The sequence below is a fragment of the Bos indicus genome, chromosome 9 (assembly GCF_029378745.1).
Source record: "Bos indicus isolate NIAB-ARS_2022 breed Sahiwal x Tharparkar chromosome 9, NIAB-ARS_B.indTharparkar_mat_pri_1.0, whole genome shotgun sequence".
Lineage (NCBI taxonomy): Eukaryota > Metazoa > Chordata > Mammalia > Artiodactyla > Bovidae > Bos > Bos indicus.
Window position 1 is genome coordinate 58,674,938 of NC_091768.1, and position 576,716 is coordinate 59,251,653.

The 576,716-nt window shown below is 38.0% G+C and overlaps 2 long non-coding RNA genes across 4 annotated transcripts; one reads left to right on the forward strand and one right to left on the reverse strand.

The window, feature by feature from the left end:
- Window positions 1–48,050: 48,050 nt before the first annotated feature.
- Window positions 48,051–366,464, forward strand: LOC139184921 (uncharacterized). Of its 2 annotated transcripts, none has more exons than XR_011568459.1 (10): window positions 48,051–48,211; window positions 105,634–105,820; window positions 108,367–108,425; window positions 152,795–152,922; window positions 236,749–236,809; window positions 279,755–279,892; window positions 298,841–298,989; window positions 307,530–307,668; window positions 338,398–338,483; window positions 364,871–366,464. It is a non-coding gene; the product is annotated as an uncharacterized lncRNA (long non-coding RNA). The 2 variants fall into 2 exon arrangements; XR_011568460.1 differs by lacking the exon at window positions 364,871–366,464 and adding an exon at window positions 347,279–347,606.
- LOC139184922 (uncharacterized) lies at window positions 154,374–176,970 on the reverse strand. 2 transcript variants are annotated; one of them, XR_011568461.1, is made up of 4 exons: window positions 176,882–176,970; window positions 175,177–175,378; window positions 173,521–173,665; window positions 154,374–154,806 (listed from the first exon to the last, which is right to left on the reverse strand). It is a non-coding gene; the product is annotated as an uncharacterized lncRNA (long non-coding RNA). The 2 variants fall into 2 exon arrangements; XR_011568462.1 differs by lacking the exon at window positions 175,177–175,378.
- Window positions 366,465–576,716: the final 210,252 nt, after the last annotated feature.

The window sequence follows — 576,716 nt, forward strand, 5'->3', positions numbered from 1 at the left end:
AAGGCCCTGATGCTGGGAAATATTGAAGGCAGGAGGAGAAGGGGACGATGTAGATGAGATGGTTGGATGGCATCATGGACTGACCCGGTGGACATGAGTTTGAGTAAGCTCCGGGAGATGGTGATAGACAGGGAAGCCTGATGTGCTTCAGTCCATGGGGTTGCAAAGAGACAGACACAACTGAAGGATTGAACTGAACCAAACCAGTGCCTCTGAGAAACACTGATCAAGATATATTTATGATCCTCTTTAGGCAATGGCAACCCACTCCAGTACTCTCGCCTGGAAAATCCCATGGTTGGAGGAGCCTGGTAGGTTGCAGTCCGTGGGGTCACTAAGAGTCAGACATGACTGAGCGACTTCACTTTCACTTTCCTTATTTCTATGCATTTTCCCTGGGTTTTTCCAGTGTCTGTCATTCTTTAGTTTTCATCTATAAAATTATGTTTTATAAAATAATATACCATGTAAAACGATATACCAAATCTACCTCTTCACCCCCAATCACAAGTTAGAAAATATTATTTTCATTTTCTCACTGAATTTTCAGAAGATTCTTATGCAATGTGTTAGATGAACTCATTATCTCTGCCAGCCTCAATATCTACTCCTACTTCTGATGGTGAATATAAATTTATAGTTCAAATAGTCTTCATTTTTCAAAGATGTTTGGCTGACCTTATATAACAACTTGGGTTAAAATCTTATTCTAGAAATATTTCCCTGTTTATTTGTACTCTAACCATCGGTATTATTTCCAATTTGTTTTTTACAAACCTATTTTAAACTGTTTTGCCATCTTGTAAGGATTGATTAATTATAAAATGGTTAAAGCACCATTGTCTACAGTCCATGGTGTATGTTGGGGTCAGGAGTAAATGACAAATTTGTGTAAAATCTGGACCATCACACATGAAGATTAAATACAGATGCTGTACCAACCTATGTATGAAATCATAGTCTATTATTCAGATAAAAATAAATGAAAATGGGAGGCCTAATATTTTCTTCCCATCTGTGTAGTGTCTATCAAGGATGCCTATGCATTTTAAGACATCATTACTATGTACGGCTCCAGCCGCAAACACCTGTCATTCATTGCCCAAGGCCTTTCTCTTGCCACTAAAGTCTGTACGGACTTCATATGGGGAACACAAGAATTGCCACACAATTCATGTTCCTAGGGGCAACTCTTAGCTGAAGACTGATGTGAATTTGTGGATAATCATCAGCCAAGCTTTTCATTTATTTTATTCTTGTGTTTTTTTAGCAAAAGTATATTTGAAGCATAGCCACTCCCTTCTTCAGAGGATCTGCCCAACCCAGGAATTAAACCGGGGTCTCCTGCATTGCAGGAGAAGGCAATGGCACCCCACTCCAGTACTCTTGCCTGGAAAATCCCATGGATGGCAGAGCCTGGTAGGCTGCAGTCCATGAGGTCGCTAAGAGTCGGACATGACTAAGCGATTTCCCTTTCACTTTTCACTCATGCATTGGAGAAAGAAATGGCAACCCACTGCAGTGTTCTTGCCTGGAGAATCCCAGGAACGGGGGAGCCTGGTGGGCTTCCGTCTATGGGGTCACACAGAGTCGGACATGACTGAAGTGACTTAGCAGCAGCAGCAGCAGCTCCTGCATTGCAGGCAGATTCTTTTCCATCTGAGACACCAGGGAAGCTCCTATATTTTATTTACAATGTGTTAATTTCTGGTGAACAACAAAGTGATTCAATTTTATATGTGTGTATATATATATATTCTTGTTTATACTCATGGTTTATTGTTAGATATTGAATATAGTTCTCTGTGCTATATAGTAGGACATTGTTGTTTATCCATTCTATATATAATAGCTTACATCTGCTAACCTCAACTTCCCACTCCATCCTTCCCCCAACTCCTCCCTTGGCAACTACCAGTCTGTTCTCTATGTCCATGATTTTATTTCTGTTCCATAGATAGGTTCCCTTATAACGTATTTTAGATTCCACATGTAAGTGATATCATATGGTATTTGTCTTTCTCTTTCTGGTTTTCTTCAGTATGATCATCTCTAGTTGCATCCATTCCAGCCCCTCATTTGAGATAGCTCTAACACAGAGCCCACACTGCCTCCTAGAGGCCCTATCTAAATTAACACGTTGTGCACAGGAGTGACCTGCTTATTAGCATTCTTCATGGAATCCAGGCTCTTTTCTCTTTCCCTTCCTGACTTCCTTACTCATGCTTTCTGGGACTACTCCCCCAAAAGTATTATTATATGTTTGCCACAGGATCTTCCTCTAGCGAATTCCAGCATGAGACAAGGCACCCACGTATAAACTTGAGCTCTCCCTGGGGAACATGCACCGTAGTAGATTGGAGACCACTCTGCTGTAAGATAAAATCTACACATCTCATCTCACAGGTAGAAGGGTAAAAAAAAACGATTATTGTGGGGGTCTAGAACTAATTTAAATGTGGAATAGGTGAATGAATAGATTAATAGATTAATGAATAAAAGGACATCTTAAATACCATCTAAATAGACTTAATTGCTAGCAGTTTTCTTCAATTCCCTGGTCTCATATATATTAGAATGTTTACTATATGGTAGTGTAAGTTCTGGGACAAAGAATTTCAAACAACTCTAGTAGCAGCCATGAGATCAATTCTTTAAAAGGTACACTTTTATTAGTAATGATGCCACCTCTATCATAACAAAACACAATCCTCTTCTTATCAAGAACTATAGCAAAGATATGGGGTGATATAGATGATCCCTGTGAAATATGCCAATAGCATGCCTCATTAATGTATTTTAAGTTATAATATTTTAAAAAAGGAATTTATAGTCACATAGCTCCCCTCATTTATTCACCAAAGGAATACATAAATTAGCCTCTTCACATCCAGATTGAATAATATATATACAGATATCACCACTGACAAAAGATTTTAATCATCGGATACGCATGTTTTTATAGATGATCACATCAGGAAAAGAAAGCCCATCCTACACCTTCCAAATGGCATGTCATGGTTATACCAAAGAGTCACAGAATATGCAGCAAAAGTAAATATGGGGCATACCAACTAAATATAAGGCATGTCCTATCCTACCAGTTGTCACACAGAAGAAATGCCTATCCACAATACAACCAAATGCTCAGGGGGAAAAAAAAATTAAGCAGTGGACATCTAAGTGGAAGCATCCATTAACAAATCAGTTTTCAAGTTATATGTAAAAGAGGATTTAGTTTAAAGAATACCACAGTTACCTTTTGCAGTGTAATTCAAAAAGGCAGAACTGGAAGTTTTAAGGTGCAATATGTATTATGTAAAAGAGCAAAATAAATTTTGCTGTTTGACCTTTCGGATATTCTTTTTACACGATTCCATCCCTCATGGTCTCCTCTATTTCATGTAACAGAAAGTAAACCATCAAAATACAAAACATGCTAACACTTCAGAAGTACAGTTTCTGCAAAGCTTGATGCAGCCATAATCTTTCACAAATTAAATTCTAAAGGTTAAAAAGAACTCAACACTAAGAGTATGAATGGAAGAGGAAAAATGTGCCCCTGCGAGTTGTGAGAATCTGCTTCTTTTTTGTTCTAATAACATGACTTTTTTATGCATGTTACTATTTTTTATTTTCAGCCTCAGAGAGTTCTAGCTTTTGGACAAAGCAAGTTTATAATGACAAATAAAAACTAAGTATGTACAGGGTGTTTTTTTCTTTTTTCCCGAAGTTTGCCATGAGAAAAGGCCAAGGATTGTCATCAGGGAGAGTTTGGAATCTTTAGACTCACCTGTCTTTCACAAAAAATAATACAAAATACATCTCTATCAGAAGTCATTGCTGCCAAAATAAATTCACTTCAGGCAGTAAGTATTTCAATAGATAATAAACTGGATGGATTAGATGCCAGGGTCGCTATATTAGAAAGCTCAGATGGAAACACAGATCAAAACACCGAATGGCTAGCAGGCAAGGTAAAAAAAATAAAAAATACAGGCAGAGAGCATCTCCGCCTGTTTTTCTTACAATACCATCAAAGACAGAGGGGTCTTTGAACTTTGGAGGGAAAATGTAGGAGAAAAAAAAAAAAAAGAATGATTACAGCAGGTGCTATCTTCCTTTTTTCTCCTGGTAGATTGCACTGACATTTTCACAGAACCTAAGATCCGTTAGGTGCAAAATACTGTATTTTAAATTAAAGTCTTGACTAAATAACACATCATTGGTTAAAATCAAAATGAAAATCTGTCATAATTATAATCTTCAGTCTCCATTTTAACTCCGTTTTTTTTTTTTTTTTTTGAAACGTTAAATTTCTCTTTCTTTCTTTGCCTCTGATATTTTTGGAGAAAGATGTTCCTGAATAGTTAAAATCTTTCACTGTCAGACAGCAGAAAAGAAGAATGCAGCAAATTAAAAAGTTCAAAAAATAAAATAGAAATACTACAGACTCAGAAGATACCTCCACATAATTTTCTAAGAAGCTGCTAGCGATATATTGCATTAAAGGATACCTTCCTTCAGCAATGCAAATAAAGCATATTGCTCTCATAGATGGAAAATAAGTGTAATCCTACTTATTGACTATTCTGATGGTCAACTAATATTTGCCACTGTAATCCCCTTACAAGCTTAAAGGGAGCCAAATAACAGATTAATTGCACACAGAAACAATGGCCCTATTATTTTTGTTGTCTCTTGTACTGAAGCTGATTCACAGCAGATGTTTCCATTTCTGTTGTTATGCATAGCACAGACCTCCATATAAACCATAGCATCAGGCACTCTATATTTGCATTGCTGTTTTTCTTTTGACTCTTTGATTGGAAGGATATTATTGTTATGCTCACTTACTATTTATTGAGCAGCCACATAAGTGCATTGCACAGCTGCATAATACAAAAAGACAGTTGCAATCCTATACAGAGATTTGACTTAAAAAAAATAACAAAACTCCCTATACTCCCATTAAAAAGGTTATTGCCTAAGAAATGTTTTATTTGTTTTAGTCTTGCATGGTTACCTATTTTACAAAATTAGATCAATTTTTAATGACTGCATTAAATTGCAATGTCTCCATTCAGAAAATGGACCAAATAAAATCCATTCTTTAGGTAGTTAAGAAGCATGAAAATAAAACTTGGCAGAATGTTCAGTCATTTATATGAGTATGATTGCAGACAGAAGTAAGAAAGAGGCATGTAGTTAAAATCCAGATGTTAGGATTTTTAACAAAATATTTTCCTTCCCAAAGCAGCATATTTTTAAGGTTAAAAAAAAAAATTACAGCAAAAGTCAAATTTCACTATGTGCTGTGTAATCAGTATTTTGTGTGTCTGGATTGACACCAGGCCTTGGGAACAACTTAGAAACTATAGATTCTGAGACATCTCCTTGTTTGCAGTAACTGTAAATTAAGACTATCAGAAGCTGGAGTGCTCAGAGAATTTTCATCTCAGCCATCATTAGATAAATCAGCATAATTACCAACACTTTTGACTTCCAGGTATATTCTTACTCTTTGTTTATTCCTATATGTTTAAAAATTTGGATGGAGTGTCTTTTGCACATATAGATGGTATATAGAAGATGGCCTTAGACCTTCTCCTACTAATGCTGGGAAGGTGAACTTGACCCAAATTTTTTGTCTAAGATTTTAATATATTTGAAATGCCTTAAAAATATTCTGTTTTAGGCATTATTATTTATTTAGCCCAACATCATTTGTTCATTAGATAATGTTTTCAGCTATTACAGTAATGTTTATTGAACACTTACTATGTATTTAGCACTGAGTTGCTAGAGATTAAATGTAGAAAAATAAATATAAAATGTTTCCTCTTTCACAAAGCTTATAGTCTGGTAAAGAAATATAGAACTTGTATCAAAAATACACACATATTGTGCTAGCACTGATAACAATGAAGGTAAAATAGAACTCCTGGTGAGAGTAGAGTATTAAGAAGAGTATCAAATTTATTTATTTATAGATTTTTTTTTATGTTGTTGAATTTGCTACAATATTGTTTTTGCCTTATGTTTTTTTGTTTGTTTGTTTGTTTTTGGTGGGGTGGGTGCGGGGATTTGCTGTGAGGCATGTGGAAACTTAGTTCCTCGACCAGGGGTCAAACCTACACCCTATACACTGGAAAGCAAAGTTGTAACCACTGGACCACCAGGGAAATCCTGGGTACCCAATTTAGATTAGAAGGTCAAGGGACCTCTCAGACAAGACATACTTCTGACTCCGTCTACAGCCTCTTCTTGCATTGACTTGTTTAACTACACTCATTGTGATCCTTTAACCTCACAAAATGAAGTTGACTTCTTCTTCCCAATTTGACGGTCTTTTTAATTCCTTTTCTCATGGTGTGCTGTTTCAGAAAGACCAATATTTATGGTCTCTGGTCAATACCCCAACTCCCTGTCCCTTTGCCTTCCTCTTGCTTCTCTGGAAAACTACACTCATAACCCCTTCCCACACTGCCCACTCCTGATGAAGCCAAATCCAGCATCAGTACCCTGACACTGACTTAAATCTCAGACTGTTTTTGGTGAAATAGAACAGAATAGCTCTATTGCTCTGCCAGGTAAAGGGGGCTACAGTGGCCTCAAACTGCATGTTCCAACTCCAGGAGATGAGTGCTGTGGGGAGTCTTATAGTGCAAAGTGGAGGGTGCTGATAAAGATCAAGGTGCACACAGGACCCTCGTTCCTTCAATCTGGACATCATCTGGGGTCAGATGATGATAGGTGAACTGTGACTTTCTCGGGAATAAAGAGTGCTTCATCAAGTAATTAACATCTTTCTTTTGGTGGGGGCTTTAGTTCTGCAGAAGAGCTCAGATATTGTTATATGTAACCCTTGAGGGGGAACCAGGACTCTGCCCTCAAGGATGCACTACTGTTTCTTGACTGCTCCTCTTTTGTTTTCATATCCCCTCCCTGATTATCAACTGTTTGAACCTCTGTCCTTTAAAGCTCAGCGAAGAGAACACAGAAAGGCTTTTGTGCCCAAGAGCCCCACAGAATCTTCCTCAGTTTCACAGATCTCACAGTGCTGATGGGAAATGGGTATTTATGGTCACAAAAGCCATGTGTTTTTATGGTCACAAAACTGATAGATCCTTAAAATCACCTACTTGTCCTACTGCATTTCAAACCTTCTCCTCTCTTCCAAATTTATTCTGCCCTTCTACCAGCTTTCAACTTATCAGCCTCTTCAAAAGAAAAAAAGGAAACCATTGCATTCAACCTTTATCTTCTGAAAAATAAAAATTCACTCCTGCACAATGGAACCCATCTTCTATACATACACTACTTCTTGCTGTGAAAGAGCATCTGTTCTTCCTTTTTAAAGTTAATTCCCCTCTCACTTTTCTAGGAGTGAACCTGGGTACTGATCTTTCTCCCTCTTGATTTATCACCTCTCCCTCTCAAAATGATTCTTTTCTTTTCCTCTGCCCCTCCCTTCCAAAAAGTTCCAACTTGACTACTCTTTCCCTCTAATTCCAATTTATCTCTTGAGTTCCTTTCAGAGCTAATCTCATGAAGCTTTGTTTAGAATTTATGATCTTCAAGGCCATGTATCTTACTGTTTCAGATAATAGTTTCTCTTCTCTTGCCTGCCATGGAACTGCAGATTTCTGGTTTTCTTCTCAACACTCTGGCTTACATTTTCTGTCTCCTTTAGAACTGTCTTTTTCTGTCTAGCCATTTAACCTTAGTGTTTCACAATATTCATCAAGGTCTTCTCACTTTGTACTCTGCCTCAAGGCAACCTATTTCTCTCCTATAAACACATATATCTCGGAAGTTTTTGTCATTGATCTGACTTCTCCATGTGATTATATAAAAACTACTTTATAGTCACATCTAAAAATCTAAAATCTAATCCATGATCTCCTCCGCCCACTTCTAAAACATCTTGTGTATGTGCTAAGTTGCTTCAGTTGTGTCCAGCTCTTTGTGACACTATGGACTTTAGCCCACCCGGCTCTTCTGCCTATGGGATTCTCCAGACAAGAATACTGGAGTGTGTTGCCATGCCCTCCTTCAGGGGATCTTCCTGACCTAAGTGTCTTACGTCTCCTGCATCAGCTGGTGGGATCTAACCACTAGTGACACCTGGGAAAGCCAAACACCTTGACCCACCCCAGTGTTGCTTTTCCCCCTGACTGCACACTATTTATCTAGTTGCCCCAAGTCTAAAATCTGGGAAGCATTTGGACCTCCCTCTTGTCCCATCACCAAGCTTTATTTTTCAGTGTCACTTATATCCATCTACTTTTCTCCATCTCTATCACTACTCCCCTAGCCTACAGCATCATTTCTCTTTTCAGCTACTTCAACAAGTGCCTAGCTGTTCAAACTGAAGCTCCTCACAGTGTTATTCAAAAACAAGCAGAATTATATTCTTGAAATGTAAATCTCTATATGTCATGTTCTTACTAAAAACACTTCAATGGTTTTTCTGAGCTTTGTGGATGAACAAAACATCTTACTATGGCCTGAAAGATTCTACATCAGTGAGCTCTCCTTGCCTCCCTGGATCCATCTTGCATCACACTCCTATACTCTCTCTACATGCCAGTCACTCTGGCCTTGCTTTAGTTCCACATTGGAAATGCTTTTATCTAGCCATGTGCTTCTTTGAACATGCTGTTCTATTACATTGCAATTTGGGTGATCCTTTTGAGAGTGAAATGATCCTCTATTAAAAATTATACAGGGACAAGAGGCATAAACAAGAATGACTGTGAGTCAGTTCCAATTGAGGCATTAATGTGATACTGATTTATAGAGATTAAAATACTCTTATAAGTAGAAAACAGATTTGCCACCATCACCTCAATGTCACTCATGATATTTCATGATTCATATGTATAACACTCCTGAATCATTCTGTATTTGTAGCTGTCACATTCACCACGGTTCTTTACAGATCTCCAACCCTGCACTTTCTTCATTAGAGATACTACTGAAGCTGGGTATTTACATATTTTATTTTGTTGCATTTAATGTGACTCACCTTTCTGTTGTTTCTCTCTTATATTACAGTTGATTTTTTTTTAATTGTATGTGAGATAGGTTAACATCATCTATGAATTTAATTTCAGACTTGCTAAAGAAGTTTTGTGAAATACTCAGTATGTAAAAGAAGCATTTTGGCTGATGAGGTTGAAAGCTACAGAGGAAGTAAGAGTGGGAAGAGATGAGGAGGGAAAAAATAAAAGTGATTAGGTCAAAAGGGGGAAACTCCCCTGCAAGCAAAGCCACACTGGGGGAGAGGACAAGAGTGACCACTAAGCCACTCTGGCGTTCTGACTCTTACATGGTGTGATAATCAGTTTTATGTCTCAATATGAGTGGCCTCAGTCTCAAAATACTCATCTGGTGTTTTCATGAAGATATTTGTTATGGTCTGTATGAGGGTTGGAAAAGAATTTCCAGGCATGAGGCAGAATGAGAGGAGAATAGAGTTTAGAGTGGGAGATGCTGTTAGAAGAGTGGGCTGGCTCAAGGAAGAGCCGGCTCCTTTTGTGGGCTTGTGGCCAATTTTTATAGCCTCAGGACAAAGAAAATTTCTATGGAGAGGAGTGGTGTTAGGTCATTGGTCAGGATTCTGTACCGAGACTTAATATGGAGATGGGAGCCAGCTGGTTAGGAACAGGATGGCTCATGACAATAGTTGCCATGAAAAGTTAGTGAAAGTGTTACTCATTCAGTTGTATCCAACTTTTTGTGACCCCATGGTCTGTAGCCTGCCAGGCTCCTCTGTCTTTGGAATCCTCCAGGCAAGAATACTGGAGTGGTAGCCATTCCCTTCTTAAGGAGATCTTCTTGACCCAGGGATTGAACCCTAGTCTCTGCTTCGCAGGCAGATTCTTTACCTACTCTTTAGGCTCTACAATATTTTGTAGATGTAATTAACATCTATAATGGCTTTTGACTTTAAGTAGAAGAGATTATATTGGATAATCTGGGTGGAAGAGCAAAACTGAGGTTTCTCAGAGGAAAAATAAATTCCACCTATGGATGAGAGCATTCACTTCTTTTTGAGGTGTCCCTCCTGAAGATCTGCCCTGTACACTCTGGAATGCTTTCAATAAATCTCTTATTCTTTATAGCCAACTGATTCTGCCTCTTTGGTGGAACCCTGACAAGACATTTTAACCACTGAAATAAATAGTTTCCACAACTGAGAAGAATTAAAAGAATTCTTAATATCTTAGAGTGGTCTGAGACGTTCAAGGCCAGGCCAAATACTAATCTAGGAGAGAACAGTTATTACCACTGAATAAAAGTGAAGAGGATGGGCAACAAAAAATAAAAGCTATATTCTGCTCACATGACCTACATCACCTGTGCTCAACAGGAAGGCTGCCGTCTTCCTTTCTTTTGGCTTTCTTCTGGTTATCCTTCATTTCTTGGCCTGGAAGAAAAGTGAGCTTTCAGAAATCTGCAAAGAACTTTCTGTATGGCTGGAGGGCGGTGTGTCAGAAGGAGAGGGCCACTAGGTGAATTTGGAGCCTGAGAGGAGGTAGGCGGAGAGCCAGATCACACAGCAGTATTCTGGCCACCACGAGGATTTTACATTTTATCCTAAGTGCTAATGGAAGCCACTGCAGCATTTTGAGAAAGGAGTGATGTAATCTGATTTAAGTTTTAAGACCACTCTGGCTGCTGTGTGGAGTGGAAAAAGGATTTGAAAAAGCCAAGAGGGGAGCCTGTGAGACCCGACAGGAGGCTATTACGGCACTCTAGGTAAGATAGCCTGTTACGAATATATCCCTAAAAACTAATCACAAACAGAGCATTTTATTTACAAGGATGCTCTTCTTAGGAGTGTATATAGGTAGGGATTGGACAGGCACCCAAAGCAAAGGGCCAGATGGTAAAATGATTTCTTCCTTAGGTCATCAGACTGTCTCCTCAATTCCCTATTACCTGGGCTGGAAATCCTGTTTGCCCCTGAGATCTAGCTTTGCTCTTCTCCACCTGCTGTGTGGAGGTGTGACCCCCTACAGAACGTATCTGTCAGGGGGCACCTTCACCCCTGGCTTTCCAGTGACTGGGGTGGTGGCGGGGGGGTTAGTAAGGAGGAGGAGCAGTGATTTCTGGGAGGAGAGATGATGGGGAACAAAGTGAGACAGGAGTTTTCCTTTGCAGATTCTCTCTTAATATATGCCTCAGGTAGCTCTTTATTGGAGTCTGCACTATCACAGTGATATGGGCAGGAGAGGCCCTGGTCCTGGGCTGAACTATCTCTGCAGGACCCAGTTCTGCCCCTTGTCTGATGTCAGCCCCATACACAGAGAAAGGGGTCTGTAGGCCCTGGGGTCACATCCACACAGAGCCCAGCCCTTCATTCCAGACCGAGTTCCTGGTTCACAGGTCCCCACTATTCCCTGGTAAAATAGCTCTGACCCTACTGATAGGATCTGCATGGGGAGACCCGGTCCTTCCGAGGATGAGCATCACAGTGGAGGTAGAATTTGGTAACATGGACTCCAGTGACCACATATGTGCATGTAAAGTATCTTTTAGTGTGAGAAAGAGCCAGGAGTGTGAAAAGAAGTTGGCAACTGTGGGTCAAAGGTGGCAGCTGCCCAGCCCCCACCCCATGTTGCAATATGTCAGAGCAAATTCCATGTTGCCTGAGAATCCTAAATGCAAATCTGATCCTGTAAATTACTGTTAAGATATCTTCACTGAGGTAGGATGACAGACTTCTACGAATTCTCCATGTGTTAACTGAATTTGTAACTTAAATATTTATATGTATGGTTCATAGGCCTCAAGTTCTTATTCTTGCTCAAGGCTGTACAAATGCTAGTTATAGAGCAGGTCCACTGCTGTGTCAGGAGGCCTTCGTTATGCAGGTAGCCCTCCACTTCCTGCTTCAGGACTAGGGTGGTGACAGATCCTTTGGCCAGCCAGGTCTTTCTGGTGTTCCTGAACCCCTCCCACACCTTTATAAACAATCCTTGCAGTAAAAGCTTCTCAATTTACAGCATGAATGTAGCAACGCTTTCCTGCCAAGACCCTGACAGGTACAAAGTGTGAAGGCCAGAAGTTGATAGCCCAATAACGCAACATGATTGTAGATCAGAAATTTGAAGTTAGATGCAAACTCCATCTAAAAGAGTAATGTGTTATATATAATGTGTTTGTAGCCTAACTAGTTGCTTGAGAAGAGAAACACAGTTCTGGAACATCTGGCTCTACTAACTAGGGTTGAACTGTTTAGCCCTGTAGAAGAAAGAAGTCTCACTTTTCTCTCCAAGGCACACATTCAGCCCATGCTATTGCTCTTGTACCTTTTGGAATCTGTTATAGAAACTGATGATTGTCTCTTGAAGGGATGATACAGACAGAACTCCCAAGGAATCCTCCAGGCTACCAGAACAGTCTACCTGTCTTCTCTGGCTCTCTATATGTATCCAGCCCCCTGCCTACAGAGCAGAAATGCTGTAACCTTGGTGACTGGGAAAGACATTTCACTGTTGTATCCAACTAGGACTTGGGGGATGGGGAGACAGTCCCAAGGTTTATTTATTTAATTTGTTTTGCCTTTACTAAAATATATGTATTAACACACAGAGAAGTCTATCAGAATATATGAAAAAAATGAGTTATCTTTGGGTACTATATATTTATTACTAATATATATTACTTTTATTTTCTGTTGTATAGTTTCCTACATGTTGTTATTTTAAAATAGTTACTTTCGTAATCCACTATTTTTTTTAATAAAAGTAATTTTGGAACTTCTTAGCGAGTGTCCCTGTAATAGATACAGCGATAAGTAACCCGTAAAACAGACCAAGAAACTACATCATCCTCTGAAAGACAAACAGCTTGGTTCTGGTATCTGGACAATGGAAAACTAGAAAATGTTATTAGAGTCTTCAGTAACTCTGTAAGACCAGATAATGTACTTAGGATACCCATTTCAAGATTATCAATGTAAAAAGCTTAGGATTTTTTTCTAAGTATTATTGGGATAATGAGGGCCCTCATAGTTTCCAAAGTATTTGTTTTTAGCTAATTTATTAAATTAAATGAGTAGTTGCTGTGTGCTAAGTTGCTTCAGTTGGATCTGGCTCTTTGTGATGCTATGGACTGTAGTCTACCAGGCTCCTCTCTGTCCATGGAATTCTCCAGACAAGAATACTGGAGTGGGTTGTCATGCTCTTCTCCTAGGGCATCTTCCCAACCCAGGGATAGAACCCACGTCTCTTACATCTCCTGCATTGGCAGGTGGGTTCTTTACCACTAGTGCCACCTGGGAAGCCCAAATGAATAGTTATTGAATTTCTATTATGTACTGACTGTATATTGTCACCCTGCTTATTTAACATATGCAGAGTACATCATGAGAAACGCTGGGCTGGAAGAAGCACAAGCTGGAATCAAGATTGCTGGGAGAAATATCAGTAACCTCAGATATGCAGATGACACCACACTTATGGCAGAAAGTGAAGAGGAACTAAAAAGCCGCTTGATGAAAGTGAAAGAGTAGAGTGAAAAAGTTGGCTTAAAGCTCAACATTCAGAAAATGAAGATCATGGCATCTGGTCTGATCACTTCATGGGAAATAGATGAGGAAACAGTGGAAACAGTGTCAGACTTTATTTTTTTGGGTTCCAAAATCACCACTGCATGGTGACTTCAGCCATGAAATGAAAAGATGTTTACTCCTTGGAAGGAAAGTTATGACCAACCTAGATAGCATATTCAAAAGCAGAGACATTACTTTGCCAACAAAGGTCCGTCTAGTCAAGGCTATGGTTTTTCCTGTGGTCAAGTATGGATGTGAGAGTTGGACTGTGAAGAAGGCTGAGCACCAAAGAATTGATGCTTTTGAACGGTGGTATTGGAGAAGACTCTTGAGAGTCCCTTGGACTGCAAGGAGATCCAACCAGTCCATTCTGAAGGAGATCAGCCCTGGGATTTCTTTGGAAGGAATGATGCTAAAGCTGAAACTCCAGTCCTTTGGACACCTCATGTGAAGAGTTGACTCATTGGAAAAGACTCTGATGCTTGGAGGGATTGGGAGCAGGAGGAGAAGGGGATGACAGAGGATGAGATGGCTGGATGGCATCACTGACTCGATGGACGTGAGTCTGAGCGCACTCCAGGAGTTGGTGATGGACAGGGAGGCCTGGCGTGCTGCGATTCATGGGGTCACAAAGAGTTGGACACAACTGAGCGGCTGAACTGAACTGATTATGTACTGGACATTGTTTATGGTATTGTAGACATAATGACAAATAGGCAAGTCAAGGTTTCTGCTCTCTTAGAATTTATATAACTTGGAGACAAAGAATAAGTAAGTGAGCAGAGAAATGACTAAGTTAAGTTCATTTAGTGATACGTGCTGTTAAGGTAGAAATGTTAAACTATCAAAGAATAAGAAAAGTAATTGCTTTAGATTGTGTGGTCAGCAAAGTCACCTTAGAGGTCTGAAATATAGATGAGCCCTAAATGGTAAGAAGGATGCTTAAAGTGTAAGGAGCCATACATCCAAATTTCCTGAAAGAAACATGAGTTTGTCTTTTTCTAGGAAACTAAAAGACAGTGAATGGGAAAGTCAGAGAAGATGAAGTTTTGTACTAATTCACATATGATTTTGGAATCTTTAGTATTAAGTTTAGAAATCTCAAATCATAACAATACGTCGAATATTTGACAAAGGATAATGGCAAAGGTAACTTGCAAGCTCTGTGGAAGCATCAGAGCATCTTTTACATGTGATGCTCTTCAGCAAAGACAGCATCCATGCGGACTCCAGTGAGCCACATAGTGGCAGTGGGTGAAAGAGGTTGTAATGTATATACTTATGTCTATAGTGTGAGAATAGGCCAGAGCTTTTCACTTTGTCTAGGTTGCACAAGTTGTTTTATGGGGTGTAAGTGTTGTCTACAAGTATGGTTAACGGTTTGGATAAAAATATGACAGATGACAGATTCCACAAGGGTGCCAAATGGGTTACATGTAATAAAGAGCCAGATTGACTTATGGGTGTTATTGCCCCAAGAGTGGATTTATTTCCAGCATTATGCTTCAACCTCACACACAAATATGTGAAATTTATCAATTAATTATTTTATAGAGACTCTTCTTTTCATTCAGGGGTGAGAATCAGATCACTACTCCATAGATTTTTTTCCCGAGGAGCTACATTTAATTGAAAAGGGGTTATTTTAAGAGATGCATAACTCCTTCACACTTACAGCCTCAGATGAAATGATAAAGGAGTAGCAGAGTTTACTATTTTATTCCAATTTTGCCTCAGTGCTCTTTTTATTTCCACTTTGTAACTGTAGGGAAGACTTGATCGATGGGTATAATAAAGAATATGAGTAGTTTAAGAAAATAAGGCAAGCTAATAGGAATAAAACCAACCATTTTTCATTTTCATAAGTCTGGAAATCCATTTAAGATGCTACTCCAGTGGCCCCATGGATGCGGACAGTCTCTTTGCAATTGGTTCTAGATTAATGGACTGTTCAGCTTGCTGAAAAAATATTTATAAAGATACAGTGATTTTCATGCATTGATACATCATCTTTCTTGATAGGCATGTCTAACATGTATAATTTTTTATTTAAAGGCAGAAAAATTTGAAAAGGACTAATTATATCCTACATTATCACTTGATGACACAGTATCAACAGTCTATTTTCAATGACAAGCAATTTGTTAAAGAAATACTGCCACTTGGAACTGCCAGTTTAAAATTAAACCAGATGACTTTTATGAGCTTATTACTTTTCAAAGATTAAAAGGAAGAAGTACTAGGGTTTTTGTAAAAGCAATCATCATTTATGTAAAAGTATGAAACAAGCCACATGAATTTTTAAAAGGAAGTAACATTACATGGATTTGGGGAATCATTCGTTGTTCTGTGTGTCCCTAGGAAACCCATGACTAGGAATGACCATAAAAACTGCAATAAGTGAGCAATCTGAAACAATTAGCCTGTCTTCTCTCATTGCTTAAGATTATGTGAAAGGCTCCAAAGAACAAGAGACAGCTTGGTTTATTCGTGACTGAATTTGAATTTGGATACATGTGGACTGGTTTCAACTCTGCCGCAAATTTATTATAAGTCCTTGGGTATATCATATAACCTTTCTCAGCCATAGTCAATTCACATGTAAAACAAGATTGGTGGAGTAGATGGTGCTCAAGATTCCTTTTATTTCATGCTCTAACATGATATTCTACTTTTTAAGAACTAAAGATAAAATCGATAGAATATAAGTTTTGGCTTAAAGTAAATCCTGTAGTGCCTAAAAGTAATGACACCTGTCTTTGTCTGCTAGGGTTGCCATAATAAAGCACCATAGACTGGAGAGACTAAACAACAGACATTTGTTTTCATATTTCACAGTCTTGGAGGCTGGAAGTCCAAGATGTAGTTGTCAGCAATGTTAGTTTCTCCTGAGGCCTCTTACTTTGGCTGGCAGGCGGCTGCCTTCTCACTACATCTTCACAAGGGCTTTTCTCTGTGTACATATATCCCCACTATTTCTTCCTCTTCTTCCAACAACAACATTCCTAGTGGGTTAGGGCCCAACCCTTATGACCTCATTTACCTCAATCATTCACCTAGAGCCAGACATCCTGGAGTATGAAGTCAAGTGGTCTTTAGGAAGCATTACTATGAACCAAGTTAGTGGAGGTGATAGAATTTCAGCTGCTGTTCAGTTGCTGAGTCATGTTCGACTCTTTGAGACCCCATGGATTGCAACATTCCAGGCATCCTTGTCCTTTAACATCTCCCCATCTACCTGAGCTATTTCAAATCCTAAAATATGATGCTGTTAAAGTGCTGCACATAATATGCCAGGGAATTTGGAAAACTCAACAGTGGCTACAGGACTGGAAAAGGTCAGTTTTCATTCCAATCCCAAAGAAAGGTGATGTTAAAGGATGTTCAAACTACCATACAATTTCGCTCATTTCATTTGCTAGCAAGGTAATGCTCGAAATCCTTCATGTTAGACTTCAACAGAACATGAATCAAGAATTTCCAGATATACAAGCTGGATTTAGAAAAGTCAGAGGAACCAGAAGTCACATTGCCAATATTTCTTGCATCATAGAAAAAGCAATGGAATTAAAAAAAAAAATCTAGTTCTGCTTCCTTCTGCTTCATTGACTATGCTAAAACCTTTGACTGTGTGGATCACAACAAACTGTGGAAAATTCTTAAAGAGATGGGAATACCAGACCACCTTAACCTGACTCCTGAGAAACCTGTACGCTGGTCAAGAAGCAACAGTTGAAACCAGACAGGAAACAATGGGCTGGTTCAAAATTGAGAAAGGAGTCCAACAAGGCTGTATATTGTCACCCTGTTTATTTAATTATATGCATCATGTGAAATGCCAGGTTGGATGAATCACAAGCTGGAATCAAGACTACTGGGAGAAATATCAACTATCTCAGATATGCAGATGATACCACTCTAATTGGCAGAAAGCTAACAGAAACTAAATGACCTCTTGATGAAGGTGAAAGAATAGAGTGAAAAAGTGGCTTAAAACTCAACATTCAAAAATCAAGATTATGGCATCTGGTGCCACCACTTTATGGCATTGTTGATAAGAAATCACTGTGGATGTTGACTGCAGCCATGAAATTAAAAGATGCTTGCTCCTTGGAAGAAAAGATCGGACAAAAGTAGACAGTGTATTAAAAAGCAGGATCATCACTGTGCCCACAAGGGTCCATATAGTCAAAACTATGGTTTTTGCAGTAGTCATGAAGGGATGTGAGAGCTGGACCATAAAAAAAGCTGAGCACCTAACAATTGATGCTTTCAAAATGTGGTACTGGAGAAGACTGTTGAGAGTCCCTTGGACTGCAAGAAATCAACCCAGTCAATCCTGAAAGACATCAACCATTAATATTCATTGGAAGGACTGATACTGAAGTTGAAATTCCAATACTTTGGCCACCTGATGCAAAGAGTCAACTCATGGAAAAGGACCTTGATGCTGGGAAAGAGTGAAGGAAGGAGGAGAAAGCGGCAACAGAAGTTGAGATGGTTGGATGGCATCACTGTCTCAACGGACTTGAATTTGAGTAAACTCTGGGAGATGGTGGAGGACAGGGAATCATGGCATGCTGGAGTCCAAAGAGTCGGACATGACTTAGTAACTGAACAACTACAATCTCTTAAAAGGCCTATCACATTGGGGTTTAGAGCTTCAACATATGAATTTTCAGGTGGAGAAAGGCACATAATTCAATCTATAACTGTACCTTAGTAATCATGAAGAATATAAGTATGAAGTGAATAAGAGTTTTAAGGTTGTGGGACTTCCCTGGTGGTCCAGTAGTTAGGACTTTGCCTTCCAGTGCAGAGGGTGTGGGTTTGATCCCTGATTTGAAGCTAAGATCCCACATGCCCTGTGGCCATAAAAACCAAAACATAAAACAGAAGCAATATTGTAACAAATTCAGTAGACTTTAAAAATTGTCCATAGTTAAAAAAAAAAGAAAAGTTGCAATAGGTCTATGACACCAAAAATTTTTATAATTCTGCATTTATATGTATATACATCTGCATATGGGTGGTTATGGATTTGTAGCAATTATTGGAATCAAATTAGAATTTGCCTCCCTAATTGTTCATTCTGAGATTCTTAAGTATTGTTTTCTTAATGAACTCAGTAAATCATCAGATTCTAATGCATCAAATATAAAAGCTAAAATAAAACCCCAAACCCATAATAGATAATTCAGCCCTAAAACTAGCCCTTTATTTGCATACAGATTATGGTTATATGCGACAGTCCCTTCTGTAGTATTTGCAGTGAAAACATTCCAAGGTTAAACCTTTCACTGAATGGCAACAGTGTCTGTGTGGGGCACTTCTGGACTTGTCTCTCCACAGAGTTTCTGGGCAGGGTATCACTGCTTTGCTTTTAGTAGTATCATCTCTGAATTTAGGCTTCTGTTTGCTTGAATTCCCCTTCTTAGTTGTGCTGCTTTGTGAGAGGCAATAGTTGTTGACTAAACAAGCGTCACCCAGAGTGTTCTCCACTCTTCCACTGGGTCTGTGGCTTCAGGTCATGTGGGCATGGGGTGTCCACATCTGCTTCACAACAACGAGCCACAAACAGTTGCAGACTCTCTTTTAGTTCAGAGAGGCTTAGAAGAAAGGGCTCAGCAGTGTTATCAAGCTGCTTGAGGGAAAACTCCAGTTTACACACACTTCTGAGAGATCTGCTTTGGGGATGCAGGGAAATTCTATTGTCCACTTCGAGTTGGTTCACAGTGATGTTATGTTAAAAGCCAAGTTGAATGCAGGTCTTCTGCTTTTAAGACTAGTGCAGTATCATGGTTCCCACATGTAGACAACAATGATCAAAAGAATGCATCTTTCTGATCAGAATGAGTGTCACAATGGAGCACCCAGTAGGCAGATTATGATTGGTAATACAAAAGAGGCAATAGAAAAGATAGTGACTCCCAAAGTTCAGGCAAAAATCACAGATCCTGTTCACATTAAGCTCTCTCTCTGGGAATTCCCTTAATTCTGGCAAGCGAGGTTGGCTAATGAGTAATTATACTTCCAATTTCATACCATCATTATAATTTACACATTAACGATGACCCATATTATGTAAATTGCCCTTGAAACATGTCCAAAGTGAAATTTTAAAAATTTATAATATTATCCACAAGCTGTGATTTAATGCAGCGATTCATAGATTTGCACCTGTGCGTTATGTCTCATCAGCCAGTTCTGCACTAAACCCTGAGGTCATAAGGCAGGAGCTATGACCATGAGGTCTCTGTTTGGATCACCTGGGTTCAATATAGAAGAGCCTGACTCCCTCACCTGTGGACTTGTGAGCTTCATCATATGACTTGATTTCTGAGACTGTTTCCTCATCAGTAAGATGGAGATAATAGTAACACTGACCACATAAGACTGTTGTGAAGCTCTGATGAAGTGGTACACACACAGCCCGAACAGTGCCGGATGAAGAATAAGGATGCAATAAATATTAACTATGATTACTTTGTTAGTTAATGGGTTGTTACTGTGTTCCATTCTAGACAGCTGGATATATATTTTTTAAAAGGACACGTAAGAAAAATTTTGAATATCATTTACTGGTGTAATTTGTACGATAGAAACTAAATGTGAAAATAGCATCACTAGATAAAACAGGCACTCTTTAAATAGAGGGCATTGCAGACTTCTCAGTTTACATTTATATAAACACAGGTTCTCAATTTGACATTCACTTTCATGTCGAAATGATAAATGACTGGTGGATTTTAGAAAAAAAGTACACTTGCTATCTTTATAAAAAGTTCAGATTTATTATCATATAACATGCTTTCCCTATATGCAGGTTAGGAAGCAAGAGTTACAGCTGGACATGGAACAACAGACTGGTTCCAAATAGGAAAAGGAGTAGGTCAAGGCTGTATATTGTCACACTGCTTATTTAACTTATATGCAGAGTACATCATGAGAAACGCTGGGCTGGAAGAAGCACAAGCTGGAATCAAGATAGCTGGGAGAAATATCAATAAACTCAGATATGCAGATGACACCACCTTTATGGCAGAAAGTGAAGAGGAACTAAAAAGCCTCTTGATGAAAGTAAAAGAGGAGAGTGAAAAAGTTGGCTTAAAGCTTAACATTCAGAAAACGAAGATCATGGCATCTGGTCCCATCACTTCGTGGGAAATAGATGGGGAAACAGTGGAAACAGTGTCAGATTTTATTTTTGGGGGCTCCAAAATCACTGCAGATCGTGATTGCAGCTATGGAATTAAAAGATGCTTATTCCTTGGAAGGAAAGTTATGACCAACCTAGATACATATTCAAAAGCAGAGACACTTTGCCAACAAAGGTCCGTCTAGTCAAGGCTATGGTTTTTCCTGTGGTCATGTATGGATGTGAGAGTTGGACTGTGAAGAAAGCTAAGCACCGAAGAATTGATGCTTTTGAATTGTGGTGTTGGAGAAGACTCTTGAGAGTCCCATGGATTGCAAGGAGATCCAGCCAGTCCATTCTAAAGGAGATCAGTCCTGGGTGTTCTTTGGAAGGACTGATGCTAAAGCTGAAACTCCAATACTTTGGCCACCTCATGCGAAGAGTTGACTCATTGGAAAAGACTCTGATGCTAGGAGGGGTTGGGGGCAGGAGGAGAAGGGGACGACAGAGGATGAGGTGGCTGGATGGCATCGCCGGCTGGATGGACATGAGTCTGAGTGAACTCCGGGAGTTAGTGATGGACAGGGAGGCCTGGCGTGCTGCAATTCATGGGGTCGCAAAGAGTCGGACATGACTGAGTGACTGAACTGAACAGAACTGAACTGAATATGCTTTCCCTTTTGGTTCAAACTCACTGAAACAAACTAACATTGAAGAATAATTACAGACATATCTACGTTGAGAACTACCTGGAGTAGCTTAAATAAATTAGAGACACACTCATGCCCATCGAGGTTGTGTCATGGAATTAAAAATCAAGATAAAAATGCCAATTAGTAAAATAGTGAAGCATAAGAAGAAAGATGGCTATATTGTGGTTCTAGCTATAAATACTATATAATTCTGGAAGGCTTCTGAGTTGTGGCAGATTCTGCCAATCACCATCACCCACTCTTTTGCTTTCTCCTTTGCTGAAAGAACGTTTTCCATTGCAGGCACTGGAAGTGCTGGCCATTCATTTCCCCAGACTCTTACAACTGGAGCACAGGCACTGAACTTAGAGCTCACTCTTCTTCAGGTTTATGAGAAAGGTTTCTACCTTTATAAAAAGAGTGGTGTTAAGAGAAAGCAGGCCTTCCATCTTGCCTTCCAGTGTGACTCTCTGCTGAAGAGTAAATTGGAGACAGAGCGGTTATCTTTAGCATCATAAGGTCAAGCTAAGGGACTTTTCAAAGAAACCAAACCAAACCTAAATGTGGAAACATTTTCCTTCTGAATTCTTAACATGTCAGACAATGAATCCAAATGATTTAAACCTCTATTGTCAGGTAGTCTGATAGTTTCAATTATTTTAAGAATTTTTGGGGAGTAGTTATGCTGATAATCAAGTCCATAACCATAAAAAGTTGTTATAAAAGCATGAATTTAAAATAAAACAATCAACATCATATTGGTTACTGGGAAATCAGTCCTTACTCTTAAATCAATCCTACCAACTAGTAGAAGGAAGAATTTGAACCAAAAAGCTTACAATACAGTAAATTTAGGATGTTCCCATTTAATTAAAATGAGAAGAAAGAGAAAAAGAAAGAGAGAGAGTACCTATCTATGAAAATATTTACCAAAATTTTAACAATGATTACCCTGGGTATCAATTAAAGTAAGTTTTACAATTTTTGAAAAAAATTGCAATCTCATACCCACTTTTCCATAAAATTTTAATTACTATCCAATAAAAAGCATTGCTATTTTTACTTTGGAAAAATAAATAAAAGAAAGGATAACTCAGGTCTTATCTATTAAACTGTGGTGAGATTGGAAGAAAGCATAGGAAAGGATATTCATATAAACTTATTGTGAAAGTGTAATTCTTAAAAATCATGTGGTAATTCAAGAATTACTTCAAAAACTAAAATATATGCCTTTCTTTTTATTGAGAAAGCCACTTCTTAACCCATAATGTCTTTTCTACTGCATAACTTGGAGTAACCAAAATGTACCACCTGTCTGTTAGTAGAAGCCCATTAATAGATCAACAGTAGTTTAATAAGACCCATAGAATAGAATCATCTCAGTGAGATATATGTGATACAGAGAAATGTTCATGACACATTTAAACTTTTAAAATATATGTATGCTGCTGCGAAGTCACTTCAGTCGTGTCAGACTCTGTGCGACCCCATAGACGGCAGCCCATCAGGCTCTCCTGTCCCTGGGATTCTCCAGGCAAGAACACTGGAGTGGGTTGCCATTTCCTTCTCCAATGCATGAAAGTGAAAAGTGAAAGTGAAGTCGCTCAGTCGTGTCTGACTCTTAGCGACCCCATGGACTGCAGCCCACCACGCTCCTCCATCCATGGAATTTTCCAGACAAGAGTACTGGAGTGGGGTGCCATTGCCTTCTCCATTAAAATATATGTATACATGTATGTATATGTTATTTTTATAGCTTCTGTATAAATGCATGCGTATAGATATGTATGCTGCTGATATGTATAGGCAAAGAAAAACATTCTGAAAGAATAATCACCAAGTTCTTAATGGTGGTTTCAACTAGGTTAGGCTATTAGGGAAAGACAAAGAACTTTCACTTTTTACTTTTACTATTTGATTTGTGTGTGTTTTGTGTGGTATTTCCTCAGTGTGTCCAACTCTTTGCATCCCCATGGACTGTAGCCCACCAGCTGTCTGTCCATGGAATTCTCCAGGCAAGAATACTGGTATGATAGTCATCCCCTTCTCCCGGGGATCTTTCCTACCCAGAGGTTGAACCTGGTCTGCTTCACTGCAGGCAGATTCTTTACCATCTGAGCCACAATGAAAAACCTATATGTTTTTATTATTTGATTTTTGTTTACCTTGAACTTATGTTAACTGTATAATTTTTAAAAATTAAAACATGGGAAAATAAAGTAAGATCTTATTTCTGTTCTTTTAAATTGTGTTGTTAAAACTCAAGAGACTAGATAAGCCAGCAGATCTGTGTCTGAATTGGCCTTGAGTGCTAATGTGAAAGGTTAGCCAGTGTGATCAGGGGAGCTGCAGAGGACACTTTAAAAAACTGTGATGTCCCTGGCAAGATTGAGTACACAAAACTTCTTGGTGAGCCATTACTTAAAAACATGACACTCAAAGTCATTTTTCCCCACCTCACACACCATATAATAACTGTATAGATATTCTAGGTTCCAAACAGGATGAATCATTATCAAACATAATTTTAACTTGCAATTTTAATCATTAAACTCTTTCTTTTTTCCATAGACAGAGAAGTTCTGTGCCCCCTCATTCCCCACTTCATTCTCTATAGACTCTCATTGACCCATTCATCAGGGGAGTTCAAGTATGAACCCTTTCTAAATATGTAACTGAGTCTTTTGTAGTAGCTACTGTTTTCTAGTTTTCTTCTCATCTTCCATTTGACTTTAACTTTTGCCCCAAGTGATATCAAATCAAAGTAATTCCATGAATAGTCAAAGAAAATCCATGCTTGATAGTCAATATTTTAACTATACATTTCATTTTTCACTTTGTGAATGAATCACAACTGAATGCAGATTATCTCTATTCCTTTGAGGTATAATAGTTCAGAAAGAGTTTCTTCTCTTATTTAAGAGAAAACTCGTTAGGAGAAAATTTATACTTTGTGTTTTCTGCAGCAGATCCTTAGGAAGAGCAGAAGGTCAGGGAAATGAATAAATGAATGAATGAACATATGCCAATGTAGCATAATCAAGCTGAGGACAGTATTACTGTTTAGAGGTCAGATTATATGGATTAGTATTTCTTCTGTATTCCTTGCTTAATTCACTGCTTTAAAACTTGTTTTCTGATTTCAACAGGAAGGTTATATGTCAGAAAAGGAGTCCATGTTAGAGCAGAGATATAGGTTTTATAATCCTTTCTTAAAAGAATTTAGTGCCACCCCTGGATTCCTGAACCCTTTCTGGTCAACCTCTTCATGTCTCTGATGTGTGAGGTTTAGAATCAGGTCCTAGTGCTGAGGGAATACATTGTCTTTTTCTGAGTCAGTTGCTAATATTGGCTTCACAAATAACAAAACCAAGTGCTCTCACTCACATGGAATATAACCATTTTATTTTGCTATCCATTTCAATTTTACCAAAATGTTATCAAAGGATATTTTTCTCCCAATTTCCATCACCTCATATTAGCTTTGAATTTGTATTTATAGAAAAATATTTTAAAATCTTATCATAGCATAGTCTTTTAATTGTTCCTTCTTAAAAGTCAAAGTAAAGAACAAGAATGTATCAATTTATCTATCAAACATATTAAGATCTGTAAAGGACAAGAAAGAATAATGGAGAATCTAATTTAGATTGGGTAAGATGGGAGAAATTTTTTGTTATAATAATATTCTTATACAAAAAATAAGCAAGTAGACATTTTTTTTTCTTTTTTTTTAGGTAGATCCATAAAGCTAGGGAGAATATGATGCACACACACCAGTGATTTCCTTTTCTGCTAAAATTGTGGAAAAATCCATACTAACTAACTTACCCTGCTTCACTGTGTTCAATAGCCTTGAAACATCTCATTTTCTTTACCAGTTAAAAGATCTAATGGAAGCATATGAAATTGCAGTGATGCTGTGAGGGGACACCATAGAAGATTTATTTTGAATCTTGTGTGAAAGTTTGGTGCTCATTAAAGTGGAGGATTAATAACGCTCTCCACTAGAGCCAGGAGGAGTGCAGGCAGGCCAGTGGGTGTCTGAGCACAGCTCTGCAAATCCTCATCTTGACCTGCTCCCTTCCTGGTTCTATTGTCTCAGCCTCTTTGAGGAGAAACTCCAGATCATTCCAGATTTGCCAGTGGACATTGCCACCTGGCTATACATCCAAGGAGGTGGCTTCCCGGATGGCTCAGACAGTAGAGTCTGTCTGCAATGTGGGAGACCTGGGTTTGATCCCTGAGTCAGGAGGATTCCCTGGAGAAGGAAATGGCAATCCACTCCAGTATTCTTGCCTGGAAAATCCCATGGACAGAGTGGCCCGTTGGGCTACAGTCCATGGGGTAGCAAAGAGTAGGACACAACTGAGCTACTTTCACATACATATATCCAAGGAAAGTAGAAGGATACTCTGAAACTCCAATTTTTTTATCTGACTTTAAAAAAAAATGCAAGTAATAGCATTGTGATGTCTAAAATGATAGATGGAAAAGCCTTCTCTCTTTTAATGAAAATAAATAAAAACTCTTGGTGTCAACTTATGTCTACTCTAGAAGCTACAGTTGTTTCGTTCAGTCGCTCAGTCATGTCTGACTTTTTGTGACCCCATGGACTGCAGCATGCCAGGCCTCCCTGTCCTTCACCATCACCCAGAGCCTGCTGAAGCTCATGTCCATTGAACCGGTGATTCCATCCAACCATCTCATCTTCTGTTGTCCCCTTCTCCTCCTGCCTTCAATCTTTCCCAGCATCAGGGTCTTTTCCAATGAGTCACCACTTTTTCTAAAGTACTAGATGCAAAAAATCTATGAAGTGAATATTATTAGTATTCAAAGGGACAATCTTAATTATGGGAGAGATTTTAAGAGAGCATTTAGATGTAACTTGAAGTGGCAGAGTAAGAGGTATCTATATTTATTTTAAATACATCTTAGCATGAAGAGTACACAACACTGAATTTCTACTTTCAGGTCTTTCTGACCAAAAGTTGTTTGTTTTTAGCAATATTTATGTACTGTTTCAATACTTTCCTGTCTCCTTATTTATTCTTATATATAGTATGTATGTAAATATATATATACGTATATGTATTTATATAAATACATATTCTTCACCATTGAGCTTCCCTGGTGGCTCAGTGGTAAAGAATCCCCTGCAATGCATGGGACGCAGGTTCGATCTCTGGGTCAGGAAGATCCCTGGAAGAAGAAATGGCAATGCACTCTAGTATGCTTGCCCAGGACATCCCATGGAGAGGGGCCTAGTGGACTACAGTCCATAGGGCTGTAAAAGAGTTGGACATAACTGAGCAACTCAATAACAACAACTTCAATATATTAAAATGGAATTTAATCAAGTATTTAACTGAAAATTCTGTATTATAAATTTTAAAAGGCTTTAGAAGACATATTATTTGAAATATTAAAAAAATCTTCCTCTATTTCAATCTTAAAGGCAAATTTTTCTTTGCCTTTAAGAAATAGATAGAATGAAATCTATCTAGAAAAATTTCTCTCCTTTTATTTATTTTTTTACTTTTTATTTATTTATTTTTAAACTTTTTTTTTTTTTTTTTGGTCTCTGACAGCAAAAATAAAAGGGAGTGGGACTGCAGAGGATTAAGCTAGATCAATGTAGGCAAGTTTGGGTGGTAGAAACCCTGAATGGCAGGGCTTCCCACATGGCTCAGTAGTAAAGAATCCATCTGCAATGCAGGAGATGGAGGTTCAATCCCTGGAGGAGGATGTGGCAACCCACTCTAGTATTCTTTCCAGGAAAATCCCATGGACAGAAGAGCCTGGCAGATTACGGTCCACGTAATCGCAAAGAGTCAGACTCAGCTGAAGCGACCAAGCAGCAGCAGCAGCAGCAGCCTCCCTGAGTGACAGTGACCATCATCTTCAATGGCAGACTGCTCCTCCTCCCACATGTAATTCTCTTCTCTCTGCTACACTTTCTCTCTCCCTCCCATTCTATTACTCTGTATCATTGCTTCTGTGCTTTCTTCTATGCTATTCACTTTCTCTTCTGTCTGCCTTTATCTTAGGCCTGATGGTGAGCCCCATAAAATGTAGTTTAGCCCTCTCTTTTGTTCAAAAAAAAAAAAAAAATGTTTGTTGACTACTCTTTTGCCTCACTAATTTCTTTATTTTTCTGACATGCCTGAAATCTCCAGCATTGCCTTTAAAATAGCCACCACAGAAGTGCTGCATCAATACAATGATTTTGTAACCAATATTATCTGCTGCCTTAATTTAAATCCTGAAATCACAGGAAAGAAGATATGATTTTCTTAGTCAAACCAGTTCCAGGAATGAAAGCACATGGTTTTATTCATTTGGAAATTTTTTGAAAGTTTTTTTTTTTTTTTTTATTCATTGTTTTCAGATACTGAATTTGTCAGATGAGTTCTAATGGAGTAATAGATAATAATCCCCCCAGATTTCCCTGGTGGTTCAGCATTTAAGACTCCCCTTTCACTGCAGCTGATGCAGTTTCCACCCCTGGTTGGGGAACTAAGATCCCACAAATTTCATGGCCAAAGAAAAAAATAAGTATTTCCATTTTCCAGGATTTATGAAAAAGTTTACTTGTTAGGAAGAAAAATATTTACAAACATTTTATGGAAAACAGTGTATGGTAGTCCAGCTATACACATAAAACAATGGGGCTTTACCAAAAGAAAGAGAGGACATCAAATTAAAATAGCTATGAAAAGAAGAGAAGTGAAAAGCAAAGGAGAAAAGGAAAGATATAAGCATCTGAATGCAGAGTTCCAAAGAATAGCAAGGAGAGATAAGAAAGCCTTCCTCGGTGATCAATGCAAAGAAATAGAGGAAAACAACAGAATTGGAAAGACTAGGGATCTCTTCAAGAAAATTAGAGATACCAAGGGAACATTTCATGAAAAGATGGGCTCAATAAAGGACAGAAATGGTATGGACCTAACAGAAGCAGAAGATACTAAGAAGAGGTGGCAAGAATACACAGAAGAACTGTACAAAAAAGATCTTCACAACCCAGATAATCACGATGGTGTGATCACTCACCTAGAGCCAGACATCCTGGAATGTGAAGCCAAGTGGGCCTTAGAAGGCATCACTACAAACAAAGCTAGTGGAGGTGATGGAATTCCAGTTGAGGTATTTCAAATCCTGAAAGATGATGCTGTGAAAGTGCTGCACTCAATATGCCAGCAAATTTGAAAAACTCAGCAGTGGCCACAGGACTGGAAAAGCTCAGTTTTCACTCCAGTCCCAAAGAAAGGCAATGCCAAAGAATGCTCAAACCACCGCACAATTGAACTCATCTCACAGGCTAGTAAAGTAATGCTCAAAATTCTCCAAGCCAGGCTTTAGCAATACGTGAACTGTGAACTTCCAGATGTCAGGCTGGTTTTAGAAAAGGCAGAGGAACCAGAGATAAAATTGCCACCATCCTCTGGATCATGAAAAAGCAAGAGAGTTCCAGAAAAACATCTATTTCTGCTTTATTGACTATGCCAAAGCCTTTGACTGTGTGGATCACAATAAACTGTGGAAAATTCTGAAAGAGATGGGAATCCCAGACCACCTGACCTGCCTCTTGAGAAACCTATATGCAGGTCAGGAATCAACAGTTAGAACTGGAACAACAGACTGGTTCCAAATAGGAAAAGGAGTACTTCAAGGTTGTATATTGTCACCCTGCTTATTTAACTTCTATGCAGAGTACATCATGAGAAACGCTGGGCTGGAAGAAGCACAAGCTGGAATCAAGATCGCCGGGAGAAATATCAATAACCTCATGCAGATGACACCACCCTTATGGCAGAAAGTGAAGAGGAACTAAAAAGCCTCTTGATGAAAGTGAAAGAGGAGAGTGAAAAAGTTAGCTTAAAGCTCAACATTCAGAAAACTAAGATCATGGCATCTGGTCCCAGCACTTCATGGAAAATAGATAGGGAAACAGTGTCAGACTTTATTTATGGTCATGTATGGATGTGAAATTTGGACTGTGAAGAAAGCTGAACGCTGAAGAATTGATGCTTTTGAACTGTGGTGTTGGAGAAGACTCTCAAGACTCTTGAGAGTCCCTTGGACTGCAAGGAGATCCAACCAGTCCATTCTAAAGGAGATCAGTCCTGGGTGTTCTTTGGAAGGACTGATGCTTAAGCTGAAACTCCAATACTTTGGCTACTTCATGCAAAGAGTTGACTCATTGGAAAATCCCTGATGCTGGGAGGGATTGGGGGCAGGAGGAGAAGGGGACGACAGAGGATGAGATGGCTGGATGACATCACCGACTCGATGGACATGAGTTTGGGTGAACTCCGGGAGTTGGTGATGGACAGGGAGGCCTGGCATGCTGCAATTCACGGGGTCCAAAAGAGTCAGACACGCCTGAGCGACTGAACTGAACTGAACTGAAGGATTAACACCTGCATCTTCAGGTAACCCTGGAGAGGAGGAATTCTGCCAGCCAAATTTATGACCTTGGACAAATTACAAGCTCCTCAAGGGCTTCAGTTTCCTCATTTCTCAAGTGGGGAGCATGGACTAAATTATTTTCCCAATCCTATAGACAGAGACCATGAATACTGAAACTCTGATACCTTTGGCAACATTCATTATTTCAAGTTGCCAAGGGGGTTAATTTTCCACACACACTGAGATCACAATATTATTTAATTTTTACTATATTCTTTAACATTAATACAGAAGTAGAGAAAAACAATTCCATGTTCAGCTCCCATTCTGTTGGGAAATATAGCCTATGTAGTTTACTCTCTTCACCTGGTTAGTCACTGTTTTAGCATATTTTAGACTGTGCCATATTGGAATCCCCATCTGCCTTAACAGCAGTGAATTAGGAAATCCCTTAATGGTGCCCCTCTGCTTTTATTGCGAGTCCTAATCACTTTTTTATTTGAACTAAAATTTCTGATGTTATTAGTGTCATCTGTATGTCCCAGTAGAAGGCAATATAACTCAATTCAATAAATAATTGAGCAATCAGAATAGGCTATAAATGCTAACTAACTCCATGAGGAAGTGGTAAGACTTTCCTTACCAAGATCCAGGCACTGTGTAAATGTTTGATCTTTAGCTCATATACTATTTACAAAACTCTTCAAGGTAGACATTATCACCATTTTAACATATAATATGCTCAGATGATACATGGAAGGAATTAGAATTAATGCATAGGGTTCTCTGAGTCTGAAGCCTGCAATAATTTTTCCATTTCAAATTTTGGGTAATATAAATTACAAATAGTAATTTGGCTTTCACAAGTCTATTGTTATATCTTTAGTTGAGCCCATATTTAACACTTTGTTTCTTTGCTCAAAGTTTTGACTTAGAAGTAGAACAGAGATAGAATTTACCTTTTCTACCTGACAGCCTTTTAAATAAGGACATAAAGATACATTTATCAAAGTAAATTTTCAGTGAAGAGATGAAGAAATTACATTCATTTTACATTTTAGATCCTGGGCCATCAGATATTCCTTGTATGGGAACATTCAAAGGATAATCAAATTAACAAAAGCCTTTATTTCAGACTCCTCGTTCACTAATGTACTAAGTTCTCAACTGTGCAAATCTTAGCCCTAGAAAGATAGCAGTAGACTTTACATCCTTCCTTTATACTTAAAGTATATAAAGAGTTCCTGATTTTCCAGCTGAAACTGAACAGTCCATTCGATCTGTGGCACTGAATAGCAAAAATTTGTAAATCATTTTATTTCAATTTTATGCCAAAGTCTATAATCGTTGTCTCTCTGCTAGAAGCCTTTGTGTTTGCAATAGGAATTATTTAAGACTAGGTAGTTTTGGACCTACACTTCTGAATATTATGTGGAAGGCATCAATGGTTTTCCCTCAGTGGGTTGTCTTAATAGAGTGGTTTGATTCCATCAGACACAGACTAAAATTGCACATGAACTTCTAATTTTAGGTTGCATCTTGAGGACTCATTGTGACATTTTCAATGAGGTTAAAGGCCAAAAAAATTCCTATTGTTGCAGTTTTCAATTACTGGAAAAGCCGCTACACCTTTGTAGTGCATGACCTGTCTCACATATTTTCTTTTTCCCCATATGTTATTTAACATGTAGGGCAAGTTTTGTGTGTGTGTTGTTAGCTAAAATATGGAACACATTAATATTTTTAAAGGGATAAAAGGGCAGCTGGATTCAGAAAAGTGAATTAAGTATTATATATCTAAGTGGAACAGGAATCTGCCTTCAACTTGTCCTTCTAAACCAGAACCCATACTCCAATGCCATAGCATCATGATCCTGTTAAACTCAACATCCTTGGAATCTCTCTTTGCCGCATGTATGCTCTCTACTTGCTGTTGTTGTATTCTAATTCTATCAATTTTGATCTCTAAAAATCAAGATTTTCACTCTACCCCAATTCTTGATTGAACCCAGTATTGCAACTTTCACTGATTTTTTGCTTCTCTTTCTTCTTTCTTTTTAAAGCAGTCAACTTTAATGATGTTCTGTTGGGTTGTCAATGTTTCTTATCCAGCACAGCATAGCTAGTGCATTAAAATGAGTATTCTTCAGAGTTACTCCTATTAGCTCTTTTGATGGAACCCATGTACCCTTTCCCCAACTGAAGGACTCTTATTCTTCTGAAGCACCTTTCTGAGTTGGCTTCATGAGTCAAATGAGAAAATAAGCATAAACATATGATGATCACAAAATGCATAGCCAATAGAGGTTTCTTTATTTTTTTTAGTTTCTTACTTTTACCAGTGCTTACATAATTCTATCTTTTATTTTCTCCCTCATGGTGATAACAAAACAATACCTAAGGTGAGCTCTCTGAACCATATTTTGCATATTGGTAGAAGAAGACTAAAATTACAGAAATTGGATATCATTTTCTCATTACTACAAATTCTTTTTTTTTCTTTATACAAATTCTCTTTCTTTTAAGGCACTGAAAAAGTTAATTACCTAGGAAAATCATTACACTATGGATCCTTTGTCGTATAAGAAGCAAAACATGAATGTTTTCTAGAATATTCTCTATATACTAATGGTCTTTGATAGTACCAAATTATGTTTGTGAAATCCTAGGAAAATCCTTCATGTCTTATGTTTACTTCAGCACCTTTTGAATGTGTAATGACATTCCTTTTCTAAGATACCTAGGGCACCGAATAAGTTAGTAAAACCTGGGTTATCTAAGCAATGAACAATGTCCCTTTTGGATCTAATCCTTGGTTTGAACTCACTGGTTGGATGGAGACAAGAGCCAACCAACCAAGTAAGCCTGTGACAACTGATCTACTGGAGATGATGATTCCGTTCTCTGAGGATGAGAACACTGTGTCAGGTCTGCTACAGAAAGAGCAGTCCCTCCTGGACTCCCTTTGCTTCTGTCAGTCTGAGCACACAGTCCTTCACCTTGATTACTGTGCACTGATCCTCTCCTGTGCACTGACCACAGCAGGGATAAGCATAACTTCCAGCCAGGAAATCTCCATGCCACTCCACCTCCAGCTCTTCTGGGGACAGGAAGTTATAGAAGGCAACATTAAATTAATTTATGTGTATATTTTTTGGCAAGACCAAAATTTAAAACTCCACAGACAGCTAGAACTGTGATTTGAGAAGCAGTCCTTGACTATCACCTTCAAGATACTGTACAGAAAACAATAATATCAAAACATCATGCATTCCTAAAATTGACTACCCTTATTTGATAGTGTAACTGATTTTACATATGACTATGAAAAAATTGGCAAAGGTACAAAAAATTATAACTGATTTTTGTACATTTATGTGGTTTCTACAAGGTTAAAATTCAAATAGAAAAGGCTGTTGGAAGGGAAATTCCTATTGCTCTAAGCAACCCAGAATGACAGTTCAGACATAGAAAGGGCCACTGTTACTAGTGATGGAGCCGAGATCAAAAAAACATATTGTACAGCAAGGAAGAATAGTACCAAAATGATGCAGCTCACCGGGTAAACGACCCATTACTTGAAGACCATGGACAACATGATAGCACTTGATAGAGTTTTGCCATTGTTGCCTAGAAATAATGTGAAGGCAGCGGGGAGGAACTGGGTTGAGAAAAGAAGGCTGAGACTTGATTTGAGAAATAATCATGAATTATAGCTTTTCATTTAAACCTTCCCACACTCTGGGTCAGTGCTAATCCCCAGTTGTCTCACGGACTCACTTATTTACACACAAACAGCATTCATTGGCATTCTAGCAGTGAGAACCTGCGGTATACAGCTGCTTTCCCACCATTTGTAGCTGCTGTTTTACCATTGAATAGATTTTGAATAATATTTTTACTTGAAATGACTAATTGGACAAGTCTGTTTCCTTTATCAAGACAGTGTCCCCTCTCACAATCTATGTTATTACATTACTTGATATTGGCCTTTCCTGGTGGCTCAGACGGTTAAGAATCTTCCTGAAATGCAGGATACCCAGGTTTGATTCCTGGGTCAAGAAGATCCCCTGAAGAAGGGAATAGCTACCCACTCCAGTACTTTTGGCTGGAGAATTCCATGGATAGAGGAGCTCGGCAGGCTACAGTCCATAGAGTGACAAAGAGTCAGACATGAGAAACTAACACTTTCACTTACTTGGTATTAAAACACCAAAATATTAAAATTCTGTGCTTTAAATTTAAATATAAAAGATTATTTTATTCATTTGATTACATCTGTTGCTTTTATCAAAGAAACATCTGATAAAAAAAAATGCTCAATAGTCTAAATACAAGGGATGGGAGTAGGATAAGAATCTTGTTTAGTGATAAACGGTATTTTTTTTAAGTATTTCTTCCATCTGCTCTTCATGGATAGTGTTCTTGCTAAAGTGCATAAAATATGACAAGTTAACAGGTGACTAATCAAATTTTAATCAGTGAAATATCCTGGCAGGTTTAATTCCTGGTAAGAAGTCAATAATAAAACTTCAGTATCTCAGTCCATGGAGCTACTATATTAACCACTGTGGTCAAATTCCTGTTTATTATCATGTGTGAGACAGGAAAATACTGCACTGTCAGATGATTATTTTTTAAGGGATAAAATGGCCATGCAGCACAACTTTGGAATGCTTATTGTTGCTCTGTGTCAAAGAGCCATACTATTAAACCCCATAATGGAAGTAGCACTTCTTCCAGCTTTCATCAGTAGTCCAGAATGTCATGCAATGAGAATTTAATTGGACTAAAGTGACTATTTGACATGCAGAACTGAGCTATGTCATCAAGACTCCACAGGTAGTGAGCACATGGTGACTGATGGGTAGAAGAGAATGAACATTCTAATAAGGGGTCAGGGGACCTCAGGAGTTCTACTCCGTAATTACTTGGAGTAGCAGGTGAGACCAAGCATGTCAAATAAGAAAAGTAAAATTCCAGCACTGAAGAGCAGTGCATCATACCCCCAAAATAAATATAAAACAGAGAGCTGAAGCCACAGTTATTTAAAACTGTGCTATCTGCTGATAGGCTTTTAAAATATTCTCTTTCACTGAAACATACAGTGGAAACTTTTTGTGATACTGATGTTATGGAAGAGGATGAATAACCACCTCATTGGTGAATCTATTCATAACATGTTTTGTTCAACAGGTATTTGTAGGGGGTAGGCGTTTACTTCAATAAAGTTGATTATATGTAATAAATGATCATATGTTTTATGAAATTTTTAAATGTTTGCATATTCTCTAATAATAAATGCCGTTAGAATTTACTGATTTTTTTTCTGATTATGTGAACAAGGAGTAAAAACTTTAATTTGAATTTTGTAATAAACTGAGCACTAGTTCACCTAACACAGTCAGTTATCAATGTATTCCTACTGAAAAAGCAGAGGCCGGCAGCTTGTGCCTTGAAATCCCTTTTCTAGAATGTGTGACTGCATTTGCTCCTCTCTGACTTGTGCGCTGTTATTTTTAGGAAAGATTTCCTGTATTAACCTGAATACTTCGTTGTTGTTTCTGTTCATAACAAAATAATCAATCGTATTAGGAGTTGCATTGTCTAAAACATTAATTAATTAAGCTCAAATTGTTCTTTTTAAAGTCAGCTTTTAAAAGGCAGAATGTACTTTTAGTATAATTAACATCAGTGATTGTTAAATTCGGAAATCTGCTAAATAAGTCTATTTAAAGGAGGAAAACATCCTGGAAGGAAAAAAAAAAAAAAAAAACGTGCTAGAAATACAAAGAGTCTGATACATCACACCCTCCAGATTTATTTGTGTTCCTATTTAGGGATTTATGCGGTTAGTGCTAATAGCTAAGATAATTGTATTATAAATGGAGAAGAGTAAAGGGACTAAAAAGAATGTAAGGTTTCTAGACGTTCAAACTGATGAATCAATGACACCGGTAAACTTTGCTAAGTCCTGTGTATACAATGTAAAGCCTAGGGCAAGCAATCATTAAATATCCGTACAAAGAGATACACTGAAAAACACTGTGCATGAATCAAAATACTCACTCTACCAGGAAATGTAATGGGATGAGTTGTGATTGTATCTTTATCATAAACGCCCCTGATTCACTGGTAAGAGATAAGATTCAGGGAGGCATTCTGTGTTCCATCATTTTCCTCATCTGACACATTTCCCACAGACTGGGCACTTCCTGTGAGGCTGCTGAAATGTTGCTGGAATGGTTCAGTAAACAGGAGTGCTTTCACCCTAAACTGGTTTGCAGGGTTATTGTCACAAGTTTTACAAGTAGTTATGTCTTTAATCTTAAAAATCATTCTGCTTATGTATTATATTGATACAAACAGCATCTGTGTCAACCTTGCTCTATGGCATGCTGAGGCAAAAGGGATTTTATGTCCAGGCGATCACTTTTGCCTCAATAGTGTAAAGCAAAGTCTTTCTGATTCGAGTAAATTTACCCTAATTTAATATCTTTTTGAGGTGTAATTAATATGCAATAAACTTGCACATAATTAAAACAAAATAGTCACGTATTGCAATTTCCTTTATATAACATTCTCAAAATAACAACATCTACACATGTAATATAAATCTATACATGTTATCTAACATTGTTGCATAATAGTCTAGAACTACACAAGCACTATGTCAATGCTAATTCCTGATTTTGAAATTATACTATCACTACAGGAGATGTTACTATTGGGAAAGACAGGATACAGCATAAATTGGACTTCTCTGGAAGGCAGTGGCACCCCACTCCAGTCCTCTCGCCTGGAAAATCCCATGGACGGAAGGGCCTGGTGGGCTGCAGTCCATGTGGTCACAAAGAGTTGGACATGACTGAGCGACTTCCCTTTCACTTTTCACTTTCATGCATTGGAGAAGGAAATGGCAACCCACTCCAGTGTTCTTGCCTGGAGAATCCCAGGGACGAGGGAGCCTGGTGGGCTGCCATCTCTGGGGTCGCACAGACTGAAGTGACTTAGCAGCAGCAGCAACAGAGTGGTAGAAAGATAGAGGGATTGCTTGTAACTGGGTACGAGGTCATTTTTGGGGTAATGGAAATGTTCTTTAACTGGATGGTGATGATGGCTACATAACCTCACAAGTTTACTAAAATTCATTGAATCATGCTTTCAATGGGTGTATCCTTTGACATGTAAAATATACTCCGATGAAACGTAGAAATACTTTGTCATAGTGATCGTGGAAAAATAAGGTTATGTTGAATTTTTCTTAACTCATCTTTTAGAATGTAGCTCTATTGAGACTTTGAATTTCAGAGTGTCCGTATAAGAGCAGGAGGAGGGCATCCACAGCTTACTTGTGCCCTGGGCACTTAGGGGTCTTTCCCAGGCACTCGTGACCACATGTCAAGGCACATGGGTAGGGAGCAAGTCATGCAGAATGCACTGAAGGGTATTTCTTCTCTCTGTGGCTGCACTGGTTTAGAGTTATTATCCATTCCTATTGAGAGAGGAGAAGATACGGACATGAGGATTGTCCATACATTCTTTCCAGTTTGCTGTCTGTGGCTGCATATTTCATACACAGAGGAGGCTGTAAAAGGGTTGTCATGGCAGACTGTGTGGTCATTCATTGTCAACAAATCATTTTGTCATCTTTACAAAGCCCTAAGGAAAAAGATAGACATTCACGCAAACAAAACCCCTCTAACCTCTATAATCAGGGTTGACTCTCTATTTAGTATCAAGTTTCCAGTGTCCAGCATGAGAAAATAAGGCCAGTGTCACACTTTGCAGACTCTGCCCTGAGGAGATTTATTTCTGCCCAGGTGTGCTTCACTTGAAAAAGCAACACTTTATCTTTGTATCATTTATTTACTGCCTTGAGCTGTAATAGTGCATTGGCATGTTCCACTAGACTGTGGAGTTGGGGAGGGAGGGGTGGAAGTTATACTCAGCATCCTTGCTACCCATGAGTGGACCTTGCACCTACATGCTACTTAGCATGATTGTATAATTGATTAGTAGTTAGTAGTGAGGCTGCTGTAAGTGAAAATAGATACAGTAATAAAATTTGGAAATCAGTAACTCTCTGTAGATTATAAACCTACAACATATTATTCATAAAATACAGATAAACACTGTAAATTCTTACTGTGTTAAAGCATCTTATATCAAACAAAACCGAGACTCATCAAAGAGATAGGAATCTGAACTATTCAAGAGTGTGTGAGTTGGGATAAATATTTGAAACATAAAGGTGGAGGTAAAAGGTATTAAAGTCAAGATGATTCTTTAAAAAAAGAAAAATAGGCAAAAAAGCTAGCAAACCAAAAACAGTGCAGCAAGTGAGATCATTTGAGTAGAAACTAGTTTAATAGAAAGTGGCAGTGATGATACAGCTCTGAAGTAGCCAGTATATAAAGAAATAAAACTAAATCAGAGCAAAAATCATTTTCCCCACTTAACATCAAAACTACCTGCTATGGTCTGAATGCTTGTGCCCAATTCACATTCATATGTTGAAATCTTAACACCTCAAGGTGACGGTATTAGGAGGTGGGACCTTGAGGAGGCCTGTAATCATGAGTTTGCTCACATGAATGGGATTGTTGTTGTTGTTATTTAGTCGCTAGGTCATATCTAACTGTTCTGTGACCCCATTGACTGCGGTCTGTTAGTCTTCTCTGTCCATGGGATTTCCAGTCAAGGATACTGGCGTGGGTTGCCATTCCTTTCTTTTAATTTTGTGGCTGTAGTCACTGTCCTCAGTGATTTTGGAGCCCAAGAAAATAAAACCTGCAACTGCTTCTACTTTTTCCCCATCTATTTGACGTAAAGTGATGTGACCAGATGTCATGATGTTAGTTTTTTGAATGTTGAATTTTAAACCAGTCTTTTCACTCTCTTCTTTAATCGTCATCAAGAGGCTGTTTAGTTCCTCTTCACTTTCTGCTATTGGAGTGCTGTCATCTGCATATCTGAGGATGTTGATATTTCTCCTTGAAAGCTTGATTCCAGCTTGTCATTCACCCAGCCCAGAATTTGGCATGATATACTCTGTATACAAGTTAAATAAACAGGGCGATGATATACAGCCTTGACATACTCCTTTCCCAGTTTTGAACCAGTTTCTCGTTCCATGTCTGGTTATAGCTGCTGCTTCTTGACCTGCATATAGTTTTCCCAGGAGGCAAATAATGTGATCTGGTATTCCCATCTCTAAGAATTTTTCACTGTGGTGATCCACACAGTCAAAAGTTTTAGCATAGTAAATGAAGCAGATGTTTTCCCTGAAGTCCCTTGTTTTTTTCTATGATCCAGTGGATGTTGGCAATTTGATGTCTGGTTCCTCTGTCTCCTCTAAAACCAGCTGGCACATCTGGTAGGACTTGATTCACCTATTGTTGAAGCTAAGTTTGAAGGATTTGAGCATTACCTTGCTGCTGCTGCTGCTGCTAAGTTGCTTCAGTCATGTCCGACTCTGCACGACCACATAGACGGCAGCCCACCAGGCTCCCCCGTCCCTGGGATTCTCTAGGCAAGAACACTGGAGTGGGTTGCCATTTCCTTCTCCAATGCATGCAAGTGAAAAGTGAAAGTGAAGTCGCTCAGTCGTGTCTGACTCTTAGCGACCCCATGGACTGCAGCCCACCAGGCTCCTCCATCCATGGGATTTTCCAGGCAAGGGTACTGGAGTGGGGTGCCATTGCCTTCTCCGATTACCTTGCTAGCATGTGGAATTAGCACAGTTCTATGGAAATTTCTGAAAGAGATGGGAATACCAGACCACCTGACCTGCCTCTCGAGAAACCTGTATGCAGGTCAGGAAGCAACAGTTACAACTGGACATGGAACAACAGACGGGTTTCAAATAGGAAAAGGAGTACGTCAGGCTGTATATTTGTTACCCTGCTTATTTAACTTATATGCAGAGTACATCATGAAAAACGCTGGGCTGGAAGAAGCACAAGCTGGAATCAATATTGCCGAGAGAAATATCAATAACCTCAGATATGCAGATGACACCACCCTTATGGCAGAAAGTGAAGAGGAACTAAGAAGCCTCTTGATGAAAGTGAAAGAGGAGAGTGAAAAAGTTGGCTTAAAGCTCAACATTCAGAAAACAAAGATCATGGCATCTGGTCTTCATGGAAGATAGATGGGGAAACAGTGGAAACAGTGTCAGACTTTATTCTTCTGGGCTCCAAAATCACTGCAGATGGTGACTGCAGCCATGAAATTAAAAGACACTTACTCCTTGGAAGGAAAGTTATGACCAACCTAGATAGCATATTCAAAAGCAGAGATATTACTTTGCCAACAAAGGTCTGTCTAGTCAAGGCTATGGTTTTTCCCGTGGTCATGTATGGATGTGAGAGTTGGACTGTGAAGAAAGCTGATTGCCAAACAATTGATGCTTTTGAACTGTGGTGTTGGAGAAGACTCTTGAGAGTCCCTTGGACTGCAAAGAGATCCAACCAGTCCATTCTAAAGGAGATCAGTCAGGGGTGTTCTTTGGAAGGAATGATGCTAAAGCTGAAACTCCAGTACTTTGGCCACCTCATGCGAACAGTTGACTCACTGGAATAGACTCTGATGCTGGGAGGGGTTGGGGGCAGGAGGAGAAGGGGATGACAGAGGACGAGATGGCTGGATGGCATCACTGATTTGATGGACATGAGTTTGAGTGAACTCCGGGAGTTGGTGATAGACTTAGAGGCCTGGCGTGCTGCAATTCATGGGGTTGCAAAGAGTTGGTTACGACTGAGCGACTGAACTGAACTGATGGTAGTTTGAACATTCTTTGACATTGTCCTTCTTTGGTATTGGAATTAAAACTGACCTTTTCCAGTTCTGTGGGCACTGCTGGGTTTTCAAATTTGCTGACATATTGAGTGCAGCACTTTAACTGTATCATCTTTTAGAATTTGACATAACTCAGCTGGGATTCCATAATCTCCACTAGCTTTGTTCGTAGTAATGCTTCCCAAGGCCCACTTGACTTCACACTCCAAGATATCTGGCTCTAGGTGAGTGACCACACCATTGTAGTTATCCTGGTCATTAAGACATTTTTTGTATGGTTTTTCTGTGTATTCTTGATCCATCTTCTCAATCTCTTCTGTTTCTATTAGGTTCTTGCCATTTCTGTCCTTTATTGTGCCAGTCTTTGCATGAAATGTTCCCTTGGTATCTCTAATTTTCTTAAAGGCATCTCTAGTCTTTCCCATTCTGTTGTTTTCCTCTATTTCTTTGCATTATTCACTTAACAAGGCTTTCTTTTCTCTCCTTCTTATTATATGGAACTCTGTATTCAGTTGGGTATATCTTTCTCTTTCTCTTTTGCCTTTGCTCAGCTATTTGTAAGCTTCTCTTCATTTCTCAGCTATTTGTACGGCCTCCTCAGACAAACACTTAGCCTTCCTGCATTTCTTTTTCTTTGAGATAGTTTTGGTTATAACTCCTGTGCAGTGTTACAAACCTCCATTCATAGTTCTTCAGGCACTCTGTCTGCCAGATATAATCCCTTGATTCTATTTGTCACCTCCACTATATAATCATAAAGGATTTGATTTAGGTCATACCTGAATGGCCTATAGGTTTCCACTACTTTCTTCAATTTAAGCCTGAATTTTGAAATAAGGAGCTCGTAGCTAAGCCACAGTCAGCTTCTGGTCTTATTTTTGCTGATCACATAGATACTCTCCATATTCTGCTGCAAAGAGTATAATCAGTCTGATTTCAATATTGACCATCTGATGATGTCCCTCTATGGAGTTATCTTTTGTGTTATTGGAAGAGGGTGTTGCTATGATCAAGGATGTTCTCTTGACGAAACTATGTTAGCCTTTGCCCTACCTCATTTTGTACTCCAAGGCCTAACTTGCTCCCCGTTACTCCAAGTATCTCTTGGTTTCTACTTTTACATTCCAATGTCCTATGATGAAAAAGACATCTTTTTTTAATATTAGTTCTAGAAAGTCTTATAGGTCTTCACAGATGTTCAGTTACATCTTCTTTGGCATTAATAGTTTGGGCATAGACTTGGATTACTGTGATGTTGAATGTTTTGCCTTGGAAATGAACAGAGAGCATTCTGTTGTTTTTGAGATTGCACCCAAGTACTGAATTTTTGGACTTCTTGTTGACTATGAGGGCTACTCCATTTCTTCTAAGGGATTCTTGCCCACAGTAATAGATAAAATTGTCATCTGAATTAAATTCACCCATTCCTGTCCATTTTAGTTCACTGACTCAGTTCAATTCAGTCGCTCAGTCATGTTCAACTCTCTGTGACCCCATGGACTGCAGCACGCCAGGCCTCACTGTCCATCACCAACTCCTGTAGTTTATTCAAACTCATGTCCATTAAGTCAATGATGTCATCCAACCATCTCATCCTGTTGTCCCCTTCCCCTCCTGCCTTCAATCTTTCCCAGCATCAGGGGCTTTTCCAGTGAGTCAGTTCTTTGCATCAGGTGGCCAAAGTATTGGTGTTTCAACTTCAACATCAGTCCTTCCAATGAATACTCAGGACTGATTTGCTTTAGGATGGACTGGTTGGATCTCTGTGCTGTCCAAGGGACTCTCAAGAGTCTTCTCCAACACCACAGTTCAAAAGCATCAATTCTTCAGTGCTCAGCTTTCTTTTCAGTCCAGCTCTCACATCCATACATGACTACTAGAAAAACCATAGCCTTTACTAGATGGACCTTTGTTTGCAAAGTAATGTCTCTGCTTTTTAATATGCTGTCTAGGTTGGTCATAATTTTTCTTCCAAGAAGTAAACATCTTTTAATTTCATGGCTGCAATCACCATCTGCAGTGATTTTGGAGCTCCAAAAAATAAAGTCTGACACTGTTTCCACTTTTCCCCTATTTGCCATGAAGTGATGGGACCAGATGCCATGATTTTAGTTTTCTGAATGTTGAGCTTTCAGCCAACTTTTTCATTCTCCTCTTTCACTTTCATCAAGAGCCTCTTTAGTTCTTCTTCGCTTTCTACCATAAGGGTTGGTATCATCTGCATATCTGAGGTTATTGACGTTTCTCCCAGCAATCGTGATCCAGCTAGTGCTTCATCCAGCCCAGCGTTTCTCATGATGTACTCTGCATAGAAGTTAAATAAGCAGGGTGACAATATACAGCCTTGATGTACTCCTTTTCCTATTTGGAACCAGGCTGTTGTTCCATGTCCAGTTGTAACTGTTGCTTCCTAATCTGCATACAGATTTCTCAAGAGGCAGGTCAGGTGGTCTAGTATTCCCATCTCTTTGAGAATTTTCTACAGAATTTTTCACTGATTCCTGGGATCTTGATATTCACTCATGTCATCTCCTGCTTCACCATATTTAGTTTACCTTGATTCATGAATCTAACATTCCAGGTTCTGATGCAATATTGTTCTTTACAGCATTGGACTTTACTTTTTCCACCAGATACATCCACAATGAGTGTCATTTCTGCTTTAACCCAGCTCTTCATTCTTTCTGGAGCTATTTCTCCTTTCTTCCTCAATAGCATATTGGAAACCTATCAACCTGAGTGGCTCATTTCCTGGTGTCACATCTTTTTGCCTTTGTTTGTATGGTTCTTGAGGCAAAAATACTGGAATATCTTGATGTGAGATATCAAATATGGTTAACCAGCTACAATTAGAAAAGGTTAGGATTGTACCCAGGTCTTGCTAGTTTAAAAGCTGGTTTTCCTATTATATTAATTTTATGGGGAGGATTTTAGTTAGATGAGGTAAATATTATAGAATGTGATGACTTCATTCCCCACACTTTTTCCTTTTAAAAAATACCTGAGAAATTGTAAGTCATGAGTTTTTTAAATAATATGTTCCATGCCTCCTCAGCTAACCTTCAAGTTCAGATACAGCCCAAGTGAAAATATCCCATACACACTGACAGCCTCATACCCTTAGCTCCTTCCCCTCTCTATTTTCCTTTTTGGAGGTTTTGTTTAGTGCCGTTGGAATTTGCTAAGCCCATGGGAAGGGTAACCTGTAGACAGCAGAGATTTCATACACTCAGGTGTAACTGTCAATAAAAGACTCTTGACAATCTTCAAAAATATTGTTAGCAAGGGACAACTCTGAAGAAATTTCTATTAAGATTCCTCTGAAGGTCCCCAGATGAAGTGAGCCCAGTTACCCACAGTAGCTGTACACTAACTGTGCATTTTCCAACCTACAACTCATGTTTCCTGGGTTGTTGTTGTTTAGGCACTAGGTCATGTCTTACTCTTTTCAGACCCCATAGACTAGAGCCCACAAGGCTCCTCTGTCCTTGGGATTTCTCAGGCAAAAATACTGGAGGAGGGTGCCATTTCCTTCTCTAAGATATCTTCCCCATCTTTGGATCGAACTCGTGTCTCTTATATTGGCAAGAAGATTCTTTACCTCTAAGCTACCAGTGTTTCCTGGGATTCCCACTCAAACACAATCCATGCATGCAAGTCTTTAACTTGAAATCTGCCTTCAGCTGCCTAGACATATCCCCTGGAAGGTGATCTTTGTACCATCCCATCTCAAATTCAGAACAACTTCTGCATTATTTTTTCAAAACTAATTTTGCTTGGAAAAACATCAATTTCTTTAGAGAAATTAGTTTAAAATAACATTACCTTGTAGTATACATTTTAAAATGTGTTAACATAAAATACCTTTGTGATAATGTCTAAAAGAAAACTATTTTCAAAAAAAAAGAAAACCATTTTCTTCTTCTTTGTCATCATCATTAAAAAACATTTATTCACAATGATTCTGCAAACTGTTTTTAAACCCGTCATTTCCAATGTCATCTATGACAAATGATTCGTAGTAATCAGAATCATTGTCATTTCATTTATATTTTTTTTTTTGAGATTTCTGCTGCTGTAATTTGCATTTTCTCCTTGGTACCTTATAGCTATGAGTTAGAAAGGACAGCTACTACCATGATTTTACATAAGAGGAACTAAAAGCTTTGGAAGAGCTAAGGCAAACTCAGTTACACTGCTATATTTCTTTATATGCACAAAAATACAGTAATTCGTAATTCATAACTCTAAGGTTGTACAAGGTTACATTGTATCATTGTATTATTTATAATAATTAAATATATTTTAAAAATTTAAATGAACTTCTCTACTAGCTGCTTATTTCCTGTCTGTGCTGTGCTTAGTCTCTCAGTCTTGTCTGACTCTTTGTGACCCCATGGACTGTAGCCCACCAGGCTCCTCTGTCCATGGGGATTCTCCAGGCAAGAATACTAGAATGGGTTGCCATGCCCTCCTCCAAGGGATCTTCCCTACCCAGGGATCAAACCCAGGTCTCTCATATTATAGGTGGATTCTTTACCATGTGAGCCACTAGAGAAGCCCATGAATACTTGGGTGGGTAATCTTTCCCTCCTTCAGGGGATCTTCCCAATCCAGAAATCGAACATGGTTCTCTGCATTGCTGCAGATTCTTTACCAGCTGAGCTACCAGGGAAGCCCCTGCCCCAGTCCATGGGGTTGCAGAAGAGTCAGAAAGGACTGAGCAACTGAGTATGCACACATGCACAGGTGAAGAGCCCAATGAAGAGATTCATAGAGGAAGGTCTGGGAGGGTCCCAAGTGCAGGAGTTGCTATTCCTATGGAGGTGGGCTGCATCAACCTCCTTGTATGTCTCCAGTTGTGTCCATGTACAGATGCTGCCGTGTGAAGGAGCTGCCATTTTCACTGGCTAATCACTGCTTCCCAGAACCATCCTCACTTCCATCACCCCTTGTCCAAGCCTCCCTGCTTTTTAGCAACACTACTGAGAGTAGTACCATCTAGCCGGGCTAGTGCTTGGTCCTCTCTTAATGTAGACAATTATAGACTTCAACTTCTCTGAAAATAGATGAGTGCAGTCCTAGACTGTTGTATGTGGATCATATCCACTTCTTGTGTGTGAATATGATCGTCAATCTAAAAATTCTCCAAACCCTAAACTTTGGGGATTTTTATGGAAGCTTCATCACATAGACATGCTCAGTCAGTCAGTTCAGTCACTCAGTGGTTTCCAACTCTTTGTGACCCCATGAACTGTTTCCCTATCCAACACCAACTCCCAGAACTTGCTCAAACATAGACATGAGCCATCATTAACTCTTTTTCCAGCCTCTTTCTCTTTCTCAAGAGAATGGGTGGCAGGGCTGAAAATTTTAAGCTTATTATCACATTTTGGTCTTTCTGGCAAACAACCCTCATTCAGAAGCCATCTAAGAGCCCCACCCTGAAGAGTTGTCTCATTAGAACAAAGAACATGCCTATTGCCTAGGAAATGATAAGGTTTAAGATCTCTGTGCCAGGAACTGGAAACAGAGATTAATATATAATTTCTATTATCTCATATAGACACAACTGTGTTCTTAATAAATGGTGTTTGTGGTCATGTTAATGTTATAAAGAGAAATATATATTCAAAGAGAGGACTTATGCAACATATGAAACCAGTGGACCATCATAGGATTCTGACACAAGACATCCTGCAACAAACACATTTTCCTCATTCTGAAACCATATTCTGATAAATGGGATTGGAGATGAAAATCCATTTTATAGAATACATGCTTTTATTAATTACACTGAAGAGTATAAACAAGATATTAAAAATGAAAACCATTGAGCAGACTCCTGATCCCTCAGGAGTCAGATCATGTCTCTAGGTCTGATCCACTTCACCTGATAAAAATCTTTTAATATCATTTTAATAGCTTGGCTTTGCTTTCATTAAAGTTAATTGACTTAGGCTATAGATTGCTGTGATTATACAATTTAGAAAGAAATTAGTTCAGAAACATAACCAAAAAATATTTTATAAGAAAAAAAAAAGGTTTTAATTAAAGAAATCATTCTTCTGTCATAAGTCTGCCTGGTAGTGTTCAGATGTATTGAAACTGTTAACTAATGAACTAGAGTAACCTCAAACTTATGGTGACATACTAGAGTTTTAAATAAGACTTGAGTTTAAATAGTTTCAGGTCTTTAATTGGAAGAATTCTCTTTGGTAAGACTTAAAAATGTAGCACAATTTTTTGATTTTACTTTTTAAAAGTTTTAGAACTGTTTTTTTTTTTTTTTTTTTCCTTTTACCCATTTGATTACTAAGCTTTAGTGTCAAATGCATCTAACAAGAATGAAGTGGAGTTGAAACTTTGACTTATTATTCCCCGAGTTATTTTTATACATTTCATAAGGAACAAAGACTTAAGATTTAGCCAGCATCAGAGCTTCACTCTTTCCTAATGTTACTCAGTATGTGGAGTTTCACTGAAGAATTCACTGAAGTAAAAATCTGATCAAATAATAATGAGGATCAAACAAGGCATTCAGATACAATGAAACCTTAGAAAATGGTTAAATGATAACAATGAAATACTTCCATACTTTATACAGAAAGACTGAAATAAAATGACTGCCTGACTTGTTAAATAAAGAAACACATCCTATCAATAAACATTTCTCAATATGTGCATTTCACATAGAGCAAAATTCTCATTGAGGCAGATGAGATGAGAATGTTTGTCATTCAAATAACTTCAGTTTAGTAGATGCCTTCTTAACTGTAAACCTTCATATAAATTGTCATCATGTCTGCCTTTGTTATCATATCTGACACTTCTCAGGGAATAATCATTTCCTGTGCTTCATTTTTATTGATTCAGTTAATGTCATATATTTGTTTTCTTTTTTTCTGACTCTGGTGCAAGTGCCATTCAAATTCAGAAGGTACTGAGGAGGTAAGTTGATTAAATCACTAGGGATGTTACTTAATTCTTATGGGAACTTCAAAAGAGAGAAATATTTACTCATTCAATTATTAAATTCCTAAAAAGTACATAGATAGAGAAGGCATTTTTATGGTTTGTTAGAATGTTAAGAATAAGACATTCTTAAGCAAGTCAGAAAGGAGATCTTTCTACATACCTCTATTCATCTATCAATGAGATTCAAAATCTGTTATCAAAATATCTATATTCCTCTAGTATTAAAACAATTTTAAGTTATATGCCTTCAACTCAAAAGATAACTAATGTTCATAACAGTTTTATATCTACTGAAAATTTTCTGTTTACTACTCACAGCATGAGAGCACCATGGAACTGCACACAATAGAAGCCTCTATTAATGGCATAGAATTAACAATTGGACTATTTTCTGTTTTATTTTTTAACTATTATGGATTTTTTTCTAATCACTTTGTATGCATCATTGTATGTGCTCAGTTGCTTTAGTTGTGTCTCTTTGCGACCCTGAGGAGTGTAGCTGACCAGGCTCCTCTGTCTGTGGGATTTTCCCAGCAAGACTACTGGAATGAGTTGCCATGCCCTCCTTCAAGGGATTTTCCTGACCTAGGGATCAAACCTACGTCTCCTGCATTGCAGGTAGGTTCTTTACCTGCTGAGCCATCAGGGAACACCATGTATCATTGTAGAAACTGGTGAAAGTTCAATAAAAAGAAGAAATAAAAAGCTTGGATAATCTCACCATCAAGGATACATTGTTCTCTGCTGACTGAATATACCGATTCCTTTAAAAAAGATATATTGTTTATATTTTATTATATTTCCTCACACACACACACACACATATATATACACAAACAGATAGACACAGTAGAAATTTTATATATGGTTTCATTTTTCAATATTTTGGAAACACTATGTAACTGGTTTATAATGTGCATTGCATTAAAATGCGTTATTTTAATAAGCCATAATCTATTCCAATATTTGTTAATTCAAACTGCTTCCCACTTCTGTTTCTGTATGCAATGCTGTGACAATTATTTTTTTTTCCTCAAAGTTTGGTCCCCATTTCTTATATTTCATCAGAGAGGAAAAAATTGCATTCTCAGAACAAATGATATAAAAATTCAACTGTTGCAATCCATATTTGCCAAATTATTTCTGTGATATTTCTATATAAGGGTTCTGAAACCATTACTAAATCTGAAATCATATACCAAATTCTGCCAAATATTTCACTATAGTGTGTAAAATCCAAACAATTTTTGGCTCTGAATTTCTCCATCATTCTTGCATATTACAACAAAACTGTTCCAAATACTAGAGTGATAACTTACTACCATTAAAAATTGGGATAGCAATCTGTATGCTACCATTTATCTTTAAATAAGTAATGACACATTTGATAATACTTTTGTATTTGCCAAGTACACAGCGCTCTAATATTAGGATACTGTGCAGTTGTTATAGAAGAGAACAGTTGATCTTGGAAATTTACAGAGTTGTCACATCCTTATTGTTTGACAATCTGGTTGAATAAGATTAGAGTCATATATCAATTTGAATCAAAGAATTCCAGATAAAGCCAAAACCACTGCTAGAAACAATGAACCATAACATTGTAGGCTAAATTTTGCTGCCTCAGAAGTATCCTGTCAAATGATGCACAAATAGACAAGGGACTAGAAAACATACCAAGATACCCTGACCATCTGTTGGTAGATTATCAAACAGAAGTTAGTGCCAATATGGCAGTAAATGTAACATCAAGGTCAGCATCTAAAGGATACGGTATTATATTTTCAAAAACCAATACATAGGTTCAAACTCAAACATCTTTCCTGTGCTAAAAATAAGAAGTTTTAGCTGTATCTTGAATGTTGTATTCAGTATCAAGTATGGACAGAGATAATAGGTAATGTGTTACTCGCTTTATTGTAAGGAGCAAGCCTGCACATACTTTCTGACCTCCTACTTTCTTCATTCTGTCCTGCCCTGGGGTTATGGTTATAGGACAAGATACATGTTGAAATCCTCTCTCTAATTTACTAATCTACTCCTTACAAGGTAAAGTTTGGTCTCGAATTTCACAAATAGTTTGTTCGGAAACAAACTCTATTTCTACCAAACATGCTTTGACAGAAGTATTTAAACACACAGCCATTTTTAAAGGTGTAATTGACACATAACACTATTAGCTTCATCTGTACAACATAATGATTGATATTTGTGTATATTGTGAGGTGATTACCACAATGTCTAGTTGACATCTGTCACCATACAGTTACCTATTTTTTTCTCATGATGAAAACTTTGAAGATCTATGTTCTTAGCAACTTTCAAATACACAGTACAGCATTAATAACTATGGACATCATAATGTACATTAAATTGCATGTATTATTTATTTCATAATTGGAAATGTATATATTTTGAACCTCTTCACCCATTCCGTTCACTTCTCATCTGCTGTGTCTGGTAACCACCAATCTATTCTCTGTATCTATGAGTTCATTTGTTGTTATTATTTGTAAGATTCTACATGTAAGCCAGATAATATGGTTTTTGTGTTTCTCTGTCTTGACTTATTTCACTTAGTATAATTCCTTCACAGTTCATCCATGTTGTTGCAAATGACAAAATTTCATATTATATGGCTGAAAGATATTCCTTTATTATATATATAATATAAATATAATAATAAATAATATATAATAATATATAAGTATATAATATATATATTGTCCATTCATCCATTGATGGACATTTGGATTGTTTCCATGTCTTGCCTATTGTAAATAATGCTGCAATGAACACAGAGGTGCATAAATCTTCTTGAGTTATTTTTTAATTTTCTCTGAATAGATATCTAGAAGTGAAATTGCTTGGCAGTGCTATTTTTAATTTTTTGAGGAGCCTCTGTACTGTTTTCCATAGTGAATAGCTGCACTAATTTACATTTCCACCAACAATGTGCAAAGGGTTCCTTTTTTCACATCCTCACCAACACTTATTATTTCTTTTCTTCTTGATAATAGCCATCTGACAGATGTTAACTGATATCCCATTGTGGGTTTGCTTTGTATCTCCTTGATGATTAATGATATTGCACATCTTTTCATGTGCTTTTTGGCCTTATGTATTTCTTCTTTGGAAAATGTTTATTTATGTCCTCTGCCTCCTTTTTAAACATTGGATCATTTGAGTGTTCTTTGATGTTGAGTTACATGAGTTCTTTGTCTACTGCAGATACTAACCCTTTATCATATATCTGGTTTTCAAGTATCTTCTCTCATTCAGGAGGAAGTCTTTTTGTTCTGTTTATAGCTCTTTTGCTGTGCACATTCATATATTCTTAAAGCTAGCCTAGAACAAGCTTGCTGTGATGATTAATTTTATGCCCAATCATTTGGCCAAACATTTCTTTGGGTGTGTCTGTGAGAGTATTTCTAGATGAAATTAATATTTTAATGGGTGGAGTGAGTAACGCAGATTGCCCTCCCTTATGTGGATGTGCATCATTCAATTGAATATTTGAAAAGAACAAAATGAGTGACCAGGAACTCACTTCATCACAAAAATGTGACAATGGGCCCATGCTTAGGGGATTCATTAGTTTTACCATATTCCCCACCATCCTGAAGCAGCTGGCTTGACAGAATGATTGTCTCAGATACAGTGCCCGTTGAGTGGCAATACCTGAAAGAGAGGTAGGTCGAAATTCTTTGTAGAAAGTTGTGTATGCTCTGAATCAGTGTCTGATATATGGTGCTGCTTCACTTACAGCCAGGCTTTGAGGTCCAGGAATCATGGCCATAAGTGTTAAAGATATCACTCACTCTTACACTTAATGATCCCACTAGCAATATTTTCAATTCCTGTTCCCATGAGTTTATGCTCTGTTGGTCTAGAGGTCTAAGCTGAAAAGGAGGCATTTCCACCAGGAGACACAAGGAAGATTCCATTGAATTAGAAATTAAGACCAGAGACCAGCCATTGTCCACAATGCTTTTGCCTTTGGATTAACAGGCAAAGAAGGGATTTACTACACTTTCTACAGTGATAATCCTGAATATCAAGGGGAGATTGGACTACTACTCCACCAGGTAAAGAAGCACAACAGGCTGAAGCACTTGCTGAAGGCAAAGGGAATACAGAATGAATAGTGGAAGAAGGTAGTTATAATATAAGCTATAACCTTGTGACCACTAAAGAAATGAGGATTGTGATTGTTATTAGTATTTTCTCCTTATTTTGTTGTGAATCTGTACATGCATATATGAAGTAAATGTGTTTGTTTTTTTCCCTCTGTATTCTCTCATCATGTAACCTAAGATGTGTTAGCTTTATATCATAATGTTTAAGTACCACTAATTAGTTATGGAATATCAAGGAGAAGACTAAACATCACTCAAGGACTTTACTTTCTCTTCTGAGAAAGAGGTTAGTGTGTTTTCGATTGTACACAAGAGAGCTGTATTATGTTGGGTGCAATTATGACCTTGTCCTTATTTGGAGCCTAAGTATGACTTAAGAAGATGCATATAGGTCCCAAGCTGACAAAGGGTGGACTTATGATCGTTAATCTTATGTGTCAATTTGACTGGGCCATCGGGTGTGTACTCAGACTTCTGGATGAACATTATTCTGGGTGTGTCTGTGAGGATATTTCTACATGAGAGTAATATTTGAATTAAATGGGGCAAATAAGATAGCCCTCTCTAATGTGAATGGGATTCATCCAGTCAAAGACCAGAATAGAACAAAAAGTCTGAATGAGAGGGAACTCCTGCCAGACCACTTATCTCCCAGCATTGGTCTTCTCTAGCTTGTAGGCTCAGACTGAAACATTGGCTCTCCCTGGGTCTTGAGTCGGCAAGATTTCAGACCAGACCTACACATCAGATCTCTCCTGCTTCTCCAGATTGTCAGCCTCAGATCTTGGAGTTCCTGGTCTTGGGGACTAAGGCAATTTCAAACCCAGGCACCATGTTCCCTTTTATGAGTTGGGTGTCTGTCCTTTTAATAGTATATCCAGAAATTTTAACAATATATCCAGAACCTTTAATAGTATATCCAGAAACTGAACACTTCTAATCTCCTGCACTGCCACAATCTTGCTCCAAGCTGGGAGCTGCCCCCATTTCATGCCTAGATAATTGCAAAAGCCTCCTAATTTTCTTCTGCTTTGGCCCCTGCCCACCATCTCATAACCCTATTCTCAACACAGCAGCCAGAGTGAGCCTGTTAAAACATAAATCAAGCTGTATTATTCCTCTGCGGATAACCTTGCAAGGGCTTCCATCTCACTAAGAAAAAGAGCCAGCCTTACCTTAGCATGACTGAGCCTAGCTGATATGGCTACTCACCACCTCTCTTCTCTCATGGCCTACTTTTCTTGCTCTCATTTTCTCTGCTCACATACCTTCTATCCCCACTGGCCATTAAACACACTGGGTCAACTTCCATCTCTAAACCTCTCCATGTGCTTCTCTTGCTACTCAGAGGTTCTTCCCCAGATATCTGTGTGGCTTGCTCATATCCTTTTTGGATCTGTATTCAAATATCAGCTTTTCCATGAGACCAGATGAAGCTACTCTGTCTGACGTATACACACCGCCATATATAAAATAGGTAACTAATAAGGACCTACGGTATAGCACAGAGAACTCTGCTCAACACTCTGTAATGACCTATATGGGAAAAGAATCTAAAAAAGGATGGATATATGTATATATGTAACTGATTCACTGTGCTGTACACCAGAACATAATACAACATTGTAAATCAATTATATTCCAATAAAAATTTTGAAAGATAAACTAAAATTGCGGCCACCTTCTGATACTTTTTCCCCTTTCCTGCTTCATGGTTTCTTGCTACATTTACCATTGTCTAACATACTATGCATTTACTGGCTTATCTTATTTATTATCTGTTCTTTGCCTAAAATGCTGCCTCCATAAAGACAGGAGATTTTTCCTATTTCATTCACTGCCACATCCTCCATCTCTAGAGCTGTGCCTAGCACATTTTATGTGCTCAGTAAATATGTGTTCTGTGAATGATTACAACTTAGAAATGCTGTATTGTATATGTGAGCAGAGGAAAAAGAAATTATTAAAGATGAAGTGGTAAAGAATCGGCCTGCCATTGCAGGGGACGCAAGAGAAGGGAGTTTGATTCCTGTGTTGGGAAGATCCCCTGGAGTAGGAAATGGCAACCCTCTCCAGTATTCTTGCCTAGAAAACCCCATCGACAGAGCAGCCTGGCGGGCTCCAGTCTACGGGTTTGCAAAGAGTCAGACGTGACTAAGCAAACACTCACACACATGCACACACACACACAGTTGTCTTACAATATTGTATTAGTTTCAGGTGGACAGAAAAGTGATTCAGTTATACATGTATATATACATATATGTTTATATATAAATCTATCCTTGTTCAGATTATTTTCCATTATAGGTTATTACAAAATATTGAACATAGTTTCCTGTGCTATACAATAAGTCCTTATCATTTACCTATTCCATAAATTGTTGTTTTAGTCACTAACACTTTTAAGACCCTATAGATTGTAGCCCATCAGGCTCCTCTGCTCATGGGATTTCCCAGGGAAGAATACAGGAGTGGGTTGCCATTTCCTTCTCTGGGGGATCTTCCTGACCCAGGAATCAAACACATGTCTTCTGCATTAGCAGGCTGATTTTTTACCACTGAGCCACCAGGGAAGCCCATTCTATATATATAGTGATATGTGTACTCGTAATTGATCCCTCATCATCTCCCTTCCCCCTTGGTAACCATAAATTTATTTTCCACCCTATAAAAGAAAAAGATACAAATGAACTTATATACAAAGCAGAAATAGACCCACAGACATAGAAATGCTGTATTAACATTGCTGTATGCTGAATGAGTTCACCATCCTTAGAGAAGATTGTCTTTAAAGATGAACTTAGAGCACACCTTTTTTTTGTTTGTTTGCTTGTTTTTTACTCACTTCCAGAACTACTAAGGTATAAGACACAGTTCTGACCCTGAAAAATCTAGCAAGGAAGAAAAGGTACTTAAAATTGTAATACCCATTTTTGTAGAATGCCCACACCAGGGTTATTCCTAGGATTTACACCTCTAGCTGAGTGCTGATTGTAGGCTCAGTTTCTTCCTTCTTACTCAAAAGGCAAGAGAAGGAGAATGTGTATAAAAATGCCATCTTTATCTTCCTCCTTTTTTTCTGTGAAGCTAAAACTTCTCCTGGTTCACCTCTCAAGAATTCCCTGGAACATACTGGCCATCATGACCGCCCATTCTTTAATTTTCCACAGTGAGCTGCCTCCATTTATACACAATTTTTATCTTTTGATTTTTATTGGGGTATAGCTGATTGACAATGTTGTGATAGCTTCAAGTGGACAGCGAAGGGACTCAGCCATACGTACATGTTTCCATTCACCCCCAAACTCACCTCCTACTCAGGCTGCCACATAACATTGAGCAGAGTTCCCTGTGCTCTGCAGTTAGTCCTTGTTGATTATCCATTTTATTTTATTATTCAATTTTTTGTAGTTTATTTTTATTGGAATATAATTGCTTTACAATGTTAGTTCTGCTGTACAATAAAGAGAATCATTTGAAATATATATGTATATGTGTTGATCTCAAATTCCCTAACTATGCTTTCCCCCCACAGCCCCCACCTCCCATAAAGTCATAAAACCATAAATTCATTCTTTCTTTATTTTTTTTTCTTTCAAGTGTTTCTCATTTTATTAAGCTATTTTTAAAAAGTAATTGTTGAGAGTTTAACAAAATATAGTTAATTTACAACATTGTGTTTGTTTCAAGTGTACCACAAAATGATTCAGTTATACATACATACATATGTTCTTTTTCAAACTATCTTCCATTATTGTTTATTACAAGACATTGAGTACAGTTCCCTGTGCCTCACAGTAGGTCCTTAATAGTTATCTACTTAAATATAGTAGTATGTACATATTCATCTCAAAGTCTTAATTTATCCCCTGCCCCACTGGCGCCATGCCTTTTCATAACCATAAGTTTGTTTTCTATATTTGTGAGTTTATTTTTGGTTTGTAAATAAGTTCATTTATATCCTTTTTAGGTTCCACATATAAATTATATCATGAGATATTTGTTTTTTTCTGACTTACTTCACTTAATATCACAATCTTTAGGAACATCCACAATGCTGCAAATGGCATTATTTTGTTCCTTTTGTGGCTCAGTAATATTCCACTGTGTATAAGTAACACATATTCTTTATCCATTCATCTGTTGATGAACATTTAGGTTGCTTCCATGTCTTGGCTATTGAAAATAGTACTATGAACGACCGGGTATCTTTTCAAATTAGAGTTTTCTTTAAATATATGCCCAAGAGTGGGATTGCACGGTCATAAGGCAACTGTATTTTTATTTTTTTAAATACTTAAAATCTACATTGTAAGAAATAAATTCATACAACCTAAACAAGGTACATCTCTGTCATTCTCTACTTTTCTGAGCTCCTCCCCAGAGGTAATCACTATTAACTAATTCTTGTTTTTCTTTCTCCTGTGCACAGTCTTAAGTTTCAGTAATAATTAACCCTTGAAATAGCTCCACTTTCACGTCATTTGCAAATTCTGTTGCCTCTACCTGGAACATTCTTTGTTTCCCTGCCTTTCTGGTAAATTCTGTGAGTCTGTTTTTGTTTTGTAAATAAGTTCATTTGTATCATTTCTCTTTAGACTCCACATAAAAGGGATATCATGCCCTAGAGATTTGGAGCTTGGTAACAGATTCTGGAAAAACCTTATGTCCCAAGACTAATGGGATTTTCTACCTCTACCCTCCCCAATCTGCTGCTTTTTCCCCCTCTTTCAACCCAGTGGAGAGCAAGTCCAAATTTGGACTCTTAATCATAGTCAACCACATCTCTTCCTTTTGAATCTCACGGCTTTTCTTCCATCAGTTGCATCATTTCCCATACGAGTTATCGCGACTAGTCTTCTAGGCTCCAGGCTGGTTTGGCTTCTGATCTTTTCGATACTCCATTTGATGAAAGATGGATTAAAAATTCAAACCTCCTAAAAGCTAAAGAGTGTGATTTCACTGCTTAAACCCATTCCATGGCTCACCAATGGCTTCAGGATCAAATTCAAACTCCAGATAGCCATGTTTGCTGGTGATCTGGCGTCTGCAAAAGTCTGCAGACTTGATTTTTCTGACTCATGAAGTTTTACCATCCATCCATGTTAAAGTACTTAAGGATCTTTGAAAATGCTATGCTAGACTTTTTGTGCAGAATGTATTACCTTTCTCACCCAGACTCAGCTGGCAAATTCCTTCTCACTATTCAAAATGTAACTCAGATGTCTTATCCACCAAGAAGCTTTCCTGATCTCACTTTGCCTCTTCTTCAGTCATCTATTTTCCATTCTGGCTGGAATGCCAGTGCTCTGAGTACCCTGTACTCGCATTTTTAACAGAGAACTTGTCACACTGTGTTGTAATTACATGAACTCTTCGTACTTCATTTCCTATTTAAGTTGTAAAACCTTCAGGGCTTAACAACCTGTAACTTCTCATCATCCATCTGCATCTAAGCTTCCCATCCTCGATGTAGCCCGTCCTCTCTCACCATGATAACCCTTGTAGGTCTTAGAATGACCATTACCTTGGGTAGAAGAGCTTAGCATGCCTCTAGAATTTTTAAATCAATGACAAAGTTAATCATTTCAGGTAAAAACACAAAGGTTTTTCTCATTTTATTATTTATGAAGTGCATCTCAGTTGATTTTAAAGGGAAGAAAGAAAAAGTCTTGGCTATTGAATTTTGTATAATTTTGTAGAGAAGCAAATTGACTTCACAGATTACCTCACTATATAATTTTAATGGTAATAGACCTACAACATGTAACTAGAACCTTCATATTTATTTATCTGATTTCCCATGAAACTAAGAGTCTATTGCTTTTTTAGGGATTGTGGTTCTAATGCTACTTGTCCCCAGTCAACCACAAAGAAAGCTTTATTATCTGCCTGTTGGGGAAACTTGTGCATCAGATCCCTGACTCTGATGATATTTTCTTCTCTTCACACTGTGTGAAAAGCTGGGATATAGCTACTGTCGGCCTGTTTGCTTCTCTCCCATTCATACAAGATTTACCCTCAGGAATGGCTGACTTCATTTCTGATTTGTTCTCATCTCCCAGAATTCAGTTGCTTTAAGCTACCTTTTGGACTAACCTTCTGACCAGGGCACTTGGCAATATTCCAGTCTGTAATCTCCTCTCCATTGGTAGGTCTGCTTTCTGAGAAGCCAGGGAGAAGGAAATTTTGACTGTCTTTGGAGCTAAAGTATAATACCAGATCAGATATGTTAGGTATTAAATGCATAGAAATTATAAGCTGCTGCTGCTAAGACACTTCAGTCGTGTCTGACTCTGTGCAACCCCATAGACAGCAGCCCACCAGGCTTCCCTGTCCCTGGGATTCTCCAGGCAAGAACACTGGAGTGGGCTGCCATTTCCTTCTCCAAGGCATGAAAGTGAAAAGTGAAAGTGAAGTCGCTCGGTTGTGTCCAACTCTGTGAGACCCCATGGACTGCCGCCTACCAGGCTCCTCCATCCATGGAATTTTCCAGGCAAGAGTACTGGAGTAGGGTGCCATTGCCTTCTCCGAATTATAAGCTACAAGTGTTCAAAGGCTACCATTTTAAAAACAGAAGTGTATGGAAGGTAACCAAAATGAATCTTGACAAGAATCGTGTAAAAGTCACAGAGCTTAAATTAGATATAGATTTGACATGAAGAAGATGGAATTGTAATAGAAAAAATAGCACATTCAAAAATTAATGATAAAAGAAATATATATCAACTGGTAATTTTAGCCTTTTATTGGGCCTTTGGAATGGAATTCTTGAGGCAAGGATACTGGACTGGGTTGCCATTCTTTCTCCAGGGAATCTTCCAGACCCAGGGATCGAATCCAGGTCTCCTGTATTGTGAGCAGATTCTTTACTGTCTGAGCTATCAGGGAAGCCCATAAGATATGCAAGTACTATTAACTATTATTAATTGTATTATTATTATCATTGTTATAATCACTGTTAACCTTTCTTCTGAGATATGCATCTAAAATGATTAGAAACTTATTGCTGTTTGAAAAATAATAGAGAATTTTGAAAACATCTCACAGATGTTCTTTTAAGAATCTGAAAAGTCGTGATGGCTCAAGGGTCTATTATTTTTAGAACTCATTTGGGGCAGGCCAAATATGTCCTACACTGTATTTTCATATATAGTATTCTCCTAATTACATATATTGTTATGAAAAAAAAAACAACCCGTGTTTCTTTAGTGTCATTTAATAAAATTAAACCAATCAATCAATAAATCTCATCTTAGGTGGGATATTGCTGTGCCAGTCTGCAGACTGCCATTGTGAAGTGCATCATGGGACTGGAATGAGTACATGGTCCCCTTGGCTTACATCATCCCATATCTTAAGCTGTTTAATCCATAAAGCCCAGAACATGGTGAAATACTTTTATTAACCATACTTTTGGTAGGGGAAAGAGAATTACGGCTTGTCCTTTGTGGGTATGATGAGCTTTTTTTGAATTAGTATCTTATGAACACTGATAATGCAGTGGCTCATAAGCTTATGTTATTTGCTCCCTTGTTTAGGTTGCAGTTCTGAGCTCTTTAGTTGCTATGGTGACGGTAATGATAAAGGCTGATTGGAAGAAGACATCTTATCTGGGATTTTTGTTGTTGTTGAGAGAAGAGACCACACTCCATGTTGCCCTATTAGATAAGATACTGGGTTACATCTATGTTGATTAGCAAGGCTCACTTTTTTTTAGAACAGATTGTTTTGGTGTGGTACTTTTTGACTAAACGCTTTAAGAATTGACTTGGGATTTAGCAAGTTTAACATAACCTAATATCCCTCCGATGAGCTTTCTCTGAGAGTAGGTGATCAGTATATGAATTATTATAAGAGAAGAAATACTACATTTAATACCAAAAAGCCAATTTCAGAAGTTCAAGCAATGGACAAAATAGTTTTTGTATTGATACGATTATTCAGTAAGACTCCATTAAACATTCAGGAAACTATAGGAACTCTAGCAATAAGTAAATTATGAGGGTTTATTTCCTTTTAATTCTCTGATCCCAGCTGGAACAAGGTGTGATTGGAGAATGGTTTAATTGTTCATGGACATCTGTCTTTGGAGTCAATTGAAAAATAATACCTTGGGCATAATATGGCCTCCAGAATTTTTGACATTTTTATATCATTCACAATCAAGCCTTTGTCAAAAAGTCAGGTAGTGAAACTCCTAAAAACTTATGGATACATTTAGGGTAGAGGGGAATAAAAACCTAGTAATATATCAATATGCACAGCTGGAAAGCAGATGTTCAATTGAATGATCTCAGTACTTAGAGAAAGCCATTAAACCTGTTACTTACTTAAATGAGAAATCCTCATAATTTATCGTCCTCATATTTGACTGACTTCTTTTGGCTCCTTTAAATTAACTCTGAAATGATTATTTCTATTATTGTTGTTGTTGTGGAAGCCAATTACCATGGAAGTTTGACTCTATGCAATACTGTAACATGAGTGCTAAAAAATGCCCAAGGCTGCTGTCAATCAAAGTAACCAGTGAGTTACGAGTTGTTTACTGCACTGGGAAATGAAGTGATAAATGTGTGCCAACCGGTAAAACGTGACACTGAGTATTAGAAACACCACGTTTAAGTAGATTTTTATTCATCTCTCAGAGTGCCAAAATGTAGTTTTAACCGAGTCTTCATTGTCAAAAGAGACATGTAGCATTCAGCTTTGTAAAATACTGATGATTGTGTGGTTCGAATTTTTTAAGGGCTGTGCAGCTGGGAGGGTGCTGACATAATTCAATCTAGGTGCAGCTTCATCCTTTTTCTGTGTTACTGGCCAATCACATAAGTTTCCATCAGCTCTTTAGATTCAACCAAATTTGGGGGATGAATCAGTGTGGGCTCACAATATGACTAGTTTCCCAAGGATAGCATCAGAGCAAGCCTACAGGCTTACTACCTACAAGTTTTCCAGTCCCTGTCTTCACTGACTGTCCAAAGTGAAATGATGGTTCACCCACCTTTGGACTGAGGAGGGGCTTTTTGTTGTCTTTTTTTTTTGAGTCACTAAGTTGTGCCCTACTCTTTTGCAACCCCATGGGCTGTCCATGGGATTTTACAGGCAAGAATACTGGAGTGGGTTGCCATTTCCTTCTCAAGGGGAACTTCCTGACCCAGGAATTGAACCCATGGCTCCTGCCTTGTCTCATACATTGCAGGAGAGTTCTTTACTGCTGTGTCACCAGGGAAGCTATGACTAGTTTAGTGAACCTTAAAAAGAGACTTCACAGGAGTTTGTATCATCCTTAAAAAAAGTAAAGACCACATCTTGCTAGCATTATTTGATGTTCCATAGTTACTTTAAGTTCACATTACATGGCCTCTTCTCCTGAGATGTACTAACAGGATTCCTTTAGGGGTCCTATCAGAGGCCAAAACTGCCCTGCAGCACTAGAAACACTTAATGAGATGCCCAGAGGAGCTGGCAAGGAAGATTCCAACTCTGAAAATACCACTTAAGCATGAGTACTGTGTCCCCACTCCAGAGGGAGAAAGATCCCTTTTCTCATAGTCTCTTATTAACAACAAAAATTAAATGCTTGTGAATTGGTACTCTATGAGTCTAGCTCTGCCATCTCCCTGAACACATAATTAGATAATTACATTTTAGACAAAAGAGTACTATAGTAATTCACAGCACAAATTCCAGCTAGGGAATAGAAATTGATACATGAAATATGTATCAATACAAATATAAATACATGCATATGTGTTCTATGCAGGCTTCAGCTATTAAGGGCCATTAAAAACACTGGAGCAAATAGCTCCTGGGGATTAAGCTCTAAGAGCCCTCTTTATAATCAGAAGGCAGCTAATCCCTGCTTACCTATTTGAATGCTTAGTTTCCCCAATATAACATTAAACTATTATTTTTTATTCGTGATGCCACATGAGCAAGCAAATACTGCCCAAAAATATCACCCCCAAAAGATCTTGGGATGCTTCCAGATTGAATAAACCTAGAGGTGAAAAAAAAATACAGCTTGGATCACAGAATTTTTAAAAAGGTTAAGTCCAGGTAAAATTCATTAACTCATTTATTTCAGCTATCTTGACATTTCCCATGACTATCTCCCACTTAACTCCTTCCTCAAGCTTTTTTTCCCCTGCCAAGTTGCATTTCTAGGTTCAGAGAATAGGTCTTCAATTTTTCCTGACACCTATCTATAAATTTCCCATAAGTTCTTGGGCAGATTTTGCATCTGCTTTATCTGCTAAAATGTTATGACCTTGTAACCTTGAGGACATCAGCCTCTGTTTTGACTGAGACCATTGATGGTGGTCAGAGATTGTCATAGTTCTGTTCAGAAGGGAGCTAAGACATTCTTGAGGCTTCCTTCTTCAAGTATTTCCTGTATGTGTACATATACTATTGGCTTAAAAGCATATGGGATAAATACCATAAGCACTAAATACCAAAACTTCTGTTTTCCTATTATTAATGGATTTCAACAGAAATGCTTCTGGGCAACTTCCTTATGTTATCAATCATAGTTATCTTTTATGTAACAAAAACTGAGTAGCAAAATACTTACGTGTGCTCATTCACTTCAGTTGTGTCTGGCTCTTTGTGACCCTATGGACTATAGCCCAACAGGCTCCTCTGTCCATGGGATTCTCCAGGCAAGAATACTGGAGTGGGTTGCCATTCACTTCTCCACGGGATCGTCTCGACCCAGGGATCTAACCCAGGTCTCTTGCACTGCAGGCAGAATCTTTGCCCACTGAGCCACCTGGGAAGCCCTGCAAAATACTTTTATACAAGTCTGCTAAGAAGGTAAGTGATACATAAAATGAATAAACAAGAACCTACTGTGTAGTACAGTGACCTGTATGGTCAGTGTTCTGTGATAAACCATAATGGAAAAGAATATAGCAAGTAATGTATGTGTGTGTATATATATATATATATATATATATATATATATATATATGTATAAAGATTGCCTTGCTCTACTGCAGGAATTAATACAACATTGTAAATCAACATATTTCAATAAAATAATTTTAAAAATTAAAAAGAAGAAGATAAATCATATAAATTTAGTAGAATTGCTTGTATTGCCTTTAAACTCACAGTTTAAATGCTCTACTACTGTATCTTTTATATTAATATGCAAATGCAATGAGAAATATTTTCTTCCCTTACTCCCATGTCCTTATTTTTATCAATTCTTCCTAAGGAAGATGGTCAATGACTTCTGATTTTCCAGGTAGTATTCTTTCTTAGACTTAAAATAATATTTATTTAAAAAGAAACCCATTATGATAATAAGTATAAATAGACTTCATATATGTATATAGACTTCATAGACTATAGAAGACTTCATATAGACTTCATATATATATATATATATATATGTTCATGTGTGTGTATGTGTGTGTGCGTGTGTGTGCACATCCATGCTTTGTCATTCAGTTGTGCCCAACTCTTTTTGATCTCATGGACTGTATGCTACAAAACTTTTTCCATGGGGTTCTCCAGGCAAGAATATTGGTTTGGGTTGCCATTTGCTTCTCCAGGGGATCTTCCTGACCCAGGGATCGAACCCTGTTCTCCTATATTGCAGACAGATTCTTCATCATCTGAACTACCAGGGAAGCCCATATTCATGTATCAGTTCCATTTAGTTCAGTTGCTCAGTCGTGTCTGACTCTTTGCAACCCCATGGACTGCAGCACATCAGGCTTCCCTGTCCATCACTAACTCCTACAGTTTACTCAAACTCATGTCCATTGAATCGGTGATGCCATCCAATCATCTCATGCTCTGGTGTCTCCTTCTCCTCCTGCTCTCAATCTTTCCTGCCATCAGGGTCTTTTTGAATGAGTCAGCTCTTCACGTCAGGTGGCCAATGTATTGGAGTTTCACCTTCAACATCAGTCTTTCCAATGAACGCTCAGGACTGATTTCCTTTAGGATGGACTGGTTGGATCTCCTTGCAGTCCAAGAGTCTTTTCCAACACCGCAGTTCAAAAGTATCAATTCTTTGGTGCACAGTTTTCCTTATAGTCCAACTCTCACATCCATACATAACTACTGGAAAAACCATAGCCTTGACTTGATGGACCTTTGTTGGCAAAGTACTGTCTCTGCTTTTTAATGTGCTGTCTAGGTTGGTCATAACTTTCCTTCCAAGGAGTAAGCGTCTTTTAATTTCATGGCTGCAGTCACCATCTGCAGTGATTTTGGAGCCCCCCAAAATAAAGTCTGACACTGTTTCTGCTGTCTCCCCATCTATTTGCCATGATGTGATGGGACTGGATGCCATGATCTAAGTTTTCTGAATATTGAGCTTTAAGCCATCTTTTTCATGCTCCTCTTTCACTTTCATCAAGAAGCTCTTTAGTTCCTCTTCACTTTCTGCCATAAGAGTGGCGTCATCTGCATATCTGAGGTTATTGATATTTCTCCCACCAATCTTGATTCCAGCTTGTGCTTCATTCAGCCCAGCGTTTCTCATGATGTACTCTGTATATATTTGTATAGATATGTATTCATATAAATCCATATACACAGCTGTGACACTGGTTCTGTACAGTTTGCAAATGGCTTTCTAAGCCATTTCAACTATCACAGAATTATGAATTGACACAAGACCCAAGCATGGGAATCCTTGCCATCCTGTGTTTTGACGGAGTTTCAGGGATCATAAGCCCAGAGAAAATAAATGCATTGAACAGTATAGATGCCCCTCTCATTTGGGGTCAAGCAGTCAGCACCAGCACACAGCACAACCTGGGACCCAAACCATATACTCTGTCTGGCGACTAACCTCTTTAAGACTCCAAGGTTATACTGATTCACTATGTTTTCCTTGTTTCTTCCAAAGAAAAGGTAACCACATTTGGATATAGTGGTTTATATCCCTGCTCAATTTAAAGATGGACAGTATTTCAGAGGGCAGGAGAATTGAGTTGTGGATGTGCTTAGGTAAGAAAAATTCAAATTAATGAACTTGTCAAATCCTTCTCTCAGAGAGTAAGAATGCAAGAGATTCTTGCATGACAAAGTGTTGTTTCCCAGGAGTGCTGAGTATCCATTTTCTTGCTTCTGTTCATATTCCAATTTATGGTTCCAGAACACTAAAAAATTAGCACATCAAGTACAAGACAGCTATGAAACATTTTGGCATGTAAAACAATTCTTATTATCCTTGAATTTGCATGTATGTTGCTGTGCATTTAAACATGCATGAAGTATGGAACCAATTTCTAAAATGCCAGGTACAGAGACACTAGACATTGTAAAGGACTCTATTTGTAAAAGCATATTACATAAAAGTTCATTAATTTTGCAAAAATTTAAGTTTTTATTTTTGTATATTTTTTGATTCAGTAATTATAAATTATGTTTTATATAGATAAACATTTGAATACTTAAGAGAAACTCTACTTAGGAAAACATAAAAAATATTTTTGATTCTCACATTTAATTTACTTTCCTTGAATATTTACATTTGCTTTCATTTACACTCTGTTAAATGATTAAAAAGAGAATACAATTGTATTCAAAATGCACACCTTAAGATCAGTAGTATAAACATTTAGTAAATCCCTTACTATAATGATATTATTTTGCTGAAATAAAGACAAGGAAAATACATTTTATGAAATACTATGTTATAATTTATGGAATTATTATTATTTTAGTTCTTATTTAGATGCCACCAACCCACTTAATGATAGCTAGTCATGAAAAAAATAATTCAGTTGTCTTTATATTCATTGGCATCCTGTTATATAAGTATTATGGCTAAACCAGTTTTTTGATATTGTCATTTTGAAGATGTATTTGTCATGATAGAAGGACAAAACACTCTTTACTTTGATTTATAATTTTAAAATATTTAGACGTGCAATATGTTTTCCTCATTTGTTTTTTCCAAACTAATATTCGATGTACAGTATGATATTTTAAAATGTTTTTAGAGCTGGTTTGGAAACAAGTGCTCAACTTTATATGGAAATTTTGATTTATTATGGGCCATAAAACCTCTCACCATATTCTGGAAGGCTGCCATTTGGAGAGCTATGAGATAGTTCTGTGGTATCTGCTGTTTTCTGAATTAATCGACCCCAATCTACTAAACCTTCAGAATCTTCCAGAACATATTGTCAGATAAACTTATAACAGATTTGAAGAAACCCTTGATTGTAGAAATCATCAAAACTTGAGAAATCTTAGAGTCTCAGAAAAACTAAATGTGGCATACGGTGGAGGGTGGAGAATTGGATGGCTGGGAAACAGGGCAAGAAGGAAAGAAAATGGACAATGACACCAGTTGTCCTTTCCTCCAAGCTAATCAGTCTATTTTCACAATAGTTTGCTAAGAACAAATTCATAGTTCACAGATTTAAATCTTTGATTTGTTTAATTTTACCCTTTTGACTGTTTTCTGTTGGTCTCTCTGTTGCCATGTTGCTGGCAGGTCTGTACAGGGTGGACAGATTAGGAGCTGGTGGTTTAACTTGTTATTACTGAGTAGAAAAAAGACTATTGTAGACTTTTGCCTAAATGTGAGACAGAGACCCTAAAAATTATTATTTTATTCCCACTTTATTCACTACTGGAGAGATAATGCTAGGTGTTTTAAATGACCTATTTCAATTCAATTTATGATCATTTTACACTGAGAAGAGATTTTGCAGTATATCACATATTCAGTACACTTTAACACCAATCATTTTAGGTTAAAACATCTAATGAAAATCAAGTAATAGGAATAGTCAAATACACCATGTTTCTTATTGATTTTCTGGAATAACCTGGAGTCCTAAATTTTTTTCATATTTTCATTTTCTTCTTGAATGTGGACAGTCCTATTTGAATAAACTTCCTTATTACCTATGAGCTTTGTTTTGCTTTGTTTTCAGATGTTTTATTTAATCTTCAGATTAGGGTAACATTCTACAAAATCCTAAACATTTCTAGTACATAAATAAGAGCAAATAAATTTGTATACCATTTTCCCACAGAAAAATCTTAAAACCTAAATCATGTGGGCTTTGTCAGACTGTATATAATAAATTAGACAAAAATTCAAGGGCTATCAATAGTTACCAATACTTTGATTTTCTTCTTTCCTATTCTTGTCTCTTTCTCCAAACGACCTTATTCTGTTGCAAGAGCAAATATTATGGTGCTTTTCAAGGTTATTCTCAGAAGTACAGTTTTCATTTAATATGATGTAAATGTATCCTTAAATTTATTTCTTCAAAAAAAATTGGAATATCATTATCTTCAAGGTTGAGGAACTTAATTAGCAGGATAGGTGTGGCAGAGTGAGCAGAGGAAAAAAGAACAGAGAAGCATGACTTTTTTTTCCTGTTAAGTAGAATTGTGAATTCTATGACTTAACGGTACTTAGTTTATATAATGCAAAGTATTCACATAAAGTTTGATCATTAATGTGCCTACATAAAAATATTGTTAGAAACAAGATTAGGTAAGATGTACAGAAACAGGTTTCTGACTTTTCCCTCACAAATGAATCTCACCAATTTGCCAAAAAAGTGAATTTTTCTTCTGTACATTTATACTTTCTTTCAGGCTGACATATAAGATTTTCTATTTCAAACATTTAAATTTCTTTATTTTTTATAAAGGAAAAATGTACTAAAATAGGTTGAAATTTATGCCCCAAAATATCAATGAAAATTATATACATAATATTTAAATTACAATGCTGTTGATTCTATCAAATACCATTTCTCACTAGGTTACATAGTATTTTAGGTTAGGATTATATATTTGGTCTGTTTAGAGTTCATTGTGAATTACTATTTCCTAAATGAATGTTTTATTCTTCTGCAGATACTTTTCCACTCTTTGCAAAATCATAAATTGAAAGAATAAAGAAGGGACAGAGAAAGGAGAAGGAATGAAGGAAGGAATATAGGAAGGAAGGGAAGGAAACTTTTAAAATGCTATTAACTAAGTAAATGAATGTGAACTAGGAAGTAGATGAATGCAAAGTGGCAGTTTGCAGGCAAGATTCTGATACTGAAGAGTAGCAGATTTAAGTCATGTTACTTCTTATACACAGTACACTGACTGAAACAAATCTATTTTGCTTCCACATCATATATAAATACACCTGTTTGGCTATTCGATACCAGTCTATCTAGGTGGTGTATTTTTTTTATTATTATTTGAGTTGAGTTACAGTGTTGTGTTAGTTTCAGATGTACAGCAAAGTGAATCAGTTATATATGTATATCCACTCTTTTTCAGATCCGTTTCCCTTATAGGTCAATACAGTGTGTTTAATAGAGTTCCCTGTGCTATACAGTAGATCCTTATTAATTACCCTATTTTAATTATAGTGGTGTGTATGTCAATCCCAATCTCCCAATTTATCCCTCCACACCTTATCGCTGGTAATCATTAATTTATTTTCTACATCTGTAGCTCTATTTCTGTGTTGTAGATGAGTTCATTTGTGGTGGTATCTTGATCAGCTTCAAGTCTGCTATAGTCCTCATATTAGAACTGTCAGCACATCAGCTGACAATTCTTACTTAGAAACTAGGAAACAAAAGTATTTCCGTTTAAAAACTTTTTCATTTTTGTTTAAATGTCCTTTATTTTTGTTACCATAAACAGTAATATAAGTTAAGTGAAAGTAGCTCAGTCGTGTCCCACTCTTTGCAGCCCCATGGACTTTATCCATGGGATTCTCTAGGCCGGAACACTGGATTGGGTAGACTTTCCCTTCTCCAGGGGTCTTCCCAACCCAGGAATTGAATCCAGGTCTCCCACATTTGCAGGCGGATTCTTTACCCACTGAGCCGTGAAGGTAGCCCAAAATGGTTAAATAGAACTTTAGCATTTGAAAAACAATCCTTTCTAACGTTTGGAGCATCATGCAAGATTTTTAAATAAATATGTCATATGTTCTAAAATTTATACAAAACAGATTAAATGAGAATTCACATATCAGAGTTTCTAGTTACTAGGATTCTTTTAAACCAAATATATTTTAATGATTTTTCGTACTTCTTTTATCAATCCCAAGAACACTCAAGTGGTACAAGTTGTTATTACTGGAAGTTCCATTGCATATAGAAATAATAAAGAAGAGTAGCCTGCTTGACATGACAACAGTCAATCTGTCAAAACTGGCATTAGAAATAGAGGGAAATATGTTACTATCAGTATAACAATTGAAGAATTCACACAATTATTCTAATCATAACTTTGGATCAAACATAACAATATAATTCCAGCCTTGTCAATCTTTTCTATAAGTGTAGACAGATGGAGAATACTGGGTTTATTGAAAACTTAAGATCAAAAAAGAGTGGGATTGTTTCTAACAATATATATAGATGTAATTTATATTGTTAAACCACCATGTTGCTAAAACTGAAATCCGCTTATGATAATAGCATTTTTCATATATATGGCAATATAAATAATATCTGAAATTCCATAATAATGTGGACTAACATGTTATTATTTTCATCTTTGCACAGTACTCTAAAATATTTTTAATAGTGACTTCTGAATATGTAGAAATAATAGTTTGTAACTGTCTTTTTTTTTTTTAAACTTTACAATATTGTATTAGTTTTGCCAAATATCGAAATGAATCCGCCACAGGTATACCTGTGTTTCCCATCCTGAACCCTCCTCCCTCCTCCCTCCCCATACCCTCCCTCTGGGTTGTCCCAGTGCACCAGCCCCAAGCATCCAGTATCGTGCATCGAACCTGGACTGGCGACTCGTTTCATACATGATATTATACATGTTTCAATGCCTTTCTCCCAAATCTCCCCACCCTCTCCCTCTCCCACAGAGTCCATAAGACTGATCTATATATCAGTGTCTCTTTTGCTGTCTCGTACACAGGGTTATTGTTACCATCTTTCTAGATTCCATATATATGCGTTAGTATACTGTATTGGTGTTTTTCTTTCTGGCTTACTTCACTCTGTATAATAGGTTCCAGTTTCATCCATCTCATTAGAACTGATTCAAATGTATTCTTTTTAATGGCTGAGTAATACTCCATTGTGTATATGTACCAAAGCTTTCTTATCCATTCATCTGCTGATGGACATCTAGGTTGCTTCCATGTCCTGGCTATTATAAACAGTGCTGCGATGAACATTGGGGTACACGTGTCTCTTTCCCTTCTGGTTTCCTCAGTGTGTATGCCCAGCAGTGGGATTGCTGGATCATAAGGCAGTTCTATTTCCAGTTTTTTAAGGAATCTTCACACTGTTCTCCATAGTGGCTGTACTAGTTTGCATTCCCACCAACAGTGTAAGAGAGTTCCCTTTTCTTCACACCCTCTCCAGCATTTATTGCTTGTAGACTTATGGATCGCAGCCTTTCTGACTGGCGTGAAATGGTACCGCATAGTGGTTTTGATTTGCATTTCTCTGATAATGAGTGATGTTGAACATCTTTTCATGTGTTTGTTAGCCATCTGTATGTCTTCTTTGGAGAAATGTCTACTTAGTTCTTTGGCCCATTTTTTGATTGGGTCATTTATTTTTCTGAAGTTGAGCTGTAGGAGTTGCTTGTATATTTTTGAGATTAGTTGTTTATCAGTTGCTTCATTTGCTATTATTTTCTCCCATTCTGAAGGCTGCCTTTTCACCTTGCTAATAGTCTCTTAAAAGCACATCTATGTGCTTTAGGATATCTTCATAAAATGTTTCAACATTGTTTGCAAACCATGAGCCAGTTCTACAGGCAGATCTTTGTTGCATCAAATATAACAACCACTTCAATTGTCATTCAAATCACAGAGGAAGCATACTGTAATGATATTTCTTAACATTTTATATGGTTTACAAGCCTGTGTTAAGAAATATCTTTATAAAATATTTAATGAAGAAGTTGAAATAAGACCTTTCAAAATAAAAAGAATATATATTTTATAAAGCAAAAGAGTAATAAAGTGAACTTGTATTTGATATTTGCCACCTGCAAATAATCAGAACATATTGAGTCAATTTATCTGATATCTAAAGTATTTTATAACTCTGAAATTTTTCCTGTAATTCTATCTTACATAAATGTGTTTAGTGAAACTATGTTACCATATATTGTAAAAGTAGCATGTTCCCAAAATGCAGGTGCTACTGCATTATATTTGATATAAGAGTGAGAATTGAAGCCCTCCAAAAGTACCATGGTATTCAGCATATTCCAAACATTTTGAACCTGAAAGACCTTTTTTCCATAAAAGGCATTTACAAACTATTTTCACACCAAATATTTTCAAGAGAACTTTTAGAAAATCAATCTCAATGAATAATTAGTACTTGATTATTTATACTCTCCAATGAGAAATTTCATTTTTAGCAGTAGTCTAAAGTCATGGATTTTCCATCTAGATTTTGCAGCATCATTAGGTAGCTTTATTTTTTACAATAGAATATTTTAAAAATATTCAACTTTCAAAGCAAAGCTATTTTAATAAAATTTGCTTTAAATAAGAAGTATTCTTATATAAGTACTACAATAAATCATGATGTAGTATAAGACTATGCACTTTGCCCAAATTAATCTGATTGATTTCCTGGGTTATTTAAATTCTGTAAAATAAATTTATGTTTTCTATGACAGATTGACCTATTATAAATAAACCTAACATATTCAAACCTGACATATTTAAATGTGAAAATATTTAACATAAAATAGCTAATTAATATGCATATATCATACCATTATTAATGTGTGCAGTTTAATATTAAAATAACTTCTACTCATTGAAAAGCATTAAGTAACCACCTGGCAATAAGTTAAGGACCTTATAATGAATTTGGTGGACCTATTACATGGTTTCACAGCTGTTTTGTATCTGATAGTATAGGCAAGAAATTAATACTTTCCAAATTAAAATAATGTGGAGTTATAAAAATTGTACTTAGATCAACTTCTATGTAAATTTGTCTCATACCTTTTTTTGAATATACCAAGCAAAACAACTAGCACTCATAATAAAGTTAATTATTTTACTTATAAACAGTAAGATTATCTAATGGTTTGAGCTACCTATGCACTTTTTAGTAACTTTTTTCTACTCTGCTAATAATACTATTAATATTTCCATCTAAGGTGAGAGAAAATACTTCAGGATCAAGTGTAAGGGATGTTGTTGGAGAATGTTTTCTTAAAAGGCAACTAAAATTTTGGTGCGCATAGAGTAAAGGCAGGTGAAATACTGTTCAACTATTTTCAACAATAATGATCTCACTTATGAGTTTTTTAATGGAAGTTTAAGTGCACAATAAGGTGAGAATACTTTGCAAACTAACACTATGAAATCAGCAGGTATTTTTATTTTTAGGATTTTAACATATAAACATCTTATTTGCAGAAATAAAAATGATGAAAAGAACATGGTAACCCACTATATATTCAGTAATTTACAAAATATTCACATAAAGAAGTCTTTATAAAAACTTAAACATTTTTTAATTGAAAAAAAAAGAAATAAAACCTTAAAAAAGAGTCCTTTAAATTCTCCCACTTTCCCAGGTATGTGGTGGTTGGAGAATGGCACAGTCATTTGCAATATGTCCTATCAAGAGGTAGACTCTATTTATCCACTCCTTCTATCTAAATTGGACTTGGATATTGTGGTAGTAGAAACAATGGGCAAACTCTGTATCTGTCATGAAGAAGCTATGGATTTTGTTGTATTCTTAAAACACTATAACCCTCCATGGGTACAAGCCTAAGCTAGGCTGCTGGCAGCCGGGAGGGCCTCTGGAAGAGGACCATGGCCTCCAGGCCAGCTGTCAGCCAGACCTGGACACTGACCAAGAGCATCAGCACCACGCAGAGCAGGGAGAGCTGTGAGCAGTGAAAGTGTGGACTGAGTAAGTCACCCTAAAGAAAATGTAAATTAGAAAAACCTACTCTGACACTTTTTTTTTTTTTTCTGTTTGGCTATGTTTGGTAAATGAATATACAAATGGCCTTCTTGTTGTCATTGTTTAGTGGCTAAGTTGTGTCCGAATCTTTGCAACACTATGGAGTATAGCCTACCAGGCTCCTCTGTCCATGGGATTCCCCAGGCAAGAATACTGGAGTGGGTTGCTATTTCCTTCTCTGGGGAATCATCCTATAGGATGTACACAGTCTCTGCACACAGAGACTGAACCCATGTCTTCTGCATTGGCAGGCAGATTCTTTACCACTGAGTTACCAGGGAAGCCCCAAAATGGCCTTCGACATCATTAAAATACCATGTTAGACTTGATTATTCAAATTTATCACCAAATATCCACATTCTTTTCTTAATATTCCCAGTGTTTATAAAAGGGAACAAAAAGACACAGATCACAAATGTAATTGGCAAGGTTAATTAACCTATTATTTTCACCACTCCAAAAGTGAAGCTTTAGCCCAGGAAAGTCCCCTGATTTATAGCTAAACATATTACCCTGTCTGTACTGAAGCATCATAAAATTGTATGGAAATAACTGGATCAAGTACTGAGTATTTGTGGTCACAAAGGTTATAATAGCTACAGCAACAAGGAATGTTTTGAAAAGTAGCTGCCATGACTTAGGATAAAATATATCCAGCAAGACTCCTTATTAAAACTGAAGAAATACATTCATCTCTTGCCAAAACTTCTACAAAAGCTAAAAAAAAAAAAAAAAGGAAAACAAAGAAACCTTAAAAAGGTATGTGTAGACAAAAATGGGAAGGGAAATTTTCCACCCATATTTTCTTACTTTGTACTTTGTATAATGTTCTCCCTCAGAGACGACAAATATAACTGATGAAAAATCAATGCAAAGGCTGAATGATGCAGCTAGGAAGTCAAAAGAACCATTGTCTCTGAATAAGATGCTTTCATCCTCAAATTTCATCTCCCAGGCACATCAAGAATATTTGCTATCAGCATCACAGTTTTGCATTTTTTGAGTAACTGACTTTGTCCATATGGATTTTGTCCATAATCACTAATGCCCATAATACATTTCCCATAAAGAAAACAAAGACCCGTCAAATGATAAGATAATAAAAAAAGGCAAAGTCCTATTATTTAAACAGAATGTTGAATAGCTACAGGTAAAAATGTGTGGGGATTTCTTTATTGTATTTCTGTAGTAGTTTTCTATAGAAGTGTCTGCATTACTCAGATCATGGAGAAATCTCACAGGAAGGATCCCACAGCTCTCTTGGGCTTAGCTTTCTCATACAAAATTTAGACTTCTATTTTTCTCTTGTTTAAAGCTAATTTTCCTCAGAATCTAAATCATATATATTTTCCCAACTAAAATACCAACTCACTTTTCCGTTTTTCCATATAATTTATATTTTAGCAGATCGAACAATTGGTGTGGTTACTGTTCAATGAAACCCTCCTGCTGGGCTTGAGGTTCCTGCTGTGATGGCTGAGCCGCACACCAACCACTTACTTCACCTGGGACACCTTGTTAGTAAATTATAACCTCAAATCAACGGAAAACTGAAAACTCCTAATGTTTTCTCCAAAATAAGAAAATTAATCTCAGGAATAGAACAGAGCTATTTTAAAAGATAAAGTTATTATGCTAAAATGTTAGAGAATAAACATACAGGTAACACTTTAAACCTACTTTAAAAATATCTTACGCATGTAAAAGTTCAAATTCTCTTTCCATACACACACACACACACATAAACACACACACACACACATATATATATAAAACTTTGTGATGATGAGTTATGAAATGGAAAGCATTATGATTATTCTTTTACAAGCAAAGGTAATAACAAAAAATAGATACTGGAAACCTTTCAATATTTCTATGAAATATTTTTTTAAAACTATGTTTTAACAATAGGAAAAGGTGAAAATCAGAACTTAACTAAACATTCAGAATTAGCATAACTCATTGTGGAACAACTTGAAATTATGCAGCTTATAAAGTAATGCAATATAATGTATACACAACGATGTTTAATCTGAGTCTGATTAAACTTTAGACAGCTTCTGGTTAACAAGACATACAGGAGATGAAGAAACAAACATCACATTGAGGACATAATCAGATGAAACTCAAACATGGGAAATTCGACAAAACCATAGGCTTCAGTTCAGTTCAGTTCAGTCGCTCAGTTGTGTCTGACTTTTGCAACCCCATGAATCGCAGCACGCCAGGCCTCCCTGTCTATCATCAATTTCCGGAGTTTACCCAAACTCCTGTCTATGGAGTCAATGATGCCATCCAGCCATCTCATCCTCTGTCGTCCCCTTCTCCTCCTACCCGCAATCCCTCCCAGCATCAGGATTTTTTCCAATGAGTCAACTCTTTGCATGAGGTGGCCAAAGTATTGGAGTTTCAGCTTTAGCATCAGACCTTCCAATGAAACCCAGGACTGGTCTCCTTCAGAATGGACTGGTTGGATCTCCTTGCAGTCCAAGGGACTCTCAAGAATCTCCTCCAGCACCACAGTTCAAAAGCATCAGTTCTTCGGTGCTCAGCTTCTTCACCATTCAACTCTCACATCCATGCATGACCACTGGAAAAACCATAGCCTTGACTAGACGGACCTTTATTGGCAAAGTAATGTCTCTGCTTTTGAATATGCTATCTAGGTTGGATATAACTTTCCTTCCAAGGAGTAAGCATCTTTTAATTTCATGGTTGCAATCACCATCTGCAGTGATTGTGGAGCCCCCCAAAATAAAATCTGACACTGTCTCCCCGTCTATTTCCCACAAAGTGATGGGATCAGATGCCATGATCTTCGTTTTCTGAATGTTGAGCTTTAAGCCAACTTTTTCACTCTCCTCTTTCACTTTCAAAAAGAGGCTTTTTAGTTCCTCTTCACTTTCTGCCATAAGAGTGGTGTCATCTGCATATCTGAGGTTATTGATATTTCTCCTGGCAATCTTGATTCTAGCTTGTGCTTCTTCCAGCCCAGCGTTTCTCATGATGCACTCTGCATAGAAGTTAAATAAGCAGGGTGACAATATACAGCCTTGACATACTCCTTTTCCTATTTGGAACCAGTCTGTTGTTCCATGTCCAGTTCTAACTGTTGCTTCCTGACCCGCATATCGGCTTCTCAAGTGCTTCAAGACAATTTTATAAAATAAAAAAAAAAGATATATGGTGAGGAAAATTTTAGAGATGTAAGAGGCATAGTAATCATTTATATGTGAACATATCCAAGCTTAGCAAAAAAAACTGTTAAAAACTATGTTGGCCAAATGTAAACTTTGTATATAATTTGGATATTACAGTATATAATACTAAGGAATCATTTTTAATTTTTCTAAATATGATAATAGCATTTTGGTTATGAGGAAAATGTCCTTCTTTTTAGGAGAAGCATGCTGAAATATATGAATATTATAATTCTGCAGCAAACAAATGTACAGCATGTGTGTGTGATTATATACACATATTTTCCAAAATGTTAACTATTGCTGAACCTAGATGGAGGGACTACAGGTATTTGTTGTACCACTTTTTCAATTTTCCTTTGTGTTTAAAGATTTTTATAACACATGGTTAGAAACTATTATCATATATTTACATATATCAATGCGTATAAAGAACACAAATTTTTTTAAAATATCAATAAACAAGAAATATTCTTTAACTTGGAAAAAAATTCTCATTGTGCAGCAATGTGTGAGAGTTTGACCTTGAAGTTATAGCATTGTGATGCACCCCATTCTACTGCCTCTTTCTCACTCTCTTACTCTAAAGTTAGTGTTGTTCTCAAGGCCAAGAAGATGAGCCAATTACTTTTGCTTCTGATGACATTAGGTTGGGATAGTTAATCAATACTCCCTATAGTGCAAGGCAATAAATCTTCTCTCAGAATCATTTGATTCCTTCAGGTCAGTTCTGTCACTCAGTCTTGTCCAATTCTGTAGCCTCATGAACTGCAGCACACCAAGCTTTCCTGCCCATCAACAACTCCAAGAGCTTGTTCAACCTCATGTCCATTGAATCGGTGATGCCATCCAACCATCTCATCTATGTCATCCCCTTCTCCTGCCTTCAATCTTTCCCAGCATCAGGGTCTTTTCTAATGAGTCAGTTCTTCGCATCAGGTGGCCAAAATATTGGAGCTTCAGCCTCAGCATTAGTCTTTCCAATGAGTATTCAAGACTGATTTCCTTTAGGACTGACTGGTTGGATCTCCTTGCAGTCCAAGGGACTCTCAAGAGTGTTTTCCAACAGCACAGTTCAAAAGCATCAATTCTTCAGTGCTCAGCTTTCTTTACAGTCTAACTCTCACATCTATACATGACTACTGGAAAAACCATAACATTGACTATACAGACCTTTGTTGGAAAAGTAATGTCTCTGTTTTTTAATATGCTGTCTAGCTAGGTTGGTCATAGCTTTTCTTCCAAGGATCAAGCATCTTTTAGTTTCATGGCTACAGTCACCATCTGCAGTGATTTTGGAGCCCAAGAAAATAAAGTCTATCACTGTTTCCATTGTTTCCTCATCTATTTGCCATGAAGTAATGGGATTAGATGCCATGATGTTAGTTTTTGTATGTTAAGTTTTAAGCCAGCTTTTTCACTCTCCTCTTTCACTTTCATCAAGAGGCTCTTCAGTTCCTCTTGACTTGTGCCATAAGGGTGGTGTCATCTGCATATCTGAGGTTATTGATATTTCTCCTGGCTCTCTTGATTCCAGCTGGAATCAAGCACAAGTATTTGATTCTATACTTATCTCAGATCAGATCAGATCAGTCGCTCAGTCGTGTCCGACTCTTTGCAACCCCATGAATCACAGCACGCCAGGCCTCCCTGTCCATCACCAACTCCCAGAGTTCACTGAGACTCACGTCCATCGAGTCAGTGATGCCATCCCTATAATTCCTAGGCTCTCTTCTTAAGGGAAATGATGGCTATTTATCAGCACAGTTGTCCAAATTGTTCAGGAGAATCACCCCTATTTAATATCAGTCAATTCTATTTATGAGAATTTATGAATTTAATTCTAGTTCTTACAAATGAGTTAAATTTGGATTACTTAATTTTAAAATAGTGAGAACCTGCTTTATAATTCTACAGGGTTTGCTTTATTTCTACTCTACCATGAGCATTTCTTGAACTTTCACTAAGTCCCAAGCCTAGAAGTAGGAGCTGGCCTAGAAGTAGGAGCTGGAGATAGCATGGAAATATTTAGTTATTTATAGATTATTTTCTCATCCTTCTCCTTCCCTGCTTCACTCATCAGACTATACCTAGATTCATTATAAACCTCCTTCTTCCTTCATCACTGTACAGAAGTGAAATATTTTAAGAACGAGAACTCTCCTTTTGCTATATGTAACAATACGATTATTATAAGGAAAAAAGAAACTTGCTCACATCCAGAATAACAGCCTGCACGTTCCTCCCCAGGGTCTGAGAGAGGACAGTTGGGGAGCTGGGGGAGGGGGTTGGAGAGTGACTGCCAGGGAAGGATTACTACCTAACGTGGTTGTCAGAGGGCAGCCACGTGAGCAAGCACTTGGCATGAACGGACCATGCCTATGCCATCAGGAAGTAAGGAAGATAGAACAACTATGGCCAGCTTACCCAACAGGCATGACACCCCTTCCTTCTAGATAAAAGAAGTCCCCGAATATGAAACTCCAAAGTTGCGAACTTTCAAAGTTGCAAACATGCGTCTTGTTCTAGCAAGGAACCAGAACCTGTGCCATCAGTGTCAGGGTTGAGTGAAATTGTAGCTTGCCTGCCATCTCTTATTGTTGATCATCCTTCAGCTCTACCGTCTCCCACTTCCTCTCCGTCCTCTAGTCAGTAACCCTTTCCTGTTCACTTGATGTCAGCCCCTGTATGTCAGTTGTTTTACTGTACTATTGTACTTTCAAGCAACTATAATCTTAGATTTTAAGTGTTTTATTTATTTTTTGTGTCTTTATGTATTATCTGTATGAAAAGTATTATAAATCTACTATGGTGCAGTACTATAGTACTATATAGCTGATTGTGTTAACTGCGTACTTAAACTAACTTCATTGGACTTATGAACTAATTGGCTTTATGAACAGGCTCTTGGAATGGAACTCATTCATATGTAGGGGACTTACTGTAATAGAAATTTTGTCATTGAGCCTCCTAGTGCTTTGCAGGAGGCTCATGTTCTCCCTCGGAGAAGGCAATGGCAACCCATTCCAGTACTCTTGCCTGGAAAATCCCATGGACGGAGGAGCCTGGTAGGCTACAGTCCATGGGGTCGCGAAGAGTCGGACACGACTGAGAGACTTCACTTTCACACATTGGAGAAGGAAATGGCAACCCACTCCAGTGTTCTTTCCTGGAGAATCCCAGGGATGGGGGAGCCTGGTGGGCTACCCTCTATGGGGTCGCACAGAGTAGGATATGACTGAAGCGACTTAGCAGCAGCAGCAGCAGCAGCAGCATGTTCTCCCTAGACCTACTAATTGAATTATAATTGATCACAGGCAATCACTACACCATTCCCTTTACCAACAACTGATTTTCTTCATAGACATAAGAAGAAATACGAACTAATGAATTCCTGGAAAATACCTTTTGAAAACTGCTAGGGTGGATTCCCTCCTGGATTAACATATATGCAATGGCACTAACCTTCCTATCTTTCTGCCTTTGATGTCACCGATGCCTGAAATGGAGACAGCCAACTTGTAAGCAGCCCCACAAGTACCAGTCCACATGCTACAGAAAGGTGGAAAGTATGTGGTTTCTTGATGACATCATTGAACTGCTAAATTCAACAAACTGAGAAATATCCTACCTGCAGAGTCATATGATGTGAAGTAATACATGTTCTTTATTTAAGCTGAGCCATAGTTTATTGCTTGCTGATGAAAACATACTAACTGATGCAACTATATAAGTGGAAGGGGATGATAAAATTTGTATAGCTCCAAACATGTGTTTTAGGATGTGGACATGGTGGAATAATCTGCCAAGCACTAGAAAAAAATGGAAGTATCTGGGACTAAAAACAAGACCCACACATTTGGTAAAAAGGACTTAGTGAACTGGTTTATTAGTGAGTCTGTCCTGCGATGTAGGGCTGGGCTGTTAGTCAGTCAAGAGAGAACATCTCTAGACAGCTTGAAGCCTGCAAACTTCAGCCGATGATTAGCGCCAAGGATGTCAGGGTGGGATAATGAGGTACAGAGAGGTCAGAAGATGATACAAATATGCTCTTGTGCAGGTAACAGTAGCAAAGGAAGAGTAAGCAGAAGCTCATCATCCGAGGGACAGGGGAGCCTGGTGGGCTGCCGTCTATGGGGTCGCACAAAGTTGGACACGACTGAAGTGACTTAGCAGCAGCAGCAGCAGCATCCAAAACCTCGGTTCCCAAGAAACAGGGCCTCAGGAAGTCCTGTGGTCCATTGTAGGGGACTCTGCTATTGGATAGAGTAACCAGCTGAAATTCTGAGTTGGAACTGAGGTTTATGTACTCAGTCAATGTGGAAATAGGGAGGGATACAAGTTATGATTTGAGGGAAAGAGAAAAGCACATCAACCATCTTAAAAAAGGAATAGAAGAGATGAATAAAAATTTAAGAATACAATATATGAAAGACAAGCTATGCCAAACCAACTATTCCTCACATTTTAAAGAAAGACAGATTAGGATAAGTACATAAGATGAGAGAGGAGATGCCAATAACCCATGCTGTAATGAAGAGATAAACAAGGGTTCTATTCTGTGCTGAGGCTAAGATAGGTTTTCCAGAAAGTAAGGCTAGAAGAATAGTGGGGCTTAGTTTGGGTGTGTCTGAATACATTGAAGGAAGCCATCTGGGTGTATGGTGTGAAGAGACTGTATGAAAGACACCAGTACTGAACTCTTAAGTCCAGCTCTTAGAAGCAGAGACAGTTGCTTCGTGTGTTCCAAAAGGGCAAAATCTGATTACTGCAAGCCCTATAGACCCATCTAAGTACTGGGGTCCAGAAGCTCAGGCTGATCACAGTTACTGGGGCTTCCGAAGCATTCTAAGCTTCCATATTATTTACTGGTAACTGTATGTATCATGTCTAGTTGACAATAAAGTGGATACAGGAAACAAGACAGGAGCCCCATGAACATCAGTGAGGTACTCAATGATGCAGTGTTTATACTCAGAGGCTGTGGGAAACTTGGTGCTGATGATTCATGGAGGTCATCGACTATCCTTATTTATGTAAACTCAGAGCTCAGGCAAGAAGAAGAGTTGGGGTAGGAGAAACCTATGCAGAGGAGAGGTCAATGGAAGTGGCAGTGAGCAGCTACGATAAATAGATAAAGGCTGGGAGAAAAGCGAGCTGGAGCTCTGCCCTTTGCACTTTTCATTGTGGATTCCAGAAGATTGCCTGACACACAGCAGGTGCTCAATAAATAATTGTTGGATGAATGATTTAATTAATTGAGGCTGTGTGGTAGCCCATTATGATCTAAGCGTTATCCTTCACAGCGAGAAGTGTGTGTGTATTGCTTCATCCCACAAGCTGACCTCAAGTTTCTTGGCCACTGCATCTCCCACATTTAAACTGGCCATACTTCTTATTTTATGAAATGAAATAAATGCTAATGTTCTAGCAGAGGAATGTAAACAAATGGGCTTCGACAAATTCAATGTGACTAAAAAGAAACGGTAGCAGGTGGATGAAAGTGGGTCCAATTAAGATATATTTGCTTTGTGCCACAGATTCTATGCTTTTCCAAATGCAACTGTTAGATGATAAGGGGATGGGGACTATTTTTGACTCTTTTTTTTTTATCTTGGAGAAATAAATTTTCAAATCGATAATTTATGCCATTCTCTTTTCCTACTTCGCTTTTGTGATGCTTCCTTTAAAGACTTTCTGTGCCATTTTATTTTGTGTCATTGTTTATGCTGGATTTGTTGTAGTTATTTTTGCATTTACATTCCTCAGAGAAATAATACTTAACAGCATAAAAATCCCAGAACCGCATCAGGATAAAAGAGGTGATTTATAAACACATAATAGTCATTTTTGGTACTTTTCATCATTAGTCAAGCTGAGAGAACAAATTGGAATTTGTGCTTCTGGTGGGCTTTCTGAAGGGATCCTCAGATAAATGTAGCCAAAGATGAAAGATAATTCCAATTAAAAGATAATGGATATTATACACAATTACAGCTGTGGCCAAGTCAAACACTTTGGAATTAAATGTCTTTGTGTGAGAAACCACGGTGTTAAATAAAATAATCAACAGGAATTTATTTCTGTCTTTGCTCTGATCTACTCACATCTCCTATTTTGGGTAGCAAGTGACAATTCTATTTAAATACAAAGACACAAAAACTTTCCAACCTGGAGTAAAGGCTAGCATTTAAACTAGTATAGTATTTTATTTAAAATTTTCAGAATTTAGCATCTGATTGTATTTATGTTCATTTTGCTAATTTAGAGCCCCAAACTGGAAAGCTTCTGCATGACAAATAATTTTTGATCCTAGTGATGACATCTTTGTAAATGTTCCATGTGCTAAATTTATCACATCTATAAGAAAATATGGCAAAACAGATAATAGAAGAAATGATAGGATTCTTACTTTAAAAGCTATGCTAACACATGTCAGTTCATAGGACTATACCTGAGACCCACAGAATAGTAGCAAAGAGAAAACAGTAAAATTAGTACAAGCAAATGAGTAAAACAAATGTATCATTAATTCCAGCAAAACCACTAAATCTAATGACTCATTGATATGACTGTGTCATGTGCAGATTTTAAAAAGAATTTTTAAATAATAGTCTTTTTTCCTTGGTAATCATGTTGATTATCTGATGTTACCAATGATAAAGTGCGATTCCTCTAAGGTCATGGAAGATGTATTATTTTAGTGTGTAGTTTCATCAAAAAGAGAAAGAAAAAAAAGCAAAGACAGACATATGTAGATGAAATACAGAGTGGGAGGATTATTATCACTTCATGCTTGATTGAGTTTAAAATCCCACAGCCTTCTCAATATCCAAGGCAACTTAATCTTTTGCCCCATGGATTATCTCTAGGTACCAAGTAAACATTTGACCCTGAAGCTCTGTGACTGCTAGCTATAGTTTATCAAAAGTTGTCACCCTCAAAAAATAAATCAGGTCACTGGGCTCTCCTCATTGTGTTCTGTTAGGGCTCTGATGAGTCTTGTAAATAATAAGAGACGTTGTATTTTTCCAGAAACTGGTTATATGGAGATATGCCTATTAACTTAATGTCTGTGTGTTTGTCCAGGTTGTCAATTTCAAAACCACGGAATGGGAAGGAGGACGTGAAATTAGAACTGGCTATCAAAACACTCCCCAAAGTGGACTTGAGGGACACTTTGGGAAAGGGTACAATAAGACCCCTAATGTTTATTGCTCCCACTGCAAAGAATACAATTAAGGTCCCTTAATGTTTATTGTTCCAGCCTGAAAGAACACCATTAAGTCTGAAGCATCACCTGATGGCATCCTCATCCAGCCACACTCCTTGAGCACAGATGGGACATTATGTAACACAAAGAGAGCTGGGTTGCTCACCTGGCTGCATTCGAAGAACCCTGTCAAGAACTTTTCTTTAAACAAATCCAGTAGCAAGATAATATGGCAGCCCACCTCCCCCATCTGCCAACATCCTGTAAGCTCTGTGGCAACATGAACAGAACTGAATCAATATTCATGATTCCTGTTTTTTGGAGGAAAAAAATGAAAGAAAGAATTAAAAAAAAAAACACACTATATGTTCTGCTGTATTAGTATGTCTAATGAGAATAAATTAAAACCCAGATGAGACATGACCCTGAACCTTTGCTTCCTCTTAACTGTCAGTTTAGCTTTCCTTAGCACTGTGATCAACTGCATTCTAAGTACAAGTTGACACTGGCTCAACGTTTTGCAAATACAGGTAAAATAGGAGGGGAACTGCCTGAAACTCGATGCTGATGGCACCTGGTTCTGCCCCATTACCCCTCATCTTGGTCTTCAGCTTCATGTAGCTCTAATTTCATTTCTTTAATAGCCTGGCTTTTGATAAGAGTCTTCCCCTCTCTGCCCCTTCCATTGCCAAGTTTCCTTTGTGGTGTCATTGCTAACTTCTCACAATGTGACTTCATTTCTCTAAGAAATTCCCAGCAGTGGTCTTTAATGGCAGGTTAATGGGCTGTTAAATCTCAAATTTTCCAGGATGATTTCGTTACTAGAAGTGGTCTTCCTCCTATTTCCAGTGTGGTCAATAGAGGCCTGTATTAGAGGCACTTAATGCTTTATACACTAAGGATATTGTGCTCCAAATCAGAACAAACAAGAGACACTTTTTACTCCTTTATGATATCAACACCATTTTAGGAGAATGTCTGCCATGGGTCCTATTTGTTATGCCTACATAAATCAATAAAGGTTATGAAAAATACAGGAAGCTTTGCCAGCTATGTGCTTACAAATATTAGATGAGAGGTTTCCCAGACAGCAGATCATCCATAAGCTGGTTCTTAAGCCTGTGTTATGGTATGCTTCATGACTTGTTTCATTATCTGCCACTGCTACTTTATGTTGGCTATTTCTTTCTGAACCCCTCATAAACAAAATCCTTAATGATACATAGCCCAAGTGAATTCATTTACCAAAAAAATAGAGCACAAGATTATATATAAACCAGAAACCTAGGTGCCTTGCTACAGAATTTCTGTAAATTATAATAGCCTGTTGGAGTTTATCATAATTTCCAATTGTATCAGCGCTATAGACAATTAGAAACCTAGCCAATGCCAATATGAAATTCTTCCTAATGATTTTTAAGAATGGTAGGTAGCTATTAAAATCATGATAATTAGGACAGATGACAAAGAGTAAATGACAAAATAAAACACTTTCCAGTAGATAGTTTTTGGATCTGATACCCTTCATAGATTCTACCTTAAATTAAAATAACTCATTGCACATTTTTCATTGAACATTTAAGGTGAAGATTGTGCCAGTTCTTAACATGTAATCTTAAGGGATTTGCATATAATTTTATAGAACATAATATTCTTTCTTTCTAATTGAATAGTATAGACATATTATCATTTGTTAGAAATGAAATGGATACAATCCAAGGAACTTATTTTTTTTCTTTACTAAGAAACTTAAAATCTAGTAGGAGAAAAATTTACAAGTACACAAATGACTAAAGTTCAAAATGAAAATTTTAAAAGCTTTTGAGACACCCTATTTTCTTTCAATATGTTATTAAATGAGATATTACTAAAAGTCTTGCTAATAGTCAGAGAACAGGTAGAAAAGGTATAATGATGCATATATAAAACAAGATACTTTATCATACACATAAAAGTTCAAAGCAGATGAATATCTTGCCTGTAGAGACTTGGGGATATAGTATCTTTCTACCTAATGGATCTACCACCCCTTAAGACCTCGCTGTCAATTGCATCTGTCTTCAGAAGGGGGAAAGGGAAGTGCAACCTGCATACCCATGTAGGGGAGGAAAAGTAACTTTTCATCTGCCTTTGTAGGTTCTTGCTCAGTCTGATGATGAAATTGATATAAGGTAGAATAAAAGGAGAAACATGTGCTTCCCTGGTGGCTCAGTGGTAAAGAATTCATCTGTCAATGCAGGAGATGCAGCTTTGATCCCTGGGTCAGGAAGATCTCTTTGAGAAGGAAATGGCAAACTACTCCAGTATTCTTGCCTGGGAAATCTCATGAACAGAGGAACCCAGTGGGCTACAGTCTATGAGGTCACAAGAGTCAGACATGACTTAGAGACTAACCACCAAAAACAACAGGAGCAGTACACACTTAATTTTGTATGGCTGTCCTGCAAATAAATGAGACTCAAAGAGAATCAGGCAATTGAGGCTTAAATACCATCTTGAGCTAAGAGGAAAAGGATCTGGGACATCCAAGAAAAAGCAGATGATCCACAAGAAGATGAGAAAAGCAAATATTTAGTAAATAAATGCTTGCTTGTCATGCATCTAAGTCTTTCAGATGAAAAAGTTATCTGTGCTATTACTACTTTACCTGGTACAGGCCCCTTTTCTAAATTATTTTAGGCAGTTAAGGGGAGGTAGGAAGACTTTCCTGAATCTGCTGGGTCTTGTTTGCCTTCAGTTCAATATGCCAAAATGGCATGCTTTGGGGTGCCTCACCTGGTTTTTAAAAACCCTTGGGCAGAGAAAGCACACATTGCTTCCATTCATATTCTGCTGGTTAGAATTCAATGGCAAGGACACACCAACCATAAAAGAAGGTAGAAAATGGATCCTAGTCGTAGCTTGAATAAAAGACAATGAATTTTAGTGACATGCCAGCTGGTGCTTCCTTTTATGGTACTGAGAAATGGAAAAATCCTACTGAGTAAACTTTCATCACTCTGAAGAGGAATCTTTAAAGCAGGAATCTAAGAGTTATTTAAAAGTGCAAAGACAAGAGAAACTCCATAAAGAGCAGAACTGATGTTGAAATCGGAATGTCACGAGCATAAACAAAGTGTAATTGTATTAGACACACTTGGGAGGTGAGTACTCTGGAACAAGGGAAAGCAGACGGGAAAGAACACCAAATGTTGGGTTATCTGGTTGTGAATGGCAGAAGCGTGAAAGAGCCAGTCCGTCCTTATAGGTTATAAGTTAATAACTAATATGATTCAGGAGGTGGTTCAGACCAGAAAGGAAAGGACATGAAATCAAGGTGAATGTGATCTGGTAGGGGGATAGTGAAAAAATGAAAGTTAAAGACCTTCCAGGACAAAAGTTCAGAGGTAAATAGCTAAGGAATAAAAGTCCACAGAAAAAGGTTTTCAAGGCAAGAAATTGGCAAGTAAATTATTTTTATTGATTCAGTTGTGGAATGGGATTTTGCCAGTGGGTAAATGGACTGGAGATAGAGATCACTGGATGAGATGACACGAAGAACTTCAGAGAGCAGGGTGTTAAAGAGGCATCAACATAAATCTGGGAGATTCTGATAATGACAGAAAGAAAGGCTCCACCAGAAGAAACTGGTAGCCACAAGCACAGCAGTAGGGAACAAGGAAAAATTTCACCCTACCCTAGATTTTTTGAGTTGAAAAGAAGTATACCTTAGTGAAGATGGTTGTGCAAAATGACACTGTGTCAGGGACAATGTTTTGCCACCCACTCCAGTATTCTTGGATTCCCTTGTGGCTCACCTGGTAAAGAATCCGCCTGCATTGTGGGAGACCTGGGTTCGATCCCTGGGTTGGGAAGATCCTCTGGAGAAGAGGAAAGCTACCCACTCCAGTATTCTGGCCTAGAGAATTCCATGGACTGTATAGTCCGTGGGGTTGCAAAGAGTCAGCCACAGCTGAGCAACTTTCACTTTCACTTTGCCACCGTACTGAAAATAGAGTTTAGAAATGAAATGATGGAATATTTAACAATGGATTTTAGGATTCATGCTGTATTTCTCTTCATCAATATAGTAAACACTTTTTTTAGTAAACACATTTTTTAAAACTTCAGGACAAATACTTTACATTAGATGTAAGGTGTGTGCCTGCAAGCATTCTCAGTCACTTTAGTCACTTCTGACTCTTTGTGACCCTATGGATTGTAGGCGCCTCTGTCCAGGGATTTTCCTGCAAGAATACTGGAGTTGGTTGCCATTCCCTCCTCCACGGGATCTTCCAGACCCAGGGATTGAACCTGCATCTCCTGCATTGCAAGCATATTCTTTACCACTGAACCACTCAGGAGGCCCTGGTGTAAGGTATCATGTTTTTAGCACTACTCTGAGAGCCCTAAAATTGGAATCTTACTAGTTGGAATGATATTACATTTGGAAGCAAGGATAACAAGGAAGAACAAAATGTAAATGCATAAACAGTGTTTATGTCTTTAATTCTACTCCTAAATCATATCATAACCTTAATATTCTTTGCTAAGTATAAAAAAAGTTTATTGAATGTAATTATTACAGCAAAATTATGATGGGCAAAATTTAAGCTTATTTTTATTTACAAAAGGCATGATAAAAAAAACAGCTGTTAGTTATTTTTAGCTGCCTTTAAGATTAGAAATGTGTGGATCAGTATAATAGATTAGTTGGCTAATTAATCTTTGTTTTCATAAACTCTAAATGTATAATTATAGTCTTTAGTAGTAGCACATGGAAGGCTCAGAGGAGCTTTCCTGGATTAAGATGCATTTTGATGAGCATAGAATCATGGCTGGCAGGGCATAGAGAGTCTACATCAACTATATTCTATAAGTAGTATCTGTATTATGAGTGTATTTCGGTCATAACTATCTACATATTCATAAAAGTAAAAATTATAGCTCAAATTTATATAACATAAGGAGAAAAGGGAAACAGTCTCATAAATGGTTTCTGGCATCTTCATGCAAGAAGGCACATTAGAGATGACAAGGAAAGAATAAAGAGAAAAGGAAGAAGAGAAGAAAGAAAATACTTTATTTTTAAGAAACACAAGGTTAGTCTCATTTCAGAAAACACAACACACACAATTATATGCAAAAGCTTCACTGAGCTGGGTGGAGAGTGATTTGATTTTCTACAAAAAGTTAAATTTTAGAATGTACAATTGCTGTTTGACTGTTTTTTGTAGTCTATAATAAATGTTTACTATAAATAATTTACAAGTCCACCACACATCACTCTGTTGAATAGACACTCAATAAATATTTATTGAATGAATGAAAGATAGGTACAATGGATCCTATTTCAAAGGGGATAAGTAAAATGGGAAGAAGACTATGAAATCTATCTTACACATTATTAATAGTCACTTCCTTTCTTACCCTTCAGAATACATTTCATGATTCCTTTTATGGCAGAGCAGAAATTAGATTTATTATTTTTTAGTATTTTTACAGTAAGAGTTACTATCAGAAAAAAAAAGGAAGCTATGGATTCCAAGTCATATAATGTTGGTTATCTAATAATAAAAAAGAAACCATCATATTCAACTGAAGTATGAAAACACAGGCTCAAGAATATGAAAGCTGCCTGTGGAATTCCATAGAGATCCACAGAAAAGTTGAATGTACTTTCTCTGTCACGATGAAGTTAGAAAAGGACTGACTTCAACACTCAGTGATTAACAAAACCGTGGAGTTGTGTAGGAAGAAGAAAGCAATGTCACAAGCAGACAGGCAGTCCCAGGGCAGTGCTTTGGTGGAAGGAGGTCAAGAGAAGCTGAGCTGGACAATGGCACTTCAAAGACATTTTCATGATGATTCTTGAGAGACTGTACAGGAATTCATTTTCTGTCTCATAAAAGAGTATAATTTGATGTGGTTTTATCCTATTTTTTGTCTTTACTTCCTTCTATACTGCTGTATCTAAGTTCATTTCTTGCTCCCTTTTCTACATATTAAATGCAAATCACTGGAAATGCCATGACTGTCCCATTTTCTCACAGTTGCAATGCCGCATGCAGGACTGTGTAGCTCATCACTTATTCATTTCTGAGGTCCTTGGGAGGCAAAGTAAGCAAACTTTCAGATACTTTCAGTTTTAGGATTTTGCTGCTTTCAAACATTTACTAATGTTACATTTGGAAATGTGTATTTGTTAGCTGCTGGTAGTCCTTGGCGGTCTTATTACAAGTGTCATTAAAGCATCATAATATTTGGAAGAATTGCTCTGCTTCGAGATATTCAGGTTCATTAATGAACATTATCCATCTGACACATTTGGTAAACACCAGAGCTTCAGAAAACAGCTCATCAGGGATAAACTCGGCCCTCTAGGCTCACTTGGAGAAGCTCATGAACTCACTACTGTTCACCCTCATTAGGCTTGAGATGCAGAGATGAAAAAAACAACACTGAAAACTGCCAATATTTGTACTTTCAAGTTTAGAAAGTCTAATGTCTTCTTTCATTGTTGTTATGGCGATTGGTGGGCAAGAAAAAAAAGAAATGCCCTATGCAAGTTCTGTTTGCTTTTCTTTGGAAAACGTCAGTGTTACCTTTGAATTAAGTTCTGAAAAAAATAAGTTGGAATTTAAATTAAAAAAAAAAAAAGATTTTCTATCTAGTACCTCAGTTTGGGGGGAAAAATCAGGAATATCTTTCAGGGCACAAATATTGTTGAAAAATGGCATAGAAGAGTGTAAACATTATTTTTCTCAAAAACAACATTTCCTCTAAAAGGGTGATCTATGAAGCAGAAGGCCTGGGCCACATTTAGATATGACCCATATACTATAACCTATGGGAATATTCAATAAAAACTGAATTAGGTCCAACTTTCTAAAGCAAACATGATCCCAGGTATATACTTCTTTGGACACTTCAACTAAAATAGCTTCTGCCAAAAGCATAAAACATGCTTTCTCATCACTATGTAAACTATAGAGTAAAAATATTTGAGTATCTGTATAATTTTTTGTACATGAAAGATATGTAACCATATCTTACAATATTAATATTTACCTGGGAATCAAAGGATTTTAAAGATCATCATCAAAAAATATCTTTAACAGGTTAAGGTCTTATATTTTATTATTTAAAAAATATTATGTTGACTGAGCCTAGCACTTGATAAGACTCTCACTAATGTCTCTTTGAAATCATAAATAGTTCCCTGTTAAACATGTGAACTAAGAGCTTCCTTGGCTTGTTTTAAAGTTATGGGGAGATTCAACCTTCTGAATCCTCTGAAATCTTCATATTTCAATTGTGTCCACTGAGGCCATTCAGATATTTGGTCCCAGTGTAAAAATAAAAATACATTTGTATTTCAAAAGACTTTCTAATTATAATGAAAATGAAATATATATATATATTTACTGATAAAACAGTTGAAATCAATTGGATAATCAGAATTACATCCAAGAGAAATTCAGTTCTTAGTAGGATCAAAAATCTTCATCCATCAAATATTTATATCCCTTTTCTTCTTTTACTTTTAATTTGACATTCATAATAAAATCAAAATAATTATAAATGTGTGGGTAAAATAGTTCATTGTATTAACAAAAAGTATGTTCACTAGGGTAATTTGATAGTTTTCCAAAATCTTACAGGGAGGTACAATTGATCCTCATTTTCCATGGTTTCCATAGTTGAAAAAACTTGTCATCCCCAAATCAGTATTCATAGGGTATTCATGGTCATTTGTATTCATGCATAGAGTGGTGAAAAACTTGCCCAATGCACACGTTCTCAGCTGAGGTTGTATGAGGCAATGCTCTGCTATGTTTTGATCCATTCTGTCAAGAAGTATCCTTTCCAAGATTTATATAGTGCCGGTTTTTCACATTTTTGTGCTTTTTTCTTGGTGATTTTCCGGCATCAAACTGTCTCCAAGCATAGCGCTAAAGTGCTAGCTAGTGTTTCTATGCCCAAGAAGGGTTCAATTTGCCCCAGAGAAAATGTGTATTTCAGATAAACTTGATTCAGGGATGAGTTATAGTGCTGTTGACTATGGATTCATTGGTAATGAATCAACAATACATACTAAATAAGGTGTCTTTAAACAGAAACATAATACATAAGACAAGTTTCTGTATTATTCAGTTGGTTAAAATGTTGTGACCAGAGGTTCACAGGAACCTAACTCTGTGTTTCCCCTAAATGTAATAGTTCTGTATTCACTAATACAGAGTTCATGGCAATGTATAGAACATGACAACCACAAACAATAATAATCGAATGTATATATTATTTTGTAAGTCCTATTAGATGAGACTGGAACTGTTGATATCACTCTTTGCTTAGGCAATATACAAATTCAATTTTCATCAACACAAAGTCTTTGTATGTTACGTTCTCATTCCCATAAGAAGCAAATTCAATACTTTAAACATTCTGTCAGGTAACCAAACATTTTCTTTGGTTACCTGAGCATTTCAAAGAATGTGCATGCAAATTAATGACGACTGTCATTTGGTAGGAATAATTCTCCTGCAAATATTTCGGTAGGGTTTTGTTTTGATAAGTCATATTAAGATATTATCACTTTCACTGAAAGTGAAAGAAAGTGAAGTCGCTCAGCCGTGTCCAACTCTCTGCGACCCCGTGGACTGTAGCCCACCAGGCTCCTCCCTCCTTGGGATTCTCCAGGCAAGGATACTGGAGTGGGTTGCCATTTCCTTCTCCAGGGGTTCTTCCTGACCCAAGGATTGAACCTGGGTCTTCAGCATTGAGGGCAGATGCTTTTACCATCTGAGCCACCAGGGAAGCCCACATATACATATATATATATATATATATATATATATATAGCACTATTTTATATACTGTACAAATTTTTCAGATAAGCTTGAAGATAATTATACATTTATTTTAGAAGTACTCTAAAGAAAATACCTATTTCAATGCCATTAACATAACCAGTACACAGAATTAAGAATTGAATAGCTTAAAAAATGTATTGATGATATTTTATAATAATCAGAAGTTTACAGATACACCTGACTAAAATAACTTCATTTGTAAAACAAAGATAAATGATCATTTTACTATTCTGACCCAAATTGTAAGACTTTCAAAATTTTCAAAATCTAGCCATGAAGTTGGTTGAGAATTACCATGCACTTGGACTTGATACTGACATCAGTAATCAGGAAGATAGATATAGCATCAAATGTTAAACTAATACTTACCTATAATAAAACTACATTTAGTTGGGATATGCTGCTGCTGCTGCTGCTAAGTTGCTTCAGTCGTGTCTGACTCTGTGTGACCCCATAGATGGCAGCCTACTAGGCTCCCCCGTCCCTGGGATTCTCCAGGCAAGAATACTGGAATGGGTTGCCATTTCCTTCTCCAGGGGTTCTTCCTGACCCAGGGATTGAACCTGGGTCTCCTGCATTGTGGGCAGAAGCTTTTACCATCTGAGCCACCAGGGAAGCCCATATATACATATATATACAGCACTGTTAAAATAGTTTAATATACTGCCATAGATGGCAACCCACCAGGCTCCCCCATTCCTGGGATTCTCCAGGCAAGAACACTGGAGTGGGTTGCCATTTCCTTCTCCAATGCATGAAAGTGAAAAGTGAAAGGGAAGTCGCTCAGTTGTGTCCGGCTCTTAGAGACCCCATGGACTGCAGCTTACCAGGCTCCTCCATCCATGGGATTTTCCAGGTAAGAGTACTGGAGTGGGGTGCCATTGCCTTCTTTGTAGTTGGGATATATCTAGAAACAAATGCCCTGTGAAGGGCATGATAGGAACCAGTTAGAACACCATGTGGCAGAAGAAGTGGTCATTGAAAAGACCTGAAGATCCTTTAGCTGAGGCTCTTATTGAGGGTGGGGCTGGGCTGGCAGCTTGTATCCAGGCAAAGATGAGGCACTGAGTCTTGGTAATGGTGGTGGTTTGAGCACAGAGTTTTAATCTTGGCAAGCTGGAGATTTCATGCCTATCTTATTTTCCTTTGAGAGGGACCTTTTCTTATCTCGGACACTCCTGCCTGGGATTCTTACTGTAATTTGTCATCCATAGATGGCCACTCAGCAAGCAACAGAGCTTAAGAAGAAGCATTTGTTGTTTCAGAAAGGTTTCTGGGTAGTTATACCATCGGACCTGTCAGAAAAACCAAGAGCACTGATTTAAATTCTTTGGTGTGTTACTTAATTACCTTTTTAATTAGGATAAAATGTCTTTTCACCCTCTCCTATTTGAATACCGCCATCCCTGCTTTCAGGGCCAAGTTATAAATACACTGCAATGAATAGCTCTCACCCCCTCCCTTCTCTTTCCCCAATGAGCCAGCTGCTCCTGTGTGTTCAACTGTCAGGATCTGTGCTGCAGAGATGCTCCGAGTGCTCCCTAATAACTTGGGGAATCGGTGCCGCTCATCGCCAAGGCTGACAGCTGAACACAGCTCAGGGGAACTAAATGTGCAAGAGGAGCAGAAAGAAAAGGGGAGATTGATTCTTTGAGATGCAAGGAAAAAATGCCTACAAAAATAGCCATAATCCTGCGGGGTGGGTGATGAGAGTGAGGACTGGGAAATGTGTTAGTCGACATGGGAAAAGGAAAATAAAGTTCCAGTTGGAAAGTCGAAGAAAAGATAATTTACAAGAAACACTTGATTTATTTCCTCTTCTCATGGATAGAATTTTAAAACAATCTTCTTTGTCTGTTGAGACCCAGTACTGGGAGACATAGATGTCTGAAGTTGGGGACCCTTTGTCCACAGAGCCAGATTTTCCTTTGGGGAAGAGAATCTGCTAAGAAAGAAAGAGCCTGCTAGTAGCTCTCTGGATGGCCTTTATACGAGGGCTTCCAGAATTATAAAACATTCTAACAAGAATAATTCTGAGATGCAAATTTTAAAATTATGCTTAGTTGTAGCAAGATACACATGACATGAAAGTTGCCATCGTAAACACGTTTAAGCATACAATTCAGTGGTATTGAGTACATTGCCATTGTTGTGCAACTTTTGTCACCATTCATCTCCAGAATTTTTTTTTGTAAAACTAAAACTCTAGGCCCACTAAACAATAAGTCTCCAGCCTCCTTTCCTCCTACTCCTGGTCATGACCATTCTGCTTTCTGCCTCTGTGAATTTGACTGCTCTAGGTATCTTATGTAAGGAGAATCACACAGTGTTTGTCTTTTGGTGACTGGCTTCTTCCACCTCTCTTAATATCCTCAAGATTCATCTACCTTATCACACATGTCCGAGTTTCATCTCTTTTCAAGGTTGAATTAATTATATGCTCATTCATGCTTGAGAAAACTTGGGTTGCTTCCACCTTTTGGCTATTGTAAATAATCTTCTATGGGTATACAAGTAATGCTACTATGAATATGGCTATTTAATTCAGGCCAGTCACTCAGTCATGTCCGACTCTTTGCCACCCAATGGACTGCAGCATTCCAGGCCTCCTTGTCCATCACCAACTCCTGGAGTTTACCCAAACTCATGTCCATTGAATTGGTGATGCCATCCAACCATCTCATCCTCTGTTGTCCCCTTCTCCTCCTGCCTTCAATCTTTCCCAGCATCAGGGTCTTTTCCAATGAGTCAGCTCTTCGAATCAGGTGGCCAAAGTTTTGGAGCTTCAGCTTCAACATCAGTCCTTCCAATGAACATTCAGGACTGATCTCCTTTAGGATGGACTGGTTGGATCTCCTTGCAGTCCGAGGTACTCTCAGGAGTCTTCTCCAACACCACAGTTCAAAAGCATCAATTCTTTGGCACTCAACTTTCTTTATGGTCCAACTCTCACATCCATACATGACTACTGGAAGAATCACATCTCTGCTTTTTAATATGCTGTCTAGGTTGGTCATAACTTTTCTTCCAAGGAGCAAGCATCTTTTTCATGGCTGCAGTCACCATCTGCAGTGATTTTGGAGCCCAAGAAAGTAAAGTCTCTCACTGTTTCCATTGTTTCCCCATCCATTTGCCATGAAGGGATGGGACTGGATGCCATGATCTTCGTTTTCTGAATGTTGAGCTTTAAGCCAACTTTTTCACTCTCCTCTTTCACTTTCATCAAGAGGCTTTTTAGTTCCTCTTCACTTTCTACCATAAGGGTGGTGTCATCTGCATATCTGAGGTTACTGATATTTCTCCTGGCAGGCAATCCTGATTCCATCTTGTGCTTCATCCAGCCCAGCGTTTTGCATGATGTACTCTGCATGTAAGTTAAATAAGCAGAGTGACAATATATAGCCTTGATGTACTCCTTTCCTGATTTGCAACCAGTCTGTTGTTCCATGCCATTTCTAACAGTTGCTTCTTGACCTGCATACAGATTTCTCAGGAGGCAGGTCAGGTGGTCTCACTCATAATCACCTCCAGAACAGAACCTGTGAAGCCAATAGGGGAACAGTCCAAAATTAGAAATAGAGTGAAAAGGAGTATTGGGATAATTTGGATTGTGTATCTCTTTCAATGTTGAATTTTTTCTCATTAGTTCATTTATAGATTTGTGTGTTTATTTTTCTCTTATGTTTTCTTATAATTTTTGGAAAGAAATAATTAGATAAAGAGTTAAAATATAAGCAGTAAACATCAGAAAATTTTTAAAGCATTTATGTCATAATAGCCTCCATTGTATGTAGAGACTTCTGAAGAGTACCATTGGCCTTAGAACTTAGTAATGAATTATTAAATAGTTGTTCTTTGAAGGGAAATAATAGAGTTTTAAATTAATGTGAAGTCATGAATCTGAAACATGACTCAAGCTGAGTTTGTGGGGTTATTTGAAATAATATGATCTTATATCAGTTTAAAATGCTTATATGAATCCCTATATATCCTTTTTTTTTTCCTAATTTTATTTTTATTTTTATTTATTTTTATTTTTTTTAAACTTTACATAATTGTATTAGTTTTGCCAAATATCAAAATGAATCCACCACAGGTATACATGTGTTCCCTTAAAATTAGTCCTAAAGCTAATATTTGAAATACAAAAAGCTCATGCCCAGATAGGTAATGAACTATGACTCTCTCTTTTAGAGATAATCAGTCATTAAAACTTAATTTTAAGTCAACCATAGAAATAAATAGAATTCTGTAAGTATTCAACAATTCATGATTAAAATTTTTTTCCCAATGCTGTTATCTCTCCTTGTTCAAAGAAATTACCAAATTCTACCATGTCTGCATTTTTCAAATGTCTGGTTCCATACTCTCTGCTTTATCTGCCCTACCACTACCGCAGCCATGCAGAAGTCTTATACAGGATATATTGTATAAATCTGACTGGTATTTATTTATTCAAAGTCCTTCAACTTCTAATTGTTGGGGATGAAAAGAAAGATAAAAGGAAAATAAAGAATTCTTTAGCCTCCCATAGAGAATAAGACTTACTATGACCTAGCTCCTATCTGTCTCTCTCTGGTCTTGTCTTTCATTATGTCAAAAATAAATGGCAAAATAACAGAGAACGTCAGTAGTGGGAGGGATGTCTTTGAAGAAAAAGTCTTGTGGAATGAGCTACATTTAAGGCAAAATACTTTTTAAGAAGCACCAGTTGTTTGAAGCACAAAGGTAAGATCATTTCACTAAGGAGAAAACAGGAAGGTTCAAGGACTTAAGAGGAAGAAAGAGGTAACTTGAGCAGGATGAATAAGGTGTCCTATGTTGGAGATGTTCTTGGAGACAAAGGTAGTTGACCGATCACATAGACCATGATGTGGTCTTATAGACCATGGACTTATAGACCATGATGAAAAACTGGTGTTTCATACTAAGTGGGGATGGATTTAAGGAAGGAAATCACATGACACAACTTTTCCAAATATCACTATGAAAAAATAAAAGTATTTGTCACTCAATCATATCCAACTCTTTGTGACCCCATGGACTGTAGCCCACCAGGTTCCTCTGTCCATGGGGATTCTCCAGGCAAGAATACTGGAGAAGGATAGTCATTCCGTTCTCTAGGGGATCTTCCCAACCCAGGGATAGAACCCAGATCTCCCACATTGGAGGTAGATTCTTTACTGTGTGAGCCACTGAAAGTGAAAGTGAAGTCGCTCAGTCCTATCTGACTCTTTGCGACCCCGTGGACTGTAGCATACCAGGCTTCTCCGTCCATGATATTCTCCAGGCAAGAATACTGGAATGCGTTACCATTTTTTCTCCAGGGGATCTTCCCGACCCAGGGATTGAACCGAGGTCTCCCGCATTGGAGGCAGATGGTATAACCTCTGAGCCACCAGGGAAGCCCCATAAAGCAAATAGCTTTCCCCATTTTAGAAATAATAAAACTTGATAGCCTGAGATGTTGCATCTTAAGTGGCAGAGGCAGCATTCAAACCTCCGTTTTGCCTGACTTTAAAGGCTTCTTTCTTTTCATTACACTGTGTCAAAGAGAAAGGTTTTGTTAGGATCTTTGTCATTGTATTAGAAGAGAAAATAATTGAGTACTTCTTTTCCCACTCATTAATTTCTATAGCACTTTAAAAGCAAAATCTCATCCACAATATTTAAGCAAAAATAAATGAAAAAGTAAATACACTCATGGGGAAAGTACAGAAAAAAGGTAATAAGAAATTGGAAAAGGAAAAATAATCTTCTTTAGTATTAAAAAAAGTGGGAGGAAGAGGAGATCAAATAGTGGTTTGGCTAATTTGAATCTCCCCTGGGTGGGCAGCACCGCTCAGTTCAAAAATGCCTCTTAAAGTAGTTGAGTGCCCTCTTCCCTCCTGAAGTTGGTAGACCACATCGGTGCAGCTACACGGAAGGGTTAAATGGAGAACACAGAACAAATCCCTTACTGTGTGAAGCCAAAGGCCAACTTATGCTCTCAAATGGCTCCACAGCTGGTCGTGGCCTTTAGGGTCCTGAGAGCAGTCCGGATAATGTGAGGCTGAAGGCTGTGTGCCCTGATGAGAGATGCTGACAGCTTCTACCACCCCAGGTCCATTTAACACCGAAACCACGTGCAACCTATCTGGAGAAGTGGAGAAGGCAGTCTTTAGGCAGCCCCACAAATAATCCACTGACTTTTGATATCTCTACACATCCGTGCCTATCACTCACCCTTTGAACGTCATTATGGAAGAAGCAGAGCAGGAGAGTCAAATATCACAATAGATATTACTTTAGCTAAGTGGTGTCTTGGGAGAGAAAAAAACAAAACAAAAAAACACAGGAGTGACATTAGTATACAGAAGCAACTGGTGACACGGTTTATTTATTCAGCAAGGGATATTTTAAATCAATGCAATGGGCATGGACTCTGGAGTCAGACACAAGTAGATCGTAATGTGAAGTTCCCAGCCATCCTAAGAACTTAGGCAGGTTAACTGAATTACACTGAATCACAACATCAATATTGACAAAATGAGAAATAATAAGCAGTTTAAAATGTATTTGAAAATATGCCTAATACATAAATGTTGCTCAAAAAATATTTGGGTTTTGCCCCTTATTTGAATATTTTCTTGCAGCCCAAAGGGGTTGAGCCATGAAAGACTGCTTATTTATCCAAGCAACTAAAAAAAAAAAAAAATCACTAAGATCTTGTGTCCTTCACCAGTTTCTTTAATATCTCTGAGTTTTAGTTTCAAAATCTTTCAGAGAAAACTATATCCCCAGAAAGCAATTATGAAAAAAAAGATAAGAATAATTATGATTCTCATAATCTCTACTCAGAGATCTTTACTCAGAGTTTGAGAAAAATATGTTGAAAAAACCAGGTACTTAGATTATTATAATTATTCATGTTTTTATTGAGACTAATTAATGCCAAAAATAAGCACCAAAGAGATATTTGAAAAGCAGTGCTATTTCTTTGGAAGTCGCTCCTTTCCAAAATGTATGATTTTAATGTTCCCTTAGATCGCTTTTTGTTAGAAATATTTTTACATAGATACATACCTATCCAATCCTTAGCCATTAGTACTAAAATGTATTTCTTTCTGAGATATAAATGATGTTCAAAGGCCAATCACTCTGTACAAATGTCACACTCCTCAAGATTGATTTAGCATTTCTCCAACCTTCAACAGATTCTTGAATCAGTAATACTCAGAGACACAAAGCACATCAAATATACTAGTGTAATGCTTACAAAATCAATAAATGGTGGTCTTGTGAGTCTTGTTATGTCTACTTTATTGATGGACTTTTTATTATATCTGTAATTACGTTCAAAAATACAGTTTGATGTTCTTAAGAAAAAGTATTAACTCTTAAATTCTCTAAACCATAGGCCTTTGACTTTTTCCTTTTTTTTTTTTTTTTTTTTTAACTGTTCTATGGTGTAAACTATTCTACATCCAAACAAACAAGAAAGCCACAAATGAATCTTTGAGGTTCAGGGGCTGGAATGGAGGCTCTTATTGGATTAGTCAGATAGATCCACCTGTCTACCCAGAAAAGTACTGAGAAGGGCTCCTTTAACTTGGGACTTAATGGAGATAATCAAAGAAAGTGTTGAGACTGATTCATCCCACTATCTCTAAAGAGAATAGTACTTACATACAATAAACTCTAGAGATTGGGTGTGATTTCTGGTCATTTTCTGTTTCTTCTCACCGACAAGTGATGGTTACCAGTGCATGGCTAGGCAAATGGCTGTGGTTCAATTTTACTCTTCTTCTGGTTTTCTACTTCCTAGATCTCCTACAAGAAATAGACTATCAAGAACATCTTTTCTGCACTCCAATGCCCTTATTATTATTTTACAGGAGTACTAGAATTTACATACATAGGTTATGTATGTGTCAGCTATTTGGATATGGTCAGTTCTCTTAATCATAAATTCACTCCAAGGAGTAGTCAATATCTAAACAGGTGCCATTTTTGTTGATCAAACATATTTGAATATCATCCATTTCCTATGGTTCAAATTAATATAATGACCAGCATTTCACAACTTTGAGCAACATAGGCTTAGCTGTTTAGCTTAATCCATTTTCAAAGAAGAATTTTCATTGGTAAAATTAGTGACTTTGACATGCATGTTCATGGGTTTTGGAAATCATTTTTCCCTAGTAAAATTAATGCTATTCAGATATGTGGATTGGCTTTATTTCAGAGACAAACTATTCTCTTATGAACAGAATATAACAGTCTAACAAGCCCTTTAAAGCATAGCCACAAGGATGATGCCTGAGGCTTGATCTGCCTGAGGCTTGATCTTTAAATGGTCCTGTGTCCAGCCACTGGTCTCCAGAATACTTCTCATATCTGCTTCAACTGACCGTCCGATGCAAACTAGGATAGAAGAACCTACAAATATAGGAGACTGAGGTTTCGTTTTTCTTATAGAGTAAGTTGTTTAAAATGTTTTACACCTATTTGCCAACACATGATTGTTTAATATGTGTCTCTGTGGGTGGTTGAATTTGATCTGACACTTGCTTACATTATTGCTTGGTTAGGAAGTATAGGAAGTGGCAGCTACATGATCACCTAAAATATCCTAACAGTTGCACATAACTAAGTTTTCTTAGGTCACTTGGTGACCCAATATCTTAATCTTCTAAATGTGTCCCTGATCAAAGTACAGTCTTTGTGAGGTAATTACTCATCTGTCCCTGTGGCAGACTTCCCTTCCTCCAGAAGGCTGTCCTGTGCTGAGAATCTCTGGGATGCCATTCTTCATTGACTGTAGACCAAGTGCTCTGTGTTAAAGTCATGTGGTTTCTTTCAGTTCTCACTGGGATCAGCATGCTCTCTGAGAGGATTTAAAGCCTTTTCAGCTGGAAGAGTCACTTCTTGCTTTGGGCTAGGACTCCATACATTGCCTTATCAATTTGAACAGTGATGGGGTTATGGTACTCAATGTTGATATTACTATACTCCCTGCCCTGAAGTGTTGGGCATTACTGCTTTATGGTCTTACAGGAAAGGCTTTATGTATGGCCATGCTTTATGTATGTTCATGGTCTTGCAGGAAAGCTTTTATGTATGTTCATGCTTTAAATCCTACTTTACAACTTATGTGAAAGCGAGGCACAGCTTACTATGATTTATAATGTAACATATTATCACATATGAATTTTGGAACATAAATGCCAGAGTTTAGGGTTCCCTGAAAAACAGATTTTGAAATACTGATTCATATCATCTGATCATTGGGTGTGAGCTGCTCTCGTAAAAAGGGTGTAATATTAGTCAAAGCTGCTGCTTTTTGCCAAGGAAGGTGCCCAGAGAGGGAACTGGCCATAAATTGTCAGCAACCAACACTCTCTGGAGCTTGAAGAATAAGGACCACAGTCTTGAAGGCTGGTCAGATCGGCACATCACAACATCTTTTCTAGTTAGTCTGAGATTCGGACTATTTTCAATGAGGTCCCTTTCTTTTTCTGAGAGTGTCTTCCTGGTCTGGTTTTGACTCAATCTCAACTTTGCCCTTGATTTCTCCGGCACTGCCATAATTATATGGGCTCTCCCACCTCTCCTCATAAATGTCATGAACCTCAAAGGCACAATATTTGTCAAGAGTATAGGAGAGGCTCCCTTTCCTGTTAACACCAACCCAAACTGTGTCCAGCACTAACAAATAAGGGAAAATGTAAAGGAAAACCATTGTTGAAAAGAAATATGATAATTTTAAAGTATTTATTTATTAATTTACTTGCTATATAGTAATCTCTACCTCCTCCAATGTAAAGATGGAAACAAAAGAAAACATAGAGGCTTCCAACTTGGAGCCAAGTGCCCCTGAGAAGTAGGAGAGCCTAAAAAAAGTGATTAGAGTAATTCAATATATCATATAACCTAGTAAGTTAAAAATGACTGAGAAGTGGTCAAAGGCAAATTAACACCAGAAGATTAGAGTTGTACCCCAGTGAATAAAGGAAATGATAGTAGGAAAAAGAGCTCAAGAAAATGTTAAATTACTTTGACATGATATTCCTGGGAAAACAGGAAAGCAAGAAAAAAGGAGCTGGAGTGATCAAAAGGCAGGTGAAGTGATTTCTGCTACTCTTAGACTAACAAGTGTTCTCTGATAGTTTTCACCTACAAGACCATCCTCAATTTCCTCAGGTTTACAAAACTCCATATTAATGCAACTCCCTCTCAAGGAGAGCAAGAGGGGGATTAAGTACAAAATTAAGACCTTCAGGAAAAATGTAATACTTTAAAACAGCATACTTTCTCCAAAGTTTCTAGCTAATATTTTCTAATTTTGGCCTTTTACTTAAATCCCATGTGGGCCTACCCTGCCAATTTTCACCTCACCAATTCTACTTTCATTCAAAGTGTTTTTGAAATGCAACATCTACCATGAAGGTTTCCCTCATAAGAATGGTTTCTGCATGTCTAGCTAATCTGAGTATGCAAATATATTGACATTCTCACTTATCTCGTCCTTACTTCATATACTCGGGATACTAGCTTGTTTAGAAATCTATTCCCCAGTTTTATTTATCCAGTTACCAATCCCAGAACCTTACAGGTAACTATGATGTCAATAAACTCCTGCAAAATTAAACAGTCTGTGGGGTCCCAAAGAGTTGGACATGACTGAGCATGAACAAAATGATGACATAGTTTGGCACTCAAAATGATTTCTAATGTGTCAGTATGGTCACATCTTATCCAAGAGTACACAGTACAAAAAACCAAGAAACCCTCCTGAGGGGCCACTGGTCATCCCTCAGACTTAATTTATTTATGTCTTTATCCGTCTCGACCAATATGAATATCTATAGCAAACTCTAGCTCTGTAATGTGTCATCTAAACCACAGATATAGAAACATAGATATAAAGGAAACAGAAGAGACCCATCATCTTTAAATAAAAGGGAGCAATGATCTTCACAGATTGTCTCCATGCAGAAGGAAGTCCCTGTAGAAAGGTCTATAAACAGAATAACTGTGCACTCACTATATTTTATTCAGAGATACCAGTATTTATTTTTAAACAAAAAGGAAGGTTCTCAAGGCCCATTAGTTTTTTCTTAACCACAGACAAACTTCACCCACCCCCTTTGGAATCGGTGATTATTTTCATAGTACTCTGGATCATTTCAAAAAGAATAAAATAGAATGAAGGGCTGCTCTTACAAACACAAATTTTATAGAATCCTTTGGACTGGCAGCTTTGGAAATTCTTCTCTCAAGGGAAGTAAATTTAAGTGGAGCTGCACTTGAGTTCAGTTTGTATTCCCCTCTCAATTACCATCAATGCAGCTGAATCAGGAGCTACACCAAAATTCCTGAGATAGCTTTTTAAAAATCTAAAATAAAAGAAGAAAGTGTTACTGCAGACTGAGGTGAAAGAAATTTTGATACAAGAGGGACAAAATCCCTGGAGGGAGGAGCTGAGGGCAAGAAATAATGAAACAAAAGCTTGCAATACCCAAAGCAGAATATGCACACTGTGATCTTTGTTCTTTCTTTTAATTGTTTAGGCCTGCAAATATTTGATATGAAGTTGCTTGACTTAAGAGGCAAGGGAATTTTTTTTAACAGATATAAAATGAACAACCCAGGTGATTATCATAATGTGGGAAAAGAACAGCAAGTTAGGGTAATATATTTGGAAGTTGCTGTGATTATAAAATTCCCCAACAATGGACCCCAGGCAGCAGGCAGTGGGAGAATCCAATCATGCCTTATTGCTTAGGCATACTGTAGGCCACTATTATATAAACACTTATTAGCTCAAAACAATAAGTTATGTTTATAAGACAAAACATTATTCAGTAATGCTTCTCCACTCCCAATAGCTAGATCTTTGCTTTGGCTTCGACTTTTCAGTAAGTAAGAGACGTTTTGACTAATTAAAATGTGCAAAATATGTAAGTTTCAGAGCTGGTTGTTGGATTCGAGCAATTGCAGAAAAACAACTTTTTTGAAGATAGTACAATCCGATATTTATGAAATGCTATTGAAACTTAATACTCAAAATGGAGTAATTTTTGAGTTACTTATCTCTTTCTTACCTTCCTGTCAACTCACGCCTACGATTCCAGCCATACAAAACATTTAACTCTTTTATGAAAGCTTCAAGTGCTATCGGAGAGGGTTTTAACATAGCACTAAGAATACCCATGGGAGCATAATTATTGTTGCCCAGAATGTGCATCTTGGTGCATTACTTCTAGTCTGACAGCTCTGCTCTATCAAGCACACTCTGGTTCATGTATGCATGTCAGTACCATTGTAGCCTTCTCTGTGCTGACCTAAGTACCATTGAGCAGATTTAAATTGTAGATTTAAATTTAAATCTACACAGTGAGAATCTGAGCTCGTTAGATATTAGAATCAAGTTTTCTGATTCCAGAAAGATTGATTAGGGTACTTCCACAGGCATTTTTGGAAAAAGTAGAAAACAACACAGTATTTGGTCCACATTTTGTAAATTGACTAAACAAATCAGTATCAGATTTGGGATGGTAAATGTAATGCTTGCATTTTGATTCTCATCTATTACAATAAAGAGCTTTCCTTGTGGCTCAGCTGGTAAAGAATCTACCTGCAATGCAGGAGACCTGGGTTCAATCCCTGGGTTGGGAAGATCCCCTGAAGAAGAGAAAGGCTATCCACTCCAGTATTCTGGCCTGGAGAATTCCATGGACTGTATAGTCCATGTGATCACAAAGAGTCGGAAATGACTGAGTGATTTTCACTCACTTCACTCACAATAAAGATGCACTAATTTTAAGGATTCATGGTGAGTACTGTGCCAAATACTATGGATATAGAGGTAGAACAGACCTAGGTTCTAAATTAACATATAGAGATGCACAAAATATGTAAAGTTAGGAACTGAAGGAAGTTAAGATTTTAGTAGATTCAAGACTTTGCTGTGAATAAAATCTGAGATTAAGACCTAATGCTTCAGGGAAATGGTTCTGTGATCTTATGCAGTCTCTTTCATCATCATAAACCTCAGTCACTTGTTCTGTAAAATGGATTTAATACCAAAAGCTGCCTCCTTGGGTGATTTTGTGATATAAGTGAAGTAATTATGTAACTCATTTACTATAGTATCTTGCTGATAATAAATGCTCAATTAATGTTAGCTAGATGGCATTTTAACCAGTGATTTAAAAAGCAACAAACAGACTTTGGGTTTGAAGTTCTAAATATACAACAATCATAAAGGTCCTAGTGAGAGTGAGAGAGAGGGAGAGAAGTGATGGTTAACGTGCGTTCCCCTACTAACTGGCGGCTTTAAGTTCCACTTCATAGGGGCTGTTCAAGAACATAATAACGGGCCACAAACACAACCGCCCTTCAATAACATGAAGGTGAGCTGCACGCAGAAGGTGGGCACGAGGACTACAAAGGTGCAGTGAAGCACAATGGGAGGAAACATAAAATAGCTGTTGATCACTGGGATGTAGTAACAGCAAGAGCTGGCGGGGACCAGTCAGAGAAGAGGTGGCTCAGAGGAAGGGAGACAACTGAGCTTCCCATGAGACAAATTCACTGAGCTCCAAACAGCAGGCGACTGGGCAAGTCTACCAAAGGATTTCCCCTTGTATTCTGGCCTGGGGTGCTGTCCAGGTCAGCAGGTCTCTCTCTCTCCACAGTTGGAACACAGATCCAGACAACGTCTCCTAGAGACAGCCCAGGAGAGTGAAAAGAGCAGAGGCTGTGTGTTTTCTCACAACTCCACCAGCTCGGTGAACTTGGGCAAGTCACTTGACCTCTGTGGGACTCAATAACACGGTCTATAAAACATGACAACATTGTCAACCCAGAAAGCAATCAATAAAGGTTAGTGTCCTCAGATTTCCTTCTCAGCCCTAAGTCATCTAATAGTTGGCTTATTTAAATGTGTATGTTTCTATATGAACACTAGATCCAGCCCTTAAAGCACCCAGGGGTTACTAAAGTGAATCTGTGGATTCTTTGCCATGGGGACAAGCAGATTTCTCTTCTCTGTCACAACAGGAAATCATCACCACCCATCATTCCTCTGCAATCATTTCAGCTGCAGCCGAAACAGGTCCCTTTCTTTATCTCAGGATTACTGTTACTCTGGGAAACTCTCTACAGCTTCAAAATTCTTGGTGCATTTAGTGAATTTTGCTTTCAATCCAGATTCCAGATACAGACTTTTAAAACTATGATTTAATATATATATATTTTTTTTTTTACATCGTGGCAACCAAACCTCAAATCTTTTCAAACCTCAAAGAAAGCCTGCTGTCATTGGTTTTGCCCTTATCCACATCAGCATGTACTTCCTTACCACAAATTAGGTCACAGATAAGTTTGGAGCTGCCAATCAGCCTCGGATTCATCAAGCATTTTAAACTGCTGGTGCCGCAGTACAGACGCGCCAGTGTGTGCCACCGATAACGGTATCATTTGCATAGTTACAATCAGTTAGTGATAGAATGCCTGAGAGGCAGAGGGGATGCATGGCAAATGCAAAGTCACTTTCAGATTTGCATTCATTTTGGTTTTAAACGGGGAACAGAGGACCTGACTGAAAGGGGCGTCACCTCCCATGCAGCTGGATTCTGCGGCACCTCTGCCTATAGAGCGTTTCAACCCTTTGAAAGTGCTTTGTGATCTTCCTATGAACTATTCTTCTCAACAATGTCTGACATCCCTAGTAGGCATTATTATCCATAATTTAGTGAAAGGGAAGTGAATCAAAAACAGGTTGAATGACTTGTTCAACCCTGCAGGAAGTCACAGCGCAGGCAGAGGAAGAACCCACAGCTTTGTACAGGCTCCCCATCTGTTGCTAAGCCCCATTAGCTGTGCTTCCTACCTGGACCTAGTAATTAGCCAAACTAAGCGCTGCCAAATAAGGACGATGCATTGATTTTTTTTTTTTTTTAATCACGTTCCCTTTGTTGAACTTACTTTTTGACTTGGAAAACAGTGTAAAAATCCGCACCCCTGCCCCGCAAAAAAAAAAAAAAAAAAACAGGAGTAATTAAAAAAGAGAAGGAGAGTAAGATGAAGTTCATTTATTCTGAGGATTGAGAGCACAAGGAGTTAATGGTTCTAAATACTGTGGCCGGTGCTGGGAGAGAGGCTGGTAAACCTTGAGAGAATTGTGCTCTACTTAAATGACAAGTACCAGGATCTGATTGATATTCTCTGTAAAGTTTTCCCTGGTTACATCGTTTTTCCTTGGCACCTATGATTTATGGAATATACCCATATTAATTAGGCATATGCTAGTATTTGGGAACAAGCGGCAATAAGAAAATCCTTTTGCATTTCATTGCATAATATATACAATTTATTGAAAAGACACAAGTTTGGAAACTTGGGGAAAAGGTTAAGCACTTGCTTCAGGTCCCATAAAGGAAAATGCTGTCAAAAGTAGATCACCATCCCCTAAATATTAAGAAACCAAAAAATAAGTTCTATCATAGGGAAAAAAAAATTTAAAAACCATGGCAATCCCTGACTCAGCAAACAAAAGCAGTTGACAAATGTACCTGCTACCCTGTCAACAGCTGATCTTGCCTTTTCAGGATGGCCTTATCAACTTAAGATCTTGTTGGAGAGTAATGAACAGGAGAAAAGACACTGGTCCTCGGATTGCTGATCCTTAGAGCTCCTTACATAGCTTGAAGGGGAGCAGGGACTGGGATAAATCAGTGCTTTGAACCTCTTGATAATTGGTGTTCAAATCTCAGAATCTGGGTATTATTCTTGGCTAAAATATTTAATATCTACCACCTGGCTGGATTGTTCCCTATATTCATATGGGGAAGACATAGTAGGCAAGCGTTCACCCTTGCAAAAGTAGCTGGCAGAACTGAACTACATACAAGCCTGACCTAGTGTGCACTCCGAGCCCTCTCTTTTCTCCCAGTTTCTCCCATATGGATTAGGAATGCCAGTCATTTCTGGAGAGGGCAAGGGAGTGCACACAAGAGGAGAGTTTATTTTTAATTAGAGTGCCCCCTAAATGCAAAAGCAAACCTGTATCGCAGAAATTTAGCAACATGAATGAACCATTTGTTGAATACTGACTTGGATATAACATTTTACAAAGGATATTTCTAAACATCACAAGAACCCTGCAGAACAGGTAGCTCAGAATGACCTATGCAGGCAGCTAAAAAGCCGAGAGTGACGAGGTCTCTAACTCTGGGGTCAGAGGGCAGTGCTCCTGAAGTCCTCTTCGAATTCATTGGGCAATTCAGAGGAAGTCCCAAAGTGAGTTCTTTCTTATGTTATCTGTGATATTTAGACTTGCTCAGTTCTCAGTCAACTTTCATAAATATAATTACTTCCAGGGATGTCTTCATGTTCACATTTTCCTTATTATGCTATTTTCTTGGCAGTGTGCATCCTCAGGCATCCAGCCATCTGACCATGACCACAGGTTGACAGACACTGTCCTGTAAGTGGGAGCATTTTTATTCCTTTCTCCACCCCACCCGCACCCCATCAGCTCCAGATTCCTTCTCTTACTCCCACATGGTCCTTGGGATGGAAAACTTCTGCTCATATCAGATAAGTCCCACAAATCACTTAAAGATTTGTGGCAATCACATAACTGCAGCATCATTGGTTTTCTTTTTAACTTTTAAAACTTATTTATTTGGCTGAGCCAGGTCTTAGTTGTGGCATGTGGGATGTAGTTCCCCAACCAGGGACAGAACTTGGGTCCCCAGCATTGGGAGCATGGATCTTAGCCACTGAACCACCAGGAAGTCCCACAGAATCAGATTTTTCTAGAGTTTTTAAGATTGTAAAAAACACCAATGGCAATGATTACTCAACCTGGCTTGGGAAGGAGTCTGCTGATGAAGGACAGTCTAGGGGGTGCTCAAATCATGGTTCAGGCTGTGAACAGCCCATGGATGGTTATACCACAAAGGTCAATTTGTCCATCATAGATTTATCTTTATCTGATTTGCTTAAGAGGAACTCTTCAAATTTATTTGTCCCTGTTTTGTACATATTCAGCGAACACAGTAGAGATAATGATACTCTGCACAATGGACAAGTCTTTTTTTACTAAACCTGTCCAAGACATGCACATATATAAAATACATTGCATTTCCCAAAATAGCAAGTCTGTTTGCATCAAAATAAGGTGATTAAGAATGTATATCCTGGAGTCAGTTACTAAGATCCTTAGCTGTGCGTTTTGGGGAAATTTATTTCATTTCTTTAAGTCCTTGGCTTCCTTCTGTGAAAACAATATAAAAAGAGAACTTACATTATAGGGTTGTTTTGAGGATTAAATGTGATGATGTATATAAAGCCCACAGCACAGCATCCAACCGTACTAAACACTTGATGATTGTTTTTGCAAGTACCTCTGTCCACATGCACACACAGTGCACACACAAGGCAAGGAAGGAAGGGCGTCAGGAGGATGGACACTTCCTATAATGAATTTACTCCATTAGAGGAGATATTGCTATTCTCATCTTATCCATGAGGGAAAAGCAGAGACAGATTAAAATGGCTTCCACCAGCTCACACAGTTGGTTATTGATCAAGTCGGAATCAATTCAGGATTCTGATTGCAGCTTGTCTTCATACAAAAGCTCTTCAAATAGCTGCACTCTGCTTCTAACAGTGCTCTCTGCTATAGGTATAATCAGCCTGAACAAAAAGCAAAGGCATAATAAAAGAGCTTCATGGAAACTGCTTTCAACTTTATTCCATGATCTTTTCCCACAATTCTTCCTAACTATTCACCTTCTGGTTATCTTAGAGGATAGATACACAGGGCTGGGGCTTCCCAGGTGGTGCTAGTGGTAAAGTGTCTGTCTGCCAAAGAAGCAGATGCCTGAGACAGGAGTTCGATCCCTGGGTCAGGAAGATCCTGTGGAGGAGGGCATGGCAACCTATGCCAGTATTCTTGCCTGGAGAATCCCATGGACAGAGGAGGCTGGTGGGCTGCAGTCCATAGGATCGCATAGAGTTGAAAGTGACTTAGCACCCACACATGCACCCACACAAAGCTCATTCCAAGTCCACCTGGATCTAATCACCCACAACCTGGATAAAGCATAGGAGTAAGGATGTTGCTACCAGAGGCTGGGGAAAAAACCAGTAACACATCTTTTAAAGCTGAAATGAACAAGATTGAAACATGTTCTTAACCTTGAAGGATTTTTTTTTAAGGTTCCATTTATATGTAGTTATTTTGATAAGCCATTTTCATGTTAATTTTGTTTATACATATTCTAAGTTTCAATAAAATGTGCAGTGGCTTTTGTTTTTCCATTTTATGTAGATCTGTATCATCCTTATTGACTTTACATAATGAAAAAGTGGCTTCCCAGTGTCATTAGTATTGATCTTGATGAGGGCGAAAGTGACTGTTAACTCTCAAAATCATCTGTAAATATTTAATCATCCCCATTGATACTATGAAAAATAGATCAAGTGCTCATTTTCTTTCCTACAGTCATAGTATTTGACTCTATAAATGGCAGAAATCTGTATCGTCATGGTTAAAAAACAAAACAAAAGCAATAAACAAACCTTAGATATCTATGAGACTTTTCAGATTTCAATGAGAAAAAGGATGCAAGAATCTAAAAATAAATCTTTTTCTTAAGGTATTATTTTACCTCATTTCTAACAATAGTGATCCAAAAACATTTGAAAGAAGGTACTGCCAACATCACAACTGACTGCCAATATTCCCAGGACTCCTTTCCTCCTGGGTACCAGTGGGGCTGACCTACAGAGCTTAGTGCTCAGTCCTGTCCAACTCTTTGTGATCCCATGGACTGGAGCCCAACAGGCTTCTATGAACATGGGATTCTCTAGGCAAGACTACTGGAGTTAGTTGCTATTTCCTACTCCAGAGGATCTTCCTGACCCAGGGATCGAACTTGAGTCTCCTGTTTCTCCTGAAATGGCAGGTGGATTCTTTAATGCGCCACCTTGAAAGCCCTGCAGGCCCCATTGTAATAAGGTGTGGTCATAGGACTGTCTTTGGTTACTTAAGTGTTAGCAAAGGTAAAACATTTCAGTCTGAAACAGTTAATTACCAATGCCTTATCTCTAGCTCTTTCTGCCCTTTGAGGTTGTTTATGGAAGATTTCTTGTTGTGGAAGTTTAAGATGTTGAAGAAGCCCAAGCCATCTATTTACAGAGCTCCCTTTTACTCATAGATGGCATTGAGTGATCGAAAAGTACACTCTATTTTGTTAAGCTACTGAAAACTGGGGGATTGTTTAACCAAACCTGTCTTGATTTATTGGCCCAGCTATAAAATATTGATGTCCACTTTCTCTTTTACTAAAAGCAAAGATTAAAAAAAAATGCCCAAAGACCTCAGTAACAACGTGTGGCAAAATTTTGTCCATATATATCATTAGAAGCAAGAGATAACAAGAATTAATATTGTATGTTGATGCATATATGTGGAATCTGAAAAAAATCGGTATAGATGACCTTATTTACAAAGTAGAAATACAGACACAGATGTAAAGAACAAGCATATGGATACCAAGGGAGTAACTGGAGAGTAGAATGAATTGGTAGATTGGGATTGACACGTATACACTACTGATACTATGCATAAAATAGATAATTAATGGGAACCTACTGTATAGTGCGGGGAACTCGACTCAGTGTTCTGTGGTGACCTGAATGGGAAAGGAAAGGAAAGTGAAGTTGCTCAGTCATGTCCGGCTCTTTGCCACCCCATGGACTGTAGCTTACCAGGCTCCTCCATCCATGGGATTTTCCAGGCAAGAGTACTGGAGTGGGTTGTCATTTCCTGATCTAAATGGGAAAAAAAAATCCCCCAAAGAGGGAATATATGTATATGTATGGACTTTCCAGGTGGCACAGTGGTAAAGAATCGACCTGCCAATGCAGGAGATGCAAGAGACACACATTCTATCCATGGGTCATGAAGATTCCCTGGCGAAAGGAATAGCTACCCACTCTTGTATTCTTGGGGCTTCCCTGGTGGCTCAGAGGTTAAAGCGTCTGCTCGCAATGCAGGAGACCTGGGTTCGATCCCTGGGTCAGGAAGATCCCCTGGAGAAGGAAATGGCAACCCACTCCAGTATTCTTGCCTGGAGAATCCCATGGACAGAGGAGCTTGGTGGGCTACAGTCCACGGCATCGCAGAGTCGGACACAGCTGAGCAACTTCACTTTCACTTTCACTTTCCTGTATTCTTGCCTGGAGAATCCCATGGACAGAGTAGCCTATCGGGCTAGAGTGGATGAGGTCGAAAAGAGTCAGAAATGACTGAGCAACTGAACACACACACATACACACACACACACACATATTAGAGATTAGGGGCTGAGAAGTAATGGGCTTAACAGTAATTGTCCATTTTACTGGCTCTGGATCTTAAAAAAAGAGATAATTTAGAGAGGATGTAAAATTATTGGCTCAATTATTTTATGTCACTAATTATTTTTTTTAATTTTTATTAGAGTACAGTTGCTTTACAATGTTGTGTTAGTTTCTACTGTATAGTAAAGTGAATCAGCTATACATATACATACGTTTTGTGTGTGTGCTCAATCATGTCCTACTTTTTGTAGCCCCATGCTACTGTAGTCCGACCGTCTCCCCTGACCATGGGATTCTCCAGGCAAGAATACTGGAGTGAGTTGCCATTTCCTACTCTAGGGCATCTTCCTGAACTTGGGATCAAACCAGTGTCTCCTGCATTGGCAGGTGGATTCTTTGCCACTGTGCCACCTGGGAAGCCCATAACCTCTAATAGTTTCCAGTAAGTAAAGAAAATGACTGGAACGAAACTCTATATTTATTCAATATTGTTTTAATAAAGTGAAATAATTAGACTATTTTTAAAGGATATATAGGGAAAAGAGGATTGCAGTCAAAAAGAAGTTATATTAGATTGAAAGAGTTCTGAGTTATTTTTGCCGTATTCCAGGTTAAATATAATTTGGTCACATTGCATTTTTTCTTTTTATTTACTTTTCCTCAGTTTAAAACAACATTTTTTGGCTCAGTTTCTATGGGTCAGGAGTCTGAGCACAGTTTAACTAGATTCTCTGCTTCAGGGTCTCACAAAAGTTCAATTACAAAGTTAGTTAGGAATACATTTCCATCCGAGGCTTTACTGCAGGTATCTGCTCTTATGGTTATTGGCAGCATTTAATTTCTCATGGACTGTTGGACAAAGGGCCTCAGCTTCTTGTTGGCTGTTGGTCAAAGACCATCCTCAGCTCCTAAAACCTGCTTCAATCATTCCCTGGATTTGTCTCATTAGTCCCAAGAGATCCATTCTCCAGGAGGCTGATGTCTTTGGAGTGCATCAGCTGAGTGCCTCTGCTTTCCATCTTCCAGCTGTGTTTGACCAGTGAGAGGCACCCAGCAGAAAATGTAGACAGGAAGGAGATTGAGTTTGTGTTTCTGTTTCCCTGATTTCCTCTCCTCCTTGCCAGGCATTGAGTTGGCTAATTTTTTCTAAACAAAAATCAAAGCATTTTTAATCAGGGGCCTTCAGGTCCAGCTGTTGTCTCTGGATCCTCATAGTTAATTCCCCACTTGCCACTTAGACAGAGTAGTAATGGCTTCCCAGTTGGCTGGTCCTGGGACGCTTTATTGTTCCCCTTGGTTTCCCTTAATTTGTTCATACCATTTAAGACATTCCTTTATTTAAACTCTCCCTATTTATCTTATTTGACTATGCACATGTTTGTCCAGGTCTCTGCTATAACCTACTTTCTAAAAATCAGCCTAATTTTAAATGACTCCTTAGTAGCATCAGTGACTTTCTTCTCTTTATGAATTATTTTACCCCAAGTTTTTACATAACATGAAATTTATTATCTTAACCATTTAAACTTCATGATTCAGTGGCATTAACTACATTCACATTTTTTTGTGCAACCATCTCCAGAATTCTTTTCATCTCACAAAACTGAAATTGTACCATTAAACTATAACTCCTCCTCTTCCCTCCCTACTCCCAGTCCCTGGCAACCACCATTCTACTTTTGGTCCCTACGATTTTGACTACTCTAAATATCTCACATAAGTAGAATCATAAAGCTTTTCTCTTTTTGCTTATTTTACTAAGCTTAATGTTTTCAAGCTCCATTTATGCCATATGTGTTTCCTTTCTAAGGTGGAATAATATTCTACTATGTACATATATCCGGAGAAGGCGATGGCACCCCACTCCAGTACTCTTGCCTGGAAAACCCCATGGACGGAGGAGCCTGGTGGGCTGCAGTCCATGGGGTCACTAAGAGTCAGACATGACTGAGCGACTTCACTTTCACTTTTCAGTTTCATGCTTTGGAGAAGGAAATGGCAACCCACTCCAGTGTTCTTGCCTAGAGAATCCCAGGGACGGGGGATCCTGGTGGGTTGCCATCTATGGGGTCGCACAGAGTCAGACACGAATGAAGCGACTTAGCAGCAGCATATACATATATCACATTTTCTTATCCACTTGTACATTGATTGGCAACTAGGGATGGTTCCACCTTTTAGTTATTGTGAATAATGCTACTATGAACATGGATGTACAAATATCTCTTTGAGACATTGTGTTCAATTTTGTTGAATACATAACCAGAAGTGGAATTGCTGGATTATATGTTATCTCTATTTTTAATATTTTGAGGTACCACCACACTGTTTTCCACAGCAGATATATCATTTTACAGCCCTATCAATAGTGTACAGGATTCCAGTTTTTCACATCCTCACCAACACTTGTTGCTTTCTGGGTTTTGGAGATTTTTTTTGATAGAAGTCATCCCAACAGGTATGAAATGGTAGTTCACTGCACATATTATTTGAATTTCCCTAATGATTAATGGCAGAGAGGGCAATGGCACCACACTCCAGTATTCTTGCCTGAAAAATCCCATGGCCGGAGGAGCCTGGTGGGCTGCAGTCCATGGGGTCTCCAAGAGTCGGACACGACTGAGAGACTTCACTTTGACTTTTCACTTTCATGCACTGGAGAAGGAAATGGCAACCCACTCCAGTGTTCTTGCCTGGAGAATCCCAGGAATGGGGGAACCCGGTGGGCTGCCATCTATGGGGTCACACAGAGTCGGACACGACTGAAGCAGCTTAGCAGTAGCAGTAATGATTAATGGGCAGAAGCACATGGGCTGTGATGGACAGTGCAGAACTGTGGCCAAGAGGAACTACCCAACGCCCGAGGTGAGGGGCAGCGGCCAGGAGGAGCAACCCCACCAAGGAATGGTGGCTGAGCAGGCACAGGAGGGCCAAGAGGAGCTACTCCAAGTTCAAGGTCAGGAGGGGCAGCCATGAGGAGATACCTCTCGTCCAAGGTAAGGAGCAGCAGCTATGCTCTGCTGGAGCAGCCGTGAAGAGATACCCCACGTCCAAGGTAAGAGAAACCCAAGTAACACAGTAGGTGTTGAAAGAAGGCATCAGAGGGCAGACACACTGAAACCATACTCACAGAAAAGTAGCCAATCTCATCACATGGACCACAGCCTTGTCTAACTCAATGAAACTAAGCCATGACCTGTGGGGCCACCCAAGATGGACGGGTCATGGTAGAGAGGTCTGATAGAATATGATCCACTGGAGAAGGGAATGGCAAGCCACTTCAGTTATTCTTGCCTTGAGAACCCCATGAACAGTTGAAAAGGCAAAATAATAGGATACTGAAAGAGGAACTCCCCAGGTGGGTAGGTGCCCAATATGCTACTGAAGATCAGTGGAGAAATAACTCCAGAAAGAATGAAGGGATGGAGCCAAAGCAAAAACAATACCCAGTTGTGGATGTGACTGGTGATAGAAGCAAGGTCTGATGCTGTAAAGACCAATATTGCATTGGAACCTGGAATGTTAAGTCCATGAATCAAGGTGTGATTCATGGCAAGAGTGAACATTGACATTGTAGGAATCAGCGAACTAAAATGGACTGGAATGGGTGAATTTAATGCAGATGACCATTATGTCTACTACTATGGGCAGGAATCTCTTAAAAGAAATGGAGTAGCCATCATGGTCAACAAAAGAGTCTGAAATGCAGTACTTGGATGCAATCTCAAAAACGACAGAATGATCTCTGCTCGTTTCCAAGGCAAACCATTCAATATCACAGTAATCCAAGCCTATGCCCCAACCAGTAATGCTGAAGAAGCTGAAGTTGAACGGTTCTATGAAGACCTACAAGACCTGCTAGAACTAACACCCAAAAAAGATGTCCTTTTCATTATAGGCGATTGGAATGCAAAAGTAGGAAGTCAAGAAACACCTGGAGTAACAGGCAAATTTGGCCTTGGAATACGGAATGAAGCAGGGCAAAGGCTAATAGAGTTTTGCCAAGAGAATGCACTGGTCATAGCAAACACCCTCTTCCAACAACAAGAGAAGACTGTACACATGGACATCACCATATGATCAACACTGAAATCAGAATGATTATATTCTTTCAGCCAAAGATGGAGAAGCTCTATACAGTCAGCGAAAACAAGACCAGGAGCTGACTGTGACTCAGATCATGAACTCCTTATTGCCAAATTCAGACTGAAATTGAGTAAAGTAGGGAAAACCACTAGACCATTCAGGTATGACCTAAATCAAATCCCTTATGTTAATACAGTAGAAGTGAGAAATGGATTTAAGGGACTAGATCTGATAGATAGATTGCCTGATGAACTATGGTTGGAAGTTTGTGACATTGTACAGGAGACAGGGATCAAGACCATCCCCATGGAAAAGAAATGCAAAAAAGCAAAATGGATGTCTGGGGAGGTCTTACAAATAGCTGTGAAAATAAGAGAAGCAAAAAACAAAAGAGAAAAGGAAAGATATAAGCATCTAAATGCAGAGTTCCAAAGAATAGCAAGAAGAGATAAGAAAGCCTACCTCAGCGATCAATGCAAAGAAATAGAGGAAAACAACAGAATGGGAAAGACTAGAGATCTCCTTAAGAAAATTAGAGATACCAAGGGAAAATTTCATGCAAAGATGGGCTCGATAAAGGACAGAAATGGTATGGACCTAACAGAAGCAGAAGATATTAAAAAGAGGTGGCAAGAATACACAGAAGAACTGTACAAAAAGGATCTTCATGACCAAGATAATCACGATGGTGTGATCACTGACCTAGAGCCAGACATCCTGGAATGTGAAGTCAAGTGGGCCTTAGAAAGCATCACTATGAACAAAGCTAGTGGAGGTGGTGGAATTCCAGTGGAGCTATTTCAAATCCTCAAAGATGATGCTGTGAAAGTGCTGCATTCAATATGTCAGCAAATTTGGAAAACTCAGCAGTGGCCACAGGATTGGAAAAGGTCAGTTTTCATTCCAATCCCAAAGAAAGGCAATGCCAAATAATGCTCAAATTACCACACAATTACACTCATCTCACACGCTAGTAAAGTAATGCCCAAAATTCTCCAAGCCAGGCTTTAGCAATACATGAACCGTGAATTTCTAGATGCTTAAACTGGTTTTAGAAAAGGCAAAGGAACCAGAAATCAAATTGTGAACATCCACTGGATCATGGAAAAAGCAAGAGAGTTCCAGAAAAGCATCTATTTCTGCTTTATTGACTATGCCAAAGCCTTTGACTGTGTGGATCACAATAAACTGTGGAAAATTCTGAAAGAGATGGGAATCCCAGACCACCTGACCTGCCTCTTGAGAAACCTATATGCAGGTCAGGAAGCAACAGTTAGGACTGGATATGAAACAACAGACTGGTTCCAAATAGGAAAAGGAGTGCGTTAAGGCTGTATATTGTCACCCTGCTTATTTAACTTCTATGCAGAGTACATCATGAGAAACGCTGGGCTGGAATCAAGATTGCTGGGAGAAATATCAATAACCTCAGATATGCAGATGATACCACCCTTATGGCAGAAAGTGAAGAGGAACTAAAGAGCCTCTTGATGAAAGTGAAAGAGGAGAGTGAAAAAGTTAGCTTAAAGCTCAACATTCAGAAAACTAAGATCGTGGCATCTGGCCCCATCACTTAATAGGAAATAGATGGGGAAACAGTGGAAACAGTGGCAGACTTTAGTTTTTGGGGATCCAAAATCACTGTAGATGGTGATTGCAGCCATGAAATTAAAAGACGCTTACTCCTTGGAAGGAAAGTTATGACCAACCTAGATAGCATATTCAAAAGCAGAGACATTACTTTGCCAACAAAGGTCTGTCTAGTCAAGGCTATGGTTTTTCCAGTGGTCATGTATGGATGTGAGATTTGGACTTTGAAGAAAGCTGAGTGCCAAAGAATTGATGCTTTTGAACTGTGGTGTTGGAGAAGACTCTTGCAAGTCCCTTGGACGGCAAGGAGATCCAACCGGTCCATTCTAAAGGAGATCAGTCCCGGGTGTTCATGGAAGGACTGATGCTAAAGCTGAAACTCCAATACTTTGGCCACCTGATGCAAAGAGTTGACTCATTGGAAAAGACTGTGATGCTGGGAGGGATTGGGGGCAGGAGGAGAAGGGGATGACACAGGATGAGATGGCTGGAAGGCATCTCCGACTCGATGGACATGAGTCTGAGTGAACTCCAGGAGTTGGTGATGGACAGGGAGGCCTGGCGTGCTACAATTCATGGGGTCGCAAAGAGTCAGACACAACTGAACGACTGAATTGAATGATTAACGATTCCCTAATAATCGTGTCCGACTCTGTGCGACCCCATAGACGGCAGCCCACCAGGCTCCCCCGTCCTTGGGATTCTCCAGGCAAGAACAATGGAGTGTGTTGCCATTTCCTTCTCCAATGCGTGAAAATGAAAAGTCAAAGTGAAGTAGCTCAGTTGTGTCCGACTCTTAGCGACCCCATGGACTGCAGCCTACCAGGCTCCTCCGTCCATGGGATTTTCCAGGCAAGAGTACTGGAGTGTGGTGCCATTGCCTTCTCTGCCCTAATGATTAGCCCTACATTATTTTCTGTGGATATCAGCTCAGTCTGGGGCTGAAGAGGCCATATTATCAAGTAGAAGGGATTTAAAACACTGCTTTGCAGCCATGAGTTTGCAGGTTTTACTCAATGGTGCTAATTTTTGCCTCTGAGCTCTTTCTTGTCCCTTTATATCTCCAATCCTATTTCTGCTGATCCTCATTCCCTATCACGGGTAAGAATGATGGTTGTGGAGATAAAATCCTATTGGAATAAGAGGTCTGAATTGGGTAGAGTAGAATGCCATAGAGGGGTGATGGAATACAAAACAGTCAGAAATTGGGTCTCTGCCACTCTATCAAATAAACTATTGACTTATTCCTGGCCTATTCTCTATAGGACTTACCACCAGTCCTAGACAGAGCTCTGCTGCTTTTAGGGTTTCCCAGGTAGTGCTCATGGTAAAGAACCCATCTGCAAAGCAGGAGATGCAGGTTCGATTCCTGAGCCGGGAAGATCCCCTGGAGGAGGGCATGTCAACCCATTCCAGTATTCTTGCCTGGAGAATCCCATGGACAGAGGAGCCTAGTGGGCTACAGTCCATAGGTCACAAAGAGTCAGACACGATTGTAGGAACTTAGGATGGAGGAATGATTAGTGATGTGTGTCTTTTCATGTGGATGAAGGAATGATTATCGATGTGTGTCTTTTCATGTGGATGAAAGAATCATTAGTGATGTGTGTCTTTTCATGCATGTATTAGACATTTGAATATCTTATTTGCAAAGAAAAAAAGAACATCTATGTAAATTCTTTGTTCACTTTTGAATTGGGTTATTTGTTTCTTTGTTGTTTAGATTTAGGAATTCTTTCTATATTCTGGATAATAATTCCTTACAAGATATATGATTTGCAATTTTTTTCTCCCATTCTGTGCATTGACTTTTTATTTTGTAGACAGTGCCTTTTGATGTGCTAAAGCTTTCATTTTCATGAAGTCCAATTTGTCCACATTGTTTTGATGCTTGTGCCTCTAGTGCCATATCTAAGAAATCATTGCCAAGTCAAACAATGTAAAGATTTTGCCCTATGTTTTCTCTTAGATTATAGTTTTAGATTTTGCATTTAGGTCATGGATCAATTTTGAGTTAATATTTGTGTATGGTGTTTGGTTAGGATCTGTCTTCATTGTTTCTCATACGGATGTCAATTTTACTAACACTGTTTGCTGAAAAGACTGTCTGTCTCTTCCAGGATGAGTGATCTTGATACACTCATCAAAATTAATTTGACCTTATATGAAGTTTTTTTAATGGACTCTATTATATTCCTGGGCTTCCCTGATAGCTCAGTTGATAAAGAATCTGCCTGCAATGTAGGAGACCCCGGTTTGATTCCTGGATTGGGAAAATCTGCTAGAGAAGTGGTAGACTATGTACTCCAGTGTTCTTAGGCTTCCCCTGTAGCTCAGCTGGTAAAGAATCTGCCTACAATGCAGGAGACCTCAGTTTGATCCCTAGGTTGGGAAGATCCCCTGCAGAAGGGAAAGGCTACCCACTCCAGTATTCTGTCCTAGAGAATTCCAAGGGATCACAAAGAGTTGGACATGACTGAACAACTTTCACTATTCTATTCCATTAGTTTATATGTCTGTTTTTATCTTAGTATCACACTCTTTCCATTGCTGTAGCTTTATATTAAGTATTGGAATAGAAAGTATGAATCCTCACACTTTATTTTTTTTCAGGGTTATTTTGGATATTCTAGGGGCCCTTGAGTTTTCATATAATTTGAGGGTGGATTTTTTTAAAATTTCAGCAAAAAAAAAAAAAAAAAAAGATTAGGATTTTGATAGGGATCACATAAAATCAGTATGTAGATCACTTTGGTAGTACGATGTCTTAACAATATCAAACATTGTAATCCTTAAACATAGAATGTCTTTCAAATTGTATCTTCTTTAGTTTCTGTCAGCAATGTTTCAAATTTTTCATTGTACAAATCTTTCAAATGTTAGGTAAATTCCTAACATTATTTTTGATGCTGTTATAAATGGAATTGTTCTTGTGATTTCCTTTTTGGATTGTTCATTGTAACTATATGGAAGCACAACTGGTTTTTATGTGTTGACTTTGTATCCTGCCACTTTACTGAATTCATTTATTACTTCATTCATAAGATACTGCTTATAAGCAGAGATCATTTTACTTCTTCCTTTCCAATTTGGATGTATTTCACTTATTTTCCTTGCCTAATTTGCTCTGCTAAATTTTCCAGTACTATGTTGAATAGAAATGATGAAAGCAGGCATCCTTTTCTTGTTCATGATCTTAGAGAAAAATATTTCGATCTTTCAACATTGAGTTTGACTTTCCCTGAGGGTTTTATCCTATATGTTTTTTATTATGTTGAGGTACCTTCCTCCTGTTCCTAGTTTTATGAGTATTTTCATCCTGAAAGGATGTTGGAATATGTCAAATCCTTTTTCCACATCAGTTGAGATAATCACATGGATTCATTTTTTTTCCTGCATCTGTTCATGTAGTGTGTTACACGGCATGGTTTTTGTGTATGGAATCATCCTTTGATTCCAGGAATAAATCCCATTTTGTCATGTACATAAAATCTTCAATATGCTACTAAATTCATTTTTCTAATATTTTGTTGAGGATTTTGCATCAGCATTTATAAGAAATATTAATCTGTAATTTTCTGGCAGTGCCTTTGTCTGGCTTTGGCTTCATGATAAGGCTAACCTCACAGAATGAATTTTCTTCTCTTCAACTTTTTGGAAAAACTTAAGAATAATTAATGTTAGTTCTTTTTTAAGGTTTACTAGGATTCACCAATATCAATTAAGCCTGTGGCTTTTCTTTGCTGTGAGATTTTGATTACTGATTCCATTTCCTTACTCTTATAGATATACTCAGATTTTCTATTTCTTCACTAATCAGTCTGATAGGTTTCATCTATCTAGAAATTGGTTTGTTCCATCTAGGATTTGCAACCTGTTAGTGTACAATATAGTACTGCTTTTCAAATAATTTTACTTCTATATAGCATATCATCAAATCTAAATTTGAATTCCTTTAACAAAATTTTTATTTTTATTATTTCACTTTTCAGTTCCAGAATTTCTTTCTGTTTTCCTTTTACGTTTTCTTTTAATTGATATTAACATTTTGTTCATACATTGTTTTCTTGACCTTTTTCAGTTGAGTTCAGTTCAGTCGCTCAGTCGTGTCCGACTCTTTGCAACCCTATGAATTGCAGTACTCCAGGCCTCCCTGTCCATCACCAACTCCCGGAGTTCACCCAAACTCACATCCATCGAGTTGGTGATGCCATCCAGCCATCTCATCCTCTGTCATCCCCTTCTCCTCCTGACTCCAATCCCTCCCAACATTAGAGTCTTTTCCAATGAGTCAACTCTTCGCATGAGGTGGCCAAAGTACTGGAGTTTCAGCTTTAGCATCATTTCTTCCAAAGAAATCCCAGGACTGATCTCCTTTAGAATGGACTAGTTGGATCTCCTTGCAGTCCAAGGGACTCTCAAGAGTCTTCTTCAACACCACAGTTCAAAAGCATCAATTCTTTGGTGCGCAGCTTTCTTCACAGTCAAATTCTCACATCCATACATGACCACTGGAAAAACCATAGCCTTGACTAGACGGACCTTTGTTGGCAAAGTAATGTCTCTGCTTTTCAATATGCTATCTAGGTTGGTCATAACTTTCCTTCCAAGGAGTAAGCATCTTTTAATTTCATAGCTTCTATCACCATCTGCAGTGATTTTGGAGCCCAGAAAAATAAAGTCAGCCACTGTTTCCACTGTTTCCCCCTCTATTTCCCATGAAGTGATGGGGCCAGATGCCATGATCTTCGTTTTCTGAATGTTGAGCTTTAAGCCAACTTTTTCACTCTCCTCTTTCACTTTCATCAAGAGGCTTTTTAGTTCCTCTTCACTTTTTGCCATAAGGGTCGTGTCATCTGCATATCTGAGGTTATTGAGATTTCTCCCGGCAAGCTTGATTCCAGCTTGTGCTTCTTCCAGCCCAGCGTTTCTCATGATGTACTCTGCATATAAGTTAAATAAGCAGGGTGACAATATACAGCCTTAACACACTCCTTTTCCTATTTGGAACCAGTTTAAGCCTCCCTATCCATCACCAACTCCCGGAGTCCACCCAAACCCATGTCCATTGTGTCGGTGATGCCATCCAACCATCTCATCCTCTGTCCACCCCTTCTCCTCCTTCCCTCAATCTGCCCTTGACCTTTTTAACATCTTTTAATTCTTTGAGCATCTTTAAGACAGCTTTAATGTCTTTGTCTGGTAGATCCACTATCAGGACAGTTTTTCAGAGATAGTTCTTGCTTTATTTATTTTTTCTTGTTTAAATGGTCCATACTTCCTTTGTATGCCTTGTTTTTTTTAAGTGAAAACTGGACATTTGATATCTGCCATGACCAGAAGTAAGGAAATAACCCTTTCCCCAGTGTTGTACTTGGGTTCTGATCCCAACCACTTGCTAGGTTCTGACTGATTTCTCTTCTAGCTCAAGGTCATTGATTCTCCATTCTTGCTCCCCACTCAGCACTGCTTGATGGTAGAGGAAAGTGGATCCAAAACTGGACTGAGCCTGGTCCCTGGATATTACTGCATGGAGTCATGGATACATGGTGCATGAATAAGACATAAGCCATGGTTTTGCTCAGCTATTGAGATTCATGCACTTATGAGACCCAGCAGCTAGTCACCTGATTAATGTATGGAGAATAAAGCAAGCACACATGGTTTGTACATGTGTACTTTTTAAAATTTTATTTTGTTGTCATTAAGCTTAAAATTTTATGATAAATGCAGTGCTTATCATCATGAGTGGTTGGTTCTGTCTCCAATATAGGCAGAACCATTACCCTATAGGTTCATCTCCATCCACAATGTAGGAACATCCCAACCTGAGACACAGAAAACTTGAGCGGCTATGCATCAGTACTCATGGACTCAGAATCAGACATAATATTCACTGCTTAAGTCTTGGATCTTATTCTTTCCTCCTCTCATCATATTACTGAGTCTTGACTACTTTCTCTCAGTTCTTCTAGAGGTAAAGTATTTATTATCACAATATAAGCTTCTGAATTGCTCCTTGCTAGCAAAGTCTCTTCATCATGAACTTTTCCAAGACTCCAGACCTGTGACCAGATTTGCTGAAGATGCTGGCACAAGCCTACTGTTCACCAAGGTCTGTGGGATCCAGACAGAGCCTTTTAACATGATTTGATTGTCCACATATTCTAGGATCCTCTTATTTCTTATTTTTTGGAGAAATACTCCTTACTCCAGGCTTTTGATTCTATTCACCTGCTGAGCACTCAAATACCTGACATCCCAAAAGACACATTAAGTATCCATGTCCATAAGCATGAGCCAATGGATTAAGTTGCTTTTTTGATCACCTGAGAATCAGGGGAACCTACCTTCTTGTCCTGAGCTCCATGTTTACCTAGTCACCTAGCATCTCAAATTGCTATGTCTGGAAAACTGTATCATTCTATGCTCCAGATTTTTCAGGAACTAAAGTTATGCCTGACCTTCAGTCTTAGAGGCTGGATTTATGTATTTATTTATTATTTCCATGATTGTAAGTTCTCCCTTTTTTTAAAATTGATAACAATTACTGTATTTCTTTATCTTTTTCTTTTTGAATATAAATTTATTTATTTTAATTGGAGGCTAATTACTTTACAATATTGTATTGGTTTTTCCATACATTGACATGTATGAAGCCGCCTCCTACCTCCCTCCCCATCCCATCCCTCTGGGTCATCCCAGTGCACCAGCCCCAACCACCCTGTCTCATGCATCGAACCTGGACTGGCAATTTGTTTCACATATGATAATATACATATTTCAAATGCCATTTTCCCAAATCATCCCACCCTCACCCTCTCCCACAGAGTCCAACAGATTGTTCTATACATCTGTGTCTCTTTTGCTGTCTTGTATACAGGGTTATCATTACCATCTTTCTAGATTCCATATATATGCGTTAGTATACTGTATTGGTGTTTTTCTTTCTGGCTTACTTCACTCTATATAATAGGCTCCAATTTCATCCACCTCATTAGAACTGATTCAAATGTAGTCTTTTTAATGGCTGAGTAATATTCCATTGTGTATATGTACCAAAGCTTTCTTATCCATTCATCTGCTGATGGACATCTAGGTTGCTTCCATGTCCTGGCTATTATAAACAGTGCTGCGATGAACATTGGGGTACATGTTGACTCTTTCAATTCTGGTTTCCTCAGTGTGTATATCCAAAAGTGGGATTGCTAGGTCGTATGGCAGTTCTGGTTCCAGTTTTTTAAGGAATCTCCACACATTTCTCCATAGTGGCTGTACTAGTTTGCATTCCCACCAACAGTGTAAGAGGGTTCCCTTTTCTCCACACCCTCTCCAGTATTTATTGCTTGTAGACTTTTGGATAGCAGCCATTCTGACTGGTGTGAAACGGTACCTCATTGTGGTTTTGATTTGCATTTCTCTGATAATGAGTGATGTTGAGCATCTTTTCATGTGTTTGTTAGCCATCTGTATGTTTTCTTTGGAGAAATATCTGTTTAGTTCTTTGGCGCATTTTTTGATTGGGTCATTTATTTTTCTGGAATTGAGCTGCAGGAGTTGCTTGTATATTTTTGAGAGTAAGTCTTTGTCAGTTGCTGCATTTGCTATTATTTTCTCCCATTCTGAAGGCTTTCTTTTCACCTGGCTTATAGTTTCCTTTGTTGTGCAGAAGCTTTTAAGTTTAATTAGGTCCCATTTGTTTATTTTTGCTTTTATTTCCAATATTCTGGAAGGTGGGTCATAGAGGATCCTGCTGTGATTTATGTAAGAGAGTGTTTTGCCTATGTTTTCCTCTAGAAGTTTTATAGTTTCTGGTCTTACATTTAGATCTTTAATCCATTTTTAGTTTATTTTTGTGTATGCTGTTAGAAAGTGTTCTAGTTTCATTCTTTTACAAGTGATTGACCAGTTTTCCCACACCACTTGTTAAAGAGATTGTCTTTTCTCCATTGTATATTCTTGCCTCCTTTGTCAAAGAGAAGGTGTCCATAGGTGCGTGGATTTATCTGTGGGCTTTCTATTTTGTTCCATTGATCTATATTTCTGTCTTTGTGCAGTCTTGATGACTGTGGCTTTGTAGTAGAGCTTGAAGTTAGGCAGGTTGATTCCTCCAGTTCCATTCTTCTTTCTCAAGATTGCTTTGGCTATTTGAAGTTTTTTCTATTTCCATACAAATTGTGAAATTATTTGTTCTAGCTCGATGAAAAACATCCTTGGTGGCTTGATATGGATTGCATTGAATCTATAGATTGCTTTGGGTAGTATACTCATTTTCACTATATTGATTCTTCCAATCCATGAACACGGTATATTTCTCCATCTATTAGTGTCTTCTTTAATTTCTTTCACCAGTGTTTTATAGTTTTCTATATATAGGTCTTTGTTTCTTTAGGTAGATATATCCTTAAGTATTTTATTCTTTTTGTTGCAATGGTGAATGGAATTGTTTCCTTAATTTCTCTTTCTGTTTTCTCATTGTTAGTGTATAGGAATGCCAGGGATTTCTGTGGGTTGACTTTATATCCTGCAACTTTACTATATTTATTGATTAGCTCTAGTAATTTTCTGGTAGAGTCTTTAGGGTTTTCTATGTAGAGGATCATGTTATCTGCAAACATAGCTTTGGAAGTTTTGGCCACAGCAATCAGAGCAGAAAAAGAAATAAAAGGAATCCAGATAGGAAAAGAAGAAATAAAACTCTCACTGTTTGCAGACGATATGATCCTCTACATAGAAAACCCTAAGTTCTCCCTTTTGCCTACCTTGATTATGCTTTGAGAACTGGTAATAACTTCTTCGACGCCCCCCCCCACCCCCTGTGGAAACTATGAGAGTAGAAAAAAGGAGATTCTGATACTGTCCTCCTGAAATACATACTCTAGTTTAGGGGGAACAGGTTGTGTGTGTGTTAGTTGCTTAGTCATGTTCGACTCTTTGCTACTTCATGGACTGTAGCCAACTAGGCTCCTCTGTCCACAGGATTCTCCAGGCAAGAATACTGGAGTGGGTTGCCATTTCTTTCTCCAGGGGGAACAGTTTAAAAATGCACAAACCAACTGGTGATGCATAGTGACAGGAAGGTAATAGAAAAATGTTTGCTGGGGAGAGTTGCCATTTGCTTCTCCAGAGTATATTCCCCACCCAGGGATCAAACCTGCGACTCTTTCATCTCCTGCTTTGGCAGGCAAATACTTTACCACTAGTGCCACCTGGTAAGCCAAGCAATCTGTAGTCACTGCAAATAAGTTCCTGAGGTGCCAAGGAATATATAAGATAATTTCAGTTGAATGAAACTTAACTTGAATAATTTGCTTTACAAAATACACCTGATTTTTAATAAATTGCATCATTATATCATATCAATACTCATGATGATCGAAATGATATGATGAGGATATTTCCCTGCCGATTGGCACTGCTCCTTTCCACTGCTTGTAGATGCTCACTTGAGACTGAGATTCAGGCAGGTGGGAAGTGGGACTTCTTTACAAACTTCAAGGCCCTAGGACGTACATATTTTTACCCCAGTTTTCACTTTATCTGTGTTCCCAGTGTCACTACATCTGTGTGAGCAGCACAATATTATAAACAGCTTTAAAATGTAAACAAACAAAAGCCCATCTCAGGATGCAGATTCTGCCAGATCAAGTAAACCACACTTTCATCTGCACATACCTGCGTAGAATTGAATTATATCAGCCCACTGGAGGCTCTATCCTTATCATCTCCATAATCCTCTCTTCATTCAGTGGGTACTTGACTACCTCTGACCCTTAGAATAATAGCACATGCTCAATGATTCATCTCATGTCACAGCCTGGGAATCAAGAGTCAAAAGAAACCCCAGACTTCAGCTTAGACTGTTTTTAACCTCTGTCACTCAAACCATCCTTGGGACATCCTCTGTGCTCTGTTTTTAAAAATTTCAAAAGGCTTCTCTTTTGCTGATGGAAAGATGGAAGATCCCAATTTTTATCCTTTAAAGACCTTTTAACTCACTTGAAATTTGTTCTATCTTTCTCCCTCTGTCCCCCACCAAAATCACTTAACATCAGGGATCAAATCCTTGGGCCATTCTCCAGCCACATAAAATTCAAATTACCATGGGGCTTTTGTTTCTTCTGAGGTAAGTCCTAGCATAGTCAACCTTTGCTCAACAATTTAATTAGAGATTAAGACTTATTCCCTGATGTAAATGATTTTAAGAAGACTTTTTTTTTGGTGGGGGCGGTTATCCGTTCAGTTCAGTCACTCAGTTGTGTCCGACTCTTTGTGACCCCATGAATTGCAGCACACCAGCCCTTCCTATCCATCACCAACCCCCAGAGTTTACTCAAACTCATGTCCATCGAGTTGGTGATGCCATCCAGCCATCTCATCCTCTGTCATCCCCTTCTCCTTCTGCCCCCAATCCCTCCCAGCATCAGGGTCTTTTCCAATGAGTCAACTCTTTGCATGAGATGGCCAAAGTGTTGGAGTTTCAGCTTTAGCATCAGTCCTTCCAATGAACACCCAGGGCTGATCTCCTTTAGAATGGACTGGTTGGATCTCCTTGCAGTCCAAGGGACTCGCAAGAGTCTTCTCCAACACCACAGTTCAAAAGCATCAATTCTTTGGTGGTCAGCTTTCTTCACAGTCCAACTCTCACATCCATACATGACCACTGGAAAAACCATAGCCTTGACTAGACGGACCTTTGTTGGCAAAGTAGTGTCTCTGCTTTTTAATATGCTATCTAGGTTGGTTGTAACTTTTCTTCCAAGGACTAAGCATCTTTTAATTTCATGGCTGCAGTCACCATAGTCTAGTTCTATTTACTAAGTGTTGAAATCCACAGAACCACACCCCCACACACTCAAATATTAAAGTTAAATATCACTGTAGTTATGTAAGATTTGCAAGTTATAGATGTCATCTTTCTGCTTAATACTATGCAAATCTACCTCAAATAAGTTAGAAATGTCCTCAGAATACAGAAGATATAACAAGAATTGAGGAGAACTCTGTAACCTTAACTTTAGCGATGGGAAAAAGTACTTAAATGTTCAGATGTGTAAAACTGCCCCCAAAATAACCTTTATGTTCCCACTCTCTGCAGAAATATTTCCTAAAGCTTAGTAGAGCTAGGTAGAAATGGGCTCAGGATTAATTTTGACCTTCTGTGGCAATGCATTTTCAAGCCCAAGAATTTATGTGTGCAGAATATTAAATGTCAAATGCAAATATGAAAACGGAGCTACACAGTTGCAGATCGTCCCTAATTGATATTGAACAGACTATTCCCTTTAAATGTTAATGAAACTGTTGTAATTACTAAATGACCAAAACAGCGCAAAAGCCAGGGTTCACAGCTGTAAACCATTACTTGTAAATTACTGGCACAGGACCACATTAGCAGATGGCTCAGTCCATGGAAGAAAACTTCCTCAAGATGCTTTTCTTCCAGGCCTGGGCTCAGGAGCAAATTAGATGAGCATATTAGAGAGGGCCAGAGTGCCTGTTTGGACATGTCACTGAAGATAAGCACCTTCTTTGATCTTTTTTTTTTTTTCATTATTATTACATTCTTTGCAGAAAGTGCTGAATATCACAGAACACAAAGAAAGGAGAAGGATAAACTGACAAGAGCTTATAAATGTTGCAGGAGGTCAGATATGCACATTTCTGCTGGCTTTTTAAGGAGCAGAGGGTTTCCTAAATTCTGAGGCAGAGGGACTGAATATTGAAGTGGGGGAAGGGAGAGAGAGGGAAAAAAAAAAGGGTAAAAGAGAGAAAGAGAGAGAGGGAAAGTGAACACCTGAGACCTGCTAACAAGCCAGTGGCAGAAAAGCAATTAGAAGAAAAATAGGGCATTTGAATGGGTTTAGTACCCTCAAGACAGAGAACATCTATAAAGCTGTGTAAGCAAAAACTATGCAGTAGAAACAAGCGATGTCTTTATTAGAGAAGGCCTGTGGCTCTTCACAGCTTTGTTCTGTAAATTCCATACCAGCTTTGCAAACTCTCCGAGGTTATTAACTTTAGTGAAGCTTTTTTTTTTTTTAAAGAGTTGGGTGAGTCCTGCAGTTGATCCTTTCATTAATAAGAAAGAAAGATTAATTAAGACATCTGCCAAGAACAGGAGGAAGGAGGAGTTTGTCTTACAGTGTACACGGCAGTCTCCTAAAATGAAAGGATGGATTTTTCCAAGCCGTGAACTACTCTATAGAGAAAACGTTTAAAGAATGAGGTGTTGACAGTCAAACCGAGAGTGTGGGTAGTTCCCATCTTCTGAGCTGTTTGAATTCCAAAGTGGTATAGAAAAGAGTTGTTTGGATTTCAAAAGGCATCTTCACAGATAAAGAACATTGTAACTGCTTCTTACTTTGGAAGAAGTATAACATAAATTCGAACAACCTGACCTTATGTGGCAGAAGTGACAAAACATGGGTGGATGGGTATGAACCAGACCGTGGATCAGAGTTGCTGTGAAATAACCAGGCACAAAAAATTGAGACAAAATTTGAGGAATTTGTCAAGGGAATGCATAATACTGAATTTCCCAAGATATTTATGTTTTATGTGTAAAATCTATGAGACCAGAACCTGCAGGAGACACATGTTTGATTCCTGGGTTGGAAAGATCCTCTGGTATAGGACATTGCAACCCATTTCAGTATTACTGCCTGGAGAATCCAATGCACAGAGGAGCCTGGTGGGCTACAGTTCATAGGGTCACAAAGAGTCAGACGTGACTGAAGTGATTTAGCAGTAGCAGCATAAAATCAAAGACCAGTGATCAATGTGCTGATACAGTCTTAAGTCTGGATTCTTGGATTAAAAGCTATCATATGACATATGAAGGAGACAAAAATGATAAATCACATTGGAAAAATGAGTAGGACCTTGGAAGCCTTTTCAAGAAATCTTAACTCTGTTGGAGAGCATTAGAGGATCTTTGAATGGTCCTAAATAGAATTAGGTTTGCACTGTAGAAAGCTGACTCCAAGGGCCATGGAGAATGGACTGGAATGAGGGAAAGCAGTAATAAGTGCATTGCTGCAACATGAGGAAGTGGACTCTTGGCAAGGACATAAGTAGAAGTGGGTGGATTTATAAGAGTTTTGTAAGAAGTAGAAAAATATGAAATGTTATGTATTTGGATATGAAGGGAATGAGAGAGAAAAGATGAAAATTCATCTAAGATTTTTGTTTAAAGCCACTGAGTACCATTGATTCAAATAGACACCAGAGGATAAAAAAAAGTTTGAATAATAAAAGGTTAAGTTTTGTGATTATTGGATTTCAATCTCTGTGGGCTATCCAAGTAGCCAGTGGGGCAGCTCTGGGCTGAGGAAGGAGATCCTTGAATCAGTAGAATTTGGAAATAATTGAAGCCACAGCAGTTGATAGGATCATACAGAAAGAATGGCAGGACCTTAGTGAATTAGTAAAAGCTAACATACTATTACAGAAGAACCCTGTAATATGCTTGGGAAAAAAAGGTATAGTTTTCTCTCCAATGACAGTCCCAAGGTGAAGAAACCAAGCTGGTAGAATAGTTCAACTCTACACAGGCTCTTTGGGACACTTCTATCTGGGTGAAGTGCGATTCCATAGGTATTATCATAAGCATGGTTGAAGCTGGAAAATTGCCTTCTCTGGGTTCCAGCCATTTGACCAATTGTCATTATAATGGAGAGAAAAGAGTAGATCTACAGATGCAAGTTAGTTTCCAGGCTTGATGAAGAAAGGTAAGGAAACTTCTCTGTGAAGGAGAAATAAAAATCATCTACTGAGAGTAAGGAGGGGAATGCCAAGGTTATAAATCAAACGTGGAAAGAAATTTAGATTATCTTCATGGAGAACTGGAAACAAAGATTTTTGGAGAAAGTGAATGGTCCAGATTGCTGGTCATTCTGGAACACCTGGTTAAGTTTTGAAACCATCACCTCATAACAGTCGTACCTAGCTATTCAACTACAAAATGATCAAAAAGTAACGTGAAAGAAACCTTTAGAAATATTTATGTTTTCAGTGCTCACATGTATTTATAAACGTAATTAGAGGCTGTTTACTGAATAAGCCATCTAAAATTTAAGATCCAAATTTTACAAATATGACAAATCCATTTTTCTCTGAAGGAAATATCAGCAAAAATACGATAATTATTCACCTTAAAAATATGGAATTCTCATAGCTGTGACTTGAAAATATGCATGTTATCTTTGACATCTAATTTTGATATTTTTGTTTATATGTTTAGGCAACTTTTCATGCTAATAACCTTCTTTACAAAGACATGTGAGTAGAATCAATGTTTCCACAAAAGGCTTTGCCAGGTGAATGTACATTGTCAAATATAACTGAATTCTCTGGAATTTCTTGACTTGAAATCCTGGCAAATCATTTGTCCCAAAGTCATATAGGTCAAAATATGCCACAGTGGTGCTTTTTGTGTCAGCAAGAAAAGGATCACAAATCCAGATTTCAATAGTTAAGTAGTTTGAGCAGACGTGACCTTGGGAAGAACTCTACAGTTTTTCCAGGGAACTATAGATATCTTCCCACAGAGAATTTGGCAAGGCTCTATTACTCTCAATGCAGACTAAAATCATGACTTCTGTAGCATTTATAACTTTTAGATACTTTCCTTTTTCTTGTGTTTGGTTAAAAACTGGTAACTTGGATACAATAGTTTGTCATTTGTTGTGGTGGTGGTTTAAGGGAGGGATAGGATGCTGTGCTTGTTTTGTTTTTAGCAGCATCTGTAATTCAAGGCTTTGCTTTGAATAAATTACCTCAATTGTATTGTCAAAAGTAGTCTTCCCTTAGTTAACATGTGGATCAACTCCTCCTTGTCCAGTATTTCCAAGTGAATTTTTCTTTATATCATTTTATCTTCCACTTGTTCCCCTGCAAAAAATAATTAACAAAGAAAGAAAGAAGAGAGAAAGGAGGGAAACGATAAAGGTAAAACTTTCCCAAAATGCAATCAAGCGCTTCAAGTTTACTCTTGGAACATGCAGTAGAGAAGTTAATACTCTTCTCTCATCCTTTGACAAACCATGCCAAAATGAACGATTTAAACCTTTGGCTCTGGTAAACTTGATCTTTCCATGGCAGTGGAGGAAGACTTTTTCAGATTTGCTGGCAGTCTCATGCCACTGCTTGCCGGTATAGAAGGCAGTGAGTCATTATGACATGTGGAGTGGCTTTCTTCAAGAAAGCAGCCAACCCAGATGTGTTGCCAGACATTGCAGGTGCTCCACCTGTGCACTGAACACCAAGATTTGTCTTCCAGTGGAAGCTTTCCCTGGCAAAGAAGTTTTTCACCATTTTGAAGACATTGACATCCTTTCCAGGTTCCAAAATGGACTCATAAAATGCAAATTTTTCTCTGATGGCAAAAATTTGCATGCAATCGATGAAAGCTAAGAGCTGGCTTCACTGAAAGTGAAGTGAAAGTCGCTCAGCCATGTCTGACTCTGCGACCCCATGGTCTGTAGCCTTCCAGGCTCTTCTGTCCATGGGATTTCCCAGGCAAGAATACTGAAGTGGGTAGCCATTGCCCTCTCCAGGGGATCTTCCTAACCCAGGGATCAAACCTGAGTCTCCTGCATTGTCGGTAGATTCTTTATCATCTGAGTCATGAAGGAAGGCCCAGCTTCACTGTGGCACACATGTTTTTGTCCAGCTGCATGCAGAATGAAAATTAGATAGCTGCTAATTTCTCCAAGAGTTGCTTTAAAATAGTGGAAAACATAGCAGTATTTCTAGAATGTATAACATTTATTGGCAAAAATATTTTTTCTTGAGAGCTCAAAGATATAAAATGGCTGAACATGATGCAACAAAATTCTCTCCAATATGGCAACTTATTTTGGCTGGGAATGAAAAAGAAACCACCTGTCAATGCAGGAGACATAAGAGATGTGGGTTCCATCCCTGTGTTGGGAGAATCCCATAGACAGAGGAGCCTGGCGGGCTACAGTCCATAGGGTTTCATAGAGTTGGGCATGACTGAAGCAACTTTTGCATAGCATGCATGAAATAAGCAAACTTGTGATGGTCTAATATCTGACTACTTGGTTGGGAAATCTAAGTTCTTGTAAATATCTAATACTGAAAAGTCAGTCTTTTTCTTTTAGAATAGATTCATATCACCTGATGTCTTTGCTTGATACCTAGTTATAGGATTCTCCTTCCATTTGGTTGAATTTAACGCTGACATTTTTGTTCCGTGATTTTCAAAAATGTGATATAATAATAAGATCAAAGGACATTGGTTCCTTCCTTTTTTTTCATTTGTGTTTGCTATCCTGAGCTGGATGTGATGTCCATAAACATAATAGCAGGGTAAATCTTAATATATAATGATAGAAAATATTTTAAAATTATTATATGACAAAGATTCGCTAATTGACTTAAAAAAGTATGACACATCTACTATGAGTCAAGTACTGCTATGGGAACTGAGTATAAGGCAATGAACAGAAAAGACCCAAATCACTTCCATTGTAAAGTTTACATAGTAATGTATCACAAGTGTGTGCTTCCTAAATGTATATAGCAGCATTCTGTGTTACTCAATAATTGCTTTGAACAAAATAAAATATTAATAACAATTTACAAAAATCTGTGGTATAATTATGTTTTATAATTTTCAAAAAAACAACAAAGAGCTTTAAAGGAAAGAATTTTTTGGTTTCTTTATTAATTTATTTGATTACTCCTTGAAACATTTACCTGAATCTGTAAGGTTTCGCAGACCTAGTTCACAAAGTTTGGGCACCAAAAATAAATAAGTAATTAAGTAATTGTTGTAAAGTAATCTGTCTGCAATGCAGGAGACCTGGGTTTGATTCCTGTGTTAGGAAGATCCCCTGGAGTAGGAAATGGCAATTCACTCCAGTATCCTTGCCCGGAGAACCCCACAAACAGAGGAGCATGGCAGGCTACAGTCCATGGGGTCGTAAGAGTAGAACATGACTTAGTGCCCAAACTACCACCAAGCAGTTACCATATATTCAAAATAGAAAAAGAAAATACCCTATTTGAAAAGACTGAAAGATAGTGTTTTCTGAGCTTCAACTCAGTGGCAATATACTTATTTATATTATTATACTTATTTATATTACATTGTATCACAGAGTTTCTCATAATATTTTTTTAAGTTTTTGAGCACATGAAAGACTCTTGTTAATAAAATCTTCATGTCACTTTCCCTGACATCAGTTTACTTATTATCTGTTTCCACAACCTTGGATCATTAACACAAAATGCCATAAAGTAGGTGGCTTATCAACAACAGGAATTTATTTTCTTGTAGCTCTGGGGGCTAGAAATGTACAATTATGGTGCTAGCATGGTAGACTTCTGGTGAGACCCCTCCTTTGGGTCACAGATTGTTGACTTTGTTTCTTGACATAATGGACAAGGGACAAACTGGCTCTCTGGCCTCTTCTTAGGAGGATGCTAATCCCATCCACGAGGGCTCCACCCTCCCAAAGCCTCCACCTCCAAATACCCATCATACTGGGGATTAGATTTCAACTTATAAACTTTGAGGGGTTACAAACATTCAGTGCGTAATATCATCACAGAGTTACTTGTCTTTGAAAGGTTTTTAACCTTCTTAAGTTGCTTCAACAGAACAGTTTTCCTTTGGAACTAACCTGAGTTTTCCTCTCAGTATAACTTTGAAATATGTATGAGTGAAACTACTCTGTTAGTGGCCTTAAAATTGTGGAAACCCTTTTACTGTGCTGGAAAAAAAAGGTGGGGGGATAAGTACAATTAAGCTTCTAGGACAATGGTCTCCAATTGGAGAGTAGGAAGCCAAAACAAAGAGTTGTTAACAAACATCTGTTGTTTTGTTTGCCCAGTGTAGTAATTCACTACACGTGCACACACTCCCACCAATCTATGCTAGCAGTTCCCTTGCTGGTTACTGATGATTTCAAAGGAAGCTTCCATCTTTTTTATAGATTCTGATACCCTGTTCAGATACTGCTAATGGAGTCAATACCTGACTCAGGTAGGACCAACAAGAATCTTCCCTTGGGATTTATGAAACTAAGACGATATGGAAGAACTCTTACTCCCTGTTTGGGTTTTTTTTATGTTAGGAGTTTAAATGTAGAGACTGCCAGTAATAGTGTGTCTAGCAGTTACAGGAGAAGTCACAGAAAGAAAGAAAAAAGCAAAGCAAAGAGGATAATACTTATCTCTGAGCCCTTATGACAACTCTATCATTATTTTGGTTATGTTAGCCAATAAATTACTCTTGTTTGCTAAAGGTAGTTCAAATTACATTTATGAAACTTGAAGCATACTGTCCTGATTATATAATGGCTCACTGATTTTCAGTTTGTAAAAATGATTAGTTATCTCATTACTTATAGATTAATTGTATCAATAAAACAAGTGTCCTGGATGGACCTAGAATCTGTCATACAGAGTGAAGTAAGTCAGAAAGAAAAACAAATATCATATAGTAATGCATATATATTGAATCTAGAAAAATGGTACTGATGAGCCTATCTGGAGGACAGGAATAGATATGCAAATGTAGAGCACCGACATGTGGACACAGAGGTGGAAGGGGAGGAAGGGATGAACTGGGAGATTGGGATTGACATATATGCATTACCATGTGTAAAATAGATAGCTAGTGGGAAGCTGCTGGGTAGTACAGGAAGCTCAGCTTGGTGCTTTGTGATGACCTAGAGGAGTGGGATCACCGGAGAAGGAAATGGCAAGCCACTCCAGAATTGTTGCCTGGAGAATCCCATGGACAGAGGAGCCTGGCAGGCTATAATCCATAGGGTCACACAGAGTCAGACATGACTGAGCACTCACACGCACTCACACAGAGGGATGGGGTGGGAGGGAGGCTTGTGAGGGAGGGAGTATATGTATGCATGTGTCTGATTCACTTCAGTGTACGGTAGAAACTCACACAACATTGTAAAGAAATTATATTTTATTTTTTAATTGTTTAAAAATAGAATAATAATAAAAATAAAATAAACTTCATGAAAATGTTCATCAAGCCTCCTTAGAACCTTCATTCCATTGACCCCAGCATTAGTGAATGGAGTGGATGTGCAAGAATAAGGAAGTGAAAAAGGTAAGTGTAGAGAGATTTTAAGTTGTTTTGTTATGCTGTGAATGAGAGAATTGGCATCATATGTAGAAAGGAATAGAAAAGTCACTGGAGGTTTTTTTGTTTTCATTTTTTCTTTTGCATTAAAGCTTTGTTTTGTTTTTTTTTTTTTTTAACGTACACAAACAGTGATTAATGTGTAATGCACATGCTGGTACCAATTACCTAGCTTTGTTGTTTATCAACATTCTGACAAATTTGTTAAGAGACAGATTCTTAGTGGCAGAAAAACAATATTTTATATGCTACTGAGAAAGATTGAAAAGTAAACTGGGATGATGCAGCAAAGATAGGGAAAATGACTAGGGAGATTTGTGTACATGAGAAAGGATTGGGTTTAATGCACTTGAGGAGGAGTTAGCCTTCCCATGGAGAGTGAACAGCAAAATCCTTCTTTTATAGACACGGTGCAGATGGGAGTGAGATGTGGAAGTTCTAATCTGGATTCTTGTATTTCCTAAGTAAACTAGAATCAACAGGTCAGCCTATGCATGAGAGTGAGTAAAGGTGATGTAATTTGGGGGGAATGCGTGTATAATCCTCTGGGAAAGTGAATGGTGTGTAGATTTGGGGAATGTAGTGTGATTGTTCAGCAACCTTAAGGGCCCACTTAACCATGAATTTAAAGTGGGACCTGTTTACATGACAGTGTTGATCGCTAGCCACAGGCAGCTGTACTGGGTATAGTCTCAGAGTTTGTTTAAGTAGGAAGGCAGTTCAAAAAAGCAAGTACAATGAAGCAAGAAGACAAGGGCTGTTGAGAACTCAGCAAGGGAGGGTTTATCGTGATGGAAGTCAACTCTAAGTTGAGTAAACAGAGTGAAAAGGGTCTGATCAAGGTAGAGTTAGTAAGAAAAGGGAATTTCTGCAATATCTTCATTGTCTGAAATATTAAATGAATCAAAAATAATTGGCTTTGAAAAGAAGACTAAGAAAAATCTTATGACAAAAATTTTCAAAGATCTTTGTGATTCGCATTTTAAGTCATTGTGCTCTTTGTATCTTTTGTTGTTGTTCCTTCAACTCAAATGTTTGGGAATTTTCTCTTTATTATTGTTCAATATTGTAAACAGGACAATACATTAGATGTTGTCTCACACAGTAAACTGTATACTCACACTTATGTGCTGATTTTTGAGATGTCTCTGGAAAGCAGACATCACTCAGAAGGAAATTTGAACAAAAAAAAGGATTTTTCTTCTTTACCAATATTATAGGGATGGGGGACTCCATACTCTATAGCTTGATTTTCTTTTCTTTCTTTCCTTCTTTCTTTCAGCACTTCTTCACTGTCAGTTGTGGTTAAGAACAAATTGTAGAATTAGATTACCTGAGCCTGTATCCCAGCATAGCAACCAAGGCTGTGTTTATTACCTTAGACAAGAGACTTAACAAATTTAATTTCTTTCCTATATATAAAATATGCCTAAGTGCATCAAAGTCATAGTGAAATTAATTATGTGCAGTTACATTCTATGAGATACCATCCAAATGAATGGTATCCATTCATCCATCCAACCATCCACTATAGTACCTGGAATATACTAAGAGATTAATACACATGGTTCTGTCTTCTTGATTGGATTTACTCATTTGCTGCCATTGCTACTGGTGGAGCCTACTGTTGGTAAAGTCTAATTTATCTAAATACTCCCTGTTGGTAAACCACTAACCCAGTTCAAGTTTCCTTTCTACCCAGAAGTATTCTCTGTGCCTGGCCTATCAGATTCAGAAACCCTGTTGCTAAGCTCCACTAGTATGACATCTGCTATTCCCCTCTGGCATAATTTTTATGTACACATTTCTTTCTTAGGAGGAAGAAAGATTTCTGTTAGAGGAAACTGGGTCTGATTTCTCCATCTCCCAACCACCTCCTGGAGAGCCTAGACCACAGGAATTAGATACATTTTAAATGACTTTACAGAGAAGGCAACGGCACCCCACTCCAGTACTCTTGCCTGGAAAATCCCATGGACGGAGGAGCCTCGTAGGCTGCAGTCCATGGGGTCGCTAAGAGTTGGACATGACTGAGCGACTTCACTTTCACTTTTCACTTTCATGCATTGGAGAAGGAAATGGCAACCCACTCCAGTGTTCTTGCCTGGAGAATCCCAGGGATGCGGGAGCCTGGTGGGTTGCAGTCCATGGGGTCACTGAGAGTTGGACATGATTGAGCGACTTCACTTTCACTTTTCACTTTCATGCGTTGGAGAAGGAAATGGCAATCCACTCCAGTGTTCTTGCCTGGAGAATCCTAGGGACAGGGGAGCCTGGTGGGCTGCCGTCTATGGGGTCGCACAGAGTCAGACACGACTGAAGCCACTTAGCAGCAGCAGTAAGTGACTTTATGGGCTTCCCAGGTGAGTCAGTGGTAAAAAGTCTGCTTGCCAATGCAGGAGATGTAAGAGACATGGATTTGGTCTCTGGGGGAAGATCCCCTGGAGTAGGAAATGGCAATCCACTCCAGTATTCTTGCCTGAAAATCCCAGGGACAGAGGAGACTGGTAATCTACAGTTCATGGGATGGTCAAAAGTCAGACACAACTCAGCATGCATGCACATACAGGCAAATCCATGTTAATGGAATTTGAATTTATGGTGAGAACATTTCATGGTTCATGCTATTTATAGTTAGAGGCAAAAGTTTCCTTCATTTTATTTAGTATTAATCACTGCTGCTAAAAACCATTTGTGTTTTACCTGCTTGAGTGTCTGAAGTTGGTTTTTTTTTTTTGGTTGTTGTTTTGTTTTCTGTTAGTTCTGTTTGGCGTTGCTTGTGTCTGCTGCAAAGTTCTCCTCTCAAGCTTTTCCTAGGGCTGCCCTATAGTCAATGTGCTATCCTAAACAAGCTGTTTTGTTTAACCTTTTATTGTATTTTATTTTATATGAGGGCCTGCCACTGGCTACCTGCTTAGTTTCTTCCTCTCAATCTTTTCTACTTAGAGCTTTGGAGCATCTGACCCCACATTTTTCCTCCATCAATTGCCTTCTTGCGGGAGTTCCTGCAGCAGCACAGCCCACCCCCTCAGTTGTTTCCAAACTTTGCTCCTATTGACATAGGAATTCCCAGAGTTGCTTCAGAGGTCACCATCAATGGAAACCAACAAAAATACAGGCTTCTCTTGTAAATATTTTATACATAGGGAATGTGAGTAAGATTTTTTTTAAGAAAAAACATTTGGTAAATATTTCTTCACATTATTTTCAATGCCAAATAGTATGTACCTATGCTTTCAGGATATTTATTATTAATGTTTAAATATTTTAAACATGGATATTAAAACACAGATAATGTATCCCACCTCCCATCCACCTTATTCCTTGGAGGTATGCAATTTCCAAACAGTGGAATCAAGGGTTTCATAATTTAAAAGACAAATTGAGATGTTTAGCAAGGTATTTATATAATTTGCTTTTATTTGTCACTCTTTTAAATTTAATTATATGTGTCCATGAGAAAGTATGTAGATATGTGTATGTATAGACACATGCACATGTGAGAAGCATACATTGCAAACATGTTTTACATATATTCTGAATCCACAAAACAGCGTCCACTTAACTGCAAAATGCATTTAATAAGGAGATTATAAACATGAACATTAAAAGGAACTATAAATGATTTTTATTGATTTTTAAAATCTTTTTAGAAAAACACCACATATAAAACTTATATGAGAAAGTAACTGTAAATGTAGATTTAACATTTTTATTAAGACTAATTTGAAATCAGCAATTATACAGAAAACTTAACCATCTCCAGCAAGTTGAGACATCATGAGTTAAGGCTATTTATTGCTCAAGATACAGTCATAGTCCCCTTCCTGTAGGTATTTAACCATATAAATGACACAATGAAGTCATACCGAATTGAAGTAAAGTTTTGGGATGTGGCCAATGGTTTCTATTTTACTTAACCACCCTGGAGCTTATCATGCCTTTGATCATTCCCTCCCTCTTGAAATTCTTTCCCTCTCTTGACACTTTGACATTCTCTGTCCTACTCTTCTCGTACTTTTCTGGCCATTTATATTCAATTCCTTTTTCATGCTTTTAAAAATGTATCCATGAAATGCTGAAATTCCCCTGAGTTATTTTCAATATACTTGATTGTACTTGGGATTTCATTTGCTTCCATGATTAAAACTACCAATGTTTTATGTTCAGGACTCATAAATATATTAATAGACTTAAAACATAGTTCTTTACTTTTTATTTATCCTTGCCTATCTCACAGATAGAAACTTGCTCATCAAATCCTTTTTCCTTCCCTTATGAATCATCAGGGTAGGCTAAATTCCTCGGTCTCCTGAAGAACCAGGTATGACCATGTTACAGACCTCTGACCAGCAAAATGTGTGTTGATGTGATACAGGCCTCTTTTAGGTCTGCCCCATGAAACAGTCTTGCCTGAATCCTCTCATTCTTTGCTTGTCCATGTGCTCCACAGAGAAGGTTCTAAGAATGTAGAGGAAGGCGTATGGAAGGAACCTTGGTGCATAAATGCCTCATTAAACATAGACCCTCCCAAACACCCTTCACCGGACTATGATACTGATGAAATAGTAACTTTTATTTGTTAAGATAATGAAATGATTTTTTATTACAGTAGTCAGCCTACTTTAACCATACACATTCTAACCCAAAATGTCTGATGTTGAATTTATAGCCTGTCTCTTCTTACTTTTCTCTGATTCAGATTCCTAAACATAGCAGAGAAACATATTGTCCCTACCTGATGTTCATCTTCATGGTTCATTATTCTCTTCTATCTCTGCCTTCCATCATTCCACTATTTTGCCAGAGTTACTGAGAGCTCTGTGATCTCCCAGCCCTGCATCCTACTCACAAAGATGACTCTCAAGCCTGTAATACCTCCAAGGGTACGCCCCCTCCACCCCGATGAACTTGGTTTACTCCTACTCCACATCAACATTTGGCTTATATTTCATCACCTTAAGAAGCTGACCAGTTGACTGATATATCCTTTTTTAGTGATTGCTTTTCATTCTGTACTAATTTCTATCATCAGATCAGATCAGTCACTCAGTCATGTCCGACTCTTTGCGACCCCATGAATTGCAGCATGCCAGGCCTCCCTGTCCATCACCAACTCCCAGAGTTCACTGAGACTCACGTCCATCAAGTCAGTGATGCCATCCATCCATCTCATCCTCTGTTGTCGCCTTCTCCTCTTGCCCCCAATCCCTCCCAGCATCAGAGTCTTTTCCAGTGAGTCAACTCTTCGCATGAGGTGGCCAAAGTACTGGAGTTTCAGCTTTAGCATCATTCCTTCCAAAGATATCCCAGGGCTGATCTCCTTCAGAACGGACTGGTTGGATCTCCTTGCCGTCCAAGGGACTCTCAAGAGTCTTCTCCAACACCACAGTTCAAAAGCATCAATTCTTCAGTGCTCAGCCTTCTTCACAGTCCAACTCTCACATCCATACATGACCACAGGAAAAACCATAGCCTTGACTAGACGAACCTTTGTTGGCAAAGTAATGTCTCTGCTTTTGAGTATGCTATCTAGGTTGGTCATAACTTTCCTTCCAAGGAGTAAGCGTCTTTTAATTTCATGTTTCTGTCTTTGCCTAGACTACTTTTTAAATCTAAAAATATTAATCAATCTTTTTATACATAGCAAAAAGGAAAGGGCCTGGCCTGTGGCATACATTCAGTAAGTATATGCTGAAAAAAATGCATAATATGATGAAAGTTGCAGTATAGATGTGTCAATTTGGTTTCATAAACATACACTGGCCATATACACAGTTATCCAGTGGTTAAGATGCTGTGTTTCCACTGCAGGGGGCTTGGGTTTGATTTCTGGTCCAGGAACTAAGATCCCACATACTGTGCAATGGGGCCAAAAAATAGAAGGAAAAAAAAAAAATACTAGGTGTTTTGAATACTAAACTTGAATAACATGTGCCTTGACCTACAGTTTACGCATAATAGCCTGATATAGAAAAATACTTCCATAAAACTAAATTTTAACTACAGTTCTGTTTAAAGTTTAGAAGTTGTACTTGAATAAATTACATACTTTAAACAGCACTTGCTCTGGTGCTTAATAAGAGCAATGCATTTTTCTAATGGTTAAATGTTCAATCAATTTGGCACCAGTCTTACTGAATCTTACTTCAATACGTCTCTTAATTCCATCCCATGTTCACCATTCCCCATGATACTGTCTTTTTTCATAGTGTCCTTACTTGTTATTGGCATTGTTTTCTTATTTTCTAATATTTCTACCCTAGACTTTCTGCTATAATATCATCAAATTGACTGATAATCAGAATACCTGCACCTGAGATTTCTCTTTGATCACAAACTTAATGTGGCTTTGAACTTATCATTTTCCCTGCCTCATCCCCTTCCCTCTTCTCTTCCTCTCTTGGATTCCCAAATTTTGGTAAATATCATCAATTATTGCTATTTTCCCTGCCAGAAATGTGGACATCTTTGTCAAGTAAAGGGTTCTCCAATGTGTTTCCTTCTCCGTAGTGTCTCTTCTGTCATTTGGTTTATTTCTTGCACAGACTAATGGGAAAGTTCTATCATAAGTGTCTGGAGAATTCACTTCCCTGCACCAATATACCATTTACATTCTCTTAGAGTGATCTTTGTAATATTCAAATCTGACTGTGCTCCTTAGGCATAAATTTCCCCCACAGGATACAGCTTCAATTCCTTAGTTCTGCATCCTCTAGATCTTTATCATCTCATCAAGCCATCTTCTCTCTACTGTGTATTCTGACTGTATTTGTGGATTACAGCTAACTGAATATGTAGTGCATTCTTGTGCTTGTACACTGTCTTCTGATTATAATACCCTGCCCCTTCTTTCTTCTAACTTTAACTCATCCTTCTAGAAGTTATAAATATAAGCCGTCCAAACTGGAATAGAATGTGACACAAAATAATATGTTCCCTTTCACTTCAAGTATTTTAGTATCTGCTGAAAGATCAAACTACTTCAAATATATTCTTGATTCATCAACTGGCAAAATTCATTATAACTTAATGTATCCAATGACAATATTACCAAGAAAGGAGTGTATGAAATCAAACCACATTTTCACTTAGATTCCCATCCTGACCAATGCTTCATCACTAATGAAGCATTAGCGATGCTTCATCTTTTTCTTATTTTGGCCCCATCATGGAGCATGTGGGATCTCAGTTCCCTGACTAGGGATAAAACCCATGCCTCTGCAGTGGAAGTTCAGTGATGCTTAATCTTAATTTTTAACAGATTTTAGTTGGAAGTGGCTCCTCACATGTCACTTCTGGTCCCTGTCACTTTGCTTTTAGTCATGGCTTTTATTATTGTTTCACAATGAACTGTTTATACCCCTCATTATTTTTATTACAAGTAATCAGTGAATCACCATCAACAGTACAAACCATACCATAGAAATATAAAGGAGAATCTACATTTTCACAGTATTTTACAAATTTCAATAAAGACATCTTTAGATTATTGTTTTATCTGTGAAATCCAATCAAAGTAGTATTATTGTTCAAACACAACTTCAAGTTGCCCTCTCTGTTCAAATTGTTGTGCCCTAAGATCTTCATGACCCAGATAACCATGATGGTGTGATCACTCACCTACAGCCAGACATCCTGGAATGCAAAGTCAAGTGGGCCTTAGGAAGCATCACTATGAACAAAGCTAGTGGAGGTGATAGGATTCCAGACGAGCAGTTTCAAATCCTAAAAGATGATGCTATAAAAGTGCTGCGTGCAATATGCCAGAGAATTTCAAAAACTCAGCAGCGGCCACAGGACTGGAAAAGGTCAATTTTCATTCCAATCCCAAAGAAAGGTAATGCAAAAGAATGCTCAAACTACCACACAATTGCCCTCACCTCACACACTAGTAAAATGATGCTCAAATTTTCCAAGCCTGACTTCAGCAGTACATGAACCATGGACTGGCAGATGTTCAAGACGGATTTAGAAAAGGCAGAGGAACCAGAGATCAAATTGCCAACATTTCTTGGACTATAGAAAAAGCAAGAGAATTCCAGAAAAACATATACTTCCGCTTTATTGATCACACTAAAGCCTTTGACTGTGTAGATCACAACAAACTGTGGAAAATTCTTTAAGAGATGGGACTAGTAGATCACCTTACCTGCCTCCTGAGAAATCTGTGTGCAGATTAAGAAGGAACAGTTAGAACTGGACATGGAACAAAAGACTGGTTCCAAATTGGGAAAGGAGTACGTCAAGGCTGTATGTTGTTACCCTGCTTATTTAACTTACATGCAGAGTACATCATGAGAAACACTGGGCTGGATGAAGCACAATCTGGAATCAAGATTGCCGGGAGAAATATCAATAACCTCAGATATGCAGATGACACCACACTTACAGCAGAAAGTGAAGAGGAACTGAAGAGCCTGTTGATGAAAGTGAAAGAGGAGACAGAAAAATCTGGCTTAAAACTCAACATTCAGGAAATTAAGATCATGGCATCCGATCCCATCACTTCATGGCATATAAATGGGGAAATTGTGGAAATAGTGACAGACTTTATTTTATGGGCTCCAAAAATCACTGCAGATGGTGACTGCAGCCATGAAATTAAAAGATGCTTGCTCCTTGGAAGAAAAGTTATCACCAACCTAGACAGCTTATTAAAAAGTAGACCTTTGCCAACAAAGGTCCATCTAGTCAAGGCTATGGTTTTTCCAGTGGTCATATGTAGGTGTGAGAGTTGGACTATAAAGAAAGCTGAGCACTGAAGAATTGACGCTTTTGAACTGTGGTGTTGGAGAAGACTCTTGAGAGTCCCTTGGACTGCAAGGAGATCCTACCAGTCCATCCTAAAGGAAATCAGTTCTGAATATTCCTTGGAAGAACTAATGTTGAAGCTGAAACTCCAATACTTTGGCCACCTGATGTGAAGAGCTGACTCATTTGAAAAGACCCTGATGCCTGGAAAGACTGAAGGCAGGAGGAGAATGGGATGACAGAGGATGAGATGGTTGGATGGCATCAGCGACTCAATGAACATGAGTTTGAGCAAGCTCCAGGAGTTGGTGATAGACAGGGACGCCTAGTGTATTAGAGTCCATGGGTTCACAAAGAGCTGGACACAACTGAGCGACTGAATGGAAGACTGTTTAATCAGAAATTTTAGCAATATCAGAGACATTCAAACTATCAGGATATCACAAATGTGCTTGGCATCCCATCTTTTGTTCATGCTATTTTCCTAAGTAATGTTGGCCATTTCCTTATGCATTTTCCTCTACTCTAAAGCTGTGTAGTTGCTTCCTACCTGGCAGCAGGCTGAAAGTTTTCTTATTCTCATTCAATCTCTCTTTTCTGCTGCTGAATCCCTTGGAAAAGACAGTGTCCAATTGTCAGATAAACAAAGAATTTTCTCTCATCTCGCCTTTTCACCAGGGGGGCAACTCCTGGGAAAACTCTGTCAAGGAAGCCACGGTGTCCTAAGAACTGAACCTAAGTTTTGAGCCATCCAAAGGCTCCTAGCCAGCTAAGACATTATCTTCACTCAGGACTCTCTCCCCAGACTGCCCTTTCTGCCTGTCAGGGCTCACTGTCCCCTCATATCTACCATACCTGAGGCACCCTGTACCATATAAGCTGCTATGGGTATCCAAGCCTCTCTACTCAGGGTGCTCTGCCACCTTTCCTTCCTTATTTTTAATTTGTAGGAATATGTAGAAAGCTACAGAAAAACTATTCCTTTTCTGTCTTCAAGAGAGTGTGGTAAGCGGGCCTGTAATGGCCCACTTATCTTTGAGATTTTTCTCAAGGATTTTCCCAGCTGAGAAGACAGTTGGCTTAGAGAGGAGGAATTTTCAACAATTTTGCTTATTTCCCTTTTTTTTTTTTCCTTCTCACAGCAGAAGGAACGTCATTGGCTTCATTTTTTTCTTGTCAATGATTCAATAATATTTTTTGTATAATGACTGTATGTGTGGAAAAAATACAGTCTGGGAATTTCCATGTTCTGGGAATATACTGGTGAATAAAAGAGACCAAGGCTCTGCACTCATAAATCTTACAGTCTCAAAACTAATAGAAAAACAAATCAGGTTAATCGTCTCTCCTGACCACTGAATACTGACCTTGCCTTCTTGCGTGCTAAGTTACTTCAGTCCAGGCTCCTCTGTTCATAGGGATTCTCCAGGCAAGAATACTAGAGTGAGTTGCCCTGCTCTCCTCCAGGGGATCTTCCCAACAGCAGGAATCAAACCCACGTCTCATACATCTGCTGCATTGGCAGCCTAGTTCTTTACCACTAGCACCACCAGGGAAGCCCAAATAGTGACCTTATCCCTCCTAGATTTCCATTTCTGTCAAAGAGGCCAGGGGGACACAGATATTCCTTTATGTAATGATGGTGTCTTGGTCTGTAGGTACTTCTTATATAATGGAATTTGTCCAGACACCTCTAAAATAATTCTCAGCCACTTCTATTTTCTGTAATTATATGCAAATCTTACTGAAAATATCAGGGCACGATCTGACTTCCCTATTCCAATTCACTCCTGTAGGTGAGGAGTTTTATAAAATGCATGAAAATATATAGAGTGACACAAAAATACAAAGCTAAATATCTGCAGTAAAGAAATGCAAATTAACTTAACCACCATATTATTTTCCTAGCAGGAGATTCTAGCTAATATGAAATTTTATGAGGCATCACAGCACCCATAAAGTATGGAGCATAAATAAATGAATTCCTGAACAATGTGGTATAAATTTAATGCTACCTTTAAATATGAAAAAGAAGTCTGTGATATATATCTCCATTAGGATCTTGAATTTGTCTAACTGGTTATCACTAATGCCCTATTGAAATGCAATTGAAAATTAATATATCTGGCAGTAAAAAATATGACTATTAAGGAAAGTTCATGCATGGTATTTTTATAGACTTGCCAAGTCTCTTGAATTCAGAATGTGGGACAGATGGTCACATGGTAAATTGTTCTCACTCACCAATGCTTTCTGCTGCTTCACTGATTTTTGATCTTCAGATGACTTGTCTCATTCAGAATGTGTGGCAAATGAAAGTTTCCAATTGTCTTCACCAAATGTGAAAAATCATAATATGTTCATGACAGAAAATCATATAAATTTTATAAATCTAAGTCAGATCAAAGACTTCCTAAATTTCTAGGTCTTTTATGGGGAAATTTTAAGTTTATATCTAAGGTGAAAATTATTTTTCTGAGAGTGTAAGATACTCAAATCCTAATTTTTCCTATGTTTTCATTTATTTAGTTATTCATTAAGTTCCTATTCAATAAAGATGTTCATTCAATTATTTTTTCACTTATGTCAGTTCAGTTCAGTTCAGTTGCTCCGTTGTGTCTGACTTTGCCACCCCATGGACTACACCACACCAGGCCTCCCTGTCCATCACCAACTCCAGAGTTTACTCAAATTCATGTCCATCAAGTCAGTGATGGCCATCCAACCATCTCATCCTCTGTTGTCCCTTTCTCCTGCCTTCAATCTTTCCTGGCATCAGGGTCTTTTCAAATGAGTCAGCTCTTTGCATCAGGTGACCAAAGTATTGAGTTTCAGCCTCAGCATCAGTCCTTCCACTGAACACTCGGGACCGAACTCCTTTTGGATGGACTGGTTGGATCTCCTTTCAGTCCAAGGGACTCTCAAGAGTCTTCTCCAACACCACAGTTCAAAAGCATCAATTATTCGGTGCTTTCTTTATGTACTTAGCCATAAATTTAGATGTATTTGCCTGTTCAGTCTATCATATCAAAAAAAAAGTGGTATCATAAACCGGGTGGCTTAAACATGAGATATCTATTTAGCATAGCCTGAAGAGTAGAAACCACAGATCAAGGTTCTGGCAGATTTGGTTTCTGGTGAGCTCTCTCTTTCTGGCTTTCAGGTGGCCTCCTTCTTGCTGAATGCACCTGCCCTTTCCTCTATGGTTTGTGGAAATAAAGAAAATCTGGTGTCTCTTCCTCTTCTTATGGGACCATCAGTTCTATCAAATTAATGTCCCATCCTCATGACCTCATTTAATCTTTATTTTGGAGAAGGAAATGGCAACCCACTCCAGTATTCTTGCCTGGAGATTCCCATAGACACAGGAGCCTGGTGGGCTACAGTCCATGGGGTCACAAGAGTTGGACATGACTTAACAACTAAACCACCACCAACAACCTTTATTTGCTTCTATAGCCCTTGTCTCCTAATACAGCCACATTGGAGATTAGGGCATTCTGGGGAATTTTAGAGTGACATAATTTGATCCATAGTACTAGTATACCCATTTTAATCATTATAAAATAAAATGAATGTTACTTTTGAGATTTCACAGTAGGACATACACTTTTCTATTCTTCTCATTGCAAGTGATTATTAAAAGGTATATATTACACCTGCTGAGTGGCACAATAATCATTGACCCTGAATGGGCATAATTTTGAATCACTGGGAAACAGGTTGTAAATATGACATATACAAGGTTCAAAGCCAAACAGTTGATAGTGTGGTTATCAATTATCTTTTTATCTTTTTTATTTTTTGGTTATCTTTTTATCAAAATAAAAAGTATGTTTTCTTGTGGAAGAAATCAAACTACTCTTAATTATCCATATTAAAAAGAGATGCTATTTATATTGGATCCTTCATTCATGATACCAACAAATCAGGTATTTCATGACAGGCATATGTTTTATTATACAGATGGTGACATTGAAAACAATTGCTTATTAAGGTTACATTGGTTAAACACCAGCGATTCATTGCTCTTGGTTACAGCTCATAGGATGAAGGTTGTGATTTGATTTAAAGACAGTCAAATGAGGGTTAGTTGGATTAGTCAGAAGCCCACAAAGAGGCTGTTAATAAATCTTTACACCCACACAGATTATGGGGATAAACTGGACCAATTCTTTCTCTTAGAAATTTGAGCTGAAATTCTGATCAAGTGTACCAGTTGGTAGGGGCACCAAAATAGGAAGACACAGTGAGAAGTGGTGAGTGGGTGGGTGGGTGATGGGTGAGAGGAGGAATAGCAGAGCTCAGTCAGTGCAGAGACCTGAAACAGATTCTTAGGAATGTCATCTGCAGAGGTGTGCAATAAAGAAATGAACCTTTCCAAAGAGAGGAGTTAGCTTCTATCCCTTGCAAAGTTGTCTCTAAATCCCGGGATACCTGGCTTCAAAAAACTGATTCTGTTTACCGGCAGGCCTAAGACCATCATCCTACATAATCTAACACTATAAATTATGCTGATTTACTTTGTGTCACAAGGTGTCAGCTGGACTTTCAAAGCAGCTGGAGACTGAGATGAGCCACATGCTCAGTCAGCCTTGTCTCTAAGATGGGACCCCAAAAAAAGCTCAGGACTCAAGTTTCAGGTGAGCTTCCTTGGTTGAGTCAATACAAGCTAGTCCTCCATGTGTATTGCCCCACTTTGCTTCTGAAAGAATAAATACTGTTTATGACTTCAAGAGACAGGACCTTTGGAAGTGTCATGTCTAGAACTTTCCTAGTTCCAGACTTTCTTGGCATACCTGCCAGGCAACTTGAACAAAGCCTGCTAATAGGCAATATTAGTTCTTCTTATGAATCCAGGTTGCACAGCCTTTTCCAGGTGGTGTACAAGTACATGAATGCCTCCCTTTTGTGTTTCCCTATAGTGTCCCTATAGTGTCCCTATGTTTCCCTACAGATGTCCCTATAGTGAACTCTGCCACTTTAACATCACTAAGGGAGTATATGAGAGCACAGCAAACCCAGCATTATAGTCCAATAAGTAGTATCTATTTTAGATCTCTTTAATTTCCACTTGCAAGATGTCATGATTTGTCATGGTCTATGACTATTCCTAAGGAAATGTAAGATGAAAGCAAGAAAACTAATAGAAATAGTTGTAAAACAGTAATAAAAATTTGCTGTAGAAACTGGGTTCTTTGCATTTAGAGGAAGAATATTCAAAGGTAGCTGGTAAGCTTTGTAAGAGGTGAAATGACTTTTGGTTGGAATATCTTTGTGTTTGCCCTTCAGCTACTGTGATGCCTGCCAAAGCTTTAGGCAATTCTTTCACACAGATGTGTGCACATGTGCACGTGTGCTCAGCCGCTCAGCCGTGTTCCACTCTTTGGGAGCCCGTGGACTCCACCAGGCTCCTCTCCATGGAATTTACTGGCAAGAATACTGCAGTGTGTTGCCATTTCCTCCTCTAGGGGAATCTTTATGACCCAGGGATTGAACCCACATCTCCTTCAAATCCCACATTTGCAGGCGGGTTCTTTACCACTGAGCCACCTAGGAATCCCGTTTACATGGATTCTCTCATGGAAAAATGTCTGTCCTGTGACTCATTTCCTTGAGATCTGGTTCCTTTCTTTCCAAGGAAAAGTGTTGATAATATTTAAAATTTTTCCTTGTTGGGTTATACAGTATTGTTGGCTTAATAACCACTCAGTAATAAGTTTTATAATTTGGGGAAGATCTTTTGTACTATGTATCTACAGATTAAAGAAACATCTCTAAAAAGGCAACTCTTTAGATAGACCAAGGGTGGGAATCTTTGGCTACTGTGTTTTTAGAAAGGAATTTTTAGGAGACCTGTGTTCTGTTCTGCTACTAATGAACTATGAGACTTCAAAGGGTTTGATCATCATCTGTATCCTCAACTGTAAAATGAGAGAAGTAGCCACAGTCTTATACACAGGGACATTCTGCCAAGGACTAATAACATTTTCTCTATGGAGGGTGACCATAGATCGAGGCTTGCAGGGACAGCAACAATTTATGTGTATTGCCCCAGCGGGTTAATTAATTAATTATTAAGTATATCCCCTTCACACTCAAAAGCAGCCCAATTGGCTTAGTATGGTATCTAAGCCAATTTTGTGCCAAATGCCTAATTTACAGGAAACTTTCTCATTATTGTTCTGATAATCTTGTAAAGATGAGCTTAGGTAAGACTTACCTGCTCAGGGATCTGCAGCTAAACCTCACCCCAGAATATAAGTCATACTCTCCACTGCCTAACATAGGAGTCAGTTACAGTTATACTGTAACGATTTCTAAAAATTGTTACAGTATAACTGAGCCATTTTACCCAAAAGGTCTTCATATAAAAGTTCTATGTCAAAAATAATTAGATTGGTTTTAGGAAGCCAATATATTTTTCTTTCATTCTTTACTCTCTCTACCCCCTATCCTTCAACCCTGCCAATACTATAAATCAAAAGGGAGCAAAAGTTATCTAACTCTAATTATCTCGGTTTACATTTTCCTCAATTCGTTGAAATCCTTCCTTTCTGAAAAATCCCCTCCATCCAGGAGACTCCAGTGAGCATATTCATGTTTCAAACAAATCTGCCTTTGTTAATCATCAAAAGGTATTTTCTTTAGTAAGTGAAGCTCGGCAGGCCCTGCAGCTGTGTTGTTTATTTTATAGCCAGCACAAAGACAGTTTATTTTTTTAAATACTATAATTAGATTAGTGTTCTCTTTACTGAAGCATCTGTAGGAAAATGAGAGTGTGTTTCTTTGAATGAATGAGCAGTCGCATTTATTTTTATTAAATCTGAACTTGTCCTCCGAGATAGCAGAATTTAATTTTATGTTCTAATACTACATGTAATATTCCAACTTTTTTTCAGATAAAGCTCTGGTTGCCCCAAAAAGGAGGTTGGACTAAATTGAATCTTCTGATTCCAATTTTATGAACTGCAATAAAATCTCTCTAGGGTGCAGGATTACATCTGTGTTGAAGAATGACTACATTAAGGTATGTATTTGCATACATAAACAAATATATCTGATAGTTATCTATGACCTGTCACTAACACAGGGAGCATCATGGAATATAATAATATTATACTTTTGTTATGACTTTGCATGTCTTTACTAAAAAGTTTTAGAAGTGCTGGTTATGAATCAGATTAAGATCCAAAATAGAAACATTTTGAAAAAGTTTTGGAGACTAGCTTATCAACATTGCATCTATAAAACTGCTACTTAGAACTGTCTAGACAGCAGTTAAATTGCCCAGGGAATAAGGCATCCCTCTTGACCAGACACTTTTCCTTTCCACTTTGGCATTGCCAATAAGGAAAGTATATTCCTTTCTCTATGCTCTTTTTGTCTTCATTGATAAAAGCAATTTTTGTGATATTATACCCTTAACAAGAAAAAAACTCTTCTAGTTTTCTATTGTTGGGTAACAAATCGTAAGCTAAGTAGCTTAAAACAATTTATGATTACCTTTCCTGGTCCGTGGGCTTGCCGGGTTTGACTGGGTGGCCTTTCTTGGTGCTTCTCAAGCAGTACAGTGATGAGGTGGCTCAGGCTCGAGTTAATTGAAGGCTCAACAGGGCTAGACATCCAGGTGGGCTTTGTATCCCACCTAACTGACTTTTCAGCTGAAGTGATTTGAACCAGAGCAGGAAACTGGCTAGTTAATCTTTCTCCACCCTTTTTTTTCTCCTTCTGGAGTGCCTTTTTTGTGTGACCCATTCAAATGGCTATTTGGGGCTTCCTCACACCATGTCCATCTTACATAGGAAGTAGTTTCACCCAGAGCAAGTGTTCTAAAGGCCCAAGGCAAACACTGAGTGCCTTCCATAAGCTAACTTCGGACATCATGGAGCATCGATTCCACTGCCTTCTATTTTCTGAACAAGGACCATTATAGGCTCAATGTGGGAGGGAACTTCTTAAGTAAGTTAAGGTTCATTGAAATGTGGGGAGGCATGGGCAGAATTTTTGTAGACAAACTAGCACAAAGCAAAATATTTTTTATTAAAATTAAAAAAAATAAATTTAGTTATAATAAATAATAAATGCCATCCATGCCTCAAGTGGATAATTTTTCTAAAGAGTTTTTTTATAGAATGTTAATGTTTTTTTTAATGTTACCTCATTAAATAACAATAGATACTTTTCTATTTAATTTTATTTATTTTCCCTTTTAAGTATACTATTGTACTTATTTTCTGCTATATTATTTAAAAAAAAACAATTTTATTTAAATAACATGTGTTATTCAAAAGCCTGGATGGGATGTGCTAAGGATAGCCTTAGCACATAGAGGTAATCATAGCCTCTGACAGAATTATTAGTCAATTTGGGGACATAATTTATTTGTGTTTTAACGAATTCACATAGGCAAACATCCAAGCAATAATACAACTTGCTTCCAAAAAAAATAATAATAATAAAATAAAATGTTTTGAGAAAATATCTTTATTATTGTGTTAAGATCTAGCAAAGAAATATATCACTTTCTCAGTGTCAGCATTAGATTCCAGAATTTTATGCTAATTTTGAGTATAATTGTTAATATCTATAAATGGAAAGCAGAGGTTGGATATGAGGTCAATCTTTCATTAATCACCAGGGCTGATTGGGCTGATTTCACTGGCTAAGCAGATGTCTCCTTCCTCAATCAACACTCCAGGTGTGTTCCTCCCAAAGCTATGTGTCCAGTGGAAGAGGATGACCATCTGTCATAGAGGACAGTTCTTTGGTCAATGGAATATGAGTAGCTGTGCTACCCTGCTAGAAACTCCAAACAAGTTCTCAAGGTCCACTGGTAGGAGAAATAGGATCATCAAACTTCCAAGATTCCAGACACATCCAAATGAGGTGCTGAATGTGGCAGTCTGCTTTTCTTAAAAAAAAAAGAGAGGAAGAAAAAAAGAAAAGAAGATAAAGATTAATTCTTTTTAAGCCATGTTTTGGGCATTAGAATAATTTCTATTCAGTAATTTCTTATTCAATTTCTACATCTCTTCATATTTAAAAGCATTAGAGACCTAAGAAAATATAGTATTCTAATTATAATTTCCAAGAAATACAGAAAAATTTTCTTACCTAGGTGAAAACAATATAAATTCTATGGAGTGGAAAGTTATTAACTTAAAACAAATAATATGGAAGCCTTAAAAACTACACAAATTATTCAGTAATGTCTTTCAAAAGTAGCTTTGTTTTTCTGAAACATGGTCTTACTATTTAAATCACTAAATGTAAGGTGAATGCAGTCATCATTTCATTGTGACTTCCGATTACCTTTTAAAACAAAAGGTTAGAGGAAGTTCTAAAAGCAATAGTAAAAGCAATACAAAGTATTGGAATCTATATTTTTCCACAAGTAAATTGATGACAAAATTGTTCTGGTTGAAATTCACTTTTTTAAAATTGATGTTATACCCAAGAGAAAGTTCACATAAGATATTCACTGGAAGGTGGGTCATAGAGGATCCTGCTGTGATGTATGTCGGAGAGTGTTTTGCCTATGTTTTCCTCTAGGAGTTTTATAGTTTCTGGTCTTACATTTAGATCTTTAATCCATTTTGAGTTTATTTTTGTGTATGGTGTTAGAAAGTGGCCTAGTTTCATTCTTTTACAAGTGGTTGACCAGTTTTCCCAGCACCACTTGTTAAAGAGATTGTCTTTAATCCATCATATATTCTTGCCTCCTTTGCCAAAGATAAGGTGTCCATATGTGCATGGATTTATCTCTGGGCTTTCTATTTTGTTCCATTGATCTATATTTCTGTCTTTGTGCCAGTACCATACTGTCTTGATGACTGTGGCTTTGTAGTAGAGCCTGAAGTCAGGCAGGTTGATTCTTCCAGTTCCATTTTTCTTTCTCAAGATAGCTTTGGCTATTTGAGGTTTTTTGTATTTCCATACAAATTGTGAAATTATTTGTTCTAGCTCTGTGAAGAATACCGTTGGTAGCTTGATAGGGATTGCACTGAATCTATAGATTGCTTTGGGTAGTATACTCATTTTCACTATATTGATTCTTCCAATCCACGAACATGGTATATTTCTCCATCTATTAGTGTCCTCTTTGATTTCTTTTACCAGTGTTTTATAGTTTTCTATATATAGGTCTTTAGTTTCTTTAGGTAGATAAATTGGAAATAAAAGCAAAAATAAACAAATGGGACCTAATTAAACTTAAAAGCTTCTACACAACAAAGGAAACTATAAGAAAGGTGAAAAGACAGCCTTCAGAATGGGAGAAAATAATAGCAAATGAAGCAACTGACAAACAAGTAATTTCAAAAATATACAAGCAACTCCTACAGCTCAATTCCAGAAAAATAAATGACCTAATCAAAAAATGGGCCAAAGAACTAAATAGACATTTCTCCAAAGAAGACATACAGATGGCTAACAAACACATGAAAAGATGCTCAACATCACTCATTATCAGAGAAATGCAAATCAGGACCACTATGAGGTACCATTTCACACCAGTCAGAATGGCTGCGATCTAAAAGTCTACAAGTAATAAATGCTGGAGAGGATGTGGAGAAAAGGAAACCCTCTTACACTGTTGGTAGGAATGCAAACTAGTACAGCCACTATGGAGAACAGTGTGGAAATTCCTTTAAAAACTGGAAATAGAACTGCCTTATGATCCAGCAATCCCACTTCTGGGTATACACACTGAGGAAACCAGAATGGAAAGAGACATGTGTACCCCAATGTTCATTGCAGCACTGTTTATAATAGCCAGGACATGGAAGCAACCTAGATGTCCATCAGCAGATAAATGGATAAGAAAGCTGTGGTACATACACACAATGGAGTATTACTCAGCCATTAAAAAGAATACGTTTGAATCAGTTCTAATGAGGTGGATGAAACTGGAGCCTATTATACATAGTGAAGTAAGCCAGAAAGAAAAACACCAATACAGTATACTAACGCATATATATGGAATTTAGAAAGATGGTAACAATAACCCTGTATACGAGACAGCAAAAGAGACACTGATGTATAGAACAGTCTTTTGGACTCTGTGGGAGAGGGTGGGATGATTTGGGAGAATGGCATTGAAATATGTATAATATCATATATGAAACGAGTTGCCAGTCCAGGTTCGATGCACGATACTGGATGCTTGGGGCTGATGCACTGGGACAACCCAGAGGGATGGTATGGGGAGGGAGGAGGGAGGAGGGTTCAGGATGGGGAACACATGTATGCCTGTGGCGGATTCATTTCAATATATAGCAGAATCAATACAATATTGTAAAGTTTAAAAATAAAATAAAATTTTAAAAAAGAAAAAATAATAAAAAAGAAAAAAAAAGATATTCACTGGAATTTAGGAACAGAAAATTTATTATAAATGTTTTAGATATGCATCATAAATTAAGAAAAAAAAAAGCTCTGTAGTGAAATACCAGACAGAAGGAGAGATAAAAAGAAGTAGTAAGTTAAGTGGAAAAAATCCTTGAAATATATTAAAAAAAAAAAAAAAGCCAGACTAACAATCAACAGAAATAAGTAGAGGTGGCCATAGGGAAATGTTTTTAATGAATTGAGTAAGTGAAAAAATATTGATAGAGAAATTCTTTTTTAGAAGTTCTGATTAGAGGGAACTTTTTACAGGCAAATTTAACATATAGAATGGAAAATGTTGCCCCCAAAAAAGAAATCATAACTTGTAAGCCAATTGTAACCTTGAAGTAAATCACAGGGTTCTAAATTAGATCTATCAAGTGAGGTTGAATATTATATCTTTATTTTATATTCTATTCTTCTGAAACTATAGACCAATATCTCCTTTGCCTGTTTTGAGAGCTGATTTTCATTGACTGATGGCCTCAATGATTTTTTCTCTAAAATAATAACAAAAAACAGTCTATTTGTAAATAGATGTATGAGATGACACTTTCATTCAGTTTAATATTTTCTCTCTGTGTTTTCTATTCCTAGATAAATTTGTACCAGATTTGTCCTGAACACTCCACACAATGAATATCATTATCTTCTATCTTTTGGCATAGTTTTAAATTCTTAGAGAGTGATTAATTTTAACAGGCTTTTTTGTTTTGCAGCTCAGATTTACATGGCAAGATGCTATTAGTAGGAATGGGCAGAAAGGAGATGATAATGGTGGTGATGATGGTTTTATAGAGTGATTTAGTAAACAACAAAATAAAACATTAAAGTGATACTTCATACAGGAAAAAGTTTATGAAAATTTTATATATTACTATTAAAGGGAATGAAGTGTTAAAAGTAAGTCAATAAGCCCCAAATAGAGTTGCTTCTGCTAAGCCCCACATCCAGGTCACCAAACTGACATAATTAAAATTTTGGCTTTCACAGATGCAAAATCTTAAAGCAGCCAATCAGAAATCACCTGATTCAGAAGTACACCCGACAGGTTCCTGCTATCCCCTAAAGGAAAGCAACTTTGTAATAACCAAGCCACATTTTTACCTATTATAGGACTCTGAGTTCTGTTTCCTTCTGCCTGCTGCTGCTGCTGCTAGGTCGCTTCAGTCGTGTCTGACTCTCTGCAACCCCATAGACAGCAGCCCACCGGGCTCCCCCATCCCTGGGATTCTCCAGGCAAGAACACTAGAGTGGGTTGCCATTTCCTTCTCCAATGCATGAAAGTGAAAAGTGAAAGTGAAGTCACTCAGTCGAGTCCGACTCTTAGCAACCCCATGGACCGCAGCCTACCAGGCTCCTCCGTCCATGGGATTTTCCAGGCAAGAGTACTGGAGTGGGGTGCCATTGCCTTCTCTTACAGTACTCTTATTTCATTCAGCTCCTTGGAGATCCTTTCTATCTGCTAGATTGGATCCTGCCCAATTTGAACCAATTTTTGTTCCAATAAATCCTTAAAATTTTTATTGTGCCTCAGTTATCTTTTAGTAAGGTATTTTCATGATTAAGACACATATTTGAGAAACTCTCATGAATGTTCTGTACTCTGGGTCCAGTGGAAAAGCTTCTGTGGAAAGATGTATTTTTAATGTGCGTGCATTCGTGATAAGTCGCTTCAGTCCTGTCCCACTCTTTGTGACCCTATGGACTCTAGGCTGCCAGGCTTCTCTGTCCATGGGATTCTCCAGGCAAGAATACTGGAGTGGGTTGCCATGCCTACCTCCAGATACTTAAGTGTGTCTTATTTCAGCCCACAATTGCTTGTACTGTGCCTGACATAATTTGGGACTCAGTCCATTCTCAGATTGGGGACTTAACGGCTGAAGCTCCACCTTGGGGCATCCTTGAAATGTGACTTTTTCCAATTGCTCCACAATAACTCAGAATGTAAAAGCTGCCTAGAATTCCTGATCTTTTCCTTTCCCATTATAGTCCCTCCCCACGGGATGTTTTATTATCATGAGCATTGATTTGATTTGGTAGCTTGTCATTCTCAATTGTGTTGGCTGTGATCTTGTATTGCTCATTGGTAATTCTAAATAAACTACTCAGGAAATCCATTTTGATTCTGAAATCCATTCTGATATCTTCCTATTCTTTCCAACATGGTTGAGACTCCCTGAGGGAAGCATGCAATAATTATTTCTTGGCAAATATTATTCATTTTTCCTTTTAGATATCCTCTGAATTGGGGATCAACCAAGTATTGTCTCTATCCAATTAATTCTGCTTCAGTAAAATATAAATAATAATCTATTCATTAGCCTATAGAATAATTTTCTAATGAATTTAGCTCCTGGATGATATAATGCCTTGCAAGTAATAAGGACTAAATAAATGTTGAATAATTATTTTTTCATTTTAAATAGTTGCCTTAAACACTTATTTTTACTGCTTTTTTTGAAGTCCTTAAAGATATATGCTTAACTGACCATTACACAGCTATTTTTATCACCATTAATTTCTCATTTATATTTCTATCAAATTCTCATTGTTATTGGTTACTACTGCTTTTATTCAAGTTATTTTATTATAAAAATAATTGCATATACATTGGACAAAATGTTTAGTACAGAAGTTCCTTGGAATCTGCAGAAGGATTGATTCCAGGACCCCTGTGGATAGAAAAATCTGCAGATGCTTGAGTGCCTTGTATAAAATGGCACAGTTATTTGCATATAACCTACTCACATCCTCCAATATGTTTTAAATCATCTTTAGATTAGTTTTACTACATAATACAATGTAAATGCTATGTAAATAGTTGTAAATACAATGTAAATGCTATGTAAATAGTTGCCAGCATGAGGCAAATTAGAGTTTTGCTTTTTGGAACTTTGTGAAAAAATTTTTTCTTTAATATTTTTGATCTGTGGTTGGTTGAATACAGAGATACCAAACCTGCAGATACGGAGAGCCAACTGTATTAAATTATATAGCAGGAAGCATTTTTAAATCACTCATAGTCCCAAACGTAACGCCCAGATATGACTATCTTGAATATATTAATCTTGTTTCAGAGCTATGTTTGTGTGTATGTGTGTGCTTGTGGTTATGTGTTGATACTAAAGTACTAAAGTCCAATTGCAAGCCCCTCTTTTTTTTTTTAGAATTTTAGAGATTGTAAAAAATCCATTGGTTATAGTTTTTATATTTTACCTTTTCCCTGCTGTTTCACAAAGCACAGTTTTCACACTACTAAATATTTTTCAAAATTATGTTTTTTTCTTGAGTGACTAATATTCTATCCTACAAATTACTTCAATTCACTTAACCATTCACTGGTTATTGACCATTGCTATTTTCAAAGTCTTGCTCTTATAAATAATGTTGTGATGAAAGTCCATGAAAACAAATCTTTTAGTGCCATTCTGATTATTTCTTTTGGAAAGATTCCTAAAAATGGAAATAGAGGATGAGCCCCTCTTCAGACTTTTATCACGTTATCAAAATGTTTCCAGAGAAGTTGTGTTCAGATGCACTTCCACCAATGGCAACATACAAGAATGCCTGTCTCACTGCATCTCAGCATCCTTGCGTGCTTAGTCGCTCAGTTGTGTCTGAATCTTTGCAACCCCATGGAGGGCAGCCCCCCAGGTTCCTCTCTCCTTGTGGATTCTCCAAGCAAGAATACTAGAGTGGGTTGCCATTTCTTCCTCCAGGGACCCAGAGATCAAATCCAGGTCTCCTGCTTTTCCTGCGTTGACAGGCGGATTCTTTACCCACTGAGCCACTGGGAAAGCTGAGCATCCTGACATCCATAGATACTGATCTCCACCAACGACAGAACTATGTCTGTGTTGTTCTCGCCTGTGTCTAAGAACCAGCTCAGTTTGAACCCATAGTGACTCAATAATTATTTGAGGAGAAAATTAATAAGTATTTAAATCTTTGTAAATTAAAAAGGCAGACTGTTCATGTTTTTGAAAAATACCTATTGGTATCTGATATATAATAAACAGACCTAAAAATATGATTTCTGTTCTTGTGAGGCTTGCAATATGATGTTGAGATCATTAGATTTTTCATTTGAATTATTGTATTACTAGTAAGGTTTTTCCTTTGTATTGACTTTTTCTACACTATTTCTTTTGTGTATTATCTATTCATGGATTTTACTCATTTTTCCATTGGTATTTTTGAATGCTTTTCTAAATATTCCGTGAGAGCTCTTTATATATTATGAGCTGTCTGTCATATTTATTGCATCAGAAGTTGTACTATATCTTTTAATACTGTGGTTGATATACCATATAGCCATACCATCTTAGGAAAGTTAATTACTCTAAATTTCAGTTGATATTGAAAATAATCTACTTCAAAATATCTTTTGATGAACAAATTGGATAATTCATATAAAACTTTATAAGATCTTAAATAGTAAGCACTCAATACATGAATATTAGTTTTACTATTAATGTCATTATTGTTATTTCTGTTGCTCAAAGAAGACTTGCTCATATAAAAATCAACAACAACAAAAAAATAATGCACACTTTTTTTTTCTGTCCATAACCCAGACAAACTATTACAGGTTTCAGCTTTCTTAGTATCTAAGTGATTTTTTTCAGGGTATTTCTACATCAAAAAATACCACTAAGTAAATAGGTCAAACAATTTTAGAAGTATTTATATCCTACTGGCAACTTAGCTGTTTGAAAAACTTCACTCTAATTAAAACCATCTCAAAATTTTATTCTTATATAACCACAATTACTAATGGAATGTGAGTACCTATTGAGTGCTGTTCAGTTCAGTTCAGTTGCTCAGTCATGTCCAGCTCTTTGTGACCCCACAGACTGCAGCACACCAGGCTTCCCTGTCCATCACCAACTCCCGGAGCTTGCTAAATTCGTGTCCATTGAGTTGATGATGCCTTCCAACCATTTCATTCTCTGTCATCCCCTTCACCTTCTGCCTTCAATCGTTCCCAGCATCAGGGTCTTTTCCAATGAGTCATTTCTTTGTATCAGGTGGCCAAGGTATTGGAGCTTCAGCTTCAGCATCAGTCTTTCCAATGAATATTCAGGACTGATTTCCTTTAGGATTGACTGGTTTGAAATCTTTGCAGTCCAAGGGACTCTCAAGAGTCTTCTCTAACACCACAGGTCAAAAGACTCAATTCTTTGGTGCTCAGCTTTCTTAATAGTCCAACTCTCACATCCATACATGACTACTGGAAAAAATATAGCTTTGACTAGACAGACCTTTGTTGGCAAAGTAATGTCTCTGCTTTTAATATGCTTTCTAGGTAGGTCATGGCTTTTATTCTAAGGAGAGCAAGTATCTTTTAACTTCATGACTGCAGTTACTATCTGGAATGATTTTGAAGCCCAAGAAAACAAAGTCTCATTGTTTCCATCTTTTCCCCATCTATTTGCCAGGAAGTGATGGGACTGGATGCCATGGTCTTAGCTTTCTGAATGTTGAGATTTAAGCCAGCTTTTTCACTCTCCTTTTGCACTGAGTGCTGTACAACTTCTCAAACCACACACTGAAAATCACCACCCTCACTTATTGATACACACTGCATTTGCTTCTATCACAGTATTTATTATGACAGAAAGATAAAATGCCAATGAAACAAATGTAGCTCAAACTAATGAGAAAACTCTATCTGGAATTAGTAACTTGTGCCATGTCCAGCAGATGTCAAATATTTCTATGTTTTCCTTGAAAATTTAAAATATCCTGTGGTGCTCTGAATTGACCCTCTACACCTAGAGATTTCGTGCAAAATTTTGGACCATGAGGTTATATGTTTTACATTAGCTTTTGTTTTCTTCTTTATGTTTAATTCTTTATTTGTATTTTGCTTTCAATAATTTAAGAATATAATTTTTCATAGCAACCCTGACCAACATCATTGAAAATGTTTACTTTTTTTAGGCCTCTTATTTACTTTATAACATACCAAAGTAATACATAGACCAGATGCATGAGAGTCACGTTAGGTGCTTCCAAGTAATGCCAGGCATAATCAGAATACTTATGGATCGGGTCCCAGAATCTAGATATTTTAACCAACATTGACAGATGACCTTTGGGGACCCCACAATTGAGAATAATGTTCCTGAGAACTGTTTCTGGGTTAGCTATTCTATTCTGCTAATCTTTAGTTGAGTTTAGGTTGATTTTAATTGCTCTAGATACATACCATGTTTCCTTATCAGAAAGAAGAAGACTGTTACTCTTATTTTTATGGTTATTTGCATAAATCATTTGTTTCATCAGTATTTTCTATTTTATTAGCTTAGAATAGTATTTATATCTGCTAACTTTCATATCTGCTATCTTACAACTTAGATAAATTCAAGCTGACATGCTGTCTAGTGTCTAGTTCAAAAAGGCTGTGATGTGTTTAACGGAGAAAATGTATGTGTAGATCAGTTTTAACCAAGCATGAGTTATAGTGCTGTTGATCATAAGTTTAATGTTAATGAATCAATAATATGGTTTAACTAGGTTTCACTAAACAAAATCATGCATAAGTTTCTATATAAATCAGTTGATGAAAATGTCACAACCAGAGACTCATAGGACACTAATCCTCTATTTCCCCTGAAGCAGTAGTTCAGTATTCACTAATCTGGGGTTTGTGATGACTTTATAAACATAAATACTATGAATAATGTGATTTGACTGTATAATATTTCCACCTATAGATGAGATAGACCTAAGTAACTACAACATCATAGAAATTACTAAAATACAATAAAATTCTTAGGAGGTGATTCTCTTTGAGTACTTAATACCTCCATTCTTAACATAATTAATTATAAGTCTATAGTATTTATTTTTTAGTTCTGGGTGTGCTGGCTCAGAAAATTTCAGAAAATCTAGCAATGGGCACTTGTGAACTTGTATGAGCCAGCTCCTGGATTTTTAGATGTTTATCTTTCTTCTTTTTCTTTCTAGTTCTTTCATCACCTTAACCAATATATGATTTTTTTTTTACTTCTCTGATAAAGATTTCCAAATTTATTCTCCATATTGCTAGCATAATTTTTGTTTTTAATTTATGCGTTTTAGTGATTCTAATAGAAAGTTATATTGACTATTAAACAATATGATGCCTTGCAAACCCTACTTCTCCATCTCATCACATTGGAATCTTATCTATGGCTGTTCTTTCAGCTTCCGTTCCTGTTTCTTTAAGGCCCTATCTTCTTTGAGCAGGCTAAGTTTGGCTCGCAAGCATCCAAGAATATATTCTGGCTTTTGGAGTAAATAATTTTTAGTTTTAATCTTCCTGTAAGTCTTCAAAGTAGAGTACTTTTCTTTCTTTTGAAATTTGTTTTGGTGATCCTTTAACTTGTAATTTTTATTCTTTCATTTTTCTGTTTACCATTCTCTGAGAAAAAAAAAAAAAAAACTAATTTTCTCAGGACATTTCACATTCTACAATATGTAGAATTACCTTACCTCTACTCCATAAATTCAATACTGCCTTTATCAGATGTGCAGTTGGGTGGTATGCTTATATCCATAATTTATAACCCAATTCCTGAAATCTAGCAGACTTCAATACATCATCGTTCTATTGGCTTGATATGAGCATAACTATCTCTCTGACACTTAAAAGAAGATAGATGATTAAAAAGAAATCCTCCAAAACTTCTGCTTGCCAGGCATTATTACTTTCTCCTTCTCTTTCCCACTATGTGAAAAGCAGTGATACCCAACACTCTCTACTTTTCTTTATTCTCTCTTGGTATGCATACCACTTTATAATGGAATATTATTAATTCCCGTTTATTTCTTATCAGTTATTTTGGTTCAGCTAGTGTCAGACAGGCCTGGCGTGCTGCAGTTCATGGGGTCGCAAAGAGTCAGACATGACTGAGCAACTGAACTGAACTGAACTGCACTGAATGTCAGACACTGTTCTGATAATATACATTTTTTTTTTTGTACAAGACATGGATACTGATTGAACTGAGAGTGAATGACACTCTAGCTTCAGCAAAAAGAAGTAACCATGGAGCAGCTAAATAGATGAAGTTCTGCCCATTGTCTAGACTGCATGGAACTTGTGTTTTTGAAGCAGGCAGCAATGTACAGGATATGTTTTGAGTAGGGCAAAGAGTACCAGAAGATGATTTTTCTACCAGTTTTAAGGAAGGCAACTATATATACCCCTCCTTAATTTAGGGGCTTTCCCCATGGCTCAGCAGTAAAGAATCTGCCAGCGATGCAGGAGATGCAGGAAGCAGGTTCAATCCCTGGGTCAGGAAGTTCCTTTGGAGCAGGGCATGGCAACCCACTCCAGTATTCTTGCCCGGAAAATCCCATGAACAGAGGAGTCTGACAGGCTATAGTCCATGGGGTTGCAAAGAGTCAGACAGGACTGAGGACACAAGCACCTTTAATTTGGACATGTAACGAACATAGATTGGAACCTTCTCAAGCCTATTGATTTACAAAAGCAAGAGGTATCTTGGAGAAATCTGTACCAGCAAAGGTTGAGAGGGCCACGGAATAGGGAACCTGAGAAGTAAAAGATGTGTGCACCTCCTTTTCAGTTCTTTAAGGTCTTTAGACAACACAGGAGAGGACCAGTCCAGTGTCCCTTCCTCCAAATGAAGAATCATGGAATTTAGTTTAAATACAAAGGGTTACTGTACCAAGCAAAGCAACTTCACAACTAAACAGAGGATTTTTTTTTTTCCCATTACTTCTGAAAGGGTCAAAGAGGGCTTAAACTTTTAATACAGAATCTTTTCTGATGACAAGGAAGCTGAGGGGAAGTAAGTACTTCTTCAAGGAAATTGTGTAGTCTCCTCAGTGAAAATCACTAGTATCGGACTGCTGCTGCTGCTGCTAAGTTGCTCAGTCGTGTCCGACTCTGTGTGACCCCATAGATGGCAGCCCACCAGGCTCCCCCTTCCCTGGGATTCTCCAGGCAAGAACACTGGAGTGGGTTGCCATTTCCTTCTCCAATGCATGAAAATGAAAAGTGAAAGTGAAGTCGCTCAGTCGTGTCTGACTCTTCACGACCCCATGGACTGCAGCCCACCAGGATGTTCCGTCCATGGGATTTTCCAGGCAAGAGTACTGGAGTGGGGTGCCATTGCCTTCTCCAGACTAAACACTGTCAAACCACAGCGTTGATTAGGGATATTTACTCCACCACATGTGAGGGAGTGGTAAGTCACTTCAATCATGTCCAATTCTTTGTGACCCTATGGAATGTAGCCCACCAGGCTCCTCTGTCCATGGGATTCTCCAGGCAAGAATATTGGAGTGGGTTGCCATTTCCTACTCCAGGGGATCTTCCTAACCCAGGGATCCAACCTGCATCTCTTCTTATTTCCTGCATTGGCAGATGGGTTCTTTACCATATGACTAAATGAGGTCTCTGCCTTGAATCTCCTCTCTCTCTGTCCCCACCTATGGAAGACTAAAGACAGAAAGGGAAAATGAACAAAGCCTGGATGAGAATTCTCCGGCATTCAAGGTACTAATATGGAAAGAGAAGAGAAAGAATAGATCCCATAACTTGCCCAAATCCAAACACACATAATCTGTGCTGGGAGGAAAATTCCTATCAGCTATGAGATAGAATTTAATATGCACTCAACTAAGTTAAATTATAGAAAAAGATTTGAAAGCTTTGAAATCTTACAAATATAAAGTATTATAAAGGGAAAAACCTATATATTAATAGAATAGTTAAATAAAATATTGGGGGAAAATTGAAACGAATTTATGTAAATAATCAATTTGAGACTCCTTGGTAACCAGTTATATATACTTTTGAAAAGCTCATATGTTCTATGTTGACTAATAAAACATGTTTTCTGAATACATTCTTTATGTCCGATATATAATTATATTTTATTCTTACATATACACGTATATATCTTTCAGCCTCATTGTTCCAATAGGTATTTTAGAAAGTTCTCTATAGGTTCTTACTTATATGAACAAGTTTAACTTTTTTCTAAAGGTAAGGATTATTTCTTTCTCTTTTTTTTTTTAAATAGACAAAGCACCTGGCATGTGAACTTATATAAGCACATGAAAAGGAGGATACACCATTATGAATACATGAGAAAAGGTCACTGACTGGATGAAATATTTTTGAGAATTAGACATGGCACTGTAACATTTTCAAAGCAAGTACAATAGATGGACCAAGAAAGCATTCAAACACAAAAGTCAAAAAATAACTTATAATCAGAACCACAATAAATCCTGGAGGGCATGCAAAAGCCTACTCAGGAAAAGGGACCAACGTGCTCAGTCATTCAGCTGTGTCCAATTCTCTGCAACCCCCTAAACTGTAGCCCCCTGGGCTCCTGTCCATAGCATTCTCTAGCCAAGAATACTGGAGTTGGTTGCCATTTCCTCCTCCAGGGGATCTTCCCACCCTACGGATTGAACCCACATCTCTTGTGTCTCCTGTGGATTCTTTACCACTGAGCCACCTGGGAAGCCCAACAAAAATGAACCAATGTTTATCAGTTATCCACTATGTGTTGAGGACCAAACGTGATATCATAGCACCTCCTTCTGGCCCCAGAATCCTTTTCCCAGGTTCTCCTTCCCTGTGGGGAGTGATTCAGCAGAGAAGGGCCAGAGCAAGGCTGCTCTGGCGGCTAAGAGAAATAGTGCCCTTGGAGCAGGTCCAAACAAGAGTCATGTTTCTTGCAAAAGAAGTGCCTGATGCTGGATTTTCAGAGCAAGAGCTACGGAATGGGCAAAAAAGGAAGTATTAGGTATACAGGTGCCATGATGAAAATATCAAGTCCATAGTTTTTATCAACTTAGTCCTTTTGGGTGTTGAGGACAGAAATGGAGCTGCAGTCCAGAAAAAGTTTTCCTTCATCAACCAGCTCCATGATGTTAGACTGCTCCACTGAACTCTGTGGTATTCAATCTCTGAGTGACTGAGGAAAAGTGGCACTGTCCTGAAATGATAACTTTCTGCAGTTTTTGGAAGAGAGTAGAACACAATAGGTAGAGAAAGTGTAACATTTTCTTTTTCTAGGGCTGATTAGGTGTTAACAGTGGTAAAGAATCTACCTGATAATACAGGAGATGCAAGAGATGTGGGTTCGCTCCCTGGGTCTGGAAAATCCCCTTGAGTAGGCAATGTCAACCCACTCCAGTATTCTTGGCTGGAAAATTCTGTGGACCGGAGCCTGGTGGGCTACAATCCATGGGGTCACAAAGAGTCAGACATGACTAAGTGACTAAGCATGTTTTGTAATGAAGGATTTTAAAGTCCATTGTCTAGCAAAAGTATAAGCGCAGTTTTACACTTTAATAAGTTCAAAAGTTAAATACTACAACTTCATTTTGAAAACTATATTTGGAAGTATAATTGGGCATAATTATATTTTTTGGAACTTTGAATAAAATAGTTTTCCATTTAAAGTTTTTGTTTTAGTTAATGTTTGTCCTCTTCAATGGAGAGATTAAAACCAAACAGCGATATTAAAAATTTCATCAAAATATTTAAAAATAAATAAACGCTTATTAAATATAAATCATGGTGCTTTCAAATGAATTTTTATATAAGATTTCGCATTTGTACATCAGAACTTGACTAAAGCTATATCTGCACCAAAGCTTCTGGTACCCTTTGTTCATGATCTAGGTAGCTTTTTACGTTCTTTTAATGAAGTCAAAGCTTTACAGCCTTTCTTAAAATACTTCTTGGTTTAATATATGTGTAACATATTTTGCACCATTTGTGGCAAAAATTTCATAATTTTCATAAATTTTGAAAATGTATGTAGTTTATGTTAGTGGTTAAAACTAAGTCAGGCTGAAAGTATAACAGTGAAATTGGTATGAGGCAGAGTTGTAGGAGAACAAAGCTGGGCATGGGGGTGGGATGGGGGCCAGATGAGTTTATGGGGGAGGTGAAGAGGGCAGGGCCAGGCTGGTCAGCATCGGACAGATGGCAGAGATCAATAGGCCGAATCACTAATAAACAAAGGACAAGAAGGAAAGACAGAGGAAACTGACAGTCCTCTGGGTTCTGGGCCATGTCAAAAGAAGGTGGTTTTGATTGATATACATTTTCCCTGTGACGTGATTTGTGTTTTAAAACAAATTTCACTACATTTATTTTCTCAGAAGAAGGCACAAATTCTTATCTTTTCCCCATAGTGACACTTTAAGTATTAATTGAATTTTTGAAAACCAAGTAAGAGAGGAACATCTGGTCCACTATGCAGATTAAACCTCCCCCAAATTATGCATATATATATATATATATACATATTTCTAGAAGTAAAATGTCTTAGAATTTAATGTATACATATGTAAAACTTAAGCCATATTATAAATAATTATCTAAGGCAACTATACAATTGAGACACAAAGCTAATAGGTCCTACACAATTGTATAGCGTTATCAAGAATCTTAGGTTAAAATTAACAGCTGGATGCCAAGAAAATTATTTTCTCCCTCTGAAATATTTTACCAAAGCTTCCCTGATGTATTTCCTAAACATTTATGATATTTTTCACTTGACACATATTCAAGTATTACTTCTTTACAAAGAAATCTACATTCTTTAAGGTATTAACATGTTTAAAAGGAATTTTAGAGAATGTGTTGGATTCAGAAGATGGGATTACTTTGAATTTTCCCATAGAATAAAAAGTACCCGATGCACAGACAGTTCAAACTTTTGATAAATGACCATGCTGAATCCAGTTTGACTGTCACCTCCATGTCCTATTCTCTAGCTAGTACACATCTGATATTGACATTTCCAGGGCAAATTCTCTAACTCAATATTCTGAGTTTTATTCATTTTTAAGGGGGAAAATGACATATCTCTTAGATGGATTTGATTGGTGCCTTTTAAACTCAGGAACCTCAACATTGCTACCACAATGTTGGGCACCTATACCAATTAGTAAAGTGATGAAGCAAAGTAAATTCTTAAGAAGTAGTTTGTCAATCTCACTTTTGAAATAAATCAGTCAAAATGTATTTATGAAGAATTGTTTCATGTCTAGAAATCTGCTAGATGCTATAGGGTAAAATGTTTCAGAACACAAGGCTTCTACTGACAAGGAACTTGGGATCTGTCCAAGAAGATTGTCCTACTTATTTTCAACTAGATAGCTCTGCTATAGTTACTATGATTTGAAACTATTTAAATTGAGATATTGTCGGATTCCACTTGAAACAAGAAATGACAGCCTTAGCAAAAACTTACAAAATTAGCTTCTGAGTAAAATTGAATGTGAATAATATGATGCTTCTAGTGTTTTATCCTTAAATCTTAATATAATTCTTGAAGGAAAAGATCCCCACACATCTAGTGTTTCACAAATAAGATAATCTGGTATTTTTCCTTCTCTTTTATTATGTACATATATAATAACAGGACACATATATACATATATCCTTCCCTTGTGGCTCAAAGAGCAAAGAAACTGTCTGCAATGTAGAAGACCTGGGTTCAATCCCTGAGTTGCAAAGATCTCCTGGAGAAGGGAATGGCAACCCACTCCAGTATTCTTGCCTGGAGAAATCCTTGGACAGAGGAGCCTGGCCGGCTATAGTCCATGGGATTTGCAAAGTGTCGGACAAGACTGAGTGACTAATACTTTCATATACTTTCACAGTTGATTTACAATTTTGTATTAATCTCAGGTGTACAGCAAAGTGAATCAGTTATACATATACATATATCTACTCTTTTTTAGATTCTTTTCTCATATAGGCCATTACAAGGTATTGAGAAGATTTCCCTGTGCTATACAATTGTTAGTGATTTATTTTATATATAGTAGTGTGCTTATGTCCCTTACAATCTTCCATTTTATCCCTCTCCCTTTTAAATTATACAAATAATATACATGCATGCTAAAATAAAAATAGAGGCTACTAAGAAAAAAATATCTGAAGATAACTACTTTTGAAAGTTGACTGGTACGTATCTGTATTAATTTCCTCTGGCTTCCATAGCAGAGTACCACAGCTTAAAGAACAAAAATTTATTCTCTGACAATTCTGTAAGCTAAAAAAATCCAAAATGAAAGTGTTGATGGGGTTAGCTTCTTCTGAGGTCTGTCTTCTTGGCATTGCAGAAAACCCTCTTCCCTCTGTCTTCACAAGTCTTCCCTCAGCACTTGTATGTGTCCTCATCTCTTATAATTAAAAGCCCATCTCCAAATATAGTTGCATTGTGAGGAACTGGGGGCTAGGATTTCAACATAAAAAATTGGGGGGATTCAATTCATCTCATAAAATCATCTAGATAAATAAATAATCGATAGGTGAAGCTAAACACACATATATGTCCACCTCTCATGTAATATATAATTTTATATAGATATAACTTTTATAAAGTCTATTAAATATTTTCTTATGGACTGTGGTCTACCAGTCTCCTCTGTCCATGGGATTCTCCAGGCAAGAATACTGGAATGGGTTGCCATTCCCTTCTCCATGGGATCTTCCCTGCCCAGGGATTGAACCCTGGTCTCCTACATTGCAGGTGAATTCTTTATTGTCTAAGCCACCAGGGAAGCCCAAATATTATATAGATATATAGAGAGATTATATATATATAGGTATAGATATATAGATTATATATATATATATATGATACAGCACAGATCTATATAGATATATATATATAGATTATATATATATATATAGATTATATAGGTATATGATACAGCACAATGTTTTGAAGCAGTTATCTGCTATTAGTCATTTGAATTGTTTCTAGTATTTTTTTCTATTTAAATACTATTCTATGAACCTTCTTATATATACACTTTAACATAATTTCCTGTGAATTTTCTCTTGATAAATGTCTAGTGGTGTATTCTCTTTGACAAAGAGTGTGCTTTCTTTTCCCCTCAGGGATTTTGATACTTCCTGCAAACTTTGCATCAATTTTCACTCCAGCAAGCATGAAATGCAAGTACCTCTCTACTAAGGCCATGCCAGCATATTGCTTCTATCATCCCCATTTTGTCTGATAAAAACATAACTTGCTCTATTTATATTTGTACTTATTAGCATTAACTTGATCCTGGAAGGATGTGGACTTTTTTTTTTTTTTCCTCGTTTATTCCCATCTATATTCTTCCTCTTGTGAATGTAGGCCTCATCTGAAACCTCCCACCTTCTATCATCACTAAATATAATTAAAGCTTATTATTCTCTTCAGTGAATCACTGAACAGCATATGGCATTTGAGTCACTACCAGAAAAGTTCTGTAAAGTTAAATAACTCATTACTTTCCTTGCATCACATGCCCCCTTAGTGATACCTGCAAATTCTCTCACCTGGATTGTTGTTTAGTCGCTAAGTCGTGTCCAACTCTTTGTGACCCCATGGACTGTAGCCCACCAGACTCCTCTGTCCATGGGATTCTCCAGGCAAGAATCCTGGAGTGGGTCCCATTTCCTTCTCCAGGGGATCATCCTGACCCAGAGATTAAACTCGTGTCTCTTGCATTGCAAGCTGATACTTTATCCCTGAGCCACTGGGGAAACCCAAGCCAACACAGTGCAGCAACAGAAACCCCACCAGAGCTGTGGTTCAGTGAGTGTTGTGCTCTCCCATATTTGCCAAATATTGTAGCCTTTCCCTGCATCTAGACATTTGAAATATTTCAACTATAATACTTTCATGCCCCACAGGTTGCACACTGTGAGGCAATGTTTGACATTACATAGTTTCAGGTTAATGTGGCCAATAAAGCACAGTTTTAAATATTTTACTGTCTGTTCCTTTTTCCTGCCCTACTCATTTCCCTGCAAGCCCTCATTTATATTTTAAATTGAGATTTTTTTTTCCCTCTGAGACTTGGAAAAATGGCCTAAAAATGATATCATTAGATACTTGGTATGTCTCTCAGTGGTGGTTTCTCAGAAATGAGAGAAAAATAATCGATTTCCTCAGAGATACTGACACTTCAGTTCACAGGCTGTTCTTGGTTTGTTTCTATTCTGTATTGAATTCATCTAGGTGTTCTGTATGATCAATCTAAGTGTTCCAGACTGCTGACACCATATGCCTTATGAGAGTCTTTTTTTTCCCAAACTATTTTTCATAGATACAGAATGAGATGAATTATACAGCACATTAAACAAAGTGCAAGATTGAAAAAAGAAAGAAAGACAGAAAAGAGTGTGAATGCAAGATGATTCCTTTGCTTTGGAAAATGTAACTTTACTTACCAAACTATATGATCGCCTTTACAAAAACACCGATGCCTTCATCACCATCTTTGTTATACTCTATGTTTATCACAGCTCATTGCTGCAGGGTGATTCAAATCCTCTGTATGTTTCTGGCCACGGTCTTGATAGCAGCCAAGTCTCCCTTACAAAAAAAAAAAAAAAAAAAACACAAACAAACAGAGTTTTGAGAAAAATACATAAACATTTTCTAGGAAAGTCACTTAATCTGTCTTTCTCTTATCATTAATATTATTATTTGTTCTATCTCATTCTACTGCCATATACATATCAATTTGAATTCACATTTTTACTTTTGGATCTACACAAAATAGATAATCAACTTGCAGGATGTAGAGTCTTCCTCAGACTGTAATGGCAACACAGGTGCTTATTTCTGCTCAAGATAAAGAATATATTCTTCAAACACTTGCTGAATATGTCTTTCATTCAGCAGAGCTAATTAGTTTCAGTTGCTTAAGCTGAGCAACTATTTGCTTCAAGGAAGATATTATATTTGCTTAATTGCTTTTAAGTGCTAAACACTGTAAAGGATAATGTTGTCTGAGAATAGAATGTTGTCCTAACTAGTTAGAGGATAGTTTATGAAACAAGGGTCAGGAGAAATTTACAACCAGTTTGAGTGATAGTACTTTTCCTGGTTTGTTGATATGGACTGCTGCTGCTGCTGCTAAGTTGCTTCAGTTATGTACAACTCTGTGGTACCCCATAGATGGCAGCCCATCAGGCTCCCCCATCCCTGAGACTCTCCAGGCAAGAACACTGGAGCGGGTTGCCATTTCCTTCTCCAATACATGAAAGTGAAAAGTGAAAGTGAAGTCACTCAGTCGTATCCGACTCTTAGTGACCCCATGGACTGCAGCCTACCAGGCTCCTCCGTCCATGGGATTTTCCAGGCAAGAGTACTGGAGTGGGGTGCCATTGCCTTCTCCAAGTGGGTGGACTACTTATCCTCAAACATCAAATACTCCATATCTAATCAAATTTGATCTTTAATCATATGGACTTCATAATCAAAATAAATGCAGGGCAATCGTTCAAAGCGTGTCTTAATAAGCAAAATGACAACAATACCAGAGAAAAAACAACCACATAAAACTACTCTTTCTGTATGTTTGGATAGAGTTATTCTATCCTCACTCTACGTGTTTGGGTTGTAATTAAGACATAGATCCAGCGAATCATTCTTAGCAAGACTGGTACTGTTTCTTTAGACCAAAATGAATTGGTAAGCAATAAATAAATAAAACAAAAAGGAAATAAAACAAAGCAAACCACTTTTGTTTTGATTTTCAGCTGAACAAAACAATAAGCCAACAATGGACACAACCGATGCCTAGAACTTGATAATATCAATCCATCACCCTCTAAAAACTGTTTCCCTTTGGTATAGGAAGCTTTATCTCTGACTCCAAATGAAGTGACGGCAAGATACCAAGTTTAAAATTCTCTAACTGTCAACGGCTGTTTTACTAATTATCCAGATTCCAAGGCAATCATACAACCGTAATCATTCACCTCACGCCTGGAAACATAAGTCTTGTTCTTTTGATGAATATTTATAAGACAGTGTAAAGCAGTCTACTTTCTTTTCCCTTCAGGCAAGACAATTTGGAGTTCATCAATATGTATTACCAAGGACTTTTATAAAAGGCACTTCAAAGAAAATTCATCAGGCATTCCTTTTGTCTTGATTTCTGTTAGACTGATACTTCCTTTTGACAAGTATCAATAAATTATCCTCTGATGGCTGGAAACTTGATGTCTTATTCAGAAACTTCCTCACACAGCAAAATCTGGGCTTTGAGTTTCAAGTGAAATTATTAAGATCCCACATCTAATTTAAGGACAGACAGAAGATATGCAAATTAAAAACAATAAAACAAACATGTATAAAGTCACCCTACAGCACACAGGATGGAGTTTTACCATAGTTGAGGGTTTTCTTGCTGTACAGAACTTGAAACTATTCTGTTTGCCATGCAAACATATTTAGAATTCCCTCACAAGTTTTAAAAAAATGCAAGCCTCAGTTCCTGGATAAATGGAAGAACCGCAAAAATTAAAACCAAATTAATGTAGATATGGAAGTGGAGAATGACAAGCTGTCTCTTTCCATAAGGCTGATGAGTTTTCTTTTTTGAATATTATTGTTAGCTTCACATTTATGTAAGAGGAGGATGAATAAATACAATTGTCTAAAATAAGAATGAAAAAAAAAATCACCGTTTTATTTAATGAGATTTGAAAGGGATATAAAAATCCTTTTATTTGTATCCTATTTTTAAAAAGCTTTGTTATTTTGTTTGTTATTCTCATGAAAAATATTTGGAATATGGGACCACAATTGATATCTATTTCTATAAATAAACACAAAATTGCATGTTGACTAAAGCATTCATCTTATATCATGGCTTAACTCACTCTTTACAAAGTTATTGTGGTTGTTATAAAAAAATATTTCCACGTTCTACAAAATTGTTTTGTCATTACCTGAATAAAATAAAGTATAAATCTAATTTAAGCTTAATTCAAAAAGGGAGCAAAGGGGTAGCATTTGAGTTTGAATACGTACTTTGCAAATCAACTATAACACTGATCAAACAATCATTCTATAGGACTTCATATATGTCATGTTTCTGAAAATATAATCCACAATGAATAAGTCATTTAGAATGTAGAGTTTATAAAAATAAAGGGAAGAAAGAAAGAAAATATTACAAGCGGAATATTTGTGGCAAACAAACTACTATAGTATCTGAGTCCCTAAGAGCTGGGATATGTTCAGTGGCTTAATAAACATCATTGGCTACAAGAATGTTATTTTCAAATAGTTTATTTTTAATATTATTTTGTAAGAATGATGATGATGTCAGTATGATATACATTTTCCAGCTCTGTACTCCAAATACAGCCTAGAAATGTTGCTATGTTCTTGACATAATGGCTATTAATTCCTGTGTGTAAAAGAAAAATAAAAGAAACAGATCAATTATTTCTGACAATACTCCTTGTGTCCTCCACGCACTCATTTTAAAATAAAATCTGCCTAAAGTGCTATATGAATTGTCTATTTTTATGTACAAATTACTACAAAATGTAATGGCCTAAACAAATAAACATTTATTTTCTTATTATATCCATGATTTTAAAAACAGGAGCAGTTTAACTGGATGGTTCTGTTTTAGGATCTCTCATAACATTGCAGTGAAGGTGTTGGCTGGGATTGCAATCATTTAAATGTTTGACCAACACTGGAAAATCTGCTTCCAAGCTCCCTCACAAGGACTTGTCAGGTGATCTCCATTCCTTACAGAAGGAGGAGATCTCAGTTTCCTACCACATGGTCCTCTCTATAGATCTCTTTGAGTGTCTTCATGGCAACTGGCTTTTCCTGAAGTGAGTGATCCAAGAGAGAGAAGGAAAAAACCACAATGCCTTTTACATTCTATTCTTACAAGTCACCCATTGTTACTTTCACCAGATTCTATTCATGAGAACTCAACAACCCAAAGTCCAATGTACCTGTGAAAGGAGGTGAATTAGGCTCCAATTTTGGAAGGGATTGTTACTGAAGATTTATGAACTCATTAGAAAAGCCCCTGATGCTGGGAAAGACTGCAGGAGGAGAAGGGGATGACGGAGGACAAAATGGTTGGATGGTATCACCGATTCAATGGACATAAGTTTGAGCAAACGCCAGAAGATGATGAAGGACAAGGAAGCCTGGTGTGCTGCAGTCCAAATAGTTGGACACGACTGAGTGATTGAACAACAACCAACATTACCAAAGATTTATGAACACAATTTAAAACTTGTAAATCTCACAATTGTGGGTTATGATAGTGCTCACATATCATGAAAATATGTAAAAAATTCAAATTTCACCCACTAGAGAGATCTGGATTAATTCCCTCAAATTAGTCAGAACAGTATTTAAAGAATGCAAAAGGGCAATGAAATACAACGTGCAGTTTATATGTGATGTCTATACCATATGAGACACTTTATTTGCTCATTCATTTATTCATATCTTAATTTTTTTAAATATATGTATAAGGAAAATTATAGAAGTGCTCCTATGCTTTTTTTTTTTTTTTGTCTGGAGAGAAAAATAAATGTAAATGCCCTTTACCCATCTCAGAGGAGATAATAAGGACTCATGCAAATATCGGGAAAGGGAGTGGCGTGATATACTATTTCAGAAAATCTTGGCTGGTGTCATACATACAAAATACTGAAGGAAAACTAAAGATGGAAGACCAATTAAGAATCAGTGAAATAATCTAGACAATAGACAAGTATTAAAATTTATGATAGTGGTCATGAGAAAGATAAAAAAGAAATGGATTTAGAAATATGTGAAAAAAGAGCAATTATCCATGAAATTAAAAGACGCTTACTCCTTGGAAGGAAAGTTATGACCAACCTAGATAGCATATTCAAAAGCAGAGACATTACTTTGCCAACAAAGGTTCGTCTAGTCAGGGCTATGGTTTTTCCTGTGGTCATGTATGGATGTGAGAGTTGGACTGTGTAGAAGGCTGAGCACCGAAGAATTGATGCTTTTGAACTGTGGTGTTGGAGAAGACTCTTGAGAGTCCCTTGGACTGCAAGGAGATCCAACCAGTCCATTCTGAAGGAGATCAGCCCTGGGATATCTTTGGAAGGAATGATGCTAAAGCTGAAACTCCATTACTTTGGCCACCTCATGCGAACAGTTGACTCATTGGAAAAGACTCTGAAACTCCAGTACTTTGGCCACCTCATGCAAAGAGTTGACTCATTGGAAAAGACTCTGATGCTGGGAGGATTGGGGGCAGGAGGAGAAGGGGATGACACAGGATGAGATGGCTGGATGGCATCACTGACTCCATGGATGTGAGTCTGAGTGAACTCCGGGAGTTGGTGATGGACAGGGAGGCCTTGCGTGCCTCGATTCATGGGGTTGCAAAGAGTCGGACACAACTGAGCGACAGATCTGATCTGATCCTTAAGGAAGATTTGCATGCACTATATTTTTTTTTCCCCATTGGTCTTTGATAAGAATTTATATATCCATTTCACAACTAAAGCACATTCTTTTGCAGTAATGAAGGGAAACCAGCCTTAATTCCAGATCCACACTTGAGTATTCAGTTGACTCATGGCTTCTGGTGGAAAATGCACAACCATACCAATGTTCACACAGGCAGATGGAGCATGAAAGAATAAGAGAAAGTGAGAAACCATTATAACTAAGGCATTCTTATTCTTTCTCATGTTCAGTTCAGTTTAGTCCCTCAGTTATGTTCAACTTTTTGCGACCCCATGAATTGCAGCATGACAGGCCTCCCTATCCATTACCAAATCCCAGAGTTCACCCAAACTCATGTGCATCGATCGGTGATGCCATCCAGCCATCTCATCCTCTGTCCTCCCCTTCTCCTCCTGCCCCCAATCACTCCCAGCATCAGGGTCTTTTCCAATTAGTCAACTCTTTGCATAAGGTGGTCAAAGAGTTGGAGTTTCAGCCTCAGCAACAGTCTTTCCAATGAACACCCAGGACTGATCTCCTTTAAGATGGGCTGGTTGGATTTCCTTGCAGTCCAAGGGACTCTCAAGAGTCTTCTACAACACCACACTTCAAAAGCATCAATTCTTTTGGCACTCAGCTTTCTTCACAGTCCAACTCTCACATCCGTACATGACTACTGGAAAAACCATAGCCCTTTTGAATATGCTATCTAGGTTGGTCATAACTTTCCTTCCAAGGAGTAAGCGTCTTTTGATTTCATGGCTACAGTCACCATCTGCAGTGATTTTGGAGCCCCCAAAATATAAAGTCTGACACTGTTTCCACTGTTTCCCCATCTCTCTCCCATGAAGTGATGGGACCAGATGCTATGATCTTCATTTTCTGAATGTTGAGCTTTAAGCCAACTTTTTCACTCTCCTCTTTCACTTTCATCAAGAGGCTCTTTAGTTCCTCTTCACTTTGTGCCATAAGGGTGGTGTCATCTGCATATCTGAGGTTATTGATATTTCTCCGGCAATCTTGATTCCAGCTTGTGCTTCTTCCAGCCCAGCGTTTCTCATGATGTTCTCTGCATACAATTTAAATAAGCAGGGTGACAATATACAGCTTTGACATACTCCTTTTCCTATTTGGAACCAGTCTGTTGTTCCATGTCCAGTTCTAACTGTTGTTTCCTGACCTGCATACAGGTTTCTCAAGAGGCAGATCAGGTGGTCTGGTATTCCCATCTCTTTCAGAATTCTCCACAGTTTATTGTGATCCACACAGTCAAAGGCTTTGGCATAGTCAATAAAGCAGAAATAGATGTTTTCCTGGAACTCTCTTGCTTTTTCAATGATCTAGAGGATGTTGGCAATTTGATCTCTGGCTCCTCTGCCTTTTCTAAAACCAGCTTGAACATCTGGAATTTCACAGTTCATGTATTGCTGAAGCCTGGCTTGGAGAATTTTGAGCAGTTACATGGTTAAATTAAATGTAATCTGACAGTTAGCTTCTCTGAAGAGTAAGTGATACAAAAACATTAATCAAAGTTTGTTTGGTGGTGTTTTTGTATAAGTAACTACATATTTATTTTCCAACAAATTCCCTGATGCATTTTGGAATAAATCGAATAAGATGGAAACATGTTATAAAATAATATAGAGGAGATGGAGAATCTTGACACACAGATTTCTATTTTGATTTCACCAGTACCTAGATTTGTGATCTTGGGCATGTTCCTTAAAGTTTCTAAAACTTATTTCTTTAATTATCATAATTGAAATTTATTCAAAGGTTAAGTAAGAGGATTCAATAAAATAATTTATGTAAATACAAAATACAAAGGCCAGCACCTGACACTTGGTAAACTCTAATAAATATTTTTGACTAACTTTATTTTATAGATAATATTATTAGAACTGCTTTGATAATATGGAGCTAGCTGAGTTGAACTGGAGAAGAGAGTTGACAGTCTTGGTTAGGTCACAGCAAAAATCCTCTTTGAATTGTCTTTGGGATTCACATCATTCATTTATTGAGATTGGAATGGAGCCATGTTAGCAAAAGTGTATTGATGTCCTGGAGTCTTCACAAAGTCCTAAGAGAAAAAACACTAATGACTTCAATACAGCCCTCCTGAGGGCAGAAGAGGCAGGGGACAGAGACAGATAATTTTGCCAGTGGGAGATTATTTTGCTCTTAGTCAGGAATCTGAACCCCTTGAGGGTCTTAATGATTTCCACAGAGAGGATTTCAGAAGGCCTTAAACCCAGTGAGGACTTTGGATACTATCTCATGGATACTGAAATCTCCATTGAAATAGTTTAAGCAGGGAGTCATAAGGGCAACAGTGGCTGATGCTATGTGACTAATGCATTGGCTGCATATGGGTGACCTCAAAGTGAGGAAAACTGCAAGTTCAGTGAATTGCCATTAACAGGAGACAAAGAATGAACAAAAAGGAGCAGTCATCTGTATTTTGAGACTGCATTTCTGGAAGAAAGTTAATATAATTAACAGAAATAGATAAGTTCAGATGAGGAGTTGCCTTATTGAAACATTAATTTTTTTTTTTTTAGGAAAAATGGTAGATAATCAACCTTCAAAGTAGCCTTGAGTTTGTCAGAAATTATCTTAGTAATTCATTTCAAAGCAAAACTTTTACTAAGAAATTGTTCTTCATGGAGATCTATTTTTTTCATAAAATGTATCACATATATTCCCTATTAAATAACAGATCACATTCTAAAATCTTCAAGTATTATCATTCTTCTTCCTTTTGTAGCCAAAGATGCTTTTAGTTTTGAGTCATCTATATTACTTTTAATTTTTTAAATATCGTGTTGACAGCTGATTCTCAAGCACATAATACATTAGGTCAGATTGTTAAACATGATTTTGAAAATAGTTATGCAATATTCCTTTTTGACATGTCAGTAAATTAAAATGATAAATGATTTTTTATAGCATCTGAAAAATAAAACTGCAAAAATATTCACAGGATGTATAAAACTCATTATATGTTTTTAATGAAAAGCATTTCCAATTTTTATGAGTTTTTGCTTGTTAACAAATAATTCTGTTGGCACTTTCTGATATATATTTCTAGAAATCAGTATGCTATAATCATTTAATTATTTTGGATTTTTAAGTTTCAAATTATTCTATTTTTTATATTCCTGATGAATACTAAATTATTGTAATAGAACCTGATACTCCATTAAAATATTATTTTCAACATGATCATCACTGATAGCTATTAAAGAACTCTTCTCACTGAGCAAATTGGACTTAAAACCCACACATTTAATGTGTTTTTCAGAAATTTTACTCCATTCCAAAGATATTCAAGTTGCTCTCCTCAAATGCAAATGTGTAATTCATAATTTTATAACTAACTTGCTTCAAATGTCAAAAAATTCACTATTAGTGTAAAATACCATTAAAATTTGCTTTTTAATTTGCTGTCTAGGTGGGTCATAGCTTTTTTTCCAAGGAGCAAGTGTCTTTTAATTTCATGGCTGCAGTCACCATCTGCAGTGATTTTGTAGCTCCCCAAAATAAAGTCTTTCACTGTTTTGAATATTTCCACATCTATTTGCCATGAATTGATGGGACTGGATGCCATGATCTTAGTTTTCTGAATGTTGAGATTTAAGCCAACGTTTTCACTCTTCTCTTTCACTTTCATCAAGAAACTCCATAGTTCGTCTTCACTTTCTGCCATAAGGGTGGTGTCATCTGCATATCTGAGGTTATTGATACTTCTCCTGGCAATCTTGATTCTATCTTGTGCTTCATCTAGCCTGCCATTTCACATGATATACTCTCTGAATGTAAGTTAAATAAGCAAGGTGACAATATACAGCCTTGATGTAATCCTTTCCCAATTTGGAACCAGCCTGTTGTTCCATGTCCAGTTCTAACTGTTGCTTCTTGACCTGCATAAAGATTTCCCAGGAGACAGGTAAGGTAGTCTGCCATTCCCATTTCTTGAAGAATTTTCCACAGTTTATTGTGATCCACACAGTCAAAGGCTTTGGTGTAGTCAATAAAGCAGAAGTAGATGTTCTTCTGGAACTCTTTTGGTTTTTTGATGATATAGTAAATATTTGGGAAAAGGTAATGGCACCCCACTCCAGTACTGTTGCCCGGAAAATCCCATGGATGGAGGGGCCTGGTAGGCTGCAGTCCATGGGGTCGCTAAGAGTCAGACATGACTGAAGCGACTTAGCAGCAGCAGCAGCACTAAATGTTTGCAATTTGATCTCTTGTTCCTCTGCCTTTTCTAAATCTAGCTTGAACATCTGGATGTTCATGGTTCATGTACTGTTGAAGCCTGGCTTGGAGAATTTTGAACATTTCTTAAAAGATGTTTGCTCCTTGGAAAAAAAGCTATGACCAACCTAGATAGCAAAAAAATAAAAAAGCAGAGACATCACTTTGCCAACAAAAGTCCACCTAGTCAGAGCTATGGTTTTTCCAATAGTCATTTATCAAGTCAGACACGACTGAGTGATTTCACTTTCATGCATTGGAGAAGGAAATGGCAACCCACTTCAGTGTTCTTGCCTGGAGAATCCCAGAGATGGCAGAGCCTGGTGGGCTGCCGTCTATGGGGTGCCACAGAGTCGGACACAACTGAAGCTACTTAGCAATAGCAGCAGCAGCATATATGGATGTGAGAGTTGGACTATAAAGAAAGCTTAGCACTGAAGAACTGATGCTTTTGAAGTGTGGTGTTGGAGAAGACTCTTGAGAGTCCCTCGGTCTGCGAGGAGATCCAACCTGTCCATCCTAATGGAAATAAGTCCTAAGTGCTCATTGTAAGGACTGATGTTGAAGCTGAAACTCCAGTACTTTGACCACCTGATGCAAAAACTGACTCATTTGAAAAGACCCTGATGCTTGAAAAGATTGAAGGCAGGGGCAGAAGGGGATGACAGAGGATAAGATGGCTGGATGGCATCAGCAACTCAATGGACATGAGTTTAAGTAAGATCCAGGAGTTGGTGATGGATAGGGAAGACTGGCGTGCTGCAGTTCATGAGGTTGCAAAAAGTCAAACACAACTAAGCAAATGAACTGAACTGAACCATTAAAATATAAAATTTACAAAAATTTTCTGTTAGTGAAAATAGATATAAATTTAACATTTGATAATAAGTCATTTGCCATTTAGAAAAATTTAACTAGTCTCACCTCAGTATCTTGAGGGAGACTGGTTTCAGGACTTCTATGGATACCAAATTCATGAATGCTCAGGTCCTTTATATAAAATGGTGTAGTATTTGCATGTAACTTCCTGTATACTTTAAATCATGTCTAGATTACCTAAATACCTAAAAAAATGTAAATGCTATGTAAATAGTTGCAAATGCTATGGAAATTATTGTTGGTGCACAAATAAAATTCAAATTTTGCTGTTTGGAACTCCCTGGAATTTATTTCCAAATAGTTTTCATCCACAATTAGTTTAATCTGTGGATTTGGAATCCTTGGATATGGAATGCCAGCTGTATAGTAGATCTGTTACTACAGTTTGGAAAATAAGGTCATCTATGACCCTCTGGAGAAGGCAATGGCAACCCACTCCAGTACTCTTGCCTGGAAAATCCCATGGATGGAGGAGTGTGGTAGGCTACAGTCCATGGAGTTGCAAAGAGTCAGACATGACTGAGCGACTTCACTTTCACTTTCATGACCCTCCACGAAGCTTCCCTCGTGGCTCAGTGGTGAAGAATTCATCTGTCAAGCAGGAATTGTGGATTTGATCCCTGTGTTGGGAAGATCCCGTGGTGAAGGAAGGCAACCCACTCCAATAGTCTTACCTGGGAAATTCCATGGACAGACTAAGCAGGTGGGCTACAGTCTTTGGGGCCACAAAGAATCAGACACAGTTTAGCAACTGAACAGCAACAAAAACAATGACTCTCCACAGAATGCTATAGCTCTGAAAATATTAGCACTGCACATAAAAAGAAAAATCAGTATACACACTTTAGGCCTTCATCACAAGCCCAGAAATGATCATACACATTACATAGAAATTTCCTCAAGCCCCTTTGTAATCTCTCGCCCTTCCCCGTTAATGTGTTTTATCTTTTCCCCACCGATATACTGATGTAACTTCTGGTACTACTAAAAGATTAGTTTTCATTTTCTAGAATTATATATAATTGGAATCACACAGTATTATTATTTGTCTATCTAATATAATTCAGTTCGGAGAAGGCAATGGCACCCCACTCCAGTACTCTTGCCTGGAAAATCCCATGGATGGAGGAGCCTGGTGGGCTGCAGTCCATGGGGTCACTAAGAGTCGGACACGACTGAGCGACTTCACTTTCACTTTTCACTTTCATGCATTGGAGAAGGAAATGGCAACCCACTCCAGTGTTCTTGCCTGGAGAATCCCAGGGATGGGGGAGCCTGGTGGGCTGCCGTCTATGGGGTCGCACAGAGTTGCAGCAGCATATAGTTCAGTATGATGATGTGATTGTGTATATTGATTTCACCTTCAATCTTACTGTTGAGTATTCTTCTAAATGTATATAACAGTTGTTTTTTTTTATATATATACTTACCTGTTTATGAGTATTTTTTCCAGTTTTGGATTATTACAAATATAGATGTTGCATACATTTTTGTAGGAGTTTTTGTACAAATAAATGCTTTTTATTTTTCTTGGGTATTAATACCTAGGAGTGAAATATCTGAATTATGTAGTAAACATATGTTTAACATTTAAAAAGACAATCTATAGCAAGTGATATCTCATTTTGATTGTAAACTGGTCACTCCAATGATTTTGTTTTTCTCAATAAGAATTTGTATAGATTTTTTACTATTCCTTCCTTCTATGAATGGTAGTTGTTGTTTTTCAGTTGCTCAGTTGTGTCTGACTCATTGCAACCCCATAAACTGCCACACACCAGGCTTTCATCTCCTTCACTATATCCCAGAGTTTGCTCAAACTCATGTCCATTGACTGGATGATGCCATCCAACCATTTCATCCTCTGACACCCCTTTCTCCTCCTGCCCTCAATCCTCAGCATCAGGGTCTTTTGCATTTAGTCAACTCTTTGCATCAAATGGCTAAAGTGTTGGAGTTTCAACTTCAGCATCAGTCTTTCCAATGAATATTCAGGGTTGACTTCCTTTAGGATTGACAGGTTTGATCTCATTGCAGTCCAAGGAACTCTCAAGAGTCTCCTTCAGCTCCACAATTTGAAAGCATCAATTCTTCGGCCCTTAACCTTCTTTATGGTCCAAATCTCACATCCATACATGATTTCTGGGAAAACCATAGCTGTGACTAGATGGCCCTTTGTCAGCAAAGTGATGTCTCTGCTTTTCACAGGTTGTCTAGGTTTGTCATAACTTTCCTTCCAAGAGCAAGCATCTTAATTTTATAGCTGCAGTCCACAGCTATCCACAGTAATTTTTGAGCCCAAGAAAACAAAATCTGTCACTGTTTCTACCTTTCCCCCTTCTATTTGCCATGAAGCGATGGGACTAGATGTCATGATCTTAGTTTTTGAATGTTGAGCTTTTGGTAGAATATACCAATACAGCCATAAAAGCCTCAAGTTGTCCCTGTGGAAGGCTTTTAACCTTAAATTCAATGTCTTTAATGGATGAAAGGGATATTCAGATCATGTTTTTGTTGAGAAAGTTTTGTTACTCATATCTTTCAAGAAATTTGTCCATCTCACTTACATTGTTTGAATTATTAGCAAAGTGTTGCTTGTAAAGTTTCTTTATTTTCAGGAAGCAACAGTTAGAACTGGACATGGAACAACAGACTGGTTCCAAATAGGAAAAGGAGTTCATCAAGGCTGTATATTGTCACCCTGCTTATTTAACTTCTACGCAGAGTACATCATGAGAAACGCTGGACTGGAAGAAACACAAGCTGGAATCAAGATTGCCAGGAGAAATCTCAATAACCTCAGATATGCAGATGACACCACCCTTATGGCAGAAAGTGAAGAGCAACTCAAAAGCCTCTTGATGAAAGTGAAAGTGGATAGTGAAAAAGTCGGCTTAAAGCTCAACATTCAGAAAACAAAGATCATGCATCTGGTCCCACCACTTCATGGGAAATAGATGGGGAAACAGTGGAAACAGTGTCAGACTTTATTTTTGGGGGCTCCAAAATCACTACAGATGGTGACTGCAGCCATGAAATTAAAAGACGCTTACTCCTTGGAAGGAAAGTTATGACCAACCTAGATAGCATATTGAAAAGCAGAGACATTACTTTGCCAACAAAGGTTCGTCTAGTCAAGGCTATGGTTTTTCCTGTGGTCATGTATGGATGTGAGAGTTGGACTGTGAAGAAGGCTGAGCGCTGAAGGATTGATGCTTTTGAACTGTGGTGTTGGAGAAGACTCTTGAGAGTCCCTTGGACTGCAAGGAGGTCCAACCAGTCCATTCTGAAGGAGATCAGCCCTGGGATTTCTTTGGAAGGAATGATGCTAAAGCTGAAATTCCAGTAGTTTGGCCACCTCATGCGAAGAGTTGACTCATGGGAAAAGACTCTGATGCTGGGAGGGATTGGGGGCAGGAGGAGAAGGGGACGACAGAGGATGAGATGGCTGGATGGCATCACTGACCCAATGGACGTGAGTCTGAGTGAATTCTGGGAGTTGGTGATGGACAGGGAGGCCTGGAGTGCTGCGATTCATGGGGTCGCAAAGAGTCGGACATGACTGAGCGACTGATTTGATCTGATCTTATCTGATTATCCCTTTAAAACCTGTTGATTCTATCATGATAGCATCTCTCTTGTTTCTTTGACAGTCTGGTTCTTCATTTTTTTTCCCCGATCAGTCTGGATAGATGTTATCAATTTTATAAACTTCCTCAAGATGTACATTTTAGGTTAATTGATTTTTACTTTGTTTCTGTTTTCTACTTTCTGATTTTCACTATGATCTTTATTATTTCATTTCATTTATGTTGGATTTAATTTGCTCTTTTTAAAATCACCTTACCTCTTAAAGTGGAAGTGCATGTTTCATATTTGAAACTTTCATATTGTCTAATATAGTCATTTAGTACTACAAAATTCTCCCTTGGTAATGCTTTTGTGGCATCCAGCAAATTTTGTTATGCTGTGACTTTACTTTCATTCAGTTCAAAGTATTTTGGACCTTAGTTTTGATTTAGTTTTTGATCCCCAGGTTATTTACAAGTATTTTCTTTATCTTCCAAATATTTGGAATTTCCAGATTTGGAGTTTCCAGATCTGTATTAGCATCTAATTTATGTTAGAGTTCCATTATGTTACGTTATGTTATGTTAAATAATACTCTGTATTATTTAAATCCTATGGATTTATCGTGAAGGAAATACAACCCACTCTAGTGTTCTTACCTGGAAAATCCTATGGACAGAGAAGCCTGTCTGGTTACAGTCCATAGGGGTGCAAAGAGTAAGACAAGACTGAGAGACTGAGTGCACATGCATAGATTTATTGAGACTAGTTTTATAGTTGATCTTGGTAAATGTTTCCTGCACAATTGAACACAATATCCAGTCTGTTGTTTTTGGACAGATTGTTCTAAACTTGTCAATCAGGTCGATTTCATTGATAGCATTGTTCAGGTCTTTTGTATTCTCCCTGATTTCTTTTTACTTAAGTTACAGTTTATTGAGAGGAGACTATTGAAATCTCTCACTTTAATAATGGAATTACTTTGTTCTCCTTGCAGTTCTGTCAACTTTCCTTTCACATTTTTTGAAACTCTATTAGATGCATAAACATTTAGGATTATTCCACCTTCTTGATAAACTGACCCTTTAATAATTATGGAATGACATTCTATATCTCAAGTAATATTTTCTCTGTAATCCACATTGGCTGACATTTATATAGCCTCTTCAAGCTTTCTTTGGATTAAAATTAGCATAGTATAAATTTTATTCCTTTTAAGTTAAATATGTCTTTATATTTAAAGTGAATTTCTCATAAGCAACATACAGTTGGATGTTTCTTCCAAATCCAACTAAGAAAATTTTCCTTGAACTGGAATATTTTGACCATTTCATGTGATTGTTGATACTCTTAGGAGATTTATTGTGAGAAACTGGTTCACATGATTATGGAGGTTGAGAAGCGGCACAATCTGCTATCTGTGAACTGAATTATAGTGGTATAATTCAGTCCAAGTCCAAAAACCTGAGAACCATATGAAGCAATGGTGCAAATATCAGCATGAGGTCAAGAGAAGATGACACGAGCTATCTCAGCTCAAACAGTGAGGCTAGAAAAAAAAGCAAAAATGTTTTTTCTCCAACTTTTGTTCAATTAAAGCATTAATTGGTTTGCTGTCCACTCACAGTAGGGAGGACAATCTCTTTTTTACTGAACTCACTGATTGAAATGCTAATCTCATCCATAAACACCTTCTCAGACACACCAAGAAATAATGTTTAATTTGGGCACTCCATGACCAGTGATTTTGTTTGTTTTTTAGTCAGTAAGTCATGTCTAACTCTTTTGTGACCCCAAGGACTATAGCCCATCAGACTCCTCTGTCCATGGGATTTCCCAGGCAAGAATACTAGAGTGGGTTGCCATTTCTCCAGGGGATCCAGGGGATCTTCCCAACCCAGGGATCAACCCCATGTCTCCTGCATTGACAGGTGGCTTCTTTACCACTGAGCCAGGGCTGCTCTTATGTGAAGTGACATGTTAAACATCTCATACAGGGTCTCCTTTTTCTAAAAAATATCAACTATTCATACAGTGTAATCAGCCAAAAGCATATAATGAACGCACATAAACACAACACACAGCACACAGGCACACAGCGTGCACACACACACATAGTTCTTTTTTTATGGAAAACTGTAACAAATTGTTAGTTTTAAAGATGGCCTCAAATTATTTGACTCTTCTCACGCTAAGACATTAAGTGAGGTCAGATTCCCTGAACACTGAATAGAGCCTGGCCTTAGAAAATTACTTGCATACTGTAGAAAGAATGATGCATGATTTTCCAAGGCTATGTCAGAAGAAGCCATGAAAATTCTGCCTCATTTGTTGGAATGCTCTCTCTTGGAGCCCTGAGATCCCACGTAAGACACATGACTCCCCTGAGACTGCCATGCTTTGAGAAACATAAAGACGCATAGCAACATTTCATATAGACACTCCAGCCAGTATTCCAGCTGAGCTCATTCTTTGAGTCATATGAAGCCAGACATTGCAAATAAGAATAAGTCTCCAGATCTTTCTAGCTGCTAGCTTTTTCAGTTTCCATAATTCTTTAGGTCTTCCCAGGCAGAGTCTTAGATAGGGAGCAGCAACAAGCAAGCTCCACTGTGCTTACACCCAAATTTATGACTTAAGAAATCAATAAACATAAGGCAATCCTTGTTTTATGCCACTGAGTTTGAGACTCTTTTAAATAAAATGTAACCAACAGAACAACTCAAATATATTCAAATAATGCACTGAGACATACCCATTCTTAATAAAAATTTATATTATAATGTCTATTGATATAGGCTGATATCATAATGCCTAAATAATATATATCAAGGATTAAATGTCATAGTCTATTTATTCACTTTTTTGATAGTCTGACTCACCTGATATTTCCAAAATTCTTCCAATCATAAGAGTCACCATGGGTATAGTAAAATATATAGTTTTTACAGGCTCTTCTTTCGAAGTTTCCAGTATACTAGGTCTGAGGTAAAAATCCAGAGAGCTGCATTTTTAGCAAGTATTTGAGGCATATTTGGGAACACTAGCTGAATACAAGGTTAAATTTAACCATCAGAAGCAGAAGTTATAAATCAATAGACCATTAAAAGTTCCTGACACCTACATTTGTAATCAAAATTTTGTATAAACATTATATATTTTCTTAAGAAATTGTGTAATATTTATTAGATTCCAAAGGCATTTCTGACCCCCAGATGAACAACCACAAAAGAAGTCAGTCTGAAGGAATCTTCAGAAGACCACACATTAACGTTTTTTCTTATATAAACTTTAAAAAAACATTGATCAATGATCACCTCAAAGCTAATATTCCTGACAAGTAACTTGAGTTCTATTATTTTTCCTTGCTGGTAGACTGGTAAAGTACAAAGCCATTCTCTTTAATATTTAAATAATCAAGATGTGAAACTAGACTAACATTTTAAAAATAAATCTCAGTTGTCCCAAGAAAGATAAATAAACAGAAATTTATTCCACCTCCTAATCATGATGAACCCAAGGTGTCTTATCCAGTGAACTAAGATTTTCCTCTGAAGAGATGAATTTTTTCAACTCTAACACATAGAGGAAGGAATGATCACAGGTCCCTAATACTGCATCATAGATCGTAACCACACGCTCATTTCAGGCTGTAAAAAATTTCGAGCTGTGGTAACAAAATGTCTTCCTTGGCGATTGTTTCAGATTTATAGAATCACAAAACACTCACTCTTCCTGACATGAGAACCCTCTCCATCTAGTTACCTGAGACAGAATTTTTCACAGATCCTAGTAAGTGATAGTTATCTATGGAATTTAAAATTTGACTTCTCATGCACTGTTCAATCACATTTGCATAGTTATCTATCACTAAATACAAAATACTTCAAAACACAGTGGCTGAAAATAACAATAAGCACATATTATGTTACATGTTACTGGGTCAGGAATCCTACAGTAGCTTAGCTTTGTGGTTCTGGCTCAGTGTCTCTGATAAGGCTACAGTCAAGATGTTGGTCAGAATGGTAACCATCTGAAGCTCTGGCTATGGCTGGGAAAAACCGTCTTATGCATGAAGTCTTTTTGACCCCTACTCAGCTATGTAAAGAATAGGTCTGGGTCATGGAGTGCTTCTTTACCAAAATATAAAGGGCTCACACAGCTGGTAACAAGCTTACCACTTTACGTGGGAATCTCTTTCCTTGTTGGACACTCCATGCGTTCTCTTTTGTTTCTGCTTAAAGCTTGTGCCTCATGTGGCATCTGGCCAACTCCACAGTTATGTTTCTCTTCCTCAGGGAAGGGACAGGGTTCTTCCACTGTGGCACAAAGTTAATCTTGTTCTGTCTTTTCTATATATAAATGAAACTCTGTTCTATTCATTACTTGATTGAGTCGTGTTTCCCCTGGTGATTCCAATACCAAAATGCAATGGGCAGAAGTGTTTATGGCCCTCTCATAGGATTGGTAACTGATACATGGTGCTTTACTTGACAGCTAGTGTTGAAGAATCCAATCCTATGGATTCTTGGTTGGAAATCCAGTCCTTATCTTGGTGAAAGTGTTAGTCACTCAGTCATGTCCAACTCTGCAATCCCCATGAAATGTAGCCTTCCAGGCTCCTCTGTCCATGGGATTTTCCAGGCAAGAATACTGAAGTGGGCAGCCATTCTCTTCTCCAGGGGATCTTCCCAACCCAGGGATTGAACCTGGGTCTCCTGCATTGCAGGCAGATTCTTTACCATCTGAGTCACCAGTGTAGAAAGACTCAGTTCATTTTCAGAGGGCCACCTGAATAATTTCATAGCATGGCAGCTTCTTTCAGAGCAAGTGATCAAAGAGAAATAAAAGATGAGGGCCAAGTGTTTATTGTCTCACATCAGGCATCAGTTTCCTAGAATCCTTTGAACAGTAAGCTCTCTTCACTTTGGTCCTCTTTACTGTCAATTTCCTTCATTGATTTGTAATAATTTGCATTATTTCCACAATACTGTACTGGTTACAAGATCTACTCTATTAAATGTGGGAGGGGATCATGCAAAGGAACACCAAATGAATCCTATAAATGGGAATCACTGGGGCCATCTTTAAGGCTGCTTACATGCAGTCAAAGTGTATATGTGGTTGGACACACTGAAGAAGTTGTCTAAAAGGTAATTGCAAAGTCAGTGTGAATAATCTTTTCAACAAAGTCCATCGGTCAGCTCCTTTATCTGCTCTTCCCTAATGACTTTCCCTCCATTTCAGTTACCTCTTGCTAGGGCCACCTTCTGGATCTTATCATTATTAGAAATGTTTTAACTGTGAATGTTGAAGTTTCAGGTATCCCATTTCCTGAAACTCCTATTCTGGTTGCTAATTACCTTATTATTTTCTACAGATGTTTGTCATTCAAAAATTTCCTGATAATCTTTACATTTTCATCATCAGCTCATTTTCACATTCTCCAAAACAACTATTTCAAATCTTCTGGGAGAGTTTCAAATTTCGGAGACCACCTGATTCCTTCCACTTTCAGCAGTTCATCTTGCTTACTACTCAGCAAAGAAAGCAGACATACTAGATGGGGTGTTCTTAACATCCTTAAAGAACTAACGAACTTAAAGAACTGGGTCCTTTATGTTTCTTTCTTTCATTTTCCTTCTTTTATAATAGAGAGAAATCTTTCCCCGCTTCCTGGCCCCTGTTTCTATCTGGACCCTTCTGCCTTTGAATGTATTTTACTCTATTGAATTTTCTCTTTCTACCATATATTATCAGATTTTTCTTCTTATCTGTTTTTTTCCCTATATAAATGTGATTCAGTACTTCCATAATTAAAAAAAAAAAACAGGAAGGGATGATTTGAACTCTGTTAAAGTATTAGAAAAAAAATTAGCCATAGAGTAAAAATGATGGAGTTATAAATAGAAGGACTCTGGTGGTTTAATTACATGAAACTCAAACCTGCCTCATTTACCCCCAAGCTTCATAGTTCTCTTTACTGACAGGCCCCTTGAAAGACTTGTACAGACTCTCATCCTCCACTTTTTCTCATTATATCCACTTTAACATATTTAATCTGGCATATAGATCCTTATCACTACTTTAAAATGAACCCTGGAAGAACCTTACAAATAGAGAATCAACAAAAGAGCTGGTGGGAAAGAAGTGGGTGGAATTATTATCATGGCCCTTTAGAAAATCTAAACCTGTTTTAATATACTGTTCTGATTTCTTTTAAGTAAAGTTGTACCTACTTCTCTGTGTTCCAGAAGCTTTTCAAGAAGAGAAAGCTTTCTAACAATGAAATAAATCTTTCAATAGGAAACCTGGATAGGAAATGGTACAGCCCTTTTCCCTTGGATTCCAAAATTTAGGGACAGGAAAGTCTGGCTTTCCCCATATAGCTTTGAGCATGGACAAATTAAAAGATTCAGGCAAACACTAATTTCTCAGTAGAAGATAACCTTTAAAATATAAGCAAATATTTGGAGGACCATAGAAGGAAAAAATGTAAAAAATCCTGTTGGCTGACAAGGGGGTTAGGTATTCATTCTTCATATGTGAACTTTTTAGTGAGCATGTACTATGCTGTAAGCACTGTGTTCATTCTAATATGAGATGAAAATTGGAGACATCTTCTCGTGAGCAGTTATTTTTGGTTGTGCCCTGTCATTAAAAACTCTTCATTAGAGAGATAAGAACTCTTTTTCTTGCCCTTCAAGGAGGGTCTGAATACCCATATAGCTTAATATAGCTACTGGTATCAAACTGTATGATATTGGTAAATACCTTTCCATCAAGTTTGTATCCGTATAAAAAGCTTATAAATACCTTACCACATACTCAAACCCTAGAAAGTGAGAATTACATACCTAAAAACTTTATCCTCTGCCTTTCCAAGACACTGTGTAAGGTATGCAAATGCGTCTTGGAAAACTCAGCAGCAATCAGCTTGTGTTGTATCAAGACAGATACTGCCAGTTTCCTTCTATTCTCCCTATGGCTTAAATTTAACTTTTTCTCCCATTGAACTAAATGCCACATCTTCAAAAGAAAAGTATTTGAAGAGTCAAATTGTTGTGGCAGAAGTCTACGGAATCTGCATGAACAATTGCTAAAGCTATAATTTCCTAGGAGAGTTAATCAAGAAGGCATTGTGTAGTGAACAGAGGTGTACTTACGATAAAGCACATCCAGACTTTTCACAATTAGAAGGCTGAATCACAGTGGACTCTTTACTATTGTTTCCTTTTCCTTATTGAAAACCTATAACTAAATAGGGATACAAACAACTTTTGATTACCCATTTTCAAGAGACAAAGTTAGCCTAGATAAATTATACCCACAAATAAATCTAGAGTACAGTATTCTCTGGAGTCCTCTCTCCCAACAAATATTTCTCTAGAAATTTCTCTTGAAAATAAAATTACTTGATATTTACAGTTTCTTAATCTTTATGCTAATACTCTGCTGGAGAGGATAAGTCAAAAAAGGGGGAGAAGGAAAAGCATAGAAATATGGAGAAACATAAAGAAAGATCAAAAAGCATGTTAATTGTCAAAAGTACTGACTAGAATCTTGATGTTAACTATATGATAGTCTTTTATTCATTTATTTATTTACTGAACTCATGCTTCTATTTTTTAATTATTATTATTATTTATTTGGCCATGCAGTGTAGTACGCGGGATCTTAGTTCCCTGAAATGAAGGTGTATCCATTCAGTCATGCCCAACTCTGTGAGAAACCACAGACTGTAGCCTGCCAGGCCATTCTGCCCATGGAATTCTTCAGGCAAGAATACTGGAGTGGGTTGCCATACCCTTCTCCAGGGGATCTTCCCAACCTGGGGATCAAACCCAGGTTTCCCTCATTGCAGGCAGATTCTTTACTGGCTGAGAGAGCTTAATTCCCTGACCAGGGATCAAACGTGCGCCCCCTGCATTGAGAGTGTGAATTCTTAACCACTGCACCTCCAGGGAAGTTGCTATGATAGTCTTTTAATTTGTTCTAATTTAGTCGTATTGCTAACTCTGGTTTTGGCTTCTTATCCAAGCACAGCTCCGACAATAATTTTGACCAGTTAGAAACGTCAACTACATTATTCCCAGATATTGATAATTAACAATTGATAACCAAATTCATTTCCATCCAAGCAAATTCCTTACTCTCAACTAGTAACTTGATTCTTTCTTCCCTGATAAAAAACAGAAACAACTGGAAAATAATTTAATTGCCTTTTCATTAACAAATCCAACCAACAGTCTATCTCAATTTATGTGTTGTTTTCTGTTTTCCACAAATGGGTGAATGATCCCTACAACTAAATCAAACCTTCCACTGTGGCTAAGATCACCTTTCTATTCCACTCAAACACTTTGAACTATGTCATCAAGTTCTCCTCCACAAGAAAATACCCATTATCTTGTAAGTATGCTGTACTATCTCTTGTACTTTAAAAAGATACTCCTTTGACCTCACAACCTTTTCAGACTACATCTCCTGCTTTTTTGTTCTCATTTATAGAAACAAAAATTATCAGAAAGATTTCTGTATCTGCTACCTTTATTTCTTAATTCCTATTCTTTTATATTCTTCTCCATCCAGCATTTTATCCCCAGCAACCTACCAAAGTTCTCTCACTGAATTCTTCTGCTTGAATTATTTTTTTTCATACCTTCTCTTTTTTTGAACTGTAGGCAGCATTTAAAAAAGAAGATGCTCCCTACAACATGAGTTACTGTCTTTACTTGGCCACTGAGTAAATACACTCTCAAGGTTTCCCTCCTACTACAAAGATGATTTTTTTCCCAGTCTCTTTTTGAGGTCTTTCTTATCTTCAAAACTCTAAATATGGATTCTGCAGACCTCAATCTGTACATCTCTCTTCTAACCACATTAATACATTCAGGTCCCCCTTTCTCTCTAGCCCCAACTCTTCCCTTACCTCTACACATAAAATTAGCACTATCTTCTCAATAGTAGATGAATATTTGAATGTTTGTAAGACGTAGACAAATAATCTGGGCTTAAGCAGATATGTCCATTCTCCCTCTTACAACTAACTCTTAACTCAGTGTTTCACATCTAGATTAGCATCTGCAAGTCATCTTGACTTGTCCCATTCTCTCTATATCAGAAAGTGCTTTAAATGTGGCTACCTTCAGAATAGATTCTCTTTTTTTTTTTTTTAACTTTTATTTTATTTTTTTTCTAATTTTATTTTATTTTTAAACTTTACATAATTGTATTAGTTTTGCCAAATATCAAAATGAATCCACCACAGGTATACATGTGTTCCCCATCCCGAACCCTCCCCCCTCCTCCCTCCCCATACCATCCCTCTGGGCCTTCCCAGTGCACCAGCCCCAAGCATCCAGCATCGTGCATCGAACCTGGACTGGCAACTCGTTTCCTACATGATATTTTACATGTTTCAATGCCATTCTCCCAAATCTTCCCACCCTCTCCCTCTCCCACAGAGTCCATAAGACTGTTCTATACATCAGTGTCTCTTTTGCTGTCTCGTATACAGGGTTATTGTTACCATCTTCCTAAATTCCATATATATGCGTTAGTATACTGTATTTGTGTTTTTCCTTCTGGCTTACTTCACTCTGTATAATAGGCTCCAGTTTCATCCACCTCATTAGAACTGATTCAAATGTATTCTTTTTAATGGCTGAGTAATACTCCATTGTGTATATGTACCATAGCTTTCTTATCCATTCATCTGCTGATGGACATCTAGGTTGCTTCCATGTCTTGGCTATTATAAACAGTGCTGCGATGAACATTGGGGTACACATGTCTCTTTCCCTTCTGGTTTCCTCAGTGTGTATGCCCAGCAGTGGGATTGCTGGATCATAAGGCAGTTCTATTTCCAGTTTTTTAAGAATCTATTCTGGTGAAAACCCTAAAGATTCCACCAGAATAGATTCTCAATGCAAATGCTGCTCACTTCTTTATTGCAAACATCCTAAGCAATCCCACCATCCACCCGACCTGGACTCCCATATGTGTGCATGCTAAGTTGCTTCAGTCAAGGCCAAATATTTGCAACTCTATGGAGTGTAGCCTACCAGGCTCCTCTGTCCATGAGATTCTCCAGGCAGGAATACCGGAGTGGGTTTCCATGCCCGGAGTCTCCAAGGGATCTTCCTGACACAGGGAATGAACCTGTGTCTCCTAGGCTCCTGTCACTGACCTTCATCTTTCCTATTTCTCTCCCTGTAGACACTTTCCCAGATAAGAATAAGGAAATCCTTTTGAAAATGTAAATTAGGTCTTGGTACATTTCTGCTCAAAACCTTTCCACAACCTCCCATAAACACTAGAATAAACTCTACTTATCTAAATTTCATAGACTGTAAACCCTCCCTTGCCCAAATCTGTGGCTATATTTCTAGAAGTTTCTCCAGCCATGCTCCAAACATATTGGCCTTCTAGAAATTTTTTACTCACTTCAAGCTTATCTCTGTTGTTTCATGTCAGGTTCTAACTGTTGCTTCTAAACCGGCATAGAGATTTCTCAGAAGGAGGTAAACTGCTGTTTCCATCTCTTTAAGAATTTTCCACAGTTTGTTGTGATCTACACAGTCAAAGGCTTTGGCTAGTCAATCAAGAAGAAGTAGACATTTTTCTGGAACTTTCTTGCTTTGTCGATGATCCAAAAAATGTTGGCAATTTGGTCTCTGATTCCTCTGCCTTTCTAAATCCAGCTTAAACATCTGGAAGTTCTCAGTTCATATACTCCTGAAGCTTCGCTTGGAGAATTTTGAGCATTACTTTGCTAGCATTTGAGATGAGTGCAATTGTGCAGTAGTTTGAACATTCTTTGGAATTGCCTTTCTTTGGGGTTGGAATGAAAACTGACCTTTTCCAGGCCTGTGGCCACTGCTGAGTTTTCCAAATTTGATGGCATGTTGAGTGAGCACTTTCACAGCAGCATCTTTTAGGATCTGAAATAGCTGAACTGGAATTCCATCACCTCCACTAGCTTTCTTCATAGTGATGATACCTAAGACCCACCTGACTTTGGACTCCAGGATGTCTGTCTTTAGGTGAGAGATCATACCATCGTGGTTATCTGGGTCGTGAAGATATTTTTGTATAGTTCTTCTGTGTATTCTTGCCACCTTTTCTTAATATCTTCTGCTTCTGTTAGGTCCATACAATTTCTGTCCCCTATTGTGCCCATCTTTGCATGAAATATTTAACATCTTCAGTTTTGTGTATTTGCATTTTCTCTTTTACTCAACCAGTATACTTATTACTCTCTTTCATTACCTTCATTTAAATTACCATTAATCTCTACTCTTATCTATGTCTTTGTCCTCAGTCAAGATCTGTGTATAGAAATTTACATCCATCTATTAGATTACTTATGAATCAGGTCAATTTGGACTTGCACAAGAAACTTAAACTACATATATTCCAAACAACTCATCAGTTCAGTTAGTTCAGACACTCAGTCATGTCTGACTTTTTGCAACCTCATGACTTGCAGCAAGCCAGGCCTCCCTGTCATCACCAACTGCCAGAATTCACTCAAACTCACGTCCATCGAGTCAGTGATGCCATCCAGCCATCTCATCCTCTGTTGTCCACTTCTCCTCTGGCCCCAAATTCCTCCCAGCATCAGAGTCTTTTCCAATGAGTCAACTCTTTGCATGAGGTGGCCAAAGTAATGGAGTTTCAGCTTTAGCATCAGTCTTTCCAGTGAACACCCAGGAATGATCTGCTTTAGGATGGACTGGTTGGATCTCCTTGCAGTCCAAGGCCCTCTCAAGGGTCTTCTCCAACATGACAGTTCAAAAGTATCAATTCTTCAGCACTCAGCTTTCTTCACAGTCCAACTCTCACATCCATACATGACCACAGGAAAAACCATAGCCTTGACTAGAAGGACCTTTGTTGGCAAAGTAATGTCTCTGCTTTTGAATATGCTATCTAGGTTGGTCATAACTTTCCTTCCAAGGAGTAAGCGTCTTTTGATTTCATGGCTGCAGTCACCATCTGCAGTGATTTTGGAGCCAAAAAGAATAAAGTCTGACACCGTTTCCACTGTTTCCACATCTATCTGCCATGAAGTGATGGGACCAGATGCCATGATCTTCATTTTCTGAATGTTGAGTTTTAAGCCAACTTTTTCACTCTCCTCTTTCACTTTCATCAAGAGGCTTTTTAGTTCCTCTTCACTTTCTGCCATAAGGGTGTTGTCATTTGCATATCTGAGGTTATTGATATTTCTCCCAGTAATCTTGATTCCAGCTTGTGCTTCTTCCAGTCCAGCGTTTCTCATGATGTACTCTGCATATAAGTTAAATAAGCGGGGTGACAATATACAGCCTTGATGTACTCCTTTTCCTATTTGGAACCAGTCTGTTGTTCCATGTCCAGTTCTAACTGTTGCTTCCTGACCTGCATATAGGTTTCTCAAGAGGCAGGTCTGGTGGTCTGGTATTCCCATCTCTCAGAATTCTCCACAGTTTATTGTGATCTACACAGTCAAAGGCTTTGGTGTAGTCAATAAAGCAGAAATAGATGTTTTTCTGGAACTCTCTTGCTTTTTCCATGATCCAGTGGATGTTGGCAATTTGATCTCTGGTTCCTTTGCCTTTTTTAAAACCAACTTGAACATCTGGAATTTCACAGTTCATGTATTGCTGAAGCCTGGCTTGGAGAATTTTAAGCATTACTTTACTAGCATGTGAGATGAGTGCAATTGTGTGGTAGTTTGAGCATTCTTTGGCATTGTCTTTCTTTGGGATTGGAAAGAAAACTGACCATTTCCAGTCTTGTGGCCACTGCTGAGTTTTCCAAATTTGCTGTCATGTTGAATGCAGCACTTTCACAGCATCATCTTTCAGAATTTGAAAGAGCTCAACTGGAATTCCATCACCTCCACTAGCTTTGTTCGTAGTGATGCTTTCTAAGGCTTACTTGATTTCACATTCCAGGATTCTGGCTCTAGGTCAGTGATCACACCATCGTGATTATCTTGGTCATGAAGATCTTTTTTGTACAGTTCTTCTGTGTATTCTTGCCATCTCTTCTTGATATCTTCTGCTTCTGTTAGGTCCATATCATTTCTGTCCTTTATTGAGCCCATCCTTGCATGAAATGTTCCCTTGGTATCTCTAATTTTCTTGAAGAGATCTCTAGTCTTTCCTGTTCTGTTGTTTTCCTCTATTTCTTTGCATTGATCGCTGAGGAAGGCTTTCTTATCTCTCCTAGCTATTTTTTGGAAGTCTGCATTCAAATAGGTATATTTTTCCTTTTCTACTTTGCTTTTTGCTTCTCTTCCTTTCACAACTATTTGTAAGACTGCCCCCCCCCCCACCCGAGACAGCCATTTTGCTTTTTTGCATTTCTTTTCCATGGGGATGATCATCATGGGGATGATCCCTGTCTCCTGTACAATGTCATGAACCTCCATCCATAGTTCATCAGGCACCCTATCTATCAGATCGAGTCCTTAAATCTATTTCTCACCTCCACTGTATAATCATAAGGGATTTGATTTAGGTCATACCTGAATGCTCAAGTGTTTTTCCCTACTTTCTTCAATTTAAATCTGAATTTGACAATAAGGAGTTCATGATCCGAGCCACAGTCAGCTCCCAGTCTTGTTTTTGCTGACTGTATAGAGCTTCTCCATCTTTGCCTGCAACGAATATAATCAATCTGATATCGGTGTTGACCATCTGGTGATGTCCATGTGTAGAGTCTTCTCTTGTTGTTGGAAGAGGGTGTTTTCTATGACCAGTGCGTTCTCTTGGAAAAACTCTATTAGCCTTTGTCCTGCTTCATTCCATATTCCAAGGCCAAATTTGCATGTTACCCCAGGTGTTTCTTGATTTCCTACTTTTGCATTCCAGTCCCCTATAATGAAAAGGACATCTTTTTTGGGTGTTAGTTCTAGCAGGTCTTGTAGGTCTTCATAGAACTGTTCAACTTCAGCTTCTTCTGCATTACTGGTTGGGGCATAGGCTTGGATTACTGTGATATTGAATGGTTTGCCTTGGAAACAAGCAGAGATCATTCTGTTGTTTTTGAGATTGCATCCAAGTACTGCATTTCAGACTCTTTTGTTGACCATGATGGCTACTCCATTCTTTCTGAGGGATTCCTGCCCACAATAGTAGACATAATGGTCATTTGAGTTAAATTCACCCATTCCAGTCCATTTTAGTTCCCTGATTTCTAGAATGTCGACATTTACTCTTGCCATCTCTCGTTTGACCACTTCCAATTTGCCTTGATTCATGGACCTGACATTCCAGGTTCCTATGCAATATTGCTCTTTATAGCACTGGACCTTGCTTCTATCACCATCACATCCACAACTGGGTATTGTTTTTGCTTTGGCTCCATCCCTTCATTCTTTCTGGAGTTATTTCTCCACTGATCTCCAGTAGCATATTGGGCACCTAGCCACCTGGGGAGTTCCTCTTTCAGTATCCTATCATTTTGCCTTTTCATACTGTTCCTAGGGTTCTCAAGGCAAGAATACTGAAGTGGTTTGTCATTCCCTTCTCCAGTGGACCACATTCTATCAGACCTCTCCACCATGACCCACCCATCTTGGGTGGCCCCACATGGCATGGCTTAGTTTCATTGAGTTAAACAAGACTGTGGTCCGTGTGATCAGTTTGACTAGTTTTCTATGATTATGGTTTCAGTGTGTCTGCCCTCTGATGCCCTCTCCCAACACTTACCGTCTTACTTGGGTTTCTCTTACCTTGGACATGGGGTATCTCTTCATGGCTGCTCCAGCAAAGCTAAGCTGCTGCTCCTTACCCTGACAAGGCGTATCTCCTCAGCGCCGCCCCTCCTGACACTGAAAGTGGAGTAGCTCCTCGGTAAAGTGTCTGCCTACAATGCGGGAGACCTGGGTTCAATCCCTGGGTTGGGAAGATCTCCTGGAGAAGGAAGTGGTAACCCACTCCAGTATTCTTGCCCACCCCCAACCAAAAAAGCAGCTCAAACAACTCATAATCTTATCCTTTTACCCTTTTTTGATAAATTTAATCACAATTCATTTTCCCCTACTTTTTAAAATGTCACTAGCATGTTTTCATATCCAAACCACAAATCTTTGAGGCCTTCTTCATTTTCTCCCATTTCCATACCTGTCAACGTCAATCAGTTGACCCTTTTAAAGCTTTTCATTGTTTCCTATTTCTACTTCCAGAACATTAATTCAAGATTTTGTTATTTCTTATCTGGACAGTGATAAGATTATTTTCCTTTGTGTTCCTTTGCTGGTTGCCTACCCAGCAGTAATTCATCTCCCCCTTTTCGTTTTTTTATTATATTCATAATTTCTTGTGAATTATGTGTAGCTAGCAGTGGCCATAGGACTGGAAAAGGTCAGTTTTCATTCTAATCCCAAAGAAAGGCAATGCCAAAGAATGCTCAAACTACCACACAATTGCATTCATCTCACACACTAGTAAAGTAATGCTCAAAATTCTCTAAGCCTGGCTTGAGCAATACATGAACTGTGAACTTCCAGAAGTTCTAGTTGGTTTTAGAAAAGGCAGAGGAACCAGAGATCAAATGGCCAACCTAAGCTGGATCATCAAAAAAGCAAGAGAGTTTCAGAAAAACATCTATTTCTGATTCATTGACTATGCCAAAGCCTTTGACTGTGAGGATCACGATAAACTGAAAAATTCTGAAGGAGATGGGAATACCAGACCCACCTGACCTGCCTCTTGAGAAACCTGTATGCAGGTCAAGAAGCAACAGTTAGAACTGGACATGGAACAGACTGGTTCCAAATAGGAAAAGGAGTACATCAAGGCTGTATATTGTCATCCTGCTTATTTAACTTATATGCAGAGTACATCATGAGAAACTCTGGACTGGAAGAAGCACAAGCTGGAATCAAGTTTGCCAGGAGAAATATCAATAACCTCAGACATGCAGATGACACCACTCTTATGGCAGAAAGTGAAGAGTAACTAAAAAGCCTCTTGATGAAAGTGAAAGAGGAGAGTGAAAAAGTTGGCTTAAAGCTCAACATTCAGAAAACTAAGATCATGGCATCCAGTCCCATCACTTCATGGCAGATAGATGGGGAAACAGTGGCTAACTTTATTTTGGGGGGCTCCAAAATCACTGCAGATGGTGATTGCAGCCTTGAAATTAAAAGATACTTACTCCTTGGAAGGAAAGTTGTGACCAACATACACAGCATATTAAAAAGAAGAGACATTAATTTGCCAACAAAGTCTGTTTAGTCAAGGCTATGATTTTTCCAGTAGTCATGTATGGATGTGAGAGTTGGACTATAAAGAAAGCTGAGAGCAGAAGAATTGATTCTTTTGAACTGTGGTGTTGGAGAAGACTCTTGAGAGTCCCTTGGAGTGCAACCAGTCCATCCTAAAGCAGATCAGTCCTGGGTGTTCATTGGAAGGACTGATGTTGAAGCTGAAACTCCAATACTTTGGCCACCTGATGGAAAGAGCTGACTCATTTGAAAAGACCCTGATGCTGGGAAAGATTGAGGGTAGGAGGAGAAGGGGATGACAGAGGATGAGATGGTTGGATGGCATCACTGACTCAATGGACATGGCTTTGGGTAGACTCCGGCTGTTGGTGATGGACAGGGAGGCTTGGTGTGCTGTGGTTCATGGGGTTTTGAAGAGTCTGACACAACTGAGTGAGTGATCTGAACTCAACTGTACTGACCCCCAATATAGTTAGAATCAACAGGACTACCAACTCTAGGTATTGCCTCTGATTGACAAAACCAGCAGGCACAATATCATCTTTCATGCTGCAGTATTTCACCTGGGCTAATAAAACCAAATCTCAGAATCAAAGATTAATCACTGTGGGAAAAAAGCATCTTTCTCCTCAGTTGTGAAAAATTGTATAATACCAGTTAGTGATGTAGGCCATTTTGTACCTTGAGAGGACGCAGTTTGAGGACAAGTCAATTCATGGAGAAAGCCAGTGAGAACTAAGAGATAGATGGAGCCTAAGCCCTGACTGAACCCATACTTAACACTGGCTAGGAACAAGTTAATCATCTTTAAGTTATAAATGACCTTAGGTTGAATTTTTTGTTACTTGCCACCAGGTAACAAAAATTACCTGAATTAGACTCCCTAATTCAGTCTGATTGAACTCATGTATTTTATAGTTACCATAGGACTACAGGAGTGATTATGTCTTCTTACTGGAAGAAACAAAAACAAAACTGGTTTTATTGATTTTTTCACAGCTAAAAATTATTCAGTGAATTCAGGTTAAAGTGCAGTCTTTCTAGAGTTGCACATCCTACACTGTGGACATACTGAATTCTGCCAGTTCTCTGACTGTGCCATAAATAGCATGATGTGATGCTTTCATCAATGCTCTTTATTTATTTATTCAAATAGCTTTTCTGCCTTGGATGGTTATCTTTAAGCCTCATCCTATTGTAACTGCCTCTGTGAAATCTTGTTTACCTCTGAGCAGAGTTGCCAACTCTCTGCTCTGTATTTCCCATTCATATTTCTGATATGACTAAATTATGTCTTATATTGTCAATATCTCTCCTGGTGTGGTCATTATTGACTTTCTTATCTTTCTCCTTAACTAGACCACAAGTCATCTGTCTTATTTATCTTTATGTTCCAAAAACATTTCACATGTTCCATTATTGTTTCTTGAATGAATCAGACAAGAAGCTTACCCCCAGTAAAATTTACATTCTAGAAGTAATATGCATATAAGTTTACAAAATCAAGGGTCACATCCTGAAGCCTAAGGGAATGGTACAGATGACCTGACTTCACAAGAGAGGGTTCTAACTTTTTTCATTTGAGATGATTTAACAAAAGACCTTTAAGATAAAATAGAGTGAAACCCAAAATGGGCTCTTCTACCCTTATCCTCTATATAACACTTTCTTTATCTGTGATAATTTTGAAGTTAAGGACCACTTCACTTAAGTGAAGTTAAGTGCTAAAATAGGTCAAATGCACTCTTAATGATGTGACTGCCTTGGACATAGTGGCAACAAGTTCCCTGGTAAGAAAGTTATCAGTTCAACCAATTTAATTATATGCCAAGAAAATGATCTCTATTGTCTACCTTAGTTTACCAGAATGTAAACTAGTGAAGGAAAACCTTGAATGACTAATATTCTAGTTTTAATAACCAATATCTTAGTCTTTTACTTTTTTAACATGCTCTTGTTACAAATACCTTCTGTTTTTCCAGGTAATCTTTATTTGGCTTCCTAACTATAATTCTATATGCTTAAATTTGTTTAGCATAGATGTAATACAGTAGCTTTAATATCAGTTCTACACCATTATATTTTCTACCCCAAATGGAATATGCAAGTAAAGAAAATAAATTGTGTAGGAAAATGAATAACCCTTATTCATACGTTTGTATTACCCTCCAATAATCTATAACATACAATCTTTAAAGTTGTTTCAACATTTATATTATTTATGCATGCTTTGTATGGTGATAGGGCTTCCCTGGTGGCTCAGGCAGTAAAGAATCCTCCTGCAGTGCTGGAAACCCAGGTTTAATCTCTGATTTGGGAAGATCCCCTGGAGAATGAAATGGCTACCCACTCCAACATTCTTACCTAGCGAATCCCATGGACAGAGGAGCCTGATGGGCTACAGTCCATGGAGTCACAAAAAGTTGTATACAACTGAGCAACTAAGCATTTTATGGCAATACACATACACACACACGTATGTACACATATAAACACACATATACACAAACACAAACGCTGTGAGCTTGAGAATTAAGAATTCATTCAGATACTGTTTTTTGAATAAGGGGCACTTACTATTCAGGGCTTTCGGTAATTGTGAAGCACTTGGTAAGTCTCCTTTCAAAGGTGCTCAGAGTCACACTTCCCACTTGGTGTGCGGAGCAGCCTGGGCACTTACACACTGACATACAATGTGAAACATGAGGTGCAGCCTCCCTTCAAGGTATTTTTCCATCATCACCACCACTACCTGCCCCCCAACAACCCTCCTCATCACTCAATTCTCCACAATCTATTTTAGAAGGTAAGCATTTTCACATTTTTAGTTTTCTTTTGTGAAGTACCCATCAAAAAGAATGCATTTCATTGCAAAGGTGTTTGTTTTATAACTATGGACACATTTAAAAAAATGTGTTTTAAAGTGTAGGAAATGCCTATATTTAATTAAACATATATTTGCCTCTTGATTTCACACTCTTTCCAGCAATTCAGGGGAATAGATATTTGATTCCAAGGGCTCTACATAAAGACCTCTTTCACAAAACACTTAAAATTTTCCGTTTCTCCACCATTCCCATTACTTAATGTATAGACATAACCATTTTTTTTAGAGAAGGAAATGACAACCCACTCCAGTATTCTTGCTTGGAAAATCCCATGGACAAAGAAGCCTGGCAGGCTACCGTTTATGGGGTCATAAAAGAGTTGGACACAACTTGGCAACTAAACAATAAGAAACCAATATTTGTATACCCAAAGTAGAGTTTTTCTAAGTGTTTTCACTTATTTCACCTCATTCCCTAGACATATTTGATGAGGTTAAGGCAGAGAGCTAGGACCATCTGTGTCTGGTACAGTTACACACTGTGTGATCAGAGACAAGTCTATTTGGTTCCCAACTCAATCACATCCAGTCCCTGTGAGCAATAGGGCCAATCACATCATTTCTCTGATCAACAGTTTCTCAAATGAAAACGTGGAAGCAACTGTGCATTTTGTTAAGTCTGGTAGGCAGAAAACACTTTACAATGTATATAAAATGTCTACTCCTTACATGCAGTAGGTAATCTATACATATTGGCTTACTTTTCTCATATTTCTTATTTATACATATTTTGAGCCACTTAGACTCTGAACAAGCTCCTTGCGAAATGCTTATCACAATACAGAAAATTATTTCTGAAAATTTAGCAAGTTCTTTGTCACAAATTTTCTCTATTTTCAACCCCCACAGTAACAGTATATATATTTCATTTAAGAGCATGATGAGGTAAGAATTATGGATAGATAAAGTCAAATTTATTTTTGATCTTTCTTTCTCGATTTCCTATTGGATTCCTCTTCACCAAATGAGCTGGGGAAAAAAAAAAAAAAAAAACTAGCTATGATTTCCTTTTGCTTTATGTTCTTTCTTCAATCAGAAGTCTAAATATCTCCCCTGAGAAGTACTACAAAGTGCCTAGATATTGGCTTCTTTTCTTTTGTTTAGATCTTTTAGAAGCAATCTCTAACTAAAACATTCTTCTGCTTAAGAATGAGGTATTAGAAGAAAAAATCATTTTACTGAAGGACTTAGAGACTAGGACATTATTTAAAAATTATAATGAGCTTTCTCTTGTGGATCATTAAGAAAAGAATCTATGTAAGAGTCAAATGAGCAAAGATAATTTGGATTTTATATAGATTTAGGTGAAGGCACTGCATGGAAATTTCAAATAGCCTTTTCCATTTCTACGGCAGACACTCTTGGTTGTCAGCTTAAAAGCCATCTGCCCAACAGGATGATGAGTTTGTTACATTAAAAAATCTTGTTTTTCAGTGAAGGTTGCATTCCTGCACAGCTGATAGCAGGTTCAGTTCAGTTCAGTAGCAGGTTAGTAAATCATAATTAGTATGAGCAAATCTACATATATTGTTGGTGATCTGTGTACAAATGGGTGTGACCCAATCATGAGAATGAGAGAGATTCCATTGGGGTTGGAGTTGTATGTCCATACTACTCAAAATCATCTATAGATTCAATGTAATCTTTAATAAGATTCCAGTGGCATTTTTAAAGAAATAGAAAAATTCCAAAAATTTTTGGAACCGGAAAAGATTCCACGTAGCCAAAGTATCCTAAAAGAGAAGAACAAAGCTGGAGTCACCACAAATGATACAACCAAATATGGGCAAAGGACCTGAATAGACTTTTTTTTTTTCAAAGAAGATAGTAAAATGGCAAACAGATACATGCAAAAATGTTCACATTACAAATGATCAGGAAATGCAAATCAAAATTACATCAAGTTGTAACTTCACATTATGATGGTTAACATAACAAATGTAAGAGATAACAAGTGCCATGGAGGATGTGGATTAAAAGGAAATTTTTTGCATGCCTGGTGGAATTGTAAATTGGTAAAACCACTATGGAAAACAGTATGAAGTTTTCTCAAAAACTTGAAAATAGATTTACTATAGATTCAGCAATTCTACTTCGGGGTATTTATTTGAAAGAAATAAAGTTACTATCTGGAAGAGATATCTGTACTCCATATTTATTGTAACATTCTCTACAACAGCCAAGACATGGACATACACACATACACATATATAGACAATGGAATATTATTTAGCCATAAAAAGAAGAAAATCCTGCTGTTTGTGAGAATGTGGATGGAACTTGAGAACATTGTGCTAAGTGAAATAAAACAGTCAGAGAAGACAAATAGTGAACAATCTTTCTCATACATGAAATCATAAAAGGGGGGGAGCTCATAGAAACAGAAAGCAAATTGGTGTTTTCCAGGGGAAGCGGGAGGCAAATGTATGAAGAAAGTCAAAGGATACAAACTTCTAGCTATAAGATGAATAAGTCCTGGGGATGTAATGAACAACATAATGACTATAGTTAACAATAATATATTGTATACTTGAAAGTTTCTGAGAGAGTAAATCTTAAGAGCTCTTACCATATCAAAAAAAAAAAAAAGAAAGAAAATGTCATACTATGTGGTTTGATGAGTGTGTTAACTAATCTACTCATGGTAATCATTTCACAATATATACATATATCAGGATATTACATTGTACACCTTAAATTTACACAATGTTACGAATCATTTATATCTCAAATCTGAGAAAGAATTTTAAAATAAGTGTCAGGTAATTATTATACCATGATATGTGGGTTCCTCATGTCTAGGAGGGGACAAGTATCAGAACAGAGGTTAAGAGGCTGAGGATGATGGGTCAAAATGGAAAAATCTGGCCCCTTGACATTGTTCAAATCTAGAATTAACTAACCTTGGAAACTCATTTGAGGACTTACTATATGAGAGAAATAGCACACTTAATAAGCAGCTTCTCATGACTTCTGGTAAGAAAGAGATTATCAACAGTACCCCACTCCTCTGTTACCTGACATTGAAATTATCCACATTGATACAAACACTAAGAATTATTCAGATATGTATGGACAGCTTTAAAAAAAAGGGGGGGGGATTGAGAAAGAGTACATGCTCCATTGCCTGCATCTATAGAGGACTGACAAAGAACTTTAGGGACTTCTGAATTACCTATCAGTAAATGGTGAAGTCTTATGTAATAGCCAATTACTGAGTGAAATCCCAGGCTATTAATTTTATGCCAGAAAGGACATCCATTTACTGACTGATGATACTCTAGGCTGGAAAATGCTCTCGCCTTTTTCCTTTTGGGACTCTGTCACCATATTATTATTACTGCACCTGCATCTTTTTTGTCCCTTGCACAAATATTCCATGATACCACCATCATTTTTAATTATTCTGTGATTATGGGAACATGCTGGATAATTTCCAAGGCCAGAGAAGATTGTGTTGTTTCCATTAGCCACTTCTTGCTTCACATTAAAGGAAAATAGTTAACTCTGGACTATCCTACATGATTGCTATCAGGCACTATTTCCAAGATCTGCAAAATTCATTTATTAGGCACAGACTAAACTATTAACAAGCAACTGGTCAATATGAGATTACTGGGTGAGAAAATTAAAATGCAGAGGGTAGTAAGTCAAGATCTCCTTCAATTTATATTTACTGACAGAATATGGGGGATTGGGGAAGTAAAACACAGTGCTAGTAATGGCTCTCCTTGTAACAAACTCTCTGCAACTGACAGGTATCCAGAAAATAAAGGTAGCAGTGCATTTTTCATTAGAAGTCGATAGACTGCGAAGCTGTCAAATGTTAACTAGCTTACCTTCTGCTCTTTGCAAAAAGGTTAATGGATACAGCACATTTTCCAATGTGACTCTGAAAAACAAAGAATTACAAATAGTGTGTGGTGGTATTTGTTTTTCTTCTTTTTTAGCCTACTCTATGTAACATCTAGAGGTTGAATGCCACATTAAAGCTTTCAGCTATCAAAAAAATTGTTAGTGATCATATGTGAGGTGGGCGGTGGGGGTGGGTCAGAGCTTTAGTGGAGGGTTTGTAAGTGAATTTATAGTAGTTAGTCTGTCATATTAAGCATGGACCTGTATTCATATAAGAATAAAACCTTTAACCTTCACCTTCCATAGGAACATGCTCTTTATTTATCATTTGTCTAATTTGTTCAAAAATATTTTAGAAGTATGTGTTATGAAGTGTTGTCATTTATGCCAAAGAGAATGGCTAACCTGTATGTATAGATGAAAATAGCACACTTAATGAGCATCTTTCACCACTCTTGGTGAGTAAGAAAACATCAACAATATCCTCCTCCTCTGCCCAGGAAGTGAAAAATGAACTAAATTTAGAACTGACCATTCCTTTGATTTTCCTCAGAGTTTTACAATATGCATATGTATTCTTAAACGTGACTAGGTTTAAGTCTTGTGTGTTTGAATATTTTAGTCAAGGAAACATATTGTATATACTCTCGTGTGCTTATTCACTCAGCATTTGGCTTTGAGATTTATTCTAATAGATGGTTCATTTAGTTATCCTGACTCTAGGAATCTGTTGCTAAATGCACTGCTGTTTTTAAATATTCTTGTGCACATTTCCTAGTTCACTCGGGAGTTTCACTAAGATGTCTGTTTAGAAATGAAACCACCAGTGCAATGATTGTGTGAATTCTTATTCAAAACAATGAATAACAAAAGCTTCTGAGCTGTTATTTTCACCTTTAAAAGTTTTGCCAATCTGGAGGATGTAAAGTGACCCTTATGGTAATTTTTATTTGTATTAAATGATAACTAATAGATTTAGCACATTATTTACACATTTATTTGCCATGTTTGCTCCCTTTGTTGGGATTATTTTCCTATTGGAATTTCTTTTGCCTTTTCATTAGTTTTGGGTGGTTTTTCACATATTTTGGACAATAACACACTGTTAATAATTGCAAGAAATAACCCTTCTATGGTCATGGTTTGTGCTTCCACAATTTTTATGAAGTGCATTGCTAAACAGATATTCTTAACTTTAGTGCACTCAGACATAGCAACTTTTTCCCTTTATACTTTATGTATTTTGTATTTTTTAATGAAATAATTTCCTACTTTAGTTTCATATTTTCTGATATTTTTTACTTAGTTGATTTTAGATATTGATTGCATAACTGATCACTTGTGTATGTTTCTGAGTAAACATTTTTTTGCATTTAAATGTATAAACCAAACTTTATATATACATGGCCTTTGGAACTCCTAGACCAATGGTACCTATCAGTATTAGATAAGCTAAGCTACTCTTAACAAAGAGTCCTGAATACAGTGGTTTAAATAAGATGAAAGAGTTTTCACTCCCTCCTATCTGATTTCAAAGATAGGTGAGCAGTTAGGAGAAGTGGAGGGCACCACTCTACAAGGTCATCTGGGAACCCAGGGCAGTGAGCAGTCTGCCAGCCTCTGAGAGTGAAGTCCTTCTCTGGGTCAAAAGCAGCTTCTGCATTTTCCAGCCGTCAGGAAAGGAGAGTGTGTTCACAGCAAGCATTCTTTTTATTCTTTAATATACTTTCTTTTTTATTCTTAATTGGAGGGAAATTGCTTTACAATGTTGTGTTGCTTTCTGCTGTATAAATATGCAAATCAGCCATGCAAATAATAATTAATAATAATGCCCTCCCTCCTGAACCTCCCTCCCTACCCTACCTCTTTTCCTCCACCCTACCCATCTAGGTCATCACAGAATGCCAGGCTGGGCTCCTTGTTACACAGCAGCTTCTCACCAGCTAGGCAGCATGGCTGCGTGACAGCATATTTCTGTCCATGCTACTTTCTTCATCACACTCTCTCCTCCCCCACTGTAGCCACAAGTCCGTTCTCTAAATCTGCCTCTCCACTCCTTCCCTGCAAATAGGTTCAACAAAACCATTTTTTCTAGATTCCCCACATATGAATTCAGTTCAGTTCAGTCACTCAGTCGTGTCTGACTCTTTGCGACCCCATGAACCGCAGCACGCCAGGCCTCCCTGTCTATCATCAAGTCCCGGAGTTCACCCAAATTCATGTCCCTTGAGTTGGTGATGCCATCCAGCCATCTCATCCTCTGTCATTCCCTTCTCCTCCTGCCCTTAATCCCTCCCAGCATCAGAGTCTTTTTCAATGAGTCAACTCTTCGCATGAGGTGGTCAAAGTATTGGAGTTTCAGCTTTAGCATCAGTCCTTCCAATGAACACCCAGGACTGGTCTCCTTTAGGACAGACTGGTTAGATCTCCTTGCAGTCCAAGGGACTCTCAAGAGTCTTCTCCAACACCACAGTTCAAAAGCATCAATTCTTCAGCGCTCAGCTTGCTTCACAGTCCAACTCTCACATCCATACATGATTACTGGAAAAACCATAGCCTTGACTAGACAGACCTTTGTTGGCAAAGTAATGCCTCTGCTTTTTAATATGCTGTCTAGGTTGGTCATAACTTTCCTTCCAAGGACAGTATTTGTTTTCTCTTTTTGAGTTACTTCTCTTTGTATAACAGGCTTTAGGTTCATCCATATCACTAGAACTGACTCCAATTCACTCTTTTTAATGGATGAGTAGTATTCCATTGTATATATGTACCACTTGATAAACTCTTAATGTCACATTTATTGTAGTTCACGTTAGCATATTTATATGTGTCTGAGTTACTTTTTCTGTTCTGTTCATCTGTTCTCCTATCACTGCCTCAACAGTATTCTGGTTAAAATATTGCCACTTTAGGATGTGTCATCTGACAGAAAAACACCTCCCAATCTTTTTCTTCTTCTTCAGAAGAGTGTTAAATTTTCTTAATCCTTTCCACTTTTTTTACAGAGTATATGTAATTATGTATAGATTATAATCCATGTATAACATGTATAGAATATAATCTGTACATTGATTTTCATTTACAAAGATATATAATTTTATATATGTTAAATATATATGTATAAATATATATTAAATATAGTATATATATATTTCCCAGGGAACCTCCTTAGGAAAGATTCCTTACCCAGTCCTTTCCCCAGTGTCCCCTGCACTTGATTACAGAAAAGCTTGTCCTACTAGGCCTTCCCTGAATTCCAAATATTAAATGTAATCAGAGAAGTGAAAATACAGAAACAAAGGAAAACAAGAAAGACAAAATAATATTAGTTTAGCCATAAAACAAAGTAGAAACTGTAGTTCCTCCTCAAGTGCTATAGATAATATACTCACCCATATCCTTCAGTTGTTTTGCAGACACTAAAACCCCCAGAAGTTGGAGGAAGTTAACTGCATGCTGACCATCAGCATGTCAACTTGAGACAGGTTGAAATCAGAAGGTTGATGATTGAGATTCCCTGAGAACCCCTGGCTACCTCGGCATAAACCAATCAGAGAATTGAGCATGAGTTGGTCAGGTACCTGCCACCCTCTCCCTCGCCTTACCTTTAAAAACTCTTACCCATCTGGGAGTCTGGGTCTTCTGAGCATGAGCTGCCTCTTCTTGCTTGGCCCCACAATGGGCACCTTGTGATAAACACTGTACTTTCCTTCATCACAGTCTTGTGTCAGTAGTTTGGCTTTGCTGTGCATCAGGTGAGCAGACGCAAGTTTGGCTTGCTAACAGTCTTTCCAACGTCAGGTATTTCTGCCTATGAGTGTAGTGTCTCTCTCTCCATCTATTTAATCCTCCTTAAATTCTTTCATTATCTTTTAATAATATTCTTCAAAATGAGATTCCCGCAATTCTATTACTTTCAGATCAGAGCAGTTGCTCAGTTGTGTCCGACTCTTTGTGAAACCCATGAATCGCAGCACACCAGGCCTCCCTGTCCATCACCAACTCCCGGAGTTCACTGAGACTCACGTCCATCGAGTCAGTGATGCCATCCAGCTATCTCATCCTCTGTTGTCCCCTTCTCCTCCTGCCCCCAATCCCTCCCAGCATCAGGGTCTTTTCCAATGAGTCAGCTCTTTGCATGAGGTGGCCAAACTACTGGAGTTTCAGCTTTAGCATCATTTCTTCCAAAGAAATCCCAGGGCTGATCTCCTTCAGAATGGGCTGGTTGGACCTCCTTGCAGTCCAAGGGACTCTCAACAGTCTTCTCCAACACCACAGTTCAAAAGCATCAATTCTTCGGTGCTCAGCCTTCTTCACAGTCCAACTCTCACATCCATACATGACCACAGGAAAAACCATAGCCTTGACTAGACGGACCTTTGTTGGCAAAGTAATGTCTCTGCTTTTGAATATGCTATCTAGGTTGGTCATAACTTTCCTTCCAAGGAGTAAGTGTCTTTTTATTTCATGGCTGCAGTCACCATCTGTAGTGATTTTGGAGCCCCACAAAATAAAGTCTGCCCCTGTTTCCACTGTTTCCCCATCTCTTCCCCATGAAGTGATGGGACCAGATGCCATGATCTTCGTTTTCTGAATGTTGAGCTTTAAGCCAACTTTTTCCCTCTCCACTTTCACTTTCATCAAGAGGCTTTTTAGTTCCTCTTCACTTTCTGCCATAAGGGTGTTGTCATCTGCATATCTGAGGTTATTGATATTTCTCCCGGCAATCTTGATTCCAGCCTGTGTTTCTTCCAGTCCAGCGTTTCTCATGATGTACTATTACTTTATATTTATAAAATACGTTATGTGTATAAATATATATATATATATATGTTTAAATTCTTATTGTAAATATAAATTAATGTACTTTAATTGATATTTTTATAAAGTTGATAAACTGCTTTATTAAATGTAATCATTTTAGACTACAAACCAGTAGTTGGCATTTTTTTTTTCTGCAAAGGACCAGATAGAAAACATTTTAAGACTCTAAGGGTCATATGGTCTCTAGAAATTATTCAACTTTGTCACGGAGGCATGAAATCAGCCATAGACAATTCCTAAGTATTTCTAACAGTTCACTGATGTATGATATTTGTTGTAGGTCTGCATAGATTATTTGAACAATGGAAGTTTTCCTCTATTCCTACTCTGCAAGAAGTTTTATCATTATTTTCCCTCCATATCTATTGAGGAGTTTAACTGTTTTTTATTCTTCAACCTGTTAATATTATGAATAAACAATAGATTTTGTAAAGTTGAACCAGTCCTATATCCCTTGTACATTTGTACACAATGGTATTTTCTTTTAAAAGTATTATTTAGTTTGTTTCAGAACATTGGCTTCTACTTTTGATAAGTGAAACTGACATTTTTTTTTTAGTTTTTATTTTCCCCCTCTTATTGGCATTTCCTGATTTGGAAGTAGGTTGAAAGAGTTACATTAATAGAGTGATTGAGTATTCCCTCCTTTTTTGTTCACTGCATGAGTTTGCCTTCTATCAAATTAAGTCTGCCTTGGATTTTCAGTTGACTTCTGTAAAACTGTCTGGCCTGTTATAATATCTGTGGCAAGATTCTTTATCACTGATTGAATTCCTTAACAATTAGAGAAGAATTCAATTTTTTGTACTATTTCTTGATTCCATTTTGGCAATTTTTATTTTTCTAGAAATGTGTTTTGACTAAGTTTTCAAATCTTTTGGATTTATTCAAAAAATTGTTAAATTCTCTTTTTAAATTTCTCCAACAATTGTAGTTATATACATGCTTTGATTCTAATATCATTTGAATATTTTCTATATATTACTTGGATAAATCTTGCCAAAGTATTGTCAATTATATTAATCTTCTCAAAGAGCAATGGTGTACCTTCATTAATCCTCTGTAATTTTTTTATTTTATTAATTACTCTTATTTTTATTCCCCTTTTTTTCATTAGTGTTCACTCTGTTTTTCTTTTTCTGATTTCATAAGTTGAACACTTAGCTTAAAAATTTTTGTCTTCTTTCAAATAGAAGTATTTAGAGTTACAAGTTTCTCTGCTTTTTAAACCATATCCTATAATTTATATTTTATTTAATTATTATTTATAACTATTTTCTAGTTTATGTTATGATTTATTCTTTGGCAAATGAGTCAGTTGGAAATGTGTTTTTTAATAAATTTATAAATATATAGTGTTTTAATGTAAACTTTCAATATTGATTTTCAACTTTAGACGATTATAATCAGACTATTTTATATTATTCCAGTTCTTTGATTTTTTTCATTACATAGTACCCAGTCAATTTTTGGAAGATTTGTCAATCTCTCTATCTACAATGTTAGAGGTACACAATGCACGATGGTTATGTCTCCCTGTTGAGTTGAAACTTGTATTTATTTTTCCAGAAAGGCTTTTTAAAAGAAGTATACATATTTTTTTAATAATTCCAAAGTTTCTACAAACTAATGTTCCATCCTTATGTTTTACTAAGTGTGCTTAAAAAAAATTGTGTATTTTCCCTTTCTTGTGTGAGGGATTCTATCAGTGTACATGAAATCAAACTTTTTAATTGTGCTGTGCAAAAAGTTTATACCTTTACTGTTTTCATTTTCTTAATATATCTCAACTAATAGAAGAAGTGCATTACAATCTTTCTGTAATTTCTTCTCAAACTACTGCTGAAGGCATATCTATACATCTGTATTTGTCAACCTCTCTATCCACAATGTTAAATGCACACATTGCACGATGGTTATTCTCCCTGTTGAGTTGAAACTTATATCCATTTTTCCAGAAATGCTTTTTAAAAGGAGTATACTTTTTTTTAAAATAATTCCAAACCTTCTACAAGTTAATGCTCCATCCTTACATTTTTTTAAACACTATGAGACTAAAATTTTAAAGTCAGTTCTGAATGTATTTAAGAGTCTAGTACATATATACATACTAAAATACTGACATTTTTTGGTGTATGTGTATATGTGTGTGTGTGTGTGTGTGTGTGTGTGTGTTAGTTGCTCAGTGGTGTTCGACTCTTTGCAACCCCATGGACTGTAGCCCACCAGGCTCCTTTGTCCGTGGGATTCTCCAGGCAAGAATACTGGAGTGTGTATATATATATATTTCTATGGTTTTCTCTAATATTGTGATTGATCCCCTTCAATTTTTCCTCTTCTGCTTACCTTAAGCAAACACCTATTTCTAATCATTTAATGATCATCATGAGAGTCCCTTGGACTGCAAGATTCTTGAGAGTCCCTTGAATAGCAAGGAGATCAAACCAGGCAATTCTAAAGAAAATCAGCCCTGAATATTCATTGGAAGGACTGCTGCTGAAGCTTCAACACTTTGGCCACTTGATGTGAAGAATTGACTCTCTGGAAAAGACCCTGATACTGGGAAAGATTGAAGGCAGGAGGAGAAGGAGACGTCAGAGGATAAGATTATTGGAAGGTATCACCGACTCGATGGGCATGAATTTGGGTAAACTCTGGGAGTTGGTGATGGACAGGGAGGCCTGGCATGCTGCAGTCCATGGGGTTGCAAAGAATCTGACATGACTGGGCAACTGAACTGAACTGAACTGAATGATCAGCTTTGAAATTTAATGTACCATATAGTGCCACAAGGGCTTCCCTGCAATGCCTTGCAATGCAGCAGGCCTGGGTTCGATCCGGGGTTAGGAAGATTCCCTGGGGAAGGGCATGGCAATCCACTTCAGTATTCTTGACTAGAGAATCCCATGGACAGAGGAGCCTGATTGTTTTCGGTCCATAGGGTCACAAATAGTTGGACACGCCTGAAGCGACTGAGCACCTACATAATGTAACACAGTCTTCACTGTGACTTGACTCTGCTTTACCAATCTGCTGAAAAGTACATTTTATTGTGCTCATTCCCAGCTTACACCTTTTCCAGTGTTCTATCTTGCTTTAACACTAGGTTATGATGTTATGATTTTATAAAGTCAGTATTTTTTAGCTTTATATGTTTCTTCTTTTGTCTTACACTGTCCTGGAAAATCTTTTCTTTTGTGAGCGTTTTTGGAAGGTCCTTAAAAAAGAACATCTTGATTGTAAATTCTCTCAATACTTATGAGACAAAAGAAAAATCTCTCTTTCAACCTTTTTCTTGGTGGCTTTGCCGGGTACATGATTCAAGTTATTTCTTCCTCAGGATTGGAGATACTATTCCATTCCTTTCTGACTCATGTTGTTGCTGACAAGAAACCAGCTCTCAGTCTAATTTTCATTCCCTCGTCAGGAATTTGTCTTTTCTTCTTGATGTTCACATTGTTTCTTTTTCTTACATGGCCTTCACTTTTACCACAGGATTCCTAAGTATAGATTTCAAGCTATTTATTTTGTTTAGAATCTGTTGGGCTTTTGAAGACTGAGAATTCATACCTCTCTTCAGTTCTGGAAATTCTGTCTGTTGTTACACTTTCAAATAGCGCCTACTACTCTATCTCATAACCCTCTCTGCTAAGTCTCTCTTTCAGAGGTCTTATCAGATGAATACTTGCCTGACTTTAATCACCTTGATTCTGAATCTCTCATTATTTGATCTCTCATTGTTTTTTCTCTGTGAGACACAAGCTTTGTCAATTCTTTAGTTCTATTTCCCAGGTCACAGACATGTTCAACATCTTAATATTTGACTTGGTTTTATTCAAGCCACATAGAGAGTATGAATATTGGCCTCAAACCCAAAGGAGGGTCAGCTTAGGAAATAATTTCTTAGGGGAGACCTTATTTCCTCAAGAAGGATTATCTGAATGTATCAAATATGATGATATATGTGAATAAATAATGCATTTTCAAGGTGTCTTCCTTAAATACCCCTTTACCCATTTCCTTCTAATCTGTATTCAGTTTATCTTCACCTTTTCAATTCTACAGTTAGCCTCTTTACTTTTTCAGATTTATGTACTAATCTGACAGAACAGCAAACACAAATTTTTACTGTATCATTTCTAAATTCATAACATGTTTTTAAATTATCTTTATTTCTCTTAGCAGCTTTACTGACGCTGAAATTATCTTAATTATCTTCTTTAGCTATTGTATTTCCTCTTGGTTATCTGGCTTCTCTAATATTCTAAAGAGTGTTCCATGTACATTTCTTCTCGGATTCCTGGATAATATTATTTTCTTGTTATCTTTTATATCATTTTAGTGCATTGATACAGTTAATTACACTGGAAACACTAAAACCTGTAACCAGCCTTAAATTTATTACTAATGTCTTATATGGAATTGAGAAAAATCTTCCCCTTATTCCATCAAGATCCCCAGTTATAAATATCCATTACAGATAATATTTGGGGTTGAAAGTCCTTGATGAAGCCCAAGTATGAAAATATATTAAGTGATCCAATTCATTAATGTTGTCTGATGTGTACGACTCTTTCTGCAGCAGCTTCAGTGAATTAGTACCCTGCTACCTGCAAAATATCAACTTATCCCTTATGGAATGTGTAGGACTAGAGAGAATTCCAAATTTTATATTATGTTCAACTTTACACAATGCCTAAAAGTTCAATGCAGAAACACATTTAAAACCCTGCCCTGATCTTTTTCAGTAAAAATGCATTTGTATGCAAATTATACTGTACAGTGTACACCTGAAAGTGTATTGCTTTGCATTTTTCCTAAGCCCTAGCAAAATAGTTAAAGGACGTCTGAAGGATGTTTGATTTGAAAATGCTTTTGAATAAGAATGTAAAATAAATTTAAAAACAATTTCTGCATGCCTGCCACAAGATTGGTGTCTGGTATAAAACTGGCTCAATATTCAAAGGCATTGTTTTCACTGACCTTATTATTGTATATGACGGCCCATGGCAGAATTTGTTCTACATACAAGGCAATGGGGAGTGTATATATTGTTAACAACCTTTGGCACAATGTGGCTTTCTCTTATCTGGTCAGAGGCAAAAGTGAATGTGGAGGCTGGGAACAATCACTTGTCTTAGAAACTAAGTACATGATATAAATCTTTTTTTCAGCCATTGCCTAAATGTATAATTTGAAGTAAGTTTTAATCATCTCTAGAATTTGATTTCCTTATTCATAGATGTATAAAGTGTTTAAAATTAATATTGATATGTTAAATAACAATCTAAAATTTTAATGTGATCTTTCCAATCAAATATTTATTTAAATCAAATTCAGTAGTAAGTTCCCCATCTCTAGACTAAATCTGATAAAGATGTGGCTAAAATTACTTGCATATTCAGTGTAATCTCTAGGAAATAACCAGAAGAGAGAAACGCTGATATACTGTAAATTCTCCTGTTTCTTTTAATGAAAAGGAACACACCTGTAAAAATGTGAAGGTCAAATCATAAGCTGAGCACTTACTAATCTGTATCTGGATTATGTACTGATACTATGTTTAAAACAAATAAATATTTAACATATGTCCCAGTTAAGTTTTCTTATGTGGATTTTTAAATAATTTTTACATAATTGAGCAAAGAAATTGTTAGTTATGGGTATTTGTGTTGATCTTGGTATCTGTTGCCTGTCAAATTTTATTTTTGATAAAAAACAAACCAAAAAGAAAATGAGAATTTTATTAATAAATTATTATTATATCAAATTCAAACTGGGGAAAATAGGCTTTTTTAGAGGTACTTCTTAAAAACATAAAACAAGTATGCCTGTATTGCCTTCAATATCCATGTTTTCTCATATTCATAAAGATCTCACATGAGGTTAATGATGATTTCTGTATTTAAAAAATTATTTAAACAATAACTTTAAAGTTCCATTGATAGCCTGAAAAATATTACTTTAGAGAGTGGCCATAAATTTTCATCTGTGACCTCTTATGCATTCATACACATTTCTCTGATAAGCCAACCAAAGTGTATTATGTTACACAAAACATCAGGCAAATACATAAAAAGAATGGCCATAATATACATTAGTTCTCTTTTTAAATTGAAAGTGTATATTTTATTTCCAATTGATTCTTGTTCTTATTGCAAGCTTTTAAACGTCTTCCTCAAAATTATGGTGTTAAGGTGGTTCATAAAACAACTGCTTATAATTTTTATATATCACATTATCTGGGTACAAAAAGTAGTGTCATTTATAGTCAAGATGAAAATTGATCTGGAGTATTTCCTAGTAACTTCCAAGGTGGCACAGTATAAAGAATTTCCCAGCAATGCAGGAGACATGGGTGATGGATTTTAATCCCTGGGTTGGGAAGATCCCCCAGAGGAGGAAATGACAAGCCCCTCCAGTATGCTTGCCTGGACAATTACATGGACAGAGGAGATTGTCAGGCTACAATCCATTGGATAACAAACAGTTTGACAAAATTGAGTAAACGAGCATGTACTAGTAAAGAATACAGTCTTTCTAAATTCAGTTCAGTTCAGTTCAGTCACTCAGTAATGTCTGACTCTTTGCAACCCAATTGACTGCAGCATGCCAGGCTTCCCTATCCATTACCAACTTCTGGAGTTTACTCAAGCTCAAGTCCATTGAGTTGGTGATGTCATCCAATTATCTCATTCTGTCGTCCCCTTTTCCTCTGGCCTTCAATCCTTCCCAGCATCAGGGTCTTTCCCAGTGAGTCAGTTCTTCACATCAGGTGGCCAGTATTAGAGTTTCAGCTTCATCATCAGTCCTTCGAATGAATATTCAGGACTAATTTCCTTTAGGATGAACTGGTTGGATCTTTTTGCAGTCCAAAGGACTCTCAAGAGTCTTCTCCAACACCACAGTACAAAAGCATCAATTCTTCAGTGCTCAGCTTTCTTTATAGTCCAACTCTCACATCCATACATGACTACTGGATAAACAATAGCTTTGACTTGATAGACTTTTTTTGGCAAATAATGTCTTTTTTTAAACATGTTGTCTAGGTTGGTCATAACTTTTCTTCCAAGGAAAAAGGGTCTTTTAATTTCATGGCTGCAGTCAACATCTGCAGTGATTTTGGAGGACCCCCAAATCTGCCACTGTTTCCATTGTTTCCCCATCTATTTGCCATGAAGTGATGGAACTGGATGCCATGATCTGAGTGTTCTGAATGTTGGGTTTTAAGCCAGCTTTTTCACTCTCCTCTTTCACTTTCATCATAAGGCTCTTTAGTTCTTCTTTGCTGTCTGCCATAAGTGTGGTGTCATCTGTGTATCTGAAGTTATTGATATTTCTCCTGGCAATCATTATTCCAGCTTGTACTTCATCCAGTCCAGCATTTCTCATTATGTATTCTGCATGTAAGTTAAGTAAGCAGGGTGACAATATACAGCCTTGACATACTCCTTTCCCAACTTGGAACCAGTCTGTTGTTCAATGTCCAGTTCTAACTATTGCTTTTTCACCTGCATACATACATATTTCTCAGGAGCAGGTCAGGTGGTCTGATATTCCCTTCTTTTTAAGAATTTTCCACAGTTTGTTGTGATTCACACAGTCAAAGGCTTTGGCATAGTCAATAAAGCAGAAATAGATGTTTTTCTGGAACTCTTTTGCTTTTTTGATGATCCAATGGATGTTGGCAATTTGATCTCTGGTTCCTCTGCCTTTTCTAAATCCAGCTTGAAAGTCTGGAAGTTCAGGGTTCACGTACTGTTGAAACATGTGTTGGAGATTTTTGAGCATTACTTTCTAACATGTGAGATGAGGGTGATTGTGTGGTAGTTTGAGCATTCTTTGGCATTGCCTTTCTTTGGGATTGGAATGAAAACTGACCTGTTACAGTCCTGTGGCCACCTCTGAATTTTCCAAATTTGCTGGCATATTTAGTGCAGCACTTTCACAGCATCATTTTTTAGGATTCAAAAGAACTCAACTGAAATTCCATCACCCGCACTAGCTCTGTTGGTAGTGATGCTTCCTAAGGCCCACTTGACTTCACATTCCAGGATGTCTGGCTCTAGTTGAGTGATCACATCACCGTGATTATCTGGGTAGTGAAGATTTTTTTCTGTATAGTTGTTCTGTGTATTCTTGTCACCTCTTAGTATCTTCTGCTTCTGTTAGGTCCATACAATTTCTGTCCTTTATTCTGCCCATCTTTTCATGAAATGTTCCCTTGGTATCTCTAATTTTCTTCAAGAGACCTCTAGTCTTCTATTGTTTTCCTCTATTTCTTTGCATTGATCACTGAGGAAGGCTTTCTTATCTCTCCTCATTATTCTTTGGAACTCTGCATTCAAATGGGTATAGCTTTGCTTTTCTCCTTTGCCTTTTACTTCTCTTCCCTTTATAGCTATTTGTAAGGCCTCCTCAGACAACCATTTTGCCTTTTTACATTTCTTTTTCTTGGGGATGTTCTTGATCACTGCCTCCCATACAATGTCATGAACCTCCATCCATAGTTCTTCAGGCACTCTATCGGATCTAATCTCTTGAATCTACTTGTCACTTCCACTGTATAATTGTAAGGGATTTGATTTAGGTCATACCTGAATGATCTAGTGGTTTTCCCTACTTTCTTCTATTTAATCCTGAATTTGGCAATAAGGATTTCATGGTTTGAGCCACAGTCAGCTCCCGGTCTTGTTTTTGCTGACTGCATAGAGTTTCTCCATCTTTGGCTGAAAAGAATATAAGAGTCTTCTCTTGTGTTGTTGGAAGAGGGTGTTTGCTATGACCAGTGCATTCTCTTGGCAAAACTCTATTAGCCTTTGCCCTGCTTCATTCTGTACTCCAAAGCCAAATTTGCCTGTTACTCCAGCTATTTCTTGACTTCCTACTTCTGCCTTCCAGTCCCCTATAATGAAAAGTACATCTTTGGGGGGTGTTAGCTCTAGAAGGTCTTGTAGGTCTTCATAAAACCATTCAGCTTCAGCTTCTTCAGCATTACTGGTCAAGGCGTAGACTTGGATTACCGTATTATTGAATGGTTTGCCTTGGAAACAAGCAGAGATCATTCTGTTTTTGAGACTGCATCCAAGTACTGCATTTCAGACTCCTCTGTGAACTATGATGGCTACTCCATTTTTCCTATGGGATTCTTGCTGACAGTAGTAGATATAATGGTCATCTGAGTTAAATTCACCCATTCCAGTCCATTTTAGTTCTCCGATTCCTAAAATGTTGATGTTCACTCCTGCCATCTCCTGTTTTACCACTTCCAATTTGCCTTGATTCATGGACCTAACCATATGTAAAATTAGATAGCCAGTGGATATTTGCCATATGACACCGGGGGCTCAAAACTGGTTCTCTGTGACAACCTAGAGGGGTGTGATTGGTTGGGAGTTTGGAGGGAGGTTCTGGAAGGAGAGGACATATGCATACCTATGGCTGATTCATGTTGATATATGGCAGAAACCAACACAACATTGTAAAGCAATTATCCTCCAATTAAAAAAATTTAAACAAATAAAAGAAACAAAAAACAACACCACAAATAGAATATAGTCTTTAATTTACAAGGTCTCAAAAATGTTAGTTAATGTGAATGTCATTCCTATAAAGATAGCTTCCTGATGTTATTATACTTGTGGCAAGAAAGAAAAAATATAACTTATTTTCTTTTCAAGCTTAGTTTAAATAAAAATAATTGGGGGGAGGTAGAGGTTTTCTTTTTTCTTACTTAAACAATCTGAATTTAATCTTCATCTAGGTATCTTCTATTTCCGACTGAAACACAAAAGTGCAATGAGATAACGTAAAACTGATAGACACTACATGTAATTCAGTTAAACACTCATCAAAAATACAAAACGATAGATATATAACATTACCCACAATATTCACAGTCGTACACACCACATTTAATTTCAAAACATGCCCAACTGTCCACATTTTTTTCCAATGCACATTCAATAGTCATAGTTAATTTATTTGGCTTTCCTGTTAGAATGCATGTTTCTTGCCATCAAGAGTCTTTTCCATTCCTTCATGTTTGTAGCTTCTAGGTCTCTACTTCAAATAAATTAGGTGTTTTATAAGACGTTTTGATAATGAATAAATGAGGGAGGGAGAAGAAGGAAAATGAACACAGAGAAGAAAATACAAGCTACCTAAACCATGATAGAAGCACCTCTCCAAGGAGGTGTGCATAAGACACTCCAATCTAAATGTTCTTTGTAAATTAACATTTCCACACATGCATCTGTCAAATAGTGCAAAACAAGTGGGCTGTAATGACTAAAGAATTTTAAATCCAGTAGGTCTGAAAAAAATAAACACATAGTTTATTCAAAACAGATATCTATTGGGTTTTGAAAAATAGATACTTAATTGCTATTAAACATCTTATTCCCAGTTGTTCTACTTTTTAACTATACAAACCCCAGGCAAATAACACAACTTCTGTGACTCAGGGTCCCTAAAGGCAAAATGAAGATGAAAATATTGGTCTTCCCTGTTTTAGAAAGTCACGAAAACCAGAGAATTAATGTGAAATAAAGTGATAGCCATGTTCCAGTAAAAATATTTGACATGTTAGTGCCTAGCCATCTGACTGTTTATATTTTTAAGACTGCTTTTGTATATCTAGACTCAGATAATATATTTTTGATTGTGAGATAATATTTGATAAACCATGTTAAGCAATTTCTCTTCACTGTTATTTTGAATTTTAATTTAGTAATTTATTATGCTGTTAAATCCATGACAAGTGTTTCATCAGACATAGTTATAAAACAAAGAGTAAACATTCAGCTTGCTCACAAAATCACACCTGAGAGGGGTTCCTCTGACATCAGATGAAATAATTTCAAATCACAGAAGATTTTATACAATTCAACAGAGAAATCAAAGCCTCAAAGAGAGACATGGGATGATAAAATGAGGTTAAAATATAATTATGAGAGGCAAGTTAGCAGATAATTCATGTAGCATGCCTGTGTAGCTGCTGCAGTTTACATATGCAGAGCTGTCATATGATATTCAAGAAGTAGGATTTGTACTGAGGAATTTTAAACATAAACACAGGTAAATCTTACAGAGTATGTGTATATTGACAGGGTTTTTAATGAGCTGAGCTACACAGAAACATTAAAAAAGGAAATATCACTTATACATAGAATCTAAAAAAATAATAAAAGTAAATCTATTTATAAAATAGATACAGTCACAGACATAGAAAACCACCTATGGTTACCAGAGGGGAAAGGGAGGGCAAAGAGGGATAAATTAGGAGTATGGGATTAACCAATACACACTACTATATAAACGATTAAAAAGCAACAGGATTTACTGTAGCAGAGGGAACAATGTTCAGTATCTATGGTAACCTGTAATGGAAAATAACCAGAAAAAATTATATGTGTATAGATAGATAGATAGATGAACCACTTTGTACACCTGAAGCTAACACAGTATTATATATCATCTATAAAAAATAAAAGTCATTTATTAGTCAAGAAAAGAAAAAAATGAAACAAAGACTAAAGTGAGCTTTCCAAAAGAATCACAACCACACACACACACACATAAACTTATACATACATATACATACACATGTTAGCATTAATGTTGAGCAAACAGACTTGTCAAGAAAATCTGTTTGTATTCTAAATCTCTCATTGCATGTGTGCATATACATATTGACAAAGTAAACAAAGTTCATGTTTTTAATATGCTGTCAGCATCTGGCTGCATTTACTTAATCATTTACTTACTAGTATATGAAGACACAATAAAACACTGCAAAGTCATACTTTATAAACCACGTGTGAAGAGAAGAGAGAAGCCTGGCCCAGTGTTTAGGGTCTGAGGCCTCTTAAAATAAGTTGTGAATTGCCCTTTTTAATCAGGACACCGGGGAAGAGAATGATTTCTTTTGAGTGCAAGCACTTCAGAATTCCTGGTGTCAAGTGGAAGCCCACAGGCCTCAGAAGCCAGGCTCTTCTCCCTTGAAGAAGTTTCAGTGCATGCACATTAGATGCTTACATGCTCTTGAATGCAGCCTATTATAAGGACAACAAAGACGAGATCAGTGAAAAGAATTTCTTACAGAAATAGGCACCACCCCAGGAGCCAGTTTTAGGCTGGGAGTAATAGAAAGATAAAATAGAAAGGTGGTGACCTTCATTCTTCATCTCCCTACAACTTGATGGCTTATTTTTGATATAAATCCTTCTGGCTAAAATATAGACTTTAAAAAAAGCATTAAAAACATCAGACTTTAGTGAGGTGTGGGGAAGTGGAGGGGGTTCCTGTGGAGCAGAACTCTGATTACACAGAGGGGGTCAGCTCTTTCTACAGAACAAAATTTATTTTGTATGATTTACTCTCAGAGCTCACTCTTTATATCAATTCATCCTATGAGCTCATCAATTAATTCCAGATATTTTAGAATAGAGGAGAACAGTACTCTTTAAATAAAATCTAAAATGTTTGCTGATTATGTCTTCCTGTATGCTGTTACCTTCAGCCATTTTCATCTGGCTCTAATGAAAATTTTGAAGTAACTTACTAAATGCACCAAACAAAACTAACATTCTAATCTCAGGAGCATTCCAGTTATTACATAAAAACATAATTTATGTAACTTCTACTTTGCTCATTATCTTTCTTTACTTTGCATTTAAGTATTACTTTAGCTACTAATTACCCTGGTGTATGCATGCTACTTAACTCATTTTCATTCTAACCTGTCCCTAACTCAATTCTCAGTGACTTCAACTCATTCAAAGTGAAAAGAGAAAGTGTTAGTCACTCAGTCATGCCTGTCTCTTTGCAACCCTTTGTACTCTAGTCCACTAGGCTCCTATGTCCATGGGATTCTCCGGGCAAGAATACTGAAGTGGGTTGCCATTTCCTTCTCCAGGGGACCTTCCTGACCCAGGGATTGAACCCCGTTCTCCCGCATTGCAGGCAGATTCTTCACTGTCTGAGCCGCCAGGGAAGCCCCACTAATGGCAATTCACACAAACCCCCTCAAAAAAAGACGAGAGTAAGAATCATGCTCTCCAATTTTAGCCCAATTAATGGAATGACAGCATTTACTTCATGATAGATCATACCCATAACAGAGTTAACTGTAATAGAGCTTCACAAGCCAAGAATCTACAGGACTCCCATGAACACAAAAAGTAAGTTTTCCCTAAATGAAGCGAGAGCTCTCATGGGTTCTGAATCATTCATTTTAACTGCACATGTATAGTAGGTATTTTTTAAGATCTAATAATAATCTGTACATATTTCCCAATTATCTGTATATGTAACCTAAGTTTTCTAAACCTATATCTTCTTGGACTTTCTCCAGGTAATTAAAATTGCTTTATAAAAATAATAATCTAGTAATCATTTTGCTAATTTCCACATGTCCCTATGTGAGAAGGAAGCAATGCTAGGATGTTGTGAGAGATGGTATTGTCCTATCCCCACCTCTAGAGACACCAGAGCAGAAACCTCAGCGCTGAAGTTTCCAATCTTGTAAATGGCAGAGCCAGGTTTCTCAGGAATTCCAACTCCTTTCCTATTAGGGTGGGTATTCTACTGCTTGGAAAGGAAGTCCTCTGTGGAGGCTACCATGAAGGTTATGAAGGCTGATGCTTACGGGACTAGCAGGGAAGAATTCTGGAGTTCGGAGAGAATGTATGAGATGGGGAACCTGAAAGAACCATGGAAACTAGAAAAAAAGAAGCAGCTGGGTGTAGTATTAAAATGGTTACCTTGAGCCAATCACTTAATATCTCTGGATGCTGTGCATGTACTTGAGTTTGAATAGGCCGGCAAGTAGAGGACCTGTATGGGTCACTTGTTTCGTCCAGTGCATTTTTTTTTGTTTTTACAAATGAATAAACAAACACCAATCTAAGCTCTCAAAAATGATAGAGTTAATTGTGGAACTAGAAAGCAAAGAATTTTTCAAAATTTGGTGATAATATCTACTTTGTCTAAGCCTTAGGGTTGTTTGAAAAATCAAATAAAGTATATGAAAAACACCATTGAAAACTGGTTCTTACCCCATTTTGCCTGAGACAGAGGGCATTTTCTCAAACACAGAGCTAAAAGAGGGAGGTTCTGGCGAACTGGGACAAAATGTCAGTGATGCTAGGTACAATGTACATTTAATGTGTTACATCAGTTCAAATATTATATATATATATAGCACAATTCTATGGACAGAGGTCAAGGATGTTTTGAGTTGAAAAAAATGAAGCTTGTACCTCAAACTGAAGAGTATCTGTGATTCAGACCAAAGAACTTTGTGTCCTCAGGGCCAAAACCTGAGAATAATAGCTTTGGAACAGCTGAGAAAGTGCCAACAGACAGGAAAGAGTGATAGATTCAGGGGTAGAGTAAAAAAAAAACAAATACAGTGGATGGACAACTGTAAAAGGAAGGTTCTGGCAAAAAAATGGCATCAAGCCAAGCCAGAATGAATTTATCCCAAACTGGGCATACATGGTGTAACTTCCTTTTGCATTTCAACTTAATTCTGTTATTGTTTTGGTTTACTTTTACACACTTCTACAGTAGTAAAAAGAATGAAGAGAAGACATAGCAAAAGAAACTCAAAAGCAAAATGTTCAAATTTTTATAGACCATCATTTTCTGAAAAGCAAAACTAAGAATTCAAACGCAGCAAAACAGGTTGTGTTTGCTTTGAATGTGCATTTAATCTCATGAAAATTAGGTGTGATTTCTGAGGGCTTCTTTGGTGCCTTAAACAATAAAGAATCTGCCTACAGTGCAGGAGACTCAGGTTTCATCCCTTGGTTGGGAAGATCCCCTGGGGAAGGGAATGGCAACCCACTCCAGCATTCTTGCCTGGAGAATTCCATGAACAGAGGAGCCTGGCGGGCTATAGTCCAGGAGTTACAAAGAATCAGACAAGACTGAGGGACTAACATTTTACTGTGATTTATGTAGGAGGTCGAGAAGAGTTGGACACGACTGAGCGACTTCACTTTCACTTTTCACTTTCATGCACTGGAGAAGGAAATGGCAACCCACTCCAGTGTTCTTGCCTGGAGAATTCCAGGGACGGCGGAGCCTGGTGGGCTGCCGTCTATGGGGTCGCACAGAGTCGGACACGACTGAAGCGACTTAGCAGCAGCAGCAGCGAATACATTCCAGTATGGCTCCACAGAAGTGAAGTCTAGCCCCGAGCCTACTACTAGAAACGATAATGGCATTGAATCCATCAGGTTTCCTCTGTGAGTTTCATGTGCTTCCTCTGTATAAAAGGGCCCTTAAACCAGAACACCTCCAAATTCCTTTGAAATTCAAAAACTTTGTAATTGGGGAATCACAAAATTCAGATTCTGGTAATTTGATTCTTCCTTTACATTTTTATCTCCTGCTGGAAAGGTGACGTTCTTGACCACCAGTGAAATTGGGAGGCAAGTGACAGGGGTAATTGATATTCTTATAGACTGTGAGATATCTAACCAGACAGATCTTTTGAGTCCTACCTCCAAGACTTATTGGCCAGAGAACTGCAGCTGGTTGCAAAGTCTAAGATCACTCATTTGAAAATGATGTTGGCTATAACTCAGAGTGTGACTGCGGCGATTGAATAAGACAGTGTCACAGTGTCTAGCACATGGTCTGCAGCCCATAATTTTTTTCTTGCTTGCTTTCCTTTTGGATTAAACTGACATAATACATAGTTTGTAGCTAAAAGAGTAAAATGTAATAAATGACTTGAAAAACAGTAAATTTCTGCTCTCCGTCATAATGAGTATTTACCATCAGCCCCAATACACAGACCATCCATTTGTGATTATCTTGACCTGCCTTCACAACCCCCAGGCTAATCTCTTTTAATAACATTTTTAAATAAAGTGAAATAAATAATACACTTGAATGCTGAAATCTACAGCACCACTAAACTTCAGTTTTGAATTTCTATAAATACTTATCCCTAATGATTCCATTGAAATTTCAGTAATTAGTACAAGTGATTTAAACCAAGCATATTTGGCTTCATGACAATAGATACAGCTACTATGGTTATTTATTGTATGAATTGCTGTACACCATTTCTTTTTCTTCTCCCCACAGTGATAATAATTTGTTCTAGTAGCAGCAGAAGAAAGCAGTTGTCCTAGCCATATCACTTACTGTGTTGGCAAAGAATCACTTTAATTCCTCTTTGAATTGACATGGAATGAATCAGAAGATTCTGTTCTTGAGTGGTTCAGTTTACTCAATATCTGTATTTATCAACTTTAATATACATAGGCATCTTCAAAATAATTATACAACACACATATCCATGCATATAATTACACAAAGGTAATGTTTAAAATCTGGACTGCAAGGAGATCCAACCAGTCCGTTCTGAAGGAGATCAGCCCTGGGATTTCTTTGGAAGGAATGATGCTAAGGCTGAAACTCCAGTACTTTGGCCACCTCATGAGAAGAGTTGACTCCGTGGAAAAGACCCTGATGCTGGGAGGGATTGGGGCCAGGAGGAGAAGGGGACAACAGAGGATGAGATGGCTGGATGGCATCACTGAATCGATGGACGTGAGTCTGGGTGAACTCCGGGAGTTGGTGATGGACAGGGAAGCCTGGAGTGCTGCGATTCATGGGGTCGCAAAGAGTCGGACACGACTGAGTGACTGAACTGAACTGGACTGAATGTTTAAAAAACAAATTACTTCATCTATAGGTGCTGATTTTATTCAAAGCACACTGGCACTGTTACCACCTAGCGCACAGTCCTAATTTGAGGAATCATTCTCAAAAGGGGCTGAACAAATTCCAATTTGCAATACCAAGCAGGCTCATAAGGAAAGGGTTATCATTTCTTTAATGAGTGGGGCTCTGATCCCTTCATTCAAGGTGAGACTGTGAAAATGTTAAATGACACATGAGGCATGAATATTCATTTGACACCTAGATATACACACACCAATGTTTGTTTTCATATAAGTTACTGGTGTGGTAGAGATTTCTCATTAAAGACAAATTTTTGGTTGAACGCTATTACTAGCTTACCAAAGCACTGTCTGCTTTTACAATATATATGGCATTTGATCCAGAATGCCACATGGGCAGCCACTCTCTCAATAGGTTTTGTCACCCTGAAATGCACACCCGGGATCTGTCCCTCCCGAAATTAGATTACTAACTCACAATCAGTTTTATCTGTGTCCAAGAGGGCTTCAGGCAGATATGATGATTCACGGACTGAAAATGATCATTCCCCTCCATTCCCTCTTCCTGCACCATCAAATGGCTTCACATTCTGCCTTTTCTTGCCTGAACTGCTGCAAGAGTGCTCTGATTGGTCTGCCAAATTCTAGTCTTACTTCTTTCAAATATGTTTTTCACATTGAAGTCAAATCTGATCTGGCCCCTCTTTTAAATAGTCAAAACTATTAACACGACTGAGGGGTGTCTAGTGCTTTGTCTTGTTGCTTCTCTGCCTTGTGAGCTCTGTCCCAGTCATCTTGAGACACTTGCAGTGCTCAGAACTGGATATGTATATTCTTGCCTCCGGGCTTTCCCAGTGGATCAGAGGTAAAGAATCTGCCTGCATTGCCAGAGACATGGGTTCAATCCCTGGGTTGGGAAGATCCCCTGGAGGAGGGCGTGGCAACCCCTCCAGTAGTCTTGCCTGGTGAATCCCATGGACAGAGAAGCTTGGTGGGCTGAAGTCCATAGGGTCACAAAGAGCTGGACATGCCTGAAGTGACTGAGCACATATGCACTCTTGTCTCCAGGACTCTGCGCATTCTATACCCTCTGCCCAAACTGTTAGCTCTCCTCCTCCCAACCTTCCCATCAGCCCCTAGAGCTTCACTAGATGAACTCTTGACTTCTCTCCTTTAGATATTAATGTAGCCATGACTCACTCTAAGAATCCTTTCCTGACACTCCTCCAACCTCTTCTAAAGAGCTCATGATTTGTCCCTACATGATAATGGATTACTTGTATGTGGGACTCAGCATACTGTACCATAATTTCTGGGATTCCCTTGTAGCTCAGTCTGCAAAGAATCTGCTTGTAATGCAGGAGACCTAGGTTCAATTCCTGGGTTGGGAATAGCCCCTGGAGAAGGAAATAGCAACCTACTTCAGTATTCTTGCCTGAGAAATCCCATGGACAGAAGAGCCTGGTGGGCTACAGTCCCTAGGATCGCAAAGAGACAGACATGACCTAGCAACTAAACCACAACCACCATAATTTCTGGTTTGCTTTTTTGTCTCTCCCATAAAATATTCTTATAAACTCCTTGAGTGCAAAGATTATATATTATCAACTGTGGTGTTATACCACAAGCAGAATAGCCAGCACATAATAGATGCTTAATAAATACTAATAATGAATAAATAAAAATAATTAAAATTAGTTATAAAGCTTCATGTGTTTAAGAGATGTCTTTATTCATTTACTTCCAAACAAAAATTCCATTCCAATCTAAGAAATATGCTCTACTTAATAAATGAGTAATGAAAAATTCTTAAATTGTTCTATGTTTAATTATAAAAATATGTATCCTTTAAATAAATATTGTTAAATTTACTTTAATTTGAAAGCCTGTTACTCAATTTCACCAAATAGAAAAACACAAGAAAAATAAACTTCAATTTTAAAACATTCCTTTCTTCCTTCTATTTTAAGGAAAGCAAATATGGAAAAAGTACCCTTAATCCTAGCCTTTGCTGATCATTTCCCATATAACTCGTTTAACTACCCTACTGTTCTGGTTACCAACTGCTGCACAACAAATCACCCCAAATTTAATTGCATAAAAATGAGGATCGTTTATTATCACCTCTCATGGTTTGGGCTGCTGACCTGGTTCAGCTAATTGGTTGTTGCTCAGTGCCTTTCATATGGTTTTGGTCAGATGGTGAACTTGAGTTATTTTGATCATTTCCTCAGTCATATGTCTCATGATGGATGCTGGCTGTCAGCTGCATCTTCAGTGGGAGCTGTTGGCCAAAATACTTACAAGTAGACTCTCTCCATGAACTGGGTTTCTGCAAAGCATGGAAGCTAGGTGCCAAGAACAGTTACTAGTCTTTCTAACCTAGTCTCAAAACTCGTGCAGTCTTGTTTCCCTCCAGTTTGTTCTTTGGAAGGAGGTTCATAAGGCCAGCCTATATTTTAAAGAGAAGAGACTTGGACTCTAGCTCTTGATGAGAGGGCATGTTTTAAAGCCATCAAATTTACCTAACCACTAGTCTCCATTCTTGGTTTTTTTTTTTGGCTGCACAAGGCATGTAGGATCCTAGCCCGCTGACAAGGAATTGAATCCGTGGGCCCTCCATTTGAAGTGGTGGTAATGGTTTAGTCATTAAGTCATGTCCAACTTTTGCAATCCCATGACTGTAGCCCACCAGGCTCTTCTGTCTATGGGATTTCCCAGGCAAGGATACTGGAGTGGGTTGCCATTTTCTTCTCCAGGGTATCTTCCTGACCCAGGGACTGAATACAAGTCTCCTACGTTGCAGGCAGATTCTTTACCAACTGAGCCACCAGGGAAGCTCCCTTTGAAGGGCAGTCCTAACTACTAGACTGCTAGGTAAATCCCTAAACATTCTTCTTTCTAATGGACATACTACTTCATCTACCCCTCTCACTGCAAGCTTGTTTTCCCAACATTTGATTGTCTATTCCTTCATGTTTGTGTTTTCTTTCTGTAAGGTAAGCTCAGCCTGTTGAGAGACTACATGGGCACCGGCGTTTATAATCCTGAATCCATGTGGACATGAGAATGTTTGTGCTGGATCTCAGAGAATGGATACCTGTGTGTTCACATGTGTGGAAGGATGCAGCTGCTCCAAGATGTACTCCATTGTTGCTGTAAACTCCCCTCTGTTTTTCTCTATTAAATCGATTGATATACATAAGACTATTGGGAACTGTAGTTTTCTTAGGTTATGGTTGACTTTCTCTGAATCAAAAGTGGCTGATTCTTTTTTAAAATACTCTGTTTAGGGTGATAAAAAAACATTTGAAAATAGATCATAGTGAGAGTTGTACGTTGTCGATGTAAGTAATGCCACTGAATTGTATGCTTCAGTTCAGTTCAGTTCAGTCACTCAGTTGTGTCCAACTCTTTGCAACCCCATGAATCACAGCACACCAGGCCTCCCTGTCCATCACCAACACCTGGAGTTCACTCAGACGCACGTCCATCCAGTCAGTGATGCCATCCAGCCATCTCATCCTCTGTCATCCTCTTCTCCTCCTGACCCCAATCCCTCCCAGCATCAGGGTCTTTTCCAATGAGTCAACTCTTCACATGAGGTGGCCAAAGTACTGGAATTTCACCTGTAGCATCATTCCTTCCAAAGAAACCCCAGGGCTCATCTCCTTCAGAATGGACTGGTTGGATCTCCTTGCAGTCCAAGGGACTCTCAACAGTCTTCTCCAACACCACAGTTCAAAACCATCAATTCTTCGGCTCTCAGCTTTCTTCACAGTCCAACTCTCACATCCATACGTGACCACTGGAAAAACCACAGCCTTGACCAGATGGACCTTTGTTGGCAAAGTAATGTTTCTGCTTTTGAATATGCTATCTAGGTTGGTCATAACTTTCCTTCCAAGGATAAGTGCCTTTTAATTTCATGGCTACAGTCACCATCTGCAGTGATTTTGGAGCCCCGCAAAATAAAGTCTGCCCCTGTTTCCACTGTTTCCCCATCTATTTCCCATGAAGTGACGGGACCGGATGCCATGATCTTCGTTTTCTGAATGTTGAGCTTTAAGCCAACTTTTTTCACTCTCCACTTCCACTTTCATCAGGAGGCTTTTGAGTTGCTCTTCACTTTCTGCCATAAGGGTGTTGTCATCTGCATATCTGAGGTTATTGATATTTCTCCTGGCAATCTTGATTCCAGCTTGTGCTTCTTCCAGCCCAGCACTTCTCATGATGTAGTCTGCATGTAAGTTAAATAAGCAGGGTGACAATATACAGCCTTGACGTACTCCTTTTCCTGTTTGGAACCAGTCTGTTGTTCCATGTCCAGTTCTAACTCTTGCTTCCTGACCTGCATACAGGTTTCTGAATTGTATTCTGAATTGTATGCTTAAGTGGTATTAATTGGCAAGTGATATATATTTATGTATATTTACATACATATATTTATATGATGTATACATATACATATATGTATATAGAAAGAGAAAGAATTGTAGTTTAAAAAATCAGTAATGGCGTACACTAAAAACCATTGAATTGTGCAGTTTAAATGGGTGAACTTGTCTGAGATATGAATTACATCAATCAAATTGCTAAAAATGTTCAAGGGAGAGAAATGGATACTGCTGTTCACTACCCACAATTCTAAAGAAAGGTGTTCTTTTATCCATGGGATTCTCTTGGCAAGAATACTGAAGTGGGTTGTCATTTTTTTCTCCAGGGGATCTTCCCCACCCAGGAATTGAACCTAAGCCCCCTGCACTGCAGGTGGTTTCTTTACTGACTGAGCCACTGTCTATTCTATTCAATAATAGGAGAAATAAAATTATGTATTATGCATTCATTATGTTTATAAACAGTGATATAGGGTTTACTGGTTACTGTTACAATACAGCCTATTAATTGTGTACATTTTGCCAGATTTAAGTTTTCAGAGGTTTATTTTAGGTCTTCTGTGCTTTTGTTTGTTTTACAGACAATTATCAGACGCTCTTTATGCTTCCAAATTGGAGGCACTTTATCTATGCTGACACTAGGTGAGTATCACATATACATGCAAAGACACTAGCCCTGGCCTAGGTAAGAAATCTAAGTCAGACTGTGAAGAGTTACGGATGACCCTATGCATAAACGCTTTTCATTTTTGTATAAAACCTTTTCCTGTGTTGTACTTCTAATGATTTCCATCGTTGAAATTTTTGGCTCTCAAGTGAAAATGTGGTCGTGGAATCAGCATATGGAAATATATATGTGGAACAAAGAGTAAAAGTAAGACAACATGTGGGTGTTGAATTTTGTGTTTTGATTTGTTTTCATTTCAGGCTGGAACCAAAGAATAAAAAAAAAAAAGTTATCCATCCAACCTCTTACTTTTAGTGAGGCTCAGTAAAAACTTTTCAGCAAACTGAAATTCCAAATGAGCCCTGGCTATGGATCACTCATATTTCTGAATATCTGGTTCCAATTCTATTCTAGTCCGTCCTATCCCATTCAGTCCTAACAGGGACTACCACCCTCAGTCCAACCTTCTGTTAGAGCTCAGCTTGTCAGTAAGTAGAAAAAATTACACTGGTCTGATTAATCTAAATAGGCTTTTTCTGCTCCTTTACGTGGATGTTGAGAATATACAGAAAATGTGTCAGATACCCAAGATCTAGAGAATCAGAGAATAGCAAGGAGAGATAAAAAGACCTTCTTCAATGAACAATGCAAAGAAATAGAGGAAAATCATAGAAAGGGAAAGACTAGAGATCTCTTCAAGAAAGCTGGAGATATCAAAGGGACATTTCATGTTAGGATGGGCATGATAAAGGACAGAAACAGTAAACACTTAACAGAGGCAGAAGAGATTAAATAGATGTGGCAAAAATACACAGAAGAACTGCATAAAAAAAGATCTTGATGAGCTAGATAATGACTATGTGTGGTCGTTCACCTGGAGTCAGATATCCTGCAGTGTGAAGTCAAGTGAACCTTAAGAAGCATTACCACGAACAAAGCTAGTGGAGGTGATGGAATTCCAGCTGAACTATTTAAAATACTAAAAGATGATGCTGTTAAAGTGCTGCACTCAAATGTCAGCAAATTTGGAAAACTCAGCAGTGACCACAGAACTGGAAAAGGTAAGTTTTCATTCAAATTCCAAATTAGGGTATTCCTAAAGAATGTTCAAACTGCCAGAAATTTGTACTTACACATGGGAAGTAAGAAAGCAAGCAAGGGAATTCCAGAAGAACATTTACTTCTGTTTCATTGACTACTAGAAAGCCTTTGACGGTATGAATCACAACAAACTGTGGAAAATTCTTAAAGAGTTGGGAATACCAAACCATCTTACCTGTCTCCTGAGAAATACATTTGCAGGTCAAGAAGCAACAGTTAGAACCAAACATGGAAAAAGGGACAACTTCAAAATTAGGAAAGGAGTATGAGGAGGCTGTATACTGTCACACTGCTTATTTAATTTATATGCAGAGTACATCATGCAAAAAGCCAGGCTGGATGAGTTACAAGCTGGAATCAAGACTGCCAGGAGAAATATCAACAATCTCAGATATGCAGATAATACCATTTTAATGGCAGAATGCAGAGAGGAACTAAGAGTCTTTTGATGAGAGTAAAGGAGGAGAGTGAAAAAAACTGGCTTAAAATTCAACATTAAAAAATCTAAGATCATGGCATTCAGTCCCACTACTTCATGGCAAATAGAAGGGGAAATGTGGAAGGAATGAGAGATTTTCTCTTCTTAGGCTCTAAAATCACTGTGGATGGTGACTGTAGCCATGAAATTAGAAGACGCTTGCTTCTTGAAAGGAAGGCTATGACAAACCTAGAGAGTATATTAGAAAGTAAAGACATCACTTTGCTGACAAAGGGCCGTGTAGTAAAAGCTATGGTCTTTCTAGTAGTCACATATGGATGTGAGAGTGGGACCATAAAGAAGGCTGAGCATCGAAGAATTGATGCTTTTGAACTGTGGTGCTGGAGAAGAGACTCTTGAGGGTCCCTTGGACAGCAAGGAGATCAAACCAGTCAATCCTAAGGGAAATCAACCCTGAATACTCATTGGAAGCTGAAGCTCCAATATTTTGGGTACTTGATGAGAAGAACTGACTCATTGGGAAAGACCCTGAAGCTGGGAAAAATTGAAGCAAAAGGAGAAGAGGGTGGCAGAGGATGAGATGGTTGGAAAACATCACTGATTCAATGGACATGAACTTGGGCAAACTCCATGAGATAATGAGGGACATGGCGTCCTGGCATGCTGCAGTCCATGGGGTCTCAAAGTCATGGGGACACGACTTAGTGACTGAATAACAACAACTCAAGATCTAGACCCTAGACTACTCTATTATAAAGATCACATACCTCACACTTGAGTGTCTAGAAAATAACTAAACCAATGAAACCTCTGAAAAAACATCTTCTCTGGAGGATGTAAGCTAGCATACACTACTTAAAAAACAAAACTTTAAAGAAATGACTATTAAGTACATTATCTAACCAATTGTCTTACCCCTATGCCCCATTTTACTATTTCCGGGACACCCTGATTACACTATTTAGTCATATCTCTTTTAATGATAAACTTAATGACTTCAATTAAGTCATATTCTCTACATCTGTGATATCTGTTCCTTTGGGCTGTTATAACAGAAAACCATGAAATGGGTGGTTTATCAACAACAGAAATTTATGTCTCAAAGTTCTAGAGACTGCTGCTGCTGCTGCTGCTGCTAAGTCACTTCAGTCGTGTCCGACTCTGTGCGACCCCATAGACGGCAGCCCACCAGGCTCCTCTGTCCATGGGATTTTCTAGGCAAGAGTACTGGAGTGGGGTGCCATCGCCTTCTCTGCTAGAGACTCTAGTCCATGATAAAAGTGCCAACAGATTCAGTGCCCAGGTATCTGTTTTTTGGCTCAACCTGTTTTTTGGCTCATAGAAGGTTATCTGGTAGAAGGGGTAAGGGAGCTCTCTGGAGTCTCTTCTACAAGGGCGTTAATCCTGGCTCCCAAAGAATGTTTTCTAATATTACAGAACCTGAGAGAAGATTCTCAACTTTGTCACACCTACTTCCCCTTTTATTACAAATATTTGACATTCTGTCCACTATACTGAAATGAAGTTTGTAGATAATATAATCTACAGTACATACAACTTCAAAGAATCAATATAATGGCATGACATGTAAAAATAAAATAAGAGGAAAGTAATTTATCATAAGGTACTGTGTAGTTTACATGTAAGTGTTTGAAAACTGCACTAGAAAACAAAATAAAGAGATTACACATTTGCATCTGTTAGCAATAACTTAAATGAAAGAGCTACAAAGCTTACTGATTGAGGTGTGTTTTATTTGCTATATAAATTCCACTACAATAAGAGTGTTGGTAATTTGATTTTCTGTTATGTAAGAAAAAAATAATTTTATAGTTCTGAACAAAATAAAGTGCAGCCTTCCCTAGATTTATACAATATTTGCATTCCAGGTAATTCAGCATACACTATGATCATGCAAAAAAAAAATTTACTTTGTGTTTATGTGTATAAAAGTATTATGGTCCAGTCTCAGAAAATTAAAATCTGTTTCTGAACTCACAAAAATATCTGATGGAATACTTCAAAATCCTATAAATATTAAGACAAATTTTCAACATGCTAGCTAGCTAGCAACCCAGGTCACTCCTCCTAAATGGCTCTCATTCCTCTAAACTTGAGACAACTAAACATGCCTTCATAAATGCCCCAAAAGTCCTTTAGAAAGAAGTACCACCCACCATAAGAACTATGTTCTCATTTGCCAGAATGAATTACTCTTCCTATGCTGTGTTCTGGACTGCCCCGGTCCCTTGGTGGACAGGGTGTCCTCACACTGCTGACGGCCAATGGTCTTACTTTTGGGTTTAGATTCTCTAGAGCATTAGATTGTACATTTGGTGTCTTTTTACATAGTCCCCATATTTCAAGAAGGCATCCGCTCCCCTTTATGGTTCTGCCTAAATGTCAAGGAGGAAATCCATGGGAATTTCCCCCTGATTTGGAATTCTTCCTGTAGCTCTAAAGCTCCACCCACGGTCTCTCATCCCTTATCTTGAGGCTCAGCCTCTCACACACTGGATGCAGGGCACTGGATGCACCAGATAAGCTGTCCCTTCTATTTCTGAGAGAGTCTTCACTCCAACTCTGCTGTCCTTCCTGTCCCTTAATAAGGTTGTGTTTATTTTGCAAAGGGACAAATCCATGCCTAGTCGGGATTATCAAGGTGAAATAGCAGAGCCTCAGTGACCTTTCAGTTCTCTCAGTAAATAAATACTAGACTGAATATTGAATCTGGGATTCTGGTAAACTTTAGACATAGACATATTTGTTGTTGTTATTCATACTAGACAGAACTTTCCACCCCAGGAATGTGTCCTCAGCCTTCCTTCATTTTTCTGAAGTCAGCAAGAGTGTGGGTTTTGTAAGTGTCAAACAAAATGTCACAACTTATCATACTTGATCTGTTCCAAGCTTTTTATTCTCTTCCCTCCTGAAGCATGGACTTCCCTGGTGGCTCAGACCGTAAAGCGTCTGCCTATAATGCAGGAGACCCGAGTTCAATATCTGGGTCAGAAAGATCCCCTTGAGAAGGAAATGGCAACCCACTCCAGTACTCTTGCCTGGAAAATCCGATGGACGGAGGAGCCTGGTAGGCTACAGTCCATGGGGTCGCAAAGAGTTGGACAGGACTGAGTGACTTTACTTTCTTTCTTTCTCCTGAAGCAACATCTAAAAATAATCAGTCTATGTAAACTGGGAAAATGCCACACTGTTCTTCTCTGGGCTAGTCCAGCCCTCCTCTGCCTAAACCTAGAACAGCATTTTCCTTGGAAGAAAAATCTGATCATGATGATATAAAGAGAGGAGAGGAACAATTAACCATCTACAACTGCATTTAAGGTTGTCATGAGGCATATTCACAGCAGTTAATATGATCTAACATATTAACTCTGTAATAGTAGTTTAGTTATAAAACTTCTGCAATGTAGTTTCAGTGGAAATATTTTTTTAAACTGTGACAGACCAAAAAACAAAAAGTACAACACACACACACACACACACGCAACTATTCTCCAAATTGTCATTTTTCCCTATATTCCTTTCAGTCATTTTCCTGCTTTCTCTGGGGAGAAATCCCCACCCCACATCTGTACACACATACACAGCTTTGTGAGTAAAGATAAATAAAGACCAGTCACTTTGTCCCCTCCCTTTGTTCTGTGATTCGCGTCTGTGAAGAGTTGTCAGTCTGTAGTTGCTGCCTGCTGGCAGAGCAAGTGTACTTCTTAATCTATTTCACACGATTATGGCCCAAAGAGAGATCACTCCGTTTTTCCTTAATTTTGCTAAAGAGGCCTGTGCTTTCAGGGTGGAGCTTAGAAAGAAAACCAGCAGGAAAGTCAAGTGCACTTGATGAAAAACCGCCCACAGCTCCGAGTTTCACAGGTCGGTGGAGCCCCCGCAGCTCTGCCGGACCAACAAGCTCTCCGCCGACGTTGTAGGCACACAAGTTCACAACACGTTAAGAAATGAGACTTTCTCATTATGAGGCAGTCTACTCAACTGAGTTATCAGAGGATTGAAATAAAAGGATTTCAGTCATCCTTTCTTGAAAAATCAGGGCATCCATTAGGAAATGAATCAGAATTCCAAAACTGTTTTTTTTTTCCCCTAGTAGTATGAAAATAGTGATAAAAGCAATAATTCTAATTATTTTTTATAAAAGGCCTAATATGTGCCACACACAATACTTAATATTTTATCTGCATTAATTTTATTTCTGACCTCCACTCTGTAAGAATGAAGAATACTCATTCTTAATTCAGGTAGAAGTAAGAATACTCATTGTCATTAAATTATATCTTTTAAAAAATTAGAATATTAGTATGTCTGAATGTTAATCTTAGCCTGATAACATCTATTGTACAATGCTCCATTTAAAATTTTGTGTATGAGTTTTTGAGCCAGTTTCATTTATGCTCAATGTTTTAAATAAACTGAATGTAAGTACTGATGCAACATTTTCAACTTTCTGTTTTAGGTGATTAAATATTCTGTTAGGGGAAAATTGTTAGACTATATCCATTAACATGCTCTAAATAGAAGCCCAAGCAATATAGTAATTGTTTCACTTCTTTTTTTTAAAAATCCACGTGTAAAGAATAATGTGGTGGTTCAGACTAAGAATTTCACTTGCAAATATTTTCTTTCGAAATGAGTTCCCCTTCAATATGATATTTGAAGTGTTCTTACTCTATGCACTTTGGGTGTTTTCATCCATTTAAAATTATAATGATTATAAATATAAAGTGCAGCTTACTTAGGAAAAAGTACTTAAAACTAAAATCTTAGATTTAAAACCAAGGACAGTAATAATATGGAAACCATGATGGGGAATTACAAATAAAAATAAACTGAATTTAAAACATATTTTCTAGTCTCTTAACACCCATTCACCCTTCAGATAGACAATTGTAAAGTATTGTATAATTTTGATGTGTCATATTAAATCCTTTAAAGTTTTCATTTATGCTTTCTGCAGGTGACATGTGCATATTGTATATTATTCATATTCCTGAAATGTTTGGAAAACTTTAAAATAAATCTTAAATTATGACAGAAATCATACTTTTTGAATAATTCTTTGAATCACACTTTCCAGAGTTCAGAATAGGATACACTCTGCCCTCTGGAGCATTTTCAGATAGCCATGGCAGAGGGCTTTTGCCCATTAGTCCTTGCCCCCAGTTCATATAGACAGAGTTGGAGAAATGAAAAGAAGAAATCACTCATCAAAGACTCCATCTCAGCGCTATCATTTGATATAGTAACTCCTGGAATTTATTAGTGCCCAAGAAATTGAGATTCTACACATAGCCTTCAAGGCTGAAAATACTTTACCAATTTGGAAGCAAATCTGTCTTATTCAGAGGTGCCCCAAGAACAGAGAGTTAAATGTCTCCTGTGCATGTGACACCAGGCAGCAGGACGGAGAAAGTAAAGAGGAACTGAAGCAGAAGGAGGAAAAGCAAGGGGGCTTCCCTGGTAGCTCAGCTGGTAAAGAATCCACCTGCAATGCAGGAGACCCCGGTTTGATTCTTGGGTCCAGAAGATCCCCTGGAGAAGGGATAGGCTACCAACTCCAAGATTCATGGGTTTCTCTCATGGCTCAGAAGGTAAAAAATCTGCTTGCAATGCAGGAGACCTGGATTCAGTCCCTAGGTTGGGAGGATCTCCTGGAAGAGGGCATGGCAACCTATTCCAGTGTTGTTGCCTGGAGAATCCTATGGACAGAGGAGCCTGGCAGGCAACAGTCCACGGGGTCACAAAAAGTTGGACATGATTTAGTGACTAGATCACCAAAACACCACCAACACTATATATTGGAATGCATTTTTAAGGTTAACTTAATATACGGTCTACAATACAAATAGATTGTACCTTTTTTCCTCCTGTGCTATACTGTAGGTTCTCATTAGTTAATTATTTTATACATAGTAGTATTTATATGTCAATCCCAATCTTTAAATTTATCATCCCTTCCCCTACTTGGATTCCATGCATTTGTTCTCTATATCTGTGTATCTGTTTCTATTTTGTAAAAAAAATTCATCTGCACTATTTTTTCTAGATTCCACTTATGCTGTGCTGTGCGATGCTTAGTCACTCAGTCGTGTCCAACTCTTTGTGACCCCCTGGACTGCAGCCTGGCAGGCTCCTCCGTCCATGGGGAGTCTCCAGGCAAGAATACTGGATTGAGTTGCCATGACCTCCTCCAGGAGATCTTCCCAAACCAAGGATTGAACCCAGGTCTCTCACATTGCAGGTAGATTCTTTACCTTCTGAGTGACCAGGCAAGCTCATGAATCCTGGAGTGGGTAACCTATCCCTTCTCCAGGGCATCTTGCCAACTCAGGGATTGAAATGGGGTTTCTTGCATTGCAGGTGGATTCTTTCCTACCTCAGCTACCAGGGAAGGCCCAGATTTCACATAAATGTGTTAATATATAGTACTTGTTTTTCACTTTCTGACTTCACTCTGTATGACAGCCTCTAAGTCCAACCACACGTCTGCAAATGGCACAATTTCATTCCTTTTTATAACTATATGGCTTAAATAATATGCTTTACATTATGTGACTTTTATTGTAATTTTTAAAAAAAGCATTACAGAAAAGAATGCACAGCTTCACTGGCCACTGGCACAGGCCACTGGTGCTTACTCTCACCTGGACCTTCTGGGGAACCTTAAGAAAGGCATCTCTAAACTATTCACACAGGAGTCCAAAAGAGGTAGTATTACCAACAGGCTCCTGTCTCCCACTGGCCAAGATGCCCTCATGGACATCAATACCCTCTTACTTCCAAGTGGTATGTGTGTGTAGTGAGGGGGGTGTGTGGGTGGGTGTGTGTGCTCAGTCATGTCTGATTCTTTGTGATCCCATGGTCTGGAACCTGCCAGGTTCTTCTGTCCATGGAATTTCCCAGGCAAGAAAACTGGAGTGGGTTGCCATTTCCTACTCCAGGGAATCTTCCCAACCCAGGGATCAAACCCACATCTCTTGCATCTCCTGCATTGGCAGGTGAATTCTCTACCACTGAACCATCTGGGAAGCCCTAAGTGGTATATGGGTGAATGCCAATTGTTTTCTTCAGTAGGTCTTATGAGGCAGCAGTGAAAGCCCTAGGTCAGGAAGCAAGAGGTATAACTGCCCAAGTCACTGTCAAATGCTCACATGTTACATCTGTTAGAACGTGGCTAAAGCCTGGACATATCTATTATAATCAGCCCTGCAATGGCTGAAGTTGAGGCTAAGAGATTTGAAATGGTGCAGAAGAGTCCGAAACAACTGCTAAATGACTCAGTTCCTTTCTTACATTTAATCAGGAGCCTACTTAAATCAAAGATATCAATTACAAAAAAAGATGACAATTTGCTAATATTGATGTCATGATAGTTACAACATTTATGTGTAAAGATGTGGCAAATAATCAATACTAATTGAGTCTAAAGGTAGATTATTAGTATACAAGACTCACACAATAATATAATTTGATATGTTATGAAGGAGAAGCTTGTGCACTAAAGCTTGAGGACTAAGACAGACTACAAAGATGAAAGTGTTAGTCTCTCAGCCTTGTGTGACTCTTTGACCTATGGACTATAGCCCTCCAGTCTTCTCTGCTCATGGAATGCTCCAGGCAAGAATACTAGAAAGTGAAAGTGAAAGTCTTTCAGTAGTGTCCCACTCTTTGCGACCCTGTGGGTTATACAGTCCATTGAATGAATTCTCCAGGCCAGAATACTGGAGTGGGTAGCCTTTCCCTTCTCTGGGGGAATCTTCCCAACTCAGGGATTGAACCCAGGTCTCCTGCATTGCAGGCAGATTCTTTACAAGCTGAGACACCAGGGGAACCTTAAGAATACTGGAGTGGTTAGTTATTCCTTTCTCCAGGGGATCTTCCCAACCCAGGAATGGAATCCAGGTCTCCCATCTGAGCCACCAGGGAACCATTTTGAGACACAGTGTGAAGCCCTCATCAAGGTAATAGCCCTTCTACATATTTCATGTTTTACAGACATTATTTAGTTTATAATTTGCTTAAAAGATTAACTTAAACCCACTTTTATTCCCATACAATTTGTTTTTCTTCTATACTTTATATGGGTACTTTTGTAAGAATGAGAGAACAGAGGTAAAGGAAAAAATAATGGAGAGAGAGAAAGAGAAATTGCAAATTCTTGCTTGGGATTTTTTTTCTTGGAAAAAGTGTTAAATGTGAAATAGCACCATGAAACACTTCACAGTCCATTCACTTTCTTTTGGAAAATAATAGCTGGACTGAAATGAATACTTTAGAAGATATTTCATTTCTTGGCATTTAAAATCAATAGTTCTCTCACTGTCATGAATATTTGGGAAAGAAGCTGGGGCTGCTATTTTTGTTCATTGCAATTGTGGCTCCACTGTGGGTGAAGATGGAACACCTTTCTCTCATTATTAAGAGCTTAGTAGCCCTGAGCTAAAGGCTGTGATTCTTCATGTCAACACTGTGGTGGCAAATGAGAATTCTCAATTAGTTTCTAGTAACCTCATTTGTCAAAAAGACTGTATTTCAAGTGTATATAGATTTAAGGCAAACAAAAATGAGACCACTAAATGCCTCTTTGTTCATAAATTGCATTCATCAATTAGAGAAAAGTTAAACTAAGGAAAGATTAACTGTACAGACCAGTAACCTATTTCAAATTTTATTTTTTAAATACGTGTGAAGTTAATTTAATTTTCAAATTGATTTTCCATTAGTGATAGTGTCAACGTGCTGCCGATGTGGAAGAGCACTTATATGAACCACATTCCAAGTGAGGGAAATTTTAAATTCCCAAAACTTTACTGTGAATGTGAGAGTGAAAATAACATTAGCAGAATGTTCTGCATGGCAGTTTAGAAAGATATTTTTAAGTAAAAGCTTTGGAATCGTTCTTGTGTTCCTTTATTCTTTCAATTTTAGCCTGATTTGATCAAGAATAAAAAAAGGGGGAGGTGTCATGTTTTGAGAAACTTTAACACTGTCTCAATCTTGAGATGACGAGCCTTTCAAGCCAAATGATTAAACCCCTCTGAGAAGAAGCATCTCTGTCGCTCGGTGCCTCAAATAAACTCCTCAAATAAACTCACTAATACAACCATGTGACACAGACTTGCGTGGCTTTATAACTGTTTCTGAGTTCAGATCATGCTCCATCATTTCCCATTAGCTGCCTATCACCCAAAAAGGCTTAACTATAGCTTCACATTTAGAATCTGATGCAATTAAAAATTCAACAAAACCAAGAACTTGTTAATGACAAAACAAACCCAGTGACACATTATGGGGACAACTCTCACCAAACCCCTACTGTGCTGCTTTCTCTTCTATTTGAATCACTGAAATAGTAAAGACTACTCTTTTGAAGATCATAGAAATTCTTAGACAAGTTGTCATCAGCATCATTTCTTTATGTCATTTCAGCACACAGTTTTCTTATTTTCTCAGAATCTACCAGACTGAGCTAATATTACCTAACTTTCCATCAATATCCAGTTGATTTTTCCAAGTTCCTGATCAATATTTTTTTCATTTTTTTCACCAACCAATTGATCTAAGTTATGCTTCAAACATGTGTACATTTGCATATCAGTATGAAACAGGCAAAGCAGTGAAAAAAATAACAATCTTATAATTTCTCTAGTATGCATTTCACTAGCTGTTTTAAACATTGTGTTTTATTGTCCAGATATCTGAGAAAATCTGCAAATATTTTTCTCTAACACCATTATTGAACACATAAAAATTTATACAGCAAGTAAAATATTATTTCTCCAACTTTTCATATTATTTTACAGAGAATGAAAAGTTTAATCCAATCAGATGAGAATTTATAGCTTAAAATCTATTATAGCTTGCAAAAAATGCTGAATCTAGCTATGAATGAGCATTAGCACATCATTTGCTATCATGGAAAGAATTTCTATGATCCAATCTCAAACCTCAGCATATATATAAAACTTCAGGTTATATGTAAAAGTACCCATATCTTGCTTCTGGAGTGAGGCCCAAGAACCACCATTTTTATTAGCCACCTGTGGGTTATGGGGGTTAGACAATCCTTGGAAGAAGTATCACTTTGATTAGATTTATACTGCATTCTATCTTCTTTGAATTTTTTTCCAGCTTCATTGATTAGTAACTGACAAATATAATTGTATATATTTATAAAGTGTACAGTTTGGTCATTTGATAAACATATATATCATGAAATGATTACAAAGATCAAGTTAATTAGCACATTTACCACCTCAGACAGTTGACTCTATTTGTGTGCACATGTGGTAAGAATGTTTAAGATACACTCTCAGCAAATTTCAAGTGTGCAATAACATATTAACTATTATGATCATGCAGTATAGTAGATCTTCAGAACTTATTCACCTTATGACTGAGAGTTTGTACCCACTGACCTACATCTCCTCATTTCCCATTCTCTCTAGTCCCGGGTAATCATTATTCTACTGTATTTCTATAAAATCGGTTCTTTTTTTAGGTTGCTTATTATGAATAATGCTGCAATGAACACAGAAGTGTATATATCTCTTTGATATACTAATTCTATTACCTATTTGATTCATAAGTAATAAAAATGAACCACAGGAAAACACATTAATTAGCTTGAGTCTGGTATTTGATGTGGTTCTGTAAACTAGAACCTCATTCTCAGAGTACTTTTTTTTTTTTTCCTGAGATGGGGGGTAGAGTATTCCTATAATTTTAATATTTTAACTTAAACCATCATTTATTGTATTTCAACACAAGTTTACTGGAAAATCTAATGTGAATCTAAAATACTTTGATAAAAGTTCAGTGTCTGCAGTAAGTGAGATGATAATTCCTTTCTGCAAAATATCAGACTTTGCCTGGTATATTGCCTTTTGTCCTAGACACTGAGCTCTAATAACAGTGGCAATTTTCTAAACAATCAGAGGAAAGAACCAGTGAAGTTTAAGAGACATCAGTAGGGACATGATTAGTCATTTGGGCTTCTAGATAAGCAGCCCTAATTGTGTTCTCAAAGTGACACTGTCATTAACAATGTGGCTCAAAAATGGACATTACAAACAATTCTTGACAGAGTGGGAGTTTGGTGTTTTAATGAATTTTAACTATATCTTATACAATTTCTAAACTCTTACATTTATTTTGAATTTGGTTCTCCAAATTTTGGTGATCTGGGGTAAAATCTATTTGTGTCTTTAAAAATGAAGACTATTTGATGGAATTTTTTTTTTCCTTGAAAAGAATAGGGATTCGTTTATTCAACTTTGTGTTAGAATTCTGAGTTACATACAACAAAAGGTCAGATTAAAAAGAGTAGAGTCAATAAAAGGACATTAGGAATCTCAGAGAATCAGAGACCTGGGATGGGCATTGTTGTTATCAAGTCCCTAAATCGTGTCTGACTCTTTGCGACCCCATGGACTGCAGCACTCCAGGCTTTCCTGTCCTTCACTATATCCTGGATTTTTTTTCAAACTCATGTCCATTGTGTCAATGGGGTCATCTCCTTCTCCTCCTGCCCTCAATCTTTCCCAGCATCAGGATCTTTTCCAGTAAGTTAGCTCTTCACATCAGGTGGTCAAAGTATTGGAGTTTCAACTTCAGGATCAGTTCTGCCAAAGAATATCCAAGGTTGATTTCCCTTAGGATTGACTGATTTTATCTCCTTGCTGTCCAAGGGACTCTCAAGAGTCTTCTCCAGCACCACAATTTGAAAGCATCAATCCTTCAGTGCTCAGCCTTTTTTATGGTCCAAGTCTCACAAACTTAGACAGCCATATTAAAAAGCAGAGACATCACTTTGCTGACAAAGGTCTGTATAATCAAAGCTACGATTTTTCCATAGAATTGGACATGACTTAGTGACAGAACAACAATTACTGACATATCCTTACATGACCACTGGAAAAAAACCATAGCTTGAATTGATGCTTTCAAATTGTGGTACTGGAGAACGCTCTCAAGAGTCCCTTGGACAGCAAGGAGATCAAACCAGTCAGTCCTTAAGGAAATCAACCCTGTATATTCATTGGAAGAACTGATGCTGAAGCTGAAGCTCCAATACTTTAGCAACCTGATACGAGGAGCCAACTCATTGGAAACAACCTTGATGCTGGGAAACATTGAAGGCAGGTGCAGAAGGGTGTGGGAGAGGATGAGATAGTTAGATAACATCATTGACTCAATGGATGTGAATTTGAGCAAACTCCAGGAGATAGTGAAGGACAGGGAAGTCTGGTATGCAACAGTCCATGAGGTCACAAAGAGTGGGACATGGCTGAGCAGCTGAACAACAAAGAGCAGCAGGTAACTATAAAATTATATTTATTGAATAGTATCGGCAGACTTTTTCCTGAGTATGAAGAGAAGTACTTTTATATACTGCAATTCTTAGAAATAAGACTAAAGTTAAAAAGTTATGAGAAATCAATCTCACCACAATACCAGTGAATTAATTTTTAAAGTTGCTTGTATTAAAAGGAATTTCACATTATTGAAATCTCATTAAAGTTTGTTAAAATTGAAAACCAAATCAAGATAGGAACTAGAAAACTTTAGACTAAAATTTATTTTTAGTTTCAGTAGACTCAAAAACTTCAATAATCAAGATGCTTAGCAAAGAGTGAATTTTATTATTTCAAACTAAATATAATAATCAAAATAGTAAAAGAAAAGGAAAAAGTTCCTAAATGTCAAATAAGCAAATACAGAACTGCCCATGAACTCAAATGGAGACTCAGTGAGCTTCTGATCATCAAGATAAATTGCAATACAGTTTATAAGCCTTTTTGTTAAAAAGGAATACAAGGCAGTTTAAGCAGACAGCCACTCAGAAAGAGCAGATGTTGATTCCTATTCTACTCACACAAAACACATTTTTCCTGGACATAAAAACTCCATCACAATTGCAGTTACATATATTCAACAGTTGCAAAGAGTCAGACACTACTGAAGCAACTTAGCCCGCTTGCACATATATCCAACAATATCGCATGCAAATCATAGTCCCTCAGCAGCTCATCAAACAATATAAGGAACAATTATGTCTCAAGATTAAGAAATAATAATAGCTAATAATTGTTTAGCACTTACTACGTGATAGTGAGTTTGAGCAAACTCATTTAGTTCTTGTAAAAAAAATCTTCACATACATTATCCTAATTTTTTGGATGAGGACAAAAAGATAGAGATGGGTGAAATCATTGCCCATAACAACTAGCAATTGGAAGAGCTAAGATTGGAGCAAAACAAGGTGATCTCCCATATCTGGTTCTGTTTTCATCACAGTGCTCTAGTGTCTCGAACTAAGTAAGTAACTAGCTTATTAACTATTAACTGATTCAACCTTCCCCAAAGGTGTGCCATAACACTTTAATATGTAATGAATGAATATGTCAAGTCAGCCTGAGACTAATCTCCCCCAGGCCTTGGCAGCCATGCACAGTCAAAGGACAGGAGAGAAAGAGCCCTACTAATGAATAAAGTAGGATTGAAAAAGAGAGCCACTGAATCCTATGGTTTCCAAGGTAAAATTGTTATCTCTGAATTATCTTTAGATTGAAAAACAAGTTCTTGTGGATGCTGTTGACTTAAAAAAATAGTCACAGTCTAGAAGTTAAGCATGCATGCATGCTTAGTCACTCAGTCCTGTCTAATTCTGCAATCCTATGGACTATAGACCACCAAGGTGCTCTGTCCACTGGATGCTCCAGGCAAGAATACTGGAGTGGGTTACTGTGTCCTCCTCCAGGGGATCTTCCTGACCCAGGGATCAAACCTATGTCTCTTAAGTCTCCAGCATTGCAGGCAGATTTTTTGCCACTAGCACTATCTGTGAAGCCCAATGGTGGTGGTGGTGGTGCTGGTGCTGGTGGTGGTTTAGTTGCTACGTCATGTCCAACCTAAGAGTTATGTTTTATTTGGTGGGAATTTTTAGGACTTCAAGCCGGGAAGATAGCATCTCAAGTGACCCTGAGAGAATTGTTCAGAGGAGGGGCAAGGAGGAGCCAGGTTTTATAGAAGTTTGCAACATGGGGCAGGTAGTCTGAGCATTAAAAGATTATTGTTAATTAAGGAAAACCAGATATCTCAAGTTAAGGAATTTAATCCTTTTCTATGTATTGGGGAGATGGAAGAGTCCGGGCTTACTAAAATCATTCCTTTCATAGGCATCTCAGCTATCTGGGGCCTGCATCCTGCAATTTGATTTTTCACATTCTTAGCATCACCGACTCAATGGTCATGAGTTTGAACAACCTCCGGGAGATGGTGAAGAAGAGACAAGCCTGGTGTGCTGCAGTCCATGGGGTGTCAGAGTTGGACACAACTGAGCAACTGAAAACAACAAATTTCCGAGTAGGGAGTGGAATCAGACTGATTGCTACCAGATTGCTACCAGATATGGGGCATTTTTCCTATTATTCCTCCTGGGCACCCTTCATGCTAAGATTTTCACATTTGGAGGGCCAGAATAGTTGATGACTATGGCATCCTTGTTTATTGATATGACAGGAAATACCTTATTTCAAAACTCATACACATGCTTTAAGTTGTCTCAAAGTAAAGTCCCTCCATTTCTCCAAAGATTTAGTAAACCCCGAGAGTAAACACACAGAGAGGCATGTGTGAATTCTGCATGGACATCAAGGAAAGGGTTGAGCTGTAATAAATGGAGTGGAACTAACCCCTGCAGAGCAATCTTTAGAAATTAACACAACATAAGAAAGACAGCTTCCAAATAGAGAGAAAGTTGGAAAACTACCAACTAATTCCTGCACCCTGCACCTCCCACCCACAACCTGCTCCAAACCCCAAGAGAGTTTGGAAGGGATGCAAGATCTGCTCTTGTTCAAAAAGAGTTCTCAAAGGACATAGTAACTTAATTGACTTCTAAGTTACACTTTTAATTAAATGTATTCTAAAATGAAATGAATGGTCTCAAGAGATACAATGCTTCCTTTTTTTGAAAGACAGTTCAACAGATTCTTGAGCGAAAAACTTCATCCAGTCAATCTCTAAGATTCTAAAATTCTATAAATAGTTGTGGAAAAATTCGTGTGCCTTTGTGTCTTTCAAAACAAACATAAAAATCAGTTTTTGCTTTTGTTTTTTAACCAATGAGGAAGGATGTTGGGAGCCGTGTTAGGCATTACTGACAAAATGCAGGCACGGCCCCCAGCCCCCTCTCCTCATTCCGCAGGCACGGACCTGGGATGAAGGAGTTAGGCCTTGTAATTCTGACTTGTCTTTTCCTCTCCTTGGCTGAGTTGACTGAAAAGGAATACTAAGGTGCTTATTGTTCTTGAGAGGAGCGTGAGAAGGCACAAAGCCTTCTGCAGCTGTGCTCAGAAAATAATTCATAAAGTTAATCATTGACATTTGTTCAAGGAATTTTACAAAAGAGTATTCCAGGATGAGCACATAGGCCATAGCTTGGGGCCATGGGAGGGATTGATATCTGAAGCCTATTTGTGAGGAGAATGTTTATGGCAAAGGAGTTTACTGAATTTAGGGCTTAGATATAATTAAAATAGTTAGAAGTTAAAGATTTAAGGAATGTTGTAAAGTTAGCATATTTTACTATAGCTTATAGAAGTAAAGAATTTTTAGAGACACTATAGCTAGAAGCCTTTTTTAAGAGATAGTGAGCTCAGTATGTTAGGGGCAAACAGGACTTAGGAAGGTAAGTAGTAAACTGAGGAATGTAGCATGAGCTACAGTGTAATCACAAGTTAACTATAGGACACATTAGAAGAGGTAGATAATAGATGATAAGGCAGATTCCCAGAGAATCACTGAAGCAGGAACTCTGTTTGAAGAGCAACAATGATTTATGGAGACAATAAATCTGGGAGAGGGGGAACTGAAAATGTCAAACCTCTGGCCTAATGTTTTTGTAAAAGTATAAAAGAGAATCTTAAACTTGGAATAAACAGGCAGTCCATAGAAAACTGAGAGGCTGTCTCATTACTCGCCGACACTGTCCATCTCTTCAGGTTGAATCCCTGGCTGCTGGAGTTGGACTCCGGCAAGGAAGATGCAAATTCCAGGAAGAACTAGTAATCATTATTTTATTCAGGAAAATGTCATGTATTCTAAAACTATATGTCTGATAGCTATCAGAGGCTTCAGAATCAGTTCAGTTCAGTTCAGTTCTTCAATTGTGTCTGACTTTTTGCGATGCCATGGACTGCAGCATGCCAGGCCTCCCTGTCTATCACCAACTCCTGGAATTTACCCAAACTCATGTCCATTGAGTTAGTGATGCCTTTCAACCATCTCATCCTCTGTCATCCCCTTCTCCTCCCACCTTCAATCTTTCCTAGCATCAGGATCTTTTCCAGTGAGTCAGCTCTTTGCATCCGGTGGCCAAAGTATTGGAGTTTCAGCTTCAACATCAGTCCTTCCAATGAATGGTCAAGACTGATTTCCCTTACAATTGACTCACTTGATCTCCTTGCAGTCCAAGGGACTCTCAAGAGTCTTCTCCAACACCACAGTTCAAAGGCATTAATTCTTGGCACTCAGCTTTCTTTATAGTCCAACTCTCACATCCATGCATGACCACTGGAAAAACCATAGTTTTGACTAGATGGACATTTGTTGGCAAGTAATGTCTCTGCTTTTTAATATGCTATTTAGGTTGGTAATAACTTTCCTTCCAAGGAGTAAATGTCTTTTAATTTCACGGCTGCAGTCACCATCTGCAGTGATTTTGGAACCCAAAAAATAAAGTCTGCCACTATTTCCACTGTTTCCCCAGCTATTTGCCATGAAGTGATGGAACTAGATGCCATGTTCTTAGTTTCCTGAATGTTGAGCTTTCAGCCAACTTTTTCATTCTCCTCTTTCACTTTCATCAAGAGGCTCTTTAGTTCTTCTTCACTTTCTGCCATAAGGGTGGTATCATCTGCATATCTGAGGTTATTGATATTTCTCCCAGCAATCTTGATTCCAGCTTGTGCTTCTTCCAGCCCAATGTTTTTCCTGATGTACTCTGCATATAAATTAAATAAGTAGGGTGACAATATACAGCCTTGATATTCTCCTTTTCCTATTTGAAACCAGTCTGTCATTCCATGTCCAGTTCTAACTGTTGCTTCCTGACCTGCATACAAGTTTCTCAAGAGGCAGGTCAGGTGGTCTGGCATTCCCATCTCTTTCAGAATTTTTCACAGTTTGTTGTGATCCACACAGTTAAAAGCTTTGGCATAGTCAATAAAGCAGAAATAGTCAGTAAAGCTTCAAAATAGATCTCCATTAATATACTTGGGCTTCCCTGGTGGTTCAGACGCAAAGCGTCTGCCTGCAATGTGGGAGACCCGGGTTCAATTCTTGGGTCGGGAAGATCCCCTGGAGGAGGAAATGGCAATTCACTCCAGCACTCTTGCCTGGAAAATCCCATGGACGGAGGAGCCTGATAAGCTACAGTCCATGGGGTCGCAAAGAGTCAGACACGACTGAGCAACTTCACTTTCACTTTCAATGGCATACTTTAGTGGTATAAACACAAACCAAACATAAGTTTGAATTCCCCCTTTTTATTAAAAAGAAGCAAACTATAATTATCTCAACCTCAATTTAAAGTATAAACAATAAATACTTCTCAAAAAAAAAAGAGACCCTTTGAATGACAGAAACAGCTTGTTTATATTCAGAAACAGAACTGTGCCTATGAGAGAGAATCAATTTTTCTAAAAATATATGCCCTTGAATACTACATCCCGACAGAAATAAAGAAGGAAAGTAGGAAATAATAAAATAATTTTTCAATATTGTCTTATCAAAATGTATTTTTCAAAAGGGTCATGACACTGTTCTTAAGGAACAAGTGTCCTGTAAATACCTAACCTAAGGAAATGCTAGTAGGAACTATCAGAGGGCAATTAATCTGGGATATAAAAGTAATCAAACACAAAAGTCCAGACACACACACACATAAACTCAGATAATATCTGTAAATATATTTATTACACCCATATTCCCCAAATCAGAAGTCATTTTAAATGATTTTACATATATATATATGTAAGATCCTGGATATTATATATACATATATATACATTATACATATATACACTATACATATATATACATTATACATATATATATTACATATATATATATGTAAGATCCTGGATATTATATATCTTTTTATTGAGACAAAACTGAAAACATAAATTGAATGTGAAATTTCCAGTTAGCATTCTAAACACTTACCATTCTTCTGATTCTACCAATATGGTGGACTATATATATATATGTTTTTAATTTCCTAATATAAAACACCTAGAAATGAAAAAAGGATGTAAAATATGATATTTCAGCTATTTACCTGAGATTAAACAAAGTATGAGAAATCACTAGAATCTAAGTGAAGAAAAAGATGAAAACCAGAGTAAGATTATGTTGATGCTTAGCGTTGATGAAGCAACTCAATAAGAAAAAAAAAAAAAAAAAACAATTACACAGGCAAAAAACTGAATGGACATTTTTCCAAAGAAAATACACCGATGGCCAATAGGTACATGAAAAGCTGCTCATTCACTAATCATCAGAGAAATGCAAATCAAAACCAAAATGAGTTATCTCATCACTCCTATCAGAAGGTTTATCATCAAAAAGTCTACAAATAACAAATGCTGGTGAGGATGAGGACAAAAGGGAACTATTCTACATTGTTGTTGAAAATCTAAATTAGTGCAGTCACTGTGGAAAACAGTACGGAGGGTTCTCAAGAAACTAAAAATAGAGCCAACATATGATCCAGCAAGTCTGTATCTAGATACATATCTGAAGAAAACAAAAACACTAATTTGAAAGATACATGCAACCCCGTGTTCATAGCAGCATCATTTACAATACTTGAGATATGGAAGCAACCTGAGTGTCCATCAATAATGAATGGATAAATAAGTTCAGTCACTCAGACGTGTCTGATTCTTCGTGACTCCATGGACTGCAGCATGCCAGGCTTCGTGGATAAATAAGATAGAGAAATTGTGTGTGTGTGTGTGTGTGTGTGTGTGTGTGCGTGTATAACAGAATACTACTTAGACATAAGAAAGAATGAAAATTTGCCATTTCTAACAACATAAATGGACCTGGAGGATATTATGCTTAGTGAAGTTAGTCAAAACAGGAGACAAATACTGGATTTTATCACTTATATGTGAAACCTGAAAAATAAAACAAATAAATATATATAACAAAACAGAAACTGACTTACAGAGACAGGGAACAAGCTAGTGGCTACCAGTGGGGAAATAGAAGGAGTGAGGGGCAAGATAGGGGTAGGAGATTAAGAGGTCCAAATTACTACATATGCACTAAATAAGGTACAAGGATGGACAGGGAGGCCTGGCATGCTGTGGTTCACGGGGCTGCAAAGAGTCGGACACTACTGAGAGACTGAACTGAACTATTATACAGCACAGGGGATACAGTCAATATTTTATAATAACTTTAAATAGAATATAAGCTATAAAAACATAGAATCACTATATTGTACACCTGAAACACCTGAAACTAATATAATATTGTAAATCAACTACTCTTTAATTAAAAAAAATATAGAAGTTCACTAGAAGCTGAAAAAGCAACTCTCTTAACTTTCAGAGCATTTAAGGGAATAAAATATTAATTATAAATACCAATCCAAAATACCAAAAAGCTAAGAGTAGAAAAGTCAAGACAAATGAAAAATACAAAGCATTATACTTAAAGCAATTAAAATATACCAGTAATAACATGAAATGTGACTGGATGTCACTTGTTATCCACTTGCCAGTTACATATTGGAAAATTTCTGCTATCCAGTCAAAAGAGACATACCTGAAGTATAAAACCTAAAGTTCGAAACAAAGTAAAACCTCACAAGATTTGTACAAGTAAAATAAAAACATTATAGGCCAGTGTTTCATGCAAAATCAATTCCAAATAGATTGTAGATATAGATATAATTGTGAGAGAGGAAAATATCTATATCTAAGATTTTAACATAGAAAAGGTAGTCATGATCTTAAGTTAGGAAAGTATTTCTTAAAGAAGACTCAAGGAAGCGCTAACAATAAAAGAAATGACATAAATTGGATTTTACTAAAATCAAGAACCTCTGTTTATCAAGAGATGTTATCAAAAGAGTGAAAAGGCAAGCTAAAATTAGAAGATATTGGCAATTCATATATCCATCAAAAGATTTTCCTAAACATCAAAGAAAAACAAAAAGACAATCTAGTTACAAATGGCTAGACACTTGGAAAAACATGTCCTAAAGAGAATGCCCATGCTTCGATAAATATCATTGTTCATTAAGAAAATGGCTGCTTAAATCACAATACTATACCTATCAACACCCACTACAATGGCTTCAATTTTTGTAATTGAAAGGAGTTATGACAATGTGGAGCAAATGGGCTATCATCTACTACTGATTGGAAAATAAACAGGTAATACCATTTAGGAAAATGCTCAGTATCTACTGAACATAACTATACACTATAATTAATACCTAACAATTCAGTTATTGGGCATAAACTCAACAGTACATTCATTATGTATACCAAAATCATGAATTGAAAAAAAAATAGTATTCTCAATATCATAAAACTACAAACAACCCTAATTCTATCAAAAATAGAATTGACAAATAAAATATGGTATTTTCCATAAAATGGAACACTACACAATACTAAAAAAAATAGTTACTACTACACATAGAAACATCAGTCTCACAAATATTATATTGAATTAAGTGAAATATTAAAAATATTCTCTATTGTTCCAACAATGTAATGTTAAAAGCAATTGAAGCTAATCTACAGTTTGCCTTCAGTGGAGTTATGGTTAGGAAGAAATGTGGAACACTCTTCTATATTTTGATCTGGATTGAGGCTATCAAGGTATGTTTACTTTGCAAAGATCTATCAAATTGCAAATGAATGATTTGTATATTTAAAATATGATTTTAAAGATACTGTCTTTTGCCTTCCATCCTTTGATTTCCTACTGGTTCCTCCCACTTGCTGAACCCATGGAGAAGCCAGAAGGGAGAGAGCAAATCATTGCAGTGAGTAGAATATCAGGGTGCTAGAGCCCTGAGCAAGGCCAGAAATACATCTAAAGTGGCCAGAGCAGAATAACTAGCTCAGGGGCAGTTCCAAATGCACATTGGAGCTTAGATTATAACAATGGAAAACTGGAAATAGATTGAATGTCCATGATCAAGTGAATAAGTAAATTACATCTAAAATAACTATACGATGGTATATCATATATCATTGCAAATTAGAAGTGCATGAGTCAGGAATAATGAACAAACTAAAGCACAAAATGAAACTTCAGAAAGAAAATACAGGGTGACATCAATTTTCTGTATTTTTAAAACATATACGACTGTGTGTGTTTGTTAGTTGCTCAGCTGTGTCCAACTCTTTAGCATTAGAAGTAAAATGCTTAAGAAAATTAATATCAAATTCAGAATAGCTATTTTTTCCTGGAGAAGAGTGAAATGTGGGCAAAGTTTTTACTTGTCTTTGTAATATTTTGTGTCCTAAGCTATGAGACAGTTATCTACGTGTTTATTGCATCACTCTTTACACCTTGGTGAATATCTAAAGTATTTCACAATAAAACACAATAAAAAATTCTGAGCTCATAGAATATCTGTTTTATAGGGCATTACTTGAATTGGGAATAAAAAAAAATAATCATTCCCATAGGGTTAATTTTGACCCATCAATGAAGGGTGAGTGGACCCCATCAACACAGCACATCCTTGACATGTTTACTCCTAGATTAAGGGCAGGGTCTGGATGCCCTGTTTGTGGGCAGCTGTGTGCAGCTGTGGGCTTCCCAGGCGGCACTAGTGGTAAAGAACTTGCCTGCCAGGTTCCAAATGTAAGAGATTAGGATTTGAGCCCTGGGTCAGGAAGATCCTCTGAAGGAGGGCAAAGCAACCCACTCCAGTATTCTTGCCTGGAGAATCCCATGGACAGAGGAACCTGGTGAGGCTACAGTCCATAAGGTCACAAAGAGTCGGACCCCACTGAAGTGACTTAGCATGCAACACACACACACACACACACACACACACACACGACTGAAGCAACTTAGCAGCAGCAGCATGTGCAGTTGTGGAAGTGATTTGCGATAATAGAGTCATCCATGGCTTTTGAACACAGCAGAGATAACTGGTCCACAAAGAGATTTAATCCTCAGCTTTGACTCATCAGCCTAATGCTCTCTAAAACTGAATTCACTTTAGTAAATGTATATATGCTTCATGATGCTTTCTACTGTGATGTTTATATCTATTTATATAACTGTTAGAGATATCTACTATCAAATGACTATTCTGATTTGTATTCCTTGAAAGTTACTTAATATTTTTTTTTTTCTTTTTGAGGAAGACCTTTAGGTATTCTTGCTTTCTACTCATTTAAAGGTTTAAAATTTACTTCTTTAGATCATATCTTTATCCTTATAATAATGCCTAATAGAGCTGTCCTTATTTTGCAAGCATAACAAAGACTATATGTTGTGTAATCCTGGAGGCTTTCTGATGAGTACTGCATAAGTTGAGGTCCATTTAACAAATATGATCTCATGCACTGTCAGCATATGTGTACTCACTATAATTAAAATGCAATAACAAGAAATGCATGGCAAATGAGTTTTAAACCTCTACCGACATATGAAATAACTTCTCCCTCCCAGGGTCAATTGAACCACATTTCTCACTTCTTTTACCCTATGTCTCCACATAGATCTATAATAGTAAGGGGAAAAAAATTCCCTTTCCCATTACAGAGAAACACTGTAATAATTTAATTTCATTGCTCAAGCTAAGGACTTTTAAATATCACAATTTCTATGGCAATCCCCTTTCCATTTATTGTACTGGAGAATATCTTTTTATTCAAACTGCATCCATAATATCAAGTGCAAGAAAATTGCAGCTAAACCAATCACAGCATGGTAACTCCTGAATTAATATTCTTAAACAATGAACATAATTTCAGAAATGCTTCCATGTTTCTCTCAACATGGAAGGAATCAATTCAGTGTGTCTTGTGACCTCTAAACCTAAAGATTTAAAGTGGAAAATTTCAGGATCCCAACACTTGGCCTCAAAATTTATTAACAAAACACCTGGACTTTGGATATTTTTCTTTGATTAAGGTTGGCATTTGTTCAGCTAAGCATTTAGCTATAAGGAAAGCTTCTTACCTCAGACTGCTGTTTGCCTGGCATGTGCAAATAGTTTCTCCTCCACAAACACCTACAGCAGCTAATACATTCCACTGTCTAGAATAATCTGAAGATTGGATTTATTTAGATAATGGTGTACTTTGTTACGTGAAAAGCACTTTCATTTACATAGATAGAATTTTCCATAAAGTTTTCATTCAAATATTTGATATCATATAGATACATCTTTAATTTGAATGGACAGAAGAAATCATCTGTTTCCTTTGAGAAATAACAAGACAGTTAAACATTTTTTTTTTTGGTGTTATTGGACATTATACATTATTTACTTACCCTAACAAGGAACTTCTTGTGGTTTTTATTTTTTTTGTCTTTCTTTTTTTTTTAAATGTGGCCTTCGCAAGAAACCCTCAGTGCCCAGAGCATATTTTTCATCATCTGGAAGCCAGAGCCAGAGTGGGAGCCCAACCAAGATTGGAACCAAAAGTGAAGTCCTCACCTTCAGCACCATCCCTGAGATACCTGTTCCTTTATGGTCTTTTAACATTCAGTTTTGTGAATGTTAAATGTCTACTACACACAGCATTTTTTTAAGTACGAAGGAAAAACATCAATGAACACATTGAAACTTATTAAGTTAAATGTCACTAATAAACAATTCTGAAAGATGATGCTGTGAAAGTGCTGCACTCAATATGCCAGCAAATTTTGAAAACTCAGCAGTGGCCAGGACTGTTCAGTTTTCATTCCAATCCCAAAGAAAGGCAATGCAAAAGAATGCTCAAACTACTGCACAATTACACTCATCTCACACGCCAGTAAAGTAATGCTCAAAATTCTCCAAGCCAGGCTTCAGCAATATGTGAACCATGAATTTCCTGATGTTCAAGCTGGTTTTAGAAAAGGCAGAGGAACCAGAAATCAAATTGCCAACATCCACTGGATCATGGAAAAAGGAAGAGAGTTTCAGAAAAACGTCTATTTCTGCTTTATTGACTATGCTAAAGCCTTTGACTGTGTGGCTCACAATAAAATGTGGAAAATTCTGAAAGAGATGGGAATACCAGACCACCTGACCTGCCTCTTGAGAAACCTGTATGCAGGTCAGGAAGCAACAGTTAGAACTGGACATGGAACAACAGACTGGTTCCAAATAGGAAAAGGAGTATATCAAAGCTGCACATTGTCACCCTGCTTCTGTAACTTATATGCAGAGTACATCAAGAGAAACACTGGGCTGGAAGAAGCACAAGCTTGAATCAAGATTGCTGGTAGAAATATCAATAACCTCAGATATGCAGATGACACCACCCTTATGGCAGAAAGTGAAGAGGAGCTAAAGAGCCTCTAGATGGAAGTGAAAGAGGAGAGTGAAAAAGTTGGCTTAAAGCTCAACACTCAGAAAACTAAAATCATGGCATCTGGTCCCATCACTTCATGGCAAATAGATGGGGAAACAGTGGAAACAGTGTTAGATTTTATTTTTCTGGGCTCCAAAATCACTGCAGATGGTGATTACAGCCATGAAATTAAAAGACTCTTACTCCTTGGAAGGAAAGTTATGACCAACATAGATAGCATATTCAAAAGCAGAGACATTACTTTGCCAACAAAGGTCCGTCTAGTCAAGGCTATATAGTTTTTTCTGTGGTCATGTATGGATGTGAGAGTTGGACTGTGAAGAAAGCTGAGTGCCAAAGAATTGATGCTTTTGAACTGTGGTGTTGGAGAAGACTTTTGAGAGTCCCTTGGACTGCAAGGAGATCCAACCAGTCCATTCTGAAGGAGATCAGCCTTGGGATTTCTTTGGAAGGAATGATGCTAAAGCTGAAACTCCAGTACTTTGGCCACCTCACGTGAAGAGTTGACTCATTGGAGAAGACTCTGATGCTGAGAGGGACTGGGGGCAGGAGGAGAAGGGGACGACAGAGGATGAGATGGCTAGATGACATCACCGACTCGATGCACATGAGTTTGGGTGAACTCTGGGAGTTGGTGATGGACGGGGAGGCCTGGTGTGCTGTGATTCATGGGGTTGCAAAGAGTTGGACACGACTGAGCAACAAATGAACTGAACTGAATGGAATAAACAATTTTATAAGAATGAATTTTAGGAACAGAATGGAGAATGACTATGATATTTCTTTATTCTTTACCCATGTCAATTAGCTATTTGTCAGCAGCAACTAGTATTTATATTATATAATTAATATAATATATTTATATAATTTATATTATATAATTGGAGAAGGAAATGGCAACCCACTCCAGTGTTCTCGCTTGGAGAATCCCAGGGATGGGGGAGCCTGGTGAGCTGCCGTCAGTGGGGTCGCACAGAGTCGGACACGACTGAAGCGACTTAGCAGTAGCAGCACTGGTATTTATACTATACATTAATAATTTTAAAGAACTTAGTTCTTACATCTAGTAAAAATACAATATAAGTAGTTGATTAATTAAAAAGTAATGAAGCACTAAGTTTTAAAATTTATTACAGAAGAAAGGATTAGTGACAAGGAAACAGATTCAACTACCTGGTAAACTTATTTTGTATGTAATTCTTTCTTTTTGCTTTTTAACTGAAGGTTGGAAAATCAAGTTTTTCCAATCGAAAAAATTTGAAGACAGTTTAGTTAAATTGAACATTATCCGCAATGTCTAATGTTACGTTGCGATCAGCAGTGTACCCCTATTCAGTTGTGTCTCATTTCTCTTTCGTTATGTGTTTTCTGATAAGACTCACTTAGGTGATTTTAAGATGATAAAGAGTGCATAAGGTGTTTTATTTATCTATGTAAGCACTAAACTGGCAAGTACTACGTCCTGAATATAGTAGTATCTTATTTAAAATGATTCACACTTTTTTTTCCTGTGTTCAAAGCACCATGCTAAAGACTGAAAATATTCAGAAAAATTAGACATGGTATAACTTGTCTATCATGGGCTTATAATACATCAAGAGAAACAAGTTTCTAATGAACTAATGTAAATTCTCATAATATTTTGCGCTATGTTCAGTGGAATCACCAAGGCTGTTAATTAATTAAGGTAGCTTAAGAAAGACTTTCAGAAAAGGGCATAGGTGAGCTGGATCTTGAGAAACCAGTGGGAAGGAGGAAGGGACTGCAAATGATGAAGTTTCTCAAAGTTCAGTCATTATGGATCACACCTAAGACCTACATTAACACCTCTCTAAATAGTTATGTCATGTTTTCCTCCATGTGATTCATTTTATCAAATTTTAAATAAAAATGAAATGTTGTAGGGCTTCCCATAATGAAGGAAAATAAAACTGTCATCTGCCACAAAGAGAAGGTGGAGTTAAAAAAATATATAAATGTTGAAACAAAGAAAACTATATTTGATGTAGCTTTTGTTGTACCAAGGACAGTAAATAGTCAGGTGCAGTCTAGGTCTGCATTCCTTCTTAAAAAAGGAAATCAACACAAGTTACTGAAAGTAAATAAAGATTCATTTAAAAAAATAACAAAAGGATTCTGGAAAGATCTCACTTGTGTGCTCCCAAATTCATATGATAAAACCTTAACCCCCAATGTACTGGTATTTGGAGACAGGCCCTTCTAAAAAGAGACACAAGAAAGCATGCTTTCCCTTTCTGCCTGTGGGGACACAGCAAGAAGGCAGTCATCTCAAGACCTTCAGATTCTTTCCTTTTTAATAAAACAGACTTCCTAGTCAGACCACAGACAAAGACAAATTGACTATCAGAAGTTAAGCAATGGCAGTATTTCACAAATGTGAACAGAAATTTATTAAATCATGACATTTATCTGTTCACTACTTTGATAACATAGATCTATTCTATTTTTAATCCTGAATAATTTAAATAATTACTCTACATTAAATATTTAACCTATTCAAAATGATCCTGTCCCAAATATATCAATTAAATGCATACATTATATGCAAGATCACTTTTATTAAACCAAATTAAATATTGAACTAAATTTAATAATTAAACTGGATTTCATATTAGATCAATTTAACACACAGTGTAAAAAGTTCAGTTTGTGTAAGAATGAAAGGGTAACAGAAATAAATACTGGATAGGTTAAAAAAAAAGACAACTATAAATTTAGTTAATAAAATTTCAAACATGTAAACTTTAAGGTACTAATTCATGTGGCACACACACGTGTGAGTATCACTGTACTGATGCATGTAAAGATAGAAAAATGTTGTTATAAAAGTAGACTTTTATTCTGGAGAGCTATAACAAGTTATTCATGACTTCCTAGAATTATCAGTTACCACCGTGGCATATATATTTCCCTATTAAAATGCAGGCAAATTGAATTAAAAACCCTAAATTATCTCCTCAACGCCTAATGAGAGCTACCATGTTCCTAATAAAAGATGAGTTTAGATCATGTCTGAGCAGTTAACCAGCGTCACTCTTCAAGTTTATTTATTAATTGAAAATAAAAGTGTTTATTCAGCACTCAATTGTGGATACTGTTTTAGGTCCTGAGGATATAGAAATGAATAAATTGGGAAAAAACTCTGTTTCTATGAAGTTTCATTCAAGTGTGAGGAGTGAGGAGGTGACAGAGAACCAAACACATAATGTGCAAACAACATGAAGAAAAATAGAGAAGAGGAAGGAGGACAGAGAATGGCAGGAATGGAAATGATATTTTATTTAGGGAACTGCGACAAGGCCTTTCCAGAAAGGTGATATTTGGGCATTAAGAGAGGAGGGGGTGTTTCTGACCTGAAAGAAGAGTAGTTAAACCTCAAGACTGATGGAAAGTAAGTGACTCCTTCTCATACTTCTGATACATCTAGAGAATTCCAGGATTGTTTACACACTGTCCCAAATAGAAATATTAAATGTGAATATTCAGGAAGTTTTAAAGATCATAGACATCAAAGAAAGCTCTCAAAATCTTAAACTTTTGTGCAACTATCAATTTAGATGTTAGTTCTGACACATATATAAACCCCAGTGAAATTCAAAATATAATTATTGGGACTTTCCTGGCAGTCCAGTGGTTAAGTCTCCATGTTTCCAGTGCAGAGGGCATGAGTTTAATCACTGCTTGTGGAACTAATATCCCACATGCCACGGGTGGCCAGAAAAATATGTAAAGTTCTTGCCTCACTGAACTTGTTTTTAAGAAAGCAAAAAATATACTACAATTGTTTATATCCAAAATTTAAATCAACTCTGGACTCTAATCACTGATACACAAGATGAATGCTATCTTCTGTTTAATTTAAGGCAAACCAAAATGTGCTGTCCATTTCTCAAATGCCACAGTCCCTTTTCTGCCTTTATAAGGAGGACACATATAACATGACTGACATTTCTTTGTTATTTGAAAAGCTTGCAGGGCCTTGGAGTCCTCATTCTGACCATTCATCCCCACTTGTCTTTACTTGTCTGCAGAAGTAAAAGGTATAGAAACATTACACTGAGTTTACACTAAAAGCAAGATGTAAGCTGAAAATTTGGGGCTAAAACTCTAAAATAAAACTTTTAAAAAATGAATTTCAGTAAATCTTCTGAATTGTATTATTGGGGTCTATGATTACTGGCCTGGAAAATCCCATGGATGGAGGAGCCTGGTGGGCTGCAGTCCACAGGGTCACTAAGAGTCAGACACTGACTGACTGACTGAGCGACGTCACTTTCACTTTTCCCTTTCATGCATTGGAGAAGGAAATGGCAACCCACTCCAGTGTTCTTGCCTGGAGAATCCCAGGGACGGGGGAGCCTGGTGGGCTGCTGTCTATGGGGTCGCACAGAGTCGGACACGAATGAAGCGACTTAGCAGCAGCAGCAGCAGCAGCAGCATGATTACTTAACTTCTAATGAGTCAATTTAATTATATAACAAGTGTTTGATGTTTTAAATTCCATTTCTTTTCATTTCAAACTTTAGCAATTATGAAAAGAATCAACCCAATGTAATTTATCTGGAATAGTAGAAAATTGGGACAGCTCAATATTTTACACATATTCGATTTTCCACTTCATTGTCGCAGCTCTGCCAACACAGACTGACGTTTTGTCTCATGGCATAAGTAGAGCAGTGAAAGTTAAAATTCTCTCAGTCCAGAGCTCTCATCTGTGAAACTTGCTTCCTCAGGAGATGCTTCTTTTCCATTGCTTGAGATTTTATCTCGCAAAGAATCTCTAAAATGTCTATTTGGTAGCTTTGTGTATTCCTAACTAAACTAGTGAGAAATCAAATTTATTCTAGACAAAAACACTTACTTACCTTGTAAACATACTTCTATCACTGTAAGTTTCTTAAGGTCTCAGAACAAGTTATTCTTTTCTGGATCCTCATACTCTGAATAAATGTCTGACATGCTACAGGTAGCCCCCAGATTGAATTCAAATAAACCACAGTGAAATACCCAGAAGCACTTAGTTCCTCTACCTCTTAAATCTCCATTGTTTGCCTCTGACATGATTTTGGCCAAACTTTATTCAACAGCATTTGTCTTACTGCATGTACACCAGTCTTTACTATTTTATCTCAGTTAAAAAAATAATGAAAATAGTAAAACATGTCCTGAATCTAAATATACCTTGGCTATTGCTCCACAGACTGTCCTCACTTTTGTTGACTTTCCCTTGATTTCACTTCCAAGAAATTAAATATACCTGTTTATAACTTACATTTGTGCTCTTCACTAAGCTCTCTTGATAAAATTCATGAAAATAAGATAGTTTGAATTGCGTTTAGGTGATTTTCCAAAATAACAATTCTTGATATCAACTTATTCTCAAATGAAAAATATATATATATATATATACTTTATTTAGAACTTAATGTCAATGTTCCTGATCATTGCAGTTATGTATTTTTAAAATATATGCATTTTTCTTCTACTGTACTCTTATAATATGCAAGACAATATTATACATATCAGTACTAAAACACACCAGAAAGATTTATTCATGCAACTTTGAAACTGAAACAATTAGTTCTCCAATGTGATTTTTAGAAGAACTATTAATTCCTCTATTTAATAATATATTCACAATACTTTAGTACTATTTAGTAGGGACCATCATTATTTCTGATGCAAAATCCTTGTTTTAGAAAGATTTAAACTAGCTATGCTCTGGTCCTAATATGTTATTAATTGGAAGGGAAGTGAAACAAGTTAAGAGACATGCAGACTAAGGCTGGCTGTTTGGGTTTTTTTGGTTGTTGTTCCAATTTTTATTCCTTGATATAAAAGGATAGTTGAATCAGAGTCATGGTTTCCTGTGAGCGTGAGAAAATGAATTTAAGGACATAAAGTGGATATGATTAGACATTCTTAAAACTACTTACTAAACTGACTTTTTAAAAAGCAACTGTATAATTTAATTTTATAATACCTGTGTCCACACAGTGCTATTTATCTGAAGTTTCAACATCTTTTTGCATTATCCCAACTATCCAGCCTGTCCCAAAACTATGTCTGATGAAGACTTCATTGTGGTACAAAATCCCAGCAAGTATTTTTTCAGGAACAAAACCTCAGTATGCTACTGCCACAAAAGTATTAGGAAGGGAGAGGAAGGACATCAGATGTTTCAAACCTCAGCAAGCAGAATTCTTCTTCCATTGTGTCATACAGATTCATCTCTGTCAATTTTCCAGGACTTCCCTTACACAGATCTATACATTCACAACCTTTTCCAGGACTTCATAGTTCTCCAACTAGAGGAAGAGTGTGTTACTCTGCCCTGCTGATGTTGGAATTGATGGCACATACTTGGTCCATGGAATGTGGAAGAAGTGAGGATGTGTTAGTTCCAGTCAAAGGACACAGAAGACATGAAGTATTTCTGCTTATCATTCTTTGCTTCAGTAATTCACAGTGCTAAGAATTAAATCCTGGGTAGCTGCAGGTCCATGATGTATAAGAAGGTACAAGGAGCTGACCTATCCCTATTTCAGCCTGGGGACACTGTGAACAGCAACCCTCCCCTCCCCACCAGGGCTATACATGCCCACTCTCAGGGCTAGCATTAAGCAAAATGAATGGTTATTGTTATAAAACTCAGACTTTGGGTACTTTCATTATGCAGCAGTGCTGCAGAAATAACTGACTAATACAGATAGTGTGACTAACATATTCACAGAACAAAAGGAACACAGTGTTTCTCAGTACTGTAGCTAACAGTAGCTAAGTTCAGTTCAGTCACTCAGTGGTGTCCAACTCTTTGTGATCCCATGAACCACAGCATGCCAGGCCTCCAGTCCATCACCAACTCCAGAAGTCCACCCAAACCCATGTCCATTGAGTCGATGATGACATCTAACCATGTCATTCTCTGTTGTCCCCTTCTCCTGCCCTCAGTCTTTCCTAGCACCAGGGTCTTTTCCAATGAGTCAGCTCTTCACATCAGGTGGCCAAAGTATTGGAGTTTCAGCTTCAACATCAGTCCTTCCAATGAACACCCAGGAATGATCTCCTTTAGGATGGACTGGTTGGATCTCCTTCCAGTCCAAGGGACTGTCAAGAGACTACTCAAACACCACAGTTCAAAAGCATCAATTCTTCTGCACTCAGATTTCTTTATAACCCAACTCTCACCTCCATACATGACCACAGGAAAAATCATAGCCTTGACTAGATAGACCTTTGTTAGCAAAGTAATGTCTCTGCTTTTTAATATGCTATCTAGGTTGGTCAAACTTTCCTTCCAAGGAGCAAGTGTCTTTTAATTTCACTGCTGCAATCACCATCTGCAGTGATTTTGGAGCTCAGAAAAATAAAGTCAGCCACTGTTTCCACTGTTTCCCCATCTATCTGCCATAAAGTGATAGGACCGGATGCCATGATTTTAGTTTTCTGAATGTTGAGCTTTAAGCCAACTTTTTCACTCTCCTCTTTCACTTTCATCCAGAGGCTCTTTAGTTCTTCTTACCTTTCTGCCATAAGGGAGGTGTCATCTGCATATCTGAGGTTATTGAAATTTCTACCGGTAATCTTGTTCTAGCTTGTGGTTCCTCCAGCCCAGTGTTTCTCATGATGTACTCTGCATATAAGTTAAATAAGCAGGGTGACAATATACAGCCTTGATGTACTCCTTTTCCTATTTGGAACCAGTCTGTTGTTCCATGTTCAGTTCTAACTGTTGCTTCCTGACCTGCATACAGGTTTCTCAAGAGGCAGGTCAAAGTGGTCTGGTATTCCCATCTCTTTCAGAATTCTCCACAGTTTATTGTGATCCACACAGTCAAAGGCTTTGGCATAGTCAATAAAGCAGAAATAGATGCTTTTCTGGAACTCTCTTGCTTTTTCCAAGATGCAGTGGATGTTGGCAATTTGATTTCTGGTTCCTCTGACTTTTCTAAAACCAGCTTGAACATCTGGAAGTTCACAGATCACGTATTGCTGAAGCCTGGCTTGGAGGATTTTGAGCATTACTTTACTAGCATGTGAGATGAGTGCAATTGTGCAGTAGTTTGAGCATTCTTTTGCATTGCCTTTCTTAGGGATTGGAAAGAAAACTGACCTTTTCAGTCCTGTGGCCACTGCTGCATTTTCCTAATTTGCTGGCATACTGAGTGCAGCACTTTCACAGCATCATCTTCCAGGATTTGAAAGAGCTCAACTGGAATTCCATCACCTCCACTAGCTTTGTTCGTAATGATGATTCCTAAGGCCCACCTGACTTCACATTCCAGGATGTCTGGCTCTAGGTGAGTGATCACCCCATCATGATTATCTTGGTTGTGAAGAACTTTCTTGTACAGTTCTTCTGTGTATTCTTGCCACCTCTTCTTAATATCTTCTGCTTCTGTTAGGTCCATACCATTTCTGTCCTTTATTGAGCCCATCTTTGCATGAAATGTTCCCTTGATATCTCTAATTTTCTTGAAGAGATCTCTGGTCTTTCCCATTCTTCTGCTTTCCTCTATTTCTTTGCATTGATCACTGAGGAAGGCTTTCTTATCTCTCCTTGCTCTTTGGAACTCTGCATTCAAATGGGTATATCTTTTCTTTTCTCCTTTGCTTTTCACTTCCCTTCTTTTCACAGCTATTTGCAAGGCCTCCTCAGACAACCATTTTGCATTTTTGTATTTCTTTTTCTAGGGTTGGTCTTGATCCCTGTCTCCTGTACAATGTCACGAACCTTCATCCATAGTTCTTCAGACACTCTGTCTATCAGATCTAGTCCCTTAAATCTTTATCTCACTTCCATGTATAATCATAAGGGATTTGATTTATGTCATACCTGAATGGTCTAGTGGTTTTCCCTACTTTACTCAATTTCAGTCTGAATTTGGCAATAAGGAGTTCATCATCTGAGTCACAGTCAGCTCCGGGTCTTGTTTTTGCTGATTGTATAGAGCTTCTCCATCTTTGGCTGCAAAGAATATAATCAATCTGATTTCGGTGTTGACCATCTGGTGATGTCCATGTGTACAGTCTTCTCTTCTGTTGTTGTAAGAGGGTGTTTGCTATGACCAGTGCGTTCTTTTGGCAGAACTCTATTAGTCTTTGCCCTGCTTCATTCCGTATTCCAAGGCCAAATTTGCCTGTTACTCCAGGTGTTTCCTGACTTCCTACTTTTGCATTCCAGTCCCCTATAATGAAAAGGACATCTTTTTTGGGTGTTAGTTCTAGAAGGTCTTGTAAGTCTTCATAGAACTGTTCAACTTCAGCTTCTTCAGCGTTACTGCTCAGGGCATAGACTTGAATTACCATGATATTGAATGGTTTGCCTTGGAAATGAACAGAGATCATTCTGTTGTTTTTGAGACTGCATCCAAGTACTGCATTTCGCACTCTTTTTTTGCCTATGATGGCTACTCCATTTCTTCTAATGGATTCCTGCCCACAGTAGTAGGTATAATGGTCATCTGAGTTAAAGTCGCCCATTCCAGTCCATCTTAGTTCACTGATTCCTAGAATGTCAATGTTCACTCTTGTCGTCTCCTGTTTGACCTCTCCCAATTTGCCTTGATTCATGGACCTAACATTCCAGGTTCCTATGCAATATTGCTCTTTACAGCATCGAATCTTGCTTCTATCACCAATCCTACTCACAACTGGGTGTTTTTTTTTTTATTCCATCCCTTCATTCTTTCTGGAGTTATTTCTCCACTGATCTCCACTAGCATATTGGGTACCTACTGACATGGGAGTTCATCTTTCAGTGTCCTATCTTTTTGCCTTTTCATACTCTTCATGGGGTTCTCACAGCAAGAATAGTGAAGTGGCTTGCCATTCCCTTATCCTGTGGTCCACATTCCGTCAGACCTCTCCAACATGACCCTTCCATCTTGGGTGGCCCCATTCAGCATGTCTTAGTTTCATTGAGTTAGACAAGGCTGTGGTCCATGTGATCAGATTGGCTAGTTGTCCATGACTGTAGTTTCAGTCTGTCTGCCCCCTGATCCCCTCTCTCAGTGACTACCGTCTTACCCGGGATTCTCTTTCCTTGGATGCGGGGTCTCTCTTCACAGATGCTCCAGCAAAGCACAGCCACTGCTCCTGACCTTGGGCACAAGGTAGCTCCTCTCGGCCACCGCCCCTGAACTCGGGGAGCAGGTTAGCTCCTCTCGGTTGCCACACTCGTGCGCCATCGCAGCCACCACGCTGTAGCTAAGTTCAGTTCAGTTCAGTCGCTCAGTCTTGTCCGACTCTTTGTGATCCCATGAATCGCAGCATGCCAGGCTTCCCTGTCCATCACCAACTCCAGGAGTTCACTCAGACTCACGTCCATTGAGTCAGTGATGCCATCTAGCCATCTTATCCTCTGTTGTCCCCTTCTCCTCCTGCCCCCAATCTCTCCCAGCATCAGAGTCTTTTCCAATGAGTCAACTCTTCGCATGAGATGGCCAAAGTACTGGAGTTTCAGCTTTAGCATCATTCCTTCCAAAGAAATCCCAGGGCTGATCTCCTTCAGAATGGACTGGTTGGATCTCCTTCAGTCCAAGGGACTCTCAAGAGTCTTCTCCAACACCACAGTTCAAAAGAATCAATTCTTTGGTGCTCAGCTTGCTTCACAGACCAACTCTCACATCCATACAACACCACTGGAAAAACCATAGCCTTGACTAGACGGACCTTGGTTGGCAAAGTAATGTCTCTGCTTTTGAATATGCTATCTAGGTTGGTCATAACTTTCCTTCCAAGGAGTAAGCATCTTTTGATTTCATGGCTGCAGTCACCATCTGCAGTGATTTTGGAGCCCCCCAAAATAAAATCTGACACTGTTTCCACTGTTTCCCCATCTATTTGCCATGAAGTGATGGGACCAGATGCCATGATCTTCGTTTTCTGAATGCTGAGCTTTAAGCCAACTTTTTCACTATCCACTTTCACTTTCATCAAGAAGCTTTTTAGTTCCTCTTCACTTTCTGCCATAAGGGTGGTGTCATCTGCATATCTGAGGTTATTGATATTTCTCCCTGCAATCTTGATTCCAGCTTGTGCTTCATCCAGCCCTGCGTTTCTCATGATGTACTCTGAATAGACGTTAAATAAGCAGGGTGACAATATACAGCCTTGACGTACTCCTTTTCCTATTTGGAACCAGTCTGTTGTTCCATGTCCAGTTCTAACTGTTGCTTCCTGACCCTCATACAGGTTTCTCAAGAAGCAGGTCAGGTGGTCTGGTATTAGTGACATATAAATATAAGAATAGTCACTCATTCTAATCATGAAACTGAGGGGATTTTTCTTCAGGTTCCAATGAATAATCTCTGTGAATAAACCCAGATGAAAGGGACTAGGCAGTTTGGGCTGAAATAAATATCTTACTGAATATAAAATGAAAGCTTGAGCTACAGATTTATTTATGATCAAGCATGTGAAGTTGAGTTTTGTTTTCCCATTTCTGTAATTATAATTTATAAAGTCCTCAAAAATATAGCTTAAATAGATATGTTTGATTGGAAGAAACTTTGAAAACTCTGCCTCATAACACAGTTACTATCTTGGAATCGACCAATGGTCTATCCCAACCTGGCTAAAAATATTTGCTTTCTCAAAACTTGTATAATCTCCTAAATCATGCATTTTCACATCTCTTTCTGCCCTTTAATGCCCTCTTCTATGCAAAATATTGACATGACATAGGGGACTAAATAGAGGGAAGATCATTTAGGAGAATTTGAAACTTCAAAGCTTCTTCTAGGGAATTCCTGACTGGTCCCTTCTAACTTTTTCTGTGACCTCCTGAGAAAGAGACAGAGACAGTGGGAAAGGTTCATTTTTGTTTGTTTGTTTTGTTTTTAGAGGATTTGTTCTATTTCTCTTGAAAACAAACACAATCATATATACATACATATTCGGGCTTCTATGAAAAAACATTAAATTCTTAAAATAAATTTCCCCTTTTACTTACAAAATACTGTCAATATTTTGAATTGTATTCCTGCTGGTTGAAAATAAATCAGTCCACCTGAGTTCATTTGCTGTCATGCCGGACTCTTTGCAACCCCATGGACTGCAGCACACCAGGCTTCCCTGTCCATCACCAACTCCCAGAGCTTGCTCAGACTCATGTCCATCGAGTCAGTGATGCCATCCAACCATCTCATCCTCTGGCAACCCCTTCTTATCCTGCCTTCAATATTTACCAACATCAGGGTCTTTTCCAATGAGTCAGTTCTTTGCATAAGGTGGCCAAAGTTTTGGAGCTTCAGTTTTAGCATCAGTCCTTCCAGTGAACATTTAGGACTGATTTTAAGTAGGATTTAATGGTTTGATCTCCTTGCAGTCCAATGGATTCTGAAGAATCTTCTCCAGCACCACAGTTCAAAAGCATCAATTCTTTCATGCTCAGCTGCCTTTATAGTCCAACTGTCACACGCATACATGACTACTGGAAAAACTTCAGTATTCTTGCCTTGAGAACTCCATTAACAGTATGAAAAGGCAATAAGATATGACACTGAAAGATGAACTCCCCAGGTCAGTAGGTACCCAATATGCTACTGGAGAGGAGTGAAGAAATAACTCCAGAAAGAATCAAGAGACAGAGCCAAAGTGAAAGCAATGCCCAGTTGTGGATGTGACTGGTGATGGAAGTAAAGTCTGATGCTGTAAAGAGCAATACTGCATAGGAACCTGGAATGTTAGGTCCATGAATCAAGGCCAATTGTAAATGATCAAACAGGAGATGGCAAGAGTGAACAGAGACATTTAGGAATCAGTGAACTAAAATGGACTGGAATGAGCAAATTTAATTCAGATGATCATTATATCTACTACTGTGGGCAAGAATCCCTTAGAAGAAATGCAGTAGCCCTCATAGTCAACAAAAGAGTCCAAAACGCAGTACTTGGGTGCAATCTCAAAAATAACAGAATGGTCTCTGTTCCTTTCCAAGGCAAACCATTCAATATCACGGTAATCCAAGTCTAGGCCCCAACCAGTAACACTGAAGAAGCTGAAGTTGAATGGTTCTATGAAGATTTACAAGACCTTCTAGAACTAACACCAAAAAAAGATGTCCTTTTCATTATAGGGGACTGGAATGGCAAAGTAGGAAGTCAAGAGATACCTGGAGTAACAGGCAAATTTGGCTTTGGAGTACAGAATGAAGCAGGGCAAAGGCTAAGAGATTTGACAAGAGAATGCACTGGTCATAGCTAACACCCTCTTGCAACAGCACAAGAGACAACTCTACACATGGACATCACCATATGGTCAATACCAAAATCAAATTGATTATATTCTTTGTAGCCAAAGATGGAGAAGCTCTATACAGTCAGCAAAAAAAAAAAAAAAAAAAAGACCAGGAGCTGACTGTAGCTCAGATCATGAACTCCTTATTGCAAAATTCCAGCTTAAATTGAAGAAATTAGGGAAAACCACTATACCATTCAGGTGTGAAAATAAATCATAGATAAATTAATTCTAGCAGTGGGCGTTACAATTCACAAGTCCTAAAATATGAACCTGGAGGAGGTAAAATTACGTATAGAACAACTAGAATTGAGCTCAACCATCTTTAGGAAAAAGAACTTATTATTCAAACTCTTCAGTTTCTCAGGAATTAATCCACATACTCTAGAAGATGTAGTAGAAAAAATTGGCATGGTAGTTGAGTAAATTTGCATTTTTATATAAGCAATATCAGTGATAGTTCTCATAAAAACTGAAAGGGAATATTAGAAGAACTGTATAGGTTTCCCAAGAAAAAGCTTTTTCTGCCCTAAATTGTGAAATGTGCCCAATCTTGTCTGACTCTTTGCAACCCCAAAGACTTAGACCTCCAGGAGCCTCTGTCCATGGAATTTTCTGGGCAAGAATACTGGAGTAGATTGCCGTTTCCTTATCCAAGGGATCTTCCTGACCAGGGATCAAACCCACATCTTCTACATCTCCTGCATTGGCACATGGTTATTTACCTTCTGATCCACTTGGGAAGCATTTCTGCCCTAGTCATATCCTAGTCAAACACAGAAGAACTGACAAAGTTTAAATGATATTTAAGTAACAAAAAGCCTCACTGAAGCCAGCAATCTCTGACTCAGTTGCGTTCTAAAGCCAGAGAAGAACTGGGAGGTTGTACAGAGACAGATTACTTAAAATATGCCCCCAAAGTGACAAAGGTACAATAGGAAAGACATGGCTCAAAGGTAGATTAGAAAAAAAAGTGCCTCACTCTGTCTACACCAGCCTATGTTTTCCCATCAATGCTCTGAGGCAAGAACGAATACTGAGAGAACAAATTTGATGGGAGAATTCATAGACCTGGTTCTAAGAATTAGAAATCATACAGATAGCGCTCAGTTTTGACTGCAGGCTAGAAAACAGTTGAGGGTCAGTCAATTATAGCTTGAAGATAAGCCTCACGCTCACTGAATAAAGTGGTGATTAATTAAAAACATGGCTATGTTCACAATCATTGGCCATGCATAATCATTCCCACCAACATTAAATGGACTACATGGATAGCATGAAAAATCCTAACACAAAACCCTCTCAGGACTGACCTTCAAAAAAAAAGCAAATCCTTCCAGCGGACAGAATTGAAGCAGCTAGCTTGACTGACCCAGCTGCCACGAAACTTAGTGCTTGATAGCAGACAGAATGGGCTTCCCATGTGGCACAGTGGTAAAGAATTTGCTTGCCAATGCAGGAGATGCAGGAGACACAGGTTCAATCCTTGGGTCATGAAGATCCCCTGGAGTAGGAAATGGCAACCCATTCCAGTATTCTTGCCTGGAAAATTCCATGGACAGAGAAGCCTGGTGATCTACAGTCCACAGGGTCACAAAGAGTTGAACATGAATGAGCACACACTCACAGCAGACAAAAATCTCTTGACAGGCTCTGCAACACATTCACATAATCAGGAGGCCAGTTGACAGAATGACAGCATGATAGATAGCTCCAAGGGTTAACAGATGTAGAATAATAATTTCCTTATTCATGAAACTCACAGTTTTCAGGAAGAGTCCCATCCTAAAACTATAGTGTTTTCCCAAAACTGCAAATGCTAAACTTTCAGCAAATTCAAATGCTTCAAGTGATATATTCATGTAAAGTTGTGGGGTCATACTATATGTGATACAAACCAGATCTAACTTTTTTCTGAATAACATAAAATGTCAATGTTTTCACATTATTAGTCATAATTTAGCACAGCTTTCTTCATTGATTCACCCCACTTCTCTGTGTCTCATTTATAATACTTGAATTACATCAATGAATATCCCTTGGGTTTTTGTATTTTATACATGTTTGACACATCTGCTAGTTATTTCAAATTTTATTTAGTCTTTTGGTTCCATAAGAGAAAAGGAATCATCAGCAATCTTTAACCTGTAAGTCTGAAGTATTCCGAGTCAAGCAAAATTTGTCTGTGGGAGACGTTGCCTAACCTAGTCTCTTTTCAATATACTTTTTTTTTCCATCAGAAACCTCTTCCATCACTAGTTTATATTTTGGCCAAACTGGGAAACTGAGAGGTCATTAGATTTCATTTTCAATATCTTGGCAGATTCTTTACCAGCTGAGCCACCAGGGAAGCCCTTAGCATCTCTGCCACACTCCTGACATGGGAAAGGACTTGACTGAGAAATTACCCTAAGATCCAGATCAGCTCTCATTCTATGCAGGTCTTAAATCTTATATAAGAGATTTGGTTATGTATTCAATGGGGGGAAAAGGGTGGAGTTTGAGGAATTACCCCCATCTGAGTGTGATCATGCTGAGTTCCAGTGTTGCCACCCAGACTAACAAGTATGAAACACAAGGAGTAACTGAGGGTGATACTGATGAACTTGGATGAGACATCTGATTTTCTATACCTTTCTGAGGATGAATGTCTAATACAGAAATACTTGCTTTCTTTAGCCTCAGAGGACAGATGACTGTCCTATCAAACAATGAATGCTCCTTTTTTCAGTGTTCATGCTACATCTTAAAACGTTTTTGTTTTCACAGTGACTAACTTTTAGTAGATGTTCATACATAAAATGGTGAAAAATTGGTCCTGGATTAGGCTTGCACCCAGAAAATGGATAAAGTCTACAGTTTAAAACTTGCAAAGGAAGAGTATTTGCAGTCTGTACCTAAAGAGGTGAATCACCACACACTGGAGGCTGTCCGCGTCTGGATATAGTGACAGTGAACCCGAGGTCCTTGATGCAGATAAAGATGCAGCTGTGGTTATCCTGGGAAGGAAGTGAGTTTCTTGATGGCAGATTACATCTCATTAAATTGTGGAGGGACACATTCCAGGGAAAAAGTCAATAAGAAAGTAAGAAATACAGAGCTTTATAAAGATCAACAACAGGTGACAAAGAATTGAAATGTTCTACTAAAGACAAACTTATAAAAGAAATATAACCAAAAGATAAAGTATCTTAAAGGGACTGTGTAATACTGGGAAGAGCAGAGAGTTTACAATATAACATACGGATTTGCATTAGAAAAGTTCATCAGAGGGCAGCTGAAAGGAGAAATGGCACTAGAAGAGCAGGATGAGATTAATTACACAGCAGAACAAAGACATGATCCTCTCACGGGGAGGCAAGCAAGGCTTTTCTCTTTTTATAGATAATTATGCCTAGTACAGCCTAAGATCCAAGTTTTTCCAAACAGGCACTTATTCTAGAAGTGAAATACTAAAAATTTTACTGAGCCAAATCTTTCACGGCATCTTCCTCTATTTCCTTTTTCAGGTGTACACAGTTTGAAAGGAATAAATGCACCCTCAGCCAGGGGAAATGGAGAAACAAAAAGGCTGTACCTGGTGTAAGCCTTGCTGATGGCAGAACAAGTGGGCCAATTCTGTGTGTCACAGAATTGCAGCGATTCTGGTAGGAGATTTTCACGACTTCATAAGAACTTAATAGTAATCAAAGAGCTTTTCCTCCTTCTGTTAAAAAAGAAAAAGTAGGGGGCTGAGCGGACAGGGGAAATCTTTCACCTGAGAGTTAGAAGGGACCAGTTTCCCATTCACAGGCTAGTCCTGCAGGACCACGTCATTAGCCATGAATGCTTTGTTCTTTTGCAGAATGTTGTGCAGCCCTGATGAGTTTGGCTTTGAGTGTCTCCCTGGAGGAGGGAAGACTTAGTGTTGGGAACACAGCAGGCTAAGCCTGTGTTCTAAGGAGAGTGTACAGTTGCTAATAAAGTGTTTGGATTTTGCTTTTCTTCTTTTCAGGTGCAGAAAGCTCTGGTGACCCTGATGTGCTGCCTGAATATTTTGATCTCTTCTAAATCTATGCAGTTTTTGTGCATCTAAAAATAGTCTTTAAGAGAATGTATTACTTAATATGTATTCAGAGTAAGTAGGAGGAAAAGGAGGGCATTTTATCAAAAAAGTTAAAAGTGAATGAATCTGCAATGACCTTATGCCCAAAAGATATAGAATCATAAGATCTAAAAGCATTGAAAAAGACCTCAAGAGTTCACCCTCGCATCTCATTCAAACCATCATCTCAGAAGCTAACCTCTTCTTGAACATATTGAATGATAAAGGAGGGCCCACCTCCCAAGACAGCCCCTTTATTTTTGGCCATTCCTAATTATTCCATCATCTAAACACTGGTCTCAATTCTGCCATCAAATAGCTTGTTGACACGAATCTAAATTCTCAGCCATATTTGTTTATTGAATTTTGTCAAACATCATGTCCTTTGTCAGCTTTTGTTTGGACTAAATAATGTTAATTTTTTTCTTCACTTCTCATATGGTTTCAAGACTTAAAATCTTTGTGCTTAGGGTCTTCCCTGGTGGTCCAGTGGTTAAGATTCTGCACTTCCACTGCATGGAATGTGGGTTTGATCTCTGGTCGGGGAATAACATCCTGAGTGCTGTGGCTGTGCAGGGGGGGAGGGGGGGCGCGGGGGGAACAAAGCAAAACTTTATGCTAGCATTTTATCTAAGATTAGTTACCATGTTAGCACCTTAGTTTTAAATGACTAAAATTCCGTGGAAACTAGTTAGGTAAGGAAGGAAATGCATTATACAACCACTGGGATTTTTCACAAAATCCAAAATTTTTGAATCAGTTATCTTCTGGACATTCTTTAAAGAGTAAAGTTTCTTTCAAAATGTGATGAAAATAACCTCAATAATTTCTGACCAGTTCAAATTAAAGTCTATTCATTATGTCTTTTTTTCTAACCCATATCTGCTTACTAACACAGCCATGTTCAGCCCAGCCCAGTCATTGTAGAAGGTGTTCCTGTGAAGAGTCAGGCATTCTCTGGTTCCCTGCTTGTAATACTGGTGTTACTGGGTAGGGACTATGAATGCTACCTTTCTTGCCAAACTTAGGCTGTTCTGTAAGATGACAAATAATCCTGCCCAAAATTCTAACAGCAGGACCACAGAGAAACACTGTTAATGGAGTCAAAGTTTTTGGATGCCACATCATTATTTCACATGAGATTTCAGTAAAGTCACATCTCTTTATCTCATAAATTTTGCATTTATATTTTTAAATCAAAGTGTAGGCTTCATATTTGTTTTAATTTCATTCACTCGTATTATTGTTCATCATGTGTTCCAAGCTATTATTTATTACCTTTTTAAATTTTTAATTTTGAGTAAGTCCTAGCAGAGGCACTGAAAATTACTGGCTACATCATGGGTTAGATCCAATAGACATAGGTTTAAGCACTGACTCTACTACTTTATAGAGAAGACAATGGCACCCCACGCCAGGACCTTGCCGGGAAAATCCCATGGACGGAGGAGCCTGGTGGGCTGCAGTCCATGGGGTTGCGAAGAGTTGGACACGACTGAGCGACTTCATTTTCACTTTTCACTTTCATGCATTGGAGAAGGAAATGGCAGCCCACTCCAGTGTCTTGCCTCGAGAATCCCAGGGATGGGGAGCCTGGTGGGCTGACGTTTATGGGGTCGCACAGGGTCAGACATGACTGAATCGACTTAGCAGCAGCAGCAGCAGCAGCTACCACTTTAAGCTGAATGATTGAAGACAGATTAATCTCTCAAATCTTGCCTCTGCCAGGTGAGCAGCTCATGGTTAACTCATCATTTGGTTGTGAAAATAAAATGAGAGAGCCTACTATGGGGTCACACAGAGTCGGACACGACTGAAGTGACTTAGCAGCAGTAGCAGCAGCAGGATAAAATTGTTCAATGTATGGTTGTAGTTACACTGGTAGTCATTATTATGAATTCTCACAAATTGCGTGAAAATGCCTTACACTCACCACAGTATTGATACAAATGCTAACATACCTGTACTCTGTCCTCCTTTTAGGAGGCCTCCGCTTAGAAAGATATTTTTCCATTGATCACCATCCCCAGAAGACTTGCTTAACATAAAAGACAGCTGTTATGTAGTTGATTATTTTTATCAGCTTAGGTCATAGGCTGTCCATGTGTGCATTTCTTGAGCTTCATTTCCACCTAAATCACGCCCTGGCATTCAAGTAGCAAAATGATTCTCTAAGTAGAGATGGAGCAAAATCTGTTTTTGTGAATAGTGAATCCAGAATTCACTATTTTTTCCAATGGAAACTAATTAGGAGAGTAAAGTTGCAAGTTAAAAAAAAAAAAAACCATTCTGTTCCAGCAGATATTTTAAAGTATTCACAGAAATCCTAAAATTTAGGCGTAATTATCAACTCTTCAAATGCAGTCTTCAAATGCAATCATTTACATTCCCACATCAAAGTTTATTGACTAGGCAATTATCTGTGGATCCAAATAAATGATTAAATTCACCAAGCCCTGAGGCAACACAGAGCATTGCTAGAGCACATGGTTCTCCTTTAACTTAGGATCTAAATGAAAGAGACATATGTTAAATATGTGGGGTATTTTTTTGGGGGGGTGGAGAGAAGAGATCTGTAAATGATGCTCAAATTTATGGAAAAATTAAATAAAGAAAGTGTTTAGGATCCAAGTGTATCCCTCCATTCTCCTAGAACCAAATTGAGACCTTAATTTGGAAAAACCATATAAACCTAGGCTAGTAACAAGTTACTTAATCCTCTATTGGATAGAAATGCTGGGTGTGCAGCAATTAATATATCTTTTAGGAATGACCCATTAGTGCCATATAGGAAAAACCACTCCTTCCTATGTCCTGGAATATGGTATTACAGCTGTGTTCCATGTAAATATCACTCATTAGCCTAGTTGAGGGTGTGGCCTGGAACAGAGCTAAAGGCTGTGGGAGCAGGCTGTCTGCTCATACTACATATGGGTAGACACAGGCATACCTCCTCATAGGGGGGCACTGACGACAGCCCAAACCCTGCATCTGTCTAGGAAAATGCATGCCCAAGAGCTAAGAGCATCCTCCAGTAATTCCATCATCTGCTCTTTTCCATGCCATTGTTACCCTCATCATTTAAATTTTGCAAAGCACCATCAAGTAACATATACTGAAACTTTTTGATGGGCTGGGATCCTGGGTTTCAAAAACAGAGAGTCACGGTGGCCCATGCATTCCTGGAAAATAAAAAATTTTAGGGTTTTCTGTAATAAAAAGTTTATGCTTTACCTTTAAGCCACATCAATTTATTCTTTCTAATATGCACATTATTTTTTACATGTTGAAAATGTGTGGAGAGTGACATGGGATTAGAGTTGAAAGTGGTGTTTTAAAGTTAACTTAGCCGTAGTTCACTTTTGTAAGATCCATATTTGACTAATAATTATTGAGTCTATTGAGAGTCTGAGTACTCTTGCTGCATTTGATTCTGTCCACAAATCTATGTTACAAATTGTTTTAATCTTTATTTAGTGGACAAAATAGAAAAAAGAAGAACTGTTCAGGTCAACAAAGGAATGAGCTTTGCCCAAGATCACAGAGTAAGATTTCTAGAGAAGTTATTTTAATAGTCACAAGTTAAATAATATTAAATATGTGTATATACACATATATTTTTGTATTTACATATACAAATAAAATTAATTTCATGTGATGTTTTAAAACATAGCTTTAAAATGTTATATATGTATGTATATACATGCATGCATGCCAAGTCGCTTGAGTCATGTCTGACTCTTTGTGACTCTATGAACTGTAGCCCACCAGGCTCTTCTGTTCATGGGATTCTCCAGGCAAGAACAGTAGAGTGGGTTGCCATGCCCTCCTCCAGAGGATCTTCCCCACCTAAGGATCAAAGTCACATCTAAGTCTCCTGAATTGGCAGGCGGTTTCTTTACCACTAATACCACCCGGGAAGACTACATATATACATATATATAGTAAAATTCTATATGTGTATATGTGTGTACATATTAACAGTATTTGAAATAGTAATTATAGTAACAGCTGCACATAGTGTTTTAAACTTTTAAGATTATTTACACATATATTGAGTGAAGTTGCTCAGTCGTGTTCGACTCTTTGCGACCCCATGGACTGTAGCCTACCAGGCTCCTCCATCCATGGGATTTTCCAGGCAAGAATACTGGAGTGGGTTGCCATATATTAAATGCCAATAAAAGTAATACTGTTATTACTAATGACTTTTTATTGTCAAAAATTTTGCTAATATTTGGGCATATGTAATTTAATCAAAGCAAATTTTATTATCATATTTTACAGATGAAGAAATAAATAAGGAAAATACCTAAAATAATTTACCCAATGATAAGGGGGAAAGGAACAGAACTGTTATGATTTAAACCCAAATTTTCTGGTTTCAAAGCATGTGTTCACTGGAATATATGTGTGGGCTGAAATTTGACGTTATGGACTTTATATACTTGATCGCCTTTCTCCATGACCAGGAAATGTGTCAGAAATTATTATAAACCTGAAACATAGCTTGTATCACTGAAAAATGATAGAAAATGTGTAATGCTCAATAATGGCACAGGCCCTAGATATTTCAGTTTCCGCTGCACAGACTTTAGTCACAAACTTTCTGTTCAGGATTGGAAATCATAACATTCTAAGTCAGGTTAACTCTCTACATGTGAAACCAACCCAGAGCCATGTATCTCCCCCATGTCATCTCCATAAAAGTTTAGGAATAAAATATTTTTGTACATTGCTTTTTTTATCATCATTTTAAATCACAAATTACTGTGCAAATAAGCAACCAAAAGCATAATGTGTTACTAGTTTAGATTTAGAATACTTTTCTATGTCTGTGAGTCTGTTTTTGTATAGCAGAAATTAACAACATTGTAAATCAACTATATTTCAATTAAACTTTTTTTAAAAAATTAAAAATAGAAGACTTCAATATGTGAATATCAGAATATAAGTACTATAAGGAAGCTTGATTGTATTGATCTTTTATTGGCTAACAAAAATATGAGGTGCTCACTCCAATGCTGGAAACCACTATTTGGGCTCCATACTTAGCTTAGTAGAATTGGGTAAGTCCCTGACAAAGTCAAGTAACTGGTTGGATTATGGCATAATCATGGCAAATGTAAAATGTTAACTAATAAAACATCTATCATATGAGAAGTCACATACATCTCATTTACAATCTTTAGTCAGATGTCCTCACAGACAGTTTATTTGACAAAGATTTTAGTGGCGCATTCTAACATCAGTGAAAGTCACTCAGTCATGTCCAATTCTTTGAGACCCCATGGACCATACAGTCCATGGAATTCTCAGGCCAGAATACTCGAGTAAGTAGCCTTTCCCTTCTCCAGGGGACCTTCCCAACCCAGGGATCAAACCCAGGTCTCCCAGCTGAGCCACAAGTGAAAAGAAAGTGAAGTCATTCAGTTGTGTCTGACTCTTTGCGACCCCATGGACTGTAGCCCACCAGGCTCCTCCATCCATGGAATTTTCTAGGCACAAGTACTGGAGTGGGTTGCCATTTCCTTCTCCAGGGGATCTTCCTGACCTGTGGATCGAACCTGGGTCTCCCACATTGCAGGCAGACACTTTTCTGTCTGAGCCACCAGGGAAGTCCAAATAAGTCCCATGGTATTCTCCAGGCCAGAATACTGGGGTGGCTAGTCTTTCCCTTCTCCAAGGGATCTTCCCAACCCAGGGATCGAACCCAGGTCTCCCACATTGCAGGCAGATTCTTTACCAGCTGAGCCACAAGGGAAGCCCAAGAATACTGGAGTGGAACATCAAGGAAGGGGAAAAAAGAAATAACATTTAAATAAATACCTGACCTATTATTCTGGCATGCAAATTAAATAGAAATGGAATAGTTGCACAGACTGTAACCTGGCTGTGGTCTAGTTGGAACTGCATCTGTATTTTGATGGTAAATTCAGAGTGAGAAAAGACAGAGTAACTGCAAGTTTGGCTTTTCTTTCCTAATAACATTTGCTCTGTGCTAGGATGCCCGACTTCGATGGTGGTGTAGGGTTTTATATTTTACAGAGTGAGATCATTTTAAAAATACTGTTATGCAGGCAATTAAGATTAAAGGCAAATTCCCCTTCACACTCCCTAGTAATATGCTTCTGTATCCAAAAGATAAGAACTTGAGAAATGGCTCACTGGGACAGGCCAATGGGCCTGGAGTCCAGGACTCCATTTCTGACCGAGATGGCAGAGGGTTTTATAGAGGAATGCATGGCTACCCTCCATGACATTAGCCTGAGGAAGCAGGAGATGGATATTAAGAACACGTGATGACCTTTCCTCATCTGTTATGAGTCTGACATCTAAGGATTTATCGCAATCGTTTGTGAATGTCTACATTTTTTTGTCCTCTGATGCCTTTATTGTGTTAGGCAGCCTTGGACTGGGAGTCAAAACATCCTTTGTTTCTGTCCAAATTCTTTCACCTACTAACTCAACGAACTTGGCAAATCTTTTTACTTCTCACAGCCTCATTTTTTTAACTTTTAACTTTAATTTTTTAACAGCAACATTTCTAAATATCTTACAGAATCCAGAGGCTTGTCCCCAGAGCCTAGCTGTTGACTCCTTGGAGATTATCAATATCAAAATTTGGAGTTCTCACTAGGCCACCCCTCTCTCAGATCATTGAGAATGCAAAATAAAAATCAGCACAGTGTTATTCTTAAAATAGACAATTGTTAATTTATCTCACCCAGGGGAGTATCCTTTCAACCTTGCCTTTAGTTTTCAAAATCAAAAATAATTTGTCCAAATACAATTATTAAATACTTACTATGTCCACAGGCTGCTCTTCTAATGACTAGTAATTTTTCCATGGTTTTATATACCTGTACACACTGCTGTTTTTAAAAATAGAACTCATTTTTTTTAATATTTATAAACTGTGTCTTCCTTCATATGTTTATTTACCTCTCAAAAAATTCAAGTTACTGAATAAACAATAACAGATCCTTCCAGAAACCTTGTTGTTTTTCTACAAAGAGAAGATATGAACATTACTGTAAAAAGAAATCTGAGGAAAAAAATAAATCAGTTTGTGAGAAGGAAGGAAGAAGCAGAAGTTTCCCCTCAAAGAGGGGATTTGCCATTAAACAAATTTTCAGAAATTCAAGTATATTGAACCAGTCAACATGCATTTTGCCTTCCCCAAAGAAGTTCCCAATTTGTAATTTTCTATCAGTTACCTACACTTTACCATTTCTGACATGTACTGACCTTTCCATATTAATGTGTTCTTTACTAGATCTACAGTTTTGCTAATACAGCTGTCAGAAGAGTGTTGTTGTCAGATGTGAGGATGGGAGCGGTCAGCAGTTTCAGTAACATCCTTTTTAGTAAGATCATGAATTTAAAAAGATGGTCCAGAACCGTAGCTAACTCTCTCAGATAATATAAACTGGGAGACAAGTGGAATATTGCAAATAATGTATTTCAAAGAGCTCAAAGAGAAAATTTTTTAAAAAGAAGGAAATTAATAAATTCCTAGGAAGATGAAGCCTTTTCTCTCTCACAAACATCACTCATTTTGAAAGAATAACTCTAAAAATTCCCTTTGTTCATATTTACCTTTACCAAGACTGCTACTCTTGTTCAAATCAAGTGCAGTTTTTGCTTCCAGTGATTTATTCTGTAATTCCACTTTGCTAATGATCGTTCCTCTCCGTTTTCATTGAAACATTTATGAAGTAAACTCAGGAAGAGAACAGGGGAATTCCTTTGAAACTTACCCAGCTCCTGCTGCGTTTGACCTCCCATTTCATCAAGCCATCCTGTGTGATGGTGGACACAATATCTGAGACAATTAGATTTCAAACCTGCTAACCACTTTGTCGCATTTGTAATCATTCTCCAAGTAGCATTTGGCATCATTATCTTGGTTTCTTCATTCACTTTAAGACCGAGTCCTCAGAACAACCTTATTTGTTTGTAATTGTTCTGCCCAGTCTCTAAAATATCTGTAATTGTTTTGCATTTGAATCAAATTTATTAACAGACATATGGTTATAACAGAGAAAGCACTCCAGCTGGTGAAGCCCTAAGCAAAGCCCACAATAATTTGATCATTTGCAAATCATTGTCACTTGAATGTTTTCTTAGTGCAGCTTAATTATGACTCAACCAGTCCAGAATACAATGCACTTCCTGGGAAGAGAAGAAATTGAGAGTTCTCAGTACAAAGCGGGCAAGCTTTGTTATGCATGTACACCTCTTCTGTACAACTGAACATCTGCTAATAAATGTGTTTCCAGTCTCAATGATAGCTTTTGCCTTCATCATTCAAACCTGGCATGAAATTTACATCAACTGAGAATTCATGTTATTTACTCATTGCTAACTATTACAACCCCATTAAAATTTAGCCTATAATACCCTCTGGAAAATTAGAAATGTTTATAAAAATAAATGCACAAATAAGACAGAGCCTTTTTTTCCCATAAGTTCCTTGACAGGTGGTCACCTTGAAATTATGCTACAATAATACAGCCGATTTTTTTAAAAAATGATCTCGATACAGAAGGTAATCAAGAGCTCTTGGGAGCCACCTCTGCGTTTTTCCAAGCAATCTTTTCTGCAGTTTAAATGTGTTCATACAAATCCTAAATGACATAGAAAGCAATTTTTCCCTTCAAACGATGGAGATCAGTCATAGCATTATAATTAAATGTCACAGAATGGCAAATAATTATCTTACTTAAATGGTTAATATAGGAAAAACCCATTAACTATCAGTCCTGAATATGCAAAAATGATGCTTGCGACTCTATTGATATAATTAAACTTAAAAGCAGGTTTTGCTTGTGTGGCCTCACCTGCTACTGACATATCAAGTTTGAGAATGGGTATTAACTAGAGGATACCAAGTCCAATAATTTTAATCATACTCCAGCCCACCCCTATTTAGATTAAGTATGCAAATCTAAAAATCCTCACAGTCTTTATTTGCCAAAAAGAGTATCAGGATCAACTTTTTCCATGTGAGGGGCTCAGTAAATGTGAAATTAGTAGCAGCTTCCTTGCCATGGCCTGTCTTTCTTTTCCAACTGTTTCCTACTGCTTTGGCAGATTCTTGAAATTTACTCTAATGCAGGACTTTTCACCTCTTCCAAGGGATAAGGACTAAACTAAGCTCATAGCTTACTCCTGGCAGCCAAAACATTACACAGATCCTATCATTCAGAATGTTACTTAATTCTGCAAACCTGCTGAAAAATCCAGTAATTGTGGTGCAACGTGGTACCACACTGTCAAATCTTTCTCTCAGCATCCTTTTCCCCTTTCTTATAGTGGAGACCATTATCATCCAACTTTCTTGCTCAGGGTGGTTGCTTTACTCCCCAAGAGCCTACACTTCTAGAAAGAAATAAGGAGTTTGTTGTGAGCAAATCCCTAAAGTCTGGCTCATAACCATTTCTCCTCTGAGAGGGCCCAGGGCGGTTCAGTAAATCCGATGCTCACATCATGCCAGGAGCATCCCATATAACACAGGGCAGATACATCAACTAGGCAACAGGGCCTCATGAAGGAATATGATAAAAGGCCCATACAAGTCCATCCCTCTGACCTTGATGCTTCTGTATTTGTCAAGACAAAAGATCAGCAAATAAAAACCAGAACAGAAATAGAAATATTACTAGAACAACAAAAAAAGACCATATTTTTTCCTTTAGTCAATATTGTTGAAGTTTGTATCAATCCACAGGGGAGGAAAGATTGGAAGTTAAAACCTGAACCACACTCTTACAAACAAGTACAATGTATGTGTTACAGATACATTAAACAAGCAAGACTCCTGGGTATAGGAGTAAAACAATGTGTTTTTGTTTTTTTTTTTTTTTTTTTCTCTCTCTCTCTCTCTCAACAACTCTCTAAAACATATTTAGTTGGAAAATATTCTTACCTGCTCCTGGATGAAAACTCCAAGGGTACCTAACTTTCTTGATCCATCTTAGGCAACGAAAAGTCCTATGGTTGAATAACAAATCAATTTCAAATCAATTTCAGTGCAGTTATTGAAATATCTGGTTTTAAAATCAGTAGAAATTCTGGACTTGGCTTGAAGTTAAATCTTCTCTGAAGTACTCTACCTGGACCCATATAAAGCAGAAAGTCAAGTAAAAGAGTTATTATGATCCCTCTATCTTTTCCTGCCTTATGCTTCAACCCTCCTCTCATCTCACCCAACAGGGGTCTGATTACATTTCTTGAGGACAACTGGGGAAGGAGAAAAGGTGAAAGAAGAAAGATTCTGCTCCCCAGACCTGGCTTGTATATACAGTCAACTGTGCATTTGTTAGGCTTTTTGGAGATCTCTTTATTAATGTCCCTTTGTACAGTAAAGGCAAGCTCCTCATTTTGGCTTATAAGAAACTTTACATAATTTTTTCCCTAAGGTTTCTTTCTTCCCATGAGTAATATTCCTGGACAGGACTCAGAAAATCCAATGGTGCCTTTCTCTCTCTTTGTCTTTCCCTTTCTCATTCTGTGCATGTGTTTGTATGGGTTGGCATGGCCCATATTGTACACAGAAGACACACATACTATTACTATACACAGACTTGGGGCAGGCAGGTCAACCTCTACACAACAGCAAACTTTATCATCATTGTCACCTTCTGGGCAACTAACCAGGTCATGTCTCCCAAGTAGGAGACCAACACTGATCCACTGGGTTGACCACATTTGGGAGATGCATATTAAGTTCTCCAAGAAATCATTTAAGTCTTCTCTCTAGATGCGAGGTGAGTAAAACTCACAACACAACTCTTGCCAAACAATCCTCCTCCCATATTTGTCCTTACCTCTAAAATCTAATTCCTTTTATAACTTTATTATAATTATAAAGTTATAACTTTATATATGTAGACTTTGTCAGAGTCTACAAAACCATCTTTAGTCTCTCTGGGACCTTCCAAGGGTCACTGGGAAAATGGACATCAGAATTGTTACACTGAAGGACAGGGACACTGGGATATCCCATGCCTTGTCAGTTAAGGGTTTCTTCTTTAGGAATTATCTCCTCTGTTCATCTTATATAGAAGGAAAGTGGGCTACAAATTTAAAGTTGAGGAAGCAAGGCACATGAAGGACAACTCAAAAGTAGTATGATGGGATGAAATTGTTATAAGGAGTTGGAAACAGGATATAGTTAGGAGAGGGTGGGATGTTTGAAATTAAGATTATGGAAATATTGCCACTGCTAGTAAGGAAACAGTGTAGCTATCTGTTGGAATTGGATTGCTGAAGTGGGATGGGAGACAAGATCACTGAAAGAAAATGAAGTCGCTCAGTCATGCCCAACTCTTTGCGACCCCATGGATTGTAGCCTACCAGGCTCCTCTGTCCATGGGATTTTCCAGGCAAGAATACCTGAGTGGGTTGCCATTTCCTTCTCCAGGAGATCTTCCCAACCCAGGGATTGAACCTGGGTCTCCTACATTGCAGGCAAACGCTTTATTATCTGAGCCACCAGGGAAGTCTCTAAGATCACTGAAGTAGAGATCAAATTGAGAATGTATTGAAAGATTTCCCCACTTGAATGATGAAATCTCAAAAAAAAAAAAAAAATGAATACAAGTGTTGAGTCGGAGAGACTGACATTGAGCTAGAAGCTGAAATCTTCAAGTTAATGAAAGAAGTAGCCTAGGAATTGGTAGATGCCTACAGAAAGAAAGAATGGTGTGCAATGATATACCCAAGGCTTTAACTATTATTTAGAATTACAGGAGCATGGTGGTAATAAAAGACATACTGGATTTCTGTTTGTTTGTTTTATTATAGTTTTTTTTTTTTTTTTTTTAATTCTCTACAGACCATAAATACCTTAATTACCTGGAGCTGGAGAAGACTACACCACCACTCATTTTGATACATCTTAGAAAGTGTGCAGTATATATTGAGGGTATGAGATTTCTTAAATTTTAGTGACACTAAGGGTAAACAGAATGCTCTAAAAGCATCAGTAGAGACTGAAAAATGTTTCTATACCACTTCTAGGCACAAGAGTATGAGGAATAAAGGAAAGATTGTTTAAGAGGGCTATACAAGAGGGAGTATTTCAGGGGCCAGTCAGGAAAAATACGTTGAAGAACAAATTAGTAATGGTGACTTCCAGAGAGAGCAGTGGGTTATTTTAGGGTTTGAGGTTCTGGATAAAGTATTAGAAAAACTTGAGAGTGTTGAAGAGAGACCAGCCAGGTATTAGGTAGAGCAAGAGTGGGAAGGAATGTTCAGAGCATTAATTGAAGATTTAGGAGATTTTGCTAAATACTGACTGATTTCCAGAAGGTACATGTTAGTTGCTCAGTCATGTCTGACTCTTTGTGACTCCTGGACTGTAGCCCATCAGGCTCCTCTGTCCATGGGATACTCCAGCCAAGAATACTCGAATAGGTTGACATTTCCTCCTCCAGGAAGAGAGTACAGTGAGGTTGGATACAACCCTCCTCCAGAGGGTACAGTGAGGTTGTTTCAGGAGCTGGAGAAGATGAAAATGGTATTAGTAAAGTAACTGTCAAGAGTCATGTTGGAATTAAAGGCTTGGAGATGTGGAATCACCTAAATCCATTAATCATTAAAGAGATCTAAGATTCTTAAAGAAATAGAATCAGTAACTTAAAATCAGTAAATTTCCGAGTATAGAAAAATTTGATGTCCCCTTTCAAGTTACTGATTATTGCTATTGTAAATGGAATATTCATTACAATTCCATTTTTAATTTACTGTTTCTGAGTATAAAAAAACTATTGATTTTTGTATACTAATTTATTTCCAGTGAAATGTTTGAACATCATTAATTCAAAGGATTATCTATAGATTTTCCTAGATTTTCTGTTTAAACAATCATAACATATATATATAAGGAGGGTTTTGTTTCTTCCTATCCAGTCCATTTAGTTGTCATTTATTCTTATTTTTTAATTTTTTATTTTATATTGAAAGTGAAAGTCACTCAGTAGTATCTGATTCTTTGTGACCCCATGGACTAAACAGTCAAATACTAAACAGTATTCTCCAGGCCAGAATACTGGAGTGGGTAGATGTTCCCTTCTCCAGGGGATCTTCCCAACTCAGGGATCAAACCCAGGTCTCCTGCATTGCAGAAGGATCCTTTACCGGCTGAGCCACCAGGGAAGCCAAAGAATATTAAAGTGAGTAGTCTATCCCTTCTCCAGCAAATGTCCACAACCCAGGAATCAAACCAGGGTGTCCTGCATTGCAGGCATATTCTTTACCAACTGAGCTATTTGGGAAGCCCCATAAATCAAATCCAGAAGGTTATAGGTGAATCCTGTCCGTCTTTGAGGGAATAAAGCTTCCATTTCTGCTTCATAAGCACCATTCCAGAGAGGTGAAAAACAAGAAAGTCCTCCCCAAAGTCTACATGAATTCTATACTAGAAGGAAAAGTATAGGCAAATCTCACTTCATAAACTAGCTGAAAAAATCCTGTAGTAAAACTAGTAAACTGCATCTATCCATTATTTTAAAAATTATAAGAAGGCAGAATTTATCAAGAAAGGTTAATGACACAAAATTTATTCACCATACTAAGGAGAAAAATAAAAAGCTTATAATCTCCTCTATAGAAGTCCAACATTATGACAAAATTGAACATCCTTTTATGATTAAACAATAGCAAACTAGAAATACAATGGGATTTTTTAATCTGAAAAAAAGTTATCCAAAGTCTACAGTGACTTTTATTCTTAATGGTACATTATCACTTGCATAATAAGTACAAGGATAAGCACAAGTCTTTGAATGCTTCACCAAATGATTTAACTTTTTTACAATCATCTCTTGGCCCTTTATACTTTCATGCAAGCATTAGAGTCTGTTTTTCGTGTTCAGATTTTTTTTTAATCACATTTAGCATTTTAAATGAAATTGCATTGAATATATAGATTAATTTGAGAATTGTTATCTTTAAAATATTTACTCTGCCTACATATGAACAAACAGGAACACATTCCTCTTTTTCTAGATCTTTTGTTTAGTTCTATAATAGTGTTATATTTTAAAGTTTTAAACAGCATATATTAGATTTATTCTTTTGTACTTAATTGCTTTTATTGCTATTGTAAATGGCATCTTTATTAAAATTATATTGTAATTAGCCTCCAATTAAAATAAATAAATTTATATTTTTAAAAATTCCATTTTTAATTTACTGTTTCTAAGTATAGAAAAACTATCAATTTTTGTATACCAATTTGTTTCCTGTAAAGCTTCTGAACATCATTAATTCAAAGAATTATCTATAGATTTTCTTAGATTTTCTATCTAAACAATCATAACATCTATATATAAGGAGGGTTTTGTTTCTTCCTATCCAGTCCATTTAGTTGTCATTTATTCTTATTTATCTTATGAATTCAATAAAAACATCTACTACTGCTTTATTGATTATGCCAAAGCCTTTGACTGTGTAGATCACAACAAACTGTAGAAAATTATTCAAGAGATGGGAACACCAGACCACCTGACCTACATTTTGAGAAATCTGTATGCAGGTCAAGAAGCAACTGTAGAACCAGACGTGGAACAACAGACTGGTTCCAAAGCAGGAAAAGAGTACATCAAAGCTGTATATTGTCACCAAGCTTATTTAACTTATATGCAGAGTAAATCATGAGAAATGCCGGGCTGGATGAAGCACAAGCTGTAATCAAAATTGTTAGAAGAAATATCAATAACCTCAGATACTCAGATGACACCCCACTTAGGCAGAAAGTGAAGAAGAACTAAAGAGCCTCTTGATAAAAGTGAAAGAGGAGAGTGAAAAAGTTGGTTGGCTTAAAACTCAACTTTCAAAAACTGAGATCATGGCAGCTGGTCCCATCACTTCATGGCAAATAGATGGGGAAACAATGGAAATAGTGAGAGACTATATTTTCTTTGGGGTCCAAATTCATTGCAGATCGTGACTGCAGCCATGAAATTAAAAGACCCTTGTTCCTTGGAAGAAAAGTTATAACCAAACTAGACAGCATATTAAAAAGCAGAGACACTACTTTGCCAGAAAAGGTCCGTCTAGTCAAAGCTTTGGTTTTTCCAGTAGCCATGTATGGATATGAGAGTTGGACTAAAAAGAAACCTGAGCACTGAAAAATTGATGCTTTTGAACTGTGGTGTTGTAGAAGACTCTTGAGAGTCCCTTGGACTGCAAGGTGATCCAACCAGTCCAACCTAAAGGAAATCAGTCCTAAATATTCATTGAAAGGACTGATGTTGAAGCTGAAACTCCAATACTTTGGCCACCTGATGCAAAGAACTGACTCACTGGGAAAGACGCTGATGCTGGGAAAGATTGAAGGCAGGAGAAGAAGGGGACGACAGAGAATGAGATGGTTGGATGGCATCACTGACTCAATGGACTTGAGTTTGAGCAAGCTCTGGGCGTTGCTGATGGATAGAGAAGCCTGGCATGCTGCAGTCCACGGAGTTGCAAACAGTCAGACAAAAATGAGCCAGTGAACTGAACTGATTATTATTTTTAATTTTTTATCTTATATTGAAGTACTTTTGAATTACATTATTCTGTTAGTTTCGGGTGTACAGTAAAGTGATTCAGTTATACATATTTATATGTCTATTATTTTTCAGATTCTTTTCCCATATAGGTTATTACTGAGTACTGAGTATAGGTCCCTGTGCTACATAATACAGGGTATTGTGTTAGGTCTACATTGATTATCTGTTTTATGAATAATAAGCACATATGTTAATCTTAACCTTGTAATTTATCCCTTCTTGTAGCCTTTCCTCTTTGGTAATCATAACTCTGTTTTCAAAGTTTTGAGTCTTCTGTTTTGTAAATAAGTTTATTTGTATTATTTTTTCTATTCACATATAAATGCTATCATAAGATATGTGTCTTTCTCTCTCTGATTTACTTCACTTAGCATGATAATTTCTAGGCCCATCTATGTTGCTGCAAGTGGCATTATTCCTTTCTGCTTTCTAGCTGAGTAATATTACATCTTCTTTACCCATTCATCTGTCTATTGTCTTTTAGGTTGCTTCCATATCTTGGTTATTTTAAGTAGTGCTTCAGTAAGGTGCATGTCTCTTTTCAAATTATGGTTTTATGCCTGATCTTATTGTATTAATCTGGTAACTTTGAGTAGAAGCAAGTGGTCACTGCCTCCCCTAAGATTTCTAATAAGAAAAACTACTAGTTACATGACAAATACCCATGACAAACAGAAGCAAGAAAGAGAATATATGTAGCTGTAGTTTTGATGTGTTTGTGGCTGGAGGTGATCTCAGGGTCTTCATACTTTGCCATCTTGATCTCACCTTTCAAATTATGTTTCTTTTCTATGATGCTACAAAATGCAAAGATAACTCCTTTTTTTTTCCTTTGTCAACCAAAATGTAGCTGCTAAGAAACTAAAAATGCAAGGAAGTTTTTTTTTTTTTTTTGGATAGTTTTATGAAACTGAAGAAACCAATATTTGAATAAAGAACCATCAAAAAGTAACCGCCATAATAAATATTTCAAGCTTGCAGTTGAAACTTCTGAAATGGGCAGGTTAAGTTGATAGGCTCATATTTTGTTAACTTTCTGGAAGCTTGAACTACCTCTGAAAGGAGATGGACTCATCCATTACCTCTACAATGTTTCATGCTCATTGTCCAACATTCACTACAAAGTGTCCATGTATGCAAGGAAATAGGAAAAAATTACTAAAACCCGGGAGAAAAGACAGACTTTAAAACATATGGAGGGTTCAGGATGGGGAACACATGTATGCCTGTGGCGGATTCATTTTGATATTTGGCAAAACTAGTGCAATTATGTAAAGTTTAAAAATAAAATAAAATTAAAAAAAAATCATATCTATAAATTATCTAAATGTTTTATGCATCATAGAGGAAGTTTAGAATAATTATGAACAAGGTAATAGAGAAATATACAGAGAATTTTGCCCAGCATTAGAATACACAGAAAGAGAAAAAAAAAAAAAAACTGAGAAGTAGTCAATTGAAACTAATACTTAAGTGGATGGATTTGACAGCATATTGCACAAATAGGAATGGAAGGTTTGGAAACAAAAAGGAAGATGATGAGTAAATATTGAAGTAACATCAGCTTTAACATTTTTTAACATTAGTTCATAATATAAATTTTTAATATGTGCTTACTTCACATTTGAATGATAGATGTTTTTAGCTTTTCAAAAATTTTATTTGTACAGTATTTGGAAGTTCTACTGAGATGCCCAAATGTATTACCTCATGAGGGAAGGCACACAGACCGTCTGGTGTTAGCTGACAGTAAAGGGAATGTAAATGGATATGAAGGAGTACGTCAAGGCTGTATATTGTCACCCTGATTATTTAACTTATATGCAGAGTACATCATGAGAAATGCTGGGCTGGAAGAAGAACCAGCTGGAATCAAGATTGCTGGGAGAAATGCCAATAACCTCAGATATACAGATGACACCACCCTTATGGGTGAAAGTGAAGAGGAACAAAAAAGCCTCTTGATGAAAGTGAAAGAGGAGAGTCAAAAAGGTGGCTTAAGGCTCAACATTCAGGAAACTAAGATCATGGCATCTGGTCCCATCAGTTCATGGGAAATAGATAGGGAAACAGTGACACACTTTATTTTTTGGGGCTCCAAAATCACTGCAGATGGTGATTGCAGCCATGAAATTAAGACGCTTACTCCTTGGAAGGAAAGTTATGACCAACCTAGATAGCATATTCAAAAGTAGAGACATTACTTTGCCAACAAAGGTCCATCTAGTCAAGGTTATGGATTTTCCAGTCGTCATGTACGGATGTGAGAGTTGGTCTGTGAAGAAAGCTGAGTGCTGAAAAATTGATGCTTTTGAACTGTGGTGTTGGAGAAGACTCTTGAGAGTCCCTTGGACTGCAAGGAGATCCAACCAGTCCACCCTAAAGGAGATCAGTCCTGGGTGTTCTTTGGAAGGACTGATGTTGAAGCTGAAACTCCAATACTTTGGCCACCTCATGCCAAGAGTTGATTCATTGGAAAAGACTCTGATGCTGGGAGGGATTGGGGGCAGGAGGAGAAGGGGACGACAGAGGATGAGATGGCTGGATGGCATCACCAACTCGATGGACATGAGTTTGAGTGAACTCCGGGAGTTGGTGATGGACAGGGAGGCCTGGCGTGCTGCAATTCATTGGGTCGCAAAAAGTCGGACACGACTGAGTGACTGAACTGAACTGAACTGAAATGTGTGTGAATAAAAGGACAGGATGTCTATCAGTTATATCCTTGGGTCCAAATGCAGCAAAGGATGTCATTGTTTATCCTATTAACACCACTCTTTTAAGGACTCCTAAAAATTGTAACCAATAAGAAACTAGGAGAACCTGCAACAGGATAGAGTAGATTTACTGTAAGAAGTGAGTGCATATGAGTAGCTTAAGGTTTAGACTATAGAAATTACTATTGATGATTTACCCATACACATTTGAATTCCTTTTACCAGGTTGATGTGACCATTATCCAGTTGCTAAGAGTACTGCTGCCCACATCTGCAAACTTCTCTGAGGATTATCACCTCTCCAGGAGTGCCTGGAATTTATTCCTATCTTCTCTCAAGGGAAGTCATAGCCAATACCTGATTGCTGTAAGAAGGTACAAAAGTCTTGCAAAAGTTCCAGTCTCTTGCTTCAGGATATGTGCGAGGGGATTGATATATTCTGCTTTTTCATTCATGCTCCAGAGACTTCCAAATAATTATACTCAGGCTGGATTTCACCTGAAGACCTTCCTCACTGTCCTCTTTCTTCTTTCTCTAAAGTGTTCACCCAATAAATCACTTGCACAAGGAGGCCACATAAGTCGTTTTATTATACTTCACTTTCTCACACTTCACAAATACTGCAGTTTTTTACAAATTGAAGATTTGTGGCATTCAGCAATACTATCAGCACTGTTTTTCCACCAGCATTTGTTCACCTGACCTCTCTGTGTCACATTTTAGTACTTCTCACAATATTGCAAACTTTTTACTATTATTTTGTTTGTTACAGTGATCCATGATCAGGGATCTTTGCTGTATCTATTGCAAAAAGATCATGACTAGTTGATGATTCAGATGGTAGAATATCACATGTTTGACCTAATGTTTACCCATAGGCTCAAGAAGATGTTGCTCCTCTGAACACCTGCCTTCACATAGCACACTTGCCCCATGAATTTCACCCTCTTTAGCACCATCACTGCTGTGTGTTTGAGCTTGGCTTCTCTGTACCACAGTTTGAAACTACTCCTCAGAGATGTTTCTCACTTACAAGGATCAGAGTTCTAAGCTATATATTGTCTAATATTTGGAAACTAACACTTCCCCAACTCAATGGACATGAGTTTGGGTAAACTCCAGGAGTTGGTGATGGACAGGGAGGCTTGGCATGATGCAATTCATGGGGTCGCAAAGAGTCAGACACAACTGAGAGACTGAACTGAACTGAACACTTCTTATATGGCTGGAGTCATGGCTGCATGGCAATGGAGCGACTTGGAGAAGATACCCTATGTCCAAGGGCAGAGAAGTCACAGCAAGATGGTAGGTGGGGCAAAATCACATTTAGAATCAAACCCCATACTGGCCAGAGATGGTCAGATGGCTCAAAGAAACCTTGTGCACACCAGGACCCAAATAGCCCACAGAGACTAAGACAGAACTGTGTTTGAGTGTCTCCTGAGGAGGTATGGGTCAGCAGTGGACTGTTGTAGGGGCAGGGGCTCTGGGTGCAGTAGATCTTGGTATAGCATAAACACTCTTGGGGAGGTCACCATTAACCCACCATGGAGCCGCCAGAACTTACACAGGACTGGGAAACAGACTCTTGCAGGACACAAACAAAACCTTGCACACTCCAGGACCCAGGAAAAAGGAGCAGTAACTCCAAAAGAGACTTGCCCATGAGTGTTCAAGCATCTCCAGCAGACACATGGGTCGGTGGTGGCCTGCTGCAGGGTTGGGGCACTGCATGCAACAATGCATGCATAGTGCCTGTTGAAGGTCTTCCTTCATTACCTCCACCATAGTTTGGCCTCAGGTCAAATAACAGAAAATTGGATTAAAGATCTACTGAGCAAGGCCTCGCCCGTCAGAACAAGACCCAGTTTCCCCCTTAGTCAGTCTCTCCCATCAGGAATCTTCCATAAGCCTCTTATTCTCCATCAGAGGGCAGAAAGAATGAAAACCACAATCACAGAAAACTAACCAACCTAATCACACGGACTGCAGCCTTGTCTAACTCAATGAAATGATGAGCCATGCCATGTAGGGCCACCCAAGATGGATAGGTCATGCTGGAGAGTTCTGACAAAATGTGGTCCACTGGAGAAGGGAATGGCAACCACTTCAGTATTCTGGCCTTGAGAACCCCATGAACAGTATGAAAAGGCAAAAAGGTAAGACACTGAAAGATGAACTACTCAGGTTGGTGGTGCCAAATAGGTTACTGGAGATCAGGGGAGAAATAACTCCAGAAAGAATGAAGAGATGGAACCAAAGCAAAAATGACACACAGTTGTGGATGTTACTGGTGATGGAAGTAAAGTTTGATGTTGTAAAGAGCAATATTGCATAGGAGCCTAGAATGTTAGATCCATGAATCAAGGCAAATTGGATGTGGCCAAACAGGAGATGGCAAGAGTGAACATAAATATTTTAGAAATCAGCCAACTAAAATGGACTGTAATGGGTGAGTTTAACTCAATGAGCATTATATCTACTACTCTGGGCGAGAATCACTTATAAGAAATGGAGTAGCCATCATAGTAAAAAAGAGTCCGAAATAAAGTACTTGGATGCAGTCTCAAAAATTACAGAATGATCTCTGTTCATTTCCAAGGCAAATCATTCAATATCACAGCAATCCAAGTCTATGCCCCAACCAGTAATGCTGAAGAAGTTGAACAGTTCTATGAAGATCTACAAGACCTTCAAGAAATAACACCCCAAAAAAGGTGTCCTTTTCATTACAGGGGACTGGAATGCAAAAGTAGGAAGTCAAGAAACACCTGGAGTAACAGGCAAATTTGGCCTTGGAGTACAGAATGAAGCAGAGCAAAGGCTAATAGAGTTTTTCCAAGAGAACACACTGGTCATAGCAAACAACCTCTTCCAATAACACAAGAGAACACTCTACACATGGACATCACCAGATGGTCAATACCAAAATAAGACTGATTATATTCTTTGCAGCCAAAGATGGAGAAACTCTATTTAGTCAGTATAAACAATACCAGGAGCTGACTGTGGCTCAGATCATGAACTCCTTATTGACAAATTCAGACTTAAATTGAAGAAAGTAGGGAAGACCACTAGACCATTCAGTTATGACCTAAATCAAATCCCTTACGAGTATACAGTGGAAGTGAGAAATAGCTTCAAGGGATTAGATCTGATAGACAGAGTGCCTGAAGACTATGGACAGAGGTTTGTGACACTGTAACAGGAGGCAGTGATCAAGATCATCCCCAAGAAAAAGAAATGCAAAAAGGCAAAATGATGGTCTGAGGCGGCCTTACAAGTAGCTGAGAGAAGAAGAGAAGCTAAAGGCAAAGAAGAAAAGGAAAGATATACCCATGTGAATGCAAAGTTCCAAAGAATAACAAGGAAAGATAAGAAAGACTTCCTCAATCATCAGTGTAAAGAAATAGAGGAAAACAATGGAATGGAAAAGACTAGAGATCTCTCCAATAAAATTAGAGATACCACGGGAACATTTCATGCAAAGATGGGCTCACTAAAGGACAGAAATGGCATGGACCTTACAAAAGCAGAAGATATTAAGAAGAGGTGGCAAGAATACACAGAAGAACTATACAAAAATAAAAAAAGAGAGAGATTCATGACCCAGATAATTATGATGGTGTGATCACTGACCTAGAGCCAGAAATCATGGAATGTGAAGTGAAATGGGCCTTAGGAAGCATTACTATGAACAAAGCTAGTGGAGGTGATATAATTCCAATTGAGTTCTTTCAAATCCTAAAAGATGATTCTATGAAAGTGCTGCACTCAATATGCCAGCAAATTTGGAAAATTCAGCAGTGGCCACAGGACTGGAAAAGGTCAGTTTTCATTCCAATCCCAAAGAAAGGCACTGCCAAAGAATGCTCAAACTACCGCACAATTGCTCTCATCTCACATGCTAGCAAAGTAATGCTCAAAATTCTCCAAGCCAGGCTTCAACAGTACATGAACCATGAACTTCCAAACTTTCAAGCTGGATTTAAAAAGGCAGAGGAACCAGATCAAATTTCCAACATCTGTTGGATCATTGAAAAAGCGAGAGAGTTCCAGAAAAATGTCCCATTTTCTGACATTTTTCTGGAACATTTATTGGCTATGCCAAAGCCTTTGACTGTGTGGATCACAATAAACTGTGGAAAATTCTGAAAGAGATGGGAATTCCAAACCACCTGACCTATCTCCTGAGAAATCTATATGCAGGTCAGGAAGCAACAGTTAGAACTGGACGTACGTCAAGGAGTATATTGACGTATATTGACTCAAAGGAGTACGTCAAGGCTGTGTATTGTCACCATGCTTATTTAACTTATATGCAGAGTACAGCATGAGAAATGCCAGACTGGGTGAAGCACAAGCTGGAATCAAGATTTCTGGGAGAAATATCCATAACTTCAGATATGGAGATGACATCACCTTTATGGCAGAAAGCAAAGAACTAACGAGCCTTTTGATGAAAGTGAAAGAGGAGAGTGAAAAAGTTGGCTTAAAACTCAACATTCAGAAAAATAAGATCATGGTATCTGATCCCATCACTTCATGGCTAATAGAATGGGAAGCAATGGAAACAGTGACAGACTTTATTTTGGGGGGCTCCAATATCACTGAAGAAAGTGACTTCAGCCATGAAATTAAAAGACCCTTTTTCCTTGGAAGAAAAGCTATAACCAAACTAGACAGCATATTAAAAAGCAGAGACATGACTTTGCCAATAGAGGTCTGTCTAATCAAAGATTTGGTTTTTCCAGTAGTCATGTATGGATGTCGGAGAAGGCAATGGCAACCCATTCCAGTACTCTTGCCTGGAAAATCCCATGGACGGAGGAGCCTGGTAGGCTGCAGTCCATGAGGTTGTGAAGAGTCAGACACGACTGAGCGACTTCACTTTCACTTTTCACTTTCAGTCATTGGAGAAGGAACTGGCAACCCACTCCAGTGTTCTTGCCTGGAGAATCCCAGGGCCTGGGGAGCCTGGTGGGCTGCCATCTATGGGGTTGCACAGACTTGGACAGGACTGAAGTGATTTAGCAGCAGCAGCAGCATGTATGTATGTGAAAGTTGGACTGTGAAGATAGCTGAGCACCAAAGGCTATTCAAATAAAATTAGAATGGCAGCCCCTGGAAATATTAACATAAGGATAATGTCAGACTAAATTTTCTGTGAACCTAAAATTGTGCTCTCCTTCATCAATAATTGGAATACAGACATCCTTTGAAAAGTTACCAAATTTTTGAGAAAAATTTAAAATAGAATTTTGGTCAAGAAATCAAGAAAACAGTATTTTCCTTGTACCAAACTAGCTTAAAAATATTCTTTATCCTGAGAAGACCATTATGATTATCTATGTGATCAGACTTTTCTCAACCTCCATCCAAAATTCTGACTTAGTACACAAATAAATGGAGAAGGAACTGGTAACTCACTCCAGTATTCTTGCCTGGAGAATCCCATGGACAGAGGAGCCTGGAGGGCTAGAGTCTGTGGGGTTGCAAAGAGTCGGACACGACGAGCACACACACACACACACACACACAAATAAATGGCAACCCATTTCAGTATTATTGCCTGGGAAGTCCCAAGGACAGAGGAGCCTGGCGGATTATAGTTCATGGGGTCACAGAAGAGTCAGATTGACTTAGCCACTAAACAACAACACAGATAAAGCTAAGAAAATAATAAATACTTTTCATGTTATTTTTCTTTAGAAAGCAAGGAAATGGAGAAATTTGCCATTTAAGTGTTTTCCTAACTGCTTAAGCTGAATTTGAGTTTAGTTTTGCAAAACATGTTTTAAAAGTTTACAGATTTCTTAATAGCTTTTCTTCGGGGAGACATTCTTTCATTTAATAACAGTTACTATCATAAACTTGCAGTGGAGGTTAAAGTCAGATCTATATCAGGGGTCTATGTTCATGTTACATTTAATCAAATTTCACTGATATTTTAAAAACTAGGGTCTAATTTGAATTCACACCAATCATGTCTTCTCTATCTTGTGGAATCACGGAAAGCAGTTAGAATACCTGGACTTTTTAGCCCAGAGTACACAGTTGAGTGATACAACATGCTCACCCCAAACACAAAACAGCTAGAGTTAGTGAACAGGGATTCACTTCATTGTGATTCATACAACACACACACTGCCATGAAAAAATTAGGAAGTATTCACAGATGACTTCCCAGGAGCAGATGGAGCACTTATATAATTCTTTTAGGCACCATGCAGCATCGCAGACATTGACTCATAAATCTGATCAACTCCTCTGTATTCCATGGCCTCTGTGCTCCTAACAAACCGTACTTGACCTGGAGAAACTAGAGGAATCCTTTTTACAGTTCACATTGTTTTAACAGTGTAACAGTACAAAATCTTCACAAGCAGGAGCTCACAGATTTTTGTGATTTATAAGCTCATCTTCATATGACAAGATTACTTAAACAAAAATTGCTTAATAAAAAGGTAAGGGTTTATTCCCACATAGCTCAAGAAAGAAAATAAGTCCGATGTTTGAAATTAAAACATTTTATGTTCTCCTTTATGTATAACCAACACTATTTTTTGTAAAAGACACTCTATTCCCCAGTGTGGGAAAATAAAAAAGCAAAGAATACAATTTTTAGTTTTTCTCTCTCTCTCTCCCTCTTTTTCTTCTCTATTTTCTTCTCAATTTGAAAACATTTTTATGCAGGGGCCGTGGTTTTAGCCATAGAACAATGGCTGGGAATTTAGAGGCTTAAAAAGTCTAGACTCACTTTTATCACTGAGAGATTTCCCTTCGGTTACTTAGCATCTCCATGATTCAGTGTCTACCTTTAAACTTGGAATCACGATGCACAGTCTTACTTATTCGATCAAAATATGGTGAGGGCTAAATAGGGTTAAAGAGTTTGGGAATAACAGTTGCTGCATAAATCAAGATATGGTATTTTGGAATAATTATTATAGCCCATCAACTTCTCATTGACAGCTAATAAATCATTTAGCATGTTAGTAACAAAAACTACTAATTATGCTAAGCGAATGGTACCCTGATATAATTCTGTGCTTTATTCTGAGTAACTTATTTAACATGGATAGTCTCTCTCCTTCCTACCACTTAGTGCTTTGCCAGCATTTTCTTTAATCTTATCAGATCTCTTTGATTTAATTGAGAAGTCACTCTAGAAGAGTGTCATTTTTCTTGCATCTCTTCAACAAAGTAATATAATTAAGATTATGCAAAACAGAGAAGATTCCCTGAGTACCAAGCAAGAGTAAAGGCCTGTGAAATCCCAAAATTAGGAATTGCTGTAGTCAACATAAATAATTGACATTTAGATGACCTAATTAAAATAAATTACATCTCTGTAGGGGAAATTCAAACACAGGATATTCTTGAAAAAGCATAGACTAAATAGCCAGGATAGCACTGTTTCATGTTGCCTATAAAAATCATGCAAAACTGGGCTTTATTCTTGACAAAATAATATTCAGTGTGTGGCAGAATTGTGGAAATTTGAAAATATATTAGAAAGAGTATATTCATGACTACCATTAAGGAAAAGTAGTATAGCAGTTGAGTGGGACAACTGCACAGCCAGACGATAGACTGTTAGATCACATCTATGCAAATTTCTTAGTCTCTGTGCCTCAGTTTTGTTGTCTATAAAATAGGTCCTTCCTGGGGCTTTTGATGGAGAAGGCAATGGCACCCCACTCCAGTACTCTTGCATGGAAAATCCCATGGACGGAGGAGCCTGGTAGGCTGCAGTCCATGGGGTCGCTAAGAGTCGGACAAGACTGAGCGACTTCACTTTCACTTTTCACTTTCATGCATTGGAGAAGGAAATGGCAACCCACTCCAGTGTTCTTGCCTGGAGAATCCCAGGGACAGAGGAGCCTGGTTGGCTGCTGTCCATGGGGTCGCACAGAGTCAGACACGACTAAAGCGACTTAGCAGCAGGGGCTTTTGGATGATTAAATCATATACTGTAGGTAAAATAAAGTAAGATTTGGAAAAATCTAAGTTGCTTCAGCCCTATCCAACTCTTTGTGACTGGCACGATGGACTGTAGCCCTCCAAGGCTCCACCGTTCATGGGATTCTCCAGGCAAGAATTCTGGAGTAGGTTGCTGTGCCCAATTTTCAATTTTTCACATGTCCACTCAAGTACTCTGATGATAAAAGAAAAATTGGAAGCCTTGTAAAAATAAATTGGGCAATTGACCTTAATATTTTTTCAATTAATTTACTTTCAGAATTGCTTAAGAAAAAGATACAATTTTTCCCATGAAAATTACTCTTATTCCAAGAGGACTTTATTACCTTTTCTCATGAAGCCATACGTTTTTATACAAATCCTCTCAGTCATTCAGAAAGGTGCTCTCATTTTGGAAATGTATCAGTTATGCTCTAATGCTCTAACAGCTTTGAATTTTGCTCATTGTGTCAAATCACCTTTAATAAAGAAATAGAATTATAGATGTTGACACCATAGGGAAAAAAGCACCTTCAAATTCTTTTTATAAGGAATTTGGTTCACTCACTCACATTAATGGAGTAATATCTACCACATCTCCTGATGAGTGGATTTTTTTTTTAAAGCAAAGAACCTGCTGATAAAACTTTGTTAATATTTTATCAAAATCCTATTTCAAATGTCCATACCAAAAGTACTTGTGTGGGCTATAGTATCTACAGAGTGGTGAATTAAAATGATTATCTGTTGAAACCTTATCAGTGGGGTATTTTAAAATATTGCTTTCTCTTGTCAAAAGTAGAAAGTGGTCTTTGGTGAATATGTACAAAATTCCATTTACTTTTGGAATATAGTAATTGCTCAATATTGTACTGCTCAACCTCAAAACACAGTGCCAATTATTAAGTGTGTGGTCTTACAAGAGTTACGTGATCTCTCTATGCTTCAGGTTTCCATCTGTAAAACGAGGAACACAACTGTATTTAGTCAACGGAATTGTGGGAATTGAGGAGAAGATACATGTGAAACATTTGAATCGTTCATGGCACTTGAGAAGTACTCAAAAAGCTTTGCCTCTATCATCATGGGTATGTGTATTTTCTGATCAATAACTGGTATATGTATTTAAAATATTATTATGGAAATCAATCCAGAAATGCAGCTCACTAATTTTAGGAATACTGTCATTGGATAGCATGACGCTTAGCTGTACATTTGGAAACATTGGTATAAAAAATGTTTTCTTAAAAGCCCACATCCATGGGATTTCCCTCGTGGTCTGGTGGTTAAGACTGTGGTGCTTCCAATGCAGGGGACACAGGTTCCATCCCTGCTCAGGAAACTAAGATCCCCCATGCCCCAAGGTACAGCCAAAAAAAAAAAAAAAAGAGAGAGAGAGCGATCTATATTAAATAGTGATTAATGTAAGATTTTAGAAAGTGACTAAGTATCCAGAACAAATGAATAACAAATATGGTATCTATATATGCTCAGTCACTTCAGTCATGTTCAGTCCTATAAACTGTAGCCTGCCAGGCTCCTCTATCCATGGGATTCTCCAGGCAAAAATGCTGGAGTGGGTTGCCATGCCCCCTTTCAGGGAATCTTCTCAACCCAGGGATCATATCTGCATCTCTTACATCTCCTGCATTGGCAGGTGGGTTCTTTACCACTAGGGCCACCAGGGAAGCCCAAAATATTAACAATTATTTAATATTAAATACTATCCTAAGTGCTATAAACATTATTTCAAATTCTCTCAACAATCCTCTGTAATGATTTTAAAAAATCATAAGATAAGTACCATATGATATCACTTAAAGGTGGAATCTAAAAAGATAATTCAAATGAACATATTTACAAAATAGAAAAAGACTCATAGACTTCAAAAGCAAACTTAGGGTTACCAAAGGGGAAAGGTTGGAGGAGGGATAAATTGGGAGTTTGGTGTTAACATATACATACATATATATACATATATATATATGTAAAATAGATAATTAATAAGACCTACTGTATAGCACAAGAATTTCTACTACATATTCTGTAATAACCTATGTGGGAAAAGAATCTGAAAAAAGAATGGAGATACATATATATATATGTAGATATGTATACATACATATATAATTGAAACACTTTTCTGTAAACCTGAAAGTAACACAACATTGTAAATCAATTACACTCACAATATAAACTAATGATTTTTTTTTAATGTCAGAAGGAAAGAGAAAATATAATTCATTTTTCATAATTAATTGGAGGCCTTCCATCCCCTGGTTAGCATGAAAAACTGAATGCCCAATTTAAATGTAATCCAATCTGATTATATAAACAGCTGCTGTAGGGCCTGATTTCTAGCAGGGGTAACGTGTTCTCTCCTCCTGGCCTTTCTCTAAGATGAGGTAACAGAGGAGTGTGTGGATGACGTGACCTTGGGATTTTGGAGGGAGGCAGAATGCACTGACCTTGAGTTAGTCCCTGGATCTGCATTAGTTGTTATTTACTGGATTCCATGGCAATACTTCCTGTCACCTGTTGACTATTGAGGTTTCTATCTGTGTCTGATGCATTCATGGTCCTTCATTTGAAGCCTGGCAACACTCTGGAGGTAGCTTGAACTCCCTTCAGCTCTCCCAATTGTGGGCCCAGAGGCCCCCACCTACCCCAGTGTCCTGAGGTCCACCCAGCTTCTAATGCATGGATGAAAACATCTGGCAAGCTCACTGGCTTCCAATCAGCATGCACCCCACACATGAGCTAAGAGGCTGTGAAGGCCAACCAGATCCTCTCCCTGCCTGATGACAGATCACACTCTTAACTAGACTGGGTTGCCTGAGATGTTACAGTCTCCTTCTAGAATTCCAAAAAGAGAAAGGGGAGGGGGATTTTTCCATGCTAGATACATCCCAGAACTTATTTAACACATGGTCCTCTTCAAAGAAAGGAGATTAAAACCACACTGACTTGTTTAATCCTCTCACATTCTCTCCCTCGTCCTTTCCATAATCCTTCAGGACTGAGAGTTTCTTACCTTTCCTGTATCATACACTCTATACCGTAGAACAGCAAACATCATGGATTTTTACTAAAAGCAGAAAAGCTTTTATTCTACATTTTGGCAGAATATCTGCACCTGGGTCTCCTCCAGGTTTGGTTATTGAAATAAAAATATAACTACCATATGACCTAGCAGTCCCACTCTGGGACATATAACCTGAGAAAACCATAATCTAAAAAGACACACACCCCTCAGTGTTCACTGAAGCATTGATTACAATAGCCAGGGCATGAAAGCAATCTTAAATATCCATCAACAGAGGAATGGATAAAGAAAATATGGTACATATATACAGTGGAATATTACTCACCCATACAAAGAAACAGAATTGTGTCATTTGCAGAAATATGGATGGACCTAGAGACTGTCATACTGAGTGAAGTAGGTCATAAAGAGAAAAACAAATATTATTTATTAATGCATATATGCAGAATCTAGAAAAATGATACAGATGAACCTATTTGCAAAGCAGAAATAGAGACACAGACATAGAGAACAAACATATGGACACCAACGCAGGAAAGGGGGGAAGTGGGACAAATTGAAACAGTGAGATTGACATGTATACCCTGCTATACATGGAATAGACAACCAGTGCAAGTCTACCATATAGTGCTAGGAACTCTACTTGATATTCTGTGGTGACCTAGATGTGAAGGAAATCCAGAAGGGAGGGGTTATGTGTATACGAATGGCTGATTCACTCTCCTGTGCAGCAGAAACTTGCGCAACTTGTGAGGCAACTATACCTTAATAAATAAATTTTAAAAAGAGAATGAGGGAGAGGAAGGGATTAATAAAGAAATACAGCAAAATCTTCTGTCTCCACAAAGCCTGGGTCTCAAGCGTATTCATTTGTTCAGGGCTCAACACCCAGTCTCTCCCAGAGAATGTTGAGAAGCTGAAATAAAGTATGATCTAAAAAGTAAAATAAATTTCTGACAAAATTCTATCCACTTTTACACTTGTAACCTATATTATTAATACTAGAAAACCGAGACTCAAAGAACTAAATAACTTACACAGGTCGAATTCTTACTTTTCTCAACTGCATGGACGCCTATTTGCCTTCATTAATAAGATGCTGATACCTTAGCTGAGCATGTAGTTCTCTCTCCTTTGAAGAAACGCCCAGTAGTCTTTGCATAACACATCTCCCTAAAGAACTTGACCAACATTCCTCCTAATGATCTGATGAACTTTCTTTCAGAACTTTCTATAAATATGATGTAAAATGTAAACATAAAACATCATTAAATATATTATACCTCCATTGCCTCCCAGTTAGTTTGAAGGTAGAATTAGATGCTGAGTCAAATTAAAATTGTATCTAATGCTATAATGTTTAAGGATAAACACTTACTCTAAGGAAGATAGAAAATAACTCTTTAAAATCACTCTTGTAGTCCAAATCATTCAGTCAACAAATATTTACTGAATTCCCATTTTGTCCCAGGCATATTTTAGGCACTGGAATTACTGTTTTGAATATAACAAATTTCTGAGGGAGAGAGGTCTACATAAGTTTTGAAAGGATTCCAACCCATGGGAGGAAGGAGATGAATAACAAACAGATTAATGCAAAAATATATAATATTTCACATGGTGATAAGTGCTATGAAGGAAAATAAACAGGTAAGATAGAAGTGATGGGATGTCTGTTTTACAGATGGTGTTGGTGAAATTCTTTCTATACTTACATATGAGCAAAAGTCATGAAGGAAGCCAGAGATGAAGAATGCATATTTCTAGGGAAAGTCTGTTTTAGGTACAGAGAACCACAAAGGCACCTAAATTACTGGAGAATAAACAAATCTGAAGAAAAATACAGGCACCAGGGGAAGGGTTATGCCAATGAAGGGCACAGGCATGGAAAGCCGATTATGTAAGATCTTTAAAGACATCTCATCATCTGTCATGCCCTTCTCCTCCCGCCTTCAATCTTTCCCAGCATCAGAGTCTTTTCAAATGAGTCAGTTCTTTGCATCAGGTGGCCAAAGTACTGGAGTTTCAGCTTCAACACCAGTCCTTCCAATGAATATTCAGGACTGATCTCCTTTAGGATGGACTGGTTGGATCTCCTTGCAGTCCAAAGGACTCTGAAGAGTCTTCTCCAACACCACAGTTCAAAAGCATCAATTCTTTGGTGCTCAGCTTTCTTTAGAGTCCAACTCTCACATCCACACATGACTACTGGAAAAACCATAGCCTTGACTAGATGGACCTTTGTTGGCAAAGTAATGTCTCTGCTTTTTAATATGCTATCTAGGTTGGTCATAACTTTCATGCCAAGGAGTAAATGTCTTTTAATTTCATGGCTGCAGTCATCATCTGCAGTGATTTTGGAGCCCTGCAAAATAAAGTCTGCACCTGTTTCCGCTGTTTCCCCATCTATTTCCCATGAAGTGATGGGACCAGATGCCATGATCTTCGTTTTCTGAATTTTGAGCTTTAAGCCAACTTTTTCACTCTCCTCTTTCACTTTCATCAAGAGGCTCTTTAGTTCCTCTTCACTTTCTGCCATAAGGGTGGTGTCATCTGCATACCTAAGGTTATTGATATTTCTCCCGGCTATCTTGATTCCAGCCTGTGCTTTATCCAGTTCAGCATTTCTCATGATGTACTCTGCATATAAGTTAAATAAGCATGGTGGCAATATACAGGCTTGACATACTCCTTTTCCTATTTGGAACCAGTTTTTTGTTCTATGTGCAGTTTTAACTGTTACTTCCTGACCTGCACACAGATTTATCAAGAGGCAGGTCAGGTGGCCTGGTATTCCCGTCTCTTTAAGAATTTTACAGTTTGTTGTCATCTACACTGTCAAAGGCTTTGGCATAGTCAATAAAGCAGAAATAGATGTGTTTCTGGAACTCTTTTGTTTTTTGATGATCCAACGGATGTTGGCAATTTGATCTCTGGTTCCTCTGCCTTTTCTAAATCCAGCGTGAAAGTCCATCTGAAAGTTCATGGTTCACATACTGTTGAAGCCTGGCTTGGAGAATTTTGAGCATTACTTTACTAGCATTGAGATGAGTGCAATTGTGTGGTAGTTTGAGCATTCTTAGGCATTGCCTTTCTTTGGGATTGGAATGAAAAATGACCTTTTCCAGTCCTGTGGCCACTGCTGTGTTTTCCAAATGTGCTGGCATATTGAATGATGAGACGAGATAGTTGGATGGCATCACCGACTCAATGGACATGAGGTTGAGTAAACTCTGGGAGTTGGTGATGGACAGGGAGGCCTGGCGTGCTGCAGTGCATGGGGGTCACAAAGAGTAGCACATGACTGAGTGACTGAACTGAACTTAGAGACATCTCCTTCCATTTTACGAAAGATGCAATGCCACTGAAAGGTTTTGAGAAGAGTGTCACCAATAGACTTTGTTCTTAGTTGCTCAGCTGTGTCCAACTCTGGGACACCGTGGACTGTAGCCCACAAGGCTTCTCTGTCCATAGGGATTCTCCAGGCAAGAATACGGAAGTGGGTAGTCTTGCCCTCCTTCAGGGGATCTTCCCAACCCAGAGATCAAACCCAGGTCTCCTGCACTGCAGGCAGATTCTTTACTTTCTGAGCCACCAAGGAAGCCCCATCAACAGACTCAGTGAAGATAAGACAGACAGTGGGAAAGCAGCAGTGAAATCAGGAAGAACTGTGAGGAAATGTTTGCAAAAGCCCTGGAGAAAGATGACCACAAAGCCAAGGCAACTTTAATGTTGCATAAGGAAGAGTCATAAAGAAACAGAAGAATCTATTAAGAAGCATTTCCTATGAGTAATTTTTTTCACCAAAGACTTTATGGATATGCATTTTTAAAAGATCATGTTTAATTTTTTTCTCCCTAGGAAAATAACATTTATTCAATACAGCATGGGGATTAAGACCTCAAGCTCTCAACACTGTCAAAGGTTTAAATCATTCCTAGATCACTTCTTAGCTACCTAATCTTGGACAAGGTATTCTGCTTTCTCTGAACCTTCAGTTTCCTTATCTGCAAACTGGCCATAGTAATCAATAGAGTTTGCAAAGTGTTAAATGTGCATGTAAAGTTATATAGAAATGCTTGATGAATTTTAGCTCTTACTACACCCCCACCCCTTATTTTTCGAACTTTGGAAAATATGATAGTGCCCACTGAAAAAAATGCATAACCTAAAAGTTGAGGATTATGTTTTATTCTGAAGACATGCTGAAGGGTTAAGCCTAGGCAATACCCTCTCAGATCACTCTGAGGGACTACTCTGAAGAGGCAGGGGAGGAGCCAGGATATATGAGAGTTTTTGCAAAAAAAAAAAGAAAACAAAACAGGTTGTTGAAACATCAAAAGATTACTGTTAATTACAGAAAAACAAGAGATGAATTAAACGAATGAATTTAGCACTTTTCTGTGTACAGTGAAATGCAAGAGTCTGAGCCTAATGAAATCATTCCTTTGATATGCATCATAACTATCTAGGGCCAGTATCCTGTTTTTTATCCATCCTGTTCCCCTCAGGGTGCATAGTCAGGGCACCTGTAGTGGCTGGTGGTCACAACATTCTTTGTTAACTGATGCTTCAGGAGACTTTGTTTTGTCCACAGCAATATAAAGAAAGCAAAAAAGACCAAGGAGGATACTATCCATGTCTTGCATGTGTGGGTTCTAAGTCACTTCAGTCATGTCCAACTCTTTGCGACTCCATGGGCTGTAGCCTGCCAGACTCCCCTGTCCATGGGATTCTCCAGGCAAGAATACTGGAGTGGGTTGCTGTGCCCTCCTCCAGGGATCTTCTAGCACCACCTGGGAAGCCCATCCATGCCCTGCAGTCACATCCACAGCTGGGTATTGTTTTTGCTTTGGCTCCATCCCTTCATTCTTTCTGGAGTTATTTCTCTGCTGATCTCCAGTAGCACAGTGGGCACCTACTGACCTGGGGAGTTCCTCTTTCAGTATCCTATCATTTTGCCTTTTCATACTGTTCATGGGGTTCTCAAGGCAAGAATATTGAAGTGGTTTGCCATTCGCTTCTCCAGTGGACCACATTCTGTCAGATCTCTCCACCATGACCCGCCTGTCTTGGGTTGCCCCACGGGCATGGCTTAGTTTCATTGAGTTAGACAAGGCTGTGGTCCTAGTGTGATTAGATTGACTAGTTTTCTGTGAGTATGGTTTCAGTGTATTTGTCCTCTGATGCCCTCTTGCAACACCTACCGTCTTTCTTGGGTTTCTCGTACCTTGGGCGTGGGGTACCTCTTCACGGCTGCTCCAGCAAAGTGCAGCCATTGCTCCTTCCTCACTGCTGCCCTTCCTGACCTTCAACGTGGGATAGCTCCTCTAGGCCCTCCTGCACCCTCGAAGCCACGGCTCCTTAAATGTGCTGCTGCTTCTGCTAAGTCGCTTCAGTCGTGTCCGACTCTGTGCGACCCCATAGACAGCAGCCCACCAGGCTCCCCAGTCCCTGGGATTCTCCAGGCAAGAACACTGGAGTGGGTTGCCATTTCCTTCTCCAATGCATGAAAGTGAGAAGTGAAAGTGAAGTCGCTTAGTTGCGTCCGACTCTTCGTGACTCATGGACTGCAGCCTACCAGGCTCCTCTGACTATGGGAATTTCCAGGCAAGAGTACTGGAGTGCGTTGCCATTGCTTTCTCCATGCCCTATGACTCTTAATTATTATAGTAGCATGAACTGAATGTGAACAAAGTTATTATATTTTATTTTCTTTACAGGTTTCAGTGTCTTTGGGTAACAGAGCACTTTTTTGCTGTCAGTTTCTTCATTTGTATTAATTATTACACTCACACATGTGTGCACACACAAAACATATATAAAATAAGTAGCAAACTAAGGTATAGACTTTGCCACAGCCAGGGAGGCTTTGCCTTGTTCCAAAAGAGTAGTAAAAAATGGATTTAAAGTAAATGGAGATTAAATGTAAACACAGCCTAGGCTAAATAAAATACAAAAATGAATTCTTCTCAAGGTGCTATTCATTCAAATAGAGGATTTGAAATTCGATCAAATGCCAATGCAAAGGCATATAATGCTTGAATGACATTAATTAGTTGAATAGTGAGCCCCAGAGCAAGTGAGGCTCATCCACTGAATATGTACATAAGATTTTCCTATCAAGGAGAACCACAGAAAAATATCTGGAGCGGCTTCCACCTCTTATTTACATTCTATTTCCTATTAACATTTTCCTGAGAAAGAATTTCATGCAAATACAAGCCTTCCAACTTAATAGCAAACTGATAATAAAGCCAGCACTTTCTTTTGTGAGAAAATGCCTTTAAGAAGCATCTGAACCATGAAAGTATTTAAGAGACTATGATTTTAACCAGACTGTGTTTTAAGACATCAGCATTTGAAAAGGAGGATTTCAAATATCCCCTTATATTCTATTCTTAATTCCAGAGAACTTTATAATTTCTAGCTCAACACCACTATTTGACAAATAGTAAATCCACATTGCTTAAGCTTCCATCAGTTCTTTTACTAGCTTTGTCTGTTTTTGACATTTTTTTCTTTTTTGTTTATGTAAGGTGAGATCATGAAATTTTACTCAGATTTGCATCTTTTCCCCCCAAATGTATTTTATGAATCTAACCAGGTAACCAATCTAACAGCTTTCATATCACAAGCCTCCTTGAGTTTTTTAAACAAGTTTATCTTCACCATTCAAATTTAAGAATGCATAAGCAGTTTCAATATATTTGGATATAAAAATGTTTTCTGTACTAAACATGTATTAATATTTACTTTGAAAGTTCACAGTAAAACATACTATTATGCTACTTTCTTACATATGTTATATTTTATCACTTAAGAAAATTCATCCTTTTTGAGCTTCAGAAATCCGTCACAGACAAAACAGCAAAGGGCCAGAAAAGAATCAGTATAGCAGGAAATAAACTGGAAATTCAAAGATCATGACCTCTGATATCTTTTCGACTATTAACTATCATCTGACCTTTTGATAGTCACTCACCCTTGCAATAGCCTCCTCTCTGCAGTTTGTAAAAATGAGAAGGATGACATTATGGTTCCCGCCCAAAAAGACTGGGTAGAAAAACCTGGTCCAGGGCTGGAAAATACATTACAGGCCATAAAATGCTACGTAAATGCTTGATAATAAAACAGTTACAAAGCCCCTGGTTTAATATAAAGCTGATTTTTCAGCTAAACTAAATTCTGGTAGAAACAACTGAGATCAAGTAGGGAAATTTGCAGAGCTCCTAGTCATAGTAAAAGTGTTTACTTGTTCGAATTGATTTTACAGACTGATTGGTAAGTGTCTGCACAGACTGTTACCAAACGTATAGAATAATCCAGTCATCACATGGTACTCTTAAAATGTCAGTTCCATCAAGCAGGCTGAAATCAGAAGCTAGAAGGCATATCATTACACAGTCCCATGGGTGTGTTCCACTTTCAATGAGTTTGTCTGTGTGTGTTTTGTCTAATAACACTGTTTTATGGTAAACAACCAGAAGTAGAGGAAATAGTATTGACATATTTTTTACCAGCCCTAGTTGAATAGGTTCATTATGCCATTTTTCTTTTGAAATTCTAATTTTATTTACTTAAAACTAACATTATTTATTTCAAAGAATCTTCCCCAAATTATGATTTTACTCTGAAATTTGTTCACCACTAGCAGTTGCCTGACATAATTTATATAACATCCAGGAATATCTTAATCATTTTCCAGTTTTGCCTTTTTGTTCCTCAGAAGAGAAATGAGAACAGAGGATAGAACTTGTCACCCGTCACAGAAAGCTTTAGTCTTGGTCCCAGAATCACTTGTTAACTTGATATTTAATACTTTTTAAAAAAATATAAACCACCTGAAGAATAAGTCTGTAAGCAGGAGAGAGAAGACACATTAACTCATATAAAGAAACTTTAATATGTATTATTTGTATGTAGTAAGTAATATATTTTTACTAGAATTTATATTCCTCAGCCATAACTAGTTGAGGACACAAAGAAACATACTACAACTCTTTTTATTTATTAACTAGATGTCCCTGGTGGCATAGTGGTTAAAAAAAAAAAAAAATCCACCTGCCAATGTAGGAGACTCAGGAGATGCAGGAGACAGGGTTCTATCCCTGAGTCTGGGTTGAGAAGATCTCCTGGAGGAGCAAATGGCAACCCACTCCAGGATTCTTGCTTGGAGAATCTCATGAACAGAGGAGGCTGGCAGGCTACAGTCCACGGGGTCGCAGTCAGACACGGCTGGGAACTCACACAGTATGTATGGTGTATGCTATATATGGTATATGCATGGTATATCCGTGAACAATCACTAAACTTTAAAAAAAAATTATCGAAGTATCATTTATAATGCGACATTAGCTTTTGCTGTACAGCAAGCGAGTCAGCTATACATATACATACAGCTCCTCTCTTTTTTTATATTTCCTTCCGGTTTAGGTCACTACAGAGCATTGAATAGAGTTCCCTGTGCCATAAAGCAAGTTCTCATTAGTTACCTAGTTTACACATAGTTGTGTATATATGTCACCCCAATCTCCCCACTCATCTCACTCCCCTCTGCCCCCTTGGCATCCATATACTTGTCGTCTATGTCTGTGTCTCTATTGAAGTGAAGTGAAAGTAGCTCAGTGTGTGCGACTGTTTGTCAACCATGGACTGTATGGTCCATGGAGTTCTCCAGGCCCGGATACTGGAGTGGGTAGCCTTTCCCTTCTCCAGGGGATCTTCCCAACCCAAGAATCGAACCAGGGTCTCCTGCATTGCAGGCAGATTCTTTACAAACCGCGCTATCAGGGGGTCTCTGTTTCTGCTTTGTAAATAAGTTCGTTTATACCAAGTTTTTCAGATCCACATATATATATCAATATACGATTCACTAAACTTTTATTTATTTTTTTTTCTACCAACCTGGCCTGTTTATTGACTTTTTTTAAAATTTTATTTCATTTTTAAACTTTACAATATTGTATTACTTTTGCCAAATATCGAAATGAATCCGCCACAGGTATACATGTGTTCCCCATCCTTAACCGATTCACTAAACTTTTAAATTCACCATTTTCTTCATTCATTCAACAAAGATTTATTGAGTCCTGCTATATGCTATACATTCTTCTAGGCACCAGATATTCACCGAACAACAGAAATAAAAGTCCCCAGCCCTCATGAAGCTTGTATTCAAGTACACATTGGAAATGATACAACCAACAATGATTTATGGGAAAATGTTTTGTAAATTATTATTTTCTGTAAGAATATGTTATTCCCATGATTATGGTTATTGCTAGCATTAATAAGTATTATATACAAAGTCAGGTTTTTAAAGATATATAATAGATTTCTGGCATGAGTGGATGTAAAGGAAGAAAACAAAGCATCTAGAAATGGAACAAGAACAGATCTTGCAACTTTGTCAGATTTTCCAAGAGCAGCTAGTAGTCTTCTGTTTTTCTGGTATGTACAATGTAAGAAGTGTGAGTTTGTAAGAAGTTAACTTGAGAGCCTGATACTGGCAAGATGGCAGATTAGGAAGGATTAGCCCATGTGCCCCTACAGAAACACCAATTTAAAAACCACCCATGGAAGAAAGAATGGGTTTAGAATATCTGAATGGCTGCTGGAAGAGGTAGTGAGGGAAGGTCTCAACTCCCTTCTAAGTTGTATAGGTGATCACGCTTTTTCTTTTCTCTCTCCTCCTTCTTCCCCAGTCTGAAGTTGCAGAAAACAGTCATGAATTTATACATACCAATTACCTTGTGTTGGGCAGCCTTTGAATCTGAATGGGAGTGGAGGAAGCAGAAAAATGAAGGAGAAAAATACAAATGAAAATGTACAAATACAATCTGTACATACTATTTTGAAGGAAAAGCAGTATTAATCATGTATTTATTATTCATCCTCTCATTCATTAAACAAATGTGTACTGAGAACCTATCTTATGCTAAGTGCTCAGAACAATGGAGAATATAAAAAGAAATAAAACCTGGTCTTGGCCTTTGAGGAATTTACAGTCTAGAAGAGAGGAGTTCATATTAGATTTTCTTCTATACTTCAAATCTAAAAGATAAGAGAATCTGAGAACTTTAATAATAGAAAGCCCAGAAGAGTAAGTTATGCTTTCAAATAATTTTGTCTATATTTATTCTAATCACAAAATATAAAATACATCAAGGTAATTTATTCAATGTGCATGAAAGAATTTCTGTTTAAATAGCACCAGTGTCAAGCTTTGGTTGGTTGGTTGGATGAGGTGACCTTCAAACCTCTTCTTAGTTCCAATCAAATAAACTCTTCATAGAATCCCCTATGACAAGATACTCAGTCCATTTCCAAAAAGCTAAATCTTTTCCTTCATGTTGAATGAAATGATACATTTTTTTCTCATGTCACTATTTTAAATCAAATAATCCATAACAAATGATTGTTGCTGATTTATATATTTATATATATATGCATATATACATGTATATATTCCAATCCCAAGCTATAATTCTTTTATTCATAAGTGCTCCTTCTAGCATCCTGGACTGGATATTTCAAATGCTACCTTTCAAGAAAGGCATCTATTTCCTTTCTATCCTCTAGCATCTTTTAAAAAGAAATCAATTTAAAGGCCCATGATATTTAATTTCTTATTAATTTTCAATATCTTACTATAAGTATAGGCATGATATTCAAATCCACAGCATTCAACTGAGCTTTTAATAAACTGAGCTTTTTTTTTTTCATTAGTCATATTTAAAACATAATCACGAGCTTTAGAAATGTCTGCATAGTCATTTATATAAAATTTAATCATTAACCTTTTCATCCTTACGTCCTTCTCCTTTCAACTATTCATGAAGTTTTATCACCTGGAGATAAAGTCATTTAAGTTTGTTTTTTTCCAGTTTGCTCTTTTCTGTATTCACAAGTTTGCCAGATTCTAAAAAGACATAATAATGCAACAAACATTCAAACCGAGCATACTTTTGTGGTTCAGCAAACTAAACATTTGCCAATTTCAAGATAGTTCAACTAACCCATTTTTTTTCCATATGATTAAGGAAGGGTAGGTTCAAGTGAAATATTTTATTGAAAGAAAACAGGAAGACATGCCAAGGTGCAATAATTCCATGCATAATTCTACATTAGACATGTGCATTTCAGAGAGTAAATGTACCCTTTCTTTGGCCAGAGCATCATTAAAGAAAACATAAAACACACAGAACACTGTACCCTGTGCTTGCAGTGATATGGACACAAACAAGAAAACAAAATTTAAAGATAAGCATAATTTTCAACTGCCATTGTTAAGACTGTCCATTTGGGCTCTGGAGCTTGAAAGATCAACATCAATATTAAAAGAATACTGTAAACAAAGGCTAAATGTCAACCCTTAAACTATTTCCTTGTTATGTTTTTTTTTGTTGTAACTGTAAATTCTGTCACTTTGAAAGCAGATGATTCATTGCAATTGTGAGGCCATTTTCCACTGAACAATCAACAATAATGATGTGTTGTGAATAATACAGTTGAAAATTTGGTATGATTTCTTAGCAAGATATTTTTGCCATGTCCCAGGCTTCAAACGGATTGAGCTGTAGTGCAGATTATATTGCTTTTCTGTAAACTCTCTTCAAGGGTGGAGATTATTTGAGTACCACCATACTTAAACATTATAAATCAGCCTCAAACATAATTTCCTCCCCTTTTCATGGAAAATAGAGTATTAATTCATTGTATTATATCAGATGAAATTGGTTCCTTAGAGTAGGGCATATAAGCTGTATATAGATCCACATATGAAGTATGTGTCAGATTTAGGTCTGAAGTTTTTGTGTAAGAACACCTCTCAAAGAACAATTTTCAAACAGTATAAAGACACCGTACTAAGTGTCAGGAAATCTGATTTTAGTCTCAGCTTTACTGATGTCTAGTTGTGTGACCTTTGACATCCCAAATCCTTTGTGGATTTCTTTTTTTATCTGATTAAAAGGGACTAGCCCAGTGGTTCTCAAATTGGCTGCACATTAAAATTAGTTGGAAAGCTTTTTTTAAAAAATATAGATGCCACCAACCTTCCCCAGACAAGTTGAATCAGAATTTCTGAAGTTGGGGCTGAAGCATTATTTTCTTAAGCTCCCTGTGTGATTGTAATATGCATCCAACAATCACTTTCAACTCTAAAATGCTCTGACATTTTATAAACCTTGCCGTTTGAGAACCTCAGCATGTGTTTCAAATGAGTTCTGAGGAGACAATTTCCAGTGTTAGGTGTTGGTGTTTGTTCTATCAGTTGCATTCATAATGTAGGCTGACAAGAAAAAAAAAAAAAAACTAAGGAAAAAAATTAACAGGGAAGGTAGACAGGCCATGCAAACGAGAGCTCAATTACAGAAGAGCTGTCTCCAGGAGACCAAAGTCATGCTCTTTAACATTCTAAGTGATTGGTTTGTGCAGTGAACCAAATCTGAGCAGTTCCAATGTTTGAAAATGTAATGACTTAAATAGAAATACTAATATACCCTTCAAGGTCATGAAACAGTTCCTTGGCCTTAGGAAACGTGTAACTTCTGGGAGCTCATGTAGGTCAATTTGACGGACCTCTTATAACCTTAAGATTCATCTTGCTCTTTTCTCTGCATTAAAATATGTTAATACCAGCTTTGGAATCAAATTGATTCGTTTTTTTAAAAATCTGCCTTTCTTTAACTTCCTTTTCATTTGCAGAATTACCAAGGAGTTGTTCAAAATTACCATATTTTCTAACTCTGAATGAAATTAGGCAAAGGATCAAAGTAGAAAAAGGCCATAAAAACAAGAGACTATACAAGAAATCTGAGAATAGCTTTATATTGCTAATGATAGCTTAAAACTTAATTTAAGGTGAATCCTGAAAATGTGTAATGGTTAAGGATTGAGTTTCAGTCCTCAGACATGTTTATAGGATTTTTTGTATTGGCTATCTCTAACCAAATTAGTGGGAACGGAAGAGCATGGGTAACAACTCTCTAACAATTTACTCACCTCAAGTTCTTTGATCTTTTCATTTAGGAGAGCAAATTGTTAAATATATATATAGATAGATAGATAGATAGATAGATATAGATATAATGTGGTACATAAAATGTGATTAATACTGAACCTAATACACAAAGTCTGCATTGTATTATAGATCTACTATGGATTACAGATCTATGTATCAGAATTAGCAAAGTTAACATATATCCAACTCCTAGCAACTGCTGCACTATTATGGCCATACCCATAATTTCAAACCCACCGCCCTCTTTTTGAAAACAAATATTTTTGGAGACCACCTTACCTTCCAAGTAATACACTCTATCTTCAACTCTAATTTTAAAATAAATGTAAATACATTTAGAAGAATGAAATATTTGTGAGTATGCTTTCATAACTATCTGATATTCCTATGTATACACTCTGCTTAATTATGATGAGTAAGTTACGATCAACTTAATGAGTAAAGTTATGACCAATCTAAACAGCTTATTAAAAAGCAGAGACGTTACTTTGCCAACAAAGGTCTGTCTAGTCAAGGCCACGGTTTTTCCAGTAGTCATGTATGGATATGAGAGTTGGACTACAAAGAAAGCTGAGCCCGAAGAATTGATGCTTTTGAACTGTGGTGTTGGAGAAGACTCTTGAGAGTTTCTTGGACTGCAAGGAGATTCAACCAGTACATCCTAAAGGAAATCAGTCCTGAAAATTTGTTGGAAAGACTGATGCTGAGGCCAAAACTCCAATACTTTGGCCACCTGATGGGAAGAACTGACTCATTTGAAAAGACTGTGATGCTGGGCAAGATTGAAGGAAGGAGGAGAAGGGGATGACAGAGGATGAGATGGTTGGATCGCATCAACAACTCAATGGACATGAGTTTGAGTAAACTCCGGGAGTTGGTGATGGACAGGGAGGCCTGGTGTGCTGCATCCACAGGGTCGCAGAGAGTTAGACACGAGTGAGCAACTGAGCTGAACTGAAGTTAGAATCAAGGAGAGCAATATGAGAAGTCATCCCATACAAGAAGTTCAGCAAAATGGAAAAGCAAAGGTAAAGATGGACTCTAAGCTAGTTAAAGATCAGTCTTATCTGTATAAGATCACAGGGAAATGTGGGAAATAGGAAATGGGCGGGGGAACAACTTAATTTTAGTATAGATAATGTGCCAACGTAAATTACAGTCTATCAGTATTGACCAAAAGTGAGAATGTGATATTCTTGTGAATAAACTATTTGCAAATGTACTTTCAAAGCAATTCACCATGTTATGGAATGAGATAGTGGGGGCAATGAAGTGCCACTGGAAACATACTTCTCATCTTAGAGCCAACCACATTAGCAAAAATGCATTTAGTCTTTGTCATTCAAGAATTCTCTGAGATAGTACCCTTCCCAAGGCAAAGGGGTAATTGAAGATGGACAAGTAATGAAAGAAGCTGTACAGAAATTATGCAGATTTTTTCTAGGGACAGTTTCAGAATAAGACTGAAAAAAATCTTATAAGTAATCTAAATAAATTCAATATATACTTTTAGTGTCATAGATTTCTTTAAAGTGTGCTAAAAACATTTTAAAATATAAATGGTCTTAAAATAACTTTCAGTAGTGTGATCCAATTAATTACATAGTAGTTGGTTGTATGTTTTAAAAAGAATTTTACTACACCTCTCACATTTTTCCAAATAGTTCTGCTTTTGCTGAAACTGTACTACTAAGCTGGAATCTCTTCAAATTTGTATGTAGTTAAGTAGAAGAAAAAACTAACAGTAATTTAATTTATTTTTAAAGATGTGGACATGAAAGTTTTAAATGGATCCAAATCCTTTCATTTAGACTAATTAAATTGTGCTTTGGTCTAAAAATTGTTTTAGCCCAATTAACTGCTTTTCTGTATCTTGGCTAACATGTTCCACAATCATTTCAAATGGATTAAACACCTAATTTGGCATTATATAATTCATTCAGATTTTTAAATCTAAACATCATATCTTATTTATTAGCAAAAATGAGAGTAATCTATTCCCAATTAATAATCTCTAAATTGTTGCAAACACAGACACTTTGAAAATTCTCAGTAGCAGAGTGAGTTTTTTAATTCTGTTTTATTTTTAATTGGAAAATAATTTTTTAAAAATATTGTGTTGATTTCTGCCATATATCAACATGAATTGGCCATAGGTACACACAGGTTTCTTCACTCTTGAACCTCCCTCTCACCTCCCACACCATCCCATCCCTCAAAGGTAGTCACAGAGCACAGGATTTGTGTTCCCCCAAATTCCCACTGACTCTCTGTTTTACACATGGTAATATACATGTTTCAATGCTACTTGATGAATCCCCTGATTATTTACTTCATGTTAAAGAAATTGATCTAGTTCTGGTACAGCTTATTGTGACCAAGTATACGTTAAAAATATGTCCCATCCATTCACATATCCATTCAACATATCAATCACAAACTTTATTTTTGTGGTGGTTGAAGTTTAAAACCGAAACAGAATTTAACAGTAAATAGGATCTGCTTTCAAGTCTACTCTTTGAGTACTATCTTACTTTTGTGTCTTGGATAAGGTGTTCAAACATCTTAGAGTACATTCTGTGTGGAGTAATCAATGACTCAATGATTTATTATTAATTGTGTTATTAGTTCTGTTAAAAACATTTATTGATTTGTAGAGTCTTTCATAAATATTCTCAGGGACTGCATGTTGTTCATGAATAATGCAGTGAATTGCTAAAGCACCTGGTGCGATTTTTAAAGTTAGCCATAAACCGATATCGCCAACAGCCAATGGCTGGCAGTGCCATCTGTAGCACAGGCAATGACCCCAAAACCAGAATTATCCTTTTTCATAAAATGATTTTTAGAGATTTCAAATATGGACAAGCCCTTCATATTTATTATCAGTAATTTTTAAAATAATGTTTCATCTATGAATTTTTCATTCCACATGAACCTTTTAAATGCAGGCAGTAAAGCCTCATTATTCAGAGGACTTATTTCACCCACTTGTAATAAAAATTCATTTTGACTACAGTTCTACTCACAGCTAATTTTTGACATATTTTGCCATCTCATCAATTATTCGTCAAATTATTCCACCTTACTCAGTGGAAGAGAAAAAATATTTCACTTGGATTTCTTTGGTCAGCATACCAAAAACATTTTGCATAGCTAGTAAAATTAATTTTTCCTCACTACTATGAGCGTACCATTTGTAATCATGTATTCACATGTATGAAGCAAGCAGAAAATTATACTTTTATTAAAAGTATTTTAAAATCATTCCAGAGACATGTTAATTTTTTCAAACTTTTTCTTTAATCTTGAAAATATAATATATGCCTGCTAACTCTGTCAACATTTAAAAAAATTCTGGTTCTATTTTAACAGGCTGATTGCTTCATTGGAAAACGATGTGTGAACAAAGTGAACATTGGTTCATTTGCAGACCAATCTATAATATCTAATTTCAAACTGATATTTAATACCTTTAACTGAGTTAAATGAATATATTAAAAGAGTCAGAATTACTGTGAATGCAACAACCACTAGCCAATGAATGTAGATGTAATGTATTGTTCTTAGCACTGAAGCATCTAGATTTCTTGTGAAAGTATTAGTCTCTCAGTTGTGTCTGACTCTTTTTGACCCCATGGGCTATAGCCCACCAGGCTCCTCTCTTCATGAAATTCTCTTGGTACCTTTTTGGTGCTGCCTCCAAATTCCTGCCACACCTCAAATCATTGTGACAATAAAAATTGCCCACAATTTTTCCAAAAAATCTTTAGGGTATAGTATTATTCCTATTGAAAACCAGTGCCCTAGACCTTGTTTGTCAAAAATATCACTTTGCAGAGACATCTTGGTTTCAAGCACAAGACTCTCCAAATACTACCTCGTGTGTGTCCAGGTTACTTCTCTGATATTCTAATTTTGGAAAAAAAGAATCATCAAATTGGGATCTCAAATCCTGTAATTCCATCATCTTTACTCCTTTTATCGTATCTCTCATGTCCTTTCTGCTTCTGGGTCTAGTCACATTACATTCTATGACCCACCAAATGCTCTCAATTCTGTTGTGACACTCCTTTGTTAAGTCACAATCCTGGGTAAAGCCAACTCTCCATACCACCCAGCAGAATGGTTTCAGCTTCAGTGTTTGCTTATGAATCTTAAGGAAGAACCTTAAGCTCTTTGGTAGTTCTACTAAATTTTCCTAATCTGCTCACTTTTATTCTTCTAGACCATTTATCTTCTTTTCTTCCAATATTTAATCCTGCCCCTAGTCTTCAAACTTCTGGTTTCACTGGAGCAAGAGAAGAAATCAGAAGAGAAATCCCATATTTCTCCAGCAGTGTCTCCCACCTTCTTAGAGGTGAGCTCCCTGCTCTGCCTCCTGCCTCCTGCATCCCTGAGAACTGGCAGCACTCTGGTCTCCGTTTAATCTCACTAGCCAAGGACTGTGTTCCCTCTATTCTCTTCCCATTTGTTTACCATCAATTTTTACCTCTAGATCATTTTTATGAGCATTTTAACAAACTGTAAAAATTCATATCGTTTTTTAAATAAACAAAATAAAAGTCTCTTAATCCCACCTCCGTTCTAGTTTGGGTCTCATTTCTCTGTTCCAATTACAGCAAATTTTCTTTCCTTCTTTCTTTCTCTTTCTTTCTTACCAAGCTTCTTTTTTTCTGTATTTACTTATTTTGCTTTTTAAATGTGTCACATAAGCTGTATTTTCTCTTTCTAGAATATATTTAAGGCTTCCTTGGTGACTCAGGTGGTAAAGAATCCACCTGCCAATGCGGGAGATGTGGGTTCGATCCCTGACCGGGAAGATCCCATGTGCCACAGGACAACTAAGCCTGTGCCCCGCGACTGTTGAGCCTGTGCTCTAAACCTGGGAGCCACAACCACTGAGGGCTGCACATTCTAGAGTCTGTGCTCTGCAACCAGAGAAGCCGCCTCAGTGAGAAGCCCATGCACCACAGCTAAAGAGTAGCTCCCATTTACTAAAGCTAGATAAGGCCCCTACAGCAATGAAGACCGAGCACGGCCAAAAATAGGAGAAAATAAATATTTTTTAAAGGAATATACTTAAAACAACTTCATTAACCCAGTTAAATATAATGCAAAATATATTGCCTTTGGTGTGACTTATTAGCCATAAGGCATAACTTAAATTGATAACCTTTGAAATTAGTTAATTCCATGAAAGCCATTCTGGATCTACTTTTACACACTCTGTCCTGTCATCCTCCATGCTTCCTTCTTTCTCCTCCTGAGACCACTTCAACTAGGCTTTTTTTTCATCATGCCATGGGAGGTGGGCTTATCAAACTCAACAAATATCTCTCAGATTGCTCAATGCAATGCTCACTTCTCATTTGTCAGCTTGACCCCTAAGCAGCTATTGATACAGTTGATGAGTCTTTCCTGATACTGGGTTCACTTTGCTTCTCCTTGCTGTCTCTGCATCTCTAACTGAACCCACATGGTCAGTATCCTATGCAAGATGTCCTTCATATTCCCAAACTGCAAGCAATATTTAACCAAGGCTCAATATTTGGTTTGCTTCCCTTCAGTCCCTGTAAGTAATCTTCTCGACTCCTATGACTTCAAATGCCACTTATAATGGTACAGCTATTCCAACATTTAAGAATCCTGCCCAGCTTTCTCTCCTAAACTCTTTAACCAATTGCCTATTTAACATTTCAGCTTGGGCGACTAACAAACATCTCTAATTTAATATGTGTAAAACTGGGCTCATAACTCTCCCTCCCTAAAGAGCTATTCCTCCCAGTTTTCCCATCTGAGCAATGACAACACCATTCTTTCAGTTGCTATGGCTAAGACATTAGAGTCATTCTTGTCTTCTCTATTTCTTTTGCACCTCACATTCATTCCATTAGAAAATGCTTTTGGCTCTAATCTCAAATGTATATTCAAACTGAATCACTTTTTATCACCTCTAAACATATAGTTCATTTCATAGAACTAAAAACTCTGCATCTCCATTAGTACTCTTTACTTGCATTAAAGAGCACTTTAAAACTTAGTGGCTTAAAATAACAGCCATTTATTGCAACTTTAAAAATCTGCAGTCAACTGAAGTGAGTTCTCCTGACCTGTGCACAGTTCAGCTCATCCCAACCAGGCTACCAATATCTCTGGAGCTTTGACTGGGAAGAATGAGTAGACAGACTTCTGCTCCACATGATTTCTCATCCTTTAGGCATTAATCTGGGCTTGTGATGGCAGCTGGCAATGTTCAAAGACAGCAGAACTATGTTAGGCCTACTCAGTTCAGTTCAGTCTCACAATGTGTCCGATGCTTTGCGACCCCATGGACTGCAGTGCACTAGGTTTCCCTATCCATCACCAACTCATGGAGTTTACTCAAACTCATATTCACTGAATCAGTGGTGCCATCCAACCATCTCATCCTCTGAGGTCTCCTTCTCCTCCCACCTTCAATCTTGCCAAGCATCAGGGTCTTTTCAAATGAGTCAGTTCTTCCCATCAGGTAGCCAAAGTATTGGTGTTTCAGCTTCAACATCAGTCCTTCCAATGAATACCCAGGACTGATCTCCTTTAGGATGGACTGGTTGGATCTCCTTGCAGTCCAAGGGACTCTCAAGGGTCTTCTCCAACACCACAGTTCAAAAACACCTGTTCTTTGGTGCTCAGCTTTCTCTGTAGTCCAACTCTCACATCTATACATGACCACTGGAAAAACCATAGCTTTGACTAGATGGACCTTTGTTGGGAAAGCAATGTCTCTGCTTTTTTAAATATGCTGTCTAGGTTGGTCATAACTTTTCTTACAAGGAGCAAGCATCTTTTAATTTCATGGGTGTAGTCACCATCTGCAGTGATTTGGGAGCCCAAAAAAGTAAAGTCTCTCACTGTTTCCATTGTTTCCCCATCTATTTCCCATGAAGTGATGGGACTGGATGCTATGATCTTCGTTTTCTGAATGTTGAGTTTTAAGCCAACTTTTTCACTCTCCTCTTTCACTTTCATCAAGAGGCTCTTTATTTCTTCTTCACTTTCTGTTTTAAGTGTCGTGTCATCTGCATATCTGAGGTTATTGATATTTCTCCTGGTAATCTTGATTCCAGCTTCTGCTTCATCCAGTCCAGCATTTCTAACACCTAAGTAATGAAATCAGAAATGATACAATGTAACTTTGCTGTATTCTATTCGTCATTCTATTGCTCCATTCTATTCATTTAAGTAAAAATTCCATTTAGATTCATTATGACGAAGAGTTACACAGTGACACTACATAGACATATGGAAGGGAATGATTACTACAGCTTTGCATTCAATCTACTATACAATTTCAGGCTTCCCAGGTGGTTCAGTGGTAAAGAATCTGCCTGCCAATACAGGAGACATAAGAGATGCGAGTTCAATCCTTAGGTTCTTACAGAACCCCTGCAGCAGGAAATGGCAACTCACTTCAGTACTCTCACCTGGAAAATTTCATGGGATAGAGGAGCCTGATGGGCTACATTCCAGGGGATCACAAAAAGTCAGACATGACTGAGCATCTGACCACATACTACATCATTTCATTCAGTATAAGTTCCCCAAATCCTATCTCTGGACTACAAAGGATTTTGTTGCTGTTCTTCTTCTTCTTTTTAATTTTTACTTTTTGGCCAAGTCGTACAGCCTTCAGGATCTTAGTTCCCTGACCAGGGATCAAACCTGTGCCCCCTGCATTGGGAGCACAGTCTTAACCACAGGACTAACAAGAAAGTCCTACAAAGGTTTTTGTAATCTGGCTACTGTTGCTTTTCCAAACTTAACTCTTAACCTCCTTTCTTCCTCGCTGCATTCAATCTACATTGAACATCCTCGCATTTTAGTGTTTCTTCATTTTTTGGTCTTCCTCTCAACTTGAAGTGTTCTTTTCTCATATCTGGTGGACTCTCTGCCTCTCGGTGTTTATGTCTCTGCTCGAATCAGAGAGATGTAGCCTGAATCAACTATTCAAAATGTCACCCAAACCCCTCCACACTCTGAAGGTGCTTTATCATTTTTTAATAGCACCTAGAGAAGGCAGTGGCACCCCACTCCAGTACTCTTGCCTGGAAAATCCCATGGATGGAGCAGCCTGGTAGGCTGCTGTTCATGGGGTCGCTAAGATTCAGACACGACTGAGCGACTTCACTTTCATGCATTGGAGAAGGAAATGGCAACCCACTCCAGTGTTCTTGCCTGGAGAGTCCCAGGGACGGGGGAGCCTGGTGGGCTGCCGTCTATGGGGTCACACAGAGTCGGACACGAATGAAGAGACTTAGCAGCAGCAGCAGCAACATTATTTCTTTGGTTTTAGGCTATTGTTTGTCTTCACTAGAGGAAAGTGTGCATCTGAAGAGCAGGGGCTTTGTATTATGGACACCTCATCAACCATAAAGTAGATCAGCACTGCCCAGTAAAAATGGTATGAAGACACACAAGTCATTTAAAATTTTCTTGTAAGCACATGAAAAAAGGTATAAAGAAGTAGAAGAAATTGACTTTAATAATATTTATTATTTCACCCAATATATCCAAAATATTATTTCAATATAAATCAATTTTAACAAGGATTAAGATATTTTATTTTACATTCCTTTTTTTAAAAAACTGCCTTTGAAATCTGGTGTAAATTTTACCTTTTTTACACATCTAAACTCAGATAAGTGCCAATAGTTTCATGTGGTTAGTGGCTCCAATTTTGGACAGTCCAAATCCAACTTATTTTTAGTACTCCGTAAGTGTTTAGAGATGAACGCTTTATTTTTTTAAACTTTTTATTTTGTATTGAAGAATAGCTGAATAACAGACAATGTTGTGACAGTTTCAGGTGAACAGTGAAGGGACCCAGCCATACATACACATGTATTCATCTCCTCCCAACTCCCCTTCCATCCAAGCCAAGGTGTAACATTGATCAGAGTTTCATGTGCTATATGGTAGGTTCTTGTTCAGTTCAGTTCAGTCACTCATTCGTGTCCGACTCTTTAAGACCCAATGAATTGCAGCAAGCCAGGCCTCCCTGTCCATCACCAACTCCCGGAATTCACTCAAACTCATGTCCATCAAGTCAGTGATGCCATCCAGCCATCTCATCCTCTGTTGTCCCCTTCTCCTCCTGCCCCCCAATCATCAGAGTCTTTTCCAATGAGTCAACTCTTCGCATGAGGTGGCCAAAGTATTGGAGTTTCAGCTTCAGCATCATTCCTTCCAAAGAAATCCCAGGGCTGATCTCCTTCAGAATGGACTGGTTGGATCCCCTTGCAGTCCAAGGGACTCTCAAGAGTCTTCTCCAACACCACAGTTCAAAAGCATCAATTCTTCGATGCTCAGCTTTCTTCACAATCCAACTCTTACATCCATATAACACCACTGGAAAAACCATAGCCTTGACTAGATGAACCTTTGTTGGCAAAGTAATGTCTCTGCTTTTTTAAATATGCTGTCTAGGTTGGTCATAACTTTTCTTCCAAGGAGTAAGCATCTTTTAATTTCATGGCTGCAGTCACCATCTACAGTGATTTTGGAGCCCAAAAAAATAAAGTCTGTTTCCACTGTTTCCCCATCTATTTCCCATGAAGTGATGGGACCAGATGTCATGATCTTCGTTTTCTGAATGTTGAGCTTTAAGCCAAATTTTCATTCTCCTCTTTCACTTTCATCGAGAGGCTTTTTAGTTCCTCTTCACTTTCTGTCATAAGGGTGGTGCTTGGTTATCCATTTTAAATATAGCACTCTGTACCTGCCCCTCCCAAACTCCCTAATCTGTGAGTCTCTTTCTATTCTGTACATAAATCCATTTGTATCATTTCTTTTTAAATTCCACATATAAGAGATGTCATATGATATTTTGCCTTCTCTGTTTTACTTACTTCGCTCGGTATGACAGTTTCTAGGTCCATCCATGTTGTTGCAAGTGGCATTATTTCATTTTTTAAATGGGTGAGTAATATTCCATAGTATATATGTACCACATCTTTATCCAGTCTTCTGTTGGTGGATATTTAGGTTGCTTCCATGTCTTGACTGTTGTAAAGTGTGTTGCAATGAACACTGGAGTGCATCTGTCCTTTCAGATCATGGTTTTCTCCAGGTATATGCTCAGGAGTGAGATTGCAGGGCCTATGGGAGCTCTGTCTTTAGTTTTCTAAGGAAACACCATACCGTTCTCCATAGTGGCTGTACCAATCTACATTCCCACCAACAGGAGTATTGCATTCCCCCCAATATAGAAGGCCCCTTCTATCCACATTTTACTAGCCAGGGTTGTTTTACCTCAAGCAATCTAAGCTCAGGTAGGCCAAATGCAATTGAAGAAAAGCTCCGTGGCAAAACTGAAAGTACTAGTTTCCATAGTTTTATTAGTTTAAGGCAGATTTTGCTACTTTCTCTACTTCTTTATCGATTGTCCTTGAAGATTTTAAAGCTAGTTTCCGCAACTTGATCTCAGTGTTCTTGGATGTTTTACTATTTCTCTATTTTTCTTGATCTCATTGCTCTTAACTTTTTCAAGTGAAGAGTTACACATTCAAAACCACTGAGCTAAAGGTAGGAGACTCACAAGAAGAAAAGAGCACAACACAAAATACTTCAAGTCAATTCATATCCTTGTTTCTCTGTTCACAGAAGTAATATTTTTTTCTCAGCATCCAGTTAGTTGTTTTGGCCAGATGTTTTTAAAATCAATACCTTGTCTTCTTTCTCATCTCTTTTCATTGTAGGAGTCTTGTGGTCAAAAACCCTGTCATGGGCAGAGATTCCTCTGAGCCATATTCACACCAGCAACTAACAAACACAAGTTTCCCCATCTCCAGGCAATTACACTTGCAATTCATTTTGCCTGGAAAGCGTGCCTCCCCTCTCTCCATCCAGCTTCGCCCTTCAGATGTCAGATTAAATAACTCCTCCCCAGAGAGGTCTAAATTAGACCACCCTCCCTATTATACATGCTCATAGAACTCACTTTCCTTCATAGCACTCACTATGATGGTAAATACATAATCATTCAACTAATTATACTTGAAGCACAGGATTATGCTGTGTCCCTGGTATATGGCATAGTTTTTGACACACGGCAGATGCTGTGAAATCTTGAGTAACAAATGTAATAAGTGAATGAATGTGGTGGTGGAATACAACAGAATGGGAAAATTTAGAACTAGAAAATTGTTACCATCAATGAATGATAAGCTCCTTCAAGACAACAATTTTAATGTTGACATTGGAAAATTCTTTAAGCAAAGGAATCAGTGAATAGACAAATAGCTGAGTAATGTATGTGTCTATATGTGTATACATACATACCCGCGGGTGAATGCATTTATTAATAACTTATTGGGCTGCTTATTTGTACTTGAAAAGTTTACTAACTTTTGAGTAAGTATAGTGTAAGTGGGGAAAATGCCACAGGGCAAGGTGCAGGGCACCATAAGAAAAGCTGAGCAGATGGCAGGGGATATGGCTATGCTTCATTATGAAACAATTGTGTAACCTTCAGGCACTCTGGACCTTAAGTTCATTCTTTATAAAATGACTTAACTGACTTTAATCTCCAGGAGCTCTATTTTATCAATTCTAAAATGTACTTACCCACACACAAACACATTTTAACCTCTCTGAAATCAAGATGCATCTTACAATCAATGGCATTTTACATCCCTGTCAAGTGTAGTTGTGAGTGACATGAACAAAATAAAAATTTTCCCTTGATACCTTCTGGGAAGATCAAGAAAGCATGAATAGAAAAGAATTTTCTATTTCTATTTCTAAAAAAGCAAAGAATTTTAGCTTCACTGAAATATAGGGACTTAGAAGCATACAATTCTATAATTCTGAGCTATTTCTTTCATTACCCATTTCCTAAAATTTTAAATTAAAAAAAAAAAAAAACTTGTATAAAATAGCATTTCTTGCTTGGATCACTGACTAGATCCCTGTTAATTATTTTGTAGGACAAAATGCCTAAGATGTTTAGGCTTCTAACAAACATAGAAATCTTTACAGTGTGTTTTCATATGTGGCTAACCAAAATGCTATTCAAATATATATATTCATCTGAAGACATACTTTTCCAGTTGAAGAAATAGTCCTCAACCGGAATCCTCCAAATAAGAAGCTTTATTTCCCTACTCAATGTGATCAACATACACACTGTGAAAACTTAGAATTAAATGGTTTGCCACTTTTTATATCCTTTTATTACACTACGGTGGATTTTTATTTTTTATGGATCTAGCAGCATATATATATTCTAACCATCATTGTATATCTTGATAAATAAACACCATATTTACTGGTCCCTCCCCCCACCTCAGAAGCATTTGGGAGGCCTTTCACTGCTCATCATTTCTTTATTTATTTTTTAATTATTTTGTGTTTCAACATTCTGGTCACGGTCGATTTCAGTTAATTACCCTAGGAAACGATCTAGGGGAAAAAAGAAAAGAGAGAGAAGTAAATGTACCCATTCTCCCAGACACAGAATTTTATACCCAGAGTCAACATCTGAATGTATCTGTACATGCCACCCCACCTCCACAAGGACTTTCTTCATTGGGCTTTTTCATTGCTTTGTCTTAATAGTTAATGCTTTTCTATAAACCATATGGAATTCCCCCTCTTTGGTTAAAAATAGCACAATTTTTAATCTCCTCTTTATTCCTAGCATCAGTTTGTTTTAAAACATATTGATTTCATGTCAAATGTTCACTTATAACTGGCTTTTTGCTAATTTTTATTAGGCAGTGACTATTATTTAAACAGAGGTGTTTGCACCTACAGCCAACTTGAAGGCAGCATGAGCAGTGGAGATTGTGCATTAGGGAGAACAGCTGATGGATTACAAATCTCTGCTTTTCACCAACAGAAATGAATTTGAATCCATCAATTTTATTCCCTTCTGCCAAATTGAGGAAGTTCAGTTTATGCAGATCTGTCAAAATATTACATTAAACACCTAGATGAATGAGTTAAATTAATTTAATTTTGCAGCTTGCCTTGATTGGGTTAGGCTAGTTCTCTGCACAAAGCAAAAATTCCCAGGGAAATTGAGCCCCATTAGAGAAGCGTTCATGGCAGCGGCAGCTTTGCTCAGCTGAATGGTCAGACAAAGTGTTAGAAATCAGTGACCAGGGAAGGGAGGTGCCTGGACTTTCCCTGTGACATCGACGCCTGTCTTTTACTTAACACCTATCTGATGTCCCCGAAAGAAAGTAACCACAGCAGTGAATAAAATTAAGATGAAAAAAGGCCACTGAGCTTGCAATGCAGAGCAGATCAGTCAGGGCGACCAAAATGAAAGAGAAAAGGGAACAATAATCCTGCTGTGTGGTTATATAGCACCTTTCAAGGAAACAATGTGAGAATTCTCTATTTTTGCAGGCCAGCTCCCCAGAGGGCTTTGAAAGCAATTCAGGAGGGAAATAAAAGGATTGCAGAACAGATTTCAGGCTTGAATGATAAAATGGACATTCTGCAAGACAGATTTTACTGAATTGATAACTGGATGATTGAGGCTGTCACACATAAATAAATTGAAAAGGAGTAAAATCCAAAAGAAAGCAGAAAATTTTGAAAGGATATAAAAGTACAAAGAAAACCCAGTGACCTTGAAAGAAGGTCAGAGAACCAGCCTCTATATTCAGAGACAGTCAAGAGGATTCAAACCTGGAAACCTAGAAGGCCACTGGTAGATATGATCAGGACTAAAATATGAAATCCATACTTTCTCAACCCACTGCAGCGCTAATACTGCACTGCTGGCAAGGGTGAAGCAGTTATCAAATCATGGAATAATTACACTGATTTAAGCAGTAGTCACTCTGTAGTCTAGTCTTCCTTTTTTATCTCTTCTTTTCTGGAAGGAGGGACCTATGAACAGACCACTATGGAGGGACCATCATGCAGGATCTGGAGATTTTCTCTGCTGGAGATTTTCCCAGGTGTCTCTTCTAGGAAACCCTGGGCCCTACAGGATATGCATCCCATGGCTGTATCTCATTTCCAAAGGAGTAATAGAAAGATACTACCTTGGCCAGCTCTGTGGCTCACAACTTAGACCCTGGAGGAGCTATAAATGGATGATTAATTACAACAAGAGTCTAGGAAGGGAAAGGGTTCCACTGGAAGTCCTCTCTCCCCCTGCTGTTAGAAAATGTCCATCCAACTTACTCTCCAATCACTAGAGATACTGGTAAGTCATGGTTGGGTCATTCTTGTCTCATAAACAGTGAGGAAGAGAAGTTGGAGGATGCTGGCTGAGATGTCCAAACCAGCAGTTTGTCATGAGCAAGGAGATGTGCTCTGTATCATGTGTCTCCTTTCCATATGACTCGAAGTCTTGGGGTCACTTTCTTCCTGGAAGAAGTGGTCTCATTTCTTCCTGTGGAGAGGCTGTCTTGCTATGCGGCTAGCTTTTCCAGGAGGCAATCCATATATCCTTTCTCAGCAGTTGAAGACACCCGTGAGAAGGAAACTCAACAGTGTCCCCAAATAAATACAAAATAGACTTTCAGTCCCCTCACATCATCAGCTTCTCTCCTGCAAATTCGAAGATTGATGGATCAAAGTGCCTCGTTATGTTTGCAGACATTAATGGCAAAGATTACTCTGTTTCACCTTGAGGCTGAGCCTGGTTGTCACATTGAGGGAAGAATGACGAGCAAATTTTTAGAACAGCTTTCTGGATAGAACTATCTGGTAGAAAGTAATGATTTGTTAGTGCTGGTGATACCTTACACTTTCCTTATAAATGTAGTCTATGGGCATCCTCGGAAACTGAATTTCGTCCTGTGATAGGAATGTACATACCTGTGTATGGGTATACATGGAGGTGTTCACGGACACACAGGTGGTCATTCTGGAGTTGAAATATAATGTTACTTAAGACTAATGAAATGATGACATTGCAGTGAACTGTCTCTGGCAAAACTTCAGCACTGATTACAGTGATGTCTATGTAGCCCAAATGAACAAAATATGATATTTAGGAAAAAAAAAAAAAAACAAGGCGCTCAAAAGCAGACGCAGTCCAAATCTTAACCCTACCAGTGAGCTTGGCTAAACTGAATTCTGTCTTCACTCTGAAAGGAAGGTATTAATACCCACCTATCTAGGTTAATGGCGAGATTAAAAATTATGTAAATAGAGTGGCTTTCACACAGCAGGCATTCAATAAATTATAGTTACTATTATTACTAAGAAACAGCACAGTGTAGAACAAAGAGTAGGGGATTTCAAAAGAAAGCAACTGATTTGAAGTCCAATTTGATATGTATTAGCTGAGTAACTTTGGGATAAATTCTTAACAACTATGACACTCTGTTGCCTCACATGTCAAATGGGCATAATAATAATTTCTTAGGATTGCTGTAGGTAATAAAACAAGATGAGATAAGGAAAATGCCGACCTGGAATATAGTAACTGCTCAGAGAATGTGAATTCCCTTGGTCCCCTGCCATGTGACCAAATAGACCTACTTTTGCATAGGTTTGTTCTTCAACGATAAAAAATGAAAAGCATTTCTAACCAGATACCCAGAGAGTCTTCCGATAATTACTCCTAAAATAGCCATGGTATGCCATCAGAATATTTAATTACACAGAGAGTCATTTTGCGAATTAGAGCTTCCAGACTCCTCAGGAAATTTCTTTCACTTATCAATCTTTTTTTTTTTTTTCTCTCTTTCTGCCTGCTGGTTTGTTCACCTCCTTCCAACTTTGATAAAGCATCTGCTCTGTTTAAGGTGTGACCTGAAAGCTGGAGTCCAAGGGAAGGGAAAACCTTTATCCAATTAATATACACTTCCCTTAAGGTAAGACCCTTCCCTTCCCTGCCTTATAAAGCCTATATAGTGCTATTCTCTGCCAATAACACCCTATTACTCTTCTTTCATCCATTTATTGCATTTCCATTGTCCTGTCCTGATACTGTGTTAAACCAAGCACTGATGCCAAAAGGGAGAGTGATTTTAGTGAAGGATTCCTGCCCAGAGATCCTTACAGCCCCTCTCTTGACAGTCTGGCCAGGGTAAAACACAATTTCACCAGCAGCTGCAGCAGTAGTTCACGGCCCTGTGAGAATGTGACAACTCACTCTTTCATTCAGAATGCCTCTCTGCTCTCAGCTTCTCTTAGATTTCAGTTTGCCTGCCTCTGGGACTCAGATGCTTTCATAAAATTGATGCAAACCCCTGGGAAATTTATTTGTCCTCTGATATCTTCCACGCTAATGCTCCCCTCCATTAGCTCAGATAATCAAGAGTTGACTATACATAGAACTGTGGGGGATTACAAAAGCACTTAAAATCTAATGAGAGTGGAAAAATACTGAAGGAATTTTTAAAAAAAAAGAGAGGGAGGGGAGCAGAAAGCAAGCTACAAATATCTCCATAAATCAACTTATAATGTCCCAGCAAAACACAAGAATTAAAGAGGATATGTGATAGAATAACTGGTATAAATGCCACTAAGACTGGGTCAGGGTCTCAGTGCCAACAGAGAATAGCAAGTCAGAATTTTATGAAAGTGGGTCAGGGTTTAAGAAAGAGGTTCTGTGGTACTCTGGGGGAACAAAACCAGATGATTGTCATTCTAGTTGATTCTGATCCCTCTGAAGTTAGTTTCTTACTCAAAAACATGGTAAGTGTAACTCATATTGAGTCCATATGAAAATCAAGATACAAGGCAGGGCCAGTTGTCAATATTAATAGTAAACTAGCCATTGTGTATTATGGGCAGTTCCATCTAGGAAATGAAGTTGTAGTGCCAGTTCACAATGTAAATACACAGACCCATTAGTGTGGGTCCCTGGAAATGTAAGAATCACCCCACTGTTCTGGTGGTTCAATCTCATCAAAATATCTTACTAGCAGAGTGAAAGAAACCATAGGTCCACCAATATCGTGAAAGAGAAGGGATTTGGTAAATTCCAATTTCCCTTTTAATATCTGTTATATTTTATATAACAGGATAGGGCATTGGAGTGGTTCACTGCAAATGAAAATAATGGTGCCCATGACAGCAGTGGTTATATGACCACAGAATTAGCATGTTGTTCAGATTCCAGGTGAATTTTTGTGATAAGCGACTTCATAAATACTATTTTCTCCTTCCCCAGTCATGGATACCAGCCAGTTCACATTCACTGGGAGGGTTGTAAAGCACACCTTCATAACCCCTTTGGATCGTGCCAAAAAAGGATATATATGCTTATTTTTGTAAAGTCATTCACCTAAGATTTAGTGGAAGCAAACTTAATGCCTGATAAGCAGGTCCATCATTTCAGCAATGACCTATTTACTGGAATCACCAGGAGGTGATGAAGGCCCATATATGGAAGAGAACCATTTGCAACAAAATTCTCAGGCATTGGTGTTTCAGTGGTAGAATTTTTGCCTGTCATTTTCAACAAAATCAAAGTGCTACTAACAACTGTCAACATCTGGTGATTCACTGCACAGAATGACAATATTCAGAAAAGATGAAAAAAAAAAAAAAGAAGCTAATCTTAGATGAGGCACTTCACTTGTAAAGAGGAGGCACTAAAATTTTTAGATTCTCTGGATATAAGAAAATATAAATCTGAAAGATCTATCAGAGTCCTCAAATGAAATTAAAAAAATGAATTTCTGTAGAAAGCTAATTCTATTGTCATAATCTCCTCCAAGATGGTTTAGGTAAATTCTTTCATTATCCAACCTCATGAGGCAAGATATGGCATCAAGTAAGAAAAGTAGGGTGATCTATCTGAGTTATCAGAGGGTGTTCATTGTATTTTTATGGACACAAGAAGATGTTTTCTTAAATACAGGAGAATAGAGTATTCCTTCTGTTCTCTCATCCCTAAAAATATCATCAAGTTGTGGGAAGACCCAGAGGTTCCAATCCAGAGGAAAATATGTTTAAGTAGCATAGTCTACTTTGCCTGAGACTAAGATAATGGGGCAGGTAGAGATAATTACAGAGCATTTGGCAAGTATGCAATGAGTGTAGAGAAAGCAAAAATATACGCATTGTAAACGTGCTGCAGCGGGGGTATAGTCCCTTAACAAACATCACCCTGGAAGTCCAATGTTGTGCAAAGCGGCAAGTTTGTATTAGTCAAACTGATCCTCTTGGCAATGATTCCCACCCCCCACCCCCCAGAGTAGTCTTGCTGCATAGTATCACCAGGACACAGAATGACCTCCATAGCTAGCTGGCCATGTATGAGTATGTCCACTGGAGAAAGATTGAGAACACTTAAGCAACTGCTTTGGTGGGAAGAGGGTAAATAACTCCAATATCGTGATCTAGTGAAGTGAAGTTGCTCAGTCGTGTCTGACTCTTTGAGACCCCGTGGACTGTAGCCCACCGCCCATGGGATTCTCCAGGCAAGAATACTGGAGTGGGTTGCCATTTGCTTCTCCAGTATCATGATCTAAGGAATGCAAAATACATTAGCACATACACTTCAGCAGCTTCAAGAGCCAAAGATAAACCATGCTGGGTCTGGAAGCAAAACACTGTATCTTCTCAGAGCACAAGATGTTGTTTTCCTGGGATTTTTTTTTTTCCACTAAATATGAGTTCCTTTTTATGTTTAAGAAGATACTGGTATAGAGTTGCGTGGTAATGAATAGCACTTTTTGTGTTCTTATTATTTTAAATGCTTCTGAATTCTTAATATTAAATTTTGATTTTGAGATAATTGTTGAGTCATGTGCAGCTGTAAGAAATGATGTAGATCCCTGCACCATTGCTTGGTTTTCTTCAATGATAACATCTTGCAAAAGGGTAGTAAAATATCAAACATAAAATAATGATATTGGTACAGTCAAGATACATAATATTTTCATTATCAAAAGGATCATTTTCTTTTCTTTGTTTTTTGGTCATATTGTACAGCATGTGGGATCTTAGCTTCCTGACCAGGGATTGAACCCATGCCCCTGTACTGGAAACACAGTCTTAACCATTGGACCACTTTATCCCTTTATAACTTTATCCTTCACACCCCTGCTTCTCCTATCCTTGGCCCAGGCAACCATTATTCTGGTCTACATTTCTGCAATGACAACCTTTTAAGAATATTATAAAAATAGAATTATACAGCACATAATCTTTGAGGACTGGCTATTTATTTTCATTCATTCAACATAATTCTCTGAAAATTCATCTGTGTTGTTGCATGGATTAATATTTGTTCCATTTTATTTTTGAGTAGTGTCCCATGGTTCAGTTTAATCAACCACTGGACCTTTGAAAGACATCTGAATCATTTCCTTTTCTGGCTATCACTAATAATGCTTCTATGGAACACCTGTTTATAGGTCTTTGTGTGAACATACATTTTTATTTCTTTTAGAGTGAATATCCAGGAATGAAATTTCTGAGCAATATAACAATTGCATATTAAGTTTTGTAAGAAGCTGTCAAACTGTTTTACAGACTGGCCATTCCATTTTACACTGCCGGCAACAATGTATTAGGGATACAGCTTTTCTGTATCCTCATCAGTATTTTTTATTTTAACCATTCTTATAGGTGTATAGTAATATATTTATGGCTTTAATTTTCTTTCTCTAATGATTAATGATCTTCAATATCATCTCATGTGTTATTTGCCATCTGTATGCCCTCTTTGGTGAAATGTCTATTCATGCTTTTTGCCCATTTTCTAATGGCATTGTTCTTTTGAACTGAGTTTTGAAAATTCTTTATGTATTCTGATATCTATAGATAGGCTTCCCTGGTGATTCAGACAGTAAAGAATCCGCCTGCAATGCGAGAGACCTGGGTTCGATCCCTGGGTTGGGACTAATTTTCTGTCTAACAAGCACTTTGCAAATATTTTCTTCTGGTATTTAGCTTCCCTCTCCATCTTTTTAATAGAGTGCTTCATGGATCAAATGTTTTTAAATTTGATGACATCCAGTTTATCAATTTTTCATATAATGAATCATGCTTATTATACCAAGTCTAAGAATTCCTTATCTTCCCCTAGACTTACAGATTTTTTTCATCCTTTTACTTTTAATTTACCTATATTATAGTATTTGAAGACAGTGTTCTGTTGATAACATATAGCTAAATTTTCCCCCATTCTGCCAACCTCAGCTTTTAATTATATATTCAGATCATTTACATTTAAGGTAATTGTTGACATGTTATAGCTTAAGTCTGGCAATTTGTTATCTGTTTTATGAATACTACCTCTGTTTCTCATTCCACTGTTCTTTTTACTTACTTTCTCATTAGTTATTTTAACATTTCTTTAGCATTCCAGTTTGACTTAATAATACTATTCTTGAGTATTTCTAATTTTCTTAGTAGTTGGTTTAGGTATTATAATATACATACATAAAATCATAGTCTACTACAATTGATATTTTACCAAAATTTATTGTACCTAATCATCTTGAGAGAAATTCATCTGTGTCAGTCAATATTTAATTAGTATCATATCAAGCATTACATATCTAAGAATAGATACATACCCTTCAGATATTCAATATTCAAAATATATTCATCTAAAACCAGCAGAACTGGAATGAGAAATAGACAAATCTACGATTGTAGTTGGAGATTTCAACACCTCTCTCTGTCTCAGGAATTGATAGAATTAAGAGTAAATCAAAAAAGATATAAAAGACCTAACACTTTTTTTTTCTTAAGACCTAATACTTTTAATAAACTTGACCTTATTGGCAGAATACAGCATAAACCACATTTTTCTCAAGTACATGTGAAACATCAACATAGACTGTAGTCTGACCATAAGCAAAATCTTAACAAATTATAAAAACTATAAATAATGTAGAGTAAAAGTTCATAAAGGCATTAGATTAGGAATCAAAACAAAAATATCCCAGAAAATCTTTGAGTATTTAGAAACTAAATAACATATACTAAAATAATTCTAGGTCAAAAAGAAATATTCAAGGGAAATTAAAAAGTATTTTCAACTGAATTAAAATGAAAATACAAGCTATCAGAATTTCTGGGATACAGTTAAAACCATGCTTAGAAGAAAATGTGTACCATTAAATGCTTATTTTGGAAAATAAGTAAGGTTGACTGTAATCAACCTTAGCTTCAGAAACTAGAAAGAGAAGAAAAAATGAAACTCAAAGATAAAAGAAGAAATCAAATGATAATCTTAAGAGCAAGCATGAATACATTTTTTTAAATGAAAATAGAGAAAAGCAATGAAAACCAAACAGGTTTTATAATAATGTAAATAGAACTGATATCTATGTCCATAGATTCAGCAACTTAAGCAAATCAACCTACACCTTGAAAGATATAAACTACCACAATTCACCCAAGAAAGAAGAAACAGAATATCCTGACATCTATAAAAGAATTTAAGTTAATAATTAAAAAGATTTCACCTAAGAAAACCTCTGGTCTGAATGCCATCACATGTGACTTCTATCAAGCACTTGGGAAATAAATACAACCACATCTACATGAACATTTCTAGAAAACAAAGAGAAGGGACTACTTTCTAAAAGTTCATTACTCTAATAACAAAACCAGAGAAAGACACTACAAGAAAACTACACGCCAATATCCCTTATGAACATGGATGAAAAAATCCTCAATAAAATATTAGCAAATCAAATCTAGCAATATATAAAAAGATTAATAGATTACAAACAAGTAGAGTTCATTTGAAGAATGCAAGTCTGGTCCAGAATTAGAAAATCCATCAAAATAATTCACTAGATTAACAGACTAATGAAAAGTCACATAATCATGCCAATGACTGTAGAAAAAGGCTTTTGACAAAATCCAACATTGATTCATGATTTAAAAAAGAAGCTCAGGAAACTAAAAAATCTCTGAATGTCTCCTTGACGTGATAGATGGATTTTATGTAAAATTGAAAGTTGTTATTATAGTACTTCAAGATGAAAGACAATACGTTCCCCATTAGACTGGAAATAATACAAAGATATCCTGTCTCACAATTTCTATTCAACATTATATTGAAAGTCCTACATAGTGGAATAAGAGATAGAAATAAGAAAAGACACACAGACTAGAAAGAGAGAAATATATCTATACACACAAGTGACGTGTCTATGCATAAAATCTTAAAATGTCTTTAAAAATCTATGGCAAAACCAATACAATATTGTAAAGTAATTAGCTTCTAATTAAAATAAATAAATTTAATTAAAAAAATCTTCTAAATCTCATGAGTCATTTTAAAAGGTTTCAATTCAGTTCGTTCAGTTCAGTTGAGTCGCTCAGTCGTGTCCAACTCTTTGTGATCCCATGAATCGCAGCAAGCCAGGCCTCCCTGTTCATCACAAACTCCTGGAGTTCACTCAAACTCATGCCCACTGAGTCGGTGATGCCATCCAGCCATCTCATCCTCTGTGTCCCCTTCTCCTCCTGCCCTCAATCCCTCCCAGCATCAGAGTCTTTTCCAATGAGTCAACTCTTCCCATGAGGTGGCCAAAGTAATGGAGTTTCAGCATTAACATCATTCCTTCCAAAGAACACCCAGGTTTACAAGATACCAAGTCAGCATAAAAAATCAATTATATTTTTATATAATATTGATGAATAATTGTAAATTAAAATATTAATATACAGTAAAACTTACAACAGCACATAAAAATGATATGCTTAGGTATAAATATAACAAAATATGTTTAGGATAAGTATGCTGAAAACTATAAAACATTGATGAAAGAAATGAAAGAATATTCAATAAATAGATATACAGTGTTCATGAATTTACAGAGAATATACAGTGTTCCTGAGTACTATTCAGGTATAAAATTATCTCCAAATTAAACTACACATTCAATTCAACCCAAATTAAACACCCAGGAGGCTTGTTTTTCAGATTGTAAATCTGAATCTAAAATGCATCTAAAATAATCTGCATCTAAAATACAGAACAATGAAAAAACCCTAAAAGTCCAATTAATTTTGAAAATGAAGAACAGAAAAAAGAAGACTAGCACTACCTAATTCAAGATTTAATAGAAAGTTCCAGTAATCAAGATAGTGGTGATAAGTCACATAAGTCAATGGAACAGTGTCCAGACATACACCCCCAACATCATAATTAATTGATTTTTGAGAAAAGTGTAAATCAATTCAGTGAAGGAAACATAGTTTTTCAGCAACGGAGCTAGAAGAACTGTACATATGTATGTCCAAGGTAAATAATAAACCCACATGTTATTAACTCAAAATGTGTCATAGATCAGAATGTAAAACTACAAAATCATAAAGCTTCTGACAGAAAATACAGGAGAAAAATCTTTGTAATAGCTGCTACTGCTAAGTCACTTCAGTCGTGTCCGACTTGTGTGACCCCATGGACATTAGCCCACCAGGTTCTCCTGCCCCTGGGATTCTCCAGGCAAGAACACTGGAGTGGGTTGCCATTTCCTTCTCCAATGCATGAAAGTGAAAGAGTGAAAGTGAAGTCGCTCAGTCGTGTCCTACTCTTAGCGACCCCATGGACTGCAGCCCACCAGGCTCCTCCGTCCATAGGATTTTCCGGGCAAGAGTGCTGGAGTGGGGTGCCATTGCCTTCTCCATGCAATAGCAGGCTAGGCAACGTTTTTATATACTTTGCTGAGTGTTTAGATAAAAGATATTCTAGCAGAATGAGAAGGGAAGGCAAATGGAATACAAATGGCAACAGATGAACTCGACTGTATTACCTTGAGGTAAGTAGGGCAGACAAGAGCTAACCTAACCTAAGTTACTTTGGGAATCAACACTTTGACTGGAGACTGTAAATCAATAAAAAAGGACGACCCAGAGGGATGGTATGGGGAGGGAGGAGGGAGGAGGGTTCAGGATGGGGAACACATGTATGCCTGTGGCGGATTCATTTCAATATATGGCAGAACCAATACAATATTGTAAAGTTTAAAAATAAAATTAAAAAAAAGAACATATTTTACTATATTTATCAGATTTGTTTCTCCTAGGGGTATTTTGGGTCAGCAATTTTGAAACTAATTTTTGTGCATACAGGTTTGAAAAAATAAGCGAGCATATTGTAGATAATGAAAGTACGTTATATATATATATATATATATATATCAGACAAAAAAGTTACAATTGAGGAATATAGGAAGGACAGAGTAAACTTGTGGTCTTGGATTAGAATCAGAGGTCTATTAGGAACCCAGTTTTATACCATACATGCTGACAGATACAGAAATAATTAAAGGTGTGTGTGTCTCAGGTGGCTCAGTAGTAAAAAATCTGCCTGCCAATGCAGGAGATGGCAGAGACACAGCTCTGGTCCCTGGGTTCGGAAGATCCCCTAGAGGAGGAAATGGCAACCCACTCCAGTATTCTTGACTGGGAAATCTCATGGACAGAGGAGACTTGCGGGCTATAGTCCATGGGATCATGAAGAGTCGGACACAGCTGAGCAACTGAGCACATGCACACACACACCTGTGTGTATAGCTGGGTTACTGTATATACATGCATTTCCAAATTTTATCCACTGACGGGATCCAGATGCAATGACGTTTTATTAGCAATGAGTGCTCCTTCTATCCAGATCTTGATTTCTAAATACCGTCATCTAATTAAAGGAATTTGAGATCTTTGAAAAAATTGTTGATTCCAGGACTGGAGCAAGAAAATGCACGATGAAACGGGACAATCTTGTCTTGGCATGAAGTAAAGAAGTAGTCAATTTTAAAGTTCTTTCAACAACCTGAAAGAGGTTTTCGACCAAAGCTGGACATTTTGAGAAATATAATTAACAAAGATAGCATTAGAGTGTGATCCGTCTACTATACTACTTTAGTTATGTCCAACACCTTCTGACCCTACGGACTGTAGCCTCCTGGGGGCCTCTGTCTATGGAATTCTCCTGGCAAGAACACTGGAGTGGCTTGCCGTGACCTGCAGGGGATCTTCCTGACCCAGGGACGGAACCTGAATCTCTTATATCTCCTGCATCAACAGGTGGGTTTTTTACCACTAGTGCCACTTGGAATGCAGGGTAAAATAAATACTAAGTATTTCGTACCTATATAAATGAATATTGGAACACGTGAATAAATAACAGGGGAAGTAGCAGCTCTTCCTTACAGAATATTTTGGGTTAATAAATATGGAAAGAACAAAGGAAATGGAAAATCACCATTATAAAAATCACAGTAAAAATTGTTGCAAGTAAGATTGAAAGATGAATGCTAAAAGTAGTGGGCAAAAATTAGACAAAAGGGTATTTTTCAGTCTTAAATTATCTTCCCCAGGATATTTATTAATTCAAAAGGAGAAAATAGTATTATGGTGAAGAAGCACAGCTGACACCACATTAACCGGGTGATAAAGGCGAAATGAGAAATATTAACTTTGTGTACCCTTCACGTATGCTCTGTAAGTGTATGAATGATACACTTACGAGAACACACCATTTCTGTGGCATTCTTGCCAAAACTGCATACCCTTAATCTAATTATGAGAAAAGATTGCCCAAATAAAAACTATAAGGCATTCTGCAAAATAATTAACCAGAATTATTCAAAAGCATCACAATCATGAAAGGCAGGAAAGACCATGGAGCTTTCACAGATTGGAAAAGACAAAGAAGATCTGAAAGTAAATGCAATGTGGTATCTCGACTTGGATCCTGAAATAGAAGTACATTAGTAGTAAAATGATGAAATGCAAATAAAATCCATAACTTAGCTGGGTATTGTATCAAAGTTAATTTCTTACTTTTGAAAATTATACTAATAGTACACAAGACGTTGGGAAGCTGGATGAAATATATATATCACAATTTTCTGAATTAATTTTGCAGTTCTGCTCTAAGCCTAAAATTATTTCAAAATAAAAATTTTAAAGTTATATATTAAATTCTTCTTATAATGTCAGCATAATACTGTTATTTCACATAACACTTGTTCTCAGACTCCTTTCTTGATCCCTAGAACAGGACACTATTTTTCTTTCCCTTGGGATACTACAAGAAAAATCCTATGAAAGTGGTTGTCACAGGTAGAGTGATGATGATATTTCTATGTGAAAGAATTACTCAGTCCATTTCTTCAAGCTCAAAATGGCATTGGTTGAGTACCTTTACAGTAAAAATAAGAAAATAATTTGTCTGTTTCTCTCTGACTTCCCCAACTTTCTCGTAAAATGGATTCTATGTAAAAGACCATGCCACCTGTGGGAGGAAAATCTGATTTATCCTGTGTTCTATAAGATCACATGTGGCACAAGTTAGAATGAAAGTTAGAGTTCAGGTCCAGGGTCACAGAACTAGTGAGTGGCAGTGCTGTGGTTTACTGAGCACCCCGGCCCAAGGCTTTTTCATGCATCCTTCATTGCATCCCATTTTGTATATTTTATACAGCATGTTAAGGGTTTCAGTTGGATTGTTTTAATGAAAGCAATAATATTTGTAATTAATTTTAAATCTAGTAATTGAAGAACAAGGGAAATGGTCTTTCAGTGAAATTTCTTTGCATGATATCTCAGATGGTTTTGTCATCACCGGTTTCACTGAGAACATCACCCTGTTGGAAACGGCGATCTGCATAGATGAAGCACCTTTCAACCTGAGTAATTACCTCCCAGGGCTATAAACCCTCTGTGTCCAACACATAACCAAGCCTTGTCATTAAAATATAAATTACCTTTCCCTTTTAGATCTATTTTAAAAGAGAATTGCAGACCTGACAGCTGACAGGGAGGCAGGGGGTAGAAGAAATCAGAGTAGAGAAGAATGTTGGCCTGGAAAGAAGCTTCACCTCCCCTGAAAATGAGCTCTGCTTTGAGGCTTGGCTTAGGAAAATTTGGGGGATTAAATCAATAGATGGGGCTGGAACGAGGAAATCAAGAAACAATTAAAATAACAGCTGCTTCCCATCCTTTCCACTCTTTGGCTTTTTCTTATCCGCTCTTGATGATGAGTTTTGTAGCCCTAGTTGGCTACAGAGCAGAACACACTAAAACAGTCACCATGGATTTTTTTTCTTCCAAAACATTTTTCAGTACAAATAACTTCAGGATCCACACATCTCAAACATTAAATTAACAATCTTTTGTCCTCTGCTGCCACCAAGATCCCCCAGTTGTATAGAAATGAGGATTGGAAAATATTACAGGTGGACCTCTCAGGCAACTTGAACTTCTGAAAAACAGTAGCTACAACAGATGTTTCTTTCATATGATCTGTGTTTGATCTCCTAAAAAATATTCACTACCATTGGCAAAGGGTGAGAAAATGTGTATAATTCAAGGGGAAAACATAGAAAACAAAGGAAATATCCCATGATACCCTACAACAATTGCTAGAAATTTCACTGATCAAAATATGGTTTATGTTACAGCAAATAATCTTTATTTTAGATGTCTAATATCCAAAGATACTTAAATTTTCAGACAAAGGCAGGCAGCAGCCATTTTCAATAAAACCACACCATTTCAATTTGCAGACAATAGTGAAGTCCTAAGACACATATGGATGTCAAAAGTCAGGTTCTCCCTAATACTGTCCACTGATTTTTTTTTTTTTTCCCTGAATCAGTTTTTGGAAACCTAGTCTATGCCTTCTCCTATCTGACCTTCAGAAGTTTATTTAGATGTCTAATTTAACTTCCTTCTTCTTTATTCCAGGTATTCCTCTTGAGATAAGAATCTATCAATCAATTACTCATAATGATGCTACATTGAAGGGCACCACTTGGGTATACGTCTTAAAAAATCTCCCTTCACACACACAGATACACACACAATTATATTGCCAGGTGGTACCGGTGAACTCACCTGCCAATGCAGGAGATACAGGAGATGTGGATTTGATTCCTGGGTCAGGAAGATCCCCTGTAGAAGGAAATGGCAACCCACTCCAGTATTCTTGCCTGGGAAATCCCATGGACAGAGGAGACTGGTGGGCTACAGTCCATGGGATTACAAAAGAGTTGGACACGACTGAAGCAATTTAGCATTTATGTGACTAACTTTTAAACAATTATTTAAGAATCTTTTTCTCTTTCCTGTGATCAGTGTGAATATTAAAAACCCACATTCTCACTCATCAGAATATTCTGAGGTAATATTTTCTTTTTCTTGAATAGTTGTCTATAACCAACTCCTAATAAGCCTGCATTGTGTTCTTCCATTTTACATACTGTTAGCTAAACAGTTCTCTTCCTCATATGTCAATTCAATTTCACCTTCTTTTGGTGTCACTCAGAAAAGTTATAATCATTAAAACATCAGCTCTCAGGGATCAGATTTCTGGAAAAAAAATGTGTGTGCCAGTGGTTTGAATTGACATATAGTGATACCACACTTACCTTAGGAAGGGAATACACATGGAATCAATGTGGTCTGTCATGCAAAGTATTTATACATATACAATATGAAATTCAAGGTCACAACTGGTAAGAATGCCCAGTCTGTGAAATAGTATCTTACCCATCTTTGTATGACCCATTCACAATCATAGAACAAACACATGCAATATAAATCAAAAAGTGAAACAATTTAAGATAACCAGAGAGATGCAAAGTTATTTCAGTTTAGAGTGAAGCTAATATGCCCCATACTCAAAAGTCCCACGTTAAATGTAAAATTGTGCTGATATTCTAGAGTCAGAAATGGTTTTCCCTGTTTCTTTCATAGGACTAATCTCTCAATTTCATTATTATATATTTGCTCTTTTAATTCAAACTCCTCAAAAGAACCTATGCTTCCCTGAGGTGTCACTCCAAAGCACAATCTATTGCACGTCTAAACCCTGGAACATAGTAATTCTTTAGCCATATGGCTTTTAGTATCTGAAATGAGATCCCAGGAGTGAAATTCCTTGTAATCAAGATCAGTTTCCTTCTCAAACTTTAGGTATAATAAGATTTGAACTTCAACTGATGGAAGTAAATGCAATTGTGAGAAAATGAATTTTTTTCAAATAGTGAGAAATTCCCTATCAAATAAAATCCCATAGGAATCCCTAAACTCAAAATAAGAATTATTGGTTTTCAAAGAATTCACCCGTCCATCTACACTCAAGTGAAAAACGGTGCTGTGTTAAAAGATGCAAATGCTTGTTAGCTAAATTTGTCATCACATGTCACTGTTTTGTATGCACCATCTGTTTTTTTTTTTTTTTTCTGTTTTGAATTGAGGGGAATATGTTTTGAATGTGGCTCAATTTGAGCAGTATGCCTCCATTTAAGCTATCTTTGTTTTTTAGTGTGATTTTCTATTTAATAGTGAAATAAGCAGAGAGCCTTACTTTTATTTAAATGATTAATTTTAAAGAAAGGAGAAAAGAATTTATTCACCTTCAATGTTTGATCTAAAAGAAAAACTTTTACATGGTAGATAAAGATTACTACATTTAATAAGTTTTCCCTTAGGTGTCAATTATTTTAAATCCAGATTTCACTTATTTCTATAAGAATGTGGTGGTTATTTAGACTATGAATACCTTTAAAGAGATCAAAGGCCTTTAGAAAACTAATGTATGAAGTAGAAATAAACTTTTCTTTTTCAGTGGTTATGAGAAGGTCCCTTTCAATTCAAAGGCAGCAGAGCCCACTACTGGCCTAGTTGTTGAAACTTTTCTCTAGTCAAACAATTGGGTGTTGCTCGGAATTAAACATTTACGGGATAAAAGCAAAGTTTAAGAATATAAATAACAGAGATTTCAATTAGCTTTTAAAACCTAATGATTTAGTGCAATACAGTGTGGTGGTCTGTTTAAAGATCAACCTAAGGATGCTACCATCAAATATAGAATTGTGAAGATACAATTTTGGGAATTTCTATCGCTTCTGGACAAGGAAGGAGTAACTGTGATATGCAGTGGAGTTAGTGAAAGTCACTCAGTCGTGTCTGACTCTTTGTGACCCCATGGACTACTCAGTCCATGGGATTCTCCAGGCCAGAATACTGGAGTGGGTAGCCTTTCCCTTCTCCAGGGAATCTTCCCAACCCAGGGATCAAACCCAGGTCTCCCACACTGCAGGCGGATTCTTTACCAACTGAGCTACAAGGGAAGCCCAAGTTGCTGGAATAGAGCATGTGGGGAAATTTTAAATGAAGGTTTAGGAGCTTTGTGACCCTCTTCTAACTCCATGGACTATGTTTTACAAATGTAGTAATCAACATGAATTTGATCAACCAATATTTAGTTTTTGCTATCATTCCACAAAGAAAAATGGCAGAGGAATTTGCCTTAGCTTTGGCTTTTTATGCAGCATATCTTGGCTTCTTGGAGTGCCTGTAAAAATGACCACAGACTAAGTAGTTTGAAGCCATATACATTTATTCTCTTGCAGTTCTGGAAGCCAGAAGTATGAAATGAATAATACTGGGTTAAAATCCAGGTGTCAGCAGGACGGTACTCTAGGGAAGAATCCATTCTTTTCCCCCTTTCAGCTCTGGTGGTGCTGGCATTCCTCAGCTTGTGGCTGCATCACTGCCATCTACTCCTCTGTAGTCACATGGGCTTCTCCTTCATTTAAAATCCCCCTCTGCCTCTGAATTATGAGGATGCATGAAACCACATTCAGGACCTGTCTCCTTAGCTCAAGGTCCTTAACTTAATCACATGTGCAATGACCCTTTTCTCCAATAAGGTAACATTCACAGGTTCCAGAGATTGAAGTGTATCTTTGTGGGACCATTTTCAGCCTATCATAGAAAAATTAATTTAATCTCCTAAAATTTCATAGCTCTTCATCTTATTTGAGGATCTGAAAAATACCCAAGCCAATACTTATTTTAGAATTCTCTGCTTTTACTTCTTACTTCATGCTACCTTTTCCCATCCCATGTTAACAAGCTTCTCTGATTCTTAAAAACTGTACTTTAATAAACAATAGAATTCAGGTTTAAAAAAATTGTCACAAGGTAGCACATTTAGAGCTTGATGTAAGTAAATTCAAATCCTCTTTAAGAGAATACACCTTTATACAGCAGAGAAAAATACCTAAATGAAAATAAGGTCTGAGGAAAGAAAAAAAGTACAAGGAAGCAACATAATAAGCAAAAATATTTAGAAAAAGCAAACATCAAAATCAGATCCACAGAACCTTCAATATAGTAAAATCCATCAAAAATGTTTCCACAGTTCACAGTTTAAAATACTGATTACTAAATCCTAGGATCCCAAAACACAGCAGGCTAGTTACAATGGCTCAACATAATCATTTTATTAATTTGTAATAACACAAAGCCAATTTTTCATGATAGGTTTTTGAGCAAAACTCATAATTTTATGGACTTTAACCAACTAGAATTCCTAGACCCAGAACAAAATAAATGTGTCTAGTATGGCTAGAGAAATAAAAATGGGAATCAAAGTCATGAAGAGGAAAAAAAAAAAAAACTATCAAGAATAATAGAGGATCTTTTAAATTTCATGGAAATTTTGAAATAAAAATACAAAAATACTTGAAATTTAAAAGTAAATGGCTAGATTAGATAGCAGATTAATAGAGAATAACAGTAGCTAACTCTTAATGAGGTTTATTATATGCCAAGTACTCTTTTGAGCACTTACATTAATTTAAAATTTTAATGTTATAACAATCCATGAAGTATTATCATTTACTTCATTTTACAGATAAAAAGGGCTTCCCAGGTGGCACTAGTGGTAAAGAACCTGCTTCTCAATGCAGGAGACAGAAGAAACACGGGTTCAATCCCTGGGTCAGAAAGATGCCCTAGAGGAGGAAATGGTAACCCACTTCAGTGTTCTTACTTGGAGAATCCCATGGACAGAGATGTATGAGGAGCTACAGTCCATGGGGTTGCAAAGAGTCAGACAACTGAACAACTGAGCACAGATTAAAAAAAAAAAAGACAACAAATTAAGACATCTGTTTAAATTGAATAACTAGTGGATAGCAGAACTAAGGTTAAAACCTCAGCAATCTGTCTGCAAAGGCCACTCTCCTCTACAATATTCTGCCAACTTGATTAGCCATAGTTGAAAACAGAATTCCAGAACTAGGACACAATCCAGAATAAATTAACCAAATTATAGAAATGAAGAGAAGGAAAATATGAAAGAGAGATGAGAAACAGAAGATAGAGTAAGGTGGCATAACATACATCTAATTGAATTTCTAAAGGAGAGACTAGAGAAAATGCAGGGAAGATAATATTCAAATAGATAATTTTCAGAAGTTCTTCAAATGAATAAAAAAGATGAAGCCATCTATTCAGGAGTCACAAGCAATTCCAAAGAGGACTGAAAAAAAGAAAAACTCACACACAGACACTTGCTAGTAAAAATGCAGACCACCAAAGAAAAGTATTATTCAAGAATAAAGGTGAAATAAAGGCATGTACAACTAAAAAGAAACTTGAAGTGTGTAACAACAGAGAAATTCAGCAGAGGAAATTACAGAGGAGTTGAAAAATGATCCTAGAATATTGTAGTTCTAAAGAATAAGTGGGAAAGTCAAGTTTAAAAAATGGAATATATGTTAGGTAATCTATACAAGCATTGATTATATAAGTCAGTAATGAAAGTGAAAGTCACTCAGTTGTCCCCAACTCTTGCAACCCCATGGACTATACAGTCCATGGCATTCTCCAGGCCAGAATACTGAAGCAGGTAGCCTTTCCCTTCTCTCAGGAATCTTCCTAACCCAGGGATCAAACCTAGGTCTCTTACATTGCAGGTGGATTCTTTACCAGCTGAGTCAACAATATCTAATTTGGTGTTTTACACACATCAAAATAGAGCTGAGATACTGATCAACAACCTCTAACAACAGCAATAACAACAAAAAGAAATAAAACACAAGATTTTCTGATAAGTGTGAACTGTGATTTTCAGACCAGTCTTCCAATTCAGAATGTATGGTAATTCAAATGTTGAAAGAACACACAACAACATAGATCTGTTTAAATTAAGTTATTGGAAAATGTCTAAGGAAGAAATAAAATGGCAACATACTCCAGCATTCTTGCAGGGAGAATCCCATGGACAGAGGAGCCTGGCGGGCTATAGTCCATAGGGTCACAAAGAATCAGACACAACTGAAGCAATTTAGCATGCAAAGAAGAAAAAATTTGCAGGTCCATAATCCAGGATAAATAGCAGTCTAGAAAGATAAACTTGACTAGCTATCACTATCAGAGAGGGGTATCTCCTCACACCGCTCAAGTGCCTGCCTCTTTCTGGGGTTTCTCTGAACTTGGACATGGGGTATCTCCTCTTGGATGCTCGCAGCTCCAGTGCCACCCAGCTGCTGCTGGCCGCCCCAGAGCTGCCTAAAGGAGAAAATGAAAGATATACCCATTTGTATGCAGAGTTCCACAGAATATCAAGGAGAGATAAGAAAACCTTCCTTGGTGATCAGTGCAAAAAATAGAGGAAAACAATAGAATGGGAAAGACTAGAACTCTCAAGAAAATTAGAGCTATCAAGGGAACATTTCATACAAAGGTGGGCTCAAAAAGGACAGAAATGGTTTGGACCTAACAGAAGCAGAAGATATTAAGAAGAGGTGGCAAGAATACATAGAAGAACTGTACAAAAAAGATCTTCACAACCCAGATAATCATGATAGGATGATCCCTCACCTAGAGCCAGACATCTTGGAATGTCAAGTCAAGTGGGCCTTAGAAAGCATCACTATGAACAAAGCTAGTGGAGGTGATGGAATTCCAGTTGAGCTATTTTAAATCCTAAAAGATGATGCTGTGAAAGTGCTGCACTCAATATGCCTGAAAATTTAGAAAACTCAGCAGTGGCTCCAGGACTGGAAAAGGTCAATTTTCATTCCAATCCCAAAGAAAGGCAATGCCAATGAAGGCTGAAACTACTGCAAAATTGTACTCATCTCACACAGTAGTAAAGTCCTGCTCAAAATTCTCCAAGCCAGGTTTCAGCAATACATGAACCGTAAACTTCCAGATGTTCAAGCTGGATTTAGAAAAGGCAGAGGAACCAGAGATCAAATTGCCAATATCTGTTGGATCATTAAAAATGCAAGAGAGTTCCAGGAAAACATCTATTTTTGCTTTAGTGACTATGCCAAAGCCTTTGACTGTGTGGATCACAATAAGTTATTGAAAATTCTGAAAGAGATGGGAATACCAGACCACCTGACCTGCCTCCTGAGAAATCTGTATGCTGGTCAGGCAGCAACAACTGAACATGGAACAACAGACTGGTTCCAAATAGGAAAAGGAGTACGTCAAGGCTGTATGTTGTCACCCTGCTTATTTAACTTATATGCAGAGTACATCATGAGAAACGCTGGGCTGGAGGAAGTACAAGCTGGAATCAAGATTGCCAGGAGAAATGTCAATAACCTCAGATATGCAGATGACACCACTCTTACGGCAGAAAGTGAAGAAGAACTAAAGAGCCTGTTAATAAAAGTGAAAGAGGAGAGTGAAAAGGTTGGCTTAAACCTCAACATTCAGAAAACTAAGATCATGGTATCCTGTCCCATCATTTCATGGCAAATAGATGGAGAAACAGTGGACAGAGTAACAGACTTTATTTTTGGGGGGTCCAGAATCACTGCAGATGGTGATTGCAGCCATGAAATTAAAAGACACTTGCTCTTTGGAAGAAAAGTTATGACCAATCTAGACAGTATATTAAAAAGCAGAGATATTACTTTGCCAACAAAGGTCCGTCTAGTCAAGGCTATGGTTTTTTCAGTAGTCATGTATGGATGTGAGAGTTGGACTATAAAGAAAGCTGAGCACCAAAGAATTGATGCTTTTGAACTGTGATATTGGAGAAGACTCTTGAGAGTCCCTTGAATTGCAAGAAGATCCAACCAGCCCATCCTAAAGGAAACCAGTCCTGAATATTCATTGGAAGGACTGATGCTGAAGCTGAAACTCCAATACTTTGGCCACCTGATGCAAAGAGCTGACTCATTTGAAAAGACCCTGATGCTGGGAAAGATCGAAGGCTGGAGCAGAAGGGAACGACAGAGAATGAAATGGTTGGATGGCATCACCGACCAATGGCCATGAGTTTGAGTAAGCTCTGGAAGTTGGTGATAGACAGGGAGGACTGGCACGCTGTAGTCCATGGGGTCGCAAAGAGTCAGACATGAGTGAGCAACTGAACTGAACTGAACTGAGTCCCTAGAATATATAAAGAACAGTCAAGATTCAATATTAATAGAACAAACAGTCCAAATGGAATTTGAATATATTCATTGAGGTTCTCCAAAGAAATATAACTTATAGGATTGATTGATCATAGGAACTGGCTCACGCAGTCATGGACACTAAGAATTATCTGCCTTCTTCAAGTTTGAGAGCCAGGAAAACCAGTGGTGTAATTCGGTTTGAGTTTGAAGGTTTGAAAATTAGGAGCTCTGATATCAAAGAGTGGGAGAATATGAACGTTCCAGCTCTAGCAGAGAAAGCAAATCTCCCCTTTCTCCATGTTTTTGTTCTGTACAGGCCCCCAACAGATTGGGTGATGCTCATTCACAAGACAACAATTTTCTTTTCTTAGCAATTCACGTGTTGATATCTTTTGAAAACAACTTCACAAATACAACAGAAATAATGTTTTTCCAGAGGGCATAGCTTAGCCCAGTCAAGCTGACACATAAAATGACCCACCATAATGAACGAAAGACATGAATGGGCATTTCATGAAAGGGATATGCAGACGGCAAACAATCCGTGAAAAGATATTCAACATCAGTAGACACTGCTGCTGCTGCTGCTGCTGCTAAGTCGCTTCAGTCGTGTCCAACTCTGTGCAACTCCATAGACGGCAGCCCATGAGGCTCCCCCGTCCCTGGGATTCTCTAGGCAAGAACACTGGAGTGGGTTGCCATTTCCTTCTCCAATGCATGAAAGTGGAAAGTGAAAAATGAAAGTGAAGTCGCTCAGTCGTGCCCGACTCTTAGCGACCCCATGGACTGCAGCCTACCAGGCTCCTCCGTCTGTGGGATTTTCCAGGCAAGAGTACTGGAGTGGGGTGCCATTGCCTTCTCCGTCAGTAGACACTAGAAATGCAAATTAAAACCATAATATATCACTATATACCTTTGAGAATATATAAAATTAAGAAAAAAAGCGAAGTGACAACATCAAGCTGGCAAGGATGTAGAGAAATTGGTCACTCATATACAGTTAATGGGAATGTGAAATGGTACAGTCTAACAAAAGGTTCAGCAGTTTATTAGAAATCTAAATATTCAGATATCATGCACTCTAGCAACTGAAATCTTCAGCATTTATCCTGGTTAAATAAAAACATACTTACATGAAAACTTGTTCTTACTGATTTTATTTATCATAGCCAAAAATTGGCTATAAATTATACGTCCTTCAACAGTTAAATGGTTAAACAAACCAAAGTATATGTATACTCTGAAATATTATTCAGCAACTAAAAGAAGCAAAGTACTGATGCATGCAACAATTTAGGTAATTAGATTGAGTTAAGAGAGATAGCCCCCCAAAACTACATGCTGTGTCATTCTGCCTATATATTTTTTTTAATTATAAAATTATACAGAGAATAATCTTACAGTGGTTGCAAAGAGTTAAGAAATGAGTAAGAGTTGGGGGAGGAAATCATAGCTACAAAAAGGCACACAAGGATTCCTTGCGGTGAAGGGACTCCTATATCTTCCTGTATCAATGTCAATATCCTGCTTGTGATATTGCACTATGATTTTGAAAGGCATTGCTGCTGCTGCTGCTAAGTCGCTTCAGTCATGTCTGACTCTGTGCGACCCTATAGACGGCAGCCCACCAGGCTCCCCTGTCCCTGGGATTCTCCAGGCAAGAACACTGGAGTGGGTTGCCATTTCCTTCTCCAATGCATGAAAGTGAAAAGTGAAAGTGAAGTCGCTCAGTCGTGTCTGACTGTTCGCGACCCCATGGACTGCAGCCCACCAGGCTCCTGCATCCATGGGATTTTCCATGCAAGAGTACTGGAGTGGATTGCCATTGCCTTCTCCGTTGAAAGGCATTACCATTGAAGGAAATGAGTAAATGATATATTGTAGTTCTCTTCATTATTTCACAAAGTTGTATATGAATCTACAGTTTCTCCCCAAAAAGTTTAACTAAAAAAAGAAAGGAAAGAAAAGAAGAGAAAAGATAGATGGGGGGAAAGAAATCTTACAAAGAAGAGCAGTAAGGGGAAAAATAGCCCTGTCAAATATTAAACCATACTAACAAAGCCTTTGAAATTAAAATAGTGTAACTCCAATACACAGGTAGATTCATGACCAATGAAACTTATGGGAAATGCCAGAAATAAATGTAAGTAAATATGAAAATGCATCGTGTGACAAAGATTCAATTTGAAATCACTCAAGAAATGAAAGATTCAGGGAAAAACCATGTTTGAGTGGCAACTGAATAGCCAGCTGTGAAGTAATGCACACTATACATCAAATAATTTCCAACAGAAGTAAAAATCTAAATGTAAAAGCTAAAAGCCAAAAACAAACAAGAAACCCAACAAAGAGTCATGAAAGTGCTACAGAACTGTGGGGAACCATTATAACTTGGGTGTTGGGAAGCCTTTCCAACGAAGCTTCTATGTACAGCAGACTACAACTAATATTTTTGTTTGTTTGTTTCAAAAGAAGATCTATAAACAAGGGAAAAGCTAAATCATGAATTATGACATCTAGTTAACAGTAGATATAGCCAAAAAAATATAAGTAGACTAGGTACATAGCAACAATAAGACAAAGTGGAAAAATGACCAAAAACCAAGAATATGCTTTACATAATAAATAGGTATGAGAATATGCAAACCTTATCAGTTTTCAGGAAAACACAAATTCAGATTACAATGAAGTAACATCCTGTGAGATAGGTAAAACAGAGAAATCCAGTAATATCAAGTCTCGGTGGGGATATTCAGTTCAGTTGAGTTCAGTTGCTCAGTTGTGTCCAGCTTTTTGCAACCCCCTGGACTCCAGCATGTCAGACCTCCCTGTCCATCACCAACTCCCAGAGCTTGCTCAAATTCATGTCTGTTGAATTGGTGATGCCATCCAATCATCTCATCCTCTGTCATCCCCTTCTCCTCCTGCCTTCAACCTTTCCCAGTATCAGGGTCTTTCCCAATGAGTCAGTTCTTTGCTTCAGTTGACCAAAAATAGTGGAGATTCAGCTTCAGCATCAGTCCTTCCAGTGAATATTCAGGAAGGCTTTCTTTAGGATTGACTGGTTTGACCTCCTTGCTGTCCAAGGGACTCTCAAGAGTCTTCTCCAACACCACAGTTCAAAAGGGTCAATTCTTTGGCACTCAGCTTTCCTTATAGTCCAACTCTCACATCCATACATGGCCACTGGAAAAACCATAGCTTTGAGTAGACAGACCTTTGTCAGCAAAATAATGTCTCTTCTTTTTAATATGCTGTCTAGGTTGGTCATTGCTTTTCTTCCAAGGATTAAGCGTCTTTTAATTTCATGGCTGCAGTCACCATCTGCAGTGATTTTGGAGCCCCCCAAAAAAGTCTGCCATTCCTTCCACTGTTTCTCCATCTATTTGCCATGAAGTGATGGGACAGGATACCATGATCTTAGTTCTCTGAATGTTGAGCTTTAAGCCAACTTTTTTACTCTCCACTTTCACTTTCACCAAAAGGCTCTTTAGTTCTTCTTCACTTCTTGCCATAAGGGTGGTGTCATCTGCATATCTGAGGTTATTGATATTTCTCCCGGCAATCTTGATTCCAGCTTGTTCTTCATCCAGTCTGGCATTTCACATGATGTACTCTGCATATAAGTTAAATAAGCAGGGTGACAACATACAGCCTTGACATATTCCTTTCCCGATTTGGAACCAGTCTGTGGTTCCATGTCCGGTTCTAACTGCTGCTTATTGACCTGCATACAGATTTCTCAGGAGGCAGGTCAGGTGGTCTGGTACTCCCATCTCTTTCAGAATTTTTCACAGTTTGTTGTGATCCACACAGTGAAAGGCTTTGGCATAGTCTATAATGCAGAAGTAGATATTTTCTCTTTTGCTTTTTCCATGATCCAACGGATATTGGCAATTTGATCTCTGGTTCCTCTGCCTTTTCTAAATCCAGCTTGAACATCTGGAAGTTCACAGTTCACATATTGCTGAAGCCTGGCTTCAGCATTGGAGAATTTTGAGCATTGCTTTACTAGCGTGTGAGATGAGTGCAATTGTGCAGTAGTTTGAAAATTCTTTGGTGGGGATATAGAGCAATACAAGAACATATTAATTGCCTGTGGAAGTATCAATTGATACAAACACTGTGAGATTAAGCAGGTACATATTTTGATCCCCAATATTTTTTTCTTTTATATATCTGGGAGAATCTTTTGCTTGGGTGTATCAGGAGATTTCTGTGAAGCTGATTGGAAGACAATTCACTTAGAAATAATGAGTGTGACCTTTAAGGCTAGATCATCTGGTTTCCAATCCAATTTCCAACATTTCTAGATCTGAACTGTGGGCACATTACTAAAATGCTCCATACTTCAGTTTTCTTATGTTAGCTGTAGGGCTAATACTGGTACACGGTGTTTTCCTCATAGGTTTGCTCTGAGTATTACATGAGTGAATATTTGCTAAGTAACTTTGAAGTAAATGATGATGATGGCTATGGTGGTAATAATGATGATGTTAAAGAAAAAGATCACAGCTATGAATGAGCTATGATGACATGCATCAACCTGAACGAATTGCACAAAGAACTCAGTGAAAAAAAGTCAAGTTATCAAAAATAAATAAATAAAGGAATACTAACATGTGTATATAAATTTAAATATGAAAAATTAAAGTATATTGCTTAGGAATCATGTATTATCAGTACAACTCTAAAGAAAACTGTTACAAAGGCAATTTCATGCTAAATCATGGGGGAATAAGTCGGGGAGAATAGGAATGGAAAATGACATATTTGGGGAAAATAGGAAAATTCAGCAGTATTGAGAATATTCTCTTTCTTATCCTGTGTATTGGGTGTGCTAGCATGCTTTCTTATTCTTTATACTTATATAATTTATACTGTTTATGTTATTCACATTATTTTCTAAGTGTGGAGTATTTCATAATAAAATTATTATTCAATAAAAAGGATTGAATCCTTTTGTATTACCCTCTTCCAGCATGTGCTTTTCTTTAGTCGTTGGAAAACATATGATGACAGGCTCCCTAACTTAAATTCTTTCAAGTTTAGTTCTGATAATTGCTGTGACATGGAGACATGGAACTACCAGTATGTCATTCAGGAATAAAAAGTAAAAATTCTGGATTCTCCGATGTTACCTACCTCCAAACCTTAAAATTTACTCAAATTGTGGTCAATTTACTCTTCAAATATATATCTGTGAACATTGCTCTTCCTCATGACCTTAGTTTCAATGGAACTCCTGGAATTGATGGGTTTTATTCCACTGCTCAGATTCAGCTAATGTTTGTGAAGTGTCAACTACTTGTCAAATTCTGTACTAGCTGCCTAGAAGGGACTCCCTTGTGCAAGATAATCATGGATACTGGCTTCATGGGATCTAGAGTTCACCCAGGAAGAGCAGAGATAAACAGGTATTTTCAAATTTGATGATTGTTCCTAAGCAATACATAGCATGAGATCACAGTATTTCCTCTTGTCACAGTAAGCAGGATAACATGGACCTAATGTAGGTGGTCTAGACTTGTGATTAGGCACATAGGATTTTGAGTTGGAAGACCTGGTTTTATGTCTCTGTAACACCATTACAGACTTTTGTCTCTAAGCAATTTATCTAACGTTTCTGATCTCTAGGTTCCTTATAACAAAGTACCTAATGTGGTATAAACACTCAAATATTTCTTGAATTCATGAATGAATTAGTGACTGAGTGAATAAATAAATGGATGGTATTTTATACCATATGTGTTCAGTTCAGTTCAGTTCAGTTCAGTCGCTCAGTTGTGTCTGACTCTTTGCGACCCCATGAATTGCAGCACGCCAGGCCTCCCTGTCTATCACCAACTCCCGGAGTTCACTCAGACTCACGTCCATTGAGTCAGTGATGCCATCCAGCCATCTCATCCTCTGTCTCCCCTTCTCCTCCTGCCCCCAATCCCTCCCAGCATCAGAGTCTTTTCCAATGAGTCAACTCTTCCCATGGGGTGGCCAAAGTACTGGAGTTTCAGCTTTAGCATCATTGCTTCCAAAGAAAGCCCAGGGCTGATCTCCAAGAAGATCCAACCAGTCCATTCTGAAGGAGATCAGCCCTATATGTGTTAGAATGAATATTAATTGGTCACCAGTTATTAATGAGATAACCAAAAAAGTCCTATTGTATAGCATGGGAAACTATATTCAATGTTTGTAATGACCTATAATGGAAGAGAATGTAAAAAATGATATATACTTATATATACATGTACAATTGAATCATTTTTCTGTATACCTGAAACTAATACAGCATTGTTAATCAACTATATTTAATACAAATTTTAAAAATAAAAAGTAATTTTAAAAATATTAATGAATAATTATCATAAAGACACAATTTTGTCAAGGAACTTGGAATTATGTAATAATTGTTTTCCTGAAGAAGTTATGTACACAGAAAAATGTTGGTGAGATTTGAATATAATAGTAGCAAAAAAAAATTTAATTGCTAAGACTACTTGTATTTATCTTAGAGCTTTATTTCTTTTTCTCATTTATGCAACAGAATGAACTCACAATCATACAAATGGGAAATAATTTTATTTTTCTCCACATTCTAATTCAAATATGAATCACCATTCCCCCTCCCTTGTCCATAGAAATGACAGATTCCAAAGTTTCTCCTCTCTCCAGTTAAGGTTTAACCACTGACTCAGGAAAGGATACTCATCTGCTTCTCTTTCTTACATCTTTCCTTTCATCCTGTTAGGACCTTCAAGGTCAGGAGAAGGATAGTAAATTAAAGAAAAATAAGCACAAAGTCATTTATTAGTTGGTGCTGTTCTTTCTTCTCTCTTGCCTGTTGATATCATCTGTCATGGAGCTTCCCTTGTAGCTCAGTCAGTAAAGAATCTGCCTGCAGTGCAGGAGACCTGGGTTAGATCCCTAGGTTGGGAAGATCCCCTGGAGAAGGAAATGGCAACCCACTCCAGTATTATTGCCTGGGAAATCTCATGGACAGAGGAGCCTGGTGGGTAGAGTTCATGGGCTCGCAAAGAGTCGGGCACAACTAAGCGACTAACACCTACCATCTGTCATAGTGGACTTCTAAATGACAGCTTCTTATATTTCAGGATACTCCTTCTTGCCTGGACTCCATAGCAGAGGAACTCCTGCATTGGACAGCTTCTGGATTGGAAGGTGCTTTCTTCAGTTGACCACTTGGGATGCACCATTAGCTCTTGCTCTGAATTCTGCTTCTACCTTCCTATAGGCAGCCAAGCAGTTTCTGAAAGGCCAGGGCTGAAACGGGGGGATCTTTTGAGAACCATGGAACATACCAGAGTAGAGGGAAGAATGGAAGGGGAAAGAAGAAAAGAAAATATGAGACATCTAAAAACTAAATGGGGGAGTCTGAACCAGGATGTTTCTAAATTATAGGGAACAGAGACAGTCATTTTTTCTACAGATCAAGGAAGTTGCAATGGGAGAGTATACCAAGGGTCTGGAACAACTGCCTAGAAACAACTTCCGTCGACAATGGGGGTGTTTAATAATAGGATATAAAAGGTCTCATTTAGGATGGATGTAAGCCACCAGTTTAATGGGTGAGTCAAGGAAGAAAAGAGTACAAGCGGGAAATAAAGATATAAATCACCTATGTAGTTATAATCCCCCAAATGCACAAGGTCACGGACCATTCCACTAATATTTTACTTCATTTTGGTCAGATTTTTAGTGTTAAAAAGACAAATGTTCTTTGGATAATATATGGACTCTATTGAAATGGCATAGTTACCACAGAAACTCATAGGTTTTGTTAATATACATCATGTTAAGAGAAGTGCAATTTAGGGAAAGCTAGCCTACTAACTTTCAGAGGTTAACAAAACATTCATGGAATGTCAAGTGCATGTCAGTGCCAACACAGTAATAGCTGTGCCTTGGTATTCAATATCTTGATGCATGACTTGGAAGCAATGGCCATATATTGCTATCCTATTAGGACACATGGTCACTTTCCTGTGTGGAGCGAGCATAGTATAAACACGTGAAATAACAAGATAAGATCCAAGCATGGCAACAACCCAAAGCACATCAGCATCACTGAAACAGAGACCATTGTGATTTCAGCACTGTTCCCCGAGGAAGCTGTATCTCTTGAATAGAGGTTTTTAAAATCCCATAAGGAAATTGTACTAAAGGCAGCAATATGGCTTCATCATTACTGTACTAATGGTAGGCCATTGGCCTTTTCACATAGGAATGCAGATAAAAGCTCACTCCGTGGAAGGTAGAATTCCCAGACACTCCTTAATATGTGTCTTTCAACTGCAGCATATGAGCCTAATGAAACATTTGGTGCTGTGTTATTATTGTATATTTTGGATATGTGAGGGAATTGAGTAACTCATTTATACAATAACATATTCCATGTGCAACTAACCAAAAGTTGATTTCACAAAGATCCCTATATTTCAACATAGAATCACAAGCTCATGAGGTTAGATAGAGCAAATATTACTCTGTTTTACAGGGGTGGTAATCATGGCTGGGAGGTTACCTGCCCAAAATTAAACAGTCTGTAATCATTAGAGTTAAAATTTGTTCTAAGTCCTGTGACTCCAATCTAGTACTCTTTTGGTTTATAAAATGTCAGAGAGGTAGGAAAAGTATTTATGTTTCTGGTAGAAAAATTAAGCCAATAAAATATTCTGTATATTTTGAGTATTTTTTCTATGACATTAAAATATGATTTATGGACAATTTATTTGCAAAATAGGCACAAATTGACATTAATTTTCTATTAAAATGACACTGTGTAGGACAATTATATTAATAAAATGAAGAAATTAGGTCTAGTAGACTTTAATAACAGATAGAAAGTAATGACTTCATTGTTTGAAAATCACTTTAGAACTGTCTTATATTATTTTTAAGGAGAATAGTGCAGCTAAAGAACTCTCTCCTGAGGGCTTATTTTATCTGCAGTCTTCTAAAGTAGCTTGAATTTTCCCTGAGTGTCCAGGTACCTCTGGACCAAAATATAGGCTAAATGTATTCTTTACAGCAAACTTCCAGAAAAAAGAAAATTACAAGATATCCAGCATTAACATGGGGCTTCTGTGGTTTCTCAGGCAGTAAAGAATCTGCCTGCAATGCAGGAGACCCGGGTTGAATCTCTGGGTTGGGAAGATTCCCTGGAAAAGGGAATGGCTAAGCATGGTGGTATTCTTGCCTGGAGAATTCTATAGACAGAGGAGACTTGTTACAGTCTATGGGATCACAAAAAGTTGGATATAACTGAGTCCGGGTACCTCTGGGACAAATGAGAGTTAAAGTCACTCGGTCGTGTCCTACTCTTTGCAACCCCATGGACTATACACTCCTTGGAATTCTCCAGGCCAGAATTCTGAGATGGTTAGGCCTTTCATTTTTCCAGGGGATCTTAGCAACCCAGGCATTGAACCCAGGTCTCCGGCACTGCAAGTGGATTCTTTACCAGCTGAGGTGCCAAGTAAGACAAAATAGAGGCTAAGAATCATCTTTCTTTGGGATTGGAATGAAAATTGACCTTTTCCAGTCCTGTGGCCACTGCTGCATTTTCCAGATTTGCTGGCATATTGAGTGCAGCACTTTCACATCATCATCTTTTAAGATTTTAAATAGCTCAAATGGAATTCCATCAACTCCACTAGCTTTGTTTGGAGTGATACTTTAATCGCAAAGAAAGGCAATGACAAAGGCTATTCAAACTGCTGCGCAATTGCACTCAGCAGTGACATTGTACAGGAGACAGGAATCAAGACCATCCTCATGGAAAATAAATGCAAAAAAGCAAAATGGCTGTCTGAGGAGGCCTTACAAATAGCTGTGAAAAGAAGAGAAGAGAAGAAGCAAAGGAGGAAAAGAAAGATATAAGCGTCTGAATGTAGAGTTCCAAAGAATAGCAAGGAGAGATAAGACGCCTTCCTCAGTGATCAATGCAAAGGAATAGAGGAAAACAACAGAATGGGAAAGACTAGAGATCTCTTCAAGAAAATTAGAGATACCAAGGGAACATTTCATGCAAAGATGGGCTCGATAAAGGACAGAAATGGTATGGACCTAACAGAAGCAGAAGATATTAAGAAGAGGTGGCAAGAATACACAGAAGAACTGTACAAAAAACATCTTCACAACCAAGATAATCACGATGGTATGATCACTGACCTAGAGCCAGACATCCTGGAATGTGAAGTCAAGTGGGCCTTAGAAAGCATCACTATGAACAAAGCTAGTGGAGGTGATGGAATTCCAGTTGACCTATTCCAAATCCTGAAAGATGATGCTGTAAAAGTGCTGCACTCAATATGCCAGCAAATTTGGAAAACTCAGCAGCGGCCACAGGACTGGAAAAGGTCAGTTTTCATTCCAATCCCAAAGAAAGATAATGTTGAAGAATGCTCAAACTACCGTACAATTGCTCTCATCTCACACGCTAGTAAAGTAATGCTCAAAATTCTCTAAGCCAGGCTTCAGCAATATGTGAACCATGAACTTCCAGATGTTCAAGCTGGTTTTAGAAAAGGCAGAAGAACCAGAGATCAAATTGCCAACATCTGCTGGATCATGGAAAAAGCAAGAGAGTTCCAGAAAAACACCTATTTCTGCTTTATTGACTATGCCAAAGCCTTTGACTGTGTGGATCACAATAAACTGGAAAATTCTGAAAGAGATGGGAATACCAGATCACCTGACCTGCCTCTTGAGAAACCTGTATACAGGTCAGGAAGCAACAGTTAGAACTGGACATGGAACAACAGACTGGTTCTAAACAGGAAAAGGAGTACGTCAAGGCTGTATATTGTCACCCTGCTTATTTAACTTATATGCAGAGTGCATCAGGAGAAATGCTGGGCTGGAGGACCACAAGCTGGAATCAATATTACTGGGAGAAATATCAGTCACCTCAGATATGCAGATGACACCACCCTTATGGCAGAAAGTGAAAAGGAACTAAAAAGCCTCTTGATGAAAGTGAAAGAGGAGAGTCAAAAAGTTGGCTTAAAGCTCAACATTCAGAAAACGAAGATCATTGCATCTGGTCCCATCACTTCATGGGAAATAGATGGGGAAACAGTGGAAACAGGGTCAGACTTTATTTTGGGGGGCTCCAAAATCACTGCAGATGGTGTTTACAGCCATGAAATTAAAAGACACTTACTCCTTGGAAGAAAAGCAATGACCAACCTAGACAGCATATTAAAAAGCAGAGACATTACTTTGCCAACAAAGGTCATCTAGTCAAGGCTATTGTTTTTCCAGTGGTCATGTATGGATACGAGAGTTGGACTGTGAAGAAAGCTGAGTGACGAAAAATTGATGCTTTTGAACTGTGGTGTTGGAGAAGACTCTTGATACTCCTTTGAACTTCAAGGAGATCCAACCAGTTCATCCTAAAGGAGATCAGTCCTGGGTGTTCATTGGAAGGACTGATGCTGAAGCTGAAACTCCAAAACTTTGGCCACCTCATGCGAAGAGTTGACTCCTTGGAAAAGACCCTGAGGCTGGGAGAGATTGGGGACAGGCGGAGAAGGGGAGACAGAGGATGAGATGGCTGGATGGCATCATCGACTGGATGGACATGAGTTTGGGTAAACTCCGGAAGTTGGTGATGGACAAGGAGGCCTAGTGTGCCATGATTCATGGGGTCGCAAAGAGTAGAATGTGACTGAGCGACTGAACTGAACTGAACGCGTTAGCAAATTAATGCTCAAAATTCTCCAAGTCAGGTTTCAACAGTACATGAACCGAGAACTCCCAGATGTTCTAGCCGGATTTAGAAAAGCCAGAGGAACCAAATTGCCAACATCATCTGGATCATTGAAAAACTGAGAGTTCCAGAAAAACATCTACTTTTGCTTTAGTGACTATGCCTATGTCTTTGACTGTGTGGATCACACAAACTGTGGAAAATTCTTAAAGAGATGGGAACACCAGATCACCTGACCTGCCTCATGAGAAATCGCTATGCAGGTCAAGAAGCAGCAGTGAGAGCCGGACATGGAACAACAGACTGGTTGCAAATGAGGAAAGGAGTGTGTCAAGGCTGTATATTGTTACCCTGCTTATTTAACTTATATGCAGAGTACATTATGAGAAACGCTGGGCTGGAGGAACCACAAGCTGGAATCAAGATTACCGGGAGAAATATCAATAACCTCAGATATTCAGATGACACCACCCTTATGGCAGAAAGCGAAGAAGAACTAAAGAGCCTCTTGATGAAAGTGAAAGAGGAGAGTGAAAAATTTGGCTTAAAACTCAATATACAGAAAACTAAGATCATGGCATCTGGTCCCATCACTTCATGGCAAATAGATGAGGAAACAATGGAAACAGTGAGAGACTTTATTTTGGGGGGGCTCCAAAATCACTGCAGATGGTGATTACAGCCATGAAATTAAAAGACGCTTGCTCGTTGGATGAAAAGCTATGACCAAACTAGACAGCATATTAAAAAGCAGAAACATTACTTTACCAACAAAGGTTCATCTAGTCAAGCTATGGTTTTTCCAGTAGTCATGTATGGATGTGAGAGTTGGACTATAAAGAAAGGTGAGTGCCGAAGAATTGATGCTTTTAAATTGTGGTGTTGGAGAAGACTCTTGAGAATCCCCTTGAACAGCAAGGAGATCCAACCAGTCCATCCTAAAGGAAATTAGTTCTGAATATTCATTGGAAGGACTGATACTAAAGCTGAAACTCTAATACTTTGGCCACCTGATGTGAAGAACTGACTCATTTGAAAAGACCCTGATGCTAGGCAAGATTGAAGGTGAGAGGAGAAGAGGATGACAGAGGATGAGATGGTTGGATGGCATCACTGACTCAATGGACATGAGTCTGAGTAAGTCCTGGGAGTTGGTGATGGAACAGGAAGCCTCGTGTGCTGCAAGCAGTCCATGGTGTCACAGATGGTCAGACACATCTAAGCAACTGAATTGACTGAAGAATCCTCTTTACAGTAAACTTCCACAATAAAGAAAATTACAAGATACCCAATAGACAATGTGTAATTAGAAATACAAACCTGAAGCTTAGCAGACAAAGATTTCAAACTTAATAATAATGAGGAGAGAAAGTAATTTTAAAAAATTGAGATTAGGGTTTATGTGAACAAATTCAACACAATCATCAATCTTCACATATTCCAACACAAAGCAGAAAGCTGTCACACACAGTTCTGTCATTTTTAGATGATAATTCTCTGAAGAAGTCACCTCCATCTAAAGTTGCAAGGAAAACTCCTTCCATGAAACAGAAAATCATCCAGTCAGTTGATATTCTTTTGAAGTTAGCAATAATGGATCTATCATATAATAGGGTTTAAACTGGGAATAAAGATTGCTGAGAGAAATATCAATAACCTCAGATATGCAGATGACACCACCCTTATGGCACAAAATGAAGAGGAAAGTGGAGAATGAAAAAGTTGGCTTAAAGCTCAACATTCAGAAAATGAAGATCATGGCATCCGGTCCCATCACTTCATGGCAAATAGATGGGGAAACAGTGGAAACAGTGTCAGACTTTATTTTGGGGGGCTCCAAAATCACTGCAGATGGTGACTGCAGCCATGAAATTAAAAGACGCTTATGCCTTGGAAGAAAAGTTATGACCAACCTAGATAGCATATTGAAAAGCAGAGACATTACTTTGCCAACAAAGGTCATCTAGTCAAGGCTATGGTTTTTCCTGTGGTCATATATGGATGTGAGACTTGGACTCTGAAGACAGCTGAGCGCTGAAGAATTGATGGTTTTGAACTGTGGTGTTGGAGAAGACTCTTGAGAGTCCCTTGGACTGCAAGGAGATCCAACCAGTCCATTCTGAAGGAGATCAGCCCTGGGATTTCTTTGGAGGGAATGATGCTAAAGCTGAAACTCCAGTACTTTGGCCACCTCATGGGAAGAGTTGACTCATTGGAAAAGACTCTGATGCTGGGAGACGTTGGGGGCAGGAGGAGACGGGGACGACAGAGGATGAGATGGCTGGATGGCATCACCGACTCGATGGACATGAGTTTGAGTGAACTCCGGGAGATGGTGATGGACAGGGAGGCCTGGCACGCTGTGATTCATGGGGTAGCAAAGAGTTGGACACGACTGAGCGACTGAACTGAACTGAACTGAAACTGGGAAACTCTTGACCTACTCTAATTCTGCTAAACTCCAAAGTGAATTTCATGAGTACTTAGATTCCAAATTCAAATGCTAATTTATTCTCTGTTCTGTGTCTTAAATATATGGATATTCCACATATAATATATCATTACTTCCCTGTGTTTTAAATACAGAAAATAGGATGTTTATTATTCAGACATAAAGAATAAAATAATAGGTTCCTTTACTGTGGAGAAAAATGTGTCATTATATAATTAAATATATAGTAAAAGATCATAAAAAATCAGAAAAAAAAAAAAACAAAATACATCTGTCAGTGTCAACAACAACAACAACAACAAAAAACCACTGCATAATGTAATAGAAAAATCACTGGACTTAGGTTTAAAATATTTTACCCAAGTACCCACACTACTATTTATAAACTGTGACAATTTACACAAAGAATTTAACCTCTCTAAACTTTAATTTTTATCTACAATGTGGGGCATGGTGGATCATACCTGACTTGTAGGTTTGTCATTGTAATTAAATGAAAATCCACATAGAAAGCAATGTGCAAACCACATGCCATGATGCCATGTAAATTTTGGTTGAAGATGGACCGTTTAACCAAGTGTTCATTAAATAGATAAATAGGAGAAAACCTTGACTGAAACAAAGTCCTGGACATGACTTGGGAACAACAGAAGACTGAGGGTGTAGCTAAATCCAGTTATAGTTCTACTCAACACTTGAGATTCAATAGCCTTAGATGTGCCAGGCAGCTAAAGACAGTTATTTCTTACAGTCTTTCAAGTTAGATGGGGTTCTGCAAAAAAGAGGAGTGGAAACAAAAAGAGGACTGCAGAGCCGACAATCTCATTACCTGAATTATAATTGAGTAAGGACAATTTCATTCAAATAGCTTAAGTACCAACTAGTTCAATGACAAATTTAAGCTGTGATTCCTTTAAGTTTAAGGTGAAGCTCTAAAAGCAGTAGCCTGAAAACCAGAACACAGTGACTGTCTGAAATGCCTTATGTGCTGAAGCTCACAAACTACTGTTAATTGCTAAGAAAAGTCAGCTGTTTGAATCCAGAAGAAAATGCTTTTCATGGAATATAAATGTTAGTTTATGTTCTATATTGTTTTGCAATAACCTGTACTAAAATCATATTGTTCTAAAAGGTGTTGACTACAAACTAAACACAAAATTAGCTATTTTAAAGAATTAAACATCTCTGTTTTTGGTAAATTAGGTGTGGTATCTAATAAAAAATTGAAAAACTAAAAAGAGAATGTTAAACTCTTTAATCTAAGTCAGAAATTCTCAAATCTAGCTGACCATGAGAATCACCTGAGGAGCTTTGTAAAAGTACCACTTTAAGGGTTTCAACCCTAGAGCTTCTGATTTAACATATGTGGGCAAGACCTGGGCAACAGCAGTTTTAAAAGCTCCACAGGACACTGAACATCTCTGATCTCCACATAAGATGTATGGCCTTTACATAGATCCTCGAGCTTTAATGCATTTAGACCTTTCAAACATTACCACCAGAAGTCACTTAAGAGATGGAGTGGAATTGTAACAAATAATATTTTAATTTAAAGGGACATAATGCCATACCAAGCCCTAATCACTTTACAAGTATTCTCATTTAATTTCTCCAGACACTAATTTAACAAGTAGTAAGATTAATAGTCTTCTCCATTCTGTTGATCTTCTGACCAAATATTACTGTAAACAATAGCTCTACACCACAATTGTCAAAACCATCAAAATCATCATTTATTTCTCCTTACAAAATGTCAACTGATGAGGTTAGCACATTCATTGATCTGGCAGTACATTTTGAAGAATATTTAGTCTACAAGAATAATCAGAATGGAACCATCCTCAAGGGTGTTAGATTCTTCAGGAGTCAGGTTAAACTCTTCCTGGCAGTGATGAGCAATTGATTGTTGTCTTGCTCAAACTTTTTCATAACTTTAGGTCTTCTTAAGAAGACCAAATACTGGGTTGGCCAAAAAAGTTTATTCAGGTTTTCTGTATCATCTAATGGGAAAACCCAAATGAAAAACTTTTGAGCTAACCCAAATACTTTGCAAATTAGAGCAGAAAATTAGCAGTGTGTTATGTAAATCCTGTCAATTTTATCTTTAGGCTGTTTTACATCCTCCATTCATGCAAACATTCTATAACCCTCCATGAAGAATACATGTCCAATACTTTATCCCTGGTAACATTTGTTCATGCCTGCTATCTAAAAACAAGAGCACAACACTTTAGGCAAAGCCCACTCCATATCACTTGCTAAACTGTTCTACAATCCCTGTCAAGAGCAGTGCTAATATACTGATTTGAATTTTGGGACTTTGCTGGTGGCTCAGATGGTAAAGAATCTGCCTGCAATGCAGGAGACCTGGGTTGGGAATATCCCCTGGAGAAAGAAACGGCAACTCATTCCAGTATTCTTGCTGGGAAAATCCCATGGACAGAGGAGCCTAGCGAGCTACAGTCCCTGGGGTTGCAAAGAATCAGACATGACTGAGCTACTAACACACTTGAATTTTAACTCACAAACTGCTTATTTATTTAGATTATAAGGTCTATCTTTAAACCAAAATAGTTGATAAGAAAGTTAAATAACTGGTCTACTTAGAAAGTTTTAGCTTATGTCATGATATCATCACATTAGCTTCAGTTCAGTTCAGTTGCTCAGTCGTGTCCAACTCTTTGCGACCCCATGAATCGCAGCACGCCAGGCCTCCCTGTCCATCACCAACTCCCGGAGTTCACTCAGACTCACGTCCATCAGGTCAGTGATGCCATCCAGCCATCTCATCCTCTGTCGTCCCCTTCTCCTCCTGCCCCCAATCTCTCCCAGCATCAGGGTCTTTTCCAATGAGTCAACTCTTCGCATGAGGTGGCCAAAGTATTGGAGTTTCAGCCTCAGCATCAGTCCTTCCAATGAGCATCCAGGACTAATCTCCTTTAGGATGGATTGGTTGGATATTCTTGCAGTCCAAGGGACTCTCAAGAGTCTTCTCCAACACCACAGTTCAAAAGCATCAATTCTTTGGCACTTAGCTTTCTTCACAGTCCAACTCTCACATCCATACATGACCACTGGAAAAACCATAGCCTTGAGTATATGGACCTTTGTTGGCAAAGTAATGTCTCTGTTTTTCAATATGCTGTCTAGGTTGGTCATAACTTTCCTTCCAAGGAGTAAGCGTCTTTTAATTTCTTGGCTGCAATCACTATCTGCAGTGATTCTGGAGCCCCCAAAAATACAGTCTGACACTTTTTCCATTGTTTCCCCATCTTTTTCCCATGCTTACAAGAAAATAAAAGAATTTAAGCATATGTATAATTTTAAATAATATAAATAGCATATACAACATAATATTACATAGCACATATAATCTTTAAGACCAATTTATTATTAAATTTTAAAATATTAAAACCATCAAGATCCAGTGGAACTTTCCAAAATAATGAGAAAAATGTAAATGAATTTCTGTATGAATCAATAAAACAGCCACTAGACATGGAGCTCCATGGCTACCATAATGAACCCCAGGAGATTCATAAAAACTACCACTTTATGGGCTTCTCATATGTCCCACTTTTGACACGTGGCAAGGACAACTGAAAAATTTAGAGTTCTTTAACTTTCATTCCCTTACCTTTGATTTTAATCAGACACTTATGGCAGCTGAGATTTAGACAAACTTTGAATTTTTCAAATACAAAATTATGAATGCTTTATTGCTTAAATTATGTTTTGAACTGTGGTGTTGGAGAAGACTCTTGAGAGTCCCTTGGACTGCAAAGAGATCCAACCAGTCCATCCTAAAGGAGATCAGTTCTGGGTGTTCACTAGAAGGACTGATGCTGAAGCTGAAACTCCAAAACTTTGGCCACCTCATGCAAAGAGTTGACTCATTGCAAAAGACCCTGATGCTGGGAGAGATTGGGGGCAGGAGGAGAAGGGGACGACAGAGGATGGGATGGCTGGATGGCATCACCAACTCAATGGATGTGAGTTTGGGTAAACTCCAGGAGTTGGTGATGGACAGGGAGGCCTGGTGTGCTGTGATTCATGGGGTCACAAAGAGTGGAACATGACTGAGCGACTGAACTGAACTGATACTGATGTATTTAATACATAGCTTGATTTGTCAAGGGCTTCCCTGGTGCCTTGGATGGTAAAGAATCTGCCTGTAAAATAGGAGACCCTGGGTCAGGATGATCCCCTTGAGAAGAGAAAGGCAAGCCACTCCAGTATTATTGCCTGGAGAATTTCATGGACAGAGAAGCCTGGTAGGTAGTCCATGGGGTTGCAAAGACTCAGATGTGACTTAGCAACTAACATTAACACTTGGTTTTTCAAGAAAAAAACTATAAGATGACAAATATGTCTAACATGTATAATATATTATGTGATAATAGAAAAAGTTGATGAGAATGTATATACATATATATTATTTAAAATATGGTATCTGATATTCATGCATTTCATAGTTTAAAAGTCACTTGCATTCTTTTTATAATTTTGAGGTATTGTTTCTAACCTATAACTTAAGAAAGATTTGACATGATAAATCAAAGTACTTCTCAAATAATGGATTGAGGGATTTGTTAATAATCTTATTCTCAAATTGGGTAAGCCATGACTATATCTTTTTATTTTAACATTTTCTTGTTCTTTTGAATACCAGAGACATCCTAACATGCTATAAAGGAATTCTTATGAAATGTACAATATGTTGAAGTAGTAAAGAGAATCATAAAAGGAATTACCAGAATTAGTATCATTCATATACTCCTGATTAATTTATGCTTCAATAGTTGTCCCTAACAATGTTTCACTATTAGTGTTAATTGTTTAATTTAGGACTAACAATAAAACTGATTTAAAACTAATATACAATAGCCAAAATCATTATACTGGTTTAAAGAGCTTGGGTGAGTGATAAACCGATTGCCTAAATTATGAATTATGCTTCTAACTATTTGTGATTCACTCAGAGACAACTCATATGGTTCCAATTCAAAGGAGAAATTTGGGGGGAACATCCTTTGGTGTTTCTTTTTTAAAACAGTAGTTGCAAAAGCAGAATTTTTAACAAGGCAATGCCCCAGTGGTCACCTTTCAGGCTTCTCTGTCCATGGAATCTTCCAGGCAAGACTGGAGTGGGTTGTCATTTCCTTCTCCAGGGGATCTTCTCAACCCAGGGATCGAACCCAGATCTCCCACATTGCAGGCAGACACTTTACCCTTTGAGCCACCCAGGGAAGCGCTTAAGAACCTCTCAGTTCAGTTCAGTCTCTCAGTCGTGTCCAATTCTTTGCGACCCCATGAATCGCAGCATGCCAGGCCTCCCTGTCCATCGCCAAGTGATGCCATCCAGCCATCTCATCCTCTGTCGTCCCCTTCTCCTCCTGCCCCTAATCCCTCCCAGCATCAGAGTCTTTTCCAATGAGTCAACTCTTCGCATGAGGTGGCCAAAGTACTGGAATTTCAGCCTTAGCATCAGTCCTTCCAGATAGTCTCTATTCACTGGTTAGGAAATGCTGGTGCCTCCGGGTTACAATTCACTTCATTTGCTTCCCAAGTCCCTTTAGGCACACAGCACAAGAGCATCACCAGGTGCTGCACAGCACTGTGCCAAGTCATAGTGGTCTTCCTTCTCCTTATTGAGACATGCGAAACTTAGAAAGGCACATTCATGGCCACAGAAGCTTCCCGGAATATTTCTCACAAATTATGTGACACGGTTTTTAAACATAGGATAAAACAATTTGCAATTTTTTTTGTTTGTTTCTTTACACTTGTTTCAAGATTCTGATAAATCCTGGAATTGTTCCATGAGTGGTTCACCTATAAAAATAATTGCATCCTCAGGTCTCTTTTATCTATAAAGTCAATAAAAATAAAACAAAATCCTAGGAAATGTGACCTCACCCAAGAGATACTTTTTATACTCAACAAGGAAGCTTTGAAGTGAAGGCTTCTGGGAAGACTGAAAGTTTATATATATTTCTCTCTTTTCCCAATTTTAGTCAAAACACTCTCCACTTCTCCCTATTTGGTACTTAAAGTACAAAACTGTTTCTATTTATCTAATCAGAGAAGCCTAGAAATGGGTATAGACATTTTAAAGCCTTGTGGTAAGAGTCAGGAGTGGGCAGAGAAATTTAACATGTTAAATATCTAAATAACTCATTTAATTTTGAAGAGAGTTTGACAATTAGAGTGCATTAGTTGGGTGTGGGGATATAGTTGGTTATTTATATCCTTAAAATAAGAGATAATTTGTGTTAGATTAAGAATATTACTATACATAGGTAGCATATTCAAAAGCAGAGACATTACTTTGCCAACAAAGGTCCGTCTAGTCAAAGCTATGGTTTTTCCTGTGGTCATATATGGATGTGAGAGTTGGACTGTGAAGAAGGCTGAGCGCCGAAGAATGGAGGCTTTTGAACTGTGGTGTTGGAGAAGACTTTTGAGAGTCCCTTGGACTGCAAGGAGATCCAACCAGTCCATTCTAAAGGAGATCAGCCCTGGGATTTCTTTGGAAGGAATGATGGTAAAACTGAAACTCCAGTACTTTGGCCACCTCATGCGAAGAGTTGACTCATTGGAAAAGACTCTTATGCTGGGAGGGATTGGGGGCAGGAGGAGTAGGGGACGACAGAGGATGAGATGGCTGGATGGCATCACTGACTCAATGGACGTGAGTCTGAGTGAACTCCGGGAGTTGGTGATGGACAGGGAGGCCTGGTGTACTGTGATTCATGGGGTCACAAAGAGTTGGACATGACTGAGCGACTGAACTGAACTGAACTGATACATAGGTAGCACTAATGAAATAAAAGAGTTTCAAAAATTAATATATATATATATGAAAAGTATAAATGATAGCTTGGATCAAATCAGCATGATTAAAAAGAATTAAGAAAAAAACAAAATAACATGTGTATAATTTAGAGACATATATTAAATTAACCACATCACTTGTTATAATTAATGTGAGTTGATAAAATTCCTAATTTAAAAAATTGCACTAGAGTTTCAGAGTTGAATGTTAATTTTAAATAAAAAAATATATAATTTAAATATAAAACTTTTAAAATATAAATCTTTAAATGAGAGAATATTAGTATTTGTTGTGCTCAATCACATAACAAAACAGAAAATTCAATCATTATTATACTCTTTCCATTGTATTTTCTATTGAACTATTATTGAGAAAATATTAGATTAAATATTTATTGACTTAAAATATTATCTTAGTGTACAGCATTGTGATTTGATACTTTTATGTATTACAAAATAATCAGCACACAAAGTCTAGTTGCCATCTGTCACCATGCAAAGTTCTTACAATAATACTGACAATACTTTCCATGCTGTACATTACTTCTCTTTGTCTTATTTATTTACTTTATACCTGGAAGTTTGTGCATTTAATCTCCTGTGCCCATTTCGATCATCTCACCCTCCCCTCTAGCAACCACCACTTTGTTCTCTGTGTCTATGAGTCTTCTTTGCTACATTTGTTCATGTGTTTTGTTTTTTATCTTCTACATATAAACAGAATCATATTTTGTTTTGTTGATAGTGTCCTTCAGTGTGCAAAAGCTTTCTAGTTTGATGTAGTCCTGTTTGATTATTTTTGCTTTTGTTGACCTTGCCTGAGGAGATGCATTAAAAATAAAGTATAGCCAAAACCAATGTCAAAGAGCATACTGCTAATGTTTTATTTGAGAAGTTTTATGGTTTGGGGTCTTACATTTAAGTCATTAATCCATTTTGAGTTTATTTTTGTGCATAGTGTAAGAATAATCCAGTTTGACGTTTTTACATGTAACTATCCAGTTTTCCTGGCGTCTTCCCAGGTGGCACTAGTGGTAAAGAACCCGCCTGCCAATGCAGCAGATGTAAGAGAGACGGGTTCCATCCTTGAGTCGGGAAGATCCCCTGGAGGAGAGCATGGCAATCTATTCCAGTATTCTTACCTGGAGAATCCCATGGACAGAGGAGCCTGACCGTCTAAAGTCCACAGAGTCGCAAAGAGTCAGACACCAATGAAGCGACTTACCATGCTGCACATCCAGTTTTCCAAGCACCATTTATTAAAGAGGTTGCCTTTTCCTCATTGCAAAATCCTGCATCTATTGTCAAAGATTAATTGACCATTTAAGTGTGGGTATATTTCTGAGCTTTGTATTCTGTTCCATTGGTCTGTTTTTGTGCCAAAACTGTTCTGTCTTGATTACTGTAGGGCTGTAGTATAGTTTGAAATCAAGGAGCATGAAGCCTCCAGCTTTGTTCTTCTTTCTCAAGATTGTCTTTGCTATTCAAGGTCTTTTGTATTCCCGTGTAAATTTTAGAATTACTTGTTGTGGTTCTGTAAAAAATAAAAATGCCCTTGGTATTTTGATAGGGATTGCACTGAATCCGTACCCTGCCTGGGTAGTATGGTCATTTAAACAATATTAATGCTTCCACCCATGAGCACAGTATACCTTTCCATTTGTTTGCATTGTCTTCAATTTCTTTCATCAATGTCACATTGTTTTCACTGTTTACATCTTTTACCTCTTTGATTCAGTGAAATTTTGAAGTCATTTTAACGTTACCATAGTACTAAATTTTTTAATCAAAAACTGTCACGTATTTAAAAGTTTGTTTATTTCTTTTATATTATATCTAGAGTATTGCATCTATTTTTGAAAATACATGTAGGTAGGTAGGCTATGTTATCTGTATTTAAGGATAGTAAAGAATCATTAAATATTTTCATAGAAAGTAGACATTACATCCAACAGGTTTGAAAATTCTAATTTATATAATTAGGGGAAAAAGAAAAGTAAAGCTTTTTTTATTGAGAAAAATAACCATTTAAGTGTCTAAATAATTGATTGCAAATTGAAGGGGTATTTTTTGTAACCTTTGGGCCTTTCTCTTATGGTGATGAGGGGTGACTGGAAAATAATAAGGCTGATTTAAAGGCCCTGATAAATTCTGGATCAGGACTGTAGGTGGGTAACAACTTTTGATTCACTTTTCCTATCTTCCAACAGTCCTGCATTAAAAATATTTTGCAAGTCAGATGCTTTCTCTCTGATTGAAATTCTCCACCAAAATCACTCTATATTCCCAAATAGTTACAATTAGTAGGAGTATTAGAAATCATCTAGTCTGCCAGCATATGAAGAAAGAGACTTAACATTTAATGTCTTTCTCAAGAATATACAGTTTCAAGGAGCAAAGCCATGATTCAAACTCAGAAATTCTATTTTCAGATCTACTGCTTTTTCCACTCCACTGGACTTTCTCTTCTCATGATGGCAAGCAAAGAAAAAACTCAAAGTACAGTGCAGATGACAAATATAAAATAAGCTAATATCACTCATTATTTGTGTGTGTACGTGGGTGTGCTTAAGAAAAACTTGTCCCATAAAAATAAGAAAGCACAATAGAGCAAAGAAATGAATCTTGCTATGGCAGCCATTTAATTAACTTTTTCCTCCCATACTATTTAGGATTTTTGTTTCTTTACTGTTTCTTGTTAATATGCTGGTTTATATCAGCAGCAACTTCTTATTCCATTTTGTCTTTCATATCAACTAATAAGTTTAGTTGTAGATACTTAGTGAACAGGATATTCAGATCTCATCCACATCCAATCTCAACTTTTCTGGATATGAAAATCCAATGCATTTTGCTCTAATATCTGAGATCCAGTTATGCCTCTTTTTAAAATTTAGAATGGCTACTATTTACTGAAAACTGTAGAAGATACAGGAAGAATCCTTGAATGTAACTTAATTATCAGCAGTAATTGCACAGAAAAAAAAATGCATCAAGTTTATTTTGAGAGGTAGCTCAGCACAGCACATGTGGCTGATTACATGCATTGTCTCTGCTCAACTGAACATGAGCTATCTCATCTCTATATTTTATATCATAAAGCATCCTCAATTTAGAGTCACTGAGATTATTTTCTGTTTTCATATTGTCTTCATTCAATTGCTTCTCTTGGGAACATATATTTTCAACAAATAAAAAATGTATAACCTTGGGTAAATGATTAGAATAAAAATATGGGATCTTAAAAATGCTTTTCAAATGGGTCCAAGGACTGAAAAAAGTACCAATTTACTTTTCTTTTCTCACTCCCTCACCCCTATGTGGAATGATGTAAGATAACTTAATGTTTACTATTATAATTTGGATGCAAAAAATGCACACACATTATTATCCTTACCTTTGAGTTATTTATATAAATACATTTTATGAGTTTATGCAAAGTATAATAGAAACAATACTCCAAACAAACTTTAGAACTGTAGGTATATGTTTGTATAAATTCTTCTCAAAAGTAAAATGCTCAAAAATCACACAGTCACTCTTCTCCTATAGTTAACTCCTAATTAACTTTTTCTTTACTTGGTGAAAATGAAGAAATTCATGTTTTTGTGTGTGTGCATGTGTATTTTGGCTTTGATTACAGTCATAGAAACAGTCACAGGTGTTTCACAATGAGAAGAAAGGGCCTTGTATATTTGTTTTGAGTTAACATTCCATATATGACTTTTGAAAACTCCTGTTCTGACCTTATGTCCTAATTCTGATGCAGTTTTCAAACCAGTCTAAGTTCTAGGGTCAAAGTTTTATAGGCACTCTAGTAAGTATAATAATTCTTTGACATCCACAAAAATGGATATAACATACGAGGTTGACAAAATTTTAACAAACACACAAAACATGAGCCAAGTCAAGATTGAGGCAGAGATTTATTTTTTTTTTTTTTTTTAATTTGAGGAGACTTTTTTCTATTCTTCAAATATGTTATTTTAAAGATATACACATGCAAAAACAGGAGTCTCTGAGTACTGGCTCTACTCAGATAAAACTAATAAAAGCATAAATTTTGTGCCATTCTTCCTCAGATTCACTTAATTGCCTTAAGAGATCTGTGATGAAATTGCGGTTAAACCAACTAAGTGACACGTTCAATTTTAGGGATGGAATATTCTAGTAATGATTCCCATTGAGTTTACTATTAGTCCAGGTACATGTAATTTGTAAATGACTCACCCAGTCACATAGTGATCTCAGATACATAGTCAAAACATATGTTTTCAAAATATCATTATCTTTGCATTTCTCACTCTTTATTCCTGGGATAGTTTCCTGCTTGTAGTTTCTTTCAATAACATTTGGAAGGACAGAAAACATAATAAGAAGATGAAATGTTTTCTTTAAAATAAAACTATTTTTAGTTTTTAAAGAAACATCCATATTGTTCTCCATAGTGACTGTACCAATTTACATTCCCACCAATAGTGTAGAAGGGTTTCCTTCTCTCTACACTCTCTCCAGGATTTTTTTTTTTTTTTGATTTATTGTTTGTGAATTTTTTTATGATAGCCATTCTGGTTGGTATGAGGTGATACCTCATTATAGTTTTGATTTGCATTTCTCTAATAATTAGCAATGTTGAACATGTTTTCATGTGCCTCTTGGCCATCTGTATATCTTCTTTGGAGAAATATCTACTTAGGTCTTCTGCCCATTTGTTGATTGGGTTGTTTGTTTTGATGCTGTTAAGCATCATGAGCTGTCTGTAAATTTTGGAGACTAATCCCTTGTCAGTTACATCATTTGCAAATATTTTCTCCCAATCTGTGGGTTGTCTTTTCATTTTGTTTATTGTTTACTTTGATGTGCAAAAGTTTTTGAGTTTAAGTAGGTCTCATTTGTTGATTTTGTTTTTTTAATTTCCATTCTTCTGGGAGACAGATTAAGAAAGATATTGCTGCAATTTATGTCAAAGAATGTTCTGCCTATGTTTCTACTAGGAGTTTTATAGTGTCTGGTCTCACATTTAGTTTTTTAATTCAGTTTGAGCTTATTTTTGTGTATGATATTAAAGAATAATCTAATTCCATTTTTTTCCATGTAGCTGTCCAGTTTTCCCAGTACCATTTGTTGAAGATACAGCCTTTCCAAAATTATGTAGTCTTGCCTCCTTTGTCATAGATTAATTGTCCATAGGTGCATGAGTTTATTTCTGGGTTTCCTATCTATTTTTCTAAAAATGGAGCTAACGTATGACTCTGAAATCCCACTTGTTGGCATATATCTGGAGAAAAACATGATACAAAAGGATCCATGCACCCCAACAATCATTGCAGCACTGTTTACAATAGCCAAGACACAGAAACAAACTAAATGTCCATCAACAGAGGAATGGATAAAGACGAAGTGGTACATATATACAGTGGAGTATTACTCAACCATTAAAAAGAATGAAATAATGTCATTTGCAGCAACATAGACGGACCTAGAGAGTGTCATACTGAGTGAAGTAAGACAGAGAAGGAGACGTATCATGTGGCATCCCTTATATGTGGCATCTAAGAAAAATGAGGCAAATGAACTTACAAAACAGAGACAGACTTAGACATGAACATAGGGTTGTTGGGGGGAAGGATGAGGGGAGGAATAAAGGAATAGTTAGGAAGTTTGGGATGGACATGTACACACTGCTATATTTAAAACTGATTACCAGCAAGGACCTACTGTATAGCACATGGATCTCTTTTCAATATTATGTGGTAGCCTGGATGGAAGGGGACATTGGGGGAAAATGGATCCATGTTTACATACAGCTGAGTCTCTTTGCTGCTCACGTGAAACTATCACAGAATTGTTTGTTAATCGGCTATATCCTAATACAAATAAAAAGTTAAAAAATACAATAAAAAAGATAAACAACAAGGACCTACTGTATAGCCTGAGGAATGATATTCAATATCTTGTAATAACCTATATTGGAAAAGACTCTGAAAAAGGATATATGTGTATATATATATACACACACATATATATAGATCACTTTGCTGTACACATGAAACTAACACAACATCGTAAAGCAACTATATTTCAACTTAAAAATAATAATTTTTTTAAAAAAAATTAAAAACAAACAAAAAAGCTATTGTCACAGACAAAATTTGAAGGGAGGATTTGCACAGGAGATCTTTATCTGGGAGTGTTCTTGATCACAAACCTTTTAACAGAGTGAGGATTGAGTAGAAGAAAAGGGTGGATGGAGACACAACTTAGAAAGAGGACTCAGCAGATTCCACGGCTTGCTGTGGAGTTGGGATTATCCTACAGAGATGTCCCAAGAGAGCCACGAATTGCAGCCCTCACAGCACCTTGTCACCGAATGTAGGCTGCCCCCCAGTGAGAAGATGCAGCCTTGAAGGAAGTGGCTCTCCTTGGGCAGAGGAGAAGTACTCAGCTGTGGTGCACCTCAGCATCCACTACAATTAGTAAAAAAAAATGCAGGAGCAGGCTGGATGCCAACAGTACATAAAGGGAGGAGGAGTTGAGCATCTTGTTATAAAGCTTTCATTGTCTTTTGGCATTGGAGCTCTTACCATTTCTATCTGTGGTGATGGTGGTGGAGCAAGTAAGAGGAGATGTCTGGATCGGTTCTGGAGCCACTGTTAGCTAGCTTCACATTCTCTCTAGCTTATGCAGAGGTACACCCCAATTATTATTTACTGGTTAATGCCCCTTGTTTTTTTTTTATCTATGGACTTTTAATATATACAGAACCAAGAGAGTTAAATTAGAACAAAGAGTTAATTTAGAAGGTGCAGGGCAATATATTATATATATATTAGAGAGAGCTTTTATATATACTTATGTGTGTGTGCATGCTCACTCACTCAGTCATGTCTGACTCCTTATGACCCCAAGGATTGTATCCCACCAGGCTCCTCTGTCCATGGGACTTTCCAAGCAAGAATACTGGAGTGGATTGCCATGCTATTCTCCAGTATATATAAAATAGACAGATATATGCTACTGCTTCTGCTAAGTCGCTTCAGTCGTGTCCGATTCTGTGCGACCCCATAGACGGCAGCCCACCAGGCTCTGCCGTCCCTGGGATTCTCCAGGCAAGAACACTGGAGTGGGCCGCCATTGCCTTCTCCATTATGTGAAAGTGAAAAGTGAAAAGTGAAAGTGAAGTTGCTCAGTCGCATCCGACTTGTAGTGACCCCATGGACTGCAGCCCACCAGGCCCCTCCATCCATGGGATTTTCTAGGCAAGAGTACTGGAGTGGCTTGCCATTGCCTCCTCCAAGACAGATATATAGATAATAGCATAATATATCATAGAATAACAATAACAATAAAAGTGAAAACTGTGCTATCAAAATAAGAAGCAGACAAAAAGGAGTTTTTATTCAGCATAAGCATAACACACTTAGGATATGTTGATCTATTCCAATCCCAGCAAACTATTTTCAGAAAGATAATTTCTTGTCTTATATCAAAGAGCATACTAAAATGAGTCAATAAATATCAACTATTATACATAATTTAGATTAAAGTTAAAATAGGCAAATCAAGGAATTTAGAGCTACATTATACTTCTCTTAGGATGAGCTGTCTTTAAGCTAAGCTTTCATTTGTTTGTAGGCTACCTAGAGAGATAATGTGGAAAATTTTAAACTTATGAAAATTACATAACCTTGACTTTCATAAATGTTAAACTGGAGCATACCTGTATCTCTTCTTTGATTCCCTTCTGTTATCTGACCAGAAACACCTGACTTCAGTCTCCTTTCCAACCTCTTTGTTTCCCACTCTATTCATTGGATTTTGATAGTTTCCAAATTACTGAATGCTGGGTTTTGATTTGCTAACTATCAGGCACCTGGTGTTAGAAAAGAAACAGAAAGAAAATGCAATTTCCTTAAGGAGAAAGTGATACATAAATTGAACCTGCCTTTCTGACAAAAAAGAATAATTGTCTTACTTTTTGAAAACACAAACCCTATTATTGTTAGTATGGTTGTCATATAACCTTTGGAATCAGGTGTAATATAAATGCATTTCAATAATAAATATTGTTACCATGGTTACAATATGATTGTCTGATGAGAGACAACATCCTAAATCAATTGTAATGAAGTAGCTCAGGGCTTTATGACAACACAAGCTGCAGAATTCATTAAGATGCCTTCCTCTCCTTCATACTCCATATTCATCTGTCACTAAAATCCAAAGGACTCTTTATCTGCACTATAACTTACAACTATACCTTTATTTCCATCCTAATTGCTTTTAATTTAGTTAAATCTTTGTCATTTCTTACCTGGCCTTTTTGGTGGTCTCCTAATGAACTTTGCTTCTCATCTCTTTTTATTCCAAGGTAGCCCTCAGATAACTTAGTAAATGAGGGATCAGGTGTCTTTTATTCCTTTTCTCCCCCCAGATCTCTCAATGAGTAATTATAAAACGAAGTTCAAAAGTTTTAAGCATAGAATTCAGTTCTGTGAATCCAGCTGATAGTATTTCCCCATCACGTCCACTCTTGTCTCTCGTCACTCTTTATCTTGATCCTACCAGGAAAATCTCTGCACCCATAGTATTTTGTACATGATCTCAAAACTCAGTATGGCTTTCCTCAACTATATGTCTTTGATCCTGTTTAAGGTTCAATTTAAAACCTCTTTTCCATTGATTCTCTCTAATATCCAATAGAAAGATTCTGATGCACTTAATTGTCAACTTACCACAACTCATTTGCTTTTTGAGTATGAATTTCTTCATTCTGTCTGTAGTATAGATCATAAATGCTTTAGAATAATTATCCTTTTGTCTTAATATTTGTGTTCTTCTTTCTCTCAGAATCTAATATATTACCTTATATGTGAGATATAATCTCTAAGCATAGTAAAGTACATGGATTGTGGAAATCAGATCATCTTGGTTCAAATTCTGAATCTCCTATTTAGCAGCATCAGATCTTGAATAAATTATATGACTCCTTCAAACCTAGTGAAATGGTTATGTTTATAGTATCTATATTAGAAGAATCTTATGAGGGTTTATTGAACACATATTTATTGAGACTCTTCTTTGGTCCAAATATAGACTGGGATATACAGTGGAGAAAAAAATAGTTGTGCTTTTTTCCAAGGGTTATTGTAAAGATTAAATGAGATGGTACATTTGATAAACACTTTATACTTATGTTTTAAGTGCTAAATAAGGATTGCGTACGTGCTAAGTTGCTTCAGTCGTGTCTGACTCTTTGCAACCCCATGGACTGTAGCCCACCAGGCACCTCTGTCCATGGGATTCTCCAGGCAAGAATAATGGAGTGGATTGCCATGCCCTTCTCCAAAATAAGGATTAGCGATGAATAATATTGTTGCTCAAATGTTTTATTTATAAATCTTCACCCAATGTTTATTGAAAAACTACACATGCCTGATTCTGTCATTACTCTAGAAAGAGAGAAACAAGGATGTCACGTTTTTTTTAATTGGTGTATAATTGCTCCACAGTGTTGTGTTAGTTTCTGCTGTACAGCAGTGTGAATCAGCTGTATATATACATATATCCTCTGCCTTTTGGACCACCACCAACCCCACCCTCATCCCACCCATCTAAATTATCAAAGAGCACTGAGCTGAGTTTCATGTCTCTTAAACTCTACAGCCTAAAACATAATAGGAGAGCTAGCTAGTATACAAGCTAGCCAAAGATGGGTGTTGATGCAACGAGTACTATGAAAACACAGGGGTTGATAGAATTCAGTGCCTGTGGAGGTGCTGAGGTTCAAGACACTTTTGTCAACTCTTTATAGTCTGAGAGAAAGTTTCAGATGGAAAAAGAGAGAAGTGACTTCTAGGCAGACAAAAGAGTCTGTACTGAGGAAGGAGGCATGAGGGACCATTACATAAATAAAGATCTACATGTAATTGGATAAAACTTGGAAATATGGCAAGGGCAGGGAGACCTATAGGAGCCAGATCATGATGAATTCTGAATGTCATGTCAAGAAATTTGCACTTGATCTTGAAATAAATAAGGAACTATTGAAAGATTTTAATCAGGTTAATAATGTGAATGAATTTGCATCATTGAAAGATCACACACCCTGTAGTTGGGATTTGGAGAATGAACCCAGAAAGAAAAGGCTAAAGGCACACAGAGAAGCTGAGGGATATTACAGTAATTCAGGCAAGATGACTGTACCTGGAGGCTTTCAATAAACGTTAGTTGTATAAACCAGCAATTTTAACAATTTGCACCCTTCAAATCCAAAAGCTAAATCTCTACTATTATTTTATTATTTAGAATTGGCTCTTGCACCATAGCTGTCTCCTTTTAAACATTTAGGATGTATTCACTAAGGGCTGGCCATTGTTCAATATTTTATATGCTGATGTGAAAAGATAAATTTACAGTATACAGTCCCAGCCTTCCAGAAAAACCTTACCACAGAATACATAATGGCAAATATAAAAGTAATAAATACATAAATATACACACAAATAATAATAACTTGGAGAAGCCCCAGGCTTCTCAGATGGCACAAGTGGTAAAGAATTCACATGCCAATGTAAGAGACACAAGTTCGATCCCTGGATTGCAAAGATTCCCCTGGAGTAGGAAATGGCAGTTTGCTCCAGGATTCTTGCCTGGAAAATTTGATGGACAGAGGAGCCTGGCAGACTACAGTCCATGGGGCCACAAAGAGTCAGACAGGACTGAGCACAGAGTAATAATAATAGATTTCTGAATGCCAGACCTATTTGGAATACTTATTAAGTGATAAAGTGATTGTTAAGATTGGGCTAGTCAGGGAGGCTTCATGTGGACTGGCCAAGAAGAAATTTGACTAAGTAGATTTAACTTAGAACATAAAAAGTAATTATTTTCCTCTTATTCCCAGACTATTAAAACAGAAAGAATTTAGTCAAAAGGACCACATAATAGTTGGAACAAAGATAGTATTAAGCCATTGCTACTATCTTTGGCATTTTTAAGGCAGGCATTAATGTAAACATAGTTAGATATTTCTTGATCAATCACTTTAGTCATTTCAAAATACCAATTAGCCCTTGTAAACATTAATAATATAAGCCATAAAGAACAGATGGCCACATGATCAGAAAACAGCTGCTATTTTCCCGTCAAACCAAAAGATGTGAGCAATGTTTCTAAACAAGGGCCCAGCAGAGAAATCACGATGATGAAATTTTCTGCTCCCAGTCCAGGCCATAGATCTTCTATCTAAAGCTGCTTAAAGGCATTTATGGCGCTAAGTGCCCTAATGGCGTTGATGATCTCTGTGGTGTGGAGTGCTCTGAGATAACAGGCAGGTCACCTTCGGCAGGCCTGCCAGCCAACTTGGGGGATAATCTCCTCAAAGCTCAGGATAAGCTCCTGGGCATCATTCAGTTCTCTGCTTTTAGGATCTTCAAGAGCTTAGGAACCAGGCTGGAGAGACACTTAATCTAAATGCGCTCCAGTGTTCCATACAAATGGGATCATCGCCATCAACAAAGACAAAAGGAGGCTTTTCCTGAGTTTACCTGGAATGGTCATTTATGCTCTGTAGGCTGCTCGCTCTGGAGGTTTGATTTTCATCTGCCTGGTCCTCTTTCAGTCTTCCCTTCCCTTTCCATCCCCCCGCCTTTCTCCTGTGCCAGTAGGAGCAAAACCAAGAGAAAGAGTGTGTCCAATTCTTTAGCGATACACTTGCTTGATAGCGTTACAAGAATCCACTGTGCACAGTTGCCTTCTGAAATATTTTTTTTCTTTACATTCATCTGCTATAAATGTGCATACAATTTCTTCTGAGCAAAAATGCATAGTCATTTATATACACATGCATGCTCAGGCACTCAGTGGTGTCTGACTCTTTGCAACTCCATGGACTTTAGTCCGCCAGGCTCCTCTGTCCATAGTATTATCCCAGCAAGAATTCTGGAGTAGGTTGCCATTTCCTCCTCCAGGGGATCTTCCTGACCCAGACCCAGGAATGGAACCCCCATCTCCTATGTGGCCCTCGTTGGAAGCCAGATTCTTTACCACTGAGCCACCTGGGAAGCCCCTCATTTATGTATACTCACAGACTAAACTTACAAATGATCATAAATATCACATTGTTAGGTGTCTAAATTACCTGTGTGCAATTTATGGTGTATTTGGATGGGCAAGGAATTTAGGCACCTGGGTGGAGTCAGGAAAGGTCAAGATTCAGATGCCTGGACTCTTCTAAGTGGTAGTAGACGTCCTAAAGAAGGCATTTGTACACTACATGTATGCACTGCTACATTTAAAATGGACAACCAACAAAGACCTACTGTATAGCATGGGGAACTTTGCTCAATGTTATGTAGCAGCTTGGATGGGAGGAGAGTCTGGAAGAGAATGGATACATGTATATGGATGGCAGAGTTTCTCTTCTGTCCACAAGAAACTATCACACAGTGTTAATTGGCTATACTCCCATATAAAATAAAAAGTTTAAAATAAATTTAAAAATAAAAAGGTAATTCTTAAAAACTGTAAAATATTTATAAAATATATTTAATTTAAAAAATAGAAGTCCTGTAGGAGGCATTTGTAGCTCCGTCTCTCTTGTGTGTGTGCTCAGTCACCTCAGTCATGTCTAAATCTTTTCAACCCTATGGACTGTAGCCCACAAGGGATTCTCCAGGCAAGAATACAAGAATGCGTTGTCATTTCCTCTTCCAAGGGATCTTCCTGACCCAGTGATCGAATCTGCCGCTCCTGTGTCTCCTGCCTTGCAGGTGGATTCTTTACCCACTGAGCCACCTGAGAAGCCCCCATCTGCCTGGACCTATGGCAAATTTCAGTGAAAGCAGCTGATATGCTGGTTCAGGAAAAATGAACTTTCTGGAGCCAAAACAGTGGTGTCCAGAGTGACATCACTTAACATCAGTTCATACAATTTTGGAAATTTTTCTCTTTGACGATGGAGGTAAAAGGGTTGGGCAGCTACTCGTGAGCAGAATATCCCTGCTCCTGGTTCCAAGATCAGATTAACAATCCAGAGTAGATCGTATTTTCTCAGGCAAGGAAGCCTTCCAGCATCTCATCCTTCCTAGATACCTACAAGCCCTCCACTCCTCATATACATAGAGATCGGCTAATTGCATACCAGAGTTAATTTCATTTCTTACTGGCTTACAGTCAGATCGCATTTCCAAGTTTTGTGTGGAGCTTGCCATGGACATGAGCTTGTTCTAAATAGTGGGAAAAGAACACCAATAAAGTGCACTTCAATGCCTTGTTGTTCAGTCAATGAGTCATGACCAACTTTTTGTGACCTCATGGACTGAAGCACACCAGGCTTCCCTGTCTTTCACCGTCTCCCAGAGTTTGCTCAAACTTATGTCCATTGAGTCAGTGATGCCACCCAACTATCTCATCCTCCGTTGCCTCCTTCTTTTCCTACCCTCAATCTTTGCCAGCATCAGGGTCTTTTCCAGTGAGTCGGCTTTTCACATCAGGTAGCCAAATATTAGAGCTTCAGTTTCAGCATCAGTCCTTCCAGTGAATATTCAGGATTGATTTCCTTTAGGATTTACTGGTTTGATCTCCTTGCAGTCCAAGGGACTCTCAAGAGTCTTCTGCAACATCAAAATTTGAAACTATCCATTCTTTGGCACTCAGCCTTCTTCACGGTCCAACTCACAGGCATACAGGACCGATAAAAGCCATAGTTCTGAGTATATGGACCTGGTCCTTACCAATTCCCACGTGCGATCTTCATCTTTTTCTCTTTCCAGCTGCCTGACACAAACAAGCATGATGTCCTTGATAGCCCAATGCTGAAGATGAAAGAGACAGAAGATGGAAGAAACCTGGGTCCCTGAATGCCTTAGCTGTATTCTTTGTTAAGGTAGCTCTAGCTCACTTTGGTTCTCAGAGTTTTAGCTCCTAGAATATGACCCTTACCCTAGGAATGGTTCTTACCTGGAAGGTTTGGCTTTCTGGCCAGAATACTCAGTGAAGTCTCTCCTCTCCAGTTATGCCAGAACTCTACCATCTCCCAGTACTTCACAACTGCTGCAACTCTGTTCAGTCCCCTGCTCTGTGGGAGTCTCTCTGCAAAGTCTAGGAAATTTCTCCCATTCATGTGGGGACCAGTGCTGGGGTGAAAACTTGTAGTGAACTAGTGAACACTCACAGAACGTCCCCCTCCACCCCCACACCTCACACAAAGCTATCACTTCTCTTGTGCCCTGCCGGTAAGTTCCTCCTGCATGCATGCTCTCTTCAGTCAGTGTCCGACTCTGCGACACTATGGACTGTAGCCCTCCAGGCTCCTCTGTTCACGGGATTCTCCAGGCAAGAATACTGGAGTGGGTTGCCATGCCCACCTCCAGGGGATCTTCCCCAACCCAGGGACAGAGTGGAGTCTCCTGCATCTCAAGCAGATTCTTACCACTGAGCCACCAGAGAAGCCCATAAGTTCCTCCAGGAACCCTGAATTATAGTATCTGCCCCTTATATCTCAGAAAAATTGTCACTTTGCTTCCAGTTCACCTCACTGCACCAAAATTACTCAACAAATACTCTGAATGCTACTGAAGCATGTCAATTTACATTATTCTTTGTCTCCACATCACTAAAAGTAATTCATTTCTGCCATTCTAATGATTTATCTTTTTTATAAAATCTACATTTCACAATTGTGTGTGTGTCTATTTTGCTAGCAAGTTACAGAAATCACTTGAGAGTATAAATTCAGGAAAATATAGTAGTTCCTTTAAAATATCTATTGTTTGAAATATGATACCATATGTTTATACGGTATAAACAATATGCTCAATTGGAAATTACAAGAAGGTGACTTGTTAAAGACACTTCTTGTAAAAGTAGGGAGTTTAGCGTCATTTCCAGACACAACTTAACTTGAGTGTAATGGGAAAAGAAAGAGGCATTTTTGATATTCAGAAAAGAATAAAGAAAAGTCCATAAATTGGACTTTTAAATTTTAAAAGTCAATTTAAAACTTGATTAAAAAACAAAACAAAACAGGAAAATAGACATCCTGGAAAAGAGATCAGATATTATTATTTATATGAATGTTCCTGTTAAAGATATATATTAGTATTGTCTGTCAGATACATTTTTACAAGGAATATGTATCATATAATGAATTTTTTTAAAAAAGGCATGCAGCCATATATTGATACTAGAAAACCTTTATAGTGAAAACAAAAGAAAAATAGTTAAGATGTAAAAATATAGTGTGTTAGATTCTTTGAACAAAATTTTATAAAATTTTCACTGTCAATTAAATTAATAACAATGGTTAGATGTGTAAATAGCTATTTATATGCTTTCATACATCATCAGATTATCTGGTATATGTTAAAAATTTGTTAAACATATTGGTCATGTTATAATTCAAAGAAAAGTATACTGAATTGATTTAAAATGACAAATTACGAAATTATGTTCAAAATGTTAAAATCATGATAAATTTTGTTATTTCTCTCTCCCCTCATTCTTACAATAACCATGTTTCGATTAACTGACAATTTCCCACAAAACCTTTATTCTTATGTTTCAGAAATTGAACAAGATATTGGAACTCAAAAGAGGCAGATGAGCAAAGCTTGCATTTTAGGTATCTTAGAGATTAGTTTGAGAAAACTCAGCTAAATTGTATACTTTTTATGTCTCAGCTTTCAAGTCAGTCCAGACTCTGAGCTCCGGTCTAAATACAAGGACGCTGGATACCTCCATTTCAAAGCTTTTCATTTCTCAGGATGAGGTGTTCAATTTTGAAATGTAACATTCCAATTCCCTCATGATCAAATGGTTTTTGAAAAAGAACAGAAGCTTCTGAAACATTGTTATAACCTCCAAAAAAGGAAAAATAACTACAAAAGAAGAGATTCTTGCTTAACCAAAACTAAAAGGCGAAAGGACATATTCCAAATAGTTCTATCCAAGGACAAAAACCAACAGAAAAACAGAAAAACCTTTCAGCAGGGGCAAAACACTGCAAATAAAAGAAGTATCCCAAGCGTGTATATCTCAAAGAGCTAAAGGTAATGTAAACTTTTTCATATAACTCACTGATACAGAACCACTTAGCAATAGCAATTGGGCAGAGGAAGTATGAACAGTTAAAGACTATCATTATTCTTGTATATATGTTAATAAAGAAAGGAAATAGCTAATTTCAGTTAAAACGCTTCAAAATTTATAGTAAGAAAGTGCTATGCAAAGTGGTATGTATGTGTACATATGTGTAAGTCACACACACATATACTTATGTCCTTGATTAACTAAAATTAAAACAATCCATAGCTCCTGTGTTCAGTTAGTTCTTCCTCATTCAGCAAATATTTGATCTTCTAGGAGCCAGATGCTGCATAAGGCAGTGAGAATACCTTATGAATACAGCATATATGATGCCTCACTTATGGTTCCTAGCAATTTCTTGGGGAGGTGGACAATATTCACATAATCATAAAGACACAAGTATTTAGCTAATTAAATAAAGAGTAACATGTGCCACCCAAAATGAGAGTTTTCATAGTTGCAAAAGAAAAGTATTTACAGAAGAATCTCTGAGTCAGCTAATGCAAGTTCAGACATTTTGAATCCAAGTGCATATTCTACACAAGTTGTATAAAGGAAAACAGTGTTTAGCTGGGAACATCAAATTTTCCCTATCATAGTATTATAACTTTAAAATCTCTAGAGCTTCTCTGATGGCTCAGTAGTAAAGAATCCACCTGCCAATGCAAGAGACAAGGGTTCCGTCCCTGGTCTGTGAAGACCCCACATGCCACTGAGCAGCTAAGCCCATGCACCAAAACTACTGAGCCTGTGGCCTAAAACCAGGAAGCCACACTACTGAGCCGAAGTGCCGCGAGTACTGAAGCCCACGTGACTTCTGCAACAAGTGAAGTTACTGCAACGAGAAGTGTGCATACCATAGCTAGAGAGTCGTTCACGTTGCCCACAACTAGAGAAAAGACCACCAGCGATGAAAACCTAGCACAGCCTAAATAAATAAGTAATAAAAAAATCTCATATTGAATCATAGTGCAAATAAATTTAAATTCATAGTTAAAGCTTTTTAAAAAATAACTACATCTAATGTTCCACATGTACATATTTGGGGATCATTAAACATTATTATTAATACTATAGGCCTTTTAAGATTGTTATTATTACAGTGGCAATGAAAGCATTGTCACCTTCTAGGGACCAACATTCTCAGTGTGATTGTCAGACCAAGAATGCGTAGTAAAAACTCATCTTCTGAATACTGCAATATGAATTTCAGACTTGGCAGAAACAGCCAGTGAAACAAGTTGGCAGCTCAGAATCTGCATAAGCAATAATTTCTAGTTTTTACTTGTGGGCAAATCCTAAATAATTTATATTTAATAGAAAAACAATAAAGTTCATGAAAGTTATCACCATAAAAAGGCTCCTGCTTCAATATCCCCATGCCTTTTGTTCTGGAGTTGATTTTACAGAGTGGTTTCTCCTCCAAAGACCATTATCCATAGCTATCTCCCATTTTCTTTACCATTATCCATAGCTATCTCCCATTTTCTTTACCAAATTTCCTCGAAGACAGAAAGCTCACTCAGTAATTTAGTAATTATGTGAAAACAAGGTTATTTTATTTTAAATGCAAAGGATGCTTAAGGTCAAATTCTAAACAGAGTGGATAGGTAACAGGTGTGAATCTTACATATTTCAGTTCACTTTGGCATGGGTTTGGAAGCCTTCGCTTTGACTCAGGAATCTGCTTTCATCCCCATTTGCAGAATCCAGTCCATAATTAGAGTGGTCTTTTCAGTTTGGGTGTCAACTCCCTTGATGAGTGGTAGGTCAAGTTTCTTCTCTGAAAAAAGAAAAAACAAAACAAAAAAGAAAAAACAAGCTACAAATTCAAAAACATCCTAGACACTCTGGTCAGGGTTCTCAAAATGTCACCCCATCCACCCAGGCAATGACATCAGTATCATCAGAGATTTTATAACTGATGCAAATTTTCAGGTTCTATCATTGACCTACAGAATCATAAATTCTGGGGTGGGATAACAGATATTCCCAGTGATTCTGATACACACTCATGTATGAGAAGCATGACTCTAGGGACACAAACTATTTTCTCCATTTTTGGTCACAAAGTTGCTTACCAACTGCCCTAACTTCCTCCACAAGCTCTTTGAAATCTCAGCCTCCCTCTAAAAACGTTCATTTCTTCTATGGGCTTATTTTTATCTGCTTTTTTTTCTCTCCTGTATCCATAATCTTTCTGAAAGTCCAAAGTTTTGTTGGTAAATTTACCACAAGGAGATCAAACCAGTCAATTCTAAAGGAAATCAACCCTGAATATTCATTGGAAGGACTGATGATGAAGCTGAAGTTCCAATGCTTTGGCTACCTGATGCAAAAAGCTGACTCATTAGAAAAGACCCTGATGCTGGGAAAGATTGAAGGCAGGAGGAGAAGGGGATGGCAGAGAATGCAATTATTGGATGGCATCACTGACTCAATGGACATGAGTTTGAGCAAGCTCCGGAAGATGGTGAAGAACAGGGAAGCCTGGTGTGCTGCAGTCCATGGGGCCGCAAAGAGTAAAACAGGACTGAGCGACTGAACAACAACAACTATCACAGGAAATCACATTTCCACGGACTTAGAACACCAGGCTCCTCTGTCCGTGGGATTCTCCAGGCAAGAATACTGGCGTGGGTCGCCATTCCCTTCTCCAAGGAATCTTCCCAACCCGGAATCAAACCCAGATCTCCCCCATTACAGGCAGATTCTTCACCATCTGAGCTACCAGGGAAGCTCCAACTTTTAGTACCACAATGAATCACATTCTCCAGAGACTTTCTTCTCCACCACAGATTCATCCTGAGTATCTTTAGAAATATAAGGTAGTGGCACCAAAAAGAGCCAAAAATATAGTGGCCTTACCTTAAATCATCATAATCACAATCATAATCATGATAGTAACTGTTTTCTTCCTTAAATGTCTACAGGAATCTCAGGCCACAGAGTCACTCAGGAACTCAAGATTCTTCTGTCTTGTATCCCCACCATCCTCACAGCCCTGTCCTCATCTGCATAGTTGAAGCCAGATATGGGCACCTCCTTATTCCAACTCAAGAGAAAGGGAAATAGAAGTCAAAGGAAAGGGACTTCCTTTTAGGCAAGTGACACAAAATTTGCTGCTCACTTTTCCTCACAATCAATCATTCATACTTTGCCTCAGGGGAATCCGGTCAACCATGTGCCCAGGAAGGAGAGAGAACTGACCGGACAGTCAGCCATCAACACCACCTCTTCCTACCACTGTCTTTTTCAAAAGGCCCCTCTCCCAGCTGTCCACATTGTATACTATCTTCTTTTCACAGACAAATTGCAGCTTGACCATATCTTAATCAATGATTTACTATGGTTTAGTTATTTACAGATCTTTTTTCTGTGATTTCAAATCATCAGATGATTAGGTATAGCGGTAGAGCTCTCAATACTCAGATTCCAAAAGACCTGTCTGCAATGCATAGGAAAAAATAGGTGTCAAATTAGAAGCCAGAGTACTAGTGCTTAAAGACTCCAAATGTCCCTTTTTCTGCTCACAAATCATCTTCAGTTTAAACTTATATGTATGTGTATACATGTGTACATATATGTATAAATATATACTTGCACAAATACAATATTTATACATAAGCCATGACAAAAATATAAACTGATTTGTCTCACTACAATTAATCTTAAAATCCACTCCTTAAAACTTATAAAATATTTCTCCTGAGGAGAAAAGTGATCATAAATGAGGGGGAAAGTCCTTGACTATCATGCAAAGTCATCCTAATTTCTAATAAATTAATACATGCTCTGACTCTGTTGTGTCTGACTCTTTGTGACCCCATGGACTATAGCCCTCCAGGCTCCTTTGTCCATGGGGTTGTCCAGGCCAGAATGCTGGAGTGGGTTGCCATTTTGTCCTCTAAGAGTAAATTAATATAGGGGTATAGCAATAATATTTATGAAGGTGATCATATGAAATAACATAACTAAATATATTTTTCACGAACTTCCATGGGGGGTTTAAAAACCTTTCCCTTCCTCCCCTCCCATCACCCCACCCACCATAATGTGATTGGGGAGTGCTCATTACTTTTACTAAACTTGTACCTGGGAACCAGTGAAAACAGGGACCAAATCTAAGCTGCTGGGGTACCCTTTGCTTTGGCCAGGGGTTCACCTGGACTGTCAATGCTGAAAGGGTTGAGAGTCAAGATTGCTTTCTAGGGAGCCCTGGTTAGGCCCTGTGGGTCAGAATTTCCTGGTAGGATAATACTGTAGAGAAAATTTCCAGTCTTCAGGGCCTTCTCATTCGTTACTTCATTTCTCCTTCTGAGATCCCCAGGGATTGGTCCATTTGTATTGCTTTTCAATTCAACCCATATGCTGTTCACAGCAAGAGTTTTTATCTGCTCTATACTACAGGTGAACATGTATTTCATGATATTTATAAGACATGATGGCCTTTTAGAGGATGACACTGGTGAATCAATGAGGGCTGAGATTTTCTTATTTCATATGCCCTTCACTTTCTTATTTATACTCTAAGGGTAAAAGCCCAAGTGCAGGACTGCTTCAGTGGGGTTTGGACATGAAGGATTCAGAGAGCTCTACATGCGGAGAAAAGTAACTGGTCTAGGATTATTCTAGACATTTCATCACAAAAGTCAGCATGAAAAAGGCTGAAATGAGTTAAGTGGGACAGGGTAGAGGAAGGGAATGCAGAGGCCACAAAAAAATGTAAGAAGTCATTCAACTAAAAGTGAACATTTTTAAAATTAGTTATAGGAATATGTGAAAGTTTTATAAAGTACATGAATAACATCACATAAGCATATTTTGCTTAATTTTTACATTCATATGCTTAAAATTCATCCAGCATTGCATTGACATGTTCACATATTTGTGATAGCTATGTGGAAACAGCAAGCATACATATAAAATCATGTTAAAGAGGATGGGAAAGTGTGCCAAAAATAGAAGAAAGTCTTTTCAGTTTATGGAAATGGTTCTGATGAAAAAGTTCTTTAACAAGAAATACATACATTCATGTATAACTTGAACCACAATGTAAGCATCTTATTTATTAACCACCACTAATTCAGAGGGTTTTACTATTCAATTAGATTTAAGTGTATCTTAGCATAATCTTTTCAAAGGAAATTTCCAAGTAAAAAATAATCATCAGTTATCAAAAAATATCCTTACTTAGAAGAATATTCTTGTGTAATGTAGGATTACCTATTTGCATGGAATCTATGAAAGCACTGATATTGAAAAATCCTTTCTGATTCATAAACTGCATTGTTCAAAATATCTACTGAGAAATGTGAGCCTAATTATTTATTTGGCATTATTTAAAAGTAGGCCTTCCTTGGTAGCTCAGATGGTTAATAATCCGCCTGCAATACGGGAGACCTGGGTTCAATCCCTGAATTGGAAAGATCCCGTTGGAGAAGGCAATGGCTACCAACCCCAATATTCTTGCCTGCAGAATTCCATGGACAGAGGAGCCTGGCTGGCTACAGTTCAAGGGTTGGAAAAGAGTCAGACACGACTGAGCAACTTTCTCTTTCATTTAAAAGTCAATAAATTTATCAGTTAAAACTTCTATGATTTCTCTTATTGAACAAAATCAATATCTTCTAGATCAGAGCTGACTTAAACTCAGGTCCACATACAATTACAAAGATTTTCTATTGAGTGCCTAAAAACTGATTTAAGAAAATCAGCTTCTAGAGCCTCAACTTTCATATGTTTTCTTTGCAAAAGTGATCTGCTAAGATAGGGTCTGACCTCAAGTTCTTTCCTACTTCCCCTTTCAGAATTGTATTTCTCTCAGTTGGAAATAAAAGATGTACCCCTCATTCAGCTGCCATTTTATGATCATGTGAAAACCTCTGGAGTGCCAAACAAAAAAATGATTTTTCAGCTTATTTAACAGAAACATATGCTCTAACAGTCTTTATTAAGAGATGCAGTCTCAATAAATTTAATTTTTATTTTTTAATCAAAATTTCTTATTCAGTATGCTTTGATCAAAAGTATATTACTAACAATGGCTGTAATAATATAAACAAAAGGTTTTTAAAATGGCCTCGGGTAATTAAAGAGAAATAATTAAATTTGGATACACGCTGGTTTTTTGAATGTATAGGGAGATTGTAGATAATCCACAAAAACTTCCAAACATAAGAAGATATTATTTTAGAATAAAAGTCTGTGAAGGAATCTGGAATTGAAATATAAGTTCAGGGAGAGAAAGGAAAGATATAAAATTTTCAACTATTTAAAAAGCCCTTGTTCATGAATTCTTTACATTGGCAATGAAAGACAGCACATCACTGTGTTATTTGTACTTCATGTGAGGCACTTAAAATAATGCAAGTTTTGTCTCAAATAAATATTTGTTGCATTCTGACCAATATGGGCTCCCCAGGTAGTATTAGTGGTAAAGAACTTGCCTGCCAATGCAGGAGAAGCCTGAGATGCAAATTCAATCCCTGGGTGGGAAATATTCCCTGAGGGAGAGCATGGCAACCTCCTACAATATTCTTGCCCGGAGAATCCCATGGACAGAGGAACCTGGCAGACATCAGTCTATAGGGTCTCAAAGAGTCAGACAGGACTGCAGTAACTTAGCACACACTCACAACCAATATAAACTTTAAAATAAAGTAAACTTATAATGAAAAATTCAAAATATCAGCCTTAAACACATGCAAGAAGGTAAATAATGCTCAACATTCTTTTACAGTATACACAAACAAAAAACAATTATTTGAGGACTACTTTCTTATATTATTCTGAATAATTTAGGCTCTAGTTTACCCATCACTTGTTCATTCATCCAATTCAACATACCCCAAGAACTAGTAAATGCCAGTAACTGGGATAAATGTGAGGGATTGGGAGTATGGGGTTACCTAGAGATAAAATAAGAGTTCTTAAAATCAAAGAGTTAATAGTCTATAAGAAAAATAACAAAGAAATAATGTTAATTCATGATAGTGTCATAATGAAGATAAACATAGCTTTATAGAAACAACCAAAGGACACCCAATTCAGACTGGTATTGGGTGGGCAGACTGAGAAGACAACCAGATTTCACAGGTCATATGGCAATCCCTTTGCTGAATATTAAAAGATTATTAAAAGTTACTCAGATGAAGAACATTACACATATGTGTGTTGCAAGACGAATAATGGAAACAGACCAGCTAGAAATTGTAAGCCAACGTCTGTGATGCAACAATAATAATCTGGACTATTCATCTGTGGATTATCAACGATTCTTCTTCTAGCCCCACCCCAGCAGCATCTCCCACTCAATACTTGTAGACTGGGTCACCCAGATAGCAATTATTAGGCTGAACAAATGCACCAGATTTCTACCTCCAATCTTAAACAATTGTGAGAAAAGTGTAAAGCAGAATAGGTTTGAAGGAAGACCCCATCAAGTTGAAAGAGTAATTTCCTGGCTCACACACCAAAAGCAGCAACGTCCTTCAACCTGGGAGGAGAGCCATGTTTGAAGAGGACAAAGATTTCGATGCACTGTAGTACCCACTTTGCCTCACGCTCAGATAACCTAGATTCACGCAGGGACATGGCGCTTATTTTCCAGTTCTTCATATTTGTTGATCTAGCAGAATCCGAATTCAGGGAATAGTATCTCTTTACTTCTGGAACTCAACCTCACTAATGCACCCCTTGATACAAGAGCATGACAAAGGGGTAGAGACAGGGTGGTGGGATGTGCCTAGGAAGAAGGAATTCCAGACAGAGCCCTGCCTGAGTCTCTAATTCCTCCTTGATGAAAGAAGCAGGGATATTGAAATTCCCAGAGGCCCAAAGAATGATGAAGTTAATGGAGAAAAAGACTCTCTGGGACTTACTAAGGGCACTGCCTAGCTTATTGAGGTTTAACAGTTTCAACAGTAATCTGGTAAGAGGTTTGACCACCAGCTCCAAGCACCCAAGATGGAGTGACATCAGCAGCACTAGGGAAGCCAGCTTGGAACCCATTCAGATCAGAACTCACACATGACACACCCTGTATCATACTCACCCTGGTGCCCTTTGAATAACCCCCTAAGAGCTGTGGTCAGGGGAGAAGACACAGAGGAGTTATCCTGATTACAATTGTATTTCAAACAGAAATTGACTGGAAAAATTCATGATTTGGACAGAGCAACATGGAAAGTGTCTAGATTAAGTTGTCTGTCATTGTACAGAGTTCCAAGAGTAGGAAAATCAAATTGAGTTACTGAAATAAAGGTTACATTTTTGCACATCAGAGTTTGTAACTTGGATATTTATAGCTACTGCACATGAAAGGCCTTGGATGTCAGACTGAGGATTTTGGGGTTTGTCCTGAAGGCAGTAGGAAGCAATTGAAGAATTTTAAACAGGAAACTGTGAGACGCAGGGCTGAATTGTATAGAACTCATTCCTGCAGCAGTGTGGAGAATGGATTGGTGAATGAGGAGTTGGAGAGATGGAAAACCAGAGGAAGGAACCCAGCAATGGGCCTTTTGACCTAAACATGGACAGAAATAAAAGAAATAAACCATAACTGCAGAGATGGAAAGCAGAGGCCTCATTTGGGAGTGTTTAAAAGACAGTGTCTCCTCCCAGCTCTGTCCATTCAACCTCAGCAGCTGAGTAACTGGAACAAGATTCTGCCCACAGTGCCATCAGTCAACTATCTCCATTCGTTGCTCCTGTGCTGGTCTCAACAGCTCCTGAATTCATGCCTATTTGCTACCACATTTTTATTCAATTTACTTTACTTCTATTTCTTAAAAAGTGATGTTACCATCTATGCACATTTACACCATTTTACATATATTTATGTCTATTGACCATATACTATAGCAAAAATACAAATGTAAAGTCTTTCAAATTAAAACTATAGAATTTAAAGCACTATTGGTTGACTGAGTGTATCCTTGTATTCTTAATGCTCACTTGCTATTTCTACGAAAGCTTTCAGCAGAATAGTGTTTGAGTTTCAGTCACTGGGAGTAGAATTTCTAGTTTCAAATTCAAGCTCTGAAATGAATTTTAGGGCCATAATCTTTAGTGAGTTGGTTTATCCTGCTGCAGTACCTCTTAGGATCTGTAAAATGGGGTGATACTAATCCATTTCATTAGCCCATTTAAGGTGCTTAGTATAGGGCCAGGAACAAAGGAAGCACACATTGATGATAATTGACTCTATGGCAAACCTGACATTCCTTAAATGTGCTTAAATTTTTAAGTTGCACATAGCACAAAGAAGCTTCCTCACCAAAATCTGTTTGATGCTGATATGTAAACAAGATGAATTTCATGTTAAAATCTATGGGTATGAAATAAATAATAAAATAAATAAAAATATGGGTTAAGAAAGGGACTTCTCTGGTAGTCCAGTGGCTAAGATTCCAAGCTCCCAATGTTGGGGGCCCAAGTTCAACCCCTGGTCAGGGAACTAGAACCCATATCCCACAACTAAAGATCCTGCAAGCTGCAACAGAGATAGAAGATCCTGTACACTGCAAGTAAGATCCAGTGCAGCCAAATAAATGATAAAAGAGATCTTAGAAAAAACAAAATCTGTGAGTATGAAAGGACAAACAACCACATAATTTACACATTCCTCATTAGTCTTCACTTTGTTTTGGCCATCTACATACAGATATCTGAGCTTCATTGGTGACTCAGCTGGTAAAGAACTCACTTGCCAATGCACGAGACACAAAAGACACAGGCTCAATCCCTGGGTCTGGAAGATCCCTTGGAGAAAGAAATGGCAACTCACTCCAGTATTCTTGCCTGGAGAATCCCATGGACAGAGGAGCCTGGCAGGCTGCAGTCCATGGGGTCACAAAGAGTTGGATACCACTGAATGGTGGAACACACAAACATACAGATATCTATCTATCTTTACATTGAGTCTAAAACATTTTGCAGAAGGGCAGAATAGAAGCTGTCCTTTGTGTTTTATGAGGTGCTGAGTTCAGATATAAGCATTCAATTTACAACAATAATAAAGGCTAGATAAGAAATAATCCAAATGGAAAGAAGATCTTGCCAGTTGGGTTATTTCTTGTGAGCAGAATGTTTATTTTTTCATAGAACAAATTAGAAGTTTTCCAGATGGTTTATCTAAAGTATTTTTCTCTCCTCCAGGCAGAGGATAAATTAGAAGTGTTCAGAAAAGGTCATTCCCTCCTCTCCAAGAAGTACATTTTCATAATTAAAAGAACTAAAGTTCAACCACATATGAAGTGATCTCTACTCAACACAGGAGTTACATTTGTCTGTTACAGGTAATTGTGTAATTTGAAGTTTGTCAAAAAATATTTTAAAGCAAATAATCACCTTTTGTGGCTGTCGCTTTGTTGAAAGCACTAATCTTCATCATAACACTAGCAAAAGAAAGGCATTACACTAATTTACCAACAGCAACAAAGGGAGAATTTTTAAATTCTACTCGTTAGCTAGAAACATCTAGGTGGGCACAATGATTTGTCACATAACAACACATTGTCAGGGTATTATCAGAGAGAAGAGGGGTTTTGTCTCTGGTACAGCATCTTCAGGTTAGGTAAACAATTTATTTCTAACTCAATCCTCCTGAGATGGTGAAGAGGAAAGAATTTAATATAGAGTTTTGCAGGAGAGATTTTATCACTTGTCAAATTAAGATAGCTACCTTTGTGAAGTAGAAAATGAATCAGAAAACAAAGCTGAGGCTCCAGCAGAAATTCGTCTCAATGCTGTGATGGTTTGCAGAGCGATCTTCCATCAGCAATTCCACAGGACTGTTGGCTCCAGAAGTCAGAGGAGACCAGGCTTTCCACTGCCAACCAAGCAGAAGTCAAGCCTCCTTGGGGCCCTAAGCTGACCAGCTTGCTATGAGCTTTTGTCCTGGTCATGAATACATTGCAGACTTTTGGTTTTGTGCATGCGTTTCAGAGAAAGGAGCAGTCACAATTATGAGGCAGTCATAATTTTAAATAAAAAGATACCATGGAGGCATTATTGAGTCATGCGTTTGCTCTTCTTTGTTTGAGGAGGACAGTTGCACTGGAAGTAAACTTATTTTTGAATAGTGGATAATTTACTTATGGTTTAAAAGGGAATCTGGGTCAGCTGTGATGGAAGATGATTTAGGGTCTTCTCAATATCTTTGAGTCTTAGATTCGGAAGAGTGAATACACAGCAGCAGCATCTATGGTCTTTAATAACTATGAAAACTGCTCAATGGAATTGAGTTTCTAATGTAAGTTAGTATCAATGTACCAATTCATTAAAGTGATAGATGAGGAGAATTATTCAGTCTATGATTAGGGAGGACTAATCTGTTTCTCATTATGAAAGTTTCCCCTCTCTCCCTACAATGACTACATGTGGCAATTTATTGGCATACTTTTATGATTCTTGCTTTATTAAAAATAAACAACATTATAGTTGTAACATTTAAGTCCAAATGATCCAGGGGAATTTTAAAGGCTATTATCACATCTCATGAATAAGTTTGAACATAAACTCCAACTCAATAAAAAGACTCTGTAAGCCACGCTTGCAATATTCCAGCTTGGAGGTGATAAATTCTTTAAGAGTTATTTAGCTCTTTGAGGAAAAAATGATATACATTTTTTTTTTTTTGGTATGTGAATAAGAGTCACTTCAAGGTTTTACCCCCTTTCCTTGTTTTTCCTTTATGTTCAAAATGAGTGAAATCAGAGTTTTTTAGCTCCCCAAATAATTTGGCATACGCAGAACCATCTGTGTTTGTTCAGTGTGTTGGGACACCATCTCAGGATGCCTTACTGGAATCTAAGCATTGAGCTTTCTGAGGAAGGCAACGCGGCTGTGTACTCTTATTCAGTAGCTTCCAGAATGTCAGCCCTCACCCCTAGTGAAAGTGAACATGTTAGTGCTCAGTTGTGTCCCACTCTTTAAGACCCCATCGACTGAAGCCTACCAGGTTCCTCTGTCCATGGAATTCTCCAGGCAAGAATACTAGAGTGGGTAGCCATTCCCTTCTCCAGGGGATCTTTCTGACCCAGGAATTGAACCTGAGTCTCCCACATTGCAGGCAGATTCTTGACCATCTTGACCATCTGAGCCACCAGGGAATAGTCTCTGTCCTAAAACCATTTGGGAAGATTTTTTTTTTTTTTTTCAGTTCTTGTATTGCTTCTGTTTGATTTCTTCACTTTATGGTGGGATCCACGGAAAATGCATCAGAAGGGGAAGTGGGTGGAATGCCTTTGTCCACACTCATCCATAGGACTCCACCCCAACCCCAGGCAGCTCCAACATGCACTTGTTTGCATGTTTTTATAAACTATTTCATTTGAAGAAAGTACTCCCCAGCTGATAAAACAAACATATTAGTTCTTTTACATTGAATTTCAGAATCGGATAGTTGCCAAATTTACCAGTGTAATATATTATTGTCCCTGCTGAGAGGAGAAGAAGAGATCCAAGTGTTGAAATCTTAATATTATTGTGTTAGAGTTTAAGGAGGTCATACTATTTTTACAGGGTCACCAGAAAAATGTTATTTGTCTCCACTGCTTTATTAGTTGTATTTAGTTCATTGTTTAAGGCATGCTAGGTAAGATTTATACTTTGTATACAGTATAAAATCTATGCTATATATATACTTTAAAAGTTACATACTATATTCTAAAAAGTTTACTTTTTTAAAAAATGGTTTTCAACAATTAAATGTTTACCTAGGAGTATAGATGAGGTTCTCTATTAATAATTTAATTTTAGAATATGTCACTAAAATCCTGCCTGCTGCAATGAAAATAGAAGATCCTTATCTCACTTTTTAAATTTTAGCCTGCTACAATTTTGCAAATATTCCAAGCCAAGTGAAAACATCATCAGGGCCTTTCAATTTTGGCCCACTCAGCAAAAGGTGTAAGAGAGACTATGACAGACTGTTTACCAGAATGAGATACACTGAAATTATCTGCTAAGTATGAAGCTAATTTAAGGTTTTTCTTAAGGACTTCCCAGGTGGTCCAGAGGTTAAGGATCTGTCTGATGATGCAGGGGACAAGAGCTTCATCCCTGGTCCAGGAAGACACTACACGTACAGAGCAACTAAGCCCTGCTCCAGAGCTACTGAGCCTGTGCTCTAGAACCAGGGAGCCGCAGCTACTGAGCCCATGTGCTGCAAACAGTGAAGCTTGTGTGTTCTAGACTCTGTGCTCTGCAACAAGAGAAGCCACCGCAATAAGAAGCCTGCACGTAGCAACTAGAGAATGGCCCCCACTCTCCGCAACCCAAGAAGGCCTGTATAGCAACAAAGACTCAGCACAGACAATAAATAAATAATGTTTTAAGAAAAAATGCTTTTGTTGAATAGAACCTGTAATTTCAGGATGTTTTCTCCTACTTCTTTCCAACAGATTTACTGTAAAGAGATATCGAATATTTTAAGTGGTTTTGCTGTATTTATGAGATAACCACGTGATTTTCTTTTCTAGGCTGTTAATATGATAAATTATAGGTATGTGAATATTATCACGTTTGTAGATTAGTGTTTCATGACAATGAATTTTTATATACATGTCTGGATTCATTCAGCTAATATTTAACTTAAATTCCATCTATGTTTAAAGTGAAGTTGGCCTATAATTTTCTTTCAAGGGCTATCATTTTCTCTAAAAACTAAGGCGATACTAACTTTAAAAATGAGTTGGACTGTTTTCTCTCTTTTTACTATTTTGTGCTGCAACCAACCTGTCTCTGTATAATTAGGTAGAACACACCTGTACAACTATACTAGTATGAATGTGAAGACTGGGTATTTGGGGGGATCTTGGTTTGCTGGGATTTTGTTTGCATGTTTTGTCTGGATTTTTTTACTGAGGAGCTCTGATTATTATTTGAGTATTTCTTAATGGTTATTAGTAGACTCAATTTTTATGTTTCTCCCTGTAAAACTGTTCGACTTTGTCTAAGTTTAGAATTTATGAAATTGAGCATAATATTTTTTAATGTTGTCATAGTCTTTTTTTTTCTTTTTCAACCCGTATAATTTAGGTATTTTTATTTTTATGCTCTATTCCACTGAGTTCTGCTTTTATTTTTTATTTTCTTACTTCTTGTTTCTTTGGGCTTATTCTACTGTCCTTTTTCCTCATGTTTTATATTGAATACATAGCTCATTTTTAAAATTTATTCTCCATTGTGTATTTAAAGCTATAAATTTATCTCTCAGTTCTGTATTAGTAAAGCCTAACAAATTCTGAAAAGTAATGCCATCATTGGTGTTTCTAAGCATGAATATTTTGTTGCTGCCTTTATAATTTTTTCTTTTACAAAAATGCTGACAGTTTTTAGTTTCTTGACAAAAAAGACTTTTTAAAAAAATTTTGTCACTTTTATGTTGCTATTTATTTTTTAATGTCATTTAATTATGGCCCAAAACCATAGATGGTGATTCTTTCTCATTGCAACTTCCTTTATGATCTAAGAAATGGTTGATTCAACATTACATTAAAAATAAATATATTCTCTGTTAGGCTTAAAGTTATTGCTATACATATGGATACTGGTACAGACATATTTCTAAGTATAACCTTAAGTATATTAATCAAATCTTCTCTTTTTTCTCTTCTAGATCTTTCAAATATTGATACAGGAGGTGTAAATTTCCAAATACAATTTTTTATTTAGCTACCTCTTCCTACATTCTTGGCCTTGTTTCTTTATTTGCTTTTATCTGTTATTTATATATTTGACATATCCTACATCAAATGATATATTGTTAATACATTTAGGTTTGCAATCACTTTATTTCTTTAAACCATTATTTCTTTTCAAAATAGAAAAGTCTAGGAAATATCCATTTTAAGATGGAAATATATTGAACAAAGACTATTTTCTCAAAGAAGACAAGCACCATAACATGTAAATTTTAGAAGTTTTTTAAAATTGTTCTTTTGCTTTTCTTTTTAATATAATCAATGTTATTGATGATATAAATTATTATAATGTTGGAGTGGTATCACCTCCTACTTCCTGGGGTTTCCCTGATAGCTCAGTTGGTAAAGAATCTGCCTGCAATGCAGAAGACCTGGGTTTGATCCTGGGTTGGGAACATCCCCTGGAGAAGCAGACTGGCTACCCACTCCAGTATTCTGGCCTAGAGAATTTCATGGTCTGTATAGTCCATGGGGTCACAAAGAGGCAGACATGACTGAGTGACTTTCACATCACATCACCTCCCAAGCTAATCAATACATATGTGGAACATAACAGAGAGAGATGGACTGTGAAAATAATTCCAGAGTTAAATCCAGTACTGTAACTATTACACGGGATTTTGAACAGTCCACAACACTTTTTTGTAATACCTTATATTCATTTCTAAGGACTATATCTTCCATCACAGTAGTTATCCTTATAAAAGAATCTTGCAAGTGCTCTTACCAAGGTTTCTATAGCCTTGGTCTGATGGCTTTGAACAATAGTGGCAATTTGCAATATAGTAGCTTCTTTCGCCAATACTCAGAAAAATCAAAGCATACAAAAGCTATTTCTCCTGATGTAGTTTAGGATCAAATGAAAGGAAAAAAAAAAAAAAAAGCGTGTGGTCCAATCTAGGAATACTAATATTTACCTCACATATTTTTAGTAAGAATAAATAAATGTTTCTGAGGTTTATTTCTATGTGTGTTCTATTATATAAAGACAAATGAGAGAACATAAAAATTTTTCCTCTTTAAAATTTTATGGCATGTTTATTTGGAGACTTTAAAAAATAAACTTTCTTTTCTTAATCAGACTATGAATTAACCAAGTACAATAAATTTAATCTAACATTTACTATAATCAAACATTTGGTTTCTATGGCTTCAGAGTATATGTCTTCACTTCTTCCATACAGAATACTTCAAATAACTGTATAAACTTGGAACATGTGTAAGTCATAAATATCAAATATCATTTTCAAAAATAAGATGAACCTTATGAAATGGGCTTTCAATAATAAGCATATTAAATACCTGAGAGTTCAATCATCTTATAGAATTGAATTATTATTGGGTTCCATAAGTCCGTTCTTGATAGAATTTTGAAGGCCTATAAATCTGAAGCTGAAGCTCCAATACTTTGGCCACCTGATGGGAAGAGTTGACTCATTAAAAAGTTCCTGATGCTGGAAAAGACTGAGGGCAGGAGGACAAGGGGGCAGCTAACCATGAAACAGGGAGGCCTGGTATGCTGCAGTCCACGGGGCGCAAAAAGTCAGTCAGGATTTAGTGACTGAACAACAATAAACCATAAACATGTAAACTCAGTTTAATAGATAAGAGCAGTCAGTGAGAAAATATTTACCAATAATTACCATTCACTTATCAAACAATTGAATACCTATCGTATTGCAGCTAGCAAAAAGCTATTTGTTGCTTCCCTGTTCAGAGGAAGTTCACACTCTAGTGTTCAAGACATAACCTTGAATGGTATGCATATATTCACCTGTGAAGCAAGGTGACTCGTTGATAACAACCAATGCTCCCTTTTCAAGCTTTGTTTTTCTCTTCTGTCTGGTAACCCTCTCCCAACCCCTCTATCACCACATGGCAGAAGGTAGGGCTCTCCTTCCCCACAGCTCCAGACAATAGAGGTGACAAGGAAAGTGTATAGTGTCCAAAAAATCTTGATGAAAGACCAGCAAAAGCCAAACTCGTGTCATAAATAATGAACTTGGAAACACTAGTGAATCAGGTTTCTTTTAGCTCACTAGTGTGTTTTTATCCTACACTTGGTAAAACTTTGATGGCCTGAAACATGAAGTGAGTATTCTAAAGCAAGCAAAAGAATTGTAACCAACTGGGATGTCTGTTACTGCTGTTCAGTCACTAAGTCATGTCTGACTCTTTGCGATCCCATGGACTCTAGCACACCAGGTTCCTCTTTCCATGGTATTTTCCAGACAAGAATACTGGAGTGGGTTTCCATTTCCTTCTCCATGGGATCTTCTTGACCTGGAATTTAACCCTTGTCTGCTGCAGTGGCAGGCATTGGAAGGCAGATTCCTGTCTGAATATAAGCTATGATTACCCTCTAACGTGTCAAAAAAGGGCTATTCTTTGTTAACTGGAGTTTATGGAAGGTGATATTACCAAACCTCTAAGTTTTGAGAATTTTAAGGCAAAAAGTTGATTTGGACCTGCTTCCCACCAGCAACACTGGAAGGTAAAGCTAATACTTCCTCAGAAGTTCTCTTTATCACTGTAGTCAGAAAATTAGAGTCGCATCAAAACTCTGCATGACATGTCAGGTGTAGAGAGAGCCCAAGGCAGCACTTTCATTGTTTCTTGATGTACAAAATGACTTTGGAAAACAGCCGAAGTTTTGTGTGCCCTTCAGAAGGGAGCATAAGTTGGAGAATGAGAGATTGTGTGTCAACAGACCTGAAGGTGTCTTAAGTAATTGACAAGCGGATGCCACAGAAGAACATGGTATGAACTAGAGATGAGTTACATGGAAATGTGGACACTCAAGGGATGTCAATAAAGATAAATGCAAATAATTAAAGACCAGATTCTGTAGCCTCCCTTCCCAACACTTCCTGTTCCATAATAGGACACTGAACATCCAGAAACATAGGCGGCGTAGTGGAGCAAAAAAACAAGAGGGAAAAAAAACCCAAAATGAATGCATTTAAACCTGAAATACATTAATATATTACTGAGAAACTCTAATACCGGAAAAAATGGAATATACTAATATTCCTTTCTTAGGGATGAGGTATTAAAAGACAAGCAAAGTTGAATTCTAGAAATATAACTTTTCTGCTCCTCTAAAATTCATGGACATTTAGAGAGTTAAGTAAGAAGGAGTTTTCAAAATGTTTAACATAGTCGTGGATCTGAAATTTGAATCTTTTTCCAAATTAGTTATGTGGATGGTAGAAGACTAGATTCTTAGCTCAGTGAGGAAAAACGGCTTATTACTCACAACAGCAACAGTGACTGTGTGTGTTTGTGTGTGTCTGTGTGAGACCACAGTGTAGAAAGCAATAAAATTTCAAGAGCATTAGAAATGTATTTAGATATCAGCTTCCAAACTGCATCATAGATTTTTGGATACAGGCATACTAAACTAAACTAAAAACTAAACTAAAGAAAACTAGAGTCACTAAAAATGGTGAAAAGTGAAAATTAGTTTCACAGTCGTGTTCGACTCTGCAATCCCAAAGACTACAGATTGCCTTACTCTTCTGTCCATGGAATTCTCCAGCCTAGAGTACTGGAGTGGGTTGTCATTTCCTTCTCCAGGGCATCTTCCTGACCTGGTGATCAAACCCGGGTCTCCAGCATTGCAGCCAGATTCTTTACCAACTGAGCCACAAGGGAAGCCCCCAAATGGTCTTTACCTTCTCGTGTAATAAAACAAAGACTGCAACCATAATTGGATTATTCCTACCATAATGAGGAGCCTTAGGACCATAGTACTTCTCAAATCAACAAAATATGTTTAGTTATAAGTAGATACAAACTCTATCAACACTGTCAAACATTTTGGTAATAAGGGCTTTCCTGCATTTCTGCCAGGAAAATTAAAATGCAGTCTGATTCACTACATGGTAATTTCAAAAAGTGTTAGAACTTTAGCATTTTTAACAAGCTTCTAATCAATCCATTTGAATTCTATAGCTTACCTTTGACGTAAAATTTTCTCAGTCATGTACAACTCTTTGTGACCCCCTGAACTGTAGCCCACCAGGCTCTTCAGTCCATGGGATTCTCCAAGCAAGAATACTGGAGTGGGCAGCAATTCCCTTTTCCAGGGGATTTTCCCAACTGAAGGATCAATCCTGGGTCTCCTGCATTGCAGGCAGATTCTTTGCTGTATGAGACACTAAACATTTCCCAAGTCTCTCTTTGAATAAATAACAATAATTGAGTTCTGAGTATATGACAGACACACGTATTATTGAATCTTGACAACTTATAAAATAAAATAAATATATGAGATGTAGGTTCTATTATTATCCCTAAATGAGAAATACTGGGGAGGATACAAGAGGAGTAAATGATTCAAAATACAGGCAGTGGCATATCAATGAGGGACATGTAAGATGTGGTGGTGGTGGGGAGTGCTGTCTGACTCAGCTCCGTGTCCAATATGTACAATGTAATGCACTTTATATATGGATCAGTTCAGTTCAGTCACTCAGTTGTGTCCGACTCTTTGCAACCCCATGAATTGCAGCACGCCAGGCCTCCCTGTCCATCACCAACTCCTGGAGTTCACTCAGACTCACGTCCATCAAGTCTGTGATGCCATCCAGCCATCTCATCCTCTGTCGTCCCCTTCTCCTCCTGCCCTCAATCCCTCCCAGCATCAGAGTCTTTTCCAATGAGTCAACTCTTCGCATGAGGTGGCCAAAGTACTGGAGTTTCAGCTTTAGCATCATTCCTTCCAAGTAAATCCCAGGGCTGATCTCCTTCAAAATGGACTGGTTGGATCTCCTTGCAGTCCAAGGGACTCTCAAGAGTCTTCTCCAACACCACAGTTCAAAAGCATCAATCCTTCAGTGCTCAGCCTTCTTCACAGTCCAACTCTCACATCCATACATGACCACAGGAAAAACCATAGCCTTGACTAGACAGACCTTTGTTGGCAAAGTAATGTCTCTGCTTTTGAATATGCTTTCTAGGCTGGTCATAACTTTCCTTCCAAGGAGTAAGCATCTTTTAATTTCATGGCTGCAGTCACCATCTGCAATGATTTTGGAACCCAAAGAAATAAAGTCTGACACAGTTTCCACTGTTTCCCCATCTATTTCCCATGAAGTGATGGGACCGGATGCCATGATCTTCGTTTTCTGAATGTTGAGCTTTAAGCCAACTTTTTCACTCTCCACTTTCATTTTCATCAAGAGGCTTTTGAGTTCCTCTTCACTTTCTGCCATAAGGGTGGTGTCATCTGCATATCTGAGGTTATTGATATTTCTCCCTGCAATCTTGATTCCAGCTTGTGTTTCTTCTAGCCCAGCGTTTCTCATGATGTACTCTGCATATAAGTTAAATAATAGAGATATCTATATTACATATACTCATATATGTGTAAAAATGAGGGACAGTAACATATATAGAGATAGAAGATTGATAGAAAACTGGATAGATAGATAATGAGGGGTGCATTACATATAGAGTATTTGAGAACAACAATAACTAAAAGCCAATCTGCTTTAAATTTATAGGTGGTTTAACATCTTTCCCAGGGAGAAAAAAAAAAGCTTTTGTTAAAAAAAAATCTAAATATTTGCTACTATTGCAGTTGAGATTTAGTTCATTTTGAAAATAATTTTCAGCATAGATTTGCTTTTTTTTTTTTAATTTTATTTTTGGCTATGTCAAGTCTTAATTGCAGCACCCAGGATCTTTCACTGTAGCACATGGGCTTAGTTGCCCCACAGCATGTGGGACCTTATTTCCCCAAGCAGGGATCAAACTCATGTCCCCTGCATTAGAAGGCAGATTCTTAACCACTGGACTACAAGGGAAGTCCCCAGTTGAGATTTAAATTATCTTGCTTTTATCATTTGCTTTTTAATAAACATTGTAGCTTACACGGTGATTTTAAAGATGGAAACACTAATCATGTTTGGATGTGCAGTAAACCCAAGAGTACCATTATACCATGAATAAAGATTATATGTTGCAAATTACTGATAGTCATTCATAGCAGTTGACCTGTTAATCTTTTTCTGAAAGCACTTTTACTCTTTCTGAGAAACTAATATCACAGTTATCTTCTCTTTCTGAGTCTGTATCAAGTAAGCATACATACATACACAAGGCAGGGTTGGGAATTGGATGGAAGTTTGAGAGCATTTGGTATTATTTTACTATAGGATTATGTATTACCCAAGCCATGATCTGCAAAGCACCCTTTTACTCTGTAGGTACCTGAAGAAGATACATGTATAAGAAAAGCTGGGGAAAATGAGGCACTTCGTTACTAGTTAGACCACAGCACAGTTCTTCCCAATTGTCAGCACTCTTGTATCATGATGGAAGTAGGAGGCTCAGGGTCCTATCAAATACAAAACTACAAGGTCAGTGTGCCTTTTTCAACTATGTGTAGGCTTTTCAAAGGTTCCAATAACTCTCCGCTTTAAATGTTGGTATTGTATAAGGATTACAGAGATGAGAGGTCTGGGAAGAGTCAACTGATCCCAAGATTAACTGTAGAGGCCATACATGGCAGAGGACCCCAGGGCTGCACTAGCTGTGCCCAGTGGTGATGAAAGGCAAGATTACTGAAGGGCTGGAGTGGAGCCTGCATGGCTATAAAGGAGCCACCTCCTGCCTCTCCCTCTCTCATTATCCTCCAGCACGTGGGCCTCCCGAACAACCTCTGATATCTATAACTTGACAATCCCGGGCCATAGAGCTGATTGGTCTGTGTGAACCTTGTAATAAAGGCTTCTGTGCTTTTCTCAGGGTCTTTGACTTCCTTCTCAGAGCTGTGACTATTTATACTTACTCCCGAGTTATCCCCAAATGATGTCCCTGGACTCTCCAAAGGACTAAAGAGAAAGGAACTAAGCTACTTTTGTGACTTCTACCATATCTATTCCCATTGATTTCACTTTTGTCTGCTCTCTTTAACTCTCTGTGTCTCTGAAGATGAGGACTTGTGCCACAGACCACACACTGGTTGATCTATGGCCTGGAGTCCATTTCCTCTTATTTTCTTTGGTTACTATGCTGCACATTTGCATCTTAGCACTAAGCAGTTCATTCCATGTTGGGGTGCAGGATATTGTAAAGGTGACCTACACAACTTCCTTTCCCTGATAACCTTGCCCCCCATTCACATAGGAGAAAGCTCCTGGCAGATGTGTGTGTCCCCTGGGACACCATCCACTGGGCACACCTGATAGATACAAAGTGGACAGCTGACCCAACCTGGCCAATCAGAGCCTCTTCGTCTGAGACCTGTGGTTGGCAGGAAGAGATTACATTCTCAGTGGGGAGTGTTTCCAACATTTTAGGCTATGCGGTAAACTTATTTTCTGCATACACACTGGGAAGCTCAGACAGCTTCTCTGCAGGGATAAAAAAAAGAGATTGAAGCAGGAATGCAGGGACTTGAGTGAAAGAGAGAGAGAGAAGAGGGATAGAGAGAAAGTCCAAGCTCTGTGACTGACCACATGTGCCTTGATAATTAATATGTACTCAGAGGCTGGCATAGCTCTGGCCCAGAAGAAGTGCTCAATAAACATCTATTAAATGAATCCATGAACAATTATGGAAAGATTCCAAGCAGCTTTCCAGTCCCCGATTCCAATTATCTTCCTAAGGTCTAGGAGGTACCCATTTTATTCATACATAGGCTTTCTATTTCAACTAGGTCAAGTTTGTTTGTTTTTTCCAAAAGACTGAAAAAAAAAGAAATATAGTTTATTCCTATATACCTACTAAGGTCACACTCTGCTTAAAAAAAAATCAATGTGATAACATTTTCGAATCTCTTTCAATTTCAAGTCCATGGAATTGACAATTTGCTTCTGTATGACTTTACAGATTAGCGCCAAACATCCCCATATCTGACTTTGATACATTTACCTCCAGAGGAACCACAGTGAAAAAATCACACACACACACACACACACACACACACACACGCTTTTATGATTTATGTATCCACTATTTACTCCTTTAGAAGCTAGAATGATACTGTGCAGATAAAGCGTGACACTGTAGTCCTTGCCAAACTGAAGGTCTGTAAAATTGTAAAAATGATTAAAGAAGAGAATGTAGGTGATACAAACAAACTGTAACACTTCGTGAAGCAAACAGTCTTATTTTGGAGAACTGCAAAATGGGGCAGAGGGCAGAAAGCTTTATAGGATAAAGAATAAAGAACAAGAGGGAGAAAAATGGAAAATATCTGATTGACTGAGGCCACAGAGTCCACCTTGTCTGGGGGTGAGAAAGCCCAGATTTTGTTTGGTGTCTGGGGATTGGTTGACTGAATATATCCTGTTTCTGATTAAATGAAGCATTTATGAGACATGACCATTATCTAAGTTTGAGTTTGCTAATGTGACACCTTTGGCAGGAGCAGCTCCATCTTGAGCCTACAAAGTTATTTCAACAATGATCACGATACTGTCCCCTTTTATCTCTGATTAAATGTTTTAGGCCTATAATACATATTATATATCCATCTTCTTACATCGTCATTCTTATGTATAGGCCCTATTGAGCATCACTTGAGAGACTAGGGCAATGTCTCTCCATTAGAGATGATTTTAGCTCCAAGATCACAATGGCCAAGTTTTGAGACATTTTGGTTGTCCCAACCCATGGAGGGGAGTGATATTGACATCCAGTGGGTGGAGATCACATATCTTACTTGGCACAGACAGTCCTCCACAACAAAATATTTTCTATTCCAACCTTGGTCCAGCACCACTTATCCTGAAGTCCTGGAATACAGTTAAGCAAACACAGATGTACATTTGTGACTTGAATAGAGATGAAATGGCTGGTAAAACCCGCATAGACAGGCTGAAGTGAGATAACCATTAGCAAAGTGCTCTGTCAATATTTAAGGTCCAAATGAACAGTATAGCTAACAATGTGGTATCCATATAGATGATGGGAAAGTCAGATGGCAGACAAGATTCAAAACATGACTATTTCCAGTGCTCTTTGAGAGAGATTCCTGGACCAAATCCAACTGAAGTGTTAAAGCTTCCTGAAACTTTGACTTTACACATGCAAAGAAAGAAACACCACCAGAAGTGGGAAAAAACAAAAAAAGACTGTGAGCCATATCAATAACTTTGCTCTCACTCGATGGACTATATTCTTAATCAGTAGCAGCATCTTCAAACATGAAAAATAAACCCAAGTGTGCTTGGGTCCACCCCAGCTAAAAATCAAGCAGAAAGCAATGTACAGAGCAAGCTAAAATTAATTAGAATAGGATTGTAGACAAGAGCACACTGCATGCATTCTGAAAGTGTAAGCTTTTAAAAATCCTCTACCTAATTACTAAAGTAATTGCAGGGAAATGTGGCCTGGACCTTCAGGCTTTGATCTCAATGAATTCTATAATGTTGTCTGAAGTTTGAGCACATGATTTAAAAATGTAGCATATCACCTTGTGTTAATGACTACAGATAGCTTCAACTCAGAACTGACAAACAGCTGGATATAAAACATAATTTAACAGCATTCAAATCAATAAACAATTATTTTTCCTTAGTTCTAGGTTAATTTTTAGGTAATTAAACACATCTATGGTTTTTCCCCACAAAATATCATTAACCCATTTTCTTTGTCTGATAAAAGTTTATCACCACAATTTGACTACAGACTGAAACTAAACTAGGTCTTTTTTTTGCAGGCTGTACATCAGAGATTTTCAGACTGTAGTCCACAGGGTATTGGAATGGATCAGTCAATCTATATATTTATAAAAAACACAGTCTTTAGAATAATTTATGTTCTTTACACTGTTTTTTTTCTATATGTGACTGCTGATGTAGTTAATATCTTATTTGAATTATTTAAGACATGCATTCTCAATCCATAAATAGTAGAATTATAATTGTTATCAACTAGACATTTTTATATTATTTTTAAAATGAGATTTTTATCTTCAAAATACTAAGAAGCACTCTCCCATGCTAAAAGAGCTGGGTTTCAGTTTTTATGTTCCTTGCATTTATGTAAAAAAAAGTCAGTTAACCATGGGATATTTCTCCTGATTCCACATTTGCTCACTGTGGCATTCATAGCACAGCTGTCCAAATCTACCTTGGAATTCATATTTTCCTTCAAGATCAAAGTTTAGTGTACTTAGCTGTGGGCTTTGTTGATCCATTCCTCTTGAACTTCATTTGGGCCCATAATTACATGCCCAATATAGAGAAAAAAATGTCAAGAAAGAAACAGATTTCAATTTCAAGCTTCAGAGGAGTTCTGATAATAAAAATGTGGTGAAAATGATGAAAACTACCTTGACTGATGTACTCTTGTTTTTAGGGACAATGTCCTGTGTGGCGGTTGAGAGAAAGGATATGCATAAATTCTGAGATGAGGACTTTGTGGGGGGAAAGTTGTCATTTTACAAAAGGAAATACTCTTTTTGACATAGGAAAAATGTCCGGCCGTGATACTTGTTATGCAAAAACAGTGGGATTGCTTTCTGCCTGCCAGAAGCAGGGCAAAGGTATAACACACCCACTGCCGGGTTCCATTAGCATCTTTTGTCATAATACATGGCAAATGGACCAGTAACTACCCACTGCCAATTAGAGTGATGATGAGCCAACCTAAAATAGGCAGGTGAGCAGACTAAGTGCCCCTGTGGTTTGCCAATTACCTAAATTATCTGCGGTACTTTTAGTGCACAGCTACCATGAATACAAATATAAAACACTCTAGTATTCAGGGGAGTTAGGTGCTGCTTGGTGTCAAAAAGCAGAGAGAAAATAAGCAGGATTTTTAGAAACTGAGTTCTAGCAATTGTGATAACCAGCGTCATCCAGATGAAATACTATCCTGCATTTTGTTTGACAATTCTGTCTCCTCTCAGAAGAGTTCTCGAAACGAGGAAGCATCAATTCTGTTCTCAATGTCACCAATCAATTGCACAAATTGTTGTCAGTGATTCTCACTAAACGGACATTGGAACGGATCTACAGTGCTGAATGAAGAGTTGGTATCGGAAGATTTCAAGGAAATAGAACTACTTTTGCCAGAGGTGGGGGAAATCATTCATGGTGGATATCGGGAAATAAAAAGAAAGAAAAGGCAAACAAGAGATTTGTGATTCCTGTCATTCTCTCAAATTATAAAGATCATAAAAAAAAGCAACAGCATCGTTTGTCACAAACACTTAAGTGCAATCATGAAACCTGACTCAACGGCTTTGGGAAAAGACTTCATCTTATAGGACCTTGACTTGGCAATAGTCCCACTTACATTATCAGTAGAAACTACTTTCAGTTTCCCTTTGTTTTCACATTTGCTAGGAAAAAGGAGAGAGCTCAATACTATTTTAAAGGCAGTGAAAGATTTTGTAATAAAAAAAATGATGCTAACTTATGTGCTTAACATTTCACCATCTTTAGAAAAATTACACAAGTACTTGCATTTGAATACAGCATTGGATGTGAATACACAATCTGATGCCATTATATTCATTTTCACTTAAACTCTATAACAGATTAGTATGTAGTAAATGACTTCAGAAGAATGGCACCGTGCTCAGTGGATAATATGTACAGTGGCTGGGCTTAATGTTAATAGCAGCAGTCAGAAATCTGAGTTATATTGCTCCAGGACTGAACCAATATGTGATCTTTGACAAGTCACTTAATCTTTCATCTTTCTTAACTATGACGATAGTTTATCTAAATTATAATAGCAGATAATAATACCTTGCTTGGAGTAGTGTGGTAAGATGTGATTAATTGTCATGCACGGAGCACTTTCAGGTCTTTGGATAAAATGTATTACTAAAGTGCACACATTAATATTATTCACCCATTAGCAATGTTTTTCTGTGTAATGGTCCAATATACTATCAGTTTAAGACACATTTGGGGATACTGTGAAGGTGGAGTTGCAGAATGATAAGAATTTTACTGTTCTCTGTGTACATCTGTGTTATACAAACTGGTCTACTTTACAGAATATTCAATATAGTTACTAAATTCCACACTGACTGTTTTATTATGCTAATTGATAATCTAGTGTGCTCCAAAGATTAAAGAAAAATGAAATTAAACTGAAAAATCAAAGGGTAACAACTTTATAATGCCTCTTTAATTTAGCGAAATACAATTAAAGTCACACAGTGATAGAATTGACTGTGAATACTAAGATGACTGTAATTGACAAAGTAAATGTTACAGAACCAAGCTGAATAAAGGCAAAGGAAAATGCCAATAGAGTTCAGCGCCATGGGATATCTATGTAGGCTCACAAAAATGAACTGGAAGACATCCCACGATGTCACTGAAAAGAAGGTTCTGAAGAACGCTAAGTCACTGGAAAAGGTTTTTCAAATTAGATGAAAATGTACATGTTTAAAAGTAACACAAAAATTCATTATTGTCTGTACTAAGAGAAAAAACAGACTGCTGAGAAAGAATCAGATTTGATGAAAGTTATTTGAGTTGATATTTATAAACACACAGGACTCCACAGAGCCTGATTTAAATGGAAACATGTGCACAAAAGGCACATAAGCATCTGCCTGCTAACACGTGTGCACACAGAAGAAGTCTATGAATGTGTGGTTTAAAAATCCAATTGAATTAGTAACTCTAGTGAGCTTCCCTTATACAACCAACAGGATCGGGGCTCTTCTTTTACACAATTCTACAACCAAAGGTCTTTACATGATTACAGCTTGACTGAACAAAACGAGTATACTTAGATATTGCTGAGGGAATGGTAAATTATTTCAGTCTTAGGTCAGCAATGCACAATATCTTTAAAATACTTATAAAATTCCCCTTATAGAAATTTACATTCCTAAGGCTATATTCTTGCATTCACGGATTTTTTTCACCAACCAAAAACCTGGGAGGGAAGAGCAACCTTCATGAAGGAGAAATTATTTCTGAAGAGTAAGGTTCTAACTTTTAAATTAATGGAAACATTATATTTTATTCTATGTTAATGCTTTGTTTTAGACATAAGTAAAGTTTTTTCCCAAAACTTTGAGATGAATTGGTCAACTAAGATGGTATAACATATGGATCTTTACATCTGTCCGTAGCCCTCAGCAGCATACCACAAGCAACAATTCAAATATATAAGTAGAAATGTTGAAAAAATATAGCATGAGGTAAATGAACAGGTGACAGCAACAGAGAGCAAATCATGAGGCATTTAATAGAATGCCATCTTTGAGGAGCAAACGTGTGAGAGTGGGGCGAGGCAGGGATAAGCTGATTGAGACCTTTCCTATAAATGCATATATATTTCCCTCCTAATTAGCTTATTTATTATATCATAAGTTTTAAGAGCACATGGTATGTTTCAACAGGACATACTGTGCCAATTTTCTCTATGTGATAGGATTATGGATGATTTTTTTAAAATAAATTCCTTGAGTTTTTACAATGTTTGTACTACTTTTACAATTAGAAAGAGAAAAAGGCTATTAGCATTATGGGCAGAATATAGGATACTGTTGCTCCTTGAAACATTGAAGATTGTTCCAAAAATTCCAAAGTTTCTCTCATCACTGATACAATCTTAATATGAAGAACTTACATGATTAAAATACAAGAATAATATTTATGTCTGAGAACAATAGAGTACCAGAAACACCTACTAAGTTTCATACATTTAAACAGCACATCTATAGCTCTCATGAGAATCATGAGAAAAACTAAAGCAACACTCAGTGTCTCTTGAATGTATCTGATGGAAATTATTCTGCTTCAAAGTGAAATTTCAGGGAGGTTGTTCCCAATGAAAGACAATAAAACATTCCAGATTCAGAACGACACTTTTTATAAAGTAGCTATATATCTTCTAAACCCGGTGCCAGAAATAGCAGGAAAAGCATTGATGATGCAAAATTCCTCCTCCACACCTACACAAATGAATGTTCATCACACCTGCCAAGGACATCAGAGGGAAAATTAATTCCTACTCTCCTCATAATATTTCTAGAAGGGAATCATCATTAGTAACAGAAATAATGCATAAGAGTAGGACCATGACAGACAAGATTTATGTGCCAGTCTGTTTATATAGGTCTCTGCTCAGTTGGATTTCTTCAGAGTCTCACCTCCTCTCTAAAAGGTAATCATATTGGATACAAAAACACCCATTTGGTATAGGGCACCCAACCAGAACAACCCCAGGAACTCTATAATAGGTAAATCTAGTGGACTGTGTACCACACTGTTTTCCAAAAGCTTAATCTCTCATAATACATTTTAAAATTTATATTATGAATTTTGGCTAAAAGAAAAATAAGAATCCATCCCTCTGTATGCGGCCTTGTACACTTGGCCAATTCAATATTGGGCCTGTGGGCATTTCTTAAAAATTGCTTTCTTGGTTACATTAACCAGGATATAGTCTGGTTAGTTATTATTCAGATTAAATGAATGTATGAATAACTTTCTGGAAATGTATTATAGCTCTGTAAAATACGTTATTATGTAAAGAGATGAGGCAGCATCCTAGCAAAGTAAGATATTCTCGTCTTCAATCATGGTAATGTCTTCATTTAACAAAACTGACCAACTTCCCAAGAATTTATTCTATTCTTTATTATTGTGTTATTAGTAGTAACATTATTAGCACCCGCTGTAGATTGATGAAGGATCAGTGTGTCACTTTAATGGGCAATGAAGTGCATTTTTAAAAGCAAGGCACTACAATTGCTCACCTGGCCTCTTATTTCTGGTTTTACTATCTATGATCATGAGTAAGTTAACTGGACTTCAAATGTCAATATACCCAGGAAGATTCTCTTAGGAGTGTCACAACAATTAAGTAAGATAATCCAGAGGCACTAGTGGTAAAGAACCCACTTGTTGATGCAGGAGACATGAGACATGAGTTCAATACCTGGGTCAGAAATATCCCCTGGGGTATGAAATGGCAACCCACTCCAATCTCGTTGCCTGTAGAATACCATGGACAGAGGAGCCTGGCGGGCTCAAAGAGTCAAACACAACTGAAGTTACTTAGCATGCAGAAAATCCATGTAAAGCAGTTACTATGTTAACTAACATATACTAAGATCTCATATTGTAGTTATTATTAGAATTCATCTTCAAAATAATAATTTTCCAAAAAAGAACACTGCCATCTTGCAGACTTCAGGGAAACTGCTATTAAAGTAACAGAAATAACAGTTGGAGTTTTGTAACTATAGAAATAAAATTTATTATGTTTTCATTGCTATATTACTCTTAATTTAGTGTATCTTTTATTTTTGAGAAAAGTAATTTAAATTATTAGGTTTCTGGATAAATTTAAGGTTTTGCCTTCATACGGCTGGCAAAGCTGGCTTCATCTGGCTGTTCATCTGTATCCAAACTGATAATGGAAGCCGTGTTTCCCTGAGTTTTTTTGAGCCAAATGGCAACCCACTCCAGTGCTCTTGCTTGGAGAATCCCAGGGACGGGGGAGCCTGGTGGGCTGCCGTCTATGGGGTCGCACAGAGTCGGACACGACTGAAGCAACTTAGCAGCAGCAGCAGCAGCAGCAAATTACTAAATCTGAAAGCTGGGGAGAGGATAATACAGGAACCCCTGTCTCTGTAGCCAAGTTGGACAAAAGTGAAGGTAACCTGGGGCTTCACACTTGCATCTGGTGTCTGAAGTGAGGGTAGTTTTGTGAGTGGAGTCCTTAAGCTTGTGGAGTCTAATGCTAACTGTGAGTAGCTAGTCTTAGAACTGAATTGTAGAACACCCAGAATTGACTGGTGTCAGGAACACAAAATAACCTCTCTAGAGATCTTGATTTAATGTCTCATACATTTATCAATATTTAATTTTTTTCTTTAGTTCTGAACATATTGATTTTTTCTTTTCTTAAAAATGTTGCTGCTTCAATAAAAAAATAAATACCAGAAATTTTAATATTAAGATTATTTGCATTTTTACAGTTTAGAACTGTTTTCTTAAGTCTTTAATAATCAAAAAAGCTTAAAATTCTTCAAGTCTGTTGTCTTGAATCATGAAAGCTTCATTTGTAAAAATTCAACCTTTCAACCTGACATACTGTGTCTCAATGAAATATCTGTCTTTTACTCCATTTGTTAATTCATGTCTATTTTACACCTTAGTCACTGAAAATTTTTATTTATTCCTAAAACTTTAATAATCTTAGCATCAGCTCAATAGTGTAACTCTATGATGTGAATTATTTATGTGTATATATAAACATAAAATTTATATATATATGTCTATAAAGGTAAGCAGAATTACTTTGAAACTTTTATATACATAACATTCAAAGGGAAACACCTTTTTATTACTTACTGTAGTTGAGATGGTTACATGATAGCATTCAATGCCTATGGCAACAAAATAATAAGGACAATAAAAGGCTTATTTGACTCTGTATTGATTGATTAATTTGTAGCAGTTGTGGAATCAAATTTCTGTTCACTAGGAATAGTAATAATCTTACAAAACTCTATTTTCTGGTGGAGTTAAGTTAGAAATGCATGAGGAGAAAAATGTCTGTATTAATTTCAAAAACTAAAACCAAAAGGTAAGTGAAGAAAAGCAATCAAACAAACAATTATGAAAAAAAAAAAGTCTATGTTAATTTGGGGACTTCCTTTACCCAAAAGAAAATGTTAAGGATGCAATTTGTAGATTTTAAAAAACTCCTTTTGAAACAAAATTTTTGTACCTTATCTAAATCATTCAAACAGTAATTCTGTATTTCAGATCTCAGGCTAAATATTTATGTTAAAGTTACTGAAAAATTAATATGTGGACTTTCCTCTCTAATAACACTGCAGTTTTTAAAATAAATATAGAGTTATATTGTTTAAAATATCCATAAGTATTTATTTTAAACTTATTCTATACCAGAAAATTGCTTCTTTCCTTTCTAGTTGCTTCACAAACTCCAAACCAATAATGACCCTTTTGAAATATGGTTACCACAACTGAACATGATTATTTTGGAATTTCGCTAGATCTGTAAGAGTTTAGCCAGCACAGTCCCTCATGTGACCTTGATCCTATTCTTCACCATAACATCATATTAAACTTCTAGCAGCTGCATCATTTTGTTGGAGGTTAATGAAAAGCACAAGTCATTTTCACCTTAGCTGATGTCAAATTTCTCTCATTAGAGACTTATGGGATTGATTTTTTAACCTAAATGCATAAGTTTACAATTATCTATAAAGTCTTACTTTAGTCTATTAGGGTGAATTTGCATCTCAATTTTATCATTCAGTGCATTGGACATAGTTCCCACTTTTGTGTCTTCTAAAAACATGAAAAGCACTATATTCTCATTCAATATTTTCAAAGTCCTGAGTTTTACTTATTTTCACTTAAAACTCTTCAAATAATTCTTGAATATTTCAAGACTCTTTAAAAAAAAATGTTCCTACCACATATTTTTTCTAATATTGAACAGAATAACCAAGGGCATCTGACTTATTAGTAAGTTCTCTCCAAATCAACACCATTCTATTAATCAATGGCTTCTGAATATGAATGCATATAATATACAACAACAACAAAAAAAGAATTTTTGGTAGGAGGACATTACTTGTTCTTAATGTATTCATGGGAGAAGGCAATGGCACCCCACCCCAGTACTCTTGCCTGGAAAATCCCATGGACAGAGGAGCCTGGTAGGTGGCAGTCCATGGGGTCACTAAGAGTCGGACACAACTGAGCGACTTCACTTTCACTTTTCCTTTCATGCATTGGAGGAGGAAATGGCAACCCACTCCAGTGTTCTTGCCTGGAGAATCCCAGGGACAGCGGGGCCTGGTGGTCTGCCGTCTAGGGGTCGCACAGAGTTGGACACGACTGAAGCGACTTAGCAGCGGCAGCAGCAATGTATTCATGACTATTTCTCCCTACTATACACGTCATTCTAAGGTCTCACAGACTTACAGCTTCTTCCTCTGCTACAGAATGATAACAAATATCAATAGCAATCTTTATTGAGTGTAACTCTATCCATTTTTTAAATGATATAATTCTTGACCAATTTTCACCTTCTGGGATTTCTCTTTTTCCTATGATTTTCCATGATTTCTCCAAAATCGTAGGCAAATTATACTTGAAAATATATTATAGTTGTTTTAGAAACCTGAAGAATTTAAGAGTCAAGGAATTGTTCAGAATTTCAGTGTAAAGCAACAAGTAATTCACAGAATGTGGGTTACCCATAACAAAATTCAGGATAATTAGTAAATGCTTGGATAATAATAGTCAGGAGTAATAAGAGGATGTCAAAGAGGGAGGGACAGGGAAAAGCTGGGCTTTGATGACTTCTTGAGACAGGAGGAGAATAGCTTCCATTGGGATAGTTAGAGCAATAGATAATAATTTAAGGAGAGATGAGAAAGAGACCCGAAAGATAGTATGTGTGTGTCTGTGTATCTGTGTATGTGTGTGTGTTTGTGTGTGTAGCAGAACAGGCTGAAATCAAGAATAGTGATTCACCACACTTAAGCTGCCACATAGGTTTAAAAGGTAAAATCTCTCTCTTTAATTGAATAGTTACTTATTAAAGACCGGTGTGGGACAACTGGAGTAAGAAACCCTGACATCGAGGAGATAACAGTCCTGGAGAGGAGGCAGACAGGCAGAAGAATTAGAGCATTAAAAGTCTAACAATTAATGAAGGCATATCTGTTAGTCGTCTTTTCCATTCACTTATTAATGGCTGAATACTACAAGGTCAGGGATTTGTCCTGTTCCCCATCACCATCCTGGCGCCTGGAAGAATTCCTGGCTCACAGTATGCCCTCAGTAAATGTTTGTCTTAATCGATTAATACACCATGAAATAAGTATTATGAAAATGATTTCAAAGATTAGGAAACTGATACTATAAATGGTTAAGTATCTTGCTATATAACTAACAGTAGGTGCCAGAGTCAGGATTCCAAGGCTCAGGACACTTGTATAAAATTTCCTATCTCAGTCTCACATTTGCCTTTTAAATATCATTCACATATAAACACTTTGAAACTGATATGTGGAAAAACAGGTGTGGTCTTTACTTAATATGGGCCAATTTGTACAGCTGAAATAGAGAAAAACATTAATTGCCATTCAGTCCACCTAAAATGCCAATACCCTTAAAAATAGGGCCATTAGTAATGCAAATATATGGTCCCAGGATGGTGAAAAGCTTGCTTAACTAAACAACTGGTCTCATGAGGCAAGACTGCTTCCAAAATTCTTTCTGGCTTGGCTGTTCTCCATTTTCGTATAAACGGCCAGCCTGCCAGCCCCTAAAGAGCTAAACATCTACAGTCTGTGACAGTGAAAAGACACTACATACTGTATATTCAAACTCTCCCACTTAATATTAGAGCATCTGAATGATCATTTAAATCTCATCTGTACTGTCTACAAAATACAGGCCTATTATTTCTTTTTATTGGAAATACATAAAGCGAGACATACTCATATAGTAAAAGCAACTTTTCAAGTTGAACAAGATGAAATGTATATTTTCTTGAAATGGAAGTTTTCCAGGGCTCAAAGACATTTGGTCAGCACTTCTGGAAATCTATAGGAAACCAGTTAAATGTATGCTCTCTGAAAGTCTCATATTATAAAATGAGTTATAAATTAAACCCAAAATACCAATCACATGTTGTCATCTCCCTTTCTCTTGTTCTCTCATTTGTTTTATTAATACCCTCTTGTTTTTAATAGCATTCAGAATATTTGTATAATACATCTTTCTATGATAAACATTGATTTTTAAAGAAAGAAAAATAAGTTAAATAAATGATACATGGAGTAACATTTTTCTTATTTACAATGTTAAGTCAGAGAGACACATTGTTTCTAATATTGATTTAAATGAGGATGAAAAATGTCATAGTTTTTTATTGGTCCCTGACTCTCATTCTTATTGCCAGAATTAAGAAATGAATACTGATTCAAACTTAACTAGTAAAACTTAATGAAGAATGCATGTAAAACATAATTAGGGTTGTAATTAATTTCACAGTAAACAATTTAACTCATTAAAATATTAAAATATGTTATTACTGATTCTCATTTACTTTGGGTTTTTTTGTTTAGTAAGTTGATGGGTATTATAAATGTTGCTATCCCCTAGCTCAGGGGCCACAATCTTTTTATATAAAGGAAGAGAAGTAAATAAGTTTGGTGGGCCACATATGATCTCTTTGTTATAGTCTTCTTTCCTTTTCTTTAAAGAATATCTTTTAAAACATTCTTAGTTCATGGACAGGATCTGGGCAGTGGCCTATAGTTTGCCAGCTCCTATTTTCCTCTTCTAGCTTTGTCCCCACAAGGCAAAATTCTAAACCTCCTGTTGATATTCTCAACTTGCTTGCATGGAGGAAATATTTGCTAAGAAGTGAGAAAAACAGAACTTTCCCAATTCAATTGCTTTTCTCCCCCCTTTATAGCTGCATTCCCTAAGACTCACACATTCACAAGTATAGACAATTGCAGAGCCTGCTGTGTGCCAACATAGGGGTTCAGGGGTCCCCAAACCCAATGACACAGACAGCAAGTCCTCAGTGATACAAATACTCAGTTCTAATAATACATGCAAGTGAAAAGGCTGGTTTTATAGTGAACTCTGAGTGTGTGAACACACAAAGTCCAGCTGGTCTGAATCTGTCCTTTCACTTGGTAAATTGTCACTCAAGCTCGCACATCTGAGGCACCATGAAAGCCCTAGAGGATACAGTGGAGATCAAACTTGGAAGGCCTGTGCCCATGTGGCCCTTGAAGCAGAGAAAGGGAGATAGAAATAAGCATGTGTGCAAAGGAGTAAATAAAGCCAAATGATGATGAGAATCAAAAAGGGTCATTCAGCTTTTAAAGTACAAAATGTATCTGTTGATTATTAAGTTCAAATATAGTAATCCTCTCCAAGAACACTCAATTCAGGTCAACAATACTTACACAAATTGAGGACTCATATGTGGAAAAATGGAGAAGGAAATGGGAACCCGCTCCAGTATTCTTGCTTGAAAAATTCCATCTGGAAGAAAAGGGATTTTTTTCATTTTGAATTAGTATATCAGTTGCTTTCATTCTGGAGTGCTAAATAGAAAAGTCTGGGAATTTGCTTATAATAGTAAATGTTACATTAAAAAAATACCAGTCTTTTAATGTGTAATTTATCAAGAAGAAATAACAACTGCCATGAAACATCAATAACTCCTTCTAATAATCTGGTAATCTTCATAACTTTCACAGAAAGATCTTGGCAGATTATCCCAATTGTTAGCAATAGATGTAATACTCAATAGATAATTCTATTGAGAAATTTTTCTATTTTACCAAGTGTGCAATGCATTTACCAGTGCATTATGAAGCATTAGAAATAGGTAAATAGTTCTTCAAGATACAAGATAAATGCAGAATATTTGATATTTCTAATTTCACATCCTGTGATTTCATATTCTTGCTAATAAAATATAATAACCTATAATAAATTTCACATTATTATTGCAAATTAGCAAGCTTCTATAACATTATATTTCATTTCCTTACCATTAAGGATATTCAGATCATGCAACTTATTAAACCTAGCTTTCATTCTAAACTGATTTATTTTGCTTTTCATGACATGATTCTAAATTTATTTTAAATATAATTTTAATTAATCAAAACAGCTAATAGAGCACACAGTTTTTCTGCCATAAATCCTGCCTTGGGGACTTTATGGAGTACTTGAGGTTTCAGGTTATATTTCGAGAAAGTTTTGATAAACCTCATAAGAGAAATAGTTGGAGAAAAGCCACTAAAATCAGGTTTTAAAATATGGCCTTCACAGAAAAAGCAAAAAAAAAAAAAAATTTTTAAGACAGTTTGACAATGAGAAACAAAAGACTGGAACAAGCCAGGTCTTCTCAAGTGCAATGAAGTTTAGAGAAAAAAGTGCACGGCTTTATCATTCAGAAATTTGGATTTGTTATAAAACGGATGGCAGAAGAAATTGTAAGAGAACTAAGAAAATCACCTTCTCTTAAATATACTATAAAATAGATTCTTATTGATCATTATTATGTATGAAAATCGAATAAGATTTAATTCCGAGATTTTTTTAGTATATCACGGAAGCTTTTCCTTTTTCTTTCCCTTCTGTTTCCCTGAGGAGGAATTTTCAGGAGCTCGTATTTATTGCCACTTCTCACTCATTTATGTTAATGGTAAATCTAAGGGAAGAAATTGAGCCTGTTCAGCTCCGTAACCCACCCCTAATCAGGTTCCTTTTCTTGTTTCCTTCTTCTTTTCCTTTTCCTTTTGGCAGCCCATTGCTGTGAAGTTGACAAAAAGCAAGAGAGTTCCAGAAAAGCATCTATTTCTGCTCTATTGACTATGCCAAAGCCTTTGACTGTGTGAATCACAATAAACTGTGGAAAATTCTGAAACAGATGGGAATACCAGACCACCTGATCTGCCTCTTGAGAAACCTATATGCAGGTCGGGAAGCAACAGTTAGAACTGGACATGGAACAACAGACTGGTTCCAAATAGGAAAAGGAGTTCGTCAAGGCTTATACTGTCACCCTGTTTATTTAACTTATATGCAGAGTACATCATGAGAAACGCTGGGCTGGAAGAAACACAAGCTGGAATCAAGATTGCCGGGAGAAATATCAATAACCTCAGATATGCAGATGACACCATCCTTATGGCAGAAAGTGAAGAGGAACTAAAAAGCCTCTTGATGAAAGTGAAAGAGGAGAGTGAAAAAGTTGGCATAAAGCTCAACATTCAGAAAACGAAGATCATGGCATCCGGTCCCATCACTTCATGGGAAATAGATGGGGAAACAGTGGAAACAGTGTCAGACTTTATTTTTGGGGGCTCCAAAATCACTGCAGATGGTGACTGCAGCCATGAAATTAAAAGACGCTTACTCCTTGGAAGGAAAGTTATGATCAACCTAGATAGCACATTCAAAAGCAGAGACATTACTTTGCCAACAAAGGTTCGTCTAGTCAAGGCTATGGTTTTTCCTGTGGTTACGTATGGATGTGAAAGTTGGACTGTGAAGAAGGCTGAGCACCAAAGAATTTATGCTTTTGAACTGTGGTGTTGGAGAAGACTCTTGAGAGTGCCTTGGACTGCAAGGAGATCCAACCAGTCCATTTTGAAGGAGATCAGCCCTGGGATTTCTTTGGAGGAAATGATGCTAAAGCTGAAACTCCAGTACTTTGGCCACGTCATGCGAAGAGTTGACTCATTGGAAAAGACTCTGATGCTGGGAGGGATTGGGGGCAAGAGGAAAGGGGGATGACAGAGGATGAGATGGCTGGATGGCATCACTGACTCGATGGACGTGAGTCTGAGTGAACTCCAGGAGTTGGTGATGGACAGGGAGGCCTGGCGTGCTGAAATTCATGGGGTCGCAAAGAGTCGGACATGACTGAGCGACTGATCTGATCTGATCTGACACTTTGTTCTCTATACTGTAGGATCACAGAGAAGGCAATGCCCCCATGGGAGGCTGCTCCTGTTTCAGCACTGCCTGTAACTGAGTGAGAAATCAGGCTGATTCAGTGATGAAATATTAGCCAAATTCTCTAATCAGTTCTTTCTCCACGTGAATGTGTTTCAGCTGATTCTAAACTAACAGAACTCAGTGAAATGATGAGCCATGCCGTGTAGGGCCACCCAAGAGGAACATGTTATGGTGCGCAGTTCTGACAAAACGTGGCCCACTGGAGACAGGAATGGCAAACCACTTCAGTATTCTTGCCTTGAGAACCCCATAAACAGTATGAAAAGGCGAAAAGATAGGACACTGAAAGATGAGTTCTCCAGGTTGCTCAGTGCCCCATATGCTACTGGAGAAGAGTGGAGAAATAAGTCCAGGAAGAATGAAGAGGCTGAGCCAAAGTGAAAACAATGCCCATTTGTGGATGTGACTGGCAATAGAAGTAAAGTTCAATGCTGATAACAACAATTATGCATAGGAACCTGGAATGTTAGGTCCATGAATCAAGATAAACTGGAAGTGGTTAAATAGGAGACGGCAAGAGTGAACATAGACATTTTAGGAATCAATGAACTAAAATGGACTGGAATGGGCGAATTTAATTCAGATGATCATTATATCTACTACTGTGGGCAAGAATCCCTTAGAAGAAATGGAGTCACCCTCATAGTCAGCAATAGGGTCTGAAATGCAATACATTCAGTGCAACCTCAAAAATGACAGAATGATCTCTGTTTTTTTCCCAAGGAAAACCATTCAGTGTCACAGTATTTCAAGTCTATGCCTCAACCACTAATGGCAAAGAAGCTGAAATTGAACAGTTCTATGAAGACCTACAAGACCTTTTAGAACTAACACCACAAAAAGATGTCCTTTTCATCATAGGGGACTGGAATTCAAAAGTAGGAAGTCAAGAGATACCTGGAGTAACTGGCAAATTTGGCCTTGGAGTACAAAATGAAGCAAGACAAAGGCTAACAGAGTTTTGCCAAGAGAATGCACTGGTCATAGCAAACACTCTCTTCCAACAACCACAAGAGAAGACTCTACACATGAATAGATGGTCAACAGCAAAATCAGATTCATTATATTCTCTTCAGGAGAAGATGGAGAAGCTCTATACAGTGAGCAAAAACAAGACTGGGAGCTGACTGTAGCTCAGATCATGGACTCCTTATTGTAAAATTAAAATTAAATTGAAGAAAGTAGGGAAAAACATTAGACCATTCAAGCATGACCTAAATCAAATCCCTTATGATTATACAGTGGAAGTGACAAATAGATTCAAGGGGTTAGAGCTGATATATAGAGTGCCTGAAGACCTATGGAAAGAGGTTCATGACATTGTATAGGAGCTGGTGATCAAAACCAGCCCCCAAAAAAGAAATGCAAAAAGGCAAAATTCTTGTCTGAAGAGGGCTTACAAATTGCTGAGAAAGGAAGAGAAGTGAAACACAAAAGAAAAAAGAAAGATATATCCACCCGAATACAGAGTTCCAAAGGACAGATAAAAAATACTTCCTGAATGATCAATGCAAAGAAATAGAGGAAAACAATAGAATGGGGAAGACTAGAGATCTCTTCAAGAAAGTTAGAGATACCAAGGGAACTTATCATGCAAAGATGGGCACAATAAAGGACAGAAATGGTATGGGCCTAACAGAAGCAGAAGATATTAAGAAGAGGTGGCAAGAACATACAAAAGAATTATACAAAAAAGATCTTCATGACCCAGATAGCCATGATGATGTGATCACTAACCTACAGCCAGACATTCTGGAATGTGAAATCAGGTGGGCTATAGGAAGCACCACTAAGAACAAAGCTAGCGGAGGTGATGGAATTCCAGCTGCGCTATTTCAGATCCTAAAAGATGATGCTGTGAAAGTGCTTCACTCAATACACCAGCAAGTTTGGAAAATTCAGCAGTGCCCATAGGACTGGAAAAGGTCAGTTTTCATTCCAATCCCAAAGAAAGGCAGTGCCAAAGAATGTTCAAACTACTGCACAATTGCACTCATCCCGCACATTAGCAAAGTAATACTCAAAATTCTTCAAGCTAGGTTTCAACAGTATGTGAACCATGAACTTCTGGATGTTCGAGCTGGATTTAGAAAAGGCAGAGGAACCAGAGATCAAATTGCCAACATCCGCTGGATCATAGAAAAGGCAAGAAAATTCCAGAAAAACCATCTATTTCTGTTTAACTGACTATGCTAAAGCCTTTAACTGTGTGGATCACAAAAAAAAAAAAAAAAAAAAACTATGGAAAATTCTTCAAGAAATGGGACTATCAGACCACCTTACTTGTCTCCTGAGAAATCTGTATGCAGATCAAGAAGCAACAGTTAGAACCGGACATGAAACAAGAGACTGGTTGTAAATTTGGAAAGGAATATGTCAAGGCTGTATGTTGTCACCTTGCTTATTTAACTTATATGCAGATTACATCATGCGAAATGCTAGACTGGATGAAGCACAAGTTTGAGTCAAGATTGCTGGGAGAAATATCAATAACCTCAGATATGCAGATGACACCTCCCTTATGGCAGAAAGTGAAGAACTAAAGAGTCTCTTGATGAAAGTATTGGATGCTTGGGGCTGGTGCACTAGGACAACCTAGAGGGATGGTGGGGGAGGGAGGAGGGAGGAGGGTTCAGGATGGGGAACACATGTATGCCTGTGGCAGATTCATTTCGATATATGGCAGAACCAATACAATACTGTAAAGTTTAAAAATAAAATAAAATTTTAAAAATATTAAAAAAAAAAGAAAGTGAAAGATGAGAATGAAAAAATTGGCTTAAAACTCAACATTCAGAAAACCAAGATCATGGCATCTGGTCCCATCACTTCATGGCAAATAGATGGGGAAACAGTGGAAACAGTGAGAGACTTTATTTTCTTGAGCTCCAAAATCACGGCAGATGCTGACTGCAGCCATGAAATTAAAAGATACTTACTCCTTGGAAGAAAAGCTATGACCAATCTAGACAGCATATTAAAAAGCAGAGACATTACTTTACCAACAAATATCTGTCTAGTCAAAGCTATGGTTTATCCAGTAGTCATGTATGAATGTGAGATTTGGACTATAAAGAACGTTGAGAGTTGAAGAATTGATGCTTTTGAACTGTGGTGTTGGAGAAAGCTCTTGAGAGTCCCCTGGACTGCAAGGAGATCCAACCAGTACATCCTAAAGGAAGTCAGTCCTGAATATTCATTGGAAGGACTGAGGTTGAAGCTGAAACTCCAATACTTGGCCACCTAATGCGGAGAACTGACTCACTGGAAAAGACCCTGGTGCCTGGAAAGACTGAAGGTGGAAGGAGAAGGGGCAACAGAGGATGAGGTGGTTGGATGGCATCACGGACTCAATGGACATGGGTTTGGGTGGACTCTGGGGGTTGGTTATGACAGGGAGGCCTGGTGTGCTGCAGTCCATGGGATAGCAAAGAGTTGGACACAACTGAGCGACTGAACTGAACTGAACTGATATATTGCTAAATGACTATTTACTAAGTGGTAGCTACCTTGCCAAACATTTTATATTCATTAGCTAACTTTTACTTTTCACAACACTCCTATGAGGTGTCAGTTTTCGCTGTTCAATAACCAAGTCCTCTCAGATTCTTTGTGAGCCTGTAGACTGTAGCATGCTAGGCCTCCTTGTCCTTCACCATCATCCTGAGTTGCCTAAGATTTTGTCCATTGAATCAGTGATGCCATCCAACCATCTCATCTCCTGTCGCCCTCTTCTTCTTTTGTCTGCAATTTTCCAAGCCTCAAGGCCTCTTCCAATGAGTCAGCTCTTGGCATCAGATGACCAAAATATTGGAACTTCAGCTTGAACATCAGTCCTTTCAATGAGCATTCAGGGTTGATTTCCTTTGGGAGTGACTGCTTTGATCACCTTGCTTTCCAAGGGACTCTCAAGAGTACTATTAACTCCAGAAAGAATGAAGCAGCTGGGCCAAAGCAGAAGTTATCAATCTTCAGTTCAGTTCAGTTCAGTTCAGTCGCTCAGACGTGTCTGACTCTTTGAGACCCCATGAATCGCAGCACGCCAGGCCTCCCTGTCCATCTCCAACTCCTGGAGGTCACCCAGACTCATATCCATCGAGTCAGTGATGCCATCCAGCCATCTCATCCTCTGTCGTCCCCTTCTCCTGCCCCCAATCCCTCCCAGCATCAGAGTCTTTTCCAATGAGTCAACTCTTCGCATGAGGTGGCCAAAGTACTGGAGTTTCAGCTTTAGCATCATTCCTTCCAAGTAAATCCCAGGGCTGATCTCCTTCAGAATGGACTGGGTGGATCTCCTTGCAGTCCAAGGGACTCTAAAGTCTTCTCCAACACCACAGTTCAAAAGCATCAATTCTTTGGTGCTCAGCTTTCTTCACAGTCCAACTCTCACATCCATACATGACCACTGGAAAAACCATAGCCTTGACTAGAAGGACCTTAGTTGACAAAGTAATATTTCTGCTTTTTAATATGCTGTCTAGGTTTGTCATAACTTTCCTTCCAAGGAATAAGCGTCTTTTAATTTCATGGCTGCAATCACCATCCACTGTGATTTTGGAGTCCCCCAAAATAAAGTCTGACACTGTTTCCACTGTTTCCTCATCTATTTCCCATGAAGTGATGGGACCAGATGCCATGATCTTCATTTTCTGAATGTTCAGCTTTAAGCCAACTTTTTCACTCTCCTCTTTCACTTTCATCAAGAGGCTTTTTAGTTCCTCTTCACCTTCTGCCATAAGGGTGGTGTCATCTGCATATCTGAGGTTATTGATATTTCTCCCAGCAATCTTGATTCCAGCCCAGCGTTTCTCATGATGTACTCTGCATAGAAGTTAAATAAGCAGGGTGACAATATACAGCCTTAACGCACTCCTTTTCCTATTTGGAACCAGTCTGTTGTTTCATATCCAGTCCTAACTGTTGCTTCCTGACCTGCATATAGGTTTCTCAAGAGGCAGATCAGGTGGTCTGGTATTCCCATCTCTTTCAGAATTTTCCACAGTTTATTGTGATCCACGCAGTCAAAGGCTTTGGCATAGTCAATAAAGCAGAAATAGATGTTTTTCTGGAACTCTCTTGCTTTGTCTATGATCCAGCGGATGTTGGCAATTTGGTCTCTAGTTCCTTTGCCTTTTCTAAAACCAGCTTGAACATCTGGAAGTTCACAGTACAAGTATTGCTGAAGCCTGGCTTGGAGAATTTTGAGCATTACTTTACTAGCATGTGAGATGAGTGCAATTGTGTGGTAGTTTGAGCATTCTTTGGCATTGCCTTTCTTTGGGATTGGAATGAAAACTGACCTTTTCCAGTCCTGTGGCCACTGCTGAGTTTTCCAAATTTGCTGGCATATTGAGTGCAGCACTTTCACAGCATCATCTTTCAGGATTTGAAATAGCTCAACTGGAATTCCATCATCTCCATTAGCTTTGTTCATAGTGATGCTTCCTAAGGCCCACTTGACTTCACATTCCAAGATGTCTGGCTCTAGGTCAGTGATCACATCATCATGATTATCTGGGTAGTGAAGATCTTTTTTGTACAGTTCTGTGTATTCTTGCCACCTCTTCTTAATATCTTCTGCTTCTGTTAGGTCCATACCATTTCTGTCCTTTATCGAGCCCATCTTTGCATGAAATGTTCCCTTGGTATCTCTAATTTTCTTGAAGAGATCTCTAATCTTTCCCATTCTGTTGTTTTCCTCTATTTCTTTGCACTGAATGCTGAGGAAGGCTTTCTTATCTCTTCTTGCTATTCTTTGGAACTCTGCATTCAGATGCTTATAACTTTCCTTTTATCCTTTGCTTTTCACTTCTTTTCACAGCTATTTGTAAGGCCTCCCCAGACAGCCATTTGCTTTTTTGCATTTCTTTTCCATGGGGATGGTCTTGATCTCTGTCTCCTGTACAATGTCAGGAACCTCAGTCCATAGTTCATCAAGCACTCTATAAGGTATTTGTTTTTAGGAATCGAGTATATATTCCAAAGTGATATATCAATTAAAATGTAGATTTGGGATTCATCTAAGTTAGTGTGGCTTTAAAATTCATATAGTCAACTAACAAATAGCCTTATATCAAAATTTCTTAGTATTAATATGTTTTTTTATATAAGGTAAATGAATTAAAATATTCTAACACTAGTTGTATGATTTGTCCCCCAAAGCCCATTATCATTTTTTCCTCTATATATTTATCTTGCACACATAATAATATAGTTTTAAAAATTCACAGATGTATATACTACATATTATATATAATGTTGTATTATATACTACATATTATAGATTAATATATTTAAACTATGATATATACTACAATGTATATTATATATTGTGAATATATATGTATACAAATAAACTTTTGTTTTAGGTTCTGTATTTTCAACTTCTTATTTAATCAACATATAAAACTTCAAAGTATGTATCATGGCCAAACTAATAGATTAAAAACAAAGGAAAATAACTGCCCTTCATACACTACTGTGGGTGTGTTAAAGAAATCACAATTTAGATGACAGAAAAAAAAATGGTCAAATGAAAAACTACTGATACTTTCTCATATCAATTTATCTTCCTGGCATATTAAACATCTTTATGTATATATTTTTGTTTAAAAAAGAAAAGACCTGGAATCCCCAAAATGACTAAATCTAGTAAAATTGGAGAAGCTATCCACCTCCACTTTTCATAAATAATAATTAAATTTTGCTCATAATTTTTAGGTTTTGCATGAGACACTAATTTTCTCATGCACTCCAAAGTCAATGAAAATATCCCCTTAAGAATTTTAATGTTTCCTAAGGCAATTAAAATATAGTACTTGAATAATGGTAAGCTTAATGTCCTCGAGAAAAGATAGAGTGTCTTAGTTTATATTTCCTTTTATGTAAATCCACTTTGGATTTAAAGGTAATGTGATCTATAATTAAAATGCCTGAAACAAGAAAAGACATCATAAAAAGTTTTGTGAAGCATCAGTCTCCCAAGAATCGTAATAGACTTAAAGCCAACAGATTTGCATTATCCTGAAGAAAGATACAATGTTAATAACAACAACAACAACAAAAGAACAGGAAAAACAAAATGAAAAGCCATTTCAATACTGTGTAAAGCCAGTTAGAAGAGTGGAGCATTACACATCAGTCTCCCATTTTAATTCTGACACATATTACATGTGTGACCTCCAACATTGGACCTCTCCTTGTGAAATATTCCTTCCATCTGCCCACTCCAAAGGGTCATATGAGGTAACTGACACAAACTTCCTGCAATATATTAACACAAAGAGCCCAACAAATCATAGTTATTATGTTAGTGAGGATATAATATTATATTCATATATTTTCAAACAAATGCTAATAAAATCTACTTTTCCCAGATTATAAGAAGCAATCAGCGGGCTTCCTTGGTGGCTCAGATGAGAAAGAATCCTCCTGCAACACGGGAGACATGGGTTTGATCTCTGAGTTGGGAAGATCCCCCTGGAGGTGGGGATACATGGCAAACCATGGGATACATGGCAACCCACTCCAGGATTCTTGCCTAGAGAATCCCCATGGAGAGAGGAGCCTGGAGGGTTACATGGGGTCACAAAGAGTCAGACATGACTGAGCAACCAAACAAGGAGCAATCAATAGCCTGATTATTCACACTGCAAACATTCTTTTCTGTAAAAAAGCATTGATCCTTTACCCTAAGCTTTAAAATAGCTCTCTCTATGTGTTGTTATAATGAAGTCATTCTTTGAAAATACTGAAAGTGAAAAATCCATGTTGTTGAGATGCTTGGTCATGTCCGACTCTGCAACCCCACAGACTGTAGCCCTCCAGGCTCCTCTGTCCCTGACATTTCCCAGGCAAGAATACTGAAGTGGGTTGACATTTCCTTCTCCAGGGCAATTTTCCCAACCCAAGGATCAAACCCATGTCTCCCGCATTGGCAGGCGGATTTTTTAAAACTGAGCCATGAAGGAAGCCACAAACATCACTAGTATTTCTTAAATCTGAAGAATCAAACTTGGAAAATATAGATATGAAACGCTATAAATGTAACAGTGTACCACATTACCCTGTAGCATCTCTAAATATTCATGTGCTTAATAAATATTTTCAGATTAATGCTTGTTATGGTATGTTGTAAAGTGTGGTAAAGCTGAGCATTGTTGTATAAACAATGGTTATGTTTCTCATAGACCTACATAAATTCATTCATAATTAAGGTCTCTTTTATGAGCTAGTGTGAAAGATTTTGGACTTCTGAGGCAATAATAAGGTTTTATATACATATATATAGCACATACCTCAGGGGAACACATGTTTGATGTATACTCATCACTGACCTGACTATAAAAAAAAAAAAAAAATCAAAGTTTCAGTAAAGAAATTTAAAGACTGATATTAAAAATCAGTATTGATTTGTTATGGCCCATTTCTCGGCATGCAGGCTGTCTGATTTTACCCAGAGGGTGTTACAGACCTGGGTTTCTATTTAGAATATACTGAAGTTTACACCTACCAGACACACTTATGTCTTTAACTAAATTAGTAAACAGTCAGTAATGCTCCCTGTAATTTTTCAGATCTGAGAAAACTATGGAGGTACCTTCCACGATGGAGCACAGAGACATTTCAGAAATAGGCATTGCTTTGTAAGAAACCTTCCTCTAAAAAATGACTGAAATGTCTTTTGAAAGAGTCAGTGTAGTATTATCTTCTACAGTGAGTAGCACAGTACTCTGATGGTCTATCTGAGTTTTGTTTTATTTTCCCTGCTTCCTTCTAGCCCTGACTTTCAATTGCCTGTCCACAAAATACATACCTAGGATATTTTGAGGCATGACACTTTATGGCAGAGCAGAGATATTTATAATTCTAAACACCCAAGCCACATTCTTTGGTGTTTTATTTTTCCTTTTGGCATGTATAAAATAATATCTATTTTTCTGTTATTTTCAAAAATTCAAGCAAATTCAATTGTGTCCCCTTGGTTGTCGAAAAGTGTTTTGTTTTGTTGTTTTAATTGATCAAGTAGCCTTTTTTGGATGCATATTCTCTTCGAGAGTCTCTGACTTTCTCAAATACTAGTTTGGTATATGTTGTAATATTTGGTATGCCTTCCACTGTGCCTCAATTCTCAGAGGGATAGTGAAACCTTTTATAGAATTGGTTGAAAATCAACTGCACATGGAAGTAATTTGTAATCTAGAAATCTCTCTGCCCTAGTGCCACCCACCACGAGGGAACACAATAGTTAATGATTAGAGAGACAGTGATAATGTTAAATCCAAGTTACTCTTAATCTTGGGCACTTAGTTTGTGTATGTGTGGTGGGAGTGGGAGTGGGATGGAGGGGCTGCAGGGAACAGACATTGGAAAATGACCAGATAGATCATTTTTGCAGAAGTCTTCATGCTACGAGAGAAAAGTCATAATCTGTGCAGTCAGATAAACAGGGCTTCCATTGCCAGTTCTGCTGATCACTACCTACTTATTAGACATGTTGCTGCATGTAGCCAGGTTTCACTTTTAAAGTAGGGATAGTCATTCCTACTTCACAGTACTGTTGGAAAGATTAAATTTCAAGTATGTGTAAGGTTCCTGGCACATGAAACTTCTAGTCCATCGTTATCTTTCCATAATGTTCATGTCATTCAGTCTTCCATCCACTTCTACATAATTTAAATTACTTTAAGCAATTAGTTACTAAGACTTTGTATGATAGTACAGTAGCAGCTAAGAGATACTGCCCTTTAGCAACTCAAATCCTAGTGAAGGGTATACCTAGCCCATGTACCACATACATAACCAAGGACACACAACCAATAGCTTTTTTTGTTAATGGTGTTTTCATTCTTCCATTCCCTTTCTTTCCACAAACTGGACTCCGACTCGTCATCAATCATCAGATCCATCAGATCCTGAATATTTTTGTTGTTTTAGTCACTAAGTCATGTCCTTTGCATCTGGTTTATTCTTTGAATTCTCCTGCTGGCCACTATTCCATTCTTCGTGTTCCTCTAATGGCCACTGCTCTCATTTAGGCTCATAGAAACTATGAGAGTTTCTCAACAAAATTTCCTTCCTCAGCACTTTCTAATGAATATTTTGCAACACTAATTTGGTTATTATCATTTAACAAACTTATTTCCTTCTTCTACTTTCTAAAACCTTTGACCACCCCGTGCAAAACAAAGCTGATTTGTTTAAATCAGTAAAGATCTTGACCTCTTCCTGTAATTCTATCTTCTTCTAACTGGCCAACCCAATCCAGGTCATAATGATAATAAATGTCCTTTAAGCATGACCTGCATTCTTTTGCCTTTTCTTTATTTCTCAAGTTGGAACTGCCTTCAGTGATTCATCCTTCACCCTCCACAAAATATTGTCGTGTCAAATCTCATCCAAACTTCAAGATACTGATCTGCTTTGTTGGCATGAATCTTTCTCATACCTATATTATGACCTTCATAAATATGAGCTCTCTTAGAAATATGCATGCCTGTGCCTATATATCTCATCCACTGGAATGTGACATCCTGAAGGGCAGGAAATATCAGACCCAGTTATGGATTTCCCAAGGCCTTAGAATAACACTTTGCTTTATCTTCAAGTGGTTTAAAAAAAGAGTCTCTCAAATGGAACTGGATTCAGCTTCACTTAGGCAAATTGTTCTCACCAATTTTTCTTGTATTTCTCTCTCATTTATCCAGATATTACCTTTTTCAACTTTTTAACATAGTTCCCTAACCCTGACTAGTGAGATTCAGTCTCATACTTTCTTTTTACAGTTTAACAATGGCATATATAATTAGTCAGCTTCCCATATTCATTACAGAGAAGCTGTGTAATGTTTTTTTCTAATCCAGCCTTTATGGGATCCTGAACTTAGAGGAGAAATTTCATATACTGATTGAATGAATTGAACACAGCTTAGAGTATACTATATGTCCACAGGAGGAAGAGAACACCATAAAGCAATCATCTTCAAGTTGAGAATTCCCTTCAACAAGTGCTGCACAGCAAACTACCTCAGATCTTACTGTGCTGTGCTTTTGCTCAATTGTGTCCAACTCTTTGTGACCCCATGGACTGTAGCCCTTCAGGCTCCTCTGTCCATGGGGATTCTCCAAGCAAGAATATAAGAGTAGGTTGCCATGCCCTCCTCCAGAGGATCTTCCCAACCCAGGGATCAAAACATATCTTAGCAGTGGCTTAAAACAATAACACTTATTTTGCTGGATTCTGGAATTTATTTATGTATTATTTATTTTTGGCTGTGCTGGGTCTTCCTTGCTTTGCCTGGGCTTTCTCTAGTTGCAGCAAATGGAGGCTGATCTTCGGTGTGGTGTGTGGTCTTCTCATTACTCTTGTGGCGGAGCACAGACTCTAGGTGCGTGAACTTCAGTAGTTTCGACGTGCAGGCTGGGTAGTTATGGCTCATGGGCTTAGTTGCTCTGCAGCACGTGGGATCTTCCTGGACCAGGAATCAAATCCATGTTCCCTGCATTGGCAGGAGGATTCTTATCCACTGCACCACTGGAGAATTCCCAGAATTTATTTTTTTAAGCACTCTACTTTACTTAGCATCTGGTGTGTAGCTTAAAGCCTGGGGGCTGGAAATAAAGGAAAGCTAATTCATTTACATGGCTTGTCAACGTAAGCCTGTGCTCAAAGCACCTGGAGATGGCTTTTCCAAGTGTCTTTCTTGCTGCATGGAGGCTGAGTTCTAAGGGCAAGCATCCCAAAAGGAAGAGGTAGAAACAACAATGCATTTTATGCTAGCTTCCAAAGTCACATAGCACCCACCATTTCAGCTCTAGTAACAGGCCTCTCAGGTTCAAAGAGAAAGGCACAAAGAACCTGTCTTTTGGTGGAGGAAGATCAGCATCATACTGTAATGAAAGTATATGGATGGGAGATACTGGCGTATAATCTTGGAAAAACACAGTCTACCATATAAAGCTTAAAGGTGACATCTACAGGCATTATTATCCTCCTGCGTCTTGATAATGTTCCCCAGTGCACATTATGGGATGTGGGTTGCTATGATATTGGTGGGGATAAGACTAAGATCATCAAATACATTGCCCTATAGAGTTTATTCTCTGGAGTTGGAATTAAGATATCTCATAGATGTTAATAACTATAGATATTACCAAATTCTAGGGTACTTGTTTAAAGATGTAGATTTCTAGTAATCAGAGATATAAAATTAGTAGGTCTGACTTAGGGACAAGTTATGTGATAAGGACCTTCAGTGATGCTGAGGTGATTGATTTAGGGTCACACTTTGAGAAACACTTGCGTCTTCTATGATTTCAGCACATATCATATAATAATCTATTCATATGAGTCTTTTCAATACACAGCCAACATTATGAAGGGGTAGAAGTGAGAAAGAAAATGCTCAGCTGTGCTGATGTTTTATTTTCTCAGTCTTACTGTCTTGGTCTTTAGAAGGAAGTTAACTAGGATGTATGCTCATGATTCCCTCTTTGCAGCTGCATGGATTGTAGCCCACCAGGCTCCTCTGTCCACGGACTTTTCCAGGCAAGAAAACTGGAGTATGTTGTCATTTCCTACTCCAGGGGATCTTCCCAACCCAGAGATCAAACCCAGGTCTCTTGTTCCTCCTGCATTGCAGGTGGATTCTTTACCAGGGTGCCCCCTGTGAAGTCCTGTTAACTGGGATTTGGATGCCAAATGGGATGTGGGAAATCAGTTCAGTTCAGTTCAGTCGCTCAGTCATGTCCGACTCTTTGCAACCCCATGGACTGCAGCATGACAGGCTTCCCTTCCATCATCAACTACCAGTGCTTACTCAATCTCATGTCCATTGAATCAGTGATGCCATCCAGTCATCTCATCCTCTGTCATCCCCTTCTCCTCCTTCAATCTTTCCCAGCATCAGGATCTTTTCCAATGAGTCAGTTCTTCGAATCAGGTGGTCACAGTATTGGAGTTTCAGCTTCAGCGTCAGTCCTTCCAATGGGTATGTGTGAAATAGAAATTGTTAAATGTAGTCAATCTCTATACATATTTCTTTATCTCAAACTTCAAAATAATTCTGTATTTTATATAAAAATAAACAAATAACTGAAATTTTGGAGATGAAATTGCATTCAGTCTGAAAGCTTGGGAGAGATAAGGGCCAGGATCCAAAGTTTCTCTAACTCCAAAGTTATGACCTCTTTGTCCACCATCTGTCCATGTTCAGCATCAATGGAACAAAATCTAAAGTTGACTGCATATCCTCCAATGAATCTGTGAATGACTTACTCAAAACCAGACATCCTACAGATCACGAAAAGATTTTTCACTCCCAACAGACTAGAGATTTTCATAACACTTGACATAAATATGTTTCATCCTAAAGTCATCTTGTCTCTGCAATGCAGCACTGAACATAGAGAGTCGCCCAAATACTCTTAGAAATGTTGTATGAGATACAACACCCCTCCTTCTTAAAAAGAAGGGCACCCCTTTTATGTAACCCTGTTCCCACAACTGAAAATGAATCAAGTTGACCTTCTGTCTGGGCAAGAATAGAAGTTTCTCTCTTAAACTTTCTCAAATTGGGGAACCACTTTTCCTTCTTAACTGTAAGTTTTTCACTTTAGCACACAATGTAGATGACCCGCACTGCAGGAACCTGTGAGAATTCAGTCACGAGTGAACTGCCACCCAACACAGAACAAAGGCTCTCCTAAGACTTATGATGTTGGCAGGATAACGGGTGTATTAACTTTCCCTTCTCCCAGCCTCTAGGCATCTCCCTCACTATCAAGCTTAATCATCAGAAAGTGGAAAACCTTGGCCATTTACTCTTATCCGCTGCAGAAAGGCCTTCTCTGAGCACAATTGAATGTTATGTTCTCAGCCTGTAAAGTGAATCAATACTACAGTGGTTCATTCCAACAGCATTTTTGTTTCTTGCAGATGCTGTCCATTATTTTATTCAGCAACTTGTACACGAGGAACCTCTTGATAAATTTCTCCTCAAACTTGGTTCCGGGAAAAAGTTTGTTTCTACAGATGAATGTGTTTATTTTTCCTGTCAGACAAGGAAAAAGAAACCATGTAAACCGAGGTGTTTATCTTCCTGTCTTTCCTGTTAAAAATCTTAGTAATGCCCAATTATAGTAATTCACTTATAGTAAGAGCCTGCTGACATCTGCTTGACTTTCTTGCTCCTTTTTGAAAATATCTTATCATGTTATATTTTTGCATTTGGGGGTTAACATTATTTTGAGATTAAAGAGTAAATTGTAAACAATGCAGAGTAAAATAAATACAGATAAAGTAACTTAAAACAACATCTCCCAAGACTTCATGATTCTTCACTCCAGAATTTTATAAATTTTCTCTCAATAAAAGCTGAAGTAACAGAATTTTCTGATTAGTTCTAGCATACAGGTATTAGAATCCCAGAAAGTCTTTTTTATTCAAAATTACTCCTTTCAGCTCTTATCAACACATTAGGGAAATCATGTCATTGTCAAGTGTTGCTGCCAGTCATTTGTCAGTTACCAAGATGATGGTAAGTAGTGTAGTCATGTCACATCTGGACCACTTTTAACTTCTTTATTTCTGTAGCCCAAATCACTCTGACTTTAAAAAAAGTATTATAATTCTCTCTAAATTTCTATAAGAGACACTGAGGTAATAATGCGTGTGTGCAAACCTAGATTTTCATAAGTTCATATGCATTGATATGGGACTAGCACTGCTTTCCAGATTGTTGACGTAAACAGGTATCTCTTTTAGTGGATCAAGCAGAAACCAAAAACTGTTTTACACTGAAACTTATCTGTAAAGCTAAAACTAGAAGTGAATCTGCTCATATTCTCTCTAACTTTGTGACAGTATTATTGTAATGAATAATTTCGTTGCTTAGTCGGGAATTTACTTTGTAACCAAGCCTTCATTTTAATTGGTCAGGTCCCTAAAATATTACAAATGTTTAGAAAGGTTATAATCCTGTCAACTGGGTCACTTGAAAGTACTTTACTGTTCACTTATGTCCCAGAAATATTTTTGCATAATTTGCTTGAATAAAAGGTTGTTTTTTTCTTGTTTCCAGACTGTAAAGTCAAAGGAAACTAAAATCACCTTTATGGAAAGGTTTTTACCTTCATCAGCTCATTATATTTGTAGGACTAAGCGCTCTAATTTTCAGGGTATGTGACTGCCCCCCACCTCTCCAACACATGCACGCACACACACAAACACACACACACACACACACACACACACACATATTTTCCGAGTGTGATTCTTTCCTTTGATCATGGTGCTGAAATGAAAATTTGGTTGAGTATCTTTCCCATAAACATAGATGTGAGCACTGATGGGAATTAGACTACGATTTATAGACAAAGAAATTTATGGGGCTCCTGAGATTCTTTGTGAGGAAAAGGTAAACTCTGCCTGATGTGTCCAATTTCTTAACGAAGTTTTACAAAGAAACACTTCTTATAAACAGCCCTGGGAAATACACACCACACATGTGCACACATTACATAGTAGGGAATTGGGTTTTACATTTTAAATAAAATATCTCCATAAGCAGTGTGTGGCCTTGGAACCTTTTCAATGTTTTCTTCTCATCTCCAAAATATCACGCCTTTATGTACAGATGGATAAGGGGATGTCCCTTCGTAACACTTAGTTACCGCCACTCACGGAGTGAAGAATGCTATTTAGACTCAAATTCTCATTCAGTGGAAATTAATTCACGTTGGCAAAGGTGGTATTTAACATACATTATAATTTCCTTCCTAGTTGTATGACACTTCCATTTAAACATATGGAATAAGCGACATGGAGGGAGTTTATATAAAAATAACCAGTCACTCTCTCCAGAAATCTGCCGAAGATGACCAGAGTTCTGAGGTACTCATTAGACGCCACCCAAATATTTAATTAACACAGGTAAATGAACAGCATTATTTATGTCTTGGAGGTTAAAAGGCAAAACCACACCCCAAATGGCTTGGGATTCCCTGGAGGCTCAGATGGTTAAGAATCTGTCTGTAATGTAGGAGACCCAGAGTCCACCCCTGGGTGGGAAAGATCCCCTGGAGAAGGGAATGGCTACCCAATCCAGTATTCTTCCCTGGAGAATCCCATGGACAGAGGAACCCGGTGGGCTACAAGTCTATGGAGTCCCAAAGAGTCGGACCTTTAAAAGATTAGGCTGCACTACTCCCAACCTAGCATCCCTTTGCATACAAAAAGGAAAACCTATATGAAGGACTTTTGAAATACCTGCCATAGGGGTTTCATGTTGGTATACTTTCTATGCATTTATAGCAAGAAACAAGTTACAAATAAACTATTAAAATAAACTTTTCTTGTTTTATAAAGAAAGTGGAAGGGAATACACTTCTGTTGTTGTTTTTAAACTTAGAAGATGAGCTACTGGAATCTTTGGAGAGCTTACATCTTTCAAATATATATATATATACCCTTTTCAGTTTTACAGTATATCTTGCACTACACACAGTAACACATCTCTGTCTCCTGTCATTCTGGGAAGCAAAACATAAATCATGTATAGTTTCCTTCTGGATATGTGAGATCAAGTTTCCAGTGTCTATCTTCTCATTTCTCCCCTAATACACAGTGATTCTGATGACAGTTATAAAAATACCTTACATTCATTTCTTTTTAGTTGTTAACTGACTGAGTAGTAGTTAAGGTAATTCTTTTTTAGCAGATAAATAGGAATTTATTAAGAAAAAAAATTATCTTTAACAATATAAAAATTAAATGTTAAGGCACATTTTACTTCCATCTTGGTATATGCAGCAAAGAGAAATGGTAAGGTAATTCTTAAATTTAATGAGATTGATTTATTTTCCAGCTCCTAGCTCATGGAGATCCACACAGAGAACTGCTCTGATGAACAATTCTTAATTTTTGGAAACCTATGCTCTCGCTCATGAGCAAGACATGACTACAACTCAGGCAGCTTCTGAAATGCAAGGAGAGGTATAAACAAATCCAGAGACCTCTTCATGTCTGCAAATTTGATAAAATGTGTGATGGGCAAAGGGAAGACTTTCTGAATCAGTGTTTAATGGTTTAGAATTAAAGCTATAAACATCCATTTTCTTTCTGGAAATATAAAGCCAGAAAATGTTATCAAGTAGACTTCTCAGAAGAGAAATTTCCTTTAGTTGGTAAAATATGCCTTTAAATTAGAAATGACAAAATACTGTAAAAATCATAGATGCTAGGAGTAGGAAGAGATCTAATAAGTCTGATTACAAAGGTTAACTGTTAATGAGCATCTACCATGGGCTGGGTGTGGTGAAGGCTTTTACACAGAGTTCTCCTTTAATACTCACAAGAAACATGTGAGGGAAATATTATTATTGTTCCTATTTTATGGTTGATCAAATAAGGCTCAAAGAGGTTAAGATACTTGCTTGGGGACACACAGCCACCATGAGAAGTGCTTGGATGGCTTCTAGAGAGCCTGGCTCCAGAGTTCAGATCTGGTCACTCTGGCTGTCTAAAACTAACCTCTTGTTTTTCTTGAAGCAGTCTGGGGCAATTACATACCCTAAACCATTCAGCCCCTTAGGGGCACAACTGGAATTAAAACCAAGGTCAATCTCTCACTTAAAAAATTTACTTCCTAAAGAAGGAAAACTGGAGAAGGAAATGGCAACCCACTCCAGAGTTCTTGCCTGGAGAATCTCAGGGACAGGGGAGCCTGGTGGGCTGCCGTCTATGGGGTCGCACAGAGTCAGACACGACTGAAGTGACTTAGCAGCAAAGAAGGAAAGCAGAAACAGAAAACATACTTATGGTCACCAAGGAGGTAAGGAAAGTTTGGGATTAACTTTAAATTAAATAAATTAAATAAAATAGGAGTTTGGGATTAACAGATACATATTACTATATATAGGGGAGATAACCAACAAGGACCTACTGTACAGCACAGGGAACTCTAAGCAATATTTTGTAATAACCTAGAAAGAAAATAAAAATCTGAAAAAGACTATATATGTGTAACTGAATCACTGCGCTGCACACCTGAAACTAGCTGGGCATTGTAAATCAACTATACTTCAATAAAATAAAAAGAAAGAGCCATGACACATGACATTACTTATGTGACCCCAAAAGCAGAAGTGACCGCTCTATAGGAGTTGTGGTTCCATTTGGACTGGTTACTCCCCCACCCCCACCCTGCATCTTCTCCCCACTCATTTTCAAGCCTCATAAAATACTCCTGGACGGATTACACTGGCTAAGCACACCACTGCAAGGCTGGCCTGGTGCGTGTAAATTGCCTCTCAGTGGGTGGCTATTATATTTATATTGGTTTAAACTGTTTCCATTGCCAATCCATTATGCTGGAATTCCCCCTTGCTGAGGGCAGCTGTGTTATTCTTTTCTTTGACTGAAGCCCAAGAACTCTCTCTCCAACTCCTTGGGAACCAATCCTTTAGGAGTAAACAACTTGAGTCCAAAGGGGCCCCTTTTTAGCCCTTCTACCACTTGCTAAATCAGGATCTTTCCCGTCCAGCCCCAACCAGTTCATATCGCTCATTTTTCAAGGAGATAGAAATTGGAGTGGAGCGAGAAAGGGATGTGATGCCTATTTATGCAGAGAGTGAAAGCAACACACTGGGAATAACACTTGTGTATGTAATTCTGTTTCCTTAGAATGCAAAAGATTCAAGTATCACCACAAAGAGGGTCCAGATGGTCCTGGGTATGTCCATACCAGTACCTTCAAGTACAACACAATGTTGCAAGTGCCCCTTTCTGAACAGACTCTCCTAGCAAACACGTATGGCTACTTCATCCTTAAAACAAAAGATCTTTCCTCAGCTGAGAATTCAAAACTGGCCTCTGGTTCATCCATATGGGGTACTGCCCATGCTGATCTAGAAGAGTCTTTTTTGGTTCTCTTAACATCAGTCTTCGTTTTCATGTCATCTGTTTCATCTTAGAAAAAGACGGGAAAAGCAGAGAAAAGCCATGAAGCAGTGAAAAGTTTGGCACAGTAGACTCTTAAAAATGAAAAATACCACATGGGAGAGATCTTTGATTAGACCATTGATTTTCGCTTCCACCAAATGGAAATTTGTTTCCATTTTTTTAACTCGGTCATTTTCTTCAATTTAGGCCCAACATAAGTCTTCAAAATTGTCTTGGAAACTTGAATAAAATATTTCTTTTGATGAATGAAGCAAACAAAAAACTAGTGACAAAGTCAAGAACTAATTGAACATTAGTAATCAGCAATTCTATGTGTAACTGAGCCCAAGAAAATGTGTTATGTTCAATACTATGCATTTCTGTCTATATTTCCTAGTGATCTGAAAGAATTAGGAAGCAAGTTTATAAATTTTATTGTTTCTTGGAGTGCCAGGTTTATCACTACAAACTGATAACCTTGATAACCTCACCTATGTACGTGTCCTATAAGCTCTCTGCTCTCTTTTTCTTAGACCATTTACTTTGGAAAACTTAAAATTATGATTACTTTTGTCTTTCTTTGAAATGTATAGAATTTTGTCATCTCTAAGATCCACAAATGCCTTTCTTTAGGATTCAGGGATATCCCGGGGAGTATTTCCCCATTTGCCTCTTTTAATATCTGTGTGGTGGGGAGAGGGGAAGGAGCCTAACTTCAGTGGGCACCTAGTTCAAGTTGCAAAACTATCTCTTCATATACAGATAAGAAAAATTTGTTTTCTGTGAATAAAGCCTATTAGCTAATACAGATCAAAGATAGTCATTCAAATTACCAGGTAAAATTAGGATGAACTGTGTGTGGTGAAGGAAATGTGCTGTCAAGTCCTCTCACTTGAGGACCCTTACTTGAGAACTAGTTATTGTTTGTCTTGAAAACGTGTATAGAACGGTTTTTATCTGCCTAGATGTACTAGAGGGTAAGACTAATTTTTGCCTTTGCAGTCTCTTAGTGATTGCCTGTGATTGACATCACATTCTGATTTAATGCTTATTCAATAATACAAGTAAATTATTTTATTTTGTAAAATAAAATACTAGAATCAATAATTCAAATCATAAAAGTGAATAAAATTTTCTTTGCTACTTTTGTAAAGAGGATTTCTTTGGGGTGGGAAGAAGATTTTGTTTCTCATTATAGTACCCCAACACTGTTAAATTTTGAGGGGAAGGAGGATTTACATGGACTTTGGAGGCCATGTGTAATGGAGCAAGATTTTTTGGACTCAAGACCCAAGATTCTAGTATCAAGGTGCGTGTGCAAACCAACCTCTGTTTCAGTCAAAACCACAGTCAGACATGAAGTGTTTGTTCTGCTTTTACTTGCCTGTGTAATGTACTTTGGGTCCATTAAATTGACATTATCTTGTTATAACAAAGTCTCTAAAGCAAAAAAGAAAAATAAACTTTTCAAATGCTCATAAGAAAAGCAGATGAATGTCAAGTTGAAAATCATGTCAAGGAAATTTTAAGGAGATAAAAAATAGTTTGTTAAATATATGAAATTCACATACATAACAAATTAAAGTACTATCGGAGAAGGGTGATTTATTAAGACTCAATTTTAATGTTTGTGTTTAAAGTATATGCCAACTGTTCTCAAAATTTAATAAGTATTAGAGTCATGTGAATGGTTGCTTTAATACAGTTTCAAGGAATCTACCCCTGAGATTTTGCTTCAGGACATAGGTGTGGGTCCCTGAATTCTCCAATTTTCAGTATACCCCAAGTGATCCTGATACAGGTGATCCAGAGGCTCTAAATTACAGAAACATGGTATGTGCATTAAGTGCATGACATTCCGAATTCCAGCCACTGGAACTCAAGCCGACCTGGTCTCATTTTTTAATAACTAAAATATATACAGTCATTGTTCGGAGAAGGCAATGACAACCCACTCCACTGCTCTTGCCTGGCAAATCCCATGGACGGAGGAGCCTGGTAGGCTGCAGTCTATGGGGTCGCTAGGAGTCGGACACGACTGAGCGACTTCACTTTCACTTTTCACTTTCATGCATTGAAGAAGGAAATGGCATCCCACTCCAGGGTTCTTGTCTGGAGGATCCCAGGGACGGGGGAGCCTGGTGGGCTGCTGTCTATGGGGTCGCACAATGTCGGACACGAATGAAGTGACTTAGCAGCAGCAGCAGCATACAGTCAATGTTATTATTTTATTCAAGGACTATTCAGTTGTCATACTATTTTCATATACAGAGTCAGAAAAGGCAAATATTAATAATTATGGGAAAGCGTTTTTTCTAAATTGTTACACTGATGTCTTTCAATATTCCTAAGATAAAGAAGACCCAGAGTTATATTTTAAATATTGTATTAATTTGCAAAACCAGAAGCCAGATTATAAGGAAGGCAAAAACACATCAAAATAAAAATGAGTAATGACAATAATTTGGGCTTCAAACTCTATGCCAGAAGTTTAATAAAATAATAGAAACTTCATTTATCTTTGCTATAAAAGGGAACTCCATACCTGAAATGTCAAGGAGATAAGTCTTTAAAGTAGAGAGAGATTTACCTGCCCCTGGAGAGGCACTTTACTCTACCTGGATAGTCCAGGAAGGAAGGATTTCTGGGAGGTAAGTTCAATGGGAATTACTTTGGAAATTTTTCCTTAGAGGCACAAAATTTAAACTTACATCACTGTGGAAAGATTAGCACTGTTGAAATTGAACTCCCTTGGTGAGAGTTGTAGCAGAACAGTATCTCCTGTTAAACTTGCTGTCGATTCCAGCTAACTCAATCTCAATTTCTTTGCTTTTTAAAGCCCCCTGAAGCTTTATAAAATGCCACTGATATACTTTCTCTTATGACACGGATCAGTACTGTCATAAAGGAAAGCATTCCTGACTCTTATCTCCATGAGATTTCCAATATCACCACTGCCTTCTTTTAATATTTCAAATCAGTAAGGTCTTTAGTCATAGAAATCATAGGCTGCCCTGCTCAGCCTTACAAAGTGATAGGTCATTTTTCAACACAAAACAAAAACAAAATACAGTGAAAATCCAGTGTGTTGTAGAACTGGATTCCTCTTTTTTTTCCTTCTCTTTATTTTTATGTCATTGTTGCACTTCTGCTTCTTTCTTTCTGTGTTAATCGTTTATGCATTCTATTTTATATCTGTGTACAACTATTCAACTTTTATTTTACATACTCCGTATATTGATTTATTTTATTTTTTGTTGGCTTTTTTTTTTCACATCCATTTCCTATATAAGATTTTCTAACTAAACAAGAGTTGTTTTTTTTTTTTTTAAATACTTTATACTTTACACTCTTTTTTTCTCTCCTGATTCCATTTATCTTTGTGCTGTTTGGTTGCTGTCATGTCTGACTCTTTGCAACCTTATGGACTGTAGCCCACCAGCCTTCTCTGTTCATGGGATTTCCCAAGCAAGAATACTGCAGTGCATTGTTATTCCCTTCTCCAGGGGATCTTCCCCACATAGGGATCAAACCCAAGTCTCCCACCTTGCAGGTAGATTCGTTACCCTGAGCCACCAGGGAAGCTCATCTAAACCTTAATCATTTCCCCTTCTCTCTCCTGTTATGGGCCACCCAAAATTCATTTGCTGTGTACCTACTAAATTAGTATGTTGAAGTGTTAACTCCTAGTAACTCAGAATGTGCCTATATTTAGGGATAAGATCTTTTAAAGTAAGATGAGGTCACGGGGTGGGCCCTAGTACAATATGACTGGTGTCCTTTAAGAAAAGGAATTTAGGACACAGGCCATGCAGACTGAAGGAAGAACAAGTGAGGACCAGGCCAGAAGGCTACCAGACGATCAGAGAGGCCTCAGAGGATACAAACTTATCAAAGCCCTGATCTTGGGCTTCTAGCCTCTAGCACTGTGAGAAAATAAATGTTTGTTGTTTAAGCCCCCCTGAACCCACTCCAGTCAGTGTGATTTTGGGATGGCAGCCCTAAGAAAACTCATCTGTCCTGTTTCCACCTTTCCTCCTCTTGATATTCTTATCAGAGCTCATCCTTGTTTTTTGAATATTCAGAGCAGCAGACATGCCCTGGGGCTCCCTCACTTTCCTTCCTCCTGTTTATTCACTTCTCTTCTTCTCTATTAATTAACACATGAAATATTAAAAAGTATTCAAAAGTTCTTTTACTGTTCAATGCATTGTTCTGTGAGGGTTTCAACTTCTCTGTACTATAGTTTCATTATCTGGAAAGCAGAGAGGATCAAAGTATTCATCTCATACAGAACCGTTGTAAATATTTTACTTATTAACACATAGAATGCTGAGAATACTGTCTGGCACATAGCAAGCCCAAGTAAATGCATGTAGTGGTTTTGTTATTACTGTTCTTTAATTCTGTAAGTATCCACTGAGTGCTGATGCTGGGCCAGGAACCAGATTCAAGATTCTCACAAAGGAGGAAAACAAGAGAATATATAAACTAACCAATAAATAAGAGAGTACTGTTAGATTTTGATAAATGCTATATTCAGTCAATTTTAAAAGTTGATATGATACCAAGTGACAAAGTGGCTATTCTAAATTTGGGGCTGTTTGTAGAAGTGACTTTAGTTATAAAAGAAGTAAAAAAGCCAGCCCTGCAAGACCAAATGAAGTGGAGAAAGAAGCAGCGGGAATGGTTGTGCAGGACCCTATGGTGGGCATGAGCTTGGTGATTTTAGGGAGCTAGAGAAGACTCTTGCTATAGGTCAGTGGGTAAAAAGGAGAGAAAAGGTAAAATAAAGTCATAGGGAAGCCCAATTCACATTGGGCTTTGTAAGCTACTGAAGCTTTGAGACTTTCCCAAACATAAACACTGTCCATTTGGGGGCTGATCTTATGGAGTGTTGGGGAGGTGGTCGGGGCTGGTGAGACTCTGAGCTGCCAGGAGATCGTGGGCTTCCCTGGCAGAGGGGTGTTAGGGCCCGTGTAATCTACAGAGGCAGCTATACCTGGGAGACACACCTCTGACTGCAAACAGGTACCAAAATATACACTGTGCCCTCCCTTTTATTCCAATTCTAGGAATTTACCATGAGGAGATAGGTCCATTAAAGGATATGAAAAGATGTTGGTTATAGTAGGAAGAAATTTGGGGGGAGAAAAAGAAAGGGGTGTTTGGAGTAGGGAATTTGTTTAATGTGTTATCTGCCATAGAAGGAAAGTAACCCGCTCGTGCCTTCACTAAGTATTTATTCCCTCCTTCCAGGCGATAGCTACTGGAGTATCTTCCCTTAGCACAAAATTCCTCTGTGTTTAGGTCCATCTCTCCCTCTCAGTCCACAAAGATAAGCATCCAACAGCTATCCAATCAATCATTCATTCACTCAACAAAGATATACTGCGTGCTTTGTTGTAGACGATAGTGACACCAGCAAACCACAGCCCTCTTATTTCACTATTAAGTCCATGGGGCTGCGAATAGTTTAAAACATATCTTTAGTTGAGGATGCATGCATGCATGTGCACTCAGCCATGTCTGACTCTCTTCGACCCCACGGACTGTAGCCCTCCAGGCTCCTCTGTCCATGGGATTTCTCAGGCAAGAATACTGGGATGGGTTGCCATTTCCTACTCCAGAGAATCTTCTCAACCCAGGAATTGAACCCATGACACTTGTGTCTCCTGCATTGGCAGGAGGATTCTTTGCCATCTATTGAGTATATGCCTAGGAGTGGAATTTCTGGGCATCCAGTATGCCTACGCTCAATTTTAATACATTCCAGGACAGTGCTGTTAGACAGAAATATGACACAAACCACAAATATAATTTTAAATTTTTAGTAGTTACATTAAAAAAGTAAAGAGTCACAGATAAAATCAGAGTAACATATTTTAGTTAACTCAATATATATCCAAAATACCCTCCTTTTGACATACAGAGTTAATATTTAAATATATTAATGAAATATTTTACATTACTTTTCCATACTAGGTTTTGAAAAACCCAATATATCCGATATAGGAACAGCGCATCTCAATTTAGATCAGCTACATTTCAAGTGCACATGTAATTAGTGATTAGTTCATTGGACTGTGCAGTTTTAGAGGGAAAGGATTTTTAGTCTCTTTCATTTCCTACTGTAGAAAAGGAAAACTTTACATTGACTCCAATACTTGCCTAGAACATAATAAAATTGAGTTATGTGTTTCTTCACAACCAATTCTAACACATCAAAGCTGATAGACTGCTAAGAACTTTGAGTGACCCAGAAATGCCAGGCCCTCACTCAACCTAAATGAAGATTTTTTCCTGATCAATGACCATGTTGCCAGAACTAAATCTGGTTCAAGACAGTAGGGAGGATCACAGATGACTCCACATGGTACAAGATAATGAGGCAGATGTGAGCAGGGTCTTCATGATTTTGTAAACATTGGAGCTTTTATCATTTAGGTCAGTAATTTTTCAACATTTTTTATAAGTGCATATTCCAAATTCTGGAAGATACATTTTTGTCTGTGTATGTGTGCTCAGTCATGTCTGATTCTTGCGTCCTAATGGATTGTAGGCCAGCAGGCACTTCTCTACATGGAATTTTCCAGGCAAGAATACTAAAGTGGGTTGCTGTTTCCTCCTCCAGGGTATCTTCCAGATCCGGGATCAAACTCACATCTCTTGTGTCTTCTGCATTGGCAAGCAGATTCTTTACCACTCTGCCACCTGGGAAGCCCTGGAAGATATTTTTTAACAGTGATTCTAATGTAGGAGATCAAAAGTTCACACTGAGAGATGTAAGTTGTGTTTTGAGGAATCCTAAGAGAGTTTTAAAACAGGTAAAGGATATTCAAGTTTTTTTTTTTCTTTAAGATCTCTCTTGTAGAAACATTTAGCATAGATTTTACAGGGTGAGATCTGGAAGTAAGGAGAACCAAAGTGAAGCTGTTGCAATTGTTCAGGTAAATAATAAAAGCCTGATGTGGCTACATTTGGCCAGAGATAGGAGAGGGTGCATTCAGGAGATATGAGGACAATCTGAACCTAATATGCTCTGCAAAATAAAGTTGGGAGAGAAACATGGAAGTGGGCTGCAATTACTAGATGGACCATTGTGCTGTTGTTCACCAAGATAAGAAATTCCAAAAGGAAAGTGGAAGATGAATGTTTGTCCATTCCAATGCAGAATGAAAGTGTGCTATTTGAACAGGCTGTCTTGTCAGTTTCTCTCAGCCTATTTGCCCTTCCTGGCTAGCAGTGGGCACAATGTGAGCAATCACAATACTAGAAATGAAGTGATTACAGTCTTAAAGAGCAAACTTATGGGTTATCAAGGTGGGATTGGAGACAGAAAGGGATAGATTGGGAATTTGAGATGTCGCTAAGTCAAATCTGACTCTTTTGTGATCCTATGGACTATTGCTGGCCTGACTCCTACGTCCATGGGAATTTCCAAGCAAGAATACTGGAGTGGGTTGCCATTTCCTTCTCTAGGGGATCATCCCAACTCAGGGATCGAACTCAGGTCTCTTGCATTGCAGATGGATTCTTTAACACTTAGCCACCAAGTAAGCCTAGGATTAACATGTACTTACTGCTCTATTTAAAAATAACCAATGAGGACTTGTTGGTTGCTGTATAGCACAGGGAACTTTGCTCAATATTCTCTAATAACCTAAATGGGAAAAGAATCTGAAAAAGAAGATACATGTATATGTACAATGGAATTACTTTGTTGTACATCTGAAATTAACACAACATTGTCAATCAACTGTACTCTAATATAAAGTAAATAATTAATTAAAATAAAATAAACCAACTTGACCCCCTCTGGACAAGAGACTTTTCAGACACGTGAGTACACATTCTGCAATTCCATTTTTAATGATGTTGCTCTCCTATCTCATTGTGAAAATTGGGAAGTACAAAAGAAGTCTTCAGTCTAAGTACTTGTCTTTCTGTCTTATTCAATGATTGCTAAACATAATATACAATGATTTAGTAAGTAATAGGCCAGGCCTACCAAAAGAAAAGAAATGGAGTAATTAAACAGAAATAGCAAGAGCTAGTTAGTATTGCCTCAGAGATATCTGATACTCTGACCCAGGAAGAGCCTAAAACACTATGCTTAATACTTGTAAATTAAAACAGATTTTTCCAATCAGAGTATCTGTATATCTCCTTGCCTCAAAATTTCTCCAGAACTCAAAAGAAATCTGATTTCTCTGAGGGAACATGACCACCAGAGAGACTTCAAACAAAGAGTGTTCACGTTAAATAGAGAATGGCAACGTTATATCCCTCTTGGGTTTAACAAGAAACACTTCAGATTTATTAGGGATTAATGATAAGGATACTGAAGCCAGAAAAAAACCTTTCAAGGTCAGTCAGAGTCCTTGATATGCTGGAATGATATGCCTTAGTCCTCTTTAGAAAGTTCTCAATCAAAGAGCCTTTCCAGGTACAGTTAATTAGAGATTCCTCTCCTGGATGGATGCTGTTGGACTTTTAAAATCAAATTCTGACATTCAGAATGAGAAAAATTAGAGAAGCCATCCCTCTTTACAAAGTTATATGTGAGTGCACAGCCCATTATGAGAGCCTGTATTTCAATAATAAGTTATACCAATGCAATAGACTTTTGTTGAATTAAATTGCTTTCTTCTCTCCAACACAAAAGAAAACAGAAACTTTCATAGAAGTTTCATAACAGAAACTTCCCTTATAATTGCAGAGAACTGGAAATGGTATGAACACTGAGCTATCACCCTTTGTGAGCTTTCTGTTTCTTGCTAGGATGGGATCTGAAACCAAACCTCTCTAGTACTACAGCTTAGATTTTTCCATTGCAAGAGCTACTTCCCAGCATATTTGCTTTAGAATGCCCTGTTTTCCTAACGTGGTTGGTATTCCTGCTTGAATCTAGGTTGTGGTCACCAAAGGATTCAGGACTGAAATATACTTGAAATACACACCATCAGCTCAAAGACAATTGGACTAGGATGGATCGATCACCTACTCTGTCTGGCTTCCAGATACCTACTCAAATCCTTTCTTAAGGATTCTCCAATAAGGGAAATGAAAACCAAAAGGAGAGTTGCTTGCAAAACATCAAAAAGCAGAAGCTTTGACATCTTGGTGCCAGCACAGAACAGTGGCAGCAACAACAATCTTTCCTGTAGCAACACTGTCACCATTGAGATTTTGGCAATGAGTTACAGTTTGGGGGCCCAGCAATATTAGGACACATTGTTCAGTGAGACAGACCTGGAGAGAAGGAAAATGGTGGTCTGTGTCTCCACTGTTCTTTCTCTTCTCTCTGATCTCTACATAGCAAAGTATAGAGGGCTTTAGTCCTTAGAGCTTCTCTGATCATCCCATAGGTGACAATATTCGGTCTGTGGTCTCAAACATACCATACACTTGTTGTTCAGTCACTAAGTCATGTCTGACCCTAATGATTTTCAAATTTATGTTATCTAGCCTACATTTTCCCCTTGAACTCCTGGTTTGTATATCCAAATAACTGTTTGATTATTTTCATCTGAATATCGAATAGGTATTTCAAAATTACTGTATCCAAAATCGGAATTTGATTGTTTCCTCTAAATCTCCTCTTTTCACACTCTTTTCTTTCTCCCAAATGACTGCTCTGTCTTTTGAGTTGTCCACACCAAATAGCTCAGAGTCACCATTGGTTTTTCTCCTTGGCCCATCCCATGTTCAGTCCATCTGCAAACCCCCATAGTTTTTATCCTCAAAATACATCCAGCATCCACTCCAAGGCCACTGCCACCACGTGGTCCAAACTCCATCACATCTGCCCTGGACTGCACTAGCTTCCTTACAAGTCTTCCAACTTCCAAAGCTGCCATCCTAATTGGAAGTCTTGATAGAACTGGCAGAGTGATACATCTAAACCACGCATGGATGTTTTTCAGCCTCCTTCTCCATGACTGAAACCCTTCGATGGCTCCCCATACAATCATGAGGAAAGCCGGCGTCTGCACACTCACTGTGCCTCATGTGCAGCTCCAACACCCTCCATCTCCTGCTCACACTGTCAGCACCAGACACACCGACCTCTTGTTGATCCGGGAATACAGTTGCTCGCTCCCAATTCCAGGGGTTGGGACCTAGATGCTCCCTCTGTTTAGAATTCCCTCCTGAAAAATATTTATGTAGCTTTGTTCCCCCAACTTCCTCAATCTCTATTCAAATATCACATGATGAAAGTACCTTGAATCAAAAAGCAGCTCTGCTCCCAAACTGACTTTACCTCCTTTTCTGCATCATTCTGTACCTGACTTACTACATACACTTTTGCTTATTTAATTGTGCAGTGTCTATTTCCCCTAGGGATGAAAAATTTAAGAGGTCAGAATTTTGCTTTTTTTCACTGCTTATATCCAACGCCTAGAACAATGCTTAGAACACAGTAGGTTGAAAATATATATGGAAAGAATGATCAGTGGAAATAAAGTGGGGATTCACAGATCTGCTTGATCATCAATTGATGCACAGTGCTAAAGATATATGTATTCCTGGGCCGAGCCACAAATGTGGTATTTCAAATTATTGGAGAGTGGTGCCTTAAAATCTGAGTATTAGATAGCTCCCAGGAGATTATGAGACTTAATAACCACGAAACCTAAAAACTAGCTCTCAGAGCTCCTGGAAAAAAAACCTTTGAGAACCACTGAAACTACTTGGGAGCTAGAATTCCCAAATATAGGTCAGGCCAGAATCAGACAGGGTTAGGGTTTTATAACCGGTGTTTGACCCTGACCTACCTCCAGGCTGCCCCAGTTTGGGAAATGTAGGTAACAATAGAAAGTGAGTGATTCTGACTAAGCATGACATTTTGCTAAGAAACTCCAGGCTAGCCCCCTTCTATCTTTCTCTAAGACACCAGGACCACCTACAGCTAAGGAGAAAGGTAGAAATGCTCCTGATTTGTACTCACATGGAAGCAGAGAGTAAGAGAAGTCTTGGTCTGCACAACCCTGAGCACAAAATCTATGGGTCATATACCATCTAGACCAAAGTGAGTTAATTACTCCTAGGTGTAAGATGGATAGACTCCTGCAACAGGAGTCAGGACACCCTGCTTCTGGGGACAGATCTCTTTAACTGGACCTGCCTCTGCTCTCTTTTATGTAAACTGAGTTTTTCTGACTCTAAGGAGTCCAGGGCATGGTCTCAGCCCTTCAGGACTTAAAAGCCTTGCGCTAGAAGTACTTTTCTCTCCTGAAAATGATGAGAAGGGGATCTGAGTAGCTAGAGTAGGTGATGGCAAGAGAAAAGGGACAGGAGCTTCTTGTGGATAATCTAAGCCAACTGACATGGACTGGGACTGGGGATCTAGGAAAAGAAATAGTTCAGTTCAGTTCAGTTGCTCAGTCGTGTCCGACTCTTTGCGACCCCATGATTTGCAGCACGCCAGGCCTCCCTGTCCATCACCAACTCCCGGAGTTCACTCAGACTCACGTCCATTGAGTCAGTGATGCCATCCAGCCATGTCATCCTCTGTCGTCCCCTTCTCCTCCTGCCCCCAATCCCTCCCAGCATCAGAGTCTTTTCCAGTGAGTCAACTCTTCGCATGAGGTGGCCAAAGTACTGGAGTTTCAGCTTTAGCATCATTCCTTCCAAAAAAATCCTAGGGCTGATCTCCTTCAGAATGGACTGGTTGGATCTCCTTGCAGTCCAAGGGACTCTCAAGAGTCTTCTCCAACACCACAGTTCAACACCATCAATTCTTCGGCGCTCAGCCTTCTTCACAGTCCAACTTTCACATCCATACATGACCACAGGAAAAACCATAGACTTGACTAGACGAACCTTTATTGGCAAAGTAATGTCTCTGCTTTTGAATATGCTATCTAGGTTGGTCATAACTTTCCTTCCGAGGAGTAAGCATCTTTTAATTTCATGGCTGCAGTCACCATCTTCAGTGATTTTGGAGCCCCCAAAAATAAAGTCTGACACTGTTTCCACTGTTTCCCCATCTATTTCCCATGAAGTGATGGGACCAGATGCCATGATCTTAGTTTTCTGAATGTTGAGCTTGAAGCCAACTTTTTCACTGTCCACTTTCACTTTCATCAAGAGGCTTTTTAGTTCCTCTTCACTTTCTGCCATAAGGGTGGTGTCATCTGCATATCTGAGGTTATTGATATTTCTCCCGGCAATCTTGATTCCAGTTTGTGCTTCTTCCAGTCCAGCGTTTCTCATGATGTACTCTGCATGTAAGTTAAATAAGCAGGGTGACAATATACAACCTTGACGTACTCCTTTTCCTATTCGGAACCAGTCTGTTGTTCCATGTCCAGTTCTAACTGTTGCTTCCTGCCCTGCATACAGATTTCTCAAGAGGCAGGTCAGGTGGTCTGGTATTCCCATCTCTTTCAGAATTTTCCACAGTTTATTGTGATCCACAGAGTCAAAGGCTTTGGCATAGTCAAAGCAGAAATTGATGTTTTTCTGGAACTCTCTTGCTTTTTCCATGATCCAGTGGATGTTGGCAATTTGATCTCTGGTTCCTCTGCCTTTTCTAAAACCAGCTTGAACATCTGGAAGTTCACGGTTCACATATTGCTGAAGCCTGGCTTGGAGAATTTTGAGCATTACTTTGAGATGAGTACAATTGTGCGGTAGTTTGAGCATTCTTTGGCATTGCCTTTCTTTGGGATTGGAATGAAAACTGACCTTTTCCAGTCCTGTGGCCACTGCTGAGTTTTCCAAATTTGCTGGCATATTGAGTGCAGCACTTTCATGGCATCATCTTTCAGGATTTGAAATAGCTCAACTGGAATTCCATCAACTACACTAGCTTTGAATGTGAAGTCAAGTGGGCCTTAGGAAAAGAAAAAACTGCTCACTTATCCAGGCCCAGCCTCTCTCACCTGGGACACAGGTAGAGAAGAAAAGGCTCACTTCCAAGAAATGCTTTGCTCTCACTTTGCCTTGAATTCATGAGGCCAGTTGCATTAGAAGACCTGTCGAGTCTGATGATGCTCTTATCTACAGCAGGTTGAGTAAAAATGATGTTCAGTTTGAGAGTGTCTTAAATTCTGTAATTATAATACCAGTTTACTTGAATTCTGAAAATATCCTTCTTCTAAACCCACGCTGCACTGAAAATGACGTGCCTTTCTCATCCCTCCTCCCGACCCCAGCAGACCAGATGAGCAGAAGTGCACTTCCACAGTGTTCCTCTGCGGTGGTAATGTGGACAAACATATGCAGCAAGGTTCTTTTCAAGAAGATTAAGTGAAGGGGGAAGTTTAACACAGAAGCTCAGCAGTTCTGCCAGGATCTCACTTGCAAACAGTCATTAAAAAAAAAAAAAAAAAAAACTATGTAGGAGGGAATGGTTGATGCTTGCTGTTTGCTACAGGGCATCTCAGAAATAGCAAAGGAAACCATAGACCAGGCCAAGGATTGCTGTGTCTTAACTAGCTTCCCTGGGGAAAGCAGCCCCCGATATTATCTGGGAACTGGATGGAAAATGGCAAGCACATGACACTCCTTTCTAGGTATAGAGTGTTTTTCATATTCAAAGCTCTTTAATGCTTCCCTCAGGAGCCTTGTGAGATAAGAGGGGAAGTGATTATATCCTCAGTTTGTGAAAGGGAGAATCAAAGCTGAAGGGTCAAGCAATTTGCACAGAAAATAATTGGAGTCAGTGTCCAACCAACATCAGGCCTCAGGGGCTCCTGGTGTTGAAGCCAGAGCTCAGAAAAATGAGGCCCAGAGCCTGAGTTTGAAAAGAATATATCAAAGGAAACAAGTACCCAAGTACAGCCTCGTAATTAAAAGTGATTGGACAAAATTCAGTCACGGTGCACAAGAATGCAGGCAGATTTAGAGCCGAAATGACAAATAAGTGGCACTTCACTGAAAATTAATTTCCCTGAGCTTATTTCTGTAGGCATATTGGCATTTGATGGACTTCAGTATGCATTGATAAGAAAGCAGAGATGAAAATCAAGAAACCTCTGGATGCCTGAATTTGTCTCTAAAGAGTCGTTGCAACATTTCAAAAGGAGCTCGAGTTAACTTGAATTAATAAAAGCTTAACTCAAAATCTCCTTTCCTCCATATCTAGCCTTTTCATTGCTTTCTTTCCTTTAACTCTTTTTTCCTGCAGTGCTGTTGGCAAAAAGAAGGAGATTTGGGGGGGAAAACAAGTTACATCATCTTTACTCAAAGAATATAGGAAATTTTACAGAATATATACCAAGCACTCCTATTTCTTTTCTGATAGAAGCTCACACATGAATCAGAATGTCTTCTCCATTCATGCTTCCTTTGATATTTGGTTTTTAAGAACACGCTCAGGTGAGTCCTCCAAAATCAAACCTGTGAGAATATATATACACATGCACCTGGCAACCAATAGGGGTGTGAAGAATGAGAGGTCAGAGGTCAGACTGCATGTGTTTAATCCTGGCTCCATTACTATGGAATATATGTCTTAGGCAGCTAAGTCTCAGTATTCATAACTATTACCTGAAGACACTACTTTAAAAGATTTGTTTTTTCATTGCTTTCTTGAAAATTATAAGGAATAATATGCATCAATAAATTGGCGAAGTAATGGATGGAAAGCAAATATTGGACAAGTGTTAACCTAATTTTTTAAATATTTATTTGGCTGCACTGGGGCTTAGTTGTGGCACATGAGATCTTCGTTGTCTGAGGGCTGGTTTGTTGCAGTGCACAGACTTCTCAGTTGTGGTGCACAGGCTTAGTTGCTCTGCAGCGTGTGGGATCTCAGTTCCCCTTCTAGAGATAGAATCCACGTCCCCTGCATTCCAAGGTGGACTGGGCTATTGGACCACCAGGGAAGTCCCAAAGGATAACTTTACAATAGAGCACTTTGGCCTCTTTCTTCTAACAACTCACACAAACTCAGTGACTTAACATGGGCTTCCCTGGTGGCTCAGATGGCAAAGACTCTGCCTCCAATGTGGGAAACCACATGGGCTTCCCTGGTAGCTCAGATGGCAAAGACTCTGCCTCCAATGCAGGAAACCTGGGTTTGATCCCTGCGTTGGGAAGATCCCCTGGAGGAAAGCATGGCAGCTCACTCCAGTATTCTTACCTGGAGATTTCTCATGGACAGAGGAGCCTGGCAGGCTACAGTTCATGGGGTCACAAAGTCAGACATGACTGAGCGACTGAGCACAGCACAGCACAGTGACTTAACATAAACATACTATGTTACAATTTGACAGGTTAGAAGTCTGAATAGGTTTGTTTCAATGGACTAAAATTAAAGTGTCAGTGGGGCTGCATTCTTTCAGGAGCTTCTAGGGGAATTGGTTTCCTTACCTCCATTTGTGAAGCCAGTGATACTACATCTCTGTGCCTTTCTTCCATATGTGGCATCTCCTTCTGACCCTCTTCCACATTCCTCTTTAAAGACCTTTGTGATTACATTGGACCACCTGGAAAGTACAGAATACTCTCCCCATCTCAGCTCATCCCCATCTCTCGGTTAGCAATTGTGTCAGGTAGGAGAAATAAGTTGCATATTCAGTGACCTCATCACTAAAAATAAATGTTGAAAATAGGCTCCCAGCACTATTAATTCCTTAGCATGAAACCTTACAGAAAATTTGAATCAGATGAACAACCCTAAGTATAAATGGAAAGATTCATGCAAAGCAAAGGAATAGTTAAAGCAAACAGGGAAATAAAGGTAAATGTTTAAGGCCATATTTTAAAAATAATAATAACTTTAACTTACTCAGGGCTTGTATTTAACTTTGTACTGGAATTTTGTATTAAAAAGCAGTGACATTACTTTGCCAACAAAGATCCTTATAGTCAAAGCTATAATTTTTTCAGTAGTCATGTACAGATATGAGAGTTGGAACATAAAGAAGGCTGAGTGCCAAAGAATTAATGCTTTTGAACTGTGGTGTTGGAGAAGACTCTTGAGAGTCCCTTGGTCAACAAGGAGATCAAACCAATCAATCCTAAAGGAAATCAATCCTGAATAGTCATTGGAAGGACTGATGTTGACGCTGAAGCTCCAATATTTGGCCACCTGATGCAAAGAGCCAACTCATTAGAAAAGACCCTGATGCTGGGAAAGATTGAAAGCAGGAGAAGAAGGGGATGACAGGATGAGATGGTTGGATGGCATCATCAACTCAATGGACATGAGTTTGAGCAATCTCCGGGAGATGGTGATGGACAGGGAAGGTTGGCATGCTATAGTCCATGAGGTCGCAAAGAGTCAGACATGACTGAGTGACTGAACAACAACATCAACATTGGAATTTCTGTTTTACATATGTTATCCAATTCAATTCTTCCAATATTTCCACTTTGCAGATTAATAAAGCTTATTATATTTGAAAAAAAAAAAGAAGAATGGCTTTCCAAAGGAAACCCAAGTCCTAATCCTTGGAATATGTGAATGCTTCCTTCTATGGCAAAAAAGACTGTGCTGATGTGATTAAATTAGGATCTTGAAGCTGGGAGCTTGTCCTGGATTGTCAGGGTAACCTCTAATTGTCTCTTGCGTCTCTTGCATTGTAGGCAAATTCTTAACCTGCTGAGCCATCAGGGAAGCCCCAATATACGCATGGTTGATATATCTTGCTTTGTAGTAGAAACTACATAACATTGTAAAGCAACTGTACTTCAAAAAAATTAATTAATAAGCAAGAAATAGTGGTTTTAAACAACAATCATTTGTTATTTTATAATCGTGTGCTGTGCTAAGTCACTTCAGTCATGTCCGACTCTTTGCAGCCTTATGAACTGTAGCCCACCTTTAGCTCCTCTGTCCATGGAATTTTTCTGGCAAGAATACTGGAGTGGGTTGCCATGCTACCCTCCAGAGGATCTTCCCGACCCAGGGATCAAACTCGCCTCTTATGTCTCCTACACTGGCAGGAGAGTTCTTTACCACTAGCGCCACCTGGGAAGCTCATTTTATTATCTTATAGGTTATCAATTTTGACTCAGCTTATTTGGGCAATTCTGCTGCTTTCACTTGAGCTCACTTAAGAGGCAGCTTTCAGCTCAGCAGCCTTCATGGTCCCAGATAAGCTTCCTGCCATGGCTGATGGCTGATGGCTGATGAGATGCCCACAAGTCATTGAAGCCTTATGGAGAGTAGCCCAGGTTCCTGGGCATGGAAGTCCAGTCTCAGAACTAGATCTGCATCTTCAGGCCAAGGCTCAAAACTCTCAGTTGCCATGTCTACTACATTCCACTGGTCAAAGTAAATCCTAAGAACAACCTGAATTCAAGACTGGCCAGAGAGATTCTACTGATGGATGGGAGGAATAGAATAGTCACCTTTCAAAGAGATGTGCAGACAGTAAAGGGAGGAATTTGTGGCTGTTTCTTGCAATCTACCACTGTGAGTTCAGGGAAAACAGTCCTGTATCTGAAATTTTGCCATTGCATGAGCTTGGGCAAATCACATAATCTCTGGTACAATAACAGCATTTGGGGGCCTATATATGCTAAATATTGTGCTAAAATCTGCTATTTGTGCTGAATTGTGCTATGGACTTTCCTGGTAGCTCAAACAGTAAAGAATCTGCCTGCAATCCAGAAGACCTGGGTTCGATCTCTGGATGTGGGAGATCTCCCAGAGAAAGGAATGACATCCAGGATTCTTGCCTGGAGAATTTCATGAAGAGAGGAGCCTGGCAGGCTACAGTCCATGGAGTTGCAAAGAGTCAGACACAACTGAGCAACTAACACTTACTTAAGAAAGACTGAGACATGTTCCCTCTTCTAAAGAAGGTAGTTTATAAAATCCAGGTAATATTTATCTTAAAGAATTAGTGTGAAGAGGAAACAGGTAATGTATCTGAAATATGAAATGTCTAATTCAGTGCCTAGTAGTATCTAGGGATATAGTGTAGGTACTCAATAAATGAGAGTGATCATTATTATTTAATTTTCACAAGAATGTCCAGATTTCACTTATAAATGAGTATGGAAAGACATGTTATTTGTATTGATATTAGTCTTCTCAGGTTGCCATAGCAAATATCATAAACTGAATGGCTTAAAAAACAAAAACTGATTTCTCACAGTTCCAGAGCCTGGGAACTCCATGATCAAGTTACCAGCAAAGCAGGTTTTACTCTGAGGCCTCTTTTCTTGGTTTGTAGGCAGCCACCACCTTGCTGCATTATCATATAACTTCTTCCTTGCGCATACTTGTGGAGACAAAGAGAAAGCTCTCCACTCTCTCTTTTTCTGACGACACTAATCCTATCAGGTGGGCACCACCGTCTGGACCTGGTCTAAAGCTAGTGTGTGTGTATATGCATGTGTGCTTGCTCAGTCATGTCCAGCTCTTTGTGACCCCATGGCCTGACAAGCTCCTCTGTCCATGGGATTTTCCAGGCAAGAATACTGTAAATTGTAAATTGCACTTCCTTCTCCAGGGGATCTCCCTGACCCATGGATAGAACCTGCATCTTTTGCATTCCCTGCACTGGCAGATGTGCTCTTTATCACTAACACCACCTGGGAAGCCGATCTAACCCTGATTATCTACCAAATGCCCCATCTCCAACTGCCATCACACTGGAGGCTAGGTCTTCCACATATGAATGTGAGCGAGGAACACAAGCATTCAGTCCTTAACACTATTCAAAGTCTTTCATCTTTTAGTCCCAGAAAATAAAAAATTGGGTGGTGTGCTCTCTAGTGGACTGGAATTGATTTCACAGCTTTGAATCAGAGCCATCTTTTAAGTAAACATTTGCAATCAAAACTAAAAGTATGCATTCAACCTCAGATTTGTTCTAGAAATACAATCCTATGCATAGGGTGCAATTACCAGAGCTACAAACATAATGCACTAATTCACTCTTCAACAGGGACAGGTGTTTAAATGCCTTTCACTGTCCAGAGAGTGGCAAAGCCTGGATAATAACTTCAGTCTCAGACACAGCTTATTTTTTTTGTTCAAAGGCTTATTGCAAATCCTGGGTGTCAGAATCAGGCAGTATAAAAAGAGAACAGGACTGAGAGTCCCCCACCTGGCTTACATGTCCAGCATTAGCACTAACGAGCCCTGTGACCTAAAGTAAGCTATCTAACCTTTCACAGCCTCGGTCTCTTAGTGTGCAATAAATGGAAGGATTGGCTCAGTGTTTCTGCACCGTGTGCTGTTGTGCCCTGGGGTAACAAAGACGCGCAGCACAGGGAGGAGCCAGGGACAGCTCGAGAGCCTGCCACATCCATATCAGCTCAGCACCTCTCTAAGCCTCACTAAGTCACTTGAAGAAAGGGTCCAGTGCAGAAAAAATGGTAACAGGCTAGAGATGAGTGGGCTAGATCAGAGAGTTCCAAACCTCAATGTACTTACAAAGCAACTGAGGATCTGGTTGACATTCAGATTCTGATTCACTAAGTCTGGGGTGGTGCATTTCTAAGAAGCCTGGAGCTGCTGCTGTTGCTGCTACTGTCTGTCCCAGGCCAAGCTTTCTGTCTAGTAAGAGACTAGATAATAGTATGAATTTCTAAGTCCAAAATTTTCATTTACTGAAATAAAAATATTTCTAGGGCAGGTGCATGAGTATCATGTGAGAAACAAATGAAGCTTTGTAATCTTAGGGATGTTCCAACAGATCTCATATCCAAGAAAGCTTATCCTCCAGGAAGAACAGATCTGAAATGATATTTGAAGGGATGCGTCCAGCAGAAAGGATTTGGGTGAGGTTGGTGGGTGCCTCCACCTCTTGGGAAATCCAAAGCAGATCTCTTCAAGGGTTGAGTGCGATTCTATTACCCTTTCCATTTTTCTGTTCATTTCCTCACTCCTTCGCACTGCTTGTATTCAGGTGAGATGAGAGATAGAAAGACCAAGATACCAATAATAAGAAAGGATTTTCTTACAGTGTTTGTAGTCCAATTGGAATTAGGAAGTAACAAATTTTCACAAGCAAAGCAACTCTTGAGGCCATCCAATTTGATGGAACCCTGAACGATTAAGAATATAATGGGGAGAATACCCAAAGTGTAAAGACTCCAAAGCCCCCGCATCATTCATTTCAATACCAGAGATTTCCAGTCCTGACACCTCTGGTTCCCCAACAAGTTGGGTAATTAGCTTGCTATCTGCCTGTCAGGGAACTGGTCTTAACACTATTATGTTCATAGGCACACACCTCTCTGATGAACTGTATCATTAAAGGTTGCAAAGATAATCCAGAGATGAATAGTCAGCAAAGCCACATGAAAACTGCCAAGATGAATTCAATTACATCCCAGAAACTAAAAAATAAATTGGAAATGAGGCGATTTCTTATTCAAGAAGACTTCCTCCGGATTCTCTCTGAATGTAAACACAGGGCTTTCTGCTGAGGATGGGGTCACCCACTGCCTGGGGAAAGCAGCTTGAATTTTATTACCTTGGTGATCCCTGGCAGCATACACACTTCAGGAGGTGCACACCCTGCTCCCCTTTACTTTGTCTCATGTGCTGGTTTCCAGCTCTCATAACATTTTAATTAAATTTGGGCTTGTCTTTCTTGCTCACCTTACTCTCTGCATCAAAGGAGAAGCTTTGCACATGCCGCCTGGCTGGGGTCCCTGCAATTCTTCCTTTCCAGAAGCAGGCTGCTTTGCCAGACAAGGAGAGCGGCAATTAAATCAAAGCAGAGGTAACTGCAGCGTCTCGGGGAGATAGCTGCACAGAACTTCAATGTGACTTATAGAGGAAGGTAATGAATTCTATAATGCAAATTTACATACAGGTCAAATAAGAAATGGTTTTGCATTTGATCGTACATTGGGTATCAGGCAGTTGTCACACAATAAATAATTCATCTTGCGTCGTCACTTGTTATGTAAATGATAGTCTATGTATATTAAAGCATTTAGCACTTAGAATAAAATGGACAGCTGGGGCCAAATGAATCTCTCTCAGGACATATTACCATTACTGCTCCCCAGTGAGTTTAACTGTTCACTTTTGAGGATGGTAATGGGGATATTAATTGAATAGGGCACAGGATTCATTGGGATTCATTTTGATGAAGTCAGGGTTACTCAAAAACAAGGGAATAATTTTAGTACGCCTTGATGGCATTAAATTTGGCACAGTCTGGGTTAATAGTCATGACACACAAATCAATCTGCTTGGGAATCAACAGAATTCAGGAGAATGATGAAGGTTAGCTATTTTCAAGTGGCAAACTCCACTTATATTCATTTTCTTTAAAATGCCACTTGGCCACCTGAAAAACACATTTAACCTTCTAACCATTCAACCAGATGTCTTGGTTTCTTCCAAAGAAGCTATTTTACTATCTAACTGGACTAACATCGACTATCCATTTGAATAGCAAACCTATGGAAAGGAGAAGTCTTTTCTCAGTTTGCTTCAGAGTCAAATCATAACAAAATTTCCCCGATGTCTGAATTTTCAAATCATTATGAAATCCCAACCAAAAAAAGAAAAGAACATTTCTTACTGGTAGTGTTAGGCAATATCTCTCACCATATGTCCATTTATGTTGGACTCATAAATAGACATATGGTGTGTTTTTGACTCAGGTGTGTTTTTGAAAGTTATTTGAAAACTTCAGCTCCGAGGTTTAGATGATTAATGGAACAGGATGACCCAAATGGAGATAAAGTCCAGGGAGAGCATGGAGCAGGAGAGGTGGCCCTGCGGAAGTACCTGCCGTAGGGCAAACATTGGCCACTGAAAGCCATACTCAGTCCCAGGACCAAAAAATAGAAAAAAGGAAGGGAGGTGACTTCCAGGAATCTGTGTCAGTCTTTGTTCAGCCAGAGAAGCAGAACATCAGTAGCACACACGGATCCAGTTCTGCTGCCATTAACTGGACTCCAGTTGAGACAGAAGTGATGTCAATAGCAACAGCAGCAACAGGAAATGCTTTGCTTTGACAGGGCTGCTCTGCACAGCCAATGAGATTGGAGGACCCAGCTTCAGGGGTGAGCAATAATGATGAATTCATAAACATATGTTGTTAGCATATCTGGGATACCACACAAACACTTGACAGAGTAGGAACCATAAAAGACTAGACATTCTAGAGTCAATTATGTAAAGGAACTGGAGCCATTACAAGTTGAATAATTATATAACTGGGACTACTGTTATATCCTCTCCAATGACTGACGTCTTAGGTACTGATGTAGTAGCTGCATATTCATACTTAAATACCAGAGTCCCTATTATGACAGCATGATACTAAGCCTGGGCCTGTGTAAGGCTTAGGCAATCAGAGCCAACGGACGAGCAATCAGAATCAGGTTGTTAGGGCAGGGTTGAAAATAGCATCAGAATCTCAGGAAAGGCAGACAAAGGAAACCAGATATATGACAGGAAAATGGTAATATAACAAAACCAAACTCAAAGCAAAATAGTAGGAATGTAGAAGCTACTCAATGGCCAGGCCAATAAGCTAGTCCCCGAAGGTCAAAGAAACCTTGCTCCACCTGGAAACATTTCCATTTCCCCAACTGAGCTGGCTACAAAATAAGCTGTCTTTCAAGGACCACCTTGTTCCCTTATAGAATTCTAGCCACAACTCATCCTTAACCCCACATGTTCCTCATGTAAAGGAAAATTGAGAGTTTTTAATGGAAATTTCAGAGACACACAAAGAATAATATAATAATCCAATAGGGAAGCGATTAACTTGTCATCACTTGAAAAAAGCTACCATTTGGCTAATTTAAGTTGATTTAGAAACTTAAATATCAGCATAATAGTGACCTCCAACCTTCTTCTGTGGAAATTCACATCATCATTAATCATGAATATAAAATACAATATAAACAAACAATTGAAAGACAAACAATGGATCACTTTGTTATTAAGATGGAAATGAGAAACCCAGAATCCCTTGAATTTCTTGGGAGGAGAGTAGACAGGAGAGACGGAAAACCCCCAAAATGGAAATACGAAAGAAATTTTTATTATAATGGAGGTTAGGAACATTCCACCTAGGACTCAAGAAATCTGTGTGTACAACATAGGAAGCACATACAGACATTTCACAGATTCAAATATGAATATATAGTTTGTATCTGTAATGTGTATTTGTTTTTCTTCTGACACCTCACAGCTAGAATTGTCAGTAGGAAGGGAGAAGAGGGTGCAACAGGTATACTCACAAGACAAAGACTGAGAAGAGAGGGGAGAAAGAGAAATTGAACGTAAGCGGATGAACAGGGAGGGGACTGGGACAAAGAGAGAGCAGGAAAAGGCAGAATATACGGAGGAGTCCTGCAGAAGTAAGGAAAACAGGGAAATAAAAAAAACCGGGAGAGAGGAAACCAGGAAAGACAGGAGAGGCATGACATAACTTTTTTGGAGAGTATTTCCAGAGAGCTCTGCTGTGTGAGTGGACTGTTCTGTAAGGCTGAGGGATAAACTGAAGTCTAACAGAGAGGAAAGGAAGAGTAATAGGGGGCAGAAATAAAATGTACAGTGATTAAGGTTGAGACACCCTACAATAAGTCTTAATGAAAAATTAAATGAGCTGCTTGCTGACTTCCCTAGACCTTTGATCTAATTAGAAAGAAACCAAAGAAAGATTTTTAAACAGCTTCAACAGAGAAAAAAGGATGCATTTTTGACCGAAAAAGTTGTTCTCCTGCAATCCTTCTCCCCTCTAGTAACAAAGAGGAATCACCCACATCCAATCCCTAAGAAGCCCTTTCTGCTCCTTTTCAGAGTTTCTGAATCTTCCACCTCACTCTGCCTACCAGCTCCTTCCCTTCAACAGTCAAAATTCACTCTCTCACAGCCCCTCCAGCCATCTCCATGTGTGTCTACTCTTCAGGAGAAGGAGATCAGAGAGTTCTTTCAAAAGTGCATCCAATCACATTACTCTTTCAAAACCCTTCCAAGCCTTCTCCTTGTAGTCTCAACATCTCCACCATTTGATCTACAAAGTGTTGCCTGATCTGGCCCTTACGTGCTCTGTCATCCACTGTGCTTTAGCCACGTGGACCGTCTTTAAAGTTCCTTGAACAGCCAGTGCCCAGTTCAGTCCTGCCTGAGCTGTTCTTCCCTCTGCCTGAAAGTCTTGCCTAGACTTTCATATGCCATTCTTTAACTTAAATGGTCTATCTTCAAAGAGGTATTCCCTTTGACTAGAAAAGAAATTATGCTAAATCACAGCACCGTCTCCTTCTATCATGACTTTTTTAAAGAAGATTTTTTGCATGTAGACAGTAATAGTTGGATGCCTGTCTCTCCCACCAGAAAAGTCATGGAACATTTTACTTACGTCCATATCTACATAAATAAATGTACAATGCAGCCTAGCAGCAGGTCTTATAAGTACAGAAGTAGGTGCTTCTACCCTCAGTCTAGGGATTTTTATGTTGAGAAGTTTAGCAATGCCTGGAAAATTCATCATCTGTATCAAATGTGTTCTGTAAAGGGCCAGATAGCAAATATCTGGGCCTTTGAGGTAGTAGGGTTTCTGTTGCAGCCACTCAGCTTAGCTTGGAGGATAAAAACAGCCATGGATATGCATAAGCAAATGAGTATGGCCATGTTCCAACAAAATATTATTTTGGACACTGAAATTTGAATTTCACATGTCATTATTCTTCTTTGTAAAAACTATTTTTAGCTTTATCATACTGTTATAGCTAGAGGACAGAGGACGAGACGGTTGGATGGCCTCACTGACGCAATGGACTTAAATATGAGAAAGCTCCAGGAGATGGTGAAGGACAGGGAAGCCTGGCATGCTGCAGTCCATGCAGTCAAAAAGAGTCACACACGACTGAGCAACTGAACATAACAAACTTCTTAGCTTGGGGGCCATACAAAGGTAGGCAGAGGGATAGATTTGGTTTGTGGGCTGTAGTTTGTCAACACTGATTTATGTTAGAACCACTTGCCATCTGGTCTTCCTCTTTCCCTTCACAACCTCTCTTCATTGTAAAACCAACCTAATGACAATGACAACAGCAACCAATACTGCTTCCAGAGAGAGAAAATAACCATGTCATGAATACACACATGTGAGCGCACAGGCACACACACGCGTGCACTCACACACTGCTTAATTTCCTTCAATGCCTTCCCATTTCTCTTTCTGTTGCTGTTGTTCAGTTGCTTAGTCTTGTCCAACTCTTTGCAACTCCACAGAATGTAGCACGCCAGGCTTCCCTGTCCTTTTCTTTATTCCCTGTTCATTTCTCTTTGATTAAAGTCAAAACTTCTCAATAGGGTTTATGAGGCTCCTGGAATTGTTGGTTGAGCCCCCACCTCAAGCATGGGCACTGGCTGGGCTGGGTACCTCTCACATCATTTCCCTAGCCTAGCTCGTTCAGTTCCAGGTGTCCACAAGGCTGCCTCACATTTTTCTCCCTGCCCTTCCCTAACTAGTGATTTACCTTTGTAGGGAACACTTCCTTGCAGGGGTGATGTCAGTTGCCTATTCTGTGTTCCCTGGAGCCAACAGTCCCCCATGGGGCAGATTCTCTGTGGCCAACCCAATGTCCCCACCTTCTACCTCCTGTGACCTTCTTCCTGGCAGGGCTCATCTTCCACCAAAAGTCTAGAGATCCACTTCCTAATGAGTTTTGTGGTTTTTTTTTTTAATTCCTAAGTTTGTGTGTGTGTGTGTGTGTGTGTTGCCATTGTGAAATATACTGATTTTTTTGTCCCATTTTTGATAGTTTACTCTTGTTATATAGAAATGGGACTGATTTTTTATTGTTGTATATTGAGCTGAGTGCAGGCCTTTTTGGCTCCACTTCCAACTTCCCCCATCTCACCATGCCCAACCCTCCCTGTCCTCTTGGAACCAGGAGCAGAGTCTGGGAACCCTATTACTGGGTGATCATCTGAAGCCTGATTCTAAGTTACCAGCCCCTTGCTGTCATCTTCCTCTCCCTGAAGACGTGCTCTCCCATCTTTCTCAGGAATGTTAAAGATGAGTAAGGCAGCAAGTGGCGCTATTGGTAAAGAACCCACCTGCCAATGCAAGAGATGCAAGAGATGTGGGTTCCATCTCCAGGTTAGGAAGATCCCCTGGAGGAGGGCATGGCAACCCACTCCAGGATTCATGCCTGTAGAATCCCATGGACAGAGGGGCCTGGTGCACTACAGTCCATAGAGAGTTGGACATGACTGAAGTCAGGCAATGCAAGGCAACAGGAGCCTCAGGGCATCAGCATGAGTTGTTTGACTTGACTGAGACCAGTCACTTGTTTTCTCTAATCCAGGTGTTGTCACATAATTGCTAGGCGATGGCCATGTGATCTTGTTGTGACCAATGATATTTGTTAAGAAAACTTCTTGCAGTTTTGTTGATATTTGTTCATAATCCTTAGCTTGAAAAATTAGATAATAATAGGCACAGATATAGAGATTTTCCATTTTTAGAGACGCAAGTATCATTTGAGCTTCAGAATATCCATGAGAGACTTCAAATTTTTTAAACTGCCTTAAAATGTCAGATGCCTGTGACCAAATATTTGAAACACTAAGAAATATAATTAAAGCCATCTCTGGCTTCCAGCCCAGAGCCTTAGCTGGTCCCCCACCCCACTAATGTTGACAATCTAATGGTGGCAGAAACTGGAAATTTACCTTCACTTATTAACCGTGACAATATATATGTATTGTGATCCATATGAAGAAACTAGCTGATACTCACTTAAAGGGCTGTTGAAAAGTAAAAAAATAATAGAGATGCTATTAGAAATGTAGACTATTTTGCATGGTTGTTTTAGTTCAGGAATTACTATTGACTGAGTGGCTTATCAACCATGGAAATTTATTTCTCACAGTTCTGGATGCTGGGAGTCTAGATTATTGTGCCAGCATGGCCAAGTTCCAATGAGAACCGCCTTCCAGGGCTGCAGATGGCTGACTTCTCATTGCACCCTCCTCTGATGGAGAGGGAGGTGGAGAGGAGGCAAGTTCTCTTGTGACTCTAATTCCATTCAGGAGGGCTTCATCCTTAGAGCCTCATCTAATCCTAATTACCTTCTAATTACCATCACACTGGGGCTTCCCAGGTGGCACAGTAGTAAAGAATCAGCCTGCCAATGCAGGAGACACAAGAGACTCGGTTTCAGTCCCTGTGTGGGGAAGATCCCCTGGAGTAGGAAATGGCAACTCACTCTAGTATTCTTGCCTGGAAAATTCCATGGACATAGGAGCCTGGTGGGCTACAGTCCATGGAGTCACAAAAGAGTCAGAACACATACACACACATACTCCACACACCTCGGAGTATGGTTTCAACAGACAGATTTAGGGAGACACAAAACACTCATTCCTTAACAATAGTTGAAAGACACTATGAATTTAAAAAATAGGAAAAAGCATTTTTGAAATATTTCAATGTGTGAAATAACTTTTATGTTAGAAAGTCTAAAGAAAAGTTTTGCATTTAGGAGGGACTTGGCTAATGAAATAATGAATATAAAATGAATTGGAAAATCAAAATTTAGTCTGTCTTAAGGCCAATGTTATTCTTGTGTGTTTGTGTGTGTGTGTGTGTGTGTGTGTGTGTGTGTGTGTATGTTAATCTCTGAGGACATCCACTTGAAGACTGAAGTGTGTGCATTGGTGTTCCACACAGGGTCCCTCTGCAAGGCCCTTGTCACCCTCCTCCATTCACAGGAAGAGCCACTGCTAACTGGCTCACAGCTCACAGCTGATCCTTCACTGGGAGTTGCCCTTTGCAGTCAGGCAAGTTCCATGTGCAGGGTCATGAGCCCTCCCTTGGGGTACTTGTTGACCTGTGACTGTTATATGCTGAAAGACAAAGGTGCATCCCTTTTGCCTAAATTTTTAAGATCACTCAAGTTCCAGAGTTTCTTCAAGAATATTGTTGGAGTCTAATTTGTAATCAGATCCTTGAGCCAGAGCCAGGCAGTTCTAACTTCCTTACTTGCTTAAAAGGGTATCTCCAGGGAGTGTTTTCCAATAAGCACGTAGGGTATGCAACTCTCCCTCTCAGATATTGCAATTTTTGTTTCTCGAGAGATGAATAAAACAATATGAGGGAACTGCTAAACTTGGCTTATGACAGTGAAAAGTGAAAGGCGCTCAGTCGTGTCTGACTCTTTGTGACCCTGTGGACTATACAGCCCATGGAATTCTCCAGGTCAGAATACTGGAGCAGGTAGTCTATCCCTTCTCCAGGGGATCTTCCTGACCCAGGAATCGAACCAGGGTCTTCTGCATAGCAGGTGGATTCTTTACCAACTGAGCTTATTTCTGAATAAATTTGAAAAAAGTGACTGGTTGCTGAAGTAGAAGGCATGAAAATGAAGAAAATATAATATACCATCAGATATTTTAAATAGTCAATTTTAAATACAGAGAAAAAAGCAAATGTATTCTTTCTTCTCAAAGTTCATGATAATAATGGGCTTCCCAGGTGGCTCAGAAGTAAAGAACGTGCCTGCTGATGCAGGAACTGCATGTTTGATCCCTGGGTCAAGAAGAACCCCTGGCAAACCACTCCAGTCTTCTTTCCTGGAGAATCTCTTGGACAGAGGAAGCTGGTGGGCTACAGACCAGGGGTTGCAAAAATGTCAAATATGCCTTAGTGACTAAACAGCAGTGGCAGCATATCACCTACATTCAGAGAGAGAAATCCTCTCGTCATATTTATACAAGAAACTCATCAGATTGTGAGACTCATCAGAGCTGGTTCTATGGACCAGCTTTTGCTTATTTAAAAAAAACTGTAAGAGATATTCTTAAAATAACAATGCATAAAATTTTCCTGAAGGCCAATGGGTGAGAAGAAAATCTATTCTATCTTTGAGAAAGATCAGATAGTTTTGTACCTGAATGTCAAATGCAGACTAAAGTTATTAAATATCTATCACCCAGGAAGAATGACTAATTTTTCTTATTTCTGTTCACATGGGTATGTAAAGGTTTATTATTTTTTTAATTTTATTAAGACTATAAACCCTAATTAGTACTTAAAAGTATACAGGGAGGTATTTGGTTCTATTCAACAAAATGTACGACATAAATTCAAACTATTATTACTTATAAAATGCGAACAGTTATTGGCTGAACTGTGGGCTTTTTATTTACTGATCAATTTTGCAATGGAAAATAATACATTAATTTAATAATTGTCCATTGTTGAGACATCATTAGCCAGTTAGGATTCAGCAGAGATTTAGAGTTAAAGGTCTAGAGCACAGACTTTAGTGCACTAGAAAAAACAATGTTCTAAATGATATCTTGATGACCTATAAGAGTTAATGCATTTCCTAAGTAAGCACTTTAGACCATTGTTAGTGGTAGAAATGGCCCTACTAATGTATAGCCGGCAGAGCATAACATTTTAAAGATATGTGTCTTACTTGAAGCACTAGAGGTTAATTAAGGGAGGATGTATTTGAACTAGGAGAAGAATGCTTTCCTTTAAAAACAATCTTAAGCACTAAATTGTCAGCATAAGATTCCTAAGCAATGCCAGCACACAATTGAGACCCCCAAACAACTTCCTGCTAAAATATCCAGCCCAAAAGAGCAGTTTCTTAGGCACTGATGAGTCTTCACAATGGGGTTTATGAGCTAGGGTCAGCACTTTGAATTATATTAACCAGCAATAGGAGCAGACTCTGGGATAATCTAAAGGCAAAGACCTCAGTGTAATAATTACCCTGAACCTTTCATATATATGGAATCCAAGCAAAAGCCATAAAACACACATGTAAAGATGACTGATGTTAATGAAAAAATAGCCACGGAAACCAGTACAAGAAACCTGAAACAGTGAAAGTCACACCACCCTAGGACCCAAGGACCTAGCCCACTGGGGCTTCCCTGGTGGCTCAGAAGGTAAAGACTCTGCCTGCAATGCTGAAGACACAGGTTTGATCCCTGGATGAGAAAGATCCCCTGGAGAAGGGAATGGCTACCAGCTCCAGTTTTCTCCCCTGGAGAATCCCATGGACAGAGGAACCTGGCAGGCTATAGTCTGTGGGGTCACAAAGAGTCAGACATGACTGAATGACAAACACTTTCATTTTAATATATTCTTCTCATTCACTTCTTGCTTTGCTTGCAATGTGCAACTTTACGTACTCACTTTATCAAGTTCTGGGTTTTAGAGAGATAGTTGTATGTTTTTTTCCTTGCTTTTCTTTTTTTTCATGTACTGTGTTTTTTTTTATTATTGTATGTAAAAATTTTATCTCTACTTCATGATTCCTGTTTTTATTTCATCATTTCTAGGGTGTGCATTCTCTTCCTCAATGGTTGACTCTTCTGAACTCTTCTGAAGGCAGTTCTTATCTGTATAGTCTCACTGAAATCTAGTGATAATGTTTTAATAAATGTTACATTGAGGCTGAAATTCCCCACAGCAGGTAGCCCAGAATCATTACCATTCTGAATATTTTCTGTACTGAGATGATAATGATAAACACAAAGCCTCAGCTGGAGGTTTACCACTTATTACTTAATCTACCAACCCCCTGAGGGTATATTTTGGTGTCTTCAAATGCCCACCCAAGGGTTGTACAAAAGCCTGGAGCTAAAATACATAAATAATTTTTAGAAGGTCCTATTATACAACATAAGCTTTTGGTTTTAGGGAGATTGTTATCTTACTAACAAGAAGCCCAAAGTAACCCAAGTATTTGAAAAACTGTGCACACCACTAAACATCCCTTCTAAGTATTTTGAAAACTCTTCCAAAAATATTTTTCTTCTTTTGACTGAAGACCACCTGAAATGCTTCAAATCTCCGTTTAATGAAATGTCTAGATAGGGGTAGTTGAAGAGTTTTTTAAAGAACTGTCTCCAGACATTTTGAACTCTGTAAGTCAGGCTGGCCTAGCATTAGTCAAATTCTAAGGAGGACTGCACACCAGGCACAAAAGGCCAAAGGGCTGAACACAATCCCAAGCAAAACAACAGCGGAGATGGCGATGTGTAGGAGAGTGAACCCTTTATATTCTTCATGGCACTTGGTGTCTCCAAGCTGCAAAGGTGAATCCACTTCTCATAATATGAAGATTCACCAGATTTGCTTATGTTAAATAAAAATATATATGTGATGGGCAGTTAGGTTTTGAGATCAAACAAAGAAGTGAGAGAGTATAGATGTGTTGAAAGGCCCCAATTCTCCTTCCTCTCGGATGCCAAGGAGGGTTGAAATGTAGCAATCACCAAGTGAGAAATTTAATCAGCTGAGAATTAAAATGCTTTCCACATTTAAATTCCATTTTTGGATGATTACATGAAGGGAGTTTTAAAAATCATCTCTTTAGGCAGCCTGAATTGACGGGGGTTTTGGGAGAGAATGGATACATGTGTATATACGGCTGAGTCCCTTTGCTGTTCACCTATAACTATCACAAAATTGTTAATCGGCTATACTCCAACACAAAATTAAAAGTTCAAAAAAAAATAAAAAGAAATATTAATAATGTAATTAATTTCACTGATAATTTTAAAAATGAAATAAGTGCTATATTGGGTTAATTAGAAGTTAACCAAAGAAAATAAAGTTCAAAATCTTCAAACATCATCTCTTTAGAACACAATGCTTTAATTTTCAAGTTAAAAAAAAATCCACATGCTCTTTGAGCTATGGTTTGCTTTATAAGGAGAGCTTATCCACAGGGAGTCATGGGGAGTCCTGGGTGACAATGACCAAGCACTTGATGCAGGTTGGAAGTGACCTGGTGAGCAATGACTTGTGTAAATTAACTCTTGTAGAACATGTGTTCAACAGTCCCAGGCTGTGGCTGGTACTATGCTAAGGTACTATGCTTGTATGACATAAAGAAGAATAAAATATAGCCCCATCCTCAAGGAACCAATGAGGAAAAAAAGAATTTCTTGAGGAGAAAAGTAAAAATTAGATATAACTATGATACAAAAAAAAAAAGAAACAAGTATCCCATGTCTCCTTTTATAGGAATGACCAAGGAAAGCCTAATGAAGGAAAGAAATAGCATTTGATCTGAATGTGAAAGCAAGAATAAGAGGCATGTTTCTTTTTTAACATTTCTTATAGCAAAAGAAATACACATTCATGGTAGGAATTTAGTGCCTATAAAAAGACAAATAAAAGAAAACTACAGTTCCTACCAACATTTTGGTGTATATGCTCCAAAAAGCTTAGTTAACACACGTAATTTAAAACATCATGTGAAATGCTGGGCTAGATGAATCACAAGCTGGAATCAAGATTGCTGGGAGAAATATCAACATTCAAAAAACTGAGATTATGGCATCCGGTCCCATGACTTCATGGGAAATAGATGGGGAAACAATGGAAACAGTGAAAGACTTTATTTTCTGGGCTCCAAAATCATTGTAAATGGTGACTGCAGGCATGAAATTAAAAGATGCTTGCTACTTGGAAGAAAAGTTATGACTAACCTCAGTTCAGTTCAGTCACTCAGTCGTGTCCGACTCTTTGCGACACCATGAATCGCAACAGGTCAGGCCTCCCTGTCCATCACCAACTCCCGGAGTTCACTGAGACTCACGTCCATCAAGTCAGTGATGCCATCCAGCCATGTCATCCTCTGTCGTCCCCTTCTCCTCCTGCCCCCAATCCCTCCCAGCATCAGAGTCTTTTCCAGTGAGTCAACTCTTCGCATGAGGTGGCCAAAGTACTGGAGTTTCAGCTTTAGCACCATTTCTTCCAAAGAAATCCTAGGGCTGATCTCCTTCAGAATGGACCAGTTGGATCTCCTTGCAGTCCAAGGGACTCTCAAGAGTCTTCTCCAACACCACAGTTCAAAAGCATCAATTCTTTGGCTCTCAGCCTTCTTCACAGTCCAACTTTCACATCCATACATGACCACAGGAAAAACCATAGCCTTGACTATACAGACCTTTCTTGGCAAAGTAATGTCTCTGCTTTTGAATATGCTATCTAGGTTGGTCATAACTTTTCTTCCAAGGAGTAAGCGTCTTTTAATTTCATGGCTGCAGTCACCATCTGCAGTGATTTCGGAGCCCCCAAAACTAAAGTCTGACACTGTTTCCACCCTTTTCCCATCTATTTCCCATGAAGTGATGGGACCAGATGCCATAATCTTCGTTTTCTGAATGTTGAGCTTTAAGCCAACTTTTTCACTCTCCACTTTCACTTTCATCAAGAGGCTTTTTAGTTCCTCTTTACCTTCTGCCATAAGTGTGGTGTCCTCTGCATATCTGAAGTTACTGATATTTCTCCCAACAATCTTGATTCCAGCTTGTGTTTCTTCCAGCCCAGCGTTTCTCATGATGTACTCTGCATATGAGTTAAATAAACAGGGTGACAATATACAGCCTTGACGTACTCCTTTTCCTATTTGGAACCAGTCTGTTGTTCCATGTCCAGTTCTAACTGTTGCTTCCTGACCTGCATATAGGTTTCTCAAGAGGCAGATCAGGTGGTCTGGTATTCCCATCTCTTTCAGAATTTTCCACAGTTTATTGTGATCCACACAGTCAAAGGCTTTGGCATAGTCAATAAAGCAGAAATAGATGTTTTTCTGGAATTCTCTTGCTTTTTCCATGATCCAGCGGATGTTGGCAATTTGATCTCTAGTTCTTCTGCCTTTTCTAAAACCAGCTTGAACATCAGGAAGTTCACGGTTCACGTATTGCTGAAGCCTGGCTTGGAGAATTTTGAGCATTACTTTACTAGCACGTGAGATGAGTGCAATTGTGTGGTAGTTTGAGCATTCTTTGGCATTGCCTTTCTTTGGGATTGGAATGAAAACTGACCTTTTCCAGTCCTGTGGCCACTGCTGAGTTTTCCAAATTTTGGGAAAATTCATATCATCAACTTTTAGGATTTGAAATAGCTCAACTGGAATTCCATCACCTCAACTAGCTTAGTTCATAATGATGCTTCCTAAGGCCCATTTGACTTCACATTCCAGGATGTCTGGCTCTAAGTGAGTGATCACACCATCGTGATTATCTGGGTCCTGAAGATCTTTTTTGTATAGTTCTTCTGTGTATTCTTGCGACCTCTTCCTAATATCTTCTGCTTCTGTTAAGTCCATACCATTTCTGTTCTTTATTGTGCCCATCTTTGCATGAAATGTTCCCTTAGTATCTCTAATTTTCTTGAAAAGATCTCTAGTCTTTTCCATTCTATTGTTTTCTTCTATTTCTTTGCACTGATCACTGAGGAAGGCTTTCTTATCTCTCCTTGCTAATCTTTGAAACTCTGAATTCAAATGGGTATATCTTTCCTTTTCTCCTTTGCTTTTTTTTCTCTCCTTTGCTTTTTGCTTCTCTTCTTTTCACAGCTATTTGTCAGGTCTCCTCAGACAGCGATTTTGCTTTTTTGCATTTCTTTTTCTTGAGGATCATCTTGATCCTTGTCTCCTGTAAAATGTCACGAACCTCTGTCCATAGTACTTCAGGAACTCTGTCTGTCAGATCTAGTCCCTTAAATCTATTTCTCACTTCCACTGTATAATTGTAATGGATTTGATTTAGGTCATACCTGCATGGTCTAGTTGTTTTCCCTACTTTCTTCAATTTAAGTCTGAATTTGGCAATAAAGAATTCATGATGTGAACCACAGTCAGCTCTCGGTCTTGTTTGTGCTCACTGTGTAGAGCTTTTCTGTCTTTGGCTGCAAATAATATAATCAGTCTTATTTAGTTATTGACCATCTGGTGATGCCCATGTGTAGAGTCTTCTTTTGAGCTGTTTGAAAAGGGTGCATGCTATGCCCAGTGTGTTCTCTTGGTCAGATCAGATCAGATCAGTCATTCAGTCATGTCCGACTCTTTGCGACCCCATGACTCGCAGCACGCCAGGCCTCCCTGTCCATCACCAACTCCCAGAGTTCACTGAGACTCATGTCCATCGAGTCAGTGATGCCATCAAGCCATCTCATCCTCTGTCATCCCCTTCTCCTCCTGCCCCTAATCCCTCCCAACATCAGAGTCTTTTCCAATGAGTCAACACTTTGCGTGAGGTGGCCAAAGTACTGGAGTTTCAGCTTTAGCATCATTCCTTCCAAGTAAATCCCAGGGCTGATCTCCTTCAGAATGGACTGGTTGGATCTCCTTGCAGTCCAAGGGACTCTCAAGAGTCTTCTCCAACACCACAGTTCAAAAGCATCAATTCTTCGGCTCTCAGCCTTCTTCACAGTCCAACTCTCACATCCATACATGACCACAGGAAAAACCATAGCCTTCACTAGATGGACCTTTGTTGGCAAAGTAATGTCTCTGCTTTTGAATATGCTATCTAGGTTGGTCATAACTTTCCTTCCAAGGAGTAAGCGTCTTTTAATTTCATGGTAATTCTCTTGGTAAAAGTCTATTAACTTTGCCCTGCTTAATTCTGTACTCCAAGGCCAAATCTGCCTGTTACTCCAGGTGTTTCTTGACTTCCTACTTTTGCATTCCAGTCCCCTATAAGGAAAAGGACATCTTTTTTGGATGTTAGTTCTAGGTCTTGTAGTTCTTCATAGAGCCATTCAACTTCAGCTTCTTCAGCATTACTGGTCAGAGCATTAATTGGATTACCATGATATTGAAGGGTTTGCCTTGGAAATGAACAGAGATCATTCTGTCGTTTATGAGATTTCATCCAAGTACTGCATTTCAGACCCTTTTGTTGACTGTGATGGCTACTCCGTTTCTTCTAAGGGATTCCTGCCCACAGTAGTAGATATAATGGTTGTCTGAGTTAAGTTCACCCATTCAAGTCCATTTTAGTTTTCTAATTGCTAAAATGTTGACATTCACTCTTGCCATCTCTCCTTTGACCACTTCTAATTTACCTTGATTCATGGACATAATATTCCAGGTTCCTATGCAATATTTTTCTTTACATCATCGGACTTACTTCTGTTACCAGTCACATTCACAACTGGGTGTTGTTTTTGCTTTGGCTTTGTCTCGTCATTCTCTCTGGCGTTATTTCTTCACTGTTCTCCAGTAGCATATTGGGCACCTTCTGACCTGAGAAGTCCAGCTTTCAGTTTCATATCTTTTTGCCTTTTCATACTCTTCATGGGGTTCTCAAGGCAAGAATACTGAAGTGGTTTGCCATTCCTTTCTCCAGTGGACCGCATTTTGTCAGAACTCTCCAGCATGACCCTGTCCATCTTGGGTGGCCCGACATGGCATGGCTGATAGTTTCATTGAATTAGACAAGGCTGTGATCCATGTGATCAGTTTGGTTAGTTTTTGGTGATTGTGATTTCCAGTCTATCTCCCCTTCTGATAGATAAGGTTAGGGGGCTTATGGAAGCTTCCTGATGGGTGAGACAGATTGTGCAGGAATGGGGTCTTATTCTAATGGGTGAAGGCATCAGAATGCTCAATAAATCATTAATCCAATTTTCTGTTAAAGGGTGGGGTTGTGTTCCCTCCCTGTTTTTGGCCTGAGGCCTAACTATGGTAGGAGTAATGAAGATAATGATGATCTCCTTCAAAATGGCTTGTGTATGCATTGCTGTATTCAGTGCCTTTGACCCTGCAGCAGGCCACTGTCAACCCACATCTCACCAGAGACTCTTACACACTCACAGGCAAATCTGGCTCAGTCTTTTGCGGGGACACTGCTCCTTTTTCCTGGCTCCTGGTGCTCACAGGATTTTGTTTGTGCCTCCAAGAGTCTGTTTCCCCAGTCCTGTGGAAGTTCTGTAATCAAATCCCACTGGCCTCCAAAGTCAAATTCCCTGGGTATTCTCAGTCCCTTTGCTAGATGCCCAAGTTGGGAAATCTGTTGTGGGTCCTAGAACTTTCTTAACAGTGCAAGAATTTCTTTAGTATAATTGTTCTTCAGCTGTGGATCATCTCCTTAGTGGCTCTATGGTGGGGCTAATGGCGACCTCTTCCAAGTTGCTATGGTGGTCATTAATGGAGACCTCTTTTATTTTGTTGGGCTCCAAAATCACTTCAGATGGTGACTACAGCCATGAATTTAAAAGATGCTTGCTCCTTGGAAGAATAACTATGGTAAACTTAGACAACATATTAAAATGCAGAGACATTACTTTGCCAACAACAGTCCTTCTAGTCCTTCTATGGCTTTTCCAGTGGTCATGTATGGATGTGAGAGTTGGACCGTAAAGAAAGCTGAGCACCAAAGAGTTGATGCTTTGAACTGTGGTGTTGGAGAAGACTCTTGAGAGTCCCTTGGACTGTAAGGAGATCAAACGAGTCAATACTAAGGGAAATCAGTCCTGAATATTCATTGGAAGGACTGATGTTGAAGCTGAAACTCCAATAGTTTGGCCACCTGATTCAAAGAACTGACTCATTTGAAAAGACCCTGACACTGGGAAGGCAATAGGAAAAGGGGATGACAGAGGATGAGATGCTTAGATGGCATCACTGACTTAATTAATGTGAGTTTGAATGGACTTGAGGAGTTAGTGATGGACAGGGAGGCCTGGGGTGCTGCAGTCCATGGGGTCACAAGGAGTCAGACAAGACTGAGTGACTAAACTGAACTGGGATCATATTAGACCCACTTGATAATCCAAGATGATCTCCCCATCTCAAGGTTCTTAGCTTAATCATGTCTGAAAATCCCTTTTGCCAAAAAGGTAATATATTCACAAGTTTAAGGAATTTGGATGTGAATATCTTCAGAGGCTTCCTCGTCTGCCAACCACAACCTGTTTGTCCTTATGGAAAGAGTTCATGGAGTGCAGGACAGAATTAATGAAAAGAATACCCACATAGATCCTGATACAAGGATAAAGTGAGACATTTTTTAAGGAGTACTGGATTTTAAAAAGGAAAGAACAACATTAACATAAAACCTGTGACATTACAGTCCAAGAATTATCTTAGATTGGTTATGGTGAATAGTAGAAAATGCTGTTATGATGCTCCATAGCTCAGTGGCTTAATAAAGTAGAAGAGTTTTCTTCCTGCAAAGCCCAGCAGGTATTTCTGTGCAAGTTACCTTCCTTGTGCTCATTCAGAGATTCAGGATTTTCTTTTGGGCTCCATCTTCTAGGTTCTCAGACTTCTTTGAAAGTCAATAGATAGGGAAAGAGAGACAGGGACATTTGTGGGGTGTTTCTAAGATAAGCATGGAAAGACCTCTATCAGTTCCCTGATATTCTATTACTCAGATTTTTGTTGTTTTTTAGTTACTAGGTCATGTCCTACTCTTTGAAACCCCATGGACAGTAGCCCACCAGGCTCCTCTGTCCATGGGATTTCCCAGGCAATACTGGAGTGGGTTGCCATTTCCTTCTCCAGGAGATTTTCCTTACTCAGGAAATGAATGCATATCTCCTGCATTGCAGTCAGGTCTTTACCACTGAGACAGTCGGGAAGCCCAGTACTCACATAGCCATAGTTAACTGCCCAGAAAACTAGTAAAGCTTTGCCTGGGAGGAACAGATGGGACTTTTAGTAACAACAACAAAAACCATAGCTCTCCAAGCAACGGTGCTACAAATAGCTTTCTTAGGATCAAAGACTGAATTTCCATAATTCTCTTATTGCCCAGTTAATACTCACTTGAAGACACATACACACAGAATAATGTAAGGTATTATTATTTATAGCCCTCATAAACACTTCCTGAAAAATTACCTAAGAAAATCAATAGATAAGATATCAACATGTATAATATCATGTAATCAAGATCATGTAAATGAAATTTCTTAAGTGCTCAAAAATTTTCTGAGTAGTTATTGAATAAGCTGGGGACTACCCAGGTGGCTCAGTGGTAAAGAATCTGCCTGCCAAGCAGGAGACATGAGTTTGATCCCTGGGTGGGGAAGAGCCCCTGGAAAAGGAAATGGCAACCCACTCTGGTTTTATTGCCTAGGAAATCCCATGGACAGAGGAGCCTGGTGAGCTACAGTTCATGGGCTTGCAAGAGTCAGACACAACTTAGGAACTAAACAAAAAAAAAATGAATAAGCTATGTTCTTAGACTGTAACAAAGCTAGAGTGTATCTGAAGAATAGCATACAAACAGACCTAACAAAATGTTATCTATTTGATAACTATGAAGTACCTAGTGGTGGTGCAGAGTGTGACATCTTTGGAGGAAATGGGTAATTTTTCTGCCAGAGCCCAGGGCGAGAACCAGGCTCCACTTCTTACTAACTGTATGACTTTTGGAATGTCATTTAGCCTCCCAGTACTTAACTTTCTTTCAGTAGCAAAACTGGAAATAATATTAATTCTTATCTCATAAGGTTGCTATATTAGGTAATTCATGTAAATAATTATGAGAGTGAAAGTTGCTCAGTCGTGTCCAACTCTTTGCAACCCATGGACTGTATAGTCCATGGGACTCTCCAGGCCAGAATACTAGAGAGGGTAGTCTTTCCTTTCTTCAGGGGATCTTTCCAACCCAGGGATTGAACCCAGGTCTTCTGCATTGCAGGCGGATTCTTTACCAGCTGAGCCATGAGGGAAGCCCGAGAATACTGGGGTGGGTAGCCTATCCTTTCTCCAGCGGATCTTCCTGACCCAGGAATTGAACTGGGGTCTCCTGAATTACAGGCAGATTCTTTACCAACTGGGCTATAAGGGAAGCAATAATGATAGGAAACATCTAAAAAGCCCTTTCTAATGTCAGGCACTTTTCAAATATTATTTAAATATTTCACACATCATGCAAACTATTTTTATTAGTTGAAGGAACTCATAGCAAAGATATAATGAATATAAAAATAACAAATATCTAGAAATCAGATATAATGAGGAAATTATATTTGCATACATATTAATATAAATTAATTATATATACACTAATTTTACTCTTCAGATATGCCTATTTTGATATTTAACCAATGCACTGAAGTTTTAGGGTCAACAATTCTGTTTTACATTTCTGGAAATTATATATGGCAATTAAAAAAAATCCACTTTTATTTTCTTAATAGTGTGGTATTCTTTATAGTTTCAATTCTCTTATTTTTTTGAATTTTAATCATAATTATTTTCTAACCTCTTTTAAATTTTTCTGTAATCTCAAGTTTGTCGTGTGCTAATTATGACCTGTTGCATCTGTTGATTCCACTTAATAACTCGTTTCTTACGTAATTTGTAGCTTTTCTCTAGTGAGTTCCTGGGTCTTTAGCTCTTTATTTCGATGCTGTTGATTTGCTTTTTTTGTGAACCATGTGTGGTAAATGAGTGCCTTCAGGCCACTGTTGAGCTTGAGTCTGCCCTGTAAAGTTACAGTGGTCCTGGACTAGTTAAAAATATTACTTACTCTGCCTATAGCTAAATTACAATGGTGCAATAGATTTGGACCTCGCGGTTTGGACCTCGCAGATGAGCTTGCAGAGAAGGCAATGGCAACCCACTCCAGTACTCTTGCCTGGAAAATCCCATGGACGGAGGGGCCTGGTGGGCTGCAGTTCATGAGGTCACGAAGAGTCGGACACAACTGAGCGATTTCACTTTCACTTTTCACTTTCATGCATTGGAGAAGGAAATGGCAACCCACTCCAATGTTCTTGCCTGGAGAATCCCAGGGGGCTGCCCTCTATGGGGTCACACAGAGTCGGACATGACTGAAACAACAGCAGCAGCAGCAGATGAACTTGATGAAGTTGAGATTTTGACTTTTTTCTTTTCACTCACACTCTAGATATAGTCAAATCCTCTCACCCCTTTATTTGTAAGCAGAAGAGGAACCTCTTGTATGCTTCTGGCTTATAGAGATGGATCAATTTTGGCTCCTTGTCTGTCCTCCCATTGGACAGAGGCCACATCTTTTAGTTTCATCAGGCGTTAGGACCCAGCTTCTAACCTCTTAGAAATCCATTTGTGACAAAAAGCTCTGTGAGTGGCCAGGTAATCTGTTCTCATGTTTTGCTTCTTCATCTCATTTCTGGAACCAGAGATATTCCTTCTTTTTTATTAATGGAATGGATTTTTTAAAGTTATGTTTTATCCATCATTTTTTTCATTTTTTGCAACAGAGATAGGGTGATGGAATCAGTTACATCAATTTAATCTGCCATGTTCAGCTATATTCTTTAAGTCCCTAAGTATTAGAAGGTTATAGTTTGACAATAAGAGCAAGCACATAAAAAGAACAATCTCATGCAGCTAAATATAGTGATCATTCATTAATTATAAACCATAGTAAAGATACAATAGAAGATCCTAGTCTTCATGGGGTTGACATGTTAGCAAAATGAAAAAAATTCAAAATAAAATGTAGCAAATTGAAACCAGTTGGGTATTAAACTAATAATGTATTATAGACAATTGAATTTTCTCCTAACATCCAAATATATTAGGATATATCTTAATGAAGTTAAAATAATCAACCTATAAGTTGATAATATGAACATTATAATCCTCTCAAATGATGAGACTTTTAATATCCACTTCTGATAAAAACAGAATATACTAAGATTCAAGAGATGGTTATTTAACATAAAAAGAGTTTCACTAAGAAACCAACAGTCCCTGTTATTTTAAGAACTGCAGTAGATGAAGTGTTACTATTAAAATCACAAACAAAACAAGGATGTCTATTGTTATTCAACATTATGTAGGAAGTTCTCATGCAATTAAAGTAAAATATCGATTTTAGAAATCAATATAAACTATCATTATTTTTAAGTTATGCAATTGCTTAACTGAAAAATCCAAAAGATTTCATTGAAAAAAAACTAAAAACAAAGAAAATCTTAGATGACTATAAAAATATATTTTTTAAAAATTAAAAACTAGATAAATTTATCCCAACTGAGATAATATTTTTTAACTTTTCATGGGCAGAAGAATAGACAATTCTACAAAGGATGAAAATAAAAGATGATTCAAGTTAGTAAACTGACATATATCTTCTTGACATGAACTCTCCATATTTAAGACGTCAGTTCTCCCAATTAATTTAAAAATTGTGTGGGAAATCATTCTCTTTTGATGAAATTTGGAGGGAACTTGACAAAATAATTATTAAGTTAATTTGTAAGAGCAAGTGTATGAGAATGCCCAATACAGTTTTGATAAACCAGAATAATAGTAGGCATGATGAAGATGTTGGCTATATACAATGTAAAAATGTATATAAATTCACAGTCACTAAAATATTGTGTAGCTGGAAGACAGATAAATGGAAATGGCAACCCACTCCAGTGTTCTTGCCTGGCGAATCCCAGGGACAATGGAGCCTGGTGGGTTGCCGTCTATGGGGTCTCACAGAGTCAGACACGACGGAAGCGACTTAGCAGCAGCAGTAAATCTAGAACCTCAATTTCAACTTAACTGAACTGAAGTTAAATAGAAATGTAGCACATGGTAATGATAGCATTTCAAATCAGAAGGGGGAGAAAGAAAAATCATAAATGGTATTTGACACCACCAGACACATCCACAGTTGAATAAATAATCTATCATTTTAGTTCTTTATTAGGCTTTTACCTAGAAGAATCAAAGACAGTTATATTTTTGAAATGTCCACAAAACTTTAGAGGTAGTATTTGTAACTTTAATTTACACTATGGAAATGAGGTAAAATTTGTCAATTCTACCTCCTCTGTGCTTTTGTCTTTCTCTCATAGACACACACAGAAGTACTGGGATGGAAAAAGGCATACAGTCATCCAAGAATTTCAGAGAGTGGAAGTTCATAATCTGTCTATGAGAAGGGGTACCAAACTATGAGTGAACCTTAATTCTCCCCCTCAAGGGAGAAAATCCAACATTCACCCAATTACAACAATAAGCTTAAACTTCGGATATCCAAGAGATGCCAGATTATCCCTGTATCAGGCTTGGAGAAAACTCCTCTTAAACTGGTAACTTGTACACTAAATATGAGTTATATGCTCCATCCTTATCCTTCACACGTCTGCACACTGATGGAGCAGGAATAGCATCACCCCACAGTACAATTCCCATCGAGAAATGAGACACCAAAGAGGGACACAGCTGAAATGCCACAGCACAGATATCATACCGTTTCTTGCATAAAACTTCATTTTCCTCTCTGGGAGTAGCAACTCATTGTTCTCTGTGGCCCTTGATTCTTTTCTCTAGGAGTTTCTTCCTTTTCTCTTTTTCTCCTTAATTATTTCTGTAAAGGACAACAGAGATTACAAAGAAGATTTTTTTGTATTATCATTAAAAAAAAAATTATTGTGGTGTGAGCCCTTGATGTGAGCACTATCTTCTTGGCAAAATTTAAGTGTAAATGATAGTTGACTGTAGACACGAAGTTGTACAGCAGATCTCTGGAGTTTATTCATCACTTTTTGCCTGTTTTGGTTGATTAATAATTACCAATTCCCCCTTCTCAAGTAACCCAGGCCCTGGAAACCACAGTTCTAGTCTTCAATTTTGTGAATTTAAATATTTTAGATATCTCATGTGAGTAAATTACGCAGTACTTGTATTTCTGTCTCTGATTTATTACACTTAACATAATGTCAATAATGTCAATTCATGTTGTCACGTGTTGTGAAATTTCCTTTTTTAAAAAAAAGTAGAATAGAATCCATTGCGTGTATAGACCACATTTTCTTTATCCGTTCATCTGTTGCCTGGCATTTAAGTTGTTTCCACATCTCAGCTAGTATGAATAGTTCCTCAGTGAGCATGGGGGTGTAAATATCTCTTGGTGATCCTGATTCAATTATTCATACTCAGAAGTGAGATTGCTCAATCACATGGTGGTTCTAGGTTTCATATTTTAAGGAATCTCCATACTGTGTTCCACATTGGCTGTACCATTTGTACTCCCACTAATAGTATGCACAGATCCCAGTTTCTCCACATCCTCATGAATACTTGGTGCTTTTAATTTTGTTTTTTTTAAGCAATAGCCATCCTGACAAATGTGAGACAATATCTTACTGTGGTTTTTATTTGAATTTCCTTGATGTTTAATGACCAAGAGCATTTTTCCATATACCTGTTGACAATTTGTATGTCATCTTTGGAAAAATGTCTAGTTAAATCCTTAGCCCATTAAAAACTCTGATTACCAGGTTTCTGTTGTTGTTGTTATTGAACTTTGTTAGTTCTTGACATATTTTAGAGATTAACACCTCATCAGATATACAATGTGCAAATACTTACTCCCATTTCATAGGTTCTTTTTATTCTGTTGATTGTTTTTTTTTTGCTGTACAGAACATCTTTTCCATAAGTTTTATCAATCTAATAAGTGTCCTAAGGTTATTTTAATTCTCAGATAGTTATAATCTCTTTGAGGCCAGGTTGAAGGTAATTTTGGCAGTTAAATTAAAAAAAACATAGTCAGCTTCTTGTTTACTTGCTTTTAATTAGTATAAATGTGCCAGGACTTGGCATCTACAAAGTTTTCAGGACTTGACTTTCCACACTTAATTATGGATATTTTGAGTTTATCAATCTAGGATTTGGGAAAGCCTTACCTCTAGTCTCTTTTACCTGAGTTTACTGGGTGCTAAAATCAATTCAGTTTCAATAGGCTTGATTTGGGCCTTGCCAAGAGGCTGAGTTTTAATTATCCTTTGTCACTCAAAGGCTTTCTGGGTTATATCTTTCCCTGGTTGGTGACAGAACTCATTGCATCATTTAGCATTGTAATCTCAGTGTTTCTAGACTCTCTTTTCTCTGTGGAAACCAAGTAAATTCTTTTAATAATTCATCTCTTTTTAGAAGTACAGGCTGAAGGAACCAAATAGTAACCTAGGCATGCTGCTAACATTCTGCTTTCCAAGTTCTTCACTGAGTAATGCACTCCTTTGGTCCAATTTGACTTCCAAGTTAGGGCTGAGTGTTTTTACCATTACAAGACCTGGATTCTACCCATCAGTTTCTGATAAGAATTTATTCACTGATCACTTATCAGCCCTGAAGTGAACGCCATGTATTTGGGGTTCTTCTTGTTAGTATTTCTCACCTTTGGTTCAAGTTATGAAATTACTCCCTAAGGCTAGGTTATGCTAAGGAAACAGATGATATCAGGCTGCCATCAGTATCTCACAGCAGTAAAACTCTCACTCATATTGTTTGCTCATTATGGGACAATCTTGGTTCTTCTCAGGAACAGCTTCTCCACAAGAGCAACTTTCCTCAGGCATTGTCTCCAGGTTTTCAGTCTATGGCAGAAGGAAGAACATGTAAACAAAGAGCTCATTCTTAAAACGCCTGAGAAGAGGCATGTCGCATCCACTCCAATTTCTTTCAGAGGGTTCATGTAACCACACGTGAGTTCACCTCTGGGGTGCACACTCCTCTCATGGACAGAAGCACCTTAGGGAGAAGCTCTGAATACAGGAAACTATAATCCAACCTGTTGCACATGGTCATATGTAAGTGCAAATGACCCCAAATATGACCCATATATAACTTCAATATAACAAAGCCTCACTAGAAATAAAATGCAACTTAAAACAAAAAAGGATGCCACTTCTCATCCAAATGTTGAGAAATAATGTTGAAAAATGATAATACCCAGTATTTAAAAGTTTGTAAAAAGGAAAAACAGGCGTCCCTAGTGGCTCAGTCTGTAAAGAGTCTGCCTGCAATGCAGGAAACCTGAGTTCGATCCCTAGGTCAGAAAGATCCCCCTGGAGAAGGGAATGGTTACCTATTCCAGAAAAACAAATTATAACACTATTTTAGGGTATTTAAAATGCATAAATGTACACAATTTCCAGGAAGGTATTTGGGCAATACTCAAGGATAGCCTTTAAAGTGGGCATACCCTTTGTCCAAAATTTCCCCTTTTAGAGATTATCTGAGATAAATAATGAGAAAATGTACAAATATATATATGGGCTTCCCTGGTGTCTCAGCAGTAAAGCATCATCCTGCAATACAGGAGACTCAAGTTTTGTCCCTGGGTCTGGAAGATCCCCTGGAGAAGGAAATGGCAATCCACTCCAGTATTCTTGCCTGGGAAATCCCAAGGACAGGGGGAGTCTGGCAGGCTACAGTCCATGGGATGGAAAGAGTCAGATACGACTTAGCGACTGAACCACTGCCATATCTGTGCATGTAGAAAGTATTTCATAATAGGATAGTCACAGAAGCATTATTTATATTAATAAAAGTTGGAAAATTTTGACAATGTCTAACAATAATTGTTAATTAAAGTATGATTTAGTCCTTGTATGGACTATAATGAAGCCATTAAAATAATATTATATTAATCCCTGGTAGGAATAGATGTTTTTTCCACATTGTTAGGTAAAACACCATTTTGTTCAACAGTATGCATTATGCAAACAGAAAATTATAAAGCCTTAAATACTTTGATTTAGTCTTGATTGAAATTATAGTTGAAACCATATGTTGATTACAACATAGAAACATTGATTCAAATGGTGCTTGGTGGAAAACTTTGGCTTTAATAATCTGTTTACGTTGTCAGTCTCTGAGAATGCAAAGCAGTGACTTGGCCATTACCCTTTGTTTAGAAAGATAAGAATGAAGGTTAAAGAACATTTGCATTCCATTACCATAAATATTAAGTTAAATCTATACTTTTCCTGTATCTTGTCATCACAAAGTTGAGCTTCTTTCTGTTTATCATAAAGGACAAAGGGGTCTGCAATAAAATTCACTGTTCTGCTTTAATAGCTTTTTTCCTCAAGAATTGTTGGCTTATAACCTTGAGACTACATATGTTTTGTTCTCTGAAATCACAATTGTTAAGAATTTTGTAAAGAATTCTTATTTGCTAGAAGTTGTAAACCACATTTTTCCTAAGTGTTTGAATTTGCTGACCAACTTAGTGATAATTAAGCAGATATTATATATTGATTTTTGTTATATTTAACCAACCAGGACATTAAAAGTTTTTCAGGTATTTTATTAAGTTAAAAATGTGTTTAAAAGCCATTCTCTTTAAAGAGAAAAATTCAAAAGTATTCTATCACAGCATATATGATTCACTGTGTGTATTTTATACATGAATCTATAAATAGCCAATTCAATCATATATCTTTACTTAACAATAGTGAACATATTTCCATGTCAATAATATCCATCTTATCAATTATAACAATTGTTGTTGTTCAGTCTCTTAGTCATGTCCAACTCTTTGCAACCCCATAGACTGTAGCACGCCTGGCTTCCCTGACGTTCATCTTCTTCTGGAGCTTTCTCAAACTTATGTCCATCGAGTCAGTGATGGCTTCCAAGCATCTCATCCTTTGTCATCCCCTTCTCATCACACCTTCAATCTTTCTCAGCATCAGGGTCTTTTCTAAAGAGTTGCCTTTCGCATCAGGTAGCCAACGTATTGGAACTTCAGCTTCAGCATCAGTCCTTCTAATAAATATTCAGGATCGATTTCCTTTAGGATTGACTGGTTTGATCTCCTTGCCGTCCAAGGGACTCTCAAGAGTCTTCTAGCACCACAGTTCAAAAGCATCAATTCTTCAGTGTTCAGCCTTCTTTATGGTAAAACTACCACATTCATACATGACTACTGGAAAAAACCATAGCTTTGACTAGATGAAACTTTGTCAACAGAGTAATCGCTATGTTTTTTAATATGCTGTCTAGGTTAGTCCCTTATGATTATACAGTGGAAGTGAGAAATAGATTTAAGGGCCTAGATCTGATAGTTAGAGTGCCTGATGACCTATGGACTGAGGTTCGTGACATTGTACAGGAGACAGGGATCAAGACCATCCCCATGGAAAAGAAATGCAAAAAAGCAAAATGGTTGTCTGGGGAGGCCTTACAAATAGCTATGAAAAGAAGAGAAGTGAAAAGCAAAGGAGAAAAGGAAAGATATAAGCATCTGAAAGCAGAGTTCCAAGGAATGGCAAGAAGAGATAAGAAAGCCTTCCTCAGCTATCAATGCAAAGAAATAGAGGGAAACAACAGAATGGGAAAGACTAGAGATCTCTTCAAGAAAATTAGAGATACTGAGGGAACATTTCATGCAAAGATGGGCTCGATAAAGAACAGAAATGGTATGGACCTAACAGAAGCAGAAGATATTAAGAAGAGGTGGCAAGAATACACAGAAGAACTGTACAAAAAAGATCTTCATGACCCAGATAATCACGATGGTGTGAATACTCACCTAGAGCCAGACATCCTGGAATGTGAAGTCAAGTGGGCCTTAGATGCTTTCATCACTACAAACAAAGCTAGTGGAGGTGATGGAATTCCAGTTGAGCTATTCCAAATCCTGAAAGATGATGCTGTGAAAGTGCTGCACTCAATATGCCAGCAAATTTGGAAAACTCAGCAGTGGCCACAGGACTGGAAAAGGTCAGTTTTCATTCCAATCCCAAAGAAAGGCAATGCCAAAGAATGCTCAAACTACCACACAATTGCACTCATCTCACACGCTAGTAAAGTAATGCTCAAAATTCTCCAAGCCAGACTTCAAGAGTACGTGAACCATGAACTTCCAGATGTTCAAGCTGGTTTTAGAAAAGGCAGAGGAATCAGAGATCAAATTGCCAACATCCGCTGGATCATCGAAAAAGCAAGAGAGTTCCAGAAAAACATCTATTTCTGCTTAATTGACTATGCCAAAACCTTTATGTGGATCACAATAAACTATGGAAAAGTCTTCAAGACATGGCTATACCAGACCACCTGAGTTGCCTCTTGAGAAATCTGTATGCAGGTCAGGAAGCAACAGTTAGAACTGGACATGGAACAACAGACTGGTTCCAAATAGAAAAAGCAGTACGTCAAGGCTGTATATTGTCACCCTGCTTATTTAACCTGTATGCAGATTACATCATGAGAAATACTGGGCTGGATGAAGCACAAGCTGAAATCAAGATTTCTGGGAGGAATATCAATAACCTCAGATATGCAGATGACACCACCCTTATGGGTGAAAGTGAAGAAGAACTAAAGAGCCTCTTGATGAAAGAGGAGAGTGAAAAAGTTGGCTTAAAACTCCACATTCAGAAAACTAAGATCATGGCATCTGGTCCCCATCACTTCATGGCAAATAGATGGGGAAACAGTGGAAACAGTGGCAGACTTTATTTTTGGGGCTCCAAAATCACTGCAGATGGTGACTGTAGCAATGAAATTAAAAGACGGTAACCTCTCAGAAGGAAAGTTATGACCAACCTAGACGGCATATTAAAAATTAGAGACATTACTTTGCCAACAAAGGTCCAACTAGTCAAGGCTATGGTTTTTCCAGTAGTCATGTATGGATGTGAGAGTTGGACTATAAACAAAGGTGAGCGCCGAAAAGGTTATGCTTTTGAACTATGGTGTTGCAGAGGTCTCTTGAGAGTCCACTGGACTGCAAGGAGATCCAACCAGTCCATCCTAATGAAAATCAGTCCTAAATATTTGTTGGAAGGACTGATGTTGAAGCTGAAATTCCAATAGTTTGGCCACCTGATGTGAATAACTGACACATTTGAAAAGACCCTGATGCTGGGAAATATTGAAGGCAGTAGGAGAAGGGGACAACAGAGGATGAGATGCTTGAATGGCATCATCAACTCAATGAATGTGAGTTTGAGTGACTCCAGGAGTTGGTCATGGACAGTGAGGCCTGGCATGCTGCAGTCCATGGAGCTGCAAAGAGTCGGACAGCACTGAGTGACTGAACTGACTGACTGTGGGCAAGAATCCCTTAGAAGAAATGGTGTAGCCATTATAGTCAACAAAAGATTCTGAAATACAGTCCTTGGGTGAAATGTCAATAACAGCAGAATGATCTCTGTTCATTTCCAAGGCAAACCATTCAATATCACAGTAATCCAAGTCTATGCCCCAACCATTAATGCCAAACAAGCTGAAGTTGAAGGATCTGTGAAGACCTACAAGACCTTCTGGAACTAACACCAAAAAAAGATGTCCTTTTCATTACAGGGGACTGGAATGCAAAAGTATGAAATCAAGAGATACTTGGAGTAACAAGCAAGTTTGACCTTAGAGTACAAAATGAAGCAGGGCAAAGGCTAATGGAGTTTTGCCAAGAGAATGCACTAGTCATAGCAAATACCCTCTTCCAACAATACAAGAGACGACTCTACACATGGACATCACCAAATGGTCAATACCGAAATCAGATTGATTATATTCTTTGCAGTCAAAGATGAAGAAGCTCTATACAGTCAGCAAAAAAACAAGACTGGGAGATGACTGTGGCTCAGATCATGAACTCCTTGTTGCCAAATTCAGAGTTAAATTGAAGAAAGTAGGGAAAACCATGAGACCATTCAGGTATAACCTAAATCAAATCCCTCATGATTATATAGTGGAAGTGACAAGTAGATTCAAGGGATTAGATATGATAGACAAGTGCCTGAAGAACTATGGACAGAGGTTCATGACATTGTACAGGAGGCAGTGATCAAGACCATCCCCAAGAAAAAGAATGGCAAAAAGGCAAAATGGTTGTCTGAGGAGGCCCTATAAACCGCTGATCAAAGAAGAGAAGAAAAAAGCAAAGGAGAGAAGGAAAGATATACTCATTTGAATGCAGAGTTCCAAAGAATAGCAAGAAGAGATAAGAAAACCTTCCTCAGTGATCAGTGCAAAGAAATAGAGGAAAACAATAGCATGGGAACAACTTGAGATCTCTTCAAGAAAATTAGAGATCCCAAAGAAATATTTTATGCAAAGATGGGCACCATAAAGAACAGAAATGATATGGACCTAACAATAGCAGAAGATATTAAGATGAGTTGGCAAGAATACAGGGAAGAACTATACAAAAATGATCTTAATGACCATTGAATCATGATGGTTTGATCATTCACCTAGAGCCAAACATCCTGGAATATGAAGTCAAGCAGGCCTAAGGAAGCATCACTATGAACAAAGCTAGTGGAGGTGATGATATTCCAGTTGAGTTATTTCAAATCCTCAAAGATGATGCTGTTAAAGTGCTGCACTCAATCTGATCCCAAGAGGCCCTGAAATTGGAGAACCTTTTGCAGCTGTGGCAGAAAGAGACATGACAAGAAAAGCTGTGCCAGACAGATGTAAAAATTACTGGCTTTAAAAATGGAGGAAGAGGCCATGAGCCAAGGAATGTCAGTGGCCTAGAAAAGACAAGGAGACAAGATGTACTTCCCTCTAGCATCTCTAAAAAGGAATACAGCCCTGCTGGAAACCTTGATTTATCCCAGTCAGACTCATGGCAGATTTCTAACATATTGAACTGTAAGGTATTATGGTTGTATTGTTCTAAACCATTGAGTCTGTGGTAATTTGTTTTAGCAGCAATAGTAAACAATTAGCAAAATTCTTCCCTGGCAGTCCAGTGGTTAAGACTCTATGCTTCCACTGCAGAGTATATGGGTTCAACCCCTGGTTGGGGAGCGAAGATCCCACCTGACACACAGCCCAAAAAGAGGGGGGGGGAAAGGAAAACAAAACAAATACACAGGTCTTCTGGTCGTTTCAGGGTATTTTATTGTGCTATATTGCTTTTCTTCTACAAATTCTATTGTCTCCTCCTCAAATTCGAATGACATATACTGAAATATCCTTGAAGTAAATATATCCTTCATTGCTTTCTTTATTACAGTCCATATTTTTTTTCCATCTGCATTCTGGTCTTCTAATGTGTTAGTTATGTCTTAGCTGATAATGAATGTGCTTTCCTTGGGAACAATTAATTTTTTTTTTAGTTCAGTAATTATTGTTTTAAAGCTCCAAAACTGTATCACTGCATCATGATCTTTTGTCAGTGAAAAATTTTCTTCAATCTCATTGAGAATCTCTACAAGCTCTAAAAAATGTCTCCAATTTCCCATAATAATTGGAGATCATATGTTCTGAATGCTCATAGTGGTTCTCCTCTTTTAGACTGCTAATTTTCTTCATGTGCCAACTTATTTTTCTCTGCTTTTCATCCTTCTGAAAGTGAATATAATGATTAATTTTGGTATTTAAAATAAACAAAAAACATAAGAAGAAAATACTTGATATATTGCGATTTTTTCCTTGTCTTAGATACTAGTCCGATATTTCCTACATGGTAGGATGATGTTGTAAACAGTGGGAGGTATCTGAAAGGCATGGTGTTCACTCTCGTTTAAAACCAATTTTTCCTTTTGTCTCTCTTAGCCAGCTGGATATGGAAACCCTCTCCTGGCAACATGGCAGGATCTACTGGAGGACTGCTCAGAAATCCACACTTCAATACCCACAGGCAGCCCACTCTTCTCACTTTAGCACTGAAAATAATAAGAGTTATTGAATGGAATTGCCCTCATTTTTATCTGAGGATATTTAGGAGAGGGCATTTTAGGTGTAAAGAGAAGAATTCTTGTAGTAAAGGGACCAGCAACATATTGAAGAAGCAGTGCAGGTTCTAGGTTTGATTGGCATCATATTACATCATTTTATGCCTCAAAGAACTAAAGATCCATGAATTTTCCTTCAGAATTCTGATGGACTACTTGTAATGATCATTGTTGGTTAAAGAGGAAATAATACAGTTACTGGGAATGGCATTTTAAGAAATACTTATTTCTCATAATCAAATTATATTATCAGAGACCTGGACACTTCTGAGTAGAAGAATAATAACATGTAATGAACAGCACTATGAGAAATGATTTTACAAATATTATCTCATTAATTCTTGTTTAATTGAATTAAAAATCTATTAAATAAATTTTATAAGATGTATTACAGAGAAGATAACTGAAATTCAGAAGATTAAGTGTCGTTCAAGAAAACATAGCTATAAATTATCACAGCCAGGATCAGAATTCAAACACAGATTGATCAACTCCAAATTCAAGTTCTGAGATTGAAGCGCAACTATATTTAGTGGTAAACAGTTTCAGGATAACATGTGATGTCTGTGTATAAAGGTAACCTCAATGTCCTGAGACATCCACGGTGTAAATAGTGTCAGTCTGTCCTACGTATCCCCAAATGCTATCAGAGTGTCATGTGAAGCTACCTATATCACAGAAGTAATGTGATTGATCAAGAATCCTTTGCACTTTTTAATATAAATTACATTTCTGTGATTTTTCACAATGTAATTGCTTCTGTGTGTAGTGCCTTTTCATGCTAAATTTCACATTTCCTTGATGTGGTCAGTTCCGATGAATTCGAATCAGTGGAATTCAAACGGGATTACATTTCTTTCATCTAAATAATTTATCTTAAAAAAATGGATGTGAGGAGAGTGGCTTAGAAATGGAAAGCATTGGATACAGAGAATCTGCTCTTGGCTTCCAGGAGTAGGAAGGAAATTGTGCAATAAATCAATTTTTATGGATGCTATTGACTTGCAACATTTGCTGCTTTTAAAAATTAATAGCTGAAATAATGAACATTCAAAAAACTCTCCCCACTGTCAGTTTGATTAATTCCTTGATATGAAGTACAGATGACAGATACAATATTTGAAACTAGATTTTCCTGCAGTTCAATCAGAGGAAATCCAGATAGAGACCACAGTGGCCAATATGGCCTTCTAACTTTTGTTTTAAATTTGTGCAAAACAGCCCCTTGCATAGACATGCTCTATCCAATAAAATGAAAGTTTAATTATTTGTATAAATATTATTGTAAATGCACAACAGTGCCTCCACAGTCCAAGTGTCATCATTTTCTATTAATATTGCATTACAGTAAAACTGGTAATAAAGTGCTGCTCTGAAGAAATTGTGCATGGATTTTTAACATGGTGCTCAGCCAGGAGACGAGTTTATTAAAGTTACTGAATTATGTAGTGGAAAAAATGGAGTTACTAAAATCCTACATGTGGAAACTGCAACAAAACTGAGACAATGAAATGGTTACAAGAAATTAGAGGCCAAACTTTCTGAGTTTTTTGTTTTTTTTTTTTTTCTTTTTACAGTAGTAGGAAATTCATTCAGCTGTCTATAAGCCAGGCACATATATCCAAATTAATTTCCAGTGAATTCACACAAGCTCATGAAAACAAGTGATAACATAAGGCGAAAAGATGCATATTAATACTGGAGCAGCAAACCCAGTTAGGACTCTAGAAATTAAAAACTTCACAGAGCCCCACTCGAGTATCTTAAAGAATCTCAAAGGCAAGAGGAGAAGATGAAGAATGCAGTTGTCCTTTGTATGCTAAATCATCTCAGTCATGTCCAACTCTTTGCAACCCTATGGACTGCAGCCTATCAGGCTCCTCTGTCCCTGGGATTCTCCAAGCAAGAATACTGGACTGAATTGTCATGCCTTCATCCCCACCAAGGGATGGAAACTGCATCTGTTATGTCTCTTGCTTTGGTAGGAGGGTTCTTTACCACTAGCGCCATCTGGGAAGCCCTCTCTGATTTGGATCTTATCAAAAAAGGCACTGGGCATCTTTGGTAGCTCAGCTGGTAAAGAATCTGCCTGCAATGCAGAAGACCCTGGTTCAGTTCCTGCATGGGGAAGATCCCATGGAGAAGGGATGGACTACCCACACCAGTATTCTTGGGCTTCCCTGGTGGCTCAGTTGGTGAAAAAATCCACTCATGATGCGGGAGAGCTGGGTACAATCCCTGGGTTGCGAAGATTCCCTGGAGGAGGGTATAGCAACCCATTCCAGTATTCTTGCTTGTTGAATCCCCATGGACAGATGAGCCTGGTGGCTTATAGTCCATGGGGTTGCAAAGAGTTGTACACGATGGAGTGACTAAAAACAGCACAAAAGGACACTTGTCATTCTGTCAGTTCAGTCCCTCAGTCATGTCCGACTCATTGTGACCCCATGAATCACAGCACGCCAGGCCTCCCTGTCCATCACCCACTCCCGGAGTTCACTCAAACTCACATCCATCGAGTTGGAGATGCCATCCAGCCATCTCATCCTCTGTCGTCCCCTTCTCCTCCTGCCCCCAATCCCTCCCAGCATCAAGGTCTTTTCCAATGAGTCAACTCCTCACACGAGGTGGCCAAAGTATTGGAGTTTCAGCTTTAGCATCAGTGCTTCCAATGAACACCCAGGACTGATTTCCTTTAGAATGGACTGGTTGGACCTCCTTGCAGTCCAAGGCACTCTCAAGAGTCTTCTCCAAAACCACAGTTCAAAACCATCAATTCTTTGGCACTCAGCTTTCTTCACAGTCCAACTCTCACATCCATACATGACCACTGGAAAAACCATAGCTTTGACTGGACAGACTTTTGTTGGCAAAGTAATGTCTCTGCTTTTGAATATGCTATTTAGGTTGGTCATAACTTTCCTTCCAAGGAGTAAGCGTCTTTAAATTTCATGGCTGCAGTCACCATCTGCAATGATTTTGGAGCCCCCCCCCCAAAATAAAGTCTGACACTGTTTCCACTGTTTCCCCATCTGTTTCCCATGAAGTGATGGGACCAGAGGCCATGATCTTCGTTTTCTGAATGTTGAGCTTTAAGCCAACTTTTTCACTCTCCTCTTTCACTTTCATCAAGAGGCTCTTTAGTTCCTCTTCACTTTCAGCCATAAGGGTGGTGTCATCTGCATATCTGAGGTTATTGATATTTCTCCCGGCAATCTTGATTCCAGCTTGTGCTTCTTCCAGCCCAGCGTTTCACTTGATGCACTCTGTATAGAAGTTAAATAAGCAGGGTGACAATATACACCCTGACGTACTCCTTTTCCTATTTGGACCCAGTCTGTTGTTCCATGTCCAGTTCTAACTGTTGCTTCCTGACCTGCATACAAATTTCTCAAGAGGCAGATCAGGTGGTCTGGTATTCTCATCTCTTGAAGAATTTTCCACAGTTTATTGTGATCCACACAGTCAAAGGCTTTGGCATAGTCAATAAAGCAGAAATAGATGTTTTTCTGGAACTCTCTTGCTTTTTCCATGATCCAGCAGATGTTGGCAATTTGGTCTCTGGTTCCTCTGCCTTTTCTAAAACCAGCTTGAACATCTGGAAGTTCACGGTTCACGTATTGCTGAAGCCTGGCTTGGAGAATTTTGAGCACTACTTTACTAGACCATTCATCTATGACCGAAATCAAATCCCTTATGATTATACAGTGGAAGTGAGAAATAGATTTAAGGGACTAGATCTGATAGACAGAGTGCCTGATGACCTATGGACTGAGGTTCGTGACATTGTACACGAGATAGGGATCAAGACCATCCCCATGGAAAAGAAATGCAATAAACAAAATGGCTGTCTGAGGAGGACTTACAAGCAGCTGTGAAAAGAAGAGAAGTGAAAAGCAAAGCAGAAAAGAAAAGATATAAGCATCTGAATGCAGAGTTCCAAAGAATAGCAAGAAGAGATAAGAAAGCCTTCTTCAGCAATCAATGCAAAGAAAGAGAGGAAAACAACAAAATGGGAAAGACTAGAGATCTCTTCAAGAAAATTAGAGGTACCAAGGGACATTTCATGCAAAGATGCGCTCGATAAAGGACAGAAGTGGTATGGACCTAACAGAAGCAGAAGATATTAAGAAGAGGTGGCAAGAATACACAGAACTGTACAAAAACAATCTTCATGACCAAGATAATCACGATGGTGTGATCACTCACCTAGAACCAGATATTCTGGAATGTGAAGTCAAGTGGGCCTTAGGAAGCATCACTACAAACAAAGCTACTGGAGGTGATGGAATTCCAGTTGGGCTATTTCAAATCCTGAAAGATGATGCTGTGAAAGTGCTGCACTCAATATGCCAGCAAATTTGGAAAACTCAGCAGTGGCCACAGGACTGGAAAAGGTCATTCATCTACTGTTGTATAAACTTGAATGGCTGACATATTACTTTTTAAACCCCTGGACTTACACTGAGGTTGTTATTTTAAAGGATAGCATTATTAGACCATCTAGGTGAATGTGTATTTTATTAAAGTTATCTTAGTTTGGCATTTGGTCTGTGTGAGTGTAGAGCATGATGATTGAGAACTTGGCTTTCGAGTCAGTCTCCCCGCAGTTGGTTTTGCAAATCCACCATTTGCTGTGTGTGTGCACGAGTTAATTAACATATCTGAGCTTCTCACACTCTTGGAGGGCTAATGTGAAAAAAAAAAAAAAAGAATTATCCATGTAAAGTAGTTAGCAGATATTCTGGCTTAAAAAGCACACTGTAAATATTAATTATTTTCACAATGTTTTATTATAATTTTAGTTGTTTCTACATAACATTACTGTAAGTCCAGAAACATAAGTAGGCAGTTAAATATATAAAAAAGGAGAACTTTCTAGAGGATGAAACTGGGTTGATGTGGTAAAGCATTTAAGCAAAACTGATTATAAAGGGAATGAGTAGCTCTTGGAATTTGAGAGGAGGAAAGAATATCCTTTAATAAGTAAATGAGATTCAAAATCTTTCATTATTGTTCTCTGGTATTAGAGTGACTTTTTATAAAACACATTTTTTTCTGTGTTTCTTACATAAACAATGTTTCAAACTGGGAATTCATGAAGAATTTTCCCAGTACACTCCAGTTAGAGTGTTCTTATTTACAGATCTGTTAAATCCTTTGTGACAGCTATAGTTTTTAGCCTTTTGAAACATGATGGAAATGTTAAATCCCAGTATAAATTTAAGGACAGTTTTGTTAGTAAATTATTTTGGTTCCAAATTATCACTTCTAGCAAACTATACCTACCAAAGGATGCATAGCAGAAACACAGTGTACATTCCATTCTCTGACTCAACTGTAAATATAGAACAGAAAGCTCCAGTCTCGAGAGAAAAAAATGAAACAAAACTGCCACTAAAATCGCAGGCAAATCTTGTCTGTCATATATACACGGTGGCTCTACAATCTGAATGCCAGATATTGTAAAATGATTCTAAGAAGTATAAAACAGGCTGTCTTTCCTTGAACTTTCAAATCAATGTTGTTTGGCATTAGATGTTGATAAGCTAATGGTCTACAAATAGTATTTCATATTTGATGCCTTAGTTAGGCAGCCTAGATTAACTGGATAGAAAAACCAGGAAATGTAAAGAAAAATCACGCTTAAAAAAATAAAATTTTTTAATCTGTTAATATAAAATTCAAGCATTATTAGAGGATTATAAATACAAATTATTTACCCTTTAGGGAAGTTCAAAGAATTTAATGAAGATTTGCGGAAATCACTTCACTAATATTAAAATCATAAACTGTCAAAATAGATTTAAATATGCAATCCAAAGTACTTGCCTTAAAACAGAGTTAACATCGTATAGCAGTATCAATACTTTAACTTTTCAATTTGCAAATTCAATCAAATATTTTTAACATTTACTGACTAGAAATAAGAATATCAGAACAAATGTGCATTGATGATAATAAATGCCTAGAATATGTTGGTATTATTTTAAGTTTTGATTTAAATTTTTGAAATTACCATAAACAGTTTTTACTAATGTGTCAAGGGTCTCCAAGACCACCCTCAGATTTGATGATTTCCTAGTAGTACTCACAGAACTCAGAAAAGTTGTTGTGTTCTGGTTATGCTTTATTATAGAGAAAGAATACAGATTAAAATCAGCAGAGAAAAAAGGCTCCCTGGTGGCTCAGAGGGTGAAGAGTCTACCTGCAGTGCAAGAGACCTGGGTTTGATCCTGGGGTCAGGAAGATCCCTTGGAGAAGGAAACAGCAACCCACTCCAGTATTCTTACCTAGGAAATCCCATGGGCAGAGGAGCCTGCTGGGCTACAGGTCCTTGGGGTCGCAAAGAGTCAGACACCACTGAGCGACTAACACTTTCACTATCAGACTACAGTCAGAAGAAACCAGCCAGGGACTTCCAGTTGTCCTCTCCCAGTGGAGTTGCATGGACAGCTCTTAAATCTTCCAGCAATGAGATATAACAGGTACAAATCATTACCAACAAGGAATACTTGCCTGAACCATGGGGTCCATGGTTTCTATTGGAAGTTAGTTACATAAGTACAGAGCACCCGCACGACTGCCCTTGGATACTCAGTCTTCATTCTGCAGATGTCAAAGTGATACAGCGTGGCCCAGGATCCCACGTGTACAAAAGCAGATGTTGACCATAAATCACAATGTGAGCAGAAACTGACACGGCTCAAGGCTCAAGGTTTAGAAATACACTCTTCTCACACAAAATAATTCAAGGACTTAGTGATGTTCTTGCAGAAGTTGGCTTGTAAAATAGGGGTACCAGACACAAAGCAGGGGTCATTCCAGGAAATGTGCATCAGCAGAGAAAACTTAAGGAGATGCTTTCCTTCCCTGGTTTGCTCTAATGAAAAAGTCATGGATGGATGTAAAGGAACTAGACTGTTGTCAAATTTCATAGAACCCAGTCCACAGCTGAGCACCCACAATTATTCACTAAGTTAAACCCAGGAATAGCATCAAGTTTGAATGGAATTCTCTTGAAAAATGACTCCATCACAGTGATGGCTCCAGGTATAGTACACAGCAGTTAATATTGTGCTTCATAAAGGAAATCAGTAGATAGTAGCAGTTTCAGATAGTTTGGTAAATTAGGGGCTTGGGAGAGAGTTGATAAAGAATTTGTTGAATCTTAGAGTTTGTGCCTCCCTCTTCTGTCCTCCTCTTCCTTTTTAAAATTTTACTCAAGAAATGTCCATGTTTATTCAGAGTAGGCTGTATAATGGGAGCACAGAGACTACAGGTCCTAATCTCCTGTAAATGCTGCCTTATTCTAAAAGAATTGACTCGATGGATGTGAGTCTGGGTGAACTCCGGGAGTTGGTGGTGGACAGGGAGGCCTGGTGTGCTGTGACTCATGGGGTCACAAAGAGTCGGACATGACTGAGCAACTGAACTGAACTGAACTGAGGCTCTCTGCAGATGTGCTTTAAAATCACAAGATGAGCAGTGTTATGGATTGTATTGTGTCCCATCAAAGTTCATAGGTTAAAGTGGTAACCCTTCAATATCTCAGAATGTGACCTTATTTAGAAATAGGATTGCTGCATATGTAATTAGTTAAGATGAAGGCATATGGGAGTAGCCTGCTTGAGTACATGCTCAGTCGTGTCCAACTCTTTGAGACCCCCATCTCTCCATGGAATTCTCTAGGCAAGAATACTGGAGTTGGTTGCCATTTCCTCCTCTAGGGGATCTTCATAACCCAGGGATTGAACTCACATTTCTAGCATCTCCTGCATTCAACAGGTATATTCTTTATCTCTGAGCCACTTGGGAAGACCTCGTACTGGAATAGGGTGGTCTCTAATCTAATATGACTAGTGTTATCCAAAGGGGAAAAGAAAGGCATGTGAAGACATTTCACCCAGAAATCAGGATGATGTGTCTACAAGCCAAGAAACACCAAAGATTGCCAGCAAAACACCAGATCTAGGACCAGAACCTCCCTCACAGCCTTCAGAGGAAACCAACCCTGCTGACACCTCCATCTCATCCTTCTGGCCTCCAGAATTGTGAGATAATATGTTTCTGTTGTTTTAACCACCCAGTCTGTCATCCTGGTTACTGCAGCCCTGGGAAACTAATCCAATGAGATCTCCCTGGATTTTCCAGTTGGACTCCAAATGCAGTCATATGTATTCTTATAAGAGAGAGGCATGGGACAATAGATATAGAAGAGAAAACACAGCCAGAAGAAGAGGTGATGCAACCACAGAGGCAGAGAAAAGAAGAAACAGTGGCATCTACCCAGAGCTAGACAAGACAGGAAGACATTCTCCCAAGAGCCTTTGGAGGGAGCACAGCTCTATTGACACTTTGACTTCAACCCAGTGATACTGGTTTTGCACATCTAAGTCACTAGGATTGTGGAGAATACCTTTCTGTTATTTTAAGCCACAACGTTTGTGGCAATTTGTTGCAGTAGTCATGGGAAAATATTGCATCATATATTAGCTATAATGCATTGACATAAGACCTGTATATCCTTATGTTTTCTGGAATAGAACCTCTGAAGTTAGCTATGGCAAAGGGCATCCCAGGGAACTCCAGTGGATGGCTAGCATTTCATCTACAGTAAATTTTATACTTACATATTTAAGATACTTTATCAAATACAGGAATCAAATTTTAGCAACTATGAAGTCAAAGATTTTGAGGATGTTTTACCCTATGATCCTAGTATAAAATTTTTTGAAGGACTTTAACATATTTGGTTACTATAAAGACGTAAGCATTTAGACCAAAAATAAGTCATGATCATTGGGAAATAGCATGGATTTGCTAATCACAAGTTATATGAGACCAAACATATTTATTTTCTTTGCCAGCATAGTAGACAATACATGCTGAAAAATAGGATAGGTCTGGAACGTCTGGATTAAGACCTTCGAAAAAAGGGAGAAAAAAGATGGTCTGAGTGTTAGATAGTAATACAGTAAATACATGTAAATAGAAGTGGATCTATAATTTGTTAACACTACCCTAAAGGGTGCTGTGGGGCTTCCCTGGTGGCTCAGCTGGTAAAGAATCTGCCTGCAATGTAGGAGACTTCGGTTCAATTTCCTGGGTTGAGAAGTTCTCCTGGAGAAGGAGATAGGCTACCCACTCCAGTATACTTGGTCTTCCCTGGTGGCTCAGACTGTAAAAATCTGCCCACAATGAGGTAGGCCTGGATTCGATCCATGGATTGGGAAGATTCCATGGAGAAGGGCCCGGCAATCCACTCCAGTATTCTTGCCTGGAGAATCCCCATGGACAGAGGAACCTGGTGGCCTACAGTCCATGAGGTCTCAAAGAGTTGGACACGACTGAGCAACTAAGCACAGCACAGCATAGCAAAGGGTGCTATAGGTCAATGTCAGGGTGAAAGGAGGTTTCTGGTAATAAGAACAAGCATTTCCAGGGCTCTTTCTACGGGCCAAACACTATTTTAAACCCTCCATCCTGTTTTTAAACATTATCTTTTCTTTCCATCTCTTTAGCGTTTCTTGGTCAACATTTTCCTGCTGCCTTGTGCCCTTCCTCCTCTTCCCTTCTCTCCTCTACTTTCTCTGCAATCCAGTGTTTCTGCTTACTTCTTAGGCAGATTTAGAGATGATTAACTTCAGTTCACTTCAGTGCAATAGGTACTGAGCATTTTAAATATGGCTGGCTCAAATCAGAACACTGTAAATATAAAATGCATACTAGATTTTAAAGACAATATTCAAAATATAACAGCTTATCAATATTTTTATATTGATTGCATATTGAAATGATAGTATTTTTGATATATTATGAAAACTATATTATAAAGATATTGTGTGTGCTTAGTCTCTCAGGCATGTCCAACTTTCTGCAGCCCCCACCGGGCTCCTCTGTCCATGGTATTTTCTGGGCAAGAATACTGGAGCAGGTTGCCATTTTCTACTCCGCGGGATCTTCCCAGCCCAGGGATGGGACCTGAGTGCCTTGAATTTCCTGCATTGGCAGGCAGAGTCTTTACCCCTAGCGCCACCTGGGAAGCCCATATTATGAAGATAATTTTACCCAATTGATATGGCTACCAAAAATTGTAAATGACAGATGTGGCTCCCATTTGTGGCTTGAGTTATAATTCTGTAACGCAGCGCTGCTCTAGATGAAAGCTTAGGGGCTTTGCCTTTGCAGCATAAGAGAGAAATTTCATTAAACAAAATGTCATCTACTCTAGAAAGATTTTTGTGCCACTACTTTAGGGCTAAAAGTTGGACACAGACAATTGTGATTTTTAAAAAAAAATTACTTTTTATCCTATCCAATGACAAAAACTACCTCTTCAGTTTACAGAACCTGCTGGACACAGTTGTGTGATTATCCAGAGTACCTCCCTCCTCCCTCGCACTCTTTCCAATCATGTCCTGCAAAGCTGATCTTTCCTACCCCTGGCCGAAATTGCCAGCAGTTCCCAAAGCTTTTCTGATTCCTTTCAGAAAGAATAACAATCTCATTGCAAAAATTTAAAAATCTCATCAAGTCTAACAGTACAGTTTAATCTATTATACAATTTAAATTATCTTTCCCCAGCTGGGGCCTGCCTCAGCTGTGCATCCTGCAAAGAGCAAGGAGAGCGTGCTTGGAGTCTAAATTCTCAACACCAGCCTCTCCACTGCTGTCCTTTCCAAAGCAATGGGTTACAGGGGGAGGGGTGACAGGGGGAAAAGCTCCCAAAGGCCACCTGACTGGCATAGTTAGCACATGGCTTCATGGTCCTCTGGGCAGTAGCTGGACACTTGTTTTTTCTTTCCTGGCTTGGTTAATGCCTCTGAGATCTTCCTGGTACAGACCTCCAACCAGGGCTCTCATCTCTCTTTGATGGAGAGCACATCTATTTCTGGAAAACTTGATCTTTCTCTGTCCTCCACCCTCAACTGCCTCCCAACCCCAACCATGTGCCCTGCCCTGGGTTTTATTGTTTTTAACTTTTTATTTTATATTGGGATATAGCTGATTAACAGTGTTATGATAGTTTCAGGTGGACAACAAAGGGAACTCAACCATACATATACATGTATCCATTCTCCCTTAAGTTCTGCACCCATCCTGGCCACCACATAACGCTGAGCAGAGTTCCCTGTGCTATAAAGGAGGTCCTTGTAGGTTATCCATTTTAAACACAGCAGTGTGTATACATCCATCCCAAACTCCCTGACTATCTCTTTCCCCCATCCTTCATCCCCCTACTCCTGACTAGGCAACCATAAGTTCATTCTCTAAGTCTGTGGGTCTCTTTCTGCTTTGTAAATAAGTTCATTTGCGTAATTTATTTTTAGATTCCATATATAAGGGACATCATACTATATTCCTCCTTCTCTATTTGACTCACTTCACTCGTATGTGACAATCCCTAGATCCATCCATGTTGCTGCAAATGGCATTATTTCATTTAGAGTCTCTCTGTGTCCCAGATTCAAGGAAAGATAAAAGCTTTCCAAGTGATTTACTCCACACACCCCCTTTTTTGACTGGAGATGGTATATACTTCCCCAACCATCCCATGAGAAACTAGAAAGGGGAACTTCTAAAGCACTCCAACAACTTGTTCCCAGAGAATTTAGGTCTGCATTAGTTAGGGTAGGCTAGACAATGATACCAAAGAGAATACCAAATTTCAGTAACCTAAAAAAACGTTTATCTAGCACTCACGTACCAGTGCTGGATGGGATTTAAATAAATGGCTGGCTTCCAGGCAGCTCATCATTTGGGGATTCTTTCTGTCTTCAGCTACACAAGCCCCAGGGCCCCATCACCTTCTGCATCCAGACTGAAAGCAGGAGGAGAATGCGGTGGGACATCCCCTCTCGCAGAAGCCTAGTCTGGAAGTGGCACAAATCTCTTCTGTTCACCTTCCATCAGCCACCTGTAACTGCACGAGAGCCTGAGAGTGTTTCTCAGTCATGAAGGCTGGGAGAAATAGTTTCACAGTGCTTTACAGCATATCCCCCATCAGGGATCACGCAGGGGTGCTTGTACCTGTGTTATTTATTTTTTCTCCTTAGCATTTTGAACTGAGACAAAATGTGTGCTTGTAACACTGCTTACTCAATGATCCATGGAGTATCCATTCCACACCATGCATTTTCTGTTTGCCAGCTCATTTATTCTTACCATTCTTTGATGTAGGTATTAGGCTCAGAAAGGTTATTTGCCTTATTTTAATTTTATTAAAACAGTCAGCATAAAGAGGAGCTGAAAATCAACCTCCAGTTTCCTTGCTCTTATGATAAACTACCTCTTGGCTGCTGCCTTTCAATCTTAACATTTTATCATATTTGTCCATTTTGGTTACTTTTAATTTCCCTTTTAAATTCTGACATGAAGGATATAAATAAGAGAAATATAGATATGCATAAATACCTACAATGTTCATATGTAATACATATGCAGTGTCCTGATCGTAATTGAAGGGAAATGGAAAAAACACTCTGACATTAAGATTTTTTTGATATGGAAAGTTATTTCTTCAAAAATATTTGTTATCCATGGATTATATCTTAAAATTTATTATTGAATGAGAGACTTGTACAAGGGAAATCATTATTCAGAAAATAATAATTTGTCAATTAAAATAAAGGCAATTACAACTGTGTATAAAAAAATAACATGACCCAAAATTTCTAATATATTCAAACACTTAAGGAAGATTTAAGGGAAAAAAATACTAGCATTTTAGAATGATTTTTTACCTGCCAAGGAATATTAGTCAGGGATCAGTAACTGGAAGGGCTGGGGGAACAGATTCGATACTGAGCTTCAAGGACACCCACCGAGGGTCTACGGAACTGTCATGATCTGCCATGATCTGGAACACAGAGGGGTTCTTGAGCGAACACCACACCTGCTGCTGCCAAGATGCCACCCCCTCCCATGTGCTCTGAGCCAGCACATGGGGTCAGGGCCCCCAGCCCTCAGTACCCATGGATTCAGAAGGTGGGCATTCAGACCTCTGCTGCAGCTGGTGCCAAAACCCTCCACAAAGACACTTGTGAGCAGAAAGAGCAGAAGCAGCAGAAGCGTGGCCTCTGCTTCAGAACATAGGTATCTCCTTTTCAGGTTTCCCTACAGGTCCCCTGCTTAGTGAAAGCTCCATTCTGTTCAGAAGCCGAGCCATAACGTAGGCTGACTTTAGCTTCAGCCTCCATAGAATCATATTGCAAGGAGTGGGAATGAAGGTGGGAAAAGAAATGTGTTATATTTCCCAAGGGTGGGAAGAATGCAGTTAGCGGAAACCATCAGACTGTAAAAAAATAAAAATTTTTGATTTAAATATCGTTTTGACGTGGAAGAAGGATAATTACTGTTGGATATTTTACAAGCAGGCACAAGCATTTTGATTGTGTGTTTTAAATGTACTGCAATCTTTCTTCAGATGAAAATATTATCCCTATTTGGAAAAGTCTTGACATGATAAATAAGGAGTTATCTGATGACTTCAATTAGAGCTGTTTTTATAAGGACCCTTGAATGGGTCATGCTAGGATGCATTATTTTTTCCATTTCAAACAAAGTAATTAATTGTATTCATTTGGGAATAGCTTTGTCTGGATGAAAAATATAATTCTATTCAGAAAGTTTATTTCCCTTCATTTAAGTATGTGTTAGACACTGAGACATCTCTTTTAAACTTTACAACAACATTCAAAGATAGAAAATAGGAGCTCTATTTTGTAGTTATGAACTTGAAGCTCAGAAGAGTTAAGTGATCTGTCCAGAGTCATATCACTAGGAAAAATGTCCATACTAGAGTGTGAGCCTGGTTTTCTTGATTTCTCTTTAATATTGGGAGATTGCAACACACTTGGTGCTAACCTGTGTGTTTAATAACTGCTCACAAATTTTCTTTGCACCTGTGTTCTTCACCAATCTTCCACACAGACAGTCTTCCACTGTGTAGAAAAGGGCTGCCATTCATATCTAAGTAGATGCATAAGCCAGTGAGGTGAGTAATTTTTGTTATGATGAGCTTGTCAAACAATAGAGAAAGTCAGTAGCGGGAAAGATTATTGAATCATGAGTTTGAATTCTTAGAGATTAATAATAATAAATAGAAAAAATATATATCATGTCTCAAGCTACACAGGTAATTATAGTTTTAATAAAAATGTATTTATGTAAATTCATGGAGAAACCACTTTGTATTAAAATAAGATGGAGAACTGTATCCTAAATGAATTATAATTCAGCTGATTTTCAGTATGCCTAGATAGAATTCACAGTAAAAGTAATAAGTGTCATCAAACATAAAGATATTTTAAAATAGTTTATAATTATGCTGTAGATATATCAATATATAATTTCAGTGAAATGAAGGGTTTAATCTTTCCATGTCGATATCTTGTCATTGTGACAAGTATGAGCAATGTAAATAAAGGGAACTCTTTACCTGGTATCGTCAATATATTTGAATTAATTCATTTTCAGTAATTTTTTCTAGTATTCTTGTTCACTTATTCAACAAATATTTATTGAGCACCTCCTTCACATAAGCCACTTCTAAATCAACCAAAATAATCCAATCACAATGCATGGAATTCTAATCAGAAACTTTATTTTAGAAAAGAGTATTTCCAGTAATTCTCAGATTTTATAACATACTTAGTATCTGTGTAATACTGTGTAATAAGAAATCAGAAGTATATATTATACCAGTGTGACAGTATAAACTTTTCTGCCCACAGAGAAAAGTCTCTTCACATTCAACACTCCCCACATAGAGATATTTGATCATTCATGCCTTCACATTTTTGTTCAGCATTATTAGTGCAAATAAAATTATATTACTACACTAAGCCAATCTATCTGCATATAAAGCCCAAGACAGCTAACTGTAGGCCATATTCACTTACAAGTAATATGAAATACTCTAACAGAGTTTAACTCTTGACTTGGTACATTGGGAATTTGTTTTTAAAAAATTGAAGGGCCATCCATTTTTATCATGAAACAATGAATCATTGAAAAGTTATTTTATGATATTGCCAGTTCAGATATTTTTCAACCAAGCTTAAAAATGCCACCTTTCCATGTAAAACAATTGTTCGCTTGAAATAATTTTTAATCAATCATTATAGGTAATAATCAAGTAATAATCGATCACAAGTAATATTATTCATCTCAAATTTATTTCAAATTTAATTTAGCATTATCTCTGATATCAGAATAATCAAATATGTTTTCTAATTACCTATGTTTTTTACTGGGTTCCTGGTTTTATTGGTTTATAAATGACAATTTTAGTTAGCCAATGTTATTAGAGGAAAATAGAGAGTCTGAAGAGCTATATTTCTACATGGTTTCTGGTTATGAACTGAAAAGTAAGCCAGAAATAAACTGAAAAATTATGGATAGTGAATCCATCTGTAGGGGGTTATTACTGCATCCCTAAAGGTCTCATCTGTATGAGAGCAAACATCTTCCTGAACGGTAATGAGACTCGGTGTAAATCTCTTCAGGGTCATGTTGAACAGTCTCTGCCTATGGAAATCATAAGAGTATCTGCAACACTGCTCAGATTCTTTCTGTTTCTGGCTGAATTAATTCTGCTCTGTTGCACAGTTGAGCACCTGAATGATTTCTAAAACAATAAATATGATGATCCTCAGGCTCTGAGAGGCTGACTTTACCTTTCCTGAAACTTAGAAAAATAGTTTATGTTAATCATAAGGGTAAAAATTCATTAACAGTTATTGAAATGAAAAAAAAAATAGTTTAACGTCTTTACAAATCTTACTCTATACCCTGCTGACTCAGAGCTTGGGTCAGCAATGTTTAATAAATACAAAGACGAAAGAAGCCAGCCAATATCACTCGGCTACAACAATAGAATAAAATCATGCCATTGTTGCAGCAACATGGATGGATCTAGAGATTATCATACTAAGTGAAGTAAGTCAGACAGAGAAAGACAAATACCACATGATAGTACTTTTTTTAGACGTGGCATCTAAAAAATGATACAAATGAATTTATTTACAAAGCAGAAAGAGACATATGACAATAGAAAACAAACTTATATTTACCAAAGGGAGAAGGGTGAAAGGATAAATTGGAAATTTGGAATTAACAGATACATATGCTGCGCTGTGCTTAGTCACTCAGTCGTGTCCGACTCTTTGCGACCGACCCCATGGACTGTAATCTGCCAGGCTGCTCTGTCCATGGGGATTCTCCAGGCAAGAGTACTGGAGTGGGTTGCCATGCCCTCAACACATACATACTATTCTGTAAAATAGATAAACAAGGACCTAATATAGATAAACAAGGACCTAATATATAGCACAGAGAACTATTTTCAATACCTTGTAATAACCTTTAATGGAAAAGGATCTGAAAAAGAACACACACACAAATACACACACACATGCATATAACTGACTCACTTTGCTGTACACCTGAAACATTGTAAGTCAACTACACTTTAAATAAATAAAGGCAGATTTTTTTTAAGCTAACCATCTACAAAGCTTTACTCAGCCTATACTCTTGGATATTATAATGCTAATAATGAGAATGTGGAAATCACATTTATACTAGAAATGCGGTAGTGAAAGGAAGTATATAAAAGAGGAAAGAGTTATACTTTTCTCTTTGAAGCAATATACAAACAACTGTGGAATACAGAAATATTGAGACAAGAAAACTCTAGGTCTACATCTTTTACTTACTATCAGAAACATATTATATTCAGACAGCCATAAAAGGTAGCACATAGAAAACAAAACATGCTTTATGAAATGTATTTGATTGAGCAATAGAATATGCATCAAGAAATGTATAAGCACACATACACTCAAAATATATTCAGCTAAGTAATAAAACACAGAGGGACTATACTATTTTTAATTGATAACTACATAACTATAATTTCACACTACTAGTACTTGAATGAGTAAAAACTATAAATGTGATCACCAGAGAATAAGAAATATTGCTTAGAATTTGCTTTCTACTCACTGATAAGTTACATACATGAAAAATTATAAATAACAACAATAAGTTGCATGACAAGTGAGAAGTACTTTATTTGTATCCCATGTCATCTAATTGGATCTATTATTCATGAAAGACTCCAGATGGACAGAAGTGAGGACTGAAGTAATTTACAGAGAGACAAGGCACAGGTCATCAGGCAGCACGTGCTCACAGCTGTGACTTCAGTTACAGCCCTGCTCCTTCACGCAATATGTGCTCTGCTAATATCTGTTTCCACACCATGAGATTCAAAATAATACCCCCACCCTTTTCCCAGCAGATGGTCTAAGGATAAACAGATGAAACATTCACTAAGCAATGTGAAGAGGTCAAATCTATAGTCATCTCATTATCCCTATAAACTCACAGCTATGGTCAAGTTAGTGAAAACTCATAATTTTCTTTATGGATTTATTATTCATGTTTAACCTAAGGTCTCAGTTCTCACAGAAAACTGTTTCAAAGTATTTTAACTTTCTTTTTGCCTATTTGATTTTTCCCCAATCCTTTAATATTACTGGTCATGTTGAGTTTACAGAGAAAGTAGTAAACATTGATGACCTTGATCTGAAAGGTCAGAGCAGTATAGAAGAAAAGAGCTGAATTTGGAGCCCACATTAATATTCACACTCTGACATCATTTGTATTGTCCTAAGCAAGGTCTAAATTGGTCAGAGTCAGTCTTCTTGTCTACAAAGTAGGAGTGACAATAGCTACTTCATAGAGCTGCTGTGATGAACTAGACCAGGTACCCATAGGTCCTTGGCTGCATCATTTTGAGAACTGAATTTGAAGATAATCCAACATTTCCGTTGTTCAGTTGCCCAGTCACGTCTGACTCTTTGTGACCCCATGGTCTGCAGCGTGCCAGGCCTCCCTGTCCCTCACCATTTCCCAAAATGTGCCCAAGTTCATGTCCATTGCATTGGTGATCATCAAGCCATCTCATCCTCTGATGTCCTCTTCTCCTTCTGCCCTCAGTCTTTCTCAGCATCAGAGATTTTTCCAATGAGTCAGCCATTCATATCAGGTGACCAAAATATTGGAGTTATAGCTTCAGCAACAATCCTTCCAGTGAGTTTTCAGAATTGATTTCCCTTAAGATTGACTGGTTTGATCTCCTTGCTGTCCAAAGGAGTCTCAGGAGTCTTCTCCAACACCACAGTTCAAGGCATTAATTCTTTGGCACACTGCCTTCTTTATGGTCTAACATTATAACATTATCAAGACATAAACCATTTTCAGTGAATGTACCCAAGGGTTTGAGTGTTCTGTCCTAGAGAGTCATATGTTATCATTCATGTGTGGGAAACCTGAAAAATATCTCCTTAATCTATTTTTCCTTCTCTGTAGAATCGAAGATAATTTTTTAATTTTTAAAAGTCTATGATAGGGACTTCCCTGGCAGTCCGTCGTTTAAGATTTGCCTTCTGATGCAGGGGGTGAGGGTTTGACCCCTGGTTCGGGAGCTAAGATTTTACATATCTCATGGCCAAAAAGCCAAAACCTAAAACAGAAGCGATATTGTATCAAATTCAATAAAGACTTTAATAAAAATCAACCACATAAAAAATCTTTTTTAAAAATGTCTATGATAAACATAGCAAATCCAAGTCAAAATGGAACTACATGTTTACTAACTCATTGTTTCACAGAGCACTTCACATTTACATTAACTTCTCATCTGGCACTGTATCCTATTTTAGACAGCTATGGGCAAGCATAACTCTCCAGTAACCAGGGGAAAATGAAGCATGAAAAGTCTGGTCCAGTAGCTTTTATATTCGCTTACGCAAGAGTTGATTCAGAATTGAATCACTTTTCATCCACATGAAATCTCTGGTCAGTGCTAGTCTCAGATTAATTTGCAAACGTTCAAATTCATATGTAAATGTTGCTGTCAGTGTGACAGTTGATATAAAATTTTATATACAAAGTATGAAAATCTTGGAGGCACAGATTGTGTCTTGTGAGTGTTTATGTGTGTGTGTGTATGTTTGTGAGTGTGTACATGCATATGTTAACCACATCCCCATTCTATGAAAGAATAAGCAAGAAGATATAAGTCAATATATTTTTTATTTTGAAAAAAAAAATGGTCAATAATGGAGACTGACTGACAGTGTCTCAAAAAAGAATCCTTTGCTCCATACACTTGAATTTTCTTACCTGAATCATAAAAGTCTCACAACTTCTGTCTTTATCTGCGATCTCCATGTGCATGTCCAGGCACCCTTCTCCCCCTACATACACACACTGATTTCAGGAAAACATACAGACTTACTTAGGAGCACCCTTTGCAGCCACCACCAGAGCTGTGAGCCCAGACAAGACACAGGCAAGGTTTTCCTTAGTCATTCTTTGTCTTTCCATCCTAACGTTGCCTGAATGTACACCTACGTTGAAGTCATCCTTGGATGGGCCATGTGCCTATATGCTCCTTGCTGTTTCCTCAGCCTGACATATCTCTTGATAGCCTGAGATATTACTTCTCCGACTGGCAAAGTCTTGGATAACTTCTAAGTCAACTTCTATATGTCCTCTTTCAGAAATCCTTCTCCAAACACCCGCTTAGTGAACATTTGATCCCTACTCACTTAGTGCACACTTGATCCCTACTCACTTCTTTGTACACCCACTATGTTTTCCACTTATCCCCATTGCTATTTCTATTCATGCATGTCACAATATTTTTTAATTAATTCAGCACTTCTCACATGTCAGTCACCTTGTCTTGTACAATTGGTGAGACATGAAAGGGAAATAGAATATAAGTGAGCTATAAAAGGCATTTTTTATAATAGAGTTCTGAAACCAGAGTGGAGACAAAATCCACCTTAGTATCTCTCTCCATATATATATAAACATAAATATTCATACACACATATACTTCTAACTCAAAGAAACTATGAGCCATGCTGTGTAGGGCCATCAAAGAAGGACAGGTCATGGTGTAGAGTTCTGACAAAACGTGGTCAACTGGAGAAGGGAATGACAAATGACTTAAGTATTCTTGCCTTGAGAACCCCATGAACAGAATGAAAAGGGGAAAAGATAGGACACTGAAACATGAACTCCCCAAGTTGGTAGGTGCCCAACATGCTGGTGGAGATCAGTGGAGAACTAACTCAAGAAAGAATGAAGAGACGGAGTCAAAGCAAAAACAACACCCAGTTGTGGATGTGATTGGTGATGGAAGTAAAGTCCGATGCTGTAGAGAGAAATATTGCATATGAAACTGGAATGTTATGTTGATGCTGCTGCTGCTAAGTCTCTTCAGTCGTGACCAAGTCTGTGCGACCCCATAGACGGCAACCCACCAGGCTCCCCCAACCCTGGGATTCTCCAGGCAAGAACACTGGAGTGGGTTGCCATTTCCTTCTCCAATGAAAGTGAAAGTGAATGTGAAGTCGCTCAGTCATGTCGGACTCTTAGCAACCCTATGAACTGCAGCCTACCAGGCTCCTCCATCCATGGGATTTTCCAGGCAAGACTATTGGAGTGGGGTGCCATTGCCTTCTCTGGTTAGGTCCATGAATCAAGGCAAATTGGAAGTGGTCAAACAGGAGATGGCAAGAGTGAATATTGACATTTTAGGAATCGGTGAACTAAAATGGACTGGAATGGATTAATTTAACTCCGATAACCATTATATCTGGGCTTCCCTCTAAGCTCAGTTGATAAAAAATGTGCCTGCAATGCAGGAAACATGGGTTTGATTCCTGGGTCAGGAAGATCCCCTGGAGAAGGAAGTGGCAACCCACTCCAAAATTCTTGCCTGGAGAATCCCTCAGGGAGAGGAACCTGGCAAGCTACAGTCCCTGGGGCCACAGGAGTTGGACGCGACTTAGCGACTAAACCACAACCACCACCATAATATCTACTACTTTGGGCAAGAATCCCTTAGAAGAAATGGAGTAGCCATCATAGTCAACAAAAGAGTCCGAAATGCAGCATTTGGATGCAATATCAAAATGACAGAATGATCTCTGTTAGTTCCAAGGCAAACCATTCAAAATCACAGTAACCCAAGTCTATGCCCTGACCAGTAATGCTGAAAACCTGAAGTTGAACGGTTCTATGGAAAACCACAAGACCATCTAGAATTAACACCCTCCAAAAAATGTCCTTTTAATTACAGGGGACTGGAATACAAAAATAGGAAGTCAAGAGATACCGGGAGTAATAGGCAAGTATGGCTTTGGAGTACAGAATGAAGCAGGGCAAAGGCTAACAGAGTTCTGCCAAGAGAACACACTGGTCATGACAAACACCCTCCTCCAACAACACAAGAGAAAACTATACACATGGACATTACCAGATGGTCAATGCTGAAATCAGATTGATTATATTCTTTGCAGCCAAAGATGGAGAAGCTCTATACAATCAGCAAAAACAAGACCAGGAGCTGACTGTGGCTCAGATCATGAACTCCTTGTTGCCCAAGTCAGAGTTAAATTGAACAAAGTGTGGAAAACCACTAGACCATTCAGGTATGACCTAAATCAAATCCCTTATGATTATACAGTGGAAGTGAGAAATAGATTCAAGAGATTAGATCTGATAGAGCGCTTGAAGACTATGGACAGAAGTTCATAACATTGTAACAGGAGGCAGTGATCAAGATCATCCCCAAGAAAAAGAAATGCAAAAAGGCAAAATGATTGTCTGAAGAGGCCTTACAAATAGCTGAGAAAAGAAGAGAAGCTAAAGGCAAAGAAGAAAAGGAAAGATATACCCATTTGAATGCAAAGTTCCAAAGAATAGCATGGAGAGATAAGAAAGCCTTCCTCAGGAATCAATGAAAAGAAATAGGGGAAAACAATAGAATGTGAAAGACTAGAGATCTCTTCAAGAAAATTAGAGAAACCAAGGGAACATTTCATGCAAAGATGGGCTAAATAAAGGACAGAATTGGTATGGCCCTAACAGAAGCAGGAGATGTTAAGAAAAGGTGGCAAGAATACACAGACCTATATAAAAAAGATCTTCATGACCCAGATAACCATGATAGTGTGATCACTCATCTGGAGCCAGACATCTGGAATGTGAACAAAGTATCACTACAAACAAAGCTAGTGGAAATGATGGAATTCCAGTTGAGCTTTTTCAAATCTTAAAAGATGATGCTGTGGAAGTGTTGCACATGCCATAAAATTTGGAAAACTCAGCAATGGCCACAGAACTGGAAAAGGTCAGCTTTCATTCCAATCCCAAGGAAAGGCAATGTCAAAGAATGTTCAAACTACCACACAGCTGCACTCATCTCACACTCTAGCAAAGTAATGCTCAAAATTATCTAAGTCAGGCTTCAATGGCACATAAACCATGAACTTCCAGATGTTCAAGTTGGATTTAGAAAAGGCAGAGGAACCAGAGACCAAATTGCCAACATCCGCTAGGTCATGGAAAAAGCAAGAATTCCAGAAAAACATCTATTTCTGCTTTATTAACTACACCAAAGCTTTTGATTGTCTGGATTTCAACAAACTGGAAAATTCTTAGAGATGGGAATACCAGACCACCTGACCTACCTCCTGAGAAATCTGTATGCAGGTCAAGAAGCAACAGTTAGAACTGGACATGGAACAGCAGACTGGTTACAAATCAGGAAAGGAGTACATCAGGCTGTATATTGTCATCCTGCTTATTTAACTTTATATTCAGAGTTCAGTTCAATTCAGTTCAGTCGCTCAGTTGTGTCTGACTCTTTGCAACCCCATGAATCGCAGCACGCCAGGCCTCCCTGTCCATCACCAACTCCCAGAGTTCACCTAGACTCATGTCCATCGAGTCAGTGATTCCATCCAGCCATCTCATCCACTGTCGTCCCCTTCTCCTCCTGCCCCCAATCCCTCCCAGCATCACAGTCTTTTCCAATGAGTCAACTCTTCGCATGAGGTGGCCAAAGTACTGGAGTTTCAGCTTTAGCATCATTCCTTCCAAGTAAATCCCAGGGCTGATCTCCTTCAGAATGGACTGGTTGGATCTCCTTGCAGTCCAAGGGACTCTCAAGAGTCTTCTCCAACACCACAGTTCAAAAGCATCAATTCTTCGGCGCTCAGCCTTCTTCACAGTTCAACTCTCACATCCATATATGACCACAGGAAAAACCATAGCCATGACTAGATGAACCTTTGTTGGCAAAGTAATGTTTCTGCTTTTGAATATGCTATCTAGGTTGGTTATAACTTTCCTTCCAAGGAGTAAGCGTCTTTTAATTTCATGGCTGCAGTCACCATCTGCAGTGATTTTGGAGCCCCCAAAAATAAAGTCTGACACTGTTTCCACTGTTTCCCCATCTATTTCCCATGAAGTGATGGGACCAGATGCCATGATCTTTGTTTTCTGAATGTTGAGCTTTAAGCCAACTTTTTCACTCTCCACTTTCACTTTCATCAAGAGGCTTTTGAGTTCCTCTTCACTTTCTGCCATAAGGGTGGTGTCATCTGCATATCTGAGGTTATTGATATTTCTCCCAGCAATCTTGATTCCTTGTTTTTCTTGTGTTTCTTCCAGTCCAGCGTTTCTCCTGATGTACTCTGCATAGAAGTTAAATAAGCAGGGTGACAATATACAGCCTTGATGAACTCCTTTTCCTATTTGAAACCAGTCTGTTGTTCCATGTCCAGTTCTAACTGTTGCTTCCTGACCTGCATACAAATTTCTCAAGAGGCAGGTCAGGTGGTCTGGTATTCCCATCTCTTTCAGTATTTTCCACAGTTTATTGTGATACACAGAGTCAAAGGCTTTGGCATAGTCAATAAAGCAGAAATAGATGTTTTTCTGGAACTATCTTGCTTTTTCCATGATCCAGCGGATGTTGGCAGTTTGATCTCTGTTTCCTCTGCCTTTTCTAAAACCAGCTTGAACATCAGGAAGTTCATGCCAAATGCCGGGCCAGATGAAGCTCAAGCTGGAATCAAGATTGCCGGAAGAAATATCAATAACCTCAGATATGCAGATGATACCACCTTTATGGTAGAAAACGAAGAAGAACTAAAGAGCCTCTTGATGAAAGTGAAAGTGGAAAGTGAAAAAGTTGGCTTAAAACTCAACACTCAGAAAACTAATATCACAGCATCTAGTCTCATCACTTCATTGTAAATAAATGGAGAAACAATGGAAAGAGTGACAGACTTTATTTTTTTGGGCTCCAAAATCACTGCAGATGGTGACTGCAACCATGAAATTAAAAGATACTTGCTCCTTGGAAGAAAAGCTGTGACCAACCTAGACGGCATATTAAAAAGCAGAGACATTACTTTGTTCACAAAGTCCGTCAAGTCAAGGCTATGGTTTTTCCATTAGTCATGTATGAATGTGAGAGTTGGACTATAAAGAAAGCTGAGCACCAAAGAATTGATGTTTTTGAACCGTGGTGTTGGAGAAGACTCTTGAGAGTCCCTTGGACAGCAAGGAGATCCAACCAGTAAATCCTAAAGGAAATCAGTCCTGATATTTATTGGAAGGGCTGCTGCTGAAGCTGAAACTTCAATACTCTGGCCACCTGATGCAAAGAACTGACTCATTTAAAAAGACCCTGAAGCTGGGAAAGAATGAAGGCACGAGGAGAAGAGAGTGACAGAGGATGAGATGGTGGGATGGCATCATTGACTTGATGGACAGGAGTTCGAGTAAGCTCTGGGAGCTGGTGATGGCTAGGGAGTCCGACATGCAGCAGTCCATGGGGTTCCATAGAGCTGGACGTGACAGAATGACCTAACTGAACCTATGTTTGTTTTTAATCTCTGAACAATGTAGAACCTAAACTAGAGCCTTCTAATGAAATATGAGCCCCTTGTGCTGGGATTTGAGTACTGGAGTGGGGTGCCATTGCCTTCTCTCGAAATAATTGTAGCAGGTATAGCTCACCTTTGCAAATAGGAGTCTGATTTTTTGATGTTAAGTGTTAGGGAGGATATTGGCCTCTTCCAAATGTCATTGATGCTAAGATGCCAGGGGTTCCAACGTAAAACTCTCCCAGTGGGAATGGATAAGTACTCAGTAGTATACCAAAACATATCATGTGTCCTTAAACATGCAAGATCATTAGATTAGAACTTCAAATTCAATACAAATTTTCCTTTTATGGGTCACTTCTATTTCCCGTTTTAACATTCTGGCTTTTACAATGGGGTATAATAGAAGGTTGATATGGAAATAGACCTTGGAAAATGGAGCAATAAAGGAAAATGTTTTAACCCATAAAGTTCCTTGTCATAATTACTTATTTGAACTTTGAGGCATTATATTGCTTAGTTCTACATTGTTGGCAAACATCTCACAGCCTCTAATACCTCCTAAGATTATCTAAACCAAAGACAACTCCAGTGGACAGAGAGTTCTGAAAGGCTCTCAGTCATTCCATGAAGCGTATAGTATATTCTCTCCATTTTATAGACGGAAAAAATCTGAGATGATAAGAGATTACTGTGGATTACCTGATTCCCGGTGTTCATAATAGTAACAAAATTTCAACATGCATCTATTTAGTTCAAAACCTGTCTTCTTTTCTACTTTTTAGTCTTTCATTCAATAAATGTACCTGACAAGTCTCAACCACAAGTAGACCCTGAAAATGCAATGGTGGGGAACCTGTACTTGTTGTTTATTATTTGTTATTATGGACTGTTTAAGTTGTGATACTTGATACTTGCTCTCAAGGGGTTTGCAGTCTCTATTGAGGCTTATTGAAATCCTAATTTAAATATTATTGGTTCAAAGTATGATTTGCATAGTTCAGAGAGGTTGACCAATTGCCCAAGATCACATAGCTTGTAATGTGGCAGTAAGGTAAGAATTCTTAGTTATTCCAGGTTTTCTATTATTTCATTATATCATGCTAAGCACATGAGTTTTTCCAGATTTAAGTTCCAAACGTTAAATACAAAATTTATTCTGTATGTTCATGAGAGTTGTTAGCTTTGGAAAGTGCCTCCTTGGTGTGAAATAGAGCATAGAATATAAACCTCATTTGGATATGTGAACAGTTTCATTTTTTAATGGGCAACAATGGCCTGTAATCAAACTATAGCTTGTTAGGTAAATAAACGATTACCTTGTTAGTTGGAAATTTAAACATGGGCTAATGCATTCATTTGTAAATTGTTCAGTCAGTTTCCATCAGCCTACATTGTCTTAGGCTGTGTTTATGCCTATGTGTGGGTAAGGGTGTATTGGGGATCTGGATAAATTCAGGTTTAAGACTGGAGATCCACTCCACCCTCAAACAGCTCTAGGAGCCCGTGATAAGGTAGCTACCTAGCTCAGGATTGAGAGAAAGATCATTCAGTTAACCATCACCCAATGACAGGTGCTTTTTTTTTTTTTTTTTTTTACACGGGAGGCAAATTTCTGGGAATTTGGTCCTTTTGTTTCTTAGTTCTTCTTTTATTTTAATACTAAGACTCTTACTCTTCGAAACACCACGACTGTTCTATACACATTTGCATATATCTGTTGGCTCCTAAATATGCCACTCTTTAACTTCCATCGTTAAAAATTCACACATCAGAGCATTAGATTTGCATTATTTGTTGTTGCTATTCAATTGCTATGTCATGTCTGACTCTGTGACCCCATGGGCTGCAGCATGCCAGCATACTCTGTCCTTCACTATCTCCCAAAGTTTGCTCAAATTCACATCCATTGAGTCCCTGATACAGTCTAACCATCTCCTTCTCTGCTGCCCTCTTTTCCTTTTGCTTTCAATCTTCCCCCAGCATCAGGGTCTTTTCCAATGAGTTGGTTCTTTGCATCAAGTGGCCAAAGTTTTGGAGTGTTAGCAGCAACAGTTTTACACTATATGTAAAAAATTAACATTAATATCAAAAACAGCACCTGGAGACTAACAGAAGCGATAAAAATAGGAATAGCATTCTGCTGAGAACTTGAAAATGCTGATTATTTTCTAGTGAAAAATTTACAATAAGTGAAAGAAATATGCCTTGATTGTGACTGTTTTTAAACTTTTTCTCCACGTAAGTTTCTGACTTGAAACTATGAAAACATTTTTTTTAATCTATTTTACCAGGACCCAGTGATATCAGTGGACAAGCACTTGTGTATGGCTATCAGGTCTTCCTACTGGTCAGGCACCATCCATGTCCTCTCATCAAGTGAGAAGTGATTTTATTTCTGGCATTTTGAACACCTTGTGGCAGGAATGAGAAAAGAAGAAGCTGTTTATCTCCTCAAAAAAAAAAAAAAAAAAGAGAGAGAGAGAGAAAGGGAGTGAGAGCAAGCTCAGTAAAATTAATGACTGGGAAAACAAGCAGACTGAATCCAATTTTTTCATTAAATTGCCTAGCTTCAATTACTCTAATTGAGTTCCAAGTGTCCTAAATATATTTGAATAGGGACTGCCAGTTTCTCACAATTCTCTGTTTTCAATGTGGCTGAGGCTTTTTCCAAGCCTGTACTCTGGGTGAGAGCTCTGCCCAGCCTGAGTATCTGAGGCACAAATAGGAGAACCTAGAAGGGACTCTGCTTTAGGTTTCCAACTGGTCACAGCTCTATTCACAGGAAAGGAGATGGTACTAAAAGAACAGAGCAGACAGGTGTCTATACAGAATTCGTAATATGGAATTTAAGCTGGATGATGATATTCACAAATGCTAGGAAGGATGTGCACACAACTGTTAGAACCTGATATTTTTTAGCATAGGAAAGATTTTTCTACTTGGAACAGTGATTGCTTTACATCCATCCAGAAGTTGTAGTAAGTGATCTGTTGATGGAGTAAAATACTCTTCTCTTCCCTTTGAAAAAGGTTGTTTTTAATCTATTAAGAAAGATGGCTCTTGTATTTTTATGTAAAATAAGGCCACTGCTCTGTCACTATAAACTTGATTCACATGAGCATTTTTATGGGTCTCCATGTTCATAGTCAAGGAGCAAAACCTATTTGGTGGGAGGCACTGACATTTTGATTGTAGAAGAAGGAAATGGCAATAATTTCTCGGAAGCTGGGCAGATTATAAAAGAGATATAGAAAATGCGACCCAGGCTGATACTGTAACACCTTTAAAACACAGATGGTTGGCAGCACTCTGATAAGATGTCCCCGCACTGCATAAAAGTACAAAGACTGAATAAATCAAATGCCCACCACTGAGAACCATCAAGCACATGGAACCATTTTCCCTGCATTTCATTCCTTGTTCTGTTGGGATGACCTCAGGCAAGATGAAGAAGCTGTACGTGATAAACCCCCCAAACCTCTAACCTTTTCAAATTCAGTAAAGTATTTTATGATAACTGTTCTCCAGTTACATATATACAAATTTCCTGCCGCACCAAATAATTGTTCTGACTAGCTGCACACTTGTTCTATCCTCGCAACTCCAACCTCTGAAAAATGTAACAAATGTGGAACTACAGAGTAAACATAATCACTGTTAAGTGTCCCAAAAGTCATCCTCCAAGGTGTTACCAAGGAAAGTCTATAGCACAGGGAGCAAAGGGAGGGACTTATTTGGTTTTTCCTTAAAATAAGAGACCAAATAACTAACTAACAATAATTATATGTTAGGGTTGTTTCACAGAGTATGAGATGGTTGGATGGCATCTCCAACTCGATGGACATGAGTCTGAGCCAGCTCCGGGAGTTGGTGATGGATAGGGAAGCCTGGCGTGCTGCAGTCCCTGGGGTCGCAAGGAGTTGGACATGACTGAGCGACTAAACTGAAGGTTGTTTCAATACAATGAAAAATTGCTGCCATTCACTGAAAAAAAATCTCATTTTACATCCTTCCAGTGTCTTCAGGATGCATTAGTCTCTATTACTCTCTGTTGTCCTCACTTTCGTCTTTAGCCCAAATACAAAGAACAATCAATATATCATAGCACTTAGGAGCATGATTTGAAGTCAAACAGAAAAGTTTCCAAGTTCCAGTGCTACCATTAATTGTATGTACATGAGCAACTTACTTTACATCTCTAGGCCTTGGTTTCCATGAAAATGTAAATAATATTAGTACCTTCCTCATGGGTCTGTTTTAAAGAGTAACTGAAACATTACATGTGAAGAATAGCACATAATGAGACTTTCATAGTAAGCCCTCAGGAAACACTAGTTACTACAATTATAACAATAATTATTATTATTAGATGGTTGATATGATGAAAAATACTGCTGTCAGTACAGATTATTTGTTAAAATACCACATATTTTCCCACTAAAATCAGAACTGTTTAATTTTAAAACTTAGTCTGGGTGAGGAAGAGAGGGAGTTTCTCACTGAACTCGGGTTGTGCTCTCAGTCTAGTTATAGAAAGGACTCAAGAAGTGTTAAAAGAATAGCAAGAGGATAAAGAAAGGAAGAAGAAAGTGAAGTCACTCAGTCGTCCGACTCTTTGTGACCCCATGGACTGTAGCCTACCAGGTTCCTCTGTACATGGGATTTTCCAGGCAAGAATACTGGAGTGGGTTGCCATTGCCTTCTCCAAGAGGATAAAGATATTAAATAATAAACCATTTCCTCTATATTCCCTGCTGCTGATAAATTCCACTACAGTGGAATACACAGCTCTGTGGGGACAATGCCACCATAAGGTTGATTTGTTTGTTTTTTTAATTTTAGTTTTTGGCCCTGCCAGGTGGCATGTTGGGTCTTAGTTCTCTGACCGGGGACTGAGCCTACATTCCATGCCTTCAAAGCATGGGGTCCTAACCACTGAACAGAGAGGGAAGTTCCCCACCGTAAGTTCTTATTGCACAAAACCAGGCAGCGCTCTTACTTCCCTGTTCTCACTCCCCTCACTACACCAACAGGTCTTTGTCCTGGGTTCCTGGCATGGATATTCCAAAAGCCTTGCTATGTCCTGAGTGGTAGGGGTGGCTTTGTTATACTAATGAGGTATCCCTGCGGAGCCTCTAGAGAACTCCAGTTTAGGGGTTGGGCACCAGAAACACCAGCCACTTGATTTTCAGAAGTTTGGAGCATTCAAACACCTGACCTCTGAGAAGTTAGGGTCTGGAGACTGAGTTCAATCACGTGACCAATGATTTAATGAATCATGACTACATAAAAACCACATAAGATTTATGTCACATAAGTTTAGCAAAATAGAAATATAATCACACACACATTTTGTATTCTAGCTAATAATATTTGTATAATCATAATACTGCAAATGCTACTTGTAAGTGCTACTTACTGGTTTTCAGTGTTTAGACTAACCAAGATACATTCAGTATTTAATGTTGGCAGCACACTGGAATTACTTGGAAAGAATCAATAATATCTAATATAGATAAAGAAATAGAGGTTGAAGAACATTATTTAAAGTTATGAAGATAATCACCAATAGTATTTAAAAAAAAAGGTTAATTAGGAAAATCTCTAAGTATTAGGGTAGCAAAGGAAGTAGAAAGTATCTAAAATCAATTAATCAAGAAATTGAAGTAAGATAGCACCCTCATGTTTATAGCAACATTACCTATAGTAGCCAAGATATGGAACCAAACTAAGTGTCTACTGATGGATGAATAGATAAAAAAGTAGTATATATATATATATACACACACACACACACATATATACTAATATATATAAGTACTATATACACATATATATACATATTATATAACTATATAAAATATAAATACATTAAACCATATAAAGAAGGAAATTCTATTGTTTGAGATGACATGGAGGGACCTTGACGTCATTGTGCTAAGTGAAATAAGTCAGACAGAGAAAGACAAATACTGTATGATTTCACTTTTACGTGGAATCTAGAAAAACAAGCAACAGCAACTGGGAAAAAATGAGCTCATAGATACAGACAATAGATTGACTGTTTCCAGAAGTGGGGATAGGGAATGCGTAAAGATGGTCAAAAAGTACAAACTTCCAGTTATAAGATAAAAGTTCTGGGACTGCATGGTGACTATATCTAAGAAAACCACTTATATATTTGAAAGTTGCTAAGTGAGTAACTCTTAAAAGTTCTGATCTCATACACATACACACAAATTTGTAACTGTGTGGTGATGGATGTTAACTAAACTTGTTGTGGTAATCATTTTGCAATGCACACATATTTCAAATTATTGCATTGTACACAGAAAATTGTCTGTTATATGTCAATTAGATCTCAATTTAAAAAAAAAAGAAATAGAGGCACAAACACCTTAGAATAATATCTGTATTCAAGAGAACAGCTAAATACATTAAAAAATATATATACCCACCCCTAGAAAATGATCCTGGGAAGAGGTGGTATGGAGAGAAATTTTTGCTTTTAATTTTGTACCTTTAGTGACGTGGAATGATTTTTACACTAGGTGCATGATCTTCATTTGAAATTATTTTATTAAAACAGTATTTCTCAAAGCCGTTTTCAAACTTTACAATTAAAGGTCACATGGAAATTCTCTAATACAAAGTAGGGAAAACATCAGGCACAATATTATATCACTCATTTCTTTTGAAAGCCAAGGTCAGAGTTAACTCAGCAAGTTAATATGACATTCAGTTATTCAGTTAACTTGAACCAAGAAATATATACTATAATTATATTATAGCACTTGTCCCAACCCATTCTAGATAAGCTATTAAATACTTTATGTACTCATAAGTGAAATAGAAACTCATTTTACTTAAGCTGTCAGATTTTCATAAGGGATTTTTAAAAGAAATCAGTATTATTTAAATTACCTATTCATTGATATATAATTTCTATAGATCAAATCCACACAAATGAACATGTTTTTCTACACTACAGTATTGTCTGTTGTTCACTCTTCCTCTTTCAGTCACTATGGTCTAAAACTACTTTCTGTCTTTAAAAGGAAAAAAAAAATTTATGATGTGCATTTGAGTTGACAAGTACTGCAGACTACAGTAGGTCTTCAGCTGATATGGATTAAAGTTCTTTCAAATCAAACAGTTTGCAAGGTTATAGTAGGTAGCTCACATCTGAAACGACATAAATCTAACCTGGGTGTTTTTTTTTTTAAGTATTACCTTATTAACACTGGTCATTATTTTTATTGTTCATAATAACAACCTATGATAACAAGGTGTATTATAAAATGCTCACAAAGAACTTTGAAATATATTACCTTAGGTAAGCTCATAAATAGTACATAAAATTGATATTAAATCCCCATTTTAGAAGTGATGAAACTGAGACTTAGCATAATAATTTTCTAAAATTTTACAGCTTTTTATGAGAAAACAGGACTCTCAGCCAGTTCTTCTGCTCCCTTTCCTCCACCTCATGCTTCTTGCTGGAACTCAATGGCTTGAAAGAAACCACCTGTTTTGCAATTTTGGTATACAGATCATTGAATAGTTTAGTCAAAAGAATATAAGACTATACTACCTGTCTTCATTAAGTATTTTACAAACTAGAAGAGAGCTATATCCTTACAAATGTTCCATCTCAGAATGATTTGGAAAATAAAAATGACAATTTAACCTCTTATTTATGCAGGAGCATCTAACTTTCTTAGATTAACTGTAAGGTGACTTGCCTCACAGCATTTGGAAATACGTTTCAGTGCAAAAATTATAATTGTTAAGCACCAACAGTAAACAAAGAATTCAGCTAAATATGCGTTTTATGGAAAATTGGTTATGTTTTGTCCTGCTGCTTCACAGGATTCCACTCACCGGCTGAAGCGTCCAGTGATTGGATGATTATAATTTCAAGGTTGAATTGCAAGATGAGCATTAAAAACTATTTCAGCTGTAATGGTTGTGACAGCCAAAGCTTTTCTTTGCAAGAGCCAAAATTTATGAGAGATATTCCAGAAATTTCTCTTTAAATATCAAGAACCAGTGGCTAGCAGCCCAGGAGAACAATGTTTTTCTATTAATATGGATTAATGAAGATACTAGATGCAAAATACTTGCAGCTTCATCTATCCTAGGAGGAGATTTAAAAATCCTTTCCAGAATGGGTTGAAGGCAAAACCGGTGGGAAGAAGGTAGTGGGAGAGAAAAGGAATCAAGAGAGCTATAATCTGTGATGTGGTGAGGCCTTTCTTTGTTCCTCTTCTTGGATTTGAATCTCCAGCCTACTGGTGGGATAGAGAATAAGACTCAACTCCCAGGAGAGACATGCTCCTTTATGGGGAGCAACTGACTGCTGTCAACAAAAACCAACAAGGAGGCGTGATCGGCATAAGGAAATGAATGGGCTGGTAAGAAGAGGTAACAGGACACAAGTAAAACCAGGGCAGGACAGCAGCAAGGATATGGGGAGGACAGAGACAGTGTATCAGACTCATCTGCCTTGCAGGGAAGAGAAAAGAGGGAAACAGCCTGAATTCAAATACTTACATTAAAGATACAATATACAGGATTACAGTATTTTAAAACTATTTATATTTTTGCAGTCATTGGGAATAATAATAGTAAATAGTAACCAATCAGTAATTTGAATTGAGTTCTAGAAAATAAAGTTGTGTTTTTGTACATCTCAAGGTGGGAATTTTTTACTGGTGGAAATACAGGAAAAGTAGGTAGATATTAAATTAATGCCTGTCTAGAAAGAATGATCAATATTTAATTGTTTTAAATAAACTGGGGTATGAAACATCAAATCCAGAACTTACATATGAGGAAGTCAAAAATATCAACATGTGGAGACCAAGGGAAAACAACAGAGAAAATTTTGGGCTGCATCTCCTGATTCAATTTCTTGTTAGAATCTAAAAATAGGTTAGGGCTTCCCTGGTGGCTCAAACAGTAAAGAATCTGCTTGCAAGGCAGGAGATCTGTGTTCAATCCCTGGGTCAGGAAGACCCTCTGGAGAAGGGAATGGCACCCCACCCCAGTATTCTTGCCTGGAGAATTTAATGGACAGAAGAGCCTGATGAACTACTGTCCACAGGGTTGTAAAGAGTCGGACATGACTGGGCAACTAACACTTTCACTTTTTCACTTCACAGTATTATTAACTAAAATACAGATTTTTTTTTTCAAATTTCACATTTCATACCTTTAAGTATAAGCTGTATCATAACATAATTCTGATTTTTTAAATGGTTTTCCGGTTTAACAGTGTCTTGTGTTTGTTTGCTTTAAAACTTAATTCTTTCAATAATTCTCTTCCTGAGACTTCAATAGTTGAAAGACCTATTGAGCCAAAACTTTTGAGAAGGTATGTATGTCTACATTTGTCCCACTCTTTTCCCTGTAGCTCATTTGTCAATAGCCATACTTACCTTGTGGTTCTTTAAAGAGACTCTTGCCTTAAAGGCTTTGTGCTCACTCTTCCTTCTGCTGCCTGAATGCTCTTGCCATTAACATCCACAGAAGTTATCTCCCTGACCTCTTGCAAGTCCTTACTCAGATTCTGCTTTGAATGTGGCAACCTGACCCTCCATGGAGCACTGCTGTGGCCCCTCACCCTGCTCTACTTCTCTTGTTTTAATATCACTCATTACCTTCTAAATATTATGTAATTTGCCCATTCATTACTAGCTTACTGGGCACTCAGTGCTACCCACACTGAAATGTAAGTTCCAGGTGGGCAGGGAGCTTTGTCTTCCTTTTTTATTGATAAACCCCAAGCACCTAGAACAGCACTTTGCATTCAGAGAAGGCAATCAATAAATGCACATGGAACAAAAGTGTTCACATTTCACCTCCAATCTCAAATATTTCTTACGTTGTTTCATCTTTTAAAATAAAATATAAGAGTTAATCTCTCAAGTTCGGAAGATCAAAGGGGACTGACGGTCTCAGTGTCTCCACTAATTTCTAGACTGATTCTTTCAAATCCAGTGAACGCTCACTTGTCCATCTCAAACCACCCCTTTTTTCTCGTTCAGGAAGTGCTTTTTTGCACGAGACCTCATCCTCTTAGTTCATCACTTGCACAAACTCTGAGTTCTGACCAGAAATTAATATGATATCCAAACATTCCTAAGCTCTTAGGTGCTCTTGTCCATTCCATTTCACACCCTTTAAAACTCTCACATCCCTCCCCCAATTTGGTCTCTCGATGGTCCATCATCCTGCAATAACCAACACTGTTTAATCTACGCCTTTGGATGACAGTTTTATTCCCTTCACCCAACAATTTGTACTCCCCTAACAGCCCCTTCATTCCCTATTTTCTAGGGAGGAGTTTGCAGCAGATATGTCCATGTCCTTTATAGCATCATACTGTACTTCTATCACCAGTCACATCCACAACTGGGTGTTGTTTTAGCTTTGGCTCCGTTTCTTCATTCTTTCTGGAGTTACTTCTCCACTCTTCTCCAGTAGCATATTGGGCACCTACTGACCTGGGGAGTTCATCTTTCAGTGTCATATCTTTTTTGCCTTTTCATACTGTTCATGGGGTTCTCAAGGCAAGACTACTGAAGTGGTTTGCCATTCCCTTCTCCAGTGGACCACATTTTGTCAGAACTCTCCACCATGACCCAGCCATCTTAGGTGGTCCTACTCAACACGGCTCATAGTTTCATTGAGTTAGACAAGGCTGTGGTGCATGTGATCAATTTGACTAGTTTTCTGTGATTGTAGTTTTCATTCTGTTTGCCCTCTGAGGGATAAAGATAAGAGGCTTTGGGAGCTTCCTGATGGGATAGACTGAGTATGGGGGAAGCTAGGTATTGTTCTGATGGTGGGGGTGGGGGAGGAGGGCATGCTCAGTAAATCTTTAATCCAATTTTCTGTTGATGGGCAGGGCTGTGTTCCCTCCCTGTTGTTTGACCTGAGACCAAACTACGGTGGAGGTAATGAAGATAATGGTGACCTCCTTCAAAAGGTCCCATGCATGCACTGCCCCACTCAGTGCCCCTGACCCTGCAGCAGGCCACTGCCAACCCATGCCTCTACCAGAGACTCTTGGACATTCACAGGCAAGTCTGGGTCAGTCTCTAGTGAGGCCATTGCTCCTTTCTCCTGGGTCCTGGTATGCACAAGATTTTGTTTGTGCCTCCAAGAGTCTGTTTCCCCAGTAATGTGCAAGTTCTGGGGGCTCTATGGTGGGGTTAATGGCAACCTCCTCCAAGAGGGTTTATGCCATACCCAGGTCTGCTGTATCTAGAGCCCCTGCCCTGCCGCAGGCCACTGCTCACCCGTACCTCCGCAGGAGACCCTCAAAAGGCAAGTCTGTCTCAGTCTCTCTGGGGCCTCCTGGAGCACATAAGGTTTTGTTTGAGCCCTCCAAGCATCTCTGGCAGGTATGGGGTTTGATTCTAAATGCAATTTTGCCCCTCCTAGCAACTTGCTGGGACTCTCCTTTGCCCCTGGACATGGGGTAGCTTTTTATGATGGGATCCAACATTCTCCTGTCGATGGTTGTTCAGCAGCAAGTTGTAATTTGGAGATCTTGCAGGAGAACATGAGTGCATATCCTTCTACTCCACCATATCTTCTTTACTTTATATCAGAACTAAAGTCAAATGCTGTAAAGAACAATATTGCATAGTCCAATGCTATAAAAAACAATATTGCATAGAATGTTAGGTCTATGAATCAAGGTAAATTGGAAGTGGTCAAACAGGAGATGGCAAGAGTGAACATGGACATTTTAGGAATCAGTGAACTAAAATGGACTGGAATGGGAAATTTTAATTCAGATGAACATTATGTCAGTTATTGTGGACAAGAATCCCTTAGAAGAAATGGAGTAGCCATCATAGTCAACAAAAGAGTCCGAAATGCAGTACTTGGGTGCAGTCTCAAAAACGACAGAATGATTTCTGTTTTTTTCCAAGGCAAACCATTAAATATCACAGTAACTCAAGTCTAGGTCCAAACCATTAATGGCAAAGAAGCTGAAGTTGAATAGTTCTATGAAGACCCACAAGACCTTCCAGAACTAACACCCAAAAAAGATGTCCTTTTCATTACAAGGGACCGGAATGCAAAAATAGGAAGTCAAGAGATACCTGGAGTAACAGGCAAGTTTAGCCTTGCAGTAAAAAATGAAGCAGGGCAAAGGCTAACAGAGTTATGCCAAGAGAACACACTGGTCATAGCAAACACCCTCTTCCAACAACACTAAAGACTCTACACATGTACATCACCAGATGATCAATATTGAAATCAGATTGATTATATTCTTTGCAGCCAAAGACAGAGAAGCTCTATACAGTCAGCAAAAAAAAAAAAAAAAAAAAAAAAAACGCAGGAGATGTCCTGGCTCAGATCATGAACTCCTTATTGACAAATTCAGACTTAACTTGAAGAAAGTAGGGAAAACCACTAGACCATTCAGGTGTGACCTAAATCAAATCCCTTATGATTATACAGTGGAAGTGACAAAGATTCAAGGGATTAGATCTGATAGACAGAGTGCCTGAAGAACTATGGATGGAGGTTCGTGACATTGCACAAGAGGTAGTGATCAAGACCATCCCCAAGAAAAAGATATGCAGAAAGGCAAAATGGTTGTCTGAGGAGGCCTTACAAATAGCTGAGAAAAGAAGAGAAGCTAAAGGCAAAGAAGAAAAGGAAAGATATACACATTTGAATGCAAAGTTCTAAAGAATAGGAAGGAGAAATAACAAAGCCTTCCTCAGTGATCAATGCAAAGAAATAGAGGAAAACAATTAATGGGAAAGACTAGAGATCTCTTCAAGAAAATCAGAGATAACCAAGGGAACTTATCATGCAAAGATGGGCACAATAAAGGACAGAATTGGTATGATCCCAACAGAAGCAGAAGATATTAAGAAGAGGTGGCAAGAATACACAGAAGAGCCGTACAAAAAAGATCTTCATGACCCAGATAACCATGATAGTGTGATCACTGGACTAGAGCTAAACATTCTGGAATGCCAAGTCAAGTGGGCCTTAGGAGGCATCACTACAAAGCTAATGGAGGTAATGGAATTCCAGTTGAGCTTTTTCAAATCCTAAATGATGATGCTGTGAAACTGCTGCACTCAATATGCCAGCAAATTTGGAAAACTCAGCAGTGGCCACAGGACTGGAAAAGTTTACTTTTCTTTCCAATCCCCAAGAAGACAATGCCAAAGAATGTTCAAACTACCACACAATTGCACTCATGTCACATGCTAGCAAAGAAATGCTCAACATTATCCAAGCCAGGCTTCAACATTACGTGAACCGTGAACTTCCAGATGTTCAAGCTGGATTTAGAAAAGGCAGAGGAACCAGAAGTCAAATTGGCAACATCCATTGGATCATCAATAAAGCAAGAGAGTTCCAGAAAAACATCTACTTCTACTTTATTGACTACGTCAAATGCCTTTGATTGTGTGGATCGCAACAAACTGTGGAAAATTCTTAAAGAGATGGAAATACCAGACCATCTGACCTGCTTCTGAGAAATCTGTATGCAGTTCAAGAAGCAACAGTTAGAACTGGACATGGAACAGCAGACTGATTCCAAATCGGGAAAGGAGTACATCAAGGATGTATATTGTCACCCTGCTTATTTAGCTTATATGCAGAATACATCATGCAAAATACCAGGCTGGATGAAGCTCAAGAAGGAATCAAGATAACCGGGAGAAATATCAATAACCTCAGATACACAGATGATACAACCTTTATCGTAGAAAGCAAAGAACTAAAGAGCCTCTTGATGAAAGTGAAATAGGAGAGAGAAAGAGTTGGCCTAAAACTCAACAATCAGAAAACTAAGATCATGTATCTGGTCCCATCACTTCATGGCAAATAGATGGGGAAACAATGGAAACAGTGACAGACTTTATTTTCTTGGGCTCCAAAATCACTGCAGATGGTGACTACAGCCATGAAATTAAAAGATGCTTGGTCCTTGGAAGAAAACCTATGACCAACCTAGCAGCATATTAAAAAACAGAGACATTACTTTGCCAACAAAGGTCCATCTATTCAGAGCTATGATTTTTCCAGTAGTCATGTATGGATGTGAGAGTTGAACTATAAAGAAAGCTGTGTGCCAAAGAATTGATGCTTTTGAACTGTGGTGTTGAAGACTTGAGAATCCCTTGGACTGCAAGAAGATCAAACCAGTAAATCCTCAAGGAGACCAGTCCTGACTATTCAGTGGAAGGACTGATGCTGAAGCTGACACTTCAGTACTTTGGCCACCTGATTCGAAGAACTGACTCACTGGAAAAGACCCTGATGCTGGGAAAAATTGAGAGCAGGAGGAGAAGGGGACGACAGAGGATGAGATGGTTGGATGGCATCACTGACTGGATGGACATGAGTTTGAGCATGCTCCATGTATTGGTGATGGACAAGGAAGCCTGAGGTGCTGCAGTCCATGGGGTTGTAAAGAGTCAGACACGACTGAGCAGCTGAACTGAGTGGCTGACTGATATCCATGTTTCCATGCCAACAAGGGTCACCCACAAGCCCTTGTCTCTTTGTCTCCTGGAACTTTAAAATCAGGCTTCTTTTATTGAACTGTTACTCTAACAGCTAATACAAGACACGTTTTATGACTAAGGAATTTATTTTGTTTATCTTACAGCCCCATGAGGCAAGTTTTTAAAATAATTTCAACAAAACAATTTACTTCAAATGTCTTCAATTACATTTAAAATTTCAATGGTTCAAATCTTGACCCGTAGGAAAGTGTTATGTCAGTATAGGAACTCTATGCTCAATTTTTTCTTGTCTATAGCCAGTGAGGACTGAACTTTAAAAAAAAAAAACTCTTAATTCTACCTTTTCAGACACTTTTTAAATATAGTCTCCATTCTAACGTCTGTGCCCTCAATAATCTCACTTTTGGGACCTTTCCCCTTTAGTTTAGTTTTTCAGCTGTTTAATAATCCTTCTAACTTCCCTTGACCCTGAACTACAGTGTTTCATCATGATCATTTCAATTTTGCAGCTACTCTTCAACCACTTCTGGAGGCAGAAAAATATTTTTTTTTCATGAGAATGCAACATATCAAATATCTACATTAAGGTGCAGCACATATAAAAAGTCTTTTTTTTAAGGAAAATTGTAAATGGTCTTGATGATAACAGAATGATATTGTGTCACCTTACTCTAGAGAATCTGAAATATTAAGAAAGATAAATGAAATTAGTTAAGTAATATATATATTAGATGCATATGTGTGCTACACACACACACACACATACACATACACATGCATGAAGAAGGAGTAAGAAAGGAAAAAGTCTTTCCTGGTGGCTCAGCAGTGAAGAAGTTGCCTGTAATGCAGGAGATGTGGGTTCATTTCCTGGGTCAAGAAGATCCCCTGTAGGAGGAAATTGCAATCTGCTCCAATATTCTTGCTTAGAAAATTCTATGGATAGAGGAACCTGGAGGGCTACAGCCCACGGAGTTGCAAAGAGTCAGACACGACTTCGTGACTAAACAACAAAGGAAGGAAAAAACAGGAAGGGAAGCTGTGTTGTATTTTTCATTATGATATGATGTCCTCATGCTACATGGTGAAGAATTTTTTTTAAATGAATGAGTGGGATGAAGAGAGCAGGGCTTTGCAGCTGTAATTTATTTCTGAGACAGAAGGATAATTGTGCTCTCCAGCTCCGTAAATCTCAGTCCTAGTTGAGTTATAGGCAGGTCCTGACAACACAAGCTGAATAGTTGAATGCAGGCAGTATAAATGATAAGAAAGACATTTGAATAAGAAACTATTAAGTTCAAAGATTTGAGAAAACTAACATGGCAATGTGCTGGCTCAAACATACAATCAGACCTGTGAGCTTTCACAAAACACAATTTCTTGGTTGTTACTTGACTATTTTTCATACTGATAGATGTTTTGCCCTTGGGGTGCACTGCTTTGCACATAAAGAATGATTCTTCTTTGTTCCCATTAGTTTGAAAGACAAGACAGTGACACTGTGTAGAACAGAGTCCAGTATGAACACTATATTCAGAACAAAACCACTTTCAAAAGCCCTATTCTGATGATAAAGAAACAGAGATGATATTTTTTTGTGTCTGAATTTGTGATCCCTGCAGTATGAGGGGAAAGACATTGCATGTGTCCCCTGAATAGCAATGAAGTATTGGAAAGCAATGACATTCTAATCACTGCCTCAAATGTCAGTGCAAGGATGCTGTGGGTAGCAACCCTGGTACATAAGTTAACAGCTTTACTGTAAAACCACAAGGGAGCAATTAATGGAAAGCTGCTACTAACCTTCATGAATTCCATTGCTCAAGTGTCTAGAGAAAAAGGTCTAATTATAGTTCTAACCTTTCCCAATGGGCCATGAATGACTCTCTAAATATAGGATGTTGTGTAAGAAAAACCAGGATAAAGACATGAAATTGACATATAATTGAATTTCCTAATTCAGTGCACCCATGATAGAACAACAAATAATATTGGTAACTTGACTTTTAGTAGTTTCTCATTAAAACAAAAATGAGAAATTTTGTGAAAAGATATATGCAATTCACATGAAAGATGTAGTAGATATACTACCAGAATATTATACTATATCTTAACTAAAAACATAATAATTTAGAAGGCAAAAATTATATCTGAAGAAAGAACTAGTACAAGCAGGGAATGTGAGACTTAAAAACATTCAACGATGTGATTAAAGGGAATCTGGTTAGCCAAGTATTTTCATTTCATAAAAAATTTAATAATTAGAAACAACGTGAAAATGCTTGCTTACAACAGAGAAAAATTAAAATCTGATATCACTTTTTGATAGTCATATATCTCAAGATGATGGTACATTTATTTGACATTTGTTCTAAGATGTTTCTTGCAGTGTAGAAATTGGTATTTTTGTAAAATCAAGAAGCCTTACTCATTTAAAAAACATTCATTGGGTTCTTAGTGCAAGGCAGCTCATATCAAGGATGACAAAACTGCTACCTTCAAGAGATATACAATGTATGGAGAGACATTACTAAATAAATGTATAAAACAAGTATGTAATGGCAGTTCTATGAGTATCTGGCAAATCTAGTGATGCATGATATAAAGAGAGAATACATTAAGTCCAGAGGATGGGGTGATCAAAAAAGCTTCCTGGAGAAGCTAGGGCTGATGGCCTTGCTGGACATTCAGTGAGCAAGGGGCCATTCCTTACGTGGTCCTTACTTATTATTCTCCTTGAATACTGGAGGGAAGAAATATTACATCAAAGAAAAAGCTATAGACATTACAGCAACCTAAAACGCCTGACATGATCCCCTCTTGCTCTTATCCTTCTATGCCTGTCTCCTCCTCCCCATTCCCACCTCAGCTTTGACTGCTTTCCTCTTTGCTCACTCTGCTCCAGTCACATTGGCTTCATCCATAAACACTGCAGAAGCTCAGGCACCACCACTGCTCCTGGACGTTTGCACAGCTCTTTACTTTGCATAGACCATTTCACTCTGCACAGACCACTCTTCCACTAGACACAGGCAAGGCCAGTTAATGTTCTTTCTCAATACATCCCCCAAGACTATAGTATTAAAGATGAAACCAGAACTCCCAGCACTGCCTCACACCCAGCCCCATCACCTTGCTCTTTCATTTTTTTCTTAGCACTTATTATCTTCTATTATTTGTGCATAGGGACAGAGAAGCCTAGCAGGCTGCAGTCCATGGGCTGCAAAGAATTGGACACAACTGAATGGTTAACACACATGTGTATATATAACATGCATGTTATGTATGTGTAAGCACTCATAATCAGTTGTTCAGTAGTGTTTCACTCTTTCTGACTGCATGAGCAGTAGACTGCCAGGCTCCTCTGACCATGAGATTATCCTAGCAAGAATACTGAAGTGGGTTGCCAGTTCCTTCTCCAAGATAAAGGTATATCAGATCAGATCAGATCAGTCGCTCAGTCATGTCCGACTCTTTGCGACCCCATGATTTGCAGCACGCCAGGCCTCCCTATCCATCACCAACTCCCAGAGTTCACTCAGACTCACGTCCATCGAGTCAGTGATGCCATCCAGCCATCTCATCCTCTGTCGTCCCCTTCTCCTCCTGCCCCAATCCCTCCCAGCATCAGAGTCTTTTCCAAGGAGTCAACTCTTCGCATGAGGTGGCCAAAGTACTGGAGTTTCAGCTTTAGCATCATTCCTTCCAAAGAAATCCCAGGGCTGATCTCCTTCAGAATGGACTGGTTGTATCTCCTTGCAGTCCAAGGGACTCTCAAGAGTCTTCTCCAACACCACAGTTCAAAACCATCAATTCTTCGGTGCTCAGCCTTCTTTACAGTCAAACTCTCACATCCATACATGACCACAGGAAACACCATAGCCTTGACTAGACGAACCTTTGTTGGCAAAGTAATGTCTCTGCTTTTGAATATGCTATCTAGGTTGGTCATAACTTTCCTTCCAAGGAGTAAGCGTCTTTTAATTTCATGGCTGCAGTCACCATCTGCAGTGATTTTGGAGCCCCCAAAAATAAAGTCTGACACTGTTTCCACTGTTTTCCCATCTATTTCCCATGAAATGATGGGACCAGATGCCATGATCTTTGTTTTCTGAACGTTGAGCTTTAAGCCAACTTTTTGACTCTCCACTTTCACCTTCATCAAGAGGCTTTTGAGTTCCTCTTCACTTTCTGCCATAAGGGTGGTGTCATCTGCATATCTGAGATTACTGATATTTCTCCCAACAATCTTGATTCCAGCTTGTGCTTCTTCGAGTCTAGCGTTTCTCATGATGTACTCTGCATAGAAGTTAAATAAACAGGGTGACAATATACAGCCTTAACGTACTCCTTTTCCTATTTGGAACCAGTCTGTTGTTCCATGTCCAGTTCTAACTGTTGCTTCCTGACCTGTATACAAATTTCTCAAGAGGCAGGTCAGGTTGTCTGGTATGCCCATCTCTTTCAGAATTTTCCACAGTTTATTGTGATCCACACAGTCAAAGGCTTTGGCATAGTCAATAAAGCAGAAATAGATGTTTTTCTGGAACTCTCTTGCTTTTTCCATGGTCCAGTGGATGTTGGCAATTTGATCTCTGGTTCCTCTGCCTTTTCTAAAACCAGCTTGAACATCAGGAAGTTCATGGTTCACATATTGCTGAAGCCTGGCTTAGAGAATCTTGAGCATTACTTTACTAGCGTGTGAGATGAGTACAATTGTGTGGTAGTTTGAGCATTCTTTGGCATTGCCTTTCTTTGGGATTGGAATGAAACTGATCTTTTCCAGTCCTGTAGCCACTGCTAGGTTTTCCAAATTTGCTGGCATATTGAATGCAGCACTTTCACAGCATCATCTTTCAGGATTTGGAATAGCTCAACTGGAATTCTATCACATCCACTAGCTTTGTTCGTAGTGATGCTTTCTAAGGCCCACTTGACTTCTCATTCCAGGATGTCTGGCTCTAGGTCAGTGATCACATCATCATGATTATCTGGGTCATGAAGCTCTTTTTTGTACAGTTCTTCTGTGTATTCTTGCCATCTCTTCTTAATATCTTCTGCTTCTGTTAGGTCCATACCATTTCTGTCCTTTATCGAGTCCATCTTTGCATGAAATGTTCCTTTGTTATGTCTGATTTTCTTGAAGAGATCTCTAGTCTTTCCCATTCTGTTGTTTTCCTCTATTTCTTTGCATTGATCACTGAAGAAGGCTTTCTTATCTCTTCTTGCTATTCTTTGGAACTCTGCATTCAGATGCTTATATCTTTCCTTTTCTCCTTTGCTTTTCGCTTCTCTTCTTTCCACAGCTCTTTGTAAGGCCTCCCCAGACAGCCATTTTGCTTTTTTGCATTTCTTTTCCATGGGGATGGTCTTGATCCCTGTCTCCTGTACAATGTCACAAACCTCTGTCCATAGTTCATCAGGCACTCTATCTATCAGATCTAGGCCCTTAAATCTATTTCTCACTTCCACTGTATAATCGTAAGGGATTTGATTTACGTCATACCTGAATGGTCTAGTGGTTTTCCACACTTTGTTCAATTTCAGTCTGAATTTGGCAATAAGGAGTTCATGGTCTGATCCATAGTCAGCTCCTGGTCTTGTTTTTGCTGACTGTATAGAGCTTCTCCATCTTTGGCTGCAAAGAATATAATCAATCTGATTTCAGTGTTGACCATCTGGTGATGTCCATGTACAGAGTCTTCTCTTTTGTTGTTGGGAGACGGTGTTTGTTATGACCAGTACATTTTCTTGGCAAAATTCTATTAATCTTTGCCCTGCTTCATTCCGTATTCCAAGGCCAAATTTGCCTGTTACTCCAGGTGTTTCTTGACTTCCTACTTTTGCATTCCAGTCACCTATAATGAAAAGGACATCTTTTTGGGGTGTTAGTTCTAAAAGGTCTTGTAGGTCTTCAGAGAACCATTCAACTTCAGCTTCTTCAGCGTTACTGGTTGGGGCATAGACTTGGATTACTGTGATATTAAATGGTTTGCCTTGGAAACGAACAGAGATCATTCTGTCGTTTTTGAGATTGCATCCAAGTATTGCATTTCGGACTCTTTTCTTGACCATGATGGCTACTCCATTTCTTCTGAGGGATTCCTGCCCGCAGTAGTAGATATAATGGTCATCTGAGTTAAATTCACCTATTCCAGTCCATTTCAGTTCGCTGATTCCTAGAATGTCGACATTCACTCTTGCCATCTCTTATTTGACCACTTCTAATTTGCCTTGATTCATGGACCTGACATTCCAGGTTCCTATGCAATATTGGTCTTTACAGCATCGGACCTTGCTTCTATCACCAGTCACATCCACAGCTGGGTATTCTTTTTGCTTTGGTTCCATCCCTTCATTCTTTCTGGAGTTATTTCTCCACTGATCTCCAGTAGCATATTGGGCACCTACTGACCTGGGGAGTTCCTCTTTCAGTATCCTATCATTTTGCCTTTTCATACTGTTCATGGGGTTCTCAAGGCAAGACTACTGAAGTGGTTTGCCATTCCCTTCTCCAGTGGACCACATTCTGTCAGATCTCTCCACCATGACCCGCCCATCTTGGGTTGCTCCACGGGTATGGCTTAGTTTCATTGAGTTAGACAAGGCTGTGGTCCTAGTGTGATTAGATTGACTAGTTTTCTGTGAGTATGGTTTCAGTGTGTTTGCTCTCTGATGCCCTCTTGCAACACCTACCGTCTTACTTGGGTTTTTCTTACCTTGGGCTTAGGGTATCTCTTCACGGCTGCTCCAGCAAAGCACAGCCATTGCTCCTTACCTTGGATGAGGGGTATCTCCTCACCACTGCCCTTCTGACCTTCAACATGGGATAGCTCCTCTAGGCCCTCCTGCGCCCACGCAGCCACGGCTCCTTAAATGTGCTGCTGCTGCTGCTAAGTCGCTTCAGTTGTGTCCGACTCTGTGCAACCCCACAGACGGCAGCCCAACTGGCTCCCCTGTCCCTGGGATTCTCCAGTCAAGAATACTGGAGTGGGTTGCCATTTCCTTCTCCAATGTATGAAAGTGAGAAGTGAAAGTGAAGTCGCTCAGTCGTGTCCGACTCTTAGTGACCCCATGGACTGCAGACTACCAGGCTCTTCCATCCATGGGATTTTCCAGGCAAGAGTACTGGAGTGGGGTGCCATTGCCTTCTCTGGCTTAAATGTGCATATATGTATAAATAAGTGTATATGTGCATTCTAGCACATATATTAGAATATATATGCACATATACACGTACTTATACATATATGCACATTTTACACATATATACACTTATATTATTGTTGATTTTCTCCCTTTCCTGCTGGAATATAGGCTTCACATAAACTTTTCACTGACACATATCAAACCTCTCAAAAAATTTCTGGCATGAGATGGATGCTCAGTAAATATTTGCTTAATTGAACGTTTTAAAGTAGTGCCCAATAAGTAAATTATAAGTTGTAGATCTGTGTTGTGATAGAAATGGGTCAATAATGTGTTTTCCCAAATTGGAAAACAGTATCTTTTCTCTTTTTCATATGTATAATCTGGAATCACAGTCATCTATTTTTAATTTGGCTTGAATACAAATTTAATCTTAATCTCAGTTTTTTTTCTGCTAAAAATATTAATTGACTGTGGTCTATTTTAAAAGTATCATTGTGATAAGAGCAACTGGAAATGGCAGATGGGTAAATACTTGCCAATGCTTTCTTTGCTTTACTTTAAATTCCTCAAGTCACATCTACAAATATGAAGTATGTCTGATAATTTGAGAACAATACTGTTTTGAGGAAAAATTTAAAACTGTGATAATATAAATCTTTTCTGAATTTTTCATTAACTAACTTTTAACAATACAATTACACTTAAAAAGTGGTATTATTGTAGATTCTTTGAAAATGTCTATACATTTTGCATAGAATTAGTATTATTTCTTCCTTATGGTAGCTAGGGCCAAATATAACAAAGTACCAGAGACTCGGTGGCTTAAACAACAGACATATTTTCTCACAGTTCTGAGGTTAGAAATAGTGGGTCAAGGTTTTAATTAGCAGGATTGATTCCCTTCTAGAGCCTTGAGAGATGGATCTGTTCTTGTCCTCTCTCCTTTGTTTGTAGAAGGCTATATTCCCACTGTGTCTACATTTACTTCCTTCTGTTCATGTGTGTCCAAATTTTGTCTTTATATAAGGATATGAGTCATATTTTATTAGTGTCCCCCACCACCAAATTACCTCATTTTAACTTATTTAATGAGTTCAGTCTGGAAAATTCTTAAAGAGATGGGAATACCAGACCACCTGACCTGCCTCTTGAGAAATCTGTATGCAGGTCAGGAAGCAACAGTTAGAACTGGACATGAAACAGCACACTGGTTCCAAATAGGGAAAGGAGTATGTCAAGTCTGTATATTGTCACTGTGCTTATTTAACTTCTATGCAGAGTACATCATGAGAAGTGCTGGGCTGGATGAAGCACAAGCTGGAATCAAGATTGCCAGGAGAAATATCAATAACTTCAGATATGCAGATGACACCACCCTTATAGCAGAAAGCAAAGAACTAAAGAGCCTCTTGATGAAAATGAAAGAGGAGAGTGAAAAAGTTGGCTTAAAACTCAACATTCAGAAAACTAAGACCATGGCATATGGTCCCATCACTTCATGGCAAATAGATGGGGAAACAATGGAAACAGTGACAGACTTTATCTTGGGGGGCTCCAACATCACTGCAAATGGGGACTGAAGCCATGAAATTAAAAGCTGCTTGCTCCTTGGAAGAAAAGTTATGACAAACCTAGATAACATATTAAAGAACAGAGACATTACTTTGCCAACAAAGGTCCATCTAGTCAAAGCTATGGTTTTTCCAGTAGTCATATATGGATGTGACTGTTGGACTATAAAGAATGCTGAGCACCGAAGAACAGATGCTTTTGAACTGTGGTATTGGAGAAGACTTGTGAGAGTCCCTTGGACTGCAAGGAGAGCAAACCAGTCCATCTTAATGGAAATCAGTCTGAATATTCATTGGAAGGGCTGCTGCTGAAGCTGAAACTCCAATACTTTGGCCACCTGATACAAAGAACTGACTCATTTGAAAAGACCCCAAAGCTGAGAAAGATTGAAGGCAGGAAAAGAAAGGGACAACAGAGGGTGAGATGGTTTGATGGCATCACCAAACTTATGGACATGAGTTTGAGTAAATTCCAGCAGTTGGTAATGGACAGGGAGGCCTGGTGTGCTGCAGTTCATGGGGTTGCAAAGAGTCAGACACAACTGATCAACTAAACTGAACTGAACTGAACTGAATGAGTTCACTTTATACAAGTGAACTTATATAAAAACTCTTATCTCCAAATAGGGTCACATTTTGAGATACTGGGAGTTGGGACCTCAGCGTATGAAGGAGGGGTGTAATTAGCTCATAACAAGTGTTCTGGCTAGAAAGTACCTGTGTGTGTGTTAGTCGTTCAGTCATATCCAACTCTTTCCAACCCCATAGACTGTAGCCCACCAGCCACCTCTGTCCATGGAATTCTCCAGGCAAGAATACTGGAGTGGGTAGCTATTCCCTTCTCCAGGGTATCTTCCCAACTTAGGGATAGAACCTGGGCCTACATGAATTGCAGGCAGATTCTTTACTCTCTGAGCCACCAGGGAAGCACCAGAAAGTGCCTGAGTATGTTCTTCTCTAAGCTTTTTGGATCTATAATTCATTCTTTCATTAATTTTGGTGAATTATTAGCCAGTATCTCTTCTAATATTTCTTCTGCCCTGATTTCTCTCTCTCCTCCTTCTGTGACTCCAATTTACTTTTTACTATATCATTTTGTATTTTCCAACAATTCTTAGATGCTCTTTTCTTACTTTTTCCCCATTTTGTTTCAGTCTGCATGATTTTTATCAATGTATCTTAAAGTTTACTGATTTTTCCCTCTTCAGTCAGCTGATAAGCTTCAGTATTCAGTCAGCTGATAAGCTCATTGAAGGAATTCATCTCTGACATTGCATTTTTCAATTCTAGACTTCCTACTTGACACTTAATTATAGTTTGCATCTGTAGGCAAAAAATACCCATCTCTTTGTGCATAGCTTTTCCATCAGGTACTTTAAAATATTAACCATAGTTATTTTAAAGTCTCTGTCTGAATGTTTTAATATTTGAGACATCTCTGGGTCTCATTCTGTTGATTGATTTATTTCTTGACATGGTTTATTTCATTTCTTTACTTTTTTCATACCTCACAATTTTTGATTAATGCCATATAATAGAGCACCATAGACTGAGGTAGATAATTTACAGCAGAAATGAGCATGCCAGTCAGACTGTTAATGTGGGGAGGGGAAGAGGGAGGCTGAAGAGCTGAATCAAACCAGTAAACTGTTGTTGCTGTAGTTACATTCACTGCACCTTTGATATCAGATCCCTCTACAAATGGACCCTTGCTACCTTGGAGTTAGCAAGGCTGAGCATCTCTCAGTGTTCCTGCTCTGTTCTAAACTTGCTGCAGCTCCGGCACATCTGCACAGCAGAGAGGATGTCTCTTCACATTCTCTCTTTTCCTTTAGGCCTAGACTGCTTCTCCTCATTTCTCAGTTTAAGCACCCTAGTGGAAACAAAGGACGATTTTCAATTCTACCATTTCAGCTTCAGTCTTGAGCATGTCCTAAGCACTTGAGCTTTATAGAGAGAACTTTCTCAGCATTCCCTATGTACCTCCTTAATGCCAAAATGCTTTTAATCGCTGAGGAGCCTCAGCATGAGCAACTTTGCTTCTCCACTCCCAGAGGCAGTATAACTGTAATTTCTTTGTGTTAAAACCCTGGGTGTGAGTGGGTCCCCATTTCTCACCTTCAATGGCAGATAGCTTTTATTTTTATCTTTCCCTCAGCATAACCATGTCTTTGGTCACTGGGGGAAGCAGAAGAGTTTCCTCCCCCTTGCCCAGCCATAGGCAACTCTTGCCTCATGTAAGAGAAGGGTCCAGAATATAAGTGGATCCCATGCCTATCTACCAGTGGCAGACCAACACTGGATAGTATTACCACCCACACCACCAAACAGGTTTCTTTGAGGTCTTCTGCCTTACCCCCCTTCCTTTTCCCGAGTATCCCTTGAAAGTCCATGGAAAAGGGGAGTGAAGAACTACATACTCTTCTTGTGCTGAGGCTCCCACAGATTCAAACTGTCATGCTACCATCCTCAACCTTCTAAAATTCATCAAAATTCTAATTGTTTCCTCTTTGCTTCATCCTTGTATGGCTGCCATCTCTTCTTCCTGTGGTGCCAAAGGCTAAATTTTATGTCCTACTCTCTTCCAAGAATGTTGTGGAATTCAGGTCACCTTGGTGCCTTGCAACGTCAGCTGGATGACAGGCTCAAAAAAAGTGATGATTGCACACACCCTAGCTTCTTCTCATTGTTGGAGGAGAAATAACTTTCTCTGTGTCCCCCTAAATCCTAAAGAGAAGTCAAACTTGTTCTTCTCATATTTTAAAGGGACACTGACAAATAACCCATCAAGAAATGATGAAGGCAGAAAAACAGTCATTGTTCTATCTTTTCTCCTTCTGGTTCCACTGCACCTTCCAGGTCAAGCCATCAAAATAGTCTCCACAAAGATCTTCAATTCCCAGTTCTTCTCCCTAAACCAGTCCACAAACAGCAGTCAGAATAATGTGTCATTTGAAATGTACATCAGATCATGTCTTTGGACCGCTTAAAATTCTTCAATGGTTTCCTATTCAACATCAGATAAAATGTAAAATCTTTACCACGATCTATACAACCTTGCTCATTGGCTTAGCTGGTAAAGAATCTGCATGCAATGTGAGAGACATGGGTTCAATCTCTGGGTTGGGAAGATCCCCTGGAGAAGGGAACAGCTACCCATTCCAGTGTCCTGGCCTGGAGAATTCCACAGACTGTATAGTCCATGGTGTCGCAAAGAGTCGAACATGACTGAGCAACTTTCACTCTTAATTTTTCCTATTGTTACTTTCCTTCTGTGTTTTGGTTACCTTAGACTCTTTACTGATGTTTTACTTTTCCTCTGAAACATTACAATCTGCTACCATGTAGCCCCAACACACACACACACACACACACACACACACACACACACACACACTGTCTTTACATGTTTAAATAACTGGCATCTCATCCTTAACATCTCAGTTAAAGCCTGGGAGGTACTTTATAACCATCTTTTCTCTCTCTGTCAAAATTATTCTACATTTTTGCACATTGTTTCTTTTTGACACTCACAAAAATGTATTTGTATGGCACTTTGCTTGTTTGCTTTTTCACTCCTTTATGGATTTTCCTCTCCATGGTAGTCTTCAGGAGGACACAAAACATTTATGTCTTGCTGACTAGAACATGTCCTGCACTTATGATAAGCTTTGCATACCACTCATTCAATAAATGCATTTTAAGTGTATATAAAAATGTGATATCTGATTATTATATATTACTAAAGGTTATATTATATATTATAGTACATTCAAATAAATTATTGTATTGTGCATGCCCTCAGTCACTCAGTTGTATCTGACTCTTTTGTGACCCCATGGACTTTAGCCCACAGGCTCCTCTGTCCATGGGATTTCCAAGGCAAGAATACTGGAGTGGTTTGCTGTTTCCTTCTCCATGGGCTCTTCCTGACCCAGGGATAGAACCTGAAACTCCTGAGTCTTCCTGTATTGATGGGTAGATTCTTTACTACTGAGCCATTTTGTGTGCATAAATTATTGTATTACTATATATAAAATATTGACCATAAAATATCTATATTAATTTAATTTAGCAATGTAAATACTAGTGAAGCTAGACAAGGCTTCAGCCAAATGATTGGACAGAATCTAAAAAAGCTAATCCCTTTGAATCTAGGTAGACTGGCACTTAAATTACCCTAAGTGAGTTTCTAGCCATTCCTTAAAAATAGAAAATATTTATGTAAAGAAACATGCAGGTGAATGCAATTTTCTGAGAAAAAAATATCCAGGGATATAAATGAAAGTCAGTTTGCAACCTCTATTTCATAAGAGTCTGTTCTTCAGGGATTTTTCAACTTCATTTTGCAACGTCAAGTAGCTCAGTTATTTTGAGTAAGCATATGTACTTTTAAGTGGTTTTTCAAACTGAATTGGCTGAAGCTGTTAAGGTTTAGTGCTCACTAAATGTTATATGGAACCAGGAAAAAATGGATAGTAAAATTGTAGGGACTCACCAAATTATTAACATTTCATTCTTCTGTGAGCAAGAAAATAGCATCAAGTATATTTATATAAGGTAGAATGATGTCTTAGAATACACAAGTCAACCACTTGCTTGAAGTATGCTCAGGGATATTGAACATTTGGTTTAGTCCTGTAGACTTGCCATAAAATAGAAGATTTTTTGCTGACTAATACATTGAAACAAGGCCTCCTTATTAAATTAGCCCAGTGGCCCAAAGGATCTTATATATCTATAATTTTATAGATATAACTTTATTCTGTGACATCATTTTAAAGTCTTCCAATAAATAGAATTTTTTTTAAATCCACCTTCAAAACACCTTAGAACTTCATTTTTCATTAATGCTATGAGTAAGCATGTAAAATTTTATCTTCAAAGGATTTTTTCCATAAAAAGCTGAAAAGAGTAAGAAAGAAAAGGTTCAGAGACTTGTCCTTTAGGAAGACTAACTTCTGTGAACATATAATGGAATAGGAGGCAAATCCCACCCTTGATCTAGTTTAGACATTTTAAATCATATTATTAAAAATAAAATAAAGAGTCTAAGTACAATTTATCTGGAATGTAATATTTCTGAAATCATTAAAAAGTTTGAGTAAACATCAGATAAAAGACACTCTCATAGTGAATTAACAATTGCATGCTGTCCTTTTTGCCTAAAAACATATCGCAACTCAATCAGAAAAGCTCTATTAAAAAACGGGCAAAGAACTTGAATACATATTTCTCCAAAGAAGATATACGATGATCAATAAGTGCATGAAAAGATGCTCAACACCATTAATCTTTAGGCAAATGCAGATCAAAACCACAATGAGATACACCCATTAGGGCGACTGCTGTAAAATAATAATAATAAATAATAATTAGAAAAAAAAAACAGAAAATGACAAATGTTGGTATGGATGTGGAGAAATTGAAACCCTTGTACATAGCTGGTGGGAATGTAAAACAGGGCTGCAGCTATGGAAAAGAGTATATATGTCAGTTCCTTCAAAATAAAAAACAAGTAGAATAACAATATAATCCAATATTCCCGCATCTGGGTAGATAACCATAAGTATTGAAAGCAGGATAAGGAAGATATATTTGCGCCCATGTTCTTAGCAGCATATTCACAATAGCTAAAAAGTGAAAGCAACATAAACATCCATCAATGGATGAATGAATGAATAATCGGTGTACATATCCATACAGTGGAATATTGTTCAGCTTTTCAAAAGAAAGAAATTCTGACACATGCTACAACATGCATGAACCTTGAGGACACTATACTAAGTGAAATAAGTCACAAAAGGACAGGTACTATACGATTCCATTTATGTGAGCTTCCCACAAGAGTCAAATTCACAGAAACAGAAAGTAGAATGGTGATTGCCAGGGGCTGGGTGGGCAGAGAAATGGGGATTTATTGTTTAATGGGGACAGAGTTTCAATTTTGCAAGATGGAAGAGTCCTGTGGATGGATGGTGGTGATGGTAGCACAACAATATGAATGTACTTATTGCCACTGAACTGCACATTTAAAAATGTTTAAGGTCATAAACTTTATGCTATGTGTATTTTACCATAATTAATGAACAAAGAAAAAATATATAACAATATCATTTTTGGTATAAATTCTTCAGATTTAAATAAGTTTTAAGACTGTCTTCATTTTATTCACCATCCTATCTCCAGTTTCAAGCACAACTAGGCATTTAATAAATAGTCTCCACTTAATCTGAAGACTGAAAGGATCCCATATTACTCTCCCATGAGTTGTATCATTTGCTATCACTAGTACTTAAATAGAAAAGTTTGATGATACAATCATACCTAGCAGTTTATTAACATCAAGTGCTTTCAGAGACACAGCAACAACTTTCCCTATCGTTGCTTCTCTATTTCAAGTGATTATGCACAAATAAAGATGGCAGGTAAAGACCAGAATGATTTCTATGGTGACCCATACTTAGAATTGAGATGATGGCCATCATGTGACCTTCTCAAGTGAGCGACCCATAAATAATACAGCTGTTTAGAGTGCCACACAGTAAACCTACAATTTAAACTTTCCAGGAACTTCAGAAATCAAGGTACAAGTTGAAAATTGGGGGGTGCAGAACTAAGAGATTCAAAGGGAAGGATAAGTGCTAGCAGTAAAGAATGCACCTGCCAATGCAGGAGATATGAGATCCACAGGTTCAATCCTTGGGCCAGGAAGACCCCCTGTAATAGGAAATGGTAAACCACTCCAGTATTCTTGCCTGGAAAATTCCATGGGCAGAGGAGCTTGGTGAGCTACAGTCCATGGGGCCACAAAGAAACTGAGTGACTAAAACACACACACAATAATTATAATAAAGAAGTATCAGCAAAGCACAAAGGTAAAAGAGTTTATAGAGTTAATATTTAGAAAGTGTCTCAGTCCATTCTGAAGGAGATCAGCCCTGGGATTTCTTTGGAAGGAATGATGCTAAAGCTGAAACTCCAGTACTTTGGCCACCTCATGCGAAGAGTTGACTCATTGGAAAAGACTCTGATGCTGGGAGGGACTGGGAGCAGGAGAAGAAGGGGACGACAGGATGAGATGGCTGGATGGCATCACCAACTTGATGGGCATGAGTTTGAGTGAACTCCAAGAGTTGGTGATGGACAGGGAGGCCTGGTGTGCTGCGATTCATGGGGTCGCAAAGAGTCGGACACGACTGAGCGACTGAACTGAACTGAAGTTCTGAGATCATCTAGTCATGTTTCTATTATGTCATCTCATTTCATCCTTACATGAACTCTGCTGATTTCAACCATCAGTTTTACAGACTAGAAAATGGACATTCAGAGAAGTTAAAGAAAAGGATATCTTTTAGGTGACAGATTCAGGAAATGAACACAAGTCTTAATGATGTAAACCAGTATTGTTCCACAATTATGTGAACAGTTCCACTTGACAAGTGGTGGTAAGAGAGCTGGAAGGACTTTGAAGATTTAAAGACATATGGAAGAAGGGTTTAAATTATTTGATTGGTTTTTCAAAGCAGTAAGTGCCTTCCATCTGTACCTGCACTCAATGACCATAATGATAAAAAATTAATATGCTGCACATAAACATTGATACATGTATATACAGGAGGGAGAGAACTTTCAGCCCATAGGATGCCAAATTCTCTGCTATGTACCAGCAAAGATTATAGGACAAGCCTTTGTGTAGAAGCCTGATTGTAACAGAGCAACTCAATCTTTAAACATTTAAAAATGTTGTCCCTAAAATATATAAAGTTACACATAATTCTTTCTATGTTAAGATTTTGGTTCTTCTCTCATCTTTCATTCATTCTGAGTTGACTTTTTATTTCCTCTTCCTTCTTTTCTTCCCACTTTACTTTTACAGAAGCAACAGCTTCACCTTTACAGAACTCCAGCGACTTTTCTCCACACAGAAGTGGCAGCAGGCAGCTTTACCACCAAGTGAGGTGGAAATTTTCTAATGTCAAACAGGCTGGTGGGAGAGGCCCCTGGAGCATCATAAGATGAACGAGGCCTCTCTGTGTGCACCGCCTTGCTTCACAGCAGCTCACGGAGGAAGCATTCGTTTCCTCCAGGGGCACTGCTACAGAGCACACTTCCGGAACATTCTTAAGCGTTCAAGTCAAACCTCAGTCTTCCGGCAAGTCTGTCTCAGGAGTGGAAAGATGAGTTTAAGTCATGACAAGCAGAAAACTGACTTTGAAGTATTTCTCACTTACATCTCCTTCTTGTCCTTATTTGTCTTTTTTGAAGTGGAAAGTAAAAAGGAAGCCACAACAGTGTGACTATTACAGGAGAGCTTGGAAATAGAAGGTCTTTCAGGGGAGAGACACTGTAGTCAGACAAAGCAGAAAATGATGAGCCTTCCAGCCTGCGGACACAGGCTCACTTACAGACTCGCTTTCCATTCTATCCAGACCCCTGCAAGGATCTGCAACAACATGATGTCTTGATCTTGCCTCTGTTGCCCTTTGCAGAGGGGGAAGTGGTATGTGGACTTTTCCAAAATGCCAACCATCTACCTGGTAGAGCTGTCAGAATGCGCAGCAGAAATAGAGACACAGATGCAGAGAACAAGCGTATGGATACAGAGTAGGAAAGTAGGGGTGGAAAAATTGGCATATTGGCATTGACATATATACACTAATATGTATAAAATAGATATTAATAATTAATGAGAGCCTACTGTATAGCACAGAGGCAACAAAAGGTACAATCTGTTTGGAGGACATGTTAACCTCAAAAATGCATTCCAACATACAGTAGTTGAAAATACTGTTTGATTCCCCTTATTTGAGGTACCTAGAAAATCAAATTCATAGAGTCAGAAATTATACTGGTAGATGCTAGGGCCTGGGGGGTATGGGGGGTGGAAAGTTAGTGTTTAATGGGGACAGTTTCAGCTTAGGATAGTGAAAAAATTCCAGAGATGGATGATGGTAGAGTTGTGCAGTGATGTGAATGTGCTAGGTGTCACTGAACTGTTTCCTTGAATATGGTTAAAACAGTATGTGTTACATGACCTTCACCACAATTTAAAAAAATGTTTTTAAACCATAATGATAAAAAACTGACAAGAGAGATGACACCATACACTGTTTTCCTACCTGGTAATGACATAAGGAGTGTATTTGAGATGGTATTCTGGATTTTCATGAAATCTTGTAGAGTTTTAGGACTTTAATAATTTAGACTATCGGCATGATAGACAGACAGTGAATGGTTTTTAAAGGTAAATTGATAACTTTTCCTGCAACTGAAAAACATGAAGATAATTTGTCCTGGTCCAATGTGGTTGTCATTTTTGATTTGTCATAGGATCTGAGATAAACTTCTTTATGTAAAAATTATGTAATGATAACACCCTGCACTTTAACATGTTCACTTTGAAATCTCCGTTAAAGTTTCTATTAGGAACTTTCCTAGTATCCAGTGGCTAAGACTTCACTTTCCAATGCAGGAGGTAGGGGCTCAATCCTTAGTTGGGAAGTTAAGATCCCACATGCTTGTGGCCAAAAAAAAAAAAAAAAATACAAAGCACAAAACAGAGGTAATGTGTAACAAATTCAATAAAGACTTTTAAAATGGTTTACATCAAAAAAATCTTAAAATTGTTCTACCATAACATAAACTATTGTATATGATTTTATGAAAACTTTTTTTATAAAGTATGTAATTTTGGAAGAAATTTATTAAAAAATAATAGTGAGATGGTGTTTATTGAGATATTAACATGGAACAAATTTTAAAGCTATTATTTTTGTTTAGGTTACTTAACCTATAGATTACTATGACATATAGCATATAAATTAATTTTCTATAGGTGTTGTAACAAATAATACAAATTTAGTGGCTTAAAACAACAGAAATGCATCATTTCACAGTCTATAGGTTAGAAATCCAATACAGACTTCACTGAGCTAAGATCAAAGTGCTGGGTGAGCTGGGTTCCTTTGTAGAGGCTCTAGGAGAGAATGTATTTTATTGCTTTTCCCAACTTCTATAGGCTACCTGTATTCCTGTGCTCACGGAATTTCATTTTCAGAGTCATTTTTTAAAGTCAGCAATAGTAGGTTCAATCTCTATCAAACATGATCATCTCTGTGGTTCTCTATTCTGCTTCTTCTCCACTTTTAAGGAGTCATGTGATTAGATACAGGCCACCCACTAATACAAGGTAATCTCCTCAGCTGATTTAGCAACCTTAATTGCATCTGCAACCTAATTCGCTTTTGGGTTATGAAGCAATATTCACGGATTCCAGGGACTAGATGTGGATATTTGCAGATATAAAGCATTATTCAACTATAGTATCTATTTATAGCAGAATATGATAGTTTATTATGACTATTATAGATCTAATATACTGTTCCTATATCTAAGATATGGGCTAAATAACTCATGAAACATAGGATTGTTTTCCATACATTATGAAATAATCATTATCAATTTGAAACATGCAACATTATTTGTGCATTTCTCTTTCTATCCCAGTCAAGATCATTTCTACTAAATGATGTATTTATCAGTAGGAATATAAAACAGAATAAGACAAAGAGAAATAAGTAGAAGCCTTAAATTATCAGTTTCAAAGGGCTGAATTCTGCCTGACTGAAATCACTGCCACGGAGTAAACCAGCTGTCATGCAATTTGGGACAAATCACAATGTCACTGTGCTTGCCAATCTGAGCTCCAGGACAACCTCACCAAGACCAACTGAGACCAAAGGCTGGAACTGGTCCCAAGCTTTTGCAGGAAACCAGACCCAAAATTTGTGTTGCATCAGTTCTCAAATTCCCCAGAACATATCTGGCCTGCAGGACGTGGTAGTGCTTTAATATCACTCTTTATACACTGAGCACTAAGAAGAGCGACATTCGCCAAGCAGCTACCATGAGCCAGGCACTTCTCATAGGAGTTACATGGTCTATTGCTATGAATACATATATTGCAACATTTTATTTGCATAATTTAAAGAATTGTGTCTCTTCCACAGCCCTCACTGTAAAAATAAAGAAACTGAGGCTCAGTGAGTAACAAAGTTGGGATTTGAATACTGGTCATTTTGATCCCAAAGGTTGTAGTTGTTTCCTGACATCACATTAAGTCTTCAATCCAAAATCATAACACATAGCCAAAAACTGGAAACAGGAAAAGGAGTTACTTATAAATTTACTTTTAAATTTAAGTTGTACTGAATATAATTTTTAAATTACAGTTCAGTTCAGTTCAGTCACTCAGTCATGTCCGACTCTTTGCGACCCCATGAATCGCAGCACGCCAGGCCTCCCTGTCCATCACCAACTCCCGGAGTTCACTCAGACTCACGTCCTTTGAGTCAGTGATGCCATCCAGCCATGTCATCCTCTGTCGTCCCCTTCTCCTCCTGCCCCCAATCCCTCCCAGCATCAGAGTCTTTTCCAATGAGTCAACTCTTCGCATGAGGTGGCCAAAGTACTGGAGTTTCAGCTTTAGCATCATTCCTTCCAAAGAAATCCCAGGGCTGATAAAATAATGCAATTCTCAGGCTCATGTAAATGGAAATTATCATAGTAATCCCAAGAGTTAACCTCATCCCTATTTTACTTCCAGTCTCTAATAGGGGGTAAGTCAAATAATAGCCTCCCCAAAATGTCCACAACATAATCCCTAGAACCTATAAATACATTATTTACAGTCAAGGGAAAGGGAAAACTGAAATCAGCAGACCAGATAGAGATTACACTAGATTATCTGGGTGAAACCACAAGTGGCCTTCAATGGGAAAGAGGGAGGCAGAAGTGTCAGAATCAGAGAAAGACTTGCCTGACCATTGCTAGCTATAAAGATGAAAGGGGCTCATAGACTAGGGAATGTGGGAAGTCTCTAGAAACTGAAAAAGGCAAGAAGGCAAATTCTTCCCTAGTGCCTCCAGAAAGGAATGTAGACTTGCCGACCTTTAATTTTAGTCCACTGAAGCCAATGCTGGACTTCTAACCTCTAAACTATTAGATAATATATTTGAGTTGTTTTAAATCATGAAAGGTTTGTGGTAATTTGTTACAGCAATAATAAAATACTAATACAAGGGGTATTAATTAAACCCACTCAGGGACAGAAGAACCAGGCACCATAAAGGGACTCTGGAGTCTTGTTAGTATTTCCATGACCTAGAAGTTCATTTCTGAAAGAGAAAATAGTATCTATGTGATGGTTCTAGATCTGGTAGAGGGAAGGAGAAAGGAGACTTAGAAAGACATCAGGTGGTCATTTTGGGAGATTTTTAAAAAGATCTTCCTTCAGATGTTATCATTTACTAATTTGTTTAGTCTTTTTAAATTTGTCATAATCTTAATTAAAAGAAAATATAATTTGCTTTGCATCTGTCATAACCAAATAGAAGAGATGATTACTTGAAAAATAAAGCAATTTTTAAAGCCAACTCTTCCACCTTTAGCATTTCACTTTTCAAATCTTCAGAAATGCTGGACTTCCAGTTTTTATGCATTCCTCTATCAAAAATAACTCGACTAGATGTTAACAGTACAGCACTGAACTGTATTGCCCAATAAACTGAAAGACAAAAGTCCAGTTCAGGTTCTTTCTTCCTATATTTCTCCATAAAGGTGTATTTTCTGTCTTCAGAGGAATCTTGAATTATTTTTAAATTATCTTAAAGAGAAATTATTTCAGGAAAAATACTTCTTACTTTAAATAGAAAAATAATATTGAGCGATGTTTGTCTCTAAATTATTGAAACAGACAAACACCACGGGCTGTGTTTATCTTAAAAGTACCGTTAGTAGAATTAAGTGACTGGAAGGCACTGTTGCCCAAATTTTAAGGTTCAACAATTAGGATGGGGGTTCACATTGTGGTAAATCATTGGTGAAAATAACCGAATATGGAAAAGGATGGGTGGTTTTAAGACAAAAGAAGAGTTCATAAAAATAAGGGGGTTAGAAAATAGCCTCCTGGTGGAAATGTATCTGGCAGTGCTAACAAATATCTCCACAACCCTGATTTCCCTCGTGGTGCTTTCTGAGCGCTAGGGCTGGGCAGCCGAACCAAAATGGATGGCAATAATTAGATTCTGATGAGTGAAGGACCCACATGAGGGCCAATGTTTCTGGAAGAGTTAATGAAAGGAGAGGAAATCACCCGGCTTCACTAGGATGTAAAATGGATGCAGAGCCTCCAAAAGTATTTTAAATGACTGGCTTCTTTTTCCCACTCATCTAACAGCACATTTCATGGGGGAGGGGGAATGTACACAGAAAATGGATCACCAGTGGAGAATTTTAATATGTGTACACTTCCAGTATAAGATTCAGGGTCACCCAGAGCTATTATTCAAAGTCAGTATCAGACCATTTAATTTTCTGCTTCAGTTCCTTCCTGCTTCTCCTCCTCCAACCCCAGTCTAATGGTCACACACCATCTTCTCATTTTGCTGTCCTTCTGCCTCTTCGGAGCGCTGTTTGTATCCTGAATGGAGTTATGACTGATGTCTCCAGGTACTGTATCTATTCTTAATGAAATCCTAGTTGCTGTGAGGGCTAATAGCTCAACAAACATTTTTAAAACCCACAAAGAAAGTGTGTAGAGCAGACACGGACATAGTTAGCACTCAGCTTGTAAATAGAAAGCAGGACATGGGTGGTACAGTTAAGACTGTAAATGATTTGTGCTGCCTTCCACTTCAGCTTGCTTTTCTCTTCCGCCCCTTACCGGAAGCCCCAGAATCCATTTTAAGTTAATTCCAAAAGCTAAGTCTGAAGCAAATTGTATAGTGACAGGTGAAAAATGTAAGTGAGAAAAGACTGCCAGGGCCTTTTTGCCAATGCCTTAATCCTTTCAGACAAAAGTCTCTGTAAAATGTCTGAAAACACAACCATGTGCCTTTAACTGCTTGGATGGTTTTCTTCTTGCTTCTTTTGATAATCATATCCTGGTGCATTTGATATTGCAATTTCTCCCCAAATTACAATTGCTCCCTTCACCATTTCTTCTTACACACCTCAAATCCAATTGAGAGACTTCTTTTTCTCTCTCATTTCTTTGGTCTTTCCACCGGTTCCATTTCTGATTTAGCATTTGTACCTAAGGATCAAACTTGGGCTGTAGATGAACAGACACAGGTACATGCACCAACTGAACTAATAAGATGCCAGCTGTTTCTGCTATTAGCCCAGCAGCTGTTTTGCTCAGTTCATCCCGGTGGAAAAACTAAAAAACCTTACAAGTGAAAAAAGTGAGAGAGAGAATGAAACAGAAAAATAAGGGGTGGGGGGAGGTAGGGGGAGAATGAGCATGCTATTACAGCTACTGTTCTGGGAAGAGATTGAATAGAGGATGGTTGAGATCAAAGAATCATTTGTTTGGACTGTGAAATCTGGTAGCGGTCCATTTCAAGGACAATGTGACCTCTGAAAGGGAATTGGTTGTGTGCTCCTCAGGTACAGAGGCATTTTCAGAATTCTAAACTTTGGTGGAGTTTTCAGTTCTATTGAGTAGTTCATTAGCTTTTCAACTGCAAACAATTGATCCATTTCAACACATGAATCATGAAAGAACATGACTTTGAAGTAAGTACCTAATCCCATGATATATCTATCATTTTGTATCAAATAAAACTCAGCTAAGAACAAGCATTCAAATACAGGTGTCAATTAATAAAGGATGAATTGAGATTGTGAGTCCCATAGTCAAGATTACATGGAAATGATGACATTAATAGTAATTAAATTGAGACAGCTTAGGTTACTCAAATTCTTTTATGAAACATTAGGGTCATCGTTAACACCATATTATTTTCCTAGCAATAGTAGAATATGGCAACATGCACTTGGATCATAGCAGTTATTTACCATGATGCATATGATAATAATTACTTGAATGATAATTATCTAAGTAATAGCTACCATTTGAGTGCCTAATGTTTTATTTAACATTTACAAAAACCTAGTGAAGTTGGTATTCCTGCCTCCATTTTACAAAAGAAGAAATGGTACCTCCAAGAGTTGAAATAACTGGAAGTCAGTCACAAAGAAGTGAATGACAGGGCTGGGATTCCAGCCTAATTCCATGAGTCTCAAAAGCCCAGGTTCCCTCTTCTGTGCTCTTGGACCTCCTAGGATGATATTGTTATGAGTTGAACTGTGGCTTCCCTAAGAAATAAATTCTGGAGTACGACTTCTCAGTCCCTCAATATGTAACTGTATCTGAAGACAGGGTCTTTACAGAGGCAATCCAGTTAAGATGAAGTCATTAGTATGGGCCTTAATCCCGTATGGCCAGTGTCCTTACAAATGGGGACATTTGGACCCAGAGACACACACGTAGGGACACCACGTGAAGATGAAAGCAGAGACCAGTATGAAGTGGCTACAAGTCAAGGAACTCCAAAGATTGCCAGCAAACCCTCCCCAAACAAAGAGTCATTGAACAGATTCTTTCTCACAGTCCTCAGAAGCACCAACTCTGTAGGTACCTTGATTTCAGATTGCTAGCCTCCAAACTTGTAGGAATACTTTCAAATGCATGCGGAGCACTTCTTAGGACTGCTACTTCTACTCCTCTGATCTAAGTCACTCTGGTCTTTCACCCACCTGGAAAGGGGTTACCTTTCTCTATTTCCAGTCTATTCTGAAAGGGACAGGTGGAGCAACCCATTAAGAATGCAAGTCAGATTACGGCCTCTCTCTGCTCACCATCCCACACAGCTTTCAGATCTTGCTAATGGGAAAACTCAGCAGTTACCTGGGCCAGCCAGACCTTACATGCACTGTATTCATGGTTTTCTGATCCTTCTCTCTAACTTTATCTGTCACTTAGCAATCCCAGTCACTTCACTCTGGCTGTAGAGCCTGATTCTGAATCTGTGAACAGGAATACTCCAAGTATGTTCCTGCAACAAGGGTTTGCTCCTGCTAATTCCTCGGTCTGGAATTCTTTTCCCCAGATGCCTACATGTCTTGCATCCGAATGTCCAAATTCCTTTCAGGTTTCTGCTCAAATGTCACCTTATCAATGAAGCTTTTTTTTACCTCCCTATACAAATATCAGCACCCACACCAGTGCTCTCCATACCCTTTCTCTGCCTTCTATTTCACCACAACACTTATTTTTACCGCCTGATATACCATATATTTTTATAGATTTTCTCAACAAGGACTGTCTTTTTCCATAATTTCTACTTTACATGGCAACTGTGTGACACAGTGACAACAGTTATATTCTTCAACAAACTTTGATGGAAGTTCTATGATGAAATTCACAACTTACACCTTTCTTTTCAATTCAGACCACACTTCTGAAAAGACTGGGAACCAATAAATTGTGATAGTAAGCAGAAGCAAGCAGAGAATTTACTAGAAGATGAAATTAACAGATCGATAATTGAGCACAGTATTAAAAATTCAGCTTTTAAAAATTAAGTTGATTATATAAGGAAATGTTCTCTCTTTTTCATATTAAATTAGATCAGTAAAACAAAATAATTTTAAATAAAATATAATTTTATAATACCTGGATTTTCCCTCTGGAACAAATCACAATCAATGAAAACCTAAATTTGATAAACAAAAGTGTCCATTATTAATATTGCAATATACTACATAAGTTTTTCTTCTCAGACTTTACTTTAAGGAGTAAAGCCACTTGCATGAAAGTGGTTTTATTTGTAAAATATTTTTAATACAGAAACACACCTATTGCATAACATTAAATTGCTGCAATGACTAAAGCTAAAAGAATATGATTGACATTAATAAAATATTGTGCAGAAACTCAAAGTGAAGTCTTTCTTAAGCAAAATAAAAACCTAAATTTAAATATAAAATCTGACCAAAAACTAAGTTAAAATTTAATTAAACAGAAATGCATGTTTGTTAATTAACAATTACTGAAATTCACTTCATAGATTCTTCTGTGTACTCTGTCATCTCCCAATATTCAGTCAACTACTAAATCTTCTTGATTTTACCTTCTAATTGTCTTTTAAAACAAAAACCTTACAGGAATTTTCCTTCTACCAACAAATGGAACCTCTTACTTGTAGAAAATTGAAAATATATAGACTAATACTTTTTGTGTTTCTATAGGCAAAATTTTTTATTAATAAATTGAAATAAAGATCCAACCACCCAAAGGGAATATATGCTGAATTTTCATCTCCCAAAGGGACAGCTGTGTCCAACTCTTTGCGACCTCATGGGCCATACAGTCGGTGGAATTCTCCAGGCCAGAATACTTTTTTTTTTTATCTCTAAACACCCACATAATTTTTTTATTAATTTTTTTTAATTTTAATTGGAGGCTAATTACTTTACAATATTGTGGTGGTTTTTGCCACACATTCACATGAATCAGCCATGGGTGTATATGTGTTCCCCATCCTGAACCCCCCTCCCCCCTCCCTCCCCATCCCATCTCTCAGGGTCATCACAGTGCACCAGCCCTGAGCACCCTGCCTCTTGCATTGAACCTGGACTGGCAATCTCTTTCACATAAGATAACATACATGTTCAATGCTATTCTCTCAAATCATCCCTCCCTCACCTTCTCCCACAGAGTCCAACAGTCTGTTCTTTACATCTGTGTCTCTTTTGCTGCCCCACATATAAGGTCATTGTTACCATCTTTCTAAATTCCATATATATGCCTTAATATATTGTATTGGTATTTTTCTTTCTGACTTACTTTTGCTCTGTATAATAGGCTCCAGTTTCATCCACTTCATTAGAACTGGTTCAAATGCATTTTTTAATAGCTGAGTAATACTCCATTGTGTATATGTACCACAGCTTTCTTATCCATTCATCTGCTAATGGACATCTAGGTTGCTTCCATGTCCTGGCTATTATAAACAGTGCTGCGATGAACACTGGGGTACACGTGTCTCTTTCAATTCTGGTTTCCTCGGTGTGTATGCCCAGCAGTGAGATTGCTGGGTCATATGGCAATTCTATTTCCAGCCTTTTAAGGAATCTTCACACTGTTCTCCACAGTGGCTGTACCAGAATACTGGACTGGGGAGCTGTTCCCTTCTCCAGGAGATCTTCCCAACCCAGGGATAGAACCCGGAGATTTTGATCTCCCACATTGCATGCGGATTCTTTACCAGCTGAGCCACCAGGGAAGCCCAAAGTTTCTCTCTCCTTTGAAGCCACCTTCCACTTTGACTTTATTTCTCCTATAGAACTTACAGATTACAAACACCTATAATGGACTTTACAGGTAAGTATTAGACAAGTACCAGAGTCTACTAAACATTTAAAAGGAAATAGCCTAGTTTGCTTCTTATCTCAGAAATTAGGGCTAATTCTGTCAGAATAGCAACCTGCAAGGTTGTTCCTGAATCCTTCCCTATCCCTTCAAGCCTGGATATATGCATCCTTAATTGTCTGCAGAAATCTCTGTCACAAAGCTTACCAGATGGCATTGCATCTCCTGCTGGTTTCCTAGGGCTGCCACTAGTCCAGGGGCTTCTGGATATCTTCTGCTATACACACAGAGCCTCCCAAAGTCATTGACAAATAGAAGATACTCAATAAGTGACTGAGGAATGAATAAATGCATCATCTGATTCTTGAATCACTCTCAAAATCAGTTTCTCACAAATATGCCTCATTGAAATAAAATTAAAATGTAGAATATCTCACCTTAGATCAGAGTGTACTTCCTAAAACTGTAAAAAAAAAAAAATCTTTTCTGGACGTCTATTTTGTTTCTTTTAAAAATGCAGACAATTTAGCTGATTACCCTGTAAATCCTCTTTCTTCCCACATTAATTTTTGCCCTTACATCTAACAATAGGTGCCAAAGGAAAGTGTGTGTGGGTGAAGGGGTGGGGTGGGGTTTACCTTTGGAAGCATCATCAGAAGCAGTGCAATCAGTCAAAAATGGCTGCTACACTTACCTAGACCGTTTTAGGGTCAGGCACTTTGGGAGGCTCTGTGTGTACAGCAGAAGACATCCAGAAGCCCCTGGGCTAGTGGCAGCCCCAGGAAACCAGGAGGAGATGCAATGCCATCTGGTAAGCATTGTGACAGAGGTTTCTGTAGACAACTGAGGATGCATATATCCAGGCTTAAAGAGATGGGGAAGGATTCAGGAACAACCTTGCAGGTTGCTATTCTGACAGAATTCGCCTTAATTTCTGAGATAAGAGGCAAAATAGAATATTTATATGTTTAGTGGACTCTGATACTTATATAATACTTATCTCTAAAGTCCATTATAAGTGTTTGTGATCTGTACGTTCTATAGGAGAAAAAAAAAGTCAAAGTGGAAGGTGGTTTCAGAGAAGAGAGAATAATAGAGAAGGAAATATCCAAATGTGGGATGTGCTTAGAGAATGAGGTCAGATTTCACAGGTAGCCATAGGATAGGATGCTTCTTGAAAAAGCACAGTCTGAGTAAAGATTCATGGCATTTTGTAGCAGCAGAACATGTTATATGAGCAGCATAGTCTTTTCTTAAACAAATCAGATAAGTTTAGGGGAACTGTGAGACAGAATGTGTGCAAGGGCATTATGGAGTCATATTCCAGCCTTCATTAGTCTTGTTCCAGTTCGTGAGCAATGAAGATTTATTAAAAAGAAGTAAATGTGCAAAGATTTTCTTTAGAAATAACATCTTAAACACACATGACCAAGTCACATACTTTTATTTTTATTTTCCCAGTATAAATGATTAGTCAGTTTGCTTGTAAACAGGGCACTCCTATCCTTACAGGAGACTGCTAGGAGAAATCTCTGACTTCAAAAAGCTCATAATCTAGCTAGAGAACAAACTATAGATACCGAGTAGATTAAAGAACAAGAGTTAAATAGACATAGCATTTCTTACAGAGTGAAATAAGTCAGAGAAAACAAATATGGTATGCTATGCTATGCTAAGTCACTTCAGTAGTGTCCGACTCTGTGTGACCCCATAGACGGCAGCCACCAGGCTCCCCCGTCCCTGGGATTCTCCAGACAAGAACACTGGAGTGGGTTGCCATTTCCTTCTCCAGTGCATGAAAGTGAAAAGTGAAAGTGAAGTCGCTCAGTCATGTCCGACTCTTAGCAACCCCATGGATTGCAGCCTACCAGGCTCCTCCATCCATGGGATTTTCCAGGCAAAATATGCTATATAAATGCATATTTGTGGAATCTAGAAAAAAATTGACACAGACATAGAAATAAACAATTGGATATCAAAGGAGGAAAGGAGGGGCTGGGATGAATTGGAACACTGGGATTGACATATATTCACTATTGATACTATGTATAAAATAGATTAAATAATGAGAACCGACTGTATAGCATTGAAAATTCTGCTTGGTGCTCTCTGGTGACCTAAATGGTAAGGAAATCCAAAAACGAAGGGATTTATATACATGTACAGGTAAGGTTGATTCACTTTGCTGTACAGTAGAAACTGGCACAACATTGTAAAGCAACTATCAGATCAGTTCAGTCGCTCAGTCGTGTCCGACTCTTTGCGACCCCATGAACTGCAGCACGCCAGGCCTCCCTGTCCATCACCAACTCCCGGAGTTCACTCAGACTCACGTCCATCGAGTCAGTGATGCCATCCAGCCATCTCATCCTCTGTCATCCCCTACTCCTCCTGCCCCCAATCCCTCCCAGCATAAGAGTCTTTTCCAGTGAGTCAACTCTTCCCATGAGGTGGCCAAAGTACTGGAGTTTCAGCTTTAGCATCATTCCTTCCAAAGAAATCCCAGGGCTGATCTCCTTTAGAATGGACTGGTTGGATCTCCTTGCAGTCCAAGGGACTCTCAAGAGTCTTCTCCAACACCACAGTTCAAAAGCATCAATTCTTCGGCTCTCAGCCTTCTTCACAGTCAAACTCTCACATCCATACATGACCACAGGAAAAACCATAGCCTTGACTAGACGAACCTTTGTTGGCAAAGTAATGTCTCTGCTTTTCAATATGCTATCTAGGTTGGTCATGACTTTCCTTCCAAGGAGTAAGCGTCTTTTAATTTCATGGCTGCAGTCACCATCTGTAGTGATTTTGGAGCCCAAAAAAATAAAGTCTGACACTGTTTCCACTGTTTCCCCATCTATTTCCCATGAAGTGGTAGGACCAGATGCCATTACCTTTGTTTTCTGAATGTTGAGCTTTAAGCCAACTTTTTCCCTCTCCACTTTCACTTTCATCAAGAGGCTTTTGAGTTCCTCTTCACTTTCTGCCATAAGGAGGGTGTCATCTGCATATCTGAGGTTATTGATATTTCTCCCGACAATCTTGATTCCAGTTTGTGTTTCTTCCAGTCCAGCGTTTCTCATGATGTACTCTGCATATGAGTTAAATAAACAGGGTGACAATATACAGCTTTGACGAACTCCTTTTCCCATTTGGAACCAGTCTGTTGTTCCATGTCCAGTTCTAACTGTTGCTTCCTGACCTGCATACAAATTTCTCAAGAGGCAGAACAGTTGGTCTGGTATTCCCATCTCTTTCAGAATTTTCCACAGTTTATTGTGATACACAGAGTCAAAGGCTTTGGCATAGTCAATAAAGCAGAAATAGATGTTTTTCTGGAACTCTCTTGCTTTTTCCATGATCCAGCAAATGTTGGCAATTTGATCTCTTGTTCCTCTGCCTTTTCTAAAACCAGCTTGAACATCAGGAAGTTCACAGTTCACGTATTGCTGAAGCCTGGCTTGGAGAATTTTGAGCATTACTTTACTAGTGTGTGAGATGAGTGCAATTGTGCGGTAGTTTGAGCATTCTTTGGCATTGCCTTTCTTTGGGATTAGAATGAAAACTGACCTTTTCCAGTCCTGTGGCCACTGCTGAGTTTTCCAAATTGGCTGGCAGATTGAGTGCAGCACTTTCACAGCATCATCTTTCAGGATTTGAAAGAGCTCAACTGGAATTCCATCACCTCCACTAGCTTTGTTCATAGTGATGCTTTCTAAGGCCCACTTGACTTCACATTCCAGGATGTCTGGCTCTAGGTCAGTGATCACACCATCGTGATTATCTGGGTCGTGAAGACCTTTTTTGTACAGTTCTTCTGTGTATTCTTGCCATCTCTTCTTAATATCTTCTGCTTCTGTTAGGTCCATGCCATTTCTGTCCTTTATTGAGCTCATCTTTGCATGAAATGTTCCTTTGGTATCTCTGATTTTCTTGAAGAGATCCCTAGTCTTTCCCATTCTGTTGTTTTCCTCTATTTCTTTGCATTGATCGCTGAGGAAGGCTTTCTTATCTCTTCTTGCTATTCTTTGGAACTCTGCATTCAGATGTTTATATCTTTTCTTTTCTCCTTTGCTTTTCGCTTCTCTTCTTTTCACAGCTATTTGTAAGGCCTCCCCAGACAGCCATTTTGCTTTTTTGCATTTCTTTTCTATGGGAATGGTCTTGATCCCTGTCTCCTGTACAATGTCACAAACCTCATTCCATAGTTCACCAGGCACTCTATCTATCAGATCTAGCAACTATACTCCAGTAAAAAAAAAAAAAAAAATACACAGCATTTTTATACAGCTACACATCACTATATTAACTGGAAAAGACACTCTGTGTGTGTGTTGTGTTGTGTGTAAGTCGCTCAGTCATGTCCGACTATTTGAGACCTCATGGGCTGTAACCCACCAGGCTCCTCTGCCCATGGGATTCTCTAGGCAAGAATAATGGAGCAGGTTGCCACTTCCTTCACCAGGGGATCTTCCAGACCCAAGGATCGAACCCCGGTCTCCTGCATTGAAAGTAGATTTTTAACCATTTAAGCCCTCAGGGAAGCCCCAGAAAAGACATTAAATGTTCCTAAGTATTACTTTTAGGAGAAATGTTCTAGAAAGCCTTCAAAATACTGACTAACCCCACTCGTGCTGTATATCCCAAATTGTTCTAGAAATTTATTCATAACCAGAAATACAAGATAACTTGAGATGATTTAACTTCCATTTTATTTTATTGTTCTAAGTAAATTGATCAAAGAAGAGGGAGAAAGCAATATTTTTGTCTTCACATTTCTACTGTTTGACTGAAGTTTCATTTAAGTCATTTAGCTTAATCTTCATTACAATAAGTTAGGTGTACCACATCAATTTTCATACAATTGAGGTCTAGAATCGTTAAGTGATTTGTCAGTGATGATATAGCTGCAAAGTGGATGGGGAAGGTTCAAAACCAGGCCCACTGCCCACCCACCCCCACCCACCACAGTCCTTTCTCTCTGCTACACTGATCTTCCCAATATCAGATAAACGGAGATTTCGTTTTTGCTGATGTAATATAAGCCCTCTAGAAACCTCAGCCACTTGGCTCTATAAGTCTCTTTTATAGTAAATAATATTTATATGAGTACAATGTTAGCTACATTTCCCAACCCATAGAAAAAGCAAAGTTTATAGTATTAACTCACATTAGAAAACATTAATTTGTGGCGCATTAAAAACATAGTAAAGCCCACATTTGTTCTAATATGTTGTGATTATCACTTTTGGGATTTAGATATTGGCCAAAGGGCTTACATTTTTCCAAATGCAATTTTACCACACTATTTCAACAGTTGTGAGTTTCATATATTCTAAAGTTGTTTAGTGTGATGCTATTTGTGGAATAGACTTCCATTTTAAAACATAACAATCTGTCTTCAATTTTATCATGTGGCCATTTATCAATGCTATTTTAAGAATGTTATTATTTAACTTTTTATATACACTTTATTCTAGAGAGTATCTCCCAAGTTTTTCTTCCACTTGCAAGTTCCCTATTTAGAAAAAAATTCTAAATTTGGAGAAAGTCAGTATCATTCAGTAGAGTATATTATTGCACATAAAATCTAAGATGGGTGGAAATGGGAGACTGAGATTTAATTTTTTCACTTGTTATACATTTAAGATGTATGAAGTATGAAAGTGAAAGTGAAGTCACTCAGTCATGTCTGACTCTTTGAAACTCCGTGGACTGTACCCCACCAAGCTCATCTGTCCATGGGATTCTCCAGGCAAGAATACTGGAGTGAGTTGACATTTCCTTCTCCAGGGGATCTTCCCGACCCAGGGATCGAACCCGGGTCTCCCGCATTGCAGCCAGACACTTTAACCTCTGAGCCACCAGGGAAGATGTATGAAGTATAGATATCATAATTTATTATGGAGGGGAAAATAAAAGAGATTTTTCTTTGAAGTTTTTTTGTTTCATATCCCCAAAGCAACTTGGGTAGCTTGTACTCTGACTTTCACACAATTATAACAATGGCACTATGCCTTCAGAGGCAAAGGTAAAAACATTAAACATTCTTTAAGATTGCTACTTTTACAAAGTTTCCCATTCTGGTAAAAACAAATGCACTATAAAAACAAAAATAGTTCCACAGGTCTAAGGAAGCTGGAAACTCCATTCTGAGGCTCTCTGGGGTCTTCAGACTACTTTCTTCACCTACAGATAATAGTACTCAGGTTTCAAGGTTACAGTGAAGATTAGAGGTAATATCTGTAAAGCATCTGGCACAAAAGCTTGCTCATGGCAGGTATTCTTGTAGCATCTGCTATTCCTCTTCCTGTTTGCATTCTGCATATTAGGGCAGAACCATAGGTCTTGCTGCAT